The sequence below is a fragment of the Natator depressus genome, chromosome 3 (genome assembly GCF_965152275.1).
Source record: "Natator depressus isolate rNatDep1 chromosome 3, rNatDep2.hap1, whole genome shotgun sequence".
NCBI lineage: Eukaryota > Metazoa > Chordata > Testudines > Cheloniidae > Natator > Natator depressus.
In genome coordinates this window covers 98953364-99474333 of record NC_134236.1, presented here as the reverse complement: position 1 = coordinate 99474333, position 520970 = coordinate 98953364, and the positions used below count along the sequence as shown (strand labels likewise).

General features: G+C 40.8%; 1 protein-coding gene and 2 long non-coding RNA genes across 4 annotated transcripts; 2 read left to right on the top strand and 1 right to left on the bottom strand.

Moving 5' to 3' along the window:
- Positions 1 to 44155: 44155 nt before the first annotated feature.
- Positions 44156 to 516779, bottom strand: LAMA2 (laminin subunit alpha 2). Its single transcript, XM_074948401.1, has 64 exons — positions 516666 to 516779; positions 393000 to 393173; positions 388753 to 388865; positions 361309 to 361551; positions 332975 to 333154; positions 330135 to 330224; positions 328645 to 328762; positions 327037 to 327215; positions 324562 to 324661; positions 319531 to 319691; positions 308514 to 308654; positions 306859 to 307032; positions 242139 to 242240; positions 241311 to 241522; positions 233939 to 234050; positions 229700 to 229753; positions 229421 to 229534; positions 224362 to 224489; positions 219588 to 219674; positions 213361 to 213572; positions 208441 to 208547; positions 204055 to 204235; positions 198938 to 199074; positions 195278 to 195514; positions 193418 to 193561; positions 185335 to 185514; positions 184307 to 184495; positions 184081 to 184214; positions 179646 to 179763; positions 165895 to 166029; positions 164697 to 164821; positions 159783 to 159869; positions 158667 to 158860; positions 149368 to 149510; positions 148738 to 148836; positions 138550 to 138661; positions 131429 to 131591; positions 130937 to 131147; positions 129185 to 129301; positions 127474 to 127637; positions 123185 to 123323; positions 117962 to 118064; positions 106406 to 106522; positions 102741 to 102923; positions 99801 to 99955; positions 97187 to 97330; positions 96134 to 96267; positions 89677 to 89836; positions 83301 to 83425; positions 81448 to 81610; positions 79583 to 79727; positions 78289 to 78427; positions 73941 to 74061; positions 72108 to 72284; positions 70094 to 70242; positions 66407 to 66583; positions 65545 to 65764; positions 57705 to 57817; positions 56186 to 56375; positions 50867 to 51022; positions 49008 to 49161; positions 48566 to 48696; positions 47508 to 47730; positions 44156 to 44506 (listed from the first exon to the last, which is right to left on the bottom strand). The coding sequence occupies exons 1-64, from the start codon at positions 516757 to 516759 to the stop codon at positions 44349 to 44351; spliced, it is 9441 nt and encodes a 3146-aa protein (XP_074804502.1). The 5' UTR covers positions 516760 to 516779; the 3' UTR covers positions 44156 to 44348.
- On the top strand, positions 199952 to 282231 carry LOC141984897 (uncharacterized). The gene is made up of 4 exons (XR_012638836.1): positions 199952 to 200032; positions 249005 to 249161; positions 250974 to 251052; positions 281422 to 282231. It is a non-coding gene; the product is annotated as an uncharacterized LOC141984897 (long non-coding RNA).
- Positions 454474 to 485118, top strand: LOC141983990 (uncharacterized). Of its 2 annotated transcripts, XR_012638606.1 has the most exons (4): positions 454506 to 454584; positions 460782 to 460836; positions 483491 to 483629; positions 484402 to 485118. It is a non-coding gene; the product is annotated as an uncharacterized LOC141983990 (long non-coding RNA). The 2 variants fall into 2 exon arrangements; XR_012638607.1 differs by lacking the exon at positions 460782 to 460836 and having other exon boundaries at positions 454474 to 454584.
- Positions 516780 to 520970: the final 4191 nt, after the last annotated feature.

Here is a 520970-nt window from a genome sequence, read left to right as displayed (position 1 = left end):
TTCAACCAAAGCTCATTCTGGTGCTTCCTAATTTAACCACACTCAAACAGTTTTTGAACAACAATAAGAGATCTGGATATAATTTCCTTAACATTCACACCATTAGTGCAGAGCTAGTTGAATTGGTGTCAGGAGTAGGTTATAGACTAAAGCCTGGTGGAATTCATCAGGGCCTCCTACTTCGAGGGTCCTCTTTGCCCCAAAGTTCTATTCCAGGAACCTTCTGAATTGTTTTATCCAGCTATTTATCCCCTTCCCACAGATACACCACAACCTTTATGTTAAAAGTTTCAGAGTAGCAGCCGTGTTAGTCTGTATTCGCAAAAAGAAAAGTACTTTACTAAAGTACTGTAAAGTACTAAAGTCTGTACTTTCCACTTTATGCATCCGATGAAGTGAGCTGTAGCTCACGAAAGCTTATGCTCAAATAAATTGGTTAGTCTCTAAGGTGCCACAAGTACTCCTTTTCTTTTTACGTTAAAAGTGTGTCTCAAAGAATCATCGCTTTAAAACTCTCCAGAAACCTCAGGCCAGCTCAGCATATTAAAATTGCAGGTTTCAGCAGGGGAAAGGTGAGGGTCAGCTGCTGCTGAGAGAGAAGCAGCCTGACGGTGGGAGGGAGCGGTGGCTCTGCGGTGGAGGGCGGAGCTGCTTGCTTTAAAAGAGACGTCTCCTGCTGCCAAGCAGACCTTAGACGTTAGCTACAACACCAGTTAGCCAGGGTGAGTTTTAAAAACCTGGGTGCGTTTCAGCCAAATCAGGACTACTAGCACCTATGGCGGTAGCCATCTCTCTATGGGTCAATGTCTGCCTACCCAGCCAAATGACTAAATAACCACAAGCAGGAGAAAGCCAGGGCCCTCATTTCTCCAACATCCTGCTAAGTCCGCCTCAAACATCAGCCAGGATAGTCCAGCTCCCCCGGTCCATCCTCTAAACACATATATACACGCGCCAGCCAGGGGAGACCTCTGACAGGCAGGAGAGAGCCACCACCTCAAAACTCCATGCCCCACTGATCCGCACCCCAGGGACAGAGGCTGCAGGATGACCCACCTACCACAACGATAGCTGGTGTGTGGAACAGATAGTAGGGAGGGCAACCATGGAGATGAGTTTTCATGAGGAAGTTGGGAAGCGTGGGAGGCTGTGTGTGCAGGTGGAAGGGTTAATGACATAGCATGTGTGGAAAGCATGATATATTTTGGGAAGTTGGGAGAGGAGTGATAGTAACACCATGCAACTCATATAAGGAAGTGTATTTTACCCGGTGAATATCAAGTGTATTGGCCTCTAAGTTGGAAAATTTTAGGAAGCCTCTTGTTAAAATTTTGGCAGCATATAAATGGTTTTAAGATGACCATCTGATAAAGGAACAAAACTGCTGGCAGAATACACCTCCAGCCTATCAAAACTTAAAATGCAGTAGAAAACTAACCAGCTAAAAGAAAAGATGTGCTAAATGAATTTATTTACTTTGTGCCAAACCTAAATATATGTAAGCACCAGACCTCTACTACACCTCAATTTCTGGAGTGAAGCAATCCTTCAAAAGAATAAAGTTTATATGCTGTTAATCTCCAATAATATTTATAAGTAAATATGTATACAGCATAGTGCTTAAAATGATGCAAAGCACTGTGCAAAGTTGTACTCATAAAACCCCTCTAAAGCAGCTAAATTGCTATCATCCCCATTTTACAGCTGGGAAACTGTGTTTCAGTGACTTGCCCTAGGGCCAAAAGGGAGGTAACCAATCAGGAAACCACAGAAAGCAATTCAATAGGGCTCTCCAGCAATTTATGTAAAAAATCCAGTAGAATTTAATACACTATTGCCAACCCCAAAAGTTCAAAACTCATGAGCCAGACACCCTCCTCCCCACCAAAATAATGAGATTTTTGTTAAAGACTATAGTGTGATTTTTTGTGTGTGGCCTGTCTTCATTTTTGAGCTCCTGCCCATCCGCTGTGTGGCTGTGAGAGAGAGACAATTAGTGTTGCCAGCTCTCCCAAATTTATTGATTAAGAGGATTCCAGCCCACACTGCAAGAGTTCTTGCTGGCTACTTGATCGTGTGGAGCTTCCAGCTGCTCACCAAACCCCAGAATTCTCATTAATTCTGTGTCCTTCCAACCCCATATCTGCCTGTCCCCCAGCCCAACTTTTAATTATGAACCTCACAGCCCCTCTCCCAACTCAGTTCTGTCCTTCCTAGCCCCATCTCTGCTCCCTGTGCAGCTCCTGAGGTCTTTTCACTATGAGCATCTGAGGCTACGGGGGCTTCTCCCTTCCATTCTGTGAGGGTGATGGTGGCTTCTCCCTCTGCCTCCTCTACCCCGAAAAAAACCTCAGCTCCTGGAGTAGGGTGACCGATGACAAGAACAAAATATTGAGACACATGGGGGGGGGCAGCCACAGGCTCACCCCCTGCCCACCAGGGACGGCTCTAGGTTTTTTGCCCCCCCAAGCAAAATATCAGGACAAATGGCGTCCCAACCGTACATTGGTCGGGATGCGGGACAAACAACTAAATATCGGGACAGTCCCAATTTTATCGGGACGTCTGGTCACCCTATCCTGGTGGGGTGGGGGGGACTTGAGGAGAGGTGTGCCTGCCCCCAGATACAGCCCTGCTTAGGGAAGGCAGCCAGTCAGAGGGGATTTCCCCAGTCTAGACTGAAATTCAGAAAAGATGCATAGATTCCAGGGGCATTGGAGTTATCTAAGCTGAGCTCCTGTACAACACAGGCCAGAGAACTTCCCCAAAATAATTACTACAACACATCTCTTAGAAAAACATTCACTCTTGTTTAAAAATGGTCAGTGATGGAGAATCTACCAAGACCCTTGGTAAATTACACCACTGGTTAATTACTCTCACTGTCAAAAATTTACGCCTTATTTCCAGTCTGAATTTGTCTAGCTTCAACTTCCAGCCCTTGTATCAAGTTATACCTTTGTCTGCTAGATTGAAGCGCTCATTATTAAATATTTTTTAACCATGTACGTATTTACAGACTATAATTGTTGCCCCCTAATCTTCTCTTTGTTAAGCTAAATAGATTGAATCCTTGAGTCTATGTCTATAAGGCCTTTAATCACTTTTGTGGGTCTTCTCTGAATCCTCTTAATTTATCAACATCCTTCTTGAATTGTGGGTGCCAGAACTGGACACAGTATTCTAGCAGCCATTGCATAAGTGCCAAATACAGAGGTCAAATAACTTCTCTACTCCTGCTTGAGATTCCCCTGTCTATGCATCCAAGGAGCACATTAGCCCTTTTGACCACAGCATCACACTGGGAGCTCATGTTCTGCTGATTATCTACCGCAACCCCATAAGCTTTTGCAGAGTCACTGCTTTCCAGTGATGGAGTCCCCCATCCTCTACGTATGGTCGAGATTCTTTGTTTCTAGATGTATACATTTACATTTAGCCATATTAAAATGGATATTGTTTGCTTGAGCCCAATTTACCAAGCGATCCAGATCCCTCTGAATCAGTGACCTGTCCTCTTCATTTTTTACCACTTGCACAATTTGTGTCATCTGCAAACTTCAGCAGTGACGATTTTTTGTTTTCTTCCAGGTCATTAATAAAAATATTAAACGGCCCTGGGCCAAGAACAAAGGCGGACTCCACTAGAGACACATCTGTTCAATGATGATTCCCTGTATACAGTTACAGGGAGATATATCCGTTAGTCAATTTTTAAATCTATTTAATGTGTGCCTTGTTAATTTTATACAAGTCTAGTTTTTAATGAAAATGTCATGTGGTACCAAATCAAATGCCCCACAGATGTCTAGGCATATTATATCAACACTGTTACCATTATCAACCAAACTTGTAATCTCATCAAAAAAAGGCACCAAGTTAGTTTTTCAGGATCTATTTTCCATAAAACCATGTGGATTGGCATTCATTATATGACTGTCACTTCATTCTTTATTAATCAAGTTGTGTATCAGCTGCTCAATTAGCTTGCCTAGGTTCAAGGTCAGACTGACAGACCTATAATTACCTGGGTCATCCCATTTCCCCTTTTTAAATATTGGCACAACACTAGCTTTCTTCCAGTCTTCCCTGGTGTTCCAAGACTTATGGAAAAAAAATCAGCATTAACAGTCCAGCAAGCACCTACGCCAGCTCTTTTCAAACTCTTGGATGCAAATTATCTGGATCTGCTGATTTAAAAATATTTAACTTTAGTAGCAGCTGTTTATCAGCCTCCTAAAACTCTAGTAGAATGGAAAATGTGCTATCATAGGATATGACTACATGATCTGTTTTTTTCCTCCAAATATATAACTGAAATGTTTATTGAACACATCTGCCTATTCTGCATTATTATTGATAATTCTACCATTTCAAGCTAGTAATGGACCACTATGATTGGAGGGTATGGAACTTTTCCTGTAGGGAGAGCCTGACTCCAGCCCTGGCGAAAATCACATCACTGGCATAACTGGGAGAGTTGGCAACACTGCAAAAAGCGGCATGACAACCTTTCTATAGAGTTTTTAACTTATTCTATAGAAAGCTATTGCAGGAATATAATTTGCTATTCCAATTTGCTGGTTCAAAAAAGCTATAGAAAGGTTGTGATTACTTTCCATAATAATGGTAAAGCACAGTGAGACTCTGATCTTCTGGGTATTACTGTAATACAAATAAATAGTATTACCACTGAGAAGACCCCGGTTCCAGTCCTGTATTCAGTCTACTAGATAAAGCTACCTCTCTGCCAGACCAAGCTATGTCTACAAGGCCCCAGTCCTGCAGAGGACTGTTGACTTCAACACAGCTCAGTGTAGGCACAATAGTCTGCTCACATTGTAAATTTCAAGATCGGGGCCTTAGTTATGAAGTTAATTCTGTGTTTTTATCCCATGGGCTTTCTTGTGTCTAAAGAACAGTGAAACTACTATTGGGTTCTTACACCAGTATATGTTTGCTGTCTATTATAATTCATTGCCTCATTTGGGGAAATGGCATAGCAGATTAGTGTTAAAATACGCACATCTTTATTTCCCTGTCTGAATGATGTCGTGTTTCTATAAAATCTCTGTAAACTACCGTAGGCAATAAAATGTTGGGGTTTATTGTTGATTTTTTTTAACCTGAGTGTGACTTTCCATAAATGCACTTTCTGATTTCTTCTTTTCTATATGCTTGCAGTTTCCCTTCTTTTTATGTAAGGTCTCTCCCTATCAACCCAATAGGTGGCAGTATTGCTCAGACATTTTCTTCTTCAGTGTCTCAGTACATCAGTGGACAGGAATGGGAGAAGTTTGACATTCTTTTATTCATGGTATAAAATCTTGGCACATATGGCTAAAGTGGGCATAGATATTGGCTACATGCAAGAGAAACACTTAATGAATACAAAAAGCATGAAATAGGCCAGCTGGCTGGTGAACCCCCTGTCATCCTCAACACATAGATCAGGGACAGTTGCAATTGAATTTCTGGAGAGGGTTGGAATTTGCAGAGTTATTCATTGCTATAACTACATACTGGGTCTGTGCTTTCATTCACAGTTCTTAACAACTCTTCAAGCTCTCGGTCAACTTTTACTGTTATATTGGACAACGTGGTATTGTCCTGTCATTTCCATAAATTGTTGGCATTGAAAAGGGTAAAACTGAAACTTTCATTGCTATAAATCTTTGTATAGCAGAATCTCTCAAGTTCACACTGGGACACTCATTGCTGATTACCAGCTACTCCAAATGAATGGCCTGATCCAATGTGGCCCAGAGCAGGCATCACTAGCAGTGGAGGGCACGTGCAGAACCTCTCAGGAGACTTTTTGTACATCACACAATTTGTGCTTTATGTTTGCTAATGCTTTATAGTACAGTAAATTAATAATACAAGACATCTCTGCCTCTGTCTGATTAACCTCTGCTGGTAAATGGTGAAATCACAGAGTTGATGACGGTTTAGTTGGAGGGGATTGGGGGTGGCTGTAAATTTGAAATAATTGAGTTTGCAAACAAGGAGATGGGATGCAAGTGGAGTTCTACTCTACTTATTAAGGGGTAGTACTGCGCTGGGGACTGCTCTGTCCCAAGAGAATTCTTTTGGACCGCCTACGAGCACAGAGGCTACATGTCTACTGCTACCACCATTTGTGGGACCCATGCCCAGCTCTGGTGAGTGGTGGATGGTGTATGCAGGATGCAGCAATGGATCTGCCTGCCTCCTCCTCACCACTTGTAGGCACCGTCCTATCCCTGAGGGATAGGGAAGGAGCAGCCCTTGCACTCCCCAGAACATAGAGACTGCAATACTATCTGCCCATTGCAAGAGTGTTCACATTGCACTCCCCGTCAGTACCCAGCCCAAGCTAATGATCCAACCAGAGGCCAACATTTGGTGATGAATCCTGGTCGCGTGCCACCTTAGGTGCCTTGCGCATACGCTAAGAAGAGCTGCGCAATGGTGGCCCTTTAACAAGAATCTGTCGTTGTGCTTTGCTGAGGAACATTTGTCTTAAGGAGGGCTCAGTTAAGTCTAGCTAAGCTTTTATCAACTTATGTAAGCATCTCACTGCGGCAAACCAGAGCATTTCATTCAGTTCCAATGAACAAAGCCCAGCAAAATAAGGCAACTCATTAAAAAAAGAAAAGGCAGATACTTCTACAAAATTAATCTTGCAGGGTGCTTGTCTCAATAAGAGCAAAAATAAAATAATTCTGTTAACTTGGGCAGAGATCATCTCCTATGCTTCTCTAACTAGTGACCAGATACTCACTCCCTGGTTCAGCTGCTGTGTACTGCTGAGGCAGAGCAAAGTAGCTGGACAACTGCCAAAGGAAATAATTCTTCTTCTTCAGCATGTGCCCAATTTAAAGCACACAGGTAGTCTAATTTAAGTCTAGTGGTACTATGCATGTTTAAAGTTATGGCTGTACTTAAGTACCTGGCTGAATTAAGGCCCTAAATGGGTAGCTGAACATTCCTCTTGCACAGGAGAAATCCTCAAGGGGGGCTAAACTGACAACAAAGTAAGAAAAAGCACAAGCTGTGCACGTCTAAGGGATGCAGCACGCAACTCAGAGCCCAAGGGGAAGAGTGTGCTAAAGCAGCTTTAAACCACCTCTGTGATCTCATGATCCTAGACTGCTCTGAAGCTTAGAGAGGCCTCCCTGCATAATGTAGACAACCCTGGGGACTTGGCTATGTTCCAGCAGCCTTCCCCAGGGATGCCCTATAGCCGGGGATGATGCCTAAAATCTCTTATGGCCCTGTCCCAACACAAACCCTATGCTAGGGCCTGCACTGGGTAATTCCTCCTTCACCCAGAACTGGGGCTTTTAGCGCCCTTTACACCACCCCTGCCCTTTTACAAGTCCCCCATGTGTCTAGGGAGTAGCGCTGGAGCAAGTGTTACTCAACCAAATATTCCCCCATTTCCTATCCCAGATACCCTCCCAGCACAGCAGTCCCCTTCTCTGGCTCTGTCAGACCTTTGGCCAGGTGACATCCATGTGGGATTTAGCTGGAATCCAAAAGTTAAAGAATGAATGCTGGAAAGTGAAAGTTTATTTAAAATGCATGGCCTTGAAAAAGCAGCATCTAGTTGGGCTTGATAAGGATGATTATGACTTTCTCAAGCCATTATACTGTAGTCCTGACAAAAATCTGTGCAGCTACTTTTAACATAATGAGGCCTCTATGAACCAAAAAGGATTGGGAATCTCTCCCCTTCTGACTTAGCAATGAAATAACAGCCAGTGGTGATGTGGGTAAGGGATCAAATACATTTTGCAATTCAAGAAAAGGCATCTTAAAGGTTTGTTTTTGTTGGACTATTTTTTGTGGCAAAACTCAATTGCCTCTCAGGCTGTTCACCTTGTCCCACCAAGAAGGTTTAGTTCTCTTAGTGGACCTCTGCTGGGGAGATCTTTTGTTCCACTTGTGCCCTGGCTACATGGGAAATGGAGACACAGAGCAAGCAACATATATAAGAGTTATTTTTAAAGGTCTAACTAGAAGAAGAAAATCTTGACTCACCAAATAGCAATGATGCACACGCTTCAGAATGCCAGCATCCTCACAAAGCTGCTTATAATATGTGACGCTCAGCCAAACGCCTGTTTCTAGTTGCCAAGTGACCCCTCTGCCCATGGCAAAGTCTGGGTAAACAAATTTCATATCAGGAGAAGTTGGAACGAAGAATTCTCACGCTCCTCACAGGATTTTAACTTGCCCCTGTGGAGGGGTCTACAAACCAAACCCTGTAGCTCAATTGAGAGTGAATCAACCCTTACATATTTTCATGCAGCTTTTGAGTATGTTTTAGTTCTAACCTCCAAGGGTCCACAGTCCACTTTTTTTATCCATCCCCACCCATGACGCGATTTGGGGAAGGAGCAATCACCAACTGGATTCTGGGGTTCAGAGATCACCTGCCCAAATGGCCATGGGTGTCAGGTTCCTGCTTTGCTAGAAGGCTTTTCTGGAGACTGCTCAATATAGGTCACTGCCCCCCAATCCATTGGGTGCTAATAGGAAATAGGATCATGAGAAACATTCCCACACTCAATGCCAGTTAACTCCCACAATGAGAAGAGACTGAGGGGCACCCCGTAATCCCTAGTTTGGAAGCTAGGAAGCTTTAGAAGTTCACTAGCAACCACACGCTAGGGAGCATGATGTGTCCATAGTTGCTAGGGAACATTATGTGCTTTCTAAAAGGCCTCTGCTCATCGAGGAACCCAGCTAGCAACAGGGGCAGGAGTGTTTGTTTAGTCCCGTAGTTGATGAGAGAGGCAGGCCTCAGCCGCCTCCTTGAACACACTGACGGCTTGGGCTATAGTGGTCCATAGGGAAGATGCCCAATAAAATTTGCTGGGGAGATGCCTCCATGCTCCGAAGAGCAGGAAGTGTCAATTTTAACCCCTAATGGACCTGGAATGAAGGCAGGTCACTGAAGATGCCAGCGGTAAGTCGCAGTTGTCCTGTTGCTGGTTGACAGAGGGCTTATATGGAAAAGTTCCATGTGCCTCAGTATATAGGAGGTTTACAAACATGAGAAACTTTGAGCCTGGTTCTTTCTTGAGGGAAACCGAGGAAGAAGCATCTGTATCTCAGGTGTTTTGTGCTAAGGACGGGCAAACCAGCCTGGATGAAAAAAATCACTGATCAGATCTTTAGCTCAGAGTATAATCATTCTGGAGGGTTTGAAGAGGCTTGGATAAGGACCTGCTTGTTACGTCCCAATAGCCTGCTCTTGCCCTCCTGATAGAGTCCAGTTAAGGAGAGGAAAAGGTTTTGAATAAATTTTAAACATTGACATCAATCTTCACCCAAAATTCAGTTCAAACCTGGACATTTCCAAGGGGCATTTGTCCCTTCTGCAAGATCCTTCTTCTTGTCTTCTCCTCCCACCAATGCTGCTCCAGTGGGGCTTTTACCTCCCCCGCCCCCCACAAAAACAGCCTTCCGTTATTCTCACTTCCTTGCCAGCGCTCTCACCATGCTCCTCCTGTAGTAGCCTCCCTCTCCAGCTTTGGTAGCTCTGGCTGGTTTACGCTGATCATTAAAGGATGTGATGTCACGTACATAAAAACCACTGATTCGTTTTCATAGCCCTTTCATGTTGCATGTATTGCAGGGGGCTTACATTTCTAGTATTGAGTTGGCTGAAGCTTGTCCTGTCTGCTTAAGAAATACTGCTTTCAAGAGAGGCCTGGTGGGCTCAGGACCATGCCATCATACAAGCAGTTGAGGCATGGAACCCACCCCTGCCTGCTTCACCCACGTGACCCCATGACATAACGTGCTACTCCAACATTGACTTTATATATTTTTATGTTTTACAAGTAACATAAGGTACATTATGTTGTCCATAATACATGGATTACAACACAGTTAACACCCTGCAAGCCGTGTTTTAGAGTGCTGTACATTATGTTAATTGTAAAACACAGCAATGCATAAAATTCTGCAGTAACGTTGTCAGTGCAGCTTTCCATAAAACACATGCTGTTGAGATTTTCTATTCACACATAACATTTTCTCTCCGGTAAGTGTGATGTCCCCAAACACACAGTCACATCTCCCTGTCAGCTGTGCCTGTGAGGCTGAAAGATAACGGAAAACCATCTCCATTAGCCAGGCTCCTTGTTCAGTTAGGAGCCCACCAAAACTCTTAAGCACATGCATAAGTTTAAGTACCCGAGTAGTCCCACTGAGATCAGTTAACAAGGGACCCTTTGTCTTGGCAGGTTAGTGCCACTGATGTTGCTGTATCAGATTATATTATGGTACACTTGGATGAACCAGGGAAGTGGGTATGGCACTTTCTGTCCCTGCATCACAGAGCGACAAACCAGCTTTTTCAAATTTCTGTGCTTAATTTTAGGCACCTAAGGGTATGTCTGCAGTTCGGCTGAGAGGTGTGATTCCCAGCCGGGATAGAGAGACTTGCAGACAGAGAAACGTGCGCTAGCTCCGCTGCAGCGAGCACACTAACCATAGCAGTGTGGCTGCAGAGGTGGTGTCCTGGGGTCACCGCTGGGGCTCAGACCCAGGGGGTCGGGCAGGCTTGGATTTGTGCAGCTAGCGCAAGGTGCTGCCCATGCCACAATGTCCACACTGCAGTGTAGACATTCCCTCAGTGACCGGATTTTCAGTGGTGCCACACACCTGCATCTTCCATTGAAGTACTCACCCTGTTGCAGGACTGAGCCAAAAGGTCCCAGAGACAGCTTTGAAGCAAGGGCTACTCTTGTTTTTTTTCTTGTGCTCATTTTGTAGTCTAACAATAACCCTGCTTTAGGGTTTTATTCACAGCTGAAGCCTCCTTAAACTCTACCCCATATCTCAAATCACACACGCTCAACTCAGTGCCCCAGTGGCACCCAGTACAGGATCAAAAAGCAAACCAACCAACCATCAGCACCTCAAAAAACAAAAACAAAACTAACATCGCCACCCAACCTGCATGTTTGGCCATTTGTTTTTAAGACAAAGTGTCTGCAGCAGAACAGCAGTGCCAACATTTCTGCTGAGCTCTTTGCTTCCAGTGGTTCTTTCACTGGGTACTTCAGGCTTTGGCACTCAAAGGCCACTCTCGGCACCTCGGCAGTTCCTTTGCCCGATCTGTCTCCTCAAGGCCTGTATCTCATGCATGTGCTCATCGCTCTGTCTGATGTCAATTTGATCATCATTAATACAATTACCACCAAAAAAATTCTTGAGCTGCTGGAATGCAATTTTTTCCTTCCTAACTGGATTTTTATTATTATTATTCTGTTGGTTATTTTGTTTTTTCCTTGGCTGGCTTTCCTTATGCTCCCTCTTCATGTCGTCCCTCCTGCAGATCCCTTCCCTTTTCCCCTTTGGTTTCCTCTCAGTAAGTCAGTCTGACTTATGTGCTGTTTCAGTGCCACAGTAATGTGAAAGGCCCTTATTTGATACTAAAGTACAGAGAGAGACACTAGAGCTGATGAGAGGCTGATGTCTGTAGTTTTTTTTGGTCGCTCAGGATTCTGAAGACACTGAACATATTAGCCTTCCATAATCTGCAGCCCTTTGGCAGCTCCATGCCTTTATACTTAGTCTTTTCTTTCTCTTAAATAGTAATCCAAGGACCTGCACAGAAAGTGTTGAGCAACAGCTATAATTATCCGTCCTTTCTTGGTCCATGTGTTCACTTTGCTTTGCACAAACATTCCTCTTATGCCACTCAATGTTTCAAATGAAAAAAAACCCCAGGGACAAATGATCTTTTCTTAGGCTGCTAATTTATTTCTCCTCCAACTGTCTATAGCACTTCTAAGTATTTACTCAGTTTCGAGAACATTTCATTGGAGCTTTTGCCTATTTTTGGACTCGTCGCATTTAATTGGTCCCTGCCAGTGCACCTGCTGTCTACACTAAGGTGGGGAGAAAAAGCATATATCAGAGGTAATAGCAACCTGTAGCATCATGCACAGATATTAGTTTCTCCATAGTTAAGGCCGCTGCCAGAGCGTTATAATAAGCCCTATTTTTAGTCACTGAGACAGGTAGGCTTTGAAAAGTTGGGTTAGCCAGAATAAATGTAGCATTTTTCAGAAGACTAAGGAGGTCAGAGAAAATTGGTGAAACGGTTTTTGACTTACAGGTGATTGCAAATTTACCCTGATTTGAAATTTTAATACGTATCCCATGTTTGTGTCCTTCCAACTCAGAAATGCCTTGTTAGTATTCCCCTTCAGACTATCCACATCATGTAGCTAAATCTCCTTGAAAACCTATGTGCAGGTAAAGGAGAATATTCCAGTGCTGAAAGGATAATGTAAATTAAGCAAAATTATTAAACTTAATTGTAATAATTATAGTGGAGCAGTTGGCGCTCTGATGGCTGATTGAACCTTAAAGAGAACATTATGGACCAGATTTTCAAAATAACTCAGCATGTTGTATGCTGTGTTCCTTTGACCTCAGGCCATAATTGTCACTCTGGGAACTGGTGGGCACTGAGGTCTTTTGAAAATCTGACCCCAGACTGTAAGAGAAAGTTTGTTTGGTTTTTGTTTGTTTGTTTTGTTTTGCTCAAGTAGGAGAGGTCTATAATTTTGGAGCTTAAGGAGCAAGCAGGGCTTGAATCCTTTCATTGGAAGTTTGAATGGTTTATCTAACAACTGTTTGTGTTTGTATAAATAAATTTGTTCCCAAATGTGGCACCCAAATGTTTTATTTTTCCCTGCAGAGTTTGAAGGAAATTCCAACTATGTTTGAATTACTGGTAATTAAAAAATTCGTCTGAATATGGAGCCACTTGGTAGCACCTCCATAAGAAAGGGTGTCATCCACTTTCTATGATAAGCTTTATATTCACTCCCCATGTAACTTGAAAAAAGTGTTTTCCTAATTAATTTCATAGTACACTGGAAGGCTTTTTGGGTGGGGCTAGGGTGGGGGAAATCTGAAGGCAACTGGTCAAACCATTTTTAAATATGGATGCTTAAAAATTACCCATTTAATGTTTTTTACTTTAAGTGCCTAACTGTTTTGGGTACTTGTGTCTAAAAATACAGCTGCATCTTCAGACTTCATATACAGTGAAATACTATTACAACCTCGCTAATTTTTATTTTTATTTATTTACTTTTGTAAAAAATCGTATTTACACAAATCAGTTTTATCATTTGGTATAAAAATGTGCACTTTATAAACTCTTCATGGCCCAATGTGTGGTGTATATGCAGATCAATGAGAAGCATAGGACCTGGGGAAGGACCAAGGAACCCACATTGTAAAATGTAATCCTGATGATTTAGACAAAGGATATTGATGAGCTTCTGTTTCCCCTGTCTCACAAGAACAAGGGAAGACTCAGTGAAATTGAAAGGTGTCAGATTTAAAACTGATAAAAGGAAACACTTTTTCACTCAACATGTAATTAGACTGTGGAACTCATTGCCACAGGATGTCATTGAGACCAAGACTTTAGCAAGATTATTTATGGATAACAAGAATGTCCACAGTTATACCAGTTAATGCTGTCACAGGATGAAATGGCCCTTTAAGGGGCTTGGGGCTAAGCCTTACCTACGCCAGGTTTAGACCACCTCACCAGGTGCAGAGAATAAGTATAAGGGTCATGTGACATAGAACCAGGACCTGCACTGAGAGACAATCAGGAAGGCTGCTTTAAGGACATGTATTGCTTTGAACTTTATGTTTATAAATCATACTCCTAAAAGGGTGGATTACAGTGTGAAGTTTGATTAAATGAGAGGAAGAGGAAACAGGCAGCGGTAAGGCCCTGCTATACTAACAAAGAGTTTTAAAAGGGATTTAGACGGGATGTAGTCATGGAAAGGGAACTCTGATGTTGCAGACCTTGGAACTGTCAGCTTTCCTCTCTAAAGCAGCTCATGCACCATAATCAGCTGATTCAACGATGCACTCAAAAGGGACGAGGAGCTAGTAAGATGTAATACAGGGCTTAGAATTTCCCTCCCAAATATTGCGTTTGCTCAGTGACATGTTAAGCGTGGCTACCATGTTTGCTGATGTCTGCCAATTTTGAACCTTTATAGTCATTTCAGCTGCTTGGTTGAAAAAGCAAATTTTATTCAAACATTTGCAATTCATTCACAAAGGGATTTGCCATTTCTTTCAAGAGATAAAAGCAGCCTTAGCGTTTGATTCTGCCTCTCAGATGCACCAAGCTGCAGCAGGGAACACAACAGATGTGCAGTTCTGCTCTGTGTTAATATGGAACTTCACATCTGATTCCTCTGTGCACCCTACTGAAGATTTGCCATGAAAGGCCTCGTGGAAAGAATGCTGGTAGGGCATTCTTGGGGTGACACTGAGCTAAATTCTTTAGGTTCAAAAATAAATTCCAAGCCAAAGCTGTTGAGAAGCTTACACAGTGCTTAAAGTGAGAAGAACAATGTTCACAAAACTTAGGCAATGCTTCACTGCAGGTCTGTATGGGAGATTAGCACCCAGAGAATAGAGTAGACAGCTTATAGTATTAATACAGTAGTAGTATTTTGTCAAGGTACTACTATGGCCCCCACTTCTGCAGTATCTGATCAAATCACAATTTTTAATATATTCATGCTCACAAAACCCCTGTAAGGTAAGGAAGTGCTATTATCCCCATTTGTGTGGGAGGTGCTGGAGTCAGGGTCGTGGGGGGCGGGGGGGGGCGTGCAGGGATCAGGGCAGAGGGCTGGGAGTGTGTGAGGGGGTGCATGGGTCAGGGCAGAGGGCTGGGTGTGTGTGAGGGGGGCTGCAGGGGTCAGGGCAGAGGGCTGGGTGTGTGTGAGGGGGGCTGCAGGGGTCAGGGCAAAGGGCTGGGAGTGTGTGGGGGGGTGCATGGGTCAGGGCAGAGGGCTGGGTGTGTGTGAGGGGGGCTGCAGGGGTCAGGGCAGAGGGCTGGGTGTGTGTGAGGGGGGCTGCAGGGGTCAGGGCAAAGGGCTGGGAGTGTGTGGGGGGGTGCATGGGTCAGGGCAGAGGGCTGGGTGTGTGTGAGGGGGGCTGCAGGGGTCAGGGCAGAGGGCTGGGAGTGTGTGGGGGGGTGCAGGGCAGAGGGCTGGGAGTGTAAGCTAGGGTCATGGGGGTGTTCCCAGCCCCCTGCCCAGAGTGGCTCACGGCATGGGGCTGGAGGGGATATGCCCTGATTCCACCCCCCTTCCCCAAGGCCCCGTCCCCACCTCTTCTCTGCCTCCTCTTATCCCCCTCCCTCGCAAGGGCCATCAGCTGATCGGCGAAAGGGAAGGAGCAGAGGAGGGGCAGGAACACAGCACGCTGGGGGAAGAAACGGGTGGGGGGCGGGAAACTTGCCTGCCCTGCAGCAGCAGCCGGCAGGACCAAGCTTCTTCACCCTGCCCCTACGGGGAGGGCAGAGAAGAGTGGGCCGGGGCGGGCAGGATTTTTAATGGCACGCTGCTGCCTGCTGGGGTCCTGGCCTGGGTTTGGCAGCGGGCTGAGCGGGGCCAGCGGCTGGGACCCGGCAGGCAGCAGCATGCCATTAAAAATCGGCTAGCGTGCCGTCTTTGACATGCATGCCATAGGTTGCCGACCCCTGCACTAGAACCTACAGTTTGAGGCTCCCTAGGTGCAACACAAACATAACAAAAAGACCATCAGTAAACCCATTTGAATTAATAGTCATGAAAGCTAGGAGTACATCACATGCTAGAAATCACCTAGTGTCACCACTACAGGAGCCAACTGCAGGGCAATACACTGGACAAGCTCATCTTACATATTAAGGCAGAACTTTGGCTGGCAATTTTGGCTGGCTAATTTTGGGTTTCCAACGCAGCACGCCTGAAAGGGGGCTGATTTTCTGAAGACAGGTCATCAACAAGTTCTTAAAATCAACCCCCATTCACGTGGCTGAAGCTGAGGAGTCTCAAAAAAGGCAACCAAAATCTGCACTCATTTTTGAAAATCTCAGCCTAATCATAGACCCGTCAATAAAACTGGCACAAAAAGGTATGTGTAAGCTAATTCAGTGAGACAGCAAAATAAAAGTACAATCACAATCAAAAAGGTTTTTTCCTGAAAGGTTAGTGTTGTCTGTATAACAACAAAGTAAAGTAAGTTAACATAACTAGAAAGTAAGCAGAAAAACTCTCCCAGCTTGTGGTTCAGCCCACTCCTATATGCCATGGGTACAGAACCCTACCTTACCGACCAAGCACTCTTTTAACCCAGCCCTGAGCATCTGTGCAAGCAAAGGGAGGAAGCTGAGGTGGACTTAATCCCTTGTTCACTAGGGCCTCCGCACTCTGTCACAGCATCGTATCAGGCAGGTGCTACATTGTAGCGGTGCCAACATTCCCATATCCCACTTACCAACTTCCAAGGTTTAAAAAGTCTGGAAAGTCCACATGTCAGAGGCAAGATATCCTTCCCCCTCCGAAAGAACTGCAGAGAGTTTGACTATGAAACAGAGAACGTTCTAGAAATAGCTGGGAGCTAGAGAAAGAAAATAGTCCACTTACTGCAGGTGAGCCAGAAAGTTGCCAGAATTGTGCCCTCTACACACATCAGTGCTAACCTGGGTTTCTAAGCCTCCTAATAAAGAAAGAGGCATTGTGACAAGCGTAACATGTACCACAGATAAAATAATTACTTCTCACTGTCAGCCTGCATTACTTTGGACAAATCCTTAAAACAATACAGTGAGATTGAATAGAATGCCTGATAGGGAACTGCGAGAAAGCAATTTAGAAATGCAATAATAAAATGGATGGTAGCAGCTGAAGTCTATTCACAGTGAATTACCTTAAATATATTTGCCATTTCTGATTTCTTTCTTCTAATTACATACTTGCCTCAAAGGGATAGTTGTTTCTCTATCAGCTCATTCAAATTAGGTTGGCAGACAACATGCCAAATTGTTATTTAGGTGAGTAAAGAATCCAGGTGCAATAAAATAAAATAAAAAAAGGAAGAAAGAAATAAGACGGACTAAGCGGCAAAATGAAAAGAAGCACATCAGCACTGTAAGGCTGCCACCTCTCCTTATAAATCTCTCCTTATAACCGCTGGTGCCTTAGACAGATTCCTCATGCAGTTGCTCACTAACGCATGAAGGGAGTAATATCGGTTGCCAACCTGCTATTATAACATATGAAAAGATACTGGAGACTTGTAAGTAACAGTAAACAGTTTACTGAGCTTGTTGCTGAGAACTGTACAGATCAGCATTGCTAACTTGCCTGCCTGGCTCCAAGTGTAAGCAATCTGCTTCTGCTGATAAAGCTCACTACATAATTATTCCCTCCTCCCCCATACAACACCATGGGTAACTTTGGTCCCTACTCCAAAGTTCCTATTATCAGTATATCTCCCTCTTTTTTTAAAAAAAACTAGATACATACAATTTAATTCAACTTCAACTTTTTACTTAATTGTATGAACTTAATTTAGCATTCAGAATTCTAATCTGAATCCTTAAAGAATCTTAAACAATTAGTTTCTGTATCAAGCAGGGTGTTTTTTTTTAAACCAGTCTACCTTTAGCAATAGTAACAGGAGTATCAGTGTCCTATTGTTTTTTTCTTTTCAGTATTCAATCTGACCACTAGAGATGCAATAGATTCAACAAAAAGAACAGGAGTACTTGTGGCACCTTAGAGACTAACATGCATCCGATGAAGTGAGCTGTAGCTCCCGAAAGCTTATGCTCAGGTAAATTAGTTAGTTTCTAAGGTTGCACAAGTCCTCCTTTTCTTTTTGCGGATACAGACTAACACGGCTGCCACTCTGAAACCTGTCAATAGAGTCAGTAGACTGGTCTGGTATTGCTTATATTTCTGAGCTTAATCTTGACACAGTTTGTGTTTTTTTCCATATTTTCATTCTCCTCCCACACAATTCCTTTAGTGCTCATCAAATCCTTTCTGTTTCTGCTACAGACATCTCCTTCTTCTGACTCAAGATAAGATCTTGGAGCAGTGTGGTGTTTCTCGGGAATAAGAGCCACAAACTTCTCTCTGAGATTTTGTGGTATGATTCTGTCTTTCTGAAGACAAGTCCACCTTCCACACTTAGTTCCTCTTTATAGGACCAATAAGCATGGACATCTTCTGGTAGTTCAGGTCTCTTGTCCAGCCATCCTTGCAAAATAGTTTGTCTTAAGGTTTGCAGGCCATTAGTTGTAGCTGCTTGCCAGTCCTTCAATTTCTGTTCTGAAATAGGTAAATAAGACATCATGAGTTGTATTGTGACATTAGCTTCCTATGAATCTACTCCTTTCACCATGAAACATGTATACGCCGGATAAAGCATCAGCAACTGGTTACTCTTTCCCTGGTTCCAATGTCTATTTGATGTTTCTGGAGTCTTAGCAATCATCTTTGAATCCTTGGTGGAGCACTGTACAAAGATTTTCTGAAAATGGCACAGCCAAATACTATTGCCAATATTTCTTCTTCTATTTGGTCATAGTTCTATAGTGTAGTTGTCAATGCTTTAGAGCAGGGGTCTCAAGCCCAAGGAGTTATTTGCTACGGCCTGCCAAGCTCCCCTCCCCCACCTTCCCCCCATCAGCCCTCCACGTCCCTGCTCCTCTGCCTACCTCCAGGCGCTTCCCACCACCAAACAACTGTTTGGCAGCATTTAGTGCTTTCCAGGAGGGAGGGGGAGGAGTGGGGAGCTGCGTGCTATGGGGAGGAGGCGGAGAAGAGGCGGGGCAGGGGCGGGGATTTGGGGAAGAGGTTGGAATAGGGGCAGGGAGGGAGTGGAGTTGGGATGGGGACTTTGGGGAAGGGGTTGGCATGGGCCTCATGGAAGGGGTGGAATGGGGGTGGGGCCAGGGGCGTGGGGATGGCTTTTGTACCTTTATATGAAAAGGTGTCAGTGATGCGGCCTTCAGGCCAATGTACTAGTCCTCATGTGGCCCTCGTGGTGATTTGAGTTTGAGGTCCCTGCTTTAGAGGCATAAGCAACAGGAGCCCTGTTTTGCAGCAATATAACCCCTAATAGAACTTGCATCCACTGACACAGTAACTGGTTCTTTGACATGAAAGTATTTCAGCACGGGTGCTGGGGTAAGCAATACTTTCAAGTGTTCATACGCCACCTCATGCATTGGCATCCAGGCGAACTTGACATTTTTTCCCAACAGTCGTCTTAAAGGAGTTACTACTGTTGACATATGTGGGTTAAATTCCCCACAGTATGTAACCATTCCAAGAAATCTTTATAATTCAGATTTGCAATCATCAGCAATGATCAGTGTGATCATTTCAATTACTGCCACAAGTTTTGACTTGTCAAGTTTTAGACCCTTTTTTGTCCAGTTAAAGCCCCAAGTATTTTATCTCTATCAGAGCCTCATTTGCTCTTGTTCAGCTACCGGTTCTTTTCATGACACCTGTCCAGCCTTTAATCATGTTCTTGTCTGATATTTCACCACACAAGTATGTCATCTATGCAGAGGTGAAAGTAAGTCAGTTCGCTCCGGTACAGCGACCGGCTTTCCGAGAGGGCAATTTAAAGCCCTGGGGTAGTGGCGCCGGGGCTGTGGCAGGGATTTAAAGGGCCCCGGAGCTCCAGATCCTGCTACCCCCACCCAGAGCCCTTTAAATCCTGGCCTGAGCCCTGCTGCCAAAGCCCTGGGGTAGCAGCGGCGGGGCTCTGGCGGGGATTTAAATCGCCCCCGAGCCCCGGGGCTCCCAGCCGCCTCTGCAGCTGGTAGCTTGGGGGTGATTTAAAGGGCCCCGAGCTCCCAGCCGCCACTACTGCAGCTGGAGCCCTGGCCCTTTAAATCAAGATTTAAAGGGCCCGGGGATTTAAGGCCACGCCTCTTCCGGTTGAGGCCATGCCTCTTCCGGTTGAGGCCACGCCCCCTGCCCAGGAGTCCAGCATACCGGTAAGTCCTCTAACTTACTTTCATCCCTGCATCTATGTAATATTCAACAACTTCCAGACCTTCAAATATCTGTTGGATCCCAAAATCCACTACTAGCATTGAAGGCAGCGAAAACTGTAGCTTTTGCTAATTTGTTGATTACTCCTACTGCAGGCAATTGAAAATGTTCCCTTAGTATTGTTTATTCATATCTCTTGGATCCAAGCATATTCTTATTTCATCTCAACCTGCTTTATCTACAGCTACTATAGAACTGACCCACTTTGTAGTTTCTTTCACTTTTTTTATTACTTGCAACTCTCCCATATGGTGCGATTATTTTTCTACTTTGTCCCTTAATCCACTGGAACTTTATGGAGGTGCATGAATTACAAGTGTGCTTTCCTGGCAAGCACCCTAAACCTTCAAATGCATCCTTGTATTCTTTAAATATATCCCAGTCTCCTTCTGGTTCTTCCTTTACAATAATGATTCTTTTCACTAAGTTGAAACTTGTCACAGCCTGTAAGGCGAGTATGGCTTGCGAGTCAGATTCTACCACCTAAAATTCCAGCAATGCTTTCTTATCCTGATATTCACAGTCCAAGTTGCATTTACCACATACTTGAAATTTCCCCCGAGTAGGTTATCAGCTGGATATTTGACCTGCAAATTGGTTCATTCCTTAAAGCAGTATGTAACTTTATGGATATCACCTTGGCCTGTGACCCCGAATGAATTTTAAAACTCAGAGTTTTGTGATTTTTAATAAACCATTCCACTCGTGCTTGGGAGGCTCAGTACTCAACATACTGAGGAACAGATTTTATGAGTGCTCATCTGCTTCTGTGTGGGTAAACATCTGTTTGCCTTGGGACTTTTGCTTTCCAAAGTTGCATATTTTGGCAAAATGATTCTGTTTGCCATATCTTCAGCATTCTTGCTTATATGTAGGACAGTTCCCTATAGCAGTTCCCTATAAGAGGCCACATTTATAACAATTATTAATGGTCTCTGATTGCTTCTCCCCGTCCCCCACCACTTGATTGCAGGTTTTTATTAGAAGCAGGACATATCTGGGTGCTTACTAATGGTGGGGTTACCTTGCAGTAATGTGTGCAACCTTTGGTTTATGTGTTCCCATTTAGCAATTTAAAAATAAGGAATAAAACAAAACTGAATTCTTTAAGATTTGAGCCACCAGAGAGGTTACAGATAATTTATTTTAGTGGAGAACTCTGAAAGACACAATAAGTGATAACATTTTAAACTTTATTTAATATAAAATAAATAGTTAAGCACTATAATCATACGTTGCCTTGATACTCACATTCTAAGGTGGAACAATGCATTCAGTGTGATCAATCCCTGCATGAGAATGGATATAATTCTTTCTCCCATGGTACTTTGATGGTGGATGGTGAACCTATCTAAAATCAGCATAGTATACTTTTCGTAATCAATTAAAATAACACCTCCTAATTAATTTGCATTATATCTACCTTTTTACCATCATTAAATATTTTTTACTTTCTCATTGGCTATTTAACATTTAGCATCACCTTAATTAACATCTGCATAACTGCCATACCAGTAACTATCAGTATAGATAGCATTTTCCAAAACAATCACATTTTATCTAAAACCCTTGAAAAACAGTTAGGACCAAAACAAGTTAGGGTTTGGTCCCTAACTTTTCTTCAACTTTCCTCTGAATTGTCTGATTTCCCTTTACTCATATTTTGGGAAACATAATCCCAATTAGTCATACAAAATGATGGAGGTCTAAATTAGCTGTTTCTACTCAAGAAAGAGATCTTGGAGACACTGTGGCTTGTTCGCTGAAAACATCTGCTCAGTGTGCCGTGGCAGTCAAAAAATTAACAGAATGTTAGGAACCATTAGGGAAGAGACAGATAATAAAACAGAAAATATCATAATGCCACTATATAAATCCATGATAATCCCACATCTTGAATACTGTGTTCAGTTCTCGTCACCTCAACTCAAAAAAGATGTATTGGGACTGGAAAAAATATAGAGAAGGGCAACAAAAATGATGAGGTGTATGGAACAGCTTCCATATGAGGAGAAATATAAAAGATTGAGACTGGTCAGCTTAGAAAAGGGACAATTAAGAGGGGATATGATAGAGGTCTATACAAGCATTAATGGTGTAGAGAACGTGAATAAGAAAGCGTTATTTACCCCTTCATGTAACACAAGAACCAGGGGTCACCCAGTGAAATTAATAGGCAGCAGGTTTAAAACAAACATAGGGAAGCACTTCTTCATACAACGTACAGTCAACTTGTGAAGGCCAAACCTTTAACTGGGTTCAAAAAAGAGTTAAATAAGTTCATGGGGGAGAGGTCCATCAATGGCTATTAGCTAAGATGGTCAGGGATGCAACCCCATACTTGGGGTGTCCGTAGATCTCATACTGCCAGATTCTGGGACTGGACAACAGGGGATGGATCACTCAAAAATTGCTGTTTTGTTAATTCTCTCTGAAGTCTCTGGCACCGGCCGCTGTGGGAAGACAGGATATTGGGCTAGATGGACCATTGGTCTGGTCCAGTATGGCTCCAGTATGGCTTACTTGACTATTGTTAAGCCTATTTTTAAGAAATAGATTTTTTGAGCCTACTTACATGTCAACACATTTTTAGATAAACATAAGCAAGCCTAATCTCTATAGGCTACATGTGTGCAGATGTTTTTCTGGTTCACCCAACCCTTTCAATTGTTTTGCAGTCATTTCATCTGCACAACATATGAATACAGTACATTCAAGGGTTAAACTGGGCTCTCTTGAGAACCTGGCTCACACTGAGTCTGACACAATACCACACAGGATGGGGTCTTCAATGAGAGATTCACACAGTTCTCCAGATTTGCAAATCATTGTATTCCCAGTTTAAATCAGTCATATATTGGTCTATACTTTCCGAATCTTTCTGACTTCTGGTGAAAAACGTGTGCCTAATATAAGTGACTTCTTTGCAGTGCACAGTATGCCTCAAACTTATTCTTTAAGACCTGTGTTTTTTCCTTCATCTGCTGCATCATCCAGTTGAAAAGTTTTAAATGTCTCCTGCTTCTTTACTGCCACATGGAGAAATAATGCTGTTAGTAGCTGTTCATTATCTTTGTCTGTATGGTCCCCCCACCCCCCTGCCCTGCCACAATGCTGTACAGCTCAAAATGCTTGCTTCCACATTTTCCAGTTTTCTGCTGCATTTTCTTCAGACACTCACTTTTCCGGAGGCTTTAATAGGTCCATTTTTTTCAAGTTTGTCCTCTTACATTTAGTTTTGTTCTGACACCATGTAATCGCTGTTGCCAACCTTTATTATAACGTAAGCAAAGATACTGGAGACTTTTTAAATAACAGTAAACACTTTACCTGTTGCTGAGCTCTGTGATCGGTGTTGCTGGCTTGCCTGCCTAGTTTCATATGAAAGCAATGTGCTTCTGTTTATAAGGCTCCCAACATAACTGTTCCCCACAAACAACACTATGGGTAACTTTGGTTCCTATTTCAGAGTTCCTACTATCATTACAAAGAGACCGATTGTGTCTAGATCACTATTGTAGTTGACTTTTCCATGCTCTTGCCTCTTCTATGTCATTCAGTAGGCTCCAAGACATGGCAAGGAAGTGAGTGAAGAATACTGAATATGGAAAGGATCAGATTTTATAGTCTGAAATTTCACGAACAATAACCAGGTCAGGAAGAGATAGATGGACACCATATGACAGCATGACACATGGCTTGAAAGTAGGCTGGTCAAAATTTTTCAGTTGAAACTATTTTTTGATGGAAAATTGGGTTTTTGTTAAAACGATTACATCCTAAGTGGAGCAGAGGATCAAATCCAAGAGGTGAATATAGCTGGACCGCTTGGTAATAGTGACCATAATATCATTAAATTTAATATCCCTGTGGTGGGAAAAACACCACAGTGGTCCAACACTGTAGCATTTAATTTCAGAAAGGGGAACTACACAAAAATGAGGAGGGTAGTTAAACAAAAAAAAAGGGTACGGCACCAAAAGTAAAATCCCTACAAGCTGCATGGAAACTTTTAAAAGCCACCATAATAGAGGCTCAACTTAAACGTATACCCCAAATTAAAAAACACAGTAAGAGAACCAAAAAAGAGTCACTAAACAACAAAGTAAGAGAAGCAGTGAGAGGCAAAAAGGCATCCTTTAAAAAGTGGAAGTAAAATCCTGATGAGGAAAATAGAAAGGAGCATAAACTCTGGCAAATGAAGTGTAAAAATATAATTAGGAAGGCCAAAAAAGAATTTGAAGAACAGCTAGCCAAATACTCAAAAAGTAATAGCAAACATTTTTTTAAGTACATCAGAAGCAGGAAGCCTGCTAAACAACCAGTGTGGCCACTGGACGATCGAGATGCTAAAGAAGCGCTCAAGGACAATAAGGCCATTGCAGAGAAACTAAATGAATTCTTTGCATAGGTCTTCAAGGTTGAGGATGTGAGGGAGATTCCCAAATCTGAGCTGTTCTTTTTAGGTGACAAATCTGAGGAACTGTCCCAGATTGAGATGTGATTAGAGGAGGTTTTGGAACAAATGGATAAATTAAACAGTAATAAGTCACCAGGACCAGATGGTATTCACTCAAGAGTTCTGAAGGAACTCAAATGTGAAATTACAGGACTACTAACTGTAGTCTGTAAACTACCATTTAAATTAGCCTCTGTACCAAATGACTGGAGGATAGCTAATGTGACACCAATATTTAAAAACGGCTCCAGAGGTGACCATGGCAATTACAGGCCGGTAAACCTGACTTCAGTACCAGGCAAACTGGTTGAAACTATAGTAAAAAACAAAATTGTCAGACGCACAGATGAACATAATTTGTTGGAGAAGAGTCAACATGGTTTTTGTAAAGGGAAACCATGCCTCACCAATCTACTAGAATTCCTTGGGGGGGGGGGAGGGGCTCAACAAGCATGTGGACAAGGGGAATCCAATGGATATAGTGTATTTAGATTTTCAGAAAGCCCTTTGACAAAGTCCCTCACCAAAGGCTCTTAAGCAAAGTAAACTGTCACGGGATAAGAGGGAAGGTCCTCTCATGGATTGGTAACTGGTTAAAAGATAGGAAACAAACGGTAGGAATAAATGGTCAGTTTTCAGAATGGAGAGAGGTAAATAATGGCGTCCCCCAGGGGTCTGTACTAGGACCAGTCCTATTCAACATATTCATAAATGAGTTGGAAAAAGGGGTAAATAGTGAGGTGGCAAAATTTGCAGATTGTACAAAAGTACTCAAGATAGTTAAGTCCCAGGCAGACTGCGAAGAGCTACAAACGGATCTCTCAAAACTGGGTGAGTGGGCAACAAAATGGCAGCTAAAATTCAATGTTGATAATTGCAAAGTAATGCACATTGGAAAACATAATCCCAACTATACATATAAAATGATGGGGTCTAATTTAGCTGTTACCACTCAAAAAAGAGATCTTGGAATCATTGTGGATAGTTCTCTGAAAACATCCACTCAATGTGCAGCAGCAGTCAAAAAAGGGAACAAAATGTTAGGAATCATTAGGGATAGATAATAAGACAGAAAATATCATATTGCCTCTATATAAATCCATGGTACAGCCAGATCTTGAATAGTGTGTGCAGATGTGGTCGCCCCATCTCAAAAAAGATATATTAGAATTGGAAAAGGTTCAGAAAAGGACAACAAAAATGATTAGGGGTATGGAACAGCTGCCACATGAGGAAAGATTAATAAGATTGACTTTTCAGCTTGGAAAAAAGATGACTAAGGGGGGATATAATAGAGGTCTGTAAAATCATGACTGGTGTGGAGAAAGTAAATAAGGAAGTGTTATTTACCCCTCATAACACAAGAACTAGGGGTCACCAAATGAAATTAATAAGCATCAGGTTTAAAACAAACTAAAGGAAGCATTTTTTTACACAATGCACAGTCAACCTGTGGAACTCCTTGCCAAAGGATGTTGTGAAGGCCCGGACTATAACAAGGCTCAAAAAAGAAATAGATAAGTTCATGGAGGGTATGTCCATCAATGGCTATTAGCCAGGATGGGGAGAAATGATGTCCCTAGCCTCCGTTTGCCAGATGCTGGGAATGGGCAACAGGGAATGGATCACTTGATGATTACCTGTTCTGTTCATTCCCTCTGGGATACCTGGCATTGTCCACTGGTGGAAGATAGGATATTGGGCTAGATGGACCTTTGGTCTGACCCAGTATGGCCATGCTTATGTTCTTATGATTTTTTTAAATGAAAAGGCTCTGCTTTAAATGAAATGTTATGAGGTTTTTGTTAAAAAAAAAATTGAGTCAGAAATGCTGCCATTGTGCCTTCAGGGAGTTTTTGTTTGGCTGTCTCCTGCCCTCATTTTACTCTGTCAGCTGGGTTCCCACGCTGGACTAGATCTTCAATGATGTACCATGACTATGTACTCCGATGATGCACTGTGATGTCATGGGGAAAGGGCAGACTGTGGTGCATCGTGGAGATGTAGTCCTGCCACAGAGCCCAACCCATATATGACAATGGGGACATATAGCAGCTGAATGAAAACTACCACAAGGCACCATGGTGGAATTTCTGAATAGAAATTTTTAATTTTAGGCAAAAATCTTCAGTTTTTGACCAAAAGTTTTCAATTTTTTGATTTTTTTTCTTTTTGCTAAAAAGTTGAAAATCTCAGTGGAAAATTCAAATGAAAATGAAATTTTTTTCACAGAAATTTCCATAGAAAACAACTAGGGCTGTGAAGCGATTAAAAAAAAATAATCATGATTAATTTTGCAATTAAAGAATAATAGCATACTATATATTTAAATATTTTTGGATGTTTTCTACATTTTCAAATATATTTATTTCAGTTACCACACAGAATACAAAGTGTACAGTGCTCACTTTATATTATTATTATTTTTATTACAAATATTTGCACTGTAAAAAACAAAAGAAATAGTATTTTTCCATTCACGTAATGCAAGTACTGTAGCGCAATCTCTTTATCATGAAAGTTGAACTTACAAATATAGAATTATGTACAAACCTAACTGCACTCAAAAATAAAACAATGAAAAACTTTAGCGCCTACAAGTCCACTCAGGCCTACTTCTTGTTCAGCCAGTCGCTCAGACAAATAAGTTTGTTTACATTTGCAGGAGATAATGCTGCCCGCTTCTTGTTTACAATGTCTCCTGAAAGTGAGAACAGGTGTTTGCATGGCACTGTTGTGGCAGCTGGTGTCACAAGATATTTACGTGCCAGATGCGCTAAAGGTTCATATGTCCCTTCATGTTTCAACCACCATTCCAGAGGACATGCGTCCATGCCGATGACGGGTTCTGCTCGATAATGGTCCAAAGCAGTGTGGACTGACGCATGTTCATTTTCATCATCTGAGTCAGATGTCACCAGCAGAAGGTTGAGTTTCTTTTTTGGTGTTTCAGTTCTGTAGTTTCCGCATCAGAGTGTTGCTCTTTTAAGACTTCTGAAAACATGCGCCACACCTCGTCCCTCTCAGATTTTGGAAGGCACTTCAGATTCTTAAACCTTGGGTTGAGTGCTGTAGCTATCTTTAGAAATCTCACATGGATACCTTTTTAGCATTTGGAAAATCTGCAGTGAAAGTATTCTTAAAATGAACAACATGTGCTGGGTCATCATCCGAGATTGCTATAACATGAAATATATGGCAGAATGCGGGTAAAACGGAGCAGGAGGCATACAATTCTCCCCCCAAGGAGTTCAGTCAAAAATGTAATTAACACTTTTTTTTAACAAATGTCGTTAGCATGAAAGCATGCCCTCTGGCATGGTGGCTGAAGCATGAAGGGGCATACGAATGTTTAGCATATCTGGCATGTAAATACCTTTTGCAATATAAAAATGCCATGAAAACGCCTGTTCTCACTTTCAGATGACGTTGTAAATAAGAAGCAGGTAGCATTATGACCTGTAAAAGTAAACAAAATTGTTTGTCTTAATGATTGGCTGAACAAGAAGTAGGACTGAGTGGACTTGTAGGCTCTAAAGTTTTACGTTGTTTTGTTTTTGAGTGCAGTTAGTTTTTGCACATAATTCTACATCTGTAAGCTCAACTTTCATGATAAAGAGATAGCATTATATTATTTGCATTAGGTGAACTGAAAAATACTATTTCTTTTGTTTTTTACTATGCAAATATTTGTAACAAAAATAATAATATAAAGTGAGCACTGTACACTTTGTATTCTGTGTTTTAATTGAAATCAATATATTTGAAAATTTAGAAAAATAACCAAAATATTTAATAAATTTCAATTGGTATTCTATTGTTTAACAGTGCAATTAAAAGTGTCATTAATCACAATTAATTTTTTAATCACGATTAATTTTTTGAGTTAATTGCCTGAGTTAACTGCGATTAATTGATAGCCCTAAAAACAACCCAATTTTGGACCAGCTCTGCTTGTAACTAAAATGAGAAAAGTGAAACCAACTAGTTTATTTTCATTGTCTATTCTTAGAAGGAAACAGTATAAATAATGAAAATTAAATTATATGAAAACAAACCCTTTAATTTTAATAATCTAAAGGAAGATTTGCAGTAGCACCATTGTGACTTGGGTGCTAATGCTCATTAGCTTTCAGTGGGAGATAGATGCCGAATTGCCCAATATGCCTTTGAAAACCTTCTCCTCATGCAATGCAGGCAAGGAACCTTGCTTGTTTTTGTTTTATAGTTGACCTATGTCTTTTTAACACTTTTTGTGACTCGAGAAATGACATAAATGCTTCTTGCAGTGTATTCAGGCATATCTATAGGAAAAACATCCACTCCTATCTATTTATAGAAGCATCCCTCCTTTCACCTCCTGATCATTCTGCAGTAAGCCATCTGTCTGTTTCTCAGCTGCATTAATTTCCACCCCACAAACAAAATGTCTTTTTTCCACTGGACAAAGCTGCACATCCACACTGGAACATAAGGAATCACAAATGTTTCTTTCCATTTCTTGAATCCTGTATGTGAAATAACAAGAATGGGTTGGGGGAGATGGAGAAAGATATATTTTTCACCTACATTTTCATTTCATACAGAATTTTCAGTGTGGGAAAAAGACCAGGTGGTCCTGTTGAAGTGACCTCTGTTCTCTGTCTCTAAACAGCTTTTGCTCTGAGTACATAAAGATGTGGGAAGGATGGGGAACATATTATTTCTATGGAATTGGTGTTATTTTTCCCTATCCAGTTACATCTGCATGCCTGGATTCATTACAGTGTTCAGTTTCATCCATCTAAGCATTAATCTTAATCACACATATGGCCAATAAAACCTTTGCACAGCACCATCCAACATCAGTATATATTGTTTCTTTATATATAAACAATACATGTATACATATTACATGTGTAAAAGTCACTAAAATATTTGGAAATTCATTTACCAGCCAAGACTCATGCTCAGAGTCCTGAGCAAGTGTTTTCCATGCTGTAACTCAACTGACATGTGTCATTTGTTGGCAAGGGCAACACAGGACTCTGAACTTCTGTCACGGAAGGTTAGCTAAGCAGGAAGTGATTTTCAACTCTATTAATGTAAATTGTAAATGTATATTTACAGAACATCATGTTTGCAATTCCAGGGTTTTTATTAAACTAACAGAAGTTTTTATAAGTCACTTTCAAAATAATTATAACTGCTGAAATTAAAATTGGAGAGACAAATAGTGAATAGAGGAAATTTGGAATACCTCCCATTTCTGCTTAGTACAAGGGTTCCGGGCAATGCCTGCTTCCCTGTGCTGATTGGCTGTTCGCTCCAGCACTTTCACCCTGATACCCCCCAATCTTGTCATCTGAACTTCACTCCACTTGCCCACCATGCTCCCTTCCCTCAGATGCCTCATCCCTTCAATGTCCTGTCCCCTCACATCCTTCATCTTTCTACTTAGCATATCCTTTCCTCACTAAATCCCTCCCAAAGGATTTCAGTGACAAACACACATATATTATGGCACTGACATGAAATTTCCAGACCATCACTCTGCTAATTCTTCTTGTATGTTCTGGCTTTTCCACCTACCCTTTTTCTATCTTGTCTATTTAGATTGTAAGCTCTTTGGGGCAGGGACTATCTGTTATTCTGTGTTTGTACTGTGCCTAGCACAAGGGCCCCATTCTCAGTTGGTCCCTAGGAACATACAAGGAGAATTAGCAGAGTGACGGGAAAAATCTTGAATTGGATCAATCTAGACCTTCCTAATAGTTTCCTTCTAATTGCTGTCACATTCTGGGGTGCAATCCAGATCAGTTAGGGGTTGTGTCAATGCTGCCCCATGACCTTGGGTGCCTCACAATGCTTTGCTGTTGTAGCTCCCAACCAGGCCCACTCAAAAACAGCGAAGCAGCATGCAGGTCACATGCTGAGTGTCTGTATGTAGCCGCAGACCTGGTCCAGTAACTCTGACACCAGCAACCTGTCAGCAACACACCAGCCACACTGTGGCCTCCACCAGACTTGGTTACTACTCACAGGATGACCCCAAAACACTCCCAGGCCTGAATTTTCCTAAAACCATGTGCTCCGCACTGTCTAGCCCTCTCCTGGACAGTTCTGATATTAAAGGTCCATTGCCCCTGTAAAGGGTCAATATTCAACCATTTCCTACTTTAACTGGAGTTACCAAACAACTCAGTTTAAACACAACACTGGATTAGTTTAGAGTAAAAATAGAACAGATATATTTAACTACAAAGAAAAAAGTTTTAAGTGAGTACAAGTGTAATGTACTAAAGTCAATAATAGTTACAAGAGAAATAAAGAAAGCACACTTCCTAGGAGCTAAAACTTAACAAGCTAGGCTTGGCTCTAGGTAAAATCCTTGCCACATGTTCCCAGCAACAGGGCTGACCAAATTATCAGGTCAGCATCCCTCCCAAAGTCAAAGGGGTGGTTCCTTTTTCTTTTTAGATGAAAGAGAGAGAGAGAAAACTTGGGGTGGTTTTGCCCCTCACTCTTATAGCCCAGTCATCCTTTGAAATGCATTTTCCTGAGGGTTACCCTAGATAAAGTTCATTCCAGGAAAGAGACAGAGTGTAGTGGTGAAAGAGGTTGCATGTTGTTGCTTGCTAAAATGCAGATAGGATCTGTTCCTGCTCTGTCTCTGTTGCCACAGAATAATCATTTGATAGGTGATTACCTATCAACTTTGATGACACCTGGCTAGGGGCGTCAGTTGTCCTTTGTCTTTGGGAAACCAATTTAGCCCCTCCCCAGACTTGTCTTGTGAACACATTTTAGTCATTATTTCAGTGTTGCATTTCATACAGTGGTGACTCCACAGTTAGGGTTGCATTCCAAAATGGGCATAAACTAGGGCATACATTTCTGTTTCTCTTCAAAAGTAGGTGGCCAAATGCTGTGCAATTTCACACAATGCAATTTCTGGTTCTCTCCAGAATCTTTGAATAGAAAGTTTTTGAATTTGGCTCAATTTTTTCCCTACTTTTCGTTATTAACAATGATACCTAACTCTTACATCATCTCAATGCTCTTTATAAGGGAGGTCAGTGTCATTATCTCCATTTTATAGATGGGGAAACTGAGGCAGTGAGGCACAACACGACTCACACAGGTTCACACAGCAGTTCAGTGGAAGAAGTAGGAACAGAACCTGGGTTTTCTGAGTCCCACTGTAGTGCTGTAGCCACTAAACCATACTATTTCCACAGATAACTCTTAAAAACACATCTTTCTATATGAAACATGGTCGAGGTGGCTCCTGGGTAGATCTGCTGCAAAGGATAATTTATAGCCAGCCACATTATAACAAAGTTTATGTGCTTTCAAACCTCACTAATGGGAGCAAGGGATGCACAAACTTGATTGATGGGAGTTGGGCACACAGACATTTGATTGGATGGTGAGGCTGGGTACTCATAACTCTTACTGGTTAGTGAGGGATGGAGATACACACAAAATCCTCTTTAGCAGGAGCTATACTTCTTGCTCAGATTTGATCCTATAACAGAGAAGGATTCATGGGCAGATGCTAACGGATGAAATAATCTTAGCGGCTATACTTCTACTTCCCCACAGTCCATCCCACATTTAACAGCAGAGCCAATTAAGCATTACTAAACCCTATGAAATTAATACCCCAAAATCTATTGTTACTACGCCACACAAACACACGCAGGCACGCATGCCTGCACCTGACTCAAACTCAGAAAAGCAAGGAGAAACGAAGCCATCTAGCGGTAAGTACCAATTTCACATTCACCTGTAGGCTTACGTCTTACCATTATAACAATGACCATTCACCACAGACTATGCACTGCTATCTGTATTTGAGTTACACAGGCATGTTCTAGAACTCTCAACTTTCCAGCTCCCCTGTTAACCACAACCCTTTAGCTAACTACCTTCTCCCAAAACAACCAACTACTACTACTGTTGGGGGAAAAGGATGTGCAGAAGGATGAAGGAAGGGGGGATTTAAGATTGCAATGCGTGGCCTGTGGTGGCTGGTAGTTGAGGTATGGTAAGGTGCATTTGTGGGTGGAGGCGAAGAGGCTATATAATGTTAGGTGGCTTACCTCTTCATTTCCTTGCTTCTGTGGGTTTGTGTAAGGCATGTTGGTTGTAGCAATCCTAACTGCTTCACACCAAAGTTTGTGTATTAATAGCATAATGAACATGTTAATATTTGTAAAGCACTTTCAAGATTAAAAACTTTTTATAAATGCTAAGTTTTTTTTCATTTTCTTAGTCATATAATAACACTCCCTGGTTGTTTCAGAAATTACAGTGTGCTAGGTTAAAACTTTAATAGCCCTAGCGATTTACTCAGTTTATTTCTCACACATGTTGTAGTAATTGTTTTTTACCAATCTTTAGAATCAATTTCGCCTCATGGTAGCTAGGCACTTAAAATCACTTACTTTCAAACTGAAACCAAGAATGAACTTAAGCAGCTGCTAAACCAAACAAAAGCATCTTGCATCATGTCCTCAAGATGTGAGTGTTAATCATGAGATTCCTTCATGGAGCAGCCCTGCTATACTGCTGTTAAGTCCAATACAGCTAAACAGCTATGGTTTATAAGTTTATTATGACCATATTACCATTAACCATATGAATGGGCTTGTAGCTTGGAATACTTTTAAATTAACTGTGTTTGGTCCAATTGGTGAAAAGTACAAAACATTTATTCCCTTTCTAGTGCTTTATCTTGCCTTTATCACTGTATTCAAAATACAACCCAACTGATATAACATTAATCATACTATTAAAATGTTTGGGGGCTAAATACTGGTCCCTCTGAAGTTGATAGCAAAACTCCCATTAATTTCAATGGGACCAGGATTTTGGCCCTTAGTTATTAAGGATAGAGTGAGAGCAGCTTTAATACATTCTTGACAGAGGCAGACCTATTTGTTTTTAAATGATCACTCTAACATTGCAAAGCAATGTCCTTTTTCAAGCATTGAGACAGCGATTAGCTAAACGCGCCTAAACCAAATTATACTTCCACAAAAAGCTTGTAATGGTATAAGTGGTCCCATCATTTTATTACCTTCCACGTAAGTGGAAACGATTTAATAGATAGCTGAGATCTTTAAGAATGGCTTTGGCTGCATTAGCAGAGATTTTTAAAAGTATTTTTCTCCACTTGTTCCGTACCATTAGACTGGAAAACAAGCTTTTGGTTGCTCTACATGATAAGGCTGTGTATCCTAATGTGCTCCCTTTAAATAAGTTTATAGAGACCTCGGCAGAGCAAATGATATTTAGTGAGCAACATGGGTGATTAGCTGGAGCCGTGCATGGGTCCTGAACCAACTATTCCACCATCAGGAAGCATTTGATTCTTTAAATGACTTGTGGACTTCCAAGGGTAATGGGTCTGTTTTTTGAGCTTGTGGACATGCATTTGATTTAGTCAATTTGGGTCCCTGCATTTAAGCAAATTACAGTTAGGGCTCAAGCAGTGTGAGGTAAATTGGTTCACATGCACATAAGAAAAGGTTCTTGCTATGGGCACATTTGCACAGGCAAACTGTTATATGGAGCTGATGTTGTACAGAGTACCTTGCATCTGGTAAATGGTAAAAAGATTGTAAAATTATCCCGTGGCCCTTTAGGGTTTTTTTCAGTGCATTTGCATTTGACCAGTTACAAAACCAAAAATACTCTTTTATTTTTTTTCTTGAACCTAGTTCACAACATATAGTTTGGAATTACTTAAATTAGAGAAACCGTGTAAGGAAGAATGTTACAATTCATTGCTAGGCCATAACTACCCAGACACGTCTAAGAGAACTTAAACTTCTACAGCCCTTTCTCCCACCATGTTTCATGACATTCTCTCCTACTGGAAGTAGAGCTTCTGACAAGGTGGGGTGGACAAGGGGTGGGGGTTGGGAGAAAGTTTTAGGAAAAGGCATAAGCAACAGGGTTTGCTCTACTTGATAAGGCTGTGTATTCCCCCCCACCCCACCCCCGGAAAATAAAAATACATTCTGCCAGAGAGGTGCTGCAATTACACCTGTCTCTGCTGTGGCGCCAGAAAAGAAGGCAACCGGCTCATGGGCCAGAGTACCCAGCAGCAGAGAGGAAGGGGGCAGAAGCTGCATTCCTCACAGTGCCATGCCCACACTGGGGCCAGTGAGGAGGCACGGGTTATGGGCGGGACAGACAGAGCAGGGCACACAGGGCTGCTGGGGGGAGGGTCACACAGCCTGGGGTTCAGAAAAGCTAGTGTGGGGGGAACAGACTGGGGCAGGGGCACAGGAGCTAGTGGGGTGACAGCATTGATCCAGGGGCTGAAGGGAATCATGGTGCAGGGCCACATGGGGATGGGACGGAGGGAGAAAGGGGGAGTCATTACCCCTGACTCCCACCAACCTTTGTACTGCTTCTGAAGAATGCAGGAAATATGTTTTTGTGTTGTAATTTAAATGAATTATTCAAAGTTCTGTATTAATATGCCTAGTAAGGTATCTGTCATAAACATTTCCTGAATCTTTTTTATTATCTGTATTGTTACAGACATAGTTGCTGACAGGTATTTTGAAATAAATTACCAAACTAATTGGCGTGATTATACTGTATTATTTTGACAAATAAAATATGCAGAAGTTTTCAGAATTTTAAACAATTGTGCACAGAATTTTTATTTTTTGGCATAGAATTCCCACAGGAGTATTACCTGCTGTGTACAGAGTCAGAGTCAAGGAGGGTGAGTAACTACTGCTTAGAGCATGTCACATGACCAAAAATGTACTGGAAAACACAATATTGATTTTTAAAATTTTTTTCTACAGAAATTTTAATCAACACTTTTGTTGTTTCAAAATCGATTACTTTCAAGCTTTTGAAAAAAAAATCTCACCCATATGACTACATTGGCCAATTGCAATCATCAACTGAAAACAACAGCAAAAGAACAAACTAGAACACAAGACATACAAGATCCAACAATGATGTCAGGTAACACCTAGCTAAAGTTTTCATCAAAGTTTCCTTAAAAGACACCAACCAGCCAAAAACTGAAAATGATTTAATGAAAAGTTTCCTCTTCTGAAATAGGTCTCTTTTTTTAACTCAGTGGAAAACTTTTTTATTCCAAAAATTTCCACCTGTTTGACTGCTCCTTGCAGTAGCAGTTACCCCACTGCCATAAAGTGCTATGGTTTTGAAGGGCAGCATGCCTCCTGCCAGCTATCCTCTGTGAGCAAAATTAAAGCTCCCATCCAGTACTCACAAGTGTAAAGTAAGACGTGTGTTTTACTGGACCAGGGCTTTTATGTGCATGTGGGCTTGATTCTTCAATGTGCTGAGCCTTCTTGTCTTAATGTACATTTGGGGGCCTGTGCACAGGTGCTGGAACTCGGGTTGTTGGGGATGCTGCCATACGCCCTGGCTTGAAGTAGCAATAACAACACAAATAAATGGCTTCCGCCATCAGCACCCCCACTATAAAAATTGCTCCAGCACCACTAGGCCTGAGTGCTCAGCATCTTGCAGCATCCAGTCTTGGTGATGTGGGCAGCATGAATGTTAAGCGGATCATGTACTCCACCTTGCCCCCTGCTTCATTTCCAGTAATTTTTCTCCCATCAGTGCAGCATGTCTCAGGGCAATAGATTAGTCCCTTCCTTTGCAAGAACAACTAGAGTAATCCTTTCTTGTAGCAATGGGGCCTTCAAACCCCAGATTCTCTACAGAGCAAGAACTTTCCTTGGATATTCCTGCCTCTTTTCTGGTGTAAAAGGTGGTCACAAATAGGGTTAAATCAAACTTGAGGAGACAAGTGCTGCGTAGTTTAGAGTACCTCATATGGAGAGCGCCTGTGTCCTGGGCCCTTTGGAAAGGGATCAAGATGAAACATGCTATCCTTATGCATCTTTGAAAAGGACCATACTAAAATCTAGGTGAAATGCTTGTATTTCAGGGTCTTATCCTGTGTGGTACTGAGTAGCCCATTGAAGAAGGTGCTGCACACTCTCAATTGTCAGTTAAGTCACTAATGTCAGTGGGAGCTGAAGTGCTCATCATCTTCCAAGGTGGCAGGCCTGCGGCCTGTATTTGATTGTGTTCATTAAAACCAGTAATGTACACCACCGTGATGAACACTGCCTTGTCTACAAATGTGCTTAAAAAGCAGAAATTATTGCCTGAGCTAATCCACAAGATTTAAACAGGTCATCTTGTAAATGATGTTTAAACAAGCAGACCCTAAATTTATTATGTCCCTTGATCATTTCTTTGCTTTATAGAGCTTGCAGATTTGCAACTAATGGCACAGTTTAAAAAACATTAACTTTGGGTACAACTGCAATATCTGAGAAACTACTAGCCTGGCTTCCCCCGAGTCCAATCAGGAAGAAAGTTTTTATCAATGGCATGAGATGTAACACTGTGCAAGCTCGTGGTGATATCCATCTCTGACAGTACATAAGGTTTTGCTTTTTATTAATCATTCACACGCAGACCTGGGGAGCTGCTCTGCAATCTCAATGTGGGAACCAGTTTGGTTCCTGGCTTCCTGAGTCAGTGGGGAGCAGGAGTGCCATGGAGACAGTACTCACAGCTCCTGGAGAAGGACTCCCTCACATTGTGCTGAAGTGATTCCTCTGTCCCTTTGAAGAAAAAGCTCCTATCTGGTGGGTAAATGAATAAAAAAGACTTTGATGGCATCTTTGATTTCAATGTACCAATGTGTTTCTTCTGCTGAAGATTCCCATTTCCGGCCCAGCTATAAGAGTTGGGTCTCTGCAAGGCAGGGCATTTGGTAACAGAAACTAAGAGGGGAAATATGTGGCGAACTTCCCCTAAAGGGAAGAAGGGACTTTAACATAAACAAAAACAAACAAACAAACAAAAAAAGAGTGACATGAAGGGAAGTCTCTGGAACAAGGGGGACAGAGGTGGTAGTAGTAATAAAGGACTAGGACTGTCAATTAATCACAGCTAACTCAAGTGATTAACTCAGAACAAATGAACTTACTTAAAAAAATTAATCGTGATTAATCGCAGTTTTAATCATGCTGTTAAACAATAAAAATACCAATTTACGTTTATTATAAATATTTTGGGATCTTTTTCTACATTTTCAAATACATTTATGTCAATTTCAGCACAGAATACAAAGTGTACAGTGCTCACTTTATATTGACAGGTTTCAGAGTAACAGCCGTGTTAGTCTGTATTCGCAAAAAGAAAAGGAGTACTTGTGGCACCTTAGAGACTAACCAATTTATTTGAGCATCAGCTTTCGTGAGCTACAGCTCACTTCATCGGATGCATACTGTGGAAAGTATAGAAGATCTTTTTATACACACAAAGCATGAAAAAATGGGTGTTTACCACTACAAAAGGTTTTCTCTTCCCCCACCCCACTCTCCTGCTGGTAATCGCTTATCTAAAGTGATCACTCTCCTTACAATGTGTATGATAATCAAGTTGGGCCATTTCCAGCACAAATCCAGGTTTTCTCCCCCGCCCCCACCCCACCCCCACACACAAACCCACTCTCCTGTTGGTAATAGCTTATCTAAAGTGATCACTCTCCTTACAATGCATATGATAATCAAGGTGGGCCATTTCCAGCACAAATCCAGGGTTTAACAAGAACGTCTGAGGAGGGGGGGGGGTAGGAAAAAACAAGGGGAAATAGGTTACCTTGCATAATGACTTAGCCACTCCCAGTCTCTGTTCAAGCCTAAGTTAATTGTATCCAATTTGCAAATGAATTCCAATTCAACAGTCTCTTGCTGGAGTCTGGTTTTGAAGTTTTTTTGTTGTAATATCGCAACTTTCATGTCTGTAATCGCGTGACCAGAGAGATTGAAGTGTTCTCCGACTGGTTTATGAATGTTATAATTCTTGACATCTGATTTGTGTCCATTTATTCTTTTACGTAGAGACTGTCCAGTTTGACCAATGTACATGGCAGAGGGGCATTGCTGGCACATGATGGCATATATCACATTGGTGGATGTGCAGGTGAACGAGCCTCTGATAGTGTGGCTGATGTTATTAGGCCGTGTGATGGTGTCCCCTGAATAGATATATGGGCACAGTTGGCAACGGGCTTTGTTGCAAGGATAGGTTCCTGGGTTAGTGGTTCTGTTGTGTGGTATGTGGTTGCTGGTGAGTATTTGCTTCAGGTTGGGGGGCTGTCTGTAGGCAAGGACTGACCTGTCTCCCAGGATTTGTGAGAGTGTTGGGTCATCCTTCAGGATAGGTTGTAGATCCTTAATAATGCGTTGGAAGGGTTTTAGTTGGGGGCTGAAGGTGACGGCTAGTGGCGTTCTGTTATTTTCTTTGTTAGGCCTGTCCCGTAGTAGGTGACTTCTGGGAACTCTTCTGGCTCTATCAATCTGTTTCTTCACTTCCGCAAGTGGGTATTGTAGTTGTAAGAATGCTTGATAGAGATCTTGTAGGTGTTTGTCTCTGTCTGAGGGGTTGGAGCAAATGCGGTTGTATCGCAGAGCTTGGCTGTAGACAATGGATCGTGTGGTGTGGTCAGGGTGAAAGCTGGAGGCATGTAGGTAGGAATAGCGGTCAGTAGGTTTCAAGTATAGGGTGGTGTGTATGTGACCATCGTTTATTAGCACTGTAGTGTCCAGGAAGTGGATCTCTTGTGTGGACTGGACCAGGCTGAGGTTGATGGTGGGATGGAAATTGTTGAAATCATGGTGGAATTCCTCAAGGGCTTCTTTTCCATGGGTCCAGATGATGAAGATGTCATCCATATAGCGCAAGTAGAATAGGGGCATTAGGGGACGAGAGCTGAGGAAGCGTTGTTCTAAGTCAGCCATAAAAATGTTGGCATACTGTGGGGCCATGCGGGTACCCATAGCAGTGCCGCTGCTCTGAAGGTATACATTGTCCCCAAATGTAAAATAGTTATGGGTAAGGACAAAGTCACAAAGTTCAGCCACCAGGTTAGCCGTGACATTATCGGGGATAGTGTTCTTGACGGCTTGTAGTCCATCTTTGTGTGGAATGTTGGTGTAGAGGGCTTCTACATCCATAGTGGCCAGGATGGTGCTATCAGGAAGATCACCGATGGATTGTAGTTTCCTCAGGAAGTCAGTGGTGTCTCGAAGGTAGCTGGGAGTGCTGGTAGCGTAGGGCCTGAGGAGGGAGTCTACATAGCCAGACAATCCTGCTGTCAGGGTGCCAATGCCTGAGATGATGGGGCGCCCAGGATTTCCAGGTTTATGGATCTTGGGTAGTAGATAGAATATCCCAGGTCTGGGTTCCAGGGGTGTGTCTGTGCGGATTTGATCTTGTGCTTTTTCAGGGAGTTTCTTGAGCAAATGGTGTAGTTTCTTTTGGTAACCCTCAGTGGGATCAGAGGGTAATGGCTTGTAGAAAGTGGTGTTGGAGAGCTGCCGAGCAGCCTCTTGTTCATATTCCGACCTATTCATGACAACAGCACCTCCTTTGTCAGCCTTTTTGATTATGATGTCAGAGTTGTTTCTGAGGCTGTGGATGGCACTGGGTTCTGCACGGCTGAGGTTGTGGGGCAAGTGATGCTGCTTTTCCACAATTTCAGCCCGTACACGTCGGCGGAAGCATTCTATGACGTTCTTGTTAAACCCTGGAGTTGTGCTGGAAATGACCCACCTTGATTATCATACACAGTGTAAGGAGAGTGATCACTTTAGATAAGCGATTACCAGCAGGAGAGTGGGGTGGGGGGGAGAGAAAACCTTTTGTAGTGGTAAACACCCATTTTTTCATGCTTTGTGTGTATAAAAAGATCTTCTATACTTTCCACAGTATGCATCCGATGAAGTGAGCTGTAGCTCACAAAAGCTTATGCTCACTTTATATTATTATTTTTGGTTACAAATATTTGCACTGTAAAAAAGATAAACAAAACAAATAGTATTTTTCAATTCACCTCATACAAGTACTGTAGTGTAGTCTCTTTACTGTGAAAGTACAATTTACAAATGTAGAATTATTTTTTTTATATAACTGCACTCAAAACCAAAATAATGTCAAACTTTAGAGCCTACAAGACCGAGTGGTCTTACTACTTCTCCTTCCTACTTCTTATTCAGCCAATCTCTAAGACAAATAAGTTTGTTTACATTTACGGGAGATAATGCTGCCAGCTTCTTATTTATAATGTCACCAGAAAGTGAGAGCGGGCGTTTGCCTGGCACTGTTGTAGCTGGCGTCGCAAGGTATTTATGTGCCAAATATGTTAAACATTCGTATGCCCCGTCATACTTCGACTGGTAGACTGCACTTTTGTTTATGTTCTTTACAGTGCAAATATTTGTAATCAATAATAATAATATAAAGTGAGCACTGTACACTTTGTATTCTGCATTGTAATTGAAATCAATATATTTGAAAATGTACCAAAACATCCAAAAAGTTTTATAATACATTTAAATTGGTATTCTATTATTTTTATCAGTGCGATTAAAATTGTGATTAATCATGATTAATTTTTTAAATAGTTTGACAGCCCTAATAAGGGCCTGTTAGGGATGAGATAAATCCCCTGTTCCTGCAACTGGATCCATCTGTGTGCAACTTTGCACCTGTGTGGAGTCCCAGGATGAGATGTTCCACTGGTGTAAACTGGCATAGCACCACTGAGGTCAATGCAGTTATACCAGCTTACACTGGTTAAGAATCAGGCTCCCAGAGTTTGGCTATTTAAGGGACTTATATGGCCACCGTTACTGTAATATCTGAACACCTCACAATCTCTAATGTATTTATGGTCACACCACCTCTGTGAGGTGCTACAGGGAGGCCAAGGGCCCGGTTGACAAAGGTAGTTAGGTGCCTAAAGATGAACTTAGGGTCCTAGTGGGATTTCAGAAGTACCTAAGCAGGTCAGCTCCCCAACGCTCATTGAAATCCCTGGAATTTAATTCACGTAGGCACTTCTGAAATCCCACTTGGCACCATCTACATCAAACTGTTGCTCCAAATGTCTTGCCTAAAGTCATTCAAGATGTCCACAGTGGAACAAGGAATTGAACATGAGGTCTCCTGGGACCCAGGCTAGTACCCAAACCACTAGCCTGTCCTCCAGCTCTACTTGGATCTAATCTATCTATGTGGAGCTGATTGAAGAATTGAGGCCTTAGACTGTATGAGTCCTACCCACTTCGTATTTTAGCCCAGAATCATAATGAAAAGAACATTAGGAAATAAAACAACTGTAGAGTCTTAACATCCTGGAGTCAGAGTCTGAGTCTCTTTTCTGGAAACCATTTTCAATTTTCCTGCCAATGCCAGCTAGAGGTACAGGAGGTGCCAGAATAACTTCTGAATAAAAGGGAGATGTGAGGCATTTTACTCCGCTTTTTGGAATATTTTATACCACTGTAGATCATACAAGTTAAAAACCTTGAAACCACAGATATCTACTTTCATTATTATTACAGCATTAATAAACACTGCAAACAAGTTTTAATAAAGACAGAAAAGCAGAAAGGATCATTTTAATTTGCATCCAAACAAATATCCCACTGGAAAAAAGGCAAAAAAGAAAAGTGGAGGAATCAAGTGCTAGAAAAGTGGTGCAATTTGCTCAAGAAAATAACTCTGCAGCCAAGGGAAAACTGTGAAGCTGTGTTATGTTGAGCTATGTGCCGTGTAGCCGTAGCTGTATCGGTCCCAGGATCTCAGAGAGACCAGGTGGGTGAGGGAATATCTTTTATTGGACCAGCTTCTGTTGGTGAGAGAGACACGCTTTCGAGTTTACACAGAGCTCTTCCTCCGGTCTGGGAAAGGAACTCCCAGAGTCACAGCAACGTTCAAGGTGGAACAGATTGTTTAGCATAAGTAGTTAGCACATATTCTGAGGGACCATTCAAGGTAGAGTGTTGAGCTGTAATTCTGCAGTTGGTTTCCTTGGAACATAAAAAATACATATAGGGGAAACTGATGGCAGGAGATTTCTCTCTAGGATTTTATTTCTTTGCTGAAAGTACACATTTTAGTTTTGGACGCATCATTTAGTTTATACTGGCTCCTGCACCAATTATGAAACATAGGATTTTTGCCTTTTGGCGTTTGAATAGAAATATCATACCATATATATATATACTCTGTGCCAAAAGGTGAACTAGTATCATATTTTGCAGCATTTCAGCCATTTGAGGAAACACTTTGTATTCTCCAATATGAATTACAATAGGGCAGTAATATATAGGCTGAATAATTCTGTCTTGTTTCAACAGCTGCTAAAGCACAGGAATATAGCACGAAACATTGTTAGCAGCTACTTAAAGATTTTTTTTTAAAGGTCTGCACACTTTTGCTTACTTATGATTCATGAAGGAGGCAGAAGAGATTCCCTCCATATATAGACACATCAGAAATTCAGATCTTTTCTACCCTGGGTGACTGGAGAACGGTAGGTTTATAACATCAGAGATACCATGCAAATGACATCTGATTAGTTGACAAGGGAATTGATTATTTATTCTGTTTAAAGCCCTCCTTTTTGGTTTGCTTTTTTTTAAACTCAAACTTTTCAGAAATGGCTGGAAGAAAAACTATCTGAATGTTAAAATTTCAACACCACTGACTAGAGCTGGTAAGGAAAAGTACTTCATTTCCCATTACTTTTTTGTTAATGAAAATGTTTCATTTGCTGGATTTTTTTAATTTTTGCAAAATATGTTTAAGTTTTAATCAAAATCCCAGGCACCTGAAAACTGATTTTATTTTTGTTTTAAAGAAACCCATTTCTTTGTTTTCAGAAGTTTGATTTTCAATGAAAACCTGACAATTTTTGTCAAAAATGAAAAATTTCTGTCTCACCACGAAACACTTTTTTGTCAAAAATCAAAACATTTTGGGGAAATATTGTCAGCCAGCGCTATCCCTATCTCTCCATTTAAGAAATGAGGCATCTCACGATTGATCACTGACATCAGCCAGGCACCTTTTCAGTAAAATGAGGGAAAACCAGACTTGATGTTCCTGATATTTCTAAGCTAAAAAAACAGGCAAAAAGAAAAAAAAAGTTGTGTGTCTTTAAATGTACCTTTTAGGTCTTCTCTCAGTGTAATAAAGGAACAGAAATACAAAGCCCAGCACAAACCTATTTTCCCTATTGTATGCCATCTGCAAAGCACTGAATGTACAATTTAGCTCTTAGAAATTTGAAGGAATGTAAGTATGAAAATATATGAATACAAAGAGTTTCTTCAGATGTCTGAAGTGCTGCAATATACGGAAATATTTTTTAGTTTTATTAGCTACAAAAAGAAAATAAGGCTATTTTTTTCATGGACAGCAGGGAGCGTTTTGGATTCAGAAGGGATGCAAAATTAGGGCCACCCTAAAAACATACTGCACAAGTTTCCAAAGCTACCACATTTCCATACTCTAAGGATTTAAGTTCAATATAGTCTTTGTAACAACAACACACAAACTAAATAATCACCCAGCATTGCCCCCAACCAGCAATGCTAAATGATCTTTGAACGGAACCAGTCCATTAATCCAAAGCAGAGTTTTCTGTTAAAAGCATTTTTTTAAAATGGGGAGTGGCCAAAACAAAATGGATTTTTGAAATGAGTTAACGCACTTTTTTATATAAAGAGCATTCACACAGAAACACACACACACACACACACACACACACACACACACGTCTCTCTATACTATACAGTCCCACTTATGAAAAACTATGGTGAACAATTCAATTTCAAACTACAGAAAAACAGCACAAAAGATTAGAGTAATGTATTGCTTTATTCAGTTAAAGAAAGAAGAAATGAATGATTACTAATTTAATCTTCTTTTGGGAGCTACCTTGAAATAGAACCATTTAAATATAATCACAGACAGAACTCAAAATACTTGCACAAAGACATTTTATTATAAATGTACTGTAAGTAATGTATTTTTTTTAAAAATGGAGGCACTTAAAACAATCAGAGGCATGTCAAAGTTGAACGACAGTGTTAGTTTCCAAAATGTTAGTTTGCAGGGCATGACAGAGGCTGAACTCCCTTCAGCTCCAAGGCTTTGCTGAAGCTAATCTCCTGAGATTTAGCAGTGCCTTTGGTGAGCTTCAGCAAGCGAATGCATCCTTTAAAACGGATATTTGTGGTCAGGCCAAACTGGTTCAGACCATCTGAAAAAACAAAACAAAACAAAAACTAATGTTGTTACCTCATTTTTCTTCTTCAAATCTCTTCTCCCACTTGCATTCCCAAATATATATTCTTCACAATTTACTTGCTGCACTCCGTTCTGTAGCAGGAGAGTGGTTAAACCTCTAAGCACGTTTGATAAATGCTCGATTTGGTGGCAACTATCTAATCGGTCTCTTTCTTCATCCACAATGTGCCACTGGCAAAATCAGAATGCATTTAAATCTTCCATTTAAATCACACAACTCAGTTCAGGTGATGTTCATGACATTAAATAAAACAGCCTTCAAACTTCCTGAGAGGTCCAAATGGCATTTTTTTCTACAATAATAACAAATGGTATGCAGCAGGCAAATAATGGTTCTGTGTATCTGCAACTTGTAGTCTGTTTACATGTGGTAGAAAGGGTTTACTAGCATGAGCCTGGGATGGGTGCATTTACTCACAAGTAGCAAAGTTGTCAGGGCGACTTCTGCATCCCCAAAAGGCACATACTGTCTATTCTGTATGTGCTGCAGGTATCACAGAGAGGCTACCCTAGCAATGTTATGGAGAGACTCTTTTTGGATTATATTTTGTATCTTTGTGTCTGTAAAGGCAAGGGCTTTAGCTACTCTGAGTCCAACTATACTGGGCTCGAATAGAGCCATAAAAACACTGAAAATGACCCCTAATAGCTTTTACATGCCTAAAAATGTCACAACTTTAAAGTCTGCCATCTTGGGAACCCAGAAGACTAGAAGTGAGTGCTAATCCCATTGGGAAGCTGAGAATCTCCCCTTCACAATTGTTTGAAGTTCCCAGCCTTGTTTCTCATCTGTCTTCTGAGTGAAGCAGTGGCCACAGGGAGCCAGTTGGGCTGCCTAGCCTTAGTGCAAGACAGGGCTTCACAGGGACATTACAACATCAGTGGAGGATTGGGCACAGCTGAGCTCTGTTCCACTACAAGCCCTCCCCTACCCCAAAACTCTGACCCCTCCTTCTTCTTACACGGGGGATGTGTGTGTGTGTGGCGCAGCAGGGCAGGGAGGGAGACAGTTGGTGCAGGAGGCAATGAGAGTTGACCTCAACAACTTTCCACTGGTGGAAAATTCCCCTACCCAAGGGAATTCTCCACTAGCCAATTTCAGATGATTTAATGAAGCATAAAGCAACCTCAGTGGACTGTTGAATCTGGATCCCATGATAATGGACATTAAATTTGTAACATATGTACACACTGAAAAGCTGCCACTGGTCTTGGACTGAATCTTGTCTGTTCTATGCCTCAGGTGAGGATAAATTGGGACAATTCCACATTTGGAGGAAGACAAAACATTTCTCTGGCAGGCTGAACAAAAAGAGGCAGGTGTGCGAGACTGTTGAGGTGTTTGGAATGTTAGAATAAACCCCGGGGGAAATGGATTAGTCAACAGAAGGAGGAGAGATGGTCAAAGGTGCATGATACATTATTTATCGCATGGATCCACAATTTAGTATGCAGCTTTAACTCAGCTCATGGGTATCATTCCAACGCAAGTGGTGTGGATTTGTTTTATACAGACTGCTGTGTTACACCTGATTGCACTTCTTTTGCCTAAATGCAGCTCATAACTCATTATGCTCGCCCCTGGAAACTTTTCTTTAGCGCCAGTTCTTAAATTAGAGTCTAAGGATTGCTGTAAAAACAGCCTCTGATGGCCAGAAGCTGGGAATGGGTGACAGGGGATGGATGACTTGACGATTACCTGTTCTGTTCATTCCCTCTGAGGCACCTGGCACTGGCCACTGTCGGAAGACAGGATACTGGGCTAAGTGGACCTTTGATCTGACCCAGTATGGCCGTTCTTATGTAAAAATACCACGACACCGGGAACACCTTTATGGCACAACATTCATTCCAAATTAGGCCAGCGTGGCAGAGCCTGGCTTTCTCTTACATATCAAACAATACAGGAAACACATCAGAAAACATTTGGAGGGACTGAAAGCTAAGTGTTACTGGATACATTGTATTGCATCAATTAGAATGGAGAAAAAATGCAAAGAAAATAATTCAGAGCTCAGTGCAATGCTCCCGGACGTCAATGAGAGGCCTTCTATTGACTTCAATGGACACTGCAATAGGCACCCTTATCTGATGTTTAGCTTCTCTCTGTTCACAAGCTAGTATAAAACAGCACTAGGAGTGCTACAAAATTAGTAAAAAAACCCCAATACTATGAGCATTTTACAAATTTCAGACATTTGATTTTCAAGATTAAATTATTCCTCAAATAATTCTTGGTCTATTTGTTTGTTTGTGAACAGTTAGTTGTGAATATTCACTATCAGTAGAGTAAGTATGAAGGCCTCTTGTAGCGTTTACCTCATCTCTGGATCCTTTCACCCATGCTAGAAATAACTTTGCTGGGGCTCATTAAAATACCTCTGAAGAGTAATGTTTGTTTTGCACCAAATGGGAAATATTTGCAAAACAGTCCTGAGGGAGGACAGCTCATTCCCCACATCCCCTAAATCAACGTTCACAGGCTGAGCTCTGTGCTATATGATCAATACACTCAGCCTACCTTTTTTTCCATGTAAACATTTTTGGCAGTTCAGGTTTGTCAAATGTTGTTGCTGTTGCCTTGGCTATGAAAAAGTGTTTTTGTTGAAATGTGAAAAGAAAAGCGGAGAGTCTTTTTGCTCCTCTCTGCAAATGCACACACTCCCTCGGCTAGAGGGTTTATGATAGGTTCAAGGGAAAAAGAACTAGAGGCTTTCTTAGCTGAAATATTGGCAGTGCATGACTGAAATTCAGTGCTGCAGAGCTCCAGTTATTCAAAGGCACAAGAATGAAATCTAGATAACTGCCATTTGTACTGTAGAGAAGTTTGGATATTCACAACCATGCTATCGCCATTGATATTAGTGTGTGAAACTGAACTATATTTAAGACATTGGCAACGCATCATTACTACAGAGTGTGACTAATGCCCTGTTTGTGTGTTGGACACTCACCAGGATATCCTCCAACAAAGACAGGATCATTAGTGTCCGCAGAACTGGAGACTCCATTTGGGCTGCTCCCATCCACCTGATTCCCATCCACAGTCAATTCTAAGCGGTGCTTGATCTTGTTTGCAGTAACCTTGTGCCACTGTCCATCACACAAGCTGCCTGGTTTGTCAGGCTCGTAGATGGCAGAGAATCTGCCTGCACCATTATCCACATGGAACATCAGCTAGAGAATGTATCATGAAAGAGCAGGGGAAAGGACTAGTTATCAAAATAATAATTATCCAGAACATGGTGCTCTAGTTTTCATCAAATCTGTTCTTCCCAAAAGCTACATATAGATTTAGAATAAATGTAGAGTTAAACATGAAGTGTCTTCTTATTACATTTCTAAATCAACACAAGACAGCTTAGCTCCATTGTGTTTATTTCCATCACCAGAATTTAATAACTATGACTCTGATCCTGCACCCAGTTCTGTGTGGGTGGATCCTTGCACCCATAAAGAATCCCACAAAAGTCAACAGAGCTCACTTGTGTAGATCCATGTGTAGCACTGGGGCCTAGGTTAGCAGGAATGTGCAAAGCTGTGGGCATGGTTTGCCACATTTCTGTTGTGAAACTGTATAAGGACAAAAAAAAATAGGTTTTGTGTGGGTCTTATACAAAACAGAGCTATTTACTTTTATGTGCAGCTGAGTGGTTGATTAAACTATGTACCAAAATTGAGTTACACACACAAGGGACTGATATTCATGACATGACAGACACAGTGCCCCCAACTTTGTGCACTCCTGCTAACATAGGCCCAATGCTGTAACGCAGGAAACACAGCAGTGTTGCAGAATAACATGTTAGGATGTTTTAGCAAAACTAGACGTGTCAGAGAAATTTGGAAGGGGAAAGACTGACTGGCATATAGGGGGCTGTGATCTTGACTGAGATGACTTGACATTAAATCAGAGTTTAAACTTGTTCATACAGTTTAAAACACACAAATGCACTACAGATATCCAGAAATGTATCTGATGATGCCCTCACTGCAAAATGCCTTCACTCACTTTTTCATCTACCAGCTCGATGCCAAGTCCATCCATTTTTTGGCTGCTGATTCCCAGCAGAACACCATCCATTCGAGTAGTACGGAATTCAAACTCCACTAGTAGGTCTGTTCCCACTTTATATGTTCCAACTGGGGAGTGGAAAACATACAGTGATACATTTAGAAAAAGAGCTACAGTATTATTTAGTCCAACTGAAATCGAGTGTAAAATAGTAGCTCATGGTACCAGTTCATAATATGAGATCTTGCTAAAAATACACAAGATCAAACACCAGGCATAACGTTTAAACATGTTGAATGGGATTCTGAAAAGTGCTGAGTCAGAGCTGGCCTAACTCTGGTCCCACGGAAGTCGATGGGGCTTAGGCAATGCTGATTGCCTTTGAAAATCCCACTTGCTATAATGGTCTTTTAGCACTAGTAAAATTGTAGTTTATTACCTGTTTTGGCAAAGCCTGTTCCATCAAAGAATGTTCCTTTCTCTGCATTGGTAAAGCATTTGCCAACGTTGAAGCTGGAGGTTGGATTATCCAGGTCAACAGAAGCTTCTGTCATCTTAAAATTTCTGATGCAACCATCAATGCTGTAAATAACCTGGGTGCAATGTTCAAACAGAGAATGTTGTAATGAAAAACAAGCAGAAATGCTGGTATGGAAAGGCTCAATTATGACATCAGAAAGTATCCCTTCTTTTGATTCTGTGTTTTGCTGCTGGATGTGTGGAGCTGAATGAGTCTTGAACTTTACACGGCTAATCCACAATATCTGATTGAAATAAGAATCTAATCTCCATCACACTACCGACTAATTAGGTTGCTTTTCTGAAATTCTAGGGATCAGATCTCACAAAATGGAGTTATATCTCTTTCGCTTAATGGAAGGGGCATAAAATAATGCACTGCATAATGAAACGTAGAAAATTGCACAGGTAATGCAGAAATGTAATGGCCCATACTTTACTTCTGTAATTGAATAGAGTCCATACTTTCTAGTTAAGCCAGTGGACAAAGGCATGGAGATAACTTGTAACATTACTACATTTTTTGTTTATTATTCCATTGAGTGGCTAATCTTACATATTAAAGCTGTGCTTATATTGGGCCACATCCTTCTAAATGTGGTACTCCTGCTTAAGTGAATGGAAGTTTTACATAAATATTTATGGCATCATATGGCCCTCCATATAATCTTATCTATTACAATTGTATGATTGTAGCTAAGATATTATTTGCAGGATTTTCTTGCATCTTTATCAGTGTTTTACAATTTAACAAGGCTTCACTATGAGAGCTAGGTATTATTATTATTATATTATTATTATTACTAGTATGCTGCTCGTTGGATGACCTATAAAGGAGGAAGCAGCAGGGATTGCACTGAGTCTGTGTAGCTGGTGTGACGTATTAGCACTTTTCCCCCCTCCCATCTCAGATAATGTCTCTTTCCTTTGATGCTGGATGCTGTGCAGAGCAGCATTTCCTCCCTCCTCCCTGAAGGAGGCCTGGGAGTCGCCCACCTACTGGACAACTGGTGCTGGCAGAGGTTGGGGAGAGGAAGCTCAGGAGCATGGAGGGCCTACAGGCTCTAAAGAAAGCCCTTGGCCCAGTGGTGGTGGAACGGGGGGTGCTGCCACACCCCTTGAAGTAGTAATAACAAACACCAAATACATGGTTTCTATCATCAGCACCCCCACTATAAAAATTGTTCCAGCCCTGCCTTGGCTGATGCTGGAGTGTGATAATATTGGGGAAATGAATGGTAAATGTCAAACACACACTTCAAAGGACAAAAGTGTGCACACACGCATACATTTGGTGTGAGGGGGAAGGAGAGAATGAGAAAAAACACAAACACACAGAGATTGTGGGGAAAGGAGAAGGAGGCAGACATTGAGGAGGGAAGAGAGGTACACACACACACATTGGGAGAGATCTTGCTCTCAGTAACACCCATGTAAGTCTCTTAAGACCACTGATTTCAATGGAATTTCTAAAACCTTTCCAGTTTTATTCGTATTTTCTTTGCACAATCTTTCATATAAGAAATCCTTATTCACTGGGGAATTGTAAGGGTCCAGGACTGTAAAGCTTTTCCCTCTCCCCACAGTAATGACTATGGGCCAGTTTCAATTCTTTGTACTGACTGTATTCTAACCCAGGTCCTTCCAACTACTTAAAGAAGAATTGGATAGGCCCTTTTATCCATTTGCCTTTATATTTTGGAAGAGAAATGTAAATGGTGATACCTGCCAACACATATTTAAAGACTGTGAAATAGCTTATTAAACTTTCTTCCTTACTGGACCGATTCTTCGAGTTGTATAGTTAATGGGCAATCCTCCGACATACAGCATCCCCACAACATCCAAGATATCGGCCTTCTTGGGGCTGGTGGTCCTGTTTGCAACACCATCTACTAAAAGGATTCCTTCTTGCTTGGTTCGAAATATTTTTACCTAGAAATAAGACATAAATATAGCACATTAGTGAGAGGTTTCTGGTACCAGACAACCCTGGAGCAAAGGATGCTTTTCAAAGTGCAACTTCAGATTTCCACCTTAAGTCAAATAAAACTTCCTCTATGTAAAGAATAAGGCAGACAATATTATTCCTACTTATTATTTGTATTGCTGTAGTGCCTAGAACACCACATCCATGGACCAGAACACCACAGTTCTGTGTGTTGCACAACCACAGAACTAAATTTTTAATTCAAATATGCCAGGAAGCATCATGAGTATTAGTACTAGAATTACTAAAAGTACAGGGGATGCCATTTGAAAACTCAGTGTTTGCCTCACTAAAGTGATAGCAGTTCTGCTCCATCTCTTCTTCTAGCTATAGAAAGATCCCATGCTAACTGCAAGCATTTGGGATGGTAAATGTTGACTTTTTAATGGCATCCACTGTAAAGGTTTATTACAGTACATATTTAAGAACTATATCCCATGACTGAGTTTCTTGTTCCTTTAGCTTATACTTGCTACAGATCATAGTTCAGGATGGAGTAAATGTAACACACACGGGCTTAATAAGATTCCTATTCAGACAAATAGGACGTGTCTCATATGGAGGAACAACAATTGCTGAGGAGTTGTTCAAGCTTTGCCCATAACTACTGCTAAACCACTCTCTCTCCAAAGATATATATTAGAGTCCCCAGTGACTTCTGCAGCAGTGCTTCTGTGTATTAAGAGGACTAAATGTCTTGTATAGTATACGTGCTAGCTAAACTAAGGTAACATTTTTAAAGCGCCCTGGTGATGAAAATGATGCTAGTGACCCTCGATTTCAAGGACGACGTTGACAATCATAGTTTGTACTAATGGGCCTTCACGTGACTCCATAGACCAATGTGGGAAGAACATTTACCACACTGGGCACTGAGCCATTTGCCTAGTTGTGGTGATTGAGTTGCACTTTGTTTGTGTGCTTCAAGCTGCTCAACTTGATTCTTCTCAAAGTCCTGGATGCCCACCCTTACCGTGCGGTGCCATGCAATACGATCAACTACCAGTTGCTCAAAGGTCAAGTCAGAATTTTTTTTTCCTCACATGTTGTTTCAGGGTGTCTTTGAAGTAATTCATCTGCTGTCCATGTTTACAATTGCTGGAGCTTAATTCGGAATATGACGGGTTTAGATAAACGGGTCTCAGGCATACAAATTACATGGGCAGTCTACCTCATTTGGGTGCAGATCGAATGAGTCTTGAAGCTGACTGAACCAGATGTCAGGATCCCAACAAGGGCAGTGAGGACCAAGGGTCAGAGAAGGGGCAAACCTGACACTGGGAACAATGGAGGAATTCGGAGTCAGGTTCCAGGCCAGGTCAAGTTCAAAGGTCAGAGTCTGAGTCAGGTTTCAGGGGCTAAGTCAGGAGATGAAGTCCAAGTCAAGCCAAGGTCAAAGCCAGGAGTTCAGGATCAAGGAGCAGAAATGGTTGTGGCAGCTACAGAAGATCTGGGCTGTTGCCTAGACTCTTCCTGGAACATCCCTTAGGTCTGTATAGAATGGGGAGCCAATTAGGAGCCATGAGGCTGCTGCCTATCAGACCCCTCGATGCAGGACTTGTCCACAGCATGTCCTGGGGTCATGGAGCGCAAGTAGGTTACATCTGTTACTGGGTGGCAGCATGGCAATGTCCCCAGCCTGGCAGGCTTGGGTTCTACACACAGAAGATCTAACACCAGCTTTTTCCAGGACTTCCATGTTGAAAACATGGTCCTGCCCTTTGATGTCAAGCAATTGTCATAGGTGTTGCAAGTGGAAACTGTGAAGTTTTTTATTATGCTCTTGATAACAGGTCTATGGTTTGGACCCATAGAGCAATGTCATGAGGCAACAGCATTATAGGCTTTGACTTTTGTTTGTAGACAGATTCCACATTGCTTCCAGATTTGGTGATGGAGACAACCATATGCAGCGCTGGCTTACTTGATTCACACATCCACTTTGTGGTTGATTGTCGCTTTGTTGTTCAACGTGCTACTACTTTAAATAACCTGTTTGAGAGCTTGGTGTCTGGTGACTATTGATGGGTCTTGGTAACGTTGTTGAGGAGATGATTGGTACATTCATTTTTATTTGGCTGATGGTGAGGTCAAAGTTACAAGCTGCTGTAGCAAAGCAATTTGTAAGATCTTGTAGAGCTGCTTCAGAGTGCATCTGCCAGGCAAAATCATGTGGTGCATTGGTACAATTTAGTAGTTAGCCTATTAAAATATTAAAAAGTGTTTCCTTGGTTCCTTTAACATTCCCTCTCCTTGTTCAGTTAAGGAGCACATCAGTCATAGAGGATTCTGTGGCACATCTACAGTAGGAAGTACTGAAAACTGACAGGAGGGTGGCTGGGAAGAAAGGAACTGAAAATTGGTGGTAGTGCTCTTTGGGGTGAATTTGGGATACAGCTCTAAACTGGGTGGGAGCGTGATCTGGCCGGTAGCAAAGGAATTGGGTATGGAGTAGCTGAAGTACCCAGAAATATTATTATAGGGAGCCTGAAAAAGCTGAAGGATAAGTTGGGTAATAGCAGTATGGTGGGGTTGGGCCATAAGACTGAGATTTGGTGATCAAGGGCAATGCTAATACAATATAGTTTAATAATGAGTATCAAACCAGGCCTAAGATAAGGATGGAGAATACTCTAGGTCAGCTTCTCAAGCTTTTTCCATGTGCGATGCCAAAACAGTTGAAGTTTGCTGCAGTGACCTCAGTCACTAAATCATTTGCATTCACATCCTAACATCCTTCGCGGGGCACAGCAAGAATTGGATTGGGTTGAGGTGGAGAGAGGGCATGTTCTATTGGGTGAGCGGCTGGTGTTGGGGATGTTGGTGCTGCCTGGGGTTTACAACTGGATGTGGATGCTGCTGGTGGGGTGTTGAGTGCTGGGAGGTACAGTAAGGTGGAAGTGGCGGGGTGCTGCTAGAAGGGAAAGGGGGTGCTTCCTCTTTACTCCTGTCCCCACCTTCACTCTGCTTTGTTCCAGTGAAGTGCTGCTTAAACCTGGTGAGGGGCTGACTGAATGCTGTGAGCAGCAGGGCCATATGGGTCCTCACCACCTTTCACCCTCAGCCTCGCTAGAACAGAATGTGATGCAAGCAGCAGGAAACAGAGGTAGGAAGGCAAATGGGAGGAGTGCCCACAGGACAGGGCAGAAAGGCAGGACACTAGTAGGAGGGAGCCGTATTTCTCCTTCCCTCCCCTCAGCTAGCTTCCTTTGGGTCCTAGCAGAGGTGGCAGAAGCACATGTTGAATTGAAGCCGGGGAGGTGGATGGATAGCAGAGGGAGTCATCACATCCTGGCTCCATCACATCCTTGTCCCCCGGCTGGATCCTGGGTGTTGTGGTTGCTGCTCCAGTCCCTCTGGGTCCCACTCTAGCCTTAGCCCCCTCTGCATGTGTGCACGATTACTGCCTCCCTATCAGTGGAAGTGTGCCCTACCCCTGCCCACCGCTGGGGAGGGAGGTGCTGGCCAGAACTTGATTGGCTCTCAGGTCCCAAACTATCAGCCAATGGGGAGGCAATAACTGGAGCTGGGCGGCATGGGGCAGAGTCGGAGGGGAAGTGGAGCCAAGTGTGGGGTGGAAACATAGTTCAGCTGCTGCAATATTTCCATTGTGGTGGCACTAGCCTCCACTGCTCCTCTGGTTCTGTTGACCATGGGTCCTCGTGTTCACCAGGGTTTGGCAATTTTGCCATGACTAACCTTGGGTGCTTCAACCCCTCTAGGGTTGGTTCCAACTTTTCTGTCCAAACTGTTTTCAGAGGGAAAATTGGGTTGTTGAGTCTATGAAATTTTTCATGAACAGTGTCTGCTTTTGGCAGAAAATGCTGGGTTTTTGCTCAAATGTGTTTGGCTGTAAACAGAAAGATTCAGGATCAGAAGGTAGTTGTAGGGCCTCAGGAGAATTGTAGTTTGCTCCTCATGTCCCCAAGTTTTTCTACAGGCTGAGATTCCCAGCTGGACTATATCTCCCCTAACGTACCCAGGGCCAGGGACTCCATGTTGCACTCCTTCTCACCAAAAGGGGAGATCTGTAATGCATTATGGGAGCTGTAGTCCAGTTGGGGTCCCAGCCCATAAAGAACAATGGGGGCAGGAGGATCAAAATACCACTCCCGTGGGGCTCTACAACTCTCATTGTTGGCTGAAATCTTTCAGTTTTGCATTTTCACTGAAAACTCAAAATTTCCCATGGAAACTTTAAATGAAAACAAAATATTTTTTGATTTTGTCAAATATTTCCACCAGGGAAAACTATCTTTGGACCAGCCCTAAAGCCCTGCTGTAGACCAGGGTCTAGAGTACTGTGAGCCATGATTAAGGTGAAATGCTATTAGGGTTATTCTTGTTTAGTGACAGGTTTTAATTTACTTTAGTTTGTGTTGTGATTAGCAGAACAGATCTGTCAAATTTAGTAAATCCCCTCTGACAGTTCTCTGTGTACCTAGTGACTTATAATGCAATTGTTACCTCTCTTCAGCAGATATTATATTGATGGTTGTGATATGATTTCCTACCCGTTATCCAGAGGCCAAGTGCATTTTATATTCATAAGTGTTTCCTTTCCTAAAGCTCACAAACATTGCAAACATGTCTGTGAATATCATATTTGCTCCACAATGAGTTGAGGTAACAGTGCAAACAAAACTGACTTCACTTGATTTTTTTTTTTTTAAGTTCTTTGGTCTTTTAACTCTGTCACATTTCAGTCACAGTGATACCTCAAAAGACTGTTAGCCCTAATGTGTCGTCTCATCGAGCGTGAAACCCTCCAAACAAGTCACCTGGGCCCCATTACTTAGATAACGTAGACAGATGAGGAGAACATTATAATCTTCTCTGGGTTTCCCAGCTACATATACTGTATATTCTAAATGTGACCCAAAATATATCTTTACCTACAGGACACATTTTCAAATATCGGCACCTAGCAGAATACAAACCTGTGTAAACATAGTTACAATTACATGTTTGCATCTGAAAGCAAAAATTCTCCAAGCACAACTTAGGTGCCAGTATCTAAAAATTCAGCTCATGTAGATTTCAAGCAGATCTCCTGAACAAGTCAAGGATTTCTCTAGCACTTCTAAGCATCCCACCGCATTGTATACCTTGTGCCACTGGCCATCATTGATTTTGTTTGGAATCATTGTTTTGGTGTCCCCACTTCCCAGGTCATAGCTGAAGTAAGGCAGTCCATTCTTTATCTGAACAGTGGCAAAATCAGCATGGTTGATCCGGGCCATATAAAAAAGCAAGCCAGATTCAGCCTCTGTTCGGACTTCAAATTCAATTGTGAGCCTGAAAAGCAAACACAGAACCAAAGAAATTTTTTTCTCAAAATCAAATGGAGGAAAAATTAATTCTCTCTCTCTCCCCCTCCTCCCTTCCTTCCTTTCAGAAAAATGAATTTTTAAGAGGCCAGATACCAGTGCTTTTGTTTGTCCATCAAAACTTAATCATTCAGACCTGAGAGCTTCATTTTATTTGTTTGTCCAACGCCTATTGTGGAGATGTATATTGTCTAATACAGCAACCCGGCTGATGACCCATGTAGGTGTCCAAAGTGATGCTATATAATGGAGTTTCTGTCTTTTCACCATGGTTTTTTTTTTTACTAAGAAATTACACACAAAAAAACTATTTTAAAATAACATTACATTTACTAAGTCAAGCACTCAAAATTAGGAAATGTCAGAATTAAGGTTGCCTGTGCAATCAAAGGAAGGTGAACAAGACTAGGAAGGTGAACAAAATTCACTAGTTTCACTTGAAGCAATTATTAATTGTCACACTCTTTCACTGCAAAAGTGAGCAATGAACCAGGTATTGCTTCACAATCTCTGGTCCAGCCAGTGTGTAGCTATAACTTTCAGAAGGAGTAATTCCATTAATTCTTCTGTGAGGGTGTGTAGGACCAGCCAGTGTGTAGCTATAACTTTCAGAAGGAGTAATTCCATTAATTCTTCTGTGAGGGTGTGTAGCTTGGCGGTGTTCCTGATGTGCAACAGGAAACCTTGCTGGCTGATTTTAATCATGAGACAAGAAGAGAAAAGAGGAAAAGGGACCTGCTCATTACAAGAAAAATAATTTGGTTTGTGAATCAGTGAACTTCACTTTCCTCCCCATGTGCAATTTATTAATTCTGTTGCATAAACTGGCTAAACTGGTTCTTGGCAATCGATATCATTCAACTGCACTATGCTCTTGTTTGAACAAAACCCAAGCAAATAAAACATTATTCTTGATTGTGTTATTTATGGACCAAGATACCAAACTTTGAAAAGGGCCACACCTGGCCTCTAAAACTGAGAACACTTTTGTGCACATAACCTTTTTCACAGGCCAGTTTTGTATGTCCCGAACTTCGATTCTCTCTCCCTCCCCCCAGGCCTCCCCAAATTTATTTGGGCACACTACTTAGGCAGACTAATCATTACGCAGTTTTCATGCCTGAATGCTATTTGTGTGCACTAACTAGTGTTTTTGTATGTACAAAACTGGGCCACAGAAAATTGCACTCAAGAACGTGCCTAAATTTTTGAGAATACGATCCAGAGTATTTTGCTTGTCAGTCATCCACATAAGACCTCACTTTTATTACTTCATCACAAAAATCAGATGGTGTACCTGTTCTTCACTTTGGTATCATCAAATGCAGCTGCAATATGGCTGTTCCTTGAAAGACCAAATTGTTTGCCACCCTCCAAAATAGCTGGCTCTATATCAGCAGCACAAGAGTCCTGCAAAATATAAATCATGTTATTGATTGAGCATATGAATTTATTATGTGCTTTACAGCAGTATAAAGCATACATCAGAAAATATAAAAAAGCTCTTCTATAGTCTCCTAGGGATGCTAGTAATATTTTTCAAGAAGAACTTCTCATTCTGAACCTCATCTGTCCAAGTGCTAAAGTCCCTTCATTTACCCTGGAGCACTTTAGAATATGTTCTTTATTACAGGTATTGGCTCTGCAACTTCCCAGTGTCTTTTGTCTCTCCACGTAAAATAAAGTTAGCAGGCAATATAATGAAGATTTATTTTAAAAGCAGAGTTCCTTTAGACTTATGTACTGCTTTTTCATCATCAGGGTATGCTCACCAGATCTTTAAATGATTTCTGGACAGCTCAGTGCATCCTTAAATGTAGCTCACTGACACTTATACTTTAAGGTGCTGTCTTATAGAGCCTAAACAGGACTGAAATCTTAAAGGGACACTATCAACTTGAAATCTAGCCAATCCTTAAAAAAAATAGAAGTAATTGCAGGTGCTACACCTGCCACTGAGTCCCCATGCCATTTTTTTTGTTTGTTATACAATCAGGTTTCTTTCTCTGTCTTTCAAAATGTTTTCTCTCTCCCTCTTTCCCCTCCTCACAGCCCCCCGTTGCTGTTTGAAAGACCCACACAAATATCAGGGAAACTGACTAGTTAATACAGAGGAAAAACAGGTACTATACACTTTGTGATATCAAATGCACAAACATGACAAACCAAAGAAATAAAGAAAAATGCTGTTTTTTTCCCAGCTACAGTGGTCTCTTTCAGCTACATTACTCTTAGGTGTTACTTGTAACAATAGAAGGTAAACCATTTTCAGAAGTGTGATTTTTTTTTTTTTTTTACTGTGTCCCTTAGAACCTTGATCATATAGCCACGGTCTAGCACTGTTCAATTGAAAGGGCCACAAGAATTATTATCTCCCCCAATACTCCACTTTGGGGTATACTGTGAAGAAGTTTCTCAGAGGATCTAAAACAGCACGATCTCAGGACAATAATACCACAGGAAAAAACAGACTTTGGTAACTCTATTTTTAAGCACTGTGTTTAACACTTCTGGATTGGCCACAGCCTCTGTCTGAGCCCTGATTCAGCAGGGGCCCTCAAAGTACAATGTGCTGTCTTGCTTGCCAAAGTGTTCTTTCTGTGAAGCATTTTCAAGATGTCATGCGTGATTCCCCAGGAAACAGGAAATTTCTATTGCAAAGAGGAAATTCCCCTCTCTGTAATTTCCCTCTTCAGTAATGTGATATTTTGTCTTTCACAAGTCACAAAGAAATCCTCACAACAGTTGAGAACTTTTTAAAAAACATTTTCCACAAAAACTACTAGTCTGTTCTGATTATGACAATCCTCCATGTACAGTAGAAGAGCATGCACTGTGACAAGTACACACCAATGTGCAATTAAAAGAAAAAAGGGAGAAAGATGTTACTCAACAGCACAAAACAAATGAGTGATGAATGTGAGATGATAGTCTTTCAGTGATTAACAAATGGATAAAGGTGAGGTAGTTGCACGATAATACTCCTATAATGCTGGCTAATGTCCAAAGCTGTTTTAACCGTTACAGTCTTAGCCTGACAGTTTAACAACTGGTAATGGTACTGTATATATAATATATCCACCATCGGTTGTTTAAACTTGGAGATAAATTAAAGTCTGGAATTGGCAGATGGATGAAGAATGAAAAAAAATGGACCTAAAGTGGACATTTCAATGGCACACTGGTGCATGTTACAATGTTAAGGGGGCAAAGTCTGCCCTTGGTTGTCTGTTTCTGGCCTCCAATGATTTCAGTTAGGGAAAAATTTGGTTGTCAGATGTCAAATATTACTAAACTATCTTAGTTGTTGCTACTTTCAGTAAGCACTGATGCTTGGGCTCAGTAGGAGGACTGGTTGGGTAAGGAATTAATGGTCAGTGCCACAAATGTTGCTGGGGGGGTTGGTAATAGGTTAACACACCTATTCATTTATTTTGTCATTATATTGGTCTTTTATTCATCTATCCCTTAAAAACAAAGCTTAAAAATAGTCATTTGTATGGAGGTGGAAGTGTCAGTGAGAAAAAATTGTAAAAGAGAACTGTTCTAGAAAATTCAGGCTTTATTCACAAGCCTATCTCCACACTCATTTCAACAAAGGTCAGCCTGACTTTATCTCTGACAGTCTGACTTTACCTCTTTCACAAGTATGTGAGTTAAAAGCATGGATTATCAGACCAACTTGGAGTTTCCTGGCTCTGTATTTTGTATCATAGCCTTAAGGTGTCCCACATTTAAGCCCAACCAGTTAATAAACCCTAACATCACCTGGGAGCCTCAAAACTGAACCATTTTATTAATTACTTTAACTTCACTATTCCCTATATGATAGGAAACAGATCAGCAGAAACCATTGTATATCACAGAAAACTGATAACCTTAGTGGAGCTGTCTGAGCAAATAGGAACTTCACTGTCCAACTATCTCACACATTCCTCTACAAATGATGCTGCATTAGCACTCACAAGAAAAGTAGTTTGTTAGCAAAGGAAGAAGGCAGCACCACAATTCACCCAATAGTGTTAAATAGAACAACTGGGGACCATTTGGGAAAATGCTGGAAGATACCGTGATGATGTCAAAGTCAGCTGTAATGCTGGCGCTCTTCACTTCAGTGACAAACAAGTCCTGAGAAGCAGTAAATAATATGAGGCAGAAGCAGCAATTACCAAGGCATTGTTCTCCAGCAAGACACATTTTAGCAATCCTAGCGGAAGACAGCAGCAAACAGGCGACCACTGTATTTCTAAACTACCTGACTATCCTGTGTCCTGTCTTTTTCTTTTTTTTTAATACAACTTCTTCATTAAGGGTTCAATTCACTGCTGTGGAGATGGAGAGCACATGAGTACTTAAGTCGTATGAATAGGGTGGGATTTAAGTATAGCAAAGTCTTGTTTGGGCCCCCTGCATGTGGGTGAATTTCTGTGCTGAATGGATTTGCACATAAGATTCTTCCAGAATGACTCTGTTGGCGAAATCACGTAGATTTCACCAAATTGTGTTAGCCCCCCCCCGCCAAAATTTTTTTTAAAACCCCAACACTTAAAAAAATTCTGAAAACAATTCAAATGCTTTATTTCAACATTTTCAAAATGAAACATTTTGATTTTTTGGTTCAAAATTATTTTTCATTTTAAAATTTTCTTTAGCTTTATCTAAATGATTTAAAGTGTTCAAAATCGAAACACAATGTTTTGTGCGCAACCTAAAATTATTTTTTGATTTGCTGAAAATTTTTAATAAATTTGTATGAGTCAGCCCAAAATGATTTTTTCCACCAATTTTCCAGAATTACCAGTAAACCGAAAAATCCATTATTTGCCCAGTTCTACTGAGCAGGATTTAGGTAAAAATAAATAAATAAATAAATATAAAAAAGCTAGATTACTTAAGGTGCTTTTGAATATGCAGAATTCGAAAACACTTTTATTTTTCAAAAGAGAAACTTCAGGGGTGTTGGTACATGTGAATTTTTCACACATTTTTATTCAGATTGTCACTTTGCGCAATATATGTGGATTACACAATTCACCATGGTTCCATGTACCTCATGTGTAAATTCCATCTCTTTATTAAACAACAACATTAAACAATAACAATTATTGTAAATAACATTAAACATTTAACTAATATGAACTAATATTTATTCCTCTTAATTTTGCCCTTGAAAAATGGCTAGTATAAATACACACGTATTCAGACACTGGAAAGAGTCTCTCAGATTTGTAGACAGAAGTCAGCCAAGCAACGGAAACAAAATAAATAAACAAAGAAAGAAACAAACCCTTCTCTCAAACAGCCTGACTTTCTCTCTTTCATGAGAGTGGGAGAGTGGCAAAATGGATTATCACCTTTATCTTGGAGTTTCTTCGCTCTGTATATTTGTGTCATAGACTCAGTGTTTTCGAACTGTATAATTTTTTTTATTGAAAATGGAAACGTATCAGTTTCATCATGTTACAATTTCGCCATCTTGTGGGTAGTAATCAAAAGTGTTGCTTTAGTTCCTATATAAATAGGCTGGGCAGAATTCAATTTTAATTTTTTTTATAATTTCAATGGGTACTATAAATGTTTATTTTAAGCATTTTTAAATTTGTATCAATTTACATTTTCACCATTGCTCAAATTATGGGTATGAAGCATTTTTTTATTTGTATTGATTTAAATTTTCATGATTGTGGGAAATTATAAGGGTGGTCAGACAACTCAGACAACACAGCTACAGAGTTGCAACAAACTTCTGGGTTTGTACAAAAACAAACTCAAGACCGTGGATTTTTTCACAATACTTTCCAATTTACTATTTCAAGCCCCTGAACTATTTGTCCAGGAAAATGCTTTGCCAACTTTTAATATTTCTGTATTGGAGCAGGAACAACTTTCTCTAACAGTTTAATCATCTGAGCTCCTTTACTGAGATACACATTTTTAAAATTCTTTCCAATAACACCCAGTTTTGCAGGCCAGGAGTTTGAAGCCTGAAATTCTATTCCACACTGATTAGGCCTCAACTGGAATATTGCGTCCAGTTCTGGGAGCGACATATCAGGAAGGATGTGGACAAACTGGAGAAAGTCCAGAGAAGAGCAACAAAAATGGTCAAAGGTCTAGAAAACATGACCTATAAGGGAAGATTGAAAAAACTGAGTTTGATTAGTCTGGAGAAGAGAAGACTGTGAGGGGACAAGATAACAGTTTTCAAATACATAAATGGCTGTTACAAGGAAGAGTGAGAAAATTGTTCTTGCTAACCTCTAAGGATAGGACAAGAAGCAATGGGCTTAAATTGCGGCAAGGGAGGTTTAGGTTGGACATTAGGAAAAACTTCCTAACTGTTAGGGTGCTTAAGAACTGGAATAAATTGCCTAGGGAGGTTGTGGATTCTCCATCATTGGAGGTTTTTAAGAGCAGGTCAGACAAACACCTGTCAGGGATGGTCTAGATAATATTTAGTCCTGCCTTGAGTGCGGGGGACTGGATTAGATGGCCTCTTGAGGTCCCTTCCAGTGTTATGATTCTATGATTCAGCAGTCTTTTGGCTAAGGTTATAAAATTTCCCAGGAATCATCATATCATATCAGACCTGTGGTCCACCTCGCTCAGTATCCCGTCACTGAGAGTGGCTGATACCAGAGGAAGGTGCAAGAAACACCATCTTGAGATAAATTTCCCATAGGGGAAGCTTCTTTCTAATCCTAATCAGTTAGTTGTTGTCTTAAATCGTGAAGCATGAGGAATCACACCCTTAACTCTCAACCTGTGACTATTTAATTTCTTTATCATACTCTTCTGATGGAGATCACCAAAGATTTTTGACACTCAAAGTAAATTTGATCAGTCTGTTTCCCTTTGTCCATTATTTTACTGACATATTCCAAGAACTCTAGTAGATCAGAGAGGCATGAATTTCTGATGATGTTCAATCAGCTGTTTTACTAATCTTTCTCTATGGCTAGTTTTTCAAGAGAGCTGAGTTTCTACTTAGGCACATCAGTGAAGTGGCTGGGTTCTTAAAAGCAGCCACCAACCAGCAGCTCCCTTTGTTTTAATTTAGTTTGAAAAATCTGGCCCTTATTTATAATTTATAATTTCAGCAAATTTACTGGAAGCCAAAGTATGATTCACTGGTCTGTAATTCCCTATCACACCTTTTTAAAAACAACTGTTACCTTCCAGTCTTCTGATATAGATGCTGATTTTAATGAAATCACCTTTTTATTTTTTCAATAGGGTTAATACACATGAATACCCATGAATATCCATAAGCACAGTCCACATATATACAGAGCGTACACACACATACGTGACATACGTGTGCAAAGCATTACATCCTAATATGATGATAGCAAGGCATGCATTTTTATAAAAGAGCTTTTAATCATTCAGTGTGGTCCTGTCCTCGACCATGACAAAAAAAGAAGCACATAAATGACACAACGCTTTGGAGGAATGAAGGAAAAGCCAACAAAAACAAAATCTGTGATTGCCATGTGACTTTCTGGAGTTCTTGGGAGATTAAAGAGGGGAGAGGTGGAGAAAGGGGATATGTAATGGAATCATATCATCTCAGTGTGACTCAGGATGCTACGTTTCAGAGTGGTAGCCGTGTTAGTCTGTATCAGCAAAAAGAATGAGGAGTACTTGTGGCACCTTAGAGACAAACAAATTTATTAGGGCATAAGCTTTCATGGGCTAAAACCCACTTCATTGGATGCATGCAGTGGAAAATACATTAGGAAGATATATATAATATATATATATACACACAGAGAACATGAAAAAATGGGTGTTGCCATACCAACTCCAACAAGAGTCATCAATTAAGGTGGGCCTATTATCAGCAGGAGAAAAAAACTTTTGTAATGATACTCAGGATGGCCCATTTCAAGCAATAGACAAGAAGGTGTGAGTAACAGTGTGGGGAAAATTAGCATGGGGAAATAGTTTTTGGTTTGTGTAATGACTCATCCACTCCCAGTCTTTATTCAAGCCTAATTTAATGGTGTCCAGTTTGCAAATTAATTCCAGTTCTGCAGTTTCTCGTTGGAGTCTGTTTTTGAAGTTCTTTTGTTGAAGGATTGTGACTTTTAGGTCTGTAATTGAGTGTCCAGGGAGGCTGGAGTGTTCTCCGACTGGTTTTTGAATGTTATAATTCTTGACGTCTGATTTGTGTCCATTTATTCTTTTGCATAGAGACTGTCCAGTTTGGCCAATGTACATGGCAGAGGGGCATTAACTGGACAGTCTCTCCATAAAAAAATAAATGGACACAAATCAGACGTCAAGAATTATAACATTCAAAAACCAGTCGGAGAACACTCCAGCCTCCCTGGACACTCAATTACAGACCTAAAAGTCGCAATCCTTCAACAAAAAACCTTCAAAAACAGACTCCAACGAGAAACTGCAGAACTGGAATTAATTTGCAAACTGGACACCATTAAATTAGGCTTGAATAAAGACATGGAGTAGATGAGTCATTACACAAACTAAAAACTATTTCCCCATGCTAATTTTCCCCCTACTGTTACTCACACCTTCTTGTCAACTTTTTGAAATGGGTCTTGATTATCGCTACAAAAGCTTTTTTTTCTCCTGCTGACAATAGCCCATCTTAATTGATGAGTCTCATTAGAGTTGGTATGGCAATACCCATTTTTTCATGTTCCCTGTATGTGTATATATATATATATATATATATATATATATATATATATATATATATCTTCCTACTGCATTTTCCACTGCATGCATCTGATGAAGTAGGTTTTAGCCCATGAAAGCTTATGCCCTAATAAATTTGTTAGTCTCTAAGGTGCCACATGTACTCTTCGTTCTTTTTTCAGGATGCTATGATCATCCTATTGTCAGCTTTTTTTGAGGAAAAAAATAATATGATTCAGGATTCAAGCTTGTCCTGAGCTTTAGTTGATAATCTGCTTCATTTACATGCTGGATGAAACATCCAGAATTCTATAATAGTGTAGATACCCCAACTACTCAATATCCTCTAGCCATCTACCACACCCATTATCATAATTTTAAGGCACCATTATTGACTCCTCTCCTCTTCCCACATAAAAGAGACTTCTCTTCTAAAACTGTTCTTCATAGACGCAATATACACTTACACGTGCAGGAGGTGAAAGTGGTGGAGGAGGAGAGGAAGAAAACTTGGGGGTGGTAGTTGTGCTCTCTTTCTCCTCTTTAGCATCAGGTTCAAGCTGGATCAAGACAGAAGCAGGGGTAGCTTCATCTTCATCTTCAGGAAGTCTGGCCTCGGGTTCTAGAGTGGGACACTGGCCTATATCTGCATTTTTGAAGGACACAGGCTGAGCGAAGTCCATGGGGCTATGGAGATACAATGAAATCAATAGGTCTCATCAATTCCTCTGCCTCTCTGTGTCACGGAAGAAGCTATGGTACTGCTCTGTGTTCACACTGGACCAAGCACTGAGTCTGTTGCTTTAAAGTGTTATCAATGTGATTTGTTTTGCAGAAGTTCCATTTCATTCACCATTCCCTTTTTTCTGTCCACCTGTTCCCTCCAGATCATTAACCTAGTGGAGCAGAACTTTTCCTATGGTTAAAGCTCCATACTAAGCATATTAATTTCCATAATCTGACAGCCCAGGATCTCAGCCTTATTTAAAAACAATGGCACAGAGTTCCATTACACTGGTCTATAACACCAACGCATTACTCAGGTAAGCTGCTGTGGTCTGGAATGTGGCCATAGAACACTCTGGTATGTTTTGTGGGCAGGCACTAGTTCTTGCACCCAGAAGGAGACTGACCTCAATAAATCAGACCTATGTCCTGTCAAGTGCATACTGCATATTGATATACCAAAAAGAACAATGGCTTATAAAGCAGTTTTTAGGTACCCTTTTGAGTAAGTTTAGCTTTTGACAGCAACTTTTCTCTTGGCAGATGAGGTGCTTATCACTTCAGTAACCAAAACACTTGTGAGCACTAGTAAGACCTACTTACATGGCATTGATGACAAGGTTCCATATGCAACCCTCAAAAGGGGGTATGTTCCTGACAGGTGCAGCCTGAAAGTGAGGCGGAGTCCCTCCCACAAAGAGCTTTTTAACAGTTATAGACTGATCAGTAGGTAGCCTCTGAGTCTGGCTTCTGTCTTCATCGACTTGAACAGTAAACATCCTAGGAAAAGATTAAAAGCAAATGAATAAAAAAGGATCTACTATGGCTATTGCTTGCATTAAAATCACCATTTTGCAGGCACCATTTACTCCTGCACCGGCTACCACAATGGGTGAAGCCAAATTGCATGATTAGCAACACCACATTAAGCAAATATTAGCTACTAACAGGTTCACAGCCACTACTATGCTTCCTTCATTAATTCTCCATCAGGGCATGGCAACACCAGACAGTGGAGTTGCAGTAACAGTAGCTTCTGGTTGAACTGAAAATAGTAGTCCGAAGCATGACAGCACTGACATGGTAAGAGTCAAGCCTGCTGTATGTGACATTATGTATAATCAAATAGGGCTCAGTGGGATATAACAGCATGGGGTCACATTTTGTTTGGCTCTTTATTTTCTGGTTTGTACTAGTTATTATCTTCTTGCTAGAGGACAAACAATGCTCTGGAGTGCTCTGATTGCAGGAATCAACAGTAGATATATACTGTACATTTTAAAAATATATGGTTAGTCTGTTTTGCGGGAAGGGGGTAAGGGAGAAAGCCATGTGGATTGTTCACTGTATTTATGCAAACACATGGTCCAAATGTAAGAGAAGAGGTCACACAAAGACAATGCTACAGAGCAGTGAGATAGAGGCATACACCCGTGTATGTCAGTGTAAAATTATTGAAAGATTTTTACCACGTTTATAACAAGGCTAGGAGGGTAGAGAAATCTAGCTTGTTAGGAACCTGTATGCTGAAAAGAAGAAAACAGGTACTAATACAGAGAATGTAGATGTAGAGAGACTGTGAGTTATTCTGATGGGTAACAAACATAACGTAATAAGGCATAACAATAACAGGGTCAGCAATCTATCTGCTGCTATCTTTGGGACAATCTGAAGCTGAGTGATGAAATCGACAAAGGCTGTAGCAACTTAGCAAGTCTAACTCCATGTGAACTCAGTGCCAAAAGGTGGATCAGAACTTCACTATGTTTGAAGGTGCAAGTGGAATGCTATTTGACATAATTTCTTTACATTGCTATACTGGATTTAATAGACATTAACCATGGGAGAGTAACAAAAAAGAGAGAGAAATCTGGAAGACTCTGGTGCAGGTTATCAAGTGTGCTGTTATTTTAGAGATGTTGAGTCAATTCTCTATTTCAGGATCACAAGAAGTTAAATATTAGGGCCTAAATATTTATACATCGGTGCCTAGAGTTAGACATCTAAATCCATGTTTAGGTGCCTAAATAATCAGTCTCATTTGTTCAGAAGAAGTGAGCACCTACAGAACACTCTGAAAGAGTCGGTTTCTGGGAAATAACCTCATTTTCTCAACTATAGATTCATATAACAAAGAAAATTCAATCCTCCCTTCTCACCCCCGCCCCCCGCACCCAAATAATACAAATCTTGTAAATTATAGAATATAAATGAATTAAAAAAACATTATCCAGGGGAGGCCCATTTTCAAAGTTAAGACACCCAAGTACATGTTATTTGGATGCTCATATGCAGAAACAGGCACTCAAATGTATGCACAAAAATTAAAAATTAGGTTTACTGAGTGCAAAACATCCAATCTCTTCATAATTACAGGTAGCATCATTTTGATCAAAGGACATAAGTTGTACACTATGCCTTTCTTAGATTCCATTCTATTGCAGGAATTGCTTATACTGTACATTGTTGCTTATTGACACCTTCAGCCAAGTACAATACTTTATCTCATCTTCAGATTACCATAGAAAACATTTACACATTTTGCAACAGAATACTACCATACAGTGCATTGGTCCTGAACACTATCCTACAATTATCCTGGAATGGGAAGCAATTCGTTTATAATTATATGGACAATTAGCTACTTGAAGAGTTTTCAAATGATGCTCCCCATATTTAAGCCTGAGTTGATGACAAGCAGATAAAGGGGTTAGGTTTAATCATTTATATCTTTTCATTTCCAATCCAGCCTGTGTTACATGAAGTGCACAGTCTTCATTTAATTTGTTTTTGTAACAGAGCTACTGAGAAAATTTTGAAGGCTTGATTCTAATATGCATCTCTCATCACTGGATGGCGTTGTAGAGCAGTTATGTTTTGATTTATTATAAGAGATTATTACCTTTGTTATAAGCAGTTTTATTTGGTGATTCAAGTTAAAAGAGTTTACCTGTATGTTTAAAAATTTGTATTATCATCATCACATAACCTTAATCTTTCAAGAGAGCATGATGGTTTCTTTTTTTTTAATATAAGAAAAAATCTCTGCCCCTACGAATTTACAATCTAACAAAAAACAAATGACAGGAAATGCTGGGGTTGGGGAACAAAATTGCAGTAGGGGATTATTTACAACAAACAGGTGAAAGAGTGAATTTCTCCTGAGCAGAGATTATAGTGAAAGAAGGCAAAGCCAAGAGAAATGATTTTTAAGGTAGAGGGGAGAAAAAGCACCTGGTGACTAGATGGAAGAGGAAGTTCTTCTAGGCAGTTGGGAAAAAGACAAAGTCATAAGTGGAGTTTAGATTAGATGACCATAATAGTTTTAACTGTAGTTTTCACACATTAGCTGGTCAAGGTGAATCATAGTGAGGCACCTACGGTTCACCTCATCATTTAATGTGTTCAATTACAATCTGCCCTGGATACATTGGAGTTCATAAAATGCTAGCTATCACATGTTACTTACAGTGTTTTATAAAAACACCTTTTCTCCTAGTGTGCACAAGCCCACTGAATATTTGTACAGTACGTTCCACAATTGGGCCTAGATCCTGACTGAAGACGTTGGGCAGTAACAGAATACAAATAATAGTAACTGCATAAATCCCTACACATCAAGATGACAATATGTTTATTGTCTCTAATGCAGGCATCCTTAATAAATGGTAATGTGCATCTCCTTAATAGCCTTTTGGTTGCATGTGTCTGAAAAAGTGGTAAGGGAGGTTGAGCTAGTGAAGGGATGAATATAGCTGAAATATCTGCAATGGCTTCATTGTGATAAAGAAACATTAGTGTTAATCCACTACTACGTATCTTCATTTTCTTAACTCACTCAATTGACATCACTGTAACCATATATATAAAAATTAGCATGTGGTATTTGGGAAAGGTTATCTGCCACTGCTGCTGTTTTGAAAGCTGTCTTTCTCCGCAACTCTTGCAAAGATGACTTACTGTTCTGAAGATTTATTCTTCATCCACACAAATTAGATTAATAAAGTACATTTGCCAAGTACCAAAAGGTTAAATATAGCAATTTTGATTAATGAAAATCTTAAGAGGAGCTGCCTGATAACCTCACTAAAGAATGTAGCCTTAGCCTATACAGTAATAAAATTAGCAGTCAGAAACTGCCTTTTTTGGGGAAGGTAAAGGAAAACAATGCACATATTATACTCTCCTCCTTTCATAAAAAGGAATACTGATTTCAGTCATCTGTTTATTATGGTGATTGAATTAATTGTACTGTGAGTTGTGTAGCACCCTGAAGTCCTGGTTTGTTACCCTTTGATTCTTTCTATCCGGATGGAGTGTGCTCTACCATCATGAAAATCGCCGGATTCAGGCTTGATGATGATCCTGCGTGGATCTCGTATTCCAGGGGCGATATGCACTTCTAATCGACCTTTGTTCAGGAACACTGCATAATAGGCCTGTAATGTGCGACAGTTATTAAAAGCTAAGCCACGTTCAGAAGGGAACTGCTTCTCTTAGTTTTGCATTTGCCCAAGCTCTCCCTTAGTAAAGCACATCCCTTCTCTTTTGCTCCACCTACTGTTGCTGGTGGTAGGAAGTAATCTCATTACACGCTCCTCAAGAACTGTGCCACTATCCTACTTAAGGCATAAAAATATAGTAACCGGCTGAGGCTGCACTTAGAATTCCAGCCACTGAAGATAGTGGATCAAATTTTGCCATCATACACTAGACTGAATCAGGAGTAACTTTTTTGAAGCCACAGGTGTTACTTTACGTTTACAGTGGTATAAAAGAGAGCCTAATTTAACCAGGAATATACTCAAATCCTGGCATCTGATGCTGAGAGCTAGAATGGTTGTTATACTCCTGGAGGGAGTTAAGATATAGCCATTTCAGTTTTGCTGTTATATTCAGTTGGACTAAGATACATAAGCAACATCTTTCATGACATTTTGCAACAAGGTATAAAGTGCCATTAAAAATATTTTACCCTTTTTACATGCATGTAGGGAGAAGAAAAGAGAATCTCAGCTCCAAAGCATCCCTGTTTTTTGCTATTACAAAGCCTGATCTTAAACCTTCCATGCACAGAATTACCATGGATCTCAATGGGAGTTCTGTGTATGGAGGGCTTGCAGAATGATTGCCATAATTACTCCAGTGACCAGTATCACGTTGTGACGGATTTCCAGGATCCATCCCATAGTCACTCCAGCAACCAATGTCATGTTCATGTCTATGTCCTGAAGTTGTGGAAGTAGCTCCCACCCTACAATTAATATCATGTATGTTTCTTTATGGATCAGCCATTTAAATGTGTTGGCTCTGGAGTATGTTCTTTCAAGCCACCAAGTGTTCTGTTCCAATACAACCTTATAGGTGCGGGGGAGAGCAGTGGAAAATCAACTACCAAATGTACTGTACAAGGAAAATAGCACAGCATTTTGTTTTACTATTTCAATAATCTCAAACAACGCCTGTAGTTTTTCGAATTAGTCACTAGGGTAGTGTAGAAACTGTGCTTTGCTGGTGTTAATTCAAGGTCTCGAAGGTTGTTAAACTAGCCTTTATTTTGGGGAGGAAGGGGAGATTGGGGTGTCATTTAAGCTGTGCCCTTGTATTAAAAACAAACAAACCCCAGTATTCTACAAAATCCCCAAACACTAGTAACATTCACGAGGCATTTAGGTCAATGGGAGGTGTGGGTTCACAAGGAAAGCAGAATGGGACCCACAGGAAGCTGGGGTTTTGGAAAATTACTGTAGAAACTGCAGTAAAATTAATTAAATCCAGCATATAAACATTGTCTGAGTAGTCCTGAGGAGAACCAAAGAACAATATTCTCGGTTACTCAGGTCTGATGAAAAAAAATGGAAGCAAATATAGGACACAAAAATAAATCTGGTATTTAGGCTAAAAAGTAGGCTCTGTTGTAGCAGTCACTTAGAGAAATCCAGAACTGATCTGTAAATACTGTCAAATCATTATACCAAAGAAAAACAACCCTGTGCAATATTAGTGCTTTGTGTTACCCAACCCAAGAAATGAAAACATGAATTGACAGAATTCTGAGGATTTAACCCCCCCCAAATCCTCAATAAAGCCAATGTTCAATGCAAAAGTAAATTGTGAACCCCCATTTTATTTCTCCACCAAACAAACAAAAGCTTTGGAAAGAAAAACCTCATTCAGCAGCACTGAACTTCTACTTCATCATAAATCTATCATGGCAATGCAGTGGCTGGGTACAACAAGCTGTGTGAAAAAAGCTCGGCAGAAGTTATGATTTTTCCATATCTTCTACTGTAGTGTTCTTTACCTGCCCGGTCTGTCTGCGTTTTCTCCTCGGGGGTACAGGTGTCCCCCCTGTGCCAAACAAGATGACCCCTGACTCATTCTTGGTACTGAAGGACAGGTTGATTTCTGTACCCATGCCAAATGAGACTGGCTGCAGTTCCACAAAACCTGGTTTGGGGAAGCTAACTGTGTAAAGGTTCTGTGGAAAGGCGAGAGAGAAGGTGAATTGGTATGACACAAAACAAAGTATTAACCCCCCCATAAAGTTATATTTACTAATGCATAGCATTGAGATAGACTATAATACTTAGCCATTTACATTTTCGAAGTGTTGCACAAGCATTAATCAGTCTGTACCATCAATCATTATTAGAACATTTCTGGAATACTAAATTTCAGAGGGAATGAATGGTTTACATAATTGCAGCCTTATTTCAGAATATCCAGTTGATTTAAAAGTGACCGCTTATTGTTATTTTATCTGACTGTTTTTCCTTTTCCTGTTTTTCTTTCACTTTTAAATCAATCCAGTAAAGAACAATAACCAATATGAACATGCATTGGATTCTATTATTTGTAAAATTTGACCAGAATACACTTTCTATTAATCATTCATCATTGCTTCACCATCTGCTAAGCACTACTGCTTCACTGATGAGATACACTCATAAATGAAGCACATATTGCCCACGGCCCAACTGCTTTGCACACTGGCGGGATAGTAGCACAATTTAAAGACATGCAGTATATCATCAAATAATAAGTCAATGCATTTTATATCAGGTTTTCTGTAACTGCTGCCCATTTGTGCATCATTCCAACTAGGTGTAGAGAATATTTCATAGAAACAGTCACTTTTTCTAAAATTACTGACAAAATGGTAAGTTGAGTGGAGTTGCCCTCAGACAGAGACATAGTAGATTGTGCCAGATGAGGAGGCAGACAGACATCTGCAATATTTTTCTTCGACATTCCAGAGCATTTAACTAGCTGAGTGTTATTTCAAGCCTCATATTTAGTATCGTCCTTTTATTGTAAAATTTACAACAAACCCCAAAATTTGTGAGATTCAAAAGAGTTTGTGTAATTCTGTTTGATTTTAAGGGGATAACAAGGCTTATTTTACAGTACTGTTACAATTGTAAATTAATTAATGTTTGTAAAGGACTTTGAGACACTCAAATAGAAAGTTTCAGAGTGACAGCTGTGTTAGTCTGTATTCGCAAAAAGAAAAGGAGTACTTGTGGCACCTTAGAGACTAACCAATTTATTTGAGCATAAGCTTTCGTGAGCTACAGCATCTGATGAAGTGAGCTGTAGCTCACGAAAGCTTATGCTCAAATAAATTGGTTAGTCTCTAAGGTGCCACAAGTACTCCTTTTTAAGTAGAAAGTGCTTCAGAAGTGCTGTGTAGTACTGGTATATTCTTAAATCCTGGTACGGTTACTCAACCCTTCTTTTTTCTGAGACAGAAACAATCATTTTTACGCAGCTTACTGTGTGAGAGCCCTTTGTGTGGGACCGTGCCTTAATGGGTTGTCACTGTGTAGCCTAGAGGTAGCTGCATTTCAATGATCCTCAATCTATGGTAGGTACTGTATTTTGTAAAGTGCTTTAGGATCCTTTATAATGAAAGATGCTATAAACAGTAACTAATACAAAGTTGGCCTAACTCTATTCTTGTTAAAATCAGTAGTAAAGCTCCCATTGTCTGCAGTAGGTTGGAGCAAAGGTAGGTTTTGAAAATCCCACCCTATGCATGCAGTATGTGATTGATATCTTGTGTTGTTAGCAAAACAAGAAAATCTTTTTTTCATCCTTTTACCCAAAGTAAATATGAGACAGACTAACCAACCTCCAGTGTGCATCCTTTGGTTACGCCAACAAAATCAGGGCTGCTCAGTATATTATATGGTGTTCGTGAAATTTCAATATCTTTGAGGCAGCCTGCATATTTCTTTAAGTTCACTTCAGGCCTGTAAAAAAATAAAATTAAAACCATAGCGCTCGTCATGTGAGTTAACATGCAACATGTTTTCTATGCCCACTATAGAGACTTTATCAATCAGACCCACACGCTCATGCATTCATATGCACAAAGATACTCTACTGTATTTTTTTTTAAGCACAGGTACACGTCTGAATGGGCGAGCATTGTGTGCGCACACACAAAGTACATCCTGCTTTCCATCGCTCATCAGCACACAGTACAGTCTGGCTACCATCATCTATCAGAGGTGTTAAAGGATGTTCTTCTCATCCCCCAACAAGAACAGTCTTTGGCTCTACTCTTTTTTTCCTTTAAAGGAGTGCTGTCACCTTTGACATTTAAATGAGGTAAACTACAAAATAGTAGGTAGCTGTCCTCCAGGCAAAGCCGAACGATGCAGGCTGGAAATCATAACAACAAGGAAAGACCTTGACTGGAAGACAAATGTTTCTTTCATATAAACACTAGATCTTGATGGAAGAGGGACTTTTGTAACTTGAAGAAGTTTAGGATGAAATATTTGCTAAAAACTGCAAGAATATTTCATTCCGAGTCTTGGATTTTTCTGACTAAAATAGCTTTCTTGTTTTGCTCTAATGGACTAAGATTCATTCCTTACATAGCCCTCATTTTTCCCAAATACCATTCTATAAAAGCCATAGTATTATTTCAGCCTTTCCCAGTCAGTTAACTCTCTCCCGCACAAAACACTTGGTTTTTGATCTGGATCCTCACTATACAGCCACATCATGAAGGGCATCCTACTGTAATTGCAGAACTCCTGTGCTATGGTTTGCATAGTCTTTCAATGCCAGGAGAAACGACAAAACCGCTGAGCATTCCACCATAACTAGCATGCTAGTGTGGAAGTAATTCAGAGACCTCAGTTCTAAGGGCACTAAATCAAGCCCCAGGACTCGTGGCCAAGTCGGCCCTTTATTATAGTCATTCGCCACCAATTAGCAAGAACAAACTGCTCCATGATCCCCAGTTTGAACCCCATGAACTCCATGAACCCTCCGCTATTCAAGCCATGGAGACTAAATCCAAAAGGAGGAGCAGTGACTGTAGCTAATTCATGTTATTACAGTCTTTGGAGATGACAACAAACATCTTAATGGGACATGGGGACAACCAGACCGACCAAACAAAAGAAAAATGTTTTTAGAAAATAACAAGGAATGAAAACTGGGGAATTAAAACTGAAAACCAGGGCATTAAATTCAGAATCCCGGAAAAAACTATTTAGTATGATTTTCAACGCCATTAATTACAAAATAACTTGATATAAACAGTTCATTTCAAATACATATTTTGGAACTGAAAGCCCTTCTTTGCATTTTAGCCATCTCAGAAAGCAAAGCACAGATTCTGACAATTTTGCATCCTTTACGTAAATTAGACTAACCCTCTGGTTTACTAAAATAATCCAAACTCTGCTTCATTCACAGTCATTCAGTTATAGTCAGCATTTCATTTCTGATTCTTTACATCCCATCTCTACATCCCATCCAAACAGCAATTCCACATTCCTACCCTTTTTCACTGACATCTCCAATTTCAGAAATTTGCTATTTCCAACCTCCAACTCTTAACTAGAGTTATGTGAACTTTAACTCTGTATGAAATTTTATCTCTGCTTTCGTGCTGGGGCTTTAGTAAAACAAGGTCAAAGTTCATCCAGAGATTTTCTGAGATTCACAATAGCTTCTGAAAACCTGGGCTGAATTTCAGGTAAACCTAAGTAGGGTTTCTCTGAAGTAAGGGGGCTTCAAGGGAGACATGTATGGCTTTGTTCTCATCATTGGGGTTTGTTAATTTGGGGATTGCATGTTTCCGACTCAAAACCAGGTATTAACTTGGAGGTTTGGGCAAAATTGAATTTACACTTGAAAAGTCAAAGCAAAATTCCAGAACACAAACCAACCCAAACTGAAACACACGTGCACAAAAGGTGTCACAACCCCCCATTGGCCCAAGCTGGCAAGTTTCACACAGATCTGCTGCTAACCTTCCTGCCATTTTTAGGAATTAAATCATTGCCTTGGAGAACAGCACTTCCGGGCCCTGAACTTGTTGAACCACTAAGCTGCCCCATGCTGAGCAGAAATCCCCTGTACCTAGCTTTCTTTAACTAGGATCTTGATCCAATTAAAAAAACAACAGCAAAACAATCTACAGCAGACACAAGCAGCTATGTGAAGAGGCGAGAAAGGTATTTGCTTATGTGTGTGCACAGCTTGCAACAAGAGAGTGTTAAGCACATAGGAGCAGCTTTGCCTGTTGCAGCAGGAGCAACTTGCTCAATTAACAGCCCCAGGGGAACGGCGGGTGTAAATGCTACCCACAGGCTGCTTCTGCACTGCCACCTGAACCAAGCTGCACTTATTCAATGCATGCAAGTCATGCAGATATTTAATTATTTTTACCTTGCTTTCATACTAGGATAAAAGAGAGGAAAAAAACAATTTTATTTTTAATTACATTCATTGTAGAAAATGATATTCATGATCTAGATTCAGAACATTTCAGATTGGAATTGATCTAGATCTCCCAGTGAAAACAGATGCTGGTTGGTGAGATTCTTTTAATTTAAATAAATATACACCAGGCCTTAATAGGCTAGCACAGTTAACAGTGTTATTCCCCTCCACACATTCTCCCATAAAATGTCATATTGATCAGTAAATTGTTTTATTATTTGTTACTACAATTAGTCCTCAGTAAAATAAAATCATGAAAGAACTGTCAGGAGATGGGTCTGGGACTGATACAGCCTGGCATTTACAAAGTCACAGGTATCTCGATGTCTGCTGCTTGCAGCAGCTCAGATGATCTTTATCTTTGATAGTAATTTATTGTAACATGCATCTTGCACCAGGTCACAACTGATGAATCACAGCTGCAGGCACAATGGTTCCCACAGTTTCAAATAGCTAGGGTGTTCTTGGTTTCCTAAGCAACCAGAAAGGATATGCCTAGGAGTAATTTCTTCATATAATTTGGCACACGTCCGTGTGACTTCACAATTACATAATGCAATGTGAGACATCATGAGGGAAACAGCTTGGCTTTTTTATTACAAGGTAAACTGATATCAGAGGTACCGTAAATTAAACGTAATAAATTAACAATATCCCTGTTCTCCCCTTGGTTGTGAAACAGCCTCCTAAAGTATAGCTAGGCTTCCTGGTGCACAAGGTGACTTTTTGACTGTCATTATGAAATGTAAATGAAGTTGACCCAGATTAATAGGCTTGTTTTTGTTATAGTTCATCTCCTTGTTGTAGTCAGTTTTTTTTGTGTTGCAGAAATAGCTGAGCATTCACTGAATCCCAACAATATTTTTCAGATTATTTAAAATCCCCTTGTTAAATTCCAGCATCTCATATCCCATTTCTTAAATACTTAAGCACAGGGAAAAAAACATGCAATATATTTTATTCATAATGAAATGTACTGTGGAGAAGTTTTGCCCGAGTAAGCAGTTGAGGATTGGACTCTCAGAAAAAATAAAATAAAATGAAATTAACCACATTTCATTGCATTTAAAGTACACTGCATGATATTTTAAATCTATTCAATATAAATTATTGAGCACAAGGAATTTTATCTTACTGAAGAGTTCAAGAATGGAACTCTTGTCTTCAAATCGATTTTAAAATAAGTACAACATGCCATACATTTTATGTAACACATATTGAAAGTATACTAGGCAATGATCCTGCAAAGACTTATGCAATCATTTCATGTTAAGTAAATGAGTAGTTTCTGACTTCAGTGAGACTACTGATGTTTGTAAAATTAAACATGTACTTAAGTCATTGCAGGACTTGGGCCTTTCTCTGAGCTACAGGTTTGGAACTGCAAATTCCATTGTTATAGGAAGCAAAGAAATGTACGGAGAAAGAGAAGCCCAGTTACATCATTATGGTTCCATACACAGCATCAGGAGCCTTTACTGTAGTATAATCAAAGCTCACAGTGTATTTCAAATGGAGCAGTGAACAATTTGAGCCATCTTAAGGTGTGAGAGGGCAATTACAGAGGAAATAACACTCAAGAGGATCAATGCCAAGGACCTTTTGTCCTGCATTGGGAATGGAATTCACCATTCTCCTGGCAAGTAAACTTGAGGAGAAATAGGTACCTATAATAAACTTACATTATCTGCCCTCCCAATAGGCAAAGATATTGTTTTAAGTCCAATTACCTCAGGTTTCTGAGAGTTGGCAATCCACCAAAATATATTTTCTCATCAGCTTTCAAGTTGAGACCAAAATGGCTTCCTGTAGAAGATGTTGCGATGATCTCTTCCTGATTAGTGTCTATGTCTACAATTGACACATTGGCTGGAAAAGATTAAGAAGTTGGAAATCAGACATGAACTCTATATTACCCAGTGGAAAAAAACAGAAGAAAAATAATTTTTTTGGAATGTAGGAAGTGGGGTAGTAACTTGCAGGTCAGATACTGGATTTCCAAATCATAAATTAGCTGGGTGGAAGAAAAAAAACATATTTTTCTCTGTTGCCATAACAACCTGAAAAATGCCATAGTAATCTTGTATGCTTTATTTTTACATATGTTCTATCCCCAGTTCTAACTGGTTTGTCTTCAGTGTCAGTACTTTATTCAGTGAAGAGTTCAGGACAAGATCAAGAATGGGGAGATCATTTCACCTCTACTTTGTCGGTTTGAATCCAATGCAGAACAGAAGTAAGGAAAAGCTTTTACCATATGATAGCTGCTCAGTGTCATACATGTTTCAGTTCAGGTCCTATTGGTCATATACTTACCTCACAAAACAAACCCCATCCCACACACAATTGCCAGGATTCTCAACCAAGGTGGAACACAGAATGGATATTGAGACTAAACTCCCCTCTCACCCCTGTAGTTCCTGCCTAGATTCTTTAGCCTCTACTTGTACAAAAGCTAAAGCTATGGCACTATTTGAAAACATACTTAGTTTCTGCAATCTGGGTTCCAATGTCCATGACACTGTGCAAGATGTTACTTATAATAGCTGCTGTGTTTATTTACATAATTATTGCACTACCAGTATTTAACTCATTACTTTTTAAAGCACGGTGGGATACCCAGAGTATGAAAAGCATTGTAAAGCCTAAAACCAATTTCTACTCTAACAGAAACCGGATAGGTTTGTTTTATGAACTTTAAACAACATCAGGGAACTGCATGAAGAAATCATTTTTCACTCAAATGCATTTTAGAATGTAATTTAGCCAGCTGTTAGGCAGAATTATGCCTGAAAATTAAGCTACCGGTTTCAAAAGAAAATCATAAAAGACCTGGTTGACACTGCAATCAGTCATTTCTAACCTAAGCCACCTGCAACCTAAGCAAAAGAAGTTGCTAAATCACTTTCTTATAGAATTTTCTAATCCAGCAATATTGTACATCATCTTCCCCGTGATTAGATGGTTAGCTGTGCTGGATAGGGTAATTAGAGCACTTCTGATGTTATCACTGTAGGAACTCACCTTGTTTTTGGATTCTTGAGAGGGTGAACGATTTCCATTTCCCATCGTTATGGTTTTGGTTGCCAATAGCAGAAGTTGTACCTGAACCTAGATCGTAGCTGACTTTTATATGCCCATCACTGAGCTCTACGCTCATGAAATCTTTCTGTTAATGAGACAGATTAGACACATTGTTTAGACACACTGGAAGACTGGTTCCTGTTCTCTGTGATAAGCAATATTTAACATGAAACAATTGTTTATTTTCTGAGTGACAATGTACAGGGTTTTTATTTAAGTTGTTAAACTCCTCAGATATTTATTGTCCCTAACTTCAAGTACACTGAAATGTACTGTCAAATAGTTTTTTTCTTTACTTCCTACCTTCTTATGCAGGTCACCGGCTAAATTGGTGGGCTGTTCTGCAATTTCCCTCTAGTCAGTGATATACCCCAAATGGAATTGGGTAGTTCAGTTTGCTATAATTCCTATCAGCCACTGGTGCTGATATTTAAATACCCTGAAGTTGTAGCATTGGTGGCTGACTGGAGCTGTGGTACAATAAACTACAATATCCAGGGCAAACAAAGGCTGGTAGGATGCAGGGGGGGGGGGGGGGGGAATTTCTAGCTCACGAGGGAGCCAGAGACCAGGCTAATGGAGAAGGTAGGACTTGAGAAATGGGGAACTACTAATGCAGGGGCATTTAACCATCAGAGAAGTTTTAATTTTAGTACTTGTTTCTCTCACGGTGCTCCTACCAAACCTAGTGTGAGCCCACATTTTAAGAGAAATGATTTCATGGACTACCTGTGTTTCCATTGTATGGCTCGCTCACACACCCTCCTACTCACAACTGCAAAACATCCCTAGAGCAACTACCACAGTTGCTTACATGAAAAAGTAATCTTATGAAAATAATGTATTTTTGGCTCTTTTAATGCAGTTCAGTGACTGGAAATAGGCCAGCACAATGTAATCAGCCAATGGCACATGCCCACTAGTGTTTTGCAATGGTTCAAGAAACACAGTTCTGAAAGCTCCTGTACTGAAGATCACAATCCATATTAGAAGGATAAAGTGGGCTGGATTCTGTTCTCAGTTAGGATGTTGTAAATTTGGAGCACCTGTACTAGAATTCACCAGAGCTACTTCAGATTTACATCAGTGTAAATGAGATCAGGATCTGGCCAGCTGTCTTTAGGAATAACCTCTTCCTGCTGTCCACAGACCCTTGACAATGCAGACAAATGAAAAAGTTAAACAACCTTAATAAACAATGTCTGAAATTATCCATTTCAGCTGTAGTGTGAGAACATTAACTAATTTTTTTTAAAGAAATGCCAGCATCGCATTCTGTTGGCTGTTCCATACATAGTTTCCCTATCCTGCTGCTCACATTGGGCACAAAGCATTCTGTACTCAGTCCTTTCTTGTGACTATCCATTTCCTATATTTTAAGACACAAAAAATTTACCATAACTGGGGGAGGAGGGGGCGAGAATCAAAGAATTCTGCTAATTTGAGCATTTCAAAAGTTGAAGTAAAATCTTGGCCCCACTAAAGTAATTGACTTCCATGAAAATTGCACCCTTGACATTTTCCCCACATGAACACACCGCTGCTCCCCCCCACCCCTCACATCTGAACACAAGAAGCTAGTGGGTTTTATGGCTTGGGAGTTGTGGAGTCTGAAATGATTTGTATATGAAAATATTCAAGCATGCTAGGCAGACTCCACAACTCCCAAGCCATAAAACCCACTAGCTTCAGTACTGAAGTGATAATCAGCACATTTGATTTTTAATTTCCATTTCTCCTTTTGAGTAACAGGTATTCAGTAATTTTAACGATAGCATGAAACATGAGGGGTTTTTATTTTTTACCAAGTCATGTGTTGCAAGGTACATCAGCAGAGCACTAGAAGAGAAGGTCTTGAACTTGAACATGACCATAGAAACATTGGGGTTCCAGCGGACTGGGCGGCTCACCAAAGCATAACCATCTCCATCAAACTGAATAGTTCCTTCACTGTCTGGCACCTGTGGGCTATAAAAGAATGGAATTTCTACCAGTTTTTCTGGCTGCTTTGGGGTAAAAGGGAACCACGGGAATCTGAGGGAAGCCAAATTTTATACAAACATGTTTTCTGACACCTGAACCCTTAAACTCAGTCCATGTGATGTGGAAGGTAGTCTAGGAGAAAGACATGGGACATGTCTGCCTTGTGTATTTCATGGTCCATATAATTTCATCTTGCATCTTTTATTGGAAAAGATTCATGACAGTATTATGTAATCATATTATTATTAAGTGATTTTAGTAGGTGTCAGATTGATAGCCCTGGAGACTGAAGTCCTCTATTTATTCACAGATGACATACAGCACAAGAACAGCAGTGTCAGTCTCCCCACACTGTTCTGCCACAGTGCCTGAACTCTGTTAATGTCAGAGACCACAGGTCTTGAGCCCTGGGCCAAGGACTTTTCAGAGCTAGTAAGCTCCAACCTGCCACCTAGTGACTTGCTAAATGTTGTCAGACTAGGAGCTGAACTCTGACCAAGGACCCCAGTCCTGGAATCTGATTGCTGGGCCTCCTGGTTAGTTCACAGCTTCTATATAAACCACGCAGTGGCACAGACAGCTGTCTGTGAAACTGGGTTCCCTCTGCTTGAGACTGCTTTCCCTGAGACACCTACTTCTACTGCCTGCTGCTGATCTCCTGGTAACCTGACCCTATCTACCACCTGACATCTGATTCTTGGTTTGGCCTGACTCGGACTCTGATCTCCTGTTATTGGACTCGGCCTGACCCCCAACACCTGCTCCGAACACTAGGTTAGACTGTTAAGAAGAGACCATGTATCAGGGAGAAGATAGTTCAGTTTCCCTTGCCATTCAAACAATGGCTTCTCATCTGAGACTTCCAACAAGAGACACAATTAATGGCAACTTTCTATGGTGGTGATTTTTGTGATGTGGATTCTTGCCCACTCTTGTCAGACAGACAACCAGTGGCTTTTGGCCACTACTGAGTTCATCTAGATTTGAACCAGTGATCTAGAGACAAAGAACTGGCATGCATAGGTCCTCACGCAATGTTTCATTATGCATGCTGTTCCCTCATTTTTACACGCAAAAAAGTACCTTGGATTTAGATTTCTAACTCCTACATAGCCATGTTTAATGGCAAGTTGCTCTCAAGTATATTTTCCAGGAGAGCAATTTTATGTGATTAATTCAAAGTTCTTATTGTAAATTTGCACTTTCCTACACATACCTAAGCCCCAACATTCTTTTTCATTCCTTATCTTGATTTCCAATCTAGCTGTCCAGGATTATCACCAATGTGTTTGAGAAATGAGAATATACTCCGTTTTGGCCTGATCCAAAGACCAGTGAGGTCAACGGGAGATTTTCCACAACTTCAATAAGTTTTGGAGCAATATTTTACTATGCTCAGCTCATGGCACTCTCTCCCCATTAGTCTATTGAAGGTATTGCCAATCTCCTTCATGAAATGGGGGACACACATTCCCTCTTGGCATTATTATAATGTAATTATTAATATTCCTTTTAATTCATTGATTAATGTGCAGTAGGCCATATTGTACTTGCTTACTTACATGGGTGTGGCTGGTGTAGATATTCCTATTTTACTCCACAACAAAATGGAGCATGTTCACAGATTGGTTCATAAAGGGTGAGGAACATAAAAAGAAGCCAGTCCATTACCAACCTGATAGCACATCCTTTGCAGTCACCCTTTGTGTCCCTGAAATTCCACAGTCCTATGGGCTTGCTGTCCAAGTATGTTTCACCCATGCAGCCAGTGAAGGTAGTGACTCTTACAGCATCTGATTTCTGCAAACAGGAAAGTATGGAACTTGTTAGAATGCACCTTGAAGTGATCTGCTATCTTCTAAAGCATAATTGTGTAATGGATACAGGAAAAACTGAAAGAGACTGGGGATTTTTAATGAAATATCATTCTCATTCCACAAATTCTTTTTTTAAATAAGTGGCAGGGCATAGATGAGCTACTATGGGAGGACAGTAGGACTGGAGAGGCAAGATATGTAAGATTAGGGAAAAGGGAAATTCTTGGTTCTCTTCCTGATCCCACTGCCCCACCTGCCTCTCCAGGTATACATGATAGTTACTATCCTTCCACCTATGGAAGACTCTCTTCCGAGTTTATCGGTGTTTTTCCCTTACAGATCATGGTAGAGACTGTGTGTAATCTCCTCCACAATATGGCAAATGTGCCGTTTCCACTTTATATTCATTCCTTGAAAACCTGGTAAGTGAAAGACTGGAAACAAACCAAGTTAGCATAATGAGCATCACTAACCCACTTTGTTAAACCTGGAAAAAAATCATTTAATTTTGGAATTTAAAAAAATTACTCATGACAAAGCAAAATTAAAACCTGAAATATCAAAAGCCTACTAGGCTAGGGTAACACAAACTGCTCGGGGTCTTGCTGATTTTATCTAACTGAAATTAACATGAGACTATGTTCAGCTAATATATGAAAGAGCACAGAAATCTCCTCTCAGTTCATCCTTCTAAAATATCTAATTCCATTTGAAGTTTTGGTTCAGTATAAGCTGATTTAAAATCTATGCATTTAGGAATTTGAGACATGCAAGCACCTGCTGCTTTCTATGAAGCAGTTATCAATATTAAGAATATTAATCTGTAAGATCATGGAGAACAGCATATTGAAAACTTTCAAGGAAGAGTCTGATTTGAAAGTCTTAATGTGGTGGTGATATTTCCTGGGGTAATCATAAATGTTTTAATTAGCAACAAGTATAAATTTATTGTCACTTATGAGAACTTCATGATGTCTAAGCAAGATAAATGATAGACGGTTTTTAAAACTGAAAAGGAACATTTTATAAACATTGCAGGGCAGGAAAGTGATATGAAAGAAGCTGAGACATACACGCAAAAAGGGATTTCGTACTATATCCTAGGGCAAATCTGTGACTCTGTCTGATCACCCGGACTGAGACCCAGTGAAATGAAATATTAGAGTTGTGAGCAAGAAAGAACCTTTTAAAGTATCATTGACCTTGATGAATGTCCAGATAGTTTCAGCTTTTTATACAAGCTGCTCTATGACAAGCTATAAGTTTTTGCAAGACTTCATCTTGTCTAATTAACAACTAAACTTAGTTACAGAGGAGGATGCAAAGTTGTTATTGCCATGTTGGTCCCAGAATATTAGAGAGATGAGGTGGGTGAGGTAATATCTTTTAGTGGACCAACTTCTACTGGTAAGAGAGACAAGCTGTTGAGCTTAAACAGAGCAATTCTTCAGGCCTCACCAACAGAAATTATCCAATAAAAGATATTACCTCACCCACCTTGTCTCTCTTATAGAGGAAAATCAAGGTTACAGTATTCTCCTTTATTCACAGACTTTGCTAGACTATAGTACAGTCACCGAAAATGTTGAATTTTCTGACTCTTAAATATAACCTCAAAACCCAACAGTCATGCCAGACTACTGTTCTCAACCCTGGTTGCCAGGGTGAAGGATTGATGTCAAGATAGCCCTGCTAGCAAGAGAAGAAACTAGATCTATTCAAAAACCTTTGCCAAAATCTCATCCTGGGTAGGACTCTGTCTCAGTCAGACAGACTTTGGGGTTTCCACTTCTATGCCTCATGCTGATGAGTGACTGGGACTTTAGAGTCCCCAATTCAGAAAGCACATGCTTTAAGTTAAATGCTGAATTGCTTCCACTGCACATCTGCCTTTTCCCAACCTTCCTAACTTGGATAAAACCAAACCAAATATCAGCACTTATTTTTCAGTTGTATTTTCAGATTTAAACCCTGCTAAGTGTCAGAACCTTTTAATCTCTCTTGGCCCATCATCTTCAAGATCCTCCTGTGATTCTACTTTAGATTTTTAATCTTTTCTTTAGTTTTTATATGGTACATAGTTTATAATGCATCATTTGCAAGTTATTCTTGTTTTGTCCAGCGAACACATTAAATACATTAGGGAAGGAAAGAGTATATATATGACTGGTTAAACTAGTTATGATATCAATAAAGTTTAATATGTTATAGCAATTATTAAATATTGTATGCAGTTGGAATATTGGGTAACAACAGACATCCTAGTTAAGTGACAGTAGCATATTCTCAAGATACTATCAGTACATTGCGATCAATAGTTTCCATTAAAAAGTCGTGATTGATAAATTGAGATCAGTCTCTTAGATGAATAGCTTTTAAATAATCTTTTCTATAAAGAAAGACATCTGAGGTTTTACAGCATTGCTGCAGAAGATAATACCAAGTACAAACATTATTTAATTAAATGAACTCCTCTTGCATTGGCAGCCTTTGGACAGTGCTAGTCATTTTTGCTTCTAAAAGCTGTATAAGATGGCACAGCTGCAGTGAGGACTGTGACAGCTTTTCCACAACAGCCTTCCGATTCTCCAGACTTTATAACCTAGACATCAACTTTTGTTTCAAGCTGGAATGTAAGTCAAAGGCTCAGTCTGGGAGTATTTTTTCCCCTCCAGATTTATGCTCAAAAATATATGTGCAGACATTTTAAAATGGCAGAGCTGTACAAATAAAAACAAACTAGTGTGAGTGATTGACTCACTTGTGCTTTCATAGCTCCAAAAAAAATCTGAAATGAACTAAAACCATATACTGAACTTTAGTTTTTAGTTTTGTGCCACAGCTTTGAGCATGGTTGGGCGACAGGCCAAATATGCTGGCCGAGGGGCTTTTGAAGTCTGTTGATGGCTTTTCAGTTCTGGCAGAATGTAAACAGTGGATTTATTTTAAATTAAAACTTTTAGGTCCAATTCAGGAAAACACCACTAATTTAAGCATGCTGAAATCCCATCTAAGTTCCTAGGACTTCAGTTCATGCACAGGGAAAGACTTAAGCATGAACATGATTAAATGCTTGTCTGAACCAGGTTCCTAACCCCTTGTGACCTGACCCAGATGTGCTGCTGTCTAATTGCATCTGTAGCCAGACTGACACCATGGGTCAAATTCACTACTGGTACAGACAGAAGCAGTTCTACTGACTTTAATGAGGTTGTGTCTAATTGGGGGTTTGATGATTATGGCTATGTCTCTGAAAATTGAGTACTGTCTCCATTCATCTCAATGGAGTGTATACTCTGAAGCCTAATATGAGCATTGACATCACAACATTATTAAATATGTTACTGCTGAGCATTAATTCAGAAATATCCAGCTAATATGTTTATCCATCATGGCTGAACACCATAGATATTAGATACTAGGGAAAAAGCCGTATTAGGTGTGTGATGTACCACCTGTAGCCTCTGGATACTCACTCTCTCTCCCTGAAGGAGCAGAGTATAAGCAAGAGAAAATATAGGGAAGAGAGGTAGTGAGTTGCTGTGCTAAATAGCCAGATAGATTTGGCAGGGGTTCAGCAGCTGGTAATTGTGGAAGGTTCAATACTCTCTGCAAGTTTGAAGCCCCCTCTGGACTCTTAGTAGCTGGCAGAATATTATTGTTGGGTGTTTGCTGCAGGCATTCTTGTTTGTGGCTCACAGGGGAAGCTTAAATCTTTCTTTTCAGTGGCTGGGAAAGCAAGGAGATGGAAAGCAAGCTAGAGCCACCATTTGCAGCAGCTAGGGAAGTATGGGGAGAGAGGGTAGCAAAGGCAGTTGTCTGTCACTATACGTTTTTTCAGATATCTTCAGTGGAATTGCCTTTCCTATTTTCTGATATGAAAACAAATGATAAAGAACTGACTGTGACAGTTATTTTTCCACTTAATGATTCAAGAAGAAGCTTCAAGATTTATTTGATCAACAGTTCAGAAAACTTTCAAAGAAGAATAAAGTTTGCAGGTTGTTTGCAGACCCATTTTCAGGTAAAACAGAAGGAGTTTAAATCAAAGTTCAGCCAATAAGGATTGATTTACAATTCTCTAATCCAAATCTCTTAAAATAATTTTTCTGAATTTCTACAAATGCTTGTCAAATGTCTGATATTCAGAGTTATGTTAGACAGCTGCTATTTATGCAAGCCTACAACATGCACTTAGGCACTCTATACATAAAAAATAATAGCAATTAGCTGAGTATTTTAGAATTAGGACTTCAGAAAACCGAACTTCCACCCAACAAGCAATTCTGATATTTCAACATTTGCTTTCATCCCCAAAAATTGAAATAGTCAAAATTTTAGTGAAACAAAGTTCTGAAAATTTTTAGTTTGGAAATGTCTAAATAAAAAAAGTCTCAACATTTTTGACTGAAATGAAATATTTTGTTTTTAGACATTGACATTTTTTCCATTTCAAAATGTAAAAATATATTTGAAACTAAACATTATTTCAAGTTTTCCTGGAAATTGGAAAATTTCATTGAATGACTTTCCTGCAAAACATTATTTCTCTAGAAAATATTATACTTCTTAATTTAATTAATACTTATTTTAATACTTCCTTTGTTGGGAAATTTTTACTGTAGACAAATTTCAACCATGTCTACTCAGAATAAATCTCACTTGCATTTATATCTAAGTTAAGTGCAGCCCTTGGATTCCTGGTAACTTACCAATGCAACCCAGGTGTTGCAAGTATTGTGTACCACCTTCTGTTGTAGGCAAAAAATTAACTTCTTACAGCTCTCAAGATATTAATATCTCTCTTCCTGATCCCTATCCTGAATCCCTTGGAGCTGGAGGCACTAAGGATGCAGAAGAGCACCCACAGGAAAAGACTAGGAGGAGGAGCCAACATAAAGGAGAATGGAAGGTGTCTCAGACACATTGAGAAAATGTCAGCAGCTGAAAGAAGAGGGGTTCTAGAAAGGATTATGAGGAACATACCACTGTTCAAATGAGAAAAAGATAAAGCAAAAAGCAGATTAGCATACAGAAAGGAAGAGGAGAGACTCAGTGGAAAGGACATGGATTCATAGAATGAATACACCCTGTTATGGGGCTAGTATTGTTTAGGAGCTTAGCTTGTGTGTGTGCTTGTACAGCACCTAGCACAACAGGGCCTAACTTGGTTGCAGTGTTTAGGTGCTGTGTTTAGGTGATGGGGTGTACCAACCCCACACAGGGTTGAGAGCCTGTAGGTGCAATCATCCTTGCCCCACTACACCCGCAGTAGGTATCAAGCCGGGAGGGAGCAGTTAAAAGGGCTGAACGTGGCTCAGTTAAGGACTGACCTGGAAGGAGAGCAGATCTCCGGCTCTCACTCAGTAGAGAAGCCTGGCTGGAGTCAGAGAGCTGAGCTGGGCTGCTGGCAGATAGAAAATAGATAGGTCTGCAACAGGGAGCCCAAGGGAGTTGAAAAAGAAAGCAGCAGGACATGAGTCCATGCTGGATTCTGTACACTGGTGGAGGGGTGGGAAGGGAGTAGAAAGACTCCTACAGATTCAGGGATTGCCCCATGAGGGGAGTGGAGAAAACTCTTCTGCAGCAGAACCAGCTGGGTAACAGAAAGTGCTAGAAAGCTCTGCAGAGAGAAGGCTTACCAAGAACAGAGCTGATACATGAGAGCCCAGGAAAAGGCTAAGGAAAAGGAACAAGACAGGACAATGTAGGAAGTGGTCTAGGGAGGTCTGTGCAGTCAGGTATGGACTGCCTATTTAAGGGTCCCTTGACCAGAACCCAGTAGAAAGGGATGGCCTAGATACCGCTACCAGCCCACGGAGAAAGGTGCGGCTGAAATTCCCTGAGAATGGGTAAGGACTATTGAAACCCCCTGACACCAGGGGTAAGGACTAGTGAGTCTGGAGTCTGACTGAAGGTCCAATGTGAAGTTGACCAACTATTATTTGTGCGACTAATGGTCTACCCTGGAAGGGGTGGGATTCTATGTGACCCGGATGGAGGGCCAAGTCGCAAGAAGCAGCAGACCACCACTGGGACAAAATGGCTTTTGACAGGGGGCACAAAAGTAGAAAAGTCTGCCATGCCATGGTCAGTCACTAGGGAACCTGTGCTGGTCAGCAAGTCACATGCTTTCACTACAAAATATATATTCATTAGTTATAATAGCAGGCACTGCCCATGTAAATAACTGAACCAAAGGATTAATGCACCAACAGTGAGGAAGTACATTACCTTAATTTTATCAGTTAGACCACCAACAAACAGCACGGCATTTGCATCTACATCCAGAATAGTATAACCAGGTGGAGAGACTGCGCTGAAGGTACTTGGCATGATGGTTGCTTTGGGACCATCCAGAGCTTGTACTGAAATTGTGCCATTTCTTCCAGTCCTTGGAATTGGACCAAAGCAAATAAATAAGTAAATAAATCTGCTGTTAAACCACAACAAATAAAGCCTCATATTTTCCAGACATCTTTTACAAGTGACAGGCTCTACTGGTCCATTTGTAACTTGGTATTATTCAGTTTTTATTACAAATCAATAGAGATTTCTTAGCTCTCATATACCTGTGCAAGCACCAAATCTGATCACATAACAGATGTTTCTTCTCACCTCAATATCCTCACTGAATATAATTCACTATATATGGTGAATTCACCCACTAAAATAGTAATTATCAAAAGTGAAAATTCTCTATGACCAAAATAGTACAGTGTAATTGTATCTTGACAACAAATGAAAAAGGCTATGATTCAGATTCATTTCTGAACTTCATATGGGGTATTTGATTAATTTTATTCCTCTGAAGTGGATGATCATATAACAAAGCCCTTTAATTTACTTCATTGTAATGCAGGAGACCTCATCCTCCACAAAGGAGCTCTCTGGTTGATTATTGTACTCAGGCACAAGCCCTATTATGTTTAAAATGGCTGCCTTGTTGTGTTTAAAATTGCCTTTTTATATTTTATAATATGATTTGCTGCTTTGTGGACAGTTTCTTCAGTATTTCCTGTTTCTGTATTCAGAGTAGGAAATAAATGCAGTACGTCAGATATTGATGTGGTAACTGTTGGCCAATACTTACAACTTAATGGAAACCACTTTATGAACCTTTGCAAGATAAGGTATGACCTCCCCCATAGCCTTATGGAAAGGTTATTTCAAAGGAAAGGTTAGTTTCCTATTAATTTGCAACAATGTCTCAATATTGTACCTAAAGAATGACCTTTTGGATTTTACCTTTGACCTTGAACTGTGACATGTGAACTCCTCCTACATTATTAAGAGTTTTTGTTCATGCTAAAATCATTGGAAAGGTAAATCCCCTAGTTTTACAATTAGATCTTGATCAAAGTCATGATAATGTGGGCATTCTTAATATGGGCATATGATCATGCAATCCTAATACAGACTGAAATATGAATTCATGGAACATATTTAACTTATGTTACCTTTGATTAATTGGGAAACACACTGCTTTTACTACGACTTGTCTTTTTCTTATATAACAGTCCACACATAATTTCACCCACTGCTGCTTACTTCCTATATCTGTCAAGAATTACTACCTAGCTAATTGAATAATATTTAGCTATTCATCTTCTGTATCTTTGTGGGCTACCCTATTGTACTCTAAAAAATAATTCCCTGTTTGCAAGCAAAGCTAAATTGCCTTTTCTCAGAAACCAGAACTGATATTTGCATTTCTGATACAAGAGAGTTTCTGGACAGACAGAGGTAATAAGACTACATTTCACCTAAAGCCTTGCCAGGTAGCATTTCTAGTTTGAACAATAGCCACTGGCCCCACCCCTATATCATGTCTCAGCTAGCAAATCAAAACTTTACTTTGGTTTTTACAAAGTATCATGAAATTGTCTGGGTTTAAACATATAAAATCCATCTTTTCTCATTAAAAGAAAAGAAAAGATGTCTGTGAGTGCTGAAGTAAGCAGTAAACCTAGAGTTACCACTTAGAAAGAGCTGTCATTAGCGCTATCTAATGTTGTACTTCAGGCCCACATCCAAAATAAAGCAATGAAGCCTGTACATAACTTTAGGTACGTGAATAGTCCCATTAAAGTCAGTGGGACTACTTTTGTGTTTAAAATTACACATGGGTTTAGGCACTTTACTGAATCTGTTTGTGTTGGAGAGGGGTGAGGAGGGAGAGCAAGACTCCTGTAAATATATAAATCTGATTTCCATTGAAACTCTGAATTGTATTACCTCAAAAATGTATAGACCTTTGGCTTATATACCTAAAAGAGTAGAAATAGTCAGTACAGGAACTGGTGAAAGAATAGTGTGAGTATAGGAGAGACTTTTATTAAGCCATTCATATTTGGAGGCTATTGAAAGATAATGTTTGGTGCTTTCAAACTGTAGTGTACTAAAATCAGCATTCAGTAAAACCAGAGTAAAAGACCAAATTCAATAAATCTGAAGTCAATGAGCAGAATATGGTATACATTTTTAAGAGCACATGTCCTAAACAGCACAGGGAATCTTTGATCTTCAACTAGAGTAAAGTGCTAACAACAGATCCTCCTCCTTAAATAACTCTCTCTTTCATTTGAGAAGGGCTAGTGAGCTTTAAAAGAAGAACAGTTGACTGACTTGTCAGGATAAGAGACATTAATAGGATTTGAATGATAATTTGTAAGTGACAGCTGGGTTCCTATGAGATACTTGGCAGACTGGAGAACATGTACCAGCATGTTGGTAACTGACAATCTGAAAAATGCACACTGCACTATTCATAAACACTTACTACTTAAGAGATATATGGAGCAAGTGGGCTTCACCTTGCATTAGCCATCAACATCTGAATAACTTTTGTAGCACCACATATAAATACTTGCTCTTTGACCCACTTGAGAGGGGAGTTACAAGGAGCAAAGTGGGCTGACAGTAAAGTGTATGTGCCTAAAATAAACATCTCTTTCTACAGCTGTTCTTCCCCAAAGGAAGAATATTCCAAACAGAAAGTTAAGGTTCCCCTTAATGGAAAAGACATTGTTTCAACCTTCTCAGCAAGATTTCTAAGGAATAATAATGAGGTGGTATGTAAACGGTATTTGAGTAAAACAAAAATTAGACTATGCCTGATTCAAAACCCACTGAAGTCAAGGGGAATCTTTTCATTGACTCTGTTGGGCTTTGGATCAAGTCTTTATTGCATTTGACTGTGTCACAGAATTGACTGCTTTGTGTATTGATAACTTGTTTAACATGATTCTCATACAGTAAAACTTTATGTAAATTTTGCCTTCTTTTCAGTGTTTTCATTGATCAGGATTTTTATCCCAGTTAGTTTTTACCTTTACAAGTAAATAACATTCTCATAATATACATAACAGTCCCTGCACTAGGGAATACCAATGGAATAACATAAGTTGTACTTTAATTACTTGCAACAATATTAAGTTTTCAGGGTGATATATATATATACACACATACACACACACTGTATATATGTATATACATACTGTATGTGTATTTATATATAGACATACTTTAAACATATACATAAACATAGAAAAGTACTGCTAGACTGTAATTAAGAAAATATTCTGCAAAACGTATGCAGTCATTACTGTACCCAGCTGACAGACTGGGAAACTGTGACTCAGAGGTTAAGTGAATTGTCCAAGTTAGAATCTGCCTCAGTCTCCTGCTCTAACCACTAGACATGCTGTCTCAAAATGAGAGAAAGAATACCCCCTTCCATATCTGGATTTTATTCCCCACTCTGCTGAGTCAACTTGAACAACTCAGTTGTCTTTGCGTGTCAGTTTCTGCTCTTTTTAAAATGTGTTGGGATCCCTGGATAAGAGGTGCTATATAAATCTAAAATTGCAACATTATCATTTGTGTGTGTATGTAAGTATACACACGCCTACAGAGCTGCTTTCATGGAGAGAAGGGGTTATGGCTGATAGGAGTGGGATATAAATATCTTCCCCCATCCCATTCCGCAGTGCATGTGCTGGTCTGCCCCCTCAAATGAGCCAGTGTCTTTCAGTTGCTCTTTTGTTCAGCTAAGTGACACCCACCTACCCCCACTTCCTGACCCTTCCTAGAGACCCAAGGCAGTGTGTGTGTGTGCATTATCTTCTTCCTCTGCTCCCCAGACAAAGTCCCAAAGCTTCAGAAGTTGCGGGGAGCCCACTAGAGGACCAAGTATCCCCACCACTGGATATTATGCTAGTGATGTCAGGGTAAATTCAAAAGTATGCAGCTGAATCTGGTCAAAATTTAAAGACAAAAGGTGAGAAAGTGAAATTGGTGCAACTGGTTTGAGACCTTTATCAAGGGAGACAAGAATGCTATTAGTGATACAATAATGATGCAAATTAAAGGTCTTCAGTGTGTGCTCCCTCAATTCTACTTTAAGAATACAAAATCAGTCCTTCATCTTCATCGTGATCCTAAAAATCCAACTAGTGTCTCCATAATCTAATCCTTCTAAACACTGCTCCACTCCTCAGATTTGTGCTACTGTAATTGCTTCCCTTGCTGATTTAGCAGTTTGTTCCCGTTGCTTTAGATCTAATGCCCTATATATCACGAACAACAGCTTAATAGGCAATGTGCATTTGTAGGATGTCTATATCATGTTTTGACTCCATTTTCTGCTGAAATAGTTTTCCTGCAAATGAAGGTCCTGTACTACTGTGACATGCAGCTATTTCAGTATGTGTAATATGAACGCAGACCGCACTAACCTGATGAAGATCTTGCATAACTATCCCAATTTGTGTTTTCCCAGCTATAAGATTTAATTGAGCCAGCAGTTGGACACTCTGCCAAACTTTTATTTAGCTCTCTGCTTTGAATGGCTTATTCTGTGATTTCATTAAATTGTTTAAATTGAACATCATTTCCCTCTTCTGAAAGCTATGGACAGAATAGAAATTAAAACTCCTATTTTTCCTTCCTATCTCATTTGATGACTATTTTAATCTTTCGTGCGTCTAACACTATGTAAAATTAACATATTATGATAGGACAAAATTTATTCAAATTAGGATTCATGTTCTCTCTCTGATTTCATTTGATCTGATATTACATAAATTATAGGGGTTTGTTCCTCACTAGCAAATAAAGGACACATCATATACATAGTACACACATGTAGCATAGTTTGCTATTAAAATATTACAGCTTCCCGTGCAAATAGTTAGTGCTGACATGATATTCTTTATGCACGAAATACAGTGTTCCCTATGCTAAATGCAGTAACGTTATCCACTTGCCAAAGCAAAAATTATAAAGATTTTAATAGTGCCTACACTATGGTAAATAGTATGCACAGAGATTCAAACACATCTAGTTTTTTTAAACCAACCTATTTTTTTTTTTGCCTTAATTGCCATACCAGATGGTATGCACTTCAGGGAAATACCAATATAGTGCTTCTAAATATATGGATCAAGAAGCCAACGTAACTTTCAGCTATTAATTTATCTAAACTTCTAAAATTAAAAAACATTCATCACTTGCTTTTTTTTTTTCAAAATATGTAAAAAAATCTGTGTTGTTTAAACGGACCAAAATATTTTTAATGTTGATTTTTCCTATAAACCACATCTTTGCAAATTTTTTCAGCATGAAGAGGCATTGTGCCTATTAGATTGGCATGCTGAGTAAGAATCAGTGTACTGGGATGTGACAGGCCATCCATTCCCAATACTGCATCAAACCAAGAGGTTTTGAAAAGACACAATTCATTGAAAGCCAGAGAGAAAAATATAGTTTTCAGTTTGAGTGCAGAAATAGCCTTTAACTTTTAAACATTTTAAAAATGATGCTGTGCTAATGAGTAACTTTTTAAACATTATCATCAATATTTATTTGTATTATAGTAGTGCCCACAGTACAGTGTACACACACATAAGATGACACAGACCATGACATGAAGTGCTTACACTCTGATGAGCAAACAGACAAAAGGTAGGGAAGAGGAACAGCACATACAACTGCATTTTTTAGATAATCTATCCCAAAATTCTTGTCTACCAAGCCACTGTTATTTGGCTAAATGCTTGTAGGCCTCATGGTAGAAGTGTGTCATAAGAAGCAGTTTGGTGGAGAGAGTTTGTCCCTTATGGATGTGTTGAGGAAAGGTGTTCCCAGCACAAAGAGGAATTTGAGAGAAGTGGAAGTGGGGGTAAGACTGGCATCACTGACAGCATAGAGGGCTGGGGGTTCCACCTACAATACAAGAGTGGCTAAGGAAGGAGGGGCAAAGATGTGAAGGGTCTTAAAGGAGATGACAAGAGCCTATAACATGAGGAGTAAAAAAGGGGAGCTTTTAGTCGTTGGATTTTGTGTGGACTGAAGGAGGAAGGGCAAAGAAGTACAGGGGTAAAAGCAGATTATGGACGTTAAACGTGTAATATATTTCAGTAGCAGTCAGAGAGACACACTATGTAACACATTTATAACCTCTTTGGCTACAAACTCTCTGATAATGGACTATTGGACACAGGTTCAAAAATCCATTAAACTGGGTTATATTTATCATCGTCAAAGGTACCTCTTTTTTAAAACTACTGTTACAAATGCTGTATTTAAGAATGTGACTCTGAAGAGAGTGGACCTGACAGATGGCTTGCTCAGTTTCATCATTTTTGGGGGGTAAGAACTAAAGCTTGCAAATTAATTGAGTACTTGCCTAGAGGCTTCAATACGGTACCAAAATGCATCATCAATGGTCAGATCTGGATACTCAACCCGTCCAACGCCAGATCCCACATCCCACAAGAAGTTCACCTTGCCTTTACGCATCTCTATGGCCAAGAAGTCAGTCTAAGACACAAAAAAACAATCTATGGGATAAGGAATCAAATACTTGGATTAGAACAATCCTTATAAATCCCTACCCTTTTAAGCTTCTGAAGATCATTAGTAACCTAATGGGCCTCGAGACCCATGCTCACATAACAAAATTTTGTACAATAACTCCCAAGAGAGATCTAAGTTCAGACCTCCACCTCTTAGCCCCAGGTTCCCATCTTGGCAAGTGATGTGTGTCCACACAATGCTGGGTCACCGACTGTCTCTCTAAGTTGTTAACTGAAATACTATACAAACATTCATTTGGCTGGCAATCCTACAATGGAAAATACGAGCGTTCTATACGTTAATACACACTGCCATCCTAAATCTTCATTTATAGTAGGAAAATAACACATAGCTCAGGATGTTAGGAAAAGAACACTTTTCCCATTCATTGAATTATTATTGATGGCTCTAGAAGCCTGTCTGCTGGAGGGCTCATGGAAAACTGAATCTTTCATCACTACACATTCCTGAAGTTATAGTCTTGACTTGAAGTCATATTAAGCAGGATGTTTGACAGATTTAGATGATTAGCTACTTCGTTCCCAAGGGAAAATACATGAGAAACAAACCAAAAGTCACCCCCGTTGTACTGCAGCTCTTACAGCTTTCATGCAGTTCATATAGGAGTCTCAGATTTGATTCCTAGCTAAAAACAAAATATTTCCCACCTATGTTATTTCTAAAAACCTACATTAATATACAAGGCAATATTTTCCCCTTCTTCTATGAGAAACAGTAACTAACTAGGGAACCAGTAAAACTCCCAGACTCTACGCTGTTTCTCTGAAGCCTCTGAGAAGAAACATTCTCCTCTTTTTTTTGTATGTCAGTTATCCAATTTGATTGAGAAACTCTGACAAGGGAAAACTGAAACCACACTTACAAATTTGGCACTTCCAAGATAAAAAAGAAGGTTGTCAGCTACTGCTGTCTTCACATTGACAATGACAGTGTTGTAGCTTCCTTTCTTTATTTCCGGTCTGTACGTGCGAATGCAGTCACCTCCAGAAGCCACAGAGACTTTGATCTTCAAAGAAAACACAGCAGAGAGAACCCGAGTTACAGCTCATTATTCCAGAGAAAACTTTAGGGGCTTCAGAATAACTGCAAATGGATTTTGCTTTTGTTTCGTTTCTGTGTCACACGTATTACTGAGGAGTAGGCATTGGTGCTTGCCACTCAGTATCTGGGACACTGAAATGAGATTTCCTTGTTTAGTAGGACAGATTGTGATTAAGGGCAGTGGTAGCTTTACCTGGCATTCAGACATGACATCAGGAGGAAATTTATTTTATATTAAGAATTACTAGAGCAGATAATGGGGAAGCTGTGGTAGTTCAGGTGGTGGAGATATTCAAAAGTTGGCTAGATAAAAGAATCATAGAAACACCACCTTGACCTGGATGGCTGCTCTATTTAATAAATAAATAATAAATAATAATAAATAGTAATAATAAATAATAATAATAATAATACCTAGCTCTTATATAGCATTTTTCATCAGTTGATCTCAAAGCACTTTCTACCAATAATTGATTTTATAACTGCATGGTTCTTTAGTAGCCCCCAACTGAGACATTCTTCGCCACTATATATTCCAGGTTTCCTTGTTTTATATTAAGATTAGATTCCTTTTCCTGTCAGATGTTGCTAGTTCCATTTTAAGGGATCCTTGTTAAGTCTTAAATATCATAATCGATTAGTGATGATTATAAGTTCCTTTGACATTGACTGTAATATTAATAACCATGATCAACTCATTAGGTATTAAGGTGAATGGCATACACACTAAAGAAGAAATTCGACAGTAATTACGTGGATCATTTAATGGCTTCTGGATTCTTGGTATCAAAAGCAAGCAAACAACGCTTTCTCCAAGTCAACTTTCTTTTCTGGATACAGAAATGAATTAAAGCCCTGATGCTGAAAATCACTGCAGCACCTGCATAAATTTAAGCATCTGAGTTGTCCCACTGATGTCATTGTTACTACTTATGTCCTTAAAGTTATGTAGGTTACTCGCTGGATCAGGGCCTACTTAGAATTCAGGTTTGGTGAATTGAGGGAACCCAGTACCTCACTGAGGGCAGCAGAGAGGACTGGGTAGGGTCTTTGTGTGTGTCATGTGTGAGATATGTTTTGGGGGGCACTAAAAGTTTTGTTGCATTCATGCATCATTTAGTTTTAATCAACTGATATTTGTATTCCATATTTGTCTCATACGCTTATAATAGGGTCCTACTGCGAATTCCAGACAAGGTTTTAAAATACTAATTTATAAAATTTAACTATTCTGATATCATGCTACATTCACAAAGGTTTAGGAGCCTGGATACTTGCAACCATTTATATGTTTTATGAGAGCTTTTTATGAACCTGAAAAAAAACACTGAAAGGATAAAAGATCAAGAACAGTAAAAGAACATGGTTTACTGGTTAGCAAAGACAATCTAGAGATCCAGACTCATTTCTGGCCCTTCAGACATAGTGCTACGTGAATTTGGGCAAGTCATTTAATTTCCCTCCATGCTGGCTTTCCCATCCATAGAACAAGGATAACAATAGTGTACAGAAATTCTGAGAGGCCAAGTACTTTGAAGTCTTTGCATGAAATGTGTTATGAAGGGGAAAAGTATGATGATGATGATGATGAATCTGCCCTTCGGTCTTACCTATATTTCTATGAGAATTTGAAATGCACCTTATCAGATGGAGCAGACATGTCATGGCTCCATTATTGTGCATACATTCCTTTCAGCCACTTGTGCTCCAGAATGTTGGTTTTGTTTGAATTATACAGGAGCTTAACTGAATGTTCATCTCTTAGGATTTTCTTTACAGTTTTCCTGATTGTTGCAGGTCAAAAGCCAAATAAGTTTATTATTACTAGTTGATCCCTGAGTTTAAAAATTACATTGGAGATACAGACTTGGGACTCAGTAACCAGGTAAGGAAATATGCTCTTATCTCAAGCACAAGGGTCTATTAAATTATTACCTAGAGAAGTAAATATCAAGAAAATGGGAAAGCAAGTGCACTCTACATTTTCAGTTAGCTTGAGATGGTCCAACCAGGGGCCAAAAAGCCGCCAAACCCATATGTTTCATAAGTAATGGAACTCCTACAAAATTAGGTTTTTAATATCTATGCTGAGGCAGAAAACATCTTTTTGGTATTGTTTCAGTATTAATTTGTGCACAACTATTGAATGAGGGACATTTTCTCCTTTGTGACCCCTCCTTGTAACCTTATCCATGTTACCCCCAAATTGTCCTGTCGTACTAACATTCCTATAAGTATTCCCCATTCAACAGGGCTGTGTTGTAAATGGGGAGCAAACCATAGGGAAAAAGCAGACATCAGATACCCTGGGTTCTGTCTATCTAGACATTTATACTGCACTCTTTACCATAGGAATTTTGGACTGGGATGGCTTCTTTTGCTGGATGAAAGGATACAAACTACCCACATAGAGTTACTGAGAAAGACGTGCTTACAGAATTGGCCTGTTTCCGGGCTTGGTTTATCAGTTCTTTTATCTGAGAGATGTTTTTCCCCAAATTATCCTGAAGTTCTTTGACTGGTTTGAGTTTATCCAGTAGCCGATCTGCTTCCTTTTCTAGGGTTTTAACAGTGGCATCTGCGTCAGCAACTTCATATGAAAAAAAAAAGCAGAAATTTAGAAGGGAGAGTCTGATAAAGTGGACACAAACACCAATAGCAAAATCCAAGAGAATTCTGACTGAAAATTCAGCTTCCTGAGACAAGCAAGGGGATAAGAACTTTAGGAATGTTTTTAGACTGATTTTAAAATTGCAGTGTGAGGAAATGACAGCGGTATGGCTCAATAGTTATGTCTGAGAATGGTACTGGTAGAAAAAACTGTGGTACAATACAGCTCCACGTTCAGAGTTTACCTTTCTTCTTTACACCTGCTTTAATGAAACGTTGGATTAAAAGAGCAATTAATTAATTTGCATAATAATTAGATAATTAATTTGTAACTTAGTTATATGGTCACAACTAGAAAATTTTTTATCCTGATCACAAGTTTCTGATTACCCCATGTGCGACAATAATTGTGATTAAAAATATTATACAGAATATTAGCCACTGTATATATTTTCCCATCTCTCAGATGAACTCCATTAGTTTACATAAGGATCTTCTCTCCTCCTTTCCTTGAGTCCTAGGACGACTGAAATTCCCTCCCACATACAGCCATTCAGTAGTCCCACAGCTTTCTCAATCTCTCTCGATCTCTAGAAGATCTGAAGAGTTAAACATCCAACTTCAGAGGTGAAAATAAGCCGGTCCAGTCCGGTATGGCGTACCGGCTCTTGCCGGTACGCCATACCGGACAGGACCGGCTTCCCCAGGCCGGCGATTTAAAGGGCCTGGGGCTCCTGGCAGCAGCTGGAGCCATGGGCCCTTTAAATTGTTGCCCAATCCCTGCTGCCGGAGCCCTGGGGTAGCAGCAGCGGGGCTCTGGTGGTGATTTAAAGGGCCAGGGACTCCCGGCTGCCGCTACTGCAGCGGAGCCCCTGGCCCTTTAAATCTCCACCAGAGCCTCAAGCCCCGGGATAGCAGTGGCAGCTGGGAGTCCCCGGGCCTCCGTTGGTGATTTAAAGGCCCCGGGGCTCCGCTGTGGTAGCGGCAGCTGGAGCCCGGGGCCCTTTAAATCACCCCTGAGCCCCCACTCGCCTCTGCAGCTGACAGCTCTGGGGGTGATTTAAAGGGCCCGGGGCTCCCAGCCAACGCTACCGCCTCCGGAGCCCTGAGCCCTTTAAATCTTGATTTAATGGGCCTGGGGATTTAAAGGCCCCGCCTCTTCAGGTTGAGGCCACACCTCTTCTGGTTGAGGCCCTGCCCCCTGCTCAGGACTCCGGCATACCGGTAAATCCTTTAAGTTACTTTTAGCCCTGTCTGACTTGCGTGGCAGCTGGAGTCCAGGAAGGAGAGTGTGTGTGGCTGATATAGTAGGGTGCAAACCAGTAATACAGTAGGAAGGCAGCCTCGAAAAGTTTGGATAAGGTCCAAACAGATATCCAAATTTTGGATGTTTATTCAAACAGGATAATAAAGATATTTAAGGTTCACCCCTCGCTAGGCACAAGTCACCAGGTTCTTGAGAAAAAACAAGAGCTCCTATGTTAATCTCTTTCTTCTCACTTTCAGATACGGCATATTGCTTATGGTACATCCTGTGAGAATAATTTAAATCTTTAGTTCCATTGTTGCAGCATTTAAAACAGTAAATGTTCTAATGCAGCACTAAAATGTGGCACTATGCAAAACCTTTTGCAGTAGGCAATGAGGCATCAGACACTGAAAAATAGCAATATATATACCACACACCCACACGCATATATATAAGCTTTTGTGGTAGACAATGAGGCATCAAATATATATAAACACACATACACACGTACAGATTTCTGTAGGCAAGGTATAGAGACAAGAGAGAAACAAAAGAAAATATTGCAAGATAATATTTTTAAAAGTCAAGTAACGTACAGGACAGGATTTGTTTGGAGAAACTCATTACCCACTACTCACCCCACAGCCAGAAATACACAACTAGAACTTAGTTATCAAACTTGGGAAGATTTACTGTCATTTAAACTGGATAAATGGGTGCCTAACTGCCAATCTGATCACTCATCCACGTGACTGAATTTAGGCTTCCAACTTTAAGAGACAGATCCTTTTGTCTTTTTGTTGAGACAACATGTTTCTGAACACAACAAATTATATTATATCTGGGATTTATTGAACTATGCAGCATGCTGCAATTTAAATTGTTGAACTTTTCCCATGAAACACAAAGGATCAGTGAAAATTCTAACCTAATCATCACTACATGATAGCAGGAGTCACTTCAATGCTAAAATACAAACAAACAACCTCACTGGAAGTCCATTTTAATTATTGTGCCTCAGAACTGCCTTTATGCTGTATAAAATGAATATATATATGAATATATATAATGAATATAAAAGGTGTCATGAAGTGTATCCCTAACAGAACTCTCTAGCTGATTAACCTAGCACTGGGGTGGGGAGGGAAGCTTTGATGAATCTAGAGATGGAATCTCCAATCAATGATAGCTTCTTCGATTTTTCTCCCACCTCTATCCATTTAAGGAATAGTTTTTGGAGCAAATATATCCACTATGTGTTCATTCTGCAGCTGCTAGACTTTCTTCTTCGGTTACCAGCAGCAATCTTTTAGATTCAAAAGCTTTTCCAACTTTAAGGCCTGTATAATAATATGGAGGCTATACAAAAAGATTCCTATTACAGCAGTGTACTCTAGTAAGATCATGTACTGAATTGTAACAAAAAAGATAGTGATGTGCTATAAATCACATCATGGCAGCAGGGAAAGATCTTTCTTTTGAGGGGAAAAACATACAAACAAAATAAAGATCTTACTGTTCTTGGTGGAATCTTTCACAACTGCATTTGTTTTGGCCACATCATCTGCAAATTTGCTGTAGTTGTTCTTTAAACCAAGGAGGTTCTGGTTGAGGTCTTTAATCCTAGCCAGTACATCATTTGCAGTGGTGTTAGCTTGTCCAGCTTTATCTTTAGCTGCTTGCACCTTCACAGCTGTATCTGTGCGCAAGAAAGGATCAAAATGTCAGAGCAGTCGTGAATACAGATGGCAGAATCAGACCCCCTGTCTTTCTTGACCTGACAGTTGCATCTTTAAAAACAAACAAACAAACAAACAAACAAACAAACAAACAAACAAACAAACAGAATATCCAGCCCTGTTTAAAAGTAGAGAATGAAACATCTTCTTAGCCAGATTAATTTTTCTATGAAACCTTTCCCTGTGCTAGGAATATCTGATTAACCTTGAGAATGAAAGTGATGATCTTCAGAACCCATAGTAGGGGGAGCCCTTTGATGTGTTGGTGAAGACAGTACAGAATATTAATCTACATGATCCACATAACTCAGCTGCTGCTCTATAGTTTATGGTTACTTTGAACTACAGCTGAGTGAAATATTTGTGGTAATAATATTTTTCATCAAAATGTGGCTCCTTACAAATTACCTGAACTGTATGAAATTGAGCATTTTTTTCCTTTTGCAACAAAGTTTTGAGCGAGATGATTTTCACTGATAGGTGTGAAAATGCTGTGGAAGCTATTAGATATTACTGATTAGGAAAGGGGGGAGCTCAGTGGCTAAGGCACTAAACTGAGGCTCAGGAGATCAGAGTTCAATCTCCTGTTCCACCAAAGACTTCCCATTTGACCTTAGACAACTCACTTAGGCTGCACTCTGTGAGGAATTCTGCTTCTTGAGGAAGGATACTGCCCAGAGCACCCTCTGGGTGGGCTGGTTCTGACAAGCCAGCTTTGTTTTGGAAATACAATTGAACCCTTTAACACTATAGTATCATTAATAATATTTTACAAGCATAAGAGTGGGATTTCTTTACCTATTTTTCCCCGAAGTGCCTGAGTGTATTCCTTCTGACCTCCTTGTGTGATGTCTACCTTAGAATAATGTAAATTGAGGCCACTGTGTTGCTTTCCTTTGACATTTATTCATTGCATACCTTGTACTTACTTTTCATCACACTATAAAATACACCCTTTCCTAAGCATGTGGGTCCTTGTCCTAAGGTGAACTGCCCTCCTACTTTGATTCCTGCTGAGCTTTTTTTTTTTTTTTGGTCAAGTCTGCATTATTGGTTCAGGCCATTCTGTTTTGTTGAATCTTTGATGAGCCAGGGATATGACTAGAGCAGTTTGCTTTTCCTTGTTAATTCCCCTGTTTGATAACCAGTTTACTACATTTTCCTATCTTTGACATTTATTTGCTACAGATTTTAGTCTTCGTTTTAATCATATTTACAAAGTACGCCATTTGTGCGCTTGTGTCCTTGTCCCAAGAGCAAAAACTCTCTAACTCTAATCTACATTGCCATTACTTCATATTTCTTCTGCTTTCTTCACATTTAGTATTCCTAAAGGCGACGGCCTTCTGAGGTCCATTCTGCTTGATTGAGACATCTATCTGCACACAGTCACACCAGTAACTGTAGCAGTAACTTCACAAAATTAACTAAAGTGCGCATGACATAGCACAAAATCTCATGAATGAAACATTTCAAGGATCTGGGTGAATAAAATATAAATATCTCCAGTTACATGAAATCTGGAAGATGCAAAAATGTGTGAAATGAATTGGTGAAAAATATTGCACAGAGCTTTGTGTGCAGTCCATACTTCGACAACACCACAAAATGGATAGATAATAACTTTTTTTTGGTGCAAATTTCCAGGGCATTTTTTCAGTTCATAACAACAATGAGCAGTTCTTTAGAGAGAACAGGCATAGCAAACTACATTCTGAAACAGATGATAGAGCTTTTTGGTTTTGTTTGAATGTTTTGTTTGAATGTTTAAACAAGCATTCAGTTTGTAAGTGTCCACTATAATGAAGTTATAATGTATTTCTCTGTCCCTTACTAGCACCACAAAAAGTATCAAATATATGGAGCTCTTGCACATTAATGAGTATGAAAGACTCTTTGCTATTAGTTATATAGTACCATAAGTTGCATAGCACTTTATGATAATAGAAGAAAGCCTGTCCCTGTCCTGAGGAACTTATAGTCTAAATAAGACACAGCACAGCAAGTAATGACAGAAGACAATGGTCTGAGGAGATGTGGGGAATAGAGGACAGATACAATAAATAAGGATCACACAGTTTTGTTTCTGAAGTTGTTAGGTTTAATTCAGATTTTGATCAATGTTGTGTTTTACTCTTCCTATTATTTAATATTACTGGGAGAAGAATGTCAAGCATGACAGCAGGAGCAGGTAACATAGCAGCAGAACTCAGTGGTGGACAGCTAATGAAGGAGGTGAATTTTAAGGAAGGAAAGTGAGGACAGCTGGCACACTGGACCAGAAAGGCAGTTACAGGGACAAGGTCAACATGCAAGAAGGCATGGAGGCCCCAGTGTGAGAAAAAAGAGAGGGCAACAAGGTACAGTGTAGGATGTGAAAAGGGATGTCGAAGGCAAAAAGGAAACAGGTCAGAGCAAGGACAAAGTTGTGAGCCCCTGAGATGCTGAGGATGACACTCTTATGCTATTTTAATAATAATTACTAGAGCAATCATTCATTAAGAGCTTGTCTACATTGGGAAGTGATTGTGAAATAAGTTAAGGTGTGAATTAAAAGTGCAAAAGCAATTCCACACTAGCTCTCTGTGGACATTCTTATTGTGCACTAAAAGTGCCTTTGTACAGTTTAGCTTAATCCATGAACTCTTCAAGTGGAATAAGTGTCTATATGGGGACCTAGTGCAGAATACTTATTCCACAATAGCTATTCTGAGCTATTTCCCCATGTAGACAAGCCCTAAGGTAAAAGAGCAATAGTTCATTAGCATGTGTATATATTCTATTTCTGCATGTATCAATGTTTATATATAAAAAAGTGCAGGGCCATTAGTATGGGACACACAATCATTTATTTATTTCACAAATGACAGTGCTGGAAAAATGATATACTATTTACAGAATCTACCATGATTCACTGTTGACTGAGTAGTATTCTGAAGTATAGATGGTCCAAAAAGACTCAGTCATTTGGGTCTCTCTAGATACAGACTATCTGGAGTCCTTTGGGCAATTTGAGATTGTTATTTATCCCAGGTCTCTTTGAACTGTTTGCTGATGCCGTTATCGTCGTTCTTACCATTCTGGGAAGCACTGTTCTGAAAACAGGTACTATCAGGGATGACTCTCAGCTTCTGAAAAAGACTGATTGGCTAACAGTACGCCATCACTCCTTTCCAGAAGTACTATCTTCCAGAAGTGGGCCATTTGAGAATGACAAAAACACAGCAGCCCATACAAGCCCAAAATGCAAATGAACACCAGGCATTTGTGTTCAGTTCAGTTTCCCTCTCATACACAGCATACATTCATTGTGAATGAGATAGCAGCCAATGGATGGAGTGTATGTAGACAAAGAATAACACCTATACACATTTTTAAAAAGATGCAAGATGACACAATGAAGCACAGCTGAGCACAGTGCTTCAGCACTTTTTGTACTTACCTTTAGGAATGGCTGCCAGCTTTCCAAAGGTGTCATTCAAAGCTCTCAGGAGATCAGAATTCTTTTCATCAGCATTTTTCAACCTGTTCTGCATACTATTCAAGATAACCCCATTTTCTGCAGAGAGTACACATACAAAAAAGCTTTAACTCATTGTTTTCACTGTGCTGTGTTTATGTAACACAGACAGACCCTGGTCATCAGCAGGCAGGATCAAACCCTAGACCTCTGAAGTTTAGTGTATGAGTCTCTACTGCATGAGCTAAAAACCATCCGGCTCTTAGCCAAGCCTGTAGCAGACTCATCAATCTGTACATGGTCTAGGTCGGGGCGGCCAACCTGAGCCTGAGAAGGAGACAGAAATTTAGCAGTGTACATTGCCAAAGAGCCACACTAATATTTCAGCAGCCCCCCATCAGCTCCCACCACTCCAACCTGCAGCTCGTCCTGCCCACTGGCAGCCCCACCAATCGGTGCCTCCCGCTCCCTCTCCATGCCTCCCACCCGCCGCGATCAGCTGTTACATAGCGTGTAGGAGGCTCTGGTGGGGACGGGGGGAGAGCAAGGGCACGGCAGGCACAGGGGAGGTGGCAGGGCCTGGGGCAGAGCAGGGGGTTGAGCAGTGAGCAGCCCCCAGCACATTGGAAAGTTAGCATCTATAGCTCCAGCCCTGGAGTCAGTGCCTAGGCAAGGAGCCGCATATTAACTTATGAAGAGCTGCACATGGCTCCAGAGCCACAGGTTGGCCACCCCTCGTCTAGGTGCCATTAGACGGGGACAGAGTGCCACACCAAGCAGGCATGGGTTACATTTACACATTCATTTGGTATGTACTGTAATAGAACAGACCATGAACAACCCATTTGTCATCAATATACATATATTTAATTAATTTACTAAGTTACTGCAATGAACATATGTAACACTCAGTTCCAGAGTTTACTAATGCTATCTTCTGTATTTAAGGCACCTATTTCTTTTGTATCTAAGTGCTTGATTTCCTTAGACTATTGTATGGTGATACTTGGTGCTTATAGAGAGATTTTATTAAGGCTCTCAAAGGGCTTTTATGTACTCAACACTCCTGTAAGTATAAAATAAGACAGACAGAGGTTAACTGATTTATCCAAGGCCACCCAGTGAGTCAATGGCAAACCGGGCAGAGGACCCAAGAAGCCAAACTACCAGACCTGTGCTTTAAAGATAGGCAACATTAAACTTTTCTATGGTAACCTCACAAGTTCTTCTTCAGGTGTCTGCCCTAGGCCAATGGTTCATCCATTTTGTGTGACAAAACAATACAATCAGGGTAGTGTACTATCACCATAAGCATGCTATTTCCCAATTCTTGCGGGACTTTTTCAAAGTAAGGCAACAACTACTGATACAATGTCCAGAGAAAGGGCATGAAACCATATTAGCGGCATCATGATCAATATTAGGAGGCTACATCAAGAAAAAGTTATCATGAAATATGCAGATTGATTTTTTGGAGGGAAACTTGTTTGTAGCTAAAAGCATATATCAAAATTTGTTTAAAGTGAAAAACTAGTACAAACCAGAGGATCAGCAATGTGATAATCAGTACATGAAGGATGAAACTGACATTATCCTTCACAGATAAGTCGATATTCTTCACAAACTGTTTTGCATAACAGTGATATTTTTGCTGGAACAACATGCTACATAAAAATGATTTTTCAGACTCTTCAGAGAGAGGCTCCAACTGAAGTTATTTAGAAATCTTTATTTCAAAAAGTCCAGCGTACAGTTTGGGGGAAAAATGCTAGTTATGTCTGAAAAAACCTATTTGGGGGGACATTTTTAATCACTTATTCCCATTATTATGGAGCTCTTTGGAGTTGAGGAACAGAAAGGTGGGAATTTCTTGGCTCCAATGCACTCCATGAATCAGAATAACTGATTGAACTGATAGCAGAAGATGGAGAATAAGTTGTAGAAAAGGGGATGGGGTATAAACTCTAACTGTGACCTTCAAAAGTGTACAAGTTCAGTGAAATTAAACACATTAGAAGTTTGAATACTTATCCAAACAGATGTCTGTGGTGTCTGCCAGACCAGATCAAAGTCACCTTTCTGGTCACGTGATTATAGGCTGACTAAGGGTCAAAAGAGCTCCCAGTGTGAGTTAAATTATCGGAGAGACTTGAGACATTTGTGGCACAGACCGAAAAAAATCTCATACTGCCTACCTAAGGTTCAAGATTAAATTAAATAGTTTCAGTGTACTGTCCACTTTACCAAACTATTAGAAGAATTACTGTGTGAGCAATTTGACTCTACATTATCTATGCAAAGAGTGTCTCAGTTGTCTCTGTCTCACACTGGCCTGAAACAATTATTATTAATATTGTTTGTGTTACAATAGCATATACTGGCTTGGAACAGCTTGGGACCCCTCTGTGTGAGCTGCTATACAGAACTATATAGTACGACAAGAGGATTTGAAGAACTTTGTTAACTAATTTTAATTTTCTCAATGACTATTACAGAATTCCAAAGCTCTTTTTTAAAAAAGAAAGCATATTTGTTTTTCTCAGGACTGATGGGTATTAACTTTCCTGGATGTGGCTTGTGAGAAACCAGTCAATAGATTATAAAAGATTAAAATCTGTCAAAGATGGATGTATACAGATAGGAAGACAAATTGTTATTTTTTAAAAATAAAATCTAAGAAAATTGTACATTACCTATAAAACCAAGATATGCATTTTTGTAGATTATGAAAAGGCTTGAAGATTTTTTGTAACCCTCAAAACTAGCCAATCACTTACTATCAGGGAATCAAATGATTTTGTGTGTCAAAAAATTCTTATTTTCCTGCTTTCTTAATTAACTGGCAAAGTGTACAGTCTTCCTATGGTACTCTGAATATCTTTGGATAGACTCTATACTCTGTGCTTGAACCCCATGTGCTCTACTGGCAGCACAATAGCTGTCTCTTTGATTGATTGATCAATTATTGTAGTGAGTTAACAGATATGTATTTAGGGTTTTTGTCCCTTTCCAGGTGATTTATTAGAACAGTATTAACACTGGCCTTATAAAGTGAGATTCTTTTTTAGTAGAATGCACTTTTAAAAAAGTTGTATTTTTAAAAAATGGGTAGAAAAGAGAGCAAAAGAGCACATGCATCCGCACAACCTCTGCAACAAAAGGCAGTGCAACAAAAGGCAGAAAGAGAGAAACAGTCACAGGTAGAAAAGGAAGAGGGCTGAGGGACAGCAGACACTGGAGCATGAACAGTCATCCTGATGGAGGATGAAAAAGAAAGGGATTAGGAGCTGGCCTCGAATTAGGAGAAGATGGGGAGCTAGTCCAAGCAAATCTATGGCTCCCTGAAAAAAACCATTTAACTACCCAGGTAGGATCTGATCCTGCCAAGTGCAAAGCACCTTCAAGTTGGGGGCACTCAGCACATTGCAGGATCAAGCCCTTGTGCACTAGAGGCCCCCACCTCTACCTCTTCTGCTGTTGTGGGAGGGGCAATGTTTGGGGGGCATGTAAGTGGGAGATACATTTTGGACTCCAAGACTGTCTGAAATGTCAACCAGGGAAGAATATGCTTCTCTTATTTAAGGTAGGAGGGTGGGAAATTCTTTGAGCTGGGTGGAACTAAGGCTTCACTCTTGGGAAGTGCCCCACATAGAACAGGAGGTAGCCTCCCTGTTTGGGCAACCTGTGGGAGAAAGCGAGGTGAGTTGAGGCTGCAGTAAGCCCCAGGAAAGATCTTGTTTGAATTACAAAGGTTAGCCCTGGATGCCCAGGTGCCTTGTATTTTTAAGCACCAGGTTCTGAAACTCTCCAATCTCATTGAATAGTCAAGTCAGTGGGGCTACTAGTAAGGTGCTACTGGACAAGAGTAAAGGCATCTGAATCTACCCCAAATGATCAGAGAATGTAGCAGAGCTAATTTCTTGTCTACTAAGATCAGCTTCCAAACAGTTTTAATTAGATCCATTTAATTTTCTAAATTTGCCTATTTCCCCAATGTCTCTGGTCCCTTTTTGGAATATTAGTGTGTATACATTTTAAAATAATTCTGACATAGTTTATTCATTTCAGGTGGTGTTTCTAGTAATTTTGCTGTGTGGTCTTAAATTGTCTCCTTTCCTCCTCTTTAGCCTGCCAGATCCAGAAACTATGCTAATTATTCCCCTCCTATATTTCTGAAACATCATGTTTCGAGACCTCTGTTTCCAGTTTTGTAACCATAGCATCAAACTAATTTTTATGGATTTTAATAAATTCAGTCTCTCCGGAACTCCTAAATTTGAATATTCAAACTCCATCTGTTTAATATTTTTTTCCTTTCAATTTATCAAATGCATTTTTAATTGTTTTCTTAGTATTAGAAGAATAAAGCCATAAATAAATGCCCTAAGGGAGTCCCTTGCTGAAAGGGAGGGAAGGGGAGGAGCTCCTAAAACCACTGTTCATGAGAAGTTCTCTTAACAGTGTTGCTAAGTAATAAAGTTCTTAAAGGCCATATTGGGAAGTAACCTGTTGTAAATCTATAATTCAGACAGTACTTTTTATTAAGTATTGAGCAGGTATGTTGTATATTAATCATGACATGCACTGGCTTCATTTAACATGGAATTTTTTTCTCTTCTTTAAATATTTAATATTGAAAGATGCTGGAGACCAAAATCCTTCAGGTAGCTTGAGAATAGGTACAACATGAGCAGCTGCAATACAAGTTTGCCCACATTGCTCAGTTAACATGCTTTACCTCTGGCCTGGGAGGAGTTAATGGGTTCATTCCTGTAAGATGCTGAGCACCTTCAACTCCCACTGAAATTGAGTTGGCTGAATGCCTTGCAGGATTGATCCCTGTATACCGATTCAGTTCTTAGCCTCTGTGAGGGGGTTGCACAAGAATGCCAATTAGTGCTGGCTGCGATTGTGTTTTGTGCAGTGGACACCTGTTCCTGTGACCTGGATTAAGATGGCCAAATCAATTTTATGTTTCTGTGGCATAGCAATAAGGGATAAAGCATTGTCTACTCAGCAGAAAAAGAAACAAACTTAAAAAAGTCATAAGAGCAAAACCATTTCCCCACATTTTAATCTGGCACCACATATGCCTGAGTATTGTAGGTGATTAAGGAGCTACATATAAATGGAGGATGATTTATCTATTTATATATCTAAGGAATAGTTTAGGTCTCTGCAGATTTTATATATTGGGGGCACTGAGTAATTGCTGATGACACGGCACCATTAAAATACCTTCACTTGGCTGCTAACATATATAGTTTTCTTATAGTAACATGGAATGCATGTTCTCATGGGAAATTGTCTAAGATGCCATCACAAAGAACACATAGTTAAATGTGACACCAAAGAATGGGAAAGGAAGCTTCATTAGAATATTTTTAAAGAGTAGTTTTAAAACCATAGAAACTGCATGCACAGTAGACGTTGTTGGCAGGGTGCTGTCCAAATTAGCCGGTGAAATTATGTGTATATCTTGCTGCTTCTACTACATTTGTTTTGCGCCTTTGCAAATAGAATTCTTGCTCCCCACTGTCTTATCCTATAAAGAGGATTATGAGTCCCAAGTTAATGCTTTAGCTACAGAATATACAAGACAGTAGACAGGAATAAGCAGAAGAAATAGAGATGTAATGAGGGAGATGCAGCCTATGTTGGTCAATCTTTACTTAAAAAATTTTATATTTATTATTGATTGTAATTTTTGTATTGAAGAGTATGTTGGTTACCAAAATTAATACAGGAGCTCTACTATGTGTAACCATTTAGTGATTACAACACACTAGATCAGCTAAAATCCACTTCAGGTGAGGACAAAATCCCTGCATAAGATTTACCTGTACTTGTCAGAAGTGAAATATTTTCACTAAAAATGTTCACCTGTTGTCAGAGGGGTAGAGTCTCCTCAAGCTATCAATTCTTAAACTAAAGAAAATGATATGAGCTGGATTTCAGAAGCCACCTGACTTTACATCTCCAGCTCAAAGGGAGCTTGTACACAATCTTACTTCACTTTTCATTGATCTGTTCGGACAAAACTCCATATTTAATCTCAAATCTGCACAGGAGCAACCATATTTTTAAAAATGTAAATTCAAAATTATAAGCAAGACAAATTGCTCCTGGCAAGCTGAGAATCTGTCAAGGTACAGACAGACAGAGAGAAAAGCTGGCAGGCAGCTGCATTCACTCCCTCACAGCCAAATTCTTGAAACTCTACATGTAGGCAAAGCACTACAAATAGAATCTACTTCTCCCCGCAAGTTTATTCCTTCTCACTCTCAGTCCCACAGAGAGAGAAATGACTAAACCTACATTGTAATAGCTGCTGTCAGAAGTTTTTCTCTGTAAGGACTATTTCAGCAGTTTTTGGAAGTAATATATGGCATTTTTCTGATTAACAGCCATTTTATAACTAGTGTAATTGGCCACAAATCATGAGAATGTCATAATGTAGCAAGAAAACATTCCAATCTCCGTCATACCTTAGGCCTGGCTTCCTGGAGGATAGATTATTTGAGTGGTTTACGGGTTTTCATTACTTTAACTAATGTACTACCTGTAGTGCAGAGAGAGAAATTCTAAACTAATGATCACTTCTGTCTACCAGCTCTTTATAGAGTGCCCATCATCCATCTTTCACTTCTGTATTTCCAGTAGGGATTCTGAAGAAGGCAACTTTGTAAGAATCCTAAGTAGGTTTCATTCTATTAGTTTTAATCTCAGCTCTCACTTCCCATCACAGAAATGCCAACACATACAGGAGGGATTATGTTCATACATAAGATTATTTTGATGTAAAAGCAGGGGGAGGTGGGAAATTTGTTCACTGCTCTTACTCTGCTGTATCCGCATTCAGGGCACAAATATTAATTGATTTCTGCAGGGCCGGTGGAATTTGAGACCATATTTAATTATGTTCAGAATCCATGCAATGAAACTTTGTTTTATGCCTCTACAAAGCAATTTTAATATAAATCATTATTAAAGAATCCTAATGAAAACCCATCAGTTTCAGTGGGGTTGAGTGAGTGTAGATGAGAACCTAGTTTGTGAATTTATAAATGTCCCTTTCTTGGACTGAAATTGTCTTGCAAATACTTTACACTATTTGCACTTTCACTTCTGTGAGTTTTGATGGGAGTGAAACTTTGATTGGAGTGTATTTTAAAACAGCCTCTAAATATATAATTTATACTGTAATATGCTTTTTCCAGGCCAAGTTATATGCTTATATATGCATATGGAATTCACTCATATCTGAGCAAAATTCTGTCCTCACTTTTTACTTTGAGCACAAGACATCTTGCACTGTGGAGAAGTGTCCATAACAAATGACTGTTCCAATATAGCTGTGTAACTTCTTCAGGTATCCATAGATTCCAAGGCTAGAAGGGACCATTCTAATCAACTACTCTGACCTCCTGTGTAACACAGACTATAGAATCTCCCGCAAGTCATTCCTCCAGAGCAGATCTTTTAGAAAAACATCCAATCTTGAGTTCAAAATTGTCAGAGATGGAGAATCCACCAGGACCCTTGGTAAACTGTTCCAGTGGTTAATTACTCTCATAATTAAAAATTAGTCTTATTTCCAATCTGAATTAGTATAGCCTCAACTTCCATCCATTGGACCATAGTATGCCAATGTGATGTTACACTGAAGAGCCCATTGCTCCCCATATAGGTATTTAGACTGTAATCAAGTCACCCCTTAATCTTCTCTTTGTTAAGCTAAATAGATTGAGCTCCTTGAGTCTACCACTATAAGGCATGTTTTATAATCCTTTAATCATTTTATGGCTCCTCTCTCCAATTTGTCAACATCCTTCTTGAATTGTGGACACCAGAACTGGACACAGTGCTCCAGCAGTGCTCACTCCAATACCAAATACAGAGGTAAAATAACGTCTTCTAGATTCCCCTGTTTATGCATCTAAGGATCTCATTCGCTCTTTTGTCCACAGCATAGCACTGGGAGCTCTTGTTCAGTTGATTATCCATGATGATCCCCAAATATTTTTCAGAATCACTGCTTCCCAGGGTAGAGCCCTCCACTGTGTCAGTATAATCTATATTCCTTGTTCCTAGATGTTTACATTTGGCCATATTAAAACACATAGTGTTTGCTTGCACCCAGCTTGCTAAGGAATCGGGACTGCTTTGTATCAGTGACCTGCCCTCTTCATTCTTTACCACTCTCCCAATTTTTGTGTCACCTGCAAACTTTACCAGTGATGGTTTTAAGTTTTATTCCAAGTCATTAATAATAATGTTAAACAGCATAGGGTCAAGTACCAATCCCCGTGGGACCCCATTAGAAACATACCCATTCGATCATGACTCCCCATTTACAATTTTATTTTGAGACCTATCAGGTAATCAGCTTTTAATCCATTTAATGTGTGCCATGCTAATTTAAGATTGTTCTAGTTTTTTAATCAAAATGTCATGTGGCACCAAGTCAAACACCTTATTAAAGTCTACATATATTACATCAACACTATTACCTTTATTAACCAAACTTGTAATCTCATCAAAAAAAGGTATCAAGTTAGTTTGACAGGATCTATTTTCCATAAACCCATAGCATTAATTTTATTACCCTCCTTTAATTCTCTGTTCATAGAATCCCATATCATAATAGTCATACAGATCAATCATCGTTATGGACCATGTTCCACTGTTTGTGGCACTGGGTATTCAAAATAAATGTGGTCATCAAAGTGGATGGGGAGGAGATAGAGCCAGATCTCTGCTGTCCCATATACACTGGTCAGTGAAACAGGCCAACTGTGCCTGATGGAATAAGCTGTACCCCAGAAAGGGGTGTACTATTGAATGCCTGGGAGTTTAGAGAGATAGGCATCCTTCCTCCCTCACCTGACTACTTCCTGCTCCCCACCCTCCAACGGCTTTGTGGATCTGCACCACATGTTACTGTGGGCTGCTCCCAAATTTCATAATATATCCCTATATCTTTACTAAATCTTGCAGTCAAGACACACAATAGAATTATATGGAATGGGCAACTAAAATGTACATCCAGCTTTACAAGCTATCAGTGCTACACATTTTCACATCTCCTGCACTTTTAGACTGTGATAAAATATTTGTAATTCCCAAAGAGAATATGATCATAAAACATAATAAATGACCTCTTTAAACCTATCCACTACTTACTACTTGTTAAATATGTTCTGTTGGTTGAATTCCTAGGCTGCCAAATTATGTTTAAGTGCAAAAAGCCAAAAAAGACACACTAAGATCTACCTCCTCTGGGTTTGATCCCATAGATCTTATGCTTTTGTACTACAACTTGCATGAGGTCAATGGGGGTTTTGCAGGAAAAGGACCCAAGGACTGGACCCAATCATTTTCTGAACAAAATTTGTTTATGTTCTAACACAAACAATTTATAACTAATGTTAGCACTACAGATGGCTTTAGGCACCATCAAGGAAATAACCAGCTATGACCTGATTCCAGAATCTTATTGTTGGTGATTTTCTAGTGATGATGCATAAAGCAAAGAAATCATCTTGATTTTCAGAAACTATGACGAGCTTGCAATTTGTCAGCAAGAAAAATCATGTCAGTCTCTCTGTTTCCAGGGTGCCATCTTTTTTATTTCCTTGCAGGCCCCATATCTGTTTCTTCTCACAGGCTTCCAAGGCCCGTAACATTCCTGTCTTCATGGTTATTTCCAGTGTCTCTAGCTTGCTATGATAATTTCAGCCAGTTAAGCTTGATCCGACTATGTCATGATTATTACTCAAAATTCAAGAGATGCTATGACCATTGCACATAGCTTTTTTCCAAAAGATCCAGGATGACATTTCAAACTACAACAAAGGAATGCATGTCAAATTTACTGGATCCTAATTTGAAATAAGCCACTAAGTTACCACCCTGGACTTGATATCATATCTCATAATCATAAACTAAACTTGGTTAGTACTTGGATAGAAGGCCTTCAAAGGCTGATTTGGTAGGTGATACTCTTCTTTCCAAGTTTTTATTAAACCATTGACCCAAAATACTATAGTTCTGGAGACGTTTTTCTTTGGCTGACATAAAATGGCAGTTGAGACCACTTGTGATCATTAAAAACCCCTAGCATTTTCCACAAGCGCAGAGGTGGGAACCTCAGAATACTGGCCAAATTCAAAGTGGGTAATTGTATTCTGCTTACCAAATATTTCCCCTTCAGTTTCATTCAAATAAGGTATTCTTCACTTCCTGTCCTAAGCTGTTATGGAGGGTTGTTGACAGCTATTGAACAGATGCTATATTCAACTCCATCCAGAGATGGCTTTCATTAGTGATTACAATAAGTGATTTTGTATACTTTTTAAGAAGTTTATAAAACAGTTTAGGATTTGTCTGGATAAAAAGCTCTGGAAGTAGGCTACTACTGGCTGCAAGATGCTAGAACTGGTCAAATAAGGACAAATATATTCACCAAAAATACATTCAGTAATTGATAGGAAAACATTCGAATACATTCTATATAAATACGATCTGACCTGCTCTACTATATATTAAGGTAATGCATGTATGTTAAGGGCTAGATTCTGACTTTAAGCCAAGCCCTCAGAAAGAAATAATGCATGAGCTGCACCAACTACGGCTGGTCAATATTTTCTGTCAAAAATTCTTTGCAATCAAAAATTGCATTTGATTCAATGAAAATTTTCACTGAAAGTGTCTCATTTCCTCAAAAATGTTTGATTTTTTCATTGGAATACTGAAAACTAAACAGCAAAAATTTTTTGGCTAAAAGCTGAAATTGGTTTGTTTTTTGAGAATTGCTAGCCCCAAATCTGTAGTTTTGGGGCTTAATGTTTATGGTTTTCAGTTATTGAAAAGTGAAACGTAATTTTTTAATGAAAAGTTAGAATTTTCCTATGAAAATTTTGATAAAAACTCCCCCACCCCTTCATTGAAATTTTTAGTGGAAAAACCCTCAATTCTCTTTCCAGCTCTAACACCAAGCCATGAGTAGTTCAGGGAGACATTGTGACTCAGAGGCATAGCTCCTCATTGCAAAGCCTATATTGCTTCATCCTTACTCCTAGGTGGTGGGGTAGTAATTTACTGCTGGCCCGTAACAGCCGTAAATTACTACCCACCACCTATAATGCTGGCTCACCTACGGTAGGCAGTGAATCAGTGGTGAAGCTAAGGCTCTACCATTACCCTTATCTGCCCACCAGCATCAGGGAGCAAGTAGCCCCACTGGACCGAACACCCAGGTTTCCCATGTAGGCACATTTTAGTGCATTAATACTTTGCATGGGCCCACAGTCAGAATTTGAAGCTAGTCTTAAATAAATAGTCATAAGGTTACAAATTATACTCATTTCCTGCTATCAGGATAACTTAGTGGTCTAAGGCTCTGCATTTAGGTCACAGTGTCCCCTGGCTGAGCTTTTTTTTCAATTTCCCACTGATGTGTCTTCCTTTCACTAGGAACATACTCAATCTTAGTAGTTTATCAACAGAAATTAATGTCGTATAGACTACACATACCTTTAACGTCACTTTCTAACTTCTTGGCCTCATTAAGAACCCTGAAGCTTTTCTGAAGCGAGTTCTTGGCACCATCCTTCAATGATCCTTGAGGACCAGATGCCTGCAGGCCAACAAGCAGTGTCATTTACAGAAAAGTATTTTTAAGCTGGTTCAGGGCAAGTGTAAAGTAATAAAAAGTATAGGAGGAAGAGCTAGCTCAAGAATCGTTGAAATTTTAAGCGGTCATCAATGTACTCTGAATTATATGCTGCTGCCATTACACTGGTTCTCCAACAGAGATTAATAAAATACTTTTCACTTATTAATTTACTTTTATTTTTACAAGAAACCAGGGCTCCCTTGGAATGTCAATGATGAAGTTAATAAAAGAGACAGAAAGAGAAATTGTTTCTGAATGTAATGAAAGCAGAATAGAATCTGGGAGTGGATTTTTTTCAAATCTATGTAAGCAGATTTTTTTCAGTCTGGATTTCTTCCTGCAACTAAGAACACAATAACATAATACAGTTCGATACTTCTCCTTAACAACAGCTATGAAACGTTTAATAAATAGACTAGATCTCACAACACAGACTGTAACATAGACCAGAGAGATGTTCTCATAGCAATTGTATTTCCTGAATCAAACCAAGTCAGTCAAGGTGAAATGAATGAAAATAGGCTTAGGAGGGGGACAAAAGGGTAAGGTGTAGCTAAATCTGAAATTCTTAACTACTAAATACTATTTAAAAATCTCATTATTTGAGAATCACACAAAGCTGTACCTACAGTTTAAGGTTGACATAGGAAAAACTGTTTTTCTAAATTAAATTAGTATTTTAACTTGCTAGGAAATGCTCTAGAATCTGAATCATTTACTGTTCAGTTTGAGAGAATGAACTCCGGTCACTCCATAACACAGACTGCATTTCTTTGAGAATACTCTTGACAGCCAGATAACATTTTATATTAGTCATGGGTCATAGCCTTGGTACTAGTATGTAATTAAGAAGTAGCTACTTTTCATTTTCCAGGGCAGATACATGTACTTAAAAATTAATTACGTGCCAATTAAATGACACTGTTATTATTTAATATTTATATTCCGATAAAGCCCAGAGGTCATATTTTTGAACACTTGCAGATTTCTCCCACGTCTCTGTTATACATTAGAGCCCATACATTTGCCTAACCATATCAAAATCTTGGCAGAAGCCCTGAATTCTTTGGAAATTCAATACACCCTCACAATGCAGTTCTCTGTAAGACAGCGTTTTACTGCTTAAGGTGCTGTACTCGATATACGCACAGCTACCAGCTTCAGGCTCCTTGTTATCGTATAGGACTGAAACACATACTTCAGTGCTTTCCTGAATAGGGACGGACTAAAGCATGTGCTTAACTGCTCTCCTGAAACAAAATCCAGGTGACTGCATTATTGTGCAATAGTATTCCATACTTCCAAGCTCACTTAGGGCTTCACAGACCCAAGGTCTGCAGTCCCTGCGCACGTGGAACTGCTGATTTCAACATACCCATAAAAACTGCAGAGCTGTTTATATATCTATTTTTAACATAGAGTAACAGCTAATATAATTCATTGCACGTATAGTAAAAATGATACCCATAATCCCTTAAAAAGAGTATCCGTGAGGAATCATTACTTGATCTCCAGTGCAATAAGGGAATTGCTCCTTAAGGAGGCATGTTTGGCCAGTTTTGGCAGCAGATACACCTGTCAAATCAGATTATGTTTTTATGTTCTTTTTTCCTTTGAGCTTCGGAAGCTAGGGAATGATTACTCTGTGAGCATAGAACTTCAGATCTAATGATCATTTTGTTATTAACAACAATTTGCTGGGCTTGCTTGACTGGCTATTAAAGCAGTTTATATTTGATAGAATGAAGTAGAAAGGCTGCATTTGCCATGCAAAAACAAGATGTGGGTTGAATAAGGGGCTGAGTAATTAGGGCCAGGCTGATATTTCTGCCAGAAACCCTGATTGCACTCCATATAGCTTAAAGATAATATTTACAAAGACCTTTTCAGCGATAAATAGAGATGTACAGATTGAAAACAATTTAAAAGGAAATATGCTATTAAAAAGTCAACTAATCAAAGCATCTTATACAAAGTGTGCATTTTGGTGATTTGTGGTTCATAAGATATTGACTTAACGAAAAGCACAGACATTACCAATATCTTACTGTGTGCAACATGAGTGTTCATGTGTGTAGGCAAGTGTGTGTGATGGTGAACTCCTTCATGTTTTAATAGCAGGTGATACTGTGTGTTTAGACATATGGATTGATACTGTGTTTAGATTTCCTGTATCAGTCCATATGCTAAAAAATAGATAATAGAAAAAGAAAAGCACTGTCAAACGACATCCACACTGCCCTCCTTCCGTCGGTGATACGCATCCTCACCAGAGCACTTCCACCAACTGAAGAGGGGCAGTGTGGGGGGCTGAAAGCCAGAGCTCTCAGCTTCCCGCGGCTCCCTGCTGGGAGCCCAACTGCCCCCTGGGCTTTTCGCCTCCCTGCCGGGAAAAGGGGGCAGCCACTGAGCAAGGAGCGGGGAGCCAGGAGTCCGGGCAGCAGCCCGTTTGGGAACAGGGAGCCCAGGGGCAGCAGGGCTGCCTGCAGGAGCGGGGAGCACAGGCAGCAGTGCGGTTGGGAGCAGGGAGCTCTGATGGCAGCCAGGCTCTAGCTGGAGGCCACCACGGGCCCCACGGCCTCCTTGTCATGGCTGGAGCTGTGAGACTGACAAGAATGACAGCCACCAGCCAATGGAAGTAATGCAGCGTCTACTACACTGCGTCGCCCTAACTACACCGACATAAGGCCTACGCCTCTCGTGGAGGTGGAGTTATGTCTTTGGTGTAGTATGGCGCTTGCGTCAGCAGGAGCAACTGACATAATCAGGTTGACACAAGCTGCCTTATGTCAACCTAACTCTGTACTATAGAACAAGCTCTAGTTCCTTGATCTTGCTTAGTAGACCGCACCTGCACTTTTAAAAAAATCTGATCACATTAAAAATATCTCTTGAAGCACCACTTTAAAACTGATTCTAAACTCTGAACTACAAGCCAAATCCTTTCTCATGATTCAGCTTTTCAGTCAGTTAACCCAATCACCATCACCACCCACAATAAGTGATGGGCTGCGGAAAGCTGCTTGAATGCTGGAGATGCTGCATCAGTGATTAATTTATTTTGCTTTTAAAAGGGAGAATTAATCCATCATAAAAAAATGGGAGGAATTCTTCTGTCATATTTTTAAATATGGATTATCTTTTCTAGTCATCTATCAGGCTTCCTGCTAGTGAAATGCTTCTTAGTCTCTTTTAGTTCTAGCTTTTAACACTGTTAATTTCATTTGAAAAGAAAGCATCCTTTCCATTAACATAAATAAAACCCTAAAATGACCACTCATCACACTTCTATTTAAGAATCTGTGTGATACAGAAGTAGGTATTTTATTATATGTTATGAAGGCTAGGAATGGCAAACACCTAGCAAGAAGAACTCCCCTAAACTCATTACTTTACATTAACTCATTACTCCCTCCACATTCCTATTTTTCTATCAATTAGATCCCTATTCTATACAACTTGCATAAAACAAATAAGGTTATATCTATTGAATCCATAAGAATGAGTACCCTTAAAAATGGTGTCTTAATCATGCCTTGGTCTCCGTCCTTGGTAATCATTTGTCTCTATTTATATCACACTGTCCACATCCTTTCTTCATTCCATTTCAAATTATCTATCCTCTTTCTCTCTATAGTATAATCAGCTGGTTCATTGCCTCTCTGACATATGCCCTTTTGTAGCCATATAGCAATCACCTGCTTTGTTTCCTGACTATTGCATCTCTCTTCTTTCCCGTTCAACCATCATAACATCTGTCTCCCTCACTGTCTCTGAGGCATCAAAGGAGCAAAAGATAGAGATATTTTTCTGGTTTTTTATTCTGAAAATAAACCCAATACTCTTTATTTGCCTTTGCTTTAAAACTGGTAATTCTGATAGAAGGAACTATGTTTATAGCTCCCCAGCACATATCAATATGTGAGGCCCCATTTTCCCATAAAGAGATAAATTCAGTAATTAGTGCTACTTGAACCGTAAGTTAATATTTAAAGTTGCAAAAAATGTGACCAACACTGATTTAAAATCCAGACCTTATTATCTTGTTCATGAATATGGACTGGTCACATTGTCCTTATTTCTAGCCTTGTAACTCTGAATCCACAGGGCTTTATATTATTTCTGCTAGCTATCTGTATCATTGCAGTTTCTTTATCTGGTATAGGGATTTTCCAATTTCACTGTTTTCTGTCATCTGCAGGGGTATTTTCAGCCTGGGTGTCTGTGAAGTGCAGGTCAGCTGGTCACATATTTGCCTCTATAAATAAGCTTTTAACTCCTTCATTATTCCCAATACAAAATATCCCTGGCTTTCTGCCTCTGCTGAGTTTGTTGTAGAGCAGAGGTAGTTCCTTCATAGTTGAGGTTAAAGAGCTAGCTTCCCATTATAATACCCATTTAAAATCCCTCTAGTTGCCTTGACCCTCCCAAAGAACCAACCCCCTGAAATTTTACTTGTTGCATCTCATCTTGGGGATGAAGCTTGGTACAGTTTGTAAATGCAGTTTTTTGCTGCCAGTGTTTAAAAATCGTTCTGCCATTCACTTTCCAAAAAATCTTCCTAAGTTTGTGTGGCTCATCACATCTGCAGGGTGGACTGGCCCCGCCATCTCCAGTTCTGTTTTGTTTCAATGGCCTTGTTGTGGTGAAATGCCCTTAAATATTTTTAGGGAGCTATTGTGGGGGATTGCCAAGATAAAGATTTCTTCAGAACATTGACTTGAAACTGACCTGCTTCTGTCTTGATGCTTTGTTGCAGAAGCTGCTGACTTGAGTCAGGGATGGGGGGTGAGGGGAGACATGGGCAGAAGGGTATGAGAGAGGAATAAAAATAAAGGGGAAGTAGTCCAGAAAAGGACAGTGTAGGGGGCACAGAGAGGAGAAAATGGGATCAGGAGGGACATAGACTAGGAGTATGTGGAGATATGATCTCAGAACTGGGGGCTCTTGCAGTAGGAGAAGATATAGATAGAGCACTAGGATGATAGCACATGGAAGTTGGAATGAAGGGGGTGCAGGGAGCCAGGGGCATAGAAGCAGCCTGAGCTTCCCTTCCAACAGACACCATTCACTTTTCTTACCAGTTGCATAGCTTCATTTGCACGGGCCTTGGCCTCCCTGGAGAGTCTCTCTGCTTCATCAATATAGTCCTTGATATTGCTATATGCCTTGAAAGCTACAGTGGCATTGAATGAGAGGTTTTTAGCTTCAGCAAGGATTCTGTTAGGGTGGAAAAGGTACGGCACACCATTAAAAACCGCAGTTGTAGCTCAACAGAGCAAAATGGATTGGCACTTTGAGCCAAACAGCCCAGATTTCTAATGATTGGCTCTAGTACACAATGCCATATTTGAGGTTTCTGAAGTGTGGGTGCTAAGTGTTTAAAGGGGGTGTCAAATTTTATTTTCTTAGTGTCACATGGAGCAACAATAGTTTTGTGTACTGTGGGTTGAGGAGATATTTCACATTGAAAGGAAGAATGGTCCAGTGGTTAAGGCATTAGCCTACGACTCAGGAAACCCATGTTCAATTTCCTGCTCCACCACAGACTTCCTGGGTGATCTTGGGCAAGCCACAGTACAGCTCCACTTCGAGCTTGAGATGTAATTTCCATCTTGAGAAGATGGACCTATGCTAGCTCACTAAAAATAGCCATGTAGCTGCAGCAGCGTGAAGGGCCAGCTGCCTGAGTACGTACTCGGGGAGGCTAGCTCCTCCAGAGGCTACATTGCTATTTTTAGCATGCTAGCTTGTTGAGAGCTAGTATAGGTATGTGTCCTTGGGTCACAAAGTACATCTTTAGCTCTAAGTGTAGAATCACCGTTAGTCTCTCCGTATCTTAGTAATATTGATATCACACCACCCCTGTGAGGTTAGCCAAGTTCTGAGGTTAAATACATTAAAAAGATTGTGAGGCACATAGATACTATGGTAAAGAGGTCCACATAAATACCATAGATAGCTAATAGAAAGTACAAATGTCTAGTGTCTAGGTGTCTGAGGTAAATAGCTTTATCCTGATACAACAGTGGTTCTCGAACTTTTGTACAGGTGACCCATTTCACATAGCAAGCCTCTGAGTGCGACCCCCCTTATAAATTAAAAACCCCTTTTTTATATATTTAACATCATTATAAATGCTGGAGGCAAAGTGGGGTTTGGGGTGGAGGCTGGCAGCTCGTGACCCCCCACGTAATAACCTCCCGACCCCCAGTTTGAGAACCCCTGTGATACAAGGTGACAGGATATCCCCACACAAGGCTGTGCAATTCCTCTCCCTCTTAATCTCACACATAAGACCGTATTAAAAGCTTCAGTTTTTAAAGATTACTTTTCAGATATGACTCTATTGAATGTGAAACTGGTAATTTTGCAAGTATCAAATCAGATACTTTATCTGGGATAATACTGTGGCTTGTTCCCCAGAGATACTGTACACTGGCATGGAAATAGCTGCTAAGAGCTTCTACTCACAAGTCTCTAGAATTGGACCTGCTAGTTATCTGCAGAAGATGTGGGCACTGAGATAAATTGCTTGTTCCAAAGCTGTAAGCTATTGTGGGAGTTTTAAAAATATACACTTTAAAATACGTGATTTTATCCATGTAGCAGCTTTGAAAAAATAAAAATGGCCAAAGGTGGGCGGCTGTGCTACAGCAGGCTACCAGGGATCACGAGGTCCGTGTTCTGAGCGCTACACCTTCAGCAAGTCACTCTTCCTCTTCATTCCTCAAGGTATGTCTAAGACTGCAATCACTGGTGTGATTACAGCTTGAGTAGATATACTTGAGTTAGCTTTACTCTAGCTAGCTTGGGTCCTGGATCTGTGAAGCTGTAGCAGCAGGGTTCTGGGCAGATTTATACAGCCAATGCTGAAGCAACTTCACTGCTCTGGGACCTGAGCTAGCTAGATTAAAGCTAATTTGGATATGAATTAGATTAAAGCTAATTAGATTAAAGCTAACTTGGGTATGTCTCTTCCAGCTGCAAATCACACCCAATGATTGCAGCCTAGATTGCAATGATTGCAGCCTAGACATATCCTCAGTCTCTCCATCTATGAAATGGTGAAAATACTACTTACCTTACAGCGTCATTGTGAGACTAAACTCATGATTGCTTGTAAAGGATTTTGAAACAGTCATCTGGAAGGTGTTACAGAAATGTTTTGGACACACAAATCCCATCGACGTTGATGAGAGTTGGATGTGCACAACACCTCTGAAAATTACGCCACTTTTATCTCAACCTAACTTTGCCTTCTGAGGTCTGAACATTTTGGCTACTTTGGAAAGTGCTTTGAGATCCTGGGGATCATTTCCCTTTTCAAAGTGGGGCTTTATTATGAAAATATAGCAGCAGGCGACTCTATGATGTGTGTCTCATTGATTCCCTAGCAAATTTGCTCAACTTGCATATGAAAATATTTTCTCCCCTAACTGCCATGCCTGCAAACTCACTCTGGGCTCTGAAAATTTTTTCATCTGTGAAATCATTAAATTTGATATGGAAGTGGAGAGACACAACAAACAGGGAGCCCCCAGTGCTATTTTTATATAGTCCCTTCTGTAGAGCCCAACCATATTCTGAGTGACATATTTGTATGACACTCACTGGTGTTTTTGTACAAACATCATCTACTGGATAGTCTATCAACCTTCTCAAGCTTATCAGTTTACAAGTAGGGCTGGCTGCAAAACAATAATTCCATGCTGTGAAATTTTTTTGAGGTTTTGAAATGTGTTTAGTTCTGCCCTGGAACAAAACTGAGATCTTTCAAAAAATTTTGCAAAAAAACATAAGACAGAAATGAACCCGCCTCAGAATAGCCAATAGCCTGGTGGTCAATAGCCTAGAATGTGGGTAACCCAGGTTCAAGTCCCTGCTCTGCCTGGTTTAGAGCAGAGCTGTGAACCCAAGTCACCCATGTCCCAGGTGAGGGACCTAACCACCAGGCTACAGAGTCAGAGTCTCTCTCTTTCTAGCCCAGTGAATATTTAATTATGTATGCAAAGTGGAACAGCTCAAGCAGGAGAGATTGAGAGAGTGACTCTATAGCCTGGTGATGCTCTGAACCAGGCAGATCAGGGACTTGAATCAGGATATCCCACACCCCACCTCAGTGTCCTAACCAACTGGCTATTCTTGGATGGGTTGGTGTGTCTCTCTTTCTCACCAGAAAGTCCATCCTGAATCTGAGGAACTTTTCTGTGAAAAGTTTCAGGTTTGACTAATCAGCACTTTCCTGCTTAAAAACAAAAATTGTCAGGAATTGTCAGGTACCGAGTTCTTTACCCTCTGGTGAATTAAGGGCTTGTCTACATGAGGAAATGGATAGGAATAACTAATGCAGAGCAAACTATTCACAATAGCTCCCCATTTGGACACTCTGATACGTGTGCCTTTTTCCTCAGTTAGCTTAATCTATTAAAGGAGGAAAGAGTACAAGCCTTGCCCCCCATGATTACCAGCAAGTAAGGAGGCATAGCAGGGAGTGACAAGCATCCCCCTCATAACTAGAGGTTGCTTTATCCCCCCCCACCTGTCATCTCTGCTTTCCTCTTCTTCAGAGTTCCTCAGACAAAATCAACATGGTCCATAGTCTTTCCCAGAACCGGGGCTCAATTCAATGGCAACAGTATTTTTTGTCTATCTGCCTCTCCACAGTCTGTTGCACATCACATCAGTTTGTATGACTCTTTCCAAATGACATGAAGGAGCTCAGCAATAGAATTCTAAACAATCTACCAAAGCTTTTGGGAACAAGTTTTAGGTATTCTCAATTTTCTGTGAAAGTGATGCTTAAATTGCTTCCTTTACCCCAGAGTCAGCAACTGCACAAGCTGAAAGGCTGTCAATTTCAAACACACAAAGATAAACAGACTTCTCCTTGCATGTTGCGGTGTCATTTATTACTGTGGGAAAGTGACTGTAAGAAATGCCACTAAATGAGAAGGGTAGCATCTTACACCAATTTGCACCCACTCTGCCCTGGTGTAAATGACAACACAAGGCACAAGAGAGATCAGATTGAAAAAATATTTTTTGAAATAGGAGAACTTCTTGTGAAAGTGTCAGTACTTTCCATCTACTGGTTGATTTTCAGAAATGTTTGGGTTTGATTATCTTGGATATACCCCAAGACATGTCTAATACCTTCCTAAGCCCCATATCTAACTCAGACTTTTGATGCTCCTCCAAAGAAGTGAATCTAGCCTCTCCTAACTGGGCTCTGTATAGAGCATTGGAATCTTGTATATTCGTAATCACAGAAGTTAAAGTCTGAAAATAATCCCCTTCTATTTCTGTCAGGGAATTCTAGACCCTAGGCTATGAGTGTTTTAGAAGTATGAAGAAATGGCTGACTTACCCATCCAGTATTGCAGATGATTCATTCAGCTGGGCTGCATGGTTCTCAGCCTGCAACACCTTTTCTGGAAGCATCCTGTCCTGAATATCTTGGGATAGATCGTCTATTTTATCCTTCAGCTGATCAGTGATCGGTTGTATCTTATCCCCCATGTCTTCCACATACTGAAAGCCACAAAACAAGAGTATTTAAAGAGCTGAATGCAAACAGCATAGCCCTTTGCATATTGTTTCTCTATGAGATATAATCACATGTGCTTGGACATTTAATAAAACTTCAGTGAACTAATAAGGAAAAACACATCAGTGTTGAAACATGGGGACAATTAGGCTATTTTAAAAGCCACTATTCCATTGAAGACTTGACTGTCTTGAACTTGGTGTTCTTCCTTATTTCTTAATGATGTAAGAGAAAAGATAAAAACACACTTTATACACAACACTCACACACATGCACTCTTAGGGAGATATTTTCTAAATTATGGATGCAGAAATATTTATACTATGCTGTGGTGATATCCCTGAGATAAACTGCCAAGCCATATGACAAATTCTATTTATCATGCACCTTTGACTGACTCACCTACACTTTTGCTTATTAATCCATATCACTAAGGGCTACACTTTTGAAATAGCCATCACTTTCCCCCAAACAAATGACCTCAAGAGAGTTTCTAATCCACCCCCCCCCCCAAAATATGGAATTTCCCCCCAAATTACATTTGTTTGAGGTGCAGGACAGAAATATTATTTCTTGGACCAGTGGCTGTTTTGAAATTAAATATTTTGCAAATTATCAGAGAGTGTATATTACTAAAGTATCAAACTGTAAAATCATAGCATTATAGACAAGTTATTGTAGAGGTTTCTAAAATATATTTATTTTAATTTTTCTCCATTAAAGGCCTCTCTAGCTTACACTGGTGAAAATCAGGAGTAACTGCATGAAAGAAATAAAGTTATAGCTAAACTAGCCTAAAACTGATACAGAAATAATGATGTTAAAGTTAAAACTCTCAAATATTTCTGAAAGCATTTTTCTGTAGGATGTATGGCATATGAAGAATATATGGTGGCATGATTTGTTCTAATGTTTTATTGGCTGGAATGGTCTGAAGAATTTGTTCATTCCATCACTTCTTGTGACTAGTCCTCCCAAACACGTCTATAGAAGTTTTAGGGTGGGATTTTCAAAAGCATTCAAGTGAGATAGGTACGCAAGTCCCACTGATCTACCCAGCCCAAGGTCTGCAGCCACAGGCCCTTAGGTAATAATTTTGTATGTTTCTTTTCTTTGTAGTGTTTCCAAACTCTTTTTATGTGTGTACATGTGCATCTAGACAATAGAGCCAAGGGTAGGACTGCCTATGGACTTCTTGCACCTGCTATTCTAAGGCCAGAATCCTTTGTTCAAACCTAGATGCCTAATACCACACTTACAGAAGCAGACAGCATCTGTAAAAAGTAAGGGATGCGTATATATGCATTTGTGTGTAATACAATCAGATTGGGTCAACCTTGATCAGTTTATATACCAATTTATCCTTTACAACCAGGCTGTACACACAACAATGGAAAGCCAAGTGCTTCCAATTGAAATATTCCAACACTAATAAAGGTTGGATTAATTAGGTGTTCCTTTAATTATCCATTTAGCTACCTCAATGTACCTACGCTCAAAAACCAAACCAAACCAAACCAAAACCACTCACCTCCACAGCTAAATTGATTTCATTTGCAAGACGGCTGGCTTCATCCAAGATGTCATTCCCCTCTTTTAGTGTTTTTTCGGCCTCTTGTCTTCTACTTTCTACAGCTTGCTTCCTTTTCTATAGGTTGAATCCACACAATGAAATAAATTAATTAAGCAAAGGTAAAGCAGGAGTGGCCAGGCATTCCAATACCCCTGCATTTTTTTCTGGGCCCCCCCACATGAAACTTCAGATACCTTCAGAGATATTAGAGCAAAAAATAAAAATACAGCATGTCTCAATGGCAAAGATAGTCAATATCTGAGTTTTATATTGCCCCACCACAGAACTGCCTCACTGTAGCACTAGAGTAGAATGAGTTCGAAAAGTCAGAAATCCCAACCCTTTCTCTTCTTTTCATAGTGTTATTTTCCCCAAGCATGACAGTGAATTAGCCCAAAGCAAAATGTTGTGAAGATTCCTGAAGTATCCATATTAATTTTCATTCTTGCTTTTAATTGTTGATCCCACATTTAATAAAAGTTTCCTGTTTGTGGGGTTTGGGTTTTTTGACACCGTTGCTTTATTAGTTTGTGAAGCAACCTTGGGACTTTCATGTTTCCAACTAGTGGATACTGCATACATTGCACAAGAGGGATGGCACTCCTTTGTCTCTAGTTCAAAGTACTAGCTACATCATGTACAGAGCCATTAAGCATCACAGAGTAGATTGACAGCAGGCCATAAAATTGCATCATTCAGGCAAACAGGAAAGTGCAATGATGGCCACAAATTAAGAGAAAGGGAAAAAAGATGGAAATCTCAGAATGATGAAGAGAGCAAAACCATTGGTTGAGGGGACTTTTCACAGCATTCAGATAATTGTTATTACTTTATTAATTATTATTATTAATTGTATCATCTATTGTGTTAGGGAGTGCATAAGAACCTAGATAAAAGACAATCACCCCATCTCCTCTGCTCTAACCCCATTGAAAAGAAATGTAAAGCAGCTGATATTTTCTAACTTCTTTACAATACAGCATCTATCTGTAAATCAATCAAGCGCACAAACCTCTGATGAAAACTCAGGTCCTGGAACTCTAACCTCATCACTGTATATTAGGCAAAAACACATCGAGAGCAACGAGAGTTTGAAACATTTATCTTCATTTATGTTTGACTCTGCTCTTTCTATCTTGGATAAATGCTTGTTAATGAAAAGTATAATGTGCTTTTCAAGTCTTTGCAATTAAAATTAAATCAGAAGCAGACTCCCCTGCTACCAGGGAGATCATTTATAACAGCTACTAACTACCCAAGATATACTTTGATTTATTACTCTTTAACATCTACACACCCAGTTCATTTCTTTCTAGAGGTGGGATATAAAGGTGAAAGTGCAAGGCTGCAAGATGCAAACAGAGGATAGTGAAGACTGTAATTGGTCTCTTGCTAAAACCTTAACCCAGGGTTTAAATTTTGCATAGGGACTTTTGTGGGTCTTTGCACTGGGATGAATTTCACCCCACATGCACTACAGGGATCCAGGGCATCCTCCACCTGAAATTTCTTAGGGTTCTATTTGCTTTTAGAAGAAATAATAAGAATGATGAAGAGAGAAAAAACCATTCATTGAAGGGGCTCTTCACAGCATGTATATATTCTGCTGGTTGTAAAAAGTTCATGTGAACCAAAGGGGTCAGAGTTCCAGATTCTGGTCTAACCCTCAAGATGGTGGTAAGTCAAGGGTATCTGATCATCAGCACTAACCTCTATCACTGTCACGTTTCTTTGGTTGATTGCAGATAAGCGATTGGCCTCTCTAATTTTACTACTGGCTTCTCTCAGCAGGTCTCGAGCATCGTCAACCTTGTTTTTGTAATCTGCCATCTTGTCCCTGACCTCATTCTTGAGCTCCTCATTTTTCTCTGTGGGCTCTCCAAATAATTTCTTCACTTTGTTCAAAAGGGCTTCTGCATTTCTGCAATTCCCACAACACAAACAAAAAACAGGCATTGAATTCATCTTCACCACACCCATTAATCTCATCATTTTTAATTCCATTGTGGATAATTTTACACAAATGTTAGCACTTTCAGGAATCCAAGGGCTACAAAATAGACATGAAATATCAGAATCCTTTTCTCTTATGTTTCGGTGACCTCCACTTTTGAAATCCCATCGGAATGGATTACGATCATATTAATCAGACTCATCTTATTGGGCTCAGGGGAGGTTGAAGCTTGTGACCCTTCTACTTACTCTAACTCATCTTGGGCTGCCCTTTCTTGCGCATTCAAATTTCTTCTTCTCAGTTCTCTCATCATTCTATCAATATCACTCTGCAGAGCCTGAAGGCTTTTCTCCAGGGTCTTGTCTTGGATTCGGAGCGTCTCATTCAGTTTTACAGCATTTTCATTTACAGCTGCAGATTTGGGGGCAAAACACACATATAGGAAATAAGTAAATAAAAGTGACACAGAGACTTTCAGCATCCGCACATCATCACCATCACCAAGGGAAATGCAATTTGCAATGGGTATTCCTGCTGTGAAATATAAAAGACAGTTAATCCAACAATCAGTAACAAATGAGAAAATGTTATATGTTCCATCAAATCCTTTATTGTATTTCACTTTCAGGCACAGTAATTAAAGTAAGGAAGCTTTATATCTAAAGTAAGAAATATATATAGAAAATAGGTACCAAACCCTGGAAACGTCAGGTGATTTCCTGAGTTACCCAGGAAAGAATTTTCTGTAGTATCTGGCTGATGAATCTTGCCCATATGCTCAGGGTTTAGCTGATCGCCATATTTGGGGTCGGGAAGGAATTTTTCTCCAGGGCAGATTGGAAGAGGCCCTGGAGGTTTTTCGCCTTCCTCTGTAGCATGGGGCACGGGTCACTTGCTGGAGGATTCTCTGCTCCTTCAAGTCTTTAAACTACGATCTGAGGACTTCAATAGCACAGATATAGGTGTGAGGTTTTTTGCAGGAGTGATGGGTAAATTCTGTGGCCTGCATTGTGCAGGAGGTCAGACTAGATGATCATAATGGTCCCTTCTGACCTAAATATCTATGAATCTATAATTTGGGACATTGAGCAGGGAGTGAGGGGGTGGGGCAAGAAATGGAATGAAAAAGTGAAACGTAAATGAGTTTTAGAGGACGGTTTACTGTTTTTAAAATTCAAGTTTACTAACGATAAGAAGAATAAATGATGGAGATCCCCCTCTGAAAATGGAGAGTGAATGAGCACTGGTAAGAGAGTGCAAGCTTGTGTGTTTATATACAGAAACACAGAAGGAGAGAAGGGGGAAAAAAGGCAAAGACTGCACAGTGGTGTGTATAAAAGTTTATGGGCATGTGTTCAAGATGGCTGAATTACTCATAAATGCCAAAGCCACTATGCAGGGCATCTCATTCTAGTACTGATAAAATATTTATGCCATAACACCCCATGGTATATTCCAAATATACTGTGAATAAAATTTTCTAAAGCATCTGTATGACTTAGATGCTTAGAAGCCCCATTTTTCAGAAATAATTTAGGCATTCTGGAGCAAAAGTTCCACTGACTTTCAATGCAAAGTGCCTTAGAATATGTCTACACTGCAGTCAGAGGTGTGACTGCAACATGGGCAGACATACCCTAGCTAGCTCTCATCTAAAAATAACAATAGCAGTGAAGCTGCAGTAGCAAGGGCTGTACAAGCCTGTCTAGGACCTCGGGTCTGTACTCTAGTGGCTAGCCCATGTTGTTGCAGCTTCACTGCTATTGTTGTTTGAGTTAGCTCATTCAAAGCTAGCTCGGGTATGTCTACTTGTGCTGCAGTCATACCTGGGATTGCAGTGAAGACCTACCCTCAGTCTCTGTTGAAACTGAGACATAATCACTTTTGAAATTTTAATCCTACACCTTTAACAAAAAAGCAACAAAAGCTATTTCACAATTCATCAGAGAATTTTTAGAGATGTAAGTGTCATTGTTTTTTGTATTCCTTAAGCCCTAATCCTGCAGATCCTTCCAGCTATGTGGAGCCTCAGTGACTTGAATGATACTCCATGCAGGCACAAGGGAATGCACACACAGAGATCACTGCAGGACTAGTCCCCCTTAGTTGCTATTAGCCCAACTGTATAGGTCTGAGCATATAACCAATTATATGAACTTTAGGGCACACTGCAAAGACTCTTTATTTGCTAGGTCTGTAGGGAAGGATGGGATTTTGGGGTGATATGGTATATATTTTGTTGTTTTAAATTTCTGGCTGGTTAATTTAAAGTTGGTGCATGTGTTGGGCAGGAGAGGAGGCATGGGCTTTGCTATGCTACTTATTCCTTGTAAGGACTGTTATTTTAAAAATATGGTCAGGGCATCCAAGGATGTGGATAGGCACCTGATTTTAATTTTTTTAATGGAAAGAAATAGATAATTTAGGAATTCACTAAGATTTACCTAAAATAGAAATTACTGGACATAAGTTATATCTCACACCTAGAAGCAAATGCTGTTTATCCAACTGTAAAGAAGACAATATGCACATCCTAGTCATGCTGAGTTGCAAGTTATCAGACTATAATGATGCTACTGCTCTGGGGCTGGATATTCCGTCTATGAACTCCAAAGAGTGTATTTTGGGGAAATTCAAAATTTGAGGAGAAAAAAGGAAACATTTTACTGGCACATTTTGTTGTGGTTTTTAAAGATGGTTGTGTATAACTACTCACAGGCTTGGAAAGCAAGAAGTAGTCCAGTAGAAATGGGTTAGTAAACATAGTGCAGATGAAGGAAAGATAAACAGCAAAAGCCATATATTCTATATTTATCACCATCACAACAGACAATATTATATTAGACAGAATATGTACTTTTCCTACTTAAGCATATATTTTCTGTATTAAATATTTTGAGTTATCTGACAAACGTTCTGTTCTCATGCCAGACAAGGTGAATGTCTGCTGGTGCACATGGTAGTAAGGCTTTGTATAAATGCCAGTTCATGCACTCTCTTTGTATAAATCAATACATAGAAATGGGAATTTCACTTGAGGCAGACAGGTAGCATCTTGTCAGTAGGATGGGTGAAAACTATGAAAGAAAACAAAGCACTTCTTGAACTATCCTGCCATAAGTCTGCAACAGTACATATTTACTTAACAGAATCATTGCAGTGTTTTATTCCTAGTTATTATCCTCTGCCTGTTTTGTTTATATGAATGCTTTTGCTAAGAGAGCACCCTGCTATAATGGAATGTTCCCCTTAGAGGAAAGTTACTACTAACTCCTCAATAGTCAATCAGGAATCTTCAAGGTTGTGAGAACTTCATGAGATCAGACATTTAAGCGCAGCTCCATGGAGGTAATTAGGCACCTAACCGTCAGACTTAGGCTCCACTGAAATCCGCAAAACTCCAGCTCAGCTGCTGCCTACCCCCTAGGTGCCCAAACTCACTTGGTGCCTACTTTTTTGCAGTAGAACTTCCGTTGGAGCCTCGGTTTCTGCCTCTGGGCATGTGCACTGCTGCTTTCCTCGAGGTGTCCTGGCACTTACCTCCCACCTAAGCCCCAGAGAGAGCCACGAACTGGAGGAAGATAGGTGTTCAGGCACTTAACATGCATGTGAGACCCAGTCTGACCAAGTACCATTCAAAACTCTGGGTGGGGGTCCCCATCTTATAACTTTTAGCCCAGTAGTTAGGGATATGGGAGACCCTTGTTCCATTCCCCCCTCTGCTCGATAGGGAGAAAGGATTTTAAAAGGCTCACAGATGGATACGCTAACTGCCAGGCTAAAGAGTCACTCACTCTCACCTTCTCTGGCCCAACGCCTCTTCAGGTATTTATCCACCAGCAGCAGTTTTGTGTGGAATGAGGCAGGCACATCGATCATTCTCACAAGAAACAATTTAGGATCCTAAGCTGCCTGACTCCTGGAAAGAGGTTCCCGGCTGTGGATCACTAGCAGCCCTTGGATATGGTGAATTGGGGTGACCGTTCAGGGTCCTGCACTTTGGGTGGCACCGTTGGCTGGTGTGATTGGCCGGCGCGGTCGGTCCCAGAAGTGACGGGTCGGTCCCAGAAGTGACGGATTCAACACTTCTGCCCTGGGTCCCACACCCTGCTAGGGACAGCCCTGACTAGCAGAGACAGGCATCTCCCTGCCAGTCTGGACTTAGTTGCCTAACTCTATGATAGGGGTGGGGCTTAAGATACACCCCTCTCATCAATATCTCCCATTGGCTAGCTTAGGTGGCTCCCTGCCTAACATGCTGGCTTTTATGGATCACATTCTAAGGCACCTATTTCTCCTCATAAATTATATGGGAAGCCTAGGTGCCCAACTCAGGCTTTGTGGATCAGAGTGCTGTTCCTGCAATTTCCTAGGTGGATAAAATCAGGCATTGTGAAGCTTAGAGTTGGAACACCTAAGTCCTTCTGTGGATCCTGGCCTTAGTACCTAACATCTGCCAGGTTTGCATAGATGTACTTGTGGGCAAAACTTGCCCTTAAGTGTGATTCACAATGTTGGTTAACCCTGGATGTCGATTGGCTGGTAAAGAAGCGATGATTTATAATGAAAGTGGTGCCAGAAGCACATTTTCATCTGCTCTTAAAATGCTGACTTGACTACTGGTCAAACATATGGATTTTAAAATTAGTCTCTCTACTTCTAGGATATTATGTGTATTTGCTTCAGCCCCATCAAAATCTTCTCATTCTATAAAAAGAAAAGGAGTACTTGTGGCACCTTAGAGACTAACAAATTTATTTGAGCATAAGCTTTCGTGAACTACAGCTCACTTCATCGGATGCATTCCTCAGTGGGATCAGAGGGTAATGGCCTGTAGAAAGTGCTGTTGGAGAGCTGCCTAGCAGCCTCTTGTTCATATTCCGACCTATTCATGATGACGACAGCCCCTCCTTTGTCAGCCTTTTTGATTATGATGTCAGAGTTGTTTCTGAGGCTGTGGATGGCATTGTGTTCTGCACGGCTGAGGTTGTGGGGCAAGTGATGCTGCTTTTCCACAATTTCAGCCCGTGCACGTCAGCGGAAGCACTCTATGTAGAAGTCCAGTCTGTTGTTTCGACCTTCAGGAGGAGTCCACCCAGAATCCTTCTTTTTGTAGTCTTGGTAGGAAGGTCTCTGTGGGTTAGTATGTTGTTCAGAGGTGTGTTGGAAATATTCCTTGAGTTGGAGACATCCAAAATAGGATTCTAGGTCACCACAGAACTGTACCATATTCTTGGGGGTGGATGAGCAGAAGAAGAGGCCCTGAGATAGGACAGATTCTTCTGCTGGGCTAAGAGTATAGCTGGATAGATTAACAATATTGCTGGGTGGGTTAAGGGAACCACTGTTGTGGCCTCTTGTGGCATATAGTAGTTTAGATAGTTTAGTGTCCTTTTTCTTTTGTAGAGAAGCAAAGTGTGTGTTGTAAATGGCTTGTCTAGTTTTTGTAAAGTCCAGCCACGAGGAAGTTTGTGTGGAAGGTTGGTTTTTTATGAGAGTATCCAGTTTTGAGAGCTTATTCTTAATCTTTCCCTGTTTGCTGTAGAGGATGTTGATCAGGTGGTTCCGCAGTTTCTTTGAGAGCGTGTGGCATAAGCTGTCAGCATAGTTTGTGTGGTATGTAGATTGTAATGGATTTTTTACCTTCACTCCTTTTGGTATGATGTCCATCTGTTTGCATTTGGAAAGGAAGATGATGTCTGTCTGTATCTGTATGAGTTTTTTTCATGAAGTTGATAGATTTCCACTCCATACGGCTAAATGCAGTGCCTTGCATAATGACAGGTTTCAGAGTAGCAGCCATGTTAGTCTGTATTCGCAAAAAGAAAAGGAGTACTTGTGGCACCTTAGAGATGAACAAATTTATTTGAGCATAAGTTTTCGTGAGCTACAGCTCACTTCATTGGAATGGATTTGATGAAGTGAGCTGTAGCTCATGAAAGCTTATGCTCAAATAAATTTGTTAGCCTGTAAGGTGCCACAAGTCCTCCTTTTCTTTTTGCGGATACAGACTAACACGGCTACTACTCTGAAACCCTTTAATTCTATGTTACCAGTTTTGTTACCCTGGAAACCTGCTGGAAGCATCTTCTGTGGTGGTTCCAAACGTTGGACACAAACTTTGTGGAGCAACAGGTTTGGCTTGTCATCCTTCAAACTCACTTTTGTCTGAGAGCAAGGAGTCTTCACTTTTGTAGCCATGTTGGTCCCAGGATATTAGGGACGCAAGGCAGGTGAGGAAATATCTTTTATCGGACCAACCTCAGTTGGTGAAAGAGACAAGCTTGTCTCTTTCACCAACAGAAGTTGGGCCAATAAAAGATATTTCCTCACCCACCTTGAGTGCAAGGAGCTCAGCCTCATTCTATTTAAATCCACTTCGAAAACTGCAGCTCTTTTCATGTTTTTTTTAACACTTACTTGTTTTATGTCAGGGTTGCAAGATCAAAAGATATTTTAAATAACTGATGAGTTCTACCAGGTGGAGCACATTGGGATGCATGTCATGAAAGTCAATATAAAATTAATCTATAGTAAAGTCTGGTGACAAAAATGAGTATTTTTTTTAAATGGATAGGCTATATTCTGCTGTAAGTAACACCCATGCAACCCCACTGAAAACAATGAGGGGTAGTAAAAGTCTAATAGGAGAGCCGAATGCGGCCCAATTTTTCTCAAATTAAACTGCAGTTAATTATAAGAAGCCATGTTTTTCAAATGTGTTTACCTTTCTCTTATTTTATAGCTTTGTAGAGTATTTAGGTTCTGCTTCCCAAAGCTGGCTGCTATCTTTCTGCTCATGATTCTCAACCGCATTTGTAGGTGCAGAGAATCAAGTTCTTGGGGAAGAACTGGCTCAATGCCACTGTTCATGGCTAGGACTCACTTGCAAATTCCAAACAGCAGATGTTCATTAGCAGCAAGTAGTAATGTATTTTTGAAGTCATTCTGAGAAATTAAGATGTAGCCTCAATGCACCAAGTGAAATGATAAAATTATAAGAGGCTTTTTTGTTCCGTCCAAATGAATTTTTTTAACTGCCTTCAAAATAAACAGCTAAGCAGAAGGCACCCATTAGTTATGTAATCATAATAGCTGTTCTTCAAGAACTGGAACATTCCTGAAGGAACACTTCCAATTTCTTGCTAGTCTGCTTATAATTACCAATCCACTAACGGTTGTTATGAACTGCACCCTGTCGATTACAGAAGTCTGCAGATAGTTGGCTGGAGTTTCTTAGCCTGACTCTTAAATCACAGGATGTCTACCAGCTAATGCTCTCTCTTTCTCCCTCTCTCTTATTGTCTCTTTCCCTACTTCCTTTCAATTTCCATGCGGAGCAACTGCCATAGTTTTCTTTTTCCAATACCTTCTGCAGCCTGGAGCGTGTCCTTGATGAACTGTCCAAGAGACTGGGCTCTCTCATTAGTCCTCTCAGCAGCCTGCCCGGTTTGTTCTCCATCTGCCGTCACCTTGGTAGCCTAGTGATCCAAATTGAGGAAAAGTATAATTAATGGACATGACAAGACTGCACCAGGAGATATTCCCACTGGCTGAATCCACTTGCAAATCTTTCCTCGGGCAAAAGGCAAATCGATGAATTATTGATCAGATGTACTGGAAATGACACACACTGCTTAAGTACACAATTACATTTTATTTCCTCTTCCATTAAATGGAAATTGGAGGGCTTTATTTTTGGTTCTTGGAAATGCTAGTTGTGTAGAACAGCACACAAAGGGACTCAAGTTGAGAACATTCTTTGAATGTGTTTAAAGCAATATTGTTCAAAAGCTTTTAATGGATACTTCAGGGCGTACTTCCACTAGTTTCAATATGTGACTGATTTCCTGATGACAGAGTGCAGTATACACAGCACTCCCTACCTGGTACCTCCCCTGAGGTGTTTTTGAAGAAGACATGGCCTGTCTCAGTAAGTTAGTAGAATTTTAAATCAATACATTAATTAACTGGAGGAAGAAAGAAAAAGAGAAAGAAAAGGAAGAAGAATTACTCTTTCATTCATTTTGCTTAAAATCTTTTGTATATAACGTTTTCAAGTGATCAATACAGTTTTGACTACGACTACCTTCATGATTTATAGTTTTAATGAATCACGACAGATCAGGATGGAGATGAACATCAAACACAAGTCTGACAAAGCACTAGTCAGAAAAAAAACATCCAAATACGTTCATATTTATTTTTAAATTCAAAAATCCCTATTTATAATACACCTACATTCATCATACGATATCTGACCATTTCTTGCAAACATTTCATATACTGAGTGCAAATACTATTTCATGGAGGAAAATAAGCTGTTTGTGTAGGAATGTGATTGCCCAGAAGGAACATCCCAGGCAACAGGGCATCATGCTCTCTCCAGTTCCTGGGAAAGGGTTGAAAGATCTACGTGACCTGGAGCAAGCTTACATTTTATCTGGCTACAGCTATGCAAATCCTGTTCTCAGTTACGAACAAGCATTGCAATAATCTAGTCCAGGGAAATTAATGACACTTTAAAACTCTGAGTCTTGTCCAAGCTGGCTGTGTGTGAATCCTTACTTATCACACTAGATCTTGCCCAATCCCTAAATCTGCTCAGGAAAACTGAATACTTGTTACTGCACAGAAATGGCATTAAATCCAAGAAGTACAATAATGTATAGTACTTAAAGCATAAATGGCCAAACTTGTTCTTGAAATAAAATCCATGGATGATTTTGGTCTATTATACTGACCTGCCTCACAGTAATTACAACATAGGTAATTTACATTAAAAATGGTTGAGGTGAGTAGAAGCATCAGTCTTACACTGACCATTAAAAGAACATGGGCTCATCACTTCTGTGCAAGTTATGCCTGTGTTACTGGATGATCAAACCTTTAAAATGTGCCTCAGAGGCAGAACTTGCTGGGTAAATTATACAGGGCATCCAGTACAGGTGATTGGTGGATGTACCTGGTCTTGATGGACCACTGGTCTAATCCAGGATGGCATTTCTGATGTCATTTTGTTCCTCATGTATTTGAGTATTGTCCTATTATTTATCGTCACATCTTCTGCAATCATCCTTTTATTCTCTGCCTTTGATTTTCCTAGAATGTTTTACATGCACTTCACTTTGTTCTATAATATTCTTGTCCTTCACTACAAATGATGTTTTATAACTTGCATATACCTTTCTTATCCTTGATTACTTTTTTCACATTCACATTAATTCAGATTGGCCTATTTTAACTCTCACTATTTATGGCTGTATGCCATGTATTACATTTTGGCGCAAATTAATCTGTCTTTGAACAGTTTCCATTTTCCCTCTGTGACCATTCCCTTAACTCTTTAAATGCATTCAGCTCCACTGAATGCTTCTTGTATTCAACCATAATTTGCTCTACTGGAAAATAAATTTTTCACTTTATTTTTTCCTTTTTTGGCCTAACTTCAACTCTACAAACCAAATTAAATAACCGATAGCATCACTCAGACGCTGTCTCACCATAACATAGACAATCAGGGGTCACTCTTTGTTAGTAAAGTGCCAACTATTTGCCATGTATTGAGTTCATTAGAATTCCCCATATCTACGGGGCAGGCTTCAACTGAAGAAAACACTGCTAATATTGGAAGTTACATCTCAAACTCCTTTCTGAGAAACTACCAAAGCCAGCCAGATAAGAACTAGAGGAAGGTGGTAGAGTGACATCCATGAATGAGTTTTTAAACAGGGTTGCGGGGGCTTCAAAAGTTACAGAATTTTAGACACAAGGTAAACCCTTTGGGATAACAAGGATCTATCCCATGGAAATTCAGGAAGAGGGAATGTTTTTAAGTCCTGTGGTCCTACAAGTATCTTGTGTGGCTAGGGTTCACAGGTGGCACACATCCATACAGATATAATCTTTATTCTCCACTGCATTTGGATCCCTTTCCGCCAAATCTGAAATCCACACAAATATTACCATCTGTGCTCAGCCCTACTTCTCCCTCTGTGCAATAGAATCTCCTAATACCATCTGCTCTGACTGGAGGGACTCATACTATGGTGCTGCTTCCATCCGCTGCATGCCACCAGGGGAATAGCTCTACCAAGAGCTTCTATCGAACACATGCTTTAGGTGGAGTGAACATGCAACGCAGACATATATTTGGCTAATTCAGATGGGCTGCACAGAGGCAGGGTTTGGCCCCCCTTTCAAGTACTTCCTGCTATCTACAGCCAAGTTGCCTCGGCCGCCTACTTTTCCAGATCCAGTGACAGGGTTTTCTTAGTCGTGGCGGCTGTCATGGATGGATATAGGGACGTCCTGATTTGCAGGGTAAGGTGTGGGTGAAGAGGTTTTCTGACTCTGTCTGGGAAGCTCAGCCCTTACAGTTGCAGTCCCCAATACACCACCTTAGCCTCAGGGCATGGCTACACTTGCAGATGTAGAGCACTTTGAGTTAAACCTGCCTTCGGAGAGTGCAGTAGGGAAAGCGCTGCCGTCTGTCCACACTGACAGCTGCAAGCACACTGGCGCAGCCACATTTGCGGCACTTGCAGTGGCATTGGGAGTGGTGCATTATGAGCAGCTATCCCAGCATGCAAGTAGCTGCAATGTGTTTTTCAAATGGGGGGTGGGGTGGGGTGGAGAGTGACAGGGAGTGTGTTGTGTGTATGTGGGGGGAGAGAGAGAGTGGGTTTTTGAGGGGCTGAGAGCATGTCAGTATGCTGTCTTGTAACTTCAGACAGCAACAGACCCCCCTTACCCCTCCTCTCTCACACACAGCATTCCACAGCAATGGTTGCTTTGTCTTGGAGCAGATAAGCAGCCGGCTCTCAGAAACGGCTCTCAGAAACGGAGCTTTCAAAGGGCATTTCCGCATTCCTGCAGCCAATTCCAAACAATGACAAGAGTGGCCACTTGATTTAAGGGGATTATGGGACATTTCCGGAGGCTGATCAGAGCGCAGTAAAGCAACACCTCGTTCACACTGGCGCCGCGGTGCTCCAGCGAGGGTGAAGCAAACATTATTCCACTTACTGAGGTGGAATACCAGCAGCGCTGTCGCTGCAGAGTCAGAGCGCTCTACGTGCCTTTCCAGTGTGGATGGGTAGTGAGCTAGTGCACCCAGGGCTCCTTTACTGTGCTGTAACTCACAAGTGTAGCCAAGCCCTCCATGAGGGTGGACTGTAAGAAATGAGTGAATGGAAATGTGAGTGAGGGAGAATAAAGTTAAATGGAGAGCCAGAAGGGGAGAAAAAAATGAGCTGATGGAAAGGGAAGAATAAAGCAAGCACTGCAAGCTAATGAGGTGTGAATGTGAAGGTGATTGAATTGGCAATGAATATGAATGTAGATGAATGAGGGCGTATGGATGGAGGAGAAGACAGCAGGGAGAGATAGGAGGATGGCAGTCACTCTGGAGGGGAGGAAAGAGTGGATGAGAAGTTGTTCTGACTGACCAAACACAACGAAGGGGTTGCAGAAAGTTAACTACTGTTTTCTCCTGACCTTTACATTAAATGTATGGCAATTTTCTTCATGAACCCCTAATCTAGAAAATATCATTTCCCCTGCTTGCAGTTATAAGAGTCCTCTTCTATTTAAGGTCTGTGATGCCTAAGACTTTATAATTTGTATTAAAAGATGAAAATAAAGAGATAATGAATGAGCCTGCTTTACATTACTACTTGGAGTACACACACACTCCCTCTCTTCAGGCAGATGCACACGTGTGCACACACACACACAAACACCGATGAAGTGAGCTGTAGCTCACGAAAGCTCATGCTCAAATAAATTGGTTAGTCTCTAAGGTGCCACAAGTACTCCTTTTCTTTTTGCGAATAAAGACTAACACGGCTGTTACTCTGAAACACACACACTGTAATTCTGAAGGGATTTACAAAATAATATACTTATATAAAATGTACACAGGCAATAACCAAAACCACTATCTTAAAGTGGCTTAAAACTACAACACAGGACTCTCTTTAGGGAAGGAGTCTAAAATTACACGGAACTTTTAAAATTTCAGGGGCATACTCAGCAGCTGATGTTAGCAATACAACTCTCAGTGTCGTTGTGTGTTAATTAATGTCCAGAGCAGCAATTCAACTACTTTGCTGAATATCGTCTCTCCAGGTCTGCCAGTCCTATATATTAATGTTCCGTCAAATACTTGAACTTCAGCACTTCTGATGTCAATTCCCCTTCTTAGAGTTCTCGACCATTAGGTGGCACACTTTATATTATTTTCCTTTCAGACTCTCTCTCTGATGACCTAACAATATTCCAATCTCTGCACTGAAGCTCTAATCTGAAATAAAAGCTTTCCTAATAAAAGGAATAACTAGCACATAGAATTGACATCCAGAGACCCTCAGCTCCCCAAAATAAAAAAGTGTTTTAAAAATTATTTGATTTATTGCTGTAAATGCCATTGCCATTTTGATAGCCCCACTGATTGACTCTTCGTGATAACTAGATTTGATTTTAAATCAGAAATTTCTCTGTCTTGCTGTGCAATTCTTAAGTGGAAACTGAAACAACTCACAGTGCTGTATAGCAGCTCTATAGCACAGTGCTCTATAGCAGCGGTTCTCAACCTACAGCCTGCTTGCAGCCCAATCAGCACACAGCTGCAGCCCATGTGACATCCTTAGCGACATACAAGTAGTATATATATATTGTGTGGATGCAGTCCACATGAGACATAGAGTGCTGCATATGTGGCCCACAATGGTAAATTGAGAACCACTGTTGTACAGCCAAATGAGAAATGAACTACCACAACAAACAGATCATTTGTCTATTTAAAACAGGAAAACCAAAATGCAGAAATTGCAAAACTTTTTCTATAATATGTCTGAGACTTCCTGGGGACTTTGCAACTCCACCATGAATGCTGAGTGAACCTGTGGTACCCGTGTGTGAGAGGCAATCCTACAAACGCATGTTTATTATTTCTCTGAAATATTCAGGCCCAGGGGATTTGAAAGAGAAAATTATGCTTTTAAGGAACTGATAAAAAATGAGGAGTCTTTGTGGCACCTTAGAAACTAACACATTTATTTGGGCATAAGCTTTCGTGGGCTATAATCCACTTCATCAGATGCATGGAGTGGAAAATACAGTAGGCAGGTATAAATACACAGCACATGAATAGATGGGAGTTGCCTTACAGAGTGGGGGGTCAGTGCTAACGAGGCCAATTCAATTAGGGTGGATGTGGCCATTTCCAATAGTTGACAAGAAGGGGTGAGTATCAACAGAGGAAAATTATTTTTTGTAGTGACCCAGCCACTGCCAGTCTTTATTCAGGCCTAATTTGATGGTGTCAAGTTTGCAAATTAATTCCAGTTCTGCAGTTTCTTGTTGAAGTCTGGTTCTGAAGTTTTTTTGTTGAAGAATTGCCACTTTTAAGTCAGTTATTGAGTTTCCAGGGAGATTGAAGTGCTCTCCTACTGGTTTTTGAATGATTTTTGAATGTTACAATTCTTGATGTCTGATTTGTGTTCATTTATTCGTTTGCATAGAGACTGTTCGATTTGTCCAATGTACATGGCAGAGGGGCATTGCTGGCACATGATGGCATATATTACATGTATTTATACCTGCCTACTGTATTTTCCACTCCATGAATCTGATGAAGTGGGTTATAGCCCACGAAAGGTTATGCCCAAATAAATTTGTTAGTTTCTAAGGTGCCACAAGGACTCCTCATTGTTTTTGCTGATACAGACTAACATGGCTACCCCTCTGAAAAGGGACTCATGGACTCCGAGGCCAAAAGGGACCACTGTGATCAGCTAGTCTGACCTCCTGCATAACACAGGCCATAGAACTTCCCCAAAATAATTCCTAAAGCAGATCTTTCAGAAAAACATCCAATCTTGATTTTAAAATTGTCACTGATGGAGAGTCCATCACAGTAACCCTTGGTAACTTCTTCAAATGGTTAATTGCTCCCATTTAAAATGTGCACCTTATTTCCTGTCTGCATTTGTCTAGTTTCAACTTCCAAGCCCTTGGATCATGTTATGCCTTTCTTTGCTAGACCGATGAGCCCAATATTACATATTTGTTCACCATGCAGGTGCTTATAGACTGTAACCAAACCTATACGCTTCCAACAGTGGTCATGCTAGTGCCAAATACAGAAGTAAAATAACTTCTTTACTGCTACTCGAAATTCTCCTCTTTATGAATCTCCTGATCGTGTTAGATTTTTTGGCTACTGTGTCACACTGGGAGCTCATGTTCAGCTCCACCACAACCACCATGTCTTTCTCAGTGTCACTGCTTCCCATGATAGAGTCCCCCATGCTGTAAGTATGGCCTACACTCTTTATCCCTAGATGTATACATTTAGCCATATTAAAACACATATTTTTGCTTGCACCCATAATACAAAGTGATCCAGATCGCTGTGAATCAGTGACCTACTCTCTTCATTATTTAACAATCCCCCAACTTTTGTGTCATCTTCAAATGTTATCAATGATGATATTATGTTTTCTTCCAAGTCACTGATAAAAATGTTAAATATCGTATGGCCCAGAACTGATCCTCGCAGGACCCCACACAAGCTTGATGATGATTCCCCATTTACAATTACACCTGGACACCTGTCATAAGAACATAAGAACGGCCATACTGGGTCAGACCAAAGGTTCATCCAGCCCAGTATCCTGTTTACCGACAGTGGCCAGTGTAATGATCAGTGATCTCTCTCCTGCCATCCATATCCACCCTCTGACAAACAGAGGCTAGGGACACCATTCCTTACCCATCCTGGTTAATAGCCATTAATGGACTTTGCCTCCATGAATTTATCCAGTTCTCTTTTAAATTCTGTTATAGTCCTAGCCTTCACAACCTCCTCAGGCAAGGAGTTCCACAGGTTGACTGTGTGCTGTGTGAAGAACTTCCTTTTATTTGTTTTAAACCTGCTGCCCATTAATTTCATTTGGTGGCCCCTAGTTCTCATATTATGGAACAAGTAAATGACTTTTCCTTATTCACTTTCTACACACCACTCATGATTTTATATACCTCTATCATATCCTCCCTTAGTCTTCTCTTTTCCAAGCTGAAAAGTCCTAGCCTCTTTAATCTCTCCTCATATGGGACCCATTCCAAACCCCGAATCATTTTAGTTGCCCTTTTCTGAAACTTTTCTAATGCCAGTATATCTTTTTTGAGATGAGGGGACCACATCTGTACGCAGTATTCAAGATGTGGGTGTACCATGGATTTATATAAGGGCAATAAGATATTCTCTGTCTTATTCTCTATCCCTTTTTAAATGATTCCTAACATCCTGTTTGCTTTTTTGACTGCCACTACACACTGCGTGGACATCTTCAGAGAACTATCCACGATGACTCCAAGATCTTTCTCCTGATTTGTTGTAGCTAAATTAGCCCCCACCATATTGTATGTATAACTGGGGTTATTTTTTCCAATGTGCATTACTTTACATTTATCCACATTAAATTTCATTTGCCATTTTGTTGCCCAATCACTTAGTTTTGTAAGATCTTTTTGAAGTTCTTCACAGTCTGCTTTGGTCTTAACTATCTTGAGCAGTTTAGTATCATCTGCAGACTTTGCCACTTCACTGTTTACTCCTTTCTCCAGATCATTTATGAATAGGTTGAATAGGATTGGTCCTAGGACTGACCTTTGGGGAACACCACTAGTTACCCCTCTCCATTCTGAAAATTTACCATTTATTCCTACCCTTTGTTCCCTGTCTTTAAACCAGTTCTCAATCCATGAAAGGATCTTCCCTCTTATCCCATGACAACTTAATTTATGTAAGAGCCTTTGATGAGGGACCTTGTCAAAGGCTTTCTGGAAATCTAAGTACACTATGTCCACTGCATCTCCCTTGTCCACATGTTTGTTGACCCCTTCAAAGAACTCTAATAGATTACTAAGACATGATCTCCTTTTACAGAAACCATGTTGACTTTTGGGCAACAATTTATGTTCTTCTATGTGTCTGACAATTTTATTCTTTACTATTGTTTCAACTAATTTGCCCAGTACTGACGTTAGACTTACCAGTCTGTAACTGCCAGGATCACCTCTAGAGCCCTTTTTAAATATTGGCGTTACATTAGCTATCTTCCAGTCATTATTTTGAATCTATTTGCTGTGTACCATGTTAATTTTATATCATTCTAGTTTTTTAATCAAAATGTTATGCAGTACCAGTTTAAATGCCTTACAGAAGTCTAAGGATATTACATCAACACTATTACCTTTATCAATCAAACTTGTGATCTCACCAAAAAAAGATATCAAGTTAGTTTGACAGGAACTGTTTTTCATGAATTCATGTTGATTTGCATTAATTACATTATCCTCCTTTAATTCTTTATTAAGTGAATCCCATATGAGCCGCTCCATTATCTTGTCTAGGATTGATATCAAGCTGACGAGCCTATAATTACCCATGTCATCCCATTTACCCTTTTTAAAAATTGGCACAACATTAGCTTTCTTCCAGTATTGCAGAATTTCCCCAGTGCTCCAAGACTTATTGAAAATCAACATTAAAGGTCCAGTGAAAAATTCTGTCTGTTCTTTTAAAACTCTGGGATGCAAGTTATCTGGACCTGCTGCTTTAAAAATATCTAACTTTAGTATAATCTGTTTAATATCCTCCAGAGATACTAGTGGAATGGGAAGAATGTTATCATCACAATAAGACTATATCATCTCTCTTCCCCCCAAATACAGAACTGAAATATTTATTGAACATTTCTGCCATTTCTGGATTATGATAGATAATTCTACCATTTCCATCTAGTAATGGACCAAATTCCATTGTCAGGATTCCTTTTGTGCCTAATATATTTTAAAAACTCCTCTTATTGTCCCTAACTCTGCTGGCCATAGATTTCTCCTTTTGTCCCTTCCCTTTGCGTCCCTTATCAATTTCTTACAATTCCTAACTTCTGATTTATATTCATTATCATCAACCTCCCCTTCCTTCCATTTATTATGTGTGTTATGTGTTACATGATTCTACTAATGCAGAAACCCCAAGACTGTTCAAGAGGCAACACTTCAGCACAGGGGGAAATGAGAGAAATCTACTAACTCACTTGCTGAAGGCCTCTGTTACCCAAAAACGGGCTCCAGCCACAGGAGTCACTGTGGTAATCTGGAGGCTTAGTCACTGTTGGTTTTGTAAAATAACTCCTAGCAGCAACCCTTTTGAGACTTGTTCATATTTGCCACAATAATGGCTCTCTTTCCTTTAGCACTATCTTTTTCAAATCTGTTCATTCTTGAATGCTGAGTACCTGCTTCTGCTTACATTATATGTTTATGTGAAAAGAACACATCTCAACATACTGGCCCCCCCAAAAAGAGGATGTCAGGGGAGGTGTGGGGAGTGATTTGAAACTGGCACTTTGGGAGTGAAAAGTGATTTATAATTCAGCCATTCATTCACATTTAATTAATCTTCAAAAAGAATTTTGCCTGTCACTTAGAAGCATCCCTTTAAGCTAACCCCTAGCTTTACCTCAGAATGCTACAGACTTACCCTTGTCAGTAGCTCGTCCATCTCTGTCACGAGGGTATCCAGGTTTTTCTGTGCCAACTGAAGGAGTCTCTCTGGTGCTCGCTGAGGTGATAGCAAATGCTGGGGAAAAAAATCCATTTCATGGATTTCAGGGCTTCAGAAATAATGGAGGGAAGAAACATCAAAGCTTTCTTCTCAGTGCAGATGCATCTCCTTTTTTGACACTAATGACTAATGTCACACCCATCCAAACCTGTTTACTCAGAGGTCCTGACAGCTTTAAATCTTTTAATATAGGATATAAAATATATGCATGTGGTAGAGTATACAGTGCACTGACTACAATGTAACTGCTCTACAGACTGTTAACAAGAATATTTATTTTTACTAGAATTTCATTTCATTTTCTCTGTGCCTGCCATATATTTCCTTCCATCCAAGTGAACAAACAAATTACCACTGCATGATTTACTTATTATCATGAGTCAAAATACATAATTGTAATAACTATTTACCAACTGTGACAAGTTTGAAGTAATTAAACCTTTCATTTGTCTTTTTCCCTACTTCTAGCTGTGGGTATGTGTACATGCAAATATATACATGTTTGTACTGAATCCTTGGATTGATGTAGGTGTGCTGTGCATATACCTTTAATTCCTGTGTCGTGTTCTCAAAACCATACAGCATTTTATATGGAGGAGGCAACGGGCCACTGAGGTTGACACTCAAAGTCATCTGGTTTAGTCGATCCAAGTCACTTAGAAGGAGTCCTATGCACTCATCATCACAAACTGTGGGAAGGACAGGGATAGTAAAGCATATTTATTCCTGCTAAGCATTTAAGGCAGATGTTTGAGCCAAAAATCTTTTACAGCACACTTACAATTCTGTGAAAGATAATGCCACCAATCTCAGATAATTAAACCCAACAAATGTATGGAACTAGAAAAAAACATGGAAACAATAGGTAGGGAATATTGCCTAGAACTTGATAATGGGACAGTATGATATAAAACCTATAGAGCTAAATTAGTACACTTACCTGGGATAAAGAGGGAAAAAATTAACATTAAACGTTATAGACTAGCCTGTACAAAATCCTAATTTAGGTGAGCAATTTAGAGGAAGTCTGGAGAAAGCAGGCAGATAATTCAGCAAATCTAAAGAGCACTAAAAAAAAAGAACCATGGATTGTCCTGCCATGTATTTGAATAGATACAAACCTCTTGTATTCATGTCATTTATGCACTTTATAGTCACACCACACATAGCAGCACGGCCAAGCATGTAATGCAGATTTCAAAAAGGGTCAGTATGAAAATGCTGATCACTTCCCATTATTTAGTGCTTTCCTCTACTTCATTTCATTATTCAGATTATAATTTATTTGACTGTTGTGTACTGCATATGCCTTAAAGGCGTTTGAATCTTTTCTCCCCAGTCCTTTATCATCCATTAAAAGAAGCTCACATAACCTTATCGTCTAATATTATTCACCCTGAAGACAGAAAATTATTCACCCTGTAAACAGAAAATTATGGGTATGTCTCTCTCTGAGTATGAGTCTCTCATCATCATGCACAAACATGTTACATAGGTTCAGTAAAGCTATACAGCATTTCGGAAGGTGGAGTAATTGTAAAACAATGAATACACTGGGGATGCTAAGAGACACAGAGGGCTGTGCCTAAAATTTTACAAGGATGTAATTATCTCACTCAACAACATCCTTTTAAGCTGCCTAATGGCTAGGAAACCATTAAGCAAAATGTGCATCTTTGTAAAAATAGGATGTATGGTAGATGATTTTCAATGCAGAATGACAGTTTCATCTGAAATCTATTGTTCCGTGTAGATTAAATCTCCTCTGCTTTTCATAATGTTCAGTCACAGTCATCAGAATGTTCCCTCATTCTAAATCAGGTGAGGACAGTGGAATTGTGAAGCGGGGGGCTGGTCCAATTGTGGATGGAGAAAGAAGAATGGATACTGGTTTAATACACCAAGGAGCTACTTGGAGAAGTGTGAGAGAAAATGGATGTCAGTTTAGTGCAGTGAGAAGTAGGCAGGCTAGCCACACTGGAAGGAGGATAGATGTTATTTGAAGAGTTCCTCTCTTCATTTAATTCTTCCCCCTACGTCTCAATATTTTGTTGCTTGAGATGAAGTGCATTATAATTATTCTAGTGAAGGCCCTTATATTCTGGTTTTTGCCTGTATATCAAAAAGACTTTTACTGGCCCACCTCTTGTCATCTGTGTGTTTAGAGAGAGAAAACATATTTCCATAAGCTAAAGGCAAGTTTTACGGCAAGCTGTGTGTTTTATATACCAACATCTGTCTCCTAATTGGTCAAGAAGACACACAGATCTAAAAGCCATTTTGGAGGGTGTAAATGCATTGTATAAGAGAAATACAGTGTGCTTTTAAAGCAGGGGAATTTTTTTAGGTATATTTTATTTTATTCTGTATTTATTATATTCTGTATATTACATAAAACAATAAGAAATTTCTAGTTGCCCTCAATATTTTTGAAGTGACTGGAAATTAAAATGGGCTGCAAGTTAAAACCAAACAATTTACCGTAACAGGAAAAATTTGAATAGCTTATAAAAACATGAAGTATTCTCAGTGAACAAACAACTGCCATTTGATAAGTTTTCTGTGAGCAAGTGATATGAATTAACACCTCTTGGTTGACAATTGGGCTGAAAAGATGAACTGCATCAAGTCAGGACCACAGCTGAAGAGAAAAGACAGTTACTCCAATACACAGTCTGAATGTACTGGAGCAATAGCAAATATTTCAAGAGTATGAATATATTTTATATGACTAAATGTTTCCAAAGCTTTATCTATAAAACTGTCAGCATAAATCTCTGTCTAATATTAACAAATGCAACTTTAAATTCAGATCATTATAGCAGTGCACGTGTGTAAGGGGCAAATCATGCCACTATTACAATCTTTTCAGCTGGCAATTAATACAAAATATTGTATTTTCAGTTTTCACCACAATCTCTCATGCATAATATGTACTATAAATATTCTGACCTATCTCCTAGTGAAAAGCATCTCAGAAAGCATGTATGCCAAAGAAAAATGGTTTCACAAACACTGACCTCACAATAAATGATACTTCAAGATATACATGTTTTACAGACATCTACCCTCTTACCTATTTTAAGTAAAAAAAGCCAAAGATAATGATAATGGAATCAGATTTTTTTTCAATACACACAGATCAGAGTATAGTTGAAAGGCTCTCCATCAAGTCTTCCTTTTTCTGGAATTCCTTTGTATGGCTGAAAGATCTCACAATATCTCTCATTTTCCTCTGTTTATTTTCCCTTTCTTGACTTTCAAGCCCTCATATTACATGGAATTTCCATTCCAAAAATACCCACATGGAATATTCTAATAATGATCCAAAACACTGTAGTAAAACCACTGTAAGCTCTAGTGTTTTGAATCATTATTATACAACACTATAGTATCTTTTAAAGTTTTTTTCTGGATGAGTAGGGCAGAGATGGATTAATTCCTGAGGTGATCAATGCTGATACTTTTTTGTAAAAGTGAATGCTCCAGAGCAAGACAAACCATTCCTCCCTTCCGTCAGTGTCTGGGAGCATAATTTTGTTCTTAGTACTACAAATACCTCAATCCTAATATACCACTCTTCCTAAGCATGCAGAAAGCTCATTCACATCAGTGTCAGTTCTGCATGACAACAGAGAGCAAAATATTATGGCTGAAATTGGTGTTGTGTAACTGAACCCAGAATTTTGTCTTAAATATTGTCATCACCATTAAAGTGCCAACACATCAAATTACCCAGAGTTATTTCCCAGTTTAAGTATAAGGGAAATCCATGGAATCTCTGATATCACTATATGGTAACCTATGATAATTATTGACTTTTTAATGTTGACTACTATCTATTCCTCTTTCTGCAATCTCAGGGGCTGCCAGTCAAAAAAGTGGTCGAGTGAACCTGGAATCAATCCCAAGTGTCTTTCTTGATTGTGCAGAACACTTACTAAACTAACCAATCTTATATCATTTCCGCCCCTTTTTCATCAGGGAAAAAGAAGTGAAATCCTGGTTTCATTTAATGTATTTGGAGTTTTGCCATTAACCTCATTGGAGGCAGGATTTCACCTGTGATCTCTACGTCTCCAAATTTTGCGAAAACTCAGACCCAGATCTGGATCAAAATTGTACGGCTCAGGTTCACCTCTGTTCTCCACTGTTCGTAATCCCCCATCTGTTGCAGATGGCTGAGACTCAGTAGCTAGCAAGATTTAAACATGCAGAGGCTGGTGCAGTGGTTCTCAAACTTTTTGCCTTCATAACCCCATTTTCAGACTTATTGCTTCTTGCTACCCCAGAAAGCATGGAGGATGGTATTTTGCTCTGCAAAATGGTGTCCTCTGCACAGCATGACTTCACATGAACCATACATGCGAAGTCAGACAGCATGGAGTCTGCCATTTTGTAGAGAAAAAAGGCATCCTCCACACACACAGAATTGCAATCTCACCTGCTGATGATGCTACCCCATTTGGGGTTCTGATACATAGTTTGGGAACTGCTAGGCTGATGGCAGGACATTCGCTCAAATTTTCTCTCTACAATAGTAGAGTGCAGGTTTGTTGGCTGCATGGCGTAGTGCAATGTCCATCTCTTTTCACAGGGTTAAATTAAATAAACAAAATTTTGTATTTTTTTAATATATATATTTCCCAGCTTCTCTATTTGTCTTACATTTTTTCCCTTTCTCTTTTATTTTTCACCCTTTCATTTAAGTCCTTGCTTGCACATTAGTACCATGTTGGCAGCATATATCTGAGGATAAGGATTTGTTGTTTAAATATTGCTGCAGATCTCAAAATATTGTGACTAAACTTTTACAGATGAGTCTGAATTGTACATATAATTGATCTCCTGAAAAGTGCTCAATAATAGGTGAATTATTATTTTATTATTTATTATGGGTATTACAGCAAAGCCTACAAGCTCTTATCAGGATTGTGCTAGCCACTGTGCAAACACACAGAAAATCTTCGTCCCTGTCCAGGTGAGTTTACAATCTAAGGCCCTAATTCTCCAATGACTCGCTCATGATTTTATGCACTCTGGGCAGACCAGTTGAAGTCTCTAGAATTACTCACAGAGCATAAAGTTAAGCATGTGTAAGTCTTTGCAGAATCAGGATCTAATTTAAGATGAGATGCAACAGACTATAGACTTGATCCAAATCTGATTGAAATGAATGGAAATATTTTCATTGACTTCAGTAGGCTTTGGCTCAAACCATATTGAAGAAGAAAGAGGGAGGGAGGACAAGTGTGAGAACATTGGAAACTCTGAGTTACATATTGTGGCCATGTGCATAATTTTAAGTTTTTATGCCCAAAACCATCTAATGCAGGTGAAGGGGCAGAGAGCGGCAAAAAGACAACCCCTATGCATTGAGTTACTCTTGGGCATAAAGGATTGTGGCCATCCCTTTTTAACTCTGACAGAGAAGCACATATTTCTGAAATACAGTTGTAACTATCAAAAGGTCAACATTTACACCCCAATACCTGAGATACCACAACTAATGTCTATTACAAGTAGGATATTTCGTTGCCTGTATCTCTGACACCAGGCTGTGGTAGCTGTTGGTCAATGGTGACATTTATAGTGGTGAAAACTGCATAGATATTTATATTATTTAACATCATAGGCGTGCCTAAGCAGAGTAAATTATTACAAATTAAAACTAATATCTGTGAGTAATTAGAGAAAATCTGGGGGAAATTTTTTGTATTTGAAATTAAACAATTTGTTCCCAGCATCATTAAAAATAAGCTCTGTTGCTAATTTTCTTATTGGTTATGAAGGCTACTGTTTGCTTGAACAAAAAGGGGAAAATAAGACATTAGAACTGGACTACATAAGAGCACAGATTTCAAGGATCATGTATATTAATCAGTGTGGAGGCCTCCTCAGCATGACACTGAGCATACAAACTCTTCACTCCCTGGAATTTTTGAAAATCTGATGGCTTCATTTGGAACCAATCAATTGGGGGCAATGATATAAGTGCCAAAATTACTTATTTAAAAATAAAGAAATAGATTAGAATTAATTCAGAGGCATATTAGGCTATTTTGAGTATTGAACTTCTCAGAAGAAATTTATTTTTGGCTATAATTTTTCTCATCACTGCTCTAGCTGCTCATCAGACTAGACCTAACATTGGTCTGTTCTGGGAGTGTAATAAGGAGATTTATTCCATGTGTCTATGCTATCCACATGTAATTATCTTTCTGTTATTATGTGACTGTAAACAAATTCTTCCCTTTGTACAACAACTGTATTTTTTTAAAAAATCCCCCTTTTTCCATTCTGCCTGTGGCTCTCTATAATATAATTATTACAAAACAATACTGACAAAAATGCCACCTACTAAGCAACAAAAATGATGTTATGAAATAGTTGCTCGACAAGATGACGCTATACTGCAAATAAAAAAAAATTATGTTCAGTCAAAAATATGATTATTTAAATCCAAATGCACACCTCTCTGGTGGTGGTTTTTTTTTTGCCTAGTCACTTTAAATTGTCCCACCATTAAGATGTTTAGTATAAAAGAGACCTTTAATATAAATGTTACATTTAAATAATGTTACATTGTAATAGATTGGTTAAAAGTTTACTTTTAATAGGATTTCAATTTGTATTCCTTAACTTTTATGTGTTATTTTTAAATATAGTACTGCCATTTAAAGAACACTTCCAAAAAATTAATTAGTAGAAATCATTTGGTATTAAATATCCAAAATCAATGGACAAATATTTAATATGACAGACCAAAATGTTAATAGTTTAACAAGACTATGCTTTAAATTTATATTATTTACGTGTGTGTGTGTGTATGTTTGCATTAAGCTAGACCATTTTAAAACCATCTAATAATCTAGGACTTTACATCACAATTCTTGCAATTACCACCAATGCACCAATATTTAAAATAAAATTATTGAAAGGAACAAAAATATCCAGGCGAATACTCATATATCATTTGTTTGAAATATTGCAGGTATGTAATATTCCTTATGGGGCATTCATTTGCTCCATTTTAGTCACTATTAGTCACTTAATCAATATTATTATGGTTTTATTACAGTTGAAAGTGGTTAGCCATAAGGGTTTTATTGCGTTTTCTGGAAAAAAAATGTCTTATACACTCAAGCTGAATGATAACAACATAAAGGGGCCAAATCCTCAGCTGCATCAGAGTGAAACTTGGCACAGCTATGGGCTTGGGGAGGTGGGCAAAGCCTCAGAGCTTCTCTAAATGATGCCTCTCTGCAATGGCTCTTGGTGGGCCCTTTGACAGCTGGTGATCAGTGGAGTGCAACAGTGTATCACCAACACTCCTTGTGTCTGTTATGCCCCTAGAATGCCCTCGATGGGCTAGGAGGGAGAAGCATAGAGTTGGCTATATTGGCTCTAGGCTACCTGGGGTTTCCACTCTGGTAGGGGAGTCCCCAGCCTGCCACTGGAGCAGGCAGACCTGTGGAAATAGGGAGTAGAGTGATATCGGTTTTATATTATTTAATACTAGTCTCCTCTGGTGCACAGCTAGGAATAATATGGGCCACATATTAAAACATATTAGAGAAAATACCTCTATTTGTGCATTTGCAACTTGGCTCTTCCACATGCAATTTTGAGCACTTTCACTTGTGTGTGCAAATGCTAAAACCCATTTGTACATGCAAACTCAGTACTAATGTTGTTTTGCGTATATGCAAGTTATTTGCATACACACAAAAATACAAGCTGAGTTGAGGCTGCACTGACAATTTTGGCTATATTACTAATTAGTAATACAATAACCATAGACTTATTTTCCTTAATATTGCACTCATACTGTGAATTGTATTTTACAAATTATCATTGACTTCACTGGGAGTTTTGGGTGCTCAGCACATCTGAAAATCAGGCCTCTTCCATTTAGGTACCTACCTATGGCTTTAGATGGCTTACTTTAGGTGCCACACTGAAAAATGCAATCAATGTTTTATAGGTAGGTAGCTATATACAGCATGGCTTGATGGTCCATTGCCCTGCACCTTGTATCATCATTTACAACACTGCAGAGAGGGTGTAAAATACTGCCATTCTGATCTGGTAGCATTTTACATGCACTTTACTCTCACGTTGCTCCGATATAAATGAAAAGACAACGTGCAGGACAACAGAGAACCAAGCCCTATAACATTTGGGTATATTAGGTCTCTCTATCATTCTCTCTAACGTACCTATGAAGATATTAACGTACTTATACAGAGAATGTAGCATCCTTTTTCAGCACTTACTGAAGTTTCTCATCTAGCTCTCTGTTCACTGACAAGGCAATGTTGGCTCCTTTGTGCATTTGAACACTTGTAAACCTCACCCTGCCAGATTCTGAGCACTTCCTGAGAGATGCTGAAAGCCCAAATGACTGCAATGTTCTGCACCTTACAGCATCAGGCCCATTATGCCTAGCATACTTTAAACAGGACTCCTTTATTCATCCTCTCAAACATCGAAAGACATATTTAGCTCTTGATGGATATGAGCTGTTAATGTTATTCCATGCCAATTTTAGGGTTTAATGCCTATTTTTAGGCTGTTTTGCATTGTTTGTGTTGCACAGTTGCAATTTGTCCTGATTACCTATTAGCTGGTTTAATAGTAATGGTACCTGAGTCCGTACCAAAGTCTCTGGAAATTTAGGCTGAGTAAAGATGAAATGAGTACTCCAGGATTTTACCCAAAGCGAAAATAAAAATTTTAGTTTTATGGTGCCTATCTGCTTTGGTGTTATATGCGCCTCACATGGAAAGAAAATCACAAAATGAAAAAGCTTCAATTAAAATTCAACAACAAGATAAAATCCAGATAAAACATTAAAACCAGATCATTGTGGCCTGCCAATATATTCAAGTATGCATAGAATAAAAATCTTATATACTGGGGGCTTATTGGATCCCTATCTGTGTTCTGTTTTAAATAGAACAATGATGTGAATGCCTGGAGGGGGGAAAAAAATCACAATTAAATTAGTTCCTATTCATTTTCTCTTTTTTAAGAAAATGCCTTATTTCAGTTCATGATTGACTCAGTGTCCAAGAATACGTTCTGCAACCTGATTTTTATGTGCTTTTGAGAATACATAAGGAATTATCACAGAAAAATGAAATTCTGGGCTCAGAACAAACATAATATCCAATTTCCAAAATTCCAAATTCCAAAAAATAATAAAAGAGAAGACAATTTGAACACACAAAAACTGAAGGCAAGGGCAAAAAGTATGAGTTTTGTAAAATGTAACTCAACAGTGTTTTAGGCTAGATTGGCTATTCATTTTATCCTTTAAACAAAAGACATTCTTTGTTTCTGAATAGATTGTACCCTGACTGCTTCTATCTTCTCAATTTCAATAGGAGGTTGTGAACCAGCATGTCCAAGGCTTTCTATAAGCCTTGATGAATACTTTTCAGAGTCTATGTATGATTCATGGCAAAAAGCAGTGGAGCTGCTGATTAAACATTTAGGAACATACTAAAATATTCAATAAACCCAGATCTTTAATCTGTCACAGCAGCATCCCCAACCTTTGGCAACTCTGCAAACTTCGAAACTGACTAAAAGAAGTCCTTCAGAGCCTTGCTGTGGATTTTCAATGATGGTATTAAACTGTACTGAAGATTTTACCAGCATCTTGAGGTTTGTGAAAATGGGAGGCCAGAATGCTAGGGAAATGAGAAGTCTGGTAGATATTTTCAAAAAAATAAAACAAAACAGCTACATAATTGACTGGCACCATAGCAAGATTCAGCTCCTGAGATGCGACACAAACACCATAACCCCCTGAAAGGTAATGTTAGTATACGTACAAATGCACTCCATGCCATCACGCACATGCTGGTGCTTGCAGCCTGCACAAGTCCACCCTGTGGATCCAGGTTTGCAAGTGCACTGTCCGGTGACAGGGTCACAGGGGATAGGCAGTGAACCGTATGGATCACACTCACATTCTTGGCAGGACCTTCCTGGAGTTCTTGGGTCACCGGTGTAGCCAGGGGAACATCTAGACATTATAAATATCAACACAGATTTGTCCTCTTAAGAATGCAGTGTATTATATTTATCTTGTCAGCAGTTGACAAGTTGAGCACCCAAAAGCACAAGCCTTGGGATTTTTGGGGCACTTTATGAACAAATATATATTTATGTAAGGGAGAAATTTGCATACCACCTGACCAACTGATTATAGGCACAATCCTGTAATCAATATGTGGGTTTCAATCAGGACAGCAGGGTTGGGCAAAATGATGCCAAGGCCTAATGCTCCCTAAAAGCTTTGCAGACACTCAAGCCCCATCAGAAGTAAAACTCTACAACAGACTGACTTGAAATCTCCCCTATGATCTACCTTTTATCAAGAGACTGTCTGGCTGTTGTGTTTAAAAGAGAAATTTGTACTAATAATCTCCTGATAACTGTGACCAGCCTATTCATACTGTGTTATGCAGCTATTTGTTGTTATGGGTAGAACAACTGCAGTCTCTTTGGTTATTAATAAATCTAACTGTAAATTTCTTCCTTGTGGTCAAGGTCAAGAAGGCTTCACTAACAGCCAAAAAGGGAACTTTAGGATGACATCAGGACAATTTATATGTATAACACATAATTTTAGATAAATGTATCATTTTCTTTAGCTCTTGGAGTACAATGAAAAAAGAACATGGAGTAAAAAAAGACTAAGCCAATAGAATTTTGGAATTAACAATAATGAGTTTATCCACTCTCACTTTACAATAGAAATTGTTAAACTACCTGATAAATCCAGATTTTAAACCATATACAGGAGAGGAAATAACTTATCAAAAGAAGCATATTTAGAAGATACTTAATTATTTACTGACATCCATTGAAAGGCATTATGCCTCTTTCTACACTGTCCCCTTTCTAATTCTCTCTCTCCATCTCATCCCACACAATTACCATACCTTTCACAGTACTGGCCTTCATATCCAGGTGGGCAAGCGGTACACCGGTAATCACTGAGACCTTCCGCAACACAAGAAGGGCTAAAGCTAAACCGGGGGAAACAAAGAATAAAAAGCTATTTCTACTGTACTCCATTTATATACCATCTCATGCTAAGCAGCTGTACAGGGCCAGTAATAGAGTCTCCTCTTCAATGTTAATATCAGGATTTTCTTACCCACTATGTACCCTCTTTCTTACCCGCTAATGTACCTGCTATGTACATCTAGTGGCGAGATACTCATCAGTGATAACAATTCTTCTATAAGTCCCGAGCTGTGATGTGAATGGTGTCAAAGGGTGAGCAGCGAAGGGAAAAATTCTGCTATTTTTCCAGCAACAGTAAATTTTCCAACCTCAGCCATACTTTGCTGATTTCCATGTCCTCTGGTCCTTGTTTTGTAATGTAGCATCTGCTGGTGTGTATGGGTGCCTCTGCCCTCTGATGGATAGAATCAGACCTGCTGAAGTGTTACTTCTTCTTCTTCTGATTATTATTATTATTATTATTACTACCATAATGCTTAGGATTTCTAGTTGTGGACCAGGACGCCACTATGCTAGGTGCTGTACAAACAGAACAAAAAGAGGCTCCGTCTCCTGCTGAACCATGGCCACTGGGAGCTGCAGACGGCCATGCCTGTGGATGGTCAATGTAAACAAACTGCCTTGCAGCCCGCCAGTGGATTGCCCTGATGGGCCACAGGTTGCCCGCCACTGGTCTAAGTATAAGACATGGGGACAATAGATGGATGAAGACAGACAGGGGAATTCAAAGAAACAATGAGAAAGTATTGGTCAGCATGATAGGCAGTGGTCTCAGCATATGTGCTACTCCTGGGAGAATTCTGTGCCAAAAAAGTAAAAATTCTGTGCCAAAAAAGTAAAAATTCTGCATACAATATTTTCAAATTCTGCAAAATTCTGCATATTTTATTTGTCTAAATAATGTAATCACACTGGTTTCAATTACTTAGGTAATTTATTTAAACTACAATACAATAAATGGAGAATGGGAGCGAGGAGCACTGGAGAAAATCCCCAAGCCCCAAATAGTAATGTAGCTAGGTTTGATCCTTAATTTCTAGTTATTAGTCAACCAACATATGCAGCCAAATGCTCAGTGTTACATCAAAGGCAACTAAAGAGCAAGTGAGGGCTGAGGAATCAAACTCATAATTTATATTGGTTACTGACCATCACCAGAAAGGGCAGTAGCAAATAGTTCATGGAGCATATTTTTTCAGTCCAAAACTTTAGACCAGCTCTAATCACTAAAGCACAATAAGCATTTATAAGGCCATACTGTCCTTTATACCACTCTGGCAATGTGAAGGAGCCTTAAAACTTTTACACCTGTTTTATACTTCTGGGGGAATTCACTAAGAACAATGGGAACAACTGACTAAGCAGGCAGGCTGCTACATTCTGCTCTGCCTAAGGGGACGGAGCCTGCCCCATGCTTACCTCCTCAGAAACACCCCAAAGACCTGCCCCTCCATGCCGAGCATGCCGCAGTAGCGAGTAAGAGGGTCAGAATGTCTCTCTCTCTCACACGTATGACTGCCCAGCCCCACTCCCGGTGGTCATTTATGTCTCTACCAGCTGCTCCGGGCACCTGAACCCACCTGCCTGTGCTGGTGGGGAGGGGTGGGTGACCACTCTTGCATCTTCCCCATTAGAAGTCATTCTTCTGTGGGGAGGCAAAGAAATCTGTGGGGGGCATGAATTCTGTGCATGTGCAGTGACGCAGAATTCCCCCAGGAGTTGCCAGCAGCCTAACCATTGTCAAGTTTTTTGTAGGCATCATGGCAAAGGAATGTTTGAGGGAGGATTTTGAAGGTGGATAAGGTGATAGCTCTGAGACTGTTTACAGGGAGTGCCTCCCAAGCATGAGTGGTAGCAAGGGAGAAAGCACAAAGGTGCTTGTTTGAAAATTTAACTAACAGGTGATGGAGGCTGATGTCATAAGATGATTTGGAGGTGGGAGTTGACATCTTGATAATGGGTGAGAAATGATAGGTAGCATGTGGATAGGCCATGTAGGATCTTAAGAGTGAAGATGAGTAGTTTATGTTTAGCGTGACAGAGAAAAGGAGCCAGTGGAGGGATGCAAAGAGAGGGTTGACATGGTCAAAATGAATGGCTAGGAAAACTATCTTTGCAGGAGCATTTTGAATAGCTATGAGCAGGACAAAACTGTGTTTGTCAAGGCTAGAGAAAAGGATGTTGCAGTAATCAAGACATGAGATGAACCGGAGTTTTAGTTGTGTGGGTGGATAGGAAAGACCATTATCTTAGGGCTTGTCTTCACAGGTAATTGATGCCAAAGTTATGGGCCTAATAGGCAGGCAGAATGGTGGTGCTGGGAGAAGGCCTTGGGAAGAGAGGGGTAGATTATGAGCTCTGTTTTAGCCATGTTGAATTTGAGCTGACAGCTAGACATCCACAAGGAGATGTTAGAGAGAGGCTGAGATTTCAGTTTAGACAGAGGGAGACAGGTCTGGAATAGAGAGGTAGATCAGTGAGTCATCAGCAGAGAGGTGACAGCTGATTTGTTGTTTGTGGATGAGATTACCCAGAAGTATGGTGTAGAGGGAGAAGAGAAGGGGACCAAGGACAGAGCCCTATGGAACCACAACAGAATGTTGATGGGCAGGATGAGCCAGAACCTCTTGAAGACACTCTGAAGGAGCGATCAGAGAGGGAGGAGAAAAAACAGGGCAGGATAAAGTAACAGAAGCCAAGGGAGGATATGATTTCAAGACGAGCATGGCTGATCATGTCAAAGATGGCTAACAGGCCAAGGAGCACGGGGATGGAATACTGGCTCTGAGCTTTGACTAGGAAGAGGTCATTAAAGACTTTGGCAAGATCGTTTGTGACGATCTCACACTCTTGCCCTAATACTACCCTATTGAAAGAATAATTTGTTTTAGCTCAAGCAGTGAATGTGTGTATTTTAGACACAGAATATAATGAGTTCTGTTCACGATAAATTGGTGACTGTAGTGTGTACCCACGAAAGATGTGTACAATAGCGTGCTATTGGAATATTAGTAAGTCAGGATCCTGTACTCACAGTTTTAAAAAAAAATAGGAGGGGAGGAGGGAGACACAGCTAAGCATCAAAATGGTGCTTGTGCTACAAAATGTATCCACCTATTTGTGCAGGGAGTGCCAAATCAGATTAATGCTAAAAAGCACTGAGGTGCTGGTGGCCCAGAACTCCCCACTTTGGTATAGTGCAGTCAGCATCCTTATAATGCATTAAATCAATAATGCTTGAATGAGTAATAAAAATTACACCTTTGCATAAAATGTAAACAAATTGATCTACTACTCACAAACTCATTATCCAACACATTTTCAACTGTGTAAAAATAGATCTACACACCCATTAGCAACTTACTCCCTCCAGTTTTTCAGCTCATCATATTTGAAGCTGAAAGCTGATTGTGCAGAAAAACAAAAACATCTTTAAAAACTTAAAGCCTTAAACTTAGTTGTGCTCTTGAAAACTTAAAAAATAAAAATAACTGAATTCTATTTCTTCAAAAAAATGTTATCGTGTCAGTCTGTGTCATCCAAGTACCAGCTCGTGTGTAGTTCACCTAGGTGTCTGTAGCTTTATTATTACGGGGCTACAATAGAGTGGCTGAATCTGATTTTTTTCCCCCTCTAATATTATCTCAAAGAGCTTGTAACGAGAAAGTGGAACAAATATAAATCAGGCTGGCCGTTATCAAATCAAATCAATTCAAGAAAACCTTTTCTGTTATAAATAAGGCACGTGGACCATGTCCCAGAGGTTAAAGCGCTGCACTGCTACAGAAGAAACCTGGATTCAAGTTGCATTCAAGACTTTCATTGGCTAGGCTGATAAGACTTGGAAGAGCTATGGAGGTTGCACAGCAATTTCCTGAGGAAAAGGGAACCTTGAATCATCCTTAAGTAATTGCTTTGGTTGATCTAGACTCAGCATTTATGAACTCAGAAAGAATTCTTGATGCCGTTTGCTTCACATGAAAGATCAGGGAAATCTTGGGTATTGAGGATGGAAAGAGGAGCCGTTCCCACCCAAAAAACCAAAACCACCCCCAAAATTATAAAATGATGAAGACATAAGATGACATCTCAAAGGGGAAGTGTACTGACCAAAGTACTTATTAGCACATCCTAAAGGTCAATCAGTGAGAAAGAACACAGAATGTGGCTTTGGAGAAAGCCCTCGCCCCTCCCTCGGCCTTTCAAAAGAAAGATCATGTGCCATAAACCTCTTAAGAGGCAACAAAGAATGATTCCTGATGGCACCTAGGGCTTCCCATCACAATAACAAACAAATCTCAAGTATCATTTGTGGGAAACAAGGAGAGAGGGAGGTGGGAAGGTTCATTAGCATAAGGCAACCAATAAAGTGGATACTGCAGTAACTGCATTGTGATTAAACTATTCTATCCTTCACAAATTGCCTAAAACCCATGTAACGTTAAATAAGGAATCAATAAATTGCACAGCAGAAAGAGAAAGGCACTGTAATACATTTATACCAACACAATATATGAGCAAAAGACTATTTACAGCTCCCTTGTGGCTACATTGTACTTGAGCTCTGCTCTAGCTTCACTTATGAGAAACCTTTTGTAACACACATTCATTATCTGTGGAGCATTGCATTTTCCACCCATTATTAATTTATTCATCATTAATTAGCAAAGGAGCAGTCCCTGACTCTTCAGCAAGATCAATTAGCAAAAGTGGATTGGACATTTTTAGCGGGCACTTATACTGTGTACAGCTGACTGAGAACACTGAGTGAGACCAAGACAATGTTATTATTGGCTGGAAGAAGCAGCTTAATGCCACAAGCTTACTTGTTGCTGGGAATGGTTAGAGGACAAGCACAAGGATGGCAGTCCTCTGGAGATCCTGGGACGTTCCCATAGAATCCGACTGCGCACCTCTCACAATGATCGCCAGCGGTGTTGTGCCTGCAGTTCTGTGAGGAGGGAGGGAGAAAGAAAGCGGACCATATTTTGTTCCCAGCCCAAGGGAGTCAGACATTCTTTGATACAAGGGATCTTTTTCACTGAATGAGTTCTACACTACTGTCTCTGATGCAGTTCTCACTGGAGCTGCCTTCTTTGAGACTCTCCAAAAGACATGCTGTGTGTGTTACATATGGGTTTACGTGGAGGAGGAATGGAAGCCTGCAACTAGCCACATGTATTCCTGCAATTTCTCATCCTGTTCATCTATCTTTCCCTTTCTTTCTCTGCTCCAGCTGTCAAAGTAGGATAAACAATTAACACTCCATCTTAATGTGTCACCAGTGCAGGGGATGTTATTGTCTATCAGAATAGCACGCTGTTTAGTGTGAAACAAACAATAAGTTGCGTATTGGGCTTACAGGTGTAATGGGGCAATCACCTCTGGAGTGCCTCCAAGTGGCGAAGTGCAGTATCACAATCCTTTTCTCACCCTTGGTGCCTCCTGCATGCTGCTGGCTGACCTTGATGGTCAGTGGTTTGGCCCTGTGACCCAGTCACAAAATTCAAATGAATCTCTTCTGTTCAGGCTCCCAAATAAGGCCTGTCCCCTGCATGGGGTTTATGCCCCTTTACCTGTGGCTGCCAAGGAAAGCCAGGCCTCTCCACTACTCTTGATTCCAACCCAGGAACCCTATAAACAGCAGACACATACTTCTTACTCTAGACCATTGCTGCTATTTCCCTAGGCACTTCCGACCCAGCCCCTTTTATCTCCATTCCCCAGGTTCTCTTGTATCTCCAGGCTAAAGAGGAGTACCCTTCTTCAACAGGTTTCTTGCTTCAACCTGCAGGAGTTTGGGGGAGAAAAAATTACACTACGTGACTGCAATCCCTAACTCAAGAAGGTCATTCTGGGAAAACTCTGAAGGTAGGTTCATTTTTTGGTCCGGCAACCTTGACAGTGTCCCATCTTTAAAGCAAGAGATTAAAATATGACCTCCAGATTTTCAATTTTGGCACACAGCAGATTAACTTTAGAAGAACATAGTGCACTAGGTTAGGAACAGCCTACGATTTATACCTGACATATAGATGTTTCAGGGTCACACATATTACTATGTCCATGGCATTGACATGCGGCACAGGTGCCTAGGGTTGGGCCAGGTCTCCTGCCAGATGATCTAGAAGGCAGTCTATAAAATCCTGGAGAACATGCCTACAAGAAGGAAAACAGATCATCACATAATAGATGGAAACTGGGAGTATGGCAAGCTCATCTTCACCACCAGCAGCTTTTACAAGTTGCCAGGCCCTCAGCTATGTTAAAAATAATATATAGTACTTTACAAATAGCGGAACCAACAAAAATTGGAAACATTATTGCAAAATCCCTGGAACGCTGCCCTGGCACCAGCCTTTTCATAGTACAGCTACAGAGACCTTTCATTCACATGCAAAATACCCAGTCTTTCTCACTGTGCATCAAGCATCCTTCCCTTCATATCTTGAGAAAGAGGGTTTATTTTCAAAATAAAATTGTTGCACGGGCTACAGGGAGCAAGCAGGAGGGTTCTGTTTCCCTTGTCCTTGGTGGGTTTTTCAGAGTTGACAAGCTAATATCTGCTTGATGGATAACAAGCAAATGTCCAATGACACTCAGCAAAAACATTCTTCATGTATTATTTATATCTGTATAATTTAAATACTATAGAAGTAAAGAATTAAAAATAATAAAAGCTCTAATAAAATTTATTCTTGATCTGATTTTTTCCACTTGGTAATAAAATTCTGAGAACCCACGAAAGATGGTTAGGAAAGCTGACATGTGCAAAATCAAACCTTTCATCTTCATTTCAAACTTATTATGTAAGTATATCAATGTGGACCTCCAAAAACATACAGCTATGACCATACAAAAAAACCTAACCAAAGCAGGATTGTTTTGGAGAGTCATCCCATTAGGAGAAAGTGTACCTAGATAAGAGAAACTCTACAACCTCAACCCCCACAAACCCACCCCAGGGATCTTCTACATGCCTCTCAAGATAAACAAGGGAACTGGTGCACACCCTTATATCATGCAACAGCACTGTTATTGAAGGAATACTCGGTCTCACAGAAACAATCCTCAAACCACTCATCACCAAAAGGGCCAGTTTCCTCCAGGACACAACCAACTTCCTCCAGGAACTCTGCAACATTAACAACTTCCCTCAGAACACCATCCTTGCCACCCTGGATGTCACTTTCCTGAACACCAACATCCCTCACCATGATCATAGAATCACAGAATATCAGTGTTGGAAGGGACCTCAGGAGGTCATCTAGTAACGCATTCCAGTGTTTCACCATCCTCCTAGTGAAAAAGTTTTTCCTAATATCCAACCTAAACCTCCCCCACTGCAACTTGAGACCATTATTCCTTGTTCTGTCATCAGCTACCACTGAGAACAGTCCATCCTTTTTAGAACCCGCTTTCAGGTAGTTGAAAGCAGCTATCAAATCCCGCCTCATTCTTCTCTTCCGCAGACTAAACAATCCCAGTTCCCTCAGCCTCTCCTCATAAGTCATGTGTTCCAGTCCCCTAATCATTTTTGTTGCCCTCCGCTGGACGTTTTCCAATTTTTCCACATCCTTCTTGTAGTGTGGGGCCCAAAACTGGACACAGTACTCCAGATGAGGCCTCACCAATGTCGAATAGAGGGAAACGATCACGTCCCTCGATCTGCTGACAATGCCCCTATGTATACATCCCAAAATGCCATTGGCCTTCTTGGCAACAAGGGCACACTGTTGACTTATATCCAGCTTCTCGTCCACTGTAACCCTAGGTCCTTTTCTGCAGAACTGCTGCCGAGCCATTCGGTCCCTAGTCTATAGCGGTGCATGGGATTCTTCCATCCTAAGTGCAGGACTCTGCACTTGTCCTTGTTGAACCTCATCAGATTTCTTTTGGCCCAATCCTCTAATTTGTCTAGGTCCCTCTGTATCCTATCCCTACCCTCCAGCGTATCTACCTCTCCTCCCAGTTTAGTGTCATCTGCAAACTTGCTGAGGGTGCAATCCACACCATCCTCCAGATCATTTATGAAGATATTGAACAAAACTGGCCCGAGGACCGACCCTTGGGGCACTCCACTTGATACCGGCTGCCAACTAGACATGGAGCCATTGATCACTACCCGTTGAGCCCGACACTCTAGCCAACTTTCTATCCACCTTATATGATGGCATTGCTGCCTGCCTCAAATATCTACAACAATGGAAAAAGCTCAGAAATCCATTCCAAACACATGGCCAAACTCATCCATTTCATCCTCACCCAAAATAACTTTACATTTAACAACAACACTTTGTCCAAACCATGGGAACAACCATGGGTTCCAGGATCACTTGTCAGTATACCAACCTCTCCTTGGGCCACCTTGAGGAAGAATTTCTGGATAAATGCAGCACACATCTATCAATGATATTTTCATCCTCTGGACAGACAACCCAAACTCCCTCATAGATTTTCACCACAAGTTCAACAACCACCTCCCATCCATCAAACTCTCTTTAGAACACCTCCACACCAGTATCAAGTTCCTGGACACCTCAATCAGCTTTAACAATGGAATATTACAGACCACTAGATGCAAGAAACCCACAGATCACCACATCTACCTACACAGATCCAGTAACTACACTAGAGACTCTAAGAAATCTGTTACCTACAGCCAGGCACTGAGATACCACATAATATGCTCTGAAGGGGAAGTTCAGGATACATACCTAAACACACTTAAAACAGCCTTCATCAAACAAGGACACACCACCAGAGAAGTAGATCTCATCATAGAATAAGCCATCCAAATATCTCAAAAGAACCTGCTTCAGTACAGAAAACAAACCCCACTGACTGCACACTCCTAGTTATCACCTGTCACCCCACAATAGAACCCATATGGGGTATCTGTTATGCTAGCAGACCCAGCTGCCAGCTCATGCCAAGGCCTCTAAGTCTCACTGAAGACTGACAAATGCATGGCTGGAAACCAGTCTGGCTCATCTGTGTGTTAGTGTTATTAAAATAGGTATTAGACTTATAGAGCTATATTTGGTGTTTGGACTTTATGAAATGCTTGTGAGTTGCTGGATGAATTAATCTCACTTATAATATCTGTACCCCATGTTATAAGGTAATATTTAAGTGTTTTCTTTGTAACAATAAAAGTGTTTGCTATGAAGCTGGAAGACCCCCCGACCCAGTCAGAGGAAAAGCATTACTAAGTATGAAATACTAGTTTACCACACAAGATGCAGTCTCCTGTCCAACAAAAGAAGACCTATAGACACCAGATGAACGATTGTGGAACATCAGTGGACAGAAGACTTTGTTGACTGCTCCCCTCACACCCATGAAGAGCAGATGTGCACAAACCCTCATCTCATCACAGTTTGAACTCTGGGGGAAGGGAATAAAAATCTCTGACCCGAAGATCCTGTATCATTATGCTGCTTGGAATTTGGAGATGGCAATATTTTATGCATAAGCAAGGGATCCCCAACATACTTGGCTATCAGTCCTCATCCTCAAAGGAAACCCGCACAACACTTTCAAAAGACGAGCCTGGGAGCTTAAACTCATAACTTTGCTAGACACTAAGAATCATGGACTGAATAGACTGAATTTATGGCTTATTACAACAATCTATACCCAATAACAACCCCCCCCAGCCTCTTCCACCTCTTCCCTTTCCTCCCTATAACTAGTGGGGGGTGTAATTAAACTGACCACTTCACCTTGATAGGTCCCTTGAAACATGCGTTAACTACATATGCTAAACAAACTATTTAGCAGTTACACTATGAGGCCATGTCTACACTACAGTCCTATATCGGTATAACTATGTCACTCAGGGGTGTGAAAAATCCACACTCCTGAGCAACGTAGTGATACCAACTTAACTACCCTGCCCCGGTGTAAACAGCGCTGTGTCAACAGAAGAAGCTCCCCTGATGGCATAGTAAGTAGCATCTTCACTAAAGTGCACGTGAAGACAAGCCCTGAGTAACTTTCCCAGACTGGAAGAAGAGGTCTGTGAAAGCCTGAAAGCTTCTCTCACTCCAACAGAAATTGGTCTAATAAAAGATATTACCTCACCCACTTTGTCTCTCTAACATCCTGGGACTGACATAGCTACAACATCACTGCATACTGAATATTGTTGTGATAATTGGTGTAAGGGACCATCTATCACAAAGGCAGACTTGCCAAGTGGTAAGATAGACCAGAATCCCCAAGGGGCTCTCTGTGACTCCATGTTAAAACTGTTCAAGTACTTGAGGAGCTCACACTTGATACTTGGTTTGTATCTAACTATAGAACACACAACCAGTTTGGGGTTTGTGCCCTGGTTTCTGGCAGTGTGCCCTGAGGTTGGCATCTATGTTTGTGAACCACTCTAGACAGCCTGACAGTATCAACAATTACAACCCATCCTTGAGGGATCACATCCTGAAATAAATTTTTCCTGAACCCCTACTTTTGGTCTTCAAACAACCCCCCCCCGACACACCCAACTTTGCCAAGCTCATCAGAAGAAGAAAGCTCCCACAGACTAGGACAAACCAACTCAAAGTGATACCAGACCCTGCCAGAACAACAGATGCAAAACCTGCAAACATATTTCCAGTGCTACAATGATCAATACCTTCCACGACACACCTTTCAAGATTCATGGGTCCTACACATGCCTAATGCAACATGTGGTGTACCTCATCCAGTGCATCAAATGCCCTAACAACATCTATGTGGGTGAAACCAGACAATCGCTATGCTCTCAAATGAACTCACACAGAAAAATTATAAAAGATAAAAACACCCTATCAGCTGTAAATGCTTTCTACAAAAAACAAAAACAAAACAAAAAACCAAAACCCAACTCCATATTTAACCTGTTAGTCCTCATCCTCAAAGGAAATCTGCACAAAACCTTAAAAGGACAAGCCTGGGAATTTAAATTCATAACTCTGCTGAACACTAAAAACCATGGACTTAACTGAGACATTAATGTTACAGTCCATTACAACAATTTGTAATGCACCCTGCTGCCTATGAACCCTCCATTGACCTATGACTGCAGAAGTGTTAATTGCCCACTTTATTTGAAGTGGTCTACAACCCCTCATGCTTAACAATCTGTCCCATCTTATATTTAGCTTGTACACTTTGGTAACTATCTCCAGGCCGGAAGAAGAGCTCTGTGAAGCTTGAAAGCTTGCCCCTTCCACCAACATAAGTTAGTTCAATAAAAGACATTACCTCACCTACCTTGTTCCTCATAGATAAGATATTCAGTTTTATAGTATCATGTACAATGGAGCAGGTCTCCAAATCCTATTAAGGGTGTCTTAATGAGGTCATGTCCTACTCTTGATGAGGATTTAAGCTTTTCTGAAGGGGTGGGAGTTCTCCCTCCATTACATGGCAGTAAAATCGATGCAACGTAAAACAGAAGGGAAATTGAAGTAAAGGCTTTGCACTATCAAAAGTGGGATATTTGAGTGGAGTGTTAATTGACATGTGCTTGACTATGCTCGTACAAAAGCCTGTAGCAGTATGTTAAGTTTATAAGCACTGGTGACCCATTCAAGAATCTAAGTAAGAGAAAAAGTAGAAACACAATTATTTTCTTTAGAGTCAGAAGTAAGTAATCTCAACTCACTTTTATTTTGGTTTAGAATATGTTAAAATCAGTGAAGCACAGAAACAGTCTATCTACCTTTACCATGGCTTGTGAGGAATTCTAATTTAGAGGAATAATCTCAAATGGAAGTAATTTTGCTCCTTACTTTAGATTCTTAGTTTTTCCCCTCAAAAATGTCCTTGTCCAAAACAAACTGGTACAGTGGGACCCTTTACAAATGCTGAGAGCCCTTAGGATTAGGGTACAAATATGCAATTTTGGTAAGTCCTCACCTAAGTGGAAACTCTAACTCATTTGTCTAAATATGCTATTGACTTTCTTCTCATCTGTATTGATTTGAAAATTATGAAATGATCCAGAATATGGTTATAATATGAAGTAAATTATGAGGATGTTGAATGCATTTTCCACAACTATTTTTGAAAGATACAAGCAGTGCTTATCAGGAAAGGTCTTTTTTATCCTTTTATTTTGGGCATGCACTTGAATACAAATTTTGGACACCAATGTCACCTCTGAAACATCTGAGGCAAAAATACTACATGCATAGCTCTTACAACTGCAATTTTGGGATATTGATTAAACCAAGCCGTAGAAATGATTCCAGATGATATGACAAGCTTTACTACCTATTACCATGTGCTAGAAAGCAACTGGGTATCAGATTTTTCTCTTTTCCTATTGGACTATGGGGGCTTAATCCTTTATAGAATATTAAAATTAAATATATATATATATATATATTGTGAGAGCATTCAGATTGCACAATTAAGCAGGAAATGGCAACACTGTAACTTCAACCTTGCCTCTCCCTCCCAGAAAGTGTGCATAATGATACAGTTCTAATTACATTACCACATATAAGAGCTGGGTGAATAATGGATTTTTTGGTTTGTTTGCAATGGGAAAAATTGAAAACAAGTTTTGGTTTGATTCACAAAATTTTCAGAGAATTGAAAAGTTGAAAGAATTTTGAGTCAGGTTGAAGTGAAAAGTTTTCATTTTGACCTGATTCAAAAATTTTTGTTTTGATTTTGGGCATTATGGCAAAAGCCCAATTTCCAAAACTCAAAATACTTCATGAAATGGAACTTCCATCACCTACACAGCTCTGCTTTTGGGTGTTTGACTTTGAAACCTTAATAGTGTTCTTTTAATGAAGTTTTTTGGGGTGTAATAATAAATAACTTGTGTGGTGAAAAATTTCAAAGAGATCACTATTTGTTTGTGGACAACTCATGAGCTGAAAATTACGTGAAATTCACCAAATAACTACTGTGCATATTTTTTCGTCTATAGTTTGTTCATGACTCATAGTGAATATTTAATATTTAAAATTCAAGCTGTTTTTATTGAACCCAGAGGCTACCTGTTGTTTCTATTCCCTGACTGCATGAATGCATCACTTAGATTAATTTTTTCAATATGAATTTGCACACGTATAAATTCAAAATTCACTACAGGGAAAGGTTTTGTAATATCCACTTACAAATCTTGGTTTTGGGGGAACATTCCTGCTTGTAAATGCACTTGATAGAATGTTTGTTCAATACAAGCAAAAGGGATGTGAATGCAGTTAAAAGGAATTTTTCTTATTTTTCTTATATAGGCTCCTATTACCCCCCAGCCCAGTCCCGATTTTTCACATTTGCTGTCTGGTCACCCTAGTTTTAAAACATTCAAAATTCACTGACAATTTTTGGCTGCATCCACCCAGCTGCAGTGATAAATAAGAATGTGTGATACTCTGTCAGTTCATGTCTGTTTTGCCAAGTACCTAACTTCAAATTCACTGCAGAGAATTAGCCAAGAATATACCAAGCCAGTGGCAGTATTTGAGCATTTTAAGAAATAGCCATGAAGTGATATTTGTAGGCTAACCTCCAGAAGATAGTGATAGCACAAGAACCAAGGTATTGCTAATACAGAAGAATCTCAGAGTTACAAAAACCTTGGGAATGGGGGTTGTACGTAACTTTGAAAAGTTCCATAACTCTGAACAAGATGTGGGTTTGGGGGCTGCAGCCACAGGGCGAGGGTGTGTGTGTGTGTGTGTGAGGGCTCTGGATGGGTGGTGTGGGGGATCGGAGCTTCTGACCCTCGAGGTGCCAGGGGTAGGGGCGCTGAGGGCTTCTGCATCGCAGGAGCACCAGGGCTCAGGGCTTTAGACCTGGGGGGAGCGCTGGGGTTCAGGGCTTCAGTCCTGCAGCTCCATTCCTGACTTCTGCCCTGCAGGAGGCACTGGGGCTCGGGCTCCCCACAGCTCCGCTCCCAGTTTCAGCTGGGGGCGGGTGGGGGGGAGGAGTAGGGCTTGGAGCTTTAGCTATGGGGGAACCACTGGGGCTGAAACTGGCACTCCCTTCATAGAATCATAGACAATTAGGATTGAAAGAGACCTCAGGATGTCATCTAGTCCAACCCCCTGCTCCAAGCGGGGACCAACACCAACTAAATCATCCCAACCAGGGCTTTGTCAAGCCGTGCTTTAAAAAGCTCTAAGGATGGAGATTCCACCACCTCCCTAGGTAACCCATTCCACTGTTTCACCACCCTCCCAGGAACGGCCCACAACATTTTGGCACCTGAGGCGGGGAGCTCAAATGACGCCCCCATGTGCCCTCACTTGGGCCAAAACTTTGAAAGGTCTCAATTCTGCCTTCTTCCTGTTCTACTCCTCTCATGGTACTGCTCTGCTACCTACCCCAATAAAGGAGAACTAACAACTTAAAATGCCTTGTTCAAAAATTTTAAGTAACACTTAACTTTCAAACGCCTGAACAGCAAATGTAACTTTTCTTGTCTGCATAGTAAACACTGGCATTTTTATCTGTTTGAATAATCAAAGAGGTGCTTTCTGTGCCTTCTTGGTTGCAAAGATTTGAACTGCTTCCTGTTGAAGGTTCCACAGTCTGGGCCAGCTCATGCTCTTTTGAGATGGTTGCAAGGCTGACCAGCCTCTCCTGTGTCATTGTGGAGCGTAGATGTGGTTTTATTAACTTTAGCTTGGAGAAGCTGCATTCCCCACTGGCAACTGTTACAGGAAGTGTTAGAAGTATGCACAGAGCAACAAAAGCATTTGGAAAGAGGGTGGTCATCTTATTTGTGCACATATATTCCAGAACAGCTTTTGGAGTTGATCCTGCTGAAATGTATCTTGAAAGGGCTTTCAGTTCATCACCTAAATCATGCACATCAATATCGCGCATGTCATCATGTGTCAACCTTGTCTCTAGTGCCCTGCATTGCCGGTGTAGGTCTTCCTCAGGTAGAGTGAGGAGTTTTGGAATATCATACAATATCCCAAATATACTGCTGAGTTTCTTGAGCTGCATGAAACATTCTTCAACTGACTGTATTGCACAATCTAGCACCTGGTTAAAGAATTCAACTTTGAATTGTTGTTTGGGGTCTCTAATGGGATTATCCCGTGCCTCGTAATCAAAATGTCTTCTTCTTCGGGGACTCTTGTATTCTTGAATGGGTGGGAAAATAGCTTCAGTGTGAAGTTCCTCTGGCAACTTCTGTGCACTCTTCAGAACGTTTTGAAATCCCTCATCTGACCGGTAAGACTGTAGGTATGACTTTGCTTTGTCCAGTTGTTCCATTGCTCCAGATATATCAAAGTCAACGCCTTGGAGTCTCTTGCTTACAACATTTATTTCAAACAGTATGTCATGCCACAGCACTAAGCCACACAGAAATTTGAAGTTATGTATGTTTCTGGTGATTCCATTTCCCTCTGCCATTGTTCTCCCATGAACAGTTCCTGTCATAGCATTATCCTCCATAACGGCAACTATGGCATCATCTATCTTCCCAATTTGGTGTTTGATAGGCTTTATCGCCTCCTCTTGACTTTCCCATCGGGTGGCACTCAGTGGTCTCAGTGTCAGAGAGGATGTTCCCAGATGGTGCTTCAAAATCTGCCATCAATGAGTTGATGCAGAGAAAAATACATAGATGCTTTGAATTACATTTAAAAATTCAGCAGCCTCACTAGAAGCTGATGCTGAATCACTGACCGTCAAGTTCAATGAATGAGAACTGCATGGGACAAAAAAAGCTTGAGGGTTTAACTCTCGGATCCGTGTCTGCACTCGTCTGTTCTTTCCTCTCATGTTGGTACCATTATCGTAGCCCTGACCTCTCATGTCAGCTATCGCAATTCCCGTATCTTCCAGCTTTTTAAGAAGCACATTTGTCATACCAGCTCCTGTAGTATCATCAATGTCAATAAATTCTATAAAATGTTCTCTGACAGTCACCGTTGCAGGGACATTTCCATTAGGTTCAGTTGTTGTTACAAAACGCACCATTAAAGCCATTTGTTCCGTATGGCTGATGTCAGGTGTGCAGTCCAGAATAACAGAATAATATCTTGCTGACTTCAGATCTGCCACAATTTTCTGTTTGACTTTTGTTGCCAGTAACTGTATGATCTCATTTTGAATTGTTTTTCCAAGGTAGTGGTGTGTGTACATTTCTTGGGTGGTGACTCTTCTTAGATGCTCCTGGAGTACAGAATCAAACTCAGCCATCAGCTCCACAATTTTAAGGAAGTTTCCATAGTTTGGCACATACAGCTGATCTGAAGTGCCACACAGTGCTAGGTTTTGGGTAGCAAGCATACTCACAATGGCAATGAGCCTTTTCAGAACATTTTGCCAGTAAAGAGACTCTGATGCAATCTTCTCTTGATGCTGATCATCTACGGTGGCCTTTAACCTCAGTCTCATCTCATGCTCTTTCCACTTATGGAATGCTCTCTGGTGATTTGCTGCCTTCTCACGGCATGCCGGATTTCTAGCCAGATTTTTCCAGTCCTTTGTTCCTGTAGAACCCAATGTGGCTGGAACATTAGACTGGAAGAGTTCACAACAAAAACAGTATGCAGCTTTCTGGGTTTTTGAGTACATAAGCCATGGCCTCTCCACGTTGTCACGATTGGGGATTTCATGCCGGTAATGTGTTGGATGGAAACTTCTATTTTCATTGTCTTTGGGGAACATGAAATTTTTCACTTGCTGTGGTCCATGCAGTACAAGGAAGTCCCTCAGGCTGCTGCTCAAGTGGGTCCACAGTCCTGGATCATCTAGACTTAAGGAACTAAACTCAGCAGCAGCTGTTTCTTGTGCCTCCACCACACTCTTCTCTGATCTACACTTTTCTTCAGGAATGTGCATAGTTACATCCATTTGAGATGGAGATACGGATGCTGCAGTAGCTGCCAGGTCACCTGCACTCTGACTGACCGGAAGATCAGGCATCTCCTCACCACTCACATCCTCACTGGGGCCAGAAGGCTTGCCGTGAACATTTGTGTCTATGTATCTCAGGAGAGCTCCTTCCTGCTTAGATAGAAAAGCTTCCTTTGCTTTCTTTCTTTTTCTGAATGCTGCCCCAGAGGGGCGTGTTCTTCTTTCACTCATGACTGCTGTTCTGTGCCAGCTATAGTGGCTCTCAACACTCAATTAAAGGGGACAAATAAACAGGCTGGTAGCAGGGCCTGAGTGAGGGAAGATATCAACGTCTTAAGAGCCTAACTGGCTCCTACTACTTCACTTGACTGCCTGTTCTCCTCAAGTGGATTCAGGGAAGCAGCAGGAAACAGGAAGCTCCCTGAGAAGCTGATGTTAATCAGTCCAGGCTCCTGGGGGTGCTAGAGAGGTACACAAGAGGCTCCTCCTCCTCTCTCTCCCTGCAGCTTCTGCAGCTTTCTGTTATTCCCTCTCATCTTTTCTCCTGCCTGCCTGTTATGTCTCTTGTGCCCTCCTTCCTCCAGCACAGCACTCCACCATCTCTGTGCACCTAGAGCAGACAGAATACATATGCACCAGCAGCAGACACAATTTTCTACACTCTGGGTCCTAGTGGCGCCCCCCCTCCCCCGCAGTCTGGCACCTGAGGTGGCCGCCTCAGTTCGCTTCATGATAAGGCCAGCCCTGCACCCTCCTGGTAAAACAGTGTTTCCTAATATCCAATCTAGACCACCCCTACTGCAACTTGAGACCGTTGGTCCTTGTTCTGTCATCTACCACCACTGAGAACAGCCTAGCTCCATCCTCTTTGGAACCCCCCTTCAGGTAGTTGAAGGCTGCTATCAAATCCCCTCTCACTCTTCTCTTCTGCAGACTAAACAAGCCCAATTCTCTCAGCCTCACCTCATAAATCATGTGCCCCAGCCCGCTGATCATTTTCGTTGCCCACCGCTGGACTCTCTCCAATTTGTCTACATCCTTTCTGTAGTGGGGGGTTCGAAAACTGGACGCAGTATTCCAGATGTTGCCTCACAAGTGCCAAATAGAGGGGAATAATCACTTCCCTCCATCTGCTGTTAGCCTTCTTGGCAACAAGGGCACACTGCTGACTCCTATCCAGCTACTCATCCACTGTAATCCCCAGGTATTTTTCTGCAGAACTGCTGCTTAGCCAGTTGGTCCTGAGCCTGTAGAAGTACATGGGATTCTTCTGTCCTAAGTGCAGGACTCATCACTTGTCCTTGTTGAACCTCATCAGATTGCTTTTGGCCCAATCCTCCAATTTGTCTAGGTCACTCTGGACCCTAGCCCTAACCTCCAGCATATCTACCTCTCCCCCCAGCTTCGTGTCATCGGTGAACTTGCTGAGGGTGCAATCCACACCATCCTCCAGATCGTTAATAAAGATGTTGAACAAAACCAGCCCCAGGACTGACACCTGGGGCACTCTGCTTGATACCGGCTGCCAACTAGACAGTGAGCTGTTAATCACTACCCGTTGAGCCCAACAATCTAGCCAGCTTTCTATCCACTTTATAGTCCATTCATCCAATCCATACTTTTTTAACTTGCTGGCAACAATACTGTGGGAGATATATCACGTCCACTGCTTTCCCCACATGCACAGAGCCAGTTATCATTACAGAAGGCAATCAGGTTGGTCAGGCATGACTTGCCCTTGGTGAATCCATGTTGACTGATTCTGATCACCTTCCTCTCCTCCAAGTGCTTCAAAATGGTTTCCTGGAGGACCTGCTCCATGATTTTTCCAGGGACTGAGGTGAGGCTGACCGGCCTGTAGTTCCCCTGGTTCTCCTTCTTCCCTTTATTAAAGATGGGCACTATATTTGCCTTTTTCCAGTCATCTGGGAGCTCCCCAATCGCCATGAGTTTTCAAAGATAATGGCCAATAGCTCTGCAATCACATCAGCCAATTCTCTCAGCACTCTCGGATGCATTAGATCTGGACCCATGGACTTGTGCATGTCCAGCTTTTCTAAATAGTCCTTAACCTGTTCTTTCACCACTGAGGGCTACTTACCTCCTCCCCATACTGTGCTTCCCAGTGCAGCAATCTGGGAGCTGACCTTGTCCGTGAAGACCGAGGTGCAAAAAAAAAGCATTGAGTACTTCAGCTTTTTCCACATCATCTATCACTAGGTTGCCTCCTCCATTCATTAAGGGGAGGCCAAAGCCCTGAGCCCCAGTGCCCCCCATGGGTCTTAAGCCAGGAACTGAACTGTGGGGCTGAAGCCCCGAGCCCCAGGGCTCCCCCTGGTCGAAAGCCCTGAGCCCTGGTTCTCCCGAGGGTCAGAACCCGAGCCCCTCCACCCCCACCCAGAGCCCTGGGCCCCCCGCAGCTGCAGCTGTAACTCCCCGTGGCTGAAGCCCTGAACTTCAGGGCTAAAGCCCCGAGGCAGTACAGTATTTGCTGGTGGTTTTTTGGTCTCCCCTGCTGCCCGACTGATTGCTTTTGGTTCCACATGGTATCTGGCTGACCGGTAAGTCCTAACTCTGGTGTTTTTTATCTTTGAGGTTCTACTGTTTACACCTCATCTCTTTCAACAAGTTTTAATGACTTCTACTGCACACACAACTCAAGTGCTGAGGTCTTGATCCAGCAAAGTTTAATGTGCTTAACTTTAAGCACATGAATAATTCCAATGACATCAATGGGACTACTCATCTGCTTAAAGTTAAATAAGTGCTTAAACACTTTGTCGGATGAGGACCTGGGAGAGAAGGAACAGAGGGAATAAAATTAAGGGAGGGTGGGTGGCTTAGTTAAGCACAGTTATTGTTTGAAACTCTTCTCATACCATTTCTGCTGAAAGACAAATACAGAGTAAAGACATTTAATGGAGGTTAACCAGACACTGTACCTCACATGACAAGCCAGAATAACCCAGCGGGCAGTCACATTTCTCAATCAAGTGAGCACGAGGACTCATTCCAGACACATTGCCTTCTTCAGCAACTTCCATCGAGATCTCAGAAATTCTGGAAATACAAACCGGCAAACAAAGCTTATCAACTCCATAAAGCACTGTTTCAATAAAGGTTCAAAGTCAGCCAGTTCAGGAGAAAAAGGCTTCATTTGGCTGTCTTGAATCTTCTTGGCCTCAACGACATGAGACAAAAAATGCTCTATTTTTGCCTGTGTATGAAGGAAACTTTAAATCCAACATACCTTCATTCTGATTTTCCATTTCTATCCTGAAGTTTAACTAACTGGTGTACTCTTCTTAGTTCCATCTCCTCTTTTTTATTTGCAGCCAGAATACTGACAGACGCTCATATCTGATTCCTCATTTGAACAGATCGTTAAGAAATTGATGCCACACACTAAACCTGGATCCAGTTCACAATTCACAGAAGTGCAATAATAACTTTATTCACTAAATATGCTTCCAATGAGGCATTTTTTAAAAATAAAATGTACCCCCAGCAACTAAAGCAATCTCACAAGCTGTAGAACAGACTTCAAAGACATTGGACAGTCAGTTGCCTTTTAGCAGCAATTTTAAGACAGCCAGAATTCATTTTTTCCCTCAGAATCACAAGGACAAACAAGCAAAATGTTTAAAACAAAGAAACACATAGAAGTTGGTTAATGTTGGAAAAAAGTATGTTTCACATTGGGACTACGGACTCTTTCCCTCCCCAAATGTCCACTTGATTATATTAATATCTTATACCCTCATCTCCCAACTATCCTCCCCACATACACTGAACAGACAAAATGATTCTAAAGGACAACAAATGAAGCATGGACAATGACAGCAAAAGACAGTTCTAAAGCATGAGTTTATCCCAGGGCATTGCAAAATTGTTGCTTTGCTGAAAGGAGGTATTTTAGCTCTCTCCTTCTTCTTTTGTTTAAATGAATACTAAACTGTGAAAACATTTGTTGTTCTTTAATAAGTAAAAAATATAGGACAAGCCACGTAAATTTTAAAGCTTCCAAAAATAATTCCAAATCTAAGCAAGGAGAGGAAATTTCTTTCTCTTCTATCATTGAATATGAATACTTATAGTAAAAGTTAAATCAAAATAAAGAAGCTAATCCATCCAGAATTTATTTATTAAATATCTGTGTGTAGGCGTTAGTACAAAGAAACTTATGGAAATAATTAGCTCCTGTTCATACTCCCAAATCACCCAATTCACAGATTTCTCCACACCCACCCCCAGTTATACTGATCTGTTTGTTTAGGTGTGTCTATTGCACCTGTCATCTTGGTATATAGGTGTCGACATTAAGAAGACCATAAGCAAATCTAGGGTGAAATCCTGACCCCTTCAAATCAATGTGAGTTTTGCAATTGACTTCAATGGGATCCGGAGTTTACCACTAATTTCTTGAGTCAATGCAATGTCCCAAGTGACAGCAGCACTTTCCAGCCTATATACCTTTGTCCCTACTTGAGAAGGAGGGTCACCTGGAATAGAGAAGTAGAACAAGGAGGAGACAAAAACAATGGACTGCAAAATAAATAGGGGCCAAAATTATTGTTTTTGTATGGAGTGTCAACACAAGCTTGAATGGAACTCCCTGTACATTTAATATAAAAACAGAGTGGAATCTGCTTCCCCATCATCTTCAAGATCCAGGATATGCCTTCACTGCAATCTTCAGCATGGGCTAGCAACACAAGTACGAATCCAAGGTCCCTGTCATGCCTGTACAGCCCGCACTGAAGCCCTTAGTCATAAACCAGAGACAATGCTCTGTGTACGGCACAAACTATATACTGTCCCAGAGCTGAATTTACATAACAATATACTTTGGGACCAAAAAGCTATTTGTTGTCTGGGGAAAAGTGTTACTTAAGGTAGGTTAGGTTCGGTTGCTTCCTGAAGCATGTCTAATAAGAATCAGTCTAACCACTGCTTCCTGATCAGCATCTAGTATTCTGAAATAATTAACAGTAAAATTGAAAGCATACTTCCAATCCAAACTAATTTATTATCAAAATCCAATTGCCTGACGAGCAAAACAAAATCTAATTTGAATCTATGAAAGAAATATTTCAATTTTGAGTGGTGAAAGTGAAAAAGGAGAACAAAATGAACACAGTAGGAGAAAAATGTTTGCCTTTGGATTTTTAGTAGAAACCTCTAAATAAATCTCCTTAATAGCATAGCTTTCTTACAAAAACAAATTATATGGCTAATATAGGGCTAACATTAGAATTAAACTATTTTACATTTAGGTCTGGTTTGAATTTTCATTGACAGTGTTTTTCTACAGTATATCAGTCATCTGCAGCTCTGCTTTTTTAAACATTTGAGTTGAAAGAATTTCCATGTTAGAATTAAAGAGCTATTAACTCCTCATTAAGAAAAGGAGTACTTGTGGCACCTTAGAGACTAACCAATTTATTTGAGCATAAGCTTTCGTGAGCTACAGCTCACTTCATCGGATGCATCCGATGAAGTGAGCTGTAGCTCACGAAAGCTTATGCTCAAATAAATTGGTTAGTCTCTAAGGTGCCACAAGTACTCCTTTTCTTTTTGCAAATACAGACTAACACGGCTGCTACTCTGAAATCTGACTCCTCATTGCACACTTTGAAAAAAATTGACAGTAGCCCTTTATAATAATTTTTTCTATAACTCTCTTCCCTCAGACTTTATTTCTAATGGCAACTGGGTGAGAAGAGAAGCTTTGCTTGTTAAGAGTTAGGCTCCAAATCAGGAAAGCATCCAGGACACAACTAAAGCACATGCTTAACTATAAGTCACTGGACTTAAGAACATGTTCAAAGGTAAGCATGTGCGTAAGGGCTGTTCTGAATAGGGATGGACTTAAGTCTGTGGTTTAACTTCTCTCCTGAATCAAAGTCTGTAGTTCTTAGGGAAATCTTCCAATGACTTCTAGGGAATTTTTGGGATTGATTCTGCTGTTCTTATTCAAAAGACATTTCCTCTGAAATCAACAGGCATTTTGCTTGAGTATAGATTGCAGGGGTTTGCCTGCTAATTCTCCACCTAGTGTCTCAAATATCATGGTGATGAGCATTATATAAATGCCTAGACAGATATAATAAAACTTTATTGTGACAATCATCTTCATATCAGTTGTGATACCATACACAGGGACTATGACTTCAGGTGGAGAGGTACCAGAAAGGGAACAGATTAACTCTTTAACAAGTCCTGCTGCTATATAAAAGGCTATACCCTGTAATGTGACTCTGTAAAAATGGCATCTTGGTTTTGTAACTGCTATCCTTGCAAACACACCCTGAAATTGGAAAGCCGATCTCTCGTCTCCTGATTTACACATCATCATTGGTAGCCCTAACCCAATCAAGGTGCATTATGCTTTGGTGTAGCTAGCTGTGAATAAGGTGTCCATCTCTGTACACCTCAGCATAAAGATTCTGAAAATGAAAATCATATAGCATTTTTTCTTATGATGCATGAGCCAGGATAGAGTTCACCTCACTCTCCACAGCTGAGCTGGGCTCTGTAGTGCTAACAGTGATTGATATAAATTGATGGAATATTTTTCCGGAGCAAAGAGAATGCTTTTCAAAGTTTTCCATGAGGTATCATAATTACTTTCCCACTCCCCTAAGCTGAGGTTTCCCTGTGCACATCACACAATGTTGTAAATTGACCATGCCAAAAATAGACAATATGAACCGACTGACACCCGCAGCTGCAGGGGACATCCAAGTTTTGGAGAATGGATGGTTAGTTCCTTTAAAATTACTTACAAAAATTAATAATTAATAATAAATAATAACCATCTGCTTCTATCACTTTTAGGGCACAGATACTAGTCTTCCATGTCTCTGTTACACAAATATTGCAAAGTTACACTATATCTTTTTAATTCTACCACCATAGTAGTACCTTCTCGAAATTTTATATCTTGATAGAGATATTTGTAGCCTATTACTTTTAATTTGCCTCTACTATATTGGCGTGTCATTATAACTGGGCACTATTTGCATCACTAATCATTTATTCACTACTGATTGCCAAGAGACAAATATTTCACAGGCCAAAATTCATATTTATATAATAACACAATATTTGCATAGCATTCAAATCTGTTTACAAAATATATTTTTGTTTTTTTCTTGGCTTTGGGATACTAAGAATAAAAGTCTCATTTGGCTACAATAATTATGGTTTTCTCTTAATACAATTCCTTTCTTCCACTTCTCCAGCTATACTGGACACCCTACTCTTCTTGTACATCCCACTGATTTTGTGCCTGGCTTAAAAATTCAGTTTGAAGTCTCAAGTGAATTAGCTGGGATGACTGCAGTATTTCAAGCTATTGCATGAAATTGTTACCTGCTTTGTCTCATGATGCTGCCATGAGAAGCCTTAATAAGAATGTAATGAATGTTGTACAGCACATCCATGAAGTCCTCACGTGTCACAGTACTACTGACTCTTGGGTCATCACCATGATATCTCCATTCATGCTGAAGGAAACAGTAACACAAAAGCCAGCCAATTAACAGTATCAACAGAACCAAGGGTTAACATTCTGAAACAGAACAGACTAAAACGTTACCTCGGTCATCTCTATCTCATGCCTCGTCAGCTGGCCAATCAAAGGGGCAGCCATATGCCGGATGATAGTTCTAGTACGTGTGGGAGGCCCACCTCTGATGATGACTTGAGGATTATAGGTAGCAAAACCCGTCTCCTCACGTGCTTCAAAGTAGATAGCATATTTCAGTTTCCCTCCATAAGCAGTCAGCTAACGAAGCAAACAGAAATACCAGTTACAGTTAGCTACAAATATATCTCTGTGCGTACATGATGGATATGTAAGTATTACAAATGGATGTATAAATACGTGTGTGTGTGTGTGTACACAGAGGCATGTGCTACTTGGAATACATGGAGATCAAGGACTGTGCACAGACATACATGAAGGTAATCTGTTTCTGCAGAACTGTAAAAATAAATGTCCCTCTTTGTGAGAGTCTGTGGGAATATCAACATTCCCATGAGCCCAATCAGGGGACTTCAAAAGTGCAACACACAATAGAGCCATAGAGGTGCAAAAGGCCCAAAGAGAAGGCTGTTTCAAACATTTTCAACCAACTGTGTCTACACAAGACATACAAAGCTTGTGTAACATTTCTGTCAGATTGGGAGAGGCAGGGAGTCACCAGAGTGAAATATTGACTTAATACAATCCCCCCACCTTTTTTTTAATAGTAGTTTTGTGAAAAGCTCCATCTTGTGCAAATAAATAAAATCACAAGGTAAAATCTGGAATTCCTGACAGATCTGTTGGCTATCATTGCCTTCGATGGACAATAAAATTCCCATTAGCAGCATATTTCTTATATATTTGTATGATTAAATATCTAGTTTAAGATAGTATTGATGTTACAGGATTCCCAGTTTTGATGACAATTAATAGAATTTCCAATTATTTTTGTGACAATTTTTCCTTGACAAACAGTACTGACAAAAATATTTATTCTTTGCAAGCACCTTCCAGTTTGCTGTGATTTTCCCAATAGAAGAATCAGAAGCATTTATAAAATGTCAATTTTTGTCAGAATTCAAAGAAATCATCTTTACCTTTCGTCCTTCAAATTGCTCTGGAAGTTTCCAGTAAATAGGTTCTGACTGGAGATCTTGCATCACCAGTTCAATGTTAGCTACTATCTCTGGGTGCTGGAATACAACCCCTCTGGTAGTATTGTCCTGAAGGTTTTCATCTACCAGTGGAAGAACCATCTGTTCCGGCTTCAATGTCAGCTGCACATATTAAAGGGATTAAAAAGAAAAAAAATTTTTTTTCAAGCTTTTTTCATGTAGGCAAAGTCTTGTTATTCTTTTATTTTTTATTCTCTTAAAAACTGGTTGTACTTACTTTCACACTAGCCCTTAGTCATGTGAGTAGTCCCACTAAACAGAACTATTTGAGTAAGTGTTGTGCACTGTAAGAGTTCCGCCATCTAGCCCTTTGCATTTAGTGCTCATGACAGTGAGGAAAAAGCAGCGCTGGCTAGAACCAAATGCCGTGTGATATGAGCACGTGTCTGCAAGCTCTTCACAGACCTTTGCCAATGTAGCTTGTTCATAAGACTTTGATATGTCTGTTATTTCAGTCCTGGGACACACCTCTGTACAGAGTCTGAGAATCTTATATTAAGATGAAACACACCTCTTATTTTCACTTAAGATCTAGACTTACAGGGTAGATAGGCATAATATAGGCATTTTTGTTACATTTATTGCCACCGGGCAGCTAATGTGAGAATAACTATTTACTGTTAGAAGCTCTAAGACTGTACTGAGCATGCGCCACTGGGTTGGAGCAATGTGAGGAATTTTTTCCAAGATGGAGACTGATTAGTTGTCTTTGTGATCCTGTACCAGAATAAAATATCTCCTTTTTCAGTTCTAATCCATTTTGGGTCTCCATATACTACATTGGCAATGAGGATAAACTGAAAACAACCATCAGACAGTTCTACATACTGTGCAAGTGACAACCTTTTTTTGCCTTTCCATATGGCTGCATATGGAAAAATGAAAGAGTTTGATGCAGAATGGGAGAACTGGATTCAGTACTCAGAGAATCTCGCAGTACTTCATTGCAAATGGTAAAGAGGATGATAACAAGAAACATGCCATGTTACTGAGAGTTTTTGGAGCAAAAACATACAGTTTAATTAGAAGTTTGGTGGCAGTGGAAAAGGCCCATGCCAAATCCTTTGATGAGCTGGTTAAAGTTGTCTTGCACCATTATAACCCCAGGCCATCGGAGATTGTGTAGCATTTTGAATTTAACCGTTTCTCCCACCAGCCTGGAATGTGGTCCATAGTAGTTTTTGTAGAACTGCGTTATTTATCAGAGCTTTGTGGTTTTGGAGATACAGTAAATGCCATGCTGTGGGATAGACTTATCTGTGGTTCAGTGATGAAAGAGTTCAAAGATGTTTGTTGGCAGAGTCCACCTTAGTTTTGACAAAGCTCTGGAAATAGCGTAAGGTATGGAAGTAGGTACGCAGCATGTTTTGGATTTACAGGGAAGCAGTAAACAACAGTTAGATAGCCAAACTGTTGTGGGGACCTGCCATACACAAATTGTCCAGCATTTCACACAAAATAAATGAATCTTTAACTAAACAGAGGTACCTCCTTACGAACACATAACATTGCTTTAGAGGTGAGGAGAAACATGACCAAATACCCCTCCCCATATAAGGCTACAGAGTGCTGGATTTGCCAGAAGCGAAGTCATCTTACAAAAGCATGCTGTACAAAATGGACATATGGAAGGGAAAATGTGGGTCACAAGAAAGAGGCTTGTCATATTGCAGAGAAGGAAGAGGAACTGAGGACTTGAGGTATACGATGTTTAATGTTACCAACAAAAGCCAAAAGGAGATGGCACTGCAAGTGGATATTACAATTGATGGACAAAGAATAACCATGGAGACTGATACAGGAGCTTCTCTATCTATAATCAGTGAAGTTACACATCACCAGTTGTGGCCAAGGAACAATACGCTATAGCTGGGAATAGCAAAGGTGGTGTTATGTATATATACAGAAAAACGAGTTCCAGTGAGAGGTAAAGTCAATGTGGAGGTGGGATACCAGGATCAAAAGCTATGCTTACCTTTAGTAGTAGTAAAGGGGGAAGGTCCCAGCCTCCTCGGGCAAGGCTGGTTAAAGCTATTAAAATGTAACGGGGCAGTTATCAGCCATCTCTATATGCTACATGTAGAAGCACTTTTTGAAAAAACACTCAGAGCTGTTCAAGGAGGGTCTTGTTACTTTGAAAGGGGTCACTGGCAGAATTTACATGGATCCAGATGCTAAACCATGTTTCTTTAAGCCAAGTCAAGTACCCTATGCCAAGAACCATGAGGTAGACCCAGAACTGGACCAATTACACCTAGCTGGTATTATTGAGCTTGTCCAATTCTCAGTCTAGGCTGCTCCTATTATCCCAGTGTTGAAATCAGTTGGTGGAGTGAGGCTATGCTGGGACTACAACCGTGTGGCCAAGTTAGATAGGTATCCACTCCTCAGGATTGAAGACCTGTATGCTACCTTATCTGTGGGAAAACCTTTCACAAAAACTGATTTAAGTAATGCAAATCTCCAAATCCCTCTGGACGATGGTTCTAACAGCTATGTAATGATCAATACTCCCAAAGTGTTGTTTCATTACAACTGCCTCCCATTCAGAGTGTAAGCAGAGCCAAGTATTTATCAAAGGGCAATGGACAATTTATTCAAAGGCATGCAACGTGTCTGAGTCCACCTTGATGATATCCTGATTACAGGGGAATCTGAGTCAGAACACGTGCAAAATTTGGACCAGGTCCTACAATAATTGGCTGAAGCAGTATGCATCTTAAGATGGAGAAGTGTATTTTTCAGTCTGCTGGAGTAACATACCTGGAAACAAAACTGATGCAACTGGTTTACATTCTCTAGAGGAGAAGGCACCACCACCAAAGTCCGTGTCCTTTCTAGCCAAATTTTTACCCAAATGGCAACTGTACTATTACAGAAAGGGATAAAATTCTAGTGAAGTCAAAAACAAGAAATAGCTTTTGCAGAAGCAAAGGAATTGATGCAGTCAAACTTTTTAGTTCATTATGAAATCCAGAAAAAGCTAGTCTTGTCTTCTGATGCCTCATCATATGGGGTGGGAGTGGTACTAGCCCACTGAATGTCAGATGGGTCTGAGCATCCAATCAGTAATGCAACAAGGTCACTAGCTCCAGCAGAATTTCCCCCCCAAAACCAGAATGAGAAGGACTAGCAGTAGTCTTTGAGGGTAAAGAAGTTTCACTCTTACCTATATGGCAGGCATTTTGTTATGCACAGACCATAAACATCTGAAAGATCTGTTTGGTGAGCACAAACCTGTACCCCCTATGGTATGTGCCAGAATTCAGAGATGGGCTCTCACTTTATCAGCTTATGACTATGAGTTTGATTATAAACCTAGAAAAGCATTGAGATGCTCTGAGTAGACTTCCTTTACCAGATAGCCTGCCCAGAGTACCTCAACCTATAGGAACCATCCTCCATATTGTACTACTGTCCACTTCTCTAACTGAGGCAGCACAGATAAAAAGAGAGACAGAGCGAGACCCATTATTGTTGTGAGTGCAGAGAATGGTTACAACTGGCTGGATAGAGAGAGTAAGCACAGAGCTCCAACATTATTACTTCCTAAAGGATTCTTTACGTGTCCAGATTGGGTGCTTATTATTAGAGTCCTGAATGATCATACCTCCAAACCAGTGGTATTGAAGTTGTTACATGAAGCACATCCTGGCATTGTTCACATGAAGGGGGTCACATTCAGTTGTGTGTGGTGCCCGGGAATGGATCAGAAAATCAAGACTGTTGGCAAACCACACACTGTTGCACAATCTAGCCATCATACTCCACTGAAAGTTCCTTTGCACTCATGCAGGTGGTTTCAGTGACCCTAGGCGAGGCTTCATGTAGACTATGCAGGTCCATTTATGGGGAAAACGTTTTTAATAATAATTTATGTTCATTCAAAATGGATGAGGCATACGCAATGCCCTCCTCCACAGCTGAGGCTACACTTGATAAACTTGAACTTACATTTTCCACTTTTGGATTTCTTGAGACAGTGATGAGTGACAATGGTCCCCAGCTCACTGGTGCTGTATTTCAGGAATTTATGGGAAAAAACCCAGCATCAAATACAGTAGGACTGCACCAAACCACCCTTCCTCAAGGGCCTAGTACAGTGGGCTGTCCAAATCATAAAAGAGGGAATGGAGAAGATGGCATAGAAGCCAAAATGACCAGGCTTCTTTTCCAGTATAGCATGATGCCACTAGCCACAACAGGAAAGTCACCTGCTGAAACTCTTAATGGGAAGGAAACTAAGAACTCATTTGGACTCTCTACACTCTGTTAAAGCTGCTAAGTTGAAGGAAAAGCACGCAGCACAAAAGTTATGCTATGATGTCTGAGTGTCACCAAGAAGGTGCACATAATGCAGTATATGCTCTTACGGCACGAACTGGTTAACTGTTCACATCATAGCACATGCAAAACCACCTTGTTGGGTAACTGACTTATCAGATGGGAGGCACATTTATAGATATCACAGTCATGTTCATCTGCAGTACCACGGGAAGTCACCAGTAGACAATTCTCATTTGGATATTGAAGTAACAGGAGTTGCAGAGTCATTAGACTACCCAATTGTTACTTCCAGAAAAAGTGAGACTTGGACGTTAAGCCTGCAGAGATGGTTGTATTATCAGAAAGTCCTTCTGCACTGCTACTGATCAAGGATTGCAGGTGTTCCCATTGTACAGTTCCAGAAAATCTCCCAAACCTAGAGATAGACTGGACTTGTAGTAGTAAGGTGTAGGCTTGACATTAGTAATGGACATGGGTGAGGCCTTGTCATAAATATAAAGGGAAGGGTAAACCCCTTTAAAATCCCTCCTGGCCAGAGGAAAAATCCTCTCACCTGTAAAGGGTTAAGAAGCTAAAGGTAACCTCGCTGGCACCTGACCAAAATGACCAATGAGGAGACAAGATACTTTCAAAAGCTGGGAGGAGGGAGAGAAACAAAGGGTCTGTGGGTCTGTCTATATGCTGCTTTGCCAGGGATAGAACAGGAATGGAGTCTTAGAACTTTTAGTAAGTAATCTAGCTAGGTATGCGTTAGATTATGATTTCTTTAAATGGCTGAGAAAAGAATTGTGCTGAATAGAATGACTATTTCTGTCTGTGTGTCTTTTTTGTAACTTAAGGTTTTGCCTAGAGGGATTCTCTATGTTTTGAATCTAATTACCCTGTAAGGTACCTACCATCCTGATTTTACAGGGGTGATTCCTTTATTCCTATTTACTTCTATTTCTATTAAAAGTCTTCTTGTAAGAAAACTGAATGCTTTTTCATTGTTCTCAGATCCAAGGGTTTGGGTCTGTGGTCACCTATGCAAATTGGTGAGGATTTTTACCAAACCTTTCCCAGGAAGTGGGGTGCAAGGGTTGGGAGGATTTGGGGGGGAAAGACATGTCCAAACTACGTTTCCCAGTAAACCCAGTTACAGTTTGGTGGTGGCAGTGGTTATTCCAAGGACAAAGGATAAAATTAATTTGTACCTTGGGGAAGTTTTAACCTAAGCTGGTAAAAGTAAGCTTAGGAGGTTTTCATGCAGGTCCCCACATCTGTACCCTAGAGTTCAGAGTGGGGGAGGAACCTTGACAGGCCTCATTTCTTGGGAGACAGAATTAAGGAGGCAAATGGATCAGCAGGCTGGAAACAAAATGTCTGTATTAACTAAGATAAGGGGGAACACCCAGGGAACCATTTACAGTGGTCAAGATAACAATAGGTAAGATATTCCTGAAATATAAGATGAGGTAAGGAATAAATTGTGCATGGACAGTGTGTGGACAGAGCATGCTGTACAGGGATTGGTTCCTACAAGTGACAAAGCCAATCCCAAAACGTGTGGGGGATGCAATGTCATGTGTAAATGTATACAAAGGAAGAGGTTTGTGAGGTATGACCTACACCTACCCACATTTGAGTCTGATCCACTCACTGTAGCTTTCCTGTATGCCAAACAAAAGAACCTGAGTAATGAGACTGGAGTCAGACTGAATTCTTGGGGAACCAAGTGGAAGAGGTCTCAGGGGAGCCCAAAGATAAGGCAATTATGCTAGCGATGGCAGAAAATCCCTTGCATTTGCCTGAGGTTTGAGGTAGTGTACCCAGCCAACTAGTCAGGATGTTTTATTTTGTTGTTGCAATGTTAATGTTTTATGTTTATTATTAGGAATGATTTAGAGGGGAAAGAGTGTAATGTTTTAGGTATTTTTGTTATGATTGGTGAAACCTGGTGGCCCGTGTGAGAATACCTATTTACTATTAGCAGCCCTAAGGCTGTACTGAGCATTCTTCCTCAGGTTTGGGGCGGGGACAGGGCATGGGAATGAGGAACTTTTTCTGAGATGTAGACAGATCAGTTGTTTATGTGATCCTGTACCACAATAAAATATCTCCTTTTCCAGTTCTAATCTGTTCTGAGTCTCAGGCAAGTGCATGAACTCATTGTACTGCCCAGCCCCACTTGCATCTTTTTCATTTAAAATTCAAACAAATTACTGTGTTCTCAAATACACTAAACTGTGTGAGCCCAAAAGTCGCACTGATTGGATAATGTAATGGTATTCCACAACTATTTAGATGATAGCAACCTCACTGAAAGAAAACCAATAATATGCCAGCCAAATCATTGCTGTGGTTAAAAGAAAACTGGAATAACTTCTGCCCAGAATTACCGAGATTGTTCATAGAAAGCATGCAGCAAGCTGGACAAACACAGAGAACAATAAAATAAAAAATCAGAAATGCAGACACCATAATGCTAAGGAGTCAGGAACAACAATTAAGCTAAGGAAGAAATCACATCTGGGTTTCACAAAATGCCATTTGGGCACTGAGGAAGAGGAGAGGCCCAGCACAGTATTCAATTATTGTGCTGATTATATTCTCAGGAGCTGTTGTTCAGTGACAGGACTTGGAAGTATTCCTTCCAGCTGCCAACTTCAAAGTCATGTTCCTGGAGTGGGTCTTGCTACTATTCACCAAGTACATCAGCCAGAAAGAAAATGGTTAACACACGTGAACTGCATTAAAGATTTTCATCAGCCGCATGAAGTTTGTGAATTTATGGCTTTTCAAATGGCACTGACTCTGTTTTGAGATAGACTGGAGTATTCAAAACTATAAAGGCCCAGGTAGCCTACAATGTGAATCTGCAAAGTCTTGTTTAAATCTCAGAATTCAAAGAGGAGCGAATAAAAAGAGAATAAAAAAAACCCCAGCTTTAAATAATGCTTCAGCTTTATTCCCTCATGTAAAGACCAAAACAGAGTTTGCAAAAGGATTGATGCTTTCATTAGCTCTGTGGCATGACTGGTCTTATCACCTTCCTCTCGACCCAACCCACGTCGGATTGATAAATTTGCACCAACACAGCTCATCTAGAATCCCTCTCCATCTACCAGGAGGGAAGAAAAAGTGCTAGAGATAAACAGAGGACTTCAGTCATGAGGACTGTCAATCCAGCATGGGATCTGTGGTACCTCTCTCTTCTGAGGGGACAGGTCTTTTGTTGTTCAATTGGGCTCCACCCACCAACCCAGGATTTAAATGGATCAGCATCTATCACAAGCACGACTTTAAAAAAAATTATAAGGGGAAAAATGAGGAGTTAATCAAATCAAATCAAATCGACATATTTAACAACAAGCAACAATGACCCTGGAATATGGTTAGGGAAACTGTGCAACAAGTTCTGATTCTCATCTCTGTGTCAGTGCTCTAGTGTGCTGGATCTTCACTGTACAATTTTCCCACACTTGAATACACTGCTTTTTACTGGGTTTTAATAGCTTTACTTTGGCTTGACATCTATTACACTATCAAACAATTTTTTTTAATGCCTTGACCCTGATTGTCTAATGGAACATGCTCCTCTCTCTACTTCTCAAAGTACGCAGGGGAAAAGATTGCTTAAACGTTTTGCCATTTCCTAGCTACCTCTCTGCGCCTGACTAAAAGAAGCCAGCAGGAAACAACATTATCACATTACACGGCTCAGCAGTTCCCTACTCACCCACATGCGGATCAGTCCCTTTGCCTCACTGCACTGAGTAGTCAGACCAAAGCAATAGCAGCTGTTGCAGCCAAGAGGGTTTTTGGCATACAGTCCAAACATTCCAGACCTGCACCTGTCACAGTGGACACCTTCCACGTTAACCTGCAAGAGAAAGAGCACAGGGAAGAGCTTTATTTAGACACACCAAAAAACAAAACCAACCCCATGCCCCACAGCCCATGCACAATAAAGGGATTTGGATGAGAAGAGTAGGTTTAAGGGAAAAATTAAGGCTTACGGTTTTCAGCCTCCAATCACACATATATCATACCTCCATCCACTAGATAAGTATGGGCAGAGGATGCTGGCTCCATGTTGGTAGAGGTACTTGTAGGACAACAAATTGCACTTTTGATATGGAGTGCTTAACAGCTTATTGATAAAATCAGTGAAATTATGCCCTCCAAAATTGATGGGTTAATCAAACCTTTTGTCTGCTATGAGTTTATCATGACACGTCAGAATACTTAAGGTATGGTACTGACTTTACTAGCTGAGGAATTTATTTTTATAGAACTATCAAGGGCGGTAAAACATTCCCACTTTCTCTCTTCATCTGATTGTTTTTCCGCGTCATTGAACAATATTTAAAGTGTTGAAATGTGCAGCTATTCACTGTTGTAATGTCAATACTTTTAATTCCACTACGCCATTATTCCCAATAAAGAAAGCTAGACTGTGTATCACTGGATGTACCCATCATTTACACTGAGCCTTTTTGAAAGGATTTTTATACCAATTCTGTGGCATTTTAAACACTCACAGCCAATATTAAAGAGCTGAATCTTTTATTTAAAGAACAATGTCAATATAAAATATACCAGGAAAAAAATCTCTATTTCTATTACTAACACCAAATCAGAGTATTAAAATTGAAAGAATGTTGACTATCTAATTTCATTTACATCTTTTGTTTAACTTTTTTTTTCCTATCAGCCTTAAATGGTCAATGTCACCTCTTTTGCTCCTACTCAGTTACGGTTTCTGATTCTTATATAGGAGCTCCATGCTGTTGTTTTTTGATTCACAACGTTGCCAGGATCATGTAAGTAAAAACAACTGCTTTCATCAAAATTTTTAAAACCCAACCAACCAAAGAAAACATTTCTTTATAAGGCTTTGTAAAATCTCCTTTCTCCCTTTGGGAGCTATACTTTAGGCCTAAAATGTGTCGACTAATGTCCATTTGATAAAAGAATTATCAAGCAATAATAGTTATTGCAGCTCCCTCTTCCTTAATTACTAGCTGTCTACTCTCTCTGCATGTCTGGATGTTGAAACAGAATGAAGGATCCTAAAATGGAGTCACTCTGATGAGATGCATGAGTATTAATGTGACAAATTCTATAGCCTTACTCAACAAAGCTCCCATTGAAGTCAATGTCCCAGTAAGGATTAATTAAGGACTATGGCCCAAATGTTGCTATCACCCAAAAAGTCATTCTAATTTGCCAAACGGCTGATTTTTACACTGAATATGGCCAACATGGTAACAGTTCTGTAAGGACAGGAAGAAAAACATAAAATAAGAAAAAAATCTAAGTCAAGGCCACATTTGGGAACTTGCTTTATTAAGCTTTAGTGGATGAAAGAGCAACCTAGTGTGACATTTAATTGTTTGTTTCTCCCTCTAGTTGCAAGACCCTTGGCCAGGAAAAAAGGGCTACTATTACAAGCAGCTAACAGAGTTTGTGTTTACTGTAGGTCCCAAGTTATCTCACTAACAATCTGTTGTGATAAGCGAGTACAAACTCCCACTAACTTTGAAGCAGGTTCCCATGGCACCATTAAGTCAGCTTGCATACCTCATTGCCTTACCTTGCAGCTACATTGCCCTGTACCATCAACGCATGAACATTTTTCCATCTCTGCGTCACAAGTCTGAGGATCAGTCCCTGCCAGCAAGCAGTCACAGGGAATGCACTGTGGGTATTTCCAATATCCCGGTCTGCACTGAGTGCATTTGTCCCCAGCGAATTTAGGGTGGCAGGAGCAGCAGCCTGTATCTGAGTTACACTGGAAACTGAGGGATCCAACCACACTGCAATCACAGGCCTATAAAGAAGAGAGAGACGACAATAGATTTTAATCACATTTCTTGTAGGCATCCGATGAAGTGAGCTGTAGCTTATGCTCAAATAAATTTGTTAGTCTCTAAGGTGCCAAAGTACTCCATTTCTTGTAGGAAGTCTTGTCATTTGCAGCCATAGATGAACACAGGTTACTTTGGAGTTCGTATACAGTAACGTATTTCCAATGTTAACAGCAATGCATCTGTATCAGAAGGCCACAATCTAGTTAGGGTAACAGTGGGGCCGGAAGTGAAACAACATGTATTTACAATATTATTTTCATCATATTTTATTTATCACTTGAGGCTTATGCATTGTAAATGAACCAGTCTAGTGGCCTGGTGGGTGGCCTCTGAGTCTGAGGTAGCAGAGTGAGAAATATAATGTGTTTTGTTAAACCCACAAACAAATCTTGACATCTGGTGCAGGGCAGGCTTAGACAACACTGCCAGAACTGCAGCTGCCGTAGGTCTCAATCCCAGTGCCACCGAGTCCCACCAGAACTAGTGCAATGATTATTAATTAGGTTCCAGTGCATGGACAACACATGTTGCAGTGCAGACAGAACTGACTTTGCATACGGTCCTCTAGAGAAGCAGGTAGTCAGAGAAGCTGAAGGCCTCCAAAAGGTAGAAGAACCAATCCCTCAGGAGTATCACTGTGACTACTCGGTAATGCTAGCAGAGAACATTCAATTTAATCAGTGGCATGATGGCAGCCTCATATCTAGAAACTTTGCTTGCAACAGCAACATTGTCCAGTGCCACTAGTACAAGTTGCCACAGTAACTGGCATGGACACACACTCACTAAAATTAAAGTAGTAAAGCTGGCAGGGAGAGGAACAAAATTTGCAGATTTAGTTTCCACTCAAAATTAAAATCTTGTTAACATGACTAGCTACAGGATCCCATCTGAATTTAAAAGACCTGCTCACAGCATAGGTCATTTATATGACAGACACGCACTCAATCTTTACTGACTGCAACAGAAACACTAATGGTTAGCAAATGTTTGACAGGCTGCTGTACAGTCTAAGAATTAAAACCTTTTCAAAGCAGTATGTTTATTCAATATGTTATGCTGCAAGATAAATCCTAGAGAACAAATTGTTCACCACACAGAGAAATAGCTCGGGGTACAATATAAAAACCTAAATAACAATTACATATAATGTTTCTTTTGCAAGGAACCAGTTTTATGCCGCATCCTCCAGCCTGAGAGTTATGACAGGCTCTGAAACCTGCTCCACTAAGAGCTCAAGTGGAGTAGGCATTCGCACCTCACCTCGGAGAAATTAGTTGCAACATGCTAGAAGGGAAGATGTGACTGATATATCATTATTCATTTAGGTAGTGCCATAGCAGCTGCCATGCTAATACACTCATATAAAAGACAAACAGAGAATGGATTCCACAGCTCAGACAAGGGTCTTCACCCCTGTTAGGCTGGTTTCAAGGCAAGCATTCTATATTGCAGCAGAAAGGCAAAGATTTTACAAGAGGAGCTTTAAACACACTCGGAAAAGATTCTACATAATTAGCGAGCAGCTTGATCTAGATGAGAAACAACCCTTTAAGGAAGGTCATTAATGGTATATGACTATGTTCAGGCAAAGCACACCCTTCTGGCATAATTGCAGCAGTATTAAAGTGTTAATTCCTGGGAAGTGTTATGAGCTTCAAAAGACTGTTAGAAACAATGAGAACTTTTAAAGTTAAGTGGTTCTGCAGGCAGGGCAGGCTCTAGGATTTTTGCCAGCCCCTGCTTTTTTTTCATCGCCCCCCAACCCCCAGCTCCTCCCCAACTCCACCCCTTCCCTGAATCCCCAGCCCCACCTCCTCCCCTGGGCATGCCACATTCCCCCTCCATTGCTTCCTGCAGCTCCCCCCTGCCCCCCACAACCTCCCACCCTAGCTCACCTCCACTCCGCCTGCTCCCCTGAACATGCCGCCACTCCACTTCTTCCCCCTCCCTCTCAAGCAAGGGAGAGGCAGCGTGTTCATGGGAACAGGCAGAGCGGAGGTGAGCGGGGGGGAGAGCGCAGGAAGTAACGGGGGGGTAGAGGAACTGCTCCCCGCCCCAGCTCACCTCCACTCCACCACCACCGCCTCCCCCGAGCACGCCGCCACTCGGCTTCTCCTCCCACCCTCCCAGGCTTGCTGCACGAAACAGCTGTTCCATGCGCGGCAAGCCTGGGAGGGAGGGGGGAGAAGCGGAACGGTGGGGGTGGCGCGCTCAGGGGAGCAGGCGGAGGCTGAGGCAAGCTGGGGGAGGGGGGCACATTTCTAGGGGCGGCATGGCCGGCGCCGGAATGCCGCCCCTAGAAATGTGCCACCCCAAGCACCTGCTAGTTTTGCTGGTGCCTACAGCCGGCCCTGTCTCCAGGAAATCTCTAGGGGAGGTGTATGCAAATTTAATTCCTCCAGTTATGCAACACCCCCCACACCAGTCTTTTGAAGTTGCACCCTGAGGAGAAACCCATTGTCTATGAATCAACTATTATCAAGTCAAAGACCCAGACTGTATAAAAGAGAGACTTTCAGATTCATGGGTGAGCCAAGGTGATTATGAACTTGTAATCACTGACAACCCCCTAGGTGGGGTTTGAAGCCAGAGCCCTTCCTGCAGTCAGGGTGTGATCTCTGGTAAGCTTATTGGCATGTGTGTAGGTTCTGTTATTATTTTTAATATGTTTTCTCTGTAATGCTTTCATCTTAAGAAGAAATGCACTTGCTTTGAAAGAGCTGCACGGTAACTTAACATAACTTAACTTAACATAACGGCAGTTATGCTGTTTATAGTCTCTGAGGAAGGAAGGCAAAGCGGCCTCCTGAGTCAGTCTGCCTTGCTGATGAATTCACAGGGTAGGCAGGGAGCTGTGCAGCCTGCCCATCAGTAGGGAGAGAAATGTGCATCTCCGCCTAAGAGAGGTAATCGCTGGAGTGCTAGAAGACTAAGAGTGGGTGCCCTTGATGGACCATAGTGGGGCCCTGAACTGTAACAGTAATCTTCCCAGTTGAGTTAATATACCTATAATACAGAAATCATAAACAAAAAATATCCAACAGCTTCACCATGGATGAACATATGGTACAAACAGATCTGTGATGCAGCAAATAACAGATTGTATGCCAGGACAGAGAGTCTGCAGTATTCAGATACAGGTCATCAGCACCTATATTGTTTCCCTGATTGATACCAAAACTCAAAACACAACCACGTGGCTCTTTACAAGCCTAAAATTGCAAAACTCAAAACACAAAACTCAAAACTCAAATTGCAAAACTCAAAACTCAACCACGTGGCTCTTTACAAGCCTAAAATTGTATTGTAGCTTCAAACTACTGTACTTTACACCATAGAAAGCATGGAACACACAGAGAGAAAATAAGAGATCCACTCACCTTGCACCCGCTGACAATGTCATGACCCCAGTAATTTGGTGCACATTTATCACACTTCTCTCCTATGGTATTGGGAGGGCACACACAGCGGCCGGTGACTGGATCACAATTATTACCAAGATGGGAACACTCACAAGCTTCAGGGGAGACAGATAGAGAAATAAAACAGAGATAAAGTCACCCTCTCTCCCTGACATAGAGAGAGCAAGGTTAAGTCCATTTTCATCAGAGCTTTCACTACATGACACTTTTCTGTTGTCATATATCTATATCTATATGAAATAAAGTTATTCCTTCCTCTTGTTCCCTTTTGAAGTCTAAGTGTTCCTCTCCACTTCTTGTTCTTTGCTGGAATTTCTCTGCAGAGAGGCTCACTGTAGCCAAGCACTTCTATTTTAAGAGGGAGACATTTTTTAAAAAAATCAAATCTTCCTGGCTCCCCTTCTTTTCATCCTTTTGCCCCCAAAGAGGTGGCAGAAAGAGAAAAAGGGAGGTAGTCTGAATAAATATCCTACCACTGAACTGATTGCAACTCCAAGTGGCGCTAATAATGTGGACAGCAGAAAACCCACATTCACCACTGAGATCCCCTTTAGTTGCATTGTACGGGGAGACTTTGGCAAACCAGTAAAGTGCCTGAAACCACTATGGTTTATTGCTAAAAGCAGCCAAGTCAGCAGGCTGTAAATTGGCCATTCAGCAGTCTCAGTTTAACTAAGGCAGGAGGGGAGGGGGGTTTTTGGGTGCCACAGAGAGGGCAGCTTGACCCTGCGTCCTTCCTGATAAGAATTGTGTTGAAGTTGCTGATACATGGATTTTAGAAGAGCAGGATGTGCCCCAGGAATGTCTATTGGGGCCTCAAGGCTGCAAACTCTGGAAAAACCCACACCTAGTTAATCAATAATCAGAAGGAGCTTCTTGCTTGCCCATTGGAACTGCTTGCTTAACAAGTTTTCTTTAAGGGACATGTCATTCTATTACTAATGTATAAATAAAGGGGGGAAAGTCTGAGGTGGTGGGACTCTTCAGGACTGGACTCTCCCTCTGGATGTGTCGGGCTGTCGTTGTGCCACTCGAGAACCACACTCAGCTCTGGTAATTATCAAGGGTTGGGGGTGTTTTACTAACCTGTTGCAGACGTGTGTATAAGTGCTTGAGACTAAGTAAAGTTTAGCTTTAAGTGAAAGCACTCTTGTGTTGTCCTGTTTGTGCCAGCCATCCATCGGTCGGACGGCCGTGTCTCCCCTGATTTATTTCCTGACACCACCTCGCACAGAGTAAAAGTTACCAAGAGCTTTGGGTTGAAAGAACCCTGGGTAACAGCATCTGCTTCAGAAGCAGTTAAAACAGTAGAACAGAAATCTAGTTCCCTTTCTTCACCACATTCTGCTTTTAATGGGTCTGTAATAAACTCTTCAAAGAAAATTAGACTCCGGTTTCAAATAAAATTGTAAGTTTAGAACAATGTAGTGCAGCAATAGAAGAAATAAATCAATGAGCTAGATGATAAAATCCAGAATTTTTATGAAGAGAATGATAGCACTAAAGCTCTAACTGGAGCAATTATCAGAGATAATGTTGCTATTCATAGTAAACCAGAATTTATGGAAAAAATATTAAATCTACAAATGTTTGGATTCTGGGTATTCCCAACTAATTATGATTGAAGAACTATCAGTTAAAGTTTCAGCTCTTTTAGCTTTATTGGCTGGAACTGAGTCATCTTAAAATATAATGGGCCAGATTATGGTCAATCTAACACTTCCAAGAAGGCTGGCACAGGGCAACTCTTGACTCTACATCATTGGTAGCATCTTGGATGGGAGAGCTGCTTCCACAGGTAGGTGAGGAGTGGGGGCTCTGACCAATGCAACTGCATCAGTATGCTGGAAAAAGTAATTTGCTCCAGATTCATAGATTCATAGATTATAAAGCCACTGGTATCATCTAGTCTGACCTCCTGTATGATACAAGCCACAGAACTTCCCTAATTAATTCCTGTTTCAGTATATTTTTTAGATTAACCCCCAGTCTTGATTTAAAAATGGCCAGTGATGGAGAATCCACTACCACCCTTGGTAAGTTGTTTCATTGGTTGCTGACCTTCATGGTTAAAAATATAGATAGTGCAGGTACAGGGTTGGCTCCGGTTACTCCCTCCTCACTCCCCACTACAGCAGAAAGGGAATGAGCAAGCAGCTCATGACTGAGTGACTATCTGTTCCCGCGTCTGTTTCTAGGGCAGCACTACAATGTATTACCCCTTGCTTAGGGTTGTGGCACAACCACAATTTAGCTCAATGAATAGCTAAAATATACCAATAAAAAGCCTTCTATTGTTCAAAATATTTCTACTCCAACCAGAACTAAATCATGAGCATGGCGTGGAAACGTAACAGTTGGCTGTGGTTTGGTAAAAATTGATCTCTCTAAAACAAATCAACTGCTGCAGAAAATTATTAAATGTTTGCCTTGAACCTGCAATGACCTTCATGCAGATGGACTCCTGTGCCCACACAGCTCCACTGACTGCATGCTGGTGTAGAGGCCCAGCCATGCAGAGCTCACTGAGGGACTGAGTCTGTCACTTGAATTCTCTTCTCTGGATTTCCAGACTTTAGTACTATTCGCTACAAATGTTATTTAATTAAAAATAAATTGATATTACAATATACAATAATTATAGTGTGTGAGCTTAATAAAATAAATAATAAAAGCAGAATTCATTTGTTGTAGGTGAAGAACTGGATTCACATGTAGAAATCTTGTACATCTTTTCTGTACGGATGTCAATAATATATTGTGATACTTTGTTTTTCTATAATATACCTTTGTAGGTTTTATGTTTTTTTTATTATGCCAAAAATCTCTAAATTACATTCTTCTTGGATAAATGCTAGATAAAAGAGGCCCAATATTTTATTCTACACTTAACTGTCTCTTTGGTGCTCATTTTCATGGACTTTTTTCGAGTATGATTTGATATACTTAAAAACATTCCGTCTTTTCTATATGATTTATTATTCAATTCCTGTATTTTTTGTCTTTTGAAACAACATATAAAAAGCTTACTAAAAATAGATGGGGGTGGGAGGGACTTGCATTTTTAACAGAATTCCTTCCTGTCTATTTTCTTCATTTTAGAACTTCTAAAAATCGGAGTCTTCCGATTTTAAGTAGCTGGATTTTTTTTTTTAACAATGGCTTTCTCATCTGGTACAAAGCAAATATATTTCTGTCAAAAAAACAAAAACAAAACCCCTCCTAAAACAAAAAACTCCCTTTTTACCTGGATTGCTTTCCCAGCTTAATAGACTGTCTTAAACTTACGTCTTTTTGTGTTTGGAGAAACAGAATTTAAGATTTTAATGTAAAATCTCATTTATTGTCCTTTCATGCCCCTTACTCAACTATGTGAAAAACATTTGTAATAAGTGGGGAAACATGCATTTAAGTATTCTTGTTATCTGTAGGATGATTAAAGACAGAAAGATTTCACAAAAGGGATGTGCTTTCTAGTTCTGTGACTGTTAGAAGAAGAGACCAATCATTAGGGTTGGCCAGAAAACAAGAATTCCATTTCATGAAAAACTTTGAGGTTTCCACATTTGGTTCTGTTCCAATGAGGAATGAAACCAAAACTTTCAAAACTGAGCTAGAGACAGAGACACTAACTCTAGAGCTGTGCCTGATTTCAGACATGTACTAACCATGGAGCTATAAGTGTCAGGAGCTCCCTCTGCCCCAGTGAATAGTTAAATATTTACAGAAAGTGGAATAGCTCTAACAGAACCGATCAACAGAAGCAGCGGCTGACTCTATAGCCCAGTGCTTTAGGCACTCCCTAGGAAGCAGGAGACCCAGGTTCAAGTCTCTGCTATCCCAGATTTGGACCCGGGACTTGAACCTGGGTATTCCATATACTGCATGAGTTCCCCAAACACTGGGCTCCTGGCTATTCTGGGTGGGTCTTGAGCTCTCTATACCCCTCCCCAAAGAAATACAGACCTGAGAATCCTTCCCAACAGAAGCTTTGCTGAAACAGATATGTTTCTGTGAAAAAATTTGATTTCAACACACTGGCATTTCCTGAAAAAAAAAATTTTGTTGAAAAATTCCTGACCAGCTCTACCAATCATGAACTCCATTCACAGTTCTCTTGTTTTATGCACTAAGAGCTTGGTGATGGCAGATACCGTTAGAGCTGAGTGAATAACTGATTTTTTGGTTCATAGGAATTTTTGGAAAAAATTAACAAAAATTCATTTTAGGTAGAACTGAACTCTAAAATTGTGAAAATTCAGGCAAATTGAAAAAAAAATCCATTTCAGATTAAACAAAACTGATTTTGTTTCCCATGCCTTTCAAGGGCTTACTTAACAAAATGGCCAAACAAGGAGGGGGTCCTGCTGCTGCCTTCCCTATAACTTTAGCCCTGATGTTAGGGCATGAGAGATGTGGGAGACCTAGATTCAATTCCCACTCTGGCTAATGTAGAGAGGGAATTTGAACAGGGGTCTCCCACCATCCAGAAGACTGCCCAAGCCATTGGAGTATGGGATATTCAGGTGTGGATCTTCTCTCAATATCATCTGCTGAAGCTACTCCTTATTTCATGGCTAGTCAGTGAGTCTCCCATATCCTAGGTGAGTGCCCTAACTACCAGGTCCTTTTCACTCTCTCTACCCCTTATTCGGAGCAGGGACTCTGAACCTGGGTATCCCACATTCCTGGTGCCCTAGCCACTGGGCTATTGTAGGGCTCACTCTCTGACCAGAAATTCCATCCATGACCTGAGAAATCTTCCTGACTGATCATTTCCGCAAAAAGTTTACATGAATCACCATTTTCCGACCAAAAAATGTTTAATTTAAAAATTCCTGACCAGCTCTGTCCCTATGCCTTTTATGCATACCCATGATATAGCAGCTTGGCTATAAAAAGAGGTAAGAGTGGGTCACTCCATATTATCTTGTTTTCTCTCTGTATGCAGCTCGGCCCATGGCAATGCCCCCACCTTAGATATAGCGTAGGATAGTCCAAGGAAGAACATGCTACAGATTGAGAAGGGAAAAATTTGCAACAGGCCATGAAATGGGACCTGATTATTTACGTACGAGTGCATCCTCCTTCTTCAAAGTTATAAAACCCACGAGCACAGCGATCGCATTTCTTTCCTGCTACGCCAGGCTGGCAATGGCACTGTCCATTCTCATCACAGTCGAAGGATTTGGAACCAAAAGAATTGCAGTTACAGGGAACACATCCTCTAGACGACTGTAGACCAAATGTTCCAGGCTGCCACATAAGACAGAGGAAGAGCATTTAGTATAGACGAGGTCTATCTACAGAACAAAGAGTTAAACAGTAAAAGTGCTGGGGGCAGAGGGTTTATTTGAGTTCTTTCTTCCTCAACGGCAATAAGAATAATCTGAAATAAATTAAAAATAAAGGGCCAGACCCTAAAGCCTTTGAGTTGAGGACATGACGTATCTTGCTGGCTCTGATCTGAGTAAGGACTTAAGTATTTGATCCAATGTTTATTAGAATTAGGGCACTTTGTGTTGCTGTGTAAACCTGATGAATTTTCCTATGATGTCTGTTTCTAGAACCTACTGACACATGTAGAAATAGAGGGTAATCAGATTGCAAACAACCTCCCAAAGACATACTCATAAGGCATCCCTAAGTATAGCAATTTATTTCAGCAGGGAGATTTTGAAGTCTGCTCTAAAAGGTCACTTATAGAACTTTGCCATTTAACCTGGCTGGAATGCTGGCTCCATCTTGCTGAACTGAATATTTGGATTGTGATATTTTTGAAGGTTATAGTCATAAGCTAACTGAATAAATACAAATACTGACCTATGCTTCAGCATAGTCTGCTATATGCTTTGCACATTATCATTATGATTTTTATTACATTTGTCTGATTTCAGGCCCATTCTTGCTCCCACAGAAGGGAAACAGGATGGAATGGGAGGATAGATTTCACCTCCTTGGGCCAGGGACCATTTCTCACACATTTGTCAAACAGTATATATGACTACAGCACTCTGTGAATAATGCATAGAGATAACTTACAAAAAACAACTGAACCCTCTATTTTGCTGCCAAAACAGGGGGGGAAAAGCATTAAGGTAAAATTCACAGGCCAAATTCAGCTATGGTATAAGCGAGTGCAACTTTATTTACTTCAATGTGAGTTGCATCCTTTTATTCTAGTTTTGAGTGTTGTCCAATATTTTCAGGGCAATTAAATAGCTCTGACAGCTGAAGATAAAGCTAACCAATCAGCCTCTTGTTTCTCTTCATTTTATTCTTTTACTTTTTCTGCATTAACCGCTTCAGGGGCCTTCCAAAATCAAAACCTGAAGACAAATATTCTGCAGAAGTTGAATATCAGTGGTTATAACACTAAGTAGCTCCCCCCTTAAGCCTATCTGTATAAGGCAAAAATACTTGTGAAGAAAGGAAGATAAGGCTTTAATATATATCAAACTGGACAGACCTATGCTGAGCTTTCGGCCGATAGGTTAAATTGTTGACACTGAATCAGCTGAACAGAAGTTCTATGGCAGCACAAAATTCTTTGTATTAAAATGATGAGTTCAATTTTACATTAGGTTTATGTTTACTGTGAATATGACAGGGAAACCAAACTTTGCATATAGTGATTTTGTCATTAAAGTGCATGAGGCTGTGGAGGTGGAGTATTTTTGTTTAGCTGACATGGGTCTGACATGGATCAGATTGCTGGAACAGGGCCTCTGGGCAGAGGTCAACTGGAAGAATCATGTGAAAACTAATGAAGGATCACACATGTAACAAGTAATTATCCAAATTTTCATTTCCACATTTTATAGTGATATGCTACACTGGTATGTACCTTAGCATGATGAAACGTAACAGAGAAAGGAATACCCAAACTCATGTAATTAAATTTCCAGGTTCAATTAAATCTACAGACCATCTCTAAAGATTTCTTTCATAAGAGGAAGAAATAGAATTCAAAAGAAGAAATGTGAATATGCAAAATCTCAGAACAGGGATTCAGATCAATGCAGCAAAGCAAGCATAACCCAGCATGCAGCTCAGCTCTCAATGAAAGGTTTGATAGGATCTAATAAATTCTGTTTATCAGGGTGAAAAACAGTAAAATTGGCTCACAGGCTAGAATTGCATAGCGTGAAGGAAAGAAGGATCACCAGCATACTGTATTGTCTACAGTGATGAGTTTTGCAGAGTGAAAGGCATTCTGATAAGTCATGCAGTCCCCCCCAGATTAATCCTCAATAAAATCTATTTATATATTGAAATTAAAACTCTATTTTATAAGCATCATATTTAACAGTGAGCAAATTTCTCACTTCTAAGACCCTGGACAAAAACAAAGAAATATGCTGAATCTTTCCGAATATACTATTATGTTTTGTCTTTATGATGGATGTTCATGTATGTGTAAAATATGTGCAAATAGTATTTGTGCGTATGGTTTGGGTAACAAAAGTATATCCTAAACACTTCCATTTAGGAACAGGGCATTATAATTACACCAACTTCAAAAAAGCCTGCTTTGACTAGACTTGAAAAATAACAGGACTATCCTGATTATTGTTTTCAGTTGGGAAACAGATTCTTCCAATGTGCACTTTAGCCAATAAAAGAAGTCAGCTCAAGTAGCTGGCATGTGAATTAGTGAAATCTCAAAGTCTACTACATACGATGATCCAGAACCCCTACATATGTTCATCATCAGGGTTGATCCTTCTACTGTACTAAATTTCTTGATATCTGGAATCCATAAAGATATAGGGTAAAATCCTGCCCAGTTAAAGTCAGTGGCAACACTCCCATTGACTTCAATGGGGCCAGGATTTCACCCATAATTTCTGTATGTGTCACTATTGATTATGTTGTCTCTAGACTTACTCTGGTATTTATGGTTTTGCCTACATTGTGCTTTGGGCTAGGTTCAATCCTGAAGGAGTGTAAATATTTTAAAAGTCTGCATTTGTACCATGTCATATTCCTAAGCCTGTGGCTTCTTGATAAACTGTTAATTTAGCACAACACAGAATGGGTGTAAAAACCTCCAACCACGATTTGGGAGTCCCCAGGCACAAACAAATGCTGAAATCCAGCCCATGCATCACACAGGTTTTCTGATTACCAAAGCGACAGGCCTGTAAGCACCCCGTGGGCAGCCGCTGGTACCAGTGAAGCCCCATCTCTGAGAAGGGACTTGGATTTGCTGAGTGGCCCGTGGATTTTCTTTCCGTTTATGCACCTGTCTGCTGAGCTCACAGCGTTTACCCATGAATCCTGATTTGCAGATGCATCTCCCCGACATATCACAGCGCAGTGACATGGATCTTAAAGGACTGCAGCCACAGGGTATGCAGAATTGCTTTTCTGGGGCCCACAAGTAGTTGGGCTTTAGGAGTGAAAGGCAAAAGATAGTTAGCCAACAAAGGCAGAGAAGTGATATGGAAAGATGTTGAGAAAAAAGCACGGCATTAAACAAAGATCAGCTCTGCATCTACCATCTGATAACATGCTTATGAAACAAAATACACAAAATGTTGAATTTAATAATGGGAACTAAAATATAAACTCTATGGTTAGTATTAACTAGCTTTAATTATTGTATGAGCATATTGTACAGCAAAGGACAAATTCTGCTCTCTGTTCCACTGATGTCAGTGGGGCTCCCTTGAACGAAACCTTTGACTAATGTTGAAAATCAAAGTGGGGCATTTATGGAGGCCCTGACCCAGAAATCTACTTGAGTAAGTACACAGCTAAGTGTGGAAATAATCCATTCCATTTCCATAGAATTCCTCGTGTGCTTTAAACTAGGCACCTGTTTAGGTGTTTTAACAGAGAGGGGCCAAAGTCAGGAGTTCTCACTCGGCAGTCTGTGGAGCTACAATAATCTATGAAGCATTTTCTAGTGGTCTGAAGAACAAAACACTTTGAAAATCAAGGATTTGGGGACTGGGCTGTTGGGTGGGTCCATGAGAGGAACTGTCTTTTGCAATGTTTTCCTCTTTTGAACTAATGCACCAAGACAACAGGCAGTTTTGCCATGAAAATCTTCACAATGCATAAAGCACAAAATTCAATGCAGAGAAGACAAGCATTTGCTTTTTTGCAAATCAGCCAGTCTCTTTTAAGGCAGTAATTTTTTCCTCAGGGCTCCCATATGTATTACCTTTTCCATATACATTAAGGATTGATAGTGTATATAATTTTCAGGTGACTTAGAATAAAAAGGTATACATGTTAATTACACAGAAAGTGGTATATTCATTTAGTGCTGAGTTTTCCTCCAGAAAACTCCCAGAATACACACCAATCTCCTGCTATAGCAATAAAACCATTTAACTTTCGCTTTTCTTTGCCTGGAACAATCCATAATATTTTTTTAAATGGACAAGCACTTAGTCATGTCAAACAGTGGAGAAGAGTTAAATGAAATCCCAGTTCTGATTACTCACCTTACACTCATCACAGCGACGTCCCACAACATTGGGCTTGCACTCACACTGCCCTGTCTGAGAGTTGCAGATCTCTGAGAATGAGCCATTGATGTTGCAGTGACATGCTACAGGGAAACAGAGTTGTCACAATGCACTTTGTGAGGACATGAAATGCATAATAAGTGAAAGATTACACTCCAATTTCAAAACAGTTTTTTGAAGCCAAGCATTTACAGTATTATTAGACTTATTACTGGCAAGGTCCTGTGAGGTGCTGATCACCTTAGACTCTCACTGATGATAAAGGCGGTTCAGGGTATTCAGCACATCATACTATCACACCCTATTTTAGGATTAGTGCACCTGTAACTGTACATTATAAAACTGTTTGCAAACTGAGGAATTTTGCTTTGAGATAAACCAAATCATTTGCAAGTCACCAGAATCCAAAAATAGGAGAGCATACTATTATGGACATGTTCACCTATAATCAAGGGTCTGAAACTTTTACTTCCTACTCTATAGATTACATGCTCAAAATCTCATGGAAAACTGAGGAATGAGGAACAAAGATCTGCTGAAACCCACTGCTTCTAAAGAGCAGCCTGTCCAGTGTACCAAATCTTCGTATCAGCAGGATGGTGGTTGAGTAGCGATGAAAAGGTATAGGGTTGAGGTTTAGAGACTAGCTTGCTGTAATGCCCAAAGATGAAACTGGGGATCATATGCTTCCATGCCTGCGTCTCAGCAATGGGCAGTGTAACTCAGGTAGGCACCCTGCTGCCATTGGCTGGCACTCATCCAATCTATGCCCAATCTCACTTTGAAAGAGCTATGGAAAGGAGTTATTGCTTCTCAAGGCAGTATACTTTTTGATGCACTGCATTCTAAGTTCTGATGCTCTGAGAGAGGAAGAACTTGATGCACAGTGAGGCTAGTCTACCAACTCCTCCTCCCACTCCCTTTGATCATGCCTCTCTCAGTCACACAGACCAGAGAATCCATAATGATTACAGAAGGGAGAGAGGTGGCTATATGATGGTGAGGAATGTGACCATATAGACACTTTTCACATCCCCCTTCACCTTCGTGAACAGGACCATCCGTCTCCCTTCTTCCCCAGGAGAGGAGTTCATATAGTCCTATACTTCTTATACTATAAATTCCCTCTGCTTATCAGGTCCCTGCTCCAGTATCTTTTGCCCCTGCCAGCTTCCCTGAATGCCTGTTTCTGGTCCTTCTCTCAAACCCCAACTTGACATTTCATTTTAAGAAACACTTGTAGTCCCAACAGTACACATTGTGATCAGCATTAAAAAGTTAGCATCTCACAGACCACCGCATGGCATTTCAGATACTGCAGTTATTCCTAGTCTATGTATGGGGAAATACTGCAGTCATCTCATATGACTGTCTCCGATCTGCAGATAAATGCTGGCTCTTATACAGAACGGTATTTTTTTATTTTTTTGATGTGCTATGTGATGATTGTCACTTCATAACAAAAGACTGCAGATTTTATAACTTGTGAGTCTATTCATTGTCCCATTTTCCTAGGTCTTTAGATAAGCACTTCACATACTGGAATAAATACATACATACATAAATTAAAACCTGTACTGCCCTAATGTCTTTTTTTGGAACAAGCAAAGCTTGTTCATGTCTTCATAATGCTTTAATCTACTTACATTTTGGGATATATTTAATATAATACAAAGATTTAAAAACCCTTCTCCTGTAGATTATATCACTTGTCCCCACTTTTCCCTGATTTTTTTTCTAGCTGCATCTTTGTCCCACTTCCCTCACCCTTGTATCCACCATTCCTCCTATTGCCTCCCAGTTTGTTTACTTTTTAAAACTACCTACATTCCAAAAAGAATACATAATGATTATTATTACATACATCCTTCAAAATAGCTTTCTAATTCTGAGATCAACAGTGAAAGATTATACACTTGTAAACCTCCATTCTTAAAAGCATAACATAGGTTGTCAGCATGTAATATATATACAGTAAGTCTATTGAGGACTTCATTGGATTTTTATCTTTCAGACAATTCCAAATATGGTATCTCAAGACTTTAAGACAGAAATTACACTTTTTACACAGATCAGGTTATGCTATTAGTAATATCATACTCAAAATTCCACACAGTGTACTCCTAGTTTGACTACGGATGAGCTCTTGAGAAGGAGTGTAATATAGTGGTTAGGGCAGAAGTTGGAAGTCAAGACTCTGGTTCTTTTTCGCAGCTCTGCCAATGTGTATAATACGTATAGGAGTAGCATGTATTTAGTAGTATCATCTGCTAAATTACAGATCCACACAATAAACTGCATTTATTTCACTTACACACTGCTCACTGACTCATCTCCACAGTTATTGTCCAAACCTCTGAGCAACGTCAAAAAGTTGCAATTTAATAAAATAGCCTGTCAGGGAAATGTTTTGTTCTTTCCAGCAAAAGAAATCTCCCCCCAAATTACATTGGTCAAAATCTGCTATTCATATCATACACACACACACATCTATCTTTATCTATGGTATGGTACACACACGTACACATCATAACGCAATTTTTTTCATCTGATCCAACTGTGATAGTACCAGGATAATTGCTTGCTGTTTTCTCTGCCAGATTGTGGCTGTTTCACACTACCATCACTAACAACCAACCCAGAAGAATCATATCAAAGAGGCTTAGGACATTTGTTCAATATTCTTAGATTTGATTTTTTTTAAATACACTTTGAAATTCAGAAATGCTGTGATAATATACAGCTGGGCCATCATTTGAAACGGCTAATGCAAATGACAATAGCACTCTACTTAAGAAAGAGCAGGAAACATTTCAAATAATAACCTCAGAGCAACATTCATGCTTTACAATACTCTGGGATTTCGCTCTTTGATAAAAAGTGAAAATTGAAAACAACCAAGTCAAGTCATAGTCCCTCTGATATTGTAGCTGCAGGGCAAACTTCATGGAATGCTGCTAAAGAAATATAAAATCTTATGTAAAAAGAAAATCCACACGAAAGATGGAGAGAAAATAAAGGCAAGATAACTGTGAACACAAGGATATGAATACATTGAGGCTTTACTGTCATCATAACTAACTACAAAAGCAACAATTGTAATTATGCGTTAAAATGTATTTATTTTTAATATTTTATTGTATGCTTTCATCATACTCCAGATACCTCCCCTTTGCAGTTGCCACTGTTGCAGAAATGTTCAAAGCTTCAGCCATGTCAATGTCTGAGGGAGGGCGAGGCAGTACTAGGAGCTGTGCTTGTACCTGTAGTTTGATATGTGAAATGCACTGCTTTTTACGTGACATTATATATTTAAAGTCTTAAATCATGTGACATCATGCCCATGAATTATTAACCAGTTCTGAGACTACTTGTGAATGCTGAGTTTTTAGCATTGTCTAGGTGTAGAAGATTTGGAAAACCCTTTTGTTAGTCATGTCACCGCTCTGTGCCTCAGTTTCCCCATCTGTAAAATGAGGAGAAAGATACTGACCATCTTTGTAAAGCACTTTGAGATCTAATGAGGAAAAGTGCTACATACAAGATAGATATTAGCATTATAATTTTGCATATACATACAGTATATAGAGATAGGTATGCATACATATCCAACTATATCTTTACACACACACACAAAATATTTTTATGCACCCATACAGCGTATGGACACACATATGTATATCCACACAATGGAAAAACTTGATAACTTGTAAATAAAAATGCTTTGAAATCCTCCATGAAAGGAACGCTATACACAAAGAACAAAGTGCTTTACAATAATTAATTCAACCTCTGATGGAGATAAGTATTATAATTGTATGCCAATTAAACAGATTGCTAAATAAAGACCAACATTTTCAAAAGAGGCCTCTAAGTTGGGGTACAGGCAGTCCTCGGACTTACGACACAACTGGTTCCTGAAAATTGTATCGTAAGTCGAAATGTTGTAACTCAGAATCGCAATCCTCTCCATTGCGGGACCAAGCACTGTAAAGTCGAAACCAAGCGTCGTAAGTCGAATCAGGGTATCAATTCAGAAACATCATAAGTGCTGTTCATTATAAATCGAACGTCGTAAAGCCGAGGACTCCCTGTACTTCTAGTTTTGGATGTCCAACTTTAAATACAAGTGGTTTGATATTCAGGGGTACTGACCACAATCCTAATTTAATTCAAAGGGAGTTGGTGATGCTCAGAACGTATGGAAAAAAGTCTTTAGAGTTGGGGTCCCAAACTAAGGTACCCAAATTTATAGATCACTTTTGAAACTGTGTGTCTAAATGACTTTCCCACTACCAAACTGCAAGTCAGTATCAGATAAAACTACAAAACCCAGTAGTGATGGCCCAAAGTTTCATATTCTAGCCAAATGCTCTAGAAACTGCAGCCCATGAAGCATACTGCAGCAAAGCAATTGCCTGATTCTCTTCTAACTTACACTAGTTTTACACCAATGTAACTAAATTGGCCTCTGTGGCCTTCTGATTTATCCCAGTGAAAGAGGAGAATCAAGCCCTAAATGAAGTAAAATGTCGAACAAGTGGGCCTGAAAAACACAGTCTTAATAGTAAATGGCAGTTGTGTTTACTGATTACTGTATCTCTTAAAACTCCATTTTAAAAATGTAGCCCCTGCTGCAATACCAAACACACACATTTATCCTTGTCACTGTTCACATGTAGCAGGATGCTTTTCAACAATTTCTACTTTATATATACACTGAAATATCTCCTTCCATACATAGATATAGATATATAGCATCATTTTTACTTATATAAATATATCGAATCACCCACATGCACTCCTCTCCCCCTCCCCCACATCTCTGGTACACATCAGTTATGTGGATATGGAATATATCAGTTCTGTCAGGAGCAGCCAGAGTTCAGGACTTACATTGACAATTCTTTGGATCAAGAGCATCTCCAAAATATCCATCAGCGCACCTTTCACAGTATTGACCTGTTATACCAGGCTTACATATCAGGCAAGCTCCAGATAAGCTGTCACAGCTGCCAGGAACGGAGAAGTCAAGGTTGTCATTACACTGGCAGGGCCGGCATGATCCTCCTGGTATTAAAGGTTGTCCAAAATAGCCATCTGCACACCTAAGACAAGAGATACTATCAATCAGGGTACTTACATAGTCCTGTTAGGAGAAATGTTTACAGTTTTGTTGTCTCACTAATCACTACGGATGATTTGATTTTTCTTTCAAGTATTTTTTTAAGTGCCTCGAAAAACAGCACTGTAGATACAGAACCAGCTGAAATCCTGCCAGCTCTGCTAGTAATTAGATTTCAGTGGGGGTGCGGGAATCTTGTCACTGGCACTGAAGACGAGACAAAAGCATAATAAGAAATCTGTCTATTGGAACTCCAGAGGAATTCAGGTCCATGTTGGAAAGCCTTTGTACAGCACATCATGTGTAGCTACCCAAGTAAGCTGCTTTTCTGTACTCACTAATCAGGAAGACTGACAATTCCCCTCCCCGACCCCATCCCTGGCCATAAAATATTTTTTGGGAAAACAAGTTCACCTGATAATACAGCAGCAAATGTATTTGTTTTCCTAATAAATAAATAAAATAAAATAATACACAACAAATCTGCGACATGGAACTATCTGTTTAATATTAGAGGGATGTATGTCTGTCACACAGAGGTCATGTAGAATGAACTCAGTAATGCAGGAATTACTTAGTTGTAGCTAAGTAAGATATACTGCTCATTGCAAATTTCAAACTAGGGATGTTAAAAAACTCACTTATTTTTCAATTTACCTGTCAGTTGCTTTCTATAGGTACCATGTAAAACATTACTGCACCTGAGTGAACACTACTGCATGTTTTGAAAGTGTATCTTTACTGTTGCAGCCCATTTTCTATTTATATTCCGCTCGGCTCTCCCTTTCCATTGCAATTGCTCACACTTCACAGTAAGACCAACTTGTAAAGGGAGAAGTAAAAGAAGGAACGTAAAAGTCTCCTAATTCAGGCTAATATAGTTGTTCATGTCATGTCGTAAGAATTCAGACTAACGTAAAGGAACGCTAAAACTCTATGAACCTCCATGTTATTTAAGCCAGTGTCTCCAACGAGCTGACAGCTCCATCTCATCACCTACCAGGCAGGATACACAAGCAAGAATCTTGTGCATTATGCCTGGATATATCCATACATCTCCACTACACTTTCCCTCTCAGAACTTCAGGGGCAACTTCACCCATTTCCCTCAAATTCACCCTTTCTTTGCACTCAGCACATCCCATCAAGGTTTCTAAAGGGATCGAAACACTTATGGTACCACTGTCTTATGAAATGGTTATTAGTTTTGATACTAACAGAGCTCATAAAGTGCTGGATGATTGAGAGTGGAGAGAAAATGCTATCTGGATCTGATCAAATATCTATCTATAGCAGGATGCTATACAATTTAAATATAATTTTTCCTATTCCACCATCATATCTAAAATTGAAAACTATTACAGTCTAGATTATGTAAGCCTTACTCACACAAACAGTCCAAAAGGGATTATCTGTATAGGTCAGTGGTGGGCAACCTGCGGCCCGCTGGCCGCATGCGGCCCGTCAGGGTAATCCGCTGGTGGGCCACCAGACAGTTTGTTTACATTTACACCAAATGGCAAGATAAAGTCACCAACGCAGAGGTTCTTCAAAGGGCAAATTTACCAGCTGTGTCAGCCCTGCTCAAGCAAAGATGACTGCACTGTCTGGGCCATCTGAGTAGGTTGGAAAAGGGATGCATACCCAAGGACATGCTATACTGGGAGCTATCAGAGGGAACAAGTATTACAGGACGTCCCAAGCTTCGCTATAAAGACACATGCAAGCAAGATATGAAGGAATTTGGAATTGATCTTGACCAATGGGAAATCTTGGCAAGTGTTCATAATAAGGGGCGCCATCATCTCCCTCAGGCTATCAAAGTCCATGACAGGAGCTGGCTCCTACAGCTTGATGAGAAAAGAGCCCATGGGAAGCAAGCAGGTACCAACCAAGACACATACATTTGCAATAACTGCCAAAGATAATGCAAATCTCAGATTGGCCTATTCAGTCACGAGACATTGCAAACTATCTACATCATAGGTTGCAATTCCCACCATCTCTCACAGATGAAAGGATGCCAACACAAACACAAGTCACTGACATACTCTGTATCTATCTGGCACATACATCCAGTGGTAGCTGCATGGTTTTTGCTGCCCTAGGCAAGCTGGAAAATATATAACTCCTTCTCTCACCACCTGCAGGTTGCATTCACACAAGGAGCCACAGAACACCAGATTTTGCTTTTCATTTAAAGAGGCCTGCTCATGGATTATGGTACTAGTGAAGCATGCAGAATCAAACTTATGCTAAATCCTTTACTACGCCAGTTGCTTGGTTATTGCCTCCTCCAACTATATTGCTGAGCTTGACCTGGGTAGCAACTATTAAGTAATTTCCAACCAATAGAAAAATTACTTTGATCCAAGAATCCCTATAAACTGTTAAAATTGTTTAGGTTGCAAAACCAAGTACTCTAAAGTTAGGAAAATACTAGATTCATGGTTGCCTGTGCAACCTTAATTTAGTTCCCTTGTGCTTCCAACCTATGTATTCAATAAAGCAACGGTGCTATGGAAAAAATAGCATGTGATTAACCACCACAATGAATATGCACAGGGTGGCCAAATTAAGGTTGCATGCACAACCATAAATCCTAACTTTTGAGTGCCTGGCTTTGCAACCTAAACAACATTCTTTTAACATAGGTTGGTTTTGGTTGGTATTTTTTTCTTTGGGGGGCGGGGGTTATTTTTAAAATAACAAAGGTAAAAACACATTCTATTTTGTATCACTATAACAATCCCCCCATCAAATATAATCATCAGGGTTTGATCCCTGAGCAGTCAGTATTGTAGCAAAGAGGCTACTGCTTGAGCCTTTGTTAGCTAGCAGCAAGAAAAAGCAGTTATCGCAGAGAAGGAACATGCTGCTGGTACTATGTGCTGGGTCCAGGAGGTGGTCAGGGGGAGCCCAGCCCTTCTCTCTCTTCCCTGCCTTGTGAGATGGGAGGCTCCTTCCCCATGTGATGCCCCCAGAGGGGAGGATGGATGGCTGAAACTACGTGCTGGGTGCAGGGAGTTATGGGGAAGATCGACTTGGCTCTCTTTTGCCTCCCTCCCTCACTAGTTAGGGGAGCTCCTGCTCTATGTCATGCCCCCAGAATGAAGTAGGTAAATTGTGACTCAGGCCATGTATTGCGTTGAGATGGGTTATGGGGGCGCTTGGCTTGGCTCTCTCTCTTGCCCCTCTGGGAGTTGGGAGAACTCCGGCCCTATACCACACCCCTGAGGAAAGAGAAAATGGAAGTCTGGGGAAGAAGGATTATTAGGGGAACTTAGCCTTGCTGTCTCCCCCACATCCCCCACATCTAGCTGGTCTGGCAGCTCCCAAGCATTCCCAGAGCAGTTTCTTCTGCTGCCACTGTTTTGGTAGTGACACAGGCCAAGCTTGTGATTTTGTGATTTTGTGATTGGTCAGTGATTTTGACAGGCTACCAAAATTTTCCCAACAAGCCCAAATGAGAACTGACAGTGATTTTTGATACTTTAACATTCTGCTAAATCTGAATGCAATTTCATAGGACAAAGAAAAGGCACTTTGGAGGCTGGGGGTGGGGGGTGTGAGCTTTTCCCAGCTGAATATAAGACCTGCTGTAAACAATGAAGGTGTTGATATTTCACAATGAAAAGGTCCCAGGAATCCTTTATAATGGAGAGTATTATGCATCCTAAATAAAGGAGTCCTGACCAGATCCCCCTACAACAGGCAAAAGCAGGTTTGTGGGCAGCTGTAGGAATGAAAGGGTATGAGGCTGTTGTTTTGAGAGAGAACTGTATATAAGATACCTCATGATAATTTGGGACTGTTAAATTACTAGTTTCATATGACTCAGATCAGTTGTTAGCTTGCAGTTACTAAAATAAAAAGGAATTTCATGTACAATCTTTGGGCAATTACACATACACTTTTAATAGCAAATACAACATGTTTTCTTCTGCCTTCTAAATGTTTAATGTAATCAGTGGCCGTGAGCTGTTCTACACAACTTGCTACATTTAAAAAAAAAACCCACCACTTTTTCAGATTCCATCCTTGGCACTAATCTACGGATTATGCTCCACTCTGAAATAGCATTTGTTGACGATGGAAACTGTCAATGACTTTGCATTGGCAAACTGCCACCAAAGTGCTCCTGATGTGATTACCTCCTGCAGTCATTAACTTCATAGTCCCCTAGCTGAAAGGAGGAGGATGCTGTCCGAGGCGGACAGGAAAAGACAGGCAGAAATAGCACTTAGCAGGAGCAGCCACAGTGAGGGTGGGTGGGAACAGGTGACAGCCTGCATACTCTCTCTCTCTCTCTCGCTCTCTCTCTCTGTGGTGCAGGGAAAATACTGCACTATAGGGGATTTCAGGGGAAGTCACTGTGACTGTAAGTTGGATAGGCAGGGCTATACAAGGGTAAATATACAGGAGGGTGAAAAAGGGTGTAAAACAGGCCCCTTGCCCTCTCTTACACCTCTTGTTTGTCAGTTTTCTTGCTACAACCCCACTCTCCCACTTCTCATCCTGTAACTTACATCAGTTTACACTCAGTGGCCTTCATTCACTTTAGCGTCTGTGCTGGAAGATGCTGGAGGAAACTCTAGCAGTGAGTCCCAAGTGTCAGAGAGTCCATCAAAAGAAAGGTCAAAGGGGGACCACGGAGGATCCAGGGTCTAGAGAGTGCCCTGCTCAACAGGATGATATGCTGGAGAGCAAGAGGCTGTGGTCAGGGAGCCTGGGGATATGCTGATTCAGCACTGCCTGAACTGAAAAGCTGCCCCTCTCTGGTGAAGCCCCTAAAGGAGGTGACAGTGTAAACATTGACTTCCCTCCCATATAGGTGATATTCCCCTTGTGGGAAATTGTTCCTGTGGTACAAAGGTGTGCAATTTGTGCCTCCCTGATTAGCATTAGGGAGTCAAATGCTCTTACCCCAACCTATCTCAATCTACACAATGGTAACTTCTGCAGCCATTTAAATTAGGCCTTCCCGTACAACACAGAAAAGAGGTGCGGGGATGGAAGAAGACCTTCACCAAACCTTAGGCTCTCTCAATACCAACAGCTCATGGAGGGAAATTAGACTAAGACCAAGTATACATGAAATACACCAGACTGCCAGAAGCTGGGACTGGGTGACAGGGGATGGACCACTTGATAAATTGCCCTGTTCTGTTCATTCTGTCAGAAGCACCTGGCACTGGCCACCGTCGGAAGACAAGATACTGGGCTAGATGGACCATGGGTCTGACCACGTACAGCCATTCTCATGTTCTTATACACAGAACTTCTCTTTTTGTCTTTTTCTATATAGGTTAAAAATTTAATATTCTCAAGCAACAGAAAAGTCTCTGAATTATTAATGTGCATTGCTGTATATTTGTCACAGATATTTTTCTGTCACTATTTAAAACCCAGTAGCTCCACTTGCTAAGTAAGGTACAGCAATAGAGATCTAGAAGCAAGAAAGATTTTAAATATTGGTTTAAAATAATTAACACAACAAATAAATCCTGTTAGAAAAGTTGCATTTTTGGTTGTACCCTGACTTTTTAAAAAGAACCAACAGTAATGCACTGAATAATTGATTCACCATGCTCTAAGCATTTGACTTACATTTTAAAGACACAAAAATAATTATGAAAACTCAAAAGGGGCACAAAATAGCCAGAAAGATAATATTAAAAACTCTGACTGCTTTCTGACAAATGCTTTCTTGAAGTTGTAGCTTGGTGTTTAACCCTAACATCATAAATGATCCCTTTTTTTGCAGCTGATTTATAAAGCAATGTAAGAAAAATAGTATAGAGAATAAATAAATTATGTCAGTACATATACTCTATGATAGAGAAGTATGAATAGGAACCTCCTTGGTGAGTTCATTGCAAGTTTGGGGGGCATAGGGAGAGAACAAACAGGTATAATAATCCTGTGTGAAAAGCACTCTTGCTTTAGACTTTAAGGGAGAAATGGTAAAAAAGACTGCTGTATGGCACTTGCTTACCTCTCACAGCGTGGTCCTGCATACCCAGGAGGGCAGTCATCGCATATTAATCCATGACTTCGGTCTAAATGACATGTTGGGCTAAAGCTACGTTGTTGATGTTGGGCAAGAACAGGGACAAGGAGGAAACATAAAAAGAAAATCATTAGCGTTTCAGTTCCCTTCCTTCTTCAAAAAGCATTACTTTGAAAATAGAGCACAGGGAAAGTCCTTCTGTTCTAGCACATGGAGTTTAGGATCGGCTCCAGCCAATAGAAGTTGGAATGACTCTGCTATTTCTACCGACACTGGATATAGCACAACCGATGGCACCATCCCAATGTCATGTTATTATGGGACTTTAGCTTTTCACTGAGTCAGTACACCATTAAAAAGCAGGAATGTACAGCTGCTTGTCTGTGCCCCTGAGGGCCTGGCAAAACATGAAACCTCGGACTATACTCTCCAGCTAAATCTCTCTGAAACTGAAGGACAATTGTTTGGAAAGCTCGGTTAACGTAGTTTACGTGGAGTGTAAAAAAAACTCCAATGCACAAGGGGGGGGGGAACTAAAGGAAAATATTTGGTAAAACTTCCAACACAACTCAAGATTAAAATTCAGCCTGAGCCTTATCTGAGCAAATCCAGTGGCAATAGCAGTATCAACAAGCCATCCAGTCACACTGCAATTTCAGAATGGTCTGCAGACTACTGAGCTTTCCTTCATGCATATTTTTAGCTGTAGTTTTATATAACAGAGGTAATAGTCAGGTCTTGGCAATGCAGTTATTTGCATGCTTACAGCCTTCCTATGATGGTGTTTTATCCTGGCTGTGTTCCTCTGCCCTGTAGCATTTTGTTTTCTATGTTTTTCCTCCCCGTTACATGATTGACACACTATAATGAGGTAATCTGCTGGCACACAGAAAGATATAAACAGTTTTAGAACAACAGGAGATTCATCGCTTTACCACTTTAAAGCAATCTGCCCTCAGTTATGCTTTCTTTTGTTTCAATTATAGATTAATTTAATTCTATTTATAACCACTCTGGCTGCCACAAGACATACCAGTGGTCCAGCAGCCTTAGGACATAGCTCCATGAAAAGAATGAGTGCAATGGGGTTAGTAAACGTGAACAAGGATTTGTAATTTTCTGTTTTTTCCCCTGGGGGTATTGTTTACACTGTTATGAGCCATGTAATGCACCTTTACAGTCATGTGAAATTGGCCCGTATTACATAGTTTAGCAGCTATTTTATTACAATATATTAGCATATAGTAATATAGAAGTAATAATAAAATTAGTAGTACAAACATAATATTTCCACACTTTTAATTATCAGAAAAATATCACTCAGATCTGGATTTTTCAAGTTTTCTTTTTTTGACTTAAAAAGTAACCAAGTCTGCAGACCTGCTCAGAAATTCCTTGTATAGACATTATTGAGTTGTACCAGACACATTTTACTCAGATTTAGAGTGAGAGGCAGGGATGTCCAATTAATCATGTAACTTGACGAGCTGAATACTCTTTAGACTTTTGTATGTACATAATACATATTCTGGCCACTTCCTAGGTTCTTGAAAACTAAATCATGTGATGCAAAAAAAGTGGATTAAATTATATTTTAAAAACAGAAACTGTGTGTTAGCTGTATGCTAACTGTATGCTCAGAGAGACAATGTAGGTGAGGTACTATCTTTTATTGACCCAACTTATATGGTGAGAGAGACAAGCTTTCAAGATACACAGAGCTCTTCTTCAGGTCTGGGAAACATAGTCAATGTGTTGAAGAACTCTATGTAAGCTCGAAAACTTGTCTCTCGCACCAACAGAAATTGATCCACCTCACTCATCTTGTCTCTAGAATATCCTGAGACAGACACAGTTACAACACTGCATACAAGAGTGTGCTCAAGCAGGTTTAATACATCAGTGTCCATGAACTTCAAGATTTTGAGCAAATTTTAGGTACATAAATAATTGGGGAAAATTATGTGTCAGTGAAGAAAGACAGAAGTTTGCCAGAAAAGTTTTGACCTTTCTTCTGAGCCACCTTTGAAGGGATTTTGCTGTTGCTTTCTGAATGGTTTACAGGATCCAGGCCATGAATACCAAAAAATGCCACCAAGTAATGCCAAGTTATATTGACATAATATCAGTAATGATGAAAAAACTAATATTTTAAGCAAACTTCATAATATGCCCCACTGCAATAGACAGTCTCACTCTATTTTATTTTGTTTTAATATCATAAAACACGATTACAGCTGGGCCTGAGCAGTAAAATTAGAGCCCAGACTTCCACCAAATACTTCCTTCCTCCACTACAGCTTAGGAGTGATCAAATGGCCTGCTGGTTCGGGCCCATATCTTTAAGGAAAAAAATCTCAGTATAGAAAGAAGAGCTTTCATCATCCAGTTGTAAGAAAAGCACATTGCCAGCAAGTAAACTATCTGATATAGGCATTTTTTTACAGACATGTTGCCAGTGAAAACTAACCCCACCACAAGATTTGATTTAGGCCACTACACTTTTGCACAATATACAATTCTGGTACTGTATTGTTTTTATAGCACTCCCATGGTTAACTGAGGGCAGGACTGTACTCCAGTATATATTGCTACAGTAGGGAGCTCTACTTCAGTCTTCTACTTCCAGTCATATAGTGGGGAGTTCCTCATGCTGTTTATGCAGCAGCTGCTACTGCAATCTTCTCACATGACAGCATAAGCATAGAGCCAAGTACAAGTTACACGAAAGAGGCCAAGTATGTCTCTAATGCAATCATGGGGTATGCCTGCAGTTTGAGCCGACATACAGGAGCAGCGAAGCTGTGGCAGCATGCCCGTCAGGAAGAGGTAGCCATGTGAGGAACTGCTCAGGGTTCCAAGGCAGGGCTGAATAGCCCATGCTGAAAAGCATGCTGTCTTGGCTTCACTGCTCTGGGAACCAAGCTAACCAGATTAAAGCTAGCTCAGGTATGTCTACTCAAGATGAAGTTACACCCAGTGATTGCAATATAAATATCTCCTTTTTAGAAGCAGCCTGTGGAGTTGTGGGAAGCTGTGTGGTTGTGGGAAACTGAGGGTTCAATGCCAAGGAAAAGCAGAAGGTGCTCTGCCCAAATGTGTGTGCTAGAGGGCTGAGAGTGCAAGAAGCCGTTCGACTGCCATACACCCATTGTAGAGGAAGGCAATCTAGTGGCTCTGCTGGGGAGTAGTAGATGACATGCCAGTACCAGTGGTTCCGTGTCTGGGCATGGTGGGTATAGAGCCATGTACACTGAAGAGCACCAGCACCAGGACAGTTCTGTTGAGAGGGAAAGTTGTACACCACTTTCCCCCAGGATCTCCGCACACTCTTGGTCAAAGTACACTCTGACTTACAATGAGATGTGAATGTGGAACAAAGTCAACAGAGTTAGAGTGATGTAAATAGAGCAAAAACTGGGCCACCTATACTTTATACAGGCAGATTGCCGTTCAGTGATGCCCTCCCTCCCTGTTCCCTTCAGAGCTCTGCCTCATAGAGAAATCATTTAGCCCTAAACTTCTTATGAAATGATCATCATCTTTGTCTCCTAAATATTGAAGCAGATTGGAGATTGACTTAGAATCTTCAACATTGGGCTCCTAAAATGCTGGTGGCACTAACAATGACACTGTGCTGCAAGAGGGCCACAATTAACCTGTGGCTGGAATATGCTAAAGAAGTTAATTTGAACCCATATATTTATTTTAAAATACTCCTTCGCCTGTGAGACAAGCAGAATAGGAGAGTCAGAAGATCCAATATGAGGGTGTGAGCATAGAATTTTACCTGGACTACATGGTATCAATAGAATTTTGGTATTTTGAACTTCAGGACATTGCACTGACTAAACCCAGTGAACTGTCTTTCAAACCACACAATCTACTGAATTGCTTGTGCTTAAGTATCACAGAGAAATATTTGTAGTTACCAAAACAACATTGATCTTAGCCACTAATCATGATTTAACAATCTCACCAATATTTTACAACATTTAACAATACAAGTTCATAGTAATTATTCCAAGAAATATTTATAAATGAGTTAGAATATCTTGGCTTGCAAGTTACAAGGCTGAATTCAACTGAGAAAATTCTGTTCTGTACATCAGATTGTGAATGAATCAGCAGCTACCACGAGCTATTTGAAATCCAATTAAAAAGAAAAAGGCAGAAGAAATCTCAGCCAGATTGGTTGTGCAACTAGTATACAGAAAGTTAAAAAAACCCATCAACTCCTAAGAAAAACACATACAAAATCTGTAATTTCAGCTTTCTATTTAAATGGATAGCTATTGTGTAGGTGTAGGGGAGGGCAGAGTGGGAAGGGGGACTTTAATAAAAAGAAATACTGATTAGTGGTGAGAACAGAGGTCTAGGAGTCAAGAATTTTAGATTTTACTTAAGGCCCCAGCCTTAATTAGCACAGTAAATAAAGCCACTCAGCTGTTCTGTGCCACTGTTTCCCATCTTTAAAGTGGGACTAATACTTACCTGAGGTCATATGATATTTATTAATGTTCATAAAACCCCTGTGAGACAATATTCTACAGCACTGGTTGGCCCAAAATGAGGCAGTACCAGTACTATAAGATTCCATGGTTTAGATCATTATTGTACAATATTATAGTTGTTTTTATTTTAAATAAGGGGCATTTGGAGATCCTCATCCAAAAGAGCAAGAGCACTCAACACAAAAATAACGCAATTTATTAAATGTATGAAAAAATTATTGTTATACAGTAAATATGCATCTTACTTGTTAGAAGGTATAGTTAATGGGCAGGCACACAACTGGCAGTCTTCACTTGTCCCTTTAGTAGGATCGCCATAGAAACCAGGAAGACATCTATCACAGTATGGGCCACCTGTATTGTACTTGCAGTCCTGAATAGCAGATGGAAAGTAGAGAATGTCAGTTCAACCTCAAAATCAAAGAACTAGCCATGGAAAAGACCTTGTAAGGTCATCTAATCCATTCTCTCACTAGTGCAGGGTTGTTCCCTACAGTACATGTTCTACTGCTTTGCTGTTTAGCAGGGAACTAACTCTTACAATCAATGGTTCAAAGACACATTTATGTTCTTTCTGGAGAGATCATCTTAAGCCAAATGAAAAGAGTATTTATACCTCCTTGTTTCTTGTTTAGATCTGGCATATTTTAAAGGGGCCTGACGCACTTAGCAATGTGAAAAGGTTTATTATTGTAGCCTTACTCTTATATCTTATACTCTTGATGAAAAATTAAGGGATTCAGATGCCGATCTCACATATACAGCACACAGTCATCTGCAAATAACTGTTGCAGTTGCACATCTAAGTACAGTCATTCATTTTATGAGGTCTGTGGCTGGCAATCCACTCTATTTTGGATCAGAAGCTGACCCCTGGTAATTTATTACTTATGCTGTATAACACGATCAGAGTTATGATTTGCAAGTACAAGTAAGATTTGAAATTCCCTTCAAGTCTTACTTCTAATTAGAGGGCAGAAGCTGGGTTTATATGTTTGGCCCCCAAAACATGGAATCTCAACCAACCACGTATGCTCCTTTGTTAGCGAGTGACTTATTCGAACCCTGGCTCTATAGACCATGGAGGTCCCTGGCTGCTCTCACAGTTTGCCCCTACCTCTTTCTGTCAAGGGCATAACTTTTCCCATTGAGGGTAATTCACATTGAGAGCTCTTAGATTTTTCTCAATATTTATTGTCCCTCCATCTTCTCCTTGATCAACCATTACCTTGGACACCACAAGGATGTCCTTGCAGGAGACAATTAGCTGGTCTGTCTTCTCTCATTCTAACTACATGACCTGCCCTTGAAGTTGTTGGTATTTCACTACATTTACTATACCAGGTTCTCCATAGACCTTTGATAGTTCTTTATTAGAACTTCTTCTCCATATATCATTCTCCCTTTTTGGCCCAAAAGTTCATCTCAACATTTTATTTTTCAAGATATTTAGCTATCATTCTTAGTCAGTGTTCAGGTCTCACATCCACATATAACAAAGTCTTGTATATCTCAAGCTTGGTCTTTCTCAGTAGTAGTTTGGAGCTGAAATTTTTTTGCTGAGAAAGGTAACAGGCATTCCTGCTCTGAAACCATGCCTTAATTTCCTCACGCACCATACTGTTATTGGTGATTAATGTTCCTAGGTATTTAAACTGTCTAACTGATGATTATAGACTGCTACATAAACTTGTCCCTTTTTCTCTCATCAGCTCATAACCATATATTTGCTTTTATCTTCATCAATCTTAAGACCCATTTTTCTTGCTGCTTCCTTCAAATCTCCAGTCATCCTTTGAACCATATCATCTGTCTCTCCTATGATACCCAAGTCATCAGCATATCCAAAATGTTGGGGTAGGACATTTCAATTCACCCCATCCTGAGAATTTTGCAATGATCATACCACTTTTTCCTATAGCCACATTTAAGACAAAGGAAATGCAGTAAATCTAATCTACCTGGATTTCAGTAAGCAATTTGATACAGTTCCACATGGGAAATTATTAGTTAAATTGGAGAAGATGGGGATTAATATGAGAATTGAAAGGCAGATGAGGAACTGGTTAAAGGGGAGACTACAATGAGTCATGCTGAAAGGTGAACTGTCAGGATGGAGGAAGGTACTAGTGGAGTTCCTCGGGGACCAGTCTTGAGACCAATCTTATTTAACATTTTTATTACTGGCCTTGGCACAAAAAGTGAGACTGTGCTAATAAAATTTGCAGATGACACAAAGTTGGGAGGTATTGCCAATACAGAGGAGGACCGGAATATCATACAAGAAGATCTGGATGACCTTGTAAACTGGAGTAATAGAAATGGGATGAAGATGAGGCGATGACTGACAATGTTGCCAATAGGTACTAGGAATGTTATATCTAAGGTTCAGGTAGGACTCAAAGCATTATACTGTTTGTCCTGGAGATCACACAGTAAAATTTCTGTCAGAGTACAGAATAGTGTCCAAGACCCTCAATATAACTTTGCTAATGCATAAACATTAACACTGCTATATACTAAGAACCTTTATCTTATTTAAACTAAGGCCCCTTTAGCCTGCCAGTGCAGAATGATTGTGCACTGCTGCCCTCCCTCTGGATTTCTGTCATGGAGAGTCATGCCTATTGTTAGTTTACACTAGCAGAGGACAGTGAGAGGAGATATTAAATTAGTATATTTCTGGCCACCATGATCCTTCCAGCCACCTTCCAATCCTTGCCTATTCCTAGCTATGGTACTCATGGTGTGTGCCCCATTTATAGATGATTGAAGAAACAATGCAGGCCAGTTTCCCAAAGGATTCTGGGAACCATCCTATCACCAACATGAATAAATTCAAAACAAAATCTCAGAGGGTCTATTTTCTCCTAGCTTACTAGTGGGGATTTAATATTTCATTACAAATATTGTATGCTGCAGTGCCTATTAACGCCACTGAGTGCTTTTGTTCTTCACAAGGACTAGGTTTAACCAGCCTCCTAATGCTGCATAGTGCTCTCATAACACTACAAAAGAGGATTTCTGCATGTTTAGAACTTGCACTGCTTACTAAAGCAGTTATCATGTATATCACAATGGTAATGTAAATGATATAGCATGCAGCTCTCTGTATAGTTGTTCCAGGGATCAAAGGGCTTTGCAGGTTATTGCAAGATGTGCGTAAGAAATGAGCTTTTTATACAGGCCTATGCTGGAGCAGATGATCTGAGCTTTTATCATGAGTCAGAAACATATTTCAGCTGCTTTTCAACCACATTTCAAAGCTTAAGAAGAGTAAAAAGAAGTATCATATCTGTAAATTAGGTGCCTAAATTGTCTGTTGTATTACTGAAAAAACACCATGAATTATAATAAAGAGGCCAAAAGGCTGTGTAAATCTCAATATAAAGAATGCCTTTGATGTGAAACATTTCTTTCTTTCAGCACTCAAACGTCTCTCTCTTTCACTTCAAAAGCCTTAGGATCCAAACTGAATAGCAGCATTTAACAGCCTGCTTGGATACTAACCAATCTAACTTCACTTAGAGTACACTTAATGGAAACCACAAGAAACCTCCAGACAGACTTTTAAGCCCTTCTGTGCCCCCTCTCTCGACAGAATGCTATAGTACATGCACAGATAGTACAGTGATGAGCACAGCATAAATGCTTGATAATGTAGGTAGATTAGGTATTATTCAACTGGGTATTTTCCAAGTCCTTTTCACTAGTGTGCTATCCTCTCAGCAGTGTTCCTAGAGACATCTGATGGGGAAACTATACGAATCTCAGTCACTGATTTACTGGTGAACATCAAAATCAGTGGACTACACAAGCTCCACAATACAGCCCTCCATCACTCCCCGCAAAGGAGTATGAGTGAATGACTGGTAGAGAAAAATGAAGAGAGGTCCTAGGTTATTGGGTTGTTTTGGCTGAGCAAGTGGCCCCAGTCAGCTGTGCACTTCTAAGCAAAATAGCCCAGAGCAGCTGACTTACCTTCTGGAGCCTTAAATACTGACCCACTGGCAAGCCTTCCCTTTTCATTCTTTTTAACTGACTCTATCCCGTATTGATGTTACAGAGACTGTGGCTGGGAGCTACAATCAGTAATATACTAAATTCTCCCTATCTGTGTAAGGAAAGGCAAACCCATATCAGAATGGTCATGAATTTTTCTCATTGCATTTAAAGTGAAGGATTCAAAATGTAACTGTCAGGAGAGTTATGTTTTCCGAGGTACATCTTTAAGACTTACTGTATAATTAAAATGCTATTCATGGAAAAGCAATTTGAAAAATCCACTGATCCACAAATTAAGGCTATCTTGTTTTATACTGCAAGGCAATTAAAACATCCTGTATGGGGGAAAACAGGAAGACCAGCAGTAATTCTAAATGCCAAATTACATTGTAAAAACCCTGAATTTTCATTCTGGACTTTTCCCAGAAGCTTTTTCTGAAGGAAAGAAAAGGGAACATTTAGAAACACGCTCAATACGGAGCCTGCTTGAAATTCTACAGGGAAATGAGAGTATGATATCCCACTAAATTGGCACCGGCTCAAATTGTGTTTCTGCAAGACTAATGAAATGAGAAATGTTGTTTCAAGCTTCACGCCATGTCAGAGAATATAAAACTAAAATGCCCTTGAGTTAATCAGAACAGTCTATTCAGCGTAATTCGCCCATTCCAAAAGGCTACGGAGCAGGGTGGAAACAGCTGTATATTGGGTAAGATTGTTCTGGATAATAGCATGGACCTAATTGCTGAATTAGCAGGGAACTATAGTGAATATATGCATTCTGCAAGAAAAGTGCTGGTTTCTATTTACTCTGAACCATATGCTTTAAATACAAAAAAAGTTTTCTGATTTATTAAGCATTTCTTTGAAGCTAGAAGGAGGAAGCCAACAACAATACCTTCTTGTCATATTATAACAGAATTTACAAAGTTACCTTCTACAAACAATAAACAGAATAACCCCACAGCAGGAGACAGAGATGGGAGGTGATGGGAAATCTTGCATGGAAAGCTTATTGATATGCTTTGCTCCCTTCCATCATGCCATATCATATGCTGTTGATCCTATTTTACCACTTCAGACTAAAGTGAATAAACCCGTTTTTGCTTATTTGCAGAAGCTACTTTATCCTGATATAGGGGCATTCAGAAGCAGTTCAATATAAACATCTCTTCTGTCAAATCACTGCTTCTTTTCCTCAAGTACGTGAGGTCCCAGTGGTGGTTAATTCAATTGTATTGGTATATTGAGCCGATATTGGTGCCACCAATCAGGTTACCCAAAGGCAGCAGCACTTACCATGCATTCTCCTGTGATGTCATCGCAGAACTCCGCATGACCAAAGCATGTGCATGGTTCACAGATCCCACCGAAAATAGTGCCGTTCACTCGTCTGTGTCTAGGCCAACAAGACTGCAAGCAAGACAACAAATTTGTCAGACAGTTAGTGTGTGACTTTATTTTTTAAACAGTTTTGAATTTGATAGACAGGCTCAGAAAATGTATTTGCTAAATGTCTAAAAATATTGAAATATTTCTAGAAAGCTATTCTTCTTGGCACTGTGGCTTTGCACTGACCTTAGCTTTATTGGTAGGTGAGAGATTAGAGGAAGCATTAACTTGATCTTTCTTCTGAAATGGTAAAATAAAGCAGAGAAATGAAGAATGGAAATATGACAGCGTCAAAGCAAGAGGTACAGTTTGAAAAATAGCCAGAAGACAAAATACTGAAAGAGAGAGAGAAAAAAGCAAGGACCTTTTTTGAGAAGCTTAACTGCAAACAATGTACAACTAAGATACCCTTCAATCTTTCTTGTTCCAAGTCTAACAGGAGACTGCATTAAATTACAACATAGATTGAAAACAAAGCATGCTCCTTTATCAGCAAGTTTTATTTCTTCAGGCATGTATAATAGTTTTACATCTGAAATTATTTACTTTAAATTTAGATCCAATAAATGCATGACTAGATTTTTCTTGGCAAAGGTGATATCTTACAACTGATTCATCAGCAAAAATTCAGCTGTTTCACTTATTCATAATAAGATATAAGGCATCAGTCTTATTATATATTTCAAAAATGGCTTTACAGTTTTCACAAGCTATTCTCCCTCTATAAAGATGTTCATGTGATCTAAGGATTTTGCATATTGTAAATAGGTGCATGACATACTGTATTGACCTTGAAGAGAGCCAGCCTTATATAAGGTGGCAGTAGTCTTACAGAAACAGAGATATTTATACTAAAATGATCCTACATTTTAAAAAATGTTTTCCAAAAAACCTACAGTTGACAAGTGATCTCATTTCCTCTTTAAGGGGCGTTGTTTTTTATTTTTGTTTTTTAGTCATGTTCCTGTATAACATGAGATAGCTTTGAAGATTAATTAGAAAAGGAAGATTTTCTTTGAGAAACATTCCAGAAAAAGATGTTGGGTTTTTTTGTTGCTGTTTTGTTTTTGGCTAGGCATTCTTAATCAAGATAAACTGTAGATGTCAAATTAAGAACAAAAAGACTTAACAAACAGAAAGAGGGTTGTTTTTTCTCCTGCTGTGCAAGACACATCAATAGGTTCCTGAGCAGCCACCTTCCATGTTTTAATCTTTCCCTCCTTTATAAACTGCATATACAGTTTTTAATTTGTCTTAGAAAGTTAATCTAGTCTGAGGGAGTTGGCAAGCATGCACCACGTTGTACTATTTAAGGCTGATATTTTCAGACATTCAAGGGATGTGGATGCCCAGTCCGAGCCTGGTTTGGTGGTGGAACATCTAAGATGAGATTCAAAGCATAAATGGAAGAAACTGCACCGAAGAGATGGAGAGAGTTTATGGGTTGAGATTTAAAGAGAGGAAATTACTTTGATTCAGAGGATGGGTGCTGAATCCCACATAATCATGGCAGCACAAGTGAAACACTGACTCCCACAATGGAAAACTGAAAGGGAAGCCAGCAAGAAGCCAAGGTCAGGGGGAGGAGTGAGAATGCAAGGAAACAGGTGGATATAAGGTCAGAGGGGTGACATGGGCAGAACTAGGTGATTATCACAAGCATGAACATTTTTGGATTTTTAAAAATTGATCCATTTCAGCTGTGCCCAGGCACATTTAACTGAACAATTTTCCTTGCCCAAATTCTTGTAGAAAGTGAATTTTAAGCTTGTGCACTTGAGTATTCTCACTGGTGGTGACATCTTTAATATGGGATTGGATGCTTTCTAGCATAGCAATGAAACTGGGTTCCCCAAACACCTCACTAGAGCATTAGCACAGGTGCAACTGAATGAGCCAGACAAGGGTCTGACCTCACCTTTCACAACTATTTTTCTTCTTATGATTATTTATATTGCTATAGTGCCTATTTATCAGTTGTATTGTGCATGCACATGTAATTGCCTTGTATAAACAGGATGAGAGAAAGTTAAATTTAAAATCTGCACCATTGAAGTAAATCTACAGTAGCCTCAGTTCTGAAGAAACAAAGCTTTGGGCAAAGCCAGTGTTGCCGAGAAAGAAAGAGGTTAAAGTTACTTAAAATCCTATTTAACTGCACTCTCTCAACTGCTGTACTCCCTGGGAGATTCAAAGCCCCACAGGCTCCTTCTCATGTCTCCTGATTATAAGAGTCATAGTCATCCAGTCAGGGACCAGAAACAATACTTTGTGATTTTTGTGACCAATCTCAATTAGCCAGCACACAGCTCAGACTTTGAATCTCTAGTAGGGAGTGCTCACAACAGTCAATTCAATAAATAAATATAAGGAAATAATGATCTGCTCCCTGGCATCCTGTCAGCAGGAATAAAGGCTAAACTTGTCAAACAGAATTTTCCACAGCACATTATTTGCTCAGCACAAAGGCTCCAATTGTGTAATTGAAAGAACACAGGCAGACTGCTGCACCCCTACAGAGCCCCATGGACTCCACTAGGGCTCTGTGACAGTGCAGCCATTTGCAGATGTACTGTCAATTGTAGACTCTAGGCCTTTGTGTGTGTTAAATCCATAAGGAGTGTTGCAAATGGGCAATAACTGTGAATTGGATATGGAGACAGAATATGAGGGTAATATAGTCTGACTTTCTGGAGCAAGAGAATGGTCTGGTTGGGACACCCTGGAGATCAGAAGATAGGGATTTAGGACAATTAAGATGAGAAGTGTTACAGCATGAGTCAGAATTTCAGCAGAGTCAAGGTAAGTAGGAGCTCTGCCAGTGTTCCAAAGTTGGCAGGAGGCAGAATTATACACAATTGCAGTCAAGGGGCCTCTAAAATTTCTGGCCTTGAGATCAAAGTTAAGGTCTGAATTAAGAAGAGTAATGGAGGAGTCAGAAGCATGAGTGTCCAGGATAATAATGGTGTTTCAGCCAATTGTGCTTCCCCAAGTAATTGTACCTACAGGAGACAGACTGTAAAAGCTGCATCTATCTAGCTAACCAATGGTCTCATTTGATTTTGTTCCTATCTATATCATTTTGGAAGTGATACGAGCTTCTGTGGATTCCTTTAGGTCTTCTTTCTAGATTAGTATTACTAGCCCCAGCAAAAAGCAAAAGCATTTGGCATGAAACAAGACTCTAAGCCCTAAATATCATATATAAGCATGGGGTGATTTAAAGAAAAAGAGAGTTGACAAGCAAATGCCTAGAGTGTCTGTGTAAATGGCATATTGTTTGTAGTTTTGTGAAGCAGAGCATCTTGGTGTTTGAAACCACTTCCTTAGAGGCACAGCTTTTGAAGACTTTTGCGCTCCAATCTACCTCAAGCCATGCCTTTCTCGGTTAAGCATACGTGTATGTGTGCGCATGCATTAAGGGCGCATTACTGAGCTTGTATGAAGATATGCATGTTCTGAGAGCATGTATATGTTACTTCTCTAACCTTCAACCTGAACAAAAAGAAAAACCTGAACAGTACTCATGCAAAGAACCTGGGGAAACAAAAGTGGGAATTCAGCTACACTCAGACCATGACTACACTGCAGCCAAGTCTATAGTATGAGTGCTTTGCCAGTATAACTATACTGGTATACTGTACCAACAAGGTGTTCCTAGCATGGATGCAGCATATACCAGCAAAACTGTCCCTTTGCTGGTATAGGAAATTCTAGCCCCACTGAGTGAAACAAGCTATACTGGAAAAGAACGAGTTTTGCTGTATAACTGCATCTACTTTAGGGCTTTTACTGGCACAGCAATGTCGGTCAGTGATCACACCTCTTCATGCCCTTCACTGACATAGCTGTACCATCAGAAGTCTGTAAACCAGACATGGCCGAAGTCTGATAGTGGTTGATAGCAGCTCATGCTCACAAATTGTAAGATTATTGCTAAGCAATGTCTTACATACACGTGTAATGTCTCTAAATCGTGCAGTTGCAAAACAAATGACCTGAAGAGCACACGAAAATCTTCTAGAGAAATACTTTTCCACTCCATAACGTGGAAATCATTGTTGGGGTCTAAAACATTATCTTTGAAATATTATATTTAATAGTAAGTCTTACTTTTGAGTTAGGGTAACTATACAAGGGACCAAATCAGATTTACAGAAGAGGCACTTGGGAATCAAAAGTCATGTTTTGCAAATAATTATTACAATTTCCAAAGTTCCCTAATCAAATAACAACAACAACAACCACAAGACTGCAACTTGAAATTTCAAGCAGCAATTTCCCATTCGATCCAAAATCCAAGAGCAAGTGAATCTATCAAATGGCTCAGTTGGTATGTTGCATCAACAGGCAGCTCCAATAGACTGCGGCATTAGCACAGGTGATTTGCACTGAAATATATCTCAGCTCCACATGGATACTCACTTCGCAGGAGGTACCACCATACCCTGGAGGACACTGACAAACCTCCACAGAAGATGCCACCTTCTTACCAGTTGAATAGCGATCAGCAGCTTCAAGGCTAACCCCACTCAACCTGAGTTTAGATTAACAAAAATAAAATAGTTAACTCACAAACCAAGTATAGAAGGCAGATCAGTACACTTGGATGCAACTAAAAGTGAATGGGGAGACTCGGTGTGCTGTTCTCATTTACTTGCTTAAATATAGGAAGGCATTCATATTTATCCAATGTCTCAATTTCCTAGACGAATATCTACAGGCTTGTAGCTATTTCTGTTCATCATGTGAAGAAGAATATGGTCAGCACACACTTGAAAACTCAGAATACTGTATCTGTAAGAGAAAGGCTATTCTTGGCACGCAAGTTGCATGCTTTAGCTTCCATTACAGATGTACATATAAATAGCCTGCTTGTCGCAAATGAAGTAGCAAAGAATTTTAGACTGTAAAACAACTTTCTCCTGCTTAAAACATTACATTACTGAGCTTTGATTATGGGACATTTTTCTTCTGCAGATTTGCCCTTTTGAAAAAGATTTCAACTTATCAGCTCTGTGCAGGAGGAATTCTATACCTTGCACATAAGAGTCATTAGTTCCAGTTCTCCAAATGCCACAAAAAGAGAAGAGACACACACAGGAATTTCTATTTTTTCCATAATCTTGCAGCAGAAAACTGAAAGAAAATGTTAAGTCTACCTCTTGTGGAATTGTTTTGGTATCTCAGTGATATGGCTGATATATATCTCAGTGACAACTAGCTCTAAAACCCCTCACTAGTAACTTTCTTTCTATTCCTTTGAAAAAATTAAGGAGCCAAAAAAAAAAATCAATCATTTTACCCAGTCAGAAAAAATGCTCCAATATTCCATGCTCTCCACAAATGACATGGCAAAACTTTAAGTATTATTTTTATTATTTAAAAAACCTTCACTCAAAAATGTATAAATTAGCAAGTCAAGAAAGTACTTCATCACAGCTGACAGCTATTTTAATGCAAATTTGTGTTGTAAGTGACCCCCTCTCCTTGCACACCGGACAGACTGTGCAAATCTTTTGGTGAGTCCTGGAAGGGATCATGCATCTCTGCTGCACCCTGTTTCAGAGATACCCCACTGGCTGAAAGCAGGCTGGGATTTGTGGGGTTGATTCTCAGCCAGGGCTCAGTTTTTTGGGGGGAAAGGGACAGGAGGCTGTTGATCCCCAAAACTGAAAGCCTGGGGCAGGTACAGAATATCCCCCCACACACACACACCTATGGCCCCATTGGCCTAACTGGAGTTGCCCTTTGGCCCCAAATATAGAAGTCAAACTACACCTATGGCTCCAAGGTACGCCATTTGAATTAGTGAGGTGCAGCTGAGCCTATTTTAACTTAGCACCCTTAAAGGAGACCTTTGTTACTGGTGGCGTTTGAAAACTTTCCACCGCAATGCATTTTCAAAGGAAAATAGTTTTTTTTGACACAATAGTAATTTTTGTGAAAAAAAAGATCAATGTTCACTGAAAAACTGAAAACTATTTGATTTTCAAACAAAAAAGTTTTGTGTTTTGGTTTCCAAAAACTGAAAAAAAAAGGTTGATTTGAAAAAATGCACACACACACACACAGAGTCTCAAAATTTTCTACAGGAAAAAAAAATCTATTTCCCTAACCAGCTATATATGGATTGCTCCCAAAGAGAAAGAGGGGAACAGATGAAAAGAAAGGAAGGGGGATTAGCTACTATAACAGGGGTAGGCAAACTATGGCCTAGGGGCCGCATCCAGCCCTCCAGATGTTTTAATCCGGCCTTCGATTATGCACCGGGGAGCAGGATCCGGGGCTTGCCCCGCTCAGATGCTCCAGCAAGGGAGTGGGGTCAGGGGCTTGCCCCACTCTGTGTGGCTCCTGGAAGCAGCAGCATATCCCCGCTCTGGCTCCTACGTGGAGGGGCAGCCAAGGGGCTCCGCACACTGCCCCAAGCGCTGCTCCGCGGAGCCCATTGACCAGGAACCACGGTGCATTCATCACCCGCCATACAATTTCCATACCCAGATGTAGCCCTCGGGTCAAAAAGTTTGCCTACCCCTGTACTAGATGGTAGAGCATGGAGTCTGGGGAAATATAAGAGCTACTCTGTGTGGTTTACAAGGGAGTTATTTTTTGCCATGGTTTGAATGTAATGCACATCTAGAGACTTTTGCCAAATTTGGATCAGTTCAGACAAAACCTAGAACCCCTGCAATAAAACTCAACCCAGAGAGGATGAGCTGAGTTCACCCCTGAGTCTCCGGCAAGCTCCCTCTCTCCTTCATTATTCCACCCTGCTCCTTGCTACAAATCAGTTGTGCAATTATATTTTTTGAGTTCTACTTTCTATGAACAATCCCTAGCCCTTTAGATATTAAAGAAACATGACTGAAAAGCTAGAAAAAGGCACAGAGTAAATCAAAGAATTTAGAAAGAAAGAAAGACCTATAAACAAAACAAAAATTGCCAGTGAAATGTTGAATCTCATTTGCCTATTGACTACAGCTGGTCTGCTCCCAGCTCTATGTAATATAATTTAGAATAATGAGAAACTGTTACACACAGAAACATTTCACCTAATATTATTTCACATTTGTATTCACTGAATACTTCCAATTTTCATTAGGTTCTGCTGTTTGCTAAATGGGATTTTAATGTGTTTAACAGTTTTCAGTGTTAAACAGTTACTCATTGAAGAAAGCTGCAGTGCATTTTTTCCACTTCATTGTTGTAATTTCTATTCCTCAGTGCCATTCTGCATTCATTAAAATACATAATGCTGGCAGTAATGGAGCACTGGATCCTGGAGATACGTGAACAATCTGAGATTCAACATCTAGACCAAATATTTAAGCTGACTGTTACTGTCAGCAGGCAACTGCTGACTTCTAAATACAAATAAGATTAAAAAGGAAGGAGACATTTCAGACAGTATCAGCATAGTTTACTGCCTGCTATGGCAAGCATCCGAATCACATCAGCTGTGTAAGTAACATGAGGTACTGACCTGAGCATTGTTCATTTGTCTTTTAGCTAATTCTGTATATTTAGAGGACCCCACTGCTTTGCCTTTCCTGTCCTCCTCCCCTCTATTTTAGTGGTTTCAGAGTAGCAGCCGTGTTAAGTGATGAGTCTATTTCAGACTGCAAGTAATATATTGTCTTTATCAAGATTTCTACAACTGCTCTCCAGTGCCCATCTCAGTCTACACCACATTTACATTAGCTGCACTGGCAAATATTAACAGTGAAGAATCAATGTTATTACTACAGGCTTCCTTAGAACAGAGTCTAAACAAGACTGGATTAAGTAACAACAGAGCTTTTCAGTTCTGCCTAACTACAATAGATACACTTTAAAAGTTCAATCAATTTGAAAGATTCCACAAGCTCTAACAGAGTCTCCCACTTTAGGCAGAAAAGCAACAATCGCTTTCAAACCCTCTGATGCATTGCACTCGTCTCCTCATGGTTTTATCCTCTCTAAATGGGCTTTTATTTAGATGTTCATTTGAGGACACTTCCTAATTATGAGATAGAGTAATAATTGCATTCCTAGCTTTAAAATAATCCACAAGACATTCAAGATCAAATGTTGTTGCTTACTCAAGGGCACATCAGTCATTACACATTAATAGGAAGTATCCTCAAATTATTATGATACTGAAATTTGTATGGCTTATTTTTTTATCCTTCTGTCAGGATAAAAAATAGAGGGGATGGGGATGATCTTCTGGTTAAGGCTCAGGCTGACTGGGACTCTGAACACCAGGGTTCAATTCTCCGTTCTGTATGATTTTGTGCAACTCATTTACTCTCTCTCTCTCTCTCTCTCTCTCTGTGGAGAGATTCTCAAACACAAAACTATCAAATCACCCTTGAAAATCCTTGCAGATGTGAAGTCATTAGAAGTTTGAATATTTGCTCTATTTAAAAGAACAGGGTATTTAAAGGTAGTGAGTTTCTGCTGCTGTTTTGAGGTGGAACTTACCCACTGGAGAAACCTAATAACCCTCAAATGCTTACCAGATGGAGTGGGACCTCGGCATCTCTGTCACATCCTCAAGGAACATTTTCACACATACACTTTATTTTTTCACACTCCTAGTCTTGGGGTTATCTGAGCTCTCTGGGGAAGTCTGACTTCCTTCAGAACCTATCAACACTAGTCTTTAAGAAGCCAGAAGAGTCACTGCTGAGTGACACAAAGCACACAGACTCTTAAAGATTTTCCCTGCAGTACTCCCAAGACTCGTAGGGCCAAGGGAACAGGAAATAAAGTTAATGTTTAGCCAAATCCACTGTGGAGAAAACTGAATATTATACATTTATTTTAACGTGCAAGATTATTATTGAGTGTTCATCCAATTGAGAATTGAATCAGGTATTTTGCAAGATAGTAAAGAGCATTACCACGTAGCCCCAGGGCCTACAGTGTTTTATTAGAATGAAATGGAATCTAACAGAAAATAACACAGTCAGACCTAGGCACTCACTGGAAATTAGCAGTACATGTGTGATGTAATGGACAGCAAAAGATCAACTTAATTACAGAGGCCCTGGGTGAAATCTTAGCAAAACTCCCATAGACTTCAGTGGGAGCCTGGGTTTCACACCATGTCTTCCTCAATATTGTACAGCACTGAGCACCCTGATAGCTCTCAGTGTACCATGATAACCAAAGAGCAAGCTATCTTCCGAGTGTGAAAGGCTTTGCATGATACTGGTGGTATTATACACAAACACAAAAAGCTACTTTAAACAACACCAGTGGGTGGATCTCAGCTTTACCAGCCACGGCTGTGTGTGGCAGGGAGGTTGTACCATCAGCACTGATTAGGAGTATTATGTCTGTGGTGAACACAGGCAGAACATCCCCAGAGATAGTGACAGATGTGGCCTGAGAGCGACTCAAAGTCATTTTTTAGCCAAAGACAATAAAAATAGAGAACACTCTTCTAAATGACTAACAGCTACTTTTTTTTTTTATCATAGCCCTTGTGGGACCTGCATTTCCAACCATAATCCCATGGCCACTGGAGGGAGACTGCCACAAACCTGCAAAGCACTTATTAGGGATTTTTTTTCTGACCCATCCATATGTTCTCCTGCTGAGCTTCCCTAAGGATACTACTCAGCAGAGAGGTTTCTTTTTCCATGAAACTCTCAAGTGCCCCCAAAATGCTGTGCACCATCTCAGCAACAAAGGGGCTTCTTTAAAGGGGAGGCAGTGTGGACAGTGCCCTGGACTGGGAATCAGGAGTCCTGGGTTCTGCCAGCAGCCTCCAGAATGCCCTGGCAAATCCCTTCACCTGTGGGCCCCATTTTACAGATGGGGAAAATAATATTTACCTTCTTTTACAAAGTGCTTTGAGATCTGCTTTTGAGAAAAAGTGCTTATAAGAAAAGCATTACCATGTTTCTGAGAGTCTGGGGGTCTACGTATGTTTTCACAATGTTTAGCTACCATATTTAATCTGCATGGCAGATCTTATGAATCAGCATATTAGCTTTAAACATTAAAAGGAGTTCTCTGTCAAGAAAGTAAACTGTGGGGAATCAAAAGAGGAGTGGAAACTTGGAACTTGGCAGGCAGGACTCTGGGCACTACTTGGCAGTTTGTAGGAGAAAGTTTTAAATAGAGACTGGCCCATGCCAAGACACTCAGATTTGAACCCCGCTGACCTTTACTGAAGTTTTGGCAGGCTCTCTCCTCCACAATGAGTCAAACTAAAATGCCAGATCCAAACACTACTAAGTTGAGGAAAATTTAGATCTAGAACCAAATTTTGCAGCTTAGCTTGTTCTCAAGTTTAAAGGAACAAGACACAGAAAAGCATCTTAAGAAACAAAGTAGGAGAAAGGGAAGGAAGAGATTAAAGAAGCAAGATCAAATGTTACAGGGACAAATATCCCTGGACACCTGTACAAAAGCTGACATCAGCAAGCTATATGCTTGCCATGACTTGCATTTCCACATCTACTGGTTGGAATCTTTGTTTAACCCATTTGGAATTAAAACAATGGCTTTTGTGATTTAAGACACTCTGCACACTTGCAAAATTGGTGTTTATTTGCTTTCAACTTATTTGCCACGTTTCAGCTGGATACCACTTAAAATGATTAAGTTTTAGGCTCCCTAAGTAAAGGTGAGAAATTAGAAAGTATTGGAAATGTTAGCAGATGCTTCCATATACTATATCTAGGAATGTGCTCTATTGGAACAGGGCAACACAGAAATTTTGATTACTCTCCTCTTTTGGATAATACTTCATTCAAGGCAAATAATCACAGGATTGCAGTCAGCTCCCTCTACCTCCACTTGGTTAAGATCACTGAAGTGACTGGTTTGTGGGTTAGTCTACACTTCAGATATTATACCTCATGAGTGGAAAACCACAATGCAACATAAATTGGAATTAATTCCAGTACCAAATTTTACAAACATGATTCAAGTCACTGAGCAATAATGCATTAACAAAGGATAAATCTACGGAACCAGGAACCAGGCTGACTTTTGGCCCACCTGCAGTGTCCACTAATGCACTAACAGAAATTTCAAATCCAGTGCTAGCTTTATAGATTGAACCACATAGTTTTGTAGGTATTGTAGACTGCACACTGCAGCCACCTAGATGGGATTGCTACTGTGCCAGCTCACATAAAGCTCCTCAGCGCACACATCATTCATTTTATAGAAAGAGTTCAGAAGACTACAAATGAAACCATTGATTTTAAGACGACCAGACAGTAGAATAATCTGACATAAATCAGAGGGAAAGGTTTGGGATTACCTAGCTGTAGATACAATACCGATTAAAAAAAATCCCTCTAGCTACATTTTGTCAATTTGGTTTTTATTCATTTTGAGAGCTAAAGGATCCCTCTCTGCTGCATGGTCTTAACATCCTGGCATACTCTATTCTTTAAATGGGGAAACAAAAATTAAGATCTTCCTCTCATAACGAAGGCATCTCAGCACTATGAGCCATCAGAATCACTTATCATATACAACGGAAATGTAGTGCTTCAAAATAGATTTATTTATAGAATTGTGATTCTCTCCTTAATAGTCCACATGATTTCACTTTGTTGTGGGTTAGCCAGTAAAAGCCCCCCCCTCAAAAAAAGAGTTAGAATGGGAAAAATGCAGACTATTTGAAAATGTTAAGACTTAAATAAATGTTAAAGATTTAATTGAGGAAAAATAACAATAAGCATCCTTCTAAATTACACCAACCTCAGCCCTGCACAAAGAGAAAATAAAAGCATTCATCAGAGGGCCTGCAGAACATTGTCATAAATGCAGTTCCCACATCTACCTGTAGATGGCATCCATCCCATAGCTGTATGTGGCTCTTATGAGGAGCCTCTTTATATTTGCCAGCACAGTCATGAATTCCCTTTTGTTGACTGGAGAGTCAGTGCCGTGTACAGTAAATAAGTCCGGTTTCAGCACAACTTCTTCAGTGTGTTCTTCAAATGGCTGCAGGTGAATGCCCTCCTTTGAAGTGCTGATTCTTAAGCCAGCTCCCTAGAGAGAGCGATGTGTTTAAGGGATACAATTAAATATAAAAAAGGGTAGAAAAGATGCTGTATCATTGTGGATATTTGGTATAAAGAAGAACTGGAAAGCATATTTTATGAGAACAGTCTATATCAGGAATGCACTAGATTTTCCAATGTTCCTGATATGAGCTTTGTTGCAAAAAGTCAGTGCATGCAAAATCCAGGTAACCCAACTGGAACCCAGTGGCATAGCTTTGAATGAGTATGAGAAAATCCAGATAACCCACTGAAGCACAGTATACATTATACTATACAGCACAGATGTTTAAAGTATACTATTGGTTTAAAGTGTCTGCAAATGCTATTTCAATCAACAAATGTATTATATTTATTCATTTTTCTTGCTCATCTTTACAAATGTAGTTACAATATTTTCTAACATTAGTAGAGGCTCCTTTGGGTACTTAGTCTTGCCTATCTAGTTTTAGTCATTAAGCTCTGATCCTTATTGGTTGCTGTAAACTGGCCGCAGACACACCTTTACATGTCAGTTTTGCCTGCTCACTTTTGGATGCTATTAGCCTTCAGTGTTCACGGAAGAGATGGACAAAAGTTAGTCACTGGAAATGAAAATACTTTACCTCTATGATGATATCAGATTGCAGTATTGTTTGAACAGCTTCTTCCTGCCCTGTGAGGTCATAGGAGATGGTAAACTTCAGATGCCCTCCAGCAGCTGTTATCTATAATAAAGCAGAATGATGCTTATTACATGATAGGAAACGTGCCTTTAACCATTCTGGGTTACTCTTTTCCTATGACAGTATTTCCAGGAAACGGATTTCCAGTGTTGTGAAAGGAGTTGTGGATGATCTAGTGCCTTAAGCAGGAAGTCCTCATGAACCATTCCCTCCCTGCCCCAAGCATGAGTGGACTCACTCTCACCTACTAATATTTTCCCCAGTGCCAGGCAAAGGTTGCAAATCACCCCAAATACAGTAAAACCAAGCAGCAGCAGTTCCTCAGAAACAGCTTTGAAATCTGTGCAAATACATCTCCCTTCAATCTGCATTGTAGAAGGCTAAGGGCTGTTTCAAAGATAGGTTTTGAATGTGTTTCAGCTACTTTAGCCCCCATCTGGTCCTTGCCTCCTTAAGAATCAACCAACCAGTGTTTTGTACAACACCTCGCATAACGGGGTCCCCCTGATCCAAGACTAGGACTGCTAGGCACTACCATAATACAAATAATAAGCAACAATAATAATAATTAATAATGGATACAACATCTCCTATTCTGATGCAAAATATACCCATAAGGCAAACTGGCATAAAGGAAAAAAGTTTTGCTTTCATATCAATTGTAATCGAAAATAGAGGAACGTAATAGTCTGTCCTCATGCAGTCAAACAAAGCAATGGTATGTTCTTTACCTCAGCCTGAGTCACTCTCCATAATAAGAGGCTAATAACCTCAGGTCATATCTCATTTCAGTATATTTTTCCGAATCTGTTTTTGCACCCAAATTCAGGGCCCTGACAATAACTTTCCGGAGAAAAATCACAACATGTATAGATCATTTTTAGGACAGGAATCAAAACTACTGTCATGAATGACTGAGTTTACTGCAAATACAGCAGGTTTGCTTTCCACCAAAAACTGTTAAAAAAGCAGTTTTTTAAAAAAAATACAAAAAAGTCTGTTTTGTATTCCAGTGTAACATCTCCTCTGAGATGAACAACCTACAACAACAAACTCCCTGCCCTTCCAATCCATGTTGCTGACCACAGAGAAGTCCTGTGGGTATTCTGCAGGAAGGAGAACAGTATAATTATTCTCAAGGCTGATCCAAGGGAACAATGTGCTGTATTCTATCATTCATCATACTGGATGTGTTACACGACATGTTTGCACACATGTAACAGAAAGCAAAGGATGCTCATATTTTCCTGTGCACTGTATTTTAAAAAGAAGGGAGGAAGAAAAATCAATCTCCTTATTTAAGATGCAGCAATCAGCTCCTTTTAGATAACATATGGAAGTATAAAAATCTGTGGATTTAGGCTTTATAGTTAGTAGCCATGTGAAAACTACAAGAGTCTCCCAGGATTCATAAGCAACCAAAAGTTTGGATGTGTATCCAAATGTTATCCAGACCGGCTGGGTCTATAAAACTACCTGTAGCCTCTGGTGACACCAAAAACACCTAAAAAAAATCCCTAGCCTCTAATGCAGTGCTTTGGCACTTCTGCTTCTAGTCCTGACTGAGCCTGTAGGGAATTAGGAGAATGAAAAGCAATAGGAAAGCAAAGATACTCGAGCTTTATTCAACCTCAGAAAGGGTCTAAACCAGGTCAGCTCTTATTTAGTCTAGTTGTCTAGTTAATCTCAGAAAGGGCCTGAATGAGGTCAGTTCGTATTTTCTCTAGTTGACCTGTCCCTTTTTAGCTAGCACAGATAATGAACACATGAATGCAATGTAAATTCTCAGTGGTCACCCCATCCACGCATGGTGCCATCACAGCTTAGAAGAGTTAGAAGAGTTTCTTTAAATGCCACCATAATGGTAGCACAGGAATGCCAATGTTTCAAAGTTGTAGGTAGTGTTGTTGTAGCTGCCTTTTGGCCCCAGGATAATAGAGAGAAAATGTGGGTGAGATAATATATTTTATTGGACCAAGTAATGTCTCTCTCACCGACAGAAGTTGGTCCAATAAAAGATATTACCTCACCCACCATGTCTCTCTGATGTTTCAAAGTGGCACTTATGAGGTACTTTGGTCAGCTCTGGAAGTGTATTTTACCTGGTATTCTATGTAATACTGAAGTGGTTAACAATACAACTGAAGTCTCACAATATGATAGAAGTTATCACCTACATCTGCCATTGTTTTTGAATGTACTAGCCTTCCTCTGTTGCAACCTAGGTTTAGTTAAAATTTAAGTCCTGGGTAAAAATGAATGTGGTGATCTCATCTTTGTCTGATGTCAACTATCTTAATTTAGGAAGGGCAGTTCTGTTTTTTATTCTGGAATTTTTTATGAACTACCATCATAACATCTGGGCAATTTAATAACACATTTAAAATTTCATGACATAAAATAGTCACTTTGAGACTATCAGTTTAAATTCATAAACTGTAGTCCTGCAATCACTGTGCTGCATAAACAAATATGCCTCATAAGAACATAAGAATTCCCATACTGAGTCTGACCAGGTCCATCTAGCCCATTATCCTCTCTCTGACCGTGGCCCATACCACAGCCTCAGGGGGAAATGTACAGAACAGGGCAATTCTGCTACCTTCTTACCTGTCAAGCAATTTACCCTGTGGTTCTCCTGGTCATCACAAACCCAACTATCTGTACTTCTAAAAAATTGACTCCTCCTCTGCTATTGCCCGTGTCTTCCTAATAATTGGAATTCTTCCCCCCCCCGCCCCCCAAGAGGGATATCTTCAGTGCGAGAGGATACCATGACATTATCTAGAAGATGCTTCCCAACTATGGGATCATTTCCCTCCAATCCAGCTTCATGGTCTCCTGCCCAGAATTTCATCCTCCTTAATAGTACAGCACTGTTGGACAAGAGGTGGGACTGCTGTATGTCCTCTGCGTACCTCTCTGTCTCCCTTTGCCTCCAGGGCCCGTACTCTGTCTCTGAAGGCTTTGAGTTGCATGCACACATACACCATCTGCCTGCGAGGCAGGTAATCATACATGTTACACTTAGTGCCATAAATTGGGTAGCCCCCACCCTCTGATACTGGTGTTCTATCAGCTTTTTTATTCAGCCTAAGCTTAGAGGATATTTGTGAAGTGTATTGGGTTCTCTTTATTCCATCAGTTACTTTTCTTGGGAATTTGGTGCCTTTCTAATTGTTAAATCCCTCAGACTCCTCCCCTTAGAGTTAAACTCTCCTTACCTTGGCAGCTCACTCAGTTGCTATGCTCGCTGTCACTCACTCTGTCATGGGCTTTCTCTGCTCTCATGAGGCCTCTACATTTATAACTTGGCTAGGCCATACCTCCTCCCATCCTCCTATTGATTACTCTCAACTGAGAATGACCTACCAGTGATCTTAAACAATTAAGTTCCAGATCCAGTCAGCAGGAGAAACACAGCAGATCTTAACTTCTGCAGCAGGACACAGGATGGTAGGGAATTTCTCACAAATTTGGATCCTAGACCATTAGGGATTCTAAATATTTTGCAACCAACACTTTTTAAATTGTATGTGGAAGTGAACAGGAAGGTTGAGAAGAGCATGGAGCCAGCACTTAATGTGGTCTGAAAGAAGTGGGAGGGCCCTATCATTTTCTACAGAAATGAGAGCAATACCACACCTGCCTGTCCATCCGCCACCTATCAATTTTACCCCCACATCTGTTCATAGATTCATAGATATTAAGGTCAGAAGGGACCATTTTGATCATCTAGTCTGACCTCCTGCACAACGCAGGCCACAGAATCTCACCCACCCACTCCTGCGAAAAACCTCTCACCTATGTCTGAGCTACTGAAGTCCTCAAATCGTTTAAAGACTTCAAGAAGCAGAGAATCCTCCAGCAAGTGACCCGTGCCCCATGCTACAGAGGAAGGTGAAAAAACTCCAGGGCTTCTTCTAATCTGCCCTGGAGGAAAATTCCTTCCCGACCCCAAATATGGCGATCTGCTAAACCCTGAGCATATGGGCAAGATTCACCAGCCAGATACCCAGGAAAGAATTCTCTGTAGTAACTCAGATTCCACCCCATCTAACATCCCCAGCTCGCCATCAGTTCTTCCCGATGCCCCTTATCAATTCTGACCCCACATCTGTTCTGACCCTGCTCCACCCCCCAACCCGCACGTCACCTCTGCACCTCCAGCAACTGTTGGGGCTCCTTCTTCCCCTCCTGTGAAATGACTTTGTCTCCTTAGGGGAGGGAATTGGTGAAAGCAGCCAATCAGAAGGAATTCGTTCCCCCCACCCCCTGGCAGGGTTGAAACGTGTGCCCCTCCAAGACCCAGCTTGAGCTGTGGAAATTTTATTTTCTGGGTCTGCAAGTGCTTTCACCCAGGTACAAATTAAGCATGGCTTGGAGTACTAGTGAAAAATATTCACATAAACCCAACTCAACATTCAGCAGAACTGCTGCACTCTGCATCATCTGAAGAGTCTAAGTCCTCTTTCAAGGGTCATCTTCTGCATTCTTTTTAACACCAAGTACAACACAATGTCATAGTCTATCTTGATGGTGACAAATGCAAGAATCACTGAGGCAAGCAACGTTGCTTTAAAAATTGGTAAGAACTTTTTGGTATTTTTTTCCCCACAGAATTCTTATCACCATTTTTCATGAAATTTCAAAATTTTCTGACCAGCTCTTGTAGCAGTCTGCATCTGAGTGGAAGGGCCACAGCTTCCTGGGGAAACCTAGATGATGATAGGCATGACAAGTTGCTGCAACTATGGCCATGATCTAGAAAACCATGTAAGCATGAATGGAACTACTCATGCTCTTAACGTTAAGAGTTTTGATTGACTGGGGCCCATCAGAGAATGCAGATACAACAAATGATGGAGCAAGACCTCCCCATTTCTCCCTACACAGCAGAATGACTACCATCTTATCTGGACTAAACATAGCCCTACCTATGGTGTCCCTCGCCTCTGTTTGCCAGAGGCTGGGAATGAGTGACAGGGAATGGATCATTTGATGATTACCTGTTCTGTTCATTCTCTCCAGGACACCTGGCATTGGCCACTGTCAGAAGACAGGATACTGGGCTAGATGGACCTTGGGTCTCACCCAGTATGGCTGTTCTTATGTTCTCTGTTACATTCTGTTAACAGAGCAGACTAGAGAAGCCAGATTCAACAAAAGGAGATGTACAACCAAGTGCCATCCACATATTCCTGGCACTGCATATCGTATCATCTCATTTTTTCCCTCAGCAACAATACTCTACATACACACTGAACAGGAGGGATAACAGAATAGAACCATGGGGATCCCAACAAGTTAGAAGCCATGGGAAGAACAAGTATTTTAGCAACATTTTCACTAATCCCACTACATCCCTGCAAAAAAGCTCTTATATATATCCCCATGTATATCATCAACAGAGGTAAAAAGAAGCATCCTTATTTCTCTCCTTATATTTTCCAAATGTTGGCAAGTATTGGGTACTATATGCATATCAATAGCACAAATCACAGGTTAGTATGATTTGACATGATTTCCAGTCTTTGCTGAAGAGCGACTCAAGGACAGAAATAAGAGGAATGAAGCTAGTCAGCATTCAGGTGCTGTACCTAAGCTCTGTAGAAGAAGGCCACACAGCACCAGTCCACACTGTGCCTGAAGGTAGCTAGTACTGCAAGTCTTTCATTATCATGTGTATCAAGTTTAGCCAATTAAAATAAAACAAAAACACAAGAATCTGCTTTCCATGTGCACTTGTCTTAATTCAGCCTGGAGGGGAAGAAACAACATATTTACAAGTAACTTTACCCATTATTGTGCAATATAACCTGATGTCACCAGTAATCATATGGTACATATGCAACACACTGCATCAGGGATTTAATGAGGCAGGCAGATTTTCCCATATGTATGGTAATGCCAAAGTTGGTATAGCTGTGAGATCACGAAGTATCTTCTTAAAAAAAAATTATGGAAAGAATAAGAAAGGGGAATAGAGAAGGGAATGATTAAGCAAGAAGAAAACTTTTCTACAAAAGAACCCTATAATCTTTCTTCTTCTGTCTGTGCCAGATGATGAGTTAAGGCTCCATCCTGCAAGCTCACTAAAATCGCACTGAATTCAAGATAAACAGAGAGTGCTCAGCATTCCAGGAATTGCTCAGCAGGTTGTAGGATCATGCCCTAAGTTATATTGCAACTGAAAAATATTTTGTGTGTGACTGTTTAATGTTTCAGACAGGCTCACTCTGTAAGGAAATGTTAAGAAATACTGTAGTTTTTTAGTAGCATTTATTCAGGAAAAAATGAGTGACATTGAATTTTGATCCATAAACTAAAAAACTTTAAATAGAGGTGTCCTATCTTCCATATTTACGACCTATGGAGCTAGTGTTTTACATTTATACTCTCCTCGGTTTTCTCTTTTGTCCAGATCTTTGATATATTTTTATCCTTTTGATACTTTTTTTTTAGCTGAGGATACTTTGTTATTGACTTGAAGTTTTAGAAGGAGAGCCCTACTATTTCTAATACACCTTCAAGTCAGAGCAAGTGAAAAGGAAATACCTCAGTAGAATAATAAACTTTTTGAATCTAATGTTATTCAAAAATATCTGAATATAGACAAGCCTCAACCCAAAGTAGGACAACTCTGGATCTCTCAATTTTCCTTTAATAATATAGGGAATACTGCAAATACTGACATGACATATTTTAGTTAGCTACGGCAACAATGATTTTAAGAGTATTAAAGATAAAATATTTTTACATTTCATAGAATAACATACTAAGTGATATTTTTATTTTCTGTCTAGTATTTTAATCATAAGGTAAACTTCCATCAATGCCACTGAAGTCAATAGGAGTTTTGCCTAATTATGAAATACAGAAGGAAAGCAGGATTTGGGCTATTATTCAAACAGAAAACCTGTTCGGTGGACCTGAGGTAGACCATTCGTTGGAGCTGGCTTGGTAACTCAAATTTTCCTGTGATATTTATGTATTTTAATGTGAAGCTTTACTATGCATGATACAACTAATGAAAACACTACCAAACCTGAAGATAAATATAATGGATGGGGGAGGAGGGCTCTTGGTGGTTAATATGGACCCAGCCTCCAAATTGTTTTACAGGATTTTTGAGGTGGTGTGTAGGAATGTCAGGGGGAGAAGACAATTTCAGCACAGTTCCCCCACTATCAAAAGGCCAGTGATTGAAAGCTGTGACCAAATGCACCCCAAAAACCAGGCAGCTTAACTTCTATACCCAGAAAGATAATGGAGCAAATAATTAAGCAATCAATTCGCAAACACCTAAAAGATAATAAGGTGATAAATAACAGTCAGCATGGATTTGTCAAGAACAAATCATGTCAAACCAACCTGATAGCTTTCTTTGACAGGGTAACAAGCCTTGTGGGTAGGAGGGAAGTGGTAGATGTGGTATATCTTGACTTTAGTAAGGCTTTTGATACGGTCTTGCATGACCTTCTCTTAAACAAACTCGGGAAATACAACCTAGATGAAGCTTGTCATAAATATAAAGGGAAGGGTAACAACCTTCCTGTATACAGTACTATAAAATCCCTCCTGGCCAGAGGCACAATATCCTTTTACCTGTAAAGGGTTAAGAAGCTCAGGTAACCTGGCTGGCACCTGACCAAAAGGACCAATAAGGGGACAAGATACTTTCAAATCTGGGGGAGGGGAGGCTTTTGTTTGTCTGTTCTGTGTGCTTGCCAGAGAGAGATCAAGAAAGCAAGCAATCCAACTCCATTAGAATTAGTAAGTACTAGCAAGGAAATGCGTTAGTTTACTTTTGTTTTGGCTTGTGATTTTCTCTGTGCTGAGAGAAAGGTGTATTCCTGGTTTTATTTTTGTAACTTTAAAGTTTTTGCCCAGAGGGAAATCCTCTGTGTTTTAAATCTGATTGCCCTGTAAGATTAGCTTCCCTTCTAATTTTACAGAGGTGCTTCTTTTACCGTTTTTCTTTCTAATAAAGTTCTGTTTCTTTTAAGAGCCTGACTGATTTCTCTATGTCCTAAGACCCAGGGATTTGGGTCTGTGACCACTTTGTAACCAATTGATTAGGAAATTATTCTCGAGCCTGCCCAGGAAAGGGGGTGTAAGGGCTTGGGGGGATATTTTGAGGGAAACAGGAACTCTAAGTGGTCCTTTCCCTTATTCATTGTTAAATCACTCGGTGGTGGCAGCTTACCCTCCAAGGGCAAAGAGTTTGTGCCTTGGGGAAGTTTTACCCTAAGCTGGTAGAAATAAGCTTCGAGGCTCTTTCATGCGGGTCCCCACATCTGTACCCTAGAGTTCAGAATGTGGAGGGAACCCTGACAAAGCTATTATAGGGTGGGTGCATAACTGGTTGGAAAATTGTTCCCAGGGAATAGTTATCAGTGGTTCACAGTCATGCTGGTAGGGCATAACGAGTGGGGTCCTGCAGGGATCAGTTCTAGATCCAGTTCTGTTCAATATCTTCATCAATGATTTAGATAATGGCATAGAGAGTACACTTATAAAGTTTGCGGACGATACCAAGCTGCGAGGGGTTGCAAGTGTTTTGGAGGATAGGATTAAAATTCAAAATGATCTAGACAAACTGGAGAAATGATCTGAAGTAAATAGGATGAAATTCAATAAGGACAGATGTAAAGTACTCCACTTAGGAAGGAACAATCAGTTGCACACATACATAGGGTGACTGAACTATAAAAGTGAGGGGCAAAACCACTCAAGTTATCTCTCCCTATCCATCTCTCTCTTTCACTTAAGAAAAAAAAGAAACAGCCTATGGACTTTGGGAGGAGATCCTGACCTGAAACGTGGTCAACAGTGTTACTGGGAACCTGTGGTAAGAATGTCACCTTGAACCAAGTCTAGTTTGTTAAGTTTAGTATTAGGATGCATTTTATCTTTATTTTTCTCGTGACCATTTCTGACTTTTAGTGCCTTATACTTGTACTCACTTAAAACCTATTTCTTTGTAGTTAAATAAACTTGTTTTATTCTTGGACCAAAAGTAATCCAGTGTTGTGAGCAGTGTGGGTAAATCCATTTACGGTAGCACACTGTTGTACATTGATTCCCTAAGAGGGGCAATGGACCTAACATATCTGGATTATCCAGGAAAGGGCTAGACAGCGCAAAACGTATGTTTTGGGGGGGAAATCCAGGACTGAGAGTGTGTTGGAGTCACCTTGCAAGTAGTAACCAAGTAGCCTAGTAACCAAGGCTGCTGGAAGCTAGAGTGTGGCTGGTGTTTGCTAACAGGCTGCTGGGGTCACCGTTGCTGACCAGGGTTGTGGCTATACACACTCAGGGTGTAACCTGCATGCTGTTTGGCTGTTTGTGAGGAGCCCAAGTTGCACAGATTGGACTCATCAGCAAAGCATTTTGAGGCACCCCAGGTTGCAGGACAGGTGTGAGATAGACCCTCACTGGTCTGGATTGCACCCCAGAGTGTCATACAGGCCATGAAGGGTGAACAGGTCTAATTGCCAAACAATGGAGTAGCCATCATAGGGACATTATCTGAGACGGTCTGCCTGGCTATCTGGGGGGGAAAAAAACAGTCGCTGGCTAAAAGAAGACTTCACATGTAGGCTCTATAAGAAAATCCATTGAGATATGTAGTAATTGGGTAAAGAATGTAAACTGGGTCTGTTCTGTTTCTGCAACTCAAAGGGAAGCCCATCTAGATGAGCTCGTAATGAACCACAAGATTAAATGAGTTTAGATATGAGTGTCAGCTGTTCGTTGTTTTGAAATAATTTTCTTTAATGCTTTGTTCTGTTTGCTAATAAACTCGTTTGTTTTAAGAAGGCTGCTGTTCACTATATCACTATGTACTGAACACCTGTGCTTCTTCCCTTCAGGAGTTTGTGATGACTCCCAAAGGGAAGAAACACAGGTGTCCAGCCAGACCTGCACAGTAATAAGCTAGCATAGACAGGGGGTTGTTTGCAGATCCTGGTCTAACAGAGGGAGAATTGCAACTTTCCACCCTGAGATAGGTCAGGGCACAAGACCTAATGTTTGAAGGAGAGAACTCAGAGAGACCAGAAGGGAGACAGAGGTGTAACTAGCCCTGTAACTCTGACTGTAATCTTTAGCAAACGTTATATACATTTAAAACACACACATTAAAAGGTTTTAACATATGGTGCATCACTTTCACTTCTTTCTACAGAAAGATGTTTCAGGTCAGTTCTATAAAGTTTCTTTTGTTGCTGGTAGTGAAAACGAACTAGGAAGACACAAAAGAGATTCCAAAACCTCTTAGTAAAAGCACTGATAATAGTAATGTTGAATATAAAACGTATATACCTTGCCCATGAGTGCAGTGGTGCATTTAGTAGTAAAACTCCTGCCTCCGAATGGATTTCTTTCAGAGAGGCTTTAATCTCTGACCTAATCCAAGAGAGTATGATACTTGAAAAAGCAGAAAGAAATTACTGCAGGGAAGTGGAGCCATGCTATATATTCAGGGATTTCACTACGTACAGTACAAGGTTTTAGAAATGCAATGAATACACTCTGAGGTAGAAGTGCATACTGGCAGAAGGGTGGACAGAATGACCCAACAGGTCTTTTCCATTTCTAATATCAGTGATTCCATGACTATTACACATACATTCCATTGGCATTGGTGCCATTACACAGATATAAAATATAATGAATGAGAGATATCAAATAAGCTACTAAAAGATCTATGAAAAGAAAAGGAGGACTTGTGGCACCACAGAAACTAACAAATTTATTTGAGCATAAGCTTTCGTGAGCTACAGCTCACTTCATCGGATGCATTCAGTTGAAAATACCTATGTTCACTTTTACTGACACTGACCCCAACCTCTATTTTTGTAGCTGCCAAAGCCAAATTGGTCCTTTGTTTTAGACAATCAGAAACCAAATTAGTCATCAAAGCAGCATTTACATGTGTTTTCTCAATGGTTAGAGATATTATTTAACAATTTGTATCCATTAGCAAGATTTAAAAATTTGACTAGATAACACATTTTGCATGGTAGACTTAGACTATGTAAGAAGCAACAGTATTTCTGCTACCATCAATATATTATTCGGAAGAATGTTCTAATCAGGAGTTTCTGCAAATTGCTTCCAGCAAACCAATGTTTGGAAGGTGTCCCACACCAACCATTTGACACTAACTGAGCATGCAAAGAGAAAGTGTTGCCTACTAAGATTTTTCCCCCACTTTATGCCTATGAACTTCGCATCATTTGTTATGATCCCAAGTTATGACACCTGACAACTTGTTCAGTACTCTGTGGGTTCTGTCAGCATACTGGTGGCAGTATCTGCCACTAGATTTTCTTTACACACAATGCCGGGAGATACTGAAACCACATTATATACAATCCACATTATTTGGATTGTCTCACTTTTATCCACTCTTCAGGTATGTATTTATTTTTTAGACATAGGTATTAGCAAATATAGAGACATCTGATGCCAGTACAGCAATGGTGGCAGTGAGGAAGAAATCCTCACAAAAATAACAGCACTCAGAGTGTTCCATAGGCTGTTTACTCAACCTATAATTGACTGGCACCTATGCTATAGTGATGGGGTTTGACAAGTGGTGACTGGACAGCATGCCATTTTAACAGATGGATGTAAGTACAAAGAGTTTATGTATGTGCCTCGGGTGGGTTTACTGAGCGCAGGATTCACAGTTGGGAATGTCCAAACATCTGTTTGTCCTGAGTTTACTTGCTATGTGTAAGGTAACATTCCAGCATTAATCCAGCTCGGGTCTGGATTAACGTTTTTTTAAAAAAAACAAAAAACAAATACAGACTGCAAACTCCTAAGGAAATTTAGTTTGGAATGGTTGATTCACTCTGAGTGTTGCATTTGGTGTGCGTGTATGTGGAGTGGGGGAAGGGACAAGAAAGAAATTCCAATGGGGTCCTCACTGTTTTAGATCTATTCAAGTTGCATTTTGTTAGGAAAGACATTATCTAGTCTCCACTATCTTAGATAGGACTTGAATTTAAGTAGCATACATAAAGTTTGCCGAGAGTTTGTATTAATGTTTCAGATAAAGGGGACAGCAGTAATGCCAGGCTCTGTTTGAATAACTGTATAGTTCCGATTCACTTTTTTCTCACTGTTTAGAGTTTTTGCCTCCCATAAATATTTTTCCTAGGAAGGTAGTCTTTATATTGTGCAATGGAGTCCACCTCCAATCACCACCAATCGGTCTGTTGGGTGCCATAACAGTGCACAACAAAAGACATTTCCAGCCCTTAGTCTTATACAGGCTTACTATTTAGGTATACTCTGAATACTTAATAATTCTATAACTGCACAAGCTGAATTGTACATTAAAATCACCTACATTCATTCAACATAATACTCCAGAACAGTCATTGGAACAGCCAGAAAAGTTTCAGAACTGTGTTCTTAAGGAATACACTTCCATAGCCCTAGTCTACACTGGGGTGGGGGATGGATTGATCTAAGTTACGCAACTTCAGCTACATGAATAACGTAGCTGAAGTCAACATACTTAGATCGACTTACTGTGATGTCTTCACCGCAGTGAGTCGACTGCTGCCGCTCCCTCGTCGACTCCGCCTGCACCTCTCGCGGCGGTGGAGTACAGGAGTCAATGGGAGAGCGCTCGGAGGCCGATTTATCGCGTCTAGACTAGACGCGATAAATCAGTCTCCGCTGGATCGATCGCTGCCCGCCAATCCAGCTGGTAATGTACACATACCCTTAGTATAGATTGTAGACCTACTACTATACTCCCTGGTCCTGAAGCTCTTGTCAAATCTGTCAGTGGTTTTCTACAAGACAAACTACTTAGACTAATTTAGCCTGATTAAAAATTGCCATTTAGTAGCCACCTTCAGTTTACCTGAACATACCTCTTTGATCAGCAAATCAGACTGGAAATCTCATGAGTTCAGGAAGTCAAAGGATTTCCATTACTTCTTTTTTGAAATCATGTCAGAAATATTATGCTGTACGCTCGTTGTATTTTAATATTTCACTTCCAGTCCATAGGCAGGCCTGGAAGTTCAGGCAGTTCAGATGTACAATTAACCCTTCCAAACTTCAATAGTGATTTTGTTGGGTGGGTATTCATTTTATCAGAACTAGTTCTGCCATACCAAGGTTCTATGTTAGGGAGGGTAAACATCAATTATAAAGAACATCACATCCACTCTGTTCTACTCAAAAGAGTTTCATGGCAAATCTAGATAACAATTTCTCACAAACTCATTAAATAAGCCTTTTTACACAGTGCACATTGATACTAGATAAAGGACAATAGCTTCAAGGATTCACAAGACCCCTGAATGTTTTGCTGCTTCCTGGCAGTGAAAGTAAAAAAGCCACGGAATCTGTTTCTTCTTCTGCTTTTCTCTTCTCTTTTTGAATGAATGTAGCTGGTGAAAGGCAACTGCCAACCTAAGAGAATTATATCTTCTATTCACAGAGAAAGAACAGCAAATCAGAGTTCCTTCACAACACCTCTTATGTGCCTTGGCCATGTCCCTAAGGATAGTCTAGTTCAGTGGTTCTCAACCTGCGGCCCAACCAGCACACAGCTGCAGCTCATGAGACATCCTCAGGGAAGTAACTAGGAGTAGGAGGGGCACCTGCACCAGGTGCAGAGCTGACAGGGGGTGGGTGGGATGCAAAAATGGGGCAGCGCAGGATCGGGCCAAGCGTCAGCCCCCACCTTTTCCCTTGGCAGAATCAGGCCCAGCAGCATTGGCAGGAGGCCAGGATGCTCAGTGCTCCTCCTCCCCACAGGATCACGGGTCCATTGACCCTGGCTGGAGTGGGCTCCCTGGCACTAGGACCGCAGCGGCAGATGGGCAGGGTGGGCTGCAGGGCTTAGCTATGTGCAGCTGAGGTAGGAGACCAGCAGGTGTGGGGAAGAGGGCACAGGGGCTGGGGTGAGTGGAGGGGTTGCAGGGGGCTAGGGCTGCAGAGAGGGGGTGCAGCTGGTGCATGAGGGACAGACTCTAGGTGTGGGGACTGGTGGCTGGGCACAGTCCCTGGATTGGGGGTTAGATACTGGGACACAGTCCCTGGATGCAGGGGGAGGGGAGGTTGAGTACTAGGGGGCAGTCATGGGGGGGAGCCTGGGGGCAGTTGCTGGGGGCCAGTCCCTGGGTGGGGGACTGGATGCTGGAGGGGGCTGTCCCGAGCGGGGGGTTGTGCCAGCCCAGTGTTGGGGGGGGGGAGTCTGGATGCAGGGAGCAGGAGGACAGTCACAGGGGGGTTGAGTGATGGTGGGGCATTCCCTGGCTGGGGCGGCAGTCTAAGAAGAGGCTGAGGGCAGTCCCTGGTGGGTGGGCGGGGATAGATACTGGGTCACTGTCCTTGGATGGGGGGCTGGATGCATGGGGAGCTGGCTGAGGGGGCACCTTGCACTGAACAGGGCTCCCAGTTTTTGTAGGCAGGCTCTGCAGCTGCTCTCTCCAGGCTCTCAGCCCAGCTTCGCCGCCAGCAGCAGTGCGGAAGTGAGGGTGGCAATACACTATGCCCTGCCACCCTTACAGTGAATTAGTTAATTTTAACAGTTAATGTTTTGACTTATTTTGCTAATTTCAGATGCACTTTGTAGACATTTGCCAGTGCTGAAAGGAAAGGTACTGTGTCAGTTTGAATCATATTGCTGTCACATATCAAATACTAAACCTGCTTTTGTGTAGCTGTACAGCTGGTATATATATTGTGTGGATGCGGCCCACATAGCACACAGAGAGCTGCACATGCGGCCCACAATGGTAAGCAGGTTGAAAACCACTGGTCTAGTTTCTGTACTTGTTCAATCATAGCCTGGTTTATAAGAGTGCCTATTGGGGTCCCAACCATAGCGGTGGCTTTGTGTATACTAGGAAATGGGAAGAGATCAACAGCCCTCTTGACACAGGTCACAGAAACCCATCATTCAGTCTCTTCAGACCAAGCAAGACAAACTGGACAGATAAAAGGCTCCATTTCCCATCACCAGTCCCCTAACCGTTGCTCTGGTGTCTTATTATATGTTTGGACAGTGCCAGACACATAATTAGTGCTACTCTAATATGAGTACATCAGTAATACTAATATATGCAGCACGTGTGTAGGGGTCTTCAGGTCCCATCTATTCTTACTTCGTGCTGTAGAAGATTTGAGGCCCAGCCACTTGAGCTGTGGTCTGTGCTGCTTACTATCTTAAACAAGACTATCAAAATTCTTGTATCAATTGGGCACCTTACATTTGAAATGGACAGCTTGTCATATGCAATACACATAAATTAAAAATCCATCTTACATCTTTCTTTCAATTCAATATATCTGCCATAATGAGAAATCTTTCAATGGAAAAGATTAAGTAATACAATAAAAAGTTTATTATCTGAGGATTTTCTAAATTATACATATAAATCCAGCCCAATCTCACTTTTATTGAAATACTGTATAAACATTACCAAGTCACAGTCCTACTTCCGAGCTACTCTTAAATGAATCAGGCTACATCATTCATTGGAAGTAAAAAAAAAAGACTCACTTGTCTAAATAAAGTTCAACAATTTATTGTATGGAATACACATTTAATACAGCATCAAAGTGTACAGTGATGTAATGGAACTTTGAGAGAAATTTTTTTACCATCTGAGTACATTATCTCATTTATTAGGAAGAGAGGATTTGGAGGACACCATTTTCTCAGTCCTGATTACTGTGGTCTCCATTCTGCCACCTTTATTCTTGCTGCGTAATAACTTTCTCTGCAAGTAGTTCCATTGAAATCAGTGGAACCAGACATGTATTATAGTAGTTTCCCAAGCGTCCCGACCCACCAGTGGGTCACAGGAAGGTTCTAGATGGGTTATGGGGCCCTAGGCAAACACAATTCTCCCTACCTGGCGGGGAGCAGAGAACCCGGGAGCGGAGAAGAGTAGATTGGAGAGTGCGCTCACCCTGTAGCAGTAGCTCCTGTTCCACAGAGTGGGGCCCAGCTCCCCACACTGGGCGTTGTGGCCTGTTGCATGCCCCTCAGATTTGGCCTGGCCAGCCCATTTCCAGATCTCAGGGGCTCCACAACCCCCTGCACCAGGTCACAACACCCCTCACTCAGATTTGGCCTGGCTGCCCCTCTGTCCGGAGGAGCAGCTGGACCAAATCCGAGTAGGTTTGGTTAACTAAGACTCCTCATAAATCTAAACACAATCTTATCATTACAGCAATACAGCAAATACTGTGCAAACAAAACAAATGAATAATAATAATTATAATATCAAACACACAGATTTCTTCAGTACCAGAAGGTATACAGGCTGTATATCCCATTCATTGAGAACTTACACAAGTGATTTGACATCAATGTCACCACACTGAGCTGAACAAGCAGCAAGAACTCAGTTCTTTGAATGTGACAGTACCCTTCTCTTTGTGGTTATCGCTTTCCTACAATTAGTAAAAGCAGACCTGTGAGCATTAGCTCTTAGGGCAGAGATTTTCACCTTGCTTCCAGCATGGCTGTCTCTCTCTGGATCTGCCTGAACTAACTCAAGATTTCTGAGCAGGAGTTCCATGCCCCTCTCCCCACATACATAGGGTCACTGGGTGTCTGGTTTTCTACCAGAACACCTGGTCAAAAAGGGACCCTGGTGGCTCCGGTCAGCACCGCTGATCGGGCCGTTAAAAGTCCGGTCGGTGGCACAGCGGGGCTAAGTCAATGGTGGCTCCCGGTCAATGGGAGCTGAAAGCTGGTGCTTGGGGTGAGGGCACTGTGCAGAGGCCTGATAAAAGGGAAGGGTAACCACCTTTCTGTATAGAGTGCTATAAAATCCCTCCTGGCCAGAGGCAAAATCCTTTCACCTGTAAAGGGTTAAGAAACTAAGGTAACCTTGCTGGCACCTGACCCAAAATGACCAATGAGGGGACAAGATACTTTCAAATCTGGAGGGGGGGGAAAAAGGTTTTTTGTCTGTCTGTGTGAGACCTTTGCTGGGAACAGATCAAGGATGCAAGCCCTTCAACTCCTGTAAAGTTAGTAAGTAATCTAGCTAGAAAATGCGTTAGGTTTTCTTTGTTTTGGCTTGCAAATTTACTGTGCTGGAGAAAATATGTATTCCTGTTTTTGTATCTTTTTGTAACTTAAGGTTTTGCCTAGAGGGATTCTCTATGTTTTGAATCTGATTACCCTGTAAGATTATCTTCCATTCTGATCTTACAGAATTGTTCTCTTATCTTTTTTGTTCTTCTAATAAAGTTCTGATTTTTAAGAATCTGATTGTTTTTTGGGGTCTTAAAAATCCAAGGGGTTTGTGCTCAATGTGTTTATTCTCAAGCCTCCCCAGGAAAGGGGGTGTAAGGGCTTGGGGGGATATTTTGGGGGAAGATGTCTCCAAGTGGGCTCTTCCCGGATTCTTTATTAAATCACTTGGTGGTGGCAGCGTACCAACCTAAGCTGGTAAGAATAAGCTTAGGGGGTCTTTCATGCAGGTTCCCACATCTGTACCCTAGAGTTCAGAGTGTGGGGAAGGAACCTTGACAAGGCCCCTGGCTGCCCGTAGGAGCCAGAGGGGGGTCATGCCACTGCTTCGAGGAGCCACAGCCAATGGGATCTGCAGGGACGGCACCTGCAGATGGGGTAGCGCAGAGTGGCCTGGCCACGCCTCCGCGTAGAAGCTAGAGGGGGAACATGCTGCTGCTTCCGGAAGCTGCCTGAAGTAAGCGCTGCCAGGAGCCTGCACACCTTCCCCCCCTCCCACACTCCAACCCCTGCCCCAGTCCTGATCCCCCTCCCACCCTTGAACCCCTCGGTCTCAGCCCGGAGCACCCTCCTGCACCCCAAACCCCTCATAACCAACCCCACTTCAGAGCCTGCACCCCCAGCCAGAGCCCTCCCCCTTCTCTCCCCCAATGCCCTGCCCCAGCCCACAGCTCCCTCCTGCATCCTGAACCCCTCATTTCTGGCCCCACCCCAGAACTGACACCCTCAGCCCAGAGCCCCTCCCACACCACAACCCCCTGCCTCAGCCCGAAGCCACCTCCCGCACCCTGAACTCCTCATTTCTGGCCCCACCCTGGAGCCTGCACCCCCATCCAGAGTCCCGACCCCCCCTGCACCCCAGCCTCCTAAGCCAGCCTGGTGAAAATAAGCGAGTGAGTGAGGGTGGGGAGAGTGAGCGACAGAGGGGGATGGAGTGAGTAGGGGTGGGGCCTCCGAGAAGAAGCAGGGCTCAGGGGAGGGGCGGGGCAGGGGTGTGGCAAGGGTGTTCAGTTTTGTGCGAGTAGAAAGTTGGCAACTCTACCCATACACACACATAAAACATACATCTCAAACACACATAAGACAGTATTCTTAAACATCTAATAACAACAATTCTTAACAGGGAATCCCTAATTAAGTTTGGCTCCAGCATATTCCTGCAGTTAGTAAAAAAGCAGGCCTTAAGCATCAACCCTCAGGGTAGTGATCTTCCCCTCCCATCTCCTCTAGTATGACTGCCTCCCTCTGGATCTTGATGAATTAACTGAGTTTGGTGCCTTTTTTTCTGACATACTTGGGAATGGAATTCATAGAATCATAGAATATCAGGGTTGGAAGGGACCCCAGAAGGTCATCTAGTCCAACCCCCCTGCTCGAAGCAGGACCAATTCCCAGTTAAATCATCCCAGCCAGGGCTTTGTCAAGCCTGACCTTAAAAACCTCTAAGGAAGGAGATTCTACCACCTCCCTAGGTAACGCATTCCAGTGTTTCACCACCCTCTTAGTGAAAAAGTTTTTCCTAATATCCAATCTAAACCTCCCCCATTGCAACTTGAGACCATTACTCCTCGTTCTGTCATCTGCTACCATTGAGAACAGTCTAGAGCCATCCTCTTTGGAACCCCCTTTCAGGTAGTTGAAAGCAGCTATCAAATCCCCCCTCATTCTTCTCTTCTGCAGACTAAACAATCCCAGCTCCCTCAGCCTCTCTTCATAAGTCATGTGCTCTAGACCCCTAATCATTTTTGTTGCCCTTCGCTGGACTCTCTCCAATTTATCCACATCCTTCTTGTAGTGTGGGGCCCAAAACTGGACACAGTACTCCAGATGAGGCCTCACCAGTGTCGAATAGAGGGGAACGATCACATCCCTCGATCTGCTCGCTATGCCCCTACTTATACATCCCAAAATGCCATTGGCCTTCTTGGCAACAAGGGCACACTGTTGACTCATATCCAGCTTCTCGTCCACTGTCACCCCTAGGTCCTTTTCCGCAGAACTGCTGCCTAGCCATTCGGTCCCTAGTCTGTAGCGGTGCATTGGATTCTTCCATCCTAAGTGCAGGACCCTGCACTTATCCTTATTGAACCTCATCAGATTTCTTTTGGCCCAATCCTCCAATTTGTCTAGGTCCTTCTGTATCCTATCCCTCCCCTCCAGCGTATCTACCACTCCTCCCAGTTTAGTATCATCTGCAAATTTGCTGAGAGTGCAATCCACACCATCCTCCAGATCATTTATGAAGATATTGAACAAAACCGGCCCCAGGACCGACCCCTGGGGCACTCCACTTGACACCGGCTGCCAACTAGACATGGAGCCATTGATCACTACCCGTTGAGCCCGACAATCTAGCCAGCTTTCTACCCACCTTATAGTGCATTCATCTAGCCCATACTTCCTTAACTTGCTGACAAGAATACTGTGGGAGACCGTGTCAAAAGCTTTGCTAAAGTCAAGAAACAATACATCCACTGCTTTCCCTTCATCCACAGAACCAGTAATCTCATCATAAAAGGCGATTAGATTAGTCAGGCATGACCTTCCCTTGGTGAATCCATGCTGACTGTTCCTGATCACTTTCCTCTCATGTAAGTGCTTCAGGATTGATTCTTTGAGGACCTGCTCCATGATTTTTCCAGGGACTGAGGTGAGGCTGACTGGCCTGTAGTTCCCAGGATCCTCCTTCTTCCCTTTTTTAAAGATTGGCACTACATTAGCCTTTTTCCAGTCATCCGGGACTTCCCCCGTTCGCCACGAGTTTTCAAAGATAATGGCCAAGGGCTCTGCAATCACAGCCGCCAATTCCTTCAGCACTCTCGGATGTAACTCGTCCGGCCCCATGGACTTGTGCACGTCCAGCTTTTCTAAATAGTCCCTAACCACCTCTATCTCCACAGAGGGCTGGCCATCTCTTCCCCATTCTGTGATGCCCAGCGCAGCAGTCTGGGAGCTGACCTTGTTAGTGAAAACAGAGGCAAAAAAAGCATTGAGTACATTAGCTTTTTCCACATCCTCTGTCACTAGGTTGCCTCCCTCATTCAGTAAGGGGCCCACACTTTCCTTGGCTTTCTTCTTGTTGCCAACATACCTGAAGAAACCCTTCTTGTTACTCTTGACATCTCTTGCTAGCTGCAGCTCCAGGTGCGATTTGGCCCTCCTGATATCTTTCCTACATGCCCGAGCAATATTTTTATACTCTTCCCTGGTCATATGTCCAACCTTCCACTTCTTGTAAGCTTCTTTTTTATGTTTAAGATCCGCTAGGATTTCACCATTAAGCCAAGCTGGTCGCTTGCCATGTTTACTATTCTTTCGACTCATCGGGATGGTTTGTCCCTGTAACCTCAACAGGGATTCCTTGAAATACAGCCAGCTCTCCTGGACTCCCTTCCCCTTCATGATAGTCCCCCAGGGGATCCTACCCATCCGTTCCCTGAGGGAGTCGAAGTCTGCTTTCCTGAAGTCCAGGGTCCGTATCCTGCTGCTTACCTTTCTTCCCTGCGTCAGGATCCTGAACTCAACCAACTCATGGTCACTGCCTCCCAGATTCCCATCCACTTTTGCTTCCCCCACTAATTCTACCCGGTTTGTGAGCAGCAGGTCAAGAAAAGCGCCCCCCCTAGTTGGCTCCCCTAGCACTTGCGCCAGAAAATTGTCCCCTACGCTTTCCAAAAACTTCCTGGATTGTCTATGCACCGCTGTATTGCTCTCCCAGCAGATATCAGGAAAATTAAAGTCACCCATGAGAATCAGGGCATGCGATCTAGTAGCTTCCGTGAGTTGCCGGAAGAAAGCCTCATCCACCTCATCCCCCTGGTCCGGTGGTCTATAGCAGACTCCCACCACTACATCACTCTTGTTGCACACACTTCTAAACTTAATCCAGAGACACTCAGGTTTTTCCACAGTTTCGTACCGGAGCTCTGAGCAGTCATACTGCTCCCTTACATACAGTGCTACTCCCCCACCTTTTCTGCCCTGCCTGTCCTTCCTGAACAGTTTATAACCATCCATGACTGTACTCCAGTCATGTGAGTTATCCCACCAAGTCTCTGTTATTCCAATCACGTCATAGTTCCTTGACATCACCAGGACCTCCAGTTCTCCCTGCTTGTTTCCAAGGCTTTGTGCATTTGTATATAAGCACTTGAGATAACCTGTTGATCGCCCCTCATTCCCAGTATGAGGCAGGAGCCCTCCCCTCACAGACATTCCTGCCTGTGCTTCCTCCCGGTATCCCGCTTTCCCACTTACCTCAGGGCTTTGGTCTCCTTCCCCCGGTGAACCTAGTTTAAAGCCCTCCTCACTAGGTTAGCCAGCCTGCTGGCAAAGATGCTCTTCCCTCTCTTCGTAAGATGGAGCCCGTCTCTGCCCAGCACTCCTCCTTCATGGAACACCATCCCATGGTCAAAGAATCCAAAGCCTTCTCTCCGACACCACCTGCGTAGCCATTCGTTGACTTCCACGATTCGACGGTCCCTACCCAGGCCTTTTCCTTCCACGGGGAGGATGGACGAGAAGACCACTTGCGCCTCCAACTCCTTTATCCTTCTTCCCAGAGCCATAAGTCATAATTATGGCCGATAGATCAACTAATGCCTTCCTGTAATATTGGCCTCCACTCTTGGAGATGTCCTATTAAACGTGCTTTGAGAGTTTGTGAACTTTTTGCCCTTTGTTTACCTACTCGTCCCAGACTAGCTGGAGTCAGTGGAGAGGTGCTCCACTCTTCTGGCAAAAAACAAAACTGACTACTGCTGTTTCAAAGGAACAGTGACAGAAGCATGGGTTATATAAGGGTAGCAGTATCAAACCCTGTACTGTTTGTTGGGTACTGAAAATGTGCATCTTGCTGTAAATGCATGTACTATAAATGTACAAAGCACAGCCACCACTCCTGCTTCTCATTACCATATTCTCTTATTTGGAGTAGGGATTCCAGTCCATCTCATCAGCCTATTCCCTGTGACAGAGATCCTCTCTGCCAATGATGATCTCTTGAAATATGCAGAGTGTAAGATCACTATTATACCCCTATTGTTAGCTGCTTCGCACATAACTAAAAATACCTTACATGGTTGTGTCCTTCCTACACACTACTCCCACACATTGCTTGCAGTTAGATCAAGGCCTCAAACTTGTTCTTAACATCCAAACTAAACCATATATTATGCCGATATTGGCTAGGTGGAGATAATTCATATACAATATACTCACATCCTCTAGTACTGCGGTGACAAACAGTCTGAGTTAGACTTTGGAAGCCACCCAAGTCTGGCAAAAAAAATGCCAACAGATGTGACCCGGCTATAGAATATGCCAGGCCCTCATCATGAAGGGCTATTAAAAAAATCTACTAAGTGCTTCATCAGAATTACAAATATTATCCAAACCCCTATTCCCTGTCTGAATGTAGTTAGACTGCAAAAAAAACTAATACAAGCTCACCAGCTGCTGAGTAGATTTTCGCAACAGCTGCTATTCCCTTAATGAACAATAATTTAGTGGGGGTGGAGTGGGCTGGGGAGAGGTAGGGTTGGATAAAGTACCACTTTTTCTTTTAGTGTTGGAGAGGTTATAGACGACCAATGGTGATGCAAATCAAACTCAGCAATTTGGTTATCCACTCTGAGTCTCGTCTTTGGTTCCAAACAGTATATCCTCAGCAAACATTTCCAAATGAAAACTACACACAACTTTACTGCTGGTCTTGAAACTGCCAACAGATATATAACTGAAAACAATTCTAAATCTCACTGACCAAATGTTTACTTATCGGTTCCTGAGCCATAGACCTCAAGTGGCCAAAGTCATAATTATGGCCGATAGATCAACTAATGCCTTCCTGTAATATTAAAATAAAATAAGAATGTCTGTGTCTACATCCAACTCCCCTGTTTCAAATGACAAGAGCTGACCTACCATCCCTGTACTCTTGCATGAAGATTCTGGCTAAAACCAAAAATATGCAATTTTTTCCCCAAAACTTAAGAAAACCCATATTTCTGTAGTTTGGCAGGTTTCTTGCCTGCAGCCATCCCACTGCAAGCTCTGACTTTGTCATCTCTCATAAAAACAAAACAAACAAAAAAAGCAAGGGGTAATGAAACAAATAGTGACTGTCTCGGGACAATAGTTTAAAAGATGGGTGAAAATAGTACCTTTGATTGTACAGATTGTCCTCAGACTTGTTATTGCCTTTGGGGGCAATCAATATATACATGTGATACAGCTGGAGATATGAACTTTAGCATGAAATGTGAAACCAAGGTCCCGAACAATCATGTTTAGCAGAGAGGTAAAGTCAGTTTTTGCATGAGTAAATGCAAATACTGACTAAATTCCATTTTGTGTAACTACATTTTATCTACTTAGATTGTAAGCTCTTTGGGGCAGGGGCCATGTTTTGATCTGTGTCTGTACACCACCGAGCACAAGGGTTCATGACTGGAGCTCCTAGCCACTACTGCAGTATAAATAAATACTAATTATAGTACTTATCTAATTTCCTTCTGTACAGTTAATTGGAAATGGTTATTCTTATCTCTCTGCTCTAAGCTGTTTTGTAATATTGCTATGTGCTGCTGCATACGAACCCCAAAATGGATGCACACGTGATTCACGACTATATATGGTAGTTTGAACTTGGGGATCATTCATTAAAAGGAATGCATAAATATAAATTATTATTTATTATGATTAATGTATCCAGTTGACAAGACTCATGTAATTACAGCATCCATCTTGTAAATTATTCTGACAGAGAATATACATTGTCCATTAGAAGTTCCCTACGTTAGCTTTAAATATGTTTTCCCTTAAAAACAAAGTGGGAGGTTTTGTAAGAAGAGAGCCACCAATTTGAATGCAGGTTTCTCTCCTCTCTACAACATCACATAGGACTCTGAGAAGTCCAGTACTTCCCATTTCAGTGACTCACTTTTATTAAATGTATTCTTATTTAGTACCTCACTATATTATGGAGACCTGTAAGGGCCATACATCAAAAGAATAAGCAGTAAAAACAAACCATAAAATATGAAACAAACATAAAATGGTATAAACATGTCACCATTTACCATAACTCACTGACACTAGTTCTGAGATGAAAAAGTTAAATTTCGATATGGCACATTTCAACTCTTTAAAAAAGTTAACTGAACAAGTTGCTAATGGGTCAAATTCAGGAAAGCTGTTTCAGAGTATAAATGAAGCTCCATCAGTAAATGAAGCCCCCTATGGAGTATTCCTGCCTTGGCCATCTCCTGGGATTTCTAGGAAAGCCCCAAATTTAAATCCTACCAGAGATCTATGAGATCTCTGAGAGCAGGAGCTGTTAAAGGGCATCAGTGAATCAGCACTCTTCTCAGTTGTTCTGACCATACACCTGTTTCAGCTTGTTCTACCAACTTTTTGCTTTACTTTGCTCCTACTGCCAATCATCTGTCATAAATAAATTTATGGCCACTTTTTCTGAGTTTGTGTGCACTATAGCCTTCCTCTGACTATACTAACCCAGGACTGGCCAACACATTTGAACACATCTGTTTTTGTTTTGCATTAAGAACAAAAATCATGTTTAACACTGTGCAAGTTAAAACATGAGTCAGTTAATATGGTGCATTTTCCCAGGGTAGAAATCCTGGGAATTTTAATAGTCATTTTACATGATGAACAAATGTTTATAAAGTCTACTGTAGATAAAACTCAGCTGTATAAGTTAACATGTTAAAACACAATTAAAAATCACAGAAAGCTTATGCTCAAATAAATGTGTTAGTCTCTAACGTGCCACATGTCTTCCTTTTCTTTTTGCGGATACAGACTAACACGGCTGCTACTCTGACACTTGCTCCACTGTATTCCTGTCCTCCAAGTGGATAATTTGACAGCCAGGATATCTTCCATGGATGACTTGTCCAGAAAATTTGTAGAGTATATATAAACAAACCTTGGCTTATGTTCGTCTCTTTGTAAATTATGTATAGGAAATATGCCTAACTACAAACATAGAAGCAGCCATTCATGCTTTAAAAAAAAAATTGGTGAATATCACCTTAAAAGAAAAAGGCTTTCTTTGAAAATCCTCCCAGAGTCTTGTTACTTTATATCAGCTTTCTTGCATTGCTACAATATAGTTCATTAGAGGAATTCCTTAAATTTACTTTTCTTAGATCGAATTATATAATCTTTCCTATGTATCAAATTCAATGTGTTTATTTCTAGAGGGGAAATAAAGGGGAAAGAGATAGTGAGGATGACTGAATTGATGTCTAGGCACAAGAGAGAGTGAGACAGGGATGCTTTATTAGCCCTAAATAAGGCTATATTTTTGTTTCTATATATGGGAGAAATTATACTTGTAACTCTCATTCACACTAAAGGGAGTTGAACATGTGAAATCCCTGGGGCGCTGTAAGGATAATCTATCTCTGTGAATTTCCTGGCTTTTGTTTATTTGTGTCTCTTACCTTTAATGTCATTTTATTACCATTATTTCATTTAAAATAAACAACCCAAAACACCACCACAACAAAAAGATATCTGTTCTGCAGTGGTTACACTGATCAGGAGATAATGAGATTATTTTGTTTTTGGCCAACATAAATTGTCACTTCTGCTTATCACTGATTCCTAAGAATGCAATATTTTCCTAGTGGGCTTGGTGCAATATGGCTTATGAAATGACATGAGATGTCAGTTACTGAGAAGATTATGTCTATTACAATCATGTGACATAATTTGTATTGAGGAAAATAGGACCTGTATATTCTCCTCTTGTGTAAAAATGCATGATACGCAATATAATGGAGAAATTCTGGGGCTCTGCATTTTGTTTTGGATGCATTAGCACCACTCACAAGGAGGATGAAGGTGCATTGCTAGCAGGAAAATATGCTAAGAAAATTAGTGGCAAGTGGGTATCTAGCAGAAACCAAGTTGCCCACTAAATACAGATCCCACCAAGCTCACAATCCATGCTCCACCCTGTCCCCTTTACGTTGACTGAAGCTCCACAAGGTGAGCTAAAGTATTATTGTTATAATAAGAATTTTATTTTACACAGGTAGAGAAATGTTCTGCTTAAAGAAAATGTTCTCAAGCTCCTCCCTGGGTTCCCAGGCCTGCCTTCTTTACCAACCTAGCCCTGTGCCATATGGATATATTGCAAAGTTTATTGAAGTGGTACTACATGTGTGTGCATGTGCATTAAAGTGTGTGTGAGAGATTTCTCAATAGCCACCTTTCCTTGCCACATACTCACCCACCCATTGTCAGAATTTCCTCACATTCCAACTATGCTGCACGGAAAATTGAGCATAGGATCCATGTATTAAGATTAGTCTGTATATAGTCCATTTTAATTTTCAGAAAATATCAGCCGTAGCAGAAAAGTAATAATTTTTTCACAGTTGAGTGTAAAGCCACAATCTCTTGGTTTCTAAAAATACAATATGATCACAATGGATGTACAGGATAAACCTTGTATAAGGCATCATATACACAGCAGTGCAAGATAAAGGTGGGAAATCTTCACTACCACTGAAAAATACCCTTCTGCAAATCTGTATTCCAAGCTACCCATTATCCATAACTCTTCATCTTCTGTACCAATCAAGGAGAAGGATGCAACCTTGCTAGCCATGAATAGACTCCTACCAGCATTTTTCTTACCTTTGTCATTTCTTTCCAGCAAGAAGAACCCTCTTTAGTATAAGGTATTTAAGGTGATACAATTTGGCAGCCAAAAACAGAGACGCCTCAGCACAGAATTTCATCAGATGCTTAAGGGTTACATCCTGGACCTACTGAAGTCAGCGGGAGATTTGATTTCCATGGGACTAGAATTTCACCCACTGTATTTGAGACAGCTGAACTCAGGGTGAGGTTATCAAAAGTGCCTAATGGTAATCGGACCTAATTCCCTTACGCTGTTGGGAAAATCCCATCCTTATTCCAGCAGATCATTTTTAATTAACTTAATCACTTTTTCAATTCATGTTATTCATTCAATAAAAGTTAACTGTAAACTTCAACTCAAGTCAATATGTAGTTGTTGTAGGTATAGTTCATGTGTAATATATAAACACAAGGTCCGCAGAGTGCGATCAGTGTGATTTATACATTACCTACATGCATTTCTTTTAATTGAAGTGTTCCAATACACTATTCCTTCCTTCTGTCTGTTGGCAAAGTGTATTTTCTGCTTAGTTCCAATGTAAATCAGGCTGCCAGACCCTAATAAAACAAGTCCTGATTAACAATGTAAATATTGCTAAAATGCTTCAGTTTCAAACTCTTTAATAGTTAGCAGGGTTTCACGGTGCCTTAGATTTAATGCAAATAGTGTAGTCTGAAGCAATGATTAACTTTATAGCTGGAAGATAAAATGTGGATAAAAGAGCTATTGCTTGACAATAGCATTCAGAGAAAAATGGTTAAAAGTGTTGAACTTAAGTTTGGGCTGTTCAAAGCATGTTAGGTGAAGGACAATTGTCTACATGATGTAACACACTTTTCTGGACCATCACCTTTGCCACCAAACAACGCAGAAATAAGAACATGCTGTAAATTGTTACACATAAGTAAAGTAGTTTCATTTAAATGAGAATAATCTTGTGTGTAAATTTACTTTCATGTGTGTATGCAAGCTTGGGGCCCCTAGCTACTACATGACTTGCAGGTTCAGAGCTATTAACTTTCATAAAACACTACTTGCAATCCACTGTATCTACCAAAATATGTTGTCCATCTGGTAATCAAGATTTCCCCATTGTTGAGGAAAGGGAAGAGGGAAGGGAACATACACTAAATGTATTGAAACAGTGGAATTTCATAGAACCAGGGCTCACATTGCTACACACTAAATCCATACAACTCTACATATGTAGGATGTGAGGTGGGACTTTTAAACCGATGTGTGCTCTGCATGGGAAATCAGGGCCAAATTTACAAAACACAGTCTCCATTTGCGTGTCTCAACTCTGCGTGAACAACCACCTCTGACTGAACATTCATCAGCACAAACTCTACCATCTTGTGTGCTTGTGATTGGTTTTTGTGCATGTAATTTTATAAACTGCATAGGCAGGTATTAATAACTGAGAAGTGTGTTTATGCACACATGGAGCCAGTTTGAGACTCTCTGTCAACATGATCATAATAAAACGAAGGGCTTTCCCCAGACTCCTTAATCAAAAATGTTCTTTTCCCACACTGCACTGTAGTCTTATGTGTGTAGTTGTCCACAGGGCTTACAGTTATCTCTAAGAAGTACCAGCTCTGTCATTGCTTCAGGATTCATTGTGATTTTCAGAAATGTGCAGTGTAGATCTAACTCTAATACTACTGAAAATCAATGGTAAAATTCCCATATGACTTCAGTGGGAGAGAGTCTGGCCAGCATTGAGCACTTTTGAAAATCCCACCCTTTGTTCTTAATAAACTTGTAGGACTTGGACGTCTTCTTCAATACTTCTGTCTCCATCAAGTAACCTGCTTCAGAGCCATATCAATATTTATTTTTGTTGGGCTGCAATGGGGCTCACCTTAAGCCCTTGGATATTCAGCTGGTTGCTGACTTTCCAATCCAGAGGTGTCTGTGTTTAAACAGCAGGTGAAGGGATTTCTCTTTGAAGATCACTTTAAATGTTCTTCAGGATGAATGGCACTATATAAATAAATGTAAGTTTAATATTGATGATTATTTTAGTTCTGTGTGTCTGTGAATTTTGAAAAGCATCACTATAATTTCATATGTGCAACTCTTCTTACTGCATATTAATATCGACACCCTGTAATGGGGTTGGCACCCACCTCTCGCGAGTGCCCCCTTCTGATTGGGCATGTCTGAGTTCTTTAGGTCTGGAGATCTCATTTAGTCATTCTCAGGAGGGTTTTCAGTGACTCAGCCCTCCGGCCGAGTCACATTGACTGCACATTAGCCAGCACAAACTCCTTCCGGGGTATACACTCCACAGGGGCCTATCTCAGTACCTCCCTGGTGGTGTCTCTCTGTAGCCCTCCTTGGGCTTTAGTCTTTAAGTAGCCCAGCCCTGGTATGGGGCCTTATCCCCAGGACTTCCTCCCTGGAAAAACTATCTTTCTGTAGTCCTCCCCAGACTCAGTCCTTACTCAGTCCCTAGCAGCCAGCCAGCCAGCCAGCCAGGAGCCTCTCGCTCCCCCGGTCCCATCCAGCAGATTTATCTGTCTATAGTCCTACTGCTCTTCCAGGTAGCCAAACCTGCCATCCATTCTTATCCTGCTACTGTTCTGTTCTACAGCTCCTTTTATATGGCCCTCCTGGGTCCTGGTTGGCTGCTTCCCCTGCAGTCACTCTAGCCTGCCTGGAGGACCTCTCCACTGCTCCTTTCCTGGGATGGGTGTGGCACAACCCTGAAGCCTCCAGCAGGGGGCCTTTGGGCCTAGTCCACCCCATCACACACCCATACAACATTTTATGCATCTGATTCTCCAATGCCTTATATACTGTGTTACCATATACGTCTGCACAAAGTTAGTGTACACTCTGGTTTGGAAGGGGATCACACAAAATATTGGTGCTAGGGATAGAGGATCAGTGATGTTTCTACAACTAGACTGGAAGATATTTTGCTAAATTTCATTTTTCTTACCAAAATTAAAATTTCTGTTGGCATGCAAGGATAGCATGCAATACATATAACACTTTTTATTTTCAGAGGGCCAAATCCTGAAGTCCTTAATCAAACCTCCTTCAGACAAAAAAACAACAACAACAACAACCCTTTATGGGAGTTTGGCCTGAGTACAAACTTCTGGATTTAGAACTGAATGTTTTCTTTATTATACTGTATTTTAGCACATATTAAAAACCTATTGTCTTTTCATAATCTAACTGAAATAGTTGATTTATTTAAGAGATTACTTTTGCACAACAATGATATTCCTATCAGAAACAGGTAAAAATCAGTGTGAATGACATCTTGGTTACTGTTTGTGGAGAAGACTTGGTCTTCTCACAAGAGATGAGTGACTGACAAACACCTGAAGGTACAGACTCTGAGCCTTTGAAGTTCTGAGCAACCTCAGCTCTCATTGAAATCAATCCAAAGAACTCAATTCAGTAAACTGAACTGAAATTAAGGGGTGCTCAGATTGCTTAGCACTTCAAAGATCCTGTCCCAGATAATCAGAGAATAAGTGTCGTCAAAATGTGCTCATAAGCATCGAAGACTCAACTAAACAAGCATGTGTTCTTGTGAGTAGTGTGTGTGAGGTGATTAAAACAAGTGGCAATGGTAAGTGGTTAATATCTTTTCAATGCTGTATTACTTGTTTATGTAAAACATGCCATGAAAGTTTTAGATTTAGTTACTACTTAGACAAAAAAAAGGTCCAATGAAAACCACATTGACACCTTAGAGTTTTCAGTCTGAGCCCTCAGCTCAATGCTATTAAATGGTAGCACTTCAGTGAAGTGCAACAGAGGGGACTGAGCTACGATATTAAACAATATCAATTAACAATAATCAGAGTAAAATTCAAGGGTTTTCAGTATAAAATGTTACAAATTAATTCAGTTTTATCTAAGTAAGGTTCAGCAAGCCTGTTAGGATATAGATATTCAGGCCTGTCTGCAAAGGTCTGTACTTTAAGAATTTAGGTGTATTCTTATCACTTGGCTAGTTATAGAGGTATAAAAGACAGAATCAAAATTACGTCTGTCGGTGTAAGGGCCTTCTCTTACTGTGACAGTCTGAGGCCCTGTTCTTAGGCTAAGGCCTTTGGTTAAGCAGCAGAGGCAGCCATAAGCTGGGAAGTGAAGGGTCACATCCTCACATTCCAAACTAGTCACATTGAAATCCGGTGCTATTGGGCTGGTAGGAATACAATTCTGTCCTGATAGCGCCTATCACCTCCAGAGAAAGGGAAGTGCCTAGAAAATGTAAAAGGAAACTTAGTTTGATAGCATCCTGTCTGGCAAGAACTCACTTATCAATAGCTGGGATGTGAAATCCTCACTTCTGTATTGTTTTGTCATTATAGTTCCCACTTTGCTATTGTTTGTCTGTATAATCTCTGTCTGGTTCTGTGATTGTTCCTGTCTGCTGTATAATTAATTTTGCTGGGTGTAAACTAATTAAGGTGGTGGGATATAATTGGTTACATAATTATGTTAGGATTGGTTAGTTAAATTTCAGGAAAATGATTGGTTAAGGTATAGCTAAGCAGAACTCAAGTTTTACTATATAGTCTGCAGTCAATCAGGAAGTGGAGGGGGGTGTGGGTGGGGGAGATGGGAACAGGGAATGGGGGTGGGGAAATTGGAATCATGTTTTGATAAAGGGGGAAATGGGAACAGGGAATGGGAGTAAGGAAATTGGAATCATGTTTGGCTAAGGGCAGGAATGGGAACAGGGACACAGGTGTAAGGCTCTGTGGTGTCAGAGCTGGGAAGGAGGATACTAAGGAAGGAAACTGGAATCATGCTTGCTGGAAGTTCACCCCAATAAACATTGAATTGTTTGCCCCTTTGGACTTCGGGTATTGTTGCTCTCTGTTCATGCGAGAAGGACCAGGGAAGTAAGTGGGTGAAGGAATAAGCCTCCTAACAAAGCCAATACATATGTTCTATCAATAAGGTAGCTTCTTCCAGTGGCGCTTTGACTGGTGACTCGAGCACACCCAAGCCAAACAATACTTTAAGTTAGGGGTGCATCCACTATGTTTGAGATATGCTCTCACTTCACAGAATGACATTCCACAATGGCATAAACCTTTCAATATCATGCTTGGGCATGTGTAAGAATAGGGGCCTTGCAACAGGCACCACTGCTACCTTGGACCAGAGGAGCTACTGCAAGACTCCAATACCCTTATTCTTCCTGTCTCTGATTGGCCTCCGTGGGAGGAGTGGAGCAAGAGCAGGAGGGAAAACTAACATTGAGAGCAAAGAAGGAGCAAGGAGCAGAAGAGCCCTTTGAATTTGTGCTCAGGGCCTATTCACATATTGTTACATTTCTGATCCTTTTTCCTACTGGCTGTATCTTTTAGTGCTTAAAATTAATGTCACAAAATTCCAATGCATATGAATTATACATAGTGCAAATCATGACCTTCCCATTGCAGATTAAACATCTAACTGCTACATGGAGGGGGAGGGATGAAGAGACTATATGAACAATAAAGTGTGGAATATATATCTTCATAGCCTTCTTAATTTAGATAATTTAAGTGTTTCTATTACTTCCTTCTAGTTTGGATATGTATCATAAATCACAGTGTCTCCTTAGGACACAGACTGTTAGTGTGTTGTTATTTGCTGTTTTCTAAGAAAACAGGAAGTTCTGCTCTGCAAAGGCAAGCCCACAGCACATTTGGAGTTTCTGCTCAGAGTTCAAAGCAGGGCATGAAAGCACTCACCAGGATGTAGACTGCCACTATTCTCACACTCCCTTGGGTGGTACAAATATTTATGCAGCTTTAGACACTTTTAATTTTAAATTCTTTCCCACGCAGGTTAAATAACTGTGTTTTTCTTGAAACCTATCCAGGCAGAGGATGATGTTTTTTTAAAAAACATCAGCATCCTACACGCTTGCCTCTGTCCCACTCAAAATCCTTCTCAACTCATCTTCAGTTTTAGAGATGCTGCTGCTTTTGGACACATTTACCTCTCCTACTTGTTTTTATCTAACCTATAGTATTGTAAATTGTTTCTATTAGGAAAGTTGAAATGAATCATGAAAGTGAATTTATATAAAAGCAGTATCAATGTTAGTGTAATGATTCCCCAAGCACGGTCCGTGGACCTCTGGTGATCTATGCGGTACTCATTGGTCACATGGCACTGACTCTCTTTGTTTCCAGCTGCTGCATTTTACGAGGAGACAGAGAAGATGCATAAATATTAGTTAACAGTACTTTTCCACATAAATAGTAGCTGTTATCACCACAGGGATGGTAAGCAATCATGAATAGGGGGGAAGTGGCTCCTTGCAATCATAAAAGAAAAGGGAGACAGTGCATGTGTTTCTGCTATCATATATGTTATTGTTGTTTTTATAAAAACACAGATTTGTACCACTTACGTAACTCAGATCAATGAGTGATATAGCCCTTCACTCCAGCAAATACCATCTGGTCTGAATAGAATAAATCCACCCAATCATGAAAGAGCTTCCAAAACGAAAGATTTGTAAAGTTAGTGACCAAATGCCACACTACGCGTTCCAATGATATGAACTATGGTGACCAGATGTTCTGATTTTACAGGGATGGTCCCAATATTTGGGGCTGTCTTGTGTAGGCCCCTATTACTCCCCACCCCCGTCCCGATTTTTCAGACTTGCTTTCTGGTCACCCTAATATTAACCATGATCAATAGAGATTAATTGAGAGAAGGGGGTTATATTTATGGCAGTATTATTAGAGAATACCTGATGTGGATCAAAGGGTTTCAATGCTGAATGAATCTGGTTTAGCCTAATGTATCGACTTGGCAGTTACTTAGAAGTGAAGTGGCCAAAATCTTTTCAAGGATCCTATATATACACATTTGCATTGATCAACAATGTCTCAGCAGCATAAACAAACAGGTCTTTCCCATTTCTAATATAAGAGACTTTCATTTTACAAACCGCATGAGTAGGAGTTAAATCAGAATTTGCATAGAACTATTCTCTGTGGTGGAGTTCATCTTGCCAAATGATTAATGGTGCTTTGGGTTTGCTCTAAGATCAATTGGATGCACAATTTCAGCTTTGCTTGAATCTGAAAGGTAAACATATTAGCCCATAGGACTGTATTTAGGCAACGGAAAAGAAGGACTAGGGCAGGAAGTAGTTTATGTGTGAAAAGTAGTATTTTGCATATGACCCAGCAGCAAAATGTCTTTGTGATAGAGCAGGACAGAAAATAAAGATGGAGAGAGAGAGAAAAAAAAAAGTTTTTACTGACATAGTATCAGTTTCAGGTAAAATCCTCTGAATGTATTCGCTCAATTTGTGATTCTAGAGACAAACCCAATTGGGATATTCTGTTAATCTTCAAATACCCCGATACCAAAGGCTTCCCAGAGGAGCTGACAGAGACACTCTGTCACTATGACAGAGACACAGCTATGGGACCCGGACTTGTGGACTCAGTGTAGCAAGCCCACACTAGGGTGTTCCCACTGCATTGTAAACATGGGCTTACAACTGATGGATCTTGGTCTCACAATCGTGCTAGTGCATCCATATTGCAGTACACAGACCTTCTGACTCAGGTCTGTGGCTTGAGCTGCATCACTGAAAAATGACAGGGCTTGGACCTGAGTATCAGTGTGACTCAGGTTCTGACTGCCCCGACTCCCTCCCCTCCCCCACCCCATCCTACCCCACCCCGACAGGGCCCGAAGATCTGGGTCCTCATGCTTGCTGACCCAAGTAAGACTAATTTGTGGGTGGATGGAAGGGGGGCTTGGGCTCAAACCTGAGTCAGATCCTGGGCTTATTGTGCAGTGTAGACATCTCCTATGTGACCTGGTGATTAAGTTTAAATGTCTTGGGACACTTCAGTATCCACATTAATGATATTTCTAATGGGTTAGTTCAAAAACTACTATCTAACTAATCTCCACATTAGTTTTCCAACAGGTAATCTCTGGACCCCCAAAAAAACACATCAAACCATATCCTATAGTTGATCCTCTTGCCGAATATAGACACAAACACCTCAAGAATTTTATGTGCCCAGTTTCAGTGTCCAGATGAAATTTGACACCCTGATTAAAAAATTTCATTATGAAATTAGCGATAGCCCTAACCACAGTATTGCAGCACTAGCAGACTCTGTGACTGCCTGCCTATCTCATCCATCCAACATCATCTGACAATAATTCAAGGAGGAGGAAAAGTAAGATATTCTAAAAGTGTTTTAAAGCATGTAAAAAGTAAGAGTTAAGCCCCGACTCACTGTAGTAAGAGTCGGGTGACTTTTCCCAGACTAACACATAGAGACCCAAATTAGTACCATATTGTACACATGCTGTATGAGGATAATATCCTGCCAAGTAAGAAAATGTCATCTTAAAATAGAAAGCTACATTTCCTCAGGATATTGATTGAGCCTAGCTGGATTCTGTAAAAGATAGAAAAGTGTATAATGTAACTTCAGATGTGAGAATTTATTAACTTAAGTGACTGGTATGGTCAGACCTAATACTCGGTCCCTACAGCAGGAGGATTTCTCAGGTCATTTTGTTTTTATATCACTAATCTGCTAATGCAACCCAGTTTTAGGAACTGCTGCAAAGTAATTAACTTGTTATAGTGCCTACGTGATGTGTTGTACAAGGGATTTATTTATATGACTCCCATAGTCATTCTGCAAGGTATATGAATTCCACAGCTCTTACAGATTTGAAATTTTAATAGGGACTTTGTTGTGTGCAGTAAAGTTGCCTCAATTTTTAGAGGCTTTGTTTTAAAGTTGGTGTCACAACACAATCTCTAAACATATCGGTCAGATTTCAACCAATTCACTCACTTACTCAGAGTTATAATTTGACCAACAATGTTACACTAGCAGTACAGCATTTAGACACTTTAGCCCCAGCCTTCAGATAGTATAATTCTATGTAGCAGCGTTGGCTTGTATGAAGCAATGACAGTTTACACCAGATAAAGATCTGGATTCTTGAGTTTATTTGTGGTTGTTATGGCTCTCAGTGTATCTGCATTCTATGGTCTTCTAGACTGTGGCTTTCAAAGCCAATACCATAAGAACATAAGAATGGCTATAATGGGTCAGACCAAAGGTCCATCCAGCCCAGTATCCTGTCTACCGACAGTGGCCAATGCCAGGTGCCCCAGAGGCAGTGAACTTAACAGGTAATGATCTAGTGATCTCTCTCCTGCCATCCATCTCCACCCTCTGACAAACAGAGGCTAGGGACATCATTGCTTACCCATCCTGGCTAATAGCCATTAATGGACTTAACCTCCATTAATTTATCCAGTCCTCTTTTAAACCCTGTTATAGTCCCAGCCTTCTACAGGTTGACTGTGCGCTGTGTGAAGAGCTTCCTTTTATTTGTTTTAAACCTGCTACCCATTAATTTCATTTGGTGGCCCCTAGTTCTTATATTATGGGAACAAGTAAATAACTTTTCCTTATTCACTTTCTACACACCACTCATGAACTTATATACCTCTATTATATCCCCCCTTAGTCTCCTCTTTTCCAAGATGAAAAGTCCTAGCCTCTTTAATCTCTCCTCATATGGGACCCGTTCCAAACCCCGAATCATTTTAGTTGCCGTTTTCTGAACCTTTTCTAATGCCGGTGCATCTTTTTTGAAATGAGGGGACCACATCTGTACACAGTATTCAGGATGTGGGCATACCATGGATTTATATAAGGGCAATAGGATATTCTCCGTCTTATTCTCTATCCCTTTTTTAATTATTCCTAACATCCCGTTTGCTTTTTTGACTGCCACTACACACTGCGTGGACGTCTTCAGAGAACTATCCACAATGACTCCAAGATCTTTCTCCTGATTTGTTGTAGCTAAATTAGCCCCCATCATATTGTATGTATAACTGGAGTTATTTTTTCCAATGTGCATTACTTTACATTTATCCACATTAAACTTCATTTGCCATTTTGTTGCCCAATCACTTAGTTTTGTGAGATCTTTTTGAAGTTTTTCACAGTCTGCTTTGGTCTTAACTATCTTGAGCAGTTTAGTGTCGTCTGCAAACTTTGCCACCTCACTGTTTACCCCTTTCTCCAGATCATTTATGAATAAATTGAATAAGATTGGTCCTAGGACTGACCCTTGCGGAACACCACTAGTTACCCCTCTCCATTCTGAAAATTTACCATTTATTCCTACCCTTTGTTCCCTGTCTTTTACCCAGTTCTCAGTCCATGAAAGGATCTTTCCTTTTATCCCATGACAACCATGTTGGGAGTGTGTTACAAATGTAGCACATGGTTAAGAACTAAAATACCACAAGGCGTTTGGGACAGTGCACAAAGTAGCAGCAATTGCTACTTCATTAAAAGGGCACACAGCGTGCTACCACAAGCCAGCTGGTGCAGAAAAGTGTTGAGGCGATGGCCATACACTTCTTTTAGGATGTTCCATATAACTGATGACCTTAAGGGAACCCAATCTTGTGTTCAGCAGAGAACACAAGGTTCAAGATCTAGCTGCCCACAATACAGAACAAGAAGAGGTATAGCTGTTCAGACTCTGCTGTGCCCTCTACTCCCCTTGTACAAATCCATTCAAGAGAAGGCAAAATATGGCCTTTTAAAGAATAAAATTATTAGTAATGAGATTGTTCCTGCACCAGTGATCCTTCTGTGACCTTGCCTGCTCTGTCCTTTCACTTCCCTTCACTCAACCCCATTAAGCGATTTTTAAGACTGGGTACCCATATTACTTCAAATCTCTCTCCTTGATCCATTGCTTTTGATATGCTTTAGCACAAAGAGCAGCATGTGATGAGCGTACTGAAGTTAAGACCTGGAACTAGTGTAATGCCCTAACAATAGATGGTGTGTTAGTGCGTGATGTTGCTCTGAGCCTAAGCAAAGAGAATTTTAAAATGCTGCAATCTTCTTGAAGCCAATCCAGGAAAAGACAGATTAAATCCTAAAATCCTCTAGATTTCAGGCATCACTGACACAAGGGATGTGATTAGCTACTGAAGGGAATGTCATGTGGAGGCAAAAATAAGCCACTAAGAAAAAACAAGAATAAAGGCATTAAAGAATTCTACTATTCTCAAAAATATTTTCCTTTCTCCCTGCCTGGTGTCCGATGTAATACAGCAAACCCAAACTGGCTAGACTGAACCTTAGCTTTATGCCCAGCTCGTAGCTGTCCTGCCTAAGGAGGAGATCTGGGGAGGAAATGCATCACAGTTCCTTGCCCTACTCCCAGGGGAAACTAATTAGCTGCAGCCCTTCTCTTAGATGCTAATTTCCCCCCCTCAAGCCAGCTCAGCTCAGTTGGCCTGCCTCTCTCCAATCCGACCCCACCCAGCCACTCAGGAGACGGTCTCATGAAAAAGCTGTGCTAGCACCACCACCAGAAGCACTAACACAACCATGCAGGATCTGGAGTCCTACTCCACTCTTATTCCCCGGCAGGACCACAGTAAGGCCAGTCACACTCTGCTCCCAAGACAACAGAACATTTAAAAGTACTCTTGAGGCTTGTGGGAAAGGGCCGTTCCTGTGCTTAAGATCTTTTCTATACCCTCAAACAATTTTCAGTAATAATACAAAATTAATTATAAAGGGGGGAGAAAGCAGTGAGACAGGCTTTCAGCCTCAGGCGCCTCAGAGTCCCCCATTTTCTTCAATATTTGAATGCCCTGTTTAGGGCCTCCGAACATGTTCCCTAGAAAGCAGTTCTGAGCACAGGACTTAACACCAGGAACTGATGTGCATATTCTCCTTTTAATGCCTGTGCTTAATTCCTGCACTAAGCATTATGTCCGGAGATGACACTATTCTACAATCCCTACCACATACCCATGCTTCTCCCTTATTAAGAGTCAAGAAAAAATACTCACAAGAGTAGTTTTGGACTTCAGTCTACACTCCCTTTCTCATGGCAAATTTTTCTTCTCTGATCTGCAGTGTGAATCTCTTGGCTTCAGTGTGCAGCTACATTATATGCTGTGCACCTGTTTCATGAGCAAAACTCCCAGTGATGACAGTGGAAGTTCTTCCCTCAAAGCTACTGTAGAATATCTAATACAGATCCACACTGTAGATCAAAGAGCAGAATTTTAACTGTAGTTTCTTAGACATTCAAGGAAAAAAGGAAAATGTTTTGTTCTTTGTGGCTAAAATCATCTTTTTCTTCTTTCTTCTCTTAGATGCTAAAATAAATACTGTGAAACAATTCTTTGATAATCAATGTGTTTCTACAATTTTTCCCCACCCCTCTCTTTTTCCTCATCCCAGCTAAAATATGAAAAGCTCAATGAGATCATGTGTAACACTCTCATTCTGCGGATCACTTCATTTTGTCACAAGCCTGTGGTTTCCTGAGTTTGAAGCAATCTGAATTTCCTCATGTCCTGGTGGCACATTAATAATAATTATAAAAAAAAAAATACAGAAGACTTTATGGCTTCCAATGAAAAATAAGCCTCAAGGGATAACAACAAGAATCTTTGGCACTTCGAAGAGCTCACAGAACTTTCGGGTATACATATTAACAGTTGGGCCAGTTTGCTGGGACCTTTTTTCTCTGCTCTAAACAGGATGTTTAATACTGTCCTACAGAGGCATATTTATAAGGGCAAGCCAAGTCACTGGGAATTCACATTTTTGTTTACACAATCAACATCATCATAAAATCACACAAACAGAAAAATGTTTACTTGTTTAATTTCTATTGTCAGCTTGTTGGGATTTCTGTGTAGGTTGTCTCACATATCAAAGAAAGAGAAGATGAATATATTGCCTTTTTGGCAGTATTAGTACTACATTCTTAGCGTTTTTAATATTTTACGTAGAACATTTGGCTGTATTTCTGGTTCACTGGTTTATAATTTCCTGACCTACTGCAAAGTCAACTTTCAAAGTAAAGACATTTTCCTGATGTTCTCAGATCACCCAAAACAAGTGCATGGTAAGCTGTTGTGTCTGGATAATTGTGTGATAAGACTGCATATCTTTACCAACACAGCTAATGATTATACTTTATTTTTAGTGTGCCTTTCATATTAATTAATTTGGTATTCATTGTATTAACATTGACCATAATGACATCCATTATAATACCTAATGTATATCATATACCCTTCCATAAGCATTACATTGTAATTCAATATGGACTCTAGCATTCATTATGATGGTTCCTTTGAGTAATAATGTGGATTTTTAAAAATAATTCCAATAATACTTCTATTGTCTTTGAGCATTAATTAATGTTCACTTATTATCAAGTGGTATTCACTGCCTAGTTAGGGAAGATGAAACCCTGCCTTGCAGTGGTAACTTGAATTCCCAGGATGCTCTAGGGTAGTCCAAAGGGATACTAGCAATCCCAAAGCTCTAGAAGTGAGATGTAAAACTACACTGCAATCACACATACTACAGCATTGCTTTATTATTTATGAAATTTTAAGCCCTCATACACAAAATCAGCTTGCTTCTATGGATTGATGATTGATAATGTGAGAAGATGAATCCTCAGACCTAAATTTTCAAACACAGATGACTGAAGTTAGCCATCCAAATGAACATCGAGTTTCACTGCCTTCAAGAGTAGCTGATACCCAAATATGGAGTTAGATGCCTAAGTTTTCAGGTATTTGAAAATTGTGGCCCTAAGACATGAAACAGTAGTGGCAATACAGCACAGTTTAGGGCTTGATATTTTTTGTGTAGCTTTTTTTGGCAGTGTACAGCTTCTCCCCAATGGAATTTTGAGTGTCAGATGGAGCGCATCAAGCCTAATAGTCTTCTAGATTCCTGCAAAGAACCTTTCAGAAAAACTCACACACAGGATTCTACAGACTATGAGGCAATGGATATCTGGAGAACATTGCCAAATTTTGCACTCTATTGCAACCATGCAACTCAACTGAAACCAAGGGGGAAGAAAACTAGTAATGTTGCACAGGTGTCACTGAAAAAAATTTGGTGCTTATCAGCTCTACTTCAAGACTCCCTGGTGATTTATGTACAGACAATGGGTAAAATTTCTCCTTTTGATCAGCACTGTCCTTTCTTCCCGACCAAACAGAGCACAATTGCACATTCTGTATATCCTGTCCATATGCAAAACTATCACTAATTTTAATGGGATATCAAGAGTAAAACCTGTGCAGAACATGTAAGAGAGATCTGTTTTCAGAGTCAGAGAATTTAGCCCATATTTTACAATTTCCAAAGATGTTACATCATATTAAAGAAGTTCTGTATTAAAATCACAAATGAGTTTGATTCCCCATAGTTTAAATTCTAGGGTATTACTAATTAAGAGGTCTCTTGGTTTTTGGTACTGTTTCTCTCCCTCTGTGTGTGAAACTTGCAAGCTGCTAATTGTGTTAGTACATTCTAAGACAGAGTCTGTTCTCAAAGCAATTCACAGAGAGAGAGAGACCCAAAGCAATACTCAAACAACAGAAACAGCACCCAGAGACTCCCTGCCCTTTTGTTGTATTAACAATTGTGATTAAAACAGAGATAGAGGATGTATGTGGATGGATGCTTGGTGTGGATAATAACTGAATGACCAGGGAGGTGCCAGCCTAAGAATCCAGTGTCCATCGGCTGAAGAAGGCGTCAAGTGGAAATAACCAGAGGACCCCCGGAGGGCAGATTGGAATCCACCCAACAGCCTCAAGAATGGGAGAACCAAAGAACAAGATAACATCTAGCAGCACAGAGCCATCAGGAATGTGCTATCTGCTGATTGATTCAGCAACAGCATGATGAAGCAATTCCCATAGACTGGCATAGGAAGAAATTCCTACAAAAATAGACTCTAGAAAGTGAGAACTTTGGGGTCTGATTCTGCAAACCAACTTCCAGGAGCATCAGATGAGCATCTGACAAGGCCCTGGCCAGTGGCTTGGCATGAGCAACTCTAAGGCTGGTAACTATGATAACAACCTTGCAGAACCTCTGTGTGTGTGTGTGTGTGTGTGTGTGTGTGAGAATGAATGTGTGAATAAATATGAGATTGAATGGAATGTTATAGCTATAACTAACTGCTTACTATGCTAACAACCTTGCAGAACCTGTGTGTGTGTGTGTGTGTGTGTGTGAATGAATGTGTGAATAACTATGAGACTGAATGGAATGTTATAGCTGTAACTAACTGCTTACTATGATTCTTTCTGTATTCACAATAAATGTGGTATTTTGCCTTTTTCCCTTTAATAAGATCCTGCTGGTTTTCATTTTATTGGTATAACAAAGAGTCTTCTGAGCAAACAGTGGGCATTTAGGAAAATACTTTCGAAATTTCCTTCAATTACACTCCTGAAAAAAAAAAAGATTATTTTTTGTGCCAATGACTCACACAGATCTGTAAAACAGTTGTCTGCTAAATAAAACCTGCAGCATGTATGTACTGATTACCCATACCAACGATACCAAAACATGAAAGCTACATAGATTGAAAAATGAGCTAAAGATATATTTTACTGCACAAAGGTGAGGAGAGAAAAGCAAAAGCACTCATGTTGGGAATCGGCAGCATGACACACCATGGCCAGGTTAATTCGCTACATGATGTATTCATAGCAGAAGGCATATTGGAATCACTTTATTTCATGAAAACAAATACAGAGTATCAGAAAGACAAAGTCTACTGAGGTGTGAGGGTTCAGAAAGAAAACAGGCAAGTGTATGGGATTGGTTGAGTCTGAAAACAACCTTTGGCAGAAACTTGGCATGCAAGTGCAGGGAAACTTTGTTATTATGCATCATGGCCTCCAGTTCACCAACCCTTCTCGTGGAAGTAATAGCTACCAGGAAGGCGACCTTAATGGAAAGGAGAGACAGGGAGCAGGAGGCCATAGGTTCAAAGAGTGAATTCATCAAGGCAGAAAGGACAAGGCTGAGGTCCTTGGGAGCAATTGGCTCAATGGGTGGATAAGTCAGGAGAAGGCTCTTCCAAAACCTGGTAGTCAAGAGGTGCGAAAACACAGAGTGCCCCTCCACAGGGGTGTGGAAGGCACTGAGAGCAGCTATATGCACCTTGATGGAGTTGAGCATGAGTCCTCACGCCTTCAGGGACAGGAGGTAGTCCAGAAGAAGAGGGATGTCCACATCTTCCGGCGCAAAACCCCTCTACTGGCCCATGAGGTGAAACACTTCCACTTGCCCATATAGGACCACCTCATAGACTCTTTTCTGCTACTCAAGAGGATGTCTTGAACTGCTGATGATCATTCCCGCTCTAGCGAAGATGCCCATCCAAAAACCAAAAACTCTTAGGTGAAGCATCTGCAGTTCTGGATGCCTGATCCTGCCACCATGCTGCATGAGAAGCTCCAGGAAAGGTGGCAGCAGAAGCAGGGGATGTGCCGACATGTGGAGAAGGAGGGAAAACCAGATCTGATGAGGCCAGAATAGAGCAATCAGAATGATCGTTGCTCGCTCCTGTCTGATTTTGTGTAAGACATGTGGCAGGAGCAGTAGCGGAGGAAAGGTATAATTGATCTGGTCTGACCAGTGGATGACCAGGGCATCTCCTAGGAAAGGGCGCTGAGCCTCCCCAAGTCCCACCCCCACTCCCCAGGAGCAGTACTGGGTGCATTTGCTTTTGGCATGGGAAGTAAAAAGATCCCTAGTCAGAGTCCCCCAGTGGTCGAAAATGTCAGCAGTCATGGTGTTGTGGCCAGTTCATGATTGGCCATGAATTTCCTACTGAGAGTCTGTGGTTATGTTCTGAGACCTGGGAAGATATGCTACTCACAACAGGATCTTGTGTGAAATGCACCAATCCCAAATGCCCCCTCATTTGTTGATGTAGTAAATGATGGTGGCGGTGTGATAAGTACATGACGGGAGTGAATAGATGTAAGAAATGCATGACATGCTCTCCACACCTCCCGAAGTTCCAGGATTTTGATGTGTATCCGGGATTCCAGAGTAGTCCAAGTCCCATGATATATGCTCATCCATATGGGCACCCCATCTGATGAGTGAGGTGTCCATGATGATCGTTGTGCTTGGGGAGGATGGGAGGAAGGGTATCCTGGTGCAGACTTGACCTGGATCTGTCTGCCACTGAAGGGAGGAGAGAACCTTGTGGGGGAACTGTCAGTACGAAGCCCATGGTGCATGGGAGAATAGGCCCTCTGTAGCCACAGTTGTAGGCAGTCAAAGAAAAAATGAGCGAAGGCTGTAATGTACTCTCAGGTCGCCATGTGGCCAAGATGGGAAAGGCAAGTCCTGGCCAGAACAGAAGGGCCAGAGAACACCTTGGTAATCAGTTCCTGTAGGATCTGGAACCTGCCCTCTGGTAGGTAGGCATGTGCCAAGACTGCATTAATGCGGGCCCCAATGGCTTGTAGTGATTAAAAGTGATTTTTCGTGCGGATCGAGGCTCAAGCCTTCCTTTTGGATCACGCTGCTATTAGCTAGTCATAAAGATAAGGGAATATAAAGACCCCTTGCGGGCAAAGATAGGCCACCACTACAGAGAAAACTTTGGTGAAGATCCATGGAGTAGTGGTAAGTCCAAATGGTAGAACCCTGTACTGGAAGTGTCGAAGGCCTGCCATGAATCTCAAGAAATGTCTGTGGGTATTATGGATATCTATGTGAAAGTAAGAGAGCTGTAAACCACATGCCCTTTTCTAGTGAAGGTATGTTGGCTGCTAGAGTGACCATACAAAACTTTGGCTTTTGTATGAAATGGTTGAGACAATGGAGGTCTAAGTTTGGTCTCTACTCACTCTTCTTTTTGGGAACTAGGAAATAGGTGGACTAGAACCCTGAGCTCTGATAGATCATAAGAACAGGCTCTATTGCTCCCCTTTGTAGTCGGTAGTTCACTTCTAGGGAGAGGATACTGTCATAAGAGTGGTCCCTGGGGCGGGGCTAGAGCAGGGGACATGGGTCAAGTAGCATTATGAACTTGATTGTACAGCCATGTCGAATAACATCCAGGATCCAGTTGTCCATTGTTATCGCACTCCAAGCTGGTAAGAAGAGTGCTAGATGCCCCCTGAAGGGGGTGGTTTGGGAGTGCAGCATGAGGCAAGATGGTTGACGGCTCTCTAGATGCACTCAGAAATATTGCTTCTGCAAATACTTAGTATGAAATGCTGAAGGCTGTGATTATGTACCTGGAGGAGTGGCCGTGGAGTCTCCTGTTATGTGCGAGGAGGCTCATTGTGCCACTGATTGAAGCATTAGGGAGCTCTGAATCATTGCATTGGTGTCAGGCAGTAGACATTGTGCTTGGGTGCTAGTGTGTAGATACCCAGCAATCGTAGAGTGACTCTGTAGTCCTTGAGGGAATAGAGGGAATCATTTATCTTCTGACTGAAGAGATGAGACTAATTGAAAGGGAGGTCATCTATTGTGTTCTGGACTTCTCTTAGGAAACTTGACAAATGTAGTCATGACTCGCTCCTCATGACAATCCCCATAGCCATTGTGTGCAAAGAAGTGTCTGCCGCATCCACCATGGCCTGAAGTGTTGTCCTCGTGACCAGTTTCCCTTCCTCTAAGATAGCCTGGAAGTGGGTACCATCTTGCTGGGGAAGCTTGTCTGCTAACTTGCCATAGGTAAGGAAGTTGTATTTAGTGAATAGAGCCAAGTAATTTGGGATTAGAAATTGAAGGCTGGAAGAGGAGAAGACCTTGAGACCCAGAAGGTTCAGTCATTTGCCCTTTTGTTCTCTGGGGTGGAGCGTGGGTGTTGTTGCCGAACTCATTCTGTTGCCACCTATATGACAAGGGAACGGGGTGAGAGGTGAGAAAACAGAAACTCAGACCCCTTTGTAGGTACACAGTACCTCTTCTCTACCACCTTGGGGGTGGATGTGCCATTGGCTGGAGTGTGCCAGACAGTTCAAACCTGTTGAAGAAAGGCATTGTGGATCGGTACAGCCACTCTGATCAGTACTAAGGCACACAAGATGTCAAGCAGCTGGTTGTGTTCATCCTGTACCTCTTCCAGTGGGATGTGGAAGTACTCGGCCACCCTGCATAATAGGTCCTGGAACTGGCGGTAGTTATCCGGGAGCGAGGAGGGAGCTGAAGACACTGTGGCATCCAGGGACAAGGAAAGGAACCACTCCAGTTCTGGCAGGCTAAGGAGTTCTTCCCCCAATCACCTGGATCACCTGGATCAATTAGTCTTCAGCTGTTGTTAAGACTGCACCTATCACAACACGTCCACCATTCTTCTCGCACTCTTGCCTTTCTTCTCCATGTTTATCTGAAATGTTTAACAATGTCATCTTCCCATCTTCTTGGAAGCCAACCGGGTGGTCTTTTCTGTTCTCGTGGGTACCACTCAGCAATGATTGCGGTCCCACCTATTGTCCATGAGCCATGCTGTGTGGCCCGCCCATCGCATCTTGTTATGTCTGCTTTCCACGATAATATCTTTCACACTGCTGCGTTCTCTGATCATTTCATTTGGGATGCGATCCAGAAGGGAAATTCCCAACATAGTTGTTCCATTGCCCTTTCAGCTACCGACAGCTGCTGTTCTTCTCTCTTCGTCAGTGCCCATGTTTCACTGCCATACAGCATGGCTGGCAGCACTGTTGAACTGAAGATATTTGTACATGTGGTCTTGTCAATTTTTCCTTTGAGGACGTCCTTGATGGAATTAAATGCACACCAGCCTGACTGAATCCTTTGCGAGAGTTCTCTGTTCAGGTCTTGGCGCATATTAACTTCTTGGCCCAAATATATATACTTTTCCACTTCTTCAATTTCTTCTCCTGTTACCGTTATTCAGGCTTTTCATAAGACGTCCGATCGCATGTATTTCGTTTTGCAGCGGTTCATTTTCAGGCCGACCTGACTGCTTTTCTTGTCAAGTCTTCGTAGCATGCTCTGCAGTTGGTTGGTGCTTTGGGCAATTAGTACGATGTCGTCCGTGAATCTGAGATGGAATAATCGTTCTCCATTTATGTTGACACCACTCCTCCAATTGATCTTGTTCATAACTATTTCGAGGCAGGCGGTGAATAGTTTTGGTGAAAGCGTATCTCCTTGTTTTACGCCTTTCTCAATCGGGATGTGGAGGGGAATTTCGAGGAGAGTAATGTCTGTTGTACATCCAGTATTTGCTTCCTTCAACAAACTGATGTACTTCATGTTAATGCCCTGCTCTGCGAGCGCCTTTAATATTGCGTTAAACTTGGCGCTATCGAAGGCCTTTTCATAGTTGACGAAAGCAATGCACAGCAGGAGTTTGTATTCCCTCGCCTTTTTTAGGAGCTGGCTAAGGGTAAATATATGGTCGATCGTACTGAAATTTCTTCAAAACCCTGCCTGCTCTCTTGGCTGTTGTTCATCCAGACTCTGTGAGAGTCGGTTCATTATCACTTTTGTAAAAAGCTTGTAGATGTGAGAAAGCAGGCATATAGGGTGGTAGTTCTTAAGATTTTCTCGATCGTCCTTCTTGTGCAGCAAGATGGTATTTGACTCCTTCCAGCTTGATGGTATTTTTCCTTCTTCAAGATATCGACTAAATCTTAAAGCGAGGGCCTTCCAAAGTTTTTTGCCTCCTGCAGAAATCATTTCTGATGTTATTCCATCTTTTCCTGGAGCTTTTCCCTTCTTCATCTGGTGTAGTGTGCTTCGGACTTGCTCCCTCAGAGGAAAGAGTGCTTTTTCTTCTCCTTAGAGGTTGAAGGCTAGCTAAGCTTGAGGAGGTACGCATGCCTGCCTGCCTAGCCAGTGGGATGGCTTGAAGTTAACAGCTAAAACAACACGAGTAAATGGGTCTTAGTTCCCTGTGCATCATCGAACCATTCTACAGTGGTGGAGCAGAAACTGAGCGACGAGAGGTTGCTAAAAATGTCAGGTGCTAGGCCAACATGGAAAAAGACAACACTTGCTGTGTGTACTTACAATTGTAGGTTGCTGGCGAGGGAGGAAACATTAAACCATTTTCCACCAATACCGGTTCTAAAAGCCTACTCAATGACAGTTGAAGAGGTGAGATGGGGGAGCCCTCCCGAGCTGAGCAGAAAGGTTCCTAAGGTGGATACTGAGGCCAGGACCCCCAGGACAGCCAACAAGTTGGATCCGACGGTTGCTGCAGAGGACCTCTAGGAGTGGGGTATCAATGATTCTTTTGCTGAGAAAAAGGAGGGTACTGCCACTGAATTGGTGGAATCTTCGAATAGCCATATCAACAGCACAGGAGGGGTGGACCCTGCACTCCATTCAAGTCCTCTGATGCCGAGAAGTCAGAGCCCAGTTTAAATGGCAGTACCGGCAGAACCACAGGAGTTGTAGGGGAGTGGGTGTGAACACAACCCAAACAAGGTAAGTACAATGTAGGAGAGCATCCCCCTGAAGAGGTGGAGACCTTACCTCCAAGGCAAAGAGTTCATGAGGCCTGGGGGCCAATTTGATCCTCCCTGGCATCAACAGTACATGCTCCACATTTGGAACCAGATTTAGAACCAGAGCTAGAACGGTGGCACAAGGATGCATGCAGGAACGAACAGACACTACTACTTTGAAAAGCTCTGACTCCAGGTTCATGCATATAACCCTCAGTGGAATACAATAGGGACCATCATTTGAAGAAAAGCATATGATTGGCTCAGTTGTTCTGCATGTCACAGAAGGTAAACTGCTAATACGTTTGGGTTTGGAATGGGGCTAAGCCAGGATATACTGTGTGACTGACCATCTGCTTATAGGATTCTTGATAGGGCTGCTGAGCTGTATCCCTCTTCCTGACCCCCAATTTTTGGGAAGGGTCTACATATTTTGGGCTGATGCTTGTCTCACTGACCAATGCAATTTGCAGATCCTTGACTGGGCTTTTTGTTACATGGGAGTCTAGGGAGGCCTGACACATTGTGGGTCTGACCATCCACTAGGAGGTTGTTCCTGGGCTATGCCCACTGCAGCAAATCTTTACTGGGGGATGAGAACAAGGATTGTGGGCTGGTGTTTCTGTCACTAAATATTGCACCTTCTCTACTCCTTCAGAGCCCTCTTTCAATCCTCAGACGAGAGTGGGGGCATGAGGCATCTCAACTACAACTCCCATGATGCCCTGCAGCAGCTCAGGCAGACACAGATAAATGTCAAACTGACCTGAAACTAAATGTTTTGATTCAGTTCAACAACCAGAATATTTCATTTCAGGTTGACCAAACCTGAAACAAAAAATTTCATTTTGATTTTCCCAATCGTTGGCAAAATTAGAATTTTGCATGGAAATATTCGGATGGGAAAACCCCAACCAATTCTAATGCAAAAGCATAAAGTACATTCACAACAGGAACTAGTGGCACCTGGGTCCTTCCTATTTTATATTTGTAAGTTTCCATGTTTAAAAAAATTACAATCCCATTTTGTGTCGTGTTCCTCTTTTGTCTCTAATTGTGTGTTACGCAATCATATTTTTCTTAGACAGATGTAACTTACATTTATATAAATACACACATATATGTTACTTACATCAGTCTAAGAAAAATGTGATTGCACAACATACTATGAAAGACACAAAAGAAGAATGCTACACAGGATGGGATTTTTTTGTATTTCTGCCTGAACTCTGCATATATCTGTAAGCAGAGTCAGGATGGGCTCCACCCTGACATCTGGTGGTGAGGTGTGGCAAGTAGTGGAAAAGAACTTCAGGGGCTGATCTCAATTTGCATAGGCACACCCACCCCGCCTAGAATGAGGCCATAACTGCCCAAATGGTCACTTTGGCTGTTGTGGGATCCCCAGTGTCTTTGTTATTGGGGCGGGAAGAGTAAATTGTTATTACCCTGATTATGGGAACTGTGCTTGGAACTGTACTTGGCCTTTTGTTATGATGGAGGGACTCACCATCAACTGAGTAGCACTCGCTAGGCAAGGGACATGGGTTCCAAAACTCTGTGAGAGGAGAGAGACTCGAGACAGGTATTAGTACCTGGTGGTGTGGGCCCCTTTGTGAGGGCCTGAAGCACCAATTGCACCTCTGTCTCTCTCCACTGTGGAATGTCAGAGCTAATTTTGGGTCTATTAAGAGTCTTGCTACAGGTACTGTGCTGCATTCACTTTGGCCTTATGGTGCACCAGCACTAAGACCCCCACTACTATGAGCTGAAATCACTGAGAGCTGAAATCACTAAGAGCTGAAATCACTGAGCACTGTGTCAAGTAGTGGGGAGCCGGAAGATCTAGAGTGCAGTGGTGCTGTTCGTGAGACGGCGAGCTGTGCAGAGCGGAGCCGTTCGCAAGACGGCGAGCGGAGCAGAGCTGTTCGTGGGACGGCGAGCTGTGCAGAGTGGAGCCGGTCGTGGTGGAGCGGAGCCGTTCGTGAGACAGCAGCGGGTTCGTGAGACGGCGAGCTGAGCAGAGCTGTTCGTGGGACGGCGAGCTGTGCAGAGTGGAGCCGGTCGTGGTGGAGCGGAGCCGTTCGTGAGACAGCGGCGTGTTCGTGAGACGGCGAGCTGTGCAGAGGGAGCCGGTCGTGGTGGAGCGGAGCCGTTCGTGAGACAGCGGTGTGTTCGTGAGACGGCGAGCTGAGCAGAGCTGTTCGTGAGACGGCGAGCTGTGCAGAGCGGAGCCAGTCGTGGTGGAGCGGAGCCGGTCGTGAGACGGCGAGCTGAGCAGAGCTGTTCGTGAGACGGCGAGCTGTGCAGAGCGGAGCCGGTCGTGGTGGAGCGGAGCCGTTCGTGAGACAGCGTAGCAGAGCAGAGTCCTGTGGGGCAGTCAGCTTCAGGACACGTAAGGTACCCCTTACCTCTTTCCCCCCCCACACAGGCACATTTTAGCCAGACTGGGGAGTAACACTCTGCAGATGAACTTTTGAACTCTGGGGCTGGACTTTTGGATTTTGGGTGATTTGAGGATTGCTGGACTCAAGAGACGTTTGGGTTCTGGGACTCAAGAACCCGAGGGAAAGGATGTGGCCCAATTTTCTGGGGTGGGTCTTTGCTCATGGTTTGGTTAATGAACACTAGTTGTGGTGTTTTCCCAATTTAATGCTGATGTCGTTTACCTCATGTTATTAAAGATTCTCTACTACACCGAGACTCCGTGCTTGCGAGAGGGGAAGTAATGCCTCTTTGAGGCGCCCAGGGGGTGTGTAAGATTTTCCCAGGTCACTGGGTGGGGGCTCGAGCCAGTTTTGTATTTGCTTTGATGAGAGGGAACCCCTGTGTACTGAACCCGGCCCTTGCTGCTGTCAACTTGGCCTGGCAGAAGGGTTACATATCTTATATCAATATGCAAAAAAAACAATAAGAAAAGGAGTACTTGTGGCACCTTAGAGACTAACCAATTTATTTGAGCATAAGCTTTCGTGAGCTACAGCTCACTTCATGGGATGTATACTCCTTTTCTTTTTGCGAATACAGACTAACACGGCTATTACTCTGAAAAAAACCAATGAAGAGTTAACTGAACTGCACTTCACGTCACAAAAGCCCTCAAGGAGCAATGCAGTATAAACTTTCTTTCCAGAGAGGATTTTCAATTGCAGCAGACTAAACAACATTAACTGAAACATTTAAATAAGAAGACACAGCTGACCAATATCATCGTGTCTATGTATTTGATTAGCTTTAAAGGCATCTGTTGTCTCAGACCTATGGCATAAGTTAAATAAAGTAGTTTTAGCCAATTAATGTTATTAATTTTGGTTGCATAGGCTTGGTAATTAGGAAATCTTGTTTCCAAAGCCATGGACAATAAAATATTGACCAATTTCCTCACATTTTTATGTACTGTACTAAAATGACTAACATTAAAATGTACAGCTGTGTTTAGTTCTAGATAACATATAATCAGAAAGAAAGAAAGAAAGAAAGAAAGAAAGAAAGAAAGAAAGAAAGAAAGAAAGAAAGAAAGAAAGAAACTTTGATCATATGACCTTGGAGGAACCAGAAGAAGATTAAGTGATAATTGCTACCATGGAGTTCTTTAGGGTGGAAGATGCAAAGTTGGTGGATGAATTGCAGAGTGTACTCTCCACATCTACTAATACCTCTGCAGACATGCTGTGCAATTCTACAATCCAAAAATGTAGATGTAATTGTAGGAGTCCTGCCTCATTAAATACACAGTAAAGTGTGCATTTGAATGATACAGGGCTCTGCAGGAGATGTTTTGATATGAATTGTATTATTTGAGAGTAGCATGTGATAATATAATTAAAGACTGTCACACCGTATATACACAATTGACAGACTCGCTCTGGAGACCGAACTACACTCTCATTCAAGAAGGTGGTCACTCCAGGTCAAAGTAACTATCTGGTGGATAAAAGAAGTGCAGTTTGGTGGCTGCCAATCAGTCATCTTTCCTGACACTAGATGACAGGGGATGGATGACTTGATAATTGCCCTGTTCTGTTCATTCTCTCTGAAGCATCTGGCAGTGGCCACTGTCGGAAGACAGGATACTGGGCTAGATGGACTATTGGTCTGACCCAGTATGGCCACTCTTATGTTCTTTCAGAGTAACAGCCGTGTTAGTCTGAATTTGCAAAAAGAAAAGGAGTACTTGTGGCACCTTAGAGACTAACCAATTTATTTGAGCATAAGCTTTTGTGAGCTACAGCTCACTTCATCGGATGCATCTGATGAAGTGAGCTGTAGCTCACGAAAGCTTATGCTCAAATAAATTGGTTAGTCTCTAAGGTGCCACAAGTACTCCTTTTCTTCTTATGTTCTTATGAACGTACTCTGTGTGCCTCTGGCACCACTGTTTTAATAAAACTGAATTCTTATGCAAAACATGAGCAAATTAATGCAGAAAGTAAACTATTGTAAACACACTCTGTTCTTACATAAATGTCCCTTCTTCACAACTAACTAAATAAATAAATAAAATTCTTCCAGAAAACTCTCAAATGCTTCATGATATTTCACTTGAAAGTTTCAAAAAACTTCTTTATGGCAAGAATAAATTAATGAAAAAACAAAAGTTTATTGATGTTACAACTCTCCTGCTGCTCCTTCTTCTTTTTCCCCCCAAAGTGGACTACTTCTGGCACAATAAGTAGAAGGGCTAATAGGACTAAACAAATAAAGCAAACTTTTCAGTCAGAAAAGATATTCTGCCATATAGCAATGCCTCTGAAACCCTGCTGATTGAAAAGGCATGTAGATACCAATCAGAAATTCATCCAGCCATCTCAGGAGATGGAGAGTGGTGTTCTTCATACGTTGTGAGAAATGCTATATATATTTCCAGTGAAAACAGGGAATGCTCAGACAGGTCCATATTAAAAAAAAACAGTTTCACCAAAAATAACTGTAAATATATTCATTTGGGTAAAACAATCATCTGTGTCTATTCATGCATGCTATCTGTTCTCATTGCTGTCGCTCCTGTCGATCTGAAGTTGAGAGGTAATGGCCCCATGTTTCAAGGAAACTGCTGAACTGTGTACTCAGGCTTCAGTTTGAGAGATGGGTTCATTTATCATCATAATAAGCTATTACCATTGATAGGTCACAACTCATTGAAGAGACAGTCAGTCTAATTGGCTCAATTCCGTTAGCTTTGGATGTGCCTCAAGGAGTCGGAGATGAGCAGTACTTTGCAGGTAATATTCAATCACCCAACAAACTGCTTGTTTAATAATTCATCACATTTCAAATTGGGGTTCTATCATATTACTCCCATTTCAATCTGCTGAATGTCTGGTTTTAACTCTTTCATCTCTTGGGCCCATGGAAATAAACAGAACTTTAAAAAAAGTCAAGAGACTTATTGCATATTTAAAATCTCCACTGAGGTTTCCTTTCTAAAGAAATTTGCTCTCATTAGTTGAATTATCTCTCTGAAAAACAAAATCTTTGTCCCCACCTTACCATCCTGTTGAGGATCAAAATATGGTAGTCAAAGCTAATGGGAACTAAGGGAATGCAGCTAGGCTTGCATTCCAGGGATTAACCAAGCAGTATGGACTCATTCAGAAATCTTTTGCAGCAGGTAATGATAGAGTAAAGGAGACGAGGGCCTGAGGGCTTTTAAAAGACACAATATTCTAGTCAGATGTTAGATGATCAGATCAAAGCATAAGTAATTCATGTTATTAGAAATTTTTGTTGTTTTTACTTTTAAAATTGTAAAAGAAAACAATTGAAATACACACTATCAACTTCATGAAAAAACTCATGCAGATACAGACAGATGACATTTTCCTTTCTAAATGCAAACAAACAGATGGACATCATACCAAAAGGAGTGAAGGTAAAAAATCCATTACAATCAACATACCACACAGACGATGGTGACAGGTAGTGCCACACACTCTCAAAGAAACTACGGAACCACCTGATCAACATCCTATACAGCAAACAGGAAAAGATCCAGAATGCGCTCTCAAAACTGGAGACTCTCATAAAAAACCAACTTTCCACACAAACTTCCTCGTGGCTGGATTTTACAAAAACTAGACATTTACAACACACCCTTTGCTTCTCTACAGAGGAAAAAGGACACTAAGCTCCTACATGCCACAAGGGGCCACAACAATGGTACTCTTAACTCACCAACAATATTGTTAATCTATCCAGCTATACTCTTAGCCCGGCTGAAGAGTCTGTCCTATCTCAGGGCCTCTCCTTCTGCCCCACCACCTCCATGAACATGATACAGTTCTGTGGTGACCTAGAATCCTACTTTCACCATCTCCAACTCAAGGAATATTTCCAACACACCACCAAACAGCACACTAACCCACAGAAACCTTCCTACCAATGCTACAAAAAGAAGGATTCTGCGTGGACTCCTCCTGAAGGTCGAAACAACAGACTGGACTTCTACATAGAGTGCTTCCACTGACGTGCATGGGCTGAAATTGTGGAAAAGCAGCATCACTTGCCCCATAACCTCAGCCGTGCAGAACACAACCCCATCCACAGCCTCAGAAACAACTCTGACATAATCAAAAAGGCTGACAAAGGAGGTGCTGTAGTCATCATGAATAGGTCAGAATCTGAGTGAGAGGCTGCTAGCAGCTCTCTGACACCACATTCTACAGGCATTACCCTATGATCCCACTGTGGGTCACCAAAAGAAACTGCACCATCTGCTCAAGAAACTCCCTGAAGAAGCACAGAAACAAATCTACACAGACACACCCCTAGAGCCCCGACCAAGAGTATTCTATCTGCTACCCAAGATCCATAAACCTGGGAATCCTGGACGCCCCATCATGTCAGGCATTGGCACCCTGACAGCAGGACTGTCTGGCTATGTGGACTCTCTCCACAGGCCCTACTCTACCAGCACTCCCAGCTACCTTCGAGACACCACTGACTTCCTGAGGAAACTACAATCCATCGGTGATCTTCTTGAAAACACCATCCTGGCCACTATGGATGTAGAAGCCCTCTACACCAACATTCCACACAAAGATGGAATACAAGCTGTCAGGAACAGTATCCCCGATAATATCACGGCAAAACTGGTGGATGAACTTTGTGACTTTGTCCTCACCCACACCTATTTCGGATTTGGGGACAATTTATACCTTCAAGTCATCAGCACTGCTATGGGTACCCGCATGGCCCCACAGCATGCCAAAATTTTTATGGTTGACTTAGAACAACGCTTCCTCAGCTCTCGTTCCCTAGAGCCCCTACTCTACTTGCGCTACACTGACGACATCTTCATCATCTGGACCCATGGAAAAGAAGCCCTTGAGGAATTCCACCATGATTTCAACAATTTCCACCCCACCATCAACCTCAGCCACACAAGAGATCCACTTCCTGGAAACTACAGTGCAAATAAGTGATGGTCATATAAACACTACCCTATACTGGAAACCTACTGACCACTATAGTTACCTACATGCCTCCAGCTTTCATCCAGACCACACTACACAATCCATTGTCTACAGCCAAGGTCTACGATACAACCGCATTTGCTCCAATCCCTCAGACAGAGACAAACACCTACAGGATCTCTATCAAGCATTCTTACAACTACAATACCCACCTGGTGAAGTGAAGAAACAGACTGACAGATCCAGAAGTCACCTACTACAGGACAGGCCCAACAAAGATAAGAAGAGAATGCCACTAGCCATCACCTTCAGCCCCCAACTAAAACCTCTCCAGCGCAACATCAAGGATGTACAAACTATCGTGAAGGACGATCCCTCACTCTCCCAGACCTTGGGAGGCAGGCCAGTCCTTGCTTACAGACAGCCCCCCAACTTGAAGCAAATACTCACCCGCAACCACACACCACACAACAGAACCACTAACCCAGGAACCTATCTTTGCAACAAAGCCCGTTGCCAACTGTGTCCACATATCTATTCAGGGGACACCATCATAGGACCCAATCACATCAGCCATGCCATCAGGGGCACGTTCACCTGCACATCTACCAATGTGATATATGCCATCATATGCCAGCAATGCCCCTCTGCCATTTGCATTGGCCAAACCAGACAGTCTCTACACAAAAGAATAAATGGACACAAATAAGACATCAAGAATTGTAACATTCAAAAACCAGTAGGAGAGCACTTCAATCTCCCTGGACACTCAATAACAGACTTAAACGTGGCAATTCTTCAACAAGAAGCTTCAAAAACAGACTTCAGCGAGAAACTGCAGAACTGGAATTAATTTGAAAACTGGACACCACCAAATTAGGCCTGAATAAAGACTGGGAGTCGATAGATCACTACAAAAAGTAATTTTCCCTCTGCTGATATTCACACCTTCTTGTCAACTGTTGGGAACAGGCAACGTCCACCTTGATTGCATTGGCCTCGTTAGTACTACAAAAGTAATTTTCCCTCCGATATTCACGATTTCTTGTCAACTGTTGAGAATAGGCCACTGCCACCTTAATTGAATTGGCCTCGTTAGCACTGACCCCCCACTTAGTAAGGCAACTCCCATCTTTTTATGTGCTGTAGTATATATACTGCTTACTGTATTTTTCATTCCATGCATCTGATGAAGTGGGTTTTAGCCCACAAAAGCTTATGCCCAAATAAATGTGTTAGTCTCTAAGGTGCCACAAGGACTCCTCATTGTTTTTTCAAGTTCACTGTTGGTCTGTTGCTTTTCTATCAGCTCTGACTGGCATTTGTTTCTTAACATTTCACACAGAAAGTTGTTTATTAGTCCAGGAAAGGAACTGCCTTTTTTCAGTCAATCAGAAAACTCCAGTTTTCAGTGCTGAGATCTCAAAAGCCTATCATATTTTCTTTCAGGAATATTGAAGATGCTAAATGCTAGGTGAATGCTTGGATAACTTCTGGAAGAATCACACCATTATTATTTACTATTAGACCTATGTGAGGTTGGGTTCCTTGATTTTTGGGTGACCAACTTGATACACCTTAAAGGAAGGATTTTCAGAAAGTGCTGAATATCCATCCCCTGAAAATCAGGCCCTGTTAAGTAATCTATTTAGTCAATTTACACAAGCTGGGGACCTGCCTCATAGACCTTACTTTGGGCCTATCTAGTCCATCTAGTCCCGTTTCAGAGAGGACTAGATCAAAGTGCTCTAACAAACTGTTAACGCACGTCAGAAAACTGTACAGGAACAGTTAGTCTGCAGCAGGTGTGGGGGATAGAGTCACACCCCCTCCTGCCATGGTCAAATTGTTCATGTACTTTTTTTTAAACACTGGGGATTCTGGATAATTTATAGAATTATGCTTTCTGTTTTTTAAATTGTTATGTAATTATCATTAGAGTAATAATTGTTAGTGGCAAAAAAGAAGAGAAAGAACAAAGGGGAAAAGAAAATAAACTTTTATATGTACTTGAATCTAACCTGATTATTTCTTTTTTATGAAATCTTAATTGGATCTAGATTTTTCCAATCTGTTGAATAATATTAAGGTAGTAATAGAAATTTATTTTTATATATTTATTTTCCCCACTACTCACCCTTCTTGGACACCTTGGAGCCTGCTGAGTTGTGGTGCTTTATGATGACAGTGTTAAAAAATGACAGAACTCCACCTTTGATTAGAGTAAGTTAATAAGATTAGAAAGGCAATAATAGTGGTCTTTAGTTATTTGTGCTTCATATTGATAACTGATGCCACAGTATGAGATTTTGAAATGCCATTAATAAAATATGAGACAGATCTATGAATCAATTAAAAAAATCATATGGCTCTTCAAACAGCATAGACAAATCCTTGGAAAATATGGTACTTGTGACACTCCCCAGGGGTATCCAGGTTTCTGAGGCACCTCACCACCACCTGCCTATAGCATGAGGAGTCTTGTCTGTGCCTGCTGTGGGACATCTCTCGGAAACCACCAGCCTCTGGCAACACAAGCCTTCCAGATCTCGCTCTCTCTGTACAGGTTAGCAAAAGGCAAAGACCAACCCCCACGTCCTCAGAACATTCCCTGTCATGTCCAGCCCCTTATCCACTGAGCGCTAATCGAATTACCAGGCCTGCTCTTCCCAAAGGAACACACCAGCTTGTAAGATTCAACTCAGAATCTCCACTTAGCTTAACACCACAGCATTTAGCTATATTTATAGCAAAGGCAAGGATAGATTTATTATCAAAGTACAGAGATATAAGTGATAGCAAGTAAGAATATTGGAAACAAGTAGTTACATATAAAACAAAATCATAACACACCTTCCTGAGACTAAACTAACAAGTTATACTCCTATCTAAACAGGCTTGTCTCATACAAAGTTCTCTCCAGCAATTTCAACCAAGCCTTGAATGAGACCCCTCTTTCATGAAGCAAACTCACTGTCCATTTACTTTGTAGGTGAAAAATGACAGTCTCTTCTTTGTTCCGCAAATGAACTAGAGCAAGCTTTTGATACACACCTCAAGATAGGGTTCTCCCCACCCCACTGTTTACTTCTTCCTGTTATTCTTCTTTCTTTGAACTTCTTACAATCCTTCACTAGCATTCAGTTCAGACTGATCAGAGGGACCCACTGTGAACCATACAATATTTCATTGACATGTAAACAGCCAAATAGATAAATATTTCTTGTTTGACAGAAATTTGTTTTTCACCTTTGCTGGCAACCAGTCCCTAGACCGAGATCTTAAGAATATAATTTTCAGCATCTATATGTATTTCCTTATGCAGTGATGCTGATGACCAATTTGACACCAGCTTTTGAGACTTCATATGACATTCTTTGGTGAACTAGAATGTACTGGAGTACTGTGTCCAGCTCTGGGCACCACACCTGGGGAAAGTTGTGCACAAATTGGAGAAAGTTCAGAGCAGAATAACAAAAATTAAGTCTAGAAAACATGACCTATGAAGAAAGACTGAAAATACTGTGTTTGTTTAGTCTAGACAAGAGAAGACTGAGGGGGGGACATGATAACAGTCTTCAAGGATGTAAAAGGGTTTTACAAAGACAAGGGTGATTGTTTTTTCCTTAATCACTGAGGACAGGGCAAGAAGTAATAGACTTAAATTGCAGCAAGGGAGATTTAGGCTAGACATTAGGAAAAACTTCCTAAGTATAAGCATAGTAAAAAGCTGCAACAAATTACCTATGGAGATTGTGGAATCTCCATTATTGGAGATTTTTAAGAATAGGTTAGACAAACATCTGGCAGGGATGGTCTAGATAACACTTCATCTGGCCTCAGTGGAGGGGACTGGACTAGATGACCTATTGAGGTCTCTTCCAGTGTTACATTTCTATGATTCTATGTATATACCAGACTCGGGATTTCCCTGTAACCCCTCTGCACCCCCTTGCGCCAGCTGGCGTTAAGAGGTTCTTGGGGCACAGTTGTAAATTCAAATTTTAATTTTAAACAAATCTAAATTTAAAAAAAGAGTAAAATATCTGATTTGAAACATAACAATTCAATTTTATCCACCTTACTGGACACCCATTTGATTTTACTTCCATTTAATTAAATATATGACATTTTATCCATCAGACTTGATTAGCTCAGAATAAATAAATAAACAAACAAACTTAACAGGGTGTTGTATGTGTGTGTATCTATCTATCTGTATCTCAGTGCAGCTAGAGTTATAAATAATTGAGCAAAATTCACTAGGTCAGTTATGACATACAGTAGTGCTATCAATGTTATTTGTTAACGTTTAAGGTTTTCCAAGAAGTGCCAGCAGCTCTCGAAAGAAAAGGTTATCCAAAAATTAGCTTCCAATAGCACTTTTCAGAGTAGCAGCTGTGCTAATCTGTATCCATAAAAAGAAAAGGAGGGCTTGTGGCACCTTATAGACTAACATATTTATTAGAGCATAAGCTTTCGTGAGCTACAGCTCAGTTCATGTATGCATCCGATGAAGTGAGCTGTAGCTCACAAAAGCTTATGCTCTAATAAATTTGTTAGTCTCTAAGGTGCCACAAGTACTCCTGTTCTTTTTACAATAGCACTTTGTCTGTCATTTCAACCATCAAGAAGTATTAAGCAGAGAATGCTTTCCTTTCCCAGGCTTGCAGTGAAAACAAGCCAAAATGTTTTCATATTTTGGTATCAAATTGCAGCTATCATGTCTGATGATCTAGAAACAGTCTCCAATTTTTGCTATCTAAAGCTAAACCGTGTGAATACTAGATGGAGTTTTGACGGTCTGGATGCATTAATAATTTAGGACAATTGATCTTGGCATTTCTGTTTCAGGCCATCATTGTATTATTTACGCCACTTTATGGGTTTTTTTCTGTGCGATCTGTATTCTGTAATTTCTTTTGCATGATTCTGTCTCTTGGACCAGAACTGCACAGAAAATGAACACAAATGGAAGGAAATAAAGAGAGCACAAAGTCCTGTTATACACAGAGCAGTAAGACACTTATGCTATTTTTGTTTTTCCTGAAATCATGATGATGTACTAATTTACAGCATTCACAAAGCTGTACCTGCAGTTCTTTTCAAAGCCTAAACTCCCATTGCTGCATAATAATACCAAGCAGCACAGGGTCTTAAAGTTATAGCATTTTTATGGTGATGTTATTTTATACATGGCAACACATGTGCAAACAATCGGATCGTTGCCCATGTAAATGGGTATTTGTCCATGTGCAATTGTCCGTTTGTGTGGGCAAGTTCCTTGGCGTAAGCTGCACATTATTTTTTCAGGAACACCTTTAGGTGCAAACATTCTAAAGATTTGCCCTAAAGATTATACCTACTGAAGAAATAAAACTAATTAAGGCTAAAAATATGCCCTTCACTCACCTTGTGCTGCCCTGCTGATACAGATTGTATGGGACATTAAAGCAGCCCTTCTTTTGGGGCCTACACAGAAGGATAATACCTATGCACAGTGGAAAGAGTTATGGATGAAATTTTAGCCTTAATTCAAATGTTTGGCTCTTGGAGCTTTAAGACAGAATGCTGACATTATATTAACATATTCCCTTTTCTTTTAAAGATCATCAAAAATAAATTCCTAGTGGAAGCAATTGTTAAAAAGGCCATTTTACCAAACAGGGGCTTTCAAATGTGTAATATTTGTCTGTTTAATAGAACAAAAGCTTCTTCTTCACTCGGCAGAATCTCTAAGGGTATGGCTACACTGCAGTTAAAAACCTGGGGCTGGCCCATGCCAGCTGTCTCAGGCTCATGGGGCTTGGGACAAGGGGCTGTTTAATTGCAGTATAGATGTTGGGGCTTGGGCTGGAGCCAAGACTCTAGGACCCTGTGTGGTGGGAGAGTCCCAAAGCTCAGGCTGAAGCCCCAGCCGGAATGTCTACATTCCACAGTTAAACAGCCCCTTAGCCCAAGCCCCACAAGTGAGAGTCCGCGGGCACAGGCCAGCCCCAGGTTTTTAACTGCAGTGTAGACATACCCTTACAGAGTATTGTGTTACCAAGTACTTATGACTGCCTCAGGCCAGAATTAAATTGGCAGCCATAAAATAGATGGAAAAGCTATTACATGATCCCTGTTAAATCTTAATAGTAGCCCAGCATAAAATTTCTTCCTAATAAAATAACTCAGAAGTTTACAAAATTATATTGCTCCAGAATTATCCAAATAACAGCCCTCCATCTGATGAACACACAACGCCTTCAAATTTTCATTTTAAACCAATATAGGCTAAAACAAGCATCTGAAAACTAACCTTTGTTTAAAAAAAAATTAAAATCTGCATTTGAGATAACACAAGAGCTGCATGTATTTTATATTTTTAATTTCGTAAAATTTCACCTAACTTCTGACATGTTGCTAGTAGTACAGTAGTACTTTGTTGTTGTTCTTGTTTTTCTAAAAAACAACAACAACAATTGAGATGTTACATTCATTTTCTTGCTTTCTTGTCCCATAGTCATACAGTCGCTTTCACATAAACAAGAGTCCTAAGAGCAGGAGTACTTGTGGCACCTTAGAGATTAACAAATTTATTTGAGCATAAGCTTTCGTGAGCTACAGCTCACTTCATCGGATGCATGCCGTGGAAAATACAGTGGGGAGATTTATATACACAGAGAACATGAAACAATGGGTGTTACCATACACACTGTAACGAGAGTGATCAGGTAAGGTGAGCTATTACTATCTCTCCTGCTGGTAATAGCTCACCTTACCTGATCACTCTTGTTTCATGTTCTCTGTGTATATAAATCTCCTCACTGTATTTTCCACTGAATGCATCTGATGAAGTGAGCTGTAGCTCACGACAGCTTATGTTCAAATAAATTGGTTAGTCTCTAAGGTGCCACAAGTACTCCTTTTCTTTTTGCAGATATAGACTAACACGGCTGCTGCTCTGAAACCAGTCCTAAAAGCGTTACCTACAGCCTCCCGTTACTCACTTTGTAGCGCAACCTTTTTAGAGAAACCAGAATCTGCCACAGAACAATCTCATTTAACTCCAGTGTCATTCATTCTTAAGCAAAGCTCAGGGTTACAAACTCAGTATCATCCCATTTTAGAACACTTGTGTCATGTGAAAGCAGCACTTGTAGGTGGATCGAAAACGTGCAGATAGAATATATATGGCAATCAACATTGTGGAGACATATGCATCACATGCCAGCCTTATGTTAAAAGAAGCCTTTCAAACAAAGGTTTTGGGCTATGTTTGAAAACTGGGGTCTCTCAATATAGAGGGACAGTTGTCCCCATGTTTTACTCAAATTTATTTTTAGAGACAACATTCTAGTGAAATGGTAGAGATAGAAAGAAAGGGCGTTGGACTCCAGAGTTATGGATTACACTAAAAAATGTCTCGATATAAAACTTCTTAAAAGCTTTCTCTGCATACTTTTAAGGCAGACATTCTTAGGTAAGCACACCTACCATAAAACAGCAATTATTATACTTGTAACACAGCTAGCAGTCATAGTCGAGAAGGGCTGGTTTAATCCAGTTTCAGCTATTTAGAGAGATGTTTTATTGAGTTTACAAATAAGAACCTGCAATACTCCATTTCCATAGCAATACACTAAATCATCCAAGCTAAGCATGTCATCATGACTATAATTTACATGATGTAACATGACAGTTAAGATGTACTGTGGTAATTTGTGAGTGCTTTCAGTATTATTGTAGTATCAAAAATTTATATGGTTCAGTTATTAAGGCAAATTGTTTCATTCATACAGAAATGTCTGACAGTAAACCACAAAGGACCTTCAAATTACACTGAAAAAATGTCTTCCAGGTTCAGATAATTTGCACACACTCTTCCCATTATTTTGTTCACGAAATGGAAAAGAAAGAAGTTTGTCTGTGCAAAGTTTCTACCAGAGTTACAGGAAAAGTTCACTGTATGGAAGCTATAAAAAACTTCCCTTACCCCAGCTGAATGGGCTTGGCTATCTATCTTTAAGCATCTTATAGCCATGAACAGGATGCCCACATTCTTTGGAAATGATGCTGTTTAATCTTCACATGCTCACTTACCTTCTGTCATGTTGATTTCCAGCCAACAGGAAAAAACTAGGCCGACAAGCCTGAAGAGACTAGAATGGAAAATGTGCTGAAGCACACCATAGTTTCATATACTTCACCATAATCAGAAAAAAGCTCAAGTTCTGAACACAGTCCCCAATTCCAAAGCCTGACAGAAAATTCATTTTAAGAGCACACCACCTGTGATAACAGAGTCTGTGGATAGTAAGCCTGATACTCCGACCACTAAGGCAGCCAGGGAGATCTTCAAAGCTTTTAAAAGTAATGTAATGCAGTAACCTTCAGAGGGCAGATACTAATATGTTTATATATTTATGTGTTTGTGTGTGAGGGGTGGGGAGCAGGTGAGTGGATCTGAATAAAGATGAGCAGTGAAACTGGCACAAAGTTTAGTACAGCACCTTCTGAGTTCCAGGAGAGAGTTCCCGACACAAGTTTATGCCAAGCATTAAAGCTTTGTAACCTAACTCACATCATCTGATATACACTTTTCATCTATGAAAAGCAGGATAGGGAACAGCTTGTCATATCCAAGGACAAGATGGAAAGAGAAGAGGACAACCTGAAACACATATTCATATGCCAGCCAATTCGTTCAAGAAATAACACTGCAAATTATCTGAACTTCTCTAAGACCTGACAGCAGAGGCCTCAAGAGGTCTCAGAATTGAAGTACTTAGTTTATTCTGCTTTCCCCTGATGCTTTGTGCCCCATAAGGATTCTCTGCATGCCTAATTCAGTTCTTTTCAGCAAGCAATTTTGCTGGTCAAATATCTTTCCAACGTAATCTTCCCTCCAACAGGAACTAAAAAAAAATTGCTTATATCTTTCCCTAGCAATAAATTAAATCAGCATACAGGCAAGGACCATTTGCACTTACTTTGTTGCCCAAATAAGGACTGGGTGCACTCCAGTAATAAATCAGCGGCAGCGCTCTTCTGGCAGCCACATTACTGATGCTAAGCCGCTGAGGTCCACCAAAACTGTCCTGCTGAGGTGTAACTTGAAGGAGACCAGGTACATCAGTCAGATACCAGCCACTCATGTCTCCTATCTATAATGACAGAATAAAATACCTGTTGGAGGGAGAGTCAAGATATCAAAGTCCCAGCACCCACCAGCCTCTCTGTTTTGTTGTTTTGTCTTTTCTGCAGCTTCATTTGGCTTAAGATCTTGATTAATCTCAGTGAAGAATCATATTCAATGACATGAGAATACTCATAGGAAAATTAATCTACTGTATGCATACCAGCTCTTGGATTTTTGTGTCCTGGACAGCCACTTAGGCTGCCAAAAAGTTAGGGGATAGGTAAATATTTGTTCCCAGTGGCTTAACAGAGAGTGGGGAGGGAATTCCGGCTCAATTCCAATAATATTTGAATAAGAGCCATTCATGCTCCCACTGTAGGTCACACAACACAAATACTCTGTAAGTGATATAAGTCCCAGATGGTACAGAAGCCTGAATTGAGAGTTCAACAAATCTGAACAGATATTATTCAGACATAGACAATGTAGTTTATTGTTCTAAAGACCTATATCTTAGAAGTTCAAAGGTCGCTTCTACTGCACCAGCTAGCAAAGATCAAAAACCTCAGACCCTGAATCTCTGAAATCCTCTATCAGGAAACTAACCAGTACAGAAGAGCTTAATATACATACAAGCACGCTGAAGGCTTTTGGTTGTTTTCCAGATGCCTAGATAGCAGCAGAGCTATGAAATGGCTCAGCTGTGAGCTGGAAAAGCTTTCTGGATACTGGTATATAAATGAGTACACCAGGCACACTGTACTCCCAGAGTTCCCATATACCTAACAGCCAAAACAGTAGCTATTTAACCTAAACAGATTTTCCTAAGCTAGATTTATGGACATATATTATAGCCCCTTTATAGAGAAACTGGTGTCCAGGTTTTGAGACCTTATTGAAAGTATAGGGCATGCTTGTACAAAAAAATTAATATTTTCTACAATGTGCTTTTGCAGGTAAGACCATTGGAAGGGTCATCCCACCTTTAGCTTCAATGCTATATACATATTGGACAGAAGAAATTCACCATAGGTGTAAGACCCTCACTGTTTACATGCCCCTATGAAGGATATTATTTCTTACATAAATTTTGTATTTGTAAGAGTAAATTCTTAATTAACCCATATGTGTCTATATGGATATTTATTACACACCCAGAGAAGAGGCACCCCTATGGACACCCTCAGAATTACCCTCATGTTCATACTTTATTATCTGCATATTCCATGCCTGTTTCACACACACAGCTTCACCTCTGACAGACATTTCGGAGTTGCTTTCTATATCAGTCACAATGTTGATTTCAGAACATTTTCACAATGAAAACAAAGAAAGATCAGTTTTTGTGTGTAAAAAATCCTTTCCTTTTGGATATCTGAAAAGACTTACATGGTATATAATGTGCCTGCAGATCTCAGGATAACATCTGTTGTACAAGATATGTTTTAAATGACAGCATACCCAATGACATATTTTTGCTATGATGTTTACTATTATTTTTCTTACACTGCTGTAGGTCCAGTGAGAGTCTATACAGGCGTCTGTTTTCCCTGAACAAAAACACTCCTCACAGCCTCTTGGATTATCTTCCTGCAGGTTGAAGAAACTTGGTTTGCAATGATCACAGTTTTCTCCTTCAACATTTTCCTGGAAATACACATTAGAATATTACTTCATCTATCACATATTAAAATTAGAGGCTTTTTGCTTGCTTTTGGTTTGATACAACAATGCAAAAGGAAGACATTTATGGGAAACTACCCCTAATTTTTCAATATAAGAGCCAAAATCTCCAAACAATTAAACCAGTGCAACCCCACTGAAGTTAAAGGGATTGAATGGGTGTAACTAAAGGTAGAATTGGGCCATTTAACTTTATATCTTTTCCATGAACATATTATTTTTTCACAATAATCTAGTAAATCTCCTCTAAAACATCAATCAGTGTCCAGCAATTGCAATAGCTACTTGAAACTAGGGTATGATCATCCAATGCAAAATGCAGCATTTCAGTTCTTCTTGTCTATGCTTGGGGTTTGCACCAGTGCGGCTACTCCTTTAGCTGGCCACTGGTGTCTGAAATGAGAGCTAATTTCAAGTATAGGCAAGGCCTGTATTTCTTCCTCCATGACTGACAGTATTTGCCTACCACTTAGATGATCTATGAACCTACAGAGAACTGGAGCAGAGGACCCAAGTGCTAGACCATTGCAGCATTTTGTAATTTTGTTTTACAGCAAAGGTTTATTTTACTAGTTGATATACTGAGTTACCAGTATGTAATCAATCTGGCCCATATGCAGAGACAGAGATGCCTCTTCTCCGCATGGGGTGCATTACAAAAAGGTTCACACTGTGGTGGGAGCTGAATAATGCAGCAGTATTTTTCAAAGATACCCCAGAGAAGAATTATTCTTATAAGTACTCTCTCCAAAATATTTTGCACATGTCTCTTTAATCCTGGACACCGCACTGTGAAATGTGCACAGATGTACCAGAATCGTTGGCTCCAGGCCAGCAGAGGTTGAGCAGTTTATGGAAAGCCTGCCCATAACACAAGTAGGTTAGGATCAGCCTGGCTTTGCAGCACAGAAATAAGTACCGAAAGCCACTTGCCTGCCTTCTGGTCAGAGATGCCGGAGAGAGGGAAAGAGTGTGTCAACTAAAGGATAAGGAAGGGGGAGAAAAGTGGAAACACAAAGGGCAAAGAGAAAGAAGACAGGTGAGATAAAAGAGATAGAAAAATGGGGCACAGCTAAAGAAAAAGAGGCAAAGGGCAGATTCAAAAAAGGATCTTAACACCAATGATGTGGTAATTCCTATATCTGTTTTCATTGTCTCTAGTGCCAGCTAGAAACATCAGCTGGAGTCTATACACCAAAAGCTTAAAGCAATTGTCAAGGCTGTTGGTCTGAAAATTTAAGCTGTAGTACTGTACTGTACTCTTGTAGCTGGCCTCTGAAAGTGGTTTCTATGCACACAAATGTTTGCAGCTGCAATTTTTGAAAACACTTTGAAAATCTGGCCCTAAAAGTTCCTTTAATATGATCGATTGAATTGCTGATGTGTTACTGTGGGCAGGGTGGGAAGAGGAAAGAAAAGTGAAGACTGAAAAGTAAATGTATTTGTTATAATAAAAGTTTCAGTAACAAAGCTGAGCACAATTGTACTCTACAACTGCAAGTAATCTACACCTTTCTTGTGAAAAGACAGTAAGTTAACAGAATCCTAAACCCTGAAGGTGGAATCCCTTCTGCCAGTGCAGAATTGTTTCCTACAGTATAGTATATTTTGAATGTATAACTCATCATCAAAGCTCGTTTTCAAATCAGAATATAATGAAATGTGCCCCAAGTCTGATCCTCTAGACACAATAGCTTAAAAATTAAACCCCTGATAGGAACAGATTTTACTTCTGACAGAGAACATTTGAGTATTATATATGTGCCAAGTGAGGATAAGATTAATACCCTGAACCGACTTCAGTGCTGTTCAACTGTCACACGGGTGGTTTATGAGTATATTCAATATGAGATGATGGAATGAAACTTTTTTGTATACTCGTGCTCTTGAGAACTTAATAGAAGCATTGTATCTTGTTCACCTGCATTTGTATCAGAGTCTGTAAATTAAACATCCAAATGGAACATACACAACAAAATACTGAAAAATAACCCACAGTATCTACCATGTTGCTCTCTGCTGAGCATAGTCAGGGTGACTTATTTCTTATGTAAGCTGCATCTTTTGGACAACAGGACCTTCATGTGTATTATTGGTATTCAGGATATTTTTTTAACTAAAAATAGTTGTGTATCACTTTAAAATAGTGTTTTAATTCAAAAGCTATATCAATACTTGGCTTTCTGAATTTACACACACACAGCACTAAGAACTTCAGCCTACAGCACAAACAGCCTCAGCAGTCAGATTTTAACAGCATCTTTGACAGAAATACCTTGGAGGTTTCCAAACAAAGTGCCCAAAATGGAAAAGAGAATCTCCTTTGTCCAAACGTTAGCAGCAGGATGACGATATATACTACATAACAACCGATAAAATAGAGGCCTTAAATGCCATTTCCCCTTAAACCAATAGTTCAGAATATTTGCTCTTTTAAAGACATATGACAGGTTATTTTTAGAGTTGACAGTGCTCAACTGCTTTTAATGTATAGCTCCTGGGCGGATGGGTGTGGGAGTTTGAAATAAGCAATTCATAGCTTTCTGAATGTCTTAAATATCTTATCTTGAGTATCATTCTATTGGGTTTACCTGGATGGCACCTGATTCCTAATTACTTGTTTTAAGTCTTGTACTCAAGACTTGAAGTGTCACAGTAACACCAGAAACACATTAACCCTAAAAGGCGTCACAATTCCTTGACATGCAGATATCACCACAACTAAATAACAGTTGCCTACCTTTCCATAACAGTTGTTCTTTAAGATGTGCTACACATGTCCATTCTACTATGGTTGTGTGTGCAGCCTGTACACAATCGTCAGAGATTTTTCCCTTAGCAGTGCCTGCTGGGGCAATGTGAGCTCCCTCTGGTGACTCACACCACTGCACACAGCTATAAAAGGCTACGCTGCCCTCTGACCCCTCTCCATTCTGTCCTACCAGCAAGATTCCAATAGAGAGGGGAAGGAGGGTGGGTCGTGGAATGGACATGTGCTACACATCTCAAAGAACAACAGTTACAGAAAGGTAGGTAACTGTTTTTTGCCTGAAGGTTGGAATGAAGAAGGTAACTGTGATCCTGCGATATCACACGCAAGAACAGAAGTCTGACTGATAGAGCTAGTAAAGTCAAAATCCAATGCTGACATATCCATATTAGAGCTATTAGAATAAAGTGCGTGGAATCTTGCTTGACTTTGGATAAGATTTTGGGCAGGAGCGGAACTGGAGGGAAGGCATACAGTAGGCCTCTCAACCAGGGCAGAAGGAAAGCATCTGTCAGTGAACCCAGGCTGTGACCTGCTCAGGAACAACAAATATTTTTTGCTTTCTCTTGTTGGAAACAGGTCCACTTGAGGAGTTCCCCACTGCTGGAAAATGGAGCTAGAAAAGTCTGGTCCAAGGGACAACTCACGATGGCCTGTGAATGACCTGCTTGCAGAGAGTGTTCTGAGCTCCCGGATTGTAAGCCGCTCTCAGGTTGATGGAACCTGTGAAGCATATATTCCACAGGAGGATTGCCTCCTGGCATAACTTTGTGGATTGGGCCTCTACATGCAAACATTCACCAGTCCATGGAGGATAAGACCCAAATGGGTACTTGAACCACTATGTCTATATGATGAGGGGCCAGTAAGTACACCAAGGCTATCCAACCCTTTAGATGTCTCAGGTGTAGTTTGGCATGTAGGTGCATGCTGCCAAGCATCCTAGAAGTTTGAGGCAGTTTCAAACTCTGATGCCAGGATAAGCCTTTAGATCTAGAGCAATAAGTCACTTTGTTTGGAACCTCTGCTGTGTCAAGTCAAGTCCAAAACTACTCCAATGAATTCTATTAACTGAACAGGAGATATACAGTGAAATCTGTCCTTGATCAGTAGCCCCAGTGTGTCAAAAGTGGACTGAATAGTTGCTACGCTGGAGAGTACCAGAGACCTGGGCTGGCCAGTCAGCCAGTAAGGAAATACATGCAGTCCAGACTTGCTCAGGAATGCCACTACTACAGCCATGCATTTGGTGAATATGCTACAAGCTGCTGATAGTCTGAAAGGGAGCACTGCAAATTGGTAGTGGAATCCATTGACCATGAACCTGAGGAATTTTGGTGGCTCTGGTGAATTGCCATGTGAAAATAAACATCTTTTTAAGTCGAGAGCAGCATACCAATCCCCTGGGATCTAAGGAAGGGATACTAGATGCTACAGTGGCCATTCAGAATAAATAGGCCTGAGGACACCCTTCCCCTTTGCCTTTGAGATCAGGAAGTAACAGGACTAAAATCTCTTCCCTCTAAACAACATGGGAACTTCCTGTATTTCCCCCAGGAAAAGTAGAGACTGGACTTCCTGATGTAGCATCCTCTTGTGAGAGCTGTCCCTGAAGAGGGATGGGGAAGGGAGGTTGGAAGGGAGGTAGAAATCAGTTGAAGACCGTATCACAGTTTCCTTTTCCTTAGGACCCACTAATACATGATGATGTGCGTCCAAATGCTTAACAAGTGGGATAAGCATTTGGCAAAAATAGCACTCAGGAAAGATGGCACTATGGGGAGTGTATACTGTCCTCAACCAACAGGTCAAAATCATTGCTTAGATAATCCAGATCGCCTAGAAGAGCTGGTAGCTGCCGAGGGAGGTGGAGGAGGAAGATGTATCTTGTAACTCCTTCCCTTTTTTTTTAGACAGGTCCTGGGAACGTGGCAAAAAGAGCTGAAACCATTGGGAATGCTGTGGGTGGAACGGCTTTATTTTTTGTGGCCAGTGTATAGATCCTCAGTGACTTAAGGGTCACCCTTGAATCCTTAAGGCTATGTAGCCTCTGATCAGTTTTACTGGACAACAGCCTTCAAATGTGAGGTCTTGAATTGTTTGTTGCACCTCTGGAGAGAGGCCTGATGCCTGCAGGCAAGATAAATGCCTTATCATGATGGCAGAGGCCATAACTTGAGCTGTGGAATCTGCCCCATCCAGGCTCACCGGCAATGCCATTCTGGCGATTAATTTGCCTTACTTCGCCAAAGAAGAGAATTCCTGAAGTTCAATGACAAGCTTCCTGATGAGGCAAAGTAGGATATTATCCGACAGGCTGAAATCGTATCAACCCAGCAGAGCTTGCTGGTTTGCGATCCTGAGCTGTAAACTCCCAGTGGAATAAAATTTCCTGCTAAACGGATCTAGATTGTTTTGCTTCCTTTCTCTTCAGAGTAGAGGCCTGGTGTCCTTGCCTCTCCTTTTTTGTTGGTGGCTGCAACCACCAGGGAGCCTGGAGAAGGGTGGTTGTAAAAGTGTTCAAAACCCCTTAGGGAGAGGGAGGCAGAGAAGAAGGGGTAAGTCATAAAATCTTGATGGGCTCCAGGACAGCTTAATTAATAGGGAGAGCTACCGTAGAGGGACCTGCAGAAGCTAAAATACCCACAAGCCCGTGACACCTTTCTTTTATCTCTTCTGCCTGGATATCTAGAGCTACAGTCACCCTCCTCAACAAGGAGCTCTAAAATCATCAGGAGGGGAAGAGGTAGAGTCAGTCACTACTGCCTCATCAGGCAACATAGAAGAGGCTAAGGTTGTTGAGGAGGTACCATGGATGGTGTTCCATGAAGGAGGAGTGCTGGGCAGAGACGGGCTCCATCTTACGAAGAGAGGGAAGAGCATCTTTGCGAGCAGGCTGGCTAACCTAGTAAGGAGGGCTTTAAACTAGGTTCACCGGGGGAAGGAGACCAAAGCCCTGAGGTAAGTGGGAAAGCGGGATACCGGGAGGAAGCACAGGCAGGAATGTCTGCGAGGGGAGGGCTCCTGCCTCATACTGGGAATGAGGGGCGATCAACAGGTTATCTCAAGTGCTTATATACAAATGCACAAAGCCTTGGAAACAAGCAGGGAGAACTGGAGGTCCTGGTGATGTCAAGGAACTATGACGTGATTGGAATAACAGAGACTTGGTGGGATAACTCACATGACTGGAGTACAGTCATGGATGGTTATAAACTGTTCAGGAAGGACAGGCAGGGCAGAAAAGGTGGGGGAGTAGCACTGTATGTAAGGGAGCAGTATGACTGCTCAGAGCTCCGGTACGAAACTGTGGAAAAACCTGAGTGTCTCTGGATTAAGTTTAGAAGTGTGTGCAACAAGAGTGACGTAGTGGTGGGAGTCTGCTATAGACCACCGGACCAGGGGGATGAGGTGGATGAGGCTTTCTTCCGGCAACTCACGGAAGCTACTAGATCGCATGCCCTGATTCTCATGGGTGACTTTAATTTTCCTGATATCTGCTGGGAGAGCAATACAGCAGTGCATAGACAATCCAGGAAGTTTTTGGAAAGCGTAGGGGACAATTTCCTGGCGCAAGTGCTAGGGGAGCCAACTAGGGGGGGTGCTTTTCTTGACCTGCTGCTCACAAACCGGGTAGAATTAGTGGGGGAAGCAAAAGTGGATGGGAATCTGGGAGGCAGTGACCATGAGTTGGTTGAGTTCAGGATCCTGACGCAGGGAAGAAAGGTAAGCAGCAGGATACGGACCCTGGACTTCAGGAAAGCAGACTTCGACTCCCTCAGGGAACAGATGGCCAGGATCCCCTGGGGGACTAACATGAAGGGGAAGGGAGTCCAGGAGAGCTGGCTGTATTTCAAGGAATCCCTGTTGAGGTTACAGGGACAAACCATCCCGATGAGTCGAAAGAATAGTAAATATGGCAGGCGACCAGCTTGGCTTAATGGTGAAATCCTAGCGGATCTTAAACATAAAAAAGAAGCTTACAAGAAGTGGAAGGTTGGACATATGACCAGGGAAGAGTATAAAAATATTGCTCGGGCATGTAGGAAAGATATCAGGAGGGCCAAATCGCACCTGGAGCTGCAGCTAGCAAGAGATGTCAAGAGTAACAAGAAGGGTTTCTTCAGGTATGTTGGCAACAAGAAGAAAGCCAAGGAAAGTGTGGGCCCCTTACTGAATGAGGGAGGCAACCTAGTGACAGAGGATGTGGAAAAAGCTAATGTACTCAATGCTTTTTTTGCCTCTGTTTTCACTAACAAGGTCAGCTCCCAGACTGCTGCGCTGGGCATCGCAGAATGGGGAAGAGATGGCCAGCCCTCTGTGGAGATAGAGGTGGTTAGGGACTATTTAGAAAAGCTGGACATGCACAAGTCCATGGGGCCGGACGAGTTACATCCGAGAGTGCTGAAGGAATTGGCGGCTGTGATTGCAGAGCCCTTGGCCATTATCTTTGAAAACTCGTGGCGAACGGGGGAAGTCCCGGATGACTGGAAAAAGGCTAATGTAGTGCCAATCTTTAAAAAAGGGAAGAAGGAGGATCCTGGGAACTACAGGCCAGTCAGCCTCACCTCAGTCCCTGGAAAAATCATGGAGCAGGTCCTCAAAGAATCAATCCTGAAGCACTTACATGAGAGGAAAGTGATCAGGAACAGTCAGCATGGATTCACCAAGGGAAGGTCATGCCTGACTAATCTAATCGCCTTTTATGATGAGATTACTGGTTCTGTGGATGAAGGGAAAGCAGTGGATGTATTGTTTCTTGACTTTAGCAAAGCTTTTGACACGGTCTCCCACAGTATTCTTGTCAGCAAGTTAAGGAAGTATGGGCTGGATGAATGCACTATAAGGTGGGTAGAAAGCTGGCTAGATTGTCGGGCTCAACGGGTAGTGATCAATGGCTCCATGTCTAGTTGGCAGCCGGTGTCAAGTGGAGTGCCCCAGGGGTCGGTCCTGGGGCCGGTTTTGTTCAATATCTTCATAAATGATCTGGAGGATGGTGTGGATTGCACTCTCAGCAAATTTGCAGATGATACTAAACTGGGAGGAGTGGTAGATACGCTGGAGGGGAGGGATAGGATACAGAAGGACCTAGACAAATTGGAGGATTGGGCCAAAAGAAATCTGATGAGGTTCAATAAGGATAAGTGCAGGGTCCTGCACTTAGGATGGAAGAATCCAATGCACCGCTACAGACTAGGCAGCAGTTCTGCGGAAAAGGACCTAGGGGTGACAGTGGACGAGAAGCTGGATATGAGTCAACAGTGTGCCCTTGTTGCCAAGAAGGCCAATGGCATTTTGGGATGTATAAGTAGGGGCATAGCGAGCAGATCGAGGGACGTGATCGTTCCCCTCTATTCGACACTGGTGAGGCCTCATCTGGAGTACTGTGTCCAGTTTTGGGCCCCACACTACAAGAAGGATGTGGATAAATTGGAGAGAGTCCAGCGAAGGGCAACAAAAATGATTAGGGGTCTAGAGCACATGACTTATGAAGAGAGGCTGAGGGAGCTGGGATTGTTTAGTCTGCAGAAGAGAAGAATGAGGGGGGATTTGATAGCTGCTTTCAACTACCTGAAAGGGGGTTCCAAAGAGGATGGCTCTAGACTGTTCTCAATGGTAGCAGATGACAGAACGAGGAGTAATGGTCTCAAGTTGCAATGGGGGAGGTTTAGATTGGATATTAGGAAAAACTTTTTCACTAAGAGGGTGGTGAAACACTGGAATGCGTTACCTAGGGAGGTGGTAGAATCTCCTTCCTTAGAGGTTTTTAAGGTCAGGCTTGACAAAGCCCTGGCTGGGATGATTTAACTGGGAATTGGTCCTGCTTCAAGCAGGGGGTTGGACTAGATGACCTTCTGGGGTCCCTTCCAACCCTGATATTCTATGATTCTATGATTCTATGATTCCTCCAATCCCTCTACTGGGGAGTCCCAAGCATGCAGCTCCACTTTCATGGTACCAATACTGGTACCAGGGGAAGGAAGATGGTGACCTTCTTGCAGATGCTCCAGGCTGACATAGTAGGGTGGGGAGGCAGCAGAGAGGTTCTGGAATGTGGAGGGAAGCCCCAAGAGGTCTGGAAGGGTTACTGGTATGGAGGTTGAAAACCAGCTCTATGCAGACCACTGACTATTAGGATGATGAGGCTGTGGACAGTATCACAGCAGGCAAGCCCCCCACTGGGGCTGCTGGGCATACTCAGGTCAGAACACAAAGGATCTGAGTCTGAGGAGGAGTCTATCTCCTCTGAGCATTGGAGAGCTGAACCCATTCGTACCGAGGAGAGAGGTTCCGAGTCTTGGGAAGAGGGTATCAGCCAAATCATTGCTGGCTTGCCTGTAGATGCAATCCTACATAAAGGTGCCACAAGAGTAGAAGTGGCTGGTACTGAGCAGTGCTCTGAGACTGGGCCGGAGCATGTGGTTCTGCTATCAGTACCATGCAAGGCTCTTGAATCACAGGAGAAGCTGGTACTGACAAATTAAGCAACTCTCAGGTTGCCTCGAAAGCCTGAGGTGTCAACAGCACTGGAAAGGGCTCCTAGGCTTGAGGTACCACTAGGGGTGCCAACCCTTTGAGAAATGGTCTCAGCCTCCCTTCCTGGCTCACCCTGTGCCTGGGGGTGTGACTTTTTTGAGCGCATGTCTGAGTTCTTGTGAGCACTCAGTGCTTCTCCTTGCAGGATGGTGGTATCAAATCTTTATTAGACTCATGCAGTCTCTTCTTAGGCTCCTGTGGCACAGATCTGCCTGAGGACCCTGTCAGAACAGGAGGAGCACTCCTAGGAGACTTGGACATGCTTGGAACCCATTTGGAATGGGGGCAGGTTCTGATGATGGATGGAGTGCTGACTCCATGAGCAGATACTCGCGTCTGGCAGCCCTTCCCTTTTTCCAACTGGGACCCTCTACAAGTGTGACATTTGTCACTTACATGCGCCTCTCCCACAGACTTAAGGTAGGTGCGGTATGGGTCACTCACTGGCATAGACCTGTTACATGAACAACAGGCCTTAAAGCCAGGAGAGGACGGCATCAGTCTGGTACCAATCCCAGTACCCAATCAGGCATCAGCAACTGTACACTAAAAAGACTGTATTCCAAACTTATCCCTAAAACTAACTAGTTACAGATATGCTATACAAGACTACAAACTAATGTTACAGGTACTGTTTACACTAAGGGAGGGAAGCTATTCCTCCCCTTTATTCGGCATTGGTGAGGCCTCATCTGGGGTAGTGTGTCCAATTTTGGGCCCCACACTACAAGAAGGATGTGGAAAAACTGGAAAGAGTCTAGTGTAGGGCAACAAAAATGATTAGTGGGCTGGAACACATGACTTATGAGGAGAGGCTGAGGGAACTGGGATTATTTAGCCTGAAGAAGAGAAGAATGAGGGAGGATTGGATAGCTGCTTTCAACTACCTGAAAGGGGGTTCCAAAGAGGATGGATCTAGACTGTTCTCAGTGGTACCAGATGACAGAACAAGGAGTAATGGTCTCAAGTTGCAGTGGGGGAGGTTTAGGTTGGATATTAGGAAAACCTTTTTCACTAGGAGGGTGGTGAAGCACTGGAATGGGTTACCTAGGGAGGTGGTGGAATCTTCTTCCTTAGAGGTTTTTAAGGTCAGGCTGGGGTGATTTAGTTGGGGATTGGTCCTGCTTTGAGCAGGGGGTTGGACTAGATGACCTCGTGAGGTCCCTTTCAACCCTGATATTCTATGATTCTATCATTCTACATGACGAATCAAAGATGGCAGCTCCAACAACAACCATTACTTGCGGCAGGAGGGAACTGAGGAAGGACGGGGGCAACACAGTTCTTTATACTTGTGTGCAGTGGCATGAGGCACCAGAGGGCGCTCACGCTGCCCTGATAGGTTCTGGTAGGGGAAAAATCTCCAACTGTGCATAAGGTGTGCACGCACCCAAAGTGGAACAGATGTGTGCAATCACTCGAAGAAAAAGAACAGCATAACAACATTGCAATGATGATAGAGGATAATGGGTTTTAATTTCTCATATCATCAATGGTGAATTAGTATGGCTGAAAATAGTTTGACACTCATACCTTGCAAATGCAGGATCCTATGCAAGGGTCATCATTCAAGCTGCCTTTCACAGAGCAGCTACAGGCCATACAGTCAGGATAACCCTTGTAACCCAACGCACATCGACTGCAGCTTTCACCTGCATAGCCAGTCTTGCAGTGGCAGAATCCAGGGAGCATGCCTATGGAAAGTAAAAGAAAACACTAAACCCACATATGTATTGATTTATCTTTATTATGAGTTATTTGTACTATGATTGCAAGGATTGGGGCCACACCTGTGTTCAGCATTGTACAGGCATAAATTGTGTGCACAGAGCATGCCCTGAAAAGCTGACAATCCTAGGGCCAGTGTGCCGCTCTTACTCCTATTGAATAGCACCTTAACCCAACAAGACATCCTCCAGAAATCAATGGGACTGCTCCATGAGTAAAGTAGTACTACTAAATGTGAGGGGTGGTGGCAGCATCTAGGTCTCATTTATCCCACACTGTCTGAGCAGGCTTTACATTTAAAATAAACAGCTGTCATTAAGATTTAGCATTACATATACAAATACGTGGGCAAAAAAAATGGCAGCATAACGGAGTCTCTGATTCAGGAAGCATCCAACCCCTGGAGCTGTTACAGGTTGTTTAAAAGCAAAATTAATATTTTATTATTATTTATTATTTATTTCACCCCACAGTAGAGTGCCTTGGATGAAGAGGTGGGTTGATTCAGTCAAGGATCGCTGTCTAATTTTTAGAGCAGTGGACTGGGAGTCAGGTCTCAGAGGTCCCAGCTCTGCCACTGACTTGGGTGATTACGGACTGAACCATTTAAACTTCTGTGCTTCAGTTTATCCACTGGTAACATAGATTACCGATGGGCTAAAGAGGTCACTGTTTAATCTGGCAAATCTTTGCATGGATTATGGCCTTTCAAATCCAAAACCAAGGGTTGTTCAGGTCAGAGCTCCATTTTATCCATACCAAAGGTTGTAGCGAGGGTATGGTTTCATAAAAGATTCTGGTTCTGGCCCTTATCTATATTGAACATAAACCTATCACACAGGACTATTATGAAAATCAGTGTTTAATGAGCACTTTGAGAGTCAAATATTAAAATGTGCTATTTATGCCAGAAGCATCATTATTTACCTTTAGAATTATCTGTGGAACATACTAGGACAGTAGGAAAAATACTGCTATTGAAACGTACGGTATGATGGTCATAATGGGAACTATACAATAAAAAATAAATGTTTTTACTGAAACAATTCCAGATCATTTGGGAATATAATTCTCCAACCTGTTTTCTGATCTATCCAAACCTCATTATGCAATTTTCTATAGTATCTTCTTGTAGCAATGGCCAATTGTTAATTGTACCAAATATATAAAGTACTCCTGCACTGGGCCAGAGAGAGACATTTTAATTATTATTCATACTCAATAATCCTCAGCTTTGACATACCCAGAGTACACATCCTGCAACCTCCATCTCAGTGAGAAGCACTCATTACTAGCCTATACCCCCAGTCATCATCATCTTCCCATTTAAATTTAAGAATTATAACCTGTTTATTGCTTGGTGTGCCACATGCTTCAGAAGCAGATTTCCATTTTACATCATGCAAACAATTTCTCCTTAAACAACCAGCCAGCTCCTCTGGAATGTGTTTCAATATATCTAATGTGTATTCATTCTGATTTGCAAGTATATAGAGAAATTTCATTGGAATGGATCATGTTTCTCAGCCTTTCATTCAGACAAGAAACAGACTCTTTTCAGTTTACAAATACTCAGGTAAATTGGCTTTTTTCAGTTGCTGTCTTGGATGAGAGGTTTTTTGCTATCTTCTCTGAAATAGAGATTCTGTCAAGGTAGCATATTATGGGCTCAATACATAGTACTTCCTTCACAACTGGCTGGGTACAATATTTTTTTTTAGTACATAGGGTTTCATTGAGCTAGTGAACACATATTCAAGACAGAAATGAACAGGGATCTGTAAGGGAAAAGTTTGAATCTGTGCCTAGCTGTTACAGTGATGCTTGCCGTATAAGAGCTGTTGTGACAACTGGTCTATAACTTTTGCCTGCTTAGGAATTTACCATGGAAGTAGGTCATGTTATTTTCAGTAAAACATGTTATTAACAGGTGCAAGAGAATCAGACAGAGAAATTAAATTAGTCAAAATGTAATAGGCCAAGTTGATATGATTCAAGGACTGTGTTAAAATTATACTTGTTAAAAATAGGAGACGTGGAATCAGAGGTTAATGAGCCAAAATTGGCATATCTGATATTAGGCCTAATTGGAGGTCAAAATAATGATGGGATGGGCTATTCCACTCATAACTCCCTTTTGGGGTCCTTAAAAGAAAGAGATTTTTGTAGGGAAAGTACAAAAGAACAAAACGGAAAACAGACAGAAAGAACAGACAGACTCTACTGGAAGGAGCTTCGCCAGCATGGCTGCCACCTCCGCCTTCCTGGGAACCCAGCCCTTCATCATCCTAATCCTGATCAGAACAGGCCAGAAAGAGAGGGACCCAGGTGACATTGCACCCCTACCAGCTCCAGCTGAATCCCAAACTCCACATGGGATTACTGCTATTATCATCCTTGATCCCATCTAAGAGACTATCAAACAAGACTTCTAAGACTTTAACAACAACAGCACCACCAACAGTTCTAGTCCCAAAGATTTTACAATCTAAGACAACAGGCAATGAGTAACAAATAACTGGAGGTAATAGGGAGTAACGATAAAGGTACTGTGACCAGAAATGTGATTGTGTAGCCTAGTTGTATGCACAGATGGTTTTGAGTTTGCTAATTTTAAATATATATAAGATAAACTATCAGAACTCCCTTACTGGCCCTCTAGCCAGCCATCACAAATTGTCCTTTCCCATAAGCATCATAGTAGAAAAGGATCTTGTGGAGGGACTTCAAGGAGGAAGGAAGAGTGGCTTTACAGCCTTTTTCAGTGAGGGTGTTCTGTCCTTCTGCACAGACTGCTTCAGGGAGGGTATTCCATGAATGAAGGCTGGCATGGAAAAAAGACGGGAGGAGTTACTGGAGATGTGGACAAATGGACAACTGAGGCTGGTATCATTGGCAGAATAAAGAGTTGGAAGGCAATATGAAAAGATACAAGAACAAGTAAGTAAGGAGGGACAGAGGTGTTAGAGACCTTAAAGGTGACCGGGATGTGGGCGTGAGCCTGTATCTGATATGGTAGAGAAGACAGAGCCAGCACAGAAACTAAAAGCGTGTTCTAACACAGATGGAGCTGAAGAGGGTTGTCAGGAAGGAGGAGCTTCCGTCAACCTAGGAGATGATGAGGGTCTAGACAAAAGGTTTAATGGTGTGAAGAGAGGGGAAAAAATGTCCAAGACATCCAGGTAGACATGTTAAAGAGAGAAATTGAAATATGGAATTGGATGGATTGAGACACTAGAGAACAACTGTGGAGAAAGATGAGGAGTGGATCAACGATGAAGCTCTGAAGGACACCACCAGAAAGAGGAAAAGGTGAGCAGCAGAACCTATCAGAAGAAACACTGGTGCAATGACTACAGAGGCAGGAGGAGAACCAGGGGAAGACAAGAATCACAAAAGCAAGGGAGGATAAAGTTTCAAGAAGGACATGTGGATGCAGTTATTTTGAAGCAGGTTTAAAATCCTGCTCCGCACAGTACAAAACTCTGTAGAATGCCCCCTACTGTAGTTAGTTCAGTAGGTATGAGAAATAAACTGCACTGTAGCTGACAGCTACCTGGAGACACGCATGCATGTGTGGCACCACATTTCTTTAATTAAGGCCTTCTTCTCTCAGAATGATAGCCTCATTATTTTACTAAAGAGACAGAACATCAGCAGTAGCAGATGTTTGAATAAAAGGGGTCCCTTTTAATAGCATTCGGTTTTTTAAGTCCTTCATCTATAACCTGTATAATCTATAACCTGTGCACTCTCATCAACAGGTTTGCTAAAAGACATCACATTGTCTTGCTGTGTCTTTTCTAACCCTGGGAGTCATGTTCTTTTCAGTTTCTACACAATTTCCTCTTAATCTGTGTGATATACTGTTCCTTTCACTTCTGTATTAATCAGGCTCTATCATTCTATCTAGAATCTTTAATCCTGTTATTTAACTGATGTAATCAGTACATGGCTGATGTAGTAGATTTTGTACCTCTGGGCTCTGTATTTATAGCTCTGTTGTGCTTCTTTTATGTTCCATTGAATTACTTGGGGAAAAAAAGATCACTGGAGTATCTCTTATCAATAGTGTACAATTAGTCCAATTAAACAAATCTCTTAAAACCTGACCTTGAAGTTTTGCTGCACCCCAACCAAATGTCAACAATAAAAAAACACTGTCTCCAAGCTACAAGAAAGCAGCATGTTCTCTATTTGAAGGTGGCTCTTACAGAGAAACCAAGGTGAAAAATTTATAATCCTACAGTAATAATAGAGATGGTAGGTAAATGTGACATCTTTCAAAGGGACTTTTCCTAGTTTTCAAATGCAAATAGGCACTCAGAAGAAAAAAGAGGATAAGATTAAGGTTCTGCTTTATTTTAATCTCTGTCTCTGAAAGAGAAAGCTCTCTGCTCTTGGCAAGAGGACTAGAAAATCCTTTACAAGGATGCAACTGCATGCTGTGTGCTTCATGCATGCATCTTGCTTCCCAGCACAGAATTAGGAGACATGCTATAGGCTGAGTTTGGGGAGAGGTCTAGTGTGTCTGTGTATTGGAATGTCAGTATCTACTATATTTCAGAGAAGCCTGGAATAATTGGGAAAGCCAACATAGAAAAGTTCAGTTGGAAATATTCTTCCCAATGTGCACATGCCTGCGGGCTGCAAAACTGAAAGATAGTATGAAAGAATGCTGTGAGAGCACAGGCGGATTAGTGACCACGTGAATGAATTAGCACTGGTCTGCTGTGAGGGCTGGCTCAGTGAAGGGAGATAATTCAGCTTTCATTTTAACAATGTTGGTCACAATGTTTAGCACTGTAACTGTAATCTAACTGTCAGGGATCTCACCTCCTTCCGCATGTTTCTCATCCTTGACACAAGTAACATGTAAAGACCCAACTGGATCACAGAAACATGGCCGGCATGGGTTAGGGTCATCTGGTAATACCTACCAGAAACAAATACAAGTACAAAAAAACCCCAGTGAGTTTCAAAGCTAAATCTTACCTTTTAAAAATTAGAAACTGGTACATAAATTTAAAGAAACAACCAAAAAAAAAATCAGGATCGAATCATGCTGTGTTTAGGGTTTGTTTCAAAAACTGAAACAGCATTGTTCACTCAGTCTATTAGTTTGTTATTCAGTCTGCATGTTAATCTTAGCAAATTTTTACCAAAGAGACGCTCAAGTAATTGAGGCCCCAAATTTAGTTTATTAAAGGAAAACAGTTGTATATAAACTAATGTTAACAGAAATGTTTTTATAATTTTTTTAATTACAGGGAGTGAAAGCATGCTTTAGTTTTTAAACCTCTTTGGGTTTCTAGTAGCTAAATTCTGCAGCACTGTGATAATGAATGAGAAGCATGGATTGAAATTTATTGTAAGTGGAGTAGTTCAGTTACACGGTCCAAGACGAGTGAAAAACAATAATTAAACTGCAGGATAAATGAAGAAAAGTGAACACTAGACAACTGAACAATTTGCTTTCACCTTCCCTTTTCCCACCTTAAAAAGGAACCACAGACAAGACCCACATTTTATTATAACAGTATGCCTGGGACAAAAAGTAAAAAGTGCAGAGAAATCTAGGTGTACATATTCCATCATTCTCTTTTTCCCGTGGGCAGCAGAGGATTTATATGGAAAGGGATGGAACTTATATTGATTATGACTGGCAAGTGCAATCATATTTCCCTCTGTGAGTACCCCATCATTTTGGGACCCCATGTAGGTGTTCGTTTCAAGTGTCCTTAAGGTCAGTTGACCTCTACTTGGTGTTGCTTGATGAACTGGGCACAAGCAGTAAAGAGCTATCATGTTGGTTGTAAAAGCTTATTAACACTTCCATTCTGTGCCTGATCCCCAACAACTCAGGGGACCAGACCCAATACAGATTGAACCCTGTGTATCCTCACCCTTATTCCAAGATTCAGCATTTTTACCATAGATAAACCAACATCTCTGAACACGGAAAGCTACCAAAACCACACTGAACCTTGAGAATATTTTCATAGTCTTTTTCCATTATTAGGAAGAAAGAACATTCTCACAGTAAGACAAAGAAGTTAGAGTGGTATTTTCAAAAATTCCTAAGTGACTTAAGAGCACAGTTCTTATTGACAGTCTATGGAACTTGTGCTCCTATATGTCTTTCATGCACTTCTGAAAATACCACCATATGACTTGGGAGGTGAGAGTTCTATTCAAAGGCTGGTCATACTCTTTCTTTGTGACCTTGGACAAGTCACTTAGCCCTACATTTTCAAAAGTCTGGCCTTCGTACTCTATTTTCAGAAGCTTGTCCACATTTTCTATACTCATAATTGACTGTGGACACAAAAATTACTAGTTGGAGAACTGCTTAAATTTTGCTCCAAAATCAGTTTAACCATCCAGCTGCTGACAAAAGACCAAAACTCTTTCTTCTACATGCTTTGAAGACAAAATGCAACCTTGCTACATAGGGGGAATTTTTAATTTTTTTCATTTGTTGTTAGCCTCCATGGTAATAGAGGGAAGTTCAATCAGGCCCAGTGGCCAGACTTTGCTGAACTGAAGGCCACAATGATAATGTACCAGGAACCTCCAGGAATCCAAGAGGCACATCCAAACAGAATAGAGAGCAGCTCTCTGGATCTTTAACACAGAGTGAAGACAGCTCATGGAGATAACAGATCCCAGTATGCCATGCTTCTTCTCATGGCCTCAATTCAGACTGAGATGGAGCATCATCTTCTGGAATTTACGGTAGCATTTCCACAGACCATATCTCTCTCTACTGAAGTGGAAGGAATCCCCAGGATATATGGTAGAATTTTGTTGACTATGTCTGGTTTGCAACTGCATTTTGGCCATGCCTGATAAAGGTCAGGTGATGCTAACAGATTAAATATAATATAGCAGTACTTCTAAATCAAAGACCTTAAACCAATTAGAGATTCTCCTTTCTCCCAATTTCCTCACCACCCCCAACAACTACAGCAATATCTCTCTGCTTTCTGAGAGTGTATGTTGAAATTCTCTATGATGCAAAAGCTGTGTTTGCAGGATTGCATCTTCCTTTAATTCAAACTGAAGTACTAGCTGGAGGCTCTGACCTTAAGTACATTCCTTCATATCAACACAATTTGCTTTCATATTCCTGTGAACATCTACTTTACAGATTTCCAACTGTGAAAGGCGACTAGTTGGCTGTCAGAATTAGAACTTAACCTTCATAAAATGGCAATCAAAAGTGTGTCTTCTCTACTTAATAACCTAACTCCCCACACAGAAGTGATAGCTTGAACTACTTAGAAGCGACAGCAGAGCATACTTTACCCCTTTTGGCCTGAAGTAGCCATCAGTGCAGGTCTCACAGTTTATGCCTGCAGTATTGTGTGTACAATTAATACACACTCCACCCCCAGTGTATTCTCCATGGATATTCAAACTCCGATTTCTGTCTGCAATATTCTGATCATAGTAACATTCCTTAGTCTTCCCATGACAATTGCATTCTGAAAAAGAAACAACTGTAATAGCAAACCTCACACCCAGGCTACAGACATGCAGAAATAACATTTTTACTGAAGTATTAACAACATCCTTTCATCATTTTGACATCTATACCATGAACATGCTACAAGATACAAGGACTACAAAGAATCTATTGAGATGTTAAAACTGTTAGCAACATTAACATTCACCAAAGCTAGAAAGGAAGCTTAATGGAAGTACTTCATCTACATATAATGCGTGTTGGAGATGGTCACAACAAAGACTTTGAATCCAAACTTCTTCAAATTTCAGGACAGTTCAAATTTGAATCTTCAGATCCAAAATTGCCCCCCTTTGGCTTTTGTCCCAGGCTGGACCCAAAATTACAAGAGGACAATATTCTGGTTCGCTTCATGAGATTTTCACTATTAAAATGTGTAAAACAGTCTGCAAGATTTCAGTACTATTGAATCAACCCTTTTATCATGATTTGGCCTCAGACCCCAAACCCTAGGCTCAACTTAACCAGGATCTAAACTCCACCTCCCTGGCCAACCTCTAATATTTTCATGTGTGTTATAAACGAGTTTGGTGCCTGGTTTGTATAAATGTAGAATTCTGGTAATTATCAATTCCTAAATTTAATAAAGAGGAATCCCTGATCCAAAGCCCACTGAACTCAGAGGGAGTCTTTCCATTGACTTCAGCATGCTTTGGATCAGACTCTATGGGCTCATCTGCACTATTTAGGTACAGCCCTACACCTAAAGGGCTGCAAAGAGCATTAGAATAAATGCATCTGCACTCCTGTAGCCATATGAACACTCATGTACAGTAGTATTGCATTTTAATAGGTTCAGAAATTAAGGTGCTTTGTGAACATCAGTGTTAACTATTATTATTAGAGATAGGAGAAATTCCAGCTTTTTGAACTTTCTTTTCATTCCAAATCAGAATGAAAAGTTGAATATCAATATTTTCCAGAAAATGTAAATTTAGAAAAAATGATTTGGAAATATCAAATTATTTCATTTAGACAATGTTGAAACATTTCATATAAATATATAAATATCTTAGTCAAAATGAATTGAAATTAACCATTTTTACCTTATCGAAACAAAATGAGAAAGTCAAAACAAATTGTTTTGATATTCTCCTATTGAAAATTTCACCAAAATTGACATTCTCACAAAACATTTTAATTTTGACAAAACTCTATTTTTCGGTGGAAATCTGTTTAATCAAAACTTTTTCAACCATGTCTATTAATTATATGGTTAAATATAGCATAGTGGATCTAAACAACATGTGGTTTACATTTACAATCACTTGCAAATGTTATTTTGAAGTTAAATGAATTCTCCAGAGGCTTAAGGACTAAATACTACTCAGAGTAACCAGGAGTTAAGCTAACACTTTTTTATTTTGCTTTGCTTTTTTATAATTTACCTTCACACTCAGACTTGACCAGGAATGTCCCAGCTTGCCAAGGCTTTTGATGAAAACCGGGACAGCAATGATCACAACTGTCTCCACATGTGTTGTGCTCACATTCACAAGTAGATCTCTAATTTACATTAAAAAAAAAAAGAAAACAAAGTACTAACACAGCATGATGTTATAACAAAGCAAAGACAAGAGCTTTGAGACAGGTGGAGGTTAGGAATACATGCAAACCAGCCCGCCTATGACTGACAACCTCTCTTATATTATCCAGTTTTCTTCAATGGTCCTTTACAATCTATTCATCATATTTTTATAATGATCTTAAATATTTCAGACCTGTGCCTTTCCAGCAATACATTTATGCAAATTACTGCAAGCAAAGTGATCTACAACGGATTACAGGTATATTTCATTTTTTTTAATGTATTATAGTTTTAACACAATTCAGACAACGAATATTTGCATAGTGGCAGAACAGGGTACTTCACCCCACTGCAATTGACATTAAAAAAAAGAAAACAAAGTATTGCATAGGCAGAACATCGAAACAGAATTTTCTGTAGAACCCTTTCTGGTTCTGCAATGTTACCATCACTCTTCCAAGGCAAGCCTAATGGAAAGGCATAGCTCTAGGGTTATGATTGTAGTCTGACAGTTGTTCTTTGAGAATAACTGCAGAAATGGTTCAGCATTTGTTATGCAGATCTTATGAAAAAGGCCTATAAGAATAAAACCAACAGGATTCTATAGAAATTACTCAAAACTATAGATATTTTTACAGAATGAGATTTTTCGAGAGGGCTTTTGAAATATCCTATTTCACTGTATAGCAGGGATATGATTTTGTATTAAATTCTATAGGATGGTTCAGAATCCCATAGAAAGATTATCATTTTCTATAAAATTCTACAGGACTTCTCCATAAGGGAAAGCTGAGTGCGATCTCACACTGTTGAATGCTAGTAGCATTACAGATAAATTCAGCAATTTCATTTTAGTGTTAATGTGTGCATACATGTGTATGGAATTGAGAAGAAGGTGGAGAATCCGCCTTAAACTGAATTCCTTGTTTGATTATGTTCTGATAGAGCTGAACTTGAGTGGAAAGCTAAAAATATAGAAAAAGAAATTATAACCATTAAATTGGTGATGTTTGTTTGTTTGAGAAGAATCATGATGAATACCATGGAAGGAATAGAAAGACTGAGGGCATTCAGTTTCCAAAGCTAAATCATGTAACTTCCTGTCAGTGCTGGAGAGTTTCCAAAATGAATGGATTTATTCAAAGTCTTTTTTTTTTAACGAGAAAATCTTTCACTGTTACTGTGATGGTGGATTTCAAAGTCCATCATTCTGACTGCCAATGTTATTTCACCCGGCACAGGTTTCGGTTATATTGTCTAAGTGGGGAACAGACATCAATTCACAGAACTCTGTCAATGGGGAATATTCGTTCTCTACACCATGAATAAAGAGCCTAGAAATATACGTACGTTAGTTGCTGGATCCAAAGGACAAGCCCTTGCATGGCCAGAACAGATACACATGCCTCCAACAGATATATCTTTTACAGAATAGTAATACTGTAAGACAAAACAGAGAAGGAATTGCCAAATGGATTGCAAGCTGCAGGTGGCCAAGTACTGAAACTGCTTATTTTATTTCCTTTTTATTTATTACAAAAACAGCAGATGGTATGGTAGGTAACTGCTTCCTGAACATCAGATTCAGGCTTCAGTGAAAAAGAAAAGGGATCAAATTCTCTGCTGGTGTAAATTGTCATTGCTCCATTGAAGTCAGAGGAGCTGCACCAATTTATACAGTCTAGAATTTGGCTCACAGTTCACATACAGCACACAGATATAGAAAACATAAAGGCTAAATATTCAGAACATAAAAGAGCAGGTCATATATGTCGATTTTACCCCTGTGACGGAAGAAAGCTCAGAACCCATGGTGAAAGTACACTAACAGTAATGGTACAAAATCACTCAGCAAATACATACTATGTGTTAAAGGAAGAACCGTTTTTTTTTTGTTTGTTTGTTTGTTTTTAAACAAATGCTATGTAACAAAGGCCTTTAGTCATCTCAATAAGGTAATGCTTTGGCATGCCCCGGACAGTGAGAAGCACATTTAAAATCTCCTGCTGGTCTGCAGATTTACCTGATAGGAAATGGGGGTGGAGAGAAGGGAGAGTTCCCTATCCTGATTAATGTACTTATGGTCTGTCAGTCCACCCACTGACCATTCCCTTCCGATTTTGGTGGGGATAAATGGCCCAGACAAAAGCAAGGAGTGCATCCATGGTGGTGAAAGAATACCTGCAATATCCTCCAAATAAACAGGCTTCAGTAGGGCTGAAACTGCTTATATATGGGAGAGATTTATGGCTGGTCTTACAGATCCCACACTAGAACCCCCACATGCACGTAACCATGCAAAACTTAATTAGCAGTAGCACTGCTGCACGAGATTCTGTAGAAGACTGAAGACAAGGTCTGGCTTGGCAGGGACCTCTCCTCCCCCAGCCTAATTAGATTGAAAATATCCCCTAACAAAGCTGAACACTCCCACTCTTCTTAGTCTTTCCTCAGATGGAAGTCTTCACATTCCTCTGATATTTGTCATTGCCTGTCTCTGCACACCTTATATTTCTGCCATATCCTTTTTGCAAGGAGGGAGCAGAACTGAACACTGTTCTCCAGATGAGGACATACCACTGCTTTACCTAAAGGCATTATAATAATTTCAGTATTACTTTCCATTCTAACATTTTTAAACCACTGGTGCATCATGAACAAAGCTTTTTCACTGAGCTATTGCAATGTCTTTTTTTATGAGTAGTTACAATTAATTTTAAACCAGCAAAATATATGAGCAGTTCAAATTATTCCTTCCACTGTGCATTACCATGAATTTGTCAAAAGCCAATTTCAGTTGCCATCTTGTTGACTATTCACCTAGTCTGGTTAGGGTCCACTGAAGTGCCTCACATTTTTCTATAATCTTGGCTAGCCTGTGTAATTTTGGGTTATTTTCAAATTTTCAAATTTTGCTAATTCACTACTCACCCCCTTTTCCAGGTCATTAATACATTAAACAATAGTAGATCTAGTATGTAACTGTAGGGACATATTTAAAATTATTAAACTGTTGCCATATTGAAAATTGACCATTTTTGCCTAACCTTTGTTTTCTGCCACTTAGCCTAAAGGTTACTCTAAACATATGTCAGCCAATATGGCCCCAAAGAGGGTCTGTTGCGGCAGCAGGGAATGGGTGGGTGGGTGGGATACAAGGGAATAACAGTTATGCCCTCTTTCCCCTGTCCACACCATCTGGATGCAGCTGCCATAGGTAGGAAATAGTACAGAAACCACTGTGCTAGTTCTAGCTACCTGTGGATCCTCCTACTGGTGCTTGAGCAGCACAAGGCGGCCTTATCTAGATGATTCAGTTGTCAAGCCTGCCTCGTTTAGAACAGCTGTGCATCCTGTCTTGAGATATGAGCAATTAGCTTCCAGACTATTACTGTCTACAGTTAGGAACTATTAAAATAAATAACACTCATAGCAATGGAAGAATCATTGTTCCACCTTAAAGACATATTGTCAGTAAGTGGGGAAGGGTAATCAGATTTTGACCTCAGGGATTTACAAGGTTTATTTTCCCCTCACAAAAATTATTCCCGACCCCAAACGCTCAAGTTTACCTAGTTGCCAGCTGGTGTTCACACAGCTGGGAAGTTTCCTACAAGCACTAGTGTAACACCAGACAAAGTCCTGAAACTTTAGCTACCAGATGGAATATGTCTTTGAAATGACAACATATAGAGTAAAACACTAAACGATGCAGAGATGAGAACGAAAGCACTGCACGCCTCCTTTTCTTATACACTAAAACATGTTTTAAAACGGATATGAATAATTATAATGAAAGAAATATCTTGAATTAAAACGTTAACGCCAGTATGATCCAAAGGATATTGAGGAGATGGCATGAGGGGCAAAAGACATTATCTGGCAACAGTCTCCTGCAGATCATCTGTACAATAATCCCACAAATCTTTACAGCCAGAGTAGCACTGCTACTGGTTCTTCACGTTAATAACACCATTAAACTGAAAATACAAACAAACTTTCCCTTCTGCTGAGGTGAAAAAAAAAAGACTGAAGAAAGGGGAGCTATTTATTTGCCACTGGGAGTTTGACAGCAAAGAGAAGCTATTCATATTCTTCCAAGATTTCCTGTGGTGATCAAAGGCAGATACAATATTAGTAAGGATAGTCCAGCATCTATTATACAGTTCTATGCCTTTACCAGAACTTACCCTCCTTGTAACTATGTGGTCAATTTCATTGGGATCTTTGTTTGCAAACATCATTAAATCAGCATTCAGTGTCCGTATCCTCTGAAATCTCAGTCGAATAAAGCGAGCTGAGGTGAATTCCAGCAATACTTGGGAAGGATCATCAGCACTAGGTCGTCCATTGATCAGTGATGTGTGAATCTAAAGACAGAATTATTGAAATGATCAGATTAAATGAATATTGCTTGTGAAGATGCCAGCAAATGTCACAGTTATGGTGTTAAACCAGATAAGGAGGCAGGGGACCATGTACTATTTCAAATATTTTCTTTTTTAGAAAGCAAATATCCCCCTGCCTCCAAAAAACTGATTTATTGTATATTGAACAGCTTCTAGAACAACTGGCTCCAACCAATATATAAATCATAAATAATAATATGTCCAAACCAAATGCAGATAAATTCTCCTGTTCTAGACTGACCTCCTATTAAGTCATTGGGCAAGAAATTTAAGAAAAGGGATTATGCGGGAAGTGTTCTTGGAAAAGTTCTGCCAGAAGAAAACATCAAATGTAATAAAATACCATTCTTGAGCACTTTGTGGAAAACCAAAACATTTTACTCTATGGTCTGGAGTGTTAACTTTTGATTGGTGTATCTTTATTAGATGATTTCTTGAGGTCCCTTCCAGAACTACATTCTATTATTCTATCACTAGCTGATGAACAAAAAGAACATGACTCCATTTTCAGATCCCAGATTGAATACGCAGGACTGGAGTGGAGAATGAAGGAGTTGTAGCAAAGTGACCATGATAGGGTTAACTAGGTTGCCCAGAGTGTTACAGGATAGAGCCTTGCTTCACTCATCCCTGACTTCCTTTTGAAAGTAAGAGTTTTCTCCCTCCCACTCCAATGTTCCCTCTAATTTTTGACAGGCCATGTGCGCAAAAAATTTCTTCTGTGCAAACTGTTGTACTTCTGTGCAAATTTCTGTGCACACGGTGTTTCGCTGTGTGCCTGGGGTTTAGGATCTGTGTGTGCGCGCACACACGCACAGCTTAGAGGGAACAGTGTCCCACACACACTTTGAGGCAGTGGAATAAAGCAGCAAATTCCTGCCTACAGTCCTGTGAGTCAAGAGTTTTGTTTTGTTTTGTTGGACTGAACACTTGCTTTACAAAAGGATTTATCTGTATTATTTTTATGACTATCATATTCACCTGAGTTCATTTGTTTGATATAATCCTGCCTGACTGAATGGAATTAAATCAAAGGATGCTGCCAAAGGGGATGTAAACAGGGAACAATACAATGACCAAGATCAGTTACCACCAGAGAGCATATCAAGGGATCTTACGGAAACCATGGGGGACCTATTTGTTGGGAAATGACCATTTACCTGTCTCCAAGCATGCTGGCAGATTAATTTTTCTCAGTTCTGAACCTATGATCAACGGGGCACTAAACTAATAAAGAGCCTGAGCTTGAGAAAAAGGAGGTGTGAGCAAGCAGCAGCTGTTCAGTGGGAAACATGAATGAGAGAGAGAGAGAACTGCAGAGGAACATGCTTCCAGCCTGTCTTTTCCAGCCCAGCGACAAAGTTAACTGGGCTAGGTGGTAACTGCCAAAACTTGCAAGGGAAGGATAAAGTTTAGGTGAGACCAGATACCTATAGATTTTTGTTGTTTAAACACTTCTCTGTGCCTGCTGTGTACTTTTGGGTGAATAAACAAAACATATGGAAAGAGAGAGGCTGACACCCCGGTATCTAGTCGGAGAGTGGTAGAACTGTGGGATACCACCCAGAGAGCGGTGAAGGTAGCAGAACCTGTCACCTGAGTGATACCCTTGAGAGGGGCTGTATAAGATGCCACTCAGCCTGTAACTGTGACAGTATGCTGGGAATGGGGGGGGGGGTTGTAGCCTTGTGGGAAGAGTGCAGAAAAAGTGCCTACAGGACAGACTGGGGGAGATTACCGGTGCCCCTGAACATTACAGCTGGCAACTAGGAATGACCTTTTTACTTACAAAAAGGCCAAGTTGAATCTGGAAGTCATTGTGACATGGACATGGAGCCCCCATAATGGTAGTTTTATAGAATGCTTTTTCAGAGTAAAACTACACTTCAAAAGGCTCCATGGGTCTATCTGCCAGGAACCCATCTCTTCTGTAAGCTAACACAGTAACAGTAATGATTTCCATTTATGCTGTATCTTTCATACAGAATGAACATTAAGAACTATATAATCCCATTTTAAATCTATATAGGCATCACTTTACATACCCACTCAAATGTAGCCACCTCTTTGGTGAAATGTGGTGCCTGTTAAACATTGCACACCAACACTACACCTCGGTTTCGGAGAATAAATGAGGAGTATGTTATCAAATTGAATGTGTAGGGGGAATTTAGGTAGGCGAAATGTAATTACCCAAATAATTTCTCCTTCTTTTCAGCATCTGTGAAGAAATCATTAATTTCCCCCAAGAAACATTTTAGAATCTCCATTAATAGTGCAGACTAAGATGTTCCTACTTCTTAGAAGAGAACAGAGTACCTAGGAAACATTTGCCATTAAATCAGGAATATGAAGCTAGAATTATAACTATGACTCATTTAAATATGTTTTTTTAAAAAGAAGTTTCAGCTTTTGACTAATAAAATATTGTTTCAATTTAACACTTTTATAATAAGATTTTAGTGTTTTTCAAGAGAATACATTCATTTTTTCAAACTCTTGCACTTCCTGAAAGCACTATTAGCATGCCGGATGATACTCAAGGAAAGAGGAAGATGTGGTCATTGCCCAGGGCGGTTGTTTTGCCACCAAGGTGGAAAATGTTTTTGGCACCTCCCAAGCCGAGTGTGGCGGGGGAGCGGAAAGGCCAGGCAGATCAGCAGAGCAAAAACAAACAAAAACTGCCTGGGGGATGAGGCCCACCCCTTCACCCCAATGTTGATTAGGCACCCAGAGCGACAGCCCCTGTTCCTGCCCCAGGAGCTTACGATTCAGCCCCAAGAACTGTCCCAAACAGTCTAGAGTTATCTGAGGTACTTATATGGCCTCCATTATCATAGTATCTGAGCACCTCACAGTTTTTAATGTATGTCTCTAAGCCCTGTGAAGTAAGACAGTGCTAATATCCCCCTTTTACTGATGGGGAGCTGAGGCAGAGAGAGGCTGAATGACTTGCTCAAGGACACACAGGTATTCTGTGGCAAAGCTGAGAATTGAACGTGAGTCTTTCAATCCCAGACAAGTGCCCAAACCACAGAGCCATCCTGACAAATAAAACCCCAGTTAGGAAACAATCTCATGCTTTTCACATCTTGCAGTTGCATTTATTAATAACCAATTCAACAGGTCATTGATTTCATTGGAGCACTTTGCTGAATTAGGTAGTATTCAATACAAGGGCATCAGAATCTGGCCTGATATCTGCAGTGATAGCTGTATGTCCTCAAATAGTTCTAGCTACCAAATAAACTCTTTTCTAGATTCATTTTGGAGTCTAAGCTCTTTTACAACTACTGCACATCTGTCTGCTGAAACCTCAGTCACATTTATCTAAACAGGGATTTCTTTGTCCTTCCATTTCTAATAGATCTTGTGCTTGGAATAGAGAAAAATTCCAATGATGACCTTAAAGCTGTCTGTAAAGCACCTGTAGCTTCAAAGGGGACTTTTTCTCTCTGTTTTAATGAAATAGACACAACATTTGTGCTTCACATGGCAGTATGGTTTCAACTTAAAATCAACGCAAATTTCAACAAATAAGGTTGTTTTTTATTTTAAATCATGCAAATTTTCTCATTTAAATGAATAAACCATATGATAGCTTCTTGAGGAATTCAACAAAACAGTATTTCTTCTACTCACAGCTTTGGTATTTGAAGTGAGCTACTTTGCCAAGCAATCTACTGAGTGCAGTCAGTCCCAAGCTGTTTTGGGGATATAAAAAACCTCAGCTGTTTGGCTATGTTGCTCGAAACCTTCACGTTCAATTTCCTTTCAAATAAACTATATCACTGGCTGGGATGTTTTCACTGGTGCAATATCTATGTGCTGATGGTTAAATAAACTAGTCTAGGTCCTGATTTTACTGGAAGCTGTAATTCTTTTGTAAACGATGAATGCATCTCAGTTGAACCTGTCTCAGAGATGCATTAGGAGAATACCAGCTCTTCAAAGTAACCTTTGTTTACCAACATAGCACCCCTTTGTTCCACTCCTCACCAGTTTACTTTGGATTTCGTAGTAAAGCCATTGTCATATCAAGCCTGGTATACTACCTAAGGCAAGACAGTGGGTAATACTTGAGATATTTCTGAGGAAGATGAATATCCCCCTTTATACATCTTACCAGTAGTGCCATGGAAGGGGAAATTCCTTTCTGGCCCCTGCAGGAAGCTTCTATCCTGAAGCATAACAATAAATTATTGAGGAGTGGGAGGCAGACATTTTATTCTTAAAATTATTAAAAGCAGGACATATTGTGAAATATTCCTGAAACATTATGCAAAAGCATTAAATATATGAAGATGGATAATAAGCAGTATAACAGTCAAATGAGTTTTATACAGTTATTTGGTAACTGTATAAGGTCCCGTTTGCTGGTTATCCAAATATTTTAGCTCAGCTACAACATACCTGGTTTAACCCACCATTTTGTCTAATTATTTCTACTGGTAGTTTTATTTGCTGCAACCTTCAATAATGGAATGATGGAATAAACCCATTGTAAACAATTCATTTTCAACTCATTTAAATTACTATTGGCAAATCAATCCCTTAGCAGCTAGTTCATGGAGCCTAAAGAGAAAAACTCTGTGGGTGTTTCTTCACTTGAGCTTTTAAATTAGGATCCTAAGCTCATAATTTCAGACATCATTAGAGTTGTTTTCAAAACAGAAAAAAAAATAGACTGGAAGCACACGTAACAGATGATTTCTAACCAGATGACTTCTCATAGCCTGTGTCATAATGTTCCTACATAAAATAGTTAGAATTCCTTTCTCTGTATAATACATAGTGTATTAAACAGAGTTTGCAGCATTTCTAATAAATGTCTGACTCTCTTAGTAAATTAATAGTTTATTATACCAAAGACCAGTTCCTATTCTATGTATTGTTAATGACTACAGAGCTGCTTGAAATGCAATGCTTTGAACTTGCAGGAAAATGTCAAGGGCTGTGCATGCAGACTCTAACTCAGCTAACTCATTCCCCCAAAGAATACAGGCAAATATCAGCTTAATGAACTGTTTAGCAAATAGTATTGTGTCATTGACAGCTATGCCCTACAGCTTAGGCTAAGTAGGACTTCCTCTCTTCAGTTCTACTTTGCTTACTTTTGTCATCTTCTTGTTTCAATTGCACCTGAAACTTAAATTGCTTCCCCTAGCCATTCCTCTTCTACAGTACTGCAATTCTTGCATTTGTCATTTTTGGATGAAAAATAATTTGTCAAAGACATTGTCCTCCATGAGATATTTAAACAGATTGTTACTTGTCAAAGCAATAGTTATTAATAAGTCATAGTATAATACAGAATTCAATTCTCCTGAAAGTATATTTGTCATTTTCCCTTTGTTGCTGCAGCAACTAAGACGAAACATTATATTCAGTTGAAAGTTTCAGCAATAGTTGTGCATATCTAAACCTATAAAGGATTTAGCCAACAGATACGAAGCACCGTACCCTTACAAAGACAGCCCTGCTTGGTTCTGTACTATTGGCTTCTCAGAACATACTTGTAAATGTTAATCTCATTCATGTCACTCTGCAGACTCCTTAGCCCCTTAAAAAAAGGCTCTTGCTTCTTTTGTGTTCAGGACTAAACAGCAGAATGTGCTAAATTGGTTGGGGGAAAAAGGCTGAAGGCTCATCTCTTACAGGAAGTACAATTTTCTCAAAAATGCAAAATTCTGGAGCCCTTTTTATATGTGGATTGTGTTTTTTAAGGAGATTGGTAACAGGATCTAGAATCTTCAACCTCCAGGTTGCCAGTTTGAGCCTTTGTTAGTTTGTCAGCAATTCAAAGTTATCATTTGTAGGCTATTTGGTGCTTGATCCAAATTCCCTTGAAGTCATTGGGGATCAGGCCTTTGATCCCTCTGAAAAATTAATTGGTGGTATCAGTCCAAGTTTACAGATGTCAACATCGCAAAACTACTGCCTAAATTGGTAGTTTTAGCAGTCAGGCTAAGGACTGAAGGTATGGCTACATTGCAATTAGACACCTGCAGCTGGCCTGTGCCAGCTGACTCAGGCCCACAGGACTCAGGCTAAGGGACTATTTAAATTCGGAGTAGACACTCAGACTGCAGCTCGAACTCTGGGACCCTTCCATCATCCTCGAACCAGAGCCCCAGCCTAAGCCCAAATGACTATGTAACCCACACTCCTCCTGGGTGTGGCGTTCTGTCCCATCTAATGGCACCAAGACTACTTAAAGAGAGAGATTAATGAGTCTCCTCTACAGCCTCAGCTAAGAGCCATATGGCTTTTAGCTCATGCAGTGGAGGCGCATGCACTAAGCGCCAGAGGTCCCAGGTGTTCAATCCTGCCCACCAACAACCGGGGTCTGTCAGTGTTGCATCCACACTACATTTAAATAGGCCCTTAGCGCAAGCCTCACAAACCCAGGCCTGCCACGGGTTTTTAATTGCTGTGTAGACATACCCACAGAGAACATAGAGACTGCACTAATTACTGCCTCATGGCAGCGGGAGCTGTAGCGCATAGCACCTCTGAACATTATGCAATAAGCTCTTGCTCCTGCAAGTGGTCCCTCTTCACCAGGGTTGAAGCACACTGGTGTTATGAAGCTTACTGTACCTCTTATCTCGTACTCTGAATAAAGTACTTCAGTCTCTGGGGTTATCAGTCTGGCATCTTTCACAAGCACTAAAAAATTCACTTTAAAAATAGATGGCACATTTCCCAAATATGACATAGTTTTCATTAGTTCACGATAATTTTCTTTTAATGGTTATGAGCTTATTTTTATTATTATTATTGGACAGTGATTGTTAAAGAAGCAAACCATTCCATGAGCATAGCTATACAAAAACAGACAAGTATTTATTAAATTGTAAGTTTTCTTAAGGGAAATACCAAAAAAAAAAAAAGTACTGATTCACAAGTTTAACCAACGGGGGATCTAAATAATGATAAGAGACCTCTCCCCACCCCATGCTCCCCAAATTTGCTGAGTCTTGATTTCACTTGTTCACCATGAGGCCATTCTGTGATGCCACTGCATATTCCATAAATGTCCTAGCATACCTTCTGATAAGAGAGCATTTATGGTGTGCACTGTGGGATCACAGAAAATTCATGGCCAGAGCATGACAATGACTAGAGGAAAGAATCCACCTAAACTTGACCAGCTTTTTAAGCAGTTCTGAGGGGATCCCAAATACAACTACTGGTGTAAAAGATGGGGAGTGTGAGCATTCAAAGGATCTTTTCTTTAATAAAGGGCAAGGAGGGTGGGGATAGTACAAAAACAGTGCATTTAAAAACACTGAACAAATACACCTGCTACTGAGTATTGTTACATAAACTGCACTGATGTGCCTTTACATTATACCAACCATGCTTGTTTTGAGCTATGATTTGCAATAACGAGTGATTGGGGAAATTTAAGTAACACACTGTGCTTTTTCTTTGTTTTTGTATTTCAGTTCCATATGTGGAGGAGCCAGTTACAATCACAGTACAAGGCTGGAGCTTAAGCTCTATCCAAAGTGCCAGAACCTGTGTCATTTCAGCTGGAACATAAACTTGACAAATAGTTTTGAAAAAACAGATGGGATACTCTTGAATGGGAAGCATTCGATGCCTTTTAAATCATTTATGATGTTTTAAAAACAAAACAGGAGAAGACACAAGACATTCTGCTGTAGAACATGAGCATTTTTTAATCCCTCTCCCACTCTAATCCAGGTCTTTCCAAATGTGGTGTTATTTTATGGGGGCTAATAGAAGAAAGAACAGAACAAATCCATTTCTAAGTAGTACAGAGAGAACAGCAAAGGTCAGCAGTGGTATCATAAATCTGTCTAAACAAACTAATTTGAAATATGGCAGATTTAAAAATTATAGCAATCGAAATAATTATATCTTTCTCCTGACTTCTTTCACTAATTGCTGCAATATTACAAAAACTGTAGCACTTACTCAGAGTGGCTATAAATACAAGTTCTGACAGTGTTTTGTCAAACTTTTAATGAGTTTTTGTAATTCCACATATTTAAAAGAATATGACATAAAGTCCACTATAAATGTATAAAAAAGTGACCCCTTTTCCTCCTCCTGCCCTTTGTTTCACTCTCCCTTACCTCCTTTCTCACCTGGCGCTAATGAACATCAGCTGCTCCTTCTCTTCATCTCCCTGGCTCCCATCTCCTCATCTATCTTCTGATATTTCCTCCAGTCACCCTACCACACACATGTCCAGCACCAAACCAACCCTGTCCCAGCCCCCCACTAAGTCTTTCCTGGATTTTACTAATCAACAAAATGAAACAAGCAACCACATTAACTCATTCACATCCTCCTCTACACTGGTTCACTTTGGGGCCCTATACAGTACTAGATTAGATAGATAGATAGATAGATAGATAGATAGATAGATAGATAGATAGATAGATAGATAGATAGACTAGATTAGATAGATTTACTTAAATCCATCTATCAATCGATCTATCTAAGTAAATAATAAATGTTGTGAAAAGTAATTAATGATCCTATTCAATATACATGACATTTTCAACTGTGTATTTCAGACAACAGTGCAGGGTATTCAGATATCCATTCCCTTCAAGTAATTATTTAGGAACCCTAAATTCCTTCCTCTCATGCACAAGAAGAAAAAAAAATATGTATAGTTTGCTTAGTGCACCATGGTATGATTCTTCTGCTGGAATGAAACCAACCACTGGCCACAGCATGGCTGCCAGCCTAAAAGAAAAAGAGCAGCATTGCGATTGTCATCCCCATGACCCAAATAAATGCTGAAACTCTGAAGTGCATTTCCCTCAGGAGCCTTGCAAGTTTACGTAGCCCTAAAACAGTGAGTCAGGTTTCAAGTATGATATACAAATATGATTAGCAAATATAGGTATAAATCTTTGTATTATTATTTGGTGATATTGGCAGATATTTATTTTAATCTGAGCTATTTGTATTTCGATTTCCAGTTAACAATTACAGTCAATAGAATCATAAAAATTAGGCAGAGAAAAGACCAAACAGGTTATCTAATCCTTTCTATCTTCCACCCCCAAACTATGAAAGATTGTTCAGTACAGTATGTACTTTATAAATTGTTACTTTTAAATCATTTGCAACACATTATCCCAGAAAGCTTTATGATTCATGTTATAAATCATTGTTCTGTTTTCCACAAATGGCAGAAATTACAACAGAGTGTCTGCTGAGGGACAGAGGAAACGCCAAAATGGAAAAAAGGATTGTCTCATGTGCTACCAGGAGGAAGTTTTGTTTCCAAATTGGCCCCCAGGGAAATGACAGCAAACCTCTTTCCCCCTTGTTTTCAAACTAATGACAGATTGCTGTCCAGCTTATTAATAACTTTTAAGAGTCACTTTCATTCTGGTATATAATTTAAATATTCTTATCTAACAGTAATTCTATATCCTCTTTACATTTTACAAGTTGAAAAGGTCACAAGCCAGGTTTAATGCAAAGAAAGAGATCTAATGCTCTGCAAAATAGCACCAAATTTTGAAGAGGCAACTAGTATAGTTTTCTTTTTCTTCTGGCTCAAAACCAAAGCATGTAGCTTGCTACAATGTATAGTAGTAAGGTGCAGGACTATTTGCACACCAGTTAAACAGTTGAATTATTATCATTATTTGTAATTTAATAGCATCTACAGGCCCTACCACATAATAAAAGTTTGCCCAGACAATTTCCCCATGTTGAACAAGCATAAATGTGTCACACACATAGACAGCATGTCATATTTCACTATATGTTACACGTTTTTGAACTGCATTATATGAAATATTAGTTAATATTTCTACATTAGTTAATGAGACAGTATACTATTGTGTAAGTCCAACATGTAAAATGTATTCTTATATGGCACACATGTATAAGAGGATAGATAGATAGATAGATAGATAGATAATTTCTATGTGGGTCACTCAAGTTCCATTTTACTCAATGAGACAAAAAATACTGTAGAGCCAGGCAAACAGATCCACACTTGAACCTTTTCCCCAAACTCTCATCTGCACTGCCTCGTATTAGTTTGGAAAAAGATGGGTTAAACTTTTTGTACACTTGTTTTTTCCTGTTTGTGTTCTCATTTGAACTTTCCAACTCCAGCTAAAAGTGTAAGTGCCAAAATACAGGAAGAAAGGGTAGTCTACAGCCCAGTTTTGCAGACTTAATATTTTGGGCTAGTTTGTACTATTCTTACTCCCACAGGTGAGCACTTATTTACATGAGTAATCCCATTCAACTCAATGGAACTATTCATTTTAGTAAATAATGTGAGTAGGGATTGCACCATCCACACCTTTATGTTAATATAGCACTGTATATTTTCAAAGCACTGAATGAGGGCCTGATCCAATGCCCACTGAAGTCAATGGGAGTCTCTCTGCTGAGTGGACTTACGATTAGGTCCAGTATCTCTATAATATGTCTAAAATTTCTGTTTTACAGTTGGGAAACTTGAGGCAGACATTAATTCAGGGGTGGCCAACATGAGCCTGAGAAGGAGACAGAATTTACCAACATACATTGCCAAAGAGCCACAGTAATATGTCAACAGCCCCCCATTAGCTCCCCCATCCCTCTTCCAGCGCCTCCCACCCACCGGCAGCCCCACCGATCAGCACCTCCCCCTCCCTCCCTGCACCTCCCAATCAGCTGTTTCATGGCATGCAGGAGGCTCTGGGGGTGGGGAGAGGGGGAAGAGGGCAGGAAGGGGTGGAGTGGGGCAGGACCTATGGCAGAGCCAGGGGTTGAGCAGTGAACACCCCCCAGCACATTGGAAAGTTGGTGCCTGTAGCTCCAGCCCCAGATTCGGTGCCTGTACAAGGAGCCGCATATTAACTTCTGAAGAGCCGCATGTGGCTCCAGAGCCACAGACTGGCCATCCCTGCATTAATTGTCTTGCCCAAGACTGCACAACAAGTCAGTGGGAAAGCCAGGATTAGCACTCAGGACTCCCAAGTGCCAAGCTACATGCAGTAGACCATGTTGCCTGTGTCTAGAGTGTGATTCTTGCTCAAGAAGTGTAAATTGTTTGAAGGAAATGCTTAGCACAGGCAGGCCAAATTTTAGAATTGTTAATAATAAATGACTGTTACTACAAGTTTTCCCACTATCCTTTGTGTAACAATCAAGTAGGTACATCTATAATTCAGCTGGAAGCATGCTTCCCAGCCGGAGTAGATAGACACAGTCTAGCTCAAGCAGGGCTACCATGCTAAAAGTGTAGGCAGAGTAGCACTGGCGGCAGCTCAGGTTAGCTGCCTGAGTAAGGTTCCTGGTGGGTTTGTTACTCAGGCTGTCAGCTGTGCTACCCCCACCTACACTGCTATTTTTAGCATGCTGGCTCAAGCAGAGTTAGTGCATGTCTGTCTACCTGGGCTGGGAAGATGTAGATGTACCCTGTGTCTTCACTAAATATTGGTGCAAAACAACATCTTTCCTTTCACACATTTACAAATAAATACTCTAAGGGAATGCACAGTACAGGTGTCTTGGTTTTAATTGTATAATAATTTCAGATAAATTGAATTTTTTCATGCCCATGAGAAATGCCTTGAGAGATTGCAAAAGAGCACATGGAGAGAGAGATTATTGGCATTATTATTCACGTTGCAGGCATCTTTTCTGTACCTGCTGCTGTTGCAGAGAACAATGGTCGCAACTCAAGGCAAACTGACAGTTCAAGCTCTGGAGTCACATTTCCACAGGCAAAGACAACATACAAAATGCAGTTTGGGTGCTCAGAAGGTCAAATTAAAAATGGAAATAGTAAAGTAGATACGATTGAGTTTATCCATAAATTCCTATGCAAACCCCTTTTTTATGTATGTTGGAATCACTATGTGCACCAAGTTATCTTTTATTGAGTAGAAAGATGTCATAGCAAATTTTCAATCTCACTGACACTGAACTGAATACCTTTTAGTTTTGAGTACTGTTGGAAATGCTGACCCTTTGACCTGTTAGTGTTGGCAATCCCCAACTCCTAGTGTACAAGGATTAAATCTGGCTGTGGGGAGAATTAATTTTACAGTTTATTTGTAAATCCCTTTCCCCTTTCCTTTCTTTGCCTCTCCCTATCAACCAGTCATATTCTAGCGAACAGGCCAAGCATTAGGGCATAAAGAAGAGAACACTAACAGGCAAGCATTGAGCAGTAGCAGAGTTTGACACTCCTGACATCATTGGTCTGATACTAGGACAGAGGAGCTTTAAATCCCCAGGTAACTGGGGTCTTGGAAGCACTGGTGCTTATGAGAGAGGCCTGCTCAGGTGAATGCCTCCCAAGTTTTTGCACTTCCTCAAAATTCCATAGGCTGCAGAACCGGGGGGGAAGGTCGGACATGGACCAGACAGTTTTAAACAGACCTGTATTAAATCAGTATGGCTACTGTTTGAGAATTGCAATGCTGCTGAAATTGGACCCAGCCACCCCTTCCCTACAGACAGAGGGGTGGATGGGCCAAATTTCAATGTGTGGCATTCCGACGCCACTGAAATTTGACTGGCTGCCCCTCTGTCCAGACGGAGAGGTAACTGGGCCAAATGGTGTTGTGACCTGATGCATGGGGAATCTATACCTGTAAAGCAGAGTGCAAGGGAGTCCATCAAGAAGTCAACTCCTGGAGGCACTGGCTCATGCACTGAGTGAGTAAGAGAGAGGGCAGGCTCCCCATCCAAGCAAAACCCATTGTCTCTATGTAAGAGGGGAAGTGACCAGGGACTGGAACAAAGTCCCTGCCAGAGGGAGAGGAATTTGCCCCTTCCCCCCAAAATATATCTGAGGGAGTCAAGGGAATCAAGCCCTGCAACACAAAGATGACTGGAAGAAGGAATGAGGCGATAGAAGGCGAGCACATGGCAAGTGAATGGAATGGCAACATTTTAAAATCAAACCACTTGTCTCTCAGCTGCAGCCATAAGTGCAGTTTTAAGTTGTGTTTAAATTTTTTCTAATGAAAAAATATTTGTCTTTTGTTTATTTAAGGATTCTCATTTTCCTTCAGGCTCTTACTGTGTACTTCAGGCTTCCACTTGTATGGAGGAAATAAACAAAGACTGATGCCTCTGTTCAGTCAGAGAACACAGAAACAGTTTTAAGCACAGAAACAGGAAATTACCTCTTGACCTTACACTTACCCTATTACCATTTCAGGAAAACCACGGGGTTAAAAGTTTGAGGTAGCAACACAGCGTTGCCACTATTGCTATATCAACATTCTTACCATAGTAAAAATGGTGACAGGAAAACTCCTGTGAGGAAAGGGAAGGAAAAGGGAAAAGACAACAGAATGTTACATCACCTCCTCTACATCCTCAGTTTATCATTTGGCTTAGGCAGTTGATCTTAGGGAGGAAGGAAAGTCTTGTTATTAAAGCCTCGGATTGGGACCCAAAAGACTTGGTTTCTATTCCTGGCACACCCTACATCAGTCACAAGGAAAGCCCTTGCCTAAGTCATTTGGTCTCTCATTTTCCCCCCGCAGTGAATCTTCAGCTGGAAGGGGCTCTAGAAAATTGAAATATTGATTTCATAGTTTCATAGAGTTTAATGCCAGAAGGGACCCTTAGATGATCTAGTTTGACCTCCTGCATATCACATGCCATTATATTTCACCCAAGTACCCCTATGTTGAGCCAAACGCTTCATTTAAATTAAAGTATTTTAGCCCTCAGGAGACTACACTGCTGTGTGCCACTGTCAGAGAAAACAAAAGACTGAGGTGTTAACTTCTTTGTGAAAATATCCTCAAAACACTGTTCCCCCATCTAACACAAACAATGCTTAAAAAAAAGCTGAAGAAGATGCAGCTGCTAAGTGTTTAGTAATCTGTAGAACAGCTTGTGCCTCCTAGGAATCTATGGTTGAAATCCTTTTCTGAAGGCTTTGAGGATATGGGTAGTTCAGAGCAATGGTTCTCCCACATTTTGTGAGAAAGATCCTCTTGTGAATTGCCTCTCTTCCCAAAAATCTTTACTTTCATCACAGAGGCTCTTACAGAACACCAAAAGGGGCTTACTAAATATAATTTTAGCACTATGTACATTGGAAACAGTAGCTAGAAGAAGTGTAGAAGAGACAGATTTTTCATTCCAATCTCTGCCATTGGTTCTAACAGTAGAATCACGTTAATGATGGTTGTGCGGAGATGAGAAATGCCCACAAAATCCACCAAAATTGTTACATTGGCACCTTGATCACCTTGATCGATCAGTCTTTCAGCCCTCAGATAGATTGCGCCGATCACAACATCTCTTCCATTCTTCTCTTATCCTGGCCTTCCTTCTCCATGTCCAGCCATGCCTTTTTATGATAAAATCTTCTCATCCCTTTGGAGTTTGGCTGAGTGGTCATTTCAGTTCCTGTGGGTACTACTCGGTGACAGCTACAGTCCATCGATTATCAGTGATCCTAGCTATATACCCAGACCATCACATTTTACTGTACCTGCTTTGAACAATGATGTTCTGCATTCCACTCTGCTGTCTGATCACTTCATTGGGGACTTGGTCACGGATTTAAAACCCCAGAATTCTTCTTTCCACCATCCTCTCTGGAACAGACAGTTGTTGCTCCTCTATCTTCGTCAGCAACCATGTTTCGCTGCCATACAACATTGCCGGCAGTACTGTTGAGTTGAAGAGGCTGGTGTGCGTTGCCTTGTTGATTTTTCCTTGGAAGACATCCTTGATAGAATTGAATGCACATCAACTGGCTTTCTTTCCTTGTGAGAGTTCCCCTTCCTGACCGTGGCGCATGTTAATTTCTTGGCCTATATAGACATATTGTTCAACTTCTTCTATTTATTCTCCTTTGAATAATATTTGGGCTTTTGGCAAGGTATCAAAACACATACATTTTGTTTTAGAGTGGTTCATTTTCAGTCCGACTCAGTTGCTTTTTGTGTTGAATTCTCAGAGCATTTTCTGTAGTTTGATAGTGTTTTAAGCAATCAACACAATATCGTCCACGAATCTAAGGTGGCTTAACTGCTCTCCATTGATGCTGATTCCACTCTTCCAATTCATCCACCTCATTACCATTTCAAGGCAGGCTGTGAAGAGTTTCGGTGAAACTTTGTCTCCTTGCTTCACACCGTTTTTGACTGGGATGCGAAGGGGAGTGTCAAATAGAGTTATATCCATAGTGCAGTCAGAGTTTGCTTCCTTTAGTAGTTTGATGTAGTTTGTGTCAATGCCCTGCTCTGCAAGAGCTTTCAGCACTGCATTGATCTCTATGCTGTTGAATGCTTTTCCATAGTCAATGAAGGCAATGCATAAATGCAATTTGTATTCCCTTGAGTGCTCCAATAGCTGGTTTATAGTAAAGATATGGTCCAATGTACTGAAATTCCTTTGAAAACTTGCCTACTCTCTTAGCTGCTGCTCATCCAGACTCTGTGACAGTTGATTTGTTACTGTAAGCAGAGTCAGGATGAGCTCTACCCTGACATCTGGTGGCGAGTCATGGTGGGTTGTGGAAAAGAACTTCAGGGGCTGATCTCATTGGCATAGACACACCCACCCCACCTAGATGGTCATTTTGGCTGCTGTAGGAGCCCCAGTTTCTCTGTTATTAGGGCAGGAATAAACTATGATTATGTGAATCAAGGAAAGTGGAACTGTACCTGGCCTTTTGTTATGATGGAGGGACTCACCATCAACTCAGCAGCACTCGCTAGGCAGGGGTCATGGGTTCCAAAACCCAATGAATAGAGAGAGGCTGGGGAGAGGTATTGATACTTGGTGGTATGGGCTTCCTGGTGAGGGCCATACATGCTCATTGCACTTCCTCCTCTCTCTACTGTGGAATATCAGAACTAATTTTGATTCTATTAGGAGTCTAGTTACAGGCTGCTGAGCTGAATTCACTTTGGGCCAATGGTGCACCAGCACTGAGGCTCCCCTACTACAAGCTGAAATCACAAAAGAGCTAAACTTACTAAGAGGTGAAATCACTGAGTGTTGTGTTAAGTAGTTGGGGAGCCTGAAGATAGAGTGCGGAGCAGTTCACGGGGATGGCTGGAGCGGCTCATGGGACAGCTGGCAGAGCAGAGCGGCTGGTGGAGTGGAGCAGTTTGTGGGATGCCTGGAGCAGCTCATTGGGGGCGGCTGGCAGAGCGGAGCGATTTGTGGGACAGCTGGTGGAGCAGAGTGGAGCCCCATGGAGAGGTGGGGTGATCGGCTTTGGACCATGTAAGGTGCCCCTTAACCCCCCCCCCCCATCTCCATCCAGGTTGGGAGGTAAAACTCTGCAGATAAACTTTCAAACTCTGGGGCTGCACTGACCGGGGCAGAGACTTTTGGGTTGTTGGACTTTTGGGACTTTGGGTGATTTGGGGTTGCTGGACTCAAGAACCAAAGGGAAAGGACATGCCCCAATTTGCTTGGGGTGGGTTTTTTGCTCATGGGTTGTGTTATGAATCCTGCTGGTGGTGTTTCCCCAACATAATGCCACATTGTTTCTCTCTGCTATTAAAAGGCTTTTGCTACACTCAGACTCTGTGCTTGCGAGAGGGGAAGTATTGCCTCTTGGAGGCGCCCAGCGGGGGTGGTATATATTTGTCCCAGGTCACTGGGTGGGGGCTCGAGCCGGTTTTGCATTGTGTTATTGGAATGGAACCCCTGGATACTGAACCCGGCCCCTGTTTCTGCCAACTCTGATGGGCAGAAGGGTTACATTATTATTTTGGTAAATAGCTTGACGACATGTGAGAGCGGGCATATTGGATGATAGTTCTTTAGATCTTCATGATTGCCTTTCTTGTTCAGCAAACTGGCATTGGACTCCTTCCAGTTGGATGGTATATTTTGCATTCCTAAGAAATGGATAAACCCCTGAACAAGGGTTTTCCAGAGGTCATGACCTCCAATTCTTATCATTTTGGTTGTCAATACATCTTTTCCTGGACCTTTTCATGCCTTCATTTGGTAAATTGCATGTTGATTTTTGCGTACAAGGACTGGAAGTATGCGCTTGTTGGTCTGTTGAAATGTTGGTAGTGGGATATTTATAAGAAATGCAAACAGTTCAGTGTAGAAATCTTTGCAGACCGCTTCCATCCCTGTTCTGTCAATTACTGCTTTTCTATCCTTGTTCTTCAGCACCATTATTGTCAACCTGTACAGCATTAATTCCTGTTTGCATTTTTTGAGGCTTCTGCGATCTTCAGCTGTCTTTAAGAGCCTCTCATTTCGGTGCTTCTCAAAGTCCTCCTTTAGTGTTCTTCTTACCAGCTTGCAGAGGAGAGAGTACTCAAATTTGTTGCCATCATTTCGCTTCATATTCCTCTGCTTCTCTAGCAAATTCCTCGTTTCCTCTGAGATTCTTCCCTTAACTCTTTTCGGTCTCTCTTTCTCGGCTAATTTCATGCATTGCCTCAACTTATCAGCGACATTTTTAAAGTCCTCATTGCAGTTATCTATGAGACACTGTCACACTACATTTGTATCTTTCTATGTATCTCAGTATTTGTACTACACTTATTACCATGGCATTTCAAGTGCCAAGAACAACTATAGGGAAAAAGGAGAGAAGTGTAATTATCAAATGTTTATGTGAGATGAAGAATCAGACTCTAAGCACCCAAAAAAATCAGGGAGCAAGAACAAAAGGTCTGAAGGAAAGAGGAGGTAGAAAGCAAATAAGGATGAAGAAGTGAGAGAGAGAAGGCAACAAGGTGGAGGAGGAAGAATCTTAACAGCAAGAGCCAAAGACAGAAAGTGAAAGAATGAAGTCCAAGTGGGACAAAATGTAGGGGCATAATACTACTAACGTGGCCCCTGTATTTGTGGAATGATTTTTCCAGATCATTTATGAATATGTTGAACAGCACTGGTCCCAGTACAGATCCTTGGGGGAATCCTTGTTTCCTCTCTTTTAACCAGTTACTGATGCACGAGAGGACCTTCCCTCTTATCCCATTACTGCCTAGTTTGCTTAAGAGCCTTCAGTGAAGGGACCTTGTCAAAGGCTTTCTGAAAGTCCAAGTACATTATGTCCACTGAACCACCCTTGTCCACATGCTTGTTGACATCCTCAAATAATTCTAATAGATTGGTGAGGCATGATTTCCCTTTACAAAGCCATGTTGACTCTTCCCCAACATACTGTGTTCCTGTATGTGTCTGATAATTCTGTTGTTTACTATAGTTTCAACCAATTTACCTAGTACTGGAGTTAGATTTACCAGCCTGTAATTGGCAGGATCACTTCTGGAACCCTTTTTAAAAATTGGTACTATATTAGCTGTTCTCCAGTCATCTGGTACAGAGGTCCATTTAAACAATAGGTTACATACCACATTAGGTAGTTCTGCAATTCCATATGTGCTTATGGAGCAGATATGGAGCTGAAGCATTATTTATACATAAAATTGTATACAATACAAGCCAGTGAATATATGTGGTTCCCACAATGAATAACTGTAGTTCTCTAAGTACCAATCAGCAGAACATGGTGACTGTGAGAGAATGCATGATCAGTACATGTCCTTTTATTTGTCTCCAGTATTCTCCTTCGGTTTGTCTGCCTTGCTGTCTCTGACATCTAACAGCTCCTTTCTAAATCCCTCTTATTTCCCTGCTCTATTTATGAAGAATCAATATTACATTAATACTGTACATCTGGCCACGGGTAGCATGCTTTTATCCATTATGCTGCAGACTTATCAAATTAAATGAGACAGTGAGAGTAGGTTGACACTGTTAAAGTAAATAACCCACTGTTTTAGTACTTATGACCCACTAAAGGTGTACATTTGGGCTGAAATGGCTCAGAATAGTATAAGTAACTTTAATGGGTTAGAAAATAAAGTAGCTGTTTACAGATCCTAGGAAGGCCACTGTATGCTTAACTTTATCTACAGACAGGCATTTTGCTTCCAGCGCGCTACTGATCTCCTGCCACTGGCTCAGAAAGATCAGAGAAGAGATGTTAGGTTTGAACCAAAATGCCTGGCCCACGTGTTAGGTAATGGCAAATATGGCCAAAATCCATCTATGCCAGATTCCTATTCCCAGGCAGATAAGTTTTCCTTGCAAAAATACAGCTAAAGTTTCATAACTTTACAGATCCTGGAAATCAGCAAAGACTGGTACTAGCCCCAGCCAGAAATATAAATGAGGGAAGGGTCACAGACCAGAGACAATGGAATACATCCCCAAAATTAAACCTTTCTGACTTAATTTTCTTCTTAATGAAAAGCATCTCTCACAAAGGCGTTAGGTATTTGTCAACAGCAATAATTCCCCCATCTCTACCAAAATATACTTGCTAGTGCCTGAGACTCTGAGTTCTCCCTTGCCAACTCCAGATTCTTTAAGGAGCATGTAGCTTTCTGAATGCTTTTTTCCTCCATTAGTGGCACATTGTGTACCGTATGTGGGGTTTTTTTGGGGGGGGGGGAAAGATGAGTGTGTTCGCACATGTGTTTTCTGTGCTGTGATACCATATTGGCTTTGTACTAGGTTACCAGTGACTGATGTTTGACAATCCTGACATAACTAATCTGAACATTGAAGCTTATACTGTCACGAAAAATGAAATAGAACATAGTAAAATTACAATGTGATGGAAAGCAGAAAAGCTTGCAATTATCCTAGTTAATATGATTACTCTCTAGGTAACAGGGGGAGGGGGAAAGGAGAGTGACAGAAAAAAGAATATATATTATATTATTATTACTGTGAAAGGTTTCATTAAAAAGCATGCATCAGTGCTTAGCTAAATTGTTATTTCTCAGATTGCTTTTCCAGAGCAATGATGTCCATGTGAAGTCATAGAGTTTAAGGCCGGAAGGGACGACCAGATCATCTAGTGTTACCTCCTGTATATCACAGGCCACCAGCGCCACCCCGCACCCACACACTAAATCCAACACCCAACATTAGACCAAAGTATTACAACGCAAAGGAGACTAAGCTAGTATGTGCCACTGGCAGAGAAAAGGGCACTGATAGCTGAGGTCCCCACAATGGCAGGGAAATGATTAACTGAGATGACCCCAGTGAGTGACCCGCACCCCACACTACAGACAAAGGTGAAACCCACCCAAAACCACTGACAATCTGACCTGGGGGAAAATTCCTTACCCATCCTCCATATTGACATAGAATATCAGGGTTGGAAGGGACCTCAGGAGGTCATCTAGTCCAACCCCCTGCTCAAAGCAGGACCAATCCCCAATTTTTGCCCCAAATCTCTAAATGGCCCCCTCAAGGATTGAACTCACAACCCTGGGTTTAAGCAGGCCAATGCTCAAACCACTGAGCTATCCCTGCCCCCAATGCTTAAACCCTGAGTATGTGAGCAAGAACCAGCCAGCCAAGCACCTGAGAGAGACTGCTCAGTACCACCTCAGAGCACTGGCAAACCTCATCCCGTGTCCCATCTCCAGCTGAAGCCATCTCTGATACTTTAGAAGAAAGAGACAAACAATTAGCCAGAATACATGTGCGGGGGAAAGGCAAAAGTAAAGTGATTGTGACTTATGCCTGGCTGTACTCTCCTCTGACTCTCAGAGAGCTGCAATATAACGCAATGATTCCATTCTAGCAACTTCTTTCCATCTTGGGCTCAAGTCAGTTGATCTGCCTTATGCACACTTCTCTTCTACTGTGCACCACATAGTTAGGCTCTGCTTGAAAAACAGCTCCTCTGCCTTCCATGCCTAGTGCTGACCTATCAAGGTCATCGGTCTAACAGATCAGGTGTAAAAATGGCTCCCATTATGATAGCGGTCCAGGATAATAGGCAGGAGCCTAAACATTGTTGCCTTTCTGCTGCTCGGTCTAATGAAGAGGAGAAGCAGTAAGTGCAACGTGTACTAGGAACAGCCAGCTGTGTGGCTCTCCAGAATTAATACGGGTTTCAGAGTAGCAGCCGTGTTAGTCTGTATCCGCAAAAAGAAAAGGAGGACATGTGGCACCTTAGAGACTAACAAATTTATTTGAGCATAAGCTGAAGTGAGCTGTAGCTCACTTCAGCTTATGCTCAAATAAATTTGTTAGTCTCTAAGGTGCCACAAGTCCTCCTTTTCTTTTTGCAGCATTAATACGATTTCCCCTCAGCAGGAACCATTACATCTGAAAATTCATGCCCCCTGGGTGGGGCGGGGGGGGGGGTGGGACTTTAAGAAAGAGACTGAACAGTAATTATTCCTTGTGCAGGGTCTCTGGATCCAAACTGTCTTCTTTCCCCCAGTGACTTGGCCTGCCATTAATACTAAGTGACCACGTCACCAATCCAAGGCATACCCACTCTCCATTCACAACAGAATCATTCCCAGTTCTGATTCCCTGATCCCGTCTTCCTCATATACAAATCTGTGTGCCTTTTAAATGTGTAAATTGGACTAGCCTTTGCAATTTATATGCACTCTCAGCTATTCCCATTTTTATTAAACTTACTGCAGAATGAAAAGGAGTACTTGTGGCACCTTAGAGACTAACCAATTTATTTGAGCATAAGCTTTCGTGAGCTACAGCTCACTTCATCGGATGCATACTGTGGAAAGTGTAGAAGATCTTTTTATATACACACAAAGCATGAAAAAATACCTCTTCCCACCCCACTCTCCTGCTGGTAACAGCTTATCTAAAGTGATCACTCTCCTTACAATGTGTATGATAATCAAGTTGGGCCATTTCCAGAACAAATCCAGGTTTTCTCACCCCCCCGCCCCCCTCCCCACACACACACAAACCCACTCTCCTGCTGGTAATAGCTTATCTAAAGTGACCACTCTCCTTACAATGTGTATGATAATCAACGTGGGCCATTTCCAGCACAAATCCAGGGTTTAACAAGAACGTCTGGGGAGGGGGGGTAGGAAAAAACAAGGGGAAATAGGTTACCTTGCATAATGACTTAGCCACTCCCAGTCTCTATTCAAGCCTAAGTTAACTGTATCCAATTTGCAAATGAATTCCAATTCAACAGTTTCTCGCTGGAGTCTGGATTTGAAGTTTTTTTGTTGTAATATAGCAACTTTCATGTCTGTAATCGCGTGACCAGAGAGATTGAAGTGTTCTCCGACTGGTTTATGAATGTTATAATTCTTGACATCTGATTTGTGTCCATTTATTCTTTTACGTAGAGACTGTCCAGTTTGACCAATGTACATGGCAGGGGGCGTTGCTGGCACATGATGGCATATATCATATTGGTGGATGTGCAGGTGAACGAGCCTCTGATAGTGTGGCTGATGTTATTAGGCCCTGTGATGGTGTCCCCTGAATAGATATGTGGGCACAGTTGGCAACGGGCTTTGTTGCAAGGATAGGTTCCTAGGTTAGTGGTTCTGTTGTGTGGTATGTGGTTGCTGGTGAGTATTTGCTTCAGGTTGGGGGGCTGTCTGTAGGCAAGGACTGGCCTTTCTCCCAAGATTTGTGAGAGTGTTGGGTCATCCTTCAGGATAGGTTGTAGATCCTTAATAATGCGTTGGAGGGGTTTTAGTTGGGGGCTGAAGGTGACGGCTAGTGGCGTTCTGTTATTTTCTTTGTTAGGCCTGTCCTGTAGTAGGTGACTTCTGGGAACTCTTCTGGCTCTATCAATCTGTTTCTTCACTTCCGCAGGTGGGTATTGTAGTTGTAAGAATGCTTGATAGAGATCTTGTAGGTGTTTGTCTCTGTCTGAGGGGTTGGAGCAAATGCGGTTGGATCGCAGAGCTTGGCTGTAGACGATGCATCGTGTGGTGTGGTGTGGTCAGGAATAGCGGTCAGTAGGTTTCCGGTATAGGGTGGTGTTTATGCTCAAATAAATTGGTTAGTCTCTAAGGTGCCACAAGTACTCCTTTTCTTTTTGCGAATACAGACTAACACGGCTGTTACTCTGATTACTGCAGACTGATACTTTGAAGCAATACTCAGGAAGACAGACTGTACCCACACAGGGAGAGATATTTCTCCTTCTTGCAAGTTTGCTTAATTGCTGTGCATCAACATTAATCATATCTTCTGAAGAGCAGTTTTTCAGATCTCTTGTATGGGATCACAGTAAAGTGAACCAGGTAGTCAAATGGCTATTTGGATTTAGATTTCTTCATCACTGCCAAAGGAGAAATCTAAATTCAAATCCTATCTTCTCTTTTATAGAGTTGCCAAAGGCTGAAAGCCCAATCAGGAAGCATGCAGCCTCCTGGATGATGAGTTATCCCTCTTATTGCTTCACCAGTGACCCTGAATGCTTTTGGCACAGACCCTGAGTAGAGCTCTCTCCGCCCTTTTTCACTAGATTAGAGTTGCAAGCTCTGCTTGCAGAGACAATTGGTTATGTAGAAAATGGCAAAACAATTTATTTTCCTCTAAGTTTCTGCCTGTTCCCTATAATAGGCTTGAAACATCTGTCTGTGCTTGAGGGAATGTTTCTGTAGGTGGAGGTGAAAAGAGATGACTTCCCCATTTCGCTCCACCCCAAATCAAGCTGCAGCCCAGCAGAAAAGGTCATTTTTGATGAAAATGTCTAAAATATTTAATGAGTTACAGTGAGAGGCAGAAGCACCTCAGTTCCCATTCTTCTTCAGATTAACTTAGGAGCATCTAGCAAAGACTGACAGGATACAATGGGAAAATTTCATGTGTCTAAGTATAGAACGTACAGTATGTGACATTATACATGCCGTTTAAAACATCAAAATAGATGAAAACTCTATACAGTCCACAGAAAAATAAGTAAAAAAATGAGGAGTACTTGTGGCACCTTAGAGACTAACAAATTTATTTGGGCATAAGCTTTCGTGGGCTAAAACCCACTTCATCGGATGCATGCAGTGGAAAAGACAGTAGGAAGATATATATACACGGAGAACATGAAACAATGGGTGTTGCCATACCAACTGTAACAAGACTAATCAATTAATGTGGGCTATTATCAGCAGGAGAAAAAAAACTTTTGTAGTTTTAATCAGGATGGCCCATTTCAAACAGTTGACAAGAAGGTGTGAAAAACAGCATGGGGAAATAATTTTTACTTTGTGTAATGACCCATCGACTTCCAGTCTTTATTCAAGCCTAATTTAATGGTGTCCAGTTTGCAAATTAATTCCAATTAATTATTTTCTGCTGCATGCATCCGATGAAGTGGGTTTTAGCCCACGAAAGCTTATGCCCAAATACATTTGTTAGTCTCTAAGGTACCACAAGTCCTCCTTGGTTTTTTTTGTTTGTTTTTTTGCTGATACAGACTAACACGGCTACCACTCAGAAAAATAAGTGGCACTAAGATAATGTTCCCGAGACCAATATCTACCTAATAGAATCAAACAGAAGTCCAGGCACTGGTTACAGTCGAGAAAAACAAGAAAGTGATTGCAGTAAAAAAGGAACAAATTAGATGTAAATAATAGACTTCTGTGCCAGGGAAATGAAGCAAAAAATCACTATGTTAACTATTAATTTTTAGTTCTCAGACTAATGATGATCTGAGGAAATCAAAAGTAAGAATCCCAGCAAGGAAAGATGGAAATGTCATGAAACCAAAAGAGACATGGGCTAATTCTTATGGCCCTCTCCCCACACTAAACCATGGCAGTCACAGCCTCCTCATATGTCCCCCAGATATATTTTTAGTTTCCTGACTGATGTCAAACAAATTAACATTAAATCAAGGAACCTGCTTTATAAAAACAACAAAGAACATGTCATCCTCTAATATATATGTGAAAGAAACCCTCATCTGATAATATTTAAGATATTGGAAGATATATTTTCATACTGAAAATAAGCTTTCACCATACTGCAGGTCTGTTCATGTATTGATGTTCTTTGAGAAACATGCAGTAACCAAAAACAAAATGTCACAGTCTTTGCAGTGGAGTGTGACTAACATTCTACCTTTCCTACAAGCCATAAGTCCCAATGACTTCAGAATGTGTGGCGGGTTTGACTGTTTCAGTGATATCAATGCATTTACTTAAGTCAACATTTTTCAGAGTGCTATTCAAATAGAGCCGATCCAGTAACTAATTTAACTGATTTTGCCCATTTTATTGTTCATAAAATGTTCTTGAGCAGGTTTTGATTTTCTCAAATTTATTTGTTAAAAAAATTAGTCACTGAATCATCTCTGTAAATAATTCTTGCCCTGTAGATTGATTGTTTACAAGCACCTGATTGTAAAGAATCTGTTATATAAAATTCAGTTGTGTTGGTTAGGCTGGCTTGAAGACAAGTCATGTGGTACTGTTTCTATTCCCTGATTGGCTGAGAATATATCTTAGAAACTTCTTTCTGGAGCAAATACCATGTTAATGAATTCCAGATATGCATTTTGATTAATATATCTAATAATTACTTAAAATTGCCATTTCTATTCATATTATCATCAATAAACTCATTGACTAAAATATATGTATATATGTAGATAACATTCACTAAAAGGGCTCCAACACAGGAGTTTCTCCCCTCTAATTTGCCCAGTTTTAATTTCAAATGTTGCTATGAACAAATGTGTAATACCAGAGCATATATCTGACTCTGGCAGTGTCTTGTAGACCCATACACATCCTGCACATAGTCAGGCTTGATGATGAGTACACTCTGTTTGAAAATCAGGCTCCTTCAAGGTATCCCAAGCAGGTCACCAAGATATGAAGATACCCACAATCACTCGTCATGCATGCAAATCTTGGCTTTCAGTAACTAGTATATAAATCACAGTTCTACACTGAAAGTGAAATAAGTAATGCACGTATTTAGCTCTGCTGAAAGACCAGGCTCCAATCAAATCTTCTGCAATGTAAGATATGGCTAACTATGATGTCTGTATGGATTTCTATTTTATTGTTTCTCACCGCATGTGTGTTTTGACCGAATATTAAAAAACTGACTGTGGCTGCCATTTATTTCATAGTGCTGTCTGTACTAATAAAACAGATAAGATTGACGTTACACCTATGGTAACAGGTTTGTGTAGGTTACAGGTTATGTTTATTAATTTACATGGAATCAAACTCTTCCGATGATTGTGAAAACTCTACTTGATGGTCTCCACTGGAGATAGTTGACTTTCCATATAGATCTGCATCATGGAAGGATACTTTAAAAGTGTGAGATAAGCTTCCAGAGGGATGTTTTTATTATCATGCCTTCAGTGGACTAGAGTTTTTGGATAAGAATTTGCTTTAGCTGGACATTATGCTGAATACATCCCTTGTTCAAACCAAGTCTCCTTTTCTTAAAATCAGAGCCCTGTTTAAGTATCATAATCACTGGTATGTGTTCTTTATGAGCTTTGATGCAACATCCCAATCTAACAACACATGGAACCCAAAAAGAAAAGGAGGACTTGTGGCACTTTAGAGACTAAGAACTAAAGCAAGTGCTTAACTTTAAGCACGGGGTAAGTTCCATTGAAGTCAATAAGACTTAAGCATGTGCTTACAGTTAAGTACATACTTAAGTGCTTTACTGAACTGGGGCCCTTCGTTACTTAGGAGCCCATAGTTCACTGAAACCAGTTTAATCCACTTTAAGGACATAAGGAGGCATGGATCTGATTGAACAATTTCATTCACGGGACAGCAGAAGATTGGAGTCAAGATTTGCCTGCAAGTCTCAGAAGAGAATTATGCCCTTAAAGAAAGAAAATGAATTTAAATCAACTGAGATGCTGAAAGGGTTCTGGTGGCATTAGGTTTAACTATACAAATGTTCTCACCAAAGGAAACTGTCTGAAATTTCTATCTTAGTAAAATTGCTGCTTCAAATCCCCTATTCACTCCCTGGATTTACTCATAAATATTTTAGAAATATGACATCTGTACACACACAGTTTTTAGCACTGTCATTTGCATAGCCAAGTGTTACATTTTACATGTGTACACTCTACTTCATGTGAAAAGAGAACATTAATGGTGTCTATGTCTTGAGTTGTATCTTGTGTGTATCCGATTGCACATGCTAGAAGGGCAGGTTCGGGTCCTTTTGAAAATTTCCTTGCAAGAAATTGTCTACATTTTCATGCCTACATTTATATGTATTATTTCTGAAACTGCATTAGAAATGGCTGTTTCCATGCCTCAGCTCCCAATTTGCACAGATAATCATGGTACTTGCACACAGAAATATAAGCTTGCAAATACACAAATTCTTCAATGCAGACCTCCAACCTCCCAGTTTCACAGTTCAATCCACTGTGTCTCTAGACAGATAGCATTTTGAGAGCTCAGAAACATGCATGTTCTGAGTATTGTCCAGAATTGTGAAAAGTTTGCTGACAGCAGTCCTGACTGCAGCATGTCAGGAATCTGTGGGCCTTGAAATGTAAACTACTGAAAAAAAAAATACAATAAAGTCACCCATAACTAGGAGCTATGTCATTCTGTTCATAAAAAAAAATCTAGCAGGGATATGTAGTGAGGTGCATAGTTGAAGTGAAATAGGCATGGAGTATGAAAGAAGAAAAGCTGAAAGTTCAGAAGCTCCACAAACTCAAGAACAGTTTTGGTTTAAAAAAAAAAAAAAAAAAGCATGAGATTTTGCATGGTAGTCAGGAATTACTCAGCAATCACAGTCAGTACAGTAAGAGAAAAATATCCCACCCTGTGACTAATGTACACCAAAATGTGTTGCCTAAAATCTATTCCATATCCAACTGTCATTTTATTTTTGTGAATTATCAGGATGTGAGTAAGTTTAATAAATATGAACATTTATTCTGTGCAAAATATAAATTTTTTGCCACTTAAATAAGAAAAAGGAAGGGGAAAGCGGCTTACAGTTCCAAGTGGTATATTTAAATGCAGCGAGTGAAATCATAACCCCCCTGAAGTCAGTGGGAGTTTCGCCCAGTATCTTTCTCTGCTTCTTATTGGAATTGTTGCCTATCTTAACTACAAAGGAGGTGCCTGCAAGTACTAGAGATTAAGGACCACAGAGTTCCTTCACACTGCATGTGTTTATTAGTGAGTATTTCTCCCTGTTTAATGGGGTATATGGCAACCTCTATTGATGCACATACAAGGAAAAGAGCTCCATCCTTCATATATAAAGCCCATACAAAAACATTGTCTGCACAAGGCATATACTTATCAATTAAGCAAAACAATATTTCTGTTGGCATGTTGGCTGCCGTATATTTCCCTTCTTACCTCTCCATTCTCCAGTGGGTGGATCTTGGAGTAAAACGAAGTGCATATAACTTCATCATCTTTTGCATAGGATGGAGGCCCTCTGCGGGGATGAATGTTGTAACGTGTCAGGCATTCTGTGTCTGTTATGGCATAATACTGCCATGGCTGATAGTTAACACCATCCAGTGAACGCTCCAAAATCCAGTTCCCAGGTCGAGGCGCATTAGCTGCTTTCACAATAACATATGCAATCTGGAATACCTGGAGAACAAATTAAAAATACAAGTAAATGTATATTTATATATTCATTTTCTGCCAAAGTAAAAAAGCTAAATATAGTCAATTCTCATCTGAGAATTTTTCCCTGAAAATGAAAGAAGGCAACACCTTGCAGTGAAACTCTTTGACCGTGAAAATATCCCTTCTCCAGTAACATTTCTGCAAGAAAGAAATTCCACTGTGACAGCACAGACTTTTGGAAGTGTGATAAAAAATAATCCTCCAGATTCAATCTAACTCACTAGAGAATTGCCAAACTTCTCCTTCAGTTTCATTTGAAATATTGAAAATTTTATCTTTGTATATGGTATTTACATTTGTACAATTTACTAAATTATATATCAATATATGCATATAAACGTTCATTTGAGCATATATACACACACCCCTTTTGTAACAGTTACCCATTTCCCAAATTCAATTGTGATTTTCTCTCTCATGTGAAACTCTGTGGTTAAGACATTAGTGGGTAATCATGTCATATGAAATCTCTCCATAAAACATTTCTGGCCACATCACATGGCTTCTGCACAGCTGCCATAAATAAGCCTTATAGAGATACATGAAATGTCACTATAAACAGAATAATAGCATGTAATCAACACTTATTATTGTCTGCTTCATCTGTCTTTCCAGTTGATGTATCAAGGTTTTTTCCTGCTAGCCTGCTTGCTGGGATTTGAGCCACAAACAATAGTTACATTTGTAGCTCCAGAACAACATTTGCTAATGCTGCAGCATCTTTTCCCCTAATAACATACAGATACCACAGCGCTAACAGTGAAGCAGAGGAGTGAGAGCATAGGTCCTTGTTAGAAGGGATGAATGTACAGAGAATTAATAGTTAGAGTCGCCTTTCTATGAGGTAGTGCCATGAGCACATACAGAAGGAGGCCGGAGGGAGAATATTGCACTAATTTCTGGCTTAATGGCTTCAATGTTGGATTTGGGAAAGTGACTGTGAAGAACATATATGACAAAAAATTATCAGATCTACACCTCAACTCCATCATTCTGCCCTCCAGGCACATACCAAGAACAAAATAGTTAAGATCCACAGCACAGAATTCTGCCCTCTGTGAAGCCCAAGTATTAACAATGCTTGCAGATCTTTGGGATGGGACTAGGGGCAGGCAAGAGAAGCTCCCTGCTCTCTTCCCTCTTAAGAAGAAGCTCCTGCAGTATTTACAAGCACCATGCTGTCACAGCACTTGCCGTCTGGTTTTCAACTTGAAAAACATGCATATGGGAGTGGATTTGTTGAGGGTTGCTTTAGGTGGTGAGTATTAGCGTGTCCACTCACGGCATGAGAACTTGTTTATGAACACTTTTTTTGGTGGACATATATCAGCATATAAACCAACAAAACCCTGAGCTAGGAAAGACTAACCACACTATTCATTGCTCTCATTCAATCACTCTCCTCCTATTTCATACATGCCCTTTACTCTCTTCATTGTTCCCACTTACTGACGGATTGAATTGCAGCCATAAATTACAGCCACACCGGATCACACTAACATATGTCATTTACTGCAAACAGTCTAAGACAGTTTAAAAATAGCTAAACTTTATTTTCTCCCCTCACAAAATTATGCTGTTTGGAAAGAAACAATCTAATTGGAGAGCTCAATAATTTTTTTTAAAACATTGTATTGTAATTGTTGAGAAAAAACTGCATTGTCTAGGAGACTGTTTCTGATATATTTGTACAGAAAGTTATTTTGGACTTTTTTTGCATGGGTAGTGGCTCCATTGAACTAAATAATTTCATATTACACTAATATGTCTGATCTAGTCCAGCCATGTAAACTTTTTTGGCTCAAAACATCCAGTCCAGAGATCTCACTATGATGTATTCCTAACAAATACTTTAGTATTTGAGTTTATACTCGAAGCTCAGATATTAGGACAACAGCAGAACGGCTGAAATCTGTGCAATCGCACTGAAATACAGGATAACAAATGGGAGGAGCAGTGTTTGGTCTGACAACCCTAGAGTATTCACTGAAAAACAGAGATGGACGAGGAGTATTTTCTACTGTTGAATACCATCAAGCTCCAATATCATCATTGCTCAAATAGATGTTCTCATCGCTGCAAAACCTGCTGCCAGTGTTCACTTTACACTCTCAGTTGTGTTGGGCTCTGCAGGGCTAACGGGAATAAAGGAAAGTAAAAGGCTGCTTTTACAACTAAAGTAAGCAGACTTGTTGAGTATGAAGGTTCCATTTTTATAGTCACTCTTCAGATTGGAACCATACTTTAATAAGGATCCTGTGTAACTGCAGAAGACTTATCCTAATTCCTTTCTCTTGTAGTCCATTGAGATACTGTACATTATGGATGAATTATCAGTTGATTACATATCTTTTGATTTTGTTTATTTTTGTTTATTTGTGTTAAGAAAAATGCAATAAAGTTTTAAAGAAAATATAAAGGGAAAGAAAATAAACAGTTGAGATGCTGCAGCTCATGGAATTTTTTTTCTCAACTTAAGAAAACACTTTAAGAGTATAGTACATAAAGATTCATTTTTAAACACACACTAGTTAGAGTTTTCAGCTGACCCAGAGCATTGTCTCTGTCTTGCCTTTGATTTGAGAATTCCAAAAGTAGCTTTTGAAATTATGCCAAATTATTTACATTCCATAGAGTTATGAATCACATTCCATTTTTCGAATTCATGTCTCCATTCATCAGCTGACCCCAAAGAGGGTGTCTTTGTAATAAAATAAGATTATTCCTTCAGTCTGGGCCATGCAATAGAATAGGAAAGCCAAACTTGGGAACAAAATGAATTTTTTGATCCCCACAAAAGAGTATGGACTAAATGGTCCCATTTAGACACAGACATGCATTGAGAGAGTTGTGGAACTGCACATCAGTAGGAGCTCAGGGAGAAACAGTTTCTTTTGGGCAGGCTGGTAATGCTACAATAGGCACCATTAAAATGTAAATGTTCAGTGTCAGATCCCTCAGTTGCTGTAAGTCAATAAAGCTCCATTGATCAACACCAGCTGAAAATAACACCCTTATGGTGATAAATTCCTCGCTTTGGTACAGATTCCAAACATGCTAACAACAAAAAATGGAATAGGGATAATGGGGTGGCTGAATGATTTTTCAATCATTCTTAGGCCTTGTCTATATTAGAGAAGTTACACGATTTCCTACCCCCTCAAAATGATTGAAGAGTACCCTTACCCATACACACACCAAAGCGCTTCGTCTGATTGTTGGGGAGGCAAGCAAGTTACATTATAACTGTCTCGATGGAAGAACCAAAGTAGCCAGGGAATTTTCAGTGCATAATGTGGGGGGAATGGCAAGAGACAGGATTGGGGAAGATTTTGAGGGGGGTACTGTAGGGGACTGGTGGGGTGTGACAAGATGGGTAGCTGAGAGGGAACTCTCAGCCAGTGAATAAAGGAGGTTTTCTAGTTCAGGGAGCTGTCATCTTTGTCAAAGATGACCGCCACTCCACCTGAATTAGTGTAAGGCTCTCCTGGTGTGGGTGCAACCTTACCTTAGTGGACAAACCTGTTAATGGTGCTTCAGTTAGCACAATACAACCAACTGGAACTCAGCGACTGAGTGCTCTAATACAGATAAAACCTAAAGTATCTTTGAGCTTTACTGCACTTATGTCACATTGTCACCATGTTTATTTCACAATGACACAAAAAGTGAACCAGTTCTGCTAGCTGGAGTCAAAATTCTTAGCAAAATGTTCACTCTGAGCTTGTTCCCATAGGGTATTTCATGAAATAAATCTTTCTGTTTTGCTTTTTGATTGGATCAGTAGGCTGATACGTGTAAATGATATCATAATAGCTCAATCTTAGAGCATATTTCTTTTTACACAAGTCCAGTGGCGTACAGCTGGTAATCAAAGTTTGCCAATCTGAATGTGAAAAAAGAGCAGAGCACTACCAAACAGCCTAGTGGCGTATAGCAGCCAATTAGCACAGCAGCCACTGTACAGCTGGAACTGTTTCCAGTTACTTCATTCATGTGACTATAACATAATTAGTAGGGGAATACTCTAAATAGTCTTCTGAGCCTTTCCCAAATTATGGACAGAATGGGCCTCATGATGAGATACAAAATGAGTCTTGGGTCTCATTTTCATTGCTAATTATCTCAGCAGCAAAGTCTTCAAAACACACATTGAGAAACACACTTCCATATGTTATAGCACTGTCTCTTCTGAAGAATGGCTCAGAAGATATAGGAAAGTGTATCCTATTGTACAGGATAATTCACTACACTAATATTATTCAGATTGTGCTGAAGTGAATCATTAATCTGCATAAAGTTAGCCATTGAAGCAGGAATTTCCTTGTGTGTTACTCCCACCTTCTCTTCTATTTCAAAAATAAATTCATCAGCTAATAGCAGTTTTTTGTAATTTAGAATAGCATCACAAATTAAATACAGTATTGACCAATTATATAGAATATTGCCCAACATCTCAGAACCTAACTCTGAAAAACAGGGCTAATGTCTCAGAGTTATACCAACAATCTGGGGCAAAATGTTTCTTTACTTGTTCCTTTACTGTTATAGTTCTCTCTTTAATTTTTGTTCTATACATCAATCAGGTAAACTGTAACATATATGTGGCATTCGGAATTTGGACAAAGGTTTATATTCTTATTTAGATGCTTAAGAGGTATGAACATAATTAACCTAATTCCGCAAAATTGTGTGGATAAATCTAAGCATTTTTTTCCTATTCATAATTAATTTTTAATCCTTCTGGTTGCAAAAATATCCTCCTAAACTTAACACTAACATTGTTTATAGTCAGTTCCTCTTCCTGAATTTACAAACAGGCAAACTAAAACAACTCTGATAGGTATGAACTACCCATTCATCTCAATGATGCATTAACTCTGGAATGTAATAATAATAAATGGGATGTCAACATTGTTAACTGTTTATCTGCTGATCATTTTACAAGAAACATGTACTAATGCTGGATGCAGTGGTGGATAATGAACCAGGGCAAATGGATGTTGTCCAGGGTTGGTGAGGTGGGGAATGAGGAGGACTTCAAGCCACTGTTCCTGCCTCTATTGCTCTTTTCTCCCCTCCAAAATATTATATACATAAGTAACTTCCTGTCCTATCCACAAAGGGACAGCAAAGAAGGAATTTATTTGGTCTATGAGTCAGTAGAAATAATTGCATCTCTGTGCCAGGTTCTAGCATTTGACAGAATGTGTCAATAAAAAAAAAAGCATGCACTTCTAAGGCTGTCTACACTCGTGTGAAGGTTCTACATGATACCTTGTTGAAAACAGAAAAAAATTATTTGTCAGCATCCTTTCTTTTTATTCCATTCAGTCTCTTCTTGCAGGAATATGCAGCCAATACAGTAAATTTCTCATATTGATGTACGTTGGGGTTATGAACGTTTGTAAAGTGAAAAAAATTCTGGGACTTCAGTATTTAAGTTGCCCATAACCCAAAACTTGAGATTTCTCTCAAGGAGCAACACACATGAGCTCATGAAGCAACTCGGCCTGGAGCCAGTGAATCAGGGCTGGTAGTAGTAGCATTTCCTGTTCCCATTGTCGCAGAATGCCTTGCAGAGGACCTTTACTTCTGAGGACATGGGAAGAGTAGACACCTCACACTGATTAAAACGGAGGGACTAATCCAAGCCCAGATGATACTTTGATGATGAGTGATATTGAAATACATACATTAGTAAGAGAGGATCTCAGAGCCAGCTGCAGAAGGATGTAGCTGGTGTGAGAGAGTAGGGAGTCCTCAGATGAATAATATTATTCTAATAGTCAGATTTTGTGTACCGAACATCACCCATGCACCAGGAAATCCAAATATAATCATCAAATATAATGAAATTAATATAATGCCAATTCCTGTACTACACAGTTAGTTTCATATCCATATTTTAAAATCATCATTAACAGTGTACACTGGTTTCTTTGTATGCAGAATATCACGTCCCTCCACTGGATGAAGTATTAGACCTGCAGTGTTTGTCATTTTGTAATAGTCTTGCTTTCTAATGGCTTTTACATCTGAAAGAAATACTAAGTCCAACTGCTACTGATAGCTATTAAGCAGATTTTTCATTAGTACATGGTGTAGCAGCTCATGCTTTTGAAGACTGCCATCATGCATTCAGTTCCCTCCACCCCATGTAGGCAGTCATTTGTCGGTTTTGGCGTGTGGTCAGAGACCGTTACAAGAGTTTAAATCATGTGCCTCTTTCATTTCTGACAGAAGATAGGAATCTTTGACATCAGAATTTTTAAATTGTGGATATTTTAAAAAATTAGCACCTTTCCTCATGTCAGCAACTTTTAAAACTCTAAAGCCCAATTCAGATGTGGAAAAGAAACTAATTTAAGAATAGCATTTCTCTCAAAACTCCTCAAGCTGCCATGTAAATTTCTATCTAACACTTTGTCATGAGAGAGACAGCCACATCACTTTCAAACATTCTGCTCTCACAGTCAGAGAAGCTATAATTGAAAATGCCAGCATGGGGGAAAAGATGCTTAGTAGGAGTCAACTAATATCAATTTAGAGAACCAAACAGCTCCCTACCATGCTGTAGTTTGCCTTCTAATGAGAGTATCTCTCTCCTGCTCATCGGAGTTGCTGCCAGCTGAAATGCTCCTACCAGATGGGGAGCTTGGGCTAAAAGCACATGCTTGATTCCAAGGTAGTTTCTCCATAATGTGACAGACTTCACTAGTTACAACTGACCAGGGTGGGACTCTTTCTCCTGTTAAAATCTCATGAAGAGAGTATCACAGAGTGTCAAGGTGCCATTGAACAGATTTTGGGGGCAAATGTGGGAAAAGCTTTGACATAGTGAACCCCAAAAATCCAAGTCAGAACATCAATATATGTAAATCTATCCATTTTCCAATTAGAAATTGTATTTATCTTCCTCATGAAACAGTAATATTCACTCATATGGACATCTCAGTTCTGTTCAATCAATAAAATCAAATGTATCGTATTTGGGAAATGTACCCTAAAGAAGAGTATAAAAATGCCTTTTTTCCCTGTTCCAGCTTTCTCCACAACCACCACCTTTAACCACCAGAGAAACCACAGATCCTCTAAAAACCATGTTCTTCTTCAGAAAACTAGATACTTTACTAACATAACAGCTCTCACATTTTGATCGTGTTCTAAGCAGCAGAGCAACAGAATTCATCTCATTATTGTAACATGTAAAGGGGAAGTCTACTACATCAAAACAAAACAAACAAAAAAGCACTCTGTGAAAAGCCAAAGCACTGCAGAACTAGACCTGACTCCCAATCTGCCCAGCTGCTGAATACTTAGAGACGAATTCAGCTGAGTGAGGAGCGTAAGTGCCAGCATAGTTTCTGGCAGCCTCAGTTCTTTGCGATTCTCTCTACTTTCTGAACTTGCTGCTTAGTTGTCAAAGCCTATAAAGGATTGGTTGCTTTCTCTGGACAACATTTGCTGCTTCTTGTCTTTAGCCTTTATCACACCAGAGTTTAGGGTCAAAGTTAGTCTTTCCCAGTCACTTCCCCTGTAAGACAGTGGGAGAAAGCAACTTACATTTCTTCATTTCCTATGGCTCTACATTTCTTTCCCTGGAGAAAACAAACAAAAGGAAGTATTTTTTTCACACAACACAATCAACCTGTGGAACTCCTTGCCAGAGTGAAGGCCAAGACTATAACAGGGTTCAAAAAAGAACTAGATAAATTCATGGAGGATAAGTCCATCAATGGCTATTAGCTAGGATGGGCAGCCTCTGTTTGCCAGAATTTGGGAGTGAGCGTCAGGGATGGATCACTAGATCATTACCTGTTAGGTTCACTCCCTCCGGGGCACCTGGCATTCGCCACTGTCGGAAGACAGGATACTGGGCTGGATGGTCCTTTGGTCTGACCCAGTATGGCCGTTCTTATGTTCCTAGTACTTTGAAGAAAGACAGGCTGGAATGCTTTTTTTCCCCCGCAAGCCAGAACTGCACTCACAGTGGGGTATAGCGGGAAGAAGGGGTGCTAATTTTGGGGCCAGTCCAGCTCCCAAGACAATGGGAGTTTTCATGTACTTTAACCGAAGTTCCACTGGGGCCCTCTCACCTACTTCATTCCAAAGTGAGCTATCTGTATGCTTGAGGAGCTGGTCGTGATGGCAGCAATTCTACAGGTGCCATTTGAAACACTGATCAGGAGTTCCAGTTATTTACAATGCCACTCTCAATCTCAGCACAGAGCCAACCCTACAGATTACAGAGCCAACCCTACAACAATGAATATCATTTAGATTCCAGTGATGACTCAAAACACCATCAATAATATTCTCCACTTTAATATATGCTTTATTTCCACCATAGGAACCTTAATATTAATATTGAAACAAATAAAGCTATTTTGGTCAGATAAAGGTACAATATGCACTAAAAAGAAAAAAGAAAAGGAGTACTTGTGGCACCTTAGAGACTAACCAGTTTATTTGAGCATGAGCTTTCGTGAGCTACAGCTCACTTCATCGGATGCATAGCATATCGTGGAAACTGCAGAAGACATTATATACACACAGAGACCATGAAACAAAACTTCCTCCCACCCCACTGTCCTGCAGCTTATCTAAAGTGATCATCAAGTGATCATCAAGGAAGGCCATTTCCAGCACAAATCAAGGTTTTCTCACTCTTCCCCCCCCACACACACACAGACACACATACAAACTCACTCTCCTGCTGGTAATAGCCCATCCCTCTTTGAAACCTCTCTTTATAATGCGCATGATAATCAAGGTGGGTCATTTCCAGCACTAATCCAGGTTTTCTCAACCCCCCCCCACACACACACACCCCCTCCAAAAACCACACACACAAACTCACTCTCCTGCTGGCAATAGCTCATCTTACAATGTGCACAGCAATAATCCAAGTTTAACCAGAACGTCTTGGGGGGGGGGGGGGGGGTTGTAGGAAAAAAACAAGGGGAGATAGGTCGAAACAGCAGACTGGACTTCTACATAGAGTGCTTCCGCCGACGTGCACGGGCTGAAATTGTGGAAAAGCAGCATCACTTGCCCCATAACCTCAGCCGTGCAGAACACAATGCCATCCACAGCCTCAGAAACAACTCTGACATCATAATCAAAAAGGCTGACAAAGGAGGTGCTGTTGTCATCATGAATAGGTCGGAATATGAACAAGAGGCTGCTCGGCAGCTCTCCAACACCACTTTCTACAAGCCATTACCCTCTGATCCCACTGAGAGTTACCAAAAGCATCTACAGCATTTGCTCAAGAAACTTCCTGAAAAAGCGCAAGATCAAATCCGCACAGACACACCCCTGGAACCCCGACCTGGGATATTCTATCTACTACCCAAGATCCATAAACCTGGAAATCCTGGACGCCCCATCATCTCAGGCATTGGCACCCTGACAGCAGGATTGTCCGGCTATGTAGACTCACTCCTCAGGCCCTACGCTACCAGCACTCCCAGCTACCTTCGAGACACCACTGACTTCCTGAGGAAACTACAATCCATTGGTGATCTTCCTGATAACACCATCCTGGCCACTATGGATGTAGAAGCCCTCTACACCAACATTCCACACAAAGATGGACTACAAGCTGTCAAGAACACTATCCCCGATAATGTCACGGCTAACCTGGTGGCTGAACTTTGTGACTTTGTCCTTACCCATAACTATTTTACATTTGGGGACAATGTATACCTTCAGATCAGCGGCACTGCTATGGGTACCCGCATGGCCCCACAGTATGACAACATTTTTATGGCTGATTTAGAACAACGCTTCCTCAGCTCTCGTCCCCTAACGCCCCTACTTTACTTGCGCTATATTGATGACATCTTCATCATCTGGACCCATGGAAAAGAAGCCCTTGAGGAATTCCACCATGATTTCAACAATTTCCATCCCACCATCAACCTCAGCCTGGTCCAGTCCACACAAGAGATCCACTTCCTGGACACTACAGTGCTAATAAACGATGGTCACATCAACACCACCCTATACCGGAAACCTACTGACCGCTATTCCTACCTACATGCCTCCAGCTTTCACCCTGACCACACCACACGATCCATCGTCTACAGCCAAGCTCTGCGATACAACCGCATTTGCTCCAACCCCTCAGACAGAGACAAACACCTACAAGATCTCTATCAAGCATTCTTACAACTACAATACCCACCTGCGGAAGTGAAGAAACAGATTGATAGAGCCAGAAGAGTTCCCAGAAGTCACCTACTACAGGACAGGCCTAACAAAGAAAATAACAGAACGCCACTAGCCGTCACCTTCAGCCCCCAACTAAAACCCCTCCAACGCATTATTAAGGATCTACAACCTATCCTGAAGGATGACCCAACACTCTCACAAATCTTGGGAGAAAGGCCAGTCCTTGCCTACAGACAGCCCCCCAACCTGAAGCGAATACTCACCAACAACCACATACCACACAACAGAACCACTAACCCAGGAACCTATCCTTGCAACAAAGCCCGTTGCCAACTGTGCCCACATATCTATTCAGAGAACACCATCACAGGGCCTAACAACATCAGCCACACTATCAGAGGCTCGTTCACCTGCACATCCACCAATGTGATATATGCCATCATGTGCCAGCAATGCCCCTCTGCCATGTACATTGGTCAAACTGGACAGTCTCTACGTAAAAGAATAAATGGACACAAATCAGATGTTAAGAATTATAACATTCATAAACCAGTCGGAGAACACTTCAATCTCTCTGGTCACGCAATCACAGACATGAGGGTCGCTATCTTACAGCAAAAAAACTTCAAATCCAGACTCCAGCGAGAAACTGCTGAATTGGAATTCATTTGCAAATTGGATACTATTAATTTGGGCTTGAATAGAGACTGGGAGTGGCTAAGTCATTATGCAAGGTAGCCTATCTCCCCTTGTTTTTTTCCTACAACCCCCCCCCCCCAAGACGTTCTGGTTAAACTTGGATTATTGCTGTGCACATTGTAAGATGAGCTATTGCCAGCAGGAGAGTGAGTTTGTGTGTGTGGTTTTTGGAGGGGGGGTGTGTGTGGGGGGGGGGGTGAGAAAACCTGGATTAGTGCTGGAAATGACCCACCTTGATTATCATGCGCATTATAAAGAGAGGTTTCAAAGAGGGATGGGCTATTACCAGCAGGAGAGTGAGTTTGTATGTGTGTCTGTGGGGGGGGGGGGGGGAAGAGTGAGAAAACCTTGATTTGTGCTGGAAATGGCCTTCCTTGATGATCACTTGATGATCACTTTAGATAAGCTGTTAGCAGCAGGACAGTGGGGTGGGAGGAAGTTTTGTTTCATGGTCTCTGTGTGTATATAATGTCTTCTGCAGTTTCCACGATATGCTATGCATCCGATGAAGTGAGCTGTAGCTCACGAAAGTTCATGCTCAAATAAACTGGTTAGTCTCTAAGGTGCCACAAGTACTCCTTTTCTTTTTTCTTTTTACGAATACAGACTAACACGGCTGTTACTCTGAAACCTGTCAATATGCACTAAGATATCTTCCCCAAAGAAAGCCTAATTTTCTCACTGAAATTGTTTAGGATTTGCTTTATGTACAAGTGACAGCAAGTTCGCGCAACATTAAACAGTTTTATGAATGTGAAGTCTAAAAATTTTATTCATTTTTATGATTTCTGTACTTTTCTATTCAGTGGAAAAAAATTATATTAATAGTACATAAACAAATGTTTATTTTTAATCTGAGGTGACACCCATCTGTTACCCACTTTGGAAAGAAGGATACAACACATGTCTGTGAAACTGCTGTACCACTGAGCAGAAAGCAACTTTATCTAAGGGACCGTGGGCACCTTACTAACATTCAGTGGGGGTGTTTTAGTTGCTAGTTCCCAGTACTAAAAAGGGGGAAGGGTCGATGGGGAATCAGGACCCTGAGACCGAAAGCCCCCAGGAACAATGGGGAGCAGCCAATGCTCCAGGTCAGCCTGAATGACAGGGCGGGCAGGCTAATCAGGGAGTCAGGAGGCCAGGGAGGTCCCATCCTCCGTGAGAGCTGGAAATTGCCTGGGTCAGACAGAGTGGGGCCCAACTAAGGAGAAAGCAAGGGCCCGAGCTGAGCTAGGGAGCAGGGCCGGGCCAGATCCAGAGAGAGCAGACCCTGTCCTGGGAGCAGAGCTGCAGCCCCAAAGCCAGAGGCACAGCCCAGAGAGAGCAGCCCTGTCCTGGGAGCAGAGCTGCAGCAACCAGAGCCAGAGGGGCCAGAGAAGCAGCCCAGGCGGCTGGAGGCAGAGCAGCAGCAGCACTGAGACCGAGTGGTGGAGCTGGGGCTGGAGCAGTCCGGAGCTGGGTGTGGTGAGCAGCTGGGGAGAGCGAGGGGGACCCTGGGCAGTGGGCCCAGCACAGGGAGACGCCTCAGCCAAGAGGCTCTGCAGGCCAGGCTTGGATCGTAACCCCGACAGGGCGGGGGCGACACTGGGAAGAAGGGTCCTACCACTTAGCGCCTGAGAGCATGTGGCCACCACCAGAGCAAGTATCCAACCCACAGCATCCCTGCAGCACTGCCAGGGCCTGAGAAGAAGGCCTGGGACGTACAGGGAACAGACTGTGAACTGCCCGGACATTCCAGAGACACTGTTTGTGATGTTCCCTGCCACAGAGCGGGTTGATGTGTTTCCTTTAACCTTTCCCATTTTTCCTTATTCTTTTTAAAATTAATTGCTGATTAAATAACTTGCATTTGCTTTAACTTGTATGTAATGGTCAGTGGGTCAGAGAAGTGCCCAGTGCAGAGAGAGTACCCCGGAGTGGGGACACCCTAGCCCCTGTCCTAGGTGACCACAGCAGGGTTGGGGGTTGAGCCCCCCAGGAATCCTGGGCCCAGCCTTGTTGGGGTTACGAGGACTCTGCCAGACAGGAGAGTGGAAGGGGAGTCCTCAAGGGCAGGGAGGCCACTGGGTAAAGGAAGTGGGAGCGAGGATTCAGATCCTTTTGCTAGCCCACTTCACCGGGGTAGTGCAGAAGCCAGGAAAGTTCCCCACAATAGTGGGACTATTCCCCCGCTTACATTTAGTATAATTGACATTTAAAACTTTTATATCTTTCTACTGAAATCTTAGTGGGAATGTGCTTAGACTGTTCTAGTGAAAAACCAACTGTTTTCAAATAGATTGGGGGGAAAAGTACTCTTAAAACACCAAATCCAAAAGACTCATTTTAGCTTCGGGATAACATTTGCAAAGGGGTCTAAGTGACTTAGGAGTGTGTGTCCCATTCTCAAAAGTAACTTAGCCATTTAAGAGCCTGTGTCCCATTGACTTTCCATGTGACTTAGGCTCCTATGTACCTAAGACACTTCTGAAAACAGGATTTAAGCTCCTATATCATTTAAGCACTTGAAATGTTTTATCTAGACCATTTAAGCTGCTCTTAGGTCCTGATTCTGCAGAGACTTACGTATGTTTTTAACTTTACAGCCAGCAGGGCTACTCACAGTGCATGAAGTTAAGCATGTGCACAAGTCTTTTCAATATCAGGCCTTAGACTGTAAGCTCTTTGGGCAGGACCATCTTTTCATTATATGTATGTATAGTATCCCTGACTGGGGCCTTCAGGAGCTTCCATAATACACATAATAATAATCTGACTGGATAAACTGAATAACAAAAGAAGTACTACTGAAATGACACAAATCTTCAAACAAACCTCAAACCAAAACTGCAGATTTTCATATGGAGAGAAAAAGTTTTGTTAAAGTTCATTTATATAGTAGTTTGTTTTCTTTAATTTCTCCTCATCTCTGCACTTCTTTGCTCACCTGGGTTTGGAAGTGCAAATACTGTAAAAGACAGTTCTGGCAGTGGTTTCAGCCTGGCTGATGCCAGCAAGCATTAGAAATTTTCCACAAAAAACGTTATGAGATTTGCAGTTCAGAGAAATTTATACACAGTCTGCTAAGCATCTGAATTTTTGGGTGCTTATCTGAACCAAATATTTTCAAAGTACTTTGAGGACTACTTGAAACGTAAGAACAAGACAGCATGGATGAGGTTGGGGTTGGGGGGGTGGGGGGGAGAAGGACCACAAAGAATGGACTCTCAAATGGAAAAGTATTAGGAGAAATTACCACATCCATATAAGAAGAATTTCCTTAGGTACAATCAGGAACTGTAATATTTCAAGGTCAAGAGCCAAGCAAAAGCTGTTCCTTGGCAATAAAACTGTACACTTTATGTATGGAAAGGCTAACCCTCTACTATTTGGTAGTGGTGTTTAGAAGAGACACAATAAATATCCTCCTCATTAAGTACGTTCAGTGACTTAGAATATCAGAGAGCAAGAGGCATGTGTTAATGAGTGTCTTTTCTTTTTGTTTAAACTGAATCACTGAAAAGTGACTCCCCAAGCACTACTGAAGCACACTGCTGCACGTGGGTTTAACTGAGCAGAGACGGATAGTATTATTGCCAGCAACAAATGAATTCTCCCATCTTTAAAGGAAAAAGGCATACATACACATTCCTCATCTTAAATCAATGAACCTTGGGTGCCTTTCAGCAACCTCAGGTTCTGCCAAAATGTTTACTTTATTATCACCACACCATTATTAACTTGGGGTGGTTCTCGATGTGCCAGCAAATCAAGACCACTGCTGGATTGAAGCTGCTGGCAAGTCATCTTTTCAAATGCAATGGGTCTGGCCTAGGCCGTGTCCTGGCATGTAACCCATAATGTCAGGGACAGTGGTATCTTATTAAATATTGGGTTTACTGATGTTTTTAAATAATATTTACAGCCCACAATCAGCTAATACAAAAAAGTACAGAAAACAAACTGACTTACTGACATTTGCTTCAAGTTTATCACTATTGACCCAATCCTGCAAGCTGCTGAATGCCTACAGCAAGTTGTTTAGCATTCTGAACTCCGATGAGGGTGCTCATTGCAGAATTAGGCCCTATGACCATAAGGCCAATATACCACCAAAAAGCAACTTAATCAATCAATAAATAAACTTCTAATAGGTCTGCTGATGTCATCCTACTTTTATCATCAATGGCTTTCATAACACAACACATAGAGGACTCATGCCTCCTGATACTGGGGAGGCACAATCTAAAGAGGAGGACACATGACCGTTCCATGTGTCTCCTCTGCCCAGCAGCACCGACCACGCTGCGCTCAGCCCGGGGCTGCCGTGCTCTCCCCACCCCACCAGAGTTACCTGTGGAAGGCGGGGGGCCTCTCCCACTGCACCTCCCTCTCCCCCGACACGTTCAGCCATTCTCCCTGGCAGTTGGGCCCAAGTGAGGAGTGGGAGGGAGCCCCTTCTCAAACCTGCTGAAGCTGTCTGCTCTAGGTCGTTGCTCTGTGCAGCACAGCAGCTGCCTGAGAGAGCCCGGCTGTGGAGTCGGCGGCCCACTCTCCACCCGGGCCCAGCTGCCAGGGACAGGAGCAAAGAGAGCCAGAAACATGACGGGGGAGGGAGAGCGGGCTCCAGCTCACTCAGCCCATGTCCCCAGCAGCCAGGCGTGAGCTAGTGGGTGTGTGGGGAGGGGAGGCAGAAGCCACCGCCTCCCCATCTGGGCTCTGGGAGCCAGCCACCACACTGCATAGAGCAGCGAGCCAGAGCAGCAGGCATGAGAAGTGGCTGCTCCCACCCCTTCTGCTCCCTGCCCAGGCCTAGCTGCTGGGGACAGAAGCCGAGCATGCCAAGGGAGCAGGTGCAGTGGGAGAAGGACAGAGCTCCGCTCCCTCCCCTAGGTCAGGCCAAGTAGAAATCGGGGGCGGGGGAGGGCACTTTACCCCACATACCTCCCTACACATCACCTATGACACAAGAGCTACCACAGATTCTTGCTCCCCTTAAATTTCCTTTTTAGCTTTAGCATGGATCCTACATTTCAATAATGATTTTGTGTTAAATGGCTGCTGTAATAGTACCACTGTCATATTTTATGACCGTCAGCATTTCCATATAGTATACAAGAAAAATCAGTTTTTAAGGATTTGGTTTTTATTCACTGACAACTGCTCAGTTATAACACATTTCAGAAAGAGGAGCAAAATCTGTCCAAGACTTAGATTCCTCTGATTCTTCTACCTGCCATGCTACCAGTCTCTCAGACTCTCTGTGGACTCTGTTCAGTAGAGGACTTGCCAATAAAACAGTCATAAAATAATCATTTTGGAATGCACCAGTGTGTGTGTGTGTATCACATTCTGGGGTGCCATCTAGACCGATAAGGGCTTGTGTCACCATGTGCTCTGCAACTTTTGGTGCCTCACAATGCTTTGCTGCTGTAGCCCCCTCACAAACAGCCAAACAGCATGCAGGTCATACCCTAAGTTTCTGTGTATTACTTCAGCCTGTCAGCAACACTCCACTCAACACTCTGGCTTCCACCAGCCTCAGTTACCACTTGCAGGGTGACCCCAACATACTTCCAGTCCTGGATTTTCCCCCAAAACGTGTTCTGCACTGTCCAGCCCTCTCCTGGACAGTTCAGATATTATAGGTTTACTGCCCCTATAACAGGTCAATATGCAACAGTTGGCTACTTTAACTTGAGTTACCCAAACAGTTCAGTTAAAACACAACACTGGATTAGTTTTGATTAAAGAATAAAACAGGTTTATTTAATGACTAAGAGCTACATTTTAAGTGAGTACAAGTATAACAGGTATTAAAGAAATGGTGACAAAAATAAAGATAAAACTCTTTCTAGTAACTAAAATTTAACAAACTAGACTTGGTTCAAGGTAAAATCTTTACCACATGTTTCCAGCAACAGGGCTGACCAAATTCTCAGGTCAGAATGCCTTCGAAATCCAAAAGCTGGTTCTTTTGTCTTCTTAGTTGAAACAGAGCAAGAGAGAGATAGGCAGAGAAATAAAGACAGAATAGCTGTGTTGTTTTCGACCCTACTTTCACAGTCCAGTAACCCTTTGAAATGCATTTTCCTGAAGGTTACCCTAGATAAAATTCCTTCCCATTGTGAGGACGGAAATATGGAGTCTTGTGGTGAAAGAGGTTCCATGTTGTTGGTTTGTTAAAATGCAGATTTATCTGTTCCTGCTCCCCTCTGTTGCCAAAGAATGGCCACTTGACAGGTGATTACCAATCAAATTTGATGACACGTGGCCAGAGGTATTAGCTTGTCCTTTGTCTTTGAGGAATAGGTTTACCCCCTCTCCAGATTTGTCTGGTAAACAAATTTAAGTCATAATTTCAGCTTATGTTCATAATTTTACATATAATGTTGCTACATGTATTTTACCATGATGTTATTGATTAGTGAGTTATTAGTTTTCAAATTATACCTCACAAGCCATATTTCGGACAAAGACTATTACAATAGTGTGCAGGATGTGAATACAGGGGTGCATTAGGTCACAGTGTGCCATCTGGGATTTAGAGGTATAACACAGTATCCAGGACATATATCCTGAAACTATCTGACCACTGATAGAAAGGTACGTGCCACTGTAGTAACAGCCTGAATGGGAAGGAGGAAAAATAATATTCATCAATACTTCAGTCATCTGGGGAAAAAATGAAACAAGAAACTGAAAGGGTTTCTCTTTCTGAAAATTCTGAAGCACTTTTGTTCTTTGTCAGTATGTGTTCCAATGTGGGGGTGAGAAAAACAGATTAATAAGAAATCTTCCGGACCACAAGGCAATAAAAATTGTGTAGTTTGACTCAGTAATGAGTTCAAGAGATTGGGGGGCATAATTCAGAAGAGATCTATTGGCAACCCAATTACGTAACAAGTTAGCTGTGTTTTCTGTACACAGAGGATATTACAACTCTTCTTGGAGGAATATATTTGCTTCCTAACCAATTTAGATTGCAACTGAAAGGTATGGCTTCACTATGTCTGTTTTGACTCCTGGCTATCCAAGAGAAGCCTGTCTTTCTTAAGTACTGTCACAAAAGCAGAGATCAACTGGACTGGTTTTACTGACAATCATGTCTTAAGCATTCAGCCATTAAAAATACAAGAGGTTCTCTTGGAGACTCCTTTGCTCTAGAACTCCTTTCCCATGCTGGTTTGGAAGAACCTGCATTTGTTAATCTTGGTGAAAGATTAATCGATTTGCTTGGACATTTGTCTGAGGAGTAGGAGTGTGGGGAAAATAATAAGTACTGTATTGTTCTGGGGCAGAAATCTTCCTGGGTTGACATCTATCAGCAATGTATGTACATCGTTTTGAGTTTTGTACAAGCACATTTTCTACATTTTAAACAAACAGAGAAAAAGGCAGGGGAAAATTACAGGGTGGGAGGTATGCTAGATACTATACACATTACACAGGTAGTGATTAAAAAGCTAACTATGTTGTCAAAACACTTAACCACAGTTCTGTTTGTTTTTAAAAAATATTTTTAATAATTATATTTCCTCAGAATATTTGTTATCAGAAGCTTATGGCAGAATTGCTTTAAATTATCAGAAACAATGAGCACAATTATAAAATAACTTCAGCTCGAGCAGGCAAATATTTCAGAGAAAGAGTCCTCGAGAACCAGGAGCAAAATATAATCTGCCACATACTAGAGATCACTACTTTGTATATGTCCCTTAGTACCAGCAAAATATAAACCTAAAGTAGTGATGAGCGACTCTCAAAAGGATCAGAGTTCAACTTAAATTCTGATAAGTATCCAAAAGTTCAACAACTTCACAAAACTTCTCATGCATGTGAAATTTGGCTGGACGTGTCTTAGAAACAAGATCCTCATTCTTTTACTCTAGGCCCCTTTTTCACCATTCTGGCAAAATAAAAGTCTTAAAGTAGGAGTAAGTATGATTGTAACAAATGTAATTCACATCCACTTTAAGACCCTTTATGTTGTCAGACTGGTGTAAAGGCGCTTTCATGTATATAAGAATCAAGGGCTTCCTTGCAAGAATCTTAAACGTTCCAAATTCTCAAATACTATAATATTTTAAATAGTTGGCTTAATTTACTTCTACTACATTGTGAAAAAAACAAACAACTATATAAAATAAATCTTGGTGTTGCAGGCCCTGGCTGAATCTCCCAGGGCCTCCAGAGCTAGATCTCTTTCAATATTCCAAATGTAGTTCTCTCTCTCTCTTTCCAGAGCCCTCTTTCTTGTGTCCCAGGACTTACTCAGTTGATTTTCTGTGTACACTGCCCTCTTTATCCCAGTATATGGGGTAGAAGAGGGATAATAGGGGCTGGCATTTGTTGGTAATGAGACGTACAATTTAATCCCTATTTGGTTACACTCTGCTTTTGGGGTGGAGGGAAGCTGCTGGCTTTATCTTTTATGTAACTGTATTTTTATTTTTGTCAAAAGCATCTAAAGCCCAGGATATCTGGCATTTTCTTTTCTTTTTTTTTTTTTCTATTGGTCAGATATCTAAGTAAAAGTATGTAAAAAGCATGGATGCAAATACATTCCTAACACACAAAATCCAAGTGGAATTAAAGTTGACTCATATAATTTCTACCATCTGCAGGCTAAACCAATGGCATGAAGATTAGCACACAACAAAACCAATCCTTTATTCCTTGTCTCCTTACCCTAATCTTTGAGGCTAGAAGTTCAGATATGAAAACGTGGTTTATTACATTACATAAAATTTCAATCTGAGAAAAATGACTCTGCTTCCTTAGAAGCCAGAAAATGCCTTACAGCAAAGTGTTAAGATCAAAGTTTGACACTGATGTATAGGACTAGTTTCTACCTACTATAATGTAGACCATATCAATGGTGTGTCAAGTGTCACTGCAATATGGCTGTGAGACAAAACAGGTTCTGGTTCACCAACCACCCCTTGGGTAGCCATTTTCGATTATAGCAACAAAATAATAAACAACAATGAAGAAACCCTATTGTGTGAGTAACATTTCCTACTACTCTACCATAAGTGACACTTCACTTTGGAAGAGAGACTCTGATGTTGCTCCCTAAAGTATTAGTTTAACAAGTCCCAACCATGTGATTTGAGCCAGGAGGAGCAGGTTGACACAAGGGGCTCTGATCCACTAAATTAAAGGGTTTCTGAACTAAGACTGCAAAGATGTACTTTCAGAATCTAAAATAATGCCACAACTTTTGTGCAATCATTAAGATTTAGGACTCAAAAAGTGGGTTATATCTCTTTTAGGAGAGAAATAAGTGGACATAGACACTGGTTTAATAAATTCCGAACCTCTGGCACTTAATTTACACCATGGTACACACAGAATACAGCTGTGACCAGAGATAGGACAGCACAAAGGCCGAGACTCGTTTACTCAAAACTTCAGCAGTGGCTCTTCAGAAAAAGCAACATTATGTTTTTCAGCTTACATACATATTCCAACTCCAGTGTGTTTCTAACTTTCTTGTTCAAACACTTTTTAGGGGGGAAAGCTCTGACTAATATTTTCAAACATGGGTGCCTGAAGTTATGATCCTAAATCCCTATTTAGGCATGTAAATACAAGGTCACTGATGTTCATTTGTACTGAATACCCACAAATCCCAAAGTCAAATGGGATTTGCATGTTCTCAGCATCTTTGAAAATGAGGCTAAATTTATTGAGAAAATTAAGTACAGATTTAGGAGTTTAATTTGAGGCATCTAGGTTTGGGCACTTGAGTACCCCAACAAGATCCTGAGCCCCACTGCTCCCACCAACTTCAAAAGGAGCTGCAGCTCCTCAACATCTCTGAAAAGGCCTAATTTTGCTTGTAAATATGGGTTTATGTGCTCAATTTTAGGCACCCAAGTTTGAAAAAACTGATGTCTCAGCCTAAGCTACATCTCTAATGAACATGAGACTTTCTTTGGTTTCTGGTGGCCAAGAGTTCTAAAGAACAGCTAAACCTCACTCCAGGATCCCTTCTGTGGTGTGCATTATGGGAAGGGAACTTCGTCCCAAGCAGCCATTAGGGCCAGTCAGACCTTAGATGGGAACAAGTTAAGGAGGAGAGTGTGTGCTTGGCCCCTTCACAGAAGGTTTCTTTTTCTCAAGCATGGATCAGCAATAACTATATTAGGCCATCCTGGAACATAGCTCTGGGGTAGATAAATACTAATAGGCTCTTGATACTAACTTGGCTTTTGATATTTTTTGATCACGCTGGGTACTCACAAAACACTGATATTCATATTTTTTCTTAGCTCCATTTAAATATGGCCCCAAATGTTCAAATTCATCTTTAGCCCATATTACACATATATTTTAAAACACAGCTGCAGATGCATAAACAACTCCATTGCATACAAATCTAAGTGCTCAAGCTTTACAAAGGTCAGAAAGTAAAAGAAGTACTATACCAAAATGATGAAACCATCCACTTTTTATATGTGGAACCCATAATACAGCTGTGAAAAATTACCTTAAAGACATTATCATATCCTATTTCTAATGGTTTAACTTTGTCCTTTCCATAACTGTAGTAATCAAAAAGGATTAAATGATTTTTACATAGATTTCTTTCCATTCATCTCTCTCCCCGTAATGACTTTTTTTTTTTAATTTGGTGGTTGTTTTGCAGAAAATTTTGCTTTGATTTCATCTTGCCTTCCACTGACAGCAGTGTCTCTAAGGAGCTTTTTCCACCGACTGCTATACTGAGTTTTTATAGTACAAGCCTTAGTTCTATCCTGTTGTTTTCATGTTCCAGCCCTTCTCAGTTTAACTTGTCACAGTTGCCTAGTTCCATCATGTCTCTCTTTCAGCACATAGTGTCCCACTTCTGCAATGTCATGTATATAAACCAAACAAAACCGAACAAATAACTCTCCCTTTTCCAATTTTCTTCTTTGTGACACTATTCCTATTAAGTTTATGGAGAAGCTGAGTAATAACGCAGAAGTTCATTTTTCTGTGGTTTCACTCATGGGCAGTCAACTTTTCTGTTCTAAAAGATAATCAACTGGTTCACTTCATAAAAGATTATACTGAACCAGATCAAAATCCTCAAAGTGATATTTGGGCAACACAAAATCATGAAATAAGGAGTTCAGAGTATACATCCATGAAAGTGCTGTATGCATTTCATAACTGGGGATGGGAGGACTGCTTCAGATGAAGTAATATGTCTCCCTCTCGCTCCCAGCCATTCTATTTGTTATACAGTTCCACATGGTGTACCTGGCACTGTTCAAAGCACTAAACGTGCCATTTGAATAGCAGAGTCCCTGCCTCTGAAAGCTTGCATTCTAAAGGCACTAGCAGCTAAAATACAACTCAGAACATGAACAATGGAACAGAAGATTTATCAGAAGTCTTTTGAAGTAGGAAAGTGAAGGTGATGGTGAGCTTAACTAGGGACACTACCTCATTTTTAGACAAAATCTGAAAGAAATATTTTGAGATTCTAATAATTTCCAATCATGTTGTCGTTATTTTTTCCTTTCCAGGACCAGAACTGGAAGGGATGACCATCTCACCTCCAACCACCTATCAGCTTCCCTGTGGATTTGCCAGTTTTCCCTATAGAAACCCAGCTAATCTTTCACAGCAGCTTCTTCAGCTTCAGACTATTAGAGAACTTAGGGGAATCAATATCACAAGGAGCAGAACTTGCAACTCCAGGTCTCCATGAAAGTCCACGTTTCCAATTTTTCCCCGCTTCCTTCCCCTGCCTTTCCTGAAAGGGTGTAATCCTTTTAAAAAGGAATATTTCCCATCGTGCTGGAACTGACCTCATTGCATTAGAATATCCTCTGCTGCACGATGAGGATGTATGCAAAACTACCCCTTGCTCTGCACAGTTACATTTACTAAATTCCATTGAATGAATATTTTTGATCAGCTATTAATTGTAACAGAATAATAAATCTTATGTAGTATTTGTACAGTGCCTTTCATCCACGAATCGCAAAGTGATTTATAAACATAAAACATACCTCAAAACACTCTTGTGAGGAGGTAAATGATGATGTAATCACCATTGTACCAATGATAAAGCCTCACAGAGAGAAGTTATGTGACCATCCCAAGCTATCCCCCAAAATTAGTATCAAAGTCATGTTCAGAATCCAGAAGTCCTGATTCCTAGAACACACTCTAACCACAAGGCATTATGAGTAAAGTTTTCAACGGCACGTAAGTGAATTAAGAGCTTAATTCCCATTAGGTCTTAAGCCCTTTTAAAAATATTTTACCCCTTTTCTCTAATTCATGCAAAAAGAATTTAATTGACTTTTTAAAATGAATGATAATCTTTCTGCTTCTTCTAAGTTAGATGTGTCACTTCTGCAAATAACTTATTATTTATTACTAACCATGATGCACCATTACTTTATTATGCAGTACAGTCGTAATAGAAAAATAATACAACTGCCCCCAAAAGGTACGGAATTATTTAATGAAGGAAACAGTAATTATTTTCCTAATTTCTTTTCATAAAATTAGAATTTGCTAAAAGCACTCCATGTATAGTCATAATTATTAGTAATAGCACATACTGCTAATGCATTCCTGCAATTTACAGTCCATTCTTTGCAGAAATAACGTGACAAATCTGTTTCAAAAAAGTTACACATTTTTTGTACTTACAGTAAGAACACATCAGTAAAATCACTGGCAATTATTGAATCTCATGTTTGCCAACAAAGGTACGGAGCAAAATCTTTTTTTTTTTTTAAATGATGCCTCAGAGGCATCTTGTGACCTTCATCCATTCCTGGTGATTGCAATCTGTGATCCCAGCTGGAATAGACATCTCACGTTTTACTGAATACTCTATTAAAGCCTACAGCTCTCTGTGTGCAAAGAAAACCTTATAGTATAGAGCTATATATTCGACATTTTAAAGCCAAGACTATTGATATATATCACTACTGTTGGGAGGCAAAATTATCTCTTGGCCTATGTAAGATGGTAAGTGGTATAAAGTGCCTCCTTAACTGCATGAGCTACTCACATTGCCAGCCAGAGCGTGGGGAGAACACAGGCTTCAAAACTTCCCCCACTTCTGTGAAGATGGATAGGGAATGAAAGGCAAATCCTTGACTCTGCTCCTCCAAAGCACCGACTCTGCACAGCTGAGCTGGTGCAGAAGGAGAAGTCATCTGATACTGGTCTAGGCTTAAAGCTCTTTCTCTGGACTATTCCTGGAACAGTGAACTGTGCAGCGACCGTGGGCTAGGGGTAACAGTACAATCTCCCCCTTTCACACTATCACACACTTTAAGTTTTATTTAAGCAAACTAATATAGCAGTCACAGTGTGCTAATTGTAATATGCTATTGGTATCTGCAGAAATTCCTGAAATACAGTCAAACCACCACCTCATGTACATGTCAGTGTAGGCACTGTAACTCTATAGTCACCACAGCTCTTTTTATGTAAGCAAAACATAATTAAAGAAAGCTCTTCTTGGTTTTTCCCTGTAACAGTCTGGATACCAGCACTAAAGGAGATGGAATAGTTTATGACGCTGGGATTGACATAAAGGAATTATTGGGATATAGAGGAGCCTTATTCTTAAAATTGTAGTTGAATGAAACCATCCTACTATCTGACAATCAGCGACGCAATGTCTTGGGGCGGGGGTGAATGGTGAAGGGTAAGGATGCTAATTTATTTCTGATGCATGAGAGCTATTTGCATGTTAATGGATCCGAGCCAGCAAGAGAGAAAATCAATGTGTAGGGGGAAGGCAGGTAATAGCACCTGTAAGGTCAAAGGAACGTTTTTAAAGGGCAGAAGACTAAAATCAAACCTGTTCCAGCAAAAAAAAAAACTTATTGGATAAAATAAAAATATTCATTAGACACTGGACCAGGGATATGAGACGATGACATAGGTGGGTGTCCAGAGCAACCTCATTTTCAACATGGTAATGACAAAGATGGTTCCAGGGTTAGAATGCTAACAATGGAAGGGGCTCACACCTAAACTTCAGAGCATCTCCAAGGTATAACAGGAGCAAGCTACCATGTCTGCAAATCCATTTTCTCAAATTCTCTGACCATTGCAGCACCACTAGAGGGAAAGGTTTCAGAGTAACAGCCGTGTTAGTCTGTATTCGCAAAAAGAAAAGGAGTACTTGTGGCACCTTAGAGACTAACCAATTTATTTGAGCATGAGCTTTCGTGAGCTACAGCTCACTTCATCGGATGCATATTGTGGAAATTGCAGAATACATTATTATATACACAGAGACCATGAAACAATACCTCCTCCCACCCCACTCTCCTGCTGGTAATAGCTTATCTAAAGTGATCATCAAGATGGGCCATTTCCAGCACAAATCCAGGTTTTCTCACCCTCCGCCCCCCCACAGACAAACTCACTCTCTTGCTGGTAATAGCCCATCCAAAGTGAGCACTCTCTTCACAATGTGTATGATAATCAAGGTGGGCCATTTCCTGCAGGAATCCAGGTTCTCTCACCCCCTCACCCCCCTCCAAAAACCACACACACAAACTCTCCTTACAACGTGCATGAAAATCAAGGTGGGCCATTTCCAGCACAAATACAGGTTTTCTCACCCCGCCCCCCAAAACCCACACACACAAACATCCGATGAAGTGAGCTGTAGCTCACAAAAGCTCATGCTCAAATAAATTGGTTAGTCTCTAAGGTGCCACAAGTACTCCTTTTCATTTTACTAGAGGGAAAGTTAATGTAAAACAACCACAAGCATTTTTTCCGCCATGTATCTACTTGGTGGTTTGTCTCTTCTGAGGAAATGAAAGAAAGAATTTTCGAAAATTAAGCTTTGTATTTTTGATGGATTTTGATTAACTTCAAGGGTGAGGCCCAGACTAGACAAGGCTAGGGACTCCTAGACCTAGAGATGTTTTTCTTGTACTCTTACATTTGATTTCATTTAAATTTTCTAATAAACTGTGTTTTATTCAAGACTCTTTTGGACCATTGACTCTTTGTGGGATAATCAGCTACAGTCCTGTAATCCTGGGGAGAGGTTAATGGTCCTTCTGAGAAGTAATAATTGAGCATATGCACCACTCAGATTCTGGGTGAAAGTCATAAACCAAGAAATCCCATTCAGGAATTAAAGGAGATTGAATCAGGAGGTTGTAGGAGAATCTCTGCACACTTAACTATAGAGAAGGGAGAGTTGTGAGGGCTGTGCTACTTACCCAAGCCAGGGAGAGATGGGTACATTCCCCTTTGCTTTTACAAAGGAAAATAGAACTGCATTTTCTTCACTTTAGCCCATCCCATAAGTCATCTTGGTATATGGGACAAGCCTATAGATCACAGAAAAGAGAGGACTTTGAGGGGACCTGGTGACAATATTCCATTGTCTTGGGGATAAGGTCAAAGCCTACTGGATTATCTAGTCCATCTTTAATTTCTATGATATTGAATAGCAGGATGATAAATCTAATAGCATGATGTGTATTTCTGGTGATGGATCGTTATTCTGTATTTGCATTAGCAGAATACAAATAAAACTACCTCTCCTCCAGCACTCAAAATCCTTGTGCTTGCATGTCTGGCATAATCCAGCAAATTTGTGAGCATCATACAACTGTATTCCAGAAAACTACAGCTGTCAAGAATACCATAGAAAGAGACAGAAATGATTGGCAGAAGATGCAACATAAAACCTGAGGCTACTCCTACTGAGTCTATGCAAATACAACAGGCCTTGTTAACTCTCCAAGTAGCCCAGGTTTAATTTAAAACCAGCTGACAGCTTGCAGAGCTTTCAGTAACGAGAAGCAATATATTTAAGGGCCTTGTTAGCGCTCCACCCCCCTCCCCCAAAATCTTTAAGCGCACCTATCCTTAGCAGAGCTGAAGACATTCTTAGTGCTTTATTTTAGTAGTTAAAAAATGCAGCATTTTAAACCATTAAACCTTTGATAAATTTCCTCCCCCAACATACACCATTTTTAATTAGACTTATTTCTAAAGATCCAAACCTACAGTTGAAACAAACACTGAATACTTCATATTTAGACTAATTCAAAATATGTCTTAAAAACAAATAACCTGAAATCTGATTTTAAAAAAAACCAAACTATATATGTATTATGCTACAATGAATAAGATACATTGTGCATAGTCCATATAAATAACTCAGTATGTTATAATGAAGCTGGGAGTATCTTTATGATCCAAAAGCATCACTGACAAAATAAGGAGTGACGAATGAGACAGCAATTATGTGAGTGAGAAAGGTTTGCAGAAACAAAGAACAAACAGTACCTGTCGAAGGTCCAATGTAATGGTAACATGATGATATTCTATCCCATTTTGGATACTGGGACTCTGCCACCAAGTGTTCTTCCCATCAATTGCATTAGTTATTGGGTGTCGTTCTATTGGACCATTGGCAATATGTAAAAGAAAAACATCTTTAGAATGGTCAACAGTCGTTTGGTGGTAGCATTTAGTTCATACAGCATGTGAATATAATATTGTACATAAAAGTACTTCCATGTGTTTGTTGGTGTTATGGCACAGTATGCAACATGCTCTAAAGGTGAATCGCAAAGCTTTATTATGCAATAAGTATCAAAAAGACTTTTTAAAACCCCAAATCAGTAACAGAATACAAGTATAGACTTAAAAAGACAAAGTAGTACATTAAAACAAAATAACTGATAATCTGTTTTTCTTTTACTTTTGAAGAAAGTTTAATATTAATATTATATGTTTGCCTTGCAACCTCCAAGGAGACCACAGCCACCTAAACCAGCATCTCCAGGCAGGTAGTGTGAAATCATCAGCTAGTGTAATGAACACAAACCAGGAATTTAGGACTTGGCAGGCAGGTGAAGGAGAAGGTACTGTGGTTCGTTTTGCTAGTATTTGTGTTTGGAAGTCATATGCAATCATGCAGTTTTCATGCAGAAAGAAATTCTATTCTATTCTACACAGAGCTAATCCAAGAACCATCACTGTAGTATTTGAGTGCTTTATAATCCACTGCTTAAAATGATAGAGGTTCCATCTCTCTCTTTCTCTCTCTCTCCCTCCCCTCAAGGTTCTCCTCAAGACCCTCTGAACTATTTATGTTATGGTATTTAGAAGGTGAGGGGTCTTGCTTGCATTCTCTGCATTCAGGTAAATATCACCCAGTAATTGCAAAGAGTATTTTTTTGTCTATCCATGTTTCAGGAGGATCTGCTCCTTTTGTGCATGCAGGATGGTAGCCTACCCACAATTCTAAAGGATCTGATCCTGCACCTACAGAAATCACTGATTTATCTGAGAGAAAGACTACATCCAAAGGAGGGGGAAAAATCAGAAGTTATTTCAGAAATAATATGTCTCCTTCCCCCAGCTGCTAGATATGGAAGACATTATACACAGTCAGAGAATGTATTAGTCTTGTGGTATCAAGCACCTGATAAATGTTACCCTTTCACCTAGAATGACTTCCTAAAAATACATTGCTAGATATATAAAATGGGAAGAAAAAGGAGTTATTTATGGTTCTTAGATTTCTAGGGGACTAAATCAAACTGGAGAGTTTACCGACCTTTTATTTGTTGTTTAAGTCAACTAAGAAGATTGAAAGTCTGTTTTTTTGTGGTTTCGTACCACGTCAGCTGTCTGTGGAGGACAGGAATCCTGCCTCATTAATTAAAGCCAGAACGTCTGAACATATTTAAAGAAAGAACTAAAGTGTTCTGTGGGAGTGAGGGGAGGTGTCAGTCCTTAAAACTGCAAATGCCAGAAGCGTATTTAAATATCAAATGATTCAGTGGCACCAGTGAGCACTAACATTTGCTTATCATAACACTAGTGGTACAATGGAAGTGTAATTGGTATGGGTAGTTGAAAAATATTTGACTGAATATACCGTTAGATCAGAGGGAGTTGTTAAAGAAATCAGACAGGAAGAGTAAAACAGCAGCCCAGGTGAGAAGCCTCCCCTCAAACAGGTTTATAGCCATGAAGAGGGACTGCTCAGATCCCACTCTGGCAACAGAGCTGTTTGGCTCAGGCCAAGAAGGGAGGGATCAAAAGCTGACAGACAGAGAGAGAGAGAGAGAGCTTGTTGCCGCAAGCAGGCTACAGTTTGGTCCCTAAGAGAATGGGGGACATCAAGGCTAAGTCATGTCTACCTAGAGCCTCAAGGGGAACAAGAACAAGGGCTTCTGGTTTTAGGTTTTAACCAATCAATACCTCCAATACAAATTTTTTTTAAAATCAGGGTTTATTCAATAAACACCGTAAAAACTCCAGAAACAGTTACTTGTATCTAAAGGCCTGTCTAGAAGGTGGGGTAATGTGCTCTATAGGGTGTGGTTTCTAAAGTGCACTAATCCGTTGTGCATTAATTTGTCGATGAAGACCCTGCTGGTGTGCACTAAAGATTCTGTTTGAAACAGTACTACACTAAAGTGCACGAGGGAACATTACAAAGAGATTATTCATTACAGTATATACTGTTATATATGTACAGTATAAACCTCAATTTTTGGACATCTACCAAAAAAATCAATAAAAACACACCCTGAAAATGTCACGGCATATTACCGCTATCCACGAGCGCACTTGCACATGACAAGTCCATTGGGCTTGCTAGGTATTACGGCAGGCTACCTAGGGGGTGCAATCCAGAGACCCAGCTGGGGAGTGGTTGTACCACAAAGCTGCGTCCCAAACAGAAGTGGAGGCAAGGCCTGCCACTCAAAACGCAGAGGACTGGAAAAAAGGCCTCCACAGGAGCACACACACACACACGCACAGAAAAGCCGATGCTCTAGGCATTGTCAAAGCTAACAATTCTGATCATCATTACAGCCCCGTCTTAAAATGTGTGCTTGCAAAAATCATCTGTAAATTCAACTCAGGGTTCCTAGGTGATTGTGATAGAAGTTGTCTAATTGGAAATTTTGATATCAGTCTCCTCCAGCCAAACTGATATGAGATTTAGTCCTGAAAAGTAGGGTTGAGAGATGAATCAACAATTAACTGTAATCCCCATTATGAAAGTTTAATCATAATTAATTTGAAAACATTGATTAATTGCTGGCATGTTTTCCCTATTTAAAGTGAGAGAGAAAAATAATATAACACTTGCAAAAGGGACAGGACTGAAAAACTACTCCAAGGACTAACTTGACTGATGGATGACAAGGGGGATTGCACCTAGAGTAAGCCCATCCCACTCTTCCCTTTAATTTGGGCTCACATGCCATTAACCAGGGAGTCTGTGTTCATTTCCTTCTACAGTAATTAAGGGGAGGCACACCAGACTCACAGATTCCAAGGGGATCACTTGAAGTCTGGTTACATTACATGGTACTCTGATTAATGAGTCATCTCTGTTTAAATAAGGCTCTTCACGGTGCCAGATTAACATTATGAAAACCTTAAACTGAGATGCGGTTGGCTACGAAAGATCAGGCATTCTAAAACCAGACAGTTGCAGGTTAATAAGAGGGAAAGACACATAGACCTACAGCACTTGTGTGTTTTTATATATAAATGAGGCAGTACTGTCTAGTGGTTGGAGCAGGGCACAGGGATGTGGCGAGCCAAAATCTATTCCTCACACTGTATGTTTGGTTTGCTGTATGAATTATCATAGATTATGTATTTTTATTATTATTAAAATATTTGGCTCTTCCCAAAATGGAGGGTGTGATTTTAAACATACAGGAAATTCTTCAGGAATTACCATGGAGAATAGCTGCTAATACGCTGTTCACCTCCATCACTGAAAGGGCAGGTGAAAATATGTGAATACTATCATACAGCTCTATCTAGGTTCTAGTCTTCCTCGTATGCACTTACCTTGTAAGAGGCACAAAACTCTCCTTGTACCTGATAATAAATGAATGCTTGAAAACTGATTTTACCCTGAGGCTGGTCTTTAAAAAAAATAGTAATAATTTTAGCAAAGATCAGTGTAGTGTTAAAAAAATGAAGTAATTAAAAACTCAGTGGTTTGGGGGTTTTTTAGTCAGTGAAATTAGAATTAACATCAAGCTGAGAAGGGGGTGGGGAGAATCACAGAACAGGCTTAAGATAAATAAAATTGGCCTTACCACAAATTAAAATTTTGTAAATGATTCATAAAGATCAGAATTTTCTGATTAAAATTAAGGACCTAATCCCATATTTAGGTACCTTATAAAATGGCCTGATTTTCATGTATGTCGAGCAAACACAAATCCATATTAACTCAGTGAGAGCTGCGGAGCCTCTAATGATGGATTTAGTTGCTGAACTTTAAGCACTCTTTGTCCCAAAAAGTTTAATTTAATTTACAGGTAAGAATTTTGCAAAACTAGCCCAGGGACGAAAAATTTGTTTTACTCAGAACAAGAGGAATTTTCCAAAGTAAACAAGCCAGTGAGCTAGAGTTTATTCTTCCTCCTCCGCTCCCCACCCATTGCCAGTCGTTTGGTCACAAAGTCCCTGAACAGGAATGAACCTAGACCAAACTCCCAGAGAAGAGCACATCTATTAACATAACAAAATCTCATACATACGATGTGGAACCCTACTGTTCTGGTCACAAATACGGCACTGGGGGGGGTTTCTTGCCGGTTGCCCAGGTACATGTTCAACTAGTTTGCAATACATTTCAGAGCCTTTTTCTCCACAGGTAGCATTGGTTGTGATGATAGCATTGACAGCCAGGTTCAGCACTGCTGGAAATAATCCTGCGGGGGAGGGGAAACAACAGAAGTGAGGACAGGACGAGTTCAGTAGAAACAGAAATGTATATACTACATATTTAGCCTTTTTAAGGCAATAAAGCAAAAGACCTAACATTCAAGGCTGTATATATACTGAAGAATGCAATGCCGACATCAAACACCTTTCCATTTTTCAATCTAGATTTCAGACATCTGATTAAAGCCATTACTAATAGTGTCATCATGCGTACGACCTTCTAAAATCTGATTACAAAAAATATCTTGTAGTTACATACATCTTAAAACATACTACTGTTGTATTACTTGAAAAGTTGGACAAAGTAGCTTACTCAAAGTATCAAGAAATGATATTATAAGCAATCCAAGCTCTCCAGTGACTGACAAGTTGGACATTATTTGAATCACACCTGCAAATTATCTGTGCAACTTCTTACACTCTATTTTCATCTCCATGGCGGAACATTACCCATCTTGCCTTGCATACACTGTAAAATTTGTGTTACATTTTCACTGTATTATTGTTCTATATAGGTTCTTAGACCACTTTCATCACAATTATATCTGAGCACTTTCCAACAGGCAACAAGACTGACATCTGTCACATGTGGTTTGTTCTCTCTCTCATCCTCTCCTCAGGGAGAGAATTGTGTGTGCAGTATTGTTTTGATAGTTGTTGGGTTTTTTGTGTGTGTGTACAATGTACATACTGCTATATGTATTGCACACTGAAAGAAAAGGAGGACTTGTGGCACCTTAGAGACTAACAAATTTATTTGAGCATAAGCTTTTGTGAGCTGCAGCCCACTTCATCAGATGCAACTCACGAAAGCTTATGCTCAAACAAATTGGTTAGTCTCTAAGGTGCCACAAGTCCTCCTGTTCTTTTTGCGAATACAGACTAACACGGCTGCTACTCTGAAACCTGTCGTACTTTGCACATTGCACACTGTGATCCTCATTCAGCAAAGCACTTAAGCATGTGTTTGGCTGAATCAAGGCCTATAAGAGGAACCCCACAGCAAGCAATAAAGATTATAAATCCTTTGACGGACAATCATTCAGTAAAGTCTACTCCCCTTTCCACCAAATGCTGATCGAATCCAGTGAGCTGTAGGGGGAAAAAAATGATTTGCGGAGGCAAACTGATGTGGTGGGTTGAGCTTACACATGAACCTTCCATGCTAGAAAGCAGTTTGCTTCCTCAAAACTGCCGTTACTGCAATGTAACGAAAATAAACACAGGTGGAAGTAGTTTGGATTGGGGCATTGACAGATCTGTCTGGAGATTTGCACCAATGTCTGCCTGCCTCTTGCCTGGTTCTAGACAGTGTAATCGGCTGCCAATTTTAAAGAGAATAAACCTAACCTCAAAATAGGTCCTTTGCCAAAACAGATCTTGAAATTATTGCACATTTATGAAACTCGTTTGGTAATGACTCTCTTCCTTTTCCTTGATGTACTGTGCTAGCTGAATTAATACAACATCATACAGCTGATTCCTTTTGATCTGCTAACTCTGTTCTCCTGACGGTCCCTGCAATTAACCTGTTTGCCATTTAATTACAGAGCGCAGTGGTCATGGTACAGTTATCTTTTGACATAAGTTAGTGACTCTCTGGCTCACTTTAAAACCATGTTAAACATATTGCTCGAGTAAGGCATCCAATTAGTTAGTAACTTGTCCAGTTTGTACAATCAGTCAATCAGGAGCTGAGATTTTATTGAGTTTGCAGCTTGCTGCTTCTTTACAGATTACAGCCCATTTTCATTACATTTTAAAATCTATATTGTTATATCCATTGTATTTTTATTCAAAGTGTTCAGTGATATTTATTGCTCTCTACAATAGGGTTGCTTGCTACAGACAGTAAGCGTTGCAAGTGCAAATGAATTGTGAACAACTGTAGAACCGCTTGACTTACTGCCTCCTTATTCCATGTTGAGGCTGCGTAATGTTAATAACATAAAAGCCAGTGATCAGTTAGCCACAACATGAAGACTGGCACTCTGCTTTGAGTACAACAACTAGCTTCCTCAAATGGGAGCCCAGCATAAGAAGAGAATATAGTACTGTACGAAAAGAATTCCAGCACATGATCTGGTGAAAATAAACCCTGACAAGTAATGGGGAAGGTGACAGATAGCAGCAGAAAAAGACTACAGCATGCCTGTCTCTCGCTCACTTTTACAAATATACATTCACACTATGTTGTAAGCATTCACACACAATATTTTATTTATACACGCACTTGATATAGGCACATGTATGTTGTGGTGTTAAATTTACACACATGAACTACTTTGAAACCTACTAGTGAAAATGCTATATAAGAGCTAGATATTTATTATTATATGAGGCAGAGCCTGGTTAATCATTATTTGTTAGATGTTTTATTAAACAGACACTGTTAAGGTCCCAGCGGTTCAGAGAGAAGAAAACTTGTCACTTTCAATTCCCTGCTTGCTCATAAGAATGGAGCTGACAGGAAGAGCACAGAAGTTGCACAAAATGTATGCATACTTCTGCCACATACCCAGCATTTGGGGTTTGTTGCTATTGAGTCACCCAGCTTTGGAGCTCGGATTTTATCACAGTTGATAAACACATATTTGAATACTGTTTTACGTAGCCAGCCCTTCTTTCAAAAGGGTGTTGGTTATTTTTTCATTTAGGTTGACATTTTAGAACAGGAAGTGTAATTTTTATGGGGCAGATCACAGGTTCTCTCTCTTGACAAAAGCCTGTTAGCCTCAGGTGTTGATTGCCAGAGAGGCCATTTCTGGAGCCAAAATGATAGTAATCTTTCCTACAGGTTGGGCTGCATTTGTGCAATTTAATATTAAGTTCGTTGTTATGCTTTTGAAATATTGAGAAGCAATGAACGTATTTTTCCTAGGGTGCACCTTCTGTGACTCCCAGTTTGCATTTTGAATTTTGGATGCAGAAGACATTGCCAAGTCCCAAAGAACAGCACCCAGAATCTATGTACTTAGGGTGACCAGACAGCAAGCATGAAAAATCGGGACAGGGGTTGGGGGGTAATAGGCACTTATATAAGAAAAAGCCCCAAATATCAGGACTGTTCTTATAAATCGGGACATCTGATCACCCTATATGTACTGCAATTTATTTATACGTTATTTGGACAAAATATGAACCTGCTTTTAAAGCCAGATATATGGTTATCCTGCTTCTTTCCCTTGTGCAGATGTATGGGGTCAGGCATATGGAGCCTTCATGGCTTAGTTTGGGCGACCCCAACATGGCGGAGAGTGGCATGACTCTATACGAGCATCATCAATGATGTTAGCCTCCTCAAAAGGAGCAGGAAGAGGTAGGATCAGATGTCTATCCCCTACTCCTTTTCTGGAGACTACCATTAGTGGTGCTCTAGCATGGAGCTGTAACTCCTCTCAGCCATGTTGAGTTGGTCCAAACTAAGGGGTGATTCTCTCCTTCTGCACCACCCAGCAGGGTTTTCCAGGCACACAAGGTTGTTCACACTGCAGCCTTTCACAGGACAGCAGCAAGTTCTCTCCACAAGCCACAGAAAGAATTCAAGCTCTCCTTGCAGCAATGCCCCTCTCCAGCCACTCCCTCCCGAAGCACTGCTGTGCTTTTAAGATGCAGTCTACTTGTAAGTGTGCTGGAAGTGGGGAGCCTTGCCATTTAGACTGACTCATAGCACCCAGGATGTACCTTACTTTTCTGATACAAGCACGCAATTCGAGCAACCCACAAATGGAAAGCACTGGTTGGCTCGAGTCTTATAAAAAGGTCCTTTGAATTTAAAACGGAGATTTAAACACATTTGTGGTACTGATACAGACTGTTTACATTTTGCAAAAGGTTCACATCACACTCTCCCTCCAAAGCCAGTGAGAAAGAGGCAAGAGAGCCCTACATACTGAGGCTCATCTTGTTGAGTTTCCTCCAAACTGTCTCTCAGAAGGAATCTCACCCAGCGAGCTCCAATAAAGAGAAAGGAAAATCTGGAAATCTGCAGAAAAATTCCAGCTTTGCAGCCCTAAAGACCTTTGCTGCTTAGGGACAACCCTTTGATACCACTCTGTGGACCTGATTCCTCACTGCCTGGATCCGTAGGTAGTCATCTGCACCTGTGCAAAGAAGGTTTAACGTACTACTAAATAAGAACGAAAATGTTTTATATCCATTTGCACAGTGCATGTAAAACTACCACATGTGGTGCCAAGTGTTGGAGAGTCAGGCCCTGTAAGTCAAGGCTCACCTCTGTCAGCCTGGCTCTCTCAGCCCGCAGGCTGGCAATGGACAAATTAGTCATGCCTTCCCCTGTTTCCCTCCCTCCTGCCCTTGGCAGAGAACAGCTTCACTGTGAAAAACCTGCCAAATTCTGACAATTAGGCTGAGGGGCAGGAGAGGAAGGAAGATTTGTGGTTAAGCCACTGACCTGGGACTCAAGGGATTTGGGTTCAATTTCTGGTTCTGCAACAACCTCTGTGTGATTTTGGGCAAGTCACTTGGTCTTTCTGTGACACAGTTGCCCATCTGTAAAATGAGGATAAAGAGGGGGGTCACATGCTTTGTTGCTTCTGCAGGTTGAGCTCACTGCGCACACCACGGGCTCCTTGCATCCCTCCATTCCCTGCTCCACAAACTCCCTGTGCGCCACCCTCTCATCTCCTTCTATGTCAAGGCTTCCCTGCAATGCCTTCATGCCATGGGTTCTGTGTGGCCCCCCATTCCCCTTTCCACCACATACCAGGGTCCCCCATTCTCCTTCCACCAGAGGTTCTGTGTGCCCCCTATTTCCCCCACTGACAGTGATTCTGTGTGCACACCCCTCCCCCATAGTCAGGTCTGCACCAACCATTCTCTGGGGGTCCCCCATAGGCATTAGGGTAATACAAATAATAATTTCTTCTTCCTCTTATACTAGGGCCTCTGGGTGCCCCCCCCCACAACTCTCTCCCAGGAAGGTCTCCCATTCTCCACCCTCCCACCCACCATGAGCTCCATATGCTCACCCCATTGCCCACACACCATTCTTCTTCTCCTCCTTTCTTTCAATTTTCAGCCTGTCGACATTTTAAAACCCTATTGGGAAGATGGACAGAGCTGAGATGGGAGATGATGTTATACTGGAAGGTGTTAAAGAGTGCCATGAACTGGATCATTGGTCTGTACACAATTACGGACCTTGTTGAAGCTGATGTGTCTGCTAGCCATATGCCAGGGGCTGTGAGTGTCCCCCACTTTCCCCTTAAGATTTTCCAATTTCCACAAAATCAGTAGGATTCTGCCCATTGATGCCTAGAACATCCCCCAAATTTTTGGACTTGATTAGCTGCAGCATTCAGAAGTTATCACAATACATCCAAACAGAGAAAGGCCACCAAGTTGAGTCTAAGGCAAGGGTGGGCAAACTTTTTGGGCCGAGGGCCACATCTGGGTGGGGAAATTGTATACAGGGCCAGGGCAGGGGGTTGGGGTGCGGGAGGGAGTGCGGAGTGTGGGAAGAGGTGCAGTGTGCAGGAACAGGCTCAGGGCAAGGGATTGGGGCAGAGGAGGGGTATAGGGTCTGTGAGGGGGCTCAGGAAAGGAGGTTGGGGTGCAGGAGGGGTGCGGACTGTGGCAGGGGGCTCAAGGCAGGGAGTTGCGGTGCAGGAGGGGTGTGAGGTGCAGGCAGGGGTCTTAGGGCAGGGAGTTGGGGGGCGGGGTGCAGGAGGGGTTCGGGCTCCGGACCGGCGCCACTTACCTAAAGTGGCTCCGGCCTGGCGCCGCTTCCCTAAAGCAGCTCCAGGGTGGCACTGGCGTGCACCAGGGCCAGGGCTGGCTCCCTGCCTGCCTGCCCTGGCCCCACGCTGCGCTGCTCCAGGAAGCGGCCAGCACCATGGCCCTGCACGGCCCCTAGGGGGAAGGGGGGCACAGGGCTCTGCTTGCTGCCCTTGCCAAGCCTCCAGGTACCTCCCCCGAAGCTCCCATTGGCTGGCCAATGGGAGCTGCGGAGGGTGGTACCTGGAGGCGGAGGCAAAGGCAATGTATGGAGCCCTCTGCCCCCTCCCCCACCCCCGGGTACCAGGGATGTGGTGCCGGCCACTTCTGAGAGCAGCGCGGGGTCTGAGGCACCACGGGGGGGTGCAATCCCGCAGGCCGGATACAAAGCCCTGAGGGGCTGGATCTGGCCCATGGGCAGTAGTTTGCCCACCCCTGGTCTAAGGCCTCACAAATTTGCAGAGGTGAAAGTAAGCCGGTATGGTATGTTACGGCGTACCGGCAAGAACCAGTACGCCGTGCTGAACCGATCCGGCTTCCCCAGGCTGGCGATTTAAAGGGCCTGGGGCTCCCCACTGCCGAAGCCCCGGGGTAGCGGCGGCAGGGCTCCAGCAGTGCTTTAAAGGGCCAGGGGCTCCGGCCGCTGCGGGGAGCCCCAGGCCCTTTAAAGCACTGCCCGAGCCCCAGGGCTCCAGCAGCGGGGCTCCGGTGGTGACTTAAAGGGCCAGGGCTCCCCACAGTGGCCACAGCCCTAGGCCCTTTAAAGAGCCGCCCGAGCCCCGCTGCCGGGGCCCCGGGGTAGTGGAGGCAGAGCTCCGGCGGTGATTGAAAGGGCCTGGGGCTCCGGCTGCTGTGGGGAGCCCCGGGCCCTTTAAATTGCCCCTGAGCCCTGGGGCTCCCAGCCGCCTCTGCAGCTGGTAGCTCCAGGGGTAATTTTAAGGCCCTGGGGTTCCCAGCCACAGCCCTGGGACCTTTAAATATTGATTTAAAGGGTCTGGGTATTTAAAGGCCACGGCCTCTTCCGGTTGAGGCCAAGCCCCCCTGCTCAGGACTCTGGAGTACCAGTAAATCCTTTAAATTACTTTCACCCCTGCAAATTTGGTCAATAATCCTTCCCTCCCCAAAACACCCACACCCTTGTCTATCTTGTCTATTTAGACTGCAAGCTTTTCAGGGCTAAGACTGTTTCTCACTATGTGTTTGTACAGTGCCTAGCACAATGGGGCCCTAGTTTTGTTTGGGATCTCTTGGTGCTACCATAATACTATTGTCTCTAATACTTATTATGTGTCATAATGTCACAGAGTAACTGTTATCCATTTTATTCCCTCACATCACAATATGCCTACACATTAATGGAGCCCTGACTTCACTAGCTGCTGCTTTGAATCCTCAACAGGTTCTTCATGAGAAGATAAATATGCTGCAAAAGACACGGCTCTCCCCCATCCACTATCTTCCTCATTTTATTTTGTATTTGCTGCTCTCTATGCCTCATTACAGAAGGAAACATAAGGACCTAGATTCCAAATGTTTCTCCTTTGTCTACTTAAGACTTTCTCGGTACACCTGGACTTGTAAAATTCACCTCAATGAGTATCAATGGAATGGACATCTTGGCACGATCCTATTACCTACTTACCTAGAAGAGCCTCTCTCCCTATGCTACAAGACCACAGCTGAGATCAGCAAAGACACCTGATCTGGAGCCCCATTCATAAAAGGAGAAGGTAGCCAGTGCAGCATATTTTCTGTAAGGATCCCTCTCAGCTGTTCAACTCACTCCCAGCGTGGTCCAAAACAGTCCTAGCTGGTTGGCCTTCAGCACCCCCTGCAAAACCCAGCTGATTTTCCTAATTGTGAGGGGCTGGGAGGACTCTGGTGGTAAATCAAATATGTTAACTATCTCTTCAACCTTTGGATGATTATATGTTAATTGTTGGGCACAAATTGGTGGTGGTCTCTGGAGCAGTTTACTAGCATAACTATTTTTAAAATGTGTCAAGGAGCACCTACTGAAATCTGTTTTTTACAAATGTGGATACGAATCCAAGTAAATACAAAAAATATCTTTCATGTTAATCTTCTAACCACTCTAACATATGCTATTTTGACATTTAGAACATATTTTTTGGTTTTATTTTGTTTTTCACATAACCAGTTCATTGCAAATAATTGCAGTCAGACCAATCCCCTAGACATTGCCTTTAATTTGGTTGATAGCAGATGGCACGGGGAGGTTCATAGAGAAAGCCTTACATTCAGTACTAAGAAACACTTGATTGTACTATATATGTGTATGTATTATTTAACATTTAGACTGTGGTAGCACCTAGATCACAACCAGGTCAGCATCCCATTTTGCTAGGACCCGTACAAACAGACAGAAAACAGCAGTCCCTGCCCCCAAAGAGTTTACTATATATGGTATTCATTAATATTTCATAAAGCACCTAAAGGTTTTGTTACCATTTTTTTCTTAAAGAAAGTTCTACGGAAACCAATGTCCCCATGCTTTCTTTTAACACACAACTACTGGACACAGTGTACTTCCTTCAATCTTTTTCTCAAAACATTTCTCATCTCTTCAAAGCAGCAAAAGAAAACAGTCTGCCTAAATGTGTCAAACTTTTCAAACCAGTCTTCCTAGTCTGCAAAGTACTTTGAAATCTTAATGCAAGCAAGCAAAGCTGTTTGCCACTGAATTTGTATTAAAAAGACAAAAGAGAACATGCCTATTTAAGATGTTCTAAGAAGTGTCAGTGGGGGGAAAAAAGAGATACTTGTCTGTTGTAGTACTAAGCTATGCTAGTGTGTGGGAACACAGTGGGTAGAAAAAAACTGGGACAAAACAAAACAAAATGTTGCAGCAAAGAATGGCTTCCAGCTGTGCCCCATGGGGAGTAACTTAATGCACTCGATCCACAATGTAGATGAAGAGTTTTAGACAACTGGAAAATAACTCCAATTTGAAAAAATAACTGTCCAGACATGACAGTGCTTGCAGACTGGAAAAATTGACACTAAACTCATTTACACAGCTGCAAACAAAATCAGAGAGCACATACTGTAGTTCCAGTTCACGTTTGCTGCTCTAACAGTTCATATAGTGCAATGAATAAATAGTCCCACTCTCTTCTCTCCCTCAAAAGAAAGTGGAAAGTTGCGAGAGTTGTTTTGTTTGCTTTAAAATCCCAAGCAAATTTCTCTCTTTGTACTGTAGGACAATACCTTTTTTAAAATAGTATTTTCGTCTTCAAGTCAAAATACATAGCATGAAACTCAAAGTAACAGGTGTTTTCTAACACTAAACAAGACTGCTCACAATGCTTATAACTAGTGGGGGCATCTGGAAAAGGAACTATTGATTATCTAGTGATAATTTCTAGTACACTTCTATGGCCCCTGAGATCCAAATATCTCAAAGGACCATATAAACTTTATTGGCTTAACCATACAATGCCTCAGGTACCACAATTTTACAGACTGGGAACTGAGTCACAAAGAGATACTGGGTCACACAGATACTTGATCACCACACAGGAAGTCTGCCACAAAGCTATGAAAAGAACCCAGATCTCATCTCTCAGACCTGTGGCAGCAAAATGGATGAAATCTCGTCCCTATTGCAGTCGATGACAGAACACTCTATGAGTTCAGCACACCCAGGACTTTACCCAATAACCCATCTGTGATGGGGTTGTCATAAATAGAAAGGGAAGGGTAAACCCCTTTAAAATCCCTCCTGGCCAGAGGAAATCTCCTCTCACCTGTAAAGGGTTAAGAAGCTAAAGGTAACCTCGCTGGCACCTGACCAAAATGACCAATGAGGAGACAAGATACTTTCAAAAGCTGGTAGGAGGGAGAGAAACAAAGGGTTTGTGTGTCTGTCTACATTTTGTCTTTGCCGGGGATAGACCAGGAATGAAGCCTTAGAACTTTTAGTAAGTAATCTAGCTAGGTATGTGTTAGATTATGATTTCTTTAAATGGCTGAGAAAAGAATTGTGCTGAATAGAATAACTATTTCTGTCTGTGTATCTTTTTTGTAACTTAAGGTTTTTGCCTAGAGGGGTTCTCTATGTTTTGAATCTAATTACCCTGTAAGGTATTTACCATCCTGATTTTACAGGGGGGATTTCTTATTTCTAATTCTATCTTTATTAAAAGTCTTCTTGTAAGAAAACTGAATGCTTTTTCATTGTTCTCAGATCCAGGGGTTTGGGTCTGTGGTCACCTATGCAAATTGGTGAGGCTTTTTACCAAACCTTTCCCAGGAAAGGGAGGGTGCAAGTGTTGGGAGGATTGTTCATTGTTCTTAAGATCCAAGGGTCTGGGTCTGTAGTCACCTAGGCAAATTGGTGAGGCTTTTTACCAAACCTTGTCCAGGAAGTAGGGTGCAAGGTTTTTGGGAAGTATTTTGGGGGGAAAGACGTGTCCAAACAGCTCTTCCCCAGTAACCAGTATTTGTTTGGTGGTGGTAGCGGCCAATCCAAGGACAAAAGGGTGGAATATTTTGTACCTTGGGGAAGTTTTGACCTAAGCTGGTAAAGATAAGCTTAGGAGGTTTTTCATGCAGGTCCCCACATCTGTACCCTAGAGTTCAGAGTGGGGGAGGAACCTTGACAGGGGTATTTACCCCATATCAGACCTGAAGGGGTTAAGGTGGCCCAGAAGAGGCCAATTAACCTTTACAGTTGCACCTGAAGGGAGGCCCTGAGATTCATAAATACTAATTGCTGATGGAGCCTAGTCGCGGGCGGGGAGACAATGATGAAACAACAACAAAGATTGGGCAAGAAATATAAAGAGAGGAAGTTGTAGTAGTGAGGTGGCTATAGCAGGGAGGTCTGCAGTTACTCTCTGGGAGCAGAGAGAGTGGGGAGGAGGAAACCCAAGTGGGAGAATAAGTCTGGGATCCTAGCCCTGGAAGAAGGGTCACCCAGGGGAGTTGCAAAGAAAGAAAGACTGAGAAGGCAGGGTAGGAAGCAACCCAGGGAACCAGCAGCATGGATGGTGATTGTATAGACCTTGGCTACTGGTTATAGGGTCTCTGGAATGGAACCCAGTGTAGAGGAAGGGCATGGTTTCTTCCTCCCAGCCACTGGGAAGTGGTGCAGGACTGCTGGAGGTGCCATCTGGACAGCTGGCCTGGCGAGACTTTGATACCTCAGAAGTGGGGTGAGCCATACAACAACACAGTCAGAGCGAAGTCACAAAGGGGAAGCACCATGAATTATGGGGAAAGAGACTACTGCACTGATGGAATGACCATCAGCACAAGGGGCCATTGTGATGGGGTGGGGGTTTCCGTCCAGTGTGGGGTGAGTACACACCGTCCCTTGAGAGCCCATTTCTTTGGGGTAGGACACCTGATGGTCTTACACTGATAAGATTGTCCTGCATCACAGGCCAATAAGGCCTAATGGTCAGAGTCAGTAGCAACTCTCTGGTTCACAGGGTCAAGACCTAGTGTTCCGAGCCTATAGGGGGTCTCTGATTCGCAGGGTCTCAAGGCCTAATGGCCGGAGTCAAAAGTGGTTCCCTGGTTCGCAGGGTAAGCAGGCCTAGTGGCCAGAGTCTCTGAGGAGTCCCCAGGTGGCAGGGTAGGCAAGCCTGGCAGCCAGAGTCAATGAGGTGTCCCTGGGCTGCAGGGTAGGCAGGCCTGGTGGCTAGAGTCAATGAGGCATCCCTGATTCACAGGGTAGTGGGCCGCCCCCTGAGGGGAAGGTGGCAGCCTAGGGTGGGGGAACTGGTACCTCCCTACTCCACCGGATCCCAGCTCAGGACCCTAATAGTGGCAAAGGGTTCCACCACTGAGGTCAGCGGGGATCCAACCACAACACGCTGCCTATGTCCGGGACTATGGCTAGTCCCCCCGGGCTACTTCCTGCCGTGGTTCTGGTGGCTGCAGTTATATGTGCATGGCAGGTGTGGAAAGCAAGCCCTATGTAATTTACCTTTATTTTTTTCCACTGGTTTCTGCAATACTGAAACATCTTTCCATCAAAAAAAAGGTGGCTTCACTGCAAATTTTCAGAATTCTCCAGGGCAAAATTTTCTTGTTCATAGGAACAAGAACTCACCTGTTACATCTATGAAGCCCCCAAGATTTTAGCAAAAATGATTAAAGAACTTGGCCCTGTATTTCATAGTAGCAACACACGGGATGGGCTATTACCAGCAGGAGAGTGAGTTTGTATGTGTGTCTGTGGGGGGGGGGGGGGGAAGGGTGAGAAAACCTGGATTTGTGCTGGAAATGGCCCTCCTTGATGATCACTTTAGATAAGCTGTTACGAGCAGGACAGTGGGGTGGGAGGAAGTTTTGTTTCATGGTCTCTGTGTGTATATAATGTCTTCTGCAGTTTCCACAATATGCTATGCATCCGATGAAGTGAGCTGTAGCTCACGAAAGCTCATGCTCAAATAAACTGGTTAGTCTCTAAGGTGCCACAAGTACTCCTTTTCTTTTTTCTTTTTACGAATACAGACTAACACGGCTGTTACTCTGAAACCACACATTTTAGTGTATATTCAAATATGAGTTCTCAAGCATACTTACCAAACTCTGACATGCAAATACTTGTAAAGTGGAATCTGGTACAGCACTAGTCAGAATGCTACCTATTTCCTACATTTGCTTTCCTTCCAAACAAAAATGTATTCCCTGCTCCCAGTTTGCTATCTAAACTATTGGTTTATACTGGACTTCACAAAATACTAGTTACTGTGCTGGAATAACAGGCTTCCTTGAGAGATTTCAAACAGTTCTGTTTTTGATTGGGCTGGAAAGAGCAGAGGAACAGTTTGCTTATGGGAAGATGCAAGGGAAAATGACAGCAGGGAGTAGAGATGGGAAATTTTAAATTAACTGAGCTTCATCAGTATGGGTTCAGTTTGAGGGCTGGGTAAACATTCAGGTCATTTCCTATTTGAACTGAACTTATTCACTCATTATTCATTCATATAAAATTAAAAAGGTCATGGAGTTTTTAAACTAAGGCCTGGGGGAAAGCCAACAGGTGCAGAAGAGCATGTGATTTGGACAGATATATCTCTTAGGGGAGGATTTATTAAAGGGGATCTCTATATCCTAGCAACCAAGAGAGGACAGAAACTGACAAAGTACAGATAGGAACTCACAGGCTCAAGACTTTAGGCCAGAAGGGACCATCATGATTATCTAGTCTGACCTCCTGCACACTGCAGGCCACAGAAGCTCACCCACCCACTCCTGTAATAGACCCAAAACCTCTGACTGAGTTACTAGAGTCCTCAAATTATGATTTAAAGACTTAAAGTTACAGAGAATCCACCATTTACTTTAATTTAAACCTGCAAGTAACTTGTGCCCCATTCTGCAGAGGAAGGCAAAAAAAACCCAGGGTATCTGACCCATGAAAAATTCCTTCCCACCCCAAATATGGTGGTCAGTTGGACCCTGAGAATTTCATCAAGACCCACCAACCAGACACCTGGGAAAGAATTCTCTGTGGTAACTCAGAGCCCTCTCCACCTAGTGTCCCATCACCAGCCATTGGAGATACATGCTGCTAGCAGTCGCGGACCAGCTAAATGCCATTGTAGACAATCTCATCAGACCATCCCCTCCAAAAACTTGTCAAGCTCAGTCTTGAAGTCAGTTAGGCTTTTTGCCCCTCACTGCTTCCTTTGAAAGACTGTTCCAGAGCATCACTCCTCTGATGGTTAGAAACTTTCATCTAATTTCAAGCCTAAACTTGTTGATGGCCAATTTGTGTCCACATTGGCGCTTAACTTAAATAACTCCTCTCCCTCGCTAGTATTTATCCCTCTGATGTATTTATAGAGCACAATCATATCTCCCCTCAGTCTTCTTTAGGTTAGGCTAAGCAAGCCAAGCTCTTTGAGTCCTGAAAAGGAACAGTCAGACAAACAAGTCCCATTCAATTATTTCACATGAAGGCAAAACTAAATATTGACAAATTTGATAAGTGCTTCTCTACAACAGCAAGAAGCTAAATACTAAGATGAGTGAACTTGCGTGCCTGGAATTAAATGAGGATATTGATATAATCAGAGGTGCTGGAACAATTCTATAGTGGGGGTGCTGAGAGCCATTGAACCAAACTGTAAACCTTGTATATAATGAAAACCACGTCAAGCCAGGGAGTGTGGCAGCACCCGAGCACATCTAGTGCCAGCACCTATGGATATAATAGGCAACACAGAAACTTGGAGGAATGATCATAATCAATGGGTCACAGTAATACTAGAGTACAAAATATATAGGAATGACAGCAGACTGTGCTGGTGGGGGAGTAGCACTGTATTTGAAAGAATGCATAGAGTCAACTATAATTAAAAAATTATGAATCAAACTGTACCATAGAATTTCTATAGATAGAAATTCCATGCTTGAATAATAAGAGTACAGCGGTAGGAATATACCATCAACCATCTGACCAGGATTGTAATGGTGATTATGAAAGGCTAAGAGAAATTACAGAGGCTACAAAAACAGACAACCCGGTAAAAATGGGAGATTTCAACTAGCCCCATATTGACTGGCTACATGTCACCTTAGGATGGGCTGCAGAGATTAAATTTCTGGATACCATAAGTGACAGCTTCTTGGAGCAGCTAGTTCTGGAACCCACAATGGGAGAGGCAATTCTTTATTTAGTCCAAAGTGACACACAGGATCTGGTTGAACAGGTAAATATAGCTGAATCGCTCAGGAGTAGAGACCATAATGTAATTAAATTCAACATCCTTATTGAGTGGGAAAATACCAAAGAAAACCACAAGATCAAATCCGCACAGACACACCCCTGGAACCCCGACCTGGGATATTCTATCTACTACCCAAGATCCATAAACCTGGAAATCCTGGGCGCCCCATCATCTCAGGCATTGGCACCCTAACATCAGGCTTGTCTGGCTATGTAGGCTCCCTCCTCAGGCCCTACGCTACCAGTACTCCCAGCTATCTTCGAGACACCACTGACTTCCTGAGGAAACTACAATCCATCAGTGATCTTCCTGATAACACCATCCTGGCCACTATGGATGTAGAAGCCCTCTACACCAACATTCCACACAAAGATGGACTACAAGCTGTCAAGAACACTATCCCCGATAATGTCACGGCTAACCTGGTGGCTGAACTTTGTGACTTTGTTCTTACCCATAACTATTTTACATTTGGGGACAATGTATACCTTCAAATCAATGGCACTGCTATGGGTACCTGCATGGCCCCACAGTATGCCAACATTTTTATGGCTGACTTAGAACGATTCCTCAGCTCTCGTCCCCTAACGCCCCTACTCTACTTGCGCTACACTGATGACATCTTCATCATCTGGAACCATGGAAAAGAAGCACTTGAGGAATTCCACCATGATTTCAACAATTTCCATCCCACCATCAACCTCAGCCTGGTCCAGTCCACACAAGAGATCCACTTCCTGGACACTACAGTGCTAATAAACGATGGTCACATAAACACCACCCTATACCGGAAACCTACTGACCGCTATTCGTACCTACATGCCTCCAGCTTTCATCCTGACCACACCACACGATCCATTGTCTACAGCCAAGCTCTGCGGTACAACCGCATTTGCTCCAACCCCTCAGACAGAGACAAACACCTACAAGATCTCTATCAAGCATTCTTACAACTACAATACCCACCTGTGGAAGTGAAGAAACAGATTGATAGAGCCAGAAGAGTTCCCATAAGTCACCTACTACAGGACAGGCCTAACAAAGAAAATAACAGAACGCCACTAGCCGTCACCTTCAGCCCCCAACTAAAACCCCTCCAACGCATTATTAAGGATCTACAACCTATCCTGAAGGATGACCCAACACTCTCACAAATCTTGGGAGACAGTCCAGTCCTTGCTTACAGACAGCCAACCAACCTGAAGCAAATACTCACCAGCAACCACATACCACACAACAGAACCACTAACCCAGGAACCTATCCTTGCAACAAAGCCCGTTGCCAACTGTGCCCACATATCTATTCAGGGGACACCATCACAGGGCCTAATAACATCAGCCACATCAACAACATCAGAGGCTCGTTCACCTGCACATCCACCAATGTGATATATGCCATCATGTGCCAGCAATGCCCCTCTGCCATGTACATTGGTCAAACTGCACAGTCTCTACATAAAAGAATAAATGGACACAAATCAGATGTCAAGAATTATAACATTCATAAACCAGTCGGAGAACACTTCAATCTCTCTGGTCACGCGATTACAGACATGAAAGTTGCGATATTACAACAGAAAAACTTCAAATCCAGACTCCAGCGAGAGACTGTTGAATTAGAACTCATTTGCAAATTGGATACAATTAACTTAGGCTTGAATAGAGACTGGGAGTGGCTAAGTCATTATGCAAGGTAACCTATTTCCCCTTGTTTTTTCCTACCCCCCCTCCCCAGACGTTCTTGTTAAACCCTGGATTTGTGCTGGAAATGGCCCACCTTGATTATCATACACATTGTAAGGAGAGTGATCACTTTAGATAAGCTATTACCAGCAGGAGAGTGGGGTGGGGGGAGAGAAAACCTTTTGTAGTGGTAAACACCCATTTTTTCATGGTTTGTGTGTATAAAAAGATCTTCTGCGCTTTCCACAGTATGCATCCGATGAAGTGAGCTGTAGCTCACGAAAGCTTATGCTCAAATAAATTGGTTAGTCTCTAAGGTGCCACAAGTACTCCTTTTCTTTTTTCTTCAAAAATGGGAATTGCACAAAATGAGGCAGCTAGTTAAATGGAAAACAAAAGGAACAGTCACAAAAGTGAAATGCCTGCAAGCTGCATGGAAACTTTAAAAACACCAGAATAGAGGCTCAAATTAAATGTATACACCAAATTAAAAATAAATCAGTAAAAGAGCCAAAAAACCCACCACTATGGCTAAACAGAGTAAAAGAGATGGATAGAGACAAAAAGACATCTTTTTAAAAATTGGAAGTCAGATCCTACTAAAGAAAATACAAAGGAGCATAAACTCTGGCAAGTCCAGTATAAAAGTATAAATGGGCAGGCCAAAAAGGAATTTGAAGAGCAACTAGCAAAGACCAAAAAAACTAGTTGCAATTTTTTTAAAGTACATCGGAAGCAAATTTGCCCACAATACTAAACTACTCAAAATAGTTATGTCCAAAGTTAACTATGAAGAGTTACAAAGGGATGTCACAAAACTGGGTAACAAAATGGCAGATGAAATTCAGTTGTTGATAAATGGAAGGTAATGAACATTAGAAAACATAATCCCAACTATACATACAAATTGATGGGGTCTAAATTAGCTGTTACCACTCAAGAAAGAGATCTTGGAATCATCATGGATAGTTCTCTGATCACTTCTACTCAGTGTGTAACAACAGTTAAAAAGGCTAACAGAATCTTAGGAACCATTAGGAAAGGCATAAATAAGACAGTAAATATCATAATGTATAAATACATGGTATGCCCACACTTCCAATACTGCATGCAATGCTGATTGACCCATCTCAGAAAATATATATTAGAATTTGAAAAGGTATAGAGAAGGGCAATGAAATGATTAGTGGTAGGGAACAGCTTCCATATGAGGAGAGATTAACAAGAGTGGGACTGTTCATTTTAGAAAACAGATGATTAAGGGGGCATATTATAGAGGTCTATAAAATCATGAATGGCATAGAGAAAGTGAATAGAGAAGTATTATTTACCCCTTCATATAACACAAAAATCAGGGATCACCCGATGAAATTAATAGGCAGCAGGTTTAAAACAAACACATGGAAGTGCTTCACAAAATGCAAGTAAACCTGTGGAAATCATTGCCAGGAGATGTTGTGAAGGCCAAAACTGTAACTGGGTTCAAAAAAGAATTAGATAAGTTCATAGACCATAGGTCCATCAGTAACTATTAGCCAAGATGATCAGGGATGCAACCCCATGCTCTGGGTGTCCTTAAACCTCTAACTGCCAGAAGCCTGCACTGAACAACAGGAGATGGATCACTTGATAAATTGCCCTGTTCTGTTCATTCCCTCTGAAGCATGAAGCACTGGCCGCTGTCAGAAGACAGGATACTGGGCTAGATGGAGTGTTGGTCTGGCCCCGTATGGCCGTTCTTATGTTCTTCTCGTCCTTAATAGCCTGTGGCCATTTTGAAAAACTACCATAGTGCTATTCTTATACATGCTGATGAAAACAAATGAGAGTCACATCTCTTTCATATTACAAAACCACCAATTATGCTGTGCATTACTATAGTCACTTCTATATGAAGATCTCTACAGCCTTTACAAATCAATTAAACCACAACATAGCATTGCTAGGTAGTTATTATTTAGCCTGATTTTACACATATTGAAGTGCAGAACAGAGATGTTACTTTCCTTAGGTCATACCATAAGGCTCCCAATCTGCAAGCTGTTCTGTGCTAGCAGATGTGCAGAAGAGTTTGCAAGAGTACTAGAGATAGAACCAGGAAGTCCATGAGACCCAATTCCCTGCTCTGAAACACAATCTCCCAATTTTAAATAGAAAAGGTTTATTTGATTTAATATCTCTCTCTGTACCCACTCTTCCCACCATCTTGTTAGGCAGTAATTAGATGGGTACCTTACAAGCCCTCCAAAATTGCACAATTAAACTGCAGATTAAATGGATTGTGCACTAACAGATATTGGAGTTTACTGTACTTTGATTAACGCAGAAGCTCTTGAACTATACATAATACTGTGGGAAGACCTGAAAATTCTCTATCAATTTCTCTGGCTGCTTTTATTCAGATATGTTTGAACTGTAGCAATTTGTTGCATAGGTCATAGCGTTCTCTGTAACAGGATGAGGAATCAAGCTGCCTGTGCACTACCTACGACATTAATATTTCATTTGTTTGTTGCCTGCATAGCCACACTCACAGAGATATTATATATATATTTTTATATACACACACAAAATTGTACATGGTCTAAACCTTTTCCTTTTGATCCCAAAACATAAGAGAATAGCTCATTTCTATTATTTTTTATTTTTACATATTTAGTAAGAAATAACATTTCAAAAACATAAGTTTCCACAGGAGCTATACAAAACCTCATAGTCTCCCTAAAAAAATGTTTGTTGCATCACTGTACCCCCAACCCACCAAATTCAAACTGCAGTTGAATGGGAAGATCAAATGAGGTCTGAGCAGATGGCTGTCAGCAAACCAATACTGCATAGCAGGCTGAGAATTAGTGCACAAAAATATGCAACATGGTACACAGTGCAGAGTTCCTGCTAAAAAATGCCAAAAAAAAAAATCTGGCTTGAAATCATTGTAATATTCCTTTATATTTATTTCATCATTCAGGAATACTAAATTGTAATCATATCTGCTGGGCACAATCTTAGTAGGGAAGTCCTACATTCCCTTATATAAACCCATCCTCGTCTGGAATGTAAGTGACTCAAAGCTGAACATAGCTTTACATTTCATAAATAATAATTTGGAACTGCATATAGATGATGCTTTAAAAATGAATAGGATGACTTCAAGAAGTCCAGTCCTGCAATCCTTCGTATAGGATTTTGATTGGCTTCAATAACACTACTCTCAAAAGTAAGGGATGAAGTACATAAGTAAGCATTGCCATCAGGGGCTCTCAGCCTGGGGACAAATAGGATTTTTTTCTCCAGAAATTTGAAGCAACTCTGTTTCCCTGGGAGTTTGCTTTTAGGGGGCTATCCCAATGTTCTGAAAGTAGGAAAGTGGCATGGGGTGAGTGGGAGCAGAGGAAATTTTACTGGTCTCTAGTAGCTTTGTGTGCTCAACAGCAGCTTTTTGCTTTACGTAGTCTTTTCAGATTTACAGAGGTTGTCTTCAGCTTCTCCAGTTCATTAACAGAGACAGTACTGCTCAACTCTGGAATTCCTTTTTTCTACACACTTTTCATAGTCTCATCGGCTTCGTCTTACACGGAGGAGCTATCACTTTGAGAAGTGGACTGGCAAAACTTCAAGGAGGAAATCACTATCATTTCTGAAGGTACAATGGGACACAGGATTTTCTTCAAGGTAATTTCCTCAAAGAAGAAAGGGAGTTTCCAACTGTGCATTAGCCACTGTGTCTAAATGAAGAGATTGCAGCCATTTTTTGTCAACTTTAAAACTTTCATATTAAAAATTCACTTAATTTTACATTGTACTGAGGAGAAGAAAACAGCACATCCTTTTCTAAATACTTCCTTCATTATAGAGAAAAGAAAAGGAGTACTTGTGGCACCTTAGAGACTAACCAATTTATTTGAGCATAAGCTTTCGTGAGCTACAGCTCACTTCATCGGATGCATAAAAGTGGAAAATGCAGTGAGGATGTTTTTATACACACAGACCATGAAAAAATGGGTGTTTATCACTTCAAAAGGTTTTCTCCCCCCACCCCACTCTCCTGCTGGTAATAGCTTATAGAGTGGGGTGGGGAGAGAAAAACTTTTGAAGTGATAAACACCCATTTTTTCATGGTCTGTGTGTATAAAAACATCCTCACTGCATTTTCCACTTTTATGCATCCGATGAAGTGAGCTGTAGCTCACGAAAGCTTATGCTCAAATAAATTGGTTAGTCTCTAAGGTGCCACAAGTACTCCTTTTCTTTTTGCGAATACAGACTAACACGGCCGCTACTCTGAAACCTTTCATTATAGAGGTGGCAGTTAATGTTGAGTTGGGCTTTGCCTTAAACCAGAGACTCAGCTTCTGTTATGTATTAATAACACAGTGTATCCTCCCAAAATTATAATACCGAGCTCTTTAACTAATGAATTTTCTGAGAATTTACTTGTAAAAATGAGTTTAAGATGAAGTTAATTTTAAAATGGGCTCTTTAAGAAATTTAGCACCAAGTGGTCTTAATAATAGAATAATGCAGAGTCTTCAAACTTTTCATAGTTAAACTTCCCTGAAGTTATGTACATAGGCTATATTTGATGTTCACAGGTGTGGGGTTTTTCTAAGTTTGTCATTTTTGTTGCTTTAGTTCTTCATAAATGAAAGTTTCTTCATCATAGGCCGAAGAATAATGTTCTTCAGAGAATTCCACAGAGGGCACTTAAACTCCTCCTCTCATTGTGTCACTCCAGGACAGAGTTAAAACAAAAAAACCCAACAACAACAACAGAAGGAAAATGTGTGCCTACAAATCAGTTTACTCTAATCTGGGACCACAAACACTAGAATGCCTTACTCATGCTCCTATGGGTATATCACATAGTCTCACTACAGTCAAGCAATTTTTCCCCCTCTTGGATTGTTAGGCCTTATCTGACTTGTACCTCTTCCATGTCAAAACCCTCTTACCCATGCACTGTACTTCAGGAGCTGTTGACAACTCCCCCTAATAGTTTAGTTAACATAGAATCTTACTGCTTTTGCTTTGACCTCTACATATATGAAAAGATAACTTGTCATCTTTGCAGTGCATCTAGCTATCATTGGACCAAGACCAGTGTTAGCAGGGCTCTGCCTTAAAACTCAGGTTTCCACATGACCACGTAACCCCAGCCAGCTAAAACTTGCCCTACATGCTGTGCAGTCAAACATATACTGTTGTCCCACACAAAGCAGTCTCAATTTTTTTAAAATGATTCCCATCTATTTATACTTTTTTCCCTGATTTTCTTCTACAAATGGATGTAACTAATAGGTGGGGACAATGGAAAAGTCCAGACAGAACAGATCACTTTAATTTCCTGTAAGAGAAGAATGTTTCTTTATTCAAAAAAGTTTTGCAGTTATTGTAGAGACAGCAGAAGTATACATTTCAATTAATTCTTCACATTTAATAAGAAACCCCAGGCTCTTTATCTTACCATTCAACCCAAATTAGAACTACATGCAAACGTTCCATACAGATCCCTGCTCATTGACTTGCCTGCATACAGTACATTTAATATTTCACTAAAATATTGTTATGGCAGTGGAAGGCTTTTTCTCTGCTAATATTCTCGCCTGTAAAATAATATTACCAGGTTTTATTCTGTCTTAAATTACAGTTCAATTGTTCTGTCAATACTGTGATCAAAGGAAAGCACCCTTGCTGTCATCTGGCAACACTTTTATTCTCTGTTGATTTTATGGGGTGCTACTACCTAATACATCTTGCTCTAAGGCTTGGCTGAACTGTGTAACATTTGTATATCATCTTTTTAGAGTTGGATATTTTCTCCCTCTCTTTGTGTATCTATGATTTAACCCCACTTCTTCAATCATTTTAACATTGGTCACTCTTGATTATAATATGTATACTGTACAATTCATCTGAAAATAGTGGGAGGGAGACAGCATTCTGTTACAAGAGTGACAGGGGATCTTTAATGTCCCCCCACCAGACTGGACTTGAGTTCTTATGGCCGCATCTGAAAGACACCCAGATAGCAAACTGCATGCAAAATAGTTTACCCACCTCAGATGGATGAAACACTGAGATGACCCTACTATAATAGGAACTGGTAGTTTCAGGGAGTGTTAGAAATCCAGTGCTTAGGCCACTAAGCTACCCCCAGTCCCCAGCCTTCCATACTCTTGTTTAATTTAGAGTGGCAGCTCAAAACTCAGCACTAATCGGATTTTATTTTCCTCCTCTTGCTACATCTTCTAGTCAGCTTTGCTTTCAAACATCAAAATCTATACTTCTGCTGTCACTTTGTGTAAATAAAAGTTCATCTGACCCAACAGCAGTACCGCAGATAACCAAAATGCCACTTCTCAAGTCATTAAGCCCATGTACTGAGACCAGTTATTTATATTGTAAATGTATGAAGGTGTTTTTAAAAAATTGCAAGGGAAAGTGTGTGTGTTATAACCATTCCATTAAACACCATTTAACTCTTCTATAGACTGACTACCGATGAGTGAGGGCCAGCTAGGCCCAGCACAACTCCTGCATAACACCTGCTGTATTTTTGCACACACATCCTAAATGCCCCACAGAGGCCCCACAAGCTGGGGCTTTGTTCAGATCTAACTCTACAGATGCGGAGAGGAATGGCAGGGCAGCATTAGGCAGGCTCAAAGGTACAAATGGCCCTGCTGATTCATTCTTTCCTTATACTGGGCAGTGTAGGCTATTGCACGGCAATACACACCTTTCAGGAGAGGTCTGAAGACAGCAGCCAGCAGGAAGGCCCATGAAAGACTAATTCCTATAGGAGGTGTGCCATCATAGAGGCTGAGTGTATGTGCAGAGGCACAGAAGCTCTGTATGGATGACCCAGATCTCCATAAATCTCCTGAAATCAACAGGTCTGGGGGCCATTCCGCCAGCCAGTTCCATAGGGGCCAAACTCCACACAGGAGAACCTGTGTGACAGGACAATTGGGAGGAACATCCATGAATGGAAACTCCAATTTCTATCCCCTATGTGAACTCTTCTCGCATAAAGAACGTAGGGTAGGTACCTGAGTTTCTCCCTTATCACCTCTATCTTTAATCTCCTTGGAGAACACAGGATAAATTTGTGATTTACTGTAAAAATGCATTTAGCTATGTGCCTGTCTTTGTGGTTTTACCCTGCTGACATATTTATATATCCATGGTGTTGACATAGTAATACGTACTGTGCAGTGTATAATAGTCTGTCATATCTTACCAGTTATAATGAAATACTATTATAAGTAAATAGGGAGGGTACAGGATGTAATTATCAAAGCCTATAGTTGCATTACTGGATAAGTAGGTAATTATATAATCTGTCTCTAGTTTTATGATTCTTAGACTGAGGCAATTATATAACTTTCCACCATAGGTGCTGGAACTAGGGATGCTGGGGTGCTGCTGCACCCCCTGGCTTGAAATGGTTTCCATCATATACAGGGTTTACAGTTTGGTTCAATGGCTCTCAGCACCCCCACTATACAAATTGTACCAGCACCCCTACTTCCCACTAATATGGAGCAGAATCAAGTTATTTGTAAGTGGTAATTTAAATTTCCAATACAATTTTACTTTTAAACTAGGTGTAGATTTCATTTTTATGCCTACATTTACCATTCTGCAGAATTTTTGACAGATCTGAAAGTTTTTTCTTTGCACTATAATGGCTAATGTTCCTCCCAGTAAATATAAGAATGTTATAATCCCTGCCTGAAAATAATGAAAGGCCATCAAGTAATTGTATGCAGGTTCCTGAAAAAAAAATGGTTTTGCTATTATTTTATAGAGGTCACCCATTCAGGGAGCTCTCACAGTAAGGATGTTTAACGCTGTAAGCTCTTCTTATTCTTCCTTCACTTCTGACACCCTCTAAAGCATCAGTGGCCTAGCTGGGGAAGATATTTAAAATCAGTGGTTTAGGAAGGAAAACCAAGTATGCAGTATGCAAGATGGGTAGATAGGTGATCAGGACAGCTGGTTGGGAATATTTTTAAATTTTTTTTTCTTATACTCAGAAAAATGTCAAAAATGAAAAAATATTTGAAGTGTTTCAGATTTTTGTAGAAACAACAAATGCCATCTGGCTTCTGAGTGTTTGGTTTTTGATGAAAATGGATTGTGGGGTGTGAGGTGTTGTTATCTCTGTTTCTCACATGCCATTTTCCACTGGAAAAAAGGTTTTGTGGCAATGTTTGGACCAGCTCTAATCATCATTTTGTTTGTGTAAATGTACCAAAGCCTCTGCTCTTTTGTGAAGAACTCGCACAAAATTGCCACATTTTCCCTTTTATCCACTTCCAAAGGCATTGCAATAGGTTAAGACAGCCTATTGGCCCAGGAGAATTAATTGTACCTCCTTTTACATCCTGTTAACACAGCTCTTGAATACAACATCAGGACCTGACCCAACTCCCACATTAAATCTATGGTACCACTTGTTTGAAAAACGTTTGCTAGGTTTAAAAAAAACCCTCAATTTTCAGATTTTTTCGCTTAAAAGAAGCTCAAACCCAAACATTTTTCAAGTTTCAATTTTTAGTTCATCAGTTTTTGCAGTCCTCCCCCAATTCCTTCTCTCCCCTTTCCCTCTTTTTATTCCCAATTTTACTCTGAAAGGGGGAGGAAAAAGGGGAAGAGAGGTAAAAAAAAATTCAGGTTTGGGGTCTTCATTGAAAATTTTGAAAATTCTCCATAAAAAATCATTTTTGAAGCAAAGCTTTTTTTTTTGTTTGAAAAAAATGTTTGAATGAAAACAGTCAACCAGCTCTAATCTATGGTAAATCTCTCCTGTGAATCTAATAGAACCAGGTTCTGACCTTACATCTTTCTTTCCCTCCTCCTAGCTGTCACTCATGCTATGATTCTCGTGCCATGCTACAGCTTACGACAATAGACCTTCCTTTTAATGTGAGGAACAACGCTAGAATGAACTCTTTTAAGAACAATTTGGTGATGCCTCAATGCAGGGGGATGGAACAGATACCCTTAGACCGATACTTTTATGATTCCATTATTCTAATTTCCTCTGAAATTTGGACTCCTGGAATCACCTCAGCAACTTTATCAGAATTATCTGACAGATTTTATTCAATTACAGAAATTCTGTTCAACATTATCATTTTACTGATTTTTCTCTTAATGCTATCATCATTTAAAACTATTAAGCCCTAAATCTCCCTTCGGTTCTAAATATAAACATACAATCACATGACCAAATAAACTTCATACTGACAATGCAAATAGGGATTGAAACAACACAAAAAAAAGCAGAGTCTAAAAATAAATGGATTCATTAGCTATACGAAAAGATCATCCTTACAGGTAAGAGAGAGAAAAAGTGTGTAATAGAGAACAATTTATGGAAGTCGGGAAAGTATTATAGTTGTTTTACAGGCTATTAAATCATACTGTGAAATGAACTGTTAAAAATTTCCAAATGCCTTTAATATTTCAGCCTCAAGATAATTTTTAGTTTAGGGACAAGTATTCCTAGCAGAGCTACAGCATGCACAGCAAATCTATTTTTCATGTCAGAAAAAATGGTAAAATTAAGCTCTCCCAGCCAGTGGACGCAAAACAGGTATTCTGTCACATGCAGTTTGGAATGAATATTATAATACACATCTGACATATTCAAGCACTAGGAAGATGCACAATTATAAAGATATGTAGGGAATATAGAAAAAGAAAAGACTCGAGGACAGCCCCTTGCAGTGCAAGTGGCCTCAAAATTTTAAAAACTCACCAAAAAGGTCAGTTGTATGAGTTAGCAGACTCAGCTGGTTTTAACTTGAGCAAATGGCAGTAAATTACAAAGGAAAATAACCCAAGGTGTTGCTGACCTTGGCAACAGAATGGCATCTTTAAATACAAGTGCATTGTTCCTTTACAATTTCCAGTGTATTATGATAAATATGAACCTGCTTTGCTTTAATATAACTTCATGTTCACTTTTTCTTTAGAAAATAACTCTGGGGGGATAAAACAAGAAAAAATGAGTTTCCGGCACGCAGTAGCCTAAGAAGAAGCAGGATTTTGTTCCTAATCCCATCTAGAATCTCTCATTGGGGTTAAATTGTAAAAATTTCACTATCATAAAGCAAGTGGCAGCATTTAAAGTGGCTAGTTGAAATTAATGAAAGCCAGGAGATCTAGGTTCTATTCACAATTCTATTATTAACTTGCTGCAAGATCTTGAGTTAGTCATTTCCTTTCTGCACATCTGTGGAAAGCTCTCTGTTTGCACATCTGTAAAACATGGATAATACTTACCCACCTTTGTAAAGCATATGAAGATCCTTGGATGAAAAGTGTTCTGCTCAAAAAATTGGTAGAAGCAGAGTCTAAAGACCTTCAGCACAAGTTAGTAAGGAACAAAAAAAAATTATTTTTCTCACTTTGAGATGATGATTCAGAGTGCACCTTTTCCAAACATAGAAACTGTATCAGTTTATTTGAATGCAGCATTTTGTGGGTAGCTGGAGTCAACCAGCACAGACCATTATGGACCTAGGGACCGAATGGCTAGGCAGCAGTTCTGCGGAAAAGGACCTAGGGGTTACAGTGGACGAGAAGCTGGATATGAGTCAGCAGTGTGCCCTTGTTGCCAAGAAGGCCAATGGCATTTTGGGATGTATAAGTAGGGGCATAGCGAGCAGATCGAGGGACGTGATCGTTCCCCTCTATTCGACATTGGTGAGGCCTCATCTGGAGTACTGTGTCCAGTTTTGGGCCCCACACTACAAGAAGGATGTGGATAAATTGGAGAGAGTCCAGCGAAGGGCAACAAAAATGATTAGGGGTCTGGAACACATGACTTATGAGGAGAGGCTGAGGGAACTGGGATTGTTTAGTCTTCAGAAGAGAAGAATGAGGGGGGATTTGATAGCTGCTTTCAACTACCTGAAAGGTGGTTCCAAAGAGGATGGTTCTAGACTATTCTCAGTGGTAGAAGATGACAGGACAAGGAGTAATGGTCTCAAGTTGCAGTGGGGGAGGTTTAGGTTGGATATTAGGAAAAACTTTTTCACTAGGAGGGTGGTGAAACACTGGAATGCGTTACCTAGGGAGGTGGTAGAATCTCCTTCCTTAGAAGTTTTTAAGGTCAGGCTTGACAAAGCCCTGGCTCGGATGATTTAATTGGGGATTGGTCCTGCTTTGAGCAGGGGGTTGGACTAGATGACCTCCTGAGGTCCCTTCCAACCCTGATATTCTATGATTCTATGATTCTATGATTATGAGGCAGTTCTTGCAGAGTATTCTATTCGCCTTCCTCTGTAGCATGGGGCATGGGTCACTTGCTGGAGGATTCTCTGCTCCTTGAAGTCTTTAAACTACGATTTGAGGACTTCAGTAGCACAGATATAGGTGTGAGGTTTTTTGCAGGAGCGGTGGGTGAAATTCTGTGGCCTGCGTTGTGCAGGAGGTCAGACTAGATGATCATAATGGTCCCTTCTGACCTAAATATCTATGAATCTATGAATCTATTCAACCCACCAGTTCTTGTGCATAACTTTGTTTTTTGTTACTCAATACAGCATAAAAAGTTAGTTTGCTTTAAATCTTTTACTGTCCCCTTTAATGCCCTTTTGTGGTAGAATCCCCATGTCAACAGTAAGATGTTCAATATGTACTCAGATACCAAGGTGATAAGCACAGAACAGATATCTAGACAGATTAGATAGTTTGTGCTAAATTAAGGTACCAGTCAAACCTAACTGAGGCTATTGCACAGATACACATTCTTTCACTACCATCTATTCCACTGATACCTTGGAGGTGATATCCTCTTTCTCCTACCCATGATAGAATATATTTGTGCCAAAATAACAAATCGGGATGCAGGACTTTGGCCTTAGAACAATAAAGTGCTATTTCAAGTAATGCTTTCTGCCATCTCCAGGGGTATAGGGAGGCTCCACTTGATCCTGGCAGGCAATGACCTGGCATCAGTTATACACGTCTTTGTCATCTGCCATGAAGACTACAGTAATGCAGTATATCTAGGTATGAAGCTGTCAGGCTGTAGGAAACTCCAAATAGTACAGGACACTGCAGCATGTCTCCTCACCAACACAATCTACAGTGAGAACATCATAGGTTACAGAGTCAAGTTCATGGTTTTTATCTTCAAGTGCTCAATGCCTGGATCCAGCATACCTACAAAATATCACCTAAAGCTCCCAGGTGAAGACTGAGGTCAACTACTCCAGTCCTCAGGCCTAATGGAACTTCGTATCAAAACAGCAAATTTTTGACAGAACTTTTTCAGGGGCCAGTTCAAGATTGCAGAACCAACTCCCATAAGAACTAAGGAGCATCACAAACCTTACCACTTTCCATTCCAAGTGCAAGATATACTTCTTTGACCTTTCTTTCTCTAACACACGTAGCAGCATGTACATTTAAATAAAGAACCCCAAATCAAAACCCAATCAGAACAAAACACTACACTACACACACAGGTCTTCTTCCCTGTGAGAATGAGCATGAGAGAGGAGAGAATGAAAGGAAGAACAAGTCACATGTGACAGATGTTTGTCACATCACTTAATGCACTCTGGAAGGCCCTCAGATCCTATGGTGATGAGTGGTATAAGAACCTATGTAGAATAGAAGCCCTTCAAGATGAACTTCAGACAGGCTAAGTTTTTTTGTTTTTTTTTTTTTACAAATGATGTCAATATGTACATATGCCATACGATGCACATTTATGTGCCATCTTTCATAGAAAAGACATCCTGGGGCTCTTTACAAAGCAGTTTAATATTACACTGTCTGTGATATAATAAATCTAGATACAACCCAGGCATCTAGGAAAATATATTAATGACTAAAAGTGCTGCATATACACTTCAGAGGCAGAAGACACTGTTGCCTTCTCTGCAGCATCTCCTGCCTTTGTAAGCTTAAAAATCCAGTTAACTTACAGGCACCATACCACTGCCCCCAGGTGCCAGCTGCAACTAGATTTAAATGCTTTAAAAAAAAACTATCATTTTTTTCCCTTTGTGCTGAGATCAGCATTAGCCCCAGTCAAGGGTACTTTAAAGGAGACTGAAGCATCAAATTCAGATGACATAGGGGCTTAAGGAGCCTTTCTGGCTTTTTCTTAATATTAATTTAATTTTTAAATTAATTTTAGAACAGTAAAATACAGTAGAAGAGAAAAGTAACAGATTGTTCTTACTAATTTTCCTTTGGACATATGGATTTGTGACCCCAATGACACATACCTAGCAAATCCTCACCTGTGCAGTTATCTGTGCTACTGCATTGCATAGTGAACCATTTATAGGTAATAAGATTGTTCCCTTTATTAATCAATTTGATATGTAATATGTTTGTATACATATAGCTCTTGACAGGACACTCCACTTAGTTGGCTCAATTTGAATGGACTTTTGGCCTGATCGTGCACACCTGACTTGGCTACAATGAGTTTTGCCTAAGTATAGACTGCAGTATCAAATGCCATGCTGGGATGGTTGCTTCATTGAGGAATCTACCCAGGAACCACCTTAGACTAATGATAGTGAATGACGGTGACTGGTGCTTTATGAGTGCACTCTCATAGGAGACCCCTTGACACCCTTTTCATTTAACAAGTATATGGGGCATTAGAGAAGTTAGTGAGAAAGTATGGGTTGCAGTGTCTTCAATGGGATGGCCACACAGCTTTATACTTCCATCTCTTTGAAACTGCCCAGTTGGATGGAACAACCCCCCCATCACTGGCTAACAGGCATGGATGAATGTGACCTGGGTATGGATCAATCTATTTCAGACTGGAATAACCCTTACAGGTGGGAAAATGCACGAGAAGTAGTAGATATTACAGAAGCACTCGCCAATGACAGATTTTACCTACCATTTATGTTCAATGTTCAGAACCTAAGTCGGTGTCTTTTCCATCTCTAAATTCTATGGCCTAATTATAGCACAAGTGTTAGGATGGAAAGGGTGCAGGGAGCCCTTCACTCAGCAGGATACCCAGGCAGGAAGGAATTATAATTTGGCTGCAGGTACTGGGAAGAGGGCTCCACTAGTGCTGCTGGTGAGCACACGTCTAGGCAAGACCATGTCTAGGCAAGGTCATTGCCCCACACATCCCATCTTTCCTACACTATCCAGCCTGTATTAAGCTGAGAGAAGAGCACTGTCTACACTGGCTGAACAAATTTATCAAGTCTTCCAGCCCACTCCCCTGCGTGCGTCTCAAGGTATTAGGTTTTCAGGCACTGCCGCTTGGGACAGCACTGCCTCTTCCTAAGAATCATTCAGCCCCTTCAGAGGCATAAATAAGCCCTTTTATTCTATTTTTGGCATTTATAGAGAACCAATCATCATATAATCTAGCTTATGATACTGTATCCATAGTGGGCAGTATCAAGATAACAATTTTATCTGGAAGTTCATTCTATAAATTACCTTGTATTGTGTTGTTATTTTTGCAAAAAACAATCTGAGAGAGATGGGGCAGATTGCTATGACTCATACCCATTTACAGCCAAATCATGCTCTTCTTACTCACATGAATAGTCACTCTGAAGTCAGACTTGAGCAAGGCAAGCAGGATTTAACCTGTAATGATTCTTGGTCTGCTATGCATTTAAATGAAAGACAAAAATTCCGCTTGGTTTTATCCTTGGTATTTTCAAAAACAGCATATTTTCCCAGTTACCTGCTTAGAGTGGAAATCTTGTTATACAATGAAAATGGAAATTGACTCTACTTTTATTTGTCCAAGATTTGATAGTATACAAAGTGAGCTGCTCTATCCAATAAACAAAAGGAGAACTCCTGCCAAAGAAGTGAAAAGACTATTAAACTTTTCTGAGTTAGCTATCCCTGTTACATATACATGAGATCATAGCACCCATCATTTGTAACCAAAACTATAGCTTGATAAGAAGTTAGAAGTAAACAGAGCATGAAATGCAAGTGATAAAAATGTAATCAATTATGCAGATAAAGTCCAATATGAAAAATGGCCTTCTAAGTCAAAAGCAACATAGTTAATATGAGCACAAACTAGCACCCCTTGTGGAAAACCAGAGCAATATAAGATGATTATTAACCTGTAACTCTAGTATTGTAAACACACAACAGTAAAAAATCACCTATCCATACCCTCTAATCACCTTTGAAGGTACTTTACAATACCAACATCAAAAATGACATAACTAACAAACTGAAACAGTACCAATCAATTTAATATAATACAGTAAATTCTGAATGACAGGAGATCTATTAGAGAAGAACTACAGCAGCCTACACTGGAGGTAAAATTTTGGACAAATATCAGAATTAGGGATGAGGGAAGCCAGTCTGAGACTAAAAAGAACTGGCTCAATGCTCCACATAAATCTCAAACTGAAGCAAACCAAAACTTCTTTAGATATGCAACTGGAATGTCACTAAAGGTAGGAAAGCCAAAAGAGCTGGATCCTGTTTAGAATAAGGAAAAGGTAGTTTTTTGGGGGGTCAGGAAAAAGGAGGATCAGAGGAAACTAAGATGGATACATAATGCAGTGAGTATTTAGATGGGTTATAAGGAGTAAGGAGTAGGAGGTGAAGAGGAAGAAAGAGAGACTTCAAAAAAGGTTTAGATACATTTTAGGTCAGCCTCAAAATTTTCCAGGCTCATCCAAATTTCTGGACCTTTTAAGGTTTGCCCATATTTTTTTACTATGCATTTTTATAAATTTGGCATAAAATGTGCAAATAATGTAAAAACATACAGTGTAAGAAATATGACTAACTGCAGTATGTTAGTGTGACCCTAGGGCTCCCTTTCTGTTCATACCCTGCATGCCACCGCAATGGTATTTGTACAGAGTTATCATTTGAAAACTCATAACACACTGGTCAATAATATCATTCTGAAATGCATGAGACAATGCTGTGTGTGGAATTATGGATACTCACTGATATTAGGCTTTGAAGTCTATGACTCAAAAGTGTTTAAACCAAGCATGTCAGGGAGAACTGATGAACAGGTTTTCTCAAGACACAAGAAAGAGGCCAACATCTCAAATCAGGCGGGGTCAAATTCAATGAGCTATTCATTTGTATCAAAGGTTTCAGGAAGAGAACATTTACATTGTAAAATGTTAGCAGGAAGCATCACATTGGAACACATCAAGGGACCCCTTAATAAATATGGAAGACTGAACCCTAGGGGATCAATTGACCCTTGAAACAAAAGCAGACTTTCAGATATAACAACACATAGAAAGACTTTGGATTATCCTTCACCTGAGGAGACAAGGAAAATCAGTGCCTTGGACTCTGTGGGGATTGTGGTGAAGAGTTAGTCAGCTATTGCTGGAAAAAGAAGATTGGCGAGGACACTACCTTGAACAAAGACTGAAGTATGTTAAGTTAGGTCTTCAAATGCATATTTTTATTTTTGTTTGTTTTTAACCATTTCTATTTTTATTCCTTCTACTTGGTACCACTTAACCTATGTCCTTTTGCTAATACCCTTGTTTTATTTTTATAATAAACCAATACAGTGCTGTGTTTGAATTTAATCCTGATATAAAGTCACTGATTTCAGTTGTAGTGAATCTTGATGTCAAACTGGCTTAAGTAGGATCATATTTTGTACTTCTCCATTCTTTCCGGGCTCCTCCCTCTATACACAGCTACATACACAAAGAGCATACTGTTGAGTATCAACTGACGAAGTGGTAATATATTACTTACCTAAGGAAACACAGGTTGAAGCAAACATAACATGCAGAAATATTTATAAGACTAACATTCCTATTTTTTCAGTATATTTGTTCCAAAAGTGGCAAGATATTTTCTTTCGCACAGGGATCTTTTATTTAATGGACCACATGATTATCTGCAAGTGAGTGTAGTAATCTCAGGAAGCTATAGACCATCCAGAACTTCCCATAACAACATCTCTGCTGTTACAACCTTTCATCAATTTCTTGATCATAACTCATGACATAAATCACTAAAAGTCCTCTGGTATTCCCAAAAACACCCAAGTGAATGCTACTGTAGCTAAAATAGTTGCTCTCAGAACAAGAGGTCATAAGATTAATCCATAGTAAGACTTTGTTCTTATTTGAAGCAGAGCACAATGATGGTACGAAGAAATGCTTTATGAGACTCAATGACAGACTGGTCACCTGTGCATAGCACAAAAGAACTTCCACTCACTTAGGTACAGTTCGGTCATTATAAAGCTTGAGAAAGCATAAAGGGATAAATTAGTATTATTTCAGAGGCATACACCTGGGAAGAAAAGCAACTGAAATAGGAAAGCAATCAAAGGATTATTTTCTACATATGAAGCCCTTTCACAAAATTCACTACTCATGGTAACTGGAAGGGGTGTGTAAACCTTCAATAAGTAGAAGAGATTGCTAAGTGGTTTGCCACCAAAATTATGTCTGTTGTTAACTTAAATTATTCTTCAAAAGGAGACCTTTCATGCCCTCGGATCCGTATGCTGTGCTAGTAAGAGAAGATGTAAGTGGAAAAACAACAGCTATTCAAGAACAAAGTAAAATGAACAGGAACAGATGTACTTTCACACAAAACCACATGAAGTGCTTCTAGAATAATCAAAAATATCGCCTTTCTACCAAGCAAAATCCAAAATCTAAAACCTGGCAATCTGTTATATAAAACCATACCTTTTTTTTTAAACCAAGAGGAACTCGAACTTTTTAAAATCAAAAGCTATCATCATATTATATATTTTAGCTTTTAGGGAAAAATACAGGCCTATGGAAGTTTTTCAACAAAATTGCATTTTTTACCAATCTGAAGTATTATAACTTCATAAAATAATAAAACACGACAATATTTTGCAAAGTATCAGGTCTTGCTATATAGTTATCATCCCCTCCCCAGTTCCAAGGAGTACATATATCATCATCTTATAATGGCTGTGGTTAAACAGTAAGAGAGAAAAAGTGTATTAGTGACTTTACAACACTTATCCTCAGATTCATAACAGAAGCGGTAAATATGGAGTTTAATTACTTTCCAACTCTTCTGCAAATATCTTGACTCTCACTGCAAAGAGGCCCTCTCACAGAATGGAGATTTGAATAAATAAAATCCTTATGTGTGTGAGAGAGACAAACTGTAAGAAATTCTAATCATGGGGTGAGGTACCCTTCATTTGACCCAGACAATGAATTTAACGGTCAAAAAGGAAATTATTTCCTCTGCTTATAGGTTTTGTTTGATTTTGACGGTTTTTTTCCTCTGGTGATGGAATCTAAGAGGGAATCCACAGATATTGGTGCATGTATAATAATTGCCTGTATTTATCAAGATATTTAGTTTAACAATTAAAATTAACATCTTCAAATATAAAAATACTTAAATATTTTAAACAAACCCCTTGAGTAGCTAATTTAAATATGATTTTTTTTTGTTGCTGCTGCCCTCTTCATGACTAAGAAACCTGTAATAATCCCAAACAGCTGGCAGCCAACAGGTGCTGCTGAACAACACTGAAACACAAGGCCATAAGCTGGAATCATTTTTGTCTCCTTCACAGCTACAATCAGGCAAGCAGAACAACTGCCGCATTTTTAATATTTCCTTTAATATCCTGCAAAAAGGGAGGTGGGAAACAGGACCCTACTGTATAATCACGAAAGCACATCCTGCCATCATTATAATTGTTCTCCAGAGCCATGCATTTTATAGTTATATATGCAAGTTATAGTGAAGGTCATCTTCTGAAAACTGAATGCAGCTTACAGGCTGTGAGAGCAGTATTAGAAGAAAAAATAAAAAACGTACTCAGAGTCCATACCATTTTCAACAGTCTATGCTCAGAAAAGTGCTCCTTTGCAATCTGAATCAGCAACACGAGGAACATAAAGCTAACCTCCCCAGTTAGCCTCGATTTTGCACAGAATCAGTTTGTGCTCCAAGCAGAGCCCCCACATTGAAAATGGACATTAAAGAAACATAAAGGTCTAATATTTAAGTAGCAGTTCTGTGGTCTAATGAAAATATTTTATTTAATTAAATTTATTTATTTACAAGACTAAGTTTCTAATTCCCTTTCACCATACCAACCTTGATTTAGTTTTTGCTTCTCCATGATCTTGGTTTTAGACCTGTTCTGTTTTTTTAATCAGAAAGCAGAAGGGAAAATGTGATGCATTGTATATATTCATATATGTAATGTATTATTTTATATATATAAATACAATCACATGTATATGTAATTTCACATTTTATAGTCAGAAACGTAGAACTCTTCATTTGTTTGAAATTGGTTCCATGCCAATTAGTAAAAATTGTAAAAATAATAAACAATAATTAAAATAGTAACAATATATTCCTGACTATAAAGTATTTTATTAGCATTAGAAGACACCATTCCTGCTGGCCTGAAGACTTTATGGATTCCAATGGTGTCACGGAGTCCCTGGGCGATCCTCTGGAACTGCTCCCTACGAAGCCAGTCAGGACTCTGGGGGAGCCTCCTCTCTGTGAGCGGACTGTCTTCAGGGCAAAAAGCTCACACGGCTTCCACCTTCCTGAGTCTGACCTCGGAGCATTCAGCATCCTCTGCCCCTCCGTGCGCTTCCCACAGCAAGCCCACCCAGGCGGGGCTCCTGGGGAAGCCAGAGGGTCCTGCACCCCCACTCCGCAGTCAGACGTGACTCTTAGCCAGCCAGTAAAACAGAGGTTTATTAGATGACAGGAACACGGTCTAAAACAGAGCTTGTAGGAACAGAGAACAGGACCCCTCAGCGGGGTCCATTTTGGGGGGCAGTGAGCCAGACAACCACGTCTGCACTTCACTCCACGTCCCCAGCCAGCCCCAACTGACTCATTCTCCACCCCCTCCTCCTCTGGGCTTTGTCCCTTTCCGGTGCTAGGAGGTCACCTCATTCCTATGTTCTCCAACCCTTTAGCTATCACCTTGCAGGGAGGAAGGGCCCAGGCCATCAGTTGCCAGGAGACAGAGTGTCAGCCATTTATGTACACTGGCCCTTTGCTCTGCAACAATTATACCCCCTTATCCCACCACCTAGAGACTTAAGAAATGCATAGGGGAAACTGAGACACCCCTACAGTATTCAGAGGAAACATTAAGAACAGTCCCACTTCATCACAAATGGTGCCTAATTTGAGATACATTAAAGGACTGATTCTCAGATGGAAGATGTTCATTGCTTTCTGAAAATCAAAATCCTTTAAGAAGTACCAAGCTGGACACCCAAAAACTTGAGGCCTCCAAAATCATTCATTACTTCTGAAAATCCTAGCATAATATGTGCTGCCAGAGAGAACACCAGGGCTCCAAAAGGATATGATTCTCAGGACATCAAAGACCGAGGTGATACCTTGTGAAAGCAAGGTTCAAGTAAGATAGGTCAGAGAAGGAAAAGAGCACAGGAGTATGCTATGAGCATAGTTATAAAGGAAAGGGTGTGCCACATCCCATATAATGGGAAAATAGCCCAGAATAAGGGCACAGGTTCTCTGAAATTTCAGGGACACTTGTAAACATTTTTACTAATCTTTGAAATCAAAATTTTTATATAAAACCTTTTCAATAGCATGTCCTGACACTTCTTTTTCAATAAACTCCTTTAAATTTTTTTTACAGGGGCTTTTTCTGCTCTCCTGATGGTGTAGAAGAGTCTTTTGGGTGAGCCTTTGTGTTTCATTGCCAAATATAATTTGAGTTTACACTTCCCTTTTCTGTGTACAATCCTGTCTGCTTCCTGTTGAGTTTCAGCTATGATTGTGTATCACTGACAAGCATCATCCTGCATGATCTGCAAGGTATGTGAGCTATGAGCTCACCCTTTAGCAATATAGAAGACCAAATGCACAACTGAACACCTACCCTCTCTTGAAAAGTGAAACTGATTAAACAAAGAAAAAGATAAATAAATTCCCCTTAATTGCTCATTTATAGCATCTATAGGTATAATTTATTACCACAATTTCAGATGGATATTTGTTTTTCAAATTGACTATATGCATGTAATTCAAACCCAAACTTCCAGTTTCATGAGGGGAGTAATTTAGGACGAAAATGTTCAAGTGTTAATTCTATAGTTTGTTCAGATATCTACTTTTTAGAACAGCATTTGCAAGTAAAAACACAAATAAAGATGTATCTATTGGAATTTCTTCTGCAGCATAGCAGGTATTCCTATAACCAGTCATTCCAAACTGGTTGTGTTGGATAATAGCTGCATGGCCAGTGAAGGAATCTAGTCAACTTATGTAAAATTGCAGAACACCCAACTGTTCACGTCTGGTGTGCCCTAAGCATCTATTGTCATCTTTCAACTATTTCCCAGCAGATCAGCTAAGTGTGAATCATCTGGAAAAAATCCAGAAAGACTAGATGGATGATGTCCCTGAAGTAATGCTATTGTATTGCAAAATGATCCATCACTTGCACTTATGACAGTGTTACAAAGTATTGAAATTGAATCCTTTCCATGCACCTGAAGTTATATATGAAATATGTTTGTCTTTCTGTTAATGATAAACTGTACATAGAGAACATGCTTTTAGCTTTTTGGGGGACTATATATACTGTATGTTGATTTGGTTATTGGGATGTTCATGGTATGAATGTATTGATTTAGTTTAATAGTACGCTTTAAGGAAAACAAGCAGGAAGAGAAGAATGGCTTAAAATAAGCTACTTCTCAGCAAACACTTGAGGGTGATTAAGAGACAATTCCCTTGGAAGATTCTACTTCCTGGCTTAGTCAGCTTACAGAACTGGTTTTGATGAGGAGGATCAAGGCCTGGGAACCAGAAGATCAAAAGTACTGTAGCAGGTGAAAAAGGAACACTCCTTCAAGTGGGGGCAGATGTTCAGTGAGTTACGCCGGGTACGGCAGGAAGGGAAACCAGACTGACACATAGAAACTCATGTGGGATGTCTGAAGAAGTTAGGCCTGCCTAGGGATAAGACTTTAGGTAAGCTGTGTATACTATTTGCCGTTTTAAAATCCTTCTTCTCTAAAATCAACAGCTTCCACAAGGCTGTCTGGTCACAACATACACCACTGGTCCCAGACTCCTGAAGGGAAGAACTGCAAGTCTCAGAACCAGTAACAACTGCTGGGTAAGCACAGTTGATATACAGGTTACAATAACCAGGGACTTGTCTAAGCTGCCAATAGTACTAGGACCTGACAGCTGAGGGGCTGCACTCAGAGAGATCAAAAAGGGGTCAGAGGTGCAGCTAGTCCTGTAACCATGACACATTGATTTACAGCACCTCCTCATCATGGGAAAGGGTTCATTCATATGAAAGCATATCCTGATAATTAAGAAATGGCTGGTATATAGTTGTAAAAAAAAACCACTTGTACAGGAGCTGTACCTCAACTTGGACCATTTTTGCCCTCAACCTTCAGTATCATTTGTCAACAGATTGACAAACTTCAGTATCCAAATCAGCTTTGATGATTTGAAGAATGTTTAGTTTCCCCTCTCACACCAGGAAGTAATGACAGCCCTGGCACATTACGCATACTCACTGGTGTCAGATGATTTGCCAGTAAAATTAATATGAACATTGCAGGTGACAGGAATGTTCATGACAAAAGCAAGAGAACAAAAATAAGTAGGCACTTATCTTCAGTTCTAATTTCAGTCTGAACTGGTTTGCATCGTCCCCTTTGACTCCAACACCTCGTTTTTTGTCTTTCATACATCTGCGGACAAAAGTCTGGTTTCCTGACAAAAGTTTCTACAGAATTGGTTTCAAGTAGTTTCAGAACTGTCCATAGTATCTGATCAGTAAAGTTGTCACTGTCTGCTCTGAGGTGAATAAAACCCACATCTGTTACACTTAAGTTCCATCCTCCTTTATTTCAGGTGACAAAAATATCAACTAATTATCACAGCCAATTTCTCTGCCAATCTTACCTACTCATGGTTAGGGTAGAGACAGGATTGGGGTGCGTGGCACTTGAGCCATAGATTTTGCAGGCAACAGATAGTCAAAGGCAAAACCATAAAGTTTGCTTCAGATAAATTGATCACTTAAACCTGTACACCAGAATGCTCTATTGTTTTATACCCAGGAAATTTTGTTTATGAATGGTAATCCCTTTCTCATGCTTATGGTACCATGTTGCAGGTTGTCAGACCTCATCAAAGGCATTTGCAGTCTTCCCATTTCTTATTTTTGGAGACAAAAGTAGGAAGCTTGCCTCATGCCTTTGCTAACAGCTTAAGGTGACGCAGATGGGCAACATCCACTAGCTATTAGGACCACTTCATCTACTGAACCATTTTTTCTATCTCCTCAAATACTAAGCCCAGCTTGCTATGCCATCTGTGATACGTCCAAGGAGTGCTCTGCTGGTCTGTGCTTTAGTGTTCGTTGGCATTCTCTAGAAAATATTAGATAATATGCTGCTCTTTCCACATGACAGTTCCTTCCATCCCAGGCACACAGATGTCCTAGAAAGATTCCTTGTCATTCCTCATTGATTTGGTCCATCAGTTTTCAACAGCATTCACAGATGTGACGATATACATCATATTATACAGCATTCTGTGTAATTCTAATGGCAACCATCTGAAAAACTGATTTTCTGGTTTTTAACACTAACATAATACTTTACTCTTAAAGCACAATGGTTTCACAAGCATCTTTCAATGAAGAACTATTTATCAAGTAACTAATATATTTCTAATTACGCAACTGACGTACTGGAGAGTAGTAAAAAAATCCCTTGAACATTTTTTATCTTCCCTTTAATCTTCCCAGTCTCAATCGTTTTTCTACAGTATATTTTAGCCCAATTGTTTACATGACTGACCTTTGTATGCATCTTAACAGGCCATGCATAACTTCTGAAGATTCTTTGAGATCTAAACAAGTCTTTTATGCCCAGATGGATAACTTAGCCTTCTGCAACAAACCAATGGCAAGTTACACAATTTTTTAAATTTATTTTTATTACTACTACTAGTAAGGCTCAAAATTTCAGAACAGTAATCAAGGGTATATTCACAGTGCTTCTTCCTGGTTGCATTCTCTCTTTACAGAATACAGAAATACAACATGGAAATGAGGCCGACTTCTACATGTTTTGCCCCATTGAATTAAGATCAGAATTTCAGTACAGTTTTATTTGGTTGACCTATAATTCCATGACCTTATGCAACACAGCAAACTTAAAATTGCTTTTGGAACTAATATAGTCACAGAAACTGCATTAATATTCCTTTAGAGGTTATTTTATATCATACAATTTATTTTGTGGAACGCTGGAAATTTAAGATTTTTACAGGTTGCTGGAAACTTGACAGTGTTATGCTCTGAAATACTTTTTAAAAAGAAAAATATGAAGAGAGTATTGCTTTCATGTGATAAATTGCTCAGTTTTCACCCACTTAAATTAAGTTTCGATAGCATCACTTGTATCAGAAAAAGCAATAATATTTCATTTTCAGGATGCAAAATAGTTTCAGAATCAGCAATAAAATGAAGCAGGCCCTTGATGGGGATACATATATCTATAAGGAGGCCACAAATCTGTCAGCCTAGACACAAGGGGAAAACACATTATGGAGTACAATCTTGAACAATCTGAATGCTACGAAGATATGCAATAAGAAAGACAAAACCCCTGAGACTGCAATTTTTCACACCAATTTGGATGGGACTCAGCTGTACTCATGGTGCTCTGGATAGCTCTGGTGGAATCAGATTGCCACATCTTTCAGGTCACAGACATATTCATAATTGGAAGTCTCTTGTGTGAGGTGGCATATTTGTACTGGTTTGTTTGCTATGGGGTGGTTTGAGATATTCACTTTGTGTTGTCTTGTCAGAATTTGGCCCGTAAGTGGCGATGAAATAACAAAGTGTCACCCATTATCCAGAACTTTTCTTCTGTTGATACAATAAATACAAGTTCAGTTACTTGGGAAGCAATTTTCTTTTCTATAGTCTCTCCATTGCTCTTTTTTATGGCTCAGACTCTTACAGTGTTGCTAACCTTGAAAATCATGAATCAGGCCCCAAAACAATCATAAGATTTTAAAAAATAATACATTTTGGATTCTTTTTATTTGCCTGCAGGATGTTGAGCCTTCAGGATACATTCAATTTGCGTTTTCAAGAGTTTCTTTACAATCATGACGACAAGAAAATTACTTTTGAAAAAAAATGGAATCTGAAATTCTCACATAATAACCTCCAGGAGCTGGGGCTTTAAGAAAAAGTACCAAAGCAAGAATCTCAATAAAATGAAGAAAGTTGGTAACACTGTTATAACAGAAACCTATCATACCAATTTTGTGAGACAAATGATGGTAATGCAGTGAAATATTGCCTTATAATAAATGAATACCTTTTAAAATCTTCAATATAAAATCTTCTCTCATGGAAACGGGATGCAAGTATCATGTCAGCACTGGCACTTGTTCCAAATATTAAGCTGGGTAACATACAGTGTATGTGAAACATAATTTTAATAAAAGATATCAGATGTATAAAAATCTATTGTTTATTCCTTTGGGCTGAGATATTAAGTATTTTACTTTTGGTCTTTGAAGCCAACAGCTTTGAATGAAGTTCTCTTATTGCTTTAACAAAACCCAGATGTTAAGAGATTTGGATGTTGGTAAACACTACATCATACACTCCATGTGGTTTGCCATTCTTGAGACCAGATTTGCTAATATAATAGAGACTATTAATAAAAATGAATAACATTAGCCCCCAAATTAAATTATCAGCTATTCTTGCTCAATTGAATAAAAATGAAGACATCCCTTGCCGCTCCCCCCAAACTGACAAAATTTCCCAGAGCTTTCAAATATTTATGACAACAAAACCAGTCTATATTATGCACACATACTGTTGTTATAGTTTATATATTATTTACATAGGACTACCAGTTATGATATTATATGTTTCTCCCCAAAGATTTGTTTGAAAACCCAGAAAGGAATAACCAAAAACACCAGCCATGTAACCTTCAATTCTAATTTCTCTTTACAATTGCTTTAAAGTACCAACATAGCTTTTAGACTTGTCTATCTTGACAAGTTTACCTTGCCCCTTGACTGCACTGAAGAACTTTGGTGCAATCCTGATGGTATCCTGATTGTAAAAAGCAACGCATGCTGCCATTGGAAAACTCAAATAAAGGTTGATATATGATTTATTGCTAGACTCACATGGGCACATGTTCTGAATATATGGAAAGAGTTTCTGTCCACAGAAATCTCTTAGTAAAAATGGGCTGTATAAACTGATATGTGGAACATCCTCCACTCTGAGAGAAAACTGCAATAATCCACAGTGGGGGTGGCTGCCAACACCTGTTGAAGAGAACTAAAAAGTTTCTTTCTTTTGGGAGGATGATGTGGTGGATTTCAGCACAATATGGTGTCATATGCGGAAAGCGGCTAATGCATTTGTAACTATTTAATGCTTAAATAAATGTATTCCTTAGTGTTATAGATGATGTGCACATACTCCACCTTTGGCTAATGTTCCTCTGTGCATTTAGAAATCTGGCATCTCTCCCATCTCTCAGAGGGGTGGGTGGGAGGGACGTGTATAGTTCTCTCTCCATCTGTTTACCCCATGACCCTGCAGCTTCTGCTCCCATCGGAGCCCCTATGCAGGTTGTTACCGGGGAGAGAATTAGAGCCACAACAGCACATGGGTGTCTCCAGTTAGCTCTTGCCTCCAAAATGCCCCAAAGCAGGTAGGGCTCCAGCTCCTTTCCCTCTCAGACACACACAAATTCCTGAGCTCTCTGCTTCCTTCTTCCGTCCAGTAAAGGCAGCAGCCCCTTCTAGATCAGGAGTTGCTAGTTGTCTTACTGAAAGGAAGCAGGGAGCAGACCATGAGGCGCTTGCCATCTGGTACTGCCTTGGGGTACTGACCAGGATTCCAGTTCGCCAGCAGAGATGTTCAAAACCCAGGAGCACTCGCAGCCATGCCATACACATGCAAGTTTACACCACCCCATTGGCAGTCTCTGGGCACGTCTACACTTAAAACACTGCATCAGTGCAGCTGCACCACTGTTGCACTTTAATGAAGATGCTCTAAGCCGACAGGAGAGAACTCTCCCATCGCCATAATTAATCCACCTTCCTGAAAGGCACTACATATGTTGGCAGGAGAAGCTCTCCCATAACATAGTGCTGTCTAAATGGGGGGGGTTCGATCAGTATCACTATATCGCTCGGGGTGTGGATACTGATATAGGTCTGTAGTGTAGACCAGACCTCAGTCACACACTGCATTTATGCTTATTACAGCAATCTACAACCTACTAATCCTCCTCTCCAGTAAAACTAGTAACTCAGACCAAAGAGAAGCAAAAGCCGTTTTACTGGAAGGCAGAGAGGAGCAGAGCCCCTGTTTCTTACAAATTCATTGGCCCCCAGCTCCAGCTCCTTTTACTGCCCCTGTGCCCTAGCTCCTCAGGAACTGGATGCTTCCTGCTCTCTCTCTCTCTTGCTCTCTCTGGGAGAAGCAGCAGCAGCTTAAGCCAAACAGGAGAACTGATGTCTGTTTTCCTGCAGGAAGTGGACCAGGGAGCAGAGTAGTTTGAGCTACCAGTTTTATTACTTGATTTGGAGGTTCCCGTATGTGCCAGCTCTCCCCGGGTCCCAGGAAAACCACTCCCTGAGACAGGTTTTCCTAATCCAGGATGGTGCAGGTCCCACTTAGGTTGGTAGCAAGTAGATGTTTATATTCTTTGTGGAAGTTTTCCATGAGAGAGGATGAGCTCTGATACAAACCAGTATAATTTAAGTAAATAAACCCACAAGTTCTACACTAGCACTATTCCAGAAAACAAAGGGCCAGTTCATTCAATAGATTAGTAACCAATGGTGGCTGGTGCCTTTTTTTTTTACAGGTGAGGCACAAATCACAATTAGTTATTTCCTCCCCCACCCAATGTATAACTTAATAGCTATTAGAAAAGGAGTATTTGTGGCACCTTAGAGACTAACCAATTTATTTGAGCATAAGCTTTCATGAGCTACAGCTCACTTCATCGGATGAACTAACACGGCTGCTACTCTGAAACCTGTTAATAGCTATTAAAAGTCTACCTTATTAATAGTGAGGCAACAGCAGGCAGACCTGGGAGCTGGAGCTACCACTGTTGGCTCCTCACAAACATCCATTAGGCCTGCCCCATGAGGGAAGAGGGCCAGGGAGGTACAGGCCCCATCTCCACCCCCTGCAAACACTTCGTAGCCCAGGCTTAACTGCTACAGTCCAGCTGTGGTCCCTACCAAGCAGTGGTTACCACAGCAATACCCGTACAAAGTCACTCTTTGGCATGGTAAAGTGCTCTGGCAATGAGGCAGCTTTGTGAGGCACAATTAGCTAAACCAAGATTCAAGTGTCACCCAGCACTTCAGTCTTCAAAATTTCTGGTGTTGCATTTGGCTACTGGAGAGACAGTAAGTTGTGACATTTACATCAAATCATAATTTGTCTATAAATCCCTATATACTTATCAATTTAAAAAGAATATGCAAAATGTATTTTGTAGTTTTTAGGAAATCTTGGTTAGGCTGTGCCTCCCTTTCCTGAGCTGATCAGCCAGCCCTGTTTGTAATGAAATATTTATCTCTGAGCCTCCCAAAATCATTAGCCGACAAGGAACTTTCTGAGATGCATGCTCTTAAAGTGTGTCCTCTGACATCCTTCCACCCAGAGGTTAAATGAGATTGAAAGAAAAGGGGGGAGAGCTCACTACACCAACCAATGAGGAGGGGGAGCTACACATGGGAGCATGGTCTGCTTGCCCAAGTCAAGGCAAGGAAGGGAGCTCTCATCCGCTTTTAGAAGAGGAGTGAAAGCTGCCCTTCCCCCTTTCCATTACTTTAACACTCACCACCGCCACCTTCTAAAAGGTTTTGAAAGCATGGTTGAGATTTCATCCTGTAACACACGAGGCTAAGTTTTCAAGGCATTGTCCTAGGCTTTAGATATGCAGCTCTCATTGACCCGAATTCAAGTCGCATGGCTAAAAACCTGCACAGCATTTTGAAAATTTACCCTGAATGTCACCCAGGCCTCTTCATCTTGCCAATTTAGTTCTGTAAAAGTCAGCTAATGGATTATGTTGTGTGTGTCTATATCTTGAGGATTATCTTCAAATGTCAGAATCCTTTGAATGCTATCTGACAAATATTTACCATTGAATATATTTCTGAACCGGAGATCAAGTTAGCTCCAATAACTCCACCTGCCTCCTGAGAAGAGGGAACCCTCAGAACTGGATCAAAATGTGAGATTATATAAACTCAGTTTTACTGTTGTGCAAAAACATAATTGCAGTTGCCATTACTGGTCAGAGAAACAGAGATTTCTGAGCCCTATCATGAGTTTCTGCATATGCAATGGATACAGCATCTACAGCCCAGAATACAGATGTTAACTTGCATCTGAATTGTTTGTTTATTGTGTGGGAAGGGCTCTGACATTATTTATAATAGATACACTTTTAGGGTATACAAAAACACATTTGGCTCTGCATAAGGGAGTTTGGCAACCTTTAGCAAGGTGTCTCAGCTGTCTTTCCAGTCTTCAAATGTCTACATTGTTTTGTAAACATGTTTGTAAAAACTGCTGTTTGGTTTTCACCGGACTATTGATTATTTGGCAGGCAGTACTATTGACAATAGCAATTAATTTACTAATCATGCATAGAAAGATAAAACCATGACGCCATTTTGGTTTCAGTAATCCATGATGAAGTACATGGTAGAAATGAAAATAAGGGAAGTAACATCCATGTATGATCAGAAGTAGGCTTACAAAAATAACAACACATAGTATGTTGGTCTGTATTCAAACACACAGAGAATGAACAAGATCCCAGCCCCATCCCAGCAATCCTTAAAAGAAAAGATAATCCTCATTAGCAAAGGATTTGACCTAAACATTAAGCAGCATAAGCTGCACAGCCATTTCACACGTTCTATCTGGTAGCAGCACTGTCAGTCTTAACTGATCTATATTTTAGACCTGAGCTCTTCAGATGAGAGCCTACAAAGGCATCAATTTCTCCCAAATCTGTACAAGCAACTGACCTATTTTCATTCATAGGGATACATTTTGCATTCATGACCACACACATGTAACAGACATAAATCAAAAGGGGATGAAATAGGTTATGAACAAGGAGGGGGTGGGGAAATGAGCAGTACAGTACTTACAGAGTACTACACGGTGATTTACATCAAAAGAATAAAATGTGATATTCTGTCTTTGCATATGTAATAAAAAACAGGTAATTCAGACCCGCCAACTAATTATTTTGCAGAATATTCTACAGAAGGGAGCAAGTGAGACAGTTTCTAAAGAACAGGGACATAGTCATGCCTTTATGTTTAACACACTATTGTGCTTCAAAATGTTTGAGTCCCAAGGTTTAGGAATGCAATTTGTGTTCCATAACAGTAACCCAGGTACCCCCTGCTAGCCCTACAGAAATAAAAATACAACAAAGAACTCATCAAAAACTTGGTTGTCTGCAGCAAGTGACTGATTCTTGGGTTTAAACTACAGTGTAATTTGAAAATGGAATCCAACAGCTTGAGGTTAAAACATCCTCATTGCTCTCTGCCCCAATCTGTTTCATTTTAATTGACATCTAATAAAAAACGTGTTCAGTTCTTTCCTCGGTGAGCTGCTTCAGTAACTACATAAAGCTTCTTTTCCAATCACTGGAGAAAGGGCTTCATATCAGAGTTGGTTAGCTTTGGACAAACAGTACAAAAAGAAAAATAGTGCCGAGAAATAAAACAGTGTTCAGAATAAGAAGAATGCTTTCTACTGAGCAAACAGGAAAGTCTGGTGAAGGATAGTGGGGGGAAAAGGGACCCTTGTGAAGATGATTATTGTTTGTTTATTTTACAGGGGATCCCAGAAATACCACTATTGGGACCTATGCTCTCCTATTCTGTAGGGGAAGTACAGAATCCCCCAAAAGAAGAGGAAACAGGTTCATGTACCAGGTTCATCCCCTGTAGTCTGCCCAGAATCCCAGAGTCAAATGTGCATGCTTGTGGTTTGGTAGTAGGGGATAGAGCAGCCAGTCTATGCAGCATTCTGTCCTCTGAAGCTGGCGGAAATACTACTGGCTAAACCAGCAGGAATTATCACTGCTCGAAACAGTATTAATTCCTACTCTTTACTGTCCCCTCACCATGGGCAAGGTTACTAACAATGAGAAAGGTGTGCCAAAAATGGCATTCATTCTTTTCTAGAGAGTCATGGTAGGGTTGGAGCTTCTTTTTCCTGTGGATCCTGGGGGGTTGGAGGCCTTGCTCTCCATCCCCTCTAAGGCCAATCCAAGCCCCTAACCCTGTTAGAAGCACTTGAAGGAAACTCCACAAAATAACCCTGACTGAGTTCTTGGGCCATCTGTTCCCCTCCTACGTGTTTCATCATGTGACGGTACAATATTGGTCACTGTGCGGGTCAGGGGACTTTTACCCACCTACAGGCTTATAAATTAGCCCAGTGGTGGGCAACCTTCGGCCCGTGGGCCACATGCGGCCCATCAGGGTAATCTGCTGGTGGACCGCAAGACAGTGTTTACATTGACCGTCCGCAGGCACGGCCGCCCGCAACTCCCAGTGGCTGTAATTCTGTTGTAGGCCCCAGACATAAAATTCACACATGTGCATAGAGCTTCCAGTGACTTTAATGGGAGCAATCTATGACCATCCAAAGGTAGAATTTGACCCCTAAAAAAATACATAAAATCTGAAGGCTGGAACTAATTCTTAGTGACCTTTACTCAAATGTAAAATAGGCTTTTACATCAGAGAAATGTAGGGTGGAATATTCAAAAGTTCTCAGCATTATTGAAATATTTACAATAAATTCTTTGCCAAGGGTCAAAAGTGAGTACATTGTAAAATTAATGCAGCTCCCATTGATTCAAAGTGTTCAACATTTTGAGTTGTGTTCTATGGCAGTTCCCAGGAAAGTACATGTTCCAGCTCCCCTGCAATCATTTGTTGCACATGACCCAAAGTGACAGCATCAGCACATCGTGACTAGATGCACCTGGGTTGGAATGTGTATAATTATAGGGAACTGATAAAGTTAGCGTGTTTTACAAAAACGTATAATAAATACAAGCTCAGGATTTCATGCTGTGTTTTGAGGGAATATGGGCATGAATAAAGGGTGGGACCGGGATTTGGCTAATAGGAAACGAGCACCCAAATGCACAAGGCAGCTTTGCAACTCCTACCCAGAGTATTTATTTCTGTCCTCAGGGCAAGCATACTGCTCATACTATTCACATATCCCTTCTCACACGGTATCCACAGTCACACTCTGCCCACCATGGCCTCCCAACCAGCTAAACAAACACTGTTAGTAACAATAGAACACATGTGGCCCCCTCTGCCTGTAAGCAAGAACAAGAGAAACATATCAATTATTAAAGATGGCATGAAAGAAAGGGCAAACAACAAATTAAAAAAGCCAATAAAAATGACATAACTCATCAGTGACCTATGTGAAACAGACCTCAAACCCACTTTTACTTCACAAAAACCTACCACAGGCCTATTGTTAGCATCTCAGCACAGAGGGAAAAGGGCCTAGAGAATGAGCAACTCTCAACCCTAGAAATGGTCCCTCCAATTCATAGACAAGGTATGATGACAAGGGAAGTTTGCCCCACTGCTATCCTTGCTGAACCTATTCTTTGGTTATAGGCCATAATCCAAAGCCCATTGAAACCAACAGAAGCCTTTGGATCAGGCCTATGCAGGGGACGCCCATCATCAGGGCTGCCATTCCAATATCTTTCACAAATATTAAATTAGTAATAATAAAAAAATTTTGAATTAAGACCTGATTCAGGAACTATGGGCTCCAGACACCCCAAAATATCAGCTTTCTAGCCTTCCAGGTGTATGAAATCATAAGAACAAGCACGGATGCAAGAAAGATTATTTTTTAAATCAGGAAAACTGAAAAGACTGCCTCAAACAAAGCACATGTGTAATAAACAAAAACTGATACTACAGCTGGTGGTAATGCTGTTTACATGGCATCTGATTATTGCACCTCATTCTGACACTGTGTAAAAACAAGTTTGTTTATTTCTGCATATATAATTCCTTTAGCAGATACACTGAGGAGCTCAATCAACCTACGCTTCCTTTGATTCACCTAATCTGACACATTGTTCTGTGAGAAAAGTCCCTAATAAGAGAAAAGGGACAAGGTATTTCCTCTTTACATGATGAGAAGCACCCCAGGCAGAATCCCATCTATCCTATAAATACTAAAATACAACACATATCCTTTCCATGTTTAGGCTTCAAAAGGAAAACACGAATGCACTGGAATACTTATCTCTTTATTATGTTACTGTATAGTAGGGGGATCATCAAGACAACAGCAGCTGCCATAGAATTTACAGACAATAGTTTGTCAAGGTTCACAAATGTTAAAAATAATTTCCAAACTAATTCATTATATAAATATATGACAGAGGGGGAAAAAGGGAACTTTTTTGTGTTGTTTTTGCTTATAATGCCCCCTACTTGAAAATTCTTGCCAATTGTATCAGTTTCTTTTAAGCAAAACTTAAACGTTTTATTGGAAAGTAGGATCTACTGAAATGCTTCAGATAACTTCTTTACTAGTTGTTAATTCTACAATATTTGTTATTAGTAATCACTGTAATTCATAATTACTCACGTTTGTACTCAGAACAAGAATAGCAGAATTTTTTTTTTGACTGTACAAGAGTCAGGAGGAGTAATCTCAAATCAGAGAAACTGATGATCTATTTGAGGGTAGTGAAAGCCAGAGATACAAAAGGTAGCCAAAGAAAGAGCTTCTTCTTGAAAAACTACAGCCAGGAGAAAAGTTCTACCATGAAAAGACACCCCACTGTACAAAGAGTAGGAGTAATGAACAGATATGCACTACAATCATTGTCCACTATTTTTAGGAGTGAGAATTAGGAATGACTTGTCCACCAAGAATAACAGAGAGAACTTCTGCTAGACAAATGTCTTTGTACCCCTACTCCTGTACTGCAAGACCTGACAGAGCATCCGTCCTCCAACTAGATTTGCTATAGGCAGCCATCAAAACCAGGTTTCAAATCCTGACTGTAACACTGATCTGTGATATTGATTATTCCTTAGTGTAGGATAAAGGCAACAAAGGATTATTTGCATACTGCATGGTCCTGTACACCATTCAGAGAAAATTACAATAATTAAAGGAAAGGGAGTAGGAGAGAAAGGAGAAAAAATAGTTTTATCTTATGCCAGTTTTGCCCAATGACTACATCAGAAGAGTATTTATGACAATTCATGACAAACTGCTATATAAGAACAGAACTGAATACTTCTCAAGCGTTCGGCCCATTGTCTAGAGAGACTCCAGACGGTGTCTATCAGAGACAAGTTGGAATGCAGCCGTATAACAGTTTTCTTTTGCAAGAAGAGAGTTACTGTATTCTTAGAATAAGTTCACCTCCCATGTGATCTTTGCTTTTCAGGAGATCTTTTTAGTGTTTTCTCAATACTCATTCCCTCTAGTAATCTGCAGTTTCTAGCATTTCATTTTGCCTTTAACACCAATTCTCCAGGAGGATCAGACAGCCTGCAGCTTCATTTTGTGACATAGCTCTGGGAGAAATGGAAGTGAAAGGCGCCTGTAGTTTTTATAACTTTGACCAGCTCCCGGTATGGAAAGATTCTTGCTCAGTATGCACTGTAAGTTGTTGTAATATTCCTGCAATAGTTCAGCTGGGAAAGTCAGTGACGAATGCAACAGCTTCAGGTTCAACTTACAATTTAGCATGAAAAGGGCTAAATGTTCCCATCTCAGTCTCTTACAGCGTGGGGCTGAAACATACATGACGATACGCCAAGGTCTCCCATGTGTTATAGATTGGATAGTCACCTCAAAAAAATTGGAAGACTAACATGAAAGAGGACAAAGCCCTAGTTCATCTCTCTGGGGTTATCATATGACTGCCTGAGGAACCATCATGTGCCTAATTGCAAGCTTGCTTCTGCTAGCTCCAGTCCTTTCCTCACCACTTTGTCTTGTGAGCCTTGAAGAGTATAACTGCTTAATCAGCAATCACAGTCTACTTCATTAGTGCACCACCATTAACTGAAAGTTAGATGCCAGTTAAGAACTGCCATACTGGATCAGACCAGTGGTCCACCTAGCCCAGTGTCCAGTCTTCCAACAGCAGCCAGTGCAAGATGCTTCAGAGACAATGAACAGAACACAGCAATTTATCGAGTGATCGGTACTCTGTCATCCAGTCCCAGCTTATAGCAGTCAGAGGTTTAGGGACACCCAGAGCCTGGGATTGCATCCCTGACCATCTTGGCTAATAGCCATTGATGGACCTATCCTCCACGAATTTATCTAATTCTTTTTTGAACCCAGTTATACTTTTGGCCTTCACAACATCCCCTGGCAATGAGTTCCATAGGTTGACTGTGTTTTGTGTGAAGAAGTACTTCCTTATCTTATTTTTTAAGCTGCTGCCTATTAATTTCATTGGGTTACCCCTAGTTCTTGCATTGTGCAGTAATAAATAACATTTCCCCATTCACTTTGTCTACACCATTCATGATTTTATAGACCTCCATCATATTCTCCCTTAGTCATCTCTTTTCTAAGATCAACAGTCCAAGTCTTTTTAATCTCTCCTCATATGGAAGCTGTTCCATACCCCTAATCATTTTTGCCCTTCTCTGTACTTTTTCCAATTCTAATATATCTTTTTTGAGATGGGGTGACCACATCTGCACACAGTATTCAAGATGTGGGCATGCCATGGATTTATATAGAGGCAATATGATATTTTCTGTCCTATTATCTATCTCTTTCCTAAGGTTCCTGACGTTCTGTTAACTTTTTTTTGATTACTGCTGCGTATTTAGCAATTGTTTTCAGAGAACTAACTACAATGGCTCCAAGATCTTTCTTGAATGATAACAGCTAATTTAGACCCCATCATTTTGTATGTATAGTTGGGATTATGTTTTTGAATATGTATTACTTTGCACTTATCAAGACTGAATTTCACATGCCACTTTGTTGCCCAGTTTTGTGAGACCCTTTTGTAACTCTTTGCTGTCGGCTTTAGATTTAATCATCTTGAGTAATTCTATATCATCTGCAAACTTAGCCACCTCACTGTTCACCTCCTTCATTTATTAGTATGTTGTACAATACCGATCCTTGGGAGATTCTGGTATTTACCTCTCTCCATTGTGAAAACTGACCATTTATTCCTACCCTTTGTTTGCTATCTTTTTAAACTAGTTATTAATTCATGAGGGGACTTTTCCTCTTATCCCATCACTGCTTACTTTGCTTAAGAGCCTTTGATATGGGACCTTGTGAAAGACTTTCTTGAAATCCAAGTACATTATATCCAAAGGACCAGCCTTGTCCACATGCTTGTTGACCCCCTTCAAAGAATTCTAATAGATAGGTGACTTATGACTTCACTTTTACAAAAGCCATGATGACTTTTCCCCAACATATCATGTTCATCTATGTGTCTGATAATTCCCTTTCTTTACTTTTTTCACTCTACCAATTTGCTGGGTACTGAAGTTAGGCTTACCAGCCTGTAATTGCCAGGATCACCTCTGGAGCCTTTTTTAAAAATTGGTGTTACATTAGGTATCCTCCAGTCATCTGGCACAGAGGCTGATTTAAGTGATAGGTTACATACCACACTTAGCCGTTCTGCAATTTCATATTTGAGTTCCTCCAGAACTCTTGGGTGAATACCATCTGAATACCAGTGACTTACTACTGTTTAATTTATCAACTTATTCCAAGACCTCCTCTACTGCCACCTCAGTCTGGGATCGTTCTTCAGATTTGTCACATAAAGAATGGCTCAGGTGTGGGAATCTCCCTCACATCCTCCGCAGTGAAGACCAATGCAAATAACTCGTTTCGTTTCTCCACAATGGCCTTGTTTTCCTTGAGTGCTCCTTTAGCACCTCAATCATTCAGTGGCCCCACTGATTGTTTAGCAGGCTTCTGGCTTCTGATGTACTTAAAAAACTGCTGTTAGTTTTTGTGTCTTTTGCTAGTTGCTCTTTAAATTCTTTTTGAGTCTGCCTAAAAACACTTTTACACTTGAATTGCTAAAGTTTATGCTCCTTTCGATTTTGCTCAATAGGATTTGACTTCCAGTTTTTAAAGGATGACTTTTTGTCTCTACCTGCTTCTTTTACTCTGTTGTTTAGCCATGGTGGCATTTATTTGGTCCTCTTATTATTTTTTATTTGGGGTATACATTTAATTTGAGCATCTAATATGGTGTTTTAAAATAGTTTCCATGCAGCTTGCAGGTACTTCACTCTTGTGACTGTTCTTTTTAATTTTCATTTAACTAGCTTCCTCATTTTTGTCTAGTTCCCCCTTTTGAAGTGAAATGCTACTGTGGTGGGTTTCTTTGGTATTCTCCCCCTGTCCCCCCGCAAAAAAAAGGATGTTAATTTAATTACATTGTGGTTTCTATTACTGAGCCGTTCGGCTATATTCACCTCTTGGACCAGATCCTGTGGTCCTCTTAGAACTAAATCAAGAATTGACTCTCCCCTTGTGGGTTTCAGGATAAGAAGCAATTATTAATGGTGTCTAGAAATTTTAGCTTTGCATCCCATCTTGAGGTGACGTGTACCCAGCCAATATGAGGCTAATTGAAATCTCCTATTATGACTGGGTTTTCTGTTTTTGTAGCCTCTCTAATCACCCTGAGCATTTCATAATCACCATCACCATCCTGGTCAAGTGCTCGATAGTATATTCCTATGCTATGCTCTTATTATTCAAGCATGGAATTTCTGTCCATAAAATTCTATGGTACAATACCATGCTTAATAAATAATACATCTCCAGCACACGCATAAATAAGGATGCAAAAATAAGACTCAGTGGATAACTGTAAAAGATATTCACATTTTTAAAAGTTGCAAGGTTTATTTGGGGATTAGAAGGTCTCTCTTATGAGGAAAGGCTTCAAGAGTAGATTACGGTTAACCTTGGGACGAGAGCAAGAGGGAATTTCATTGTGGTACACGTGTATTTAAAATGACTGTAACAAGAGTTTGAGTTATATCTGTTCACATAACAGAGGGATCACAAAAATTGGGGGTTATAATTTAAAGCTGATGGAGAAGAGTTTCTTCTCCAAAAGGATCCTCAGAACATTGCAGATACCACCAGGCAGAGTGATAGGAGCAGATGGTACAGGTAATCTTAAGGGGAAAATATCCGCATTTACTTAATTTTCACTAATATTAATGGGTAGAGTATTCGCCACAGCACCCCATTCACAGTTGGTGGTCCCTGGTTAGTGAAGACCCAGACTTCAGAGGTGTGTTCACAAGTGGGGGGAGTTGAGCAATGCCTCACCACTGCCGCCTTTGCAACTGGCGCCCAGCTATTGCTGTCTTTCTCCCACTGCTATCTACCACCACTGCCACCATCTCTCTGCTACCACCAGTGGCCAGTGCTCCTTGCTGCTGTGATGTCACATTCTTTCCACAACTTAACCCAGCTCTCAGTGATTTCAGCAGGTACTGGGGAACCTCATTGCCAGTGCAGTTTCTGTATGGCCTTTCACTGTTCTCACACAAGATCTGAGGCTTAGCCCCTAGACTTGCTCAGCTGTAAGGACAGCTCTAAGAATCACCAACTGGAAACATGAACTCCTAATTGAGTCTACTACAGCTGGGTCATTAAACATTAAAGAAGGAAGGTCAAATGATATCTAGAACTCTTTAGGTAGAGGCCAGATCACCAAGTAGGAACACAAGCACCTCTTCTCTTCCCTTTCCCCCCTTGCCACTGGTATTCCTACCTCCTGCTTAGCCAGTGTGATTAAATTTAGGGTGAACCCATCAATCAGGGCATACTAAGCACAGTTCTGCTGCCCTTTGCTCATACAATAAGGTTAACATTCCATAACCCCTGCATTCAAATACTAGAATGATTTGTAACCCAAAACCAGCCAAAACTGATCATTTTTGTAGCTCCATTATGCTGCACACCTAGGCAGAGTAGGTGTGTCTATGCAAACATGGTCTGCTCCTGAAGTCTTCCCCGCCCCCTGCGAATGCGTCACTAGATGTCAGGGGAGAGCTCATTCAGATCCTGCTTACATCCATTTTCACAGGACCTTTTTTGCCCTGTGCTGACTGGCTGCTTGTTCCACACCTTCCACTCCCTTCCTCCCTCACTTCTCCTTAGCCTCACTCCACATCCCTATTATCTTCTTCTTCAGTGCTCCCCATCCCCTTCCCTTCCATGTTCCATCTCCCTTATTTTCTTTCCATTTAATTTATCCCCTCCTAACACCTCCCCCACCACCAAAAAAAAATCATAGAACTAACATGCTGTTTGCTGCCATCACACTGTTCACTCAGCTTGTGGGTTCTGCCTCTTCCCCCACCTTTGGTCTTGTCTTGTCTATTTAAATAGTCATCAAGGCAGGGGCCATCTACAATTGTGTTTGTACAGCACCTAACACAATAGGGCCTCATTCTTGATTGGACCTTAGTCTCTATGGTAATAAACATCATTAATAAAAACAAACACTAATAACAGAAATAAATATAATAAATGCATAGAATCATAAAAGTGTAGGACTAAAAGAGACCTCGACAGATCATCTAGTCCTGTCCCCTGCACTCCAGGCAAGACTAAGTACAGTGATAACATTATCACAATGAATAACTAATACATGAATAGCAGCTCTAATGTGTTTGGCTACCGTTAGCAGGCTTTTCAAATGCTATTGAGAAAATTGCACCAGTAAATTAGGCCTCATTTCAGCAAAGCACTTGAGTATATGCTTAACTTCAAATACAAGCCTAAATTACAATGATTTCAGTGGGTCTTAATCACTGGGGTAGCGCCACTAACATGTCTTCTGACAGACAGATATGATTAAGGATCACATCATACAATGTCCACTTTCTAATGCTTAGGCAGCTGTTTCCAGTTATTCATAAGCATTGTGCTTAAGTGCGCTGCTGAATCAGGGCCTTAATGAAAGATTCCTGTGTAGTACAGACAGACGGATTAAGAGAAGCGATTATATAAACACAATACGCCAGACGTAACAACTATGACACCAGCTACATTGCACCAGTGATGAATTTGACCCAACTTTTAGCCAGCACCGCACAATTTTTTTCTTACTCTCTTTATAAAACATAAAACACCTGTCGTGGAAGAAAATAATCTTCAAGCCGTAGCTAGGCCAATGTCTGGCCATGTGCCTTCCTGTGTGTGGGCTTTATCTCTTAGCCATGGCCAGATGCAAAAAGAACATGAAGTAGAGAAACACTGAGTCCCAAACCCAGCTGAACTGTTGAGCACTGGGACGTGGATACTAACACCGGGGCAGAGCCACAGGCATGTCTTTCAACAGCCATGTTTAATTTAGGATCCCAGCACACAATGCTAACTTTCTGATGATTGGGTAGCAGTTTTCAGCTATTCATAAATTGTTATTCTAAAAATGTGGGCATCATAGAATCAACCGGTAACCACTCCATCCGAAATATTAAATTGTCTCTAATTTGTGCTAGCTTATGTGTATTGGGAGTTTTGCCTGAATAAGGACTGCAAAGTTCTGCCCATACACTGTATATCAAGAAATAAGGCCTTGTCTACACACAAACTTGCATTGGTTTAACTAAAGGTATGTTTATGGGCTATATTTACACTATGAAGGGTGTGAATCCCCTGCTCAAATACACGTAGTAGCTCTCTTCAAGCTAGCCCGGCTACAAATAGCTCTGTAGCACAGGTATGGATTGCAGAGGTATGGCTTAGCCATATCGAGTACATATCCACAGGATTCAGGTGGGTTTGTATTTGTCACAACTAAAGTGTGTCTCTGCTACCTGTACTCATGTTACCATGGCTTCACTGTGATTTATACTCAAGCTCGCACAAGTAGGTGTATGCAAGCAGAGGAATCACACCTGTAGCTTGTAGTGTAGACATAGCCGTAAAGCATGTGTAAAACTCTTATTTTCATTTGAGTGGCCCAAAATGAGTACAGTGGAAGAAAAGTACGACAACAATGTCATCTCACATAGGAATCTCAGTGATCACAAACTGAATTTAGAGAGTCTATGGGTGACAAAATTTTTCCATGCTAGGCAAACCTCTGAGACTGTCAACAATGTTGAATAATTTGTGCAATTGTTTACCTTTCCAAAGTAATGTCCATCAGTGACTGAAGTGAAACCATCCTAGTCATTTTACTTCTGAACACATATTGAACCGAGTCCAAAAGTCAACAAAATATGAAAGGTCAGCATTCTTTTCCTTATTCATGCCTCATCTTTTTAAGCACCAGATTGTCTCAGAAAAAAATCATTTTTTCCATTGAGCTACAAGGATCTCAGTTTCTCATACACCAGATTATAAATAATCTCTATAATACCTCAACAATCAAATATCCCTAAAGTATTTTGGGAAGTGCTCTTCTATTTTGTATGTCTACATACATTATCCTTCTTTTCTTCCCCCCCGCCCACCCCCCAGGGATAGACTTAGATACTTTTATGCTCTCTCCCCTTAGGGCATTAATTGATTATCTTCTAATAAAAGACAAGAAGGATTCACCTCTAAAGGCCATTGGGAAAAAGAAGATCTATGAGGTTGAGACGCTTCATCCCATAATCGTGTGTGTGTGTGTATTTGAAATCATTCATTTTACTGTGTGCCATATACCTGTAAGAATATATATATATATTAATAATTATTGTTACTGAGAAAAATCAAAAAATACTACAAAAGACTCAATTTACTTTTCTCTGTGCTAAAGTCCTGTAATAGAATGACTGGACAATTGCTGACTTTTTAAAAATGTCGACTGTTTCCTGTGACTAAATATTCAGAAGGTATAGCTGTAAGTGTCTTATCTGGGTTTATTAATTTTTAAATTATTTCTAACTCTGTGTTTTCAGCAGTTCTATTACTAACCCTCAAAGCAAAGCAAGAAAGGAAGATAGGCATTAATGAAATAAAGGTGAATATTATACATCTTTGAAGAGAGAAGAAAATAAAAGGCTGAAATACCACCACAATCGTACTTTAACGCCCTTCCTTCTCCAGTTTTCAGTCTGTTTACCTTACCTGTACTGATGTCTAAATGATTCTTCTTCTGTAATACTGTGTTAACTGATGTTATTTGAGTGACTTGTGTTGGATTTACGAATAACTTAGTTTATGATAACACTCACAATCCCTGACCAGGGTCAGACTCCATTATGCTGGGCACTGCACAAATAGAGAGCTTTACACAGCCTCTGCACTCAGGGGCTTACAATCTCAGGTTCAGTCCTGTCTTTCCTAGCAAAAAAGAAATGAGTAAAGTGGATCTTTAGTCTAAAACCCCCAAAAAGATTTATAATATATTGATGTGCACCACTGCAAATGTCTTACATTAAGTATATCTCCATTCATCCAGATTGCTCAAAGCAGCACCCTGTAAGAGGACACACTTGAAAAAAGTGCATCTAGATTTCTATTACAAATGCCCTTAATAGTAGAGATACTGTGAGTCATGTAGACTCTCTCACCCCTTGATCCCTACTGCATGTTGAGGGAGAAAGAACAGTTATGAGGACAGGAAATAGGATTTTCCTGCCACAATGTAGCAAAGGGGAAATTTGGGGGGTTGGATGGGAAAGAAAAGAGCTGGACTTAATATTTGCAAAATAGTGAAACTAATAAGAACTTCATCTCAATCATTTCACTAATGTATTTCTCCCCTTCCCACCATCCTGGCCTCTCTCTGTTGTCTCTTTAGACTGTAAATTCTTCAAAGGCAGGGACTGCGCGGCACCTTGTATCCTTTTGGGGGCTTGACAATAAATGTCTTTCAGGGACAATTCCTGCTCCCAGTAATGTCAGGGGCAAAATGACAATGGTGCAGAGTCAGGAACCTGGGCTCTGATTCAGTAAACACTTTAAACAAAGGTTTCAGAGTAATAGCCGTGTTAGTCTGTATTTGCAAAAAGAAAAGGAGTACTTGTGGCACCTTAGAGACTAACCAATTTATTTGAGCATAAGCTTTCGTGAGCTAGAGCTCAGTTCATGGGATGCATACTGTGGAAAGTGTAGAAGATCTTTTTATACAGACAAAGCATGAAAAAATACCTCCCCCCACCCCACTCTCCTGCTGGTAATAGCTTATCTAAAGTGATCACTCTCCTTACAATGTGTATGATAATCAAGTTGGGCCATTTCCAGCACAAATCCAGGTTTTCTCCCCCGCCCCCAGTGCTTACTTTACACATGAGTAGTCCCAATGGGTCTACTTAAAGTTAACTACGTGCACAACTGATTGCGGGACTGAGGTCTTAATGAGCAAGCCACAACTACTCCTGAGAGCATTTATTTGAAAAGTCAGAAATATTGTCCTGTACAGGAGGATGCACAAAAATTAAAAGACTGCATCTTTTAGTGTTCTCTGTTTTCCCAGAGAACAAAAGAAGTGACTTGCAAAAGGACACTCTGCTTTACTGATTCCTGAGGAGAGTGCCATTTTCAGAAAGATTTACACAGAAACATCATCTCAGAATGAAGGGATCACACAGATTTAGCACCATCATCTATGATTTGGTACAGCCCAAATGCCCCAATCAGGAGCAAGGCCCCTGATTATGTTAGGCACCCTAAAAATACATTGTAAGTAGGATAAGAGGCCAGGCCTCCAAAAATTCACAGACGCTTTAATTAATTTACTCTGAATCAGATTCATACTCTGCCGTCTTTTTGGGTGTATTAATATTTACTTTGGAAGGGAACATTAGAGTATTGTACATTTCTTTTTTGCTAGGAAAGACAGGACTGAACCTGAGATTGTACATTTTCCAGTCCTGTAAGGCATAAAATGTGAATCCAGTCTACTGCTAGCTGAGTACTTCCCTCCGCCAGAGCCTTTCATCAATGGAAATGCAGGTGGGAGGGGGGAAGGCTGAGCCTTTCCCCACTGTGGGGAGTCTTTTCCTGTGGAGGGGAAGAGCTCCAGCATCAGGGAGGCAGCAAGATACTATGATGCTGAAAATAGCAGTGCCGATGGAGAGGCACAGCTTGTGGTGGAGAGAGCGTGTAGGCTTTGTACTTGCAAACATACCCACACCTTTCAGGCATGTCTTTACTTGGCTAAGCCATGCCTCACCGGCTACACTACTATTTACACCTATGCCGGGTGGGCTACACAGGTGCCGACTTGTCAAAGAGCTGGGGGGTGCTCGACCCCTGACTCCACCCCAGTGCCACTCCCATTCCACCCCTTCCCCCAAGGCCCCACCCGCACCCCACCTCTTCCCACTCAATTCCACCCCCTCCCCTGAGCGTGCTGCGTCCTTGCTCCTCCTCCCTCCCCCCAAGCCTCCTGCACACCGTGAAACGTGTTTGTGGTGGGTGGGAGACACTGGGAGGGAGGGGGAGGTGTTGATCCGTGGAGCCCACCAGTGTGCGGGAGGCGCTGGGGGGTGTGGGGAGCAGGTAGGGGGGCTTCCCCGGGGGTGCTCCAGCCACGGAGCACCCACAGAGTCAGCACCTATGGTGGGCTATGTGGGAATGTACTCTACATGCTGCTGAAAGAAGCATGCAGTGTTTGTACAGGGAGATCTTGGCAGACTAGCAAAATGCCTGGACCACTACCGATAACTGTAATATTGATTATCATGCTTATTGCCAAAAGCAGCTAAATCAGTAGGTCTTAGCAGGCCTCTGCAATGGCCTTAGCATAACTAAGCAAGCAGCCAGGCGGGCTGCGGGGGAGACTGACCCTCTGTCCTTCCTGATAAGATCTCTGTTGAAATTGCTGCGGTATGTGTTTTAGAAAAACAGGAAGCTTATCCATATCTGCCCTTTGGGACGTGTTTGTCAGGGCCCCCAAGACACGCAGACTCTGCAAAAATACATCTGTCTAATTAATGGTTTGGGGAAATCTCTTGCTTAGACTTTGAAATTGTCTGCTTTACAAATTTTTTTGATTGACATGTTATTATCACACTAACCCAAATAAATAAGGAGAAAAAGCATGGGGTAGTTGGACTCTTCAGGAACACTTTGTGGACACATCATAGGGTCTCCAACAGCGGCTGAAAGACTGGCCAATCGGACAGCTGTCATTGTACCACTCGAAGACTGCTCCAGACTTTGGTAATTATTGATTTTGGGGGTGTTTTACGAACCTGTTGCAGACATGTGTAAGTGCCTGAGACTAAAAGTACAGCTTTAAGTGAAAGCACTCTTGTGGTATACTGTTTGTGCCAGCCATCTATCGGTCGGACAGACGTGTCTCCACTAATTTATTTCCTGCTAACGCCTCGCCAAGAGTAATCGCTACCAAGAGCTTTGGGTTTTTGGAACCACAGTAACATGTTAAACATACCCAAAGACTGTATCATAATGTATACACACAAGGGGGGAAAATCAAGGTTGCACAGACAACCTTCATTATGGCATTTCCTAACTTTTGAGTGCTTCACTTTGCAGGTTTAAGAAGTGTTTTTTTAAAAGACTGAAATAAAGATGGAATAGATTACAAAATTGTCAAGTATCATTTTGTGCATGAAAACTCAACTTTTACACATCTACAACACTTAACTAAAAATACAGCTAGTCTTTACCAATACAGGCTAATGCAGCTGTTCTGAAGATTTACATCTCTGCTTATTTCCTCTTATTTACTGTGGCAGGCCTCATATACAATTTAAGCTACTTCAGTAAAATCTTGAATTTGGTATATCCCAGTTTAAAAGCAGGATTTTTTTTCTTCAGAAATAAAAGCTGCTACAGTTGTTTATTTTTTTAAAGGCATCCATCCATACATAGTTAATGCAGTAAAGAGAACTCATCTCATTTCCCATCCATTCAATTATCTAGTAATTCTGCACTAAGGAAAAACTGTAAACAGTAGTTGTGAACTAATCTGCTCTTAATTGAAGTCTTTGTGTGAAAATGTTCAGAAAATAAACAGAATAGCTAAACTGAAGATGTTCCTTTATCTGGGATACCACATATGAAGATTATAAACATCTGTACTTTCACTTAATTTAGGCCAATTGGATGCTGAAGTTAAATTCCCCTGGTAGATTATGTTCTTCCTCTACTATAACTCAGCCTATTTAACTTTCTAATTATGAGTTTCCCAGTTACTTACAGAGATAACATTTCAATGAATGGTTTCAGAGTAGCAGCCGTGTTAGTCTGTATTCGCAAAAAGAACAGGAGTACTTGTGGCACCTTAGAGACTAACAAATTTATTTGAGCATAAGCTATCGTGAGCTACAGCTCACTTCATCGGATCACTCATTCATCGGATGTAGAGTGACCATCCAGAGCACACCACCCAGGGCAGGTGGAAGGTCTACCTCTCCCCAGAGAGGCCTGGGTGGCTCTTATCACAACCCAGCTCCAGGTTCCAGGCTGGCCAGGGTGGGGCTTTGGGAGCAGGGGGCAGGGCCTCATGACAAGGCAAGCCTAAGGCCCACCTGAGTCCCCACTCCCACCAGGAAGAGGTTGGTGCTGCACCTTAGCTTTGGGTAGGTGCATAGCAGTGCCGCAGGAAATTCAGGACAAATGCTGTCCCAGAGTCATTCAGTCAGGGACCAGGTCTTGAACTCTGCATTTCAGGACTCTCCCACCCAATTTGGGATGGCTGGTCACTCTATTGGCACCTGGAATTTCCTGTGGTCTTCCAAATCACAGATGACATATTATAAAAATGGAGAGGGAGGGATTCCACTCTGCCATTGTGAAGAGTTGCTTTCCTTCCCTGGAGTCCTCTAGCAGTGGGGAAATATTCACTTTGTTCATCCTCCCCCTGCATCCCACCCTCTCCAAAAAAAGATTAAATGGATTTTATGATTGCACAAAATAAATAAGTTCAACTTCTATAGTTTTATTTTCTGCTACTATGGCTTCTTGAAGCAGTGAGGAATTAGAGGAATGCTTTAGTATAACCTGTCCAAAAAATAAAATGAAGTAAGCAAATGAACCAGATTGGAACAGACAACAGTTTCTTTATAGTTATAATAAAAACTCAAGGAGACCATGTGAAGCCCGGGGAAATCTCTGTATGATGACCATACTACATAAGTTATTACATCTCACAGGAGACAATGGATTTCTATCTTGTATTTCTTTCCTGATTACTGAGCAGAAATTAGGGAACTTATGAAATAGTGTATTACATTATCTTTATGAGGGAAAAAAAAACTCCTGCTATTACCAAAGAATATTTATCCCACTGAGCTAAGCTGTATCAAGTTTTTATTTGCATAAATACACATGAACTTCGCCAGCAATTTTATTGTATATGAAAAAGTGAACTGAGAGGATGTTATAATAAATAATTCATAGTAAATCACTAAACAGCTAAAAGACAGTGAACCTGTCATAAAAATACTTTGTAAAAAGCTCCAAGCCTATGAACCAATGTAGCTTAGACTTCCAATTAGTCAAACTTGTCTTAAACCTATAGGACACAACTGGGGCAGGCCCAGTATGGAGCAGAAAACAGCTGGTCAAATAGTATAAAAACAAAAAATTCCAAGATAGTTTTTTGATTCATCCTAGTTTTTTCTCCACTCTGCACTACTTGTGAACATCTGTATGACCACAGTTTTGTTTATACAGATGTTCACTGAAAGCAAACTTCAGGACTCTAGCACAGAGCTGGTGGGGAAATGTGTTATGTTTCCATGAATATGTCAATGAAACAAAAAGAAATCGTTGAAATTGTTCTGCAAAAGTTTTTGTCAAAAACCTCAGAATACAAACTTTTCTGTTTTCAAGTATCAAAAAAGAACATTTTAGTCAAAATCAGAAAAATATCAGATTTTAGCCACAACCCTTTTTTTTTTTTAAGTTTTGGGTGAAATTTTTCTGTAGTGGGATTCAAAAATTCCCTGAAAAATGTCATCGTTTCACAGGTATTTTTTGCTGAAATTGTTTTTAATGAAACATTTTGTCACGTTCTAATTGTAACCAAGATTAATTTAACAAACAAACAAAATTAATACCTGACAAAAGTGCAAGTTTGTTATGGTTAGGGCATCCAGTCAGGAAATACAAACAATACCAAGTAACAAGGGAGGTAATTGTTCTGCTCCATTCAACACCGGTGAGGCTCAGCTGGAGTACCGGGTCCAATTCTGGGCAGCACACTTCGAGAAAGATTTGGACAAATTGGAGAGAATCCAGAGGAGAACAACAGAAATGAGAAAAGGTTAAGAATACAATCTATGAGGAAATGTTAAAAGTACTGGGCATACTTAGTCTTGAGAAAAGAAGATTGAGGGGGACCTGATAACAATCTTGAAATGTGTTAAGAATTGTTTTAAAGAGGACAAGTATCAATTGGTCTCCCTGCCCACTGGAGGTAGGACAAGAAGGAATGGGCTTAATCTACAACAAGGGAGATTTAGGTTAGATATTAGGAAAAGCTTTCTAACTATAAGGATAGTTAACTCTGGAATAGGCTTCCAAGGGAGGTTGTGGATTCCCAACCACTGGGGGTTTTAGAGAACAGGTTGGACAAACACCTGTCAGGGAGGGCCAAGGTTGACTTGGTTCTGCCTCACCACTGAGTCCTGGATTAGATGATCTTTTGAGATCCCTTCCAGCCCTACACTGTATGATGCTATGACTTATGGCAGGTGCCCAGTCACAAAGCTTGAATGCAAATTCGGGATATTCCACAACCAAATGAATACTCACCAAAAACAGTAAAAGAACAATCTGGTGTGTGAGTCTGTAAATTCTTTGGGATGTGACTTTGTATTTGTAGAGTGGCTCATACAATGGTAGTATCAATAATCCAACTATCATTCAGCAAGCAATTTCAAATAATCAGCAAATCTGTACAAATTGTGATTTGTGCGTGGACAAAATGTGAGCAAAAAAGTGCTAAATTCCTTAAATAAATTGTCCAAAGAAACAAAGAAATATGTCTGTTTCATCAATGCTGTGTATGCTTTCACTCACTAAGTGATGCCATACAACTCCCACTCTGAGCCTGTACTACAGTCACCAGAGAAACAAGAATGATCAAAAAAGAAACAACAAAACAGCATAAATGGAGGAGTATTTTAGGATTAAGGCATATCAGATATATTTAATATGAATGCATAAAATAAATTTAGAAATAATTCAACTGTAAGATGACTGAATTTTGTGTGCATGTGTACAAGTCTTGCTCACAGATTCATAGTTTTTAAGGCCATCATGTTCTAGTCCAGTGGTGGGCAACCTGCGGCTCACAGGCCATATGGACCCCGTCAGGGTAATCCACTGGCAGGCCGTGCAACAGTTTGTTTACATTTCACGGCCGCCCGCAGCTCTCAGTGGCTGTGATATGCCGTTCCCAGCCAATGGGAGCTGCGGGAAGCAGCACGGGCCATAGGGACATGCTGGACACCACTTCCTGCAGCTCCCATTGGCCGGGAATGGTGAAGCGCAGCCACTAGGAGCTGTGGGCGGCCATGCAAATGTAAACAAACTCTCACGGCCCGCCAGCGGATTACGCTGATGGGCCGCAGGTTGCCCACCACTGTTCTAGTCAGACCAACTGCACAACACAGGCCATAGAATTTCACCAAATGATTTCTGCATTGAGCTAGAGAATCTATTTTAGACCGATATATGGTCTTGATGAATCCACCACATCCTTAGGTAAGATGGTCCAATGTTAATTGCCCTAACTATTACATTTGAATTAGTCTAACTTTAGCTTCCATTCATATGTTCCTGTTATGCTTTTCTCTGCTAGATTAAAGAGCAATCTATTATCACATGTCTTTTTCCCCATATAGGTACCTGTAGACCATGATCGCGTTACCGCTTACTCTTTTCTTCAATAAAATAAATCAATTGAGCTTCTTTACTGGCTTCTGTAAGGCTGTTTTCTAGGCCTCGAATCATTCTCATAGCTCTTTCCTGAACTCTTTCCTATTTGTCTACACCATTTTAAAAGTGAAGACACCAGAAAAGGACACGGTATTCCAGTAATGATCTAAGGCCATACACAGTGGTAATAACAAACCTCCCTACTTCTACTCAATATTCCCTGACACATACATGCAAGAATCACATATGCTCTCTTAGCCGCCACTTTGCACTGTCTGTCCATGTTCAATTGGTTACCCACCATGACCCTTAAATCCTTTGTTGAATCACTACTTTCCAAAATGCAGTTCCCATCCTATAAACGTGACCTATATTCTTGATTCCGAAATGTATCATCTTGGATTTAGCTGTTTAAAAACCCATGTTGTTCAAATGATCTTAGATTACTATGCAATCTAAGTGCTATAAAACTGTTCTTATCATTTTTACCCAGTTCAACAATTTGTGACATCTATGAACTCTACCTGCAAAGATTTTTTGTTTTCTTCCAGATCACTGGTAAAGATATTGAACAATACTGGGCCAAGAACAGATTTCCATGGGACATCACTAGAAACACCTCTATTGGATGTGCACTCCCCATTTACAATTCCTTTTTGAGATCTATCACCTAGCCACTTTTAAAATCCATTTTATATGTGCTGTGCTGATTTGGTAGAGTTCTAATTCTTTAATCAGAATGTCATACAGGACTAATTCAAATCCCTTCTTATAAAAATCTAATTATATTATGTCAATCTTTGTCCCCCAAACTTAATTTTATCAAAAAAACAATGTTGAGTTTCATTCAACAAGGGCTTTTTTTCAGAGAAACATGTTAGCTAGTAATAATTATGCTCTCTTCCTTACTGATTGCCTCCAATATCAGCCTTCCCACGATTTTTACTGGTATCAATGTCAAGCACACCGGACTATAGTGACATGGGTCATCCCATTTACTCTTTTTAAATGTTGGCACAAGAATAGCTTTTCTCCAGTCCTCTGAAATTTCTCCAGTATTGTAAGATTTGCTAAATATCAATATCAGTGGCTCAGAATGCCGTTTTACCATTCCCAATCCCTAAGTAGTAATAAATCTATATAATTCCTGGGATTTCTTTTTAAACCTGATATATTTTTAAAATTCCTTCTTATTGTCCTTAGCCTTAAGTGGCCTGATTTTTTTTTATTGATACTTGTAGCTTTCCTCATTAATTGTCTGCATTTCAGGATTGCTAGTTTATAGTCATTGCTGTCAAATTTCCCCTTTTCCATTTGTTAAATATTGCTGTTTTATTTTTATTTCTCCTGTCACTTCCTTCACTTTGGATAGTTTTTAACCAACAAAGTAGTCTTTTGTGATTGTGGAACTGTGTTTTTTTGGGAGGCATCTTGTAAAGTTATCTTAAACAAGTCCCAATTATCATTCACATCGTTTGATTTTTTCCTCCCATTTAATTTCAAAGGTATGAAAGTATCAGAAGGCCCTATTTCACAGCTGTGACATCAGAGCTGTGAAAGGTGAGTTTCTAAAAACAGTTTTATTTCTCAGACATATTGATTATGTGCATAAATGTTGATACAGGCAATAGTAGATATTAACAAAAATTAAAATGTAAGGAAAAATAGAGTAAAATCCTAACTCTGTTCTGTTCAGGAGCTAAGAATATGGCTTAACAGCATTGACATGACTAATCATGAGGACAATCAGGGAGGCTTTAATAAGCAACTCATCTTCTCTCGGTCCTGACTCTGAAGTCTCCGCTCATTTAACACAGGCCATGGCTTTGCCGCTGTCCCTTCTGCCAAAGCTTCTTTCTTCCTGTGCTATTATTTTTCAACTCTATAAAGTAGTTCTGGGGCACAATTTGTATGATTTACAATAAAATTGCATAGAACATATATTCTGTTGAATAGGGCTCACAACTGATCTCATCCAGCTATCAGAAGGAACCATTGCCATTTTGTGGTGGCTGGCCTACACAATCATTTACAAGGCTATTGCACCATGACCAAATTGCAGTACCTGAATATTAATGGGTAAAAGAAAATTGTAACCATATTTGGATTACACTTGAAAATGATGAGTAGATTCACATCCCCAAACTACAGCAACATAAAGGGCAGCAAACACTCATGCCTTCTATACTGCCTAATCATCACTCTCTATTTGACATTTGTCTCATTGACCAATTAGGACATTGCATGTGAAATGGTTAGATGCAGATGAAGCAGGACTACCCTAGACTATCCTGTAGGCAAAGAATGGAGAGATTCTCCAAATACACAGGGTAGCTCTAAAACAATGGCTATTTTAATCCTTCTTTGAACAAATGGAAGATAGTTGCATGCATCATAGGATTCCCCCCAAAAAGGAGAGATGTTTGCTTAATAGAATTTGCATAAGCATTGTTACTTCTTTTAAATTTCACATCCATTTCAAAAGATTTTATGAATGTATTTTTCACTATACCAGTAAATGCTCATCAGCATGAGTAAGAGTTGCAAAATATAGCCCTGAAGAGTTTTCCTCCCTGACACATGCAAATTAGTTTATTATTATAGGGTTGCTCATGAGTACTCAAAAGCTAGCAATGGCTTCCTTTTAAAAACATAGAAAGCATTTGCTTTTGAAGGAAACGTAGCAATGGACTTTGCAAACAGATATAAAAACTGAAAGCTTTGTAAAACACAAGGCCTGCCAATCATGTTAGCAGCCCTTTAAAGTAAAATGTAGTTGTTCTTCATAGCTCAGAAAGAACAATACTTTTTCTCCAGAAAATTCTCTCAGGATGTGACATATGAGCTCAAGAGCTGGATTCTTCTAACTGGCTACATGGACTTCATGACAAAGCCTGAGTTTATTTAAAGGTGTTTAGCTAGATTTAGTCTAAACAATCCTGTGTACAATCTATGCAAGTCTCACTTGATTGCCTTGTGTATTGGAAGCAGACCTCTGACATTTGGGGTGCAATCACAGATTTGTAATCACAGAGCACATGTTGCACCCTTCCAAACTCTGTAATTCCGGGAATGCCAGAGAGCACAACCAAGAGACATTGTGCCTACCTGAGGCAGTGTCTCCCCACACAGCCCCTTACAGAAGCCCATGGCTTCAAGACAACACATTGGTCCTCAGTGATTACTAAGAAAAAAAATCCCACTGATCCTAACCTTAAGTGTTTTACAAGAATTACTCAGATCCTCTCCTTATTCCGTGCTTTGTAGGATTGTTCATGGAAATTTATCTTCTACCATTTACCTGACTACCAGGGCTTTACTACATTGATTTACACCATGTGACATGTCAAGAGCTAAAGCAAAAATCAAAATGAGTCATCAGCAACATAAAAGAGCCAACCAAAAAAGAATTAAAACCACTGGTGTGAACTGAACATATTCAAAACAAAATCAACTTTGATGACTCTTCACTGACTTACACTGGTACATTATGTTCCTTTAAAGATTCCATAAAAACCAAAAGCTTCTTTATATCTGAGACACAAAGGACTGCCACACAGTTTACAGTTTCTCACAGAGATAATGATATACCACAAAAAAATCAAAAATAAATAAATCTTATTTAAATGTCTCAGATCAAAAACTAATGCTCATGTATTCACCTTATTTAATTTTATGTTATGGTGAATGCAAGCATTATATTTTAATGCTTATTGATGTCTTTGTCTGTTTTATAGCAGCTAAAATGATAGCCATCCTCAGCAGTGACAATGATATAAAGCGTCATTCTGAACTACAGATTTTGTTTCCAAAATAAGCCTTTGATGTCTTCTGTGCTTGTTATTGCCAATATCCTAGCACTTCAAAAGTGTTTTAGCTTTAACACAAAGTCTGTTTTTTTGACTAAATTAGAAAATATAATTCCAATGGTCAGGAAGACATGAACTCCAAAAAACAGACTGCCCGGTAACCATAAGGTTTCATGCACACAAAATATTCCCACTGAAGCAAAAAAGACAAAATTACACAGTAAACACTGGAGGAGTGGCATAACACCACAACAGTCAGCCAGAGACAATTTGGTAAATGTATTTTGTTTTTTCAAAATAATAGGGCAAGGAAAATTCATCTTAAATAAAACAGCTACGAATTTTCTAAGGAGATTTCTACTACTTCCTTATGGCATCTGCACTTCCAAATCCAGCCAGAACCAGAAAGTACAGAAATAGATAAATATTAAATTGTGGGTCAGAATGAAACACAAAACTTTTTCTAAACCTCAAAAAATGTTTGGTTCAAATTTAGGGTGAGGGTTATTTATTATTTGTAAAGTATCAATGATATGCTTCATGCTGATCAAGACAAAAATTAATGACAGACACTAATCCAAGGAATTTATAGTTTAAAAGACAGGCACAGTTGAGATAGACAAGACTTGATGGGAGATCGAGACAAATGTGTTAACTAAGATTTAGAGAGACAAGGTGGGTTAGGTAACATCTTTTTTATAGAACAAACTTCTGTTGGTGAGAGAGACAAGCTTTCGAGTTTCCAGAGTTCTTCTTCAGGTCTGGGAAAAATACTCAAGAGTGTCACAACTAAATACAAGGTGGAACAGATTGTTTAGCACAAGTAGTGAACATATATTTCAAGGGACCATTCAAGGTTAAGCAGCCCATTAACACCTCTCCAGTCATAGGAAAGAAGGGGGGAGAATCAGTTGGGGGGGAGTTGTTAGTGGGTTACAGATTATTGTAACAAACCACAAATAAGGCTGCGAGTCTGTCACAGAGGTCATGGAAGTCATGGATTCCATGACTTTTCATGACCTCCATGACTTCTTCAGCAGCTGGTGCTGGCTCAGGGGCTGTCCGAGCTGGGCAGCCCCTGGGCCAGCAGCAGCTGTTTGGGTGTCTGGGAGGGGCCTCAGTGCTAGGGGCAGGGGGTTGAGGAGTGCAGGGGGGTGCTTACCTCAGGTGGGGGGGACCCCGGCTCTCACTGGCATGGCCCTGCAGCTCCTAGGCAGTGGAGGGGTTGGGGGCGGGATCTCTGCGCTGTGCACTGCCGATGCCGCAGGGCCCACCCCCGCAGCTCCCATTGGCTGTGGTTCCCAGCCAATGGGAGCTGCGGCAGCCAGCGCTTGTGGCAGGCATAGCAGACCCCTCTGCCACCTAGGAGCTGCAGGGATGTGGAGCCGGGTAGGAAGCTCTGCCATCCCCGCCAACCCCCCTTCCCCCACACTAGCGGTGGTCCCGGGCCACCTCCCTCAGCACTTGCGGTGGCCCCACCCAAGTTTTAGTCACAGCAGGTATTTTTAGTAAAAGTCATGGACAGGTCACGGGCCCGTGAATTTTTGTTTACAGCCCATAACCTGTCCATGACTTTTACTAAAAATACCCACTGTGACTAAAACTTAGCCTTAATCATAAATCCAGTGTCTCTATTCAATCCCTGATTTTTAGTGTCTAGCAAAGTTATGAATGTAAGGTCCTAGGCTTGTCTTCTGAAAGTATTGTGCAGGTTTCCTTTGAGGACAAGGACTGACAAGTCGGACATGGAGTGTTTGCTTTGTGAAAAGTGTTCACCCACAGGTGATAGGGTGTTTTTGTCTTTCATCATTTTCCTGTGTGAGTTCATTCAAGAATGTAGCGATTGTCTGGTTTCACCCACATAGCTACTATTGGGGCATTTAATGCACTAGATGAGGTACACTACATATTGTGATACATATGTGTGGGATCCATGGATCTTGAAAGGTGTGCTGTAGGGGGTGTTGATCACTGTAGCAGGGGAGATTGGTCTGCAGTTTGCATCTGTTGTTTCGTCAGTGTTGGTGCTGCTTTGAGTTGGTGTCTCCTGGTCTGTGAGGAGCTTGCATCTGATGATGAAAGTCTGGGATTTAGAGACTTGTGTTCAGTTCCCTGCTCTACTACAGACTCCATGCATGACCTTTCAAAAGTACATCGGGCTTGTATTTACTGAAAGAGTTAGCTGACGTTATTGCAGTCAAGACAGCCTAGCTCAAGTGAGAGTGGTGTCCACACTGCAAAACAACAATTAAGATCCACAGATTGGATTAGAAGCCAATCAGTTGTTCTAACTTGGGCTGTAACCCTGTAGGTCAGTGGCTCCCAAACTGTGGCCATGGAGGAGTGTGGGGAGGGCACAGCCAGGTCGGGGCCAGCCCCCATGGAGGGCACGGAAGTAGAGCCATGCTTCCAGCCCTGCTTCTCCCCAAGACCAGCTCCGTCCCCAGCCTCGCTCCTCCCCCAACCCCGTTCAGCCCCAAGTCCTGGTCTGCCTCCAGGCCCAGATCTGCTCTGCTGCCTCATCGTCCCCAGATCTACTCTGACCCAAGCTGCAGCTCCACTCAGTCTCCAGCTGTGCTCCCAGCCAAGTTCTGCCCTCGTTCCCTCTCCACCCCCAAGCCAGCTCTGCCCCAGCCCCAGTTCTACCCCCAGCTCTACCTTCAGCCCAAGGTCCACTGCTGAGGAAGCCCTGGCTGTGCAGTAATGGAGGTGGGGGTGTGGACACATTCTGTTACTGGTAAGGGAGGGGGGCGTGACTGAAAAAGTTTAAGCACCAATGTTGTAGGTGCATCCCCATTATATTACTAGCTCAAGCATCAGCAGTACTCAAACTTCAAAACATACCTCCTGACAGGCCAGCTAGCTGACATTTAAAATACTACTTAACTTGAGCTAGTTATTTGTGTGTGTAGAGGGGAGCTGGTTTGGGGCTACATTCAAGTTATAGCCTGAGCTAACACTGCAGTGAAGAAAAGCTCTCTGTGCCTAGTTTTTTTTCTGTTTGGAAAATAGGGATTAGAGTACTTCCCCCTTCACAGGGGTGGTGAGAGAATAAATACATTAAAATGTCTGAGGCGCTCAACACCATGGTAATGAGGGCCATATAAGTACCTAACATAGAGTGTGAGATTAATAACAAGGGAAGTCAATAGCTGGGAAGGCATCAGATCAAGGGGACAATGGATGACCTGGATGTTCTGATTGCTTCTAGCCTTCTCAAAACTAGTGCAACCCATTCTTCAAATAGGTAATGAATTTTAGGATGTGATTTCCAAACAAATCCCCTATAGGATTAAGTAAAAGTATGCTTTGTAGCAAAGAGAATAAGTCTTTGCTTACTCAACACAGAATGCTGAACAGAGATCTGAAAATAATTAAAGATGAATGTCACAGTTAAAAGATATAAAGTCTGGGGGGAATTATTGCCTTAATCAGAAAAATAATTTTTTCTCCCCACCATGGGAACATTGTTAACTTAAACTGACACAGCCCTTCAACTCTACATTCATATATGCCTGTAATACACACAGATCATTCTTGATGTGGTTATCAAAGATGTACACTTCTGCTACTGAACAAGTCATCATTGCTGTGAACCATATAAGCCTAATTCACCATCCCAGTTAGAAATAGTCATTCATAATAGAGAGAGCCAACAGAATGCAAAATATCTCCTTATAAAGCCTACTAAGCCAAGTTTCCCCAGTGCGAAGGCGAATTCAAACATTGACACAATGCGTTATTACTGTGTATTATTTCCCAGCTATGACATTTTCATCTCTCTCTTTTTCTTTATAAATCATTGTCATATCTGCATGTACTACATGGAGGGTTGCCAACCCTCCAGGATTGTCCGGGACTCTCCAGTAATTAAAGATTAATTTTAAAGATTATGTCACGTGATGAAACCTCCAGGACTATGTCCAGCCAAAACTGGCAAACCTAATTACACTGCACAACAGTAGAGACAGATAGCTGCTAGTTAAGACTAGCATGTGAACCTCAACACAAGATTTACTCAACTTAGCATCCAAACATTTTGGGGTTAATGTAAAAATTGACTCCACTCAGAAGTTTTCAATTTCCCTTTCTACAGCAATGCCACACAGGCTGTCCCTTCCTCCTCCACTATGCCTCATTACCCAGCTCCAGGCAGGGTCCTGGCCATCTACTACTTTTCTTTGCTGTAACCATTGTGACAAATTCCTGGCAACCTAGAGCTATCTTTGTGGTACATGGCTTATTTCCTCACTCTGGGCCCCTGCTGTGAAAGGCTACTACAACTCTGCAAACCTTTTTCCTACTAAGTATCTTCCCAACCCCTATGCCAGGACAGTCTCCTGGCAATCCATTAGTCTTCCTATTCCCTTCAACAGGATGCTTCCTCCACCACCTTCACAAGGTGGCCTCCCCAATCTGTACACAGTCCCCATTACTTTTATTAACAAACATGCAACAGCCCAACAACTGTATCAGACCCCAAGATCAGCCCTGTCACCTCTGAATTCAGATTCTGCGTTCCTTATGTATTCCTCTATCAAGAGACAGATCATTCACTACAGGGCTCAAGATTTCCAGTCTAACACCTAGAGAACCTAGAGAGTACTGAATAGAACATGTGAGAGTTTGGGGGCCAAGCAGCTTTATCAAACTGAAAGAGTGCACTTCGGGGGGCAGAATGGGAGATTTCACTTATCCAAACCAGATTCAATTAGGATGAGGTTCAGGCCAATTCTTATTCCAGTCAAATCAGTTCACCCATGTCTAATCAGGTTAACTTTATCTGCTTTCCTACAGCACAGACTGTCCTATATCCAAGGCCAAACACACTCTGAAGTAATCCCTACTACTGTATTTACACTATTAATATACTTGGAGGGCTATACCACCAGCCTCCAGATCAAGAAAAGGGCACCAAGTGCACAATGCTCAGAGAGAGACCAAGGAAGCAGCAAATAACAAAATGATGATAGTAGGTGACTTCAAGTGTCCACATATGAAGCAGTCAAAGGCATAAAGAAGCAATTTCTCAACACTAAAATATTGCTTCTTAGAGCAGCTAGTTCTGGATTACGTGAGAAGAGAGACTAATCTTGACTTATCCTAAGTAACGTGCAAGCATTGATTCAACAAGTAACAAAACTTGAGCCAGTAAGTAATAGTGACCACAAATATGACTAAGTTCAACATACTAGGAGGAGGTAGGCTACCAAAAATTGTAACACTAAACTTTAGAAAGGGAGATTTCAATAAAAAGAGGAGACTAGTCAAAAAGGACCTAAAGACAAAAAAGTAAAGAAAGTAAAACCCTTAGATTTGGTATGGATATTATTTAAAGAAATGATTTAGCAAGATTCAAAGACGGATTGGACATTTATATGGATAACAAGAATAATGAGAGCTACAACAGTAAATGCTTTCTTAAATGGTTTTAATAAGGATATAAAGCACCATGCTTCCAGGCTTACAAACCCTAATTATTAGGTGTTACAAGGAGAGTCCCATGTAGAGAAGATTACCCATTATGTGCCTATTGGGGGGCTTCTTGCACTTTCCTCTGAAGCTGGCCAACAACTGGAGACTTAATATTGGACATGATGGACCTCAAGTTTGATGCAATAAGGCATTTCCTATATTCCTAAACAAACTGGAGTTCCATTTTGCTTCAAACTGCATGTGGCAGCTTCATTTAAACAAAACAAAAAACTGAAGTTAATTTAATACAAAAAGTAATAAAATCAGCACAGTGGTCCTGGTGTTATCTTGGTATTACACTCAGTTCTATTATGTGCCCATATTTTTAGTTTCTATGTGCTACACGTTTTTTTTTTTTACTGGTCATCTCTACATGCATTGTAGAATTTATCAGGGGAAAGCTAGAGATTTTGTCAGATGGGTAGGAAACAGTTGGGGCTTATGGCATCTTACAAGGCATGGGAAGCAGTTTGCATTTATGGGATGAATATGTTACCTGGATGTTTCTGCTAAAATAATCAGTAGTAAAATCATAAAATCATTCTTCTGGACAGGGAATCTATGAATCATGAAGGCTAAAATTAACTAGAGGGAGAAGGGGCCAATGAAAGCTTAGTTTCCATGGTAAAAATCTGTAGCATGTGATGGATTCTGTGGCAATCTTTATGGCGTATGCCGGTCTCTATATCAATGCAACACACCATCTCCCTGGTTCTGAGTCACTTGGAATTCCTACAAACTCATCATTTGGAGAGGAAAAGGAAAAATCACTTGAAAATATGATCCTCTTACATGTTTGCTGGCTGTGCTTACAGTTCTAACACGAGCCAGCATGATGGGGAACATCACTTTTTTTTCTTCTGCTTCTTCTTTACTCAGAGTAGCTCTGAAGGGTTAATGCAACTTGATGGAATAAATTCCTTAGTATCATATATCAGGGACAGATGTATATACATGTAACAATTTCCATCACATTAAAAAACAATGGCTGCATTATGAAAAAGTGACAAATTTATGAGAGGTTGGTTACAATGTTAACTGGACTAACAAAGGAGTTTGCAAAGTGTGGGTAGACACTATCTGGGATGGCTTGGCTGTGTTCTGACAGATTATATAGTGTTTTGTGAGAACTTCATTTTCTTTATGGACTGATTTGTATGGAATGATTACTAATAATGGAAGCCTTACTAACCTGTTTTGAAGACCAAGTAATTTGCATATCTAATTAAAGCAAAATTTCCCCATCCTTCCCCGACTCCAACACTTCATTGTACAGGTCAATAGGCACTTATGTTAGCAAATTAGGTAACTGTGCGGAAAAACAGCATCCATTTTATATATACAGGGCCACAATCCAAAAATCCTCCAAATCCACATAAAGCATTTGCAGGTTATGTTGGACTCCAAAAGAAAGTTTTTCAGAACAGCATGTCTGAGTTATATCCAACATAACTGCACCTGACAAATTGCAAGGTTGTTTGATTGCATGCTTTTATAGCTCTTGGAGTGTTAACCCCTAAACACTATCTACAGTTTCACACGAGCAAACTTTACAAGAAACAGCCATGTGAAACAGGCAAGTTGAATGTGTATCTCAAAAAATCCACAGGGAGATCACACATTGTGCAGACAGTTTAATTGTTCCCATTCATCTGCAGAGTTCCTTGGATAACAGATCCCTCAGGATTGTGGTTCTTTACTGAGACATTTTGTAGGGATGCATGGATATAATTACAGGCAAAACATTTCTGAATCATAAACTTGTCTTTAATTGTGTGTCTGTTTCCTTTTTGCTCAAATTGTATACTTTTATGCCTCTCTCACTCTTTGGCTGTCTGCTTTATTCCTGTTTGCTGCAAAAGTCTGGGGCAAGAACTATCCAATGTGAAGAACCATCTAAGTTGTATCACAGAAGCTGGTTTGGCAGTTACTGAGAGACCCTAATATTAGTATTTCACTAGCAAAGAAATACTATGAACAGAATACACCCCCCTCGCACCCACCAACAAGGTTGTATCTTTTGTACTTTCCAAATACTTGAGGAAGCATAGGCAGTAGGCTGGTGGGAATATCTACTAGAGGGTGAGTGTTTAATCCCTTCTCCTATCTGAACTTATTCTTGAACCCCCAACCTAAAGTGTGTCCTCCCAGTACTACAATAACGGTACAATTGTTCCATTTTTATAACATGCTGTTACTGACATTTATAGATTTTTTTTAACTCTCTTCAGATCCACAGACATGTGGTTTTCCTTTGTTGCTCTCCCCACAAAATGGCATAAACTGAAGAAGCTAATATACAGGAAACTAGTGCTCAGAAGATCGTGGGACTTGTATTAGGGACAAGTGTTTTACAGCAGCACTGTATGTAACCTAATGGAAATAAATAGGGATGTATTCTTTTCATGATATATCACTGGGAAATTGTTACCAACATCTCATAAAAAAATTAGAATGTATACTCTTTATTCATAGATACTAGATACTAAGGTCAGAAGGGACCATTATGATCATCTAATCTGACCTCCTGCACAATGCAGGCCACAGAATCTCACCCACCCACTCCTGCGAAAAACATTTCACCTATGTCTGAGCTATTGAAGTCCTCAAATCGTGGTTTAAAGACTTCAAGAAGCAGAGAATCCTCCAGCAAGTGACCCGTGCCCCATGCTACAGGTCACTTGCTGGAGGATTCTCTGCTCCTTGAAGACCTTTAACAGCATCTCCTTGAAGCAAAGAAATTCATGGTTTTCATATGTTTACCCAACCTCATCAAAATACTCCAAGTACAGTCATTCTGAGTACTAAACCTCTCTGCCAGCTCTTATTGCCTACAGCCACAGTGATTATTTTAACACCAAACAGCTGAAGTGTCTTTGTCTCTGTCTCAAGATGAATATTTTACCAAAACTGAAATTTGGCACATTTTAAATTATCTGCAGATAGCCAGTCCTGGACAAATAAGACAAAAACATTTGGGATAGATTTTTCAAAGACACAAATGGCAACTAGGTTCCTAATTACCCTCTGTGTCTTTGAAAAACCTAACACTGTGTGAATGTTTAATGTTTAGTGTTAATGTTTAATTTAAAATTTTGGCCATGCTCACGCTCTTTTTATGTTCCCTTCAGACAAATATTTAAGTGATCGTGTTTTACTCACATAAATGTCAACAGAAAACAGATTTCAAAGTTGAATGTGCAACTATTAATAGAACTCAATTTTAAATTCATGCCACTACTGCTTGCTTCCTCATCCAGTCAGGGATCAGAAACAACAACATATTATTCAGCCAGCCAGCCACAACAGACTTCAAAGAAGTTGAAGAAGCCAACCAACGCTATTCAAATAGCAAAATATTGTAGAAAACTGGTCATAGTCAATCCATGGAGTTAAAAACATGTAAAGGAAGGAAAGGAGGAAGGAAGGACTTTCAAGCAAATACATTTAAGGAAATCACAACAAAGGAAAATAATTTTTATTGATTATTTGCTCAGCTCTCAACACAAAACAGGCCTAGCTCAATAGAAGCCACAATTTGTCCTTTATAAAGGCATAATAGTTACTTCATGGACTGTGCAAGCTTTCCAAGTGGCTAATATGAATAAGATTAATCTTATGAGCAAAATCTTCCACTATCACCAACTGAAAGGGCCGTCAATGCACTGTTTTTATGTATCTCATGCAATAGCATAAGGCAGTTACCTGCGGAATGAATTCTCTCAACACAAATATCTACCTGATATTAATATTATAGTGAAAAAATGAGTTCTAATAAAATCATGGAGATCCTTCCTTGGTAGATTTGGCTATTTTCAAGATCTGTAACAACTGTGAAGACAGTAGCCAAATGTTGTACCCTCAGAAATTACATTCACAAGCAGAAACTCAGGTGAAAGTTAGTTCCAAAGAAAAAATTAATATCTGCTCTTTGGGAGCCATATAACTCTTTGAAGTAAAGGGCTGAGATCCTCAAAGATGTATTACACAACTGAACTGTAAGTTAATATGGATCACATCATCCAGTCATGAGGGAAAAAAATCATGACCAGAAACACATAGAGCATTATAGACAAAACTGGCTAAATGCAGATCTGGTGTAAGTTTAGTCAATTGAGATGAGCCCACTAAACCTGGTCTGAATTGCGTCAATAGCGGCTATAATCCTCATTGTGTGTTTCTAGCCATGCCACCTCTTAGTTATGACAATTTTTCCCTCTGTGTGATCCATGCTAAAATGCAATGCTTTACTCAAATGGCAGAATCTCCTACCCTGTGTTTGTAGAGCACCTAGCACCATGATACCTTGATCCCAGGTATCTTCTCCTAGCACTACAATAATACAAATAAATCATCATCATCTCTATTAAGAAGTAAACACATATGATAAGCAAACTTTTCCAAGCCTCTTGCAATCCTTTGCCAACAATCCTCGTATGCATTCATTGAAATATTATTTTGCCAAGCTAATGTGCTGTTTTTGCCAAAAGTAAGTTACCACTGCTCAAAGTAGCATTACTATTTGTTTTCTTCAATGAAAATTAATTATATTGCCAATTCCCGGCTATTTTGCTATCTGTGTTTCGTACAAGACAGTGAAGATGTTGGGTTACTCCTCACTGCTTGCTCTGACAGAACAATTACCAATTACCATCCAGCATTTTCCCATCAACTAGTTCTCCCTTTTCTACTTCTTCAATTTGATTCCTTATGATCTGTATGAAATTTGTTATGCTGCTCTTCAACCCCAGCTAAAATGAGAAATCTCTTTTCCTAGCCTGGGTTTAAAAATCTAACTGGGTGGAAATCTGTTCTGTTTCCACAGAGCCACAGAAATCAAATTAGCTGGAAAATGGAAATGTAATTTGCTTCTCTATTGTTCAGTCTGCAATAACCTGGTTTTTTAACAGAAAAAAAACCAAAAATTTTTGAACCAAAGCAGCAAGATTTCCACTCCATTCATCCTGTACATGAGAAAACATAATCTGGCCTTTTGTATGGATATGGATTACATCTGCTTTTAATTGGTCCTCCCAGCTTTCTCTATCATCTTTTATTTTACCCAGCAATAGACATTCAAACTCAGGATAAATCCAAACGGCAGTTTCAAGTCAGCAGCCTACGACACACCTGCTCTTTCTTCTCCGGGTTTGCCCTCGTTTTTATCCCTTAATCAGAATATTTAATAGAGTCCTCTAACAGGGTCTAATCAGGCTCTCATAGATATCAGTAGTAGCTTTGTCATTGACTTCAATGGGAGCAGGATCATACCCTTAAATTACTGGGTTTGTTATGTACCGTTTCTGCACTAAAACTATAAACCCACCTGTAGCAGGCAAAATAGAGTCATACTCAAGTCCCTGTGAGGAAAATCAAAATTAGGGGTCTCCTTTTGGGACCATAGCTGAAACGTCTCCGACTGGCATCCCACTTGGCCCGAAACATATGGACAAAGCAGTGAGAATGGAACACCACAGGAGCATTCTTGATGATTAGACAGAGAGGGAGGAAACGTGTCCTTCATGTAACACTCTAGTCTCTCCCTGACCTTCCACATCAGGCAGATGGATACTGTTCAGAGGCAATGCATGAAGCAGCTCTGTAGAGCCGGAGAGCAGTGAGCAAAGCTCTTAGTGCATTAATGTCCCAGACAATCGAGGACAGGTATAAGAATAACACTGCACCCTTTCATGCTTATTCAGGTCTCTTCCCACCACAATTTCCAGTTTTCTTTCTCTGTTCCTTTCCCCACAATCCTGCACTTCTCTGACATTTAATTTATTTTGAAGACCTCTTCCTTCAGTAAGGAATTCTTTATTTTACCTCTCTTGCAGCTAAGTTAGCACCAACAATTACAATAGCACATGTAAGTCATTAATCCCTTTGGGGATACAATTGCTTAAGCATTTAAGGTGATTCCTTGTATAGTTACGAGTTTCAGTGATAAAATGCCCCAGTTACATAAAGCTATTGTACCTTTTACTCACTGAGCACAGCATGGGTAGTTTGTGTAAACTGCAGAGATTAAAATGCAGTATTAGCAGCCAATTTGCCACTGGAAAAAATGCATACTGTACTTCATCATGAAAATCAGAATGCATTTGTTTCCCAGTTTTTGTAATCTTTTCCCTCCCCCTCTTTAATGCTTCATCTCATGTATAATAACCCATTTCTCCACAGAAAATTTCAAACAACCAACAGCTCATTAAGTATTTACACAAAATAATACAATTAACATTTCCATACATTTCAGAGTTGAGGGTTCTCTCTCAGCTAGGCCACTGGCTATGATATGTAAATGCCACCTAGATATTTTTTGAGATGGGTGTGAAGTGCTTAGAAAACAAGCAAAATGAGTTACTTGGGCTACTTCTGATTCTGAAGATGTGTTCTTAGATATTAGAACAGGATGTATTTGCTAAGAAGATACATTTTAGATATTTTACCTGGGATTGTAATTTACGCTGCCTAAGTAGAGGCAATTTTTAAAATCTCATCTGTACAGCCAGGGCCCAATGCTGCATCCTTCACTCACTCAAAAACTTTCAGTGGTTTCAATGGAATGTGAGCGTGTAAGGAACAGTCTCAGCCCTCCCCCAACCCCTTTTGTATATTGGACACATGTTGGGTTAAAGTGAGGGCATAGCACCAGGAAGGAGTGAAAACACTTACTGAAGTACAGAAACTGGATTCCTTTGTCAAATGTTGGACTTGCTTTGTGCAATGTTTCCAGTCTTTTCACTTGCAAATTCAAGCATAATGTCATGTTACATCATTTGCCAGAAGTGTGACAAACTGTGCATTGCAGTAACAGAAAGACATCTTTCCAACCCACTTTGCTGAACACTTGACAGCTGTTAAAAGAAAATACCCTCTCCCTCCCACAACAGAATACGCTGTTTTATTTAAAAATTCATTAAGCTTCTATATTAAAACCAAAAAGGAATGACAGAGTGTAATTCATGTAAAAATATATGAAAAAATCCTATTACTTATAACAGTCAATACTGAAATGAGGATACAGAGTTCATTTTTTCTTATGAAAAGCAGAGAATAGACTGTAGGATAACTTGTGACTTGGATGATTCATTTGCACAGGAAGGTAAGAAGCCTCCACTTAAAGATCAGTAAGAGCTACCGACTGAGGATTCAGGACAGGTGCATGTGCCCTCTTACTCTACATCCTCCCATGGAAGGATGGAGGAGGGACAGAGCTTTGGCGGTATCAGTGGTCCCAGAGTTTTGGGCACACCCCACAGAGGGACACAGAGGAACATTCGAAGGGCACACAGTGGGGCCCAGGCCAGCCTCCATGGAGGATGGGGAGGGAGCACCACCCAGCCTCGGTCTGCCTCCACACTAGCTCCAACCCCAGCCGCAGCTCACTCCAACCCCAGAGCAGCTCCACCTCCAGCTGCAGCTCCAATCCGCCCCCAGCCACAGCTCCACCTCTAGCCCTAGCTCCGCCCACATCCCCAGTTCTGCCCCCAGCTCCATCTTCAGCCCAAGCTCTGCTGCTGAGGAAGCCCTGGCTGTGCAGTAATGGGGGGGGGGCAGACAGATTCCATTACTGGTAAGTGGGGCGATACTGGAAAAGTTTGGCCACCACTGCCATATATGCTAGTCAGCATAGTTTAGCCAGCATGGGATGTTGTAATTCCTGCTGGCCTACAGACTCCCAGAGTGAGGGGGACGCATGAAGGGAACTGTGATTCTGAGTGCCTCCTGAGGCTGTTCGTGGGGTGGCACAGTTTATACCACCATTCCCTCCTCAGGGCTGTGCCTAAATACACAACCTAGCCCACACATATAAACAGTAATGCAAAGAATTTCACTGGTTGTGAGCTTCAGACCCAAATGTCAGACACACATCCATAATGTTAGGACATTAATATTAGAAGACATAAAGAGGACGTCAAAGTGCAGCATCTGCTGTGCGCAAATAGAACAGGAATTCAGCCACAGATTTGGAAGTTAGAACCTTTCACTAAGGACATTCTATATTAAGATTAAAAACATTCCAAACCTTAAAAATAAGCACTCTCATACACAGTGACCAAGCCAAGGAGAGGCTCCTTAGTCCTAAATACCCTGAAATTGAAATGCAATTACTTCCCACATTTATTGAACATTATGTTGTTGCTGTGAGATGTTTTGAAGAGATTGTGCACTGCAGGCACAGTCTCTATGCTTTTCTTGCTTTTATGCACCCCTGCTATGATAAGTACCAGCGGTAGCAAAAAGACCACTCCCAACTGCCAGACACAGAACATGTGCATATTTGTGTATGTGCCCATGCAAGCCAAAATTGTAATGTTTCTCTGTTTCTTTCCCTTTGTCCTTTTCCTAATACCCAAGAGGAAACATCTTTACAGCATTATCTCTGCCAATCCTGAGATAAATGTGGCCTCCCTTTTCTGGGATTGCAGGTACATTTACATATGCTATCCTCTTCCCACCTTCCTACCTGTTCTCCATTAACTGGCAAAGAGTGTTAACCATAATCTAATCCACACAGCATCTGGGTTCTGTTTCACATGTGACTGAGTGCCGGGCTGGTGCTGCAGCAACATGTAGGCATTCACGCTACAGAAAAGCCTGATTCCACTGTCTTTTAGACAACAGCATACCATTTATCAGGTCAAATTTCACTGGTCTAGCTGGATACAATTTTGGTAAATTTAGGGTGAGCAAGGAAATGCTGCTAAGTTGCCAAGTAATTAAATGATGGATAAGTGGGATATTGTCAGTAGGGCGCAGCAGCAAAGAAAGCAACATGAAAACTTTAAAAATCTGCAAAGCAGATACTGCAAAGCAACAAGACAAGAGTCTTGTGGTGAGGTGTAAGTCTGAACAGAGTAGCTGCTGTTCCAAACCCAGTTGTAAATATAGCAGAGACAGGAGAAGTTTTAAGCATGATTAATAAGGGTTAATTTATCAGGAGCATATATTGTAGGAGGCCTAGTGTGAAGCACTGAATCAGTCCCTTTACTACAAGCAGGGTCCAAAACCAAGGCCACTAACTACACGCAGCAGCATACAGCCGTTTCATTTTTAACCTCCACCCTAATTCCACTGTATAGGGCCTGTAAGCAATAGTCGTTTGTTACTATATAACAACATCAGTATTATTTAGAACAGGAGTTCTCAAACTTCATTGCACCGTGACCCCCTTCTGACAGCAAAAATTACTTCACGACCCCAGGAGAGGGCACCAAAGCCTGAGCCCACGCGAACCCTGCTGCCCCAGGTGGGTTGGGGCAAAACCCAAGCCCCACCACTCCAGGCAGTGGGGCCAAAGCTAAAGCTCAAGGGCTTCAGCCCCAGGAAGGGGGCCTGTAACCTGAGCCCCACCGCCCAGGGCTGCAGCCCTCGGGCTTTGGCTTTGGCCCTGGGCAGTGGGGCTTGGGCTTCAGCCCCAAGCCCCAGCAAGTCTAAGCCAGCCCTGGTGACCCCATTCAAAGGGGCTCGTGACCCACAGTTTGAGAACCGCTGATTTAGAATAACAGAAATGGGAGATCACTGTGCAGCTCCCCCCAGGACACAGACTCAGTGGTGAGGCTGCACTCAACCCTAACACAGCGCAAGGACCGGTCCTGCCCTAGAAGCATCCCAGGGCATCTCATCTGTGCCAGGTGAACCAGGTGTGGGCAGGCAGTCTCAGCAAGGCAGGATCCAAGTGTGGAGGGGCTTAGTGGGGGGGATCCAGGTGTAGGTTGAAAGTGTTCTGTGTGGGGAAATCTGGGTGCGGGTGTCTCAGTGGGGGATCCCGGTGTGGTGGGGATCTGGATGCACTGGGGCTTGTTGTGGGGTTCTGGGTGCAACAGTAATGGGACTCTTTAGAGGGGTCCAGGTGAAGGTGGTTGGGTCTCAGCCGGGGGGGTTCTAGGCATGGGGGGATTGAGCTCGGCAGGGGGTCTGCGTTTGAGGTCTCAGTGGGGGATCCAGATGCTGAGGGAGTGGGGCTCAGTGGGGTGGGGATCCAGGTACAGCTGGTTGGGGCTCGGTGGGGTGGGGATCTGGGTGGGGATGGCTCATCAGGGTGGTCCAGGTACAAAGGGAGAGGGGCTCCATAGGGGGGGTTCTGCAAGTGGAAGGTGAGGCTCGGTGGGAGGGTCTGGGTATGAGAGGGTCTGGGTGCACGGGGGTTGGGCAGATGTGGGAGGAGCTCCCTGTACTGGGATCCCTCCCCCTGCAGCTGAGGAGCGATGGGTGCAGGAAGTGGGTGGGGGGACTTTGCAAAGCTTCCTGCAGCCGGGGGAGAAATCTGAGGGTGGGTCTGACCTGGCCCTGGATGCCATGCAGGGGAAGAGGAAGTCCTGTCCTCCCCAACTCAGCCAGGACCAGCAGCTGAGCCTGGGACAGGGTAGGAGTCACCAGCTGGGTCTTCCCCAGTCCCACCTCCTACCCACCTCTCTGCTGTGATTTACCTCTCTGCTGGCTGCCTTGGGCCCCCACAACATACTGCTGGGAAGGGTTGCATGACCACTCTTGTGGCTTCCCTTTGCTTCTCCATCAGAAAGTCATTTTTCTGCAGGAAGCAAATAAATCTGCAGGGGACATAAATTCTGCACATGTGCAGTGGCGCAGAATTCTTCCAGGAATAATAGATACATTCTATCCAAATAGCTCAGATAGTACAGCAAGCAGCCATATAAGTGCCTAAATATGTCACCTTTAGAAGTAGAAATGTTGTGTTGTGTTCTAATATGGTATTAAATTTTAGATTTTAATCTTGGGCTCCATTAAACACACTATCAAGCTACTGTCAGAAAACCTCCTTGTATATACATAATGCTACACTGTACACTATGTTTCTATGTAGGTATCTAAAGAAATGTGTTCCACATACACATGCGGTTTAAGTAAAAACTGCCATATATCAGAACTACAAACTAGGTACCTGTCATATGTGAGTACTGCTGAGCTTACCTGCAGAGAAACACACTTTAACAGCATTTTCACAGCATGTCTTCACTTACCACTATTCAAATGCAGAGGGAAAGGAAAGAGCCAATGAGATTATAGTGACTTGTTGACATTGTCAAAACGCAATTTAACTTCAGTATAGTTCTGCTATAATGTTCAATACACGCTTGGCTATAATTGTAGCTATTCTCCTGGAAAGTTAGTTTATGTAGCTGCAAAGGTGGTGGAACATCTCCCCAGAATGAACTGGTTCAGAATTTCAAATTTCCACTAAGTCTAGAACTTGTAATATACAGCTTGTGTAGTCTGCATAAATATTGTCTTGTGGTACTACCTCTATGTCCTGGGGCTGGTATCTTTGGGAGAGTACCCCAGGGTAAGAAGTGTCTGTCTGATCTTGTACAACACCAAGTGCACTTTCAGCATTAAATAATTCCTTTTCTGCCTTGGGTGGAAGGATTGGAGGCAGGGGTAAGTTCTAAATCCCATGTAATCCACTTTTTTTGCTGCTGTGGGGGTGGGGTCTAATCTTATTTTTCTATAGCAACCATCACCATAATATCTAAGCACTGACCAGATATAATATTTTGTCCAGACTTGGACACAGTGTGAGAGCCCACCTATGGTTGCCAGGGCTAGATCTGGCAAAGGCATCTTCTGTAAACACTAGAGGAACTCCCTCCAGATTGCTTTCAGAGGTTTAATCCTTTTGGCCAGGGAACATTTCTTACCTCTGCCAGAGATAGAGGTGTCTTCACCACAGGATGAGGCATGGCTACTTGCCAAAAATGATCATTCAGGGCCTGGAACTGAGACTTCTAACATCCCTTCTGATAGTCTTGAAAGGGCAATACTCCAGCAGCAGATTGCAGAGTCCTCTCATTCCCATTAATGACACAGGGCATCTGCCCTGCTATTGAGATGACATATTTTGCACTATATGCAAAGGAGAAAATCTTTCCTTTCAGCCAGGCCTCTGATAGGCAACCCCACCTTTCAGACTTTTAACCAGCCTCCAAACAGACCAACATCATTAGAAAGGACCCCACACGGTGGTGTAGTTGAGAGTAAACTTGGGTAAACTGAGTTTACCCACTTCTCATTTGGAAAATATGGAGTTTAGGTTCATTTACCCTCTTCTGTTTTTTAAACCTCTACACTGCTGGCCCCAAGAATTAACCACCTTCCACTGGATCACTCTCATTACTCAGACAGCTTCTCGAGTTTGGTATCTTTTACCTTAGGAGTGGGAATGAGCTTTGTGTTCATGAGGAATTGCACAAAAGTTTCCTCCAGGTGTTAGGATTACCAGAGGAGTGGGACAAGGATGATCCTAATCTTGGAGAGGAAGGTTAAGATGCCACAGATTCTGAGGTCTTCCCTAAGAAGAAAAATGCACCCCACATGGTACTCATGTCAATACAGCATCCACCCCGCCACAACTGGTCCCTGTATCAAGGACCGTTGAAGCAGGTATCTTGACAGATTTGTAGTGGGAAAGAAATTGCCTCAGCATCAAAGACGTCTTTAGAAAGATGCTCTGAAGTGGAGGCTGGGTCTAAGATAAAATAATCTAGAACTGCAAACGTCCTCCCCCTTCCCCCGCCCCCCATGCAGATGGGATCTGGAATATGGATGCAAATGGCAGCGGGCAATATGCTGTAGCCTGCATCTGATAGAACAGAAAGTTGTCCCTTGAAGCCAGGTGGAGGAAGGGAGATAAAAGGAGAAATATCAGAGGGGGGCGGGAATCTCTGAACTGTTACAACAAGCATGAAGAGCATAGCTCTTCACACCTTGGGGGTATTGATAGGGCAAAAGAATTCCCCACATGTGAATAAATAACATGGCTTTACTCTATATGTTTAGACATGAGTGGCAGCAGTGAAGCTGGGGCGGGGGGGTACATAGGGAAAAACACAGGTAAAAGTTACAGCAATATCAAAGAATGATACCATCATTTAATTTATATGCTTGAGCATGAATAACTATGTTGGAAGGCCAGAGTCTGCACAGCTTGTCAGAAATGAAAGCAGAAGCCAGAGGTTAAGCATTAAAACTATCCTCTCTAGGATTTCCAGTTTATACATTTTTCTGGTACAACTAAAATAAAAAAACCAGACCAGCTAAATCCTTGGCCACGTTCCCTTCTTGCAGCTAAACTGCAAAACAATATTAACAGAGCAGCTCTCATGTCTCCAGAACTCCTTGTCCTAGCTTCTAAGATAACATCCCCATCTGCTTATTCCCTGAAAAGGATCCCAGCTTTTTTCTAAGGCTCTGAGCCTAACTAGGCAGGCCTGCATCCTAGGGCTTCCTCCAGTAACTTTCGGCACACAGGGACACTCCACAGCAGAAAATCAGATACAGAAACCTAGTTCTAGACCCTGACTCTGCATGACCTTCCTTTAGAGGCCCATAATGTGCAAAGAATCAGTGCACTCAATCACAAGTTGCAGTCAACCCAATATCCCAGATTTATCAATTAGTAGTGGGTTGCTCAGCCTATGATCTGGGATTTTAACAAGGTTGTAGCCTCTTATTTGGCTGATATGTTCACCTCTGTATTGGTGGGCCAATAAAAATGAGTAAATAATAGGAGAGATTACATCTTAGGCCTGCCAACACTGATAGTGTTTCTTAAAAACATTCAATACAATGATTATTTTTGCATTTATAAAACTGATTGAAAAAAAGGCAATGGGGCCTTTGACATAACTTAAAAATACAAGGGCAGCAATTTAAGATAACCCATCAGAACATAGCCAGGCCTTCCCACAATTCCTCAGCTCATTTTCAGATCCCTGAGTGGAAAATGAGCTTTGCAAAACGCCCCAAAGGTCATCGGATTCAAGCCATTTCAGCCAAGTGGGAGAACAAATTCCAAATCTGTGGGGCACTCACACAGAATGCCCTTGTTTATACCAATAGTGCTCCAGGTTGAGCACCTCTGTGGATCTCAGTTGTAGCAGCATGGCACAGTTAATACATTATGTTAATATCAAAAGGACTGAATTATTCATATCATTCAGACAAGCATCAGCTTTTTCCTTAGGTATGTTGATTACTAGTTTTCCCTTTTTTTTGGTTTGTTTTTTGGTTTCTTTTCTTTGAGGCAATGGGGGCATTCACTATAGCCAAACAAATTCAGATTCAAGACTCAGGTCTGCAAGGTGGTTGAATGTTAAATGCTTGGGTAGTCCACCTGTAGTAGCGTGTGCAGGACTGGAGCATTAAGATGTAGAGAATTCCCATTCCCTCTCCATTATGACAGTAGTTGGTCCTAAACAGCATTTCAACACCATTCAACTTTACTGAATTAAATGGTGTTGCACCATCAGTGCTTCATTTGTAATGAAAGAAGTGCCGGAGCTCAAGCAATTAGGTGCCGGTGCTATTAACTGCCAAGCCTAGAAGTGTCGGAACTCAGCCCAGGCAAGCCCGGAAACAAATTAAGCACTATGCACCACAGATTACTTGACCACCTGTGTTTGAGAATCCGTTATAGCAGTGGTGCCCTGAACACTGACCTCAGGAATATGTCTAAAGTTCTAATATTCTGAAAAGGAAAAACAGAACTTCCCCACAAGGGTTGTTTTTCATATCTATCACTATTAAGGCAGAAGACCCTTCTTTTGGCTCATAGCTCTAAGAAAAAAGAACAAGAAAATCTCAAAGGAAAATCTGTACTTTTTCCTTTTTTCCCTCCCCACCTCTCCCTTTGTTTATTCAGGCTCATTTGCAAGAGAGCCAAGTTCCTTTCAAATAAATCTTAACGGTCTTGCTAGGTTTGGTGGGTGTGAACCGCACCTACTCTCAGAAGGTACCCAAGACTACATCTGCTGCTGCAGCTACATTTCCCAACAAGATTCAGGCATTGTCAGGCTGCCCAAACAAAAAAGAATTTTTATTCTTCCTGTCCACATACTCCAGTTACACACTAATTCAGTTTACACTATCTGTTGAATACTAATTCTGATACATTAAAATATGGTTTACAGGATTACACGCCATATCCTGGACGCTTGGAGATTTGGGAAAGTAACAGCAAAAATTGGTACCCTCCCCAAAGGGACAAGATGAGAAAGTGGTTACCTGCCTCTCCTGAACCGAAGAGAGCGAGGCATCCATAGGAGCACAGTGAGTATCCCTTCATCAGTTATTCCATAAGAGAATAACTGTTTGGGGGAGGAAGTAGCTGGCAGCAGGCTGCCCCTTGGTGGCTCATGTTCTAGTAAACTAGTTTATATTGAGAGGTGGATGGGAAATGGTCCTCAAATATTTTCAAACGTTCAAAAAAATTTCCTGTCTCAAATCAGAACAAAATGTCAAAATCTGCTAAATAGTCACAAACTGAAATAAAAATCAGTTCACATCAATGGAAATGCTTTCTTTCAATCAATTTGAAATGTTTTGTTTCAATTTTGACTATTTTCCCCCCTTTTTAAAACCTTTGTGTGCCTAATTAGCTCAAGTTTTGAACTGTAAAGGCATTTCAAATTGGAAAACTAGCATTTTTTTCATTTTGAAAACTTTTTCAAACTTTTTTTTTAGTTAGGAGATTCTTCAAATCTGAACCTATTTTGCAAAGTTTCAGTTTTGATTCATTGGCATTTTTGGGGAAAAATGGTTAGCAGTAGTACAACAGAGTGGTAGTTGGGCCTCCTGGTTTCTATTCCCAGTTTTACCACTAACTTTCAGTTTGACCTTAGTTAAGTCATTTAACCTTCATGTATCTCTGTTTATCCAGTAGTAAGATGTGTACACAGTATTGCCATGCCCATGTGCTCAAAAATCATGGGTGAGAGCTCAAACGTGAGATTTTAATCGAAGAATAATAAATTTTTGGTCTGCCTTGTGATTTTTCCAGCCTCTTGGGTAAGCAATAACCTTTGCTTTCTCTTCGTTTCAGGAACTTTAAGCACACGTACGCACTGGAAAAATGAAAATGAAAGCCTCCTCAGTAGCCCTCACTTCACCCCTAGGCGGGGTGCTGCCCACTCCATCTTCTTTCCCTAACAGTCTCCCTCCTGCTACCCTCACTATCCTTTCCACTGTCCCAGTTTCTTTTTCTCCCCAACAGTCTCCAGTACCACAACTGCCCACCATATTTTCCCTCATTTTCTCATGTGCCTAAAACCCCTCATAATTTCTTTGTTCCTCTATCCCACTGCCCCATCCCATCTCCTGGCTACCAGATCCTTATTCCTTTCCTTGGTCCCACATTCCACTGGGGGATGCCCCATCCTTTTCCCTCTTGCATCCCACATTCCCCTGACCCCACAGCTTCCTTTCAGCTCAGATTACAAATTGTAAGGGTCAGGGAGCAGTTGTCTTCAATGAGAGCATCCTGTCTTCAGTCCCAAGATAAAAAAGCTAAGATGACACCCATGTTGTACAAGGACAGAAATTCACAAGAGAATCCCAGCTGTTCGTGAGCAGCTGTTTTAAAAAAGAAAGAAAAAATAAAAGAAAAAAACCATGCACCTAAAGTCAGCAACTCTAGCACCTCCATAGGGGTTTTGAGGGTTAGTATTTTTTTAGTGTTTCTACTCATGGGGGAATTCTGTGCCACTGAGCAATGCAGACTTTTGCAGAAATGAATGTTGTGCATGCAGAATTTCCTTTCCCCCGCAGAAATGGGCTGCAGTGCTGCTAGCTGCCACTAGGGGGCCACTGGACCCAGCAGAGCCCAGCTTGCACATAGAAGTCACTGCTGGGTGGAGAGAGAGGGAGTTAGAGGGTTCCTGGCAGCTGCAGTTCCCAGCATGCCCTGAGGGAAGGAGAGGGTGGCACACAGGAAACTCTGTGCAAGTCTGGGAGCCAGCATTGGACTGTTTCTCCCTCTGGATCCCTGGGCTCTGAGGGGAGAGGAGGGTGGGTATCTGAGCCAGAGGGGGGGGGGCGGGGGGAGGTGCGGGTATCTGTGCCAGAGGGGCCCTGTGGCTGGGCCCGGGGGGGCGGGGGGGGGCAGAGTGCGGGTATCTTGGTCTACTGGGCTCTGGGAAGAGGGGGTGTGAGTGTCTGACTCCCTACCCCATCCCCCGGGGTCTGGACTCGGGGGAGGGACAGAGAAACAGGAACTGGGTTGTCGTAGGGGTTTCTTTAACTCTCATCTCCTGGAGGAATTTTGTGTGTGTGTGTGTATTGTTACAGACATACTTGCTGACAGGTAATTTGAAATAAATGACCAAAATAATTGAAACTGGCATGATTATGTAGTGTTATTTTGACAAATAAAATTTGCAGAATTTTTCAGAATTTTAAAATATTATGCACAGAATTTTTAATTTTTTGCCACAGAATGCCCCAAGGAGTATGTTTCAAGAGCTTTTGATGAAGGTGCTGAAGTGCAAATTATTACTAGCCTATTTTATGCCACAATTCTGCAATGAGATGTGCGCAGGCAAACTCCTGTGCTTGCAGCTCCAGTGAACTCAATGGGGCTCTATATGGATGCAGGAGTCCACCTATTTGCATCTCATTGCACAGCCAGTGTTTTAGCATTCATAAAGTACCTAAAAACTAGCCCTACTTTTTCCATGCAACAGGTGCAGTCCAAACAAGCTCTCTCACACTGACACTTTCTCATTGCAAACTTCTTCCCACTGTCCCACCTATGTCACTCACCGTTAGCTTGGAGGGATCACTAAAGGCAGCATAATAATTCAGTCTCCTTTACTTAATCATATTAGTTCAGTTTCTATTACTTGTCTGCTCTGCTGAGAAGAGCTGGATGTCAAATAGCGCCATATGCGGTGGTGGTGGTGGTTGGGGAGTGGGGGCGAGGGAAGGAGGAGGATATTTTCCATACCATTTTGGCTACCAGTGTAACACAGTGAAATACTGCAATATGGTGATGACACTTCAAAAGATTTCCATGCTTGAGAGATACTACCAGTTACAGCAGTAGTCTCCCATTTTTAAATCCAGCGAATGTCTCTCAAACAAGCACTTTGAACCTTTCAAAATGGAAGAGACTTTAAATGTGACCAGTGGGCCTGTAGTATAACTACATAGTTTTGCTGCAGACAAACACAGCAAATCTCTTCTTTTCTGGTATGGCCACACTGCAATTGCAGCATGTGTAGACATACATGCGCAACCTTTAATCTAATACAGCCTATGCTGAAGTTTGTCTTGTCATGGCTTCACTGTTACTGGAACTCGAGCAGCTCAAGTATGCGAACACATACTTGTGCTACATTGATGACATCTTCATCATCTGGACCCATGGAAAAGAAGCCCTTGAGGAATTCCACCATGATTTCAACAATTTCCATCCCACCATCAACCTCAGCCTGGACCAATCCACACAAGCGGTCCATTTCCTGGACACTACAGTGCTAATAAGCGATGATCACATAAACACCACCCTACACCGGAAACCTACTGACTGCTATACTTACCTACATGCCTCCAACTTCCATCCAGGACACACCACACAATCCATTGTCTACAGCCAAGGTCTAAGATACAACCGCATTTGCTCAAATCCCTCAGACAGAGGCAAACACCTACAAGAACTCTATCAAGCATTCTTAAAACTACAATACTCACCAGCTGAAGTGAAAAAACAGATTGACAGAGCCAGAAGAGTACCCAGAAGTCACCTACTACAGGACAGGCCCAACAAAGAAAATAACAGAACGCCACTAGCCGTCACCTTCAGCCCTCAACAAAAACCTCTCCAGCGCATCATCAAAGATTTACAACCTATCCTGAAAAATGATCCCTCACTCTCACAGATCTTGGGAGACAGACCAGTCCTCGCTTACAGACAACCCCTCAACCTCAAGCAAATACTCTCCAGCAACCACACAGCACACAACAAGAACACTAACCCAGGAACCTATCCTTGCAACAAAGCCCGATGCCAACCCTGTCCACATATTTATTCAAGTGACACCATCATAGGACCTAATCACATTAGCCACGCCATCAGGGGTTCGTTCACCTGCACATCTACCAATGTGATATATGCCATCATGTGCCAGCAATGCCCCTCTGCCATGTACATTGGCCAAACCAGACAGTCTCTACGCAAAAGAACAAATGGACACAAATCTGACATCAGGAATCATAACATTCAAAAACCGGTAGGAGAACACTTCAACCTCTCTGGCCACTCAGTAAAAGATTTAAGGGTGGCAATTTTGCAACAGAAAAGCTTCAAAAACAGACTCCAACAAGACTGGGAGTGGCTGGGTCATTACACATATTGAATCTATTTCCCTAAGTTAAGTATCCTCACACCTTCTTGTCAACTGTCTAAATGGGCTATCTTGATTATCACTACAGAAGTTTTTTTCTCCTGCTGATAATAGCTCATCTTAACTAATTAGCCTCTCACAGTTTGTATGGCAACTTCCAACTTATCTGTATATATAGAGAGAGATATCTTCTTACTCTATGTTCCATTCTATGCATCCGATGAAGTGGGCTGTAGCCCACGAGAGCTTATGCTCTAATAAATCTGTTCGTCTCTAAGGTGCCACAAGTACTCCTGTTCTTTATACTGCAGTCACACACCCTGATTGCAATGTAGACATAATCTTAGTTCTTTAATGACAAAATGTCACTTTTGGAATTTCACAAACCCCACTGTAAACTGCAAAGCTTCTGATGAAAAACTCTGTCTAGGGTTAGAAGGGAAAAGGGTTGGTGTCTTCAGTGTTTAGTCACAGCTTCTACTCAACATTTTCAGAGAAAAAATAAACAGCAAAACAAATAATTTTTTGTCTGCTTATGCAAAACATGACAGTTAAATTCTGTAGATAACATAGATTGCCCTACTTTTCATTTTAACTGAATGAGAAATAACCATGCTTATTATTTTGCAGAATCTTGGTCACAGTAATCTTTATGTCAGGGTGATGAAAAGACATGACAGTTTCATGAAAGTTAACAGTTACTGTGACACTTTTGTTGAATCAAAGTATTTGTATACCTAACCATGGCAGAAAAGCAATATTAAGTCTATTATCTTTTCCAAACTATCACATAAACCACAGTTGTTTTTTCACCCAGAAGAGAGCTCAGACACAAAACTGCAGGCAAAACTTTCTTGCTGCACTTTTATGACAGTGAACAATTAATAGCAAATTACAGCACAGACAGGGACTACGAAGAATGGCTCAGTTATAATGGAGGTTGATTTTGGACATGTGTTTGTTTTATCTGGCATATCAGCAATACTGCAGGAAACTATGCTATTAGAGTGCATGACGTTGACTTATATAACAATCAGATTTCCAGTATGTTATACTACAATTGCTCTGGATAGCATCTTGAGGCTAGTAACAAAATCCAGATGTAAATCTACGACTATTTTTTAACCATTATTTAAATGTATAACTTCCTGTGTATGTTGTTCAAACTCAAGATGTACAGTTGTTTGTTAATAAAAAGATTCACCCTGACCTGACCTAGAAGGCTATGACTCTCCCCCACCCTTCACGTATTACTAGTATTTTTAGGTCCTGATCCTGGAAACACTTATGTTTAAGACCTTTGAGTATTACCATAATGTAAGTGTTACTTCATTTTAAAACTACATAACTCGTCATGATGGTATTCTGCTGGTAACTTGATCTATATGGAGGAGCGATCGCTAAGGTAAGTAAGGTCTACTATGGTTGAACTACCAGCAGAGGTTCTGAAATAGCACGACATTATATCATACACTTCTTAATAGCTTTAATCAGGTGAGTTTCCTAATTTGGTCAAAGCACTGAGCCTTGGAGAGAAAATGGAACTCCAAACTCTTCCTTTCAACAGGGTCCAAACACACCAATTATAGATACATAGATTTTAAGGCCAGACGAACTATTATGATCATAAAGTTTAACCTTCTGCATAACACAACCCACAGAACTTCACTCAGCGATTCCTGCAAAGAGCCTAATAACTTGTGGTGAAACTGGGCATATCTTTTATGTGAACAACTTGAAATCAGAGGGGAGCAGGTGGAGACCAGATGGGGAAAGAAAGGCAGCCAACCATCTCGCTCTTCAGCAGTACCTACTGCCTGATCCGTGAAACTTCAGGTTTGGAAATGGGCACTCCACCATTTCAGCTGAGGTTCCAGGGAAAGATATAGCTACTATGAAAGAGATTGGAAGTGTAAAAGTCAAGACTGAAAAGTTTTGCCAAATCAGAAGCTGGACAAGAGTCTATACTCTAATGCAAAGTTGTTTGTCTTCAGAAACATGACAGTTTAAAAAGTATAATATGGATCAGATTGCCCTTTCCTGTGGAAAACAGTTTGGGAAGGGTACCCCTATTTCCCCTTCCCCACAGCAGCACAGTTCCAGGAGCAGCAGCACTGTCATTCCCCACTTCACCTGGTTCTGTAGCAGCAAGAAAAAGAAGTTCTCAGGAGATAATGCTGCTTCAAACAAGATTAATTACCTCCTACACTTCAACATGGAGAAACCATGGGTAGAGTAGAAAGCAGCATCTGGAGAGCTGCTCATTCTCTTTTTCCCCTGCCTTGTACTCCAAGCCTAGAAAGTACCCACTCCAATTACATGTCTTTGTGGAGTACAATAGCACAGAAACAGTACTCAAACTTTCTGCTTAGCCAATGAGAACATCATCTGTGTTAAGATCCCTCTTCTCCCATAACCAAAAGGGACAGTGTGGGCCAGTGATGGGAGAAAGAAAAACAATGTTCTAAAGTGATACTGTAGCTGACCAAGCTAAAATCCCTGGGCCAAAAGAACATGACCATATTAGAGAGGTGAAGACATTAAAATCATGAACACAGTGGATGAAATCCTGGCCCACACTGCCCTAAATGAACAACGAAACAATACATAGCTGGTGTGAAGACAGCATTACGTGACCCACTCCTGGACCCTGCCCTATGGGTATACTAGGTACATATCAGGGAGGGAGGTGGCAATAGCCAAAGCTTGTTGTGTCCGGAAATGCCTGGCTGATGTAATGGCCCCCTAAGGCAATGTTTTACAAGTTAGTCTAAGTTAGCCTCAGCCTCCAGGCTGGCCTAGATAATTGGGGATGGATGGTATACATCCTCCTCTAACCACCTCATCACATCAACCAAGTGTAGCTCATGGATGGGAGTCAATATGTGGGTATAAACTACGCATCTACTATTAATGTTCATGGAGGTCCTGTTGCAAATTCATTCAATATCACATTACGTATTTAACCTTTTGGAAGTGCTATGTACCTACCCAAATAGCACAGTCGTCGTCTCCTCCCTGGAGTTTGAAAAGAACAATTGAGTCAACCCTCCAAGAATGCATCTATTCTTGATGCATACAAATATTTCCCATTCATGGAAGTTATGCATGGCAAATGCATGGAGAATAAATTTGGAAGATGTAATAATGGGATAAATAAAAAAAACAAGTGGTTGCTGTTAAGGATGGGAAGTTTTCTCTGTCTCTCACCCTTAGTTTTAATTATAAAATTAAAAGTAAAAATACAGTGAAACTCTATTATTCACAATTTCCTTCAGCCTAATACACACACACACATATATATATATATATATATATATATATATATATATATATATATATATACTCCTCTCTCAGTGGCATTTCCCTAAAACTGAAATTCCTGGAAAATAAATGTAGACAGCATTTTAATAGCGTATAATAGTTTACGGTTACTAACATCTGTTATTCCAAATGTTATCTACACCCAATTGTATTTAATTTGGATAGAGTGAAACACAATTTATACAGTGGTATAATCACATTCCACAATTGTGTCCCCAGCACACCGTAATGTACAAATTTCAATTCAGGTTATAGAGAACTTCTATTGATCATTAATAAAAGATTTGTCTGAGGAAGGACTGAATAAAAACAGCTAAGGATTTCAGGATCTGGTGGAATATTCTTGGGAAATATTTCTCTCTATGTATTCCGCTAATGCCAACTGGCACAGGACCCATCAGGCCTGACACACTCATTACCCTCAATACATTGTTGTCATAATATGTATCTAAAAGATGTTACTAAAGGTATCATATGAAAACTGGTGACACACTGGTCCTGAAAATCACTGTGTGATGTATGTACGGGTTGTGTACAAACAGTTATAGATCTGTGCAAGAAATATGTTCTTAAAATGTGTTTGGGTGGCAATGCATAAACCCAGCCTGCCCTAAACAAAGGAATGTGCATTCCCATCTGACTGGCTTGATTACAGGCAGAGGACAATGAAAGTACATTTACATATAAGGTAAGCAAAGCCATCAGGCTAACAAGTGGCAAAGAAGACAGTTTAGCGATCATGCCGGAAACAGAATTTGCACCCCAGGAACGCTTCCTAATTCTTGAGGTAGAGACAATGGACTTTGGGTAATATAAAGGAAGCAAAAAGACATTTTAGTTATCCATCACCTAGGGGTCACAGAGTACAGCACCCTCTGAGCCTGTGAAAGTTGGATTCCTTAGCCTTGAGGGCTAAGGATGCTCTCAGTACTTGTCAGTAAAAAAACTGCTTAGGCAAATATTGTAACTAGCTAAAATTAAGTTTTGGTCACTAGAAAGTGTGTTGTGTTTTGTTTTGTTTGTAACCAAACCAGTCACTTTTTCTCTTGCTTAGTATCACTTAAAATTAACACGGCTGCTACTCTGAAACCTATTCTTTATTAGTGAACTTATTAGTTTTACTATAAACCATTCCAGTGCTCTTATGTTGTCATAGGTTTGTGTCCTTAACTAAACTAATAAGCTGGTGTCTGCTCTGCCTCTTTGGAGGCAGTGAACTTAATTTCTGTGAGTGTCCAGTGAGAGGAGGGAGATGTCTCTGGGAAACTAAAAAACTGGGGTTCACTGTATGTTACCAGCAAGGCAAGGTGTAGAATGGCAGAATTTCAAGGAGTTGGCTGATGAAGTCGACAGACTTTTGTGACAGGGAGCTGACACACGGTCTAATCAACAGCAAAGCTCATTCTTGCTGAGGCAGCGGGGTAATACAGTGTCTAATGGTTCTGGGTGAACTGAGCAGAACATCACAGGTGGTCTCTGAAGAGAAAAATTTGGCAAATAAAAATGGTCTTTTGTCAAGGTTTTACTGCACTACTGGAAACTACAAATGTCTTTACCAAAGGACTGAGGGGGGAAATTATATAAAAACAACAACAGAGTGCATATTTCAAATTGTTGCTGGTTGCATTTTAAATTAAACGTATATGAATTATGTCCTTGAAACAAATCAGTGGGATGCCAGTAGTACTGTCTGAGAACATGCTGATCAATATTTTTGTTCTTCAGAGCTTTGGAGCCAGATGTTCATTAGGCCCAGCTCATATTTTAGGAACAGATTTCAACTAGACAGAAAAGTGGTTTAATTCCTGGATACTGATTACTATTAAACCTGATATATGTCTTCTTTAAATATGCCCTCCCCTCCTATGCCATTTCCACACTACATTTATTTCTTAAAAACATATTGGTTTTTTTTTTATTGTCCTTTCGGTACCACTAAGTATAATTTTTACGGTGCTAATACAATTTGGAGAAAGAAAATAGCTAAATCTGTCACTTACATAGGAAATGACTTTAAATCCTTGTTTATAGCTGTTTGTAGAGAGTTAGTCTTCTATAGCCTTCAACTACAGCTGATCCTCCATGTTAAATTGTTCCTGCTGATAGCTACAAGACCTTTCAGTTTGAATTCTCTAGTTCATCTGATTATTGTAGAAATAAATCACTGTGGCTATTCACACACATTCAATGGATAATTGGGATATAACAGAATTAGTGTTCTGGACTATATGGCTGAGTTCATAAAGACTGGGGAATAAATCCTGGCTCAGTTGCAGTGAATAGGAGTTTTGCAATTGACTACAGCAAGGCCAGGATTCACCTTGATGTGTTGATAGCACCTATCTAACATATTAACTCAGATGTCACATTAAGAGAAGTATCACAGTAAAAATTCCAGATTATAATAATCATAAATGAAATTAATTTCTTCTCTTTAATACTGCTTTTCACTTGATGCCTTATGGACACTGTCTAGTAGACATCTATGATGAGGAATTAACAAGTTCCTCTTCACTAGCAGTATAAAGTTATTTATTTGAAAAGGTGGACGGTGCTAACATTTTTAAACTGCAATTTCAAAATAAATCAAAGATATCTCTGCTCTGGGAAGTAATGGCATGTAAATTTTTGATTTTATAATTATTTGCATTTGCAAAACACAAGCTCGAGCCATGCAATTTTCTATTTTTCTACGAGTCTAATAATTGTACTGTGAGTCACTTGACAAAAACAAAAAAATGTTGTTCAAGTGAGGCATTAGTGACAATTCATACAGTAATGCATTATACATTTATTTTCGCACTATATGACCACAATTCCCATAACTCTTAACATTAAGAGTAACAGAATCATGATAATAAACTCAGTCATTCTCATAAGAATTTAGGGCCCTGATTCTGCAATTCATTTCATGCAGGCACAGCAGTGTGCCTGAACCGAGCCCAAAGAACCTCCAAATGGGGCACAGGGGTCTGTACACATCCATCTGCTGGATATAGGCCTAGATCTATAAACTGCTATGGGGGCCATTCTACCCTGTATCTCTGCCCAAAACTACCACTGACATCAGTGGGAGTGCTGCATGTGAACAAGAGTGACCTATGGTCAACCCAAACAGAATTTTTTTTTATTTTCATGACCTGCCAGCAAACTAAAAAATCAGTTATTCACCCAGCTCTACTGCAAACAGCCCCAATGCTAACCCTACCATTGGACAGTGAACAGTTCTCAACACTCACCCTAGTCCAGCTCCACCAGTCGGCTCTAAATTTCTCCCGGATTCCAGGCAAACCTGTTCCTAGTCAAAGCCTTTGAACTGCCCACATCCCTTATGCTAGTCTAAGCCTGTAAATTTGCAAAAACTTTAACCTTAGCCCAAACTTCAAGTCCATACCCAACACCTATTCCATTCTGAGACCATCAAATGGCACCACACCATAACCCTACCATGGGATGATGAACCTATTCTAATCCTAACCTGTGTCCACAAATTTACCATGCCAAATCCTATATTTTATAACTTTATTGGAGTGAGCATTTCTGTCCTGTGTCTGTCTCTTAGGACTTGTCTATACAAATGCTTAGTCTGCAGCAAAATGGGGTGCAAATCTACCCCACATTAGCCAGCTGCATTCTAATTGTCCATGTGGACTCTGCTGCCATGGTCTAAAAGTTCCCTAGCACTCTTTAATCTACTTCTGTTTCAAAACACAGTAGATCAAAGTACACTGGAGAATTTTTAGTGCACGGCAGCTGGCTCCACACAGACACTTAGTGTATGGCACGCTAGCATGGGGTAGATTTACACCCCAGCTTGCCACAAATGAAGTGTTCATACAGACAAGCCCTTAGATTGAGCCGCATGTGGTAAGAACTGACTATGTCCTCTACAGCACCAAGCACAGTCATCAATTAAATACATGTAATTTATTGTTGCTCACTACCCCAATTTCCCCCCCTGCATTTACCTAAACTGTCCCACATGTGCAGTGCAGTACTGTATTACATTCCAGAATCTATACCAATTAGAGAGAAAAAGAATAAAAGAGACCCAATATCAGCAAAGATTCCTTCCTGAAGCAATCAACATTAGTTGGCATTGTATAAAATGCTTTCCTGATTATTGGGATGATCATCAACTCTAATGAGAAAGCCTTTAAAAAAGACAATTTACATTCTTAAAATGCTACCAAAATCTCCTAATCTCTCTAGTAAAGATTAAATCATTTTGTACAACTCATACAGCGTATGTAGTTAGTACCTACCCACTTTGCTCTGCAACTTTTGCGGTCTCCACAGATACAATAACAAGGAGACAGATAAAGGATGACTGACATGCAACCCACTACATGATTTTTAAAAAAGGATTATATAAGGTTTTCCCTTACTTAAAAGAAGGAACTTCATTTTTCTTAAATGTACACCTCACTTTATTGACTTTATAGGTGCTGGAACTTAGAGTGCTGGGGGTGCTGCCGTACCGCCTGACTTGAAGTGGTTCCCATCATATACAGGATTTACAGTTTGGTTCAGTGGCTCTCAACACTTCCACTATACAAATGTTTCCAGCACCCCAACTGACTTCACCTGATTGTGGGTAGATTAGTTTAATCAGCTAAACAGAAAAATATCTCAGACATCATTTTTGTATAACCAATTAGAACCTCATCCTAAAATCTGTTCTTAATTTCATACTTGGGATCTTGTGCTATATATCATTGGATGATGCTTTAGCAGCTTGGAAATGATCAAGACCAATGTATAGCCTGTCTTTAGAATGAGAGATCAATTCAGCAACCCCCAAAGACACAGTGGCAATACTCCTCACCAACCAGGAGATGTTGAAACTAATTTCATAAATCTTTTGTTTCACTCAAATCATTTACCCAACCCAACATCTTATTAAATGGAAGGGTCTTATTTCTTTCTAGTTATGCACAAGAGGCACTGTTTGTAAAAGAAGAAAGACTTGCCCAGTATTCAGAATAAATGTGGATTGATAGTATGAACAGGAAACATTCTACTTCTAGATTGTTAGAATATAATTAAGCAATTACAGTCAAAGTATAGGGCATTTCCTGGGGATTAATGACCAGCTGGGAGAGAAGATGGCCCTTGGCTGTGTCTCAGGCCATTAACCAGAGCGGGCCATCGTTAATTCTCAATAAATTGCTCTGCACCAAGGTAGCTATTGCTATTGTAAGATTAAAAAGAAAAAAAAAGGCTATGAGTGGGTTTTGTTGTACATAGGTGAATCACTTTAATTTGCTATGCGCCGTACAGGGCATTTCTAGAGAATTAATGCCCTCTATTATCCAGTCAGATTGCTTGAACTGTCTCAACATTCAATTCCATTTATAATTATTTATTACAAACCTAAAGTGGCAAGAAAAATGCCACATACAGCTCAGTTTGTTAGCAGTCTTTAGTGTTCAGAGAACCTCTAACTCTTTTTGATCTTCATTCCTAGAGACATACTATTGGCAAAAAATTCAGGGATAATGGTTTTTCTCCAGTTCTTCCCCCACAGATAGCCAATAAACAGCACTGCATGTCCCCACAATAACACTTCTGGGAATAAGCAGTGACAGGCTATATACAGCAACCAAGTATGTTACTGGGATTAAAAAAAAAAAGCCGGGAACAACTTTTCAAAGGATATTTTCCCTCTCTTTTAAAAATAAAGATGTTGTTGTTGTTCTGGTAGCAACTAAAGGACAGGAATCCATAGCGCAAGGCACAGTGCTATCATATACCAAAAAGGAAATCAAAGGCTCTGATCCTACAAACAATTATGCACATGCTTAACTTTACTTCCATGACTAGTCCCATGGGACTCATGTAAGATGAGAGACAACAAGTGGATGCCACACAGAGGGGGTACAATGAGACAGTTGCAGTAAGAACCCATAATCACCTTTGATCAGACAAATAATTAAATATGTATATTACGGTAATGCTCCGAGGCCCCAGATAGGATACGGGTTCTATTGTTGTTGGTGCTGTAGAAACAGATGTAGAAATGGTCCCTGTTCTGAAGATTTTACACCATCTGATTGTCTGCACTAGACCTTTTCAGGCTGACAAAGGACAGTTGGAACCACTAATTGTTCAAAACACTATATTTCCTAAGTTATACTGTAGGAAGAGAAATAGTGATGGTGGGGAGTGAACATAATGATGATGATCTGGTAGCAATACTGACCATGAATAACTGGATATAATAGCTTCAGCCTTACTTTGTGTTATCATCTCTCCTGGGCAGCCATTAACTCTCCCAGAAAATGCCCAGGGCGTGGATTATTATTGCTTTTAAAATCACACACATACAAAAGCTCTTTTACCAATTAATCCATGAGTTCCAAAGATACTACAAAGTTTTTAAATGACTCCATAGCCTACAATAAGGCAAGCACGTTGAGTGAGTTTTCCCTTCTGTTTGCCAAGCTATAAAAAGTGGCACAAAAAGTACATGTGCTTTACTGGAAAACTTGTGTCTCACTCTGCGTCCAAGCTGCAGCTGGAAGAGTGGAAAACTGTAGCCCCATGCATAATCAATAATGATAGGGTATGCATGTAAAAGCTGCCCGCCCACTCTGAATGTAGCAAATATTTGCCATATTTACTGTACATCCATAAAGAAATGATTGGGAGGGAGAAACACATTTAAGCAGATCCAAAACCCACACAATATACAAGTCTAATACAATGGTACTAATTCAGAAGGCTTTCTGCCGAGCTGCAGAAAGCTCAACTTGCTCAAAAGAGAAATCCTCCAAGCTTTAGATATTTTGAAGATACACTGCCAATTAAATATGCATTTTCAATTTAAAAACATATTGAGAGGGGTTAGTACAAGTGGTGGAATCTCATAGATCAGTTATACTGTACTACGTCATTAACAGAAAAAACTCTGTACTGCTAATGAATGGCTTATTCTGTTTAAGCTGTATATTGTATATGCCATTTTTAACTTTCTTCAGTTATGTTTTTTTAAAAATTGTTATAGTGGGGGCTAGATATCATCCTAGGGTCTGAAAATGGCACAAAGAAAAAAACAAGTAATTTTAACCACTGCCTGGTTTGAGAGGCAAAACATACCTCTAGTGCTGCTCTGTCAGTTACACCACCTTATGAGCATTCTCCACAAAACATGTGGACAATTGCACCCCGAATTCACATATGCTATTGCAATGACTTCAGGCACACATCAATCACTAGCACTGGTCATTTGCATGAACAGTATTGGGATTTGCTCACACAACATAGGCACAAGTATTGCATGCCTAGTGGGTTTTTTTTAATCAAACCCAAAATGTTTTAGTTCATACAATACATTTATTTAAAAGGCAAGGTTTTCAATTTATTCCATGGCACCTTCTCCCCCCAGAGGAATTCCATGCTCCTATACAACCACGCATTAGCATACGAGATTTAGAAAATACATGTATAATAAAAGCTGCTGTAATGAGTATTTTTGCATACACATATATAAAGACATAATAATAAAAGAAAATATTGCTGTATATTTATTTTTCCACATCTGAAAAATATTCAGGAACAAATGTATAGCAATAGTTTTGCATCCACCAGAGATGCCTGCAGCACAGGGGAAGGTCCCAAATAGGTTATTAGGTGATACGTTTCCTTACATGCATGCCATGTATATACGCAGCCAGTATTACAGGATGCCACAGCATATTGCTTTGCAACAGGATACAGACCATTCAGCAGCTAGCACAGATGACCAGGGTGCTAATGCTACTGCCTTCCACTAGAACTACTAGTATAAGTGTGGGAAAGTGCCTCACTAAGCAAGATGCTGTGGGCCAAGTGCCAACTGCGTGAAATTTAACTTGTGTGATCTAAGGAAAACTGGAAAATATATTTAAAATACGACACATAGATTGCAGTGTTAATTGGCAGTGAAACTGAAGGGAGATAGCAATGACAACAGGGAAGTAATGGGAGCATTGTGAGAGTACTGACCCATGGAGAGATGGCTTTAGGTTATGTCTTAGGTTATGTAGAAACACTACAGCGGCACAGCTGAAGCACTGCAGCTGTGTCGTAGTGTAGACACATACTACGACACATGGAAGAGGTTCTTCTGTTGCTGTAGTAAATCCATTTCTCCAAGAGCCTGTACCTAGGTCAATGGAAGAATTTATTTCCAGTCAACGCAAAATTATTCCCCTCCCCGCACCCCCCAATTTCTCAGTTTAGTCAATGAACCAAAAAAATCAGTTAGTCATGCTGATTTACTCCCAACACCCCTGTGAGATACAGAAATGCTATAAACCCCACCATTTTGCAGATAGGACCTGAGGTAACTAGTAACCAAAAGCCAGATTTTCAAAGGTATTTAAGTACCTCAAGATGCAGATGCAAGATGCAGAAGCCTAGCAGAATTTTTTAAATAACCTAGGTGTGTGACTCCCTTTTCCATCCCATTGTACATATGAAGTGTGGGGCAAAGCAGAGGTTTGAATCTGGGTCACTTTAGTGTATTAGTTGGGGTATTAGCTGGTCTCTGCTACAGACCACCAAATCACACTAGGGAACAGGATGACCACCTCCTTACATTCCTATCTATAATGTGTAGAGGGGAGAAAATCTGTTATCCTGAGGGACTTCAATTAGAGTGGCATATGCTGGACATCTCATGCTGCCAGTACTAAAAAATCCTTGGAATTTTTAAACATTATATATGACAATTTCCTAGCTCAAAAAAGTGTTGTAGCCAACATGGAGGAATTCTATATTAGACCTTATCCTAGCAGATAAAGAGGAACTGATCACAGAACTAAAAATAATTGGTAACTTGGATACAAGTGATGAAGAGTTGATCACGTTTACAATGTTGAAGCAGAATAGAGTCCGGACCAGTAATATATATACTTGGTGCTTTAATAGGACCCATTTCACAAAGCTGAAAACAATTATGAGCCAAATCAGCTGGGAAGAAGACTTTCATCAGAAATGTGAATGATAGTTAGGAATCATTTAAGAACACCTTATTAAGAGGCCATAATCCCACAAATGAGGAAAAACACCATGCTAGTTAAAAAAAATCAACCTGGTTTACAGAGAAAGTGAAGACAGATATATTTATAAATTAAATATATAAAACAAATGGAAGAAAGGAGAAGTTGATAGTAATTAATATAAATCAGGAATTGTAGAAAATTAATAAGGGAAGCCAAGGGACACAAGGAGAACTCTATGGCCAGCAGCAATAAGGACAATAAGAAGGAGTTTTTAAAATATATTAGGAACAAAAATAATCTTGCCAATGGTATTGGTCCATTACTAGATGGAAATGGTAGAATTATTACTAATAATGCAGAAAAGGCAGACATGTTCAATAAATATTTCTGCTCTGTATTTGGGGAAAAACTAATGACAGTCTCATCATATGGTATTGATAACACTCTTTCCATTCCACTAGTATCTCTATGGGATGTCAAACAGAAGCTACTAAAGTCAGACATTTTTAAAGCAGCAGATCCAGATAACCTGAATCCAAGAGTTTTAAAAGACCTAGCTAAGGAGCGTGCTAGATCATTAATGTTGATTTTCAACAACTCTTGAAGCACTGGGTAAGTTCCACAAGACTGGAGGAAAGCTAATGTTGTGCCAATTTCCATAAAGGCTAATGGGATGATCTAGGTAATTAAAGGCCTGCCCGCATAACATCGATCCCAGGAAAGATAATTGAGCGGCTGATCTTGGAATCAATTAATAAAGAATTGAAGGTGGGTAATATAATTAATGCAAATCAACATAAGTTTATGAAAAATAAATGCTGTCAAACTAACTTTGATTTTTTTTTCATGAGATTACATGTTTGGTAGATAACAGTAATAGTGTTAATGTAATATAGGTGTTTGACTTCGTACTGCATAACATTTTGACTAAAAAACTAGAAAGATATAAAATTAACATGCCACACATTACATGGATTAAAAACTGGCCAACTGCTAAATCTCAAAATGTAACTTTAAACAGGGAATGATCATCAAGTAGGTGTGTTTCCAGGTGGGTCCCACATGGATAGGTTCTTGGCACTACACAATTTAACATTTTAATTAATGACCTGGAAGAAAATATAAAATCATCACTGAAAAAGTTTGCAGATGACAAGTTGAGGGAGTGACAAATAATGAAAAGGACAAGTCACTGATTCAGAACTATCTATATTACTTAGTAAACTGGGCTCAAGCAAACACTGCGTGTTCTTAATATGTCTAAATGTAAATGTATTCATCTCGGAACAAAGAATGTAGCCCATACTTACAAGATGGGGGATTCCATCCTGGGAAGCAGTGTCTCTGAAAAAGATCGGGGGGGTGTTGGTGGATAATTAGCTGAACATGAGCTTCCAGTGTGATGCGGTGGCCAAAAGGGCTAATACGATCCTGAGATGCATAAAGAGGGGAATCTCAAATGGTAGTAGAAAGGTTATTTTACCTCTGTATTTGGCACTGGTGCAACCTCTGCTGGAATATTGTGTCCAGTTCTAGTGCTCACATTTTAAGTGAACTTGTGGGGGAACATACCTGTCCTTCTGAGCACACAAGGGGAATTGTGGGAAGGCATTGGAGGACTATCAGCACTCACTGATTTAGCCTTCATCCTTGCTGCAAAGTTGGCAGGTTACCAGCCCAAATGCAAGCAGTACCAAAGGTCTAGCCTATACCTCCAGCTGTGCCAGCTAGCCAGGTTTAAAGCACCACCAAAGTCTGGTGAGAGGGTTTTGTGTGTGGATGAGAGGGGAGGTATAGGCAGGCAACACCTAAGTAAGAACCCAAGTAAACTCTGCATTGAAGACATAACCCTAGGAGCAGACCAAGGAACTAGTTCCATGTATTAGAACAAATGTATAGGCAAAGTTTGGGTCATGAGGGGGTTTGGATTCCAGATACTACAGTGATGAGCATGGTATAAGAACGTATACTGAATAGAATAGAAGCCCTGGATTCTGATGACTACACAAAACCATTTAAGATCGCTTTTATGATTAACTGCATCATCAGACACACTCAATAAATATATAGTCCTGTAATTGAAAGTTTTAATAAAACTTTAGTAATAAATAGGGCTGTTGATTAATTGTAGATAACTCAGGCGATTAACTCAAAAGATTAATCGCAATTTTACTTTCACTGTTAAACAACAGAATGGAATTGAAATTTATTAAATATTTTTGAATGTTTTTCTACATTTTCAAATATATCTGTGATGATTTGCCCCCTTTAGGATGCCACCTTAGGTTCTGAAATACCACTGAGACTATCTATTATGCCAGCCTGGGTACCCTTTTAACCTGTCTTGCTGAGCCCAGCTATTCTATTAAGCCTCCTCCAGCACACACACACAGGCAGGGCCACACCAAACTGCAGAATGAAACAGACACTGAGATTAGTTCTGTGAAGGCTCAGCTTAAGGGACTTACCCCAGCACTCAGGTGTCCACCTCCCTTGGGGTGTAGACCCAAAGATATATTATGAAATCCACCTCCTCCCTCAATGTGGAGGAAGGTATGCACAACCTCTTGTCCCCCCGCCCTCCAATTGTGAATTGTACAACTGGGGTTATATTATAAACAAGAAATACGTTTATTACCTACAAAAGGTGAATTTTAAGTGAATATAAGATAATCGACAGAACAAAGCAGATTACTGAGCAAATAAAATGAAATACGCAAGCTAAGCTTAATATACTTAAACAGGTTACAAAATGTAATTCCTCATCCTAAATATTATCACAGATAGATTACAGAAAGTCTTGAAAGGCAGCTGCACTGGCCTGCAGCTGGAGATTTCAGGTATTTCCACTCACAGACTGGATGTCCTCCCAGCTTGGGCTCAACCCTTCTCCCCCCAGTTCAGTTCTTGCTTCCAGGTGTTTTTCAGTGTCTCTTTGGGTGGGGTGGCAGAGGAGAACCTTGATGATGAGAACTCCCCTGCCTTACATAGCTCGTGTGTATGGCAGGAACCCTTTGTCTCCCAGTGGAAGAACAATGGCATTCCAACGGGTGGGTCCCGTACCAGGTGACTCAGACCCATGTCTCTGCAGGGCTGGGGCAGCCATTACTTGTAGGCTGTCTGGAGTGTCCACGGGAAGACTAAGATTTTTCATAATCCATTGTCTCTGCTAATGGCTCATTAGCCCTGTCTGGCTTTTCCATTGTTGTAGCTGAAGGGCTGGTTGAGGTGACACCCAAAGTAATACATTTGAAATACAGATATATAGTTAATATTCTAACTTCAGATACAGAAATGATACAGGCATACAAATTGGATAATCACATTCAATAAATCATAATGTTTCCAATGATATCTTACATGAGCCATCTTGTATAAAGTATATATCTTATGTCATTCATATCATAAGCATATTTTCATAAAGAATATGGAGTGAAACATCACTATTTCAATTACAACACAGAATACAAAGTGTATAGTGCTCACTTTATATTTTTATTGGAAATATTTCACTGTAAAAATGATAAACAAAAGAGATAATTTCAATTCACCTCATACAAGTATTGTTGTGCAATCTCTATCATGAAAGTGCAACTTACAAATTTAGATTTTTTTTGTTACATTACTGCAGTCAAAAACAAAACCATGTAAAACTTTAGAGCCTATAAATCCACTCAGTCCTGCTTCTTGTTCAGCCAATCGCTAGGACAAACAAGTTTGTTTACATTTATGGGAGATAATGCTGCCTGCTTCTTATTTACAATGTCAAGTGAGAACAGGCATTCGCATGGCACTTTTGCAGCTGGCATTGCAAGGTATTTACATGCCAGATAAGCTAAACATTTGTATGCCCCTTCGCGCTTTGGCCACCATTCCAGTGCACATGCTTCCATGCTGATGACACTAGTTAAAAAAAATAATATGTTAATTAAATTTGACTCAACTCCTTTGGGGAGAATTGTATGTCTCCTGCTCTGTTTTACTTGCATTCTGCCATATATTTCATGTTATAGTAATCTCTGATGACCCAGCACATGTTCTTAAAATGAAGAACATTTTCGCTGCCGAGCTTACAAAACACAAAGAAAGTACCAATGTGAGATTTCTAAAGATAGCTAGCTACAGCACTCAAAGCAAGGTTTTAGAATCTGAAGTGCCTTCCAAAATCTGAGAGGGATGAGGTGTGGAGCATGCTTTCAGAAGTCTTAAAAGAGCAACACTCCAATACGGAAACTACAGAACCCAAACCACCAAAAAAGAAAATCAACCTTCTGCTGGTGGCAGCTGACTCAGATGATGAAAATAAACATGCATTGGTCCACACTGCTTTGGATCATTATTAAGCAGAGACCATCACAGCATGGATGCATGTCCTCTGGAATGATGATTGAAGAATGAAGGGACATATGAATCTTTAGCACATCAATATATTTGAAAAAGTAGAAAACATCCAAAAATATTAAAATAAATGATATTCTATTGTTAAACAGCACGATTTATCACACTATGAATGGTGATCAATTTTTTTAATTGCAATTAATTTAATTGTTTGACAGCCCTAGTACTGAATTAATAAATAATATTTAGCTCTTAATTAGGCTTGGCAAAATTAAATTTATTTATAATCAATGTTTGTTTTTTAAGCATTTTTTAAAAATCAATTTAAATTTTCACAGTTGCAGGGAATTATGAGGGGTCAGACAAGAATTATTTAATGACAGTAGCAGCTGGGATTCAAAAAGTTAAAGCTTTATACCATTAAAACACAAACTGTCAACATCTCATGTCAAAACATACAAAGTAAATATCCTGAAGTTTTTACTACTCATTCACTAATCCATTTGTAACAAGCCTAATTCAGATGTCAAATCACTGGATTCTAAGTTCTCAAACAGCATTTTTCTTATTTTGTCTATCTGTAAATATTTATTATCCATGAAAATATATTTTCAGTTTGTGTATGTGGTGAAATTGATGTCTACCAGCATTTACTGATAAAAATCTAATCTTTCCAAGCCTACTCTTAATATCATGCTTTTCATGTGTAGATCTCAAGGCACATTTCCAATTTGTTTTTCTATCAAACATGGATCCCTGCCCTCAGATCATGAAGATTCCCATTTCCCATCCCCAAACCTCCTAAGGAGAGGTCCTTCCAATTTCCTTCTCAACCTGTCACTCCCAGCTTCCCTGGGATGACTTCTTCCTGCTTCTCTCTTCTTTCCCACAGTGGTGGTTCTTTTTACCACCTTCAAAGCAGTTTTCCACACTGCTCTGGTGGCTCCACTTTTCATTGCCACCAAAGTAACTGTGCCTATTCCTGAAGCAGTGGAGAATGACAGGATCTTATGTTATGGGCATGAAGTCAAACCCCAACTTTGCTTGATTTGTTATGACTGTGAGTCGAACCCAAGTCAACCAAATACATGCATGTACTATCGTCAATTAGGAGTAGGATAGAGTGTACTAGTAGCATTTGGATAGGATCCTCTAAAAGTATGTTTATTGTTCATTATAAAGTTTCACAAGTGTTCACTGGCATATCGCTGGTACAGCTGTTGCAGACCTTGTATTGACATTAGACTCTGAGTCAGAGATCTTCTGCTGGAGGAATCTGGCAGTGATGTCAGTCCTTGTCAAAGTCTTATTGGTGATGAGTAATCTATGCTAAAATAACTGATTGCAATGACAGATGACTTTTTATATATTAATCCTGAGAAGTAATCTTATTACTTGACAGGACAAAAAAAACCCCACATATTAATTTAAATTACTTTTCTTGGAAATCCTGTCAATAAAGGGCCTGAGTAAGAACACTGGTGTAATAGCCATTATAATGTTCAAGCTAGCCACAATTTCACTCCATCTCACACACAGTGCAACAATATTCTAAGAGTTATCAAATTATTTTTGGGTACCTCATCAATTACTATCTGCTCTTCCTGATTGACAAGGCATCCAAGCTGCCATCAGTGAAGTAGGAACCAAGCATCTATGATTGGCTACAGAAATTGGTTTGGAAGGACAATGATGTGCAGTCCCTAGTAGGATGCCTACTATGAACTAGTTTAGTGGCAGCCAGCAAAGGAGTCCCATTGCTGCCTTGAAGACATTCAATATACAGATTACCAGTCAGTTCTGTCTATTTTACAATGGAGGGGTGTTTCAGCCTTGACAGCAGCCTCAATTAGTAGTAGTATGTGGGTGTTATCAGAGATATGCTTGGCATGATTCACCCTCGCAAAGCAAGACAAAGCCCCTGCTGCAAAGAGCTTACAGTCTAAAGAGACAAGTAAAATAAGGGTGGGAGAGATGGAGACAAAACAAAATAGAAACATTTGTTTTATTATACATATATTTGAGGCTCATTAGCATTATCACCGTTGCATTTGGAACTTAGGAGAAAGTCCTGCTGTCTCTATTCGGAATTATGATCTTCTCCAAGTACTGTCAGTCCAAGTAGCCAGATTGACTGCGAAGACATTTGTGGGGGTGGAGTTCCTTCCTTCATTCTGAATTAATTAAAAGCTATTACTGGAGGTTGTAATTGGACACTTATTAACCAAAACGACAAATTGTCTGAAACTGCACTGTAAATCTCAGGAAGGAGAATCAATCATAGAATTGTAGCACTAGAAGGGACCTTGAGAGATGATCTAGTCCAGTCCCCTGCCCTTGAGGCAGCACTAAATATTATCTAGACCATCCCTGACAGGTGTTTGTCTAACCTGATCTTAAAAACCTCCAATGATGGAGATTCCACAACTTTCCTAAGCAATTTGTTCCAGAGCTTAACTAGCTTGACAGTTAGGAAGTTTTTCCAAATGTCCAACCTAAACCGTCTGTGATGCTCTATGATTGAAATGTGACCATGTATAGTAACTCCTCACTTAACATCGTCCCAGTTAACGTTGTTTCGTTGTTGATCTACTAGAGAACATGCTCATTTAAAGTTGCGCAATGCTTCCTTATAACCTTTGTTTGGCAGCCGTCTGCTTTATCCACTGCTTGCAAGAAGAGCAGACCATTGGAGCTAGCAGGTGGGGGCTTAGAACCAAGGTGGGCCAGCAGGCCCCCCCATCAGCTCCCCTAAGTTCCCTGTGCGGCAGCTGCCCAGCAGGCTATGAATTGCCGGGCAATTTGGGTGTCCTGCCCCGCACTGCCATGTGCTGCTCCTGGGAGCCTCCTGCTTGCTATGCAGCGGGTAGCAGGGAAGAGAGGTGCTGATGGCAGGGTGTGTGTCTCTCTCTCACACATGCACCCCCCGGCACTTTGGAAAGTGGAGGGAGTGGTGCACTCCAGTGGGATAGTGTGGGTTCATCATCACATTCAGTTTCCAAGGGAATTTTTGCAGCCACTGCCGTGGTCTATTGTGTCTCCTCCCTCTATTCGTACTGCCTTGTAGAGTGTGAGGCTACATTAACGTGTTAACCCTTGAGCGCTCAGCCGAGTACAAGTTCATCATTTAGTAGCAAGGCATTCCCTGGGAAACATCTCACCCTCTTCCACCCTCTGACTCCACCCCCACCCTCAACCAAGCTTCACACTCATCACTGCTGTGTACAGTATTAAATTCTTTGTCTAAAATTTACTGTATGTATGTGTGTATATAATGTCTTTTGTCTGGCAAAAAAAGTTTCCCTGGAACCTAAACCCTGCCCTCATTTACATTAATTCTTATAGGGAAATTGGATTTGCTTAACATTGTTTCACTTAAAGTAGCATTTTTCAGGATCATAACTACAATGTTAAGTGAGGAGTTACTATTATTGTTGCTACCACTTTTAGACAATTGCAGCAAAACTTGTACAAAGTATATCATGTAAGGTGTCAATGGAAAAGTCATGATTTGCTAAGTGTGATTATCCTGTTTGTATGCATGTATTTTTGTATCTGAAGTTATGAATATTGGGTACAGATCTGTATCCCAAATGTTTGTTCGTTCCTGGGGTAACACCCACCAGCCAAAAACCAACATTGAAGCCAGACAGCTTTCTGTCGATGGCCCATCAAAGGCAATTTGCTCTCACAATGCGCCACACAAGAAACTCGTCCCTCCCATCAAGTCTTCCTTTGGACTCCTTAGCCTCCAAGTGGGCAATGGCTGCTCCTATGAGTCATCAAAGCCATGTAAGGGCATGTGACTTGCTCATGTGACCCTAGACTCCATCTTGTGCTTGTAATTTTCTACAAATTTAGATTGTGAGCTTTATTTGGGACAATAGAATTCCATCCACATGGGAAAGGGCATAAAAGACTCTGGAAACATCTCCTTCATTTTCCTTTTCATTTCTCTGGACTGGATTTCTAACAAGGAAGCTCTGAACAAGGACTGATGACCCCCAAGATAATTTGGATAATTTCCAGAGACACTTTTTCAAACTAGCATTTTCTTCCATCACTGCTTCAAACCTGACACAAGAACTTTGCAATCACTTGTATGTATATGATTTCCTTAACCATGTTAAGTCTCTTCTTCTTTTCTCTTAAAAATAGACCTTTAGATTTTAGTTACTAAAGGATTGGTCACAGCATGATTATTGGGTAAGATCTGAGTTATATATTGACCTGGTTGTGTGGCTGATTTCTTGAGATCAGAAGAAAACTTTGTTTGATAAAACTGGTTTTCAATAATCACTCATCATAAAATCTGGGTGGTGAAATAAGTGTTTAATGCTTAAGGAGACTGCATTTTTGACTTCTTGATAACCAGTGTGATGAGACAGAAATTTACTTTTGTTACTGCCTTGGAGATTCTATCTAATGGTAGAATCTCCCCAAACTGGTGGGTAGTCTGGCCTATTTCTCAGCAGTTTGTCCTGAATCTGGTATTATCAGCTGTGACCCACTGGGGCCCACTGACACCTCCCTTGCTGCCATTTAAGCCCATTGCTTCTTATCCTAGCCTCACAGGTTAAGAAGAAATCAAGTGTCTTTTGTTTTCTCTGAATTAGATGACCGGGACCTGCTACGCCTGAAGGATATAAAGAGGAAAGTTGACACTAAAAATCTCCTTCTGAAGTTCTGTACACTAAACAACTATTGCTTCTGGTATCAACAACCTCAAAGAAACCAATCTATTCAGGGAGTTGTCAACTGCTTCCAAAAGTTTAAAATATGTGTTAATCTCCCAATGTTCAGTATGTAGTAAAGACACAAAGATATATAGTAGCCTTAAGAACATGATTACAAATAGGACAAAGCAAAACTGGTAAAAAAAAAAAAGAAAATTCACACTGATTTGTTTTGTGTCCTATGTGTAACCTCAAAAATATCAATTTGAGGGGCAAAAGAATTCAGATTGATTGGCAAAACCCATTTCTAGTCCAAAAATTTGAGCTTTCAAATTTTAACATCTTCAGATTTTCCTCAGAAGCATCATGGCAGTCATCTTTTGTGCTATTGGCTTGTGGAGATAAAACCAGGAAGATTAAACTAAAGCACCAAACTAAAACATACATTTACATTGCCTATGATACACAGACCAGGTCAGGTGGAGGGAAAATACAAAAACACTCCTGTGCCATCTTCAAAAGTGGCAAAGGGATCTGTTCCAGTTCCTGTACCCCTGTATCCCTCTACCCATGCTGTGACCAGGAAGGAAAGTTAAGCAGAGGCACTAAGCTAAACTCCAAGAAAGGTATCTGTGGCCAGACCTTTCCAGTGCAAAAGTGAAGACAGTAGACCAGATGATAGCAGTTTCCTCTCACTTTGGAAACGCACTTAGCATGAACAGGCAGTGGAAGACAATGAACAAACTGAGGATGACTGGGAGCTCCTGCTGCTCATCTAGAGACACAGACCCAACCCATCTCTCTGTAGCCAGAGGCTGATTTCTTATAGCTGGAGGTGCAGATGGACGTTGTAACTTTGGAGGCAGCGGTAGTCAACCCAGGAGCCTCCTTTGCTTCACAGGTTTCAGAGTAACAGCCGTGTTAGTCTGTATTCGCAAAAAGAAAAGGAGTACTTGTGGCACCTTAGAGACTAACCAATTTATTTGAGCGTAAGCTTTCGTGAGCTACAGCTCACTTCATCGGGTGGAGCTGTAGCTCACGAAAGCTTATGCTCAAATAAATTGGTTAGTCTCTAAGGTGCCAAAAGTACTCCTTTCCTTTGCTTCACGTCACCAAGAGTGGGCTTCTCCCTCAGCCTTGCCACTCTTGTGCTACTCTTTCCCTCCTTCCCCTATATTCTCTAGAGATGAAGCAGCTTCCCTTAAGGGGAGGAGGCATGTAGCCTTAATCAACAACTGTGAACAACCAGAGGGAAGCAGTTATGATATGTTCCCGTTAAGGCCACCAAACTGTAATCTAGAACCTTAGTTCTGGTGAAAGTTATTCTAGTGCATGAGCAATTAGTGCTTGGAGCAGACTGCTAGAATTCCTGTAATAAGAACATGAGAGCAGCCATACTAGGTTAGTCCAAAGGCCCATCTAGCCTAGTATCCTGTCTTCCAACAGTGGCCAATGCCAGGTGCCCCAGAGGGAATGAACAGAACAGGGAACTATCAAGTGAACCATCCCGTCGTTCATTCCCAGCTTCTGGCAAACAGAGGCTAGGGATACCATCCCTGCCCATCCTGGCTAATAGCCATTGATGGACATTAATAAAGAGAGGACCATCATTTATCCCACAAGATTCAGCCTCACACTTGCTTTCTGCACTAAGCAAAACAATAACAACCAATAACAATTGCAATAATGTGGCAACAGTAACTAGCTTGTTTCTCATCAGGCTCCCACAGCATCATCTCCTCTGATGGCCTGGAGTTCATTGTTGCAGGAGTATAAACAGGTGCTACATAGGTTCCACTGTGAAAGGAGTTACATGTAGAATGCAAGTTCCCTGACTAGTACATGTATGGGGCTATAAGAGCTACCACAATGGTGACTATTGAGGTGGCGGCAACAGGGTCTGGGGCAGTCCTGTGCTGAAACAGCTTCTATGGTTGTTAATAAAGCCAGACCTGAGGAAAGGAACTTGACATGCACTCTAGTTTGGAGCTTTATTTTATCTTCCTTCACTGGTGTTCTGGTCACGGGCAGCTAGTGGAATAGTAAGGGAAGGGCATCAAGTGCCGGGGGCGTGAAGAGTTAGTGTTTGCCAAATCCAATCATGCCATAGGGCAAGGAGCAAGAAAGTAGCTGGGAGATTGACTGACTTGGGTTTTTCCCTGGACTGAGGTAAGTCAAATCCATCCATCTACTGCTTTGAGAAGAAGCTGAACCAGGTTTCCACATAGAATTTGTATTTTGCTCATCCTAGAAATAATCATTTTCAAAAGATTGCTCCAAATGAGTTTGCTCCTCTGTAAGGTGTGTGATGTGAAGTGATTATGTTCTTAAATTTCAGTATGCGAGTGTGAGGAAAATATATACAGTTTCTCACTGATACATAGAGTTAAAAACATCTAAAGTACTTCTTCACATACCAAATAAGTCATTTTGAAACCCAATGCTTCCAAGTAATGTTGCACTAGGAACCAGCAGTAAAGGGGTTAAGTACCATGAAACATATCAGAGCAGGATTAGATCTGTTACAAGATTCTAATATTCTTTGACAGAACAAAATCCTCCAGAGAGAGTATTCTATATCAGAATATAAGGATTGCCCTACTAGGTCAGAGCAATAGTGCATTTAGTTTAGTATTCGGTCTCAAACACCAATCAATACCAGATGCTTCAGAGCCTAAATCCACATAATACTCTGAAGATTTAATATTTGTAATGGGACCTTCATATTAACAGATATATCTGTATCCTTATTAATCCAGCTCCCTGAAGTTTCCATGCTTTGGGGCCAGATCCTAACATCTGGGTTCTTTTATTGTGCCCACTGCACTGGTATCTGAGTGCTCATGGGAGTTCTGCACAGAGTGAGCTTGCAGAATTGGAGCTTGCAGAACAGGCTGTGTGGCAGTCATTCTATATAAATAGAGTAATAACTTTTCTGAACAGGACAAGGCAACCACAGACCCTTAGCAACAATAAAAACAAGTGGGCAGCCTATCTGATTCTGGATCTGTATAGAGACTAGGGAAAGTTGTTTTCTGTGCTATTGTCAGCAGTCAGGAAGGAGGACAGGTTAGATAGAGATAGCTTGCTTGTCCCCTTCCCTAACCCATTCCCAGTAGATAAGAGAAGGCAAAGAGATAATACATGAAGTAGAGTCACAAAAATGCCACTAAATGGTGCTGCATATAGTGACAAAATAATTGTGGGGATCACTGTTACTCTGCATCATTATGCACTGACAGCATCACAATGAAGTGACAGGATACTTTATGGCTCTTTGCAACTCCATTTCATACATTATCCTTTTGCATTCTCCTGTCTACTGGAACTGAGGTGGGGTAGGGGTCAAGCCTGCTATCTCTTACCTTTCCTCCTTCCTGCTGACAGTAGGGGGAAGGAATTCAAGAGACTCCAGGAATCAGCAATGACATGAGACCAGGCAGGCAAAAGAGCTTTCATCAGACTCCAGAAAAGGCATATGTGGTGCCCAAAAGAATGGCATACAACTCTAGAACCACTGACTGAATATCACTGTTCTACCTCTGTGGCCTCAGTGTGTTTTTCCTGATACTTAATCTATATTTCTCTTTCATTTATTTCTTCCTATTTCATATATGAGACATTGTAGGTAATTTGGACTCAGATTCTGATGCCATTTGTCATGTTCAGGAACACCTTTCTTCACAAATAAGGAGTACAGTGCTCCTCAGCATAAGTATCAGGTTCTGGTCCTTAGTAATTACACCTTTCAGCTATTTGCAGGATTATGTTCACTCCCCAGTAAGACACTTAGTTTTTCAATCTCTCCAAGCTCATAGAGACGTTTGTTGCTCCTTTCTGAATTCCCACCAATTTGTCTATTTCTAATATTCTAGAAGGAGGATGAAGCCCAGTCAGGCTTTAAAAAGGGCTACTGTCTATCTCCTTGGCATTTTTGCTTGAATTATAAAATACCCAAACCTACAGGAAATAGCATTGTAAAATACACTTGGGGCAAGTCTACATTACAAAATTAAGTCTACCAAAGTTATGTTAATTTACAGCCTTTGCAGCAATTGAATCAGTTTTACACATCCACACTATACTCCTTGTGTCAGCAGTGCACGTCCTCAGCAGGAGTGAGTGCACCAATTTATTTGGCAGTGTGGAGCATTGTGGGATGGCTTCTGAAAGGCAGCAATAGTCAATGTAAACAATGCAGTGTTTACACTGACGTGAGGTCAACCTAACTACATCAACTTAAGTGCTACGCTTCTCATGGAGGTGGAGCTAAGTCGGTGTTGTGGGAGAGTTATATTCATGGACATTACATTTTAGTGTAGACACTTACAGAGTCATGTCAATGTAAACTGCCTTGTGTTGACCTAACTCTGTAGTGTAGACCAGGGCTTATTCTGACCCAGACATGATGCTGTCAACTTATGAGGAATTCTCCAAAAATACTTTCTGTTCAGTCTACAGAACAAATAACATCTGTAGCAGAGAACAATACACAAAATTAACTCCAGGTTTCTGACCACAGTAAATCTCCAAGCAACTTAAAATGTAGAATTACATTCATGTTCATGTTTGAGGTACAAGATGTTCTTGAACTTTCCATATTGCCCTTTAAAAATGTAAATTCCATGTGACATCTTAGTGCTATTTTCCAAACTGTTCAAGACATGTTGAATAGTTTCCTCCTCCCCCCCAAATCTCTCAGATTGCTGCCAAAGTCACACAGTAGCATTAACCATACAGTATTATTAATTAAATAAAGAATTAACTGGAAAAAAAAACTGTGAACATAAACTTACAAACTTAAGGCCAGTTCTAGTTCCCACTGAAGTCAGTGTTAAAATTCCCACTGATTTCACTGAGATCAGACTTTGGACCTTAAAATCACAGTATAGTTGACTGTATCATTCTTCAGCAGTAGAGGGATCTCTCTATAGTGTGTGAGAACCACCTAGCAGCTGTAGCCCAGCTTAAAAAGAGATTAGGGACAAGTATAAATAAAGTGGAAAACTGTCAGTCCAGTACTAGAATTCAGCAGTGAGGCTAAAAGGTCCAGTTTAACATTCCATTACAAGAAGTGCTAGAGTTCCTCTTTGAATTAATGGGATTCATATAGCATAAAACTAACAGTGTGGCAGCCCAAAATAAAGAAGTAGATCAGCAGTTCTCAAACTGTGGGTCAGGACATTTTAATGGGGGTCACCAGGGCTGGTATTAGACTTCCTAGGGCCAAAGCCCAAGCCCCACCACCCAGGGCCAAATCCAAAGCCTGAGCCCTGCTGCCTGGGGCCGAAGCCAAAGCCCGAGGGCTTCAGCCGTGGGCAGCATAGCTCAGGTTACAGGCTTCCCAACTCAGGGCAGTGGGGCTCAGGCAGACTCAGGTTTCGGCCCCTACTCCTATGGTGGAGTAGTCATTTTTGTTGTCAGAAGGGGGTCGGGGGAAAAGAAATCTGAGAACAGCTGAAGTAGATGAAAACCAAAGCCTCCCACTTCGTTCCTAAGAGGAAAGTAATGAGCAAGTTTCTTCATCATGGAGGTCAAAAACCCAAGACATTGATTAAAGAAAAACACATTCCCCAGCAATAAGAGATGGTTGGGGGCGGGGAGGAATGAAACCCTGCCAAAATGCGCGTTTCTCTGGCTGAGAATTAAATTCTTCAGAGCAAAAGCAAATGACAGTTATGGCAAATGTATGTAGTGCTGTATCTTTACTCTATCTTAAGATCTTCCTTACTCTTCAATATTTACAGTGAGTCATTTTCCAAAAGTAGTCAATATGGCTGGGTGAGATTTCTTGCCTTTGGTTTACTACAACTATTTAAGTTTTATGAAGAAGGTTTTAGTCAACTGTCATTTATCTTCACATAGTTAAAGTTAGCATTAAGGAGTCAGCAGTCTGAGACACTTTTTTCTGGGACAATACATCATATTTTATAAAATAGGTGTCAAATCCCTGTACCCAAAACCTGAATGGAGGAAAAAACCCTAGATGAATCTGAAGCTGTGTGTTATTCTCAAGTTATTGCATGATATCAAGGTCATTTAGGAGCTCATTGTTATTCTAGCTATTTTAATCAGAGATTTATTATCACTCACTCATGGTATCCCCTTACTGAATTCCTTTTTTTTTTTTTTTTAGCAGAGCTAAAAATGTTAGGGTACGAAGAACAGGCTCTAAAACTTTTAAAAGTTTGTTTTCTTTAGCTTATTTCTTTTATGTGGCTTTTTATTAAAATTTCTTTTGTATCTGTACATCATCATCTTATTTCCACCTACAGTAATACAGACTTAGCAACAAAAAAACAAAAAAAAGATTGTCCTTTCATTTTAAAGTTACTAATTAAGCACTGTGTAACTGCAAAATATTACTATAGACACAGCATTTTGGGTACTTGGGAAGGGCATGATCCCACTTCCCTTGAGGTGATATACTCTATTTTAAAAATTACTAGGAGTTTGAACACCACCACCATGTCTTCTAAACTATCATGAAATTACTGCATCAACCTCTGATCTTGCTTAAAATTGGAATGCCATATAAAGACTGCATGCATTTACATAGATCTCAATATGTACTTCATTACAATCACAGAGAGATGCCTGTAGATGTAAGTTAGGTGGGGCATGGGCTGGACAGAAGACAGGAGAACTGAAGTCATATTCAAGTTCATCCCTACCAAATCCAATAGAAAACTATGTGAGTATAACAGAAAATACCACACTTTGAGTTACAACTCCTGTATTTGAGAGACAAGGTGGGTAAGGTAATATCTTTTATTGGATCAACTTCTGTTGGTGAGAGAGACAGGCTTCTGAGCCACACAGAGCTCTTCCTCAGGTCTGGGAAAGATACCCCCAGCATCAAAGTGACATGCAAGGTGGAACAGTTTGTTAAGCATAGTGACCACATACTGTAAGGGCCCTTTCAAGACAGAGTGGCATTAATACCTCTGCAGTCATTGGACAAAAAGAGGGGGTTAGTGAATTACAGATATGGGAGTTAGTGTATTTCTCAAGCTGCAATGATCCCATTCGGTATTGTGTCTGAAATGGTCACTCACAATGTTGGGAACTGTATCTCCCCTATATTTTGAAACGGGAATAAGAAGAAATACTTGGCATGTGGCTTTTTCCTGAAACAGGGATTTGTGTGCGTGTTGTGAGAAGGGGTAGGGAAGGAATTCGTCAGGAATCAGATCTGTTCTCAGCTGGCACGTGAAAGAGCCTTTACTGCACGGTGTGCCTCAAAAGTTGAAGTGTCGGTCAGCACCGCAGACGGGGGCGGCGGGCTGGGAACCGGACCCAAACCCTATGATCAGTACCGGCTGGGAGAGACACGGACAAGCAGCCCGCTGCCACTCGGACCCTGGCGGGCTGCCTCCCAGCTTAACGCACGGACACTTGGAGCCTGACCACCAAGTCTCTCCTCGGCCCACGGGCGATGCCAACAGTGCTACCCCTGGCGAAACCCCAAGCCTGCCCTGGGGTCCCCTCGGGACTGTCACACCGAGTCCCCGCGTCCGTCGGAGACGGGGGCTGCAAAACTGCGGGCAACGGAGCCCCCTGAGCCTGATGGCGACGCGCTGCCCCGCCGCTTACAGCTCGGCAGCAACTCGCCAGCCCCCAACGCTACGGTACCTCTTTGCTGCGGCGGCTGCGGCTGAGCTTGGCTGCTGCACCGGCTGGCCAGCGCGCCGAGGAGCAGGAGGAGAGACAAGCTTCCCCGTGCCATTGCTCCTGAGCCGCGGCCTCTTCCCCCCGCTCAGCGAGGCGAGTGAGCCGCCGCCTGGGAGAGCGGAGGGAGGAGGCAGAGACCCTGCAGCCTCGGGGCGGGGGAAGAAGACACACCCCTGCCCCCCCCCCCCGCTCCGTCCCGCCGGGCGGCCTGCTCCCGCTGTCCCCACGCCGACGGGCGCCCTCCGGCGCGCCAGCCTCCAGAGGAGCTCTCCAGGGCACTGGCTGCGGCGGGTCCGGGCAGGATGGACGGCTCCAAAAGCAAGGCGAGCCGCAGGAGTGCGGGACCACTGAGAGGCGCGGCCGGAGGCAAAAGCTGATGGCCCCGGGCTCTCACACTGTCTGCCACTCGCCACGCACATCACAGGCGGGCTTTGGGGCCCTCGGGGTGGGATTCCAAGGGGCTATGCCTGGGGCTCCCCTGGCCTCCCCTTCAGCTGGTGCGGAACGTGCTGTGGAGCAGTGCTCGCCGCAGCGGAGCGCTCCCCTGCGTCTCCTGGAACCGAGCGCGCCGCCAGGTGAAAGCCCAGGTGCTGCCTGACCACGAGTCCAGGCTAAGAGACCGCTTTCTCCTTGAGCCCGCACAGCAGGCGTGACCGCTCTGATGTTTGTCTGTGGCGGATGGGGGAAAAGTTCTCCGGGAAGGGCCCTCAACTCTGGAATTTGCTTCCCCTACTGGGCTTGGGCTGTGCTGGGCCATTTACCATTACAAGATGGTGCAAAGCCCATCTCCAGTCATGTCTTAGAATCATGGACATTAAGAAGGGGAGACCTATCCTGATCATTCTAACCCAGCTCCCTGCCTCTTGTGGATTGTTTCCTATGGTACATGGAGCACTGTATATGCTTGAACTAGCCCCATACAGGGTTAAAGGTCAAATGCTGCTTCACCCGATACAAAGGCTGAGTAAGCAGGCTTTGTATTGGGTGCAGCAGACTGTTAATCCTGTGCAAGCCCCCCTCCCCCCCTTCTCCACCAGCCTTCACTGGGGTATTCCAGTGATGGCTTAATAGCAGAGAATCTTTGGCAAGCCAGCAGAACATCTGAGAGCTGGAGAGAGGAGCGTCTTCTCTTCAAGTGTGCTCTTCTAATTTTCCTTTTTTTAAATCATTGGAAAATCCTATACCAAAAGGCTACATGAAGAGAAAGTTAAAGTTACCTGGTCAAGCAATCAAAAGTCGGGAAATGCAAGTATATCAGTATAATTTTCCTGCTAGCTTAGACACACATCTGTGTGTACTACTGTATGTATGCCAGAGAGAGCCATGAAAAGCATTTGTATGAAAATTACAAACTAAACAATACTTACACAGCATTACAAATTAATTACAATGAGTAACTTTCAAAATTTGCTGGCATTGTAAAATCAATTTACAACTGGTTCCCTCTATAGCTAACTGCCTTATCTCCTGAAGTGCACAAAAGGAAGGTTGTGAGATTGGATTAAAATAAAATGTATAATACATGGCAGATGACTAAAATTATTAAACTATATACCTTAGAGGGGGAAAAAGAACTCAAAGTCAATTTTGTTGACTTGAATATGTCAAAGACAGGTTAAGACATTCTGAAAATGAAAATAGTGTACATATAAAAGTTACTACAAACATGTATCTGAGGTAGAAAAATGTATAATAGATTGTATTAGAAAAATGGAATTTAATAATGCAACTAGAGACTGCATTATGAGTCATCCACACAAAACTGAGTAGTTAAGATTGCACTTTCAGCTACTTCCTGATGTGAATGCTTACCCATGCATCCATAAAGTTTTAACAGTTTTCTTAATTAATAATCTTCATATTTCACAGATTAATCAATTATATGTATTTGCTCAAGTCAGGCATAAATACACCCTCATATAAGTGTTTATGCACTGAAGTCAATAATCATTATCTGAACTTCCTATGACAGTTCCTGTTTAAATGGAGTTTGGATAATGAAGTTGTCAAGCAATGTCATAGACATGGAAAGTTTGCCATAGACCCACAAATCTGGGTATGCCTACTTCAGCTCTCAAAGTCCTTAACTTCTGTTGATAATCTTTTTCAGCCATTTCAGGTTCACATTCAAGAGAACACTGTATTTTGCTGACAATAGATTGTACTCTGTTATATCCAACGATACAGCCCATGTGTTTTTCACTATTACTCCACATTTAGTAGAGCTGTTTCTTGTGTTTGCAAAAACTGCTCATTTTGAGGTTTATCAAAAATAACATGGCTCAAGTATTTGCACTGTTTTGAAAACTTCCATTACTTCTCATACATTCTAGGCATTTTCTCCCAGTAAAATGACAACAGTTATGTTCCTTCAATTGTCAGCCTTTGTCATTCTTAAGTAAACAGAAAACACTCTACCCTCCACTTTCCCATTGATGAGGTAGCAGCATTCTTACTGCAGATCTTACTGGAAAACCCAAATTCAAGACTAGCATTGATAGTTCTGCCACTGAAAGTTTATTGCTTTGTAGCAATAGTGTATGTAATTAGTGGCATGCCGGGAGAAAATTAGTCAGACCAATCTAGCATATTCTCACTGTCACATTTTAGTCTAAGAGCTTTATGGGAAGTAGTATCTCTTGCTGATCCCTGTCAGGGAGCGGGAAACAAAAACACATAACTTTGGCTGCTAAGTAGCATGGGGATGAAAGTACACTGTTGAAATGCAAGGTAACTAAAAGCTCAAAGTTGTTCACTCCAAATATATTCCCTGGAGTTCCAAAATGGAGCAGTTCACATTTTGTAATCAGGGCATCTGAAAACTACTCGCATCACTCATAAAAGAATGAGTCTCAGCTAGATTAGCTAAAGTACCAGCCTGTTAAGTCAGAGGCAGTAGCATTCATTAAACCGCTGTAAGAGCCACACCATGTAGCATGGATTGCATACTCCCTCCGGCTAGGAACATTCAACCCAAACAGAGGTCCACAGCAGTGCAAATTCCTGTACTGTCTACACTGTGTCACAATGCTGGATGGATTTAGGGTGACCAGATGTCCTGATTTTATAGGTACAGTGCCAATATTCGGGGCTTTTTCTTAAAAAGCACCTATTTCCCCCAACCCCCACCTCCTGTCCTGATTTTCACACTTGCTATCTGGTCACCCTAGATGGATTGTCATTGGAAATTGAAACTGGGACCTTAAAGCATGAGCCTCTGCTGTTTGAGCTAAAGGAAGGTCTATTAACAGGCAGTAGCAGGCTCATATGTGATCTAGCCTCTATAGGGGGTCAAAAAGCCAAACTGTATTACAGTATGTGTGGTGTTACTTTCAAGGCCACTCAGGAGCCATCAACCTCTTATTAAAAGCCAAAGATACGGGGACAAATTCACTGTTGTAAGCAGCCTGCTGCTCTCGTGCTGCCAGCTCTGAGCTTCCTGTAGCCCAGCCTCTCCACAGTGCATTGAAAACTGAAAATGTTGCCTTTTCAGGGCTTGTCCCAGTATCCATGTCAATTGTACAAAAATTGTTTAGTGACAGGTTTTCCAAATCTCTTAAGTGGTTATGTGCCAGCTAAGTTGAAACTAACAGCAGGATGGCTGTGTAGGTCTGCACTTTCAAGCTTGCCCCCACTCTTGCTATCATATGTTGCTTACCTGACCTCTCCCTACATGAGTCCTCAAGCCAGCCCTCCCCAATGTGTACATTCAACTCCACTGAGCCTATCGCTGCACCAATGTCATATGCAGGTAGCTAAGAACCCAGCCAGGGACAACATCAACACTTTTCCCTAATCCCACAGAGTTGCACTCTGGAATGTGTTGGTGCAGAGAGGCACAAAAGGAAGCCTGCTTCAAGATGGGTGGGAGACAAGGAGAGGATATGATCTCAGGAGGGGAAAGGAAAGGGGAAATAGATGGAAGGAAAGGTGGAGAAGAGAGAAAGAGTAGGTTTTGGGATTGAGGTCAAGTGAGGTGAATAGGAATGTGTGGGAGTGACAGGTTGAGTGAAGGAGAGCATGGCAAAGAGGAGGAGAAGTGAAGCACAGAATTGTTGTGGTCTCACAAAGTTCAGATGGCTCAAAGTGCAGATCTTCTCTCTTCCCGGCCCCTCTCAGCTCAAGCCCTACATTTTCCGTTGCTCTCTAAACATATCCCAACTCACCCCATGATCCACGGCAGCCCCACTGTTCATTAGGACTATCCCTTCACCATGGCCCACTACGCTCCTACCATGTGCACCAGCATTTAGATCTATGAAACAT

What these genes read in the sequence shown, in the direction of transcription:
- LAMA2 (XM_074948401.1), bottom strand. Translation starts at nt 516,759, where the DNA reads ATGGCACGGGGAAGCTTGTCTCTCCTCCTGCTCCTCGGCGCGCTGGCC. An exon ending in TGATGGCATGGAGTGCATTT is followed by an intron (nt 149,511 to 158,666) that starts GTACGTATACTA and finishes TCCTTCCCACAG; the next exon opens with TTTGTGATGATGAGTGCATA. An exon ending in CAAATGAAGCTATGCAACTG is followed by an intron (nt 118,065 to 123,184) that starts GTAAGAAAAGTG and finishes GTTGGCCTGCAG; the next exon opens with GCATCTGGTCCTCAAGGATC.